This window comes from Pipistrellus hanaki (assembly GCF_964339955.1).
Source record: "Pipistrellus hanaki genome assembly, chromosome: 10".
Taxonomy (NCBI): Eukaryota; Metazoa; Chordata; class Mammalia; order Chiroptera; family Vespertilionidae; genus Pipistrellus; species Pipistrellus hanaki.
Genome location: NC_140512.1, coordinates 28,265,546 through 28,842,261, shown reverse-complemented (window position 1 = coordinate 28,842,261; position 576,716 = coordinate 28,265,546). Strand labels below are relative to the sequence as shown.

Genomic DNA, 576,716 nt, shown 5'->3' with positions numbered 1-576,716 from the left:
ATTCCATCTGGTCTAGTGCATCATTTAGGATTGATGTTTCTTTGCTGATTTTTTGTTTAAATGATTTTTCCAAAGGTGATAGTGGGGTATTAAAATCTCCTACTATGATTGTATTGCTGTTAATCTCTCCCTTAATGTCCTCCAGCAGTTTTTTGTTTGTTTGTTTGTTTTGTTTTTTATGTATTTGGGTGCTCCTGTATTGGGTGCATATATGTTTACCAGGGTTATTTCTTTTCTTTTTTTAAAAAAATATATTTTTATTGATTTTACACAGAGTGGAATTGAAAGGGACAGAGAGTTAGAGACGTCGATGAGAGAGAAACATCGACCAGCTGCCTCTTGCACATCCCCCACTACGGATGTGCCCGCAACCAAGGTACATGCCCTTGACCAGAATTGAACCTGGGACCCTTCAGTCCACAGGCCGACGCTCTATCCACTGAGCCAAACTGGTCCTGGCTACCAGGGTTATTTCTTCTCAATGGATTGCTCCCTTTAGTATTATGAAGTGGCCTTCATTAGCTCTTGTTATGTCCTTCACTTTGAGATCTAATTTGTCAAATATAAGTATTGCTACCCCAGCTTTTTATTCATTTCCATTCACCTGGAAAACCTTTTTCCATCTCTTAACCTTCAGTCTGTGTGTGTCTTTTTTTCTGAAGTGGGTTTCTTGTGGACAACAGATAAATGGGTCTGTTTTCTTATCCAATCCGTTACCCTATGTCTTTTGACTGGAGCATTTAATCCATTTACATTTAAAGTTATTATTGATAGGTACTTACTTGACGCCATTTTTATTCTATACCCCTGTGCTCCTTCTTCGCTTCCTATTTCTTTTTTACTTTTACAGTAGACCCTTTAGCATTTCTTGCATTGCTGGTTTGGTGGTGATACATTCCTTTAGTCTTTGTCTGTGAAGTTCCTGATTTCACCTTCAATTTTGATTGATAGCCTTGCTGGGTACAGTATTCTTGGATTCAGACCCTTCCTTTGCATGACTTTGTATATTTCATCCTATTCCCTTGTGGCCTGATGAGTTTCTGTTGAGAAATTAGTTGCTTGTCTGATGGGGATTCTTTATATGTAACTTTCTGTCTCTCTGGCTGCTTTTAAGATTCTTATTTTGTTGTTGGTGCTTGCCAATTTAATTATAATCTGCCTTGGCATCAGTCTTTTGGAATTCATTTTGCTTGGGACTCTGCGAGCTTCTTATATTTGTGTGTGGTTTTTCTTCTCTATCTCAGGAAAGTTTTCTGTCACTATTTCTTGAAACAGGTTTTCTATGCCTTCCTCAGTTTCCTTTCCTTCTGGAAACCTTATTATTCTAATATTGTTTGTTTTGTATTGTCCCGAAGTTCCCATAAGCTCTCCTCCTGCTTTTTTTTTTTTTTTTTTTTTTTTTTCTAGAAGCTGCTCTAATTGGGTATTTTTTTCCCATCTTGTCTTCTAGCTCACTGATTCAGTCCTCTGCTTCTTCTAGTCTACTTTTGATGCTTTCTATTGAGTTCTTTACAGTAGTGATGTCATTTTTCATTTCTTCTTGGTTCATCTTCATTTCCTCTTGGTTCTTACTCATATTGCCAAATTTGTCTTCCATTCTTTTTATCCATCTTATAATCATTACTCTGAATTCTTGCTCTGGTAGGTTGCTTGCTTATAACTTGTTTACTTCCTTTTCTGGTGATGCCTGCTTTTCTTTCATATACGGGCTGTCTGGTTATGTAGTTTTCTCTCTCCTTTTCATCGTGCAGTGGCGCGCTCCTTTGAGTCCAAGTGTTCACACCACCTGGGACCGGCTTTCTGGGGCTCACAGCTGCTTGGTGGTCGCTGTGGCTGTGGATATTCAGGCCCCTGACAAGATCCACTTTTCCATTAAAGATGGCAAGATTTCCCCGTCCAAGCCTGTAGGTAGATCCAGGAGGGGACCCAGCCCTGCCATGGGTGCTTCCCTGTCAGGGGCACCCTGATCAGCAGCCCCCCACCTTCTCCTGGAATTCGCCTGTCTCTTATCTTGCTAACAAACACTCCCAGCATGACCCTCAGCTGCTCTCTTTCTGCTTCGGCACAAGGCTCAGAACCCGTCCACCTAATCTTCTGCCATTTTGTCTCCCCCTAAATTGTGTTATATTGACAAAACAGAATACATCTATAATAATAAAAGCGTACTATGCTAATTAGACAGAATGCCCTTCTGGCAGTGGGAGGCCGAGGCTGCGGTGGCAGGGGACTAGCCCCTGGCACAAATTTCATGCATGAGGCCTCTAGTTTGACAATAAGAAAAGAACAAACTACTGATACATGCAGCACTAGAGCCAATCTTAATTACCTTATGTTGAATAAAAGAAGCCAGTCACAGTTGAGTACATAGTATATGATTCTATGTGTATGAACACCTGGAGCATGTACAACTAACCTCTGGTTGAAAATAAATCAGAAGAATGGCTTCCTCTGGAGGACATTAGGAGTAACCAAGGAGGGACATGCCATACAGAAATATCTTATATCTAGATTGTGGTATGGGATATTCCAGTTTGTCAAACTACTTGTGCCTTAGTTATATTAGTTAGGGTTCTCCAGAGAAACAGAACCAAGAGAATATAAATAAACATGGACATATGTGTGTTTACATATATATGTATCTATATATGCTTATATACATATCCTATATAATAAAAGGCTAATATGCAAATAGACCAAACAACCAAATAATCAGTAGCTATGATGTGCACTGACCACTAAGGGGCATGTGTAGAACATGGTGGGCATTGGCCATGGAGGGATGGTGAAGCAGATGAGTGGGGGCGCCAGATCAAGGCAGGGTGCCAGTTGCTGTCATCAAGGCGAGCCTCTGGTGGTTACTGAAAATTCTTTGTTCCCGCACATCACGGTCCTGCCTGGGGTACACACCTGCTGCCAGTGCTGGCCCCACTTGCACCCGCAGCCAGTGCCAGAGCCACCATTTGCACTCGGCACCATTAGTGGATGCAAGTGGCAGCTGCTGGCCCTGATCACCCCTGAAGGCTTCTCCCCCACACCCTGCTCCTGAGGGGTGGTCAGGACAGCAGCCACCGCTTGCACTTGCAGATGGCGCTGGCCCCAATTGCTTTGTACCTTCAATGGGTGCATGCGGAGCCATCAGCATATGGAGCAGCAAGAGCGGGAGCTGGGCTGCTGGCAGACAAGGGACCAGGGATGCAGTGGGAGGGGCCAGGCAGGGTGTTGGAAGATGGGCCAAGACCCACCCCTGTGCTTACCAAAGCCTCGAAACCCACAGTTCCTTTCAAGGTTCACTAATTTGTGCACTGGGCCCCTAGTCCTATCTAATGAAAGAGTAATATGCAAATTAACTATCACTCTGCTACACCCATGCCCTCCAGCCAATCAGGAGTGAGTATGTGAATTAACCCAACCAAGATGGCTGTGGCCACAGAGAACAGGAGGCTTGGGTTTCCCAGGCAATAGAGGAAGCCAAGCTTTTCACACACTGTGCAGGGCCCAGGCCTTCACTCAAGGCTACAAAGTTTTAATTATAGAAAGTAAATAAATTACAACAGAAATGGCGGCAGCCACTAAACTGAAGGGAGCAGGAGGCTTGGGTTTCCCCTGGCGACGGAGGAAGCCAAGCTCTCACAACCCTGGCCTACTTTAACCTCCACTACAAAGTTTCAATTATAGAAGATAAATAAATCTCAACAAAAACAGCTGCAGCCATGGAGCAAGCAAGGGCTTGGCTCCGCTTAAGGCTACAAAGTTTCAATTGTAGAAGATAAATCAATCCCAGATCCCAGGGCCTCCACTTGGATCGCCAGGGGGTGTGGCAAGCCTGTAAACCACCACAGGCCCCTTGCCCAGGCTGCCCCATACCCCAAGGGAACCCCACCCTGATCCAGGACACCCTTCAGGGCAAACCAGCTGGTCCCCACACCCACCTGTGCCACCCCCACCTGTGCACCAGGCCTCTATCCTATCTAATAAAAGAGTAATATGCAAATTGACCATCACCCCAACACACAAGATAGCTGCCCTCATGTGGTCAAAGATGGCTGCCTGCATGTGGACACAAGATGGCTGCCACAAGATGGCCAGCAGAGGAGGGCAGTTGGGAGGAACCAGGTCTGCAAGGGAGGGCAGTTGGGGGTGACCAGGCCAGCAGAGAAGGGAAGTTGGGGGTGACCGGGCCTGCAGAGATAGGCAGTTGGGGAGGGGTGGAGAGATTCAGGCCTACAGGGGAGAGCAGTTGGGGGGGAACCAGGCCTGCAGGGAAGGGCAGTTAGGGGCAAACAGGTTGGCAGGGGATCAGTTAGGCATCAATCAGGCTGGCAGGGGTGTGGTTAGGAGTGATCAGGCTGGCAGCCAGAAGTGGTTAGTGGCAATCAGGAAAGCAGGCAGGCAGGCAAGCAGTTGGGAGCCAGCAGTCTTGGATTGTAAGAGGGATGTCTAACTGCCCATTTAGGTCCAATCCTACTGATGTGTGCCATGTCCTGTGGGCCCTACAGAGATCAGGCCTAAATGGGCAGTCGGACATCCCTCAAGGGTTCCCAGATTGAAGAGGGTGCAGGCTGGGCTGTGGGACACCCCCCCTCTTCCCATGCACAAATTTCATGCACCAGGCCTCTAGTATAAATATAATCTCTGTGCCTCACTTCCTTCAGCTGTAAAATGAAAATAAAAATAGCATCTACCTCAGAGGATTTTTACAAAGAGTAAGTTAACACTGCCTGGTACATAGCAAGTGCCCAATAAATGTTTAAAACTCATATAAAAACCTGTGTGAATCATCAGTGGGATGTGGAAACCAAAAGCTAATTGAGTATACACAATAAGCATTAGCACCTGCTGTTAATTTTTTAAATGTTCATTGTTTTTTATGGCTCTTAGGCAGTTCTTTACCCTAAGACTGACCTTAAAAAGTTAAATCCCTGCAAAGTGGCCATGGGAGTGGGGGAGACTAACCCTGGTCTGCCTGCAGAACTAATTCAGATACCCTTAGCATTACAGAGGGCTCAACAGTCTCTGAAAGCCATTCCTTTATACTTTAGGAAAACATCTGGATGGTTAGCCCACTTTGGAAGGCCAGGGAAAGACCAAGCTAAGCTGTTTCCTGCCAGGAGCTCCACAAGTCTCCCAACAACAATGAAAACCAGTATTCCCAGAGGATCCACTCAGACTGTCCCAGAGTTTGTCTGTAGCCAAGACAATAGGACTCTTGGCAGTCCTCAAACTCTCAAGCAAAGAACAGATTTGAAATTTTGGGGTTTTAATCAAACAGACCAGAAGTGGCAGAGTAATGGAAAAAAAGAAAAAAAAAAGAAAAAAAAAAGAGGCAATTATCAGAGAAAAATAAACTTAGCTCTAGGAAACCGAAACTGAAAAGCAGCAGATGACGGGTTTCCTTTCTCGTATCTGCCAGTTTCCACACACCCATTTCTGAGACACACCCTGTTGTTTCTGAGCCAGTTAGAGCTCAGACTGAAGTAAAAGCAGGGTATAAATAAATGTTGATGAAAACTCTAAGGAAGTTTTCTGACATCGTAGGAGGAAGAAAACACAGACATTACATATTTTCTGCACTAAAATCCATGGTTTTCATCCTATTTATGTAGAAGAAATTTGCAAGACAATCTGGGTAAGTACAATATCTATTATCAATATCATTATTGCTATCTATAGTAGCATTTTATTAGACAGGAAGGAATCTACTTTTCAATTAGAATATTGAAATTTACCCCAAAATAAAAAATAATATTTAAATCTAGACATTCTAGACTTCATTTTTGTGACAGGAGTTGGTTTTGTATTAGTTGAAAAATGAGTCATAACATTCCATAAAAGATGCAATTGTTAACTAAAGGCTCTTTTATTGATGAAATTCTCTAAGGAATTAGCATCTTCAGAAAGAACATTTAATGAAAATTTAAAGATGTGCTTTACATTAATCAAAGATACTTTCTACCATTTACTCTAAGTAGGCAGCTGCCAGAAAATAAAACTCCCAGATAGATTCTCAAATATTTAGTGTCCGTTGACAGATATAGAGAGACAGAACAGAGACTGCTACAAAAAGTCCTTGAAATTATGGCAGCTATACGTTCCTGTTAAATGTCCTAGGTTCTTTTGTCTGATTTTCTCCCAAGCAAGGAACAAGGGGCTTGGGGGTAACCACTAACCCAAACCAAGATATAAAATTATCAATCTTTAAAAATAAACAACAAAGGTTATCGAGCAGCAAATTAGTTTATTTGGGAATAGCAGAGGAATTGTAATTTTGGACATGCTAATTATGGTGGACCATAGCCAAGTACAAAATGACAAAAGGGAGTTCAGTTGGCGGGGGTGGGGGGGCATTTTTTGGATAATATTGGGGAGGGTTGTTTTAACAGGAGCCCATTTGTGGGGGGTGAGGGCAGTGTACAAGGTTGTGGCAGTTTTTTATTGGCAATGAGTGAAAAGCAGTTGCTATTACTGAGACAAACAGGGAAGAGGAGAGCTCTCCCTCCATGGCTTCCCAGCTCCATGTTGAATTAAGGTTTCCCTTATTCATTTTCACAAAGTATTTTTTGTGCCACTCCCCAGAAAATATTGCCCTGCCAGAAGGTTCCCACTGAAGTCTACTATAATAGATTAATTTGCCTGTTCTTGAACTTCATAGAAATGGTACCTTACATTATGTTTTCTATCATTACTGGCACATTTAACTTTATTAAAACTGCCAAATAGTTTCCCAGAGTGGCTAAAACAATTTATATTTCCACCAGAAATGTATGAGCATTCCACTGACTCTACCTCACCACCACCATTTGGTAATGTTTTGAGCCATTATGCTGGGTATACAGTATTATCTAATTGTACTTTTACTTTGCATTTCCCAGGTGATTGAAGATTCTGGGGCAGTTTTAGATTCCAATTCATCACATCCATCCATGTGACCATGAAAAGCCCTACTGGTTTCTCTTCTCCCAAAAGGCCAGGTCTAGTCCTCAACCTCAGCCTAGAATGAGCAAATGCCCCAAAGCTTACCTAGGAAGGGATCTTCTCTCTCTGGAGTTTTTATTTAACCAGTCCTTGTCATGAAGTCCATCTACAACTCTGTGAATACTTCAAAAATATGTTTTGTAATGTATCTGACTTCTTTTTTCCTAGTTGTTATAGTGGGAGTGCTGGTTTCCCGCTGGAATCGACTACATCACGTTGGGAAGTGGGACTCCTTCCATTTCTTCTTCAGTCAGTTTTGATAAATGTATTTTCAAGGAATTTGTTCAGTTCACTTCAGTCTTCAAATTTACAGCATCTGATATTTGTGCCATCTCTTTTTTTCTTGATCACTCTTTCCACAGGTGTGTCAATTTTATTGCTTTATCAAGTACAACTTTCGGGCTTCTTTGATTCTCTCTGTTGTAACTCTCTTTCCATTTTATTAGGTTTCTGCTCTTATCTTTATTTTTCCTTCCTTTCATTTATTTCTGCTTTATTCTGTTGTTCTCCTTTGAACTTATTAAATTGACATTTAGCTTATGCTTTCTTCTAGTTTTATAAAAGCATTTAGACTATAAATATCCTCTCCAAGTATTATTGACACTGTATCTTAAAATTTTTAATGCAGCACTTTAAAATAAAAATTGTATATATTTAAGATATAAAACAATGATTTTATGTACACGCTAGAATTGCGGTGCAAGAAATTCATGCAAGAGCAGGCCTACCTTCTACCAGCTGCCTGCACTGGCTTCCCTCTGACACCGGGACCCGGGCTTCCCTTGTAACTCCAGCTTCATCTAGAAGGTTGTCTGGAAAGACATCCAGGAGGATGCCCAGTCTAATTAGCATATATGCTTTTATTATTATAGATGTATAGTGACATGACTACTATTGTCAAGCTAATTAACCTATCATCTCCTCACACAAAAATCATTAATTTTTGTGATGAGTGTACCTGAAATCTACTCTCCGCATATTTACAGCATTCAAAATAGTATTATTAAGTATAATTATCATGCTCTCTAGACATCTCTACATAACTGCAAATTTGTATAGTTTTGTCAACATCTGCCCATCCCTTTCCTCACCAACCTCTTATTATCCCTTTTTCTATGAATTTGACTTTTTTATTACATTTCACATATAAAGGAGAAATACAGTAACTTTCTCTTTCTAGCTTATTTCATTTAATATCAGACATGCATTCAGGTTGTCTTCATATCTTGGCTGTTGTGAAAATGCTACAATAAACATGTGAGGGCAGATAATCTCTTTTAGATAATGATTTCATTTCCTTCTGATATATACCCAGAAGTGGAATAGTTGAATCATATATAGTTCAATTTTTAATTTTAGGAAAAATCTCCATATTCATCTCCATAATGGCTATACCTATTTACATTCCCACCAGCAGTGCACAAGGGTTCCCTTTTCTTCTTATCTTTGCCAACAGCCTGGTCCTGGGGCCAGACGATGTGCCTAGGTCCATAAAGCCAGCTTGGAGGCTGGGAGCCTCACTCTATGGGAGCTAATCTGGAGTCTGGGTTCATGGGGCCCAGCCCAGCACTGGGGCAAATACAGAGCCTAGGTCTGTAGGAACCGGCCTGGCCCTTAGGTGGGCAGAACTTAGGTCCATGGGAGCCCACCTGAAGGCTAGGTGTGCAAGGGCTTTGCTATCAGGGTAATACTAGCTTCATAAAATGAACTGGTGAGTTTTACCACGTTTACAGTTTTGTTTTTTTTTAGAAGAGATTGTGTAGACTCAGTGTTAATTCTTTAAATGTCTGGTAGTATTTTCCAGTGAATCTGTCTGGGCCTGGAGATTTGAGGGGAGATTTTTTTTTCTTTCTTAAAAAATCCAGTTCTCTGCCTAGCTGGTATGGCTCACTTGATTGAGCATCATCCTGTGCATGAGATAGTTGCTGGTTTAATTTCTGGTCAGGGCACATGCCTGGGTTGTAGGTTCGATCTCTGGTGAGGACATGCAGGACATAGTCAGAAGCAGTCTCTCTCTCTCTCTCCTCTCTTCTCTTCTTCTTCTTCTTCTTCTTCTTCTTCTTCTTCTTCTTCTTCTTCTTCTTCTTCTTCTTCTTCCTCTTCTTCTTCTTCTTCCTCTTCTTCCTCTTCTTCCTCTTCTTCCTCTTCTTCCTCTTCCTCTCCTCCTCCTCCTCCTCCTCCTCCTCCTCCTCCTCCTCCTCCTCCTCCTCCTCCTCCTCCTCTTCCTCCTCCTCCTCCTCCTCCTCCTTCTTCTTCTTCTTCTCCTTCTTCTTCTTCTCTCTCTCTCTAAAATCAATAAAAACATTTTGGGGGGGTTAATCCTCATTGAGGATATTTTTCTATTGATTTTAGAGAGAGTAGAGGGAGAGGGAGAAACAAGAGAGAAATATCGATGTGAGAGAGACACATCAATTGGTTGCCTCCTGCACACACCCCAACCAGGGCCAGGGAACCTGCAACCAAGGTATGTTCCCTTTACCAGAGTCAAACCTGGGACCCTTCAATCCGAGGGCCCATCCTCTATCCACCGAACCAAACCGGCTAGGGCAATAAAAACATATTTTAAAAATCCAGTTTTCTTTGAAGTTCTGGGACTATACAAATGATCTATTTAATATTGAGTGAGTTGTAGAAGTTTGTGTTTTTTGAGGAGTTAGTCCATTTCATTTGAGTTGTCAAATTGTTCATAGTACTCATTATTGTCCTTTTGTTACCTGAAAGTTTTTAAATGATATCCACTGTTTTGTTTCTGATACTGGTAAATGTGTCTTTTTTTCTATTCTTTTTCAGTCTTACTGGAGATTTGTTAATTTTATGATCTTTTCAAGTAAGCAGATCTTTACATCACTGACTTTCTCCATTATATTTCTGCCATTCTCTGCCAGATGCAGATGCCACCCTCTCTTCCTTCAGCTCTGATCCCCTCAGCTTGACTAAACTTTGTACAGGCTTCTTCCTAGCCATAGCTACCTGTCGCAGTGCCTCCCAAATGCCTCCCATTTTTTAGAAAATCTTTAATTGCAAATTCTTTCTCTGCCTCTTTAAAATGTATGTGAATATTCTCCCAGTGTGTTGCCAGTTTTACAACCCAGGATTGTCTTTCTCAAGCACCAGGGAACATGTCTTTAAAATGTAGACATAAAAGAAAAAAAAATAGCACCCCTGCCTCCCAGTCTCTGTGGGAAAGTGGAAACCTAACTTAGATGGGTGCCAACCGGAAAAGCCAGAGGACCTATACACAGAGAAAAACATTTGCCAACTCAGGAGTTACTCAATGTGCTCCACATATCCCCTGTAGTTCACTATTTTTCCATTAGCTCACCCCATAGCTTATAAACCTTCGTACCTTTTGCTTTCTTCAATTTTCAGTCTCTCTCCCTTGCTGTTATCATTGTCTTTAGTAAAGTCTGTCTGGCCTCTTTAACTTTGTCCAGTACAATTTTTGTATTGACGATCCTCATTTCAGACTACCCTCCCAGAGGGACACCTTCTGATTCTGCCTGGGCTCTGATCTCCCACACCAGGCCAGCTTGCTACGTGGACACCTTGCACATGGTGCTTGAGCTCTGACACCCCAGCTCAGGTTTCCCCCTCCTCACCCTCCTCAGGCTCTGATTCCCCACACTGGTCACCCATGCAAGTGGATACTATTTTCATACTGTCCAGCTTCTGACTCCCCACCTGAGACCACTCCTCTGAAGAGCCACCATCTTGGGCCCTGTTCTGAGCCACTTAGACTCCCCCTTCCTCCCACCAGATACCCATCTTTCTCTGCCCATAGAGTGGTTTTTAGGACTGCGTTGTTTTAAAAATGGGAGGAAAGGATAAAGAAGATAAGAAAGGGGAAGAGGAAGAGAGTTCATTTATTTTATTCCAAATGTTCTTGCTCTGGTTATACATTAGTATAGAGGGCATCTGGGAAGGCACATGGGCATTCTTTAATTATTGTCAGCTGAACCCAGTGGTGTTGGCAAAGCCACACCCTGGGAATATACTTTGCCAAAAAGGCAGATGTGTTCTCAGCATTGACTCTTCTTATCTTTGCCCAGGTGTAGGGGAGTGGGTTTTAATTGAAGTATGGCAGCAATCATCTCAGTAGAAACTGCAGTTTTAACTTTAACTTTAATCCTGCTGTTTTGGGTTCTGTATTTATTTGCTTGCTAAAACAATAGAAAAGTTATTCTGACTTTCTGAACTGATGTATGCTATCCCAATCGACTGAGTACTCCATGGATGATGGTTTGAATATCCCATTGATTGTGATCTTACTGGTTATCGAAGCACATTCTTCTGTACTTTGAAACCAGTACATCACAATGACCCTAAATTGTCTCAGTAGCTAAAGATTATGTGTTTTGGTTGACTCAGTAGTCCCATGATCAGGACAGCACAATTATTCTAAATGGCCTCAGTGGCTCCAGATAATGTGTTTCTGTTTATTCAGTGATCTGTAGACCCAAAACTATACTTAATCTTTATAGATAACTAACTTGCTCAATTTCACTTCTGTAACTGCTTTGTGCAAACCAGGTTCCTCATTCCAAACCCAAAGATGTAACTGATACCTTTGTGATATTCTGCATATATAAGCCAGATGTGGCGAACCTTTTAGGGCTGCGAGATTTTATTGCCTCTCATAGCCACCAGCCTTTGAATAAATGACTCCATAATTAGACTTTTTGGGGAGTCCTTTGTGAGATTCAGAGTAAACAACAAGATATGTAAACCCAGTCAAGCACCAGGAATGAATAGGACTTGAACCTCAGTTCTGGGTGAGACCTGAGGGACCCAGGCTCATATGGGGATAAACTAGACTGCAAGGTGGAAACTCAGGGGAGCAGCAAAAGGCAGAGCCCCAGAGGTGCGCACGTAAATGTGCGCAGAGGACGGACTATTGAATATGCTGCTAGATTGCCTTAGCGGGAAGGAGACAAAAGCTCCGGTCTGTGCTGAGCCCCAGTTCTTGGTCAGAGCCTGGGGACCCAGGCTCATTTGGAGAGAATCTGTGCTGTAAGACAGAAACTCAGGGGAGCGGTGAAAGGCAGAGCCTCGGATGCACGCATATGAATGCACACAGAGGATGGACTATTGACTGTGCCTCTGGAATGTGTTGGGAGCCAGCAGAGTTGAGACAAGCAACTCAGTCTTAAGAAAATAGAATTAAGTTCCTTCTAGCAGAAGTTATGCGGTGCCCTGAGGGTTTGGCCAGAAGATAAGATTAACCTGCCGCTTAGCATCTTCCTGCCGCTTAGCAACTTCCCCTTCCTGATCCTCCCCCCTAGATAGCCCAGCCTTGGAATGTTCCACCTTGGAATGTTACGCCGCCCTGGCAGTTAGCCAATCCTGTGTTGCCAGATGCCAAAGACCCCTCTGCATAGGCAACCCTGCCCCCCTTTGTTTCTGCTGTATAAATACAGCCATTTCAAAGAATAAAGTTGAGGCTTGATCAGAACCTTGTCTTGCCTCCATTCTTTCGCGTTCCTTGTTTGCTTCATTCTCTTAGGTGGTTCCTGCGTGCCCCCGTTGTTGCCCCGCGGGTCGGGGCAGGATTGCCCTAACAGGATGGAGACAAAGGCTCCAGACCTCGCTGAACCCCACTTCCGACTGCACTGAACCCCAGTTCTGGGCTCATTGGGGGAGAGACCAGACATGGTAGTGGGCGAAACTCGAGGTCGTCTTTCTCTCAAAAGTACTTGCAGTGATAGCGTGGGGCTGACAAGAAGCCAAGGCTGTAGGCTCCACCCTGAAACTCCACCCCATCCAAGCTGAGCACACAGGCTTTTGCAATTTTGCAAGTCTAGTCAAATAAGGCTGTCTCCCGATGTAGACACAGCTGATCCTCACAGCCAATTGGCCTGGAGGTCAGTTCCTCCCAGTGATACCAATAACAATCAAGACTTAACTACAACAAGGCTGTACACACAGTCCACAAAGGGGTGCACCAAGAGTGTAACTGGGAGGCTGACCCACTGAACCATATAGGACACCTTAGCACACAAAGCCACCCTACCAACTCAGGAAAGCAGCGAAAATGCTGAGACAAAGGAAACAGATCACAAATGAAAGAAATGGAGGAGAAGAAGCAACTGGGTATAGAGTTCAAAACCATAGTTATAAGGTTTTTCAAGAATTTCTTAGAAAAGGCCAATAAATTTAGTGAGACTTTCAAGGATATGAGAGAGACCCTCGAGGATAAGGAAAAGGACCAACTAGAAATTAAACATACACTGACTGAAATAAAAAATATTATACAGCCGAAACCGGTTTGGCTCAGTGGTAGAGCATCGGTCTGCGGACTGAAAGGTCCTAGGTTCGATTCCGGCCAAGGGCATGTACATTGGTTGCGGGCACATTCCCGGTGGGGGGTATGCAGGAGGCGGCTGGTCAATGTTTCTCTCTCATCGACGTTTCTGGCTCTCTATCTCTCTCCCTTCCTCTCTGTAAAAAATCAATAAAATATATTTAAAAGAAAATATATATATATATATATATATATATATATATATATATATATATATATATATATATATATATATTATACAGACACCCAATAGCCAACTAGAAGAACATAAGAATCAAGTCAAAGATTTGAAATGCAAAGAAGCAAAAATCACTCAACTGGAAAAGCTAAAAGAAAAAAGAATCCAAAAATTTGAAAATAGTGTAAGAAGCCTCTGAGACAACTTCATGTGTACCAAAATCAGAATTATGGGGGTGCCAGAAGAAGAGAGAGAGCAAGATACTGAAAATTTATTTGAAGAAATAATGACTGAAAATTTCCCCCACCTGGGGAAAGAAATAGACTTACAAGTCCAGGAAGCACACAGAACCCCAAACAAAAGGAATCCAAAGAGGACCACACCAAGACACATCATAATTAAAATGCCAAGAGCAAAAGACAAAAAGAGAATATTAAAAGCAGCAAGAGAAAAACAGTTAATTACCTACAAGGGAGCACCCATACGATTGTCAGCTGATTTCTCAATAGAAACTATGCAGGCCAGACGAGAGTGGCAAGAGATATTCAAAGTGATGAATAGTGAGAACCTACAACCAAGAGTACTCCACCCAGCCAAGCTGACATTCAGAATTGAAGGTGAGATAAAGAGCTTCACAGATAAGAAAAAGCTAAAGGAGTTCAACATCACCAAAACAGTATTTTTTAAAGAAATATATTTTATTGATTTTTTTACAGAGAGGAAGGGAGAGAGAGAGAGAGAGCTAGAAACATCGATGAGAGAGAAACATCGACCATCTGCCTCTTGCACACCCCCTACCGGGAATGTGCCCGCAACCAATGTACATGCCCCTGACCGGAATCAAACCTGGGACCTTTCAGTCCACAGACCGATGCTCTACCACTGAGCCAAACCAGTTTCAGCTAAACCAGTATTATATCAATATAAAATGCTGAAAGGTATTCTCTAAGAAGAGGAAGAAGAAGGAAAAGGTAAAGATAAAAATTATGAACAACTAATACATATCTATCAACAAGTGAATCTAAAAATCAAGTGAATTAAAAACCTAATGTACAGAATAAAATGGTGAATATAATAGAATCAGGGGCATAGAAAGGGGGTGGACTAACAACTCTCTGGGGAAAAAGGGTGTGGGGGGTGCGGGAAGAGACTGGACAAAAATTATACACCTATGGATGAGGACAATGGGGTGGGTAAGGGCAGAGGGTGGGGTGGGAACCAGGTGAAGGGGAGCTATGGGGGGAAAAGAGGAACAACTCTAATAATCTGAACAATAAAGATTTACTAAATTTAAAAAAAAAAAAAGAATGCAAATAATCTCCTTTGTCTTTACTTTTGGTGAAACTTCCTGGTATTTGAGGGTATAAAATAAACACTGCATCGGCTCCGGGTCACTGTCTCTCCATCAGAAGATGGCAGTGGCCCCACCCCGTCCCAGCTTTTTCCTTCTATCTCTGTGTCTTGTCTCTTTCTTTTATTTTTCAATCCCCAGCCCCTCTACTCGAAGAAACAGATGATCTCTCTTTTCATGCTGGATGCAGAAAAGAGAGACCCAGCCATACGTTAGTACTGCTTAGAGATATTTTAAAAATTAATGATCCTTGCCCTAGCTGGTATAGCTCAGTGGTTAGAGTGCCAGCCCCAGGACTGAAGGGTCAGGGGTTAGATTCCTGGTGAAGGGCATGTTCTTGTGTTGCAGGTTCCATCCTTGACCCTGTCAAAGCATGTGGAGGAGGTAACCAATCGATGTGCCTCTCTTACATGGATGTTTCTCTGTTTCTCTCTATATACCCCCCCCCCATACCTGCTTCCCTCTCTCTCCTCCACTCTCTCTAAAAATCAATGGAAATAATGTTCTCTGGTGAGTATTAAAACATAAATAAGCCACTGATGTTTGGTCTTTTTCCTAGAGATATATGTCTATCTACTAGAGGTCCTATGCATGTACTTCTTTGAAAATTTCCTAGATGATGTTAAGTGGAGTCTGGGCTGAGAGCCACTTCCCTTCTTTCCTTCCTTCCTTCCTTCTTTCCTTCCTTCCTTCCTTTCTTTCTTTCTTTTTTTTTTTTAAAAAAAATCTCACCTTAAGATATATGTTTTTTTTCTCATTGTTTTCAGAGAGTGGAAGAGAGGGAAGGCAGGAGGAAGAGAGAGAAACATGGATGTAAGAGAGACACATCAACTCATTGCCTCCTGCAGGCACCCAACCAAAGGCAGGGAATGAACCTACAACCAGGTACCTGCCCTTTGATGACTGGCTGATGGTCTAACCACTGAGAAATACCAGCCAGGGCAAGAGTCACTTCTTATTAGGGAAAAATTAGGAGTGGGATGTAGGGATGCAGATGAGTTTGAAGAGCTGGAGAATGGAACATGTGAGAAAGCCCATTTGAGGGCTTCAATTTTGTCCTTTAGGTAGAAAGAAATGTCATCAGTTGAGAGTGATGGTGGTCAAAATATTAGGATGTGGGAAGCAGAGAATTATGAATTTACTTTTTCAGAGAGGGAGACAAAACTTAATAAAGAACTGTAGATTACTCAGCAGTGTACATTGCCTATTTGAAGTTATAAGCTTCAGGATCTGGTTAAGTTTCTAAATATTAAATTATTATACTTTTAAAGACATGTATAGAAAAAATGAAAAAAAAACTAAACAATGGAAAATGGAGATTGTGTTTGAATACTCTGGTTTTCTTTCCCCTTCTTTATATATTCTGTATATCTTAAGTTTGAATGAATTCTTATATTATAATGGAAAAAAATATTTTACTTTTCAAAAGATAATGAAATAAATGGTGATTCAGCACACACAGAAGACTTTAGGGACACTATGTTAGTTTGCTAGGGCTTACAAGGCACAGACTGGGCAGCTTAAAAATTAGAAATATATTTCCTCACAATTCTAGAGGCCAGAAGTCTGAGATGAAGGTGTGGCAGGGTTGTTTCTTTCTTTCTTTCTTTCTTTCTTTCTTTCTTTCTTTCTTTCTTTCTTTCTTTCTTTCTTCCTTTCCTCCTTCCTTCCTTCCTTCCTTCCTTCCTTCCTTCCTTCCTTCCTTCCTTCCTTCCTTCCTTTCTTTCTTTTTTTCTTTCTTTCTTTCTTCCTTTCTTTTTCTTTTATATAATATATTTTATTGATTTTACACAGAGAGGAATTGAGAGGGATAGAGAGTTAGAAACGTCAATGAGAGAGAGACATCGACCAGCTGCCTCTTGCACACCCCCCACTGGAGATGTGCCCGCAACCAAGGTACATACCCTTGACCGGAATCGAACCCAGGACCTGTCAGTCCGCAGGCCGACACTCTATCCACTGAGCCAAACCGGTTTCGGTAGGGTTATTTCTTTGGAAGCCTCTCTTTTTTGCTTATGATGAGGTATCACCCCCGTGTCCTCACCTGGTCTGAAAGTGTGTCCTAATCTCTTATAAGGACACCAATCATATTGGATTAAGGTCCATCCTAATGAGCTCCTTTACTTTAAATTAAAGACCCTATCTCCAAATACAGTCATATGCCGAGGTACAAACGATTAGGACTTGGGTTTGGAGGAACACAATTCAGCCCATAACAGATACTCAGATTATACTGAGATCTGAATTTCCTCTTGGTGTTTCTGTTTTCCTTTTTCTGCAGCTTCCTCCATCCCTGACCCCCACAGAGCCGGTTTCTTATTCTTAAGACTTAAAATTCTGACTGGTGAATAGTTTCTAAGCAATTGTTCTAATTTATTGAGAATTTTTGCCATGTCATTTAAAAATATTTAATATTCTTCAAAACTCAAATGCGTTCTCAAGCAAAACTGAAACTGCCTGCAGTTCTGCTTCCTCCTTTGCTCCCTTCCGCGTTTGCCCGCCCCCCTGTCACGCCCTCAGGAAGAGGCATGGCACCTGGAAACCAGAAAACAAGTTAACTCCTGGACTGAATTTCTTTTTTAAAAAAGATCCTCACAAGTATATGTCTCCTAGCCTTCAGAAGAGGAATAAGAAAACAAAGGTTAAAAGCAACTGCTTCTTATATAAAAGAGGAAGTTTTCAAGAAAATCCTGGTAAGTTATTGATTCAAACTTTATTTTATACTTTTAAGGGTACAGCTATTTAAAAAAGAAGAAGAAAAAAAAAAAAAACACCTCCAGCTCTACCTTTTATATAAGCACATGTTTTTATATTTGTAAAAATACTGAAATTGGTTGTAAATATGAATGGACAAAATACACATGGATATATTTAACTGTTAATTCTCACAGGAAGATATTTTTCCATGACTTTTAGAGAAAGTGTGAGGGAGGGAGGGAAAGTGGGAGGAAGGGAAAAAGAGGGGGGAAAAAGAAATAGAGAGGGAGGGAGAAAGAGAGACGGACAGAGAGACACGTGGATTCGTTTCCTCCTGAATAAGCCCAGGCAGGGATGGGGATTGAACCTGCAACCCAGGTATGTGTCCTTGATCCAGAATTGAACCCACGACTCTTCTGTGTTCGGACTGATGTTCTAATCACCTAGTAGGTCCTAGTCACACCAGCGAGGGCTGAGGCTAACTTTTTAAATGTACTTCAGGTGATGAGTATGTTCCTGGTTGTGTAGGGAGTGGGAAAGAACTGGAGAAACAATGTAAAGAAGTTCAGGAATTAGAGCATAAAAGAATGTAAAGGAACCAGGGGTCATGTGAAATTATGCAAAATTCTGTCCTCAGTAACTTAAATGTTTCTGTGGAAGTGTTTCCTCCAAATCCATCTCATGCAGGAATCTGGTTAAAAACTGAAGTGAAAACAACTTCAGGAAACGAAACTTAACTTGTTTGTGGCCATTTCTCTGCAGTCCTGGGAGAGAGCCAGGCCTCCCAAGTGTCCTTCCCGTACCAGCTCAGAGTCCTGTAGAGCAGAACTCTTGAGCGCATAGCTATCTGGGGGCCACTGAGGACCCCCCTGAGGTGAGGGTGGGTGGGGGCCAGCACTCGTCCCTAAGAGCTCTGCTAACTTGGTACTTCTCCTGCAATACTAAACAGGCAACTGATCACTCCAGAATGGCATCCTGCTGCTTTGCCTGTAATTAATGTTACTACTACTACTAAGATTTATGTTCATGATTATTTCAAAACAGGAGGCTGAGGGCTCCTGGAAAACCAAGAGTTATGTCAAGTCATTCTCAAATTTTTCCACACCAGTCATAGTGATTTTTATCTTTACTTAGGCCCAACACTATATATGCAGATTCTCTTCAAATTGACAAGTTATTGGAAAAGCATTATTAAATATAATAGCTTTAAATTATTATATGTTCACAACTTGCCGAAACTGGTTTGGCTCAGTGGATACAGCGTCACAACTGTTATTATGTGGGGTGAAGGAAGTTGAGAAACTTTTGACATTATTATCTTCAGTCCAAGGCCGTTGTTAAAGAGTTGAGTATATTACATTGAGATTTTTTTCCTTATAACAGAAAGAAAGCTCCAGATTTGGAGGCATAAATGTCAGTGACCTTATTAGGAAGAGGATTTCTGTCTCCCTGGTATCTATTAGCAGAATCTGATTAACAGGAAGTGAAATGACACAGTTACCTATTAGATGGCACCAAGTTCCCCTTGTGAAATCCCCTAAACTAGATGTAGCACAAAACGAGCCACTAGCTGTGTACAGGCCAAAGAGCTATAAGAAAAAGGGACTACAGTGGGAATTTCCTGATGTGCTGCTTCGTTTCTAGAATGTTGAGCCCCAGTTGAATATTGTAATAATCACTGGCTAATCCACAGAGAAAATCTGGACTCTGCCCTCTCAGTCTTTATGTTATTCCGAGAGGGAGGATGGTTAAATCGCTGAAAGAGGACTCTAAGGGAAGGTAGAGCATCATCAGACTTGAGGAGTGAGCCTGTGGAAAGGGGAAAGCCCTCCCCAGGATCAGGTCCTGGAGCAGGGGCAGCAGATGAAAACAGCGGAGGTGCTGAGGCTGTGACTCAGGGCACCTGCAGCAGGAAGGGGCCTCCTCCGGGGAAAACAGGTATGAATCATGGCCTCATGTAGGGACATAGCAGAAAGCTAATACGGGACACTGCGAAGGACTGCAGGAGAAAATGTTTATTAATTAATGTTCCTTTCCTTTTGAGAAAACTTCCTTTTCATTCTTTGTTACCAGATGATTGAAGTTAGAATTAGTTCTGGCCTACAGGGTAGCACAAAAGAGGTTTCTTCAGATTTCTGTCTGGAATTTAAGCCAAATGAAATAAGTGCCCTCGTCCTTTGACTTACAAACATGGCAAACTCAAAGGTTTCCAAATATTTATTATTTTTAACTATTCTAAGAAACTATGCTATTCACTCAACAAATTTTTGTTAAGAAGCTTACTATGCTAGGCACTGGAAAATAGTGAACAAAATGCAGAAAAGCTCTTGTTTTCATTAAGCTCACAGAATAACGGGCGAGACAGAATACAAACAGGTAAAAATATGTGAAATATTTGCTTGTGATTAGTCTTCAGTAGATTTTTTAAAAGCCGCAAGAGGAGTTGCACCCTCACTCCTCTTGAGGAGTTGGGAGATGATTTACAGTTTGGGAAATGTTGGGAGATGATTTACAGTTTTCTGTAGACAGGCAAAGCATTGCCTCAGTGAGAAGATGCCATTTGAAGAAAGACATAAGGGATATGTGGAGGCCGTGAGCTGTGCAGGTGTCTAAGGACATTCCAGGGAGAGGAAACAAGTGAGGTGCCCCAAGCAGGAGCAGGCACTGCCTGTGTTAAGCAACAATGAAATCAGGGGGCTGGGCCAGATACATAGAGAGAAATAAAAGAAGGGGTAACAGGCTGCCAGGATATGTAAGGCACCTATTAGTTCTTAATGAGCTTGCCTCCACTCTGAGTCAAATGCAAAGCCTCTGGAAGGGATTGAACAGAATGTTGGTCTGTTATTTACATTTGAACAGACTCACTCAGGCTGCTATTTTGAGCTGTCCCCAAAGGGATCAGAACAGCAAGAGGAAAACTAGTGAGGGTGCAACTCCTATAATGCAGGAAGAGAAGATGTGGCTTGGACTGGGTGGCAGCAGTGAGGTAGTGGTCGGCAGTCAGGTGCTGGGCATGTTTTGAAGATAAAGCCTATAAGATTTGCTCCACATTGAACGTGGAATGTAGAAGAGAAAGAAAGAAAGAATGCCTGCAACACTTTTCTGATTGCTTATTGATTTTATTAAAAATATTTAAATATGGTTTGGCTCAGTGGATAGAGAGTCAGTCTATGGACTGAAAGGTCCCAGGTTCGATTCCAGTCAAGGGCATGTACATTGGTTGCGGGCACATCCCCGGTGGGGGGGGGGTACAGGAGGCAGCTGGTCGATGTATCTCTCTCATCAATGTTTCTAGCTCTCTATCCCTTTCCCTTCCTCTCTTGAAAAATCAATAAAATATATATATATTTAAATATATTTAAATATAGAAGACATGTGCTAGATGAAGGATGTTTCTTTATTCTTTTCAATCTTCTGTATGTTTAAAATTTTTAAAGTAGAAAGTTTAAAGGAAAAGATGTCCCATAAACAATTCCTAAGCAACAGTCCAATCATTTGCATTTTAATTTGCTGGGTCATACTTTTTTTTTATGTAACAGATTCTCAACAAATATGTCTCAGGACTAGGTCTGTTCTGCCTACATCTCTACTTTCTTGTAGTTGCTTTCTGAAACATGACTCTTGCAAACTCAAGAAAAGGTGACTAATCTAACAAACCAAAGAACCTCATGAAGACTTATTTCAATAAGCTGATAGAAAAAGTGGAAGTTTTCAGTAAAGCTCTGGTAAGGGCTTTAAAGATATATTTCATCAACTTTCTTTAAAGGCTATATTTTAAAACTAATTCTAAAAACTAATCAGAACCATGAAAACGAATATACTTTCAAGTGTACATGAGCTATTTCTAACAAAGCAATTCTGAAAGGATGAGAAATCTCACTACTTTCATATACATGTTGCTAGGTGTAACTTACACTGACTGCGGAATTCTTTTAAAAAGAAACCTTCCCACAAAGAGAGTGCAGAGTATTTCTGGAGGTGGAAGGCTTTGGTGATGAGGCTGGAAGAGCTAAGTAAAATATAGATCAGAAGATCAGGAATTGAAACATACCAAACTGTGTAGAAAATTGTAGCTAAGAGCATGCCAAACTCTGTCCTATATCACTCAAGATGATATCAAAAAGTTTACATCTAGCTAAAGATTAAACACTCCAAAGTTTAATTATTTTAAGGATTTCCTTCATAACTAGCTTGTACAGAGACTTTGCAAAGAAATACAGAATTTTAGAGTGCACTTTGTAAAATGAAACTAACTTGCTTTGCAGTTTCATTTCTGAACATCAGAGCAGGGTGTGGACCTGCTGGAGATCAACCAAGACTGCAAGAATTCCTTCCTGAAGGTAAGTACATGCATGGGCCCAGCCTCTTAGAACTAGGACTGGGCACCAGTGCTTGCCCTGCTGGTTTGTGCCAGAACCCGCCGGCGATGTACCACACCTGAATGAGGGGGTAAGGATAAGAAAAGACAGACAAGAACAAGCTGGGAACAGGAGGACGGAGTCTGGGTTGACTGCCATCCCGAGTTTATTTCTTAGCTCGTTTTTATACAGCAAAAGCAGGGAGGTACAAGATACAGGTCAGCAGATGGGCTAAGTATTTACCCATCACCACATCTTTGTTTCTGCACATAAGCAGAGAATTGTTTCCTAACCTAACACGCAAGCAGCAGGTTAAACAGTATGTTATTCTTTACAAAGGTCAGCAGTATTTTTACATTAGCAAACTGCAAAACAAGCTGAACTCCCAAGGCAGCTATGACTTTTGTCCTACCAGAGCGGTGTCCACCAAGAGACCCCTGCTTTCAGGGCAGCTCCGAGGAAAACGTCCCCTGTTTTCAGGGCAGCTCCCAACAGGTTTGATCCTTCCTGATCACCTGCCCCACCCCACTCCTCGCCCAAGAAAAAATATAAGTCCTATGGAAATAGATCCTGAAATTAGGTACGCATAAGGAGAACTCTGGGGTTCAAAATATTCCCAAAACAAAATAAAGGAGATAAGGTGGAGGTCTTCTCCCCAGCTCCAACCAGAACAACACCTTCGCCCATTTGAAAAAGCAGAACAAAAACTTTCTGGTTCCAAGACAGCTTTCTGGTTCTGGGCCAATTCCCCTCACCATGAATGGGACAATAGGTTGGCTGAAAGGAGACACAATTCAATCATGAATTTATTTTCCTGATCACAACTGCCCATCCCCCGTCCCCATTTACTTTATTTTTTTTATTTTTTATTGATTTCAGAGAGGAAAGGAGAGAAAGGGAGAGGAATAAATAGAAACTACAATGATGAGAAAGAATCATCAATTGGCTGCTTCCTGCAGGCCTCACACTGGGGATCAAGCCTGTAACCCAGGCATGTGCCCTGTCTGGGAATGGAACCATGACCTCCTGGTTCATAGGTCAATGCTCAATCACTAAGCCATGCTGGTCAGGCTGCTCCTCCTTTATTTACACTAGGTAGCTTCTTGACAAGTATAAAGGCCCTTCGTGTTTAAAAAGCATCCCAACACTTTAAGATATCAATCAAATCAAATAATGTTCACAAAAGGACTTTGTAAGCCTCAGGGCAGTGAAGTTTACTAGTTTTATATAAATATTAGTGGTCGGGTGCACGAATTGGTGCATGTTGAAAGGAAATTAATTAGAAGAAAGATTTGTGTGGTAATTACGTTACTGCAAAAAATTACCTATCAAAATAGTATATATAATATAGTATTAAAAATTAAAACACATGTGCAGTTGGTGCCAGCAAGATATTTATATGTATTTTTCATGTGCGAGTCAATGTTTATTTTAAATTGCCAGTGGGTGTTATATATATGGCTGGTCAGTAAGTTAGTTGGATGGATAGATGGTCAGGCACTTAGCCTTTTATATATATAGATTAACAAGTCATCACCCTAAACTAGGTTGAAGACACTGATTATGCCAAGGAATTATGTCAAAGCATTATTAAAACCTTATTGCCCAAATCATTGTCACCTTGAATTAAATACATGGATCCAGCCAAATATAGATGTTAGACCATATAAAATGATCAAAATTAACAGAGTGACAAATTCATGTGAAAGCATTACCACATACATAACAGCTTCAAACCATTATGTATCTTCTCAGCTCCTGTCAAGGGGTGGGCAGCTGAGAAATTTGTTTATGTTATAAAGGATCTTCATCTTTGAACAATGGGGAAATCTGTAAGATAACATAAAAGACAGGTTTGGTAGGACAGATATCATTAGCTCTATTTATGACAGGTGCTTCCATCTCCCTAGCATCTCTCTCTCACACATACACACACACACACACACACACACACACACACACACACACAAATACAGTATCTCTGGGCATGTAGTGGCTGATAAGCAGGAACTCCTTCATGTGCTGCTTCTTATAGAATGCTGGAGTACTCTGGATAAGGGACTGCCTCAGATGTGAACACAGTAAGTCTGTGGAGAGTGATAAGACCATTTCCAGAGGACAGTCCATTTGCCCAGAGTAACAAGAACAGTTAACACTGCAAGGCCCGTAGAAGCCTGGCTCATGAGGACCAAGGATAGAAACCTGTTTGAGAAACTTGCCCCTTCAGGAACTAAATAAGACAGCAAAAACTAGTAAGAGGTGCGGCTCAGGTTGCTGTAATGAGCCTGTGGATGAAGAACATATGTCTACCAACTTCTCTTTTTACAAAATGAAACCCCTTTCTCATTCATTATGACCATCTGATTTGGAAGCTGGATTTGGTTCTGATCTAATGACAAAATGGAGAAATTTAAAAACCATAATGAGATATCATCTGTTAGATTGGCTTTTATAAAAAAGACAAGAAATAACAAGAGTTGGTGAAAATATAGAGAAAAGGGAGCCGATAGGCACTGTTGGTGGGAATGTAAATTGGTACAGCCACCAATAAAAAAAAAACATTAAGGAGGTTTCTCAAAAATAGAAAGAACTACCATATGATCCAGTGGTTCCATGTCTGGGTATTTATCCAAAGAAAAGAAAAACTATGTCCCAAAACGATATCTGCACTCCTATGTTCACTGCAGCATTATTTATGGAAACAACCTAAATGTCCACTGAAGAATGAATGGATTAAAAAAAAAAATGTGGTTGATACATACAATTTAACCATGAGAAAGAAAAAAACCCTGCCATTGGTGACAACATGGATAGACCTTGAAATCCTTCATAGTGAAATAAGTAAGACACAGGAGGACAAATACTGTATGATCTCATTTATATATTGAATTGAAAAAAAAAAAAAAAAGAAAAATTCGTAGATACAGAGAATAGATTGTTGATTGCAAAGGCAGGGGATGGGGATGGGTGAAATGAGTAAAGGTAAGAAAAAAGAAATTTCCAAAGTTCTTTATTCCATAGACAATGCTAACTCATGGGTTTCCAAATATACAGTTCAAGCATTCCACTACTCTAAAAATATTAACTTCTTCATTCAATACATATTTACTGAGTACTTACTTTATGTCAGGCATTAGGGGGTTCACCACTGAACAAATGGCAAAAATGTCTTCTCTCCTGGGAGTTAAATTCAGAAAATGAGAAGATAAGTAAAACATAGTATGTAAATTCTTTTTTAAAAATAAAGCAAGGAAGAGTGATGGAAAGCACTTTGCAGTGGTTCTCAACCTTTCTAATGCGGTGATCCTTTAATGCATTTCCTCATGGCGACCCACAGGTTGAGATCCGCAAGCAGGGTTTGCCTAAGACGATCGGAAAACACAGATATTTACATTATGATTCATTAAAAGTAGCAAAATTACAGTTATGAAGTAGTAACGAAAATAATTTTATGGTTGAGGGTCACCACAACATGAGGAACTGTATTAAAGGGTCACAGCATTAGGAAGGTTGACTTACAGTTTTGGAGGCTGAATGTCTTCAAGATCAATAAATTTGTTGGTTCCTTCAGAAAGATGTGGGGAAGAATGTGCTCCATGCATCTCCCTTAGCTTCTGACGGTTTGTTGTCAATCTCTGGTATTCCTTGGCTTATGGAGGCATCACCCTGACTTCTGCCTTCATCTTCACATGATGCTGTCCCTAAACATGTGCCTCTGTGTTGAGATTTCTCTTTCTGATAAAGATACCAGTCATGTTGAATTGGGCCCACTCTAATGACCTCCAGTTAACTAGTTACATCTGCAATCACCCCACCAACAAACAAGCTCACATTCTGTGGTACTGAAGCTAGTAATTCAACACATGAATTTTTTTTTTGGAGGGGGTGTCACAATTAAAGTCATAACAATTATGATAAGGCCAATAGTGTGACCAGGAGAGTGGAGGTGGATGGAGGTCAAGATCATTAGACAAGAGGCAGTCAAGAGGGTACAAGGCCAATGTATTGAAATGATCTTCTATGTATCTATTGAGTCACCAAAAATTATGACAGGAATAGTGTCTGAGGGCATGAGTGTCTCTTCCCTTCAGCTGTCTACAGAATGGAGGTCAATACATTAAAATGTATAAAAAGCAAATACTCAGCAAACTCTCAAAGTCTGAAATATTTTAAAACTGAAGTTTAAAATAACATGGAAGTCATATTTTTTATTCTGCCTTCTATCTAAGGGACTTCAAAAATCTTCCATTATCTCTATTATATCATGTTGAAAAAGTGAACCTTAAGACTGTTTCACCTTTCTCAATCCTCTCCACCTAGATTTGACATTCTTGGTAGTGTAAGTGCTGGGAGGCAGTCTTACACAAAAATTAGTGAGGCATCAGCTAAGAGGGAACACCCATTTATCAGCCACAATCTGCCTTGGTTCTATGCTGACATCCTTTGAGAAATAACTCATTTCACTGTTCCTCAGTAGTGTTCACCCCCATGCCATCAATTCAAATAATTCCTTCCTCAGTGTTCCACTCATTCTTTGTTTCAAATGGCTATAAATCTTTTTCTCCCACCAGAGGAGTCCCTGAAGACATGCCTAATATTATTTTTTTTTTCTCATCCAATTTTCAACTCTGCCATTGTTATACGGTCATCTCCTAGCATTATAGGGAGGTGTGGCAAGCTGTCCAGGGTTATTCATTCTGTTACTGACAACCTTGACACTGTCTCAGTTTCTGATTTTCATGCCACAGGGACCTAATGACACTGGTGAGGCTGACAATTCCACATTCCCAGATGAATGGGCAAGGCACAGGTCAGCTCCTCTCTGGAATACATCACATCTATTAGCACCCCTGCCTGATCTTACCTCTGGTTTAACTGATGGCAGTTTGAATAAACAAATAAAAATTTAAGTCTCTGTTTCTTCTCTAAGGTTCTTCCTTCTCTCTAGCTCCTGAGATCTGAGTCTGTTAGAGTGAGGACTGTTGTGGAAGGCAGACTAAAATAGTTCTGTCTGATAAATATCCTTTCTAATCTTTCTATGTTATGCTTTGGTTAAAGCTTTTTGTCTTTATGATGGCCAGCTTCCTAGCTATGGATGTAATTTCCCATTCTCCAACCCACATCTAATTATCCAGTTTTGAATTTTAAAGTTTATTTGCAATATTCAACTATGTGAACTAATTTTTGTATTACTTAAGATTCTGGTTTTGAGTTATGAAAAAAGCAACTTTCACCAAGTTAAGCTTAAAAGGGAAAAATATTATAAGGATAAAGGTGTATGCCACCCTAATTAGCAGCTACTTCTTATGTCATAATCACAATCATCTCTATATATACATATAGAAGCCTAAGCAACCGTTCAACCATTCGACGATTTGACCACTTGACTGTTCGAATTGTAGCTATGACACACACTGACCACCAGGGGGAAGATGCTCAACACACAGGCATGGAAAGGTGGAACAAACTGATGAATCTAACAGGGAGGCAGAGACGGGGGAGGACGGGAAAACATTAGCCAAAGATCTTATATACATACTAGAGACCTGGTGCACGGATTCCTGCACTGGTGGGGTCCCTCGGCTTGGCTTGTGGGGATCGGGCTGAAACTGACAGTTTGACATTCCCTGAGGGGTCCTGTATTGCGAGAGGGTGCAGGCCAGGCCTAGGGACTCCACCAGTGCTCAAATCCATGCACCAGGCCTCTAGTAATTATATAGGGAACAAGGGCGCTAATTGGAACTATAAAACAGTTAAAATAAGTACCAACCAGTTTTAAGACTCAACCTTGAACAGTATTTTATATATGTTGTTTATATGAAATTATATACATAATTGACTCTGACTTCGATGATAAAGAATCATACTAAAATACTTGTTGTATTACTTTTTCCAAGGAAGAAAGTTGTAGCTGTAATATGAGTGAACAAGTAAATCTACCTGAAATGACCAAAGACTGGAACAAAGAGCATGTGAAACAATGGGTAACAGAAGATCTTAAGATAGATGAGAAATACGGGCAAATTCTATTCAATGAAGAAGTGACAGGATTAGTCCTGCAGGAATTAACTGAAAAGGACCTTAGAGACATGGGGCTACCACGGGGTCCAGCACTTTTGATAAAACGCATGTATGACAGATTGAATAATATTTTCCCTGAAAATCACAATCAGGATTCCGGACAATTAGAGCATACAAAAACCTCCAAAAAACACCAAAAAAAGCCACAACAGACACAAAAAGAACAATCAATGCCATCCAATATTGATCATAATCTTAGAGAGACCAAAGATACCAAAGAACAAGAATCTGTTCTTACAAAAGAAAATGCATTAAATGAAGTAGTGACCACTAAAGACAAACAAAAGAAAAAGCTAAAAGCTGAGCAGTTGACTTGTATGCCATATCCTTTTGATCAGTTCCACAGCAGCCATCGTTACATAGAACATTATATTCTTATACAACCTGAAACAGGACCACTCAATCTCATAGACCCAATACATGAGTTCAAATCCCTCACAAATACAGAAACAGCCACAGAAAAGGACATTAAGATGAAATTTAGCAATGAAGTCTTCCGATTTGCATCAGCTTGTATGAATTCACGCACCAATGGCACCATCCATTTTGGCGTCTTGGACAAACCCCATGGTGCCCATGGAGAAATTGTTGGTATGGAAATCACCAGTAAAGATGCCTTCATTGACCACTTCAATATAATGATCAAACATTATTTTGAAGAAAGTGACATCAATGAAGCCAAGAAGTGCATTCGGGAGCCAAGGTTTGTGGAAGTCCTTCTGCAGAACAACACACCATCTGATAGATTTGTCATTGAAGTAGATGTTATTCCAAAACATTCTGTATGTAAAGAAAAGTATTTCTACATTACAATGCAAAACTGTAAAGATGAAATATGGAAACAAAACCAAGAGGCTTCACTGTTTGTGAGAGATGGAGCTAGCTCTAAGGATATCCTGGCCAATGTCAAGCAACGGGATAAGGTTTTCAAAGCATTTACAAATGAAGTAAAGTCACTAGCAGTATCGAGAAAAGAGGCTGAAGAAGAATATGAAAGGATGTCAAATAAGATGGAAGGTGAAGGACAAAAGCTGGTTAAACTTCTCATAGGAAACCGAGAGTCACTGGATGATTCATACTACAATTGGTACATTCTTGTAACAAATAAATGCCATCCAAACCAAACAAAGAACTTAGATTTTCTAAACGAAATTAAATTGTTTGCTGTTTTGGAGTTTGATCCTGAATCTGAGAGCAAAGGGGTGGCCAAAGCTTACAAAAGAAGCCGGTTAGCAAACCTTCACTTCCCAAATCAATATGAGGAAAAGACTACTACAGGAGAGACAATTTCTAGCCTGAATCTTTATGATCAGCCCAGCTGGATCTTCTGCAATGGCAGATCAGACTTCAAAGATGAGAGGTATAAGCCTTTAGAACCACATTTATGGCAGAGAGAAAGAGCTTCTGAAGTCAGGAAACTGATTTTATTTCTCACAGATGAAAATCTAATGACAAGAGGGAAATTTTTGGTAGTGTTTCTATTATTCTCTCGGGTGGAAAGCCCAGGAGATCCACTCATTGAAACCTTCTGTGCTTTCTACCAAGCTCTCAAAGGAATGGAAAATATACTGTGTATCTGTATAGACTCACAGATTTATCAACGATGGGAAGATCTACTACGAGCAAGACTGACAATAACAGATGAATTAACAAGCCATAGTATTTCCACTTTAAATTTAGAGTTGATAAACAGTACTATCCTTACACTAAAACCAGTCACTTGTTCATCAAGAAGGTTTTTGCCCTCCCGTGGATCATCTTCGGTTACCCTAGAGAAAAAGGAAGAGGATGTGTTAACTGCACTGGAAATACTTTGTGAAAATGAATGCAAAGACACAGATATTGAGAAAAATAAATCTAAATTCCAAGAATTTCAGAAAACAAAAGAAGAGCACTTTTATCGAGGTGGCAAAGTATCCTGGTGGAACTTCTATTTTTCTTCTGAAAACTATTCTTTACCCTTTGTCAAAAGAGAGAATTACAAAAAACTTAACGATCTGATACAGGATTTTGCAAAGTCTCCTAAACCACCATTTGTAAAACTTATCAATCTTTATCATCATCCAGGCTGTGGGGGTACTACATTGGCTATGAATGTTCTGTGGGACCTAAAGAAAAAGTTCAGGTGTGCTGTGTTAAAAAACAAAGCAACTGACTTTAAAGAAATTGGAGAACAAGTAATCAAGTTGATTACCTATAAAGCATCTAGCCAGCAGGATTATATTCCTGTACTTCTCCTAGTAGATGATTTTGAAGAACAGGAAAATGTCTACATTCTGCAGAATACCGTCAATTCCATTTTAGCAGATAAGGGTTTGAGATATGAAAAAACACTGGTAATTATCTTAAACTGTATGAGATCCCAGAATCCTGATAAAAGTGCAAATTTAGCAGATAGTATTGCACTAAAATACCATCTTTCTGACAAGGAACGAAGAGCTTTTGAAGCCAAACTGGAGGAAATTGAAAAGCAACACAATGACTGCGAAAATTTTTATTCCTTCATGATCATGAAAGAAAATTTTGATGAAGCATATATAGAAAAAGTAGTCAGAAATACCCTAAAAGGACTGAATATTGACAGTAAGGAAGCACAACTCATTTCATACCTGGCTCTACTCAACTATTATGTTACAGACTTTACAATTTCAGTCTCACAGTGTGAAATATTTTTGGGAATCACAGGCACTAGTACACCCTGGAAACCTGAAAGCCTAGAAGACAAGATGGGAACCTATTCCACACTTCTAATAAAAACAGAAATGGCAGAATATGGGGCATGTGCAGGCGTGCGCATCATTCACCCTCTGATTGCCAGTTGGTGTCTAAAAGAACTGGAAAGAAGCTATCACTTGGATAAATGTCAAATTGCTTTGAAGGTATTAAAAGAGAATTTATTCTATAATTCTGGAATAGGAAGAGACAAATTTCAACATGACATACAAACTCTTCTGCTTACAAGACAACGCAAAGAGTATGGAGATGAAATAGACACTTTGTTTTCTCCGTTAATTGAAGCTTTACAGAATGATGAAGTTGAAAGGGTCTTGACTGAAGGAACTCTTCGATTCCAACAAAATGCTTTTATTTGCCAGGCCTTAGCAAGACATTTCTACATTAAAGAGAAAAACTTTGACATTGCTCTGAATTGGGCAAGTATGGCCAAAAAGAGAGCACCTAAAAATTCCTATATCTCAGATACACTTGGTCAGGTCTACAAAAATAAAATCAAATGGTGGTTGGATGCAAACAAAAACTGTAGGTATATTACTGTAAATGATCTAACACATTTTCTAGAAGCTGCAGAAAATGCATCAAGAGCTTTCAAAAAATCCCAAGAGCAAACTGATGGGAAAGACTATGAAACTGAGACTTGGTCACCACAGAAGTCCAAAAGAAAATATGAAATGTATAATACAGCTGGTTTCTTGGGTGAAATAGAAGTTGGTCTTTACACTATTCAGATTCTTCAGCTCACTCCCTGTTTCCACAAAGAAAATGCATCGTCTAAAAAAATTATGGCAGAATTTTTATCAGGAAAGTGGGATATTCCTACAAAAACAAAAACTGAATATTATTTGGCTCTATCTAAGTTCACTTCCTACTTACAAAATTTACAACCAGATATGAAAAAGTGCTTTGACTTTTTTACTGATTATATGGTTCTTTTGAAAACAAGGACTATCCAAAAAGAAAAAGCAGAGATCTCATTAAGCAATAAAATCAGTAGTTGTTTCAGTAAATATAGGGAACATTTCTGCCATGTGGATATGGGTCCATTACAAAGCAAAGAGAGTCAGTTACTCCAAGAGGAGAATTACAGGAGAGAGATAGAAGCTTTGAAAGCAGATAGTTTTTCTGGACTTCTAGAGTATCTTAATCCAAATAGCAAAGATGCTGCAATCAAAATGGAAAGCATAGTGAACAAATATACTTCCCTCTTTCAGAAAAATCCAAACAAACGGCTGGCAAAGGAGAAACAAAATTTCATTTTGGCCAACATTATTCTCAATTGTCTAAAACCCAATTCCAAGTATATTCAGCCACTTACCACACTTAAAAAACATCTCAGAGAAGTGTTACAATTTGTAGAACTAAATCACCAATACCCAGACCCTTATTTCTTGGCCTGCCTCCTGTTCTGGCCAGAAAATAAAGAGCTAGATGAAGATTCCACGCTAATGGAAAAGTATGTTTCATCCTTAAATAGAGCCTTCAGTAGACAGTACAGGAGCATGTGCAGGTCCAAGCAGCCAAGCACACTTTTCTACCTAGGGAAGAAGAGGGGTCTCAACAGTCTTGTTCACAAGGCTGAGATAGAGAAGTACTTCAGAAAAGAACGAAATAGAAATTCCTTTTGGCAGAGTGGAGAAGTGTGGAAAAAAGAGGGAGTCAAAAACCTCCTGCGCCGTCTCACTGGTCTGGCTGAAGGCAAGACAATCTCTATTGAATATGGAACAGAGAAAAGAATAAAAATACCAATGACGTCTGTTTATTCAGGTCCACTCAGAAGTGGTGGCAACATAGAAAGAGTGTCCTTCTATCTAGGGTTTTCCATTGAAGGCCCTCTGGCATATGACATAAAAGTTATTTAAGAAGATATATTGGCTCAAATATGTTCATATTTCTCTCTGATCTTATTCCCTCTATCCCCATGGCATTTTAATGGCATTATTAGCTTACCTCTGATCATAGATTTTGCTTTTGTTTCTCCCAGTAAATTAAAAGTCTTTGTAGGGCATTAAACATGTCTACACACAGAACTTGGCACACTATGGAGTCTATTGTTCAATGATTTAAATATGCACTTTCAGACTAACATTTAATTAAGAAGTTTCAATTGATATCCACTGGTGACATCATTATTGGTTGTATGTCAATAAAATGTTTAAATTCTATCATGCTTATGAATTTTCTGAATTATGAATTATTCCTTCACTGTGAAAGCAGATATTTAAATTAGATGAGTATGGAAGAGAAAGCCCTTTCTTAATTTATTGAACTAAAAAACAGAGATCCACACCAGAGTGCCACTTCCTCATCTTGGTATCAATAAAAATGTATGTGGAAGGTAAATATTTTGTTCCCACCCCACATCTACCCGCCATACACACACACACACACACACACACACACACACACACAATTCCTTATACTCCTTGCCCTTCTCTCAATTCCTTGCTATGGGAGGGGGATGAGAGAAGACAACCAAATAACCACCAACTTGAATTCCATCTATCTTCTTGCTTCCATTTGGTACAGATGAAACTGTTTCCCCATTCTTGCATCCTGTCAACACAGTCTTAGTTCCACCTGTTCTTTAGATCCCAACTCCCTGGCTTCTTTTTTCATTTACCACCCTCTTTACTTCTCAGCCTGTGCTATATGAATGCTGTTTTCTCTGTCAAATAATTCCTTGTTTTCACCCAACGTTTTCAGAATGTGGCTATTGTAATTTCTCCATCACACTCCGTTAAAGTAACCAACCACCAAGAAGTCTTCCCTGACCACTGTAATCCCTGCCTGATTAGGTAACTTCCTCCTGGTAATATTTGCTTTCCTGCTGGGAATGCCATCTCCAGAAGCTTGTTCCTAGACTTAACACCAGCCAGAAAAGCCACAAACAGCTTAGAGGCTCATATTTTGAAAGATATCTATTGCCTAGGAAGTGAAATGCATGATAATGTAGATGAAACGGAATACTTAACAAATATTGTATATATTTATTTATCCATTACTTTATATCCCCTATAACATAACTTAGAAATCATAGGCTTTAGACCCAATTCCTCTTGTCATCAAGATGTCTATTTCCTTTCGGGGTTCTTTTCACTACTTTCTATGAATCTTTGGGGAATACTCAGATTCTCCATGAATAGGTCCCTGTTGTTAGAAGCCACATCTACAGATGAACCTGCTCCAAATTACTGCTTCCCTCTTCTGCAGCCCACCTGCCCATTTGGTAGCAGGCTCTCCCAAGTGGCTACCCGCCCCAAAGTGCTCACTGGCCAGTCCCTTCATCCTTCATAACTCAGCTAAGACTGGGTCACAGTATTCATTACACTTAGCTAAAGGCTTTACATAAGAGGAAAAAGTTATAATAAAAGGAAGAAACCTGTTACATATTCCTGTCATCCTTGACTACCCCCAGAGTTTATAGGCCCAGCTCCTGTACAAGGTTTTTCAAGGGGCTTCCCTCTCCTCAGTACCTCTTTCAATAACCATGTTGTAGCGTAGCCCTTGCTCAACTCTCCCAGGTGAGACAACCCCTAAATGCCAACTGTTGACTCGGATATTAGGCTATAGACCCTCTAAGGTCCCCTGAAAGTATTATGTTTTGTTTTGTTTTGTTTTGTTTTCTGAAAAGAAATATAAAATGCAGAGATGTCACCCCACCCACAATCAGGACAAGGTATTACATTATTGTGCAGAGAAGTTCAACTCCCCTTTTCAGAAGAGATTCTTTACTCTTGTAGAATCAAAGAGCCCTTTGAAATGCTTTCCCCAAAACAAATGCTCCGTCTGTCTTCAAAGGTGAATTTGTATTCTATCTACAGGAAATTTTAGTCTTAAATTCCATTGCTGTCATCTATATTTCAAAAATAATGGTGTGCAATTTCTGCTCAGGAAAGTCCATTAAAAATAAAAACAGCCAAAACCCCTTTGGCTCAGTGGATAGAGCGTCAGCCTGCAGACTGAAAGGTCCCGGGTTCAATTCTGGTCAAGGGCATGTACCTTGGTTGTGGGAACATACCCAGTAGGGGGTGTACAGGAGGCAGCTGGTTGATGTTTCTTTGTCATCAATGTTCCTAGCTCTCTATCCTTCTCCTTTCCTCTCTGTAAAAAATCAATAAAATATATTGTTAAAAAAATAAATTTTAAAAAATTTTAGTTGATTTTTTTTCTTTAAAAAAATATTTTTATTGATTTCAGAGAGAAAGGGAGAGGGAAATAGAGATAGAAACATCATTGATGAGAAAAAATCACTAATCCACTGCCTCTGGCACACCCCTAAATAGGGATCAAGCTCACAACTGCAACCTGGGCATATCCCCAAAAGGGGGAATCAAACCGGTGATCTCCTGGTTCAATTGCTGAGCCACACCTGGCTATGCACTGATTCTTTTCTTCAAACACCATCACCTTTCTCTCCTCTCCATAGATAGATATAGATATAGATATAGATATAGATATAGATATAGATATAGATATAGATATAGATATAGATTAGATATAGATCCTCTTTCCCTCTCTCTTTTGTGAATTGCCTTTGAGGAAAACAAAGTATAAAAAGAAATTGTTGGGCTAAATATTTGTGATACTGCGTGCTAATTCCGCCACTTTTTTTCCTAAACTCACTACTCATGAAGACTTAGTATCCTCAGGTTATTTGCAGCTTGCTCAGGACTCCATCTATTCCATAAATCATCAGCTCTACTCACAAAGGTAAATTAACTCACAACTGATAACAGCACAACAAATGGTTGCCCCAGTAGGTCTTATAATTTGGAAACAGGGTAAACCAAGACAGCCAATGGGAAACATTCATACTTAGAAAATAGACAGGCTTACAGTGCACGCCAAACTGTGAGAGTCATTCATCTGACCATATTCATAGGTAAGTTAGAACTCTAGTTTTCTCATTTGCAAGATAAAGAAAATAAACTTGATTTGCAGGCATTTGATGAGGATTAAACTGGATAGCATACCTCACATGTCTGCCACTCAGAAGGCTCTTATTAGGAAGCAAATTTAAACATCTTTATTGAGATAACTCACATACCATAGAATTCTCCCATTTAAAGTACCTAATTCAGCCCTGGCTGGTTTGCCTCAGAGGGTCATGGATTTGTACCTCAGTTGAGGGTTCAACCCCCGCCCCCAGTCAGGGTACATGTAGGAGGCAACCAATCAATGTTCCTCTGTTATGTTGTCATCGATGTGCTGTTGTTTTTTTCTCTCTCCCCCATTTCTCCCTCCCTTCCATTCTATCTGAAAATCAATGGAAAAAATATCCTCACGTGAGAATTAAAAAAAAATTAAGTACACAATTCAATATGTGTTAGTATATCATTAACATCATCAACACAATCAATTATAGAACACTCTCATCAACCCAAAAGAAACCATGCACCCACAGCACTCAATAACCATTCACCCCTTCCCTTAACCCCTGGCCTGGCAAGAACTCTCTGTCTCTATGGATTTGCCTATTCTGGACATTTCATACAATATGTGGTCTTTCGTGAATGGCTTTGCATAATGCTTTCAAGTTCCATTCATGTCATATCATGTATCAATTCTTCATTCCTTTTTATTGTCACATAAATTTTCATTGTATAAATAGACCACATTTTGTTTAGAATTAAAGGCAATTTACTTTTATAAAATTCTAAATAAATAGTTTTATTGATCTAAGAAGGGTATATTTTACCAACTTTGCTTGAATTTAAACACTGGGTTGCTCCATTTCAGTCTTTGGTTAAAGGGACTTAGTCACTGATACTCTAATTCACACATGTCAAACACAAGGCCCACGGGCCAAATCCGGCCCGCCAGGCCTTGCAATGTGGCCCGCACCGCGCTGTCATCACTGCACTCCGCTGCGTTCCATCACAATGACGCGCGGTGACATAGGAGGCTTGTGATCTCGCCTGCCACCTCGCATGCGCATAGATAACAAGTCAAGGGAGATTCAGGAGGCGTGACCTATAGTCCGGCATCCGATGTGGTTGTGCGGGTGGCAGAGCAGAGGAGAGAGTGAGTGTGCGGGCATAAAAAATACACAGCAGAAGCTGCCAGTTCCTGGCATAAAGTGCAGGCATAAAAATCGCAACAGAATCTGCTATCTGTACCCAGCCAGGCATTTATTGACTGACTTTTTTTTTCTCCACTCCATCTGCCAAATCAAGCTATCCCTGTGCAGTTTTCAACTTTTTCCTTCTAACGCAGATTTCCAATAAACTACATCTTTTACTGCCAATATTGATCCCAAAATGTCCAGGAAAAGAAAAGTTGATGGTGAAGGCAGACAATTTAATGACAAATGGGAAAATGAATACATGTTTGTGCTTAGAGAGGGCAAACCAGTGTGTATATTGTGTTATGAGACAGTGTCGGTGATGAAAGAGTACAATATACGTCGTCATTTTGACACCAAACATAATGTTAAGTATGGCAAATATACTTTGGAAGAAAAGCATAAAATTGTTAAAGAACTAAAAGGCAAACTACAATCACAGCAGCAAATGTTTACAAAGGCTACAGCGAAAAATGATGCTGCAGTGAAAGCAAGCTTTATAGTGGCTGAAGAAATTGCCCGTACTTCAAGGTGTTTTTCAGAGGGTGCCTTTTTGAAGCAATGCATGCTAAAAGTGTGTGAGCAAGTATGCCCAGACCAGATACAGAGTTTTCAAAATGTCAGTTTTTCAAGAAACACCATTGCAGATAGAGTTCAAGAACTCTCAGGAAATCTATCATCACAGCTGGCCGAACAGGCATGCAGTTATCTCGCTTTTTCACTTGCTATCGATGAAAGCACAGACAACACTGATACAGCGCAGCTGTCCATCTTTATACGTGCTATGAAGACCGACCTCTCTGTCACTGAGGAACTTTTGGATGTAGCTGCCATGCATGGGACGACGACTGGTAGAGATATATTTGAGGCTGTGGAGAAATCTATAAATAATTTTAAATTACCCTGGGAAAAGTTGGTGGGGCTAACTACCGATGGCGCACCTTCAATGTGCGGAGAAAAGAAAGGCTTGGTTGGACTACTGAAGGAAAGAATGCAAAAAAGTCACTGCCACACACTCTTGATTACTTATCATTGCATTATCCACCAAGAGGCTATGTGTGGAAAAGTTCTGGACATGAATGACATAATGACCACAGTCATTAAAACTATTAACTTTATACGGGCACGTGGCCTGAATCATCGCCAGTTCCAGCAGTTTTTATAGGAGGTGGGTGCAGAGCATGGAGACGTGCCATATCACTCAGAAGTAAGATGGCTGAGCAAGAGCGCAGTCCTCAAAAGATTTTTTGAGCTCAGAGAACAAATTGCTCTTTTCATGGAAAGTAAAGGAAAGCCCTTGCCTGAACTGTCGGATCCCGCCTGGCAATGTGATTTTGCTATGATGTGTGACATATGCGAGCATCTCGCCCAACTGAATCTGAAGCTGCAGGGACGCAAACAAGTCATCACGAAGATGTCTGACATGATCACAGCTTTCCAGCGTAAACTTCAACTATGGAAGTCCCAACTGGAACAGGACAATCTTGCCCACTTTCCCGTTTGTTTGAGTATCTCAACCACTATTTCTGGTACTTTTCCTTGCAGTCAGCTGGCTACCAAAGTTAGCCGTTTACTAAGTGAATTTGAGCGGCGCTTCTCTGACTTTAGAACACAGCACTCAGGCTTTGACATCTTTGCCAATCCTTTTACAGTTGATGTCAACAATGTGCCCCATCACCTTCAGATGGAGATAATCGAGCTTCAGTCTGACAGTGGCCTGAAATCAAGGTTTCAGGATGTTGAAATTGAGGACTTCTACCCTCTACTGCCCCCTGACTCAATGCCAGAGCTCCGACTTCATGCTGCCCGTATTCTATCCATGTTTGGGAGCACCTACCTTTGTGAACAGATGTTTTCAATAATGAATCTGAACAAAAACAAGCACAGATCATGCATTACCGATGACAACCTCCATGCTGTTTTGCGGGTTGCTACAGCCCAAGAAATAAAACCGAACATTGACTCATTGATCCGGGGAAAACGGTGTCAGACATCTAGCCAGAAAACAAAACAATGAGCATTTTAGGTACATTCCAATATTACTGTTTTGCTTGATACCAATATTACTGTTTTGCTTGATAGCATGTGAGTTGGTTAACAGCACTGTTAAGGAAAAGATTGTTCCACTCATTTTAAATTCACATTTCTGGTTAACATTGTCAGTTTATGACTGTTCAGTAAACCATTCGGCCCGCGATTTAGGCTGGATTTTAGATTTTGGCCCCTTCTCTGATTGAGTTCGACACCCCTACCCTAATTCAAGCCCCTTCCCCTAACTACACAGCCTTCATTTTCTCACACTATATTGTGTACCCATTTTCAAACACTCATCCTCATATATAGGTATATTGCATTACATCAATTTATATGCTTTTAATTAAAAACAGTATTTCTTCAATAGTTAAAAAACTAATTATCGCTAGTAAATATCTGGTAATAGGGAACAGAACAATTAGATAAAAACATAACAAAACATACCGGTAGTTCTTTTAATAAAGTAGGAGGTATCTCAATTTCAAACTGTATTACAAAGCCACTGTATTCTTCTTTCTCAGAATTGCTGTGACTATTCAAGGTCTTTTTTTGTTCCAGATGAATTTCTGGAGAGTTCTTTCTAGGTCTGTGAAATATGCCGTTGGTATTTTAATGGGGAGTGCATTGAACCTATAAATTGCTTTGGGGAGTATGGATATTTTGATGATGTTGATTCTACCAATCCATGAACATGGTATGTTCTTCCATCTGTTTACATCTTCCTCTATCTCTTTTTTCAATGTTGTGTAGTTTTCCACATATAGGTCTTTTACCTCCTTAGTTAAGTTTATTCCTACTTATCTTAATTTTTTTGGTGTGATGGTAAATGAGATTGCTTTTTAAGACTCTGTTTCTATAAGTTCACTATTGGTGTATAGAAATGCCATAGATTTCTTGGCGTTAATTTTGTATCCTGCTACATTGCCAAATTCATTTATTAAGTCAATTAGTTTTTTGATGGAGTCTTTTGGTTTTTTTATGTACAATATCATGTCTTCTGCAAATAAGGACAATTTTACTTATTCTTTTCCAATTTGGATGCCTTTTATTTCTTCTTCCTGTCTAATTGCAATGGCTAGTACTTCCAGTACTATGTCAAACAGGAGTGGTAAGAGTGGGTATCCCTGTCTTGTTCCTGTTCTTAGAGGGAATGGTTTTAGTTTTTGCTCATTGAGTATGATGTTTGCTGTGCGTTTATCATATATAGCTTTTATTATGTTGAGGTAAGAGCCTTCTATTCCCACCTTGTTGAGAGTTTTTATCAGGAAAGGGTGTTGGATTTCATCAAATGCTTTTTCTGCATCAATTGAAATGACTATATGATTTTTATCTCTCAATTTGTTTATGTGATGTATCATGTTTACTGATTTGCAGATATTTTACCATCCTTGCATTCTAGGAATAAATCCTACTTGGTCATTGTGTATGATCTTTCTGATGTATTGCTGGAGCTGATTTGCTAGAATTTTGTTGAGGATTTTGGCATCTATGTTCATGAGGGATATTGGCTTGTAATTCTTTTTCATTCTGTTGCCTTTATCTGGTTTTGGTTTTAGGGTGATGCTGATTTCATAGAAGGAGTTTGGAAGTGTTCCTTCCTCTTGAATATTTTGGAATAGTCTGAGGAGGATAGGTTTTAGTTCTTCCTTGAATGTTTGGTAAAACTCTCCTGTGAAGCCATCTGGCCCCGGGCTTTTGTTTGCTGGAAGCTTTTTGATGACTGTTTCAATTTCTCCAATGTCACTGGTCTATTGAGATTTTTAGATTCTTCCTGATTGAGTTTTGGTAGGTTATATTTTTCTAGGAATATGTCTATTTCCTCCAGGTTGTCCAGTTTGTTGGAATAGAGTTGTTCGTAGTACTTTGTAATAATCCTTTGTATTTCAGCGGGGTCTGTTGTTATTTCACCTCTTTCGTTTCTGATTTTGTTTATTTGGGTCCTCTCTATTTCTTGGTTAGTCTGCTAGAGGTTCATCAATCTTGTTTATCCTTTCAAAGAACCAGCTCTTGGTTTTGTTGATCTTTTGTATTGTTTTATTGGTCTCTATGTCATTTATCTCTGTTCTGATTTTTATTATTTCCTTCCTTCTGCTTACACTGGGCTTTTCTTGTTGCTCTTTTTCTAACTCTTTGAGTTGTAGAGTTAGATAATTTGTTACCATTTTTTCTTGTTTTTTGCAATAGGCTTGTAGAGATATGAACTTCCCTCTCAAAACTGCTTTTGCTGTGTTCCATAGATTTTGGATTGTTGTGTTTTCATTGTCATTTGTTGCTAGGATGTTTTTAATTTCTTCCTTGATTTCTCTAGTAACCCAGTCTTTGTTTAATAGCATGCTATTTAGTCTCCTTGTGTTTTATGTCTTTGGATTATTTTTATTGTGGTTGATTTCCAATTTTATGCCACTATGATCAGAGAAAACGCTTGATATGATTTCTATCTTCTTAAATTTGAAGAGACTTTGCCTATGTTCCAACATGTGGTCTATCTTTGAAGATGACCCATGTGCACTTAAGAAGAATGTATATTCTGTGGCTTTGGGGTGAAATGTTTTGAAGATGTCGATTAATTCTTGAATTTGAAGAGACTTTGCCTATGTCCCAACATGTGGTCTATCTTTGAAGATGATCCATGTGCACTTAAGAAGAATGTATATTCTGTGGCTTTGGGGTGAAATGTTCTGAAGATGTTGATTAATTCCATCTGGTCTAGTGCATCATTTAGGATTGATGTTTCTTTGCTGATTTTTTGTTTAGATGATTTGTCCAAAGGTGATAGTGGGGTATTAATATCTCCTACTATGATTGTATTGCTGTTAATCTCTCCCTTAATGTCCTCCAGCAGTTTTTTGTTTGTTTGTTTGTTTGTTTTGTTTTGTTTTTTATGTATTTGGGTGCTCCTGTATTGGGTGCATATATGTTTACCAGGGTTATTTCTTTTTTTTTAATATATATTTTTATTGATTTTACACAGAGAGGAATTGAGAGGGACAGAGAGTTAGAGACGTCAATGAAAGAGAAACATCGACCAGCTGCCTCTTGCACATCCCCCACTAGGGATGTGCCCGCAACCAAGGTACATGCCCTTGACCAGAATCGAACCTGGGACCCTTCAGTCCACAGGCCGACGCTCTATCCACTGAGCGAAACTGGTCCTGGCTACCAGGGTTATTTCTTCTCGTTGGATTGCTCCCTTTAGTATTATGAAGTGGCCTTCATTAGCTCTTGTTATGTCCTTCACTTTGAGATCTAATTTGTCAAATATAAGTATTGCTACCCCAGCTTTTTTTTCATTTCCATTCACCTGGAAAACCTTTTTCCATTCCTTAACCTTCAGTCTGTGTGTGTCTTTTTTTCTGAAGTGGGTTTCTTGTGGACAACAGATAAATGGGTCTTGTTTTCTTATCCAATCCGTTACCCTATGTCTTTTGACTGGAGCATTTAATCCATTTACATTTAAAGTTATTATTGATAAGTACTTATTTGACGCCATTTTTATTCTATACCCCTGTGCTCCTTCTTCGCTTCCTATTTCTTTTTTATTTTTACAGTAGACCCTTTAGCATTTCTTGCATTGCTGGTTTGGTGGTGATACATTCCTTTAGTCTTTGTCTGTAAAGTTCCTGATTTCACCTTCAATTTTGATTGATAGCCTCACTGAATACAGTATTCTTGGATTCAGACCCTTCCTTTGCATGACTTTGTATATTTCATCCCATTCCCTTGTGGCCTGATGAGTTTCTGTTGAGAAATTAGTTGCTTGTCTGATGGGGGTTCTTTATATGTAACTTTCTGTCTCTCTGGCTGCTTTTAAGATTCTTACTTTGTCGTTGTTGTTTGCCAATTTAATTATAATGTGCCTTGGCATCGGTCTTTTGGAATTCATTTTGCTTGGGACTCTGCGAGCTTCTTGTATTTGTGTGTTTTTCTTTTCTATCTCAGGGAAGTTTTCTGTCATTATTTCTTGAAACAGGTTTTCTATGCCTTCCTCAGTTTCCTTTCCTTCTGGAAACCTTATTATTCTAATATTGTTTGTTTTGTATTGTCCCAAAGTTCCCATAGGCTCTCCTCCTGCTTTTTTCTTTCTTTTTTTTTTTTTTTCTAGAAGCTGCTCTAATTGGGTATTTTTTCCCCATCTTGTCTTCTAGCTCACTGATTCGGTCCTCTACTTCTTCTAGTCTACTTTTGATGCTTTCTATTGAGTTCTTTACAGTAGTGATGTCATTTTTCATTTCTTCTTGGTTCATCTTCATTTCCTCTTGGTTCTTACTCATATTGCCAAATTTGTCTTCCATTCTTTTAGCCATCTTATGATCATTACTCTGAATTCTTGCTCTGGTAGGTTGCTTGCTTATAACTTGTTTACTTCCTTTTCTGGTGATGCCTGTTTTTCTCTCATATACAGGCTGTTTCTTTGTCTCCCCATGATCTCTCTTTTCAGGATGTCTGGTTATGTAGTTTTCTCTCTCCTTTTCATCGTGCAGTGGTGTGCTCCTTTGAGTCCAAGTGTTCACACCACCTGGGACCGGCTTTCTGGGGCTCACAGCTGCTTGGTGGTCGCTGTGGCTGCGGATATTCAGGCCCCTGACAAGATCCACTTTTCCATTAAAGATGGCAAGATTTCCTCGTCCAAGCCTGTAGGTAGCTCCAGGAGGGGACCCAGCCCTGCCATGGGTGCTTCCCTGTCAGGGGCACCCTGATCAGCAGCCCCCCCCCCCTTCTCCTGGAATTCGCCTGTCTCTTATCTTGCTAACAAACACTCCCAGCATGACCCTCAGCTGCTCTCTTTCTGCTTCGGCACAAGGCTCAGAACCCGTCCACCTAGTCTTCTGCCATTTTGTCTCCCCCTAAATTGTGTTATATTGACAAAACAGAATACATCTATAATAATAAAAGCGTACTATGCTAATTAGACAGGATGCCCTTCTGTCGGTGGGAGGCTGAGGCTGAGGTGGCAGGGGACTAGCCCCTGGCACAAATTTCATGCATCGGGCCTCTAGTTTGACAATAAGAAAAGAACAAACTACTGATACATGCAACACTAGAGCCAATCTTAATTACCTTATGTTGAATAAAAGAAGCCAGTCACAGAGGAGTACATAGTATATGATTCTATGTGTATGAACACCTGGAGCATGTACAACTAACCTCTGGTTGAAAATAAATCAGAAGAATGGCTTCCTCTGGAGGACATTAGGAGTAACCAAGGAGGGACATGCCATACAGATTGTGGTATGGGATATTCCAGTTTGTCAAACTACTTGTGCCTTAGTTATATTAGTTAGGGTTCTCCAGAGAAACAGAACCAAGAGAATATAAATAAACATGGACATATGTGTGTTTACATATATATGTATCTATATATGCTTATATACATATCCTATATAATAAAAGGCTAATATGCAAATAGACCAAACAACCAAATAATCAGTAGCTATGATGTGCACTGACCACTAAGGGGCATGTGTAGAACATGATGGGCATTGGCCATGGAGGGATGGTGAAGCAGATGAGCGGGGGCGCCAGATCAAGGCAGGGTGCCAGTTGCTGTCATCAAGGCGAGCCTCTGGTGGTTACTGAAAATTCTTTGCTCCCGCACATGACGGTCCTGCCTGGCGCACACACCTGCTGCCAGTGCTGGCCCCACTCGCACCCGCAGCCGGTGCCAGAGCCACCATTTGCACTCGGCACCATCAGTGGATGCAAGTGGCAGCTGCTAGCCATGATCACCCCTGAAGGCTTCTCCCCCACACCCTGCTCCTGAGGGGTGGTCAGGACAGCAGCCACCGCTTGCACTTGCTGATGGCACTGGCCCCAATTGCTTTGTACCTTCAATGGGTGCATGCGGAGCCATCAGCATATGGAGCAGCAAGAGCAGGAGCTGGGCTGCTGGCAGACAAGGGACCAGGGATGCAGTGGGAGGGGCCAGGCAGGGTGTTGGAAGATGGGCCAAGACCCACCCCTGTGCTTACCAAAGCCTCGAAACCCACAGTTCCTTTCAAGGTTCACTAATTTGTGCACTGGGCCCCTAGTCCTATCTAATAAAAGAGTAATATGCAAATTAACTATCACTCTGCTACACCCATGCCCTCCAGCCAATCAGGAGTGAGTATGTGAATTAACCCAACCAAGATGGCTGTGGCCACAGAGAGCAGGAGGCTTGGGTTTCCCAGGCAATAGAGGAAGCCAAGCTTTTCACACACTGTGGAGGGCCCAGGCCTCCACTCAAGGCTACAAAGTTTTAATTATAGAAAGTAAATAAATTACAACAGAAATGGCGGCAGCCACTAAACTGAAGGGAGCAGGAGGCTTGGGTTTCCCCTGGCGATGGAGGAAGCCAAGCTCTCACAACCCTGGCCTACTTTAACCTCCACTACAAAGTTTCAATTATAGAAGATAAATAAATCTCAACAAAAACGGCTACAGCCATGGAGCAAGCAAGGGCTTGGCTCCGCTTAAGACTACAAAGTTTCAATTGTAGAAGATAAATCAATCCCAGATCCAAGGGCCTCAGCTTGGATCGCCAGGGGGTGTGGCCAGCCTGTAAACCACCACAGGCCCCTTGCCCAGGCTGCCCCACACCCCAAGGGAACCCCACCCTGATCCAGGACACCCTTCAGGGCAAACCAGCTGGTCCCCCCCCCCCCCCCCCCCCCCGTGCACCAGACCTCTATCCTATCTTTTTTTTTTTTAAATTAATTTCTTTATTGATTAAGGTATCCCATATTTGTCTTCAACCCCCCATTCCAATTCCCCACCCACCTATTGTCTTTGACCACTGGTTAGGCTCACACATATGCGCATAAGTCCTTTGGTTGATCTCTCCCTTTTATCCCCATCCTCCCTTTGAGGTCCAACAGTCTGACCCATGGCTCCTTATCTCTGGTCTGTTCTTGTTCATCAGTCTATGTTGTTCACCATTTCCCCTAGATGAGTGAGATCATGTCCTACTGGAAATATACTTATAAGAATCAAAAATGAGACAAGCAATAATCATTACGCTGAAAGGCATGTGAATCAGTCTGTAGTGAGCTTCTTTCTGGGCCACCAGTTCTTTAGAGACCCAATTTCAGTGTCAAACAGTTCCTTATGTGTACATGTCAGCAAAGATATTTCAGTTCTGGATGGTGGGCAAATTGTGGTAATGCAGGTCCAACCCTCTCTGGTTTGGTCCTGGGAAGAAAAACTCTTTACATGTTCTAGAGCCTCTTGAAATTTCTTTCTATGAGCCATCTTCACATTTTTCCTCCAATTTTGTTTACTATGGTAAAATATACCTAATACAAACTTTTTCTTTTTTCAGTAATGGAAATTTTTTATTTTATTTTTTTAATAAATCTTTATTGTTCATATTATTACAAAAGTTCCTCATTTTTCCCCCTCCACCAGGTTCCCACCCCATCCTCTGCCCTTTCCCCACCCCCCATTGTCCTCATCCATAGGTGCACAGTTTATGTTCAGTCTCTTCCAATACCACCCCCCTTCCCCTTTCCCCAAGAATCGTCAGTCCACTCCCCTTCTATACCTCTGATTCTATTATATTCACCAGTTAATATTGTTCATAAGATTTTTTTTTAATTCCCTTGGTTTTTAGATTCACGTGTTGATAGTTACATATTTGTTGTTCATAATTTTTATCTTTATTTACTTTCTCTTCTGAAAGAACCCCCTTCAGCAATTCATATAATTCTGGTTTGGCTGTGATGAACTCCTTTAGCTTTTTTTTTATTAGTGAAGCTCTTTATCTGGCCTTCGATTCTGAGTGATAGCTTTGCTGGGTAGATTATTTTTGGCTGTAGGTTCTTGCTATTCATTAACTTGAATATTTCTTGCCATTCTCCTCTGGCTTGCATGGTTTCTGTTGAGAAATCAGCTGACAATCGTATAGGTGCTCCTTTATAGGTAACTACCTGCTTTGCTCTTGCTGCTTTTAATATTCTCTCTTTGTCTTTTACTCTTGGAATTTTAATTATGATGTGTCTTGGTGTGGTCTTCTTTGGATTCCTTTTGTTTGGAGTTCTGTGCACTTCCTGGACTTTGAAAGTCTAATTCTTTCACCAGGTGGGGGAAGTTTTCTGTCACTATTTCTTTCAGTATGTTTTCGATATCTTGCTCTCTCTCATCTTCTGGGACCCCCATAATTCTGATGTTGGTTCGCTTGAAGTTGTCCCAGAGGTTTCTTAAATCATCTTCAACTTTCTGGATTCTCTTGACTTCTTGCTTCTATGGAGGAGTATCTTCTGGCTCTTTATGTTCCAAATCTTTGACTTGATTCTTGCGATCTTCCATTTTGTTTTTAGGACTCTGTATAATATTTTTTATTTCAGACAATGTATTCTTTATTTCTTGTTGATCCCTTATTAGTTCTTGTTGATCCCTTATTAGTTCTTGTTGATCCCTTTTCATCTCCTCATAAGTCTTATCGACCTTTTTAGGAAATTCTTCAAAAACCTTATAAGCATGGTTTTGAACTCTATATCCAGTCTCTTCTTTTCCTCCATTTCTTTTTTTTGTGATCTAATTCCTTGTCTTGGCATTTTCACAGCTTCCCTGAGTTGGTAGGGTGGCTTTGTGTGCTAAGGTGTCCTATATGGTTCAGTGAGTCAGCCTCCCAGTTACCTGAGGTGGACAGTCTTGGTGTAGCCCTTTGTGGGATGGGTGGGCAGTCTTGTTGTTAAGCCTTGCTTGTTGTTGGTATCACTGGGAAGCGTTGATCTCCAAGCCAATTGGCTATGAGGATCAGAAGTCTCTATCCTATCTAATAAAAGAGCAATATGCAAATTGACCATCACCCCAACACACAAGATAGCTGCCCTCGTGTGGTCAAAGATGGCTCCCTGCATGTGGACACAAGATGGCTGCCACAAGATGGCCAGCAGAGGAGGGCAGTTGGGAGGAACCAGGTCTGCAAGGGAGGGCAGTTGGGGGTGACCAGGCCAGCAGAGAAAGGCAGTGGGGGGGGGGGGGAGATTCAGGCCCACAGGGGAGAGCAATTGGGGGGAAACCAGGCCTGCAGGGAAGGGCAGTTAGGGGCAAACAGGTTGGCAGGGGATTAGTTAGGCATCAATCAGGCTGGCAGGGGTGTGGTTAGGGGTGATCAGGCTGGCAGGCAGAAGTGGTTAGTGGCAATCGGGAAAGCAGGCAGACAGGCAAGCAGTTGGGAGCCAGAAGTCTTGGATTGTGAGAGGGATGTCTAACTGCCCATTTAGGTCCAATCCTACTGATGTGTGCCATGTCCTGTGGGCCCTACAGAGATCAGGCCTAAATGGGCAGTCGGACATCCCTCAAGGGTTCCCAGATTGAAGAGGGTGCAGGCTGGGCTGTGGGACACCCCCCCTCTTCCCATGCACAAATTTCATGCACCAGGCCTCTAGTATAAATATAATCTCTGTACCTCACTTCATTCAGCTGTAAAATGAAAATAAAAATAGCATCTATCTCAGAGGATTTTTACAAAGAGTAAGTTAACACTGCCTGGTACATAGCAAGTGCCCAATAAATGTTTAAAACTCATATAAAAACCTGTGTGAATCATCAGTGGGATGTGGAAACCAAAAGCTAATTGAGTATACACAATAAGCATTAGCACCTGCTGTTAATTTTTTAAATGTTCATTGTTTTTTGTGGCTCTTAGGCAGTTCTTTACCCTAAGACTGACCTTAAAAAGTTAAATCCCTGCAAAGTGGCCATGGGAGTGGGGGAGACTAACCCTGGTCTGCCTGCAGAACTAATTCAGATACCCTTAGCATTACAGAGGGTTCAAAAGTCTCTGAAAGCCATTCCTTTACACTTTAGGAAAACATCTGGATGGTTAGCCCACTTTGGAAGGCCAGGGAAAGACCAAGCTAAGCTGTTTCCTGCCAGGAGCTCCACAAGTCTCCCAACAACAATGAAAACCAGTATTCCCAGAGGATCCACTCAGACTGTCCCAGAGTTTGTCTGTAGCCAAGACAATAGGACTCTTGGCAGTCCTCAAACTCTCAAGCAAAGAACAGATTTGAAATTTTGGGGTTTTAATCAAACAGACCAGAAGGTGGCAGAGTAATGGGAAAAAAAAAAAAAAAAAAAAAAAAAGAAAAAAAAAAGGCAACTTTCAGAGAAAAATAAACTTAGCTCTAGGAAACCGAAACTGAAAAGCAGCAGATGATGGGTTTCCTTTCTCGTATCTGCCAGTTTCCACACACCCATTTCTGAGACACACCCTGTTGTTTCTGAGCCAGTTAGAGCTCAGACTGAGGTAAAAGCAGGGTATAAATAAATGTTGATGAAAACTCTAAGGAAGTTTTCTGACATCGTAGGAGGAAGAAAACACAGACATTACATGTTTTCTGCACTAAATTCCATGGTTTTCATCCCATTTATGTAGAAGAAATTTGCAAGACAATCTGGGTAAGTACAATATCTATTATCAATATCATTATTGCTATCTATAGTAGCATTTTATTGGACAGGAAGGAATCTACTTTTCAATTAGAATATTGAAATTTACCTCAAAATAAAAAAATAATATTTAAATCTAGACATTCTAGACTTCATTTCTGTGACAGGAGTTGGCTTTGTATTAGTTAAAAAATGAGTCATAACATTCCATAAAAGATGCAATTGTTAACTAAAGGCACTTTTATTGATGAAATTCTCTAAGGAATTAGCATCTTCAGAAAGAACATTTAATGAAAATTTAAAGATGTGCTTTACATTAATCAAAGATACTTTCTACCATCTCCTCTAAGAAGTAGGCAGCTGCCAGAAAATAAAACTCCCAGATAGATTCTCAAATATTTAGTGTCAGTTGACAGATATAGAGAGACAGAACAGAGACTGCTACAGAAAGTCCTTGAAATTATGGCAGCTATACGTTCCTGTTAAATGTCCTAGGTTCTTTTGTCTGATTTCCTCCCAAGCAAGGAACAAGGGGCTAAGGGGTAACCACTAACCAAACCAAGATATAAAATTATCAATCTTTAAAAATAAACAACAAAGGTTATCGAGCAGCAAATTAGTTTATTTGGGAATAGCAGAGGAATTGTAATTTTGGACATGCAAACTATGGTGGACCATAGCCAAGTACAAAATGACAAAAGGGAGGTCAGTTTGGGAGGGGATTTTTTTTTTAATAATATTGGGGAGGGTTGTTTTAACAGGAGCACGTTTGTGGGGGGTGAGGGCAGTGTACAAGGTTGTGGCAGTTTTTTATTGGCAATGAGTGAAAAGCAGTTGCTATTACTGAGACAAACAGGGAAGAGTAGAGCTCTCCCTCCATGGCTGCCCAGCTCCATGTTGAATTAAGGTTTCCCTTATTCATTTTCACAAAGTATTTTTTGTGCCACTCCACAGAAAATATTGCCCTGCCAGAAGGTTCCCACTGAAGTCTACTATAATAGATTAATTTGCCTGTTCTTGAACTTCATAGAAATGGTACCTTACATTATGTTTTCTATCATTACTGGCACATTTAACTTTATTAAAACTGCCAAATAGTTTCCCAGAGTGGCTAAAACAATTTATATTTCCACCAGAAATGTATGAGCATTCCACTGACTCTACCTCACCACCACCATTTGGTAATGTTTTGAGCCATTATGCTGGGTATACAGTATTATCTAATTGTACTTTTACTTTGCATTTCCAAAGTGATTAAAGATTCTGGGGCAGTTTTAGATTCCAATTCATCACATCCATCCATGTGACCATGAAAAGTCCCACTGGTTTCTCTTCTCCCAAAAGGCCAGGTCTAGTCCTCAACCTCAGCCTAGAATGAGCAAATGCCCCAAAGCTTACCTAGGAAGGGATCTTCTCTCTCTGGAGTTTTTATTTAATCAGTCCTTGTCATGAAGTCCATTTACAACTCTGAGAATACTTCAAAAATATGTTTTGTGCCGGGACCAGTTTGGCTCAGTGGATAGAGTGTCGGCCTGCATACTGAAAGGTCCCGGGTTCGATTCTGGTCAAGGGCATGTACCTTGGTTGCGGGCGCATCCCCAGTAGGGGGTGTGCAAGAGGCAGCTGATTGATGATTCTCTCTCATCGATGTTTCTAACTCTCTATCCCTCTCTCTTCCTCTCTGTGAAAAATCAATAAAATATATTAAAAAAAATAATATATATATATATATATATATATATATATATATATATATATATATATATGTTTTGTAATGTACCTGATTTCTTTTTTCCTGGTTGTTATAGTGGGAGTGCTGGTGTCCCGCTGGAATCGACTACCGACTACATCACGTTGGGAAGTGGGACTCCTTCCATTTCTTCTTCAGTCAGTTTTGGTAAATATGTTTTCAAGGAATTTGTTCAGTTCACTTCAATCTTCAAATTTATAGCATCTGATATTTGTGCCATCTCTTTTTTTCTTGATCACTCTTTCCACAGGTGTGTCAATTTTATTGCTTTATCAAGAACAACTTTTGGGCTTCTTTGATTCTCTCTGCTGTAACTCTGTTTCCATTTTATAGGTTTCTGCTCTTATCTTTATTTTTCCTTCCTTTCATTTAGTTCTGCTTTATTCTATTGTTCTTCTTTGAACTTATTAACCTGTTAACCACGGAGTTCCCTTTTTAATTACACAACCTACAACGGGCGCATACTCTCTCACTAGGACGTGTCAGTACATCACGCCCAGTGGACATAATTTTATATTATTATTTTTTTATTTATACTTAATTAAAATAAATGAAATATATTTTTTTTGTTTATTTATATATAAAGCACAAAGGAAAATACAAAATTACAAACAAATAGAAAAGAACACCAACAAAAAAATGGAAACATCGAATTAAAAAATTATAAATTTTACAAATAATTATAAAGATTACAAAAAATATATTTTTTATTTCTATACACAATAAAAAATAAAAAGTTAACAATTAACAATAAACAAAAGCACACAAATAAAATAGAAATATTGAGTTTAAAAAATTGAAATATAGATGTAAAAATTCAAAACTCAACTTCCGTGTGATATATTTTAAAACAATTGTTGATACATAGTGCTACCTTACAATCCGGACACCAGTATGTAGATTCTTTCCTAACACCTTTTTTGTAGCAAACTCGGCATTTCCTGGATGTAGTTTTTCCTATATTGCTTTTCATTTGTTCTGGAAAATGCCTTTCAACTAAGCATGATGGTTTGTAGAGCTGCTTGTTGATGTCTTTGGATGGGTTTTCACTATGTTGTTATCTACCAATTTCTCTACACACTCTATCAAAAAGTGTGATCAATCCAAATGACCTTTATCTTTTTTGTATATAATTTATAAATTGAAGCAGCACATATAAATTAATCATAGAAAAAAAATTTTATAAAATTTTTTACCCTATTACAGGCAGCAGTGTAGGCCACCATAACTCCATCTCCCAAATCTACACCGCCCATATTCTTGTTATAATCCAGGACAACATTCAGATTTTCTGGCCTTCTTCCTCTCTTTTCAATCATTGTCTTTTCATCATTATAAATAGAACTGAGCATCAATATGTCTTTTTTATCCTTCTATTTTAAAACCATAAGTTTGTCTTTGATTCTTACTATATGTTCATTTTTCTGTAATTTTTTTTTCTTTTTATTTCACTGGAGATTCTGACTCTGTTTATCCTCATTGTTCCAACAATGTCTGTATTGTTTTGACACAAGAGTTCAGCCAAATGAATTGACGTATAGAAATTATCTAAGTAAATCCTATACCCTTTATTCAGTAAGTCATATGTTAACTCCAAAACAATTCTTGTTGATTGTTTTTCTTGTGGGTAGTTCTAACCATAATTTGTGTCCTTGCCTGTGTATAAAATTATATTTTGTACGTATTCAGATTGGCTTTCAATCAAAATAAACAACTTCATTCCAAATCTAGCTCTTTTTGTAGATATATATTGTTTCCAAGATAAATTCCCTTTCCATAATAAAAGAGATTCATTTACGCATATTTCTCATTCACATACATAAAAACTTTTAAACTTTTCTGACAAATTATTGATGCTTAGATCAATTTTATATGTTTTTTTATTATATAAAGGTTGGAGATATAAAAAATACAAGTAAATGATATATAATATGAAAATAGGTAGGTAAATGTAAGTATGTACCCGTCACTGCTCACCCAGAACACGTCCACCACTCTCAATAGCGAAATTATACTGATTCCCTCCATGTCTTAAATTCATGTTGAGACATGTATGGATGACTAATACCTTTGTTGTTCGGAAATATAGTCCCGCCCGTTTCAGGGCGCAACATATATTTCAAGGAAGTATTCATATGTCCTACCCGTACCCAATATTGTTTACATTTGACGTATTTATACGTCCTGCTCGGTTAACAGGTTAAATTGACATTTAGCTTATGCTTTCTTCTAGTTTTATAAAAACATTTAGACTATAAATATCCTCTCCAAGTATTATTAACACTGTATCTTAAAATTTTTAATGCAGCACTTTAAAATAAAAATTGTATATATTTAAGATATAAAACATAATGATTTTATGTACACGCTAGAATTGTGGTGCAAGAGTAGGCCTTCCTTCCCCCAGCTGCCTGCAGTAGCTTCCTTCTGGCACCGGGGCCCAGGCTTCCCTTGTAGCTCCGGCTTCATCTAGAAGTTTGTCTGGAAGGACGTCCAGAAGGACGCCTGGTCTAATTAGCATATGTGCTTTTATTATTAAAGATGTATAGTGACAGGACTACTATTGTCAAGCTATACATCATTAATTTTTGTGATGAGTGTACCTGAAATCTACTCTCTTAGCATATTTCCAGCATTCAAAATAGTACTATTAAGTATAGTCATGCTTATACATTAGCTCTCTAGACATCTCTACATAACTGCACATTTGTATAGTTTTGCCAACATCTGCCCATCCATTTCCTCTCCAACCCCTTGTTATCCCTTTTTCTATGAATTTGACTTTTTCTTTAAATTAGATTTCACATATAAATGAGAAATATAGTAACTTTCTCTTTCTGGCTTATTTCACTTAATATATCATCAGACATGCATTCAGGTTGTCTTTATATCTTGGCTGTTGTGAAAATGCTACAATAAACATGTGAGTGCAGATTATCTCTTTTAGATAATGATTTCATTTCCTTCTGATATATACCCAGAAGTGGAATAGTTGAATCACATATAGTTCAATTCTTAATTTGGGGGGAAATCTCCATAATGGCTATACCTATTTACATTCCCACCAACAGTGCACAAGGGTTCCTTTTCTTCTTATCTTTGCCAACAGCCTGGTCCTGGGGCCAGACGATGTGCCTAGGTCCATAAAGCCAGCTTGGAGGCTGGGAGCCTCACTCTATGGGAGCTAATCTGGAGTCTGGGTCCATGGGCCCAGCCCAGCACTGGGGCAAATACAGAGCCTAGGTCTGTAGGAACCGGCCTGGCCCTTAGGTGGGCAGAACTTAGGTCCATGGGAGCCCACCTGAAGGCTAGGTGTGCAAGGGCTTTGCTATCAGGGTAATACTAGCTTCATTTTCTGAACTGGCGAGTTTTATCACGTTTACAGTTTGGTTTTTTTTTGAAGAGATTGTGTAGACTCAGTGTTAATTCTTTAAATGTCTGGTAGTATTCTCCAATGAATCTGTCTGGGCCTAGAAATTTGAGGGGAGATTTTTTTAAGTTAAAAAAATCCAGTTCTCTGCTTAGTTGGTATGGCTCACTTGATTGAGCATCATCCTGTGCATGAGATAGTTGCTGGTTTAATTCTTGGTCAGGGCACATGCCTGGGTTGTAGGTTCGATCTCTGGTGAGGACATGCAGGACACAACCAGAAGCAGTCTCTCTTCTTTCTCTCCCCTCTCTCTCTCTCTCTCTCTCTCTCTCTCTCTCTCTCTCTCTCTCTCTCTCTCTCCCTCTCTCTCTCTCTCTCTCTCTCTCTCTCTCTCTCTCTCTCTCTCTCTCCCCCTCTCTTCTCTCTCTAAAATCAATAAAAACAACTTTGGCCGAAACCGGTTTGGCTCAGTGGATAGAGCGTCGGCTTGGGGACTGAAAGGTCCCGGGTTCGATTCTGGTCAAGGGCATGTACCTTGGTTGCGGGCATATCCCCAGTAGGGGGTGTGCAAGAGGCAGCTGATTGATGATTCTCTCTCATCAATGTTTCTGACTCTCTATCTCTCTTCCTTCCTCTCTGTACAAAATCAATAAAATATATTTAATAAAATAAAAACAATTTTGTAGGGTTAATCCTCACTTGAGGATATTTTTCTATTGACTTCAGAGAGAATAGAGGGAGAGGGAGAAACAAGAGAGAAATATCGATGTGAGAGAGACACATCAATTGGTTACCTCCTGCACACACCCCAACCAAGGCCAGGGAACCTGCAAGCAAGGTATGTTCCCCTGACCAGAGTCAAACCTGGGACCCTTCAATCCCATGGCCCATGTCTATTCACTGAACCAAACCAGCTTGGGCAATAAAAACATATTTTAAAAATCCAGTTTTCTTTGAAGTTCTGGGACTATACAAATGATCTATTTAATATTGAGTGGGTTGTAGAAGTTTGTGTTTTTTGAGGAATTAGTCCATTTCATTTGAGTTGTTAAATTTTCATAGTACTCATTATTGTCCTTTTGATATCTGAAAGTTTTTAAATGATATCCACTGTTTTGTTTCTGATACTGGTAAATGTGTCTTCTTTTCTATTCTTTTTCAGTCTTAGTGGAGATTTGTCAATTTTATGATCTTTTCAAGTAAGCAGATCTTTACATCACTGACTTTCTCCGTTATATTTCTGTTTTTAATTTATTTCTATTCTTTATTATTTCCTTTCTTCTATTTGCCTATATTTTATTTTGCTCTTCTTTTTCAAAGTTGTCTAGGTTTCTGGGTTAAGAGCTTAGATCAAGCATGTCAAACTCAAAGACTAACATGGGCTAAATAAACAAGGTTTAAGTTTATGTGGGCCACACGGAGCGGGGGGAGGGGGGGGTCCCTCAGCCCAGCCTGCCCCCTCAGGGGCCGAAGGTGACCCAGTGATCAGGGGAAGGCAATGCACGACACCCTCATCACACCTCTGCTTCTGCCACTGCTGGCAGCACAAGTCTTAGCTGGCCCTGACTACCCATACCTCATGTGGTCCTGGGCAGCTGGGGGACTGAGGAAACAGGGGGACTCCTGAGGCAGGAGGGGACTGGGGGGACTGGGCACTGCCATCTTGTGGCTTTGGATACTGCCATCTTTGAGGGCATGCCAGTCAATTAGCATATTCCCTCCTTATTAGCTGTGGACATCATCATCTTTGCAATGGCATGAGGGTCAATTAGCATATTCCCTCTTTATTAGATAGGATAATTTATGACAGTGTAGTGATACTATTTTATTAGTTTGAGTAAAGGGAAGAAATATTAGTACCTATATATCCCTTTACCCTATCCACTTTTAATTATCTTAACTATTTCCACTATATACATTCAGACAGGGCTTCAACAAACAATTTAGAAAACCAACTAGGAGAAACTATCATTCTTATCAATATTTTTGCTTACAATGTTCTTATTTTCCTTCATAGTATTCCAAGGTTCCTTTTCTAATCATTTTCTTGCTGTTTAGATAACTTGCTTTAACCATTCTTTTAGGGTAGGCCATGTTGGTTGCAATATATATTCCCCACAATGGTACACAAGAGTTTCTTCCAATTTCTCCACATCCTCACCATACTTGTTATTTTCAGAGTCCTTTTTTTTTTTTTTTTTAGCAATTATCATATGGTTGTGAAATGATATATTATTGTGGTTTTGGTTTGCTTTTCTCTAATGATTAGTGATGGTGAACATCTTTTCATATGCAAGTACACTTCATTTTTTAATTGGATTATTTGTTTTGTTGTTGTTGAGTTATAGTTTTTACTATATTTTGGATATTAACTAGTCAGTTACATTATTTACAAATATTTTCTCCCATTCCATAGCTTGCCTTTTCATTCTGTTAATTGTGTCCTTTGATGCACAGTCTTATGTTTGATGTAGCCCCACAAAAAGGGGCTTACTTTGAAGATTAGTATACCAAAAGTAATTTCCCTCTCCACTCATTTTTCTTTTCCCAGGTAACTTGAAATTTGAACTTCTTAATCTCTATAGGCTAGATTACTGATGGAAACTTCATCTAATTCACATTTTTTTTAAGAAGGCATTACATCTTCTAGGTTTCTCATTGTCATAGTGTTGTAAGGGAGTAAAATTCCCACCAAATTGCCTATTTTGATTATTTTGTATTAATGTAGCTGTGAAATATGTGAGATTTTTACTTTTACTGTTTTTTGTTTTGTTTTTTTTTTTGAGAGAGAGAGAGTGGACGGGGAAGAGAGAGAGAGAGAGAGAGAGAGAGAGAGAGAGAGAGAGAGAGAGAGAGAGAGAGAGAACATTAATGTATGAGAGAGTCATTGACTGATTGCCTCTGGTACGCACCCTGAGCAGGGACCAACGCCACAAGCTGGGCATGTGCCCTGACAGGAATTGAACCAGTGACACGGGATGACACTAAACCAACTGAGCCACACTGGCCAGGGCATAAGATATTATTCACTTTCTATGCATACAGAAATTACAAGCCAAAAATAATAGCTTTAACCTTAGATCATCACTCCAGGATCTTTATGCCTCAAATGGATGATAAGTCCTAACCTTGAATTTATATCTACATTTGGAGGCAATATTCCTGTGCATGATTTCATAAAAGTGGGCTATATACCTACTTGCCATAATTCCCCAAGGTTATCTCCTCTATTAATTTGATTTCCCCCATGATGGCTTTGTCACAATGACTCACATTTTGGAGCCATTTATGGATTGTACTTAAAGCTATTTGGATTTTATGTTTCCTAACCAGTGCTATATTTCTGTAACACATACTGCCATGAATATTCCAGATACTCATCTTCCAACTTGTAGACCAAATAGTAATGCCATTTGTTAATGCCCAGGAATAAGCTATTATCAATTATTATGTGAAAAATTAATATAATTTTCCCTACCCAACAAGCTATCACAGAGGTCATGGAACAGAAAGGCTCCCACACCAAATTAAGATGCTTAAGGCCCCTGACTTATTAAATCAATTTAAATACACAACAAAAACTCAGGGAGAAGATATGGAATAATACACTTTTTAAGTTACAAGAAGGTAGAAGGATCTTATTATCTGAGTTATGCAAGATCATATATCCTCTCTCCTTCTCTGCTGCATCAGCATTCTCCACCAACTGTATAATTTTGAGAACCAGAGTTGAGGTCTGTTCCAAGGGGGATCAACATATAGAAAATACAATGAGTCAATGACATGCACTTGCTCTAATCAAGTACAGAGAGATGCAGAGGGACATATATGCCTGACTACAGCTATAGCTCATTAATCAGCCTCATAAGCAATTCTGGATTTTATTTCTGTTTCTTGAGTAGAGGACCCAAAAGATAAAGAAGGTGTTACCCAGTTAAGACCCATTTAAGACCTTAACAATACCAAGTGCTTCAATTGTGTCTTAATAATACTTATATCTATTTGGCTCCTCTATTCTTTCCTTTGTTTAATACTCATATGTTCTATATACTTTACACCTATCATAACATGTTTCACAACTATTTGCTTCTATAATTAATTTCATAACTCCTCATTTCACAAATACTTCTCTATTTAGCTTCATATATCCTCCTCTGTTTCTCTTATTTTCTATAGCAGAATTGAGTATTTTATAATAATACCACTAACTTACATTATAGTAAATATGCATTAATGAGGATGAAATGTCTCTGTATATACTGCCTGGAAGTGCCCCAACATACTTTTAGTGAATAAAGCAAGGTGACAAGAATTATGTATACTATGCTGTCTTTCATTGGCGGGGGGTTGGGGAAAGGAGAGGGAAGGCCGGGAGAAAAGCTGTATTTGGTAGCATTTTTCTGGTAGGATACAGAAGAAACTGGTAACACTAATTTTCTCTCAGGAGGATAACTAAATAGCATGCATAATCTTTGAACTTTTAAAACTGCATAAGAAATACATATTACCTATTGAAAAATTGGTTGATTATTTTAAAATTTATTTATAAAATTTAATTATGGTTTTTTCTATATACAGATATCAGAATGGCAGCACAACTAAACCTGCCCGAAAATACAGATGACTGGACAAAAGATGATGTAAATCGGTGGTTAGAGAGTCATAAAATTGACGAAAAACACAGGCAAATCTTGACCACACAAGATGTGAATGGAGCAGTCTTGAAGTTTCTAACTAAAAGTCATCTCATTGATATGGGCATAACACATGGACCAGCTATCCAAATAGAAGAACTTTTCAAAAAATTGCAGAGAGCATCCTCTGATGATCCTATCCAGACATGTCAGAAGAAAAAAGGCAATAAAAAGGTGCCTAAAACACAAACTTTGATGCAAGAGGAAAATGAGGAAACTTCAAAGCAAAAACAAAAGGGTAAAGAGAAATCAGATATGGCTAATGCCTCTGCAATGAATATAGTTTCTAAGTCACTAAAAAGTGAGTTCATAGAAGATGAAATAGGTGACACAAAGGAAAAACAGCCATCCACAGAACTGACATGTGTATCATACCCTTTTGATGAATTCAGTGACCCATATCGTTACAAATTAGATTTTTGTCTACAGCCTGAAACAGGACCACTCAATCTCATTGATCCAATACATGAATTCAAAGAGTTCACAAATACAACAAAAGCCACAGAGGAGAATGTTAAAATGAAATTTAGCAATGAAGTTTTCAGATTTGCTTCAGCGTGTATGAATTCACGGACTAATGGTACCATTCATTTTGGAGTAAAAGACAAGCCCCATGGAAAAATTGTTGGTGTGAATGTCACCAATGTCACCAAAGAAGCCCTCATTGATCACTTCAATCAGATGATCCACCAATATTTTGAAAACCATCAAGTCCAAAAAGCAAAGAAGTGCATTCGAGAGCCAAGGTTTGTAGAAGTTTTACTGCCAAATAGTACTCCATCTGACAGATTTGTTATTGAAGTGGATGTCATTCCAAAATACTCTGAATGTGAACATGATTATTTCCAGATTAAAATGCAAAACTGCAATAATCAAGTATGGGAACAAAGAAAAAATTTCTCAGTGTTTGTGTGAGATGGGGCCAGCTCTAAAGACATCATGAAAAACAAGGTAGATTTTGAAATGTTTAAATTAAGTTTAAAAGCATTGGCAGAACATAGAAAAGAAGCAGAAGAAAAATGCAGAATAAAAACAAATAATAAAAATAGCGAGGGCCTAAAGCTTATTGAATTGTTGACAGGAAATAAGGATTTGTTAGATAATTCATACTATGAATGGTATATTCTTGTAACAAACAAATGCCATCCTAATCAAATAAAACACTTAGATTTTCTAAAGGAAATAAAATGGTTTGCTATATTGGATTTTGATGCTGAATCTGTGAACAAGGGTGTAGTCAATGCTTACAAAGAAAGCCGAATAGTAAACCTTCACTTGCCAAGTCTATATGTAGAGGGGAAAACGACAACAAACGAGAAGATTTCTAGTCTGAATCTTTATCAGCAACCCAGCTGGATTTTCTGCAATGGTAGGTTAGACCTTGACAGTGAAAAATACAAACCCCTAGATCCAAGCTCCTGGCAAAGAGAAAAAGCATCTGAAGTCAGGAAATTAATATCATTTCTTACACATGAAGACGTAATGCCAAGAGGGAAGTTTTTGGTGGTATTTCTTTTACTCTCCTCGGTGGATGACCCAAGAGACCCCCTCACTGAGACCTTCTGTGCTTTCTACCAAGATCTCAAAGGAATAGAAAATATATTGTGTATTTGTGTAAACTCACACATATGTCAGAGATGGAAAGATCTACTTGAAGCAAGATTAACAAAACAAGATGAATTATCAAGCCAATGTATTTCTTCTTTAAGTCTTGAAGAGATCAATGGGACTATTCTTAAACTAAAATCTGTGACTAAATCTTCACAGAGATTTTTGCCATCTATTGGTTCATCAACTGTCCTTCTAGAAATGGAAGAAGGTATCATGACTGCTCTGGAAATTCTCTGTGAAAATGAATGTGAAGGTACACCCTTAGAAAATGATGAAAATAAATTCCTTGAATTCAAGGCTTTAAAAGAGGAAGACTTCTATAGAGGTGGTAAAGTATCATGGTGGAACTTCTATTTTTCTTCTGAAAACTATTCTTCACCTTTTGTCAAAAGGGATAAATATGAAAAACTTGAAAAAATGATTCATAAGTGTGCAGATTTTTCAAAGTCAACATGTTCCAAAATTATTCATCTCTATCATCATCCAGGCTGTGGTGGGACTACCTTGGCTATGCATATTCTCTGGGAACTAAGGAAGAAATTCAGATGTGCGGTGCTGAAGAACATGACAGTGGATTTTTCTGAAATTGGAAAACAAGTAACTAATTTAATCACCTATGGGACAGTAAACCATCAGGAATACTTACCTGTACTGCTTCTTGTTGATGATTTTGAAGAACAAGGTGATATCTATCTCCTGCAGGCCTCTATTCAAACAGCTATAGCTAATAAGTACATCCGATACGAGAAACCTCTAGTGATCATCCTAAATTGCGTAAGATCACAGAACCCTGAAAAATGTGCAAAGATATCAGACAGCATCGCCCTAATACATGAACTATCTCCCAAAGAACAGAGAGCTTTTGAGCTTAAATTGAAAGAAATTGAAGAGCAACATAAAAACTTCAAAGATTTTTATTCCTTCATGATCATGAAAACCAATTTTAATAAAGAGTACATAGAAAATGTTGTCAGAAATATCCTGAAAGGACAAAATATTTCCACCAAGGAAGCAAAGCTCTTTTCTTTTCTGGCTCTTCTTAATTCATATGTGCTTGATACCACCATATCACTTTCACAGTGTGAAAAGTTTTTAGGAATCACATCTAAGAAGGCTTACTGGGGGACAGAAAAATTTGAAGATAAGATGGGCACCTACTCTACAATTCTGATAAAAACAGAGGTCATAGAATGTGGAAAATACTGTGGAGTGCGCATTATACACCCTTTGATTGCTATCCGCTCACTGGAAGAATTGAAGATGAGCTACAATTTGGATAAAAGTCAAATCATGTGGGATATGCTAACAGAAAATGTGTTCTATGATACTGGTATAGGAAGAAGCAAATTTTTCCAGGATATGCAAACACTGCTGCTCACAAGACAGCGAATTGAACATGAAGGTGAAACAGGGACTTGGTTTTCCCCATTCATTGAAGCATTACATAAAGATGAAGGGAACAAAGCAGTTGAAAAAGTATTACTGGAAGGTATTCTTCGGTTTAACCCAAATGCATTCATTTGCCAAGCCTTGGCAAGACATTTCTACATTAAAGAGAGGAACTTTACCAGTGCCCTTCATTGGGCAAATAAAGCAAAAAACATAGAACCTAACAATTCTTATATCTCAGATACACTGGGTCAAGTCTACAAAAGTAAAATAAGATGGTGGATAGAGAATAATGAGAGAAACAGGAACATTTCAATTGCTGATCTAACTGAACTTTTGGATTTAGCAGTTCATGCCTCAGAAGCATTTAAGGAATCTCAACAGCAAAGTGAATATAAAGAGGATGAGGCAACCGAAAGGTTTAATCAGAAGTCAAAAAGGCGGTATGATATTTACAATATTGCTGGCTATCAAGGGGAGATAGAAGTTGGGCTCTATGCAATCCAGATTCTCCAGTCCATTCCTTTTTTTGACAATAAAAATGAACTATCTAAAAGAGACATGATCAACTTTATATCAGGAAATAGTGATATTCCTGGGGATTCAAACAATGAATTTAAATTAGCCCTCAAGAGTTTTATTCCCTATCTAACTAAATTGCGATCTTCTTTGAAAAAGTCCTTTGATTTTTTTGATGATTATTTTGTCCTTCTAAGACCAAGGAACAACATTAAGCAAAATGAACAGTCCAAAACTCGGAAAAAGGTGGCTGGATACTTTATGAAATATGCAGATATATTTGGTCCCTCCGAAGAATTACAAAATAAAGATCTCAGATCACAGCTTAGTTTGCCACTTCGAGTAGAGCTGTATCGGAGAAGCCTAGAAATTTTAAAAGCAGACAAGTTTTCTGGGCTCTTGGAATACCTTACCAAAAATCAAGAAACCATGGAAGATATAGTGAAAAAATACACTTTTCTCGTTGAGCAGTCCACTGTCAGAATCCAGCAAAGGGAAAAACAGAATTTCATCTTGGCCAATATCATTCTCTATTGCATTAAACCTACCTCCAAAATTGTGATACCAACTAAAAAATTGAAAGATCAGCTTCGAGAAATCTTGCAACAAATAGGGCCATCTTATCAATTGTCAGAACCTTATTTCTTAGCTTCCCTCTTATTCTGGCCAGAAAACCAAAAACTAGATCAAGATTCTAAACAAATGGAAAAACATGCTCGGTCACTACAAAATTCTTTCAGGGGGCAGTATAAACATATGTATCGAACAAAGCAACCAATTGCATATTTCTTTCTTGGGAAAGGTAACAATATGAACAGACTTGTCCACAAAGGGAAAATTGATCAATGCTATAGAAAACCACCTGATATTAGTATCTGGTGGCAGAGTGGAGAAGTATGGAAGGAGAAAAAAGTCCAAGAACTTTTGCTTCGTTTAAAGGGACGAGCTGAAAATAACTATTTATACATAGAATATGGAATCAATGAACGAATCACAATACCCATCACACCTGCTTTCTGGGGTCAACTAAGAAGTGGTAGAAGTATAGAAAAAGTGTCCTTTTACCTGGGATTTTCCATAGGAGGCCCACTTGCTTATGATATCGAGATTATTTAAGAGCCTGATCTTCTCCCTGCAGGAATGTGATCTCAGTACAATGTGTTTTTTTAATCTAAGACTTTAAATTTCTCTTGAAAAAGAAAAAAAAAGTGAGAAATGTGGAAAGTATCAAATATCTTCCTTGGTTTGTATAACACTATCAAAGACAAGATAAGAACAAGATAAGAAGGAGCTAGGGATGGAATTAGGAGAAGTGAACTCCACCACTTCCCCCAATTCCCAACCAAGGAAGAGGAGAGAGAGAGACAGTGCTTCCCTCTCAAATGAAAATTTTTTTCAGAATGGGAAAAAATAGTTATGATTCCAATACATTATAACATTGGGAAGCATTTCATTAAAAAGGTGAAATCCTCTCAAGCTGAAGAGCAACAGTTGTTCTTACCAAGCACAACAGCACTCAAGGATCTTTCCAAGCAAAGAAACAACCAATTCTCTGAAGGTCAGCAGAAGTCAGCAGATTTTACCAAAGCAGGCTGGAGAATTAGACTGCTTTTTCATGGAGTTGGAGGCAGTTGAGCAAAAGTGTGTGTGTATGGGTGGGGGTGGGGGTGGGGCTGGAGGAGAACTCTATACACACACACACACACACACACACACAAAAAAAAAAAAAACAAACAAAAAAAAAAACACACAAACAAAAAACACCGAAACTCCAAAGCTAATGAATAAAAAGGTCTCTTGTGAAAAAAGACTAATTTGTCTCCCATCCAGGGAATCCTAACATACTTGGGAAGATATGCATGTAATCTTTGCACTGAATAAGCACAACCAGTGAGAGCTAATCAAAATGCAATTTTCATCCAATAAAATTATGGACATGGACAATCACCAATGGTTGCAAAAACTGATAAAAAGCTGATAAACAACTTTATAGCAGATGAATCAGACTTTCCTAAATCCTGATCAATATTAACAGAGAGAGAGCCAGACATATGAGATTATAGGAGTGCACACATCACCAAATAATTGAACCTGAATCTGGATCAATTCAGGGTCTTCCTTCCAATTGAAAGGAAATACAGATATTGGATATGCTTCAAAGTAATTCCATGTGTAAAGTATGGAGATGGTGAAAGGAAAGTAGATAAACAGTATAACTGCAACAAGATGGGACATGAGTTAACAATTGCTGCATAATGCATATATGGGGATTCTGTATACTCTATTCTGTTCTTTGGACGATGCTCTTGAAATTTTATGTTATAAACAATTTCTAAAACAAAAAATGCAATTTGTTTTTTCCTTCACAATTCCATTCCGATTTTTAATAGTGGGTTATGTGTGTGTTGGGGGGCGGGGAGGGAGGGCGGCAATGCACACAGTCTCTTTCTCCTGAATGAAATTTCAACTCCCTAACTTCTCAGCACATTCGTGGTTTAAAAAAAAAAAATTATCTGGTTAAACACAGTCTCAATTTTAAAAATGAGAATGTCCAATCACATTTTTCTCTGGGGCCATTTCCCACTTTGCCCTACGTTAAATCCAAACTGTCTTTTAAATAACGTTTTATTGGCACACAGCTACACTCATTTGTTTAAGTATTGGCTATGGCTGCTTTTGCACTGCAACAACAAGGTTGAATAGTTGCAACAGAAATCATGTATCCCACAAACCTATCTGGTTCTTTAGAGAAAGAATTTGCCAACTCCTGCTCTATGCTATCAACTCACATCTTTTTTTGTAGGTCAGCTGTCTAATTGGTTTTTAGACATTTATTTTGCAAATATGCATCTTAGTTTATCACCTAATTTGATATCTGATTTCTATCATTTTAGGACCAAAGATAAAACTTAGCAATACTTTAACACAATAATTTTTTTCACATTATATTAACCCAGATCTAACACTGCCAAGAACAGCAGAGTAATAAATGTATGTGGGTTTTCCTTTTGCAAATAGAAATCAAACTGAATGATGCTGGATAAATTGGGGAAGCTAATTGATCTATCATAATTCTTTTTACCCATTGACCTTTATATTTTCTTTAGGTCCATGGAATTCACTCTTAAAAAATATAGATTTAGAAGGTAAGATTTAAATATTAATAATCTACTCTTCCTTAGGCCGGCAATCCTCAATTGAGCAAAACCCCTGTAGAGGTCTTTCCAAGTTGCATATTTCATCTCCCAATTCAGATAGAGCCTAGTGTAAGAAGGTATGGAAATTAGGATTAGAAAGTAATACCAATGGGAAGATCAGTTATTAAACAGATTTTTCTTTAAAAAAGTATTCCCTCACTTAATTTTTTATATTATTTTATATCCCCTGCTGCACAATTTAGAACATACTAGGGAAAAGTTCATATGCTCTTAAATATTTATAGATTTTTTTTTTGCACTTTATCGGCAAAAAATGTGGAGCCAGTTAAAATATATATGCTATTATTCTGGGTGGTTTCTTTTCAATATGTCTTTATTGATTTTTTTAGAGAGAAGAAGAGAGAGGAATAGAGAGTTAGAAACATTGATGAGAGAGAATCATCGATCAGTTGCCTCTTGCACATCCCCCACTGGGGATTTGCCCACAACCAAGGTACATGCTCTTGACCAGAATTGAACCTGGGACCTTTCAGTCCACAGGCCGACGCTCTATCCACTGAGCCAAACCGGTTTCGGCAGAACCAGTGACCTCTTGATGCATGGGATGATGCTCAACTACTGAGTCACACTGGTTGGGCCTTTCCTGTATTTTTAAAACTTATATATGTATACATACCAACATTAAAATATTGTAGCCAACTTTCCAATTCTAAGGCAGTCTTCATAGTATGATGGTCCTACATCTCCACTGAAAACCTTGCACATAAGTAAAAAAGTGCATTTTCCTTCATTAGTGGAAGAAGAGAAGCGTTCAGTTTTAAATCCAGAATCTACCCTTTAATATTTCATCATCATCTCTTCCTAGTTGGAGGAAATAAGAGTTTAAGCCTATATTTTAGTGTTTCGTGTAAGATTATGATTACACATGTAAGTCCTGGCCAGAAGCAAATGGCACATTCCAAAGGAGTTATTTGATGACAGTTTAGTAAGAGAACTATTTTTAAAAAGTGTAGGTAGGGTTTACACCAGGGATATAAGAAGGAAAAATTAATCAACTACCAAAAAATTAATTAACTACCATATTAACAGGCTAAAGTAGAAAAATCACATGATTGTATCAACTGATAAAAAAAATCATGTGACAATACTCAACATCCATTTGAGATAAAGTATAATAGAACATTAGAAATAAAGGAAGACTTCCTCAACTTAAGGAGCATCTTCAAAAACAAAAACAAAAAAACAACAACAATTCTATAGTTAGCAACATACTTAATGGTAAAATACTGGGTGCTTTTCTCCTGAGACTGATAACAAGGTAAAGATACCTGATCTTTATATTCTTATTCAACATTGTACTGCAAGTTCAAGCTAATGCAATAAAGCAAGAAAAGGAAATAACAAACAGAAAAGATGAAATAAAACTTTTCATATAAAAATAACATAAATTTTTAACTACAAAATCCAATGGAATCTACCAAAAAAAAAAAAAAAAAATCCACCTAGAACTAACAAGTGAGTTTGGCAAGATTATAGAATATAAAATGAACATTCAGCCCTAAACGGTTTGGCTTAGTGCATAGAGCATTGGGCTGCCGACGGAAGGATTCCAGGTTCGATTCCACTCAAGGGCATGTACCTTGGTTGCGGGCACATTCCATTAGGGCAGTGTTTTTCAACCTTTTTTGGGCAAAGGCACACTTGTTTCATGAAAAAAATCACGAGGCACACCACCATTAGAAAATGTTAAAAAATTTAACTCTGTGCCTATATTGACTATATATAAAGTAATTCTCTTGAATAGGAATCAAATAAACACAAAGAAAGTATTTTATAATTACTTTATTATGAAATATTAAGTAAACAAAATAGTGAAAAATTATAAAATTCTTGTCTTGTCTGCACCTACGGCACACCAGGCAACATCTCGTGTGCCGCGGAACAGCGGTTGAAAAACGCTGCATTAGGGGGTGTGCAGAAGACAGCTCATCGATGTGTCTCTCTCATAGATGTTTCTAATTTTCTATCCTTCTCCCTTCTTCTCTGTAAAAAAAAATCAATAAAATATATTTAAAAAAATAAAATAAACATACAAAAGTTAATTTTCTTTCTACATATGAGCAATGAACACATCAACACTATGTATAATTACTCAAATATTGAATTGTGAGTCTAACAAAAACGTGTTTATAACTCTTATGCTGATAATTATAAAGTGCTAAGAAAAAAAATCTAAATAAATGGCGAGATATGTTCATGAATTAGAAGATACAATACTGTATCAATCTGCCCAACTTAATATATAGTTTAATGTGCAATTTCTATCAAGAATTCTACAAGATTCTTTGCAGATGCAGACAAGAGTATTATAAAATTTATATGGAAAGGCAAAGGAAGTGGAATAGCTAAAACAATTTTTCAAAAGAAGAATGAGATTTCTTTAACTGTAATGGAATTTTTCTAATTTACTTTTTTAGTCTATTTGTAAGTTTTCTCTAACTTAGAGTAAAGAATAAATGTATATTGTGTAAATGTATAATATATAATATAAATATTATATATATACAAAATATATGTATAAATAATACATATGACTTAAAATAACTTGACTGTTAATAGCCCCTGGCATGCTGTAGCACTGCAGTTAATAAGATTTTCATCTGTGGTAAATCTGGATGGAGTATAGTAGAAGGAGATGCACTGACCTATGTAATAGGTCATTTGAGACTTATAAGAAAAAATAATAACTACTAATCCAGTGGAATTATTGCTAGGCCCTACTGATACAATGAAGAGAGAGAGAATAAAATGCTCAAGTCGTAGTAGGGTTGTAGAAGCTGGAATCCATTGTCCAATACCCAAAGGCTCATCAGTTGTCTAATCTGAATTATTGCTGAAGGCTTTAGAAATATTAAGTATCATTTTCTCTATTACTCTGTATCTAGCACATTGTTATGCATTAGCCAGCACTGGAATCAGTTGGTTGGTAGATTTTATCCTCCAAGGTTTTCATTGTTCTGGTAGTTGCCATATATCCCTTAATTCTACTCTCTTCCCTTCTCCACCCTCCTTACTGCCCAAGTTGCTCATCTATATGGATGGACTACATCGATAGGACTCCTCTTGCCTTCTGGCTTCCAGTTGGGGTTGGCCATTAGGAGACTCAGAAACGGGAAGGAAGGAGAACAGTAAGGATATTTATTACCCTGTCTTTCTCTTTGCAAAGCCACCTTTCTGGTTGAGTTCCTGAGTGAAGGTAATTGCTTCCTTCTAAGGATCTTGCTTCACAAGACTTGCCTTTGGGTTTCCAAAACCTCTTTGTCTTCATTTCTTCAGGCCTCATAGGAAATAGCTCTGCTGCCACTAACTCCAGGATAGTGCATATGGTTTCCCTCCACTGATGCCTTTCTATATGTTTCCTTCAATAATCTTCCTCCAATTATCTGAATTTGCAAGTCAACTATTTCCTTCTGGGATCTGATTGATGCACATATATTCCGTTCTTTGCCCTAAAGCAGTGGTTCTCAACCTTCCTAATGCCACGACCCTTTAATACAGTTCCTCATGCTGTGGTGACCCCCAACCATAAAATTATTTTCGTTGCTACGTCATAACTGTAATTTTACTACTGTTAAGGATCGTAATGTAAATATCTATGTTTTCCAATGGTCTTAGGCGACCCCTGTAAAAGGGTTGTTTGACCCCCAAAGGGGTTGCGACCCACAGTTGAGAACTGCTGCCCTAAAGCATCTCCTAGTCAATGGATGTGATTAGCAAGAAAGGAGTTCAGCCAATTCCAGAAGGGATGAAATTTTTGTAGAAAAAGTCTCACACTTTTTCCACACTAAGAAGCCTGGAGCTCACCAAAATGAAGGCGGGGAGGGGACAAAAACAAAATACCAGGAAAATGTTTACATGGTCCTTTTTCTCCTCCACTCTCCTCAGGTCAGACACCCCTATACCCCTGCCTTAACTGATTGCTGATGGTAATTTTGTGGATTGTTTTCTAAACTTTGCCCTGCAAAACCCAAAATCTTGGTGGAGAGTCTTTGGGAGGTTCTATGGGAGGAAAAATTATAGCAAAAATGGAGACAGTCTAAGCAGTAGGACTTTCTAGCACTCATTTCATTCAGAACATATTTTTTTTTAATTTCTGTGCTATTATTCCATATAAAATCTTATTTGAAGGAAATTCATCCTACCAATTAAAAAGTTTCTAACAACTGGTTTAATTCACTTTGCTAAATAATCACTGGCAAATTAAACTCTAAGATTCAAAAAGGAAACCTCTAATGGTAGAATTTAAGGTAATGGAAGAAACAGAACTGGAAACAGTGTAGAGATTTAGAGTCAAGCTATTCCAGTCCAATGCACTTCAAATTATGCCCCATAACGAGCTGCTTATATTATATGAACAACCACTCAAAAAAACTCCGATGATCTGTTTCTTTGTCAACATGGATGCCTCTGGCAATTTTCAAATCCCAATCTTTATCTAATTCTTTTTAATTTTGTGGTGATAAAACTTTAGATTTGCTCTCTTAAGTTTCAAGTTGCTGTACTGTTACCTGTAGTCACTATGCTATACATTAGATCCCCAGACTTTATTCATCCTAGAACTAGAAGTTTGTACCCTATAAACCAACATATCTCCACTTCCTCCACCCCTGGCCTCTGGCAACCACTATTCTGCTATTTCTATAAGTTTGGCTTTTTATTTTTTATTTTTATTGATTTCAGAGAGGGAGAGAGAAATAGAAACATCAATGATGAGAGAGAATCATTGATCACTTGCCTTCTGCATGCCCCACACGGGGGACTGAACCTGCAGCCCAGGCATGTGCCCTTATCTGGAATTGAACTGAGACCCTCCTGGTTCATAGATTGACACTCAACCACTGAGCCACACCAGCTGGCCAACCTTGGCTTTTTTAGACTCCACATGTAACTGAGAACATGTATTATTTCTCTTTCCTCTGTCTCACTTTTTCATTTAGCAGAATGTATTCAAGGTCTGTCCAAATAGCAAAGGGCAGAATTTCCTTCTTTTTCATGGCTGAATAATACTCCTATATGATAGATAGATAGATAGATAGATAGATAGATAGATAGATAGATAGATAGACAGATAGTTATCATGGATATAGTCACTTATGATCCTTTGTATTTTTGTGGTAGCAGTTGTAATGTCTCCTATTTCTGATTTTATTTATTTGCATTTTCCTCTTCTTTCTTAGTCTAGCTAAAGGTTTTTCAATTTTATCTATCTTTCAAATAAGCAGAAGCTTAGTTTCATTATTCTTTCCTAATGTTCTTCCAATTTCTGGCTTATTTCTACTCCAACCTGTTATTTCCTTCTTTCCACTAACTTTGAGCTTAGTTTTTTCTAGTTCCCTGAGGTATAAAGTTAGACTATTTGATACCTTTCTTTTTTCTTGACATAGACATTCATCACTATAAACTTCCCACTTAGAACTGCTTTAGCTGCATATAATGAGTTTTAGTATGTTATTTCCATTTTGTCTCAAGAAATATTTCTATTTCTTCTTTGACCTTCTTTTAGTGTGTTATTTAATTTCCACATATTTGTGAATTTTCCCACTTTCCTTCTATTACTGATTTCTAGTTTCATACCACTGTGGTTGGAACAATACTTGGCATGAGTATCAGTTTTCTTAAATTTGCTAAGATTCATTTTGTGGCCTAACATATGAACTATCCTCAAGAATGTTCCATGTAAACATAAGAAGGAATGTATTCTGCTACTGTTGGATAGAATGTTCTGTATATGTCTGTTAGGTCCATTCAGCCTAAAGTATATAGTTCAAGACCAATATTTCCTTGCCAATTATATATGATATAAAATATACTTATAATATTATTTCTTTAGCAATATTCTATGAAGTTGAAGATGTACATTTTCTAACCCAGCAATTCCACTTTTGATTATATTCCTTTAAATTGTTGATCTTCACATCAGAATATTTGTTTTTTTGAGGGTATATAAAAGCATTTCAATGGATACCAGGGTATAGAAAATAAAATCAGTTTTAGACTTTTCATTTTCATATCTATTCTTTCCTAAAAGTGATCTACCTAAGAACAAACAAAACAAAAAAACACCTGCTCCATGCACTCTAAGGCTCATATACTTTGTGCTTTTCCTCACCCCATTTACAAATACACTGCTGACTTTGCAATCCTCAAATCATTGAATTACCAAAATAAACCATTTCAAAACTCTTACTTTTGCTACAATAACTGGCCACACCTCAGGTGGAGGTAGCTATATCAGTCTGGGTCCTACAGTGGAACAAGATACAGTAGAGCTCAGCTAATCCAAGATGGAATGTAAAATGAAACAATCAAACCCTGGTTTTTTTAAAGCCACTGAAGTGTGATTGCTTGTTACTAGAACATAAATTACCTATACCAATTGATATAAAAATAAGCCCTGGCCACTTTAATCTATATTATGGTTACTTATTTTTTTAATGAAGAGGGAATTTTTTTTCCTCATTGGTTTTTAAAATATACCTTAAAATTTGTATTAACACATATCTGAATTTTTAAAAATGAAGTCACACTTTCTTAAAGAGTTTAATTCGGCTAATAGTTTTGCAAAATAAATTTCAGGTTGTCATTTTCAGTGAATTGAATTAAGATAAATCTTAGTTCTGTGATATTGATGAAAACATCTTTAAAACGTGAGAGTACTGCATTTTATAAAAATTATTACATTACCAAAGCTATATTAAAATTAACAATATATTCATTTCCCCAAAAAACTTTCTGATTATATCAGGTTAAACACGATGCCTCTAAGTAAAAGAGCAACCAATATAACTAATCATTTTTCCATTAAAGCCCTGTTGGTATATTTCCCAGAAAGTAAGAAAGTAATGACTATAATATTTGTAAAATAAAATATTTTCCAAGTCAAGTTTTTTCCAAATCATTTTTCAATAAAATTGAACACAGACCTAATTGAGTTGTCAGATGATAGATCATCAATGGTTCTGATAGGTAATTGCCTTATTTTCTCAATATAACGTAAGCTCAAATAATTGATATAGTTTTAGCAAAATATTCCATCCCATCCACTTTTCTATTTTAATTTCCTCCAGTCGATTTTAATAAGTGACAGTACTGCATCACCAGCTACACAGTTCACGGTGAGAATTTTCTAATAAACCTTTCTGATACTAAACTGCTTCCTTTCATGTCACCCCAAGATCTACCCTGAGCAGAGGGAAAAGAAGCCTGAATGGGCTCTGAGTTTCTTGGGGGAAATCAAATCCATGTGTTGCCTCTTTGCAAGAAGGTGGGGCAGAGAGAGTGACTTCTGGACCACAAAGGAAGGACTAACAAGCAAAAAACATATTGCTTCATCCTTCCTGTGAGGCCTTCCCCCAGCCTTTATAAAGGAACTATGTTCTTCACCGCAGGTATTTTTCAATTTAACAGTGGCTCACATTGTTTCTTGCAGCAGAGAGTCCTGGGCTCCTCCTGGAGCCTCTGCCCTCCTCCACTACCAGCAGTAGTGGGCCAGGGCAAGGTTGGCCTCAGCCTCCTGATGCCCGTCATGTTTCCTTTGACCTCCGGGCCCTGGTTGTGGAATGCCTCCAGCAGCTAGCGACAGCTTCTCTGGCATCAGCATCTGCCGAGCTCCTCCCTGCACTCAGTAATGATCCACTCTATGACCAGGAAGCGATGCCTCTGGTTAGCTAGCAGCACTGGGACCTGGTAGAAATGGCTACCCTTGCCCAGCCATAGTGGTTGACCATCAACTTAAGAATCTGGAGGATACAGTTCGATTCTGGTCAGGGCACTTGCCCAGGTTGCAGGCTCGATCCCCAGTAGGGGGCATGCAGGAGGCAGCTAACTGCCTTATTTTCTCAATATAACCATTTCAAAACTCTTACTTTTGTGTAGCAAAAGTGGTTGACATTTCTCTCTCTCTCTCTCTCTCTCTCCCTTTCCTTTCCTATCTGAAATCAATAAAAATATTTTTTTTAAAAAATAAAGAAAGAAATGGCCACCTTTGATGATGGGTACCAGCCCGACCTCAGGCTCACAGATCTTCGGTACTTGGTGGGAGATGGTGTAGGTGTTGTGTTCAGTGTTTGCCTGTTCCTCTGCAGAGGCAGCATGGTACTTCTCAAACTGCTTCCTTGTCATAGCTTTCAGAGCCTGTGCCATGAAGGAGCTGGCCAGTACTTTGCTTCCTCCTTTCATCATCACGTTGGAGAAGTTACTGATAAAAGGGTCTTCAAACACAGAGCTTGTTTTCATGGCTCCTGCTCAGACTTCTCCTCCTCAGTCAGCTCTGCCCTTGCAGTAATATTCCTTGTCAATTTGAGGATCCTGGGATTCAGGGCCACAGGGCTCTACCTCACCTGGGTTAGCCCTGGAAGCCATAGGCAGCACTGCTTAGACCAGTGCTAGGTCTGACCATCTTTCACCCCTACCCCCGCCCACTTTTTTTTTATATATATATTTTATTGATTTTTTACAGAGAGGAAGGGAGAGAGATAGAGAGCTAGAAACATCGATGAGAGAGATACATCGAACAGCTGCCTCTTGCACACCCCCTACTGGGGATGTGCCTGCAACCAACGTACATACCCTTGACCGGAATCGAATCTGGGACCTTTCAATCCGCAGGCTGAAGCTCTACCGCTGAGCCAAACCGGTTTCGGCCCCCGCCCACTTTTTTATGTGCATAAGATTCTCAGCAGCTTCAGCTATAATAGTAGAAAGCAGAAATAGAGTTGATGCTTAACTCATGCCTTTCTATTCATAACTATTTCCCCCCATGTATATGTAAACTATAAAAAACACTCAAATACTTTTTATCAAATGTTTCTAATAAAACTTTTAAGTTTATGTTAAATAACTATTCACCAAAGTAATTATGTTGCCTTGGCTAATTGTGTACTACCGGTACTACTAATAGTGATAATAACTCAGTTCAGAATAAAATGTTTTAAAATTCAGAGTCTTTGGTCATGGAAAAAAATCTTTTAAAATTTTTGATTTAGCTCAGCCGGCATGGCTCACTGGTTGAGTGGCTGGTAAGGAGGCCATGGTTTGATTCCCAGTCAGGGCACCTGCTTGGGTTGTGAGCTCAATCCCTAGTGTGAGGCGTGCAGGAGGCAGCTGATCAATGATTCTCTGTCATCGTTGATGTTTCTATCTCTCTCTCTCCCTCACTCTCCTCTCTGAAATAAATAAAAATGTATTTTAATATAAATAAATCAATTTTTATTTATATTTAGTTATAGAAAATTATGATAGGGCAATTGAGAAAATATTTCTGAACATCAAAAACTGCATTAGGGGTCAGGGTGTGGGGCGGGCATCCACAGAGGGTCAACTCTTGGAGCCCATGGAGGCGAATGGAAAACCAGTATTATGGCGGAACAGGATGTGGAAAAAGAGCTTCCGGGCTATGAGGAAGATGAAGAGACCCAGGCACCTGCAGAGAGCACCCCAGAGCCCCCCGAAGAAAGATGTCAAGGGGTCCTACGTTTCCATCCACAGCTCTGGCTTCCGAGACTTTCTGCTGAAGTCTGAACTCCTGGGGGCCATAGTGGACTGTGGCTTTGAGCATCCATCTGAGGTTCAGCATGAGTGTATTCTCCAAGCCATCCTGGGCATGGGTGTCCTGTGCCAGGCCACGTCTGGAATGGGCAAGACTGTAGTTTTCATCCAGGCCACCCTACGGCAGATTGAGCCGTCAATAGACAGGTGACAGCCCTGGTCATGTGCCACACTCAGGTGCTGGTCTTTCAGATAAGCAGAGTATGAGTGCTTTTCCAAGTACATGCCCAGTGTCAAGATGTCCGTGCTCTTCAGAGGTCTTTCTATCAAGAAGGACGAAGAGGTGTTGAAGAAGAACTGTCCCCATGTCATGGTGGGGACTCCAGGGTGCATCTTGGCATTCCTGCGGAACAGAAGCCTCAACCTGAGAAACGTAGATGAGTGTGACGAGATGCTGGAGCAGCTGGACATGCGGAGGGATGTACAGAAGATCTTTCACCTGACACCACGCAAGAAGCAGTGCATGATGTTCAGCGCCACCTGAGCAAGGAGATCCAGCCTGTCTGCAGGAAGTTCATGCAAGATCCCATGGAGGTGTTTGTGGACAACGATGAGACCAAGCTCACACTGCATGGACTGCAGCAGTACTATGACAAGCTCAAAGACAGCGAAAAAGAAAATCATAAACTCTTCTACCTCCTGGATGTGCTAGAGTTTTCTCAGGTGGTGATCTTTGTGAAGTCAGTGCAGCGCTGCATGGCCCTGGCACAGCTACTAGTGGAGCAGAACTTCCTGGCCATAGGTAATGGCCCAAGAGGAGCGCCTATCACGCTATCAGCAGTTCAAGGACTTCCAGGGGTGGATCCTGGTGGCCGCCAATCTGTTTGGCCAAGGGATGGACCTTGAGTGAGTCAACATCGTCCTCAATTACGACATAATTATGACATGCCTGAGGACTAGGACACCTACCTCCACCAGGTGGCATGTGCGAGTCGCTTTGGCATCAAAGGCCTGGCTATCACTTTTGTGTCTGATGAGAATGATGCCAAAATCCTCAGTGATGTTCAGGACAGGTTCGAAGTAAATGTGGCAGGGCTTCCTGAAGAAATTGATATCTCCACATACATTGAGCAGAGCCTGTAACCACACACCTGACATTCTGGAGCCACCCTGCTCCCCAAGTGCTGCTGTAAGTCCACTTTCTAGGCGACAGTGCAGCTTTCTTTTTACTGTTCAAAAACCGTAGATTTGTGTAAGAATAAATTTTTATTATGAAAAAAAACTGCATTAGGATAAAAATGTTGTTTAGAATGGAAATGTGAATTCAAGAAGGAAATAAAAACAATGAAATTTCAGACTATTATATGATAGATGATAGAGCTTATGTTTCTTTACATGGATGATGATGGTGCTACCAACCTATTTTGATATCTAAACAATTGTATTTTAAAATATCAATATTTACAAAAAGTTAAAAAATCGCATTTTCCACAATCAAATTTGAAATAAAAAAAAATGAAGTATTATCTTGAAACTGTGCAAGAAATCACTCAGTGTAAGATTATTTTGGGGGGTACATAAGAGTTGCTTTAAAGAAATTTTCATGCATGTGCACTTGGAGAAATGTAAAAGAACATCATTCTAATGTTGCTTGAAATAAGAAAAACTTAGAGGAAAAAATATTCATCAACAGAAGAATGAAGGAAAAATGTATATATATGTATGTTATACTACTATATGGGAACTATTTAGAATGATGAACCAGATGTACATACTAGTAAATAAACATGAGTGAATTTAAAAAATATGATGTTGACAAGAAAGCTAAATTATTTATGTTTTAACTAGCAAAACATTTAAAACTATTGAAACATATTGTTTTAACTAGAAAATATAGAACAAAAATTTAAAACATTCATAGAATTAATAAACATCAAATTCATGACAAAGGTTAATTCTCAAGAGGAAAAAAAGGAAAAATTAGATTAATGAGGTTTCAACTGAACCTGTAATTTTTTTTCTTAATTTATAGAACTAAGGCAGTTTTAGCCAAATGTTAAAATTATCAAAACTTTGTAAAGCTGAGAGGTGGACACATTAGTTGTTATACCTATATGTACAGTTGAATAATTTCTTAATAAAAATAGCTAAAAGTAAAAGACAATATATAAAATAAAAACAATAATATAATGTATCCTAAAATGGCACAGGGAAGAATGTTTTTAATTACCAATCCAACAGATCATAGGAATAAAGAAAAAATAAAATACAAAGAAAAAAGTGATTTAAAAACATGGTGGAAATTTAAATAAGTCAATAAGTACAATATACTCTTGAGTGGCCAGATTTATTATGATTTCTGAGCGAATAATCTGGCCACTCAGTGTATATCCTATATAATAAAAGGCTAACATGCAAATTGTCTCCTTGACCTGGAGTTCCACCAGCAGACATGCCAGCCAACCGCCCATGTCCCCTCCCCCTGGCCAGGCTGGCTGGACCCACCTATGCACTAATTCATGCACCAGGCCTCCTCCTTTATATATATTGTTAAATACATATATATATATATACATACACACACACACACACACAAAATGAGTGACCAGATTATTATGCATTCAGAGATCATAATAATCTAGCCACTCAGTGTATGTGAGGAGAATAAAGCCACTATTAAAAAAATAGAGACCCTGTGATTTTTTAAAAGCCAGCCATGTAATGCTTACAAGAGATACAACTTAAAACAAAATGGCACTCAACAATTAAAGATAAGAGATTTAAGAAATAACAGGCAGATTCTTTCCTAAGAAAAGCTATTATAGATATATTAATGTTAGATAAAACTGAACTTTAGGCAAAAGGTAATATTGGGGTTAAGGAGATAATCTACATAATAAAAATGAGGTCAAAAGTCTTAAATCAATATGTACGTATTTAACAATATATATAAAAAGCAAAAAACTGACCAAAGTATAAGATATTGACAAACCATAGTCATGAAGAAAGATTTTTATCCCATTTATATCACAATATGATAAACTGAGTAACTTTCCCACCTCCCAAATCTATAAAATATAGAAAATCTGGACAACCAAATTAGTATTTAGACTTCATAGGTATATCTAAATAGAACCCTGAGAAGAAAAAAAAAGAAAGAAAACAAAGAAAACAAAATGAAAATACTATAGTCCCCCCTTATTCAAAAGGGATACATTCCAAGACACCTCTGCCCCCAGTGGACACCTGAAATTGTAGATAATATCAAACCCTATATATACTGGGTTTTTTTTTCTTATACATGCATACCAATAATAAACTTTAATTTAAAAATTAGACACAGTAAGATGCCAACAAAAATTGCTAATAACAAAATAGAACAATTATAACAATATATGTAATACAAATTATGTAAATACGGTCTTTCCTCTATCTCTATCTCTTCCCAAATATAGTATTGAACTCTACTAACCTTTTCACTTAAAGAGGCACTTTCCAACTTCTCTTTGGCATAACTTTTGTGCTTTGGGGCCATTATTAAGTAAAATAAGGGTTATTTGAACACAATCAGTGTGATACTACAACAGTCGATTTGATAATCCAGGTGGTATTAAGTGACTGATAGGCAGAGAATGTGTACAGCATGGAGTCACTGGATAAATGGGTAATCCACCTCCAAGGCTGCAAGGAGTAGATAGGCATAAGATCATACTATGCTACTCAGAGCAATGCACAATTTAAAATTTATGAATTGTTTACCTCTGGAATTTTCCATTTAATATTTTTGGACCACAGTTGACCACAGGTAACCGAAATGGTGGAATGTGAAACCCCGAATAAGAAGGACTATTGCGTATTGTCCTTTCAAGTGTCCATAGAAAATGATGAAAATGACACAAGTTAGCTTTTAAAAGAAGTCTCAACAAATTCCAAGTCATAACACAGTTCAAACTCCATTAACACAATAAAAATAAGTTAGAAAACAATAAAATGATCATTTTAAGTATTGACATATGTCTGAAAACTTTTGTTTTAATGGATTCTTAAACTAAGAAGGGACTCTCAGGTCCTGTCCAGTCCAATTTATAAAATATGTACCAGAATGAGATCAAGAGTTTAAATGCCATTCAGACAGTGGCAGTAACTCACAGAATCCACTAGATGTCAGTGTGACTTTATGTTTATTCTCATTTGCCCAAATGGTACAGTTCACAGATCATCCAGTTCAACTAATTAGATTTCAGACCCAATCTTAAACCCTTTTAGGGTTTATTCAAATATCTAATAATGATAAAGTATTAATATATATATAATGAATAATTTTAATGTGCTATACAAATTTAAATTTTTGTCCACAATAGTTCCCTAAATCTTTTTCTGAATATTTTTGTGAATTACTTATTACCTTGTTAAAGCAGTTTGTATGATTTTAAAGGCCTTTTAAGAGGTAAAGGCAATACAAATGTCTGTCTTGGCTCATGCTTCAGACTTTCCTAAAATCTTAAACAAGCAGCATCTGGCCTCAATGTGCCCTATACCTCTCAATAAGGTGGCCCCACGCATGGCACTAGTAGCAGCCAGCTTTAGTGCATAACTTGGCCTTTCCTGGGCACCTCCAAGCCAAGCACAAGTAGCAGCCATCTACAGATCACTTTGTAGCTCATGTTAGGTAGCCTTAGACAGAACATAGGTGGCAGCTCACCTTGACCTGCATCTCTCAAGAGGCCCAAGAGCCAACACACTTGGTAGACAGCTTCAGACCATGTCAAAGCACCACACAACCACATCCACAAGCGACACATTCAAGAGGTGGTCTCAGCAGACACTAGAGCCCCAGTAAAGCAAATCCTGCTCCAAAGGGTGAGGCTCTGCAGAGCAGCTTCTCTGCTCTAGTGACAGCCAGTCATTGCAGCCTATTGAACAGGGTGGTAATCATTCCCATTGATGTGCCAAGAGCAATAAAGGCTCAACTACAGCAGGAGGGCATACACAGCCCACATGGGGGTGTACCTGGAGTGCCCAGGTCAGGTAAACAGGGAGGCTGTGCCATTGGACCCTGTAGGACACCACTATATAAGACCACTTATTCAAGCCTGGAAGATGTAGCAGTCCTACTGAATACATAAGAAACAAACGCAAGGAGGAGAAGACAAAAAATATGTCACAAATGTAAGAACAGAACAAAACTCAAGAAAAAGAACTACACAAAATAAAGGTAAGCAAGCTACCAATGTAGAGTTCAGAACACTGGTTATAAGGATAATTCAGTGAAATTAGGGCAAGATCAAAGGAACTTAGTAAGAACTTCAATAGAAAACATAAAAATGGAGAGAGAAAACAAAAAAAGAACTAGTCAGAAATGAAGATTACAATAACTGAAATGAAGGATACATCACAGAAAATCAATAGTAAAATAGATGAAGCAGAGGATCAAGTCAGATTTGGAAGATAAGAAAGCAGAAAACACCAAGTCAAAATAGAAAAAAATTCGGAAAAAAAAAATGAAAATAGCAGTAAGGAGCCTCTGGTACAACCTTAAGTATACCAATATTTGCATCATGGGAATGCCAAAAGAGCAGGAATTGAAAACCTATGTGAAAAAATAATGGCAGAAAACTTCCCTAACCTGGTGAGGGAGATAGACATACAAGTGCAGGAAGCACAGAGAGTCCTAAATAAGATGAACCCAAAGAGGCCCACACCAAAACACATCATGCCAAAGTTTAAAGTAAAAGGGAGAATCTTAAAAGTAGCAAGAGAAATGCAGTTAATTATCTTTAAGGGAACTCCATTCGACTGTCAGCTTGTTTCTCAACAGAAACTTAGCAGGCTGGAAGGGACTAGCAAAAAATATTCCAAGTGGTGAAAAACAAGGACCTACCAAGACTACTCTACCCAACAAAGCTATCATTTATAGTTTACATATAAAGAGCTTCCTATACAAGAAAAAGCAGAATGAGCTCATCTTTAAGAATACAAAGAAGAAAAAAGATTTAAAGTATGAATAATTGAACAATAATGCATATCTGTCAAGAATTGCATTTGAAAATCAAAATAAACAAATAAGAACAGAAGCAAATTCATACATACAGAGAACATTTTGACAGTTGCCTGCTGATAGGAAAGTTGCGGGGGATGAGTAAAAAAGGTGAAGGGATTAAGAAGTACAACTAGGCAATTATAGAATAGTCATGGCGAAATAAAGTACAGCATAAGGAATATAGTCAACAATGTTGTAATAATTGCTCTGGCCAGGTGGCTCAGTTGGTTGGGGCATCATCCTATACATCAAAGGTTGAGGGTTCATTTCACAGTCAGGGCACATACCTAGGTTGCAGGTTTGATTCCCTGCTATCAGGATATGTTCAGGAGGCAACCAAACAATCTTTCTCTCTCACACTGATGTTTCTTTCTCTCTCATCCCCCCTTACTCTCTCTTTAAAAATCAATAAACATATCCTCAGATAAGAAATAAAAACATATATATTGTAATAACTATGTCAGATGGGTATAAGATTTATCGGATGATCACTTAGTAAGTTATACAATGTCTAATCACTGGGTTGTAAACCTGAAACTAATATAATATATGCCAACTATAATTGAAAAATAAAAAAAATTATTTAAAGTAAAAAAGGAAAATTTACATAACATTTTTTAAAGAGACAAAGGCAAAATTAATTTATTTCCCTATTGTTTTGGAGGTACAAATTCTTCTAAGTTGTCAAGTCATATATGTACATAAATTGAGTTCCTCTTAGAAATTCAGCCCTGTGACAAAGTAATACCAATAGTATAAGAGATCTTGAGAAACCCTCTACTTATTCTAACTGCCTGCACCTTAACAACTGACATTGGGAACGCTTCTATTTTTAAAGACTGCAGGGAAGGAAATCATTAGTCAGGAAGTTCTTCCTGTCTAATCTAAAACCCTCCTGGTGAAGTTTAATGCCATTTCTTCTACAGGAACCTTTTCAGTGAGGATAAAAGAATAAACTGCCCACCATCCTCATGCAGAGACTAACCCTTTACATCTTGGAATATGTGTAGATAATAAGGCTCTCCTGAGCTACAAAGTGAATCTCAGCAAGGGAGGCAGCATGAGGAACTGTCAGGTGAAGTAATAATAGTCCAAAAGTTAATGGTCTCGTCTCAAAGGTTCAAAGAGAATCTCTAACAAAATAGATTAAAGTAAGGAGATATGGGTCCTTATCTCTACCAGCAATCTGGATTACTTTAGGGGGCTGGATTAAATATAATCACGATGGAGCATCTGTTATGAGCAAGGTGCTTTAACTAATTCTTATGTTCCTTACAACTGGCCTGGAAGATAGAAGGGGTTATTATCATCAGTATTGCCATTGTGATTTTAACCACTTTAAAATAAGAAAACTGAAGCTCAGGAAGGTTAATTATTTTGACCAAGGTCACACAGCTGGTAGGAGAGCTAGGCTCTCAGTTCTGTCAGGACTTCAGGGCGGACTCCAAGGCTGGGCTAGTTCAGAACATCTCTGCCTTCAAGTTCTTCCAGCTATACAGAGATGGCCTCTTAAAAAGAAAACATAAAAATAGGAGGCAGGGTGGGTTTCCTCATCCAGGTCACTGCTCCTCCTTTAACTTTAACATAGGTCACTGAAAGTTAACACTGTGTGAGTTAAAACAGGATGCTCAATTGTTCTGTTTGTACACTAGGGACAGAGGTACTCAAATGTAAGTAGTGCTTCATAGTAAATGAAAATGGTTACCATGGGAAGTTGTGGAATCTAAAGATCTGTCTTTAAATATACATAAAGAAAAATATCCACAGTCATCTGGGGTGGTTAAATTTAGCCCTACCTAAAGTCGGGGTATGGACTAGAAAGAATCATTCATCTAAGTCTGACCGATCCTTAACATAGGATTAGGTTGTCCTTTGCCTCTGCAGTACAAATACCTGTTGTGTCCTTTCCTTTTCCTTTCCTTTTCTTTCTTTTTCTCCTCTTCCTTTCTTTCTGAAACCACCAGAGGGGGGTGGTGATGGGGAAATGGGAGAAAGGTACAGACTTCCAGTTATAAAAGAAGTTAAGTTCTAGGGATGTAATGTACAGCATGGTGACTCTAGTTAATAATACTGTACTGCCTAGCTCAGTGGTCGGCAAACTGCGGCTCATGAGCAACCAGGCCAGCAGAGGGGGGCAGTTGGGGGGACTAAGCTGATAGGGGGGCAGTTGGGGCAACCAGACTGGCAGGGGGATAGTTAGGGGTGATGAGGCTGGCAGGGGGACAGTAAGAGGTGACCAGGCCAGTGGGGGGGACAGTTAGGGGCAACCAGGATTGCAGGGGTGTGCAGTTGGGGGCAATCAGGCTGGCAGGGGGACAGTTGGGGGTGATTAGGCTGGTGGGGGGGGCAGTGAGGGGCAACTAGGGTAGTAGGGGGGGCAGTTGGAGGTGACTAGGCTGGCGGGGGGGGGGGGGGATTGGAGGCAACTAGGCCAGCAAGGGGGGGGGGCAGTTAGGTGCAACCAGGCCAGCAGAGGGGGGCAGTTAGGGGCGACCTGGATGGCAGTGGGGGGCAGTTAGGGGCAACTAGGCTGACAGAGGGTGGGGGCAGTTACGGGCGACCAGGCAGGCAGGCAGGTGAGAGATTAGGAGCCAGCAGTCCAGGATTGTGAGAGGGATGTCCGACTGCCGGTTCAGGCCTAATCTGACAGTCGGACATCCCCTAAGGGGTTCCGGATTTGAGAGGGTGAAGGCTGAGCGGAGGGGACCCCCCCCCCCCCCGCAGTATGTAAATAAAGGAAACCTTTGTTTGCATTAGTTTAACTGGGTATACTGGACAAACTAAGGGAAGGAAAACCAGGTAAAATAATTTAGTGAGCTGGGAAATGTGGGCTGTCTGCTTTGATAGGATGTGGTTTAGAGATTCCTGGTTGGAATGGCCTATACCCTAAGAGTTCCGGGTGGGTGCCATGCCACACAGGAAACAATTGTAGCCCGCCCCTGGGAGTAAGCCAGAGAGCTAACAAATTCAGTGTGCATTGAAATGCTTCAACAACGTGCCTTCTGAAGGGCCTGCCCTCTCTGCTGGGTCACTGACCTTTATAAGTGCACAGTCACGGCCACCGCCTGACAGGCATGAAAAGCAGACAGACAATGGATGAGAAGGAGACATGCACAGAGGGGGGAAAATGCACTCATTCAGGGGATTTACTGGTCAGGGATGTCATGTCCAATGTCCAACTCCAGAATGCACGTGATGGTGTTTAAACCATGTATAATATATCAGGCTGAATAAATAGAAGGAATAATTGTTATCAACATAAAATATCCCTGAAAATAATGATGTTTTGTGGCAGCACAAAACAATATCAAAAGTTGTTTTGCTGTAAAAATTTTTCACCAAATCCTAAAAGCTTTAGATCATTAAAATTGATTAGAGTGTCACACAGCCTGATTTCAAAGGCATTCCAGAATCCCGGAATGGCATCATATGGTAACTTACAAGAGGGGGAAAGAAACATTGAATTTGGGTCCTGAGTTTGTCACAAAGTAGCTGTACAACCTTTGACTACTTGCTGCATACCAAATAGGTAATCTCAAAGTATAATGATCCCATTTACCTGATATTTTAGGATATCTGTGATTGTTACTGTCCGTTTGCATTCTGAGATCATCTGTACAGCTTCGTGTTTAAGAAGTGTAAAAATCATATTAACACAGTCACATCAATAAGATGCCCTAGTTTTTTGGGGTTTTTTTTCCCCATGTTGGATTTTATTAGATCGATTTTTAAGAGAAGTCCATTATTATAGGGAAAAAGCATTTGAAAACCCATTCTCAAGCATGATTTTCTACCTCCAAAGATAAAAAAAATATTGTTATTGATTGTTTTAGAGTGAGAGAAAAAGAGAGAGAAAAATCAATTTGTTTTCTGCATATTTATGCATTCATTGTTTCTTGTATGTGCTCTAACCAGGGATTGAACCTGCAATCTTGTTATATTGAGATGACACTTCAACCAGCCAAGCTACCCAGCCAGGGCCAGGTCTATAATTTTTGTAATGAAAAAGGAATGCATACATGATACCTTTTATTGATAAACATTTTCAGAGACTCCTCTTAGTGATATTAAATTACATACTTCCCCTAGTGATTCTTTTTAAAAAAATATATTTTATTGATTTTTTTTACAGAGAGGAAGGGATAGGGATATAGAGTTAGAAACATCGATGAGAGAGAAACATAGATCAGCTGCCTCCTGCACACCCCCTACTGGGTATGTGCCCACAACCGAGGTACATGCCCTTGACCACAATCGAACCTGGGATCTTTCAGTCCGCAAGCCGACGCTCTATCCACTGAGCCAAACCGGTTTCGGCGTCCCTAGTGATTTTTGACCAAAATACTATTCTGACAGAAAAATAATGTACTACGGATGTGATGCATGTGAAAAGAAACAAATGTTCTGCAAAGCCTCATCTGGAAGGGAGCACTGTCCTAGACAGCATATACACCATTCCTCATGAAGGTGAAAGTGTGCAGAGGGTATTGTCAGCTCATTCTGTTCGTAGCTCGTGGTCTCTAAGTCCTATCACCCTCATCTGGTTACATCACCCTAAGGGCATACCCCAAATGGCATCTTGCCTGGCATTCCATCCCGAAGGGCCTAACTACCCATCTTGTTTCAGGGAGAGTAACCAATTTCTTTTAATCCTCACCCAGGGATATTTTTCCCATTGTTTTTTAGAGAGAGTGGAAGGGAAGGAGGGGCGGAAGGAGAGCAAGGGAAAGAGAGAGAGAGAGAGAGAGAGAGAGAGAGAGAGAGAGAGAGAGAGAGAGAGAGAGAGAGAGAGAGAGAGAGATATGTTGGTGTGAGAAAGACACATTAATTGGTTGCCTCCTGCACGTGCCCTGACCGGGATCAGGGTTCAAACCTGGAACCCAACTACATAGCCTTGACTGGGACTCCATCCCTCTAACCTTCAGTGCACTGGCTGACACTCTAACCACTGAGCACCTTGCCCAGGTCAAAAGTAATAATTTTAACAACTGAACCCAGACATAATTATCTGCATTGACCTACAGAAATAATCATAGGATGCATTTCAAAGTCAAATACAAGTAATTTCTATTATTGATCACTGAGAAGTAACCTTTGTCACTACTCCCTTCTATAAATACAAAGTAACTAAAGAAGCAAAATGTGTGAACAATCTGCAAGTGGGTTCCTAAAATCACAGCACATATCTGATGGTTACAGTAGATTTCACTCAAGAACCTATTTCCATATGTGTTAATTATTGATATTGTTTGCAAAAGTACAGAAATTTAATCCTGGAGAGGATGACATCACAATCCACTTTATGATGTAGGCCAGTGATCAGCAAACTCATTAGTCAACAGAGCCAAATATCAACAGTACGACGATTGAAATTTCTTTTGAGAGCCAATTTTTTTAAACTTAAACTTCTTCTAACGCCACTTCTTCAAAATAGACTCTCCCAGGCCATGGTATTTTGTGAAAGAGCCACACTCAAGAGGCCAAAGAGCCGCATGTGGCTCATGAGCCACAGTTTTCTGACCACAGATGTAGGCAATTGCCCTTCTCTGCTACCAGTAAAGAGATTGAGCTCTCTGTGAGAAAATGGAAGTGTCTGAGCTTGTCCATTTTCTTCAAGAGAATGATACTTCCTTGTTAGGCCCTAAGCCTGTGTGACTGGAATAACTGTTCTAATGGCTTCAAGAGAAACACTGGAAGAGCAATCACTGTGTTTAATATACTGACTTCCCAAATACAAACATGCTGGATTACCTTCTAGGAGCTTTTTTAAATTCAAGTATTATTCATATAGCCTAAAATATCACATAATCATATGCTGATCACTTTGCACAGGTTTGTTTTGTGTGTTTTTTAAGTTTTTTTTATTTTTTTATTTCTCTGTTTCTTTTTAAAGTTTTTTCTTGCCAGGGAAGTGGGGAAGTCACATCTAAATGTAATGGAGATGACTGCTGGAATTCTAAGGGACGTGAGTGTACTCGCCCCACCCACTTCATCAGGAGCTTCCTGCGTGAGGTGGCATTTGAGTCCGATTAATTTGTCCCAGACCACACCAAAATTAAGCTGTCCAAGTCTGAAACATTCCATGAATTCAGTTGCGAGGAGGAATTTGTTCAGCCATGTTAGGGATTCATATTTCTTTCCTCCCCCAAGAAGGCCCGAGTGTCCTTATAAGGGAGAACGCCTCTGTTTCCCACAGTGTAGAGAGCTAAATAAATATTCTCTCACACTCAATGCAGAGGTAACTTTTTTTTAATGGATTAAAAAAAAAAAAAAAAAAAAGCAGTTCTAAGAGTCCATCACTGTTTCAGCATCCCCATTCAGAGAGGGGGGCTTTTGTCTCTCTCTCAGTGGGAGCTGCCATTTTAATGGGGCCTCCAGCGGGGCCTAGTTTGATGATGTGAAGAAGGCCTGGAAGAATTGAATTTTTTTTTTTTTTTAAATTTAGGTTTTGGTTAATTTGACCATACTGGCATTCAAGTGAATTAAATTTAAAAAGGGAAATCCAAGGCAAATGTCCCTCAGAAACTGCTACCAGATCATTTTAGCAATTTCTCATTTCTGAAGCTCTTTTATGTGAAAACCATCCCTTGATGTTTTAATGGGCATTACCAACACCACCCTCCATCTGCACCCCAATCTATTTGCAAAAATGAGATTCTTGAGAACTTACTCTTAAACATATGCCTAGGTATACACACCTATTTGTATACAAACATGCTAAGTGTTAGATGGAGCAACCTCCAAAAATCGCTTTTAGCTGATTGATGATCCCAAGTCAGGATTGGCATGGTTTTGTGGTAATTCTGGGGTGTCCTTTTGGCCTGAGACAGGAGCACGAAGATACATGGTGTACTCCCCACACTCCATAGCCTCAGGAGTACCCAAACTACTCCCCACATCCCTGCCCCACAGGGGAGTACTGTCTCTCAAGCACACTTTCTAGACATAACTGCTGTTGTTCTTAGTACCCATACCCTTTAGGGTCCAACTAGCCTGTGGGCTGCTCTCTGCGGGGCCTGGTGCTGGGCCTGCCCCAGCCCACCCAGAGCCACCCACAGTCCTAGGGACAGATGCCAACTGCTGGAATGCATTTCATGTTCCTTCGTCTCTGCCTGGCCAGCCTAGGCCTGGGGAAGGCACTTTCCTAGCCTAGCCGGCTGTGGCACTGGGTGGCAACAGGGGATCTGGTATGAGCAGTTTACCAAGGCGCTGTTCACCCTTCCAGGAACTGTTTGCCTGCACTAATTCTCTACGGATGCACACACTGAGCTCTTTGTAGAGCTACTGGAACACAGTTCTCTTTGGCTTAGATTTGTTTAGTACTAGTAAATAACTGATTGCATGTGCCTGCTATACCATCTGAGTACCCAGACACTCGAGTGTGTGTGTGTGTGTGTGTGTGTGTGTGTGTGTGCAAGTTTGCCTAGGGGGCCTGGGTGGGTGTTCAGGCATAAAGGTGCTAACTCTTTGCACAACTGAATGAATGAATGACTTTTTAAAAGAGGGTAGAAGAACTGGTGCATTTCTGAAAAAGGCAAATATCTGGAAAAGTACATGTTGCTATAACATATCTATTCAATGATTCCATTCTTAGGGATTTACATGAAGATACTTTAGAGTCGAGCAATCTACAAGCAAGAAAGCACTCCTTAATTAAGTTGGAAGTGGGGCAGGGGGAAAATTGTCCCTGTAAAATAATTGAAACATAGCTTTGCGTTTTCCCAGTAACTGTGTTGTCTGGGGGATGAAAGTGAGAGTGCAAATAGCCAAGTCATGCTTAGAGCTGCACTCTCAGAAGTGACTGTGAAGTCTCGCAGGCAGTCTGTGGTTTGAGTTTGTTTCAGACATGAAGTTTAATTCATCATATGTAATATTGTATCACTTCTTTGGTGACTAATAAAAATATGAATTCTCACTTGTCCATTTGTTGGGTTGTTTGTAGAAAGTTATTCTTGTTTTTTGTTTCAATGTCAGGCTGGTCAAAGGGTTTCCTGCCTAGCAATATAGCCCCTGGAATACAAAAGTATGAGACCTCCCACCACCAAGAGCTTGGATGATGATTTAAAAAATAATTCTACCTCTCTTTGTCTTTTCTATGCTTCAAAAAGAAAATGAAAACATATATTTGAGCCACGGATGAAAAATCAGGTCCTACAGAAACAGTTTTACACACAATTCATTTTGGGAGAAGACATGAAAAAGTGGACATCAGCTTATAAAGCAAAATCTTGAAAGCAGATATGCTCTAGCTTTTTCAAAAATAAAAATAAAAATAAACTTATAAATGTACTAAAGGCCTGGTGCACGAAATTTGTGCATGGAGGTGTGTCCCTCAGCCCAGCCTGCATCCTCTCCAATCTGGAATTCCTTGAGGGATGTCCGACTGCCTATTTATGCCTAATCACAATCTAGGACTGCTGGCTCCCAACTGCTCGCCTGCCTGCTGTCCTGATTGCCTCTAACCACTTCTGCTTGCCAGCCTGATCACCCCCAACCACTCCCCTGCCAGCCTGATTGATGCCTAACTGCTCCCCTGCCAGCCTGATTGCCTGTAACTGCCCTCCCCTGCTGGCCTGGTCACCCCTAACTGCCCTCCCCTGCAGGCATGGTCCCCCCCAAACTGTTCTCCCCTGCAGGCCTAGGTCCCTCCCAACTCCCCTTCCCTGCATCCCTGGTTGCCCCTAACTTCCCTCCTCTGCCAGCCTGGTCACCCCTAACTTCCCTCCCCTCCAGGCTTAATCATCTCCAACTGCCCTCTCTTGCAGGCCTGGTCCGTCCCAATTGCCCTCCCCTGCTGGCCATCTTGTGGCAGCCATCTTGTATCCACATGGGGGCAGCCATCTTGTGTGTTGGAGTGATGGTTAATTTGCATATTACTTTTTTATTAGATAGGATAGAAGCCTGGTGCACAGGTGGGGAGTGGCTGAAGGGTGTCCCAGATCAGGGTGGGGGTTCTCTTAGGGTGTGAGGGGGCCTGGGCAAGGGGCCTGTGATAATTTGCAGGCCAGTCACTCCCTCTGGCAACCCAAGCAGAGGCCCTGGTATCTGGGATTTATTTATCTTCTATAATTGAAACTTTGTAGCCTTGAGCGGAGGCCAGGGCAGGTCAGGAAGCTTGGCTTCCTCCATTGCCTGGGGCAACCCAAGTCTTCTGCTCTCTCCAGCTCCATGGCTGCTGCCATTTTTATTGGGATTTATTTATTTTCTATAATTAAAACTTTGTAGCCTTGAGCAGAAGCCAGGGCCAGCCAGGGAGGGCAGGAAGCTTGGCTTCCTCCATTGCCTAGGCAACCCAAGCCTCCTGTTTACTCCAGCTCTGTGGCCGACCGCCACCTTGGTTGGGTATATTTGCATACTCGCTTCTGATTGGCTGGTGGGCGTGGCTTGGTATTGAGAAGTGATGGTTAATTTGCATGTTACTTTTTTATTAGTGTAGATAGCCAAACTATGGAAACAGCCCAATAGGCAAATGAATAAAGAAGCTGTGGTAATATATACAATGGAATGTTACTTAGTCATAAAAAAAGAACAAAATCTTACCATTTTCAACTAGAATGGATGGAACTAGAGGATATTATGTCAACTAAAATCAGAGAAAGACAAATATTATATGATTTCACTTATATGTGAAATCTAAAGAGGGAATGTGCTAATTGACCATCACACCCTCAAAGACGGCAGTGCTCACAGCCACAAGATGGAAGTACCCAGTCCCTTCAGCCCCACCAGGGTGGCAGATACATGGCACAGCATGGCCTACGCCCATGCAGGTCTGGCTGCTCCACATGCCTGCCTCCAGAGTCCCCCAGCCACCCAGGGCCAGCCCAAGGTGCAGACAAGCCTTGAATGGCGGCTGTCCAGGCTTGAGCTGCTGCCAGTGGCATTAGCAGAGGTGTGATGGGGCGTTGCCTTCCCCTGATCTCCAAGTTGCCCCCTGCCTCTGAGGGCTCCCAAACTGTGAGAGGGGGCAGGCTGGGCTGAGGCCCCTCCCCCCTCCAGCGCATGAATTTTCATGCACCAGGCCTGTAGTAAATGAATAAAATAGAAATAAATTCATAGATACAGAGAACAGACTGGTGGTTGCCAAGAGGGAAGGTGATTGGCAGGCTGTATGAATAAGATGAAGGGACTGAGAAGGTAGAGTGATAGATACAAAATAGTCATGGGATATATAGTACAACATAGGAAATATAGTCAATAATATTGTAATTCTATATATGGTGCCAGGAGAGTACTGAAAATATCTGGAAGAACACTTTGTAAAGGATATGATTATCTAACCATGATGCTGTACACCTGAAACTAATAAAAGATAAGATTGAATGTAAACTGCAACTTAAAAAATTTTAATTAAAATTTAAAAAAATTAAAATATATAAATATTTTTCTGTAAGTTCCTTCTTTTTATTAAAAAATATATGTCATGGATAAGATATATTACTTTTTAATGTTTTTTTAATGGTTCTACAGTGTCTCAGAGTACCAATATATACTGATTTTAGATCTTCATCTACTTATGGTCATTTAAGTTAGCCCCAAATTTTTAGTGACACAAATAATACTGCCATAAACATCTTTGCATATACATCATAGATTTTAAGCATACTGTATTTAGAGACAGTGGTCTCTGTGGAAACTGAAACTATCATTTGAGCAGACAGAGGCAAAAGAAGTGAAGTGCAGGTGTTGCATATAGTATAAAGCTGCAAGTTGCAAAGCAGTGAGTTGCAACTGGCTTATAGAAAGAGAAACTGGACTCATTAAAAATTGCATTTGGGTGTGTAATGTATTCTTTTTCACAGTCATAAGACTCTTTGTTTTCACAAAGAGTATGTTCTTTCAGATAACATACCTACCCATATGCAAAGCTCTGTCTCCAACTAAACTATGGGTGGAATTGGATCCAACATGTAACTGAAATACTGATGAGAAGGGCAGGAACAGTCATAGAGTTCTCTGCAACTGAAAAGATACAGTGGTTCCTACAACCTGAAGCCATATTTGCCTCTATTCTCAAAACCTAAAATTGAAAATGAAAATTTATTTTTCCTTTAGTTTGATCTCCTCGCTATTTTACCTTCTTTTATTGTATATTCTTGTTTGAGATCTCCCACATTCTTATTAATTGGATCTAGATTCATTCCTTTTTCCCTTCAATTATTGATATATAATAATCTGTGTGTGACAAGGAAGAAGTGAGGGGAAGGGTGTGCATGTGGCAATAGGGAAAAGGAAGAATAATATCCTTCAATTATTGGGATATAATAGAATTGAATTATCTTCAGCAAACTAGGAAAAAGTCTTCACATTTAACATCTGTACCAATGAAGCCTTTTTAATCGTTTATTTTATGTACATTTTAGGTCATTTTACAATAATTTCTAGAAATAAAGGGATAGTAATAAAACAACTGTATTTCATATTTTCCTGCTTTCAAAGAAATAAATGCCCTAAATGGGGCATATATTTGAAATTCAAGTAAATGTCCACCACCTGTCATGCAGAAGCCTAGGTCATAACTATACTGTAAATATTGATTCTGAATTTCAAATACCTCTTTACTTGATTTTAGCTTAAGTTATTTTTGGTTCTTATTATGTTTGGCAATATCAAAATACAATAACAGGCCTGGACCATTTTTTCTAAGATAAAATTGGTCAATCACATTGGTGCCTGAACTGGATAGAAATGGAAAAGGCCAAATTATTGTCTGCACATACTTGAAACCAAATGCATATTTTCACAAATCATCGAAAATCTTATAGCATTTAGCTGGTTTAATTTTTATATGAGTATGAAAACAAAGTATTACATTTCAGTGAGCCTCCTGCTGTAAAAGATATCTGATCTCTCATGGCCACTTTCTTCCCAGAATAAACAGCTCTGATACTATCCTATTAGCATTTCCCCATATAAAAGCCTGTAAGAGTCTACAATAGGCAGGTAACCAGGTCCTGAGGACTGAGCATGGTTCTCTCCCTCAACCATTTGGAAAGTTCTCATGGAAATCAGTCTCTTACTTGCTGCTACACCAAAAGCCTATTATTCTTCCTTTTCCCTATTGCCCCATGCCCACCCTTCCCCTCACTTCTTCCTTGTAACACAGCAGAGAGATTATTAAGAGATTTTGTGGTTTTGTCAAAGGTGATTCAAAGTCCCTTCAAGACCACACTAATTGCTTCAATGAAATAACTCAATCCACATCATTTGCAGATTAAAAATCCAAGAATAAACCATACTATATAATAAAAGCCTAAGTGTCTGGTAGCCATTCAACCAATCAAATTGTAATATGCTAATGATATGCTAAGGCCACTCAATTGCTCAATATGACATACACTGACCACCAGGGGGCAGATGCTTCGACCAGTAGGTTAGCTTGCTGCTGGGATCAGGCCAATCAGGACTGATAGAGATGGGCCAGACACTCTCTGGAGCCTCCCACGGTTCCTCCTTGGCCGGCCAACTGCCTGCATCCCTCCTCAGCCCTGATTATGCACAGGTAGGGGTTCCTTGGCCTTTCCTGCACCCTCTTGCAATAAGGAACCCCTCGGGGGATGTCCGAGAGCTGGTTCAGCCCTATAGCAGAACGACGGTCGCTATAATGTGTACTGACCACCAGGGGGCAGGCACTCACCACAGGAGTTGCCTCCTGGTGGTCAGTGCGCTCCCATAGGTGGAATGCTGCTCAGCCAGAAACCGGGCTCATAGCTGGCAAAGGCAGCAGTGGTGGCAGGAGTCCAGCATCCCCCAAGGGCTCCTTGACTGCAAGAGAGCACAGGCCAGGTTGAGGAACCCCCCGCCCCTCTGAGTGCATGAATTTCGTGCACCAGGCCTCTCATTTTCAGATAAAAGACAAAATCTAAGTTGCCACAACTGTCATCCACTTGGTCTAGTGCAAAAAAACTCTAGACTGAAGGTTTAAACACTATTGGTATGTCCAGTGACCAAGAAGATGGCCTTGGACCACTCACTTTTCTAGCATTAAAATGAGCATAAGATGAACCTCACGGGGTGATGATAATGATTAAATGATATTAAAAGAGGAAATCTCTATAAATGTACCTACCACAGTGCCTGATCCACTGTAGGAGGAGCAGATCATGTTTATGAGTTCTAAATCCTTTAAAAACCAATTGCATTTGGAGATTAATAAAACTACACATTGCACAAAATTTATTAGCCCTTCCAATGTTCCAAGATTTTGTTTAATTGATAATACAAATTTTTGTTCTTGTACAATCCCATCTTAGGTAAAATGTGGTTGTTTTATGAAGGTAACTGGTAAATGTTTAAATAACTTTGTATTTATGTAATTTTACTAGGTTTTTATATATCCTAATTAATATAAAAGGAAAGTAACTGCATTTGACTGCTAGAAGGAGAGAGAATTTTTTTTCAATAAAATTCTTGAGAAAAGTGCCAATTTCCTTTTTTTCCTAGAATACCCATTTTTATGAAATAACTATAGACCTAAGTCAGGCCATAAAAGCATGTTTTACTAAATTTGAGCCCCAACTATTTTGGGGAGCTAGTCTGCAATCTTGAATCTCAATCAAGGATAATCTCCTACTTAAAATTTAAACTCTCTATTTAATTCTATCTCTTTTAATCCATTACTCACTCTCATTCCTCCTAATATCCCATTCCTCCTAAAACTCTCTTCCATCATCCCCACCAGACCCTACCAAAAATAAAATTTACTGGTTTGTGAATAAGAGAATGCCCAAAGTTTACTTCCCTCAGTAGTAGCCAGTATTTTAAGCCCCACTATTATCATTTTTTTGCTTTGTTACATTCAAAGTTCCACAAGTACAAAGATATTATCGACTTCTAATGCTACAGTATGTATAGCAAGTACTTAGCCCAGTGCTTGATACACGGTAGGTGCTCAACAGCAGTTTATTAAATGAAAGAAACACCTTTAGGATTCGCACCATAATCTAATAATGCAGATACCTTCAGTAATAATACAGATTCATCACTAGATCCTTAATTGACTCAGTCAAAGTATTTAAATGTCCATGATATGCCACTACCGTGCCAGTCCCCTTCTCACAGTGCATCTAGAGCAATGGGGTCCACTTCCCCACAAAGGCATTGGTTGACTTGGTTTATAACCTCAGGATATGGGTAGACAGCATCAGACACGTTGGACGCACTGCCCTCCGTACATGCCCTTTAAAGACCGGCCGTTTGAAAGGCACCGAAGGACCTATATCCCTGGTGAAGGCATCAGTACCCACATGTGAGCGGTAGTCATAAGATGGTGTTACCATTCAATGCCTTCAAAGGTGGCTAAAACCAACAATGAAGCTGTAGCAACATCACCCGAGAACATAGGTGTGAGTTTTCTTTAGATACCTCCAACATCCTCTGTGAATAAGTAGGTGAAATTCCAAAATTGCTAGAAATTCTGTGTTTAGAGTTAATTGAAATAGTTTGATTACTTTAAAAAAAAAATGTGACCTAAAATGATTACTTAAAAAAAAAAAAAGTGACCTGCAAAGACTTGTATTGCAGGAAATGAAACTTTATGCTACTAAAAATGAGTTTTGAGACTCCCAGACCCACTGATGGAAAAATGGCCTCGCTTCTTTCCCACTTTTCTTAGCAGCTCCTTCCCTTCCTATCATCCTGGCTTTTCTTCTTCTTGTTTTTGGCTATCCACATGCCCTTTTCCCCTGATGATGAATGCATTGTGCTTCTCCACCTTTGGCCTTTCTTTCTTGGACATTGTTTACTGTCGATTATACCCCCCATTCAGTGTAATCCTCTCAGGAGGAAGCCCATTCCTCTTCCCGGTTTGGCCTATTTCTCACAAGCAGAGTCAAACATATAGAGAAAAATTCTTTGCACACCAAGGTTTAGTGAAAACAGACAAAATAGTAATTGAGATCTTCCACATAAATGCAAAAAAAAAAATAGATGTCTATAGTTTACATGATACATGCTTCTAGGTTAAAGGACAGTATATTACAAACATAAATGACACTTTAGGAGAAGCATGTTGTATATATTATAATTCCTAACATTGTAAAACAAGAATGTCAGCAGTCCCCTAAAGAAAGAAGAGACCATCTGTCGGTTTATGACATGAAGCAGATGGAACAACATCGGAGCAGTGCTTAAAAGTTTCTCTTCCTGATAGTGTCACCAATTCAATCATCACTTGAATTGTTTTCAAATCCTAGATGACACTGTTTAGAAGGCACCATAGACATGATGGGGTACATCAGAACTCACCCCAATGATTGAGCATCAAGTATGTTCCCAACATAAACATAATTTCAAATGTTATAAAATGTAACCCTATATCCTAACCAGGGCAAAGCAGATATGAGAACCAACCTTTTTCCTTCCTAGTTTCTCCTTGTTTTCACTATTCCCATTACTGTTTAGCAGAAGAGTGTTGGGGAAATTTTTACATGACATTCCAAAGTCTTCAAATGAAAAGGATCAAATAAAGGAAGTTAATAATCTCAACTTTCAATCAAAAGAGAATTTGTCTCTATAATGCAAACTGTGGCTACCAACTGTACCATGGGCCCACTGAATGTAAGCCCTGAGGGGCCTTGGAACCTGCATGTTAGTGTGCTACACAGGTATTCTTTTGCATACTGAAATTTCAGAACAATTGGCCCAGAATATTTCAGTCTGCTGTATAAATACAAGAAAATGCTCCACAAACATTGCCATTATGCTCCTCATGTAATCTTAGAGGTTGAAATTAACAGAATCAGGATGTTTGTTGTTTTGTTTGGGAGGTTTTGTGGTTTTTTTTAAAGGGGTGAAAGACATGCAAATAGTTCAAGAGGACAGCATGCAGGATAAAGATGCAAAGAAATGAGCTATACATGCCCTCCCAAGGGAGGTTAATATGGTAGGACCTACACATTTTCACAAGTTGGATTAAGCCTGTTCTACGGCATCATAAAATTATAATTTTGTGAGAAATGATTACTTTGCTGGGAAATCAAAGCAAAACAGCTTCCAAAATATCACATATCTTTTCCCACAGACATAATGCACAAAAAAATGATTTAGGCAAATTCACCCAATGGACACTGTTTATTACAGCATACTTTCAGTAAAGCCTCTCTGGATGAGATCAGCTTGTGGCAGCTTGAAATGGAATGCCCAAACACTGGAACAGCTGCTCTATAAGTAAGTATCTTGTTACATTTTCATTAACTAACCAACTATTCAGGATGTCTTGTAAGTGTGTTGCACAAACATACAAAGTCCTGTAAAACTAAGCAAAAGCTACTAAAACTTAATGAACAGAAATGAATGCTTTTCCAAAGATGGTTCATATTTGGCCACAAAATCCTTCCCCGCATTCTTTGTTCAGGTTTGCAGAATGAATCATCTATCTATCTATCTATCTATCTATCTATCTATCTATAAATCAACCATCCATACAACCATACATACATACATACATCTATTTTACATTGGGTTATAGCAAGCCTCAGAGCCTCTCAAAGCTCCCTTTGATGGCTTGTCCTATCCCTGGGTCCTGGGGGCCTACCAGGCCTCAGTGGCATCTGATTTCTTCCACATCAAATGGTCTCACTAGCCAACTTCACATCCAACATGATTGCTCTCCAAGATGGCCCTAGAAAGATAGATGTATGACCATCCAGGTAACCCAATCTAATCCTGAGTTTCACTGAGAAAAAGATTCTGAAGGCAGAGACCACTCACCACTCCATATCTAGCCCCTTCTTTTCTGAATTTTTATGTAATTATAATCTAATGCAGAAATCCTTTACAAGGGCTCTGTGGAAAAGCTTCACTGATTCCATAAAATTGTGGAGACGGTGAAGATTTTCTGTGGCAATATGTATATGCACTTCCCTAAGGAGATTGTCGGTAGCTTCCTACAGTTTCTCCAAAGGGTCTGTGATATGAAGGTTACTACATTCACATATAAAGGTTCAATGTAATCGAGCTGGTTTAGAATCTACTCTTGTTTATTGACTGACTTTATCGTGTCAGCATCCCCTTTGGTGTGTCATGTGTCATACTGACATACTGAGAGAGAGAGAAATGAGAAAAAAGTAAGCTTGTGTATCAGTCAGGAACTGGCTTTGCCTCCCGGTAACACAGACCCTGCCACAGTGGCTTAAACAAATTAGAGATTTTTTTTTCCTTGTAAAAGAAGGCTCCTGAAGGAAATCCAGGGTCTTTACCCAGCCAACAAGATGCCATTAGTGACACAGGCAACTTCTATCCTTCTGCTCCGACATCCTCAGCACCTACCTGCACTTGACAATGACAAGACAGCTGCCTCCATCCCTTTTATTTGTGTGTGTGTGTGTGTGTGTGTGTGTGTGTGTGTTTAAATGAACTTTCCAAATAAGTCTACTTTACACCTAGAACTTAGCAGCAAGGGAGATTGAGAAATAAAAGCTTTTGAGATAAGGGCAACTTATCTCTCCCACCCCAAACCCCCCAAATCAAGTTTTTGCTATTAAGGAGCAAAGGGAAAACAAATACAGTAGGCAACCAGCAACCAGCAGTCTTCTCTGTCTTTTTATATAAACGGGTGTTGATGGAGTTCTTACCTGCTCACGGTTCTGCGCGGAGTTCTTTATGTCACCCAGTCACTTCAGAAAGTCTCCGTGAAATACACCATCCTGTGTAGAGGCGGATCTTTCTCTCCTGACCTCCCTGCCCCTGGGTCTCGCTCAACCACGTGCATGCAGGTGCACTCACATACATGTAGGTGCACGCACACGCACACACAGGTGCGCGCACGCACACAGGTGCACGCACGTACGCGCAGGCGCATGTACAGGTACACGCATGCGCACGCACGCGCACACGCACGCGCACGCACTCGCACAGCACGTGCAACCCTGCTAAGTCCCCTGAACCTACGGAGCGGTGGGTCGATCGCAGCGTGGCGTCCGTGCCCACCTGTCCCTAGCCCACCTCCCTTAGCGCCGCGTGTCTACCTCACGCCCCACGCCCCACCCACTGTCGCTTCTCCATCCTTCAAAACAAGGAGCTAAGGGCCTGTCTCTGTCGTCGTAATTCCTCTGCTCGCTCTTCTCCCCAGGCCATGGCTGCACGGAGCCCTTCCTCGGCTCTCTCCCTGCGCCTTCCTGGTGAGTTGCTTCGTTTTATTCTTCAAGCACCAGGTCAGCCTGTGTGTAGGAAGGGGCAGGCGCCCTTTCCGTATTCCGCCTCACTTGCTATGATTTACATGGGGTTCCAGATGGACTGCCTTTCCTGTCTTCTGCGAGAAAACACCCAGAACTCCATTTGTCTTCCTTCCCCTTGAAAGATGCGGATTTATTGCCCAAAATGAGTTCTCAAGATGACATCAGCCCGTCCACAACAAGGGCGAACGAGGTGCACGTGTGCCCCAGGGTCGGATGGGACCAGGAGTGTTCTCACCCCAAGTACTTGTGTCCTGGGCCAGACTGCTTGCTGCCCACCAAGCCCCGTTTCCCCGAAAGTGAAATGGCAGTGATCGATCCTAGCTGCTTCAGACACGGAGGGATGAGGTGCTTTGGCCCGAAGGGTAATGTTTTCCAGGAGATTTCATCCTCTGATTCCTTCAGCGGGAAGAGTGGACACACCCCCCCCCCCCCCCCACACACACACACACACACACACACTTGAGTGCAGGCCCACTCCTGTGGTCTGTGCTGTGCAGAGTTCACCTGGAGCCCCTGGAAGTTAGAGGGGCTTCGGGTCCTGCAGGAGGAACTGGGGAGAGGCCAGGCCCCCCATCTACTGGGTAAAGTACAGACACGGCGTTCTGACCTCCGTGGTCTCCCAGTCCTCTCAGCCAAGAAGCTGAGGGCTGCGGGATGATGAGCCCAGAGCTGCATGAGAGGTGCAGTTAGGGGAGGAAATGGGACTCCCGGAAACTGATGTGATCATCCTCAGGACAAAGGAGGGACTGGCTTTCCTCCAGGATGCGTTCTCAGTGTGTTTTCTCTGCCTCCAGAACTATATGTATAAGGGTCACAAACGCTTCGCGGAATGGGGGCTCTTTAAAAACAAACTGCAAGTCCCTGGGTACTGCCGCCTGATCGGTCTCCCCCGCTCCGCCTGCCAGAGAACACAAGCCCTGCCTGACTTCCTGGGAAAGCTAGTCAGGGCAGAACATCTTTTCTCCGGATCCTCTTCTTTGCAGCAGCCATCGCAGTAAATCTTCAGAGAGGCCTCATTAGGCAAGTTCCTTTTTGAACTCCCTCCACCCTCCAGACCTCTTGAAACCACCACCGCCATGCTGGCATGTTATTATTTTTGCCTCCCGAGCTTGCGTTTTCCTCAGCCCTGGCACCTAGGCCTCCCTGCACTGTTCTTGCTTTCCTTAACGGACTCTTCTCTACTGGAGCCCCTCCAAAGGGTGTGTTCGTGCACTCAAAAACTTCCCTTTTTTTCGTTTTATCACATCACTGAACATACCAGATAAGGCCTAGTGAAGGGAAGGAGGAAAAGAGGGAGGGGTCTGGGCTGGCTTGGCTGGTGGGGAGTAGGGGGGCGCGTGAAGGGGGCACAGGAAGAAGGCAGAAGAGATCTCTACATCAGCTCTTAGGACCACATAGGGACAGCAGACAGACACATGGGTATCTGATGTGGCCTTTCTCTATCTCAGGAAGCTGCACACTCACACTCAGACATGTAGCAACAACTGTCCGTGGCTTAAAAAGAGCATATAGAACAAACCAGGCACACAAGATGCAGTGAGACATGGACACCAGGCCATTCAATAGTTAATTTTTAGCAAACCCAAATTGCATTTCCATCATGTGCAAGCAGTCAGCTGCTATTGTAGGTCACCAAGATACAACGCATTATTTCTACAGTTTGTGGAAAACATTAGGCAGCTGTAATAAAGTCAATGGTATTTCCTTCCTTACTGAAACATGACTTCAGTAAATCCCCGTTTAAATTTTTTTTCCCCCTTTCTAAACATTTCTCCTCATCTGCACGATAAGTCAATAAAAGAAATTAAAAGTTAAAATGCCTAATGAAACTTTATCAGGCATGAAATGGCATTTAAACCAGAGTTGCCACCCGGGCTCAGATGCATGAAAACTGACCCGAACTTGAGAAGTTATAAAAAGCGGGGGGAGGGTAACAGCAAGTTTCAGTGGCCTTTATGTATTACAGCCACCGAAAGAAAGAAAAAAAAAATCATTCCAAAGAGGCATTCCATGAAACAGACTCTCTGAGCAGTTAAGATTTTTACAGGAGGTACATCAATTCTGGAAACCTCCACATTCTTTTAGGCCGCCATTCCTTTTCCTTTATCCACTTCTTTGCACTGACATGCTTATTTTGAAATCAGTCTTCATCTGTGTGCCTCTGTCATGATCCCAGGCAAAATGCAGGAAGAAAGCCTGAGTACATTTTTAAGAAGCAGCAGCACATGGGAAGAGTTGGGAACTTAATTCTTGGTCTTTCTTTAGAGAAGAGCATTGGGGTATTCCAAGTAGGTTCAGAAAGAGTTTTAAATAAGCAGATATAAAGGGGGAAAAATCATTCTTCCTTGTATAGAATTATTTACTTTAATATATACATTCTGGCTAATAATAGGTATTTCATTTTCATAGGAGCCTGAAAAGTAAAGGAGCTATTCAGTGGATGTGTATGGCTAGTTTCCAGCTTTAACAAATTGAGATAGTAAATCCTTTCAAAGCAAATCCCAGAGCCCTCCCTCATGCAGGACATCACTGAAGTCCAGGGGGCATTGTGTCTAAGCAGGGACAGCAGAGTCAGACTCTCTAATTGGAGAGCATATTTAGAACTTTCCAGAAACGTCCTATAGTTTGTAACCAGAGAGCTGTTAGTAAAAGGTTGACCTTACTGATAGCCTTGGTGAGAAGAAAGCTGTTGTCCAGCCTGCTAAGCAGGGAGAGGTACTCTGCTCGTTTCTAATGGCTCTGAAAATTAGCATGGGATGGTGGTTTTCCCACAGTGTGTTCCATTCAGCTGCACTTGAAAAGCCAGCAGTGGGAGTGCTGGGCCCAAGCAGTGTGGAAGCGAGTCCTTTCCTCCATCCAGAAACTTGCCATCGGGCAGGTAGAAAAGTGCTTATACACTGCCAGCAGCATCACAAACAGCTCTTCCCAGCACCCACACCCCCAACCTGGCAGAAATAAAATTCCCTTAATTCAGAAAAGGTGATACACGTTCAGATATTTGCACAGTTATCAGTGTCCCCCGTGCCCCACCCCCAGCTTTCTTAAATCATCAAAGAAAGCTGTGTTTGCAAGTCCAGGAAAGGACATGTTCAGTGTTATTTTTTAAAATAATTCCTACCTCTAGTTGTTTTGTAATAACAAAATAATCTGCCCTAACTTTTCAAACTTTTGTCTTCCCAGTTTAACCCCAGAAATCTTGTAGCATTAGAGATTCTATGAAACTCAAACAGACCAATGTTTCCAACATTGCACTTGATAATGTCTGTAGAGACATTTGACCAGAGGAAAAAATACTTGCAAATCTGTGCACCAGGTACACATAACTCCAAGGATGAGAATCACTTGAGATTTGCAGTATGCATGGTTAACAGGCCATCAACTGGACCCCAAACAAGGCTGACTATTGCATACCTGTCCCAGACCAGATGCGTACAGAATGCCTGAGCAGTTGTAGGCTGCTGCACTATTAAAGGAGGGATTCATGGCTTTCCCTGCAATGTTAGAGAAGGACACACCAGACTGATATTGGACTGGGAAAGTGCTTTTTGGACAAGCACATCATGAAAACTATGAAGCAACATATAGAATTAAAAACAATATGCTCTTAGGCTGAAAGTGCCCCCAGATGAGTTTTAAGCTGGGTAAGTGCATATGGAAAACTTAAAACCCTCCTCCACAAAGCTGGTTGCCTGGAAGGTTAGCCCCCAAAGCTGTTGTGGCCAGCAGTCATAATAATGCTATCAGAATAACCATCTCTTCCAAAAGAAACTGAGGTATCATTCCAGGGTGGACATAACATATTCCCACATTGAACAAGAATTAGAAAATTGTTGAAGTTGTTATTACTATCCCCCATCAATAAATGCAAAGTTTATATATTTTTTTCATCTATTCAACGTACATTTTATTGAGGGCTTAGTTGATGCCAAACACAGGTATGCAGAGAAGTTCAGCATCAATCTCTTTGTTAATCCTCACCTGAGGATATTTTCTTTGTTAATTTTTAGAGAAAGTGGAAGGGAGAAAGCAGTGGGAGAGAGATAGAGAGAGAAACATTGATGTGAGAGAGACAAATCGATTGATTGCCTCTCACACGTGCCCCAACCAGGGCCAGGGAAGGAACCTGTGCTCTTGACTGGGAATCTAACCTGAGACCCGTTAGGGTGCCGGCAAATGCTCTACTACTGAGCTACACCAACCAGGGCTTCCCTTGATTTGTGACATGATAGTTTGCATGACTAATTTAAAGAAATTTATTTTTATTGTTAGCAGTATGACAAATGCCCCCCCCCTTTTGAATTTTTTTCTTTCTTTTTATTTTCTCCCATCTCCCCCAATCCTCATTCCCATAGGCTAAATTGGTGAAAGTGATTCTACTTTCTCTGGAATTCCCAAGACTTAAAAGTGAGCTCTTTGCCATGTTAAATACAACTTGCACAACCTGTTTTCAAAGCCTCTGAAGTGAGGAGCTAGGTTCCCAAACATCAGGAATTCATGGGAGAACAAGATACCTTGACAGTCTGGAAAGTAGAGCTGTTCAATAATGCTGCCTTCACCTCCCATGGTGCTGGAGACCCGGTATTAGTGACCTGCATGACAAGTCCCATTCATCATGGACACCAAGGGATCATTTAAGGGGTTCATTCGCAAGAGAACTTAAAAGTGGTAACTAACTTATAACAAATGCTTGGAATACTTAAAGCTTAGTAGCAACTAATGTGAATTATTACAGGAAGCAAAGAGATGCTTCCAGGATATGTGCAAGTACTCAAAGTATTCATGTGAGAAAAATATCTCTTCCTAGTATTTCCAAATTTTACCACTCTACAAAGAGGGTAGTGAAAGTTGGAGGTCATCTACCATCTGATTTCAAAACTTAGCATAAAGCTAAGGTAATTAAGGTTATGCAGTATTTACATAATTATAAACATAGGAGAGTTTCAGAAATAGATCCACACATATAGAGCTGATTAATTTTTTATAAACATGCCAAGGTTAATCAAAGGGGGAAATAGTTATTTTCAATAAGTGATACTGGATAAATGAATATCCATATGCAAACTTTATGAACCTTGGGTATGCCACCACATACAAAAAGTAACCTACAAAATTAAGCATGAGTGCTAAAACGAAAATTTCTAGAAAAAAAATAATAGGATGAAATCTGTGCTACCTTGAGTTAGGCAAAGAATTCTTAGGACATAGAAATTGTGAACCATAAAAGGAAAATTTGGTAAATTGGACTTTATTAAATTAAAAATACCTGCTCCTTGAAAGATGATGTGAAGAAAATTAAGAAGCAAGACACAGACCAGGGAAAATAGTTTAAGATTACATACCTAATAAAGGACTTGTATCCAGGATATATAAAAGAGCTCTTGTCGAGCTCATGTGGCTCAGTGGTTGAGCATTGACCTATGAACCAAGGGGTTTGATTCCTGGACAGGGCACATACCTGGGTTGTGGGATCAATTCCCAGTATGGGGCATGCAAGAGGCAGCTGATCAATGATTCTCTCTCATCACTGAAGTTTCTTTCTTTTTTTTTTTTTTTAAATATATTTTATTGATTTTTCACAGAGAGGAGGAAAGAGGGATAGAGAGCTAGAAACATCGATGAGAGAGAATCATCGATTAGCTGCCTCTTGCACACCCCCTACCGGGGATGTGCCCGCAACCACGGTACATGCCCTTGACCGGAATCGAACCCGGGACCCTTCAGTCCGCAGGCGGACGCTCTACCGCTGAGCCAAACCGGTCCCGGCCCATCACTGAAGTTTCTATCACTCTCTCTCCACTCCTCTCTGAAATTAATAAAAATATACTGAAAATAAAATAAAAGAGCTCTCAAAATCATAAGAAAGCAAATCACCTAATAGATCAAAGATTTGACTAGACAATTCATTAAAAATGTACATATCGCAAATAAGCACATGAAAAGATGCTCAATAGCATTAGTTATTAGGGAAATACAGATTGAAACCAAGATATGATACTGTTACACACCCATCAGAGTGGCTAAAATTTTAAAATAGCAAGTGTTGAGGATGTGGAGTACCTGAAATTCTCATACATTGCTGGTGAGATTGTGAAATGTCACAACCACATTTGAAAGAGTTTAGCACTTCAACATTAAATTTAAGCATATGTTTAGCATACAATGTACCAGTTTCACTTCTAGGAATTTACCCAAAAGAAATCAAAAGCATACCTTCACACAAAAACCTATATGCAAATATTTATAACAGCTTTATTCTTAGTTACCAAAATCTGGGAAACAACCCAAATGTTCAACAGCTGGTGAACAGGTAAACTAGACTGTGGTACATCCATGCACTAGAATACTACTTAGTAACAAAGTACTGGTATGCACAATGGTGACTCTCAAGAGCATTGTGCTGAACAAAAGAGGCCAGATTCAGGATTCCTACTGTATGATTTTTTTTTTCATTTTTCTTTTATTTTCTACTACATGATTTCATTTCCTGAACTTAGCCTCCAACACAATTAGGATCACAGCACAACATGGAGATGTATTACAGAATACAAGATTATTGTGTGTATTTTCTATTTGGTTAAATTCACAGGTTCCCCTCCTCCTCTTTAACTGAATTTCCCCCTTATCAATGGAAGTTAAAGAGCTTCTCTTTAGTTAAAGTCAGTCAGAAGTTAAATGCAGCCAGAAACTTTCTACCATCAGATGTTCTGTGCTGTAAAGATAATTGTTGGTGACACTTGACCAATTCAAACCGCCGATCCACATTTAGAAATTGCCCTGAATTCTATCTTATTTATGGGTCTAACTCCATTGAAAAAAGTGGACTGTGGGCAATATGATTGGTAAGGGTTTGAAAGAAAGGAACTTGAGAATTGAGAGGGAAGATGGTAGTTGCCACCAGACTGGATCTGGTGTGATAGTGGTACTTCTCACTCCACCAAAATGAGTAAGCTATTCATTTTTCATTAAAGCATCTAAGTACTTAGGCTTTTTTTTTTTTTAAGTGGGAGTAGGGAGAAATGAGGGTTACTACTGAGAAGAAGCCATATCCTGATTACAAGGATAATACATTTTGCTTCTCTAAATTATTTTGAGATTTAAATAAGGTATGATTTAAAGTATCTTACACAATACTGAGCACCCAATATATATTCACCAATTTATGATTTCCTTTCACTTCCTTTATGAGGAGAATATTTTTACAACTGAAAATACTTCAGAAATTACCTTGTACAGTGTTTTAATTTTGAAAACGAGAAAACTAGGTCCACTGAGGTTAAATGTATTGCTCAAGCTCACATAGTGAGAGTTAAAAGTCCAACTTTCATTTCACACAGATGTTTTCTGCTTCAACTGTGATGCCCCAAGTATAAGATCCTGAGGGAGATCCAAGGGAGAGTTTTGCTCTGTATAGTTAGAGATCATGGACTCTTGCTTCTGACTCTTTTGCTTTAGCTATTTTCATTTATTTTTTATTTCAAGTGTGGGAAGTAATAGGACGCCTTTGTCTTCAGAGACTACCAGGTATGATTGCCAGATTTAGCGAATGAACACAGGGCACACTTAGATTTGAATTTCATATCAATAATGCATAAAATTTTAGTTCCATTTGGAAATATTTGGAACATACTTATCCTGGCAGCTTACCTGTCAACCCTTTCAGGGACCAAATAATATGTGATTCCCAACTATGAAGATTTTTCTTGCCCTAAAACAGTGTCCAGCAAACACATCCAAGGATTGCCTGCACCTCAGGCCAGCCCAGGGCAGCTGGGGGGCTGAGGGGCCTGGGGGACACAGGAGGCAGGCATGCGAAGAAACTGCCATCCTGGTGAGGCTTAGGGGAGTGGGCACTGCCATCTTGTGGCTGTGGGTGCCGCCATCTTTGAGGGCATGATGGTCAATTAGCATATTCCCTCTTTATTAAATTGGAAGGTTACCTTAAGTTTTCATGAAGATCAAATATGATAATAGGAAGAAAGCACTGATCACTATGCCTAGAATATAAGAGCTACTCATAAATAATCATTTCTTAAACTGTACATGCATGTTTATGTACTTTTCTATGTATTTGATATAGCTCACACTAAAATTGTTTAAGCAAAGTAGTTAAATTTGAGGCATAATAATACAGGTCTTAAATGCCAGAATTTAGAGTTTGGATGCCAAATTTTAATTATAGGGGAACCATTGCTATCTGTACAATGTTTGGGGTCCAGAGTCAGGCGACCTCTTTATAAGTTATCCTAAAAACACCTTGGGACATTTTGTAGCACATCATTTCCTGGGGGGTGAAGCACACATTAAGCTCCCTTAAGCATTTTCTTATAACTGAAAATATAACTGAAAATTTTCTTCAGCTCCCTTAAGCATTTTCTTCAGCTCCCTCAGCTCTAACCTTGACAGAGAAGAAAATGAGAAGCAATAACCCTTCCCATCAATCTACTATGTGGTATATGAGAAATGGAGAGGCATCAGACACAACCAGGAATATATCCCGCTCCATCACTTTTTGGTGAAATGGCCTCATTCAAATCCATCCATTTAGACTCTAGCATAAAGTGCCCGATTATAAGAGATGCTCAGAATCTGTATTTTTATTTTCATTTTGTTAGAACACCACACTTAAGTTTTATGAGTCAGAGGTCCTGGAGTGTTCTTTCTCACACCTATCAGGAAAGTTTGAGACTCAGTTTCAGAAGACTGTCCAAAACCAAGTGAGAACTAGTCGTTCAGAACAACTTTGTTTAGAAAATTGCTTTACCAAAATATCTTAGAGAGTTGACACTGAGTGAATCCAATTCTTACTCAGCCTTCTACTTGATACTGCGTAGGCTGCGGTCCTAAGGTTCTCTAGTTACCTCGCTCGCCCTTTCAGGACCTGCAGATGTGTGTTATCTGCTCCTTCTGTTTGGTCAACTTCAAGTGCTTCTAATCTTTTTATAACCAGTTCTGTTGGCTGTTATCTGGATTTCTTGCAGAGCCTTTTCTGTTGTGCAGTTTTAACAGATATCCACCCTCTTGCTAGCAATTAGAAGGGCAATATAAATGTTTAACAATGTGCTACAGTCTTCTATTGGGTAAGCTCCTTAATTGGAGTGTTTCATCTTTTGCCACTTGTGTGTGTGTGTGTGTGTGTGTGTGTGTGTGTGTGTGTGTAAAATATCACCTGAAGGTTTTCCTTAAAGTTGGATTCTTACATAATTTCCTGAGCTAAATGCCAAATAAAGGCCCAAAGCACCCTTCTGCCAAGAAGGTTCTTCCCAACCCTGATGATTAGTGATGTTGTTTCCTACAACCTGAAAAGATTAATCAAACCTATTATTTTAGTTTTGCAGCTCTACTTTTGTTATTTTCTCATATTATCTTACCTGTGTCCTTACCTTTATTGTTTCTTATCTGTGTGACTCCATAGTCATGGAAATCTCCAACTTCATAGTTAGTCAGCAGGTAGAATTAGATTCTGGAAAAACCGATGGACTTTGAGTCAAGAAAGTTAAGTTTTCATCTAGGCTCTAGTGCTGACTAGCCATGTGACGTAGCCAAGACAGTTAACTGCTTTGGGTTTCGATTCCTTATCTATAAAATAGTGAGAGAACACCTACTTCCCTTGGGAGTCTGTGCACAATAAACCTTCACTTCTGAAGTGCCCATCCTTATATCTTTGAGCTTTCCCATCCATTCCCTATCACCCAGCAGACAACTGCTTTTACTTTATTTCAGTATTTAATGTTTAGTTTTTACTTTATTTCAGTATTTGATGTTTAGTTTTTGCCATGTGACTGCTCATATGCTCTCTTACTAGCTCCAAAAGGCTCAGCTTAAACCCAGCATCTCAATTATTTCTAAATATTTGATAACAGACTCATGAACCTAACTCTAATTATATCTACTAATCATTCTCTTTTATATATATATATATATATATATATATATATATATATATATATATATATATATATATATTGATTTCAGAGAGGAAGGGACAGGGAGAAAAGGATAGAAACATCAATTATGAGACAATCATTGATCGGCTGCCTTCTGCACACCTCCCACTGGGGATCGAGCCCACAACCGGGCATGTGCCCTTGACTGGAATCGAACCCGAGAACCTTTAGTCCGCAGACTGATGCTCTATCCACTGAGCCAAACCAGTTAGGGCATCATTCTCTGTAATTTAAAAAATATTAGTCACAAATTTTTTTCTTAAAAAATAATTTAAACGTGGAATTGTACATTCATGATCTACTTGTGAAATTGTGTACAATATTTTTCTCAAAATAATGTAATGATGGAGGAGCATTAGCTATAACCTATGTTTGTTACCCTAATTCCATGCAAAATTAATTAAGAGGACAGTAACCAGTTGTATTTTGTTCATGGAAAGGCACAAAGGAAATTCCAAATGAGGATTTGAAGACCCTCTCAGTCTTTTTAGAGATCTATAGGGATCTTTTCTTCTCAGAGCCCATCTCTCCCTGGTTACCGTTTTGAGTAGAGCTTATTAGAATATAACAATAGAGCTTAGGATTCCAGGAAACTCCCCTACGGTCTGGGCAAGAGCCTTAAGATAGGAGGTACCTACAACTTAGGTCCAAATCTTTACATTATCAGATACCTCCAGCCAGGGTGCGGACCAGCTAACCACAGTGACACACAGAAAGAAACCCACACATTTTACTGAACACAAGCTACGCCCAGCTCTGGAATAACAGCCTCCTGCCTCCCATCTCACAGTGCCACCAACGAAAATGAAAAGGAAGAAGCATTTTAATTTTGAAGGTGAACCTATGTTAAAATTGTAAAGAACCTAAATGTCTATCCTTGGTGGTATTTTCCTTTGAAAGTAAGCATATATCACTAGTTACACCTATAAACTCTGAGAGAGGTGCTACATTACCTGCTTGTTGCTCTTTAGCTCTCCTCCCTAGCCTGTCTTCCTTGGGTAGGTTCAAGCTTCCTAATCTTACTGGACCACCTATAGTATTTGAGTAGTCAGTCTGTCCTCAGCCTCACCTCTGCCTGCAGAGTCAAAGTATTCTTCATAAAACTCTAATCTGTCCGGAATTTCCCCCATAGAAAATCTTTCATTCAGTAGCTCAGTGGTTGAGCATCAACCTGTGAACCAGGAGGTCATGGTTCGATTCCTGGTCAGGACACATGCCAGGAATGCAGGGTTACAGGCTTGATCCCTAGTAGGGGGCATGGTGAAGACCTTTGACTATATTCAGAAGATGATCAGGAATGAGTGAAAGACTTTAAATATATATATATTTATATATCCCTTCCTACTTGCCTTGCTTCACTCTATATTCTTCTCCTCCCTCTTGCATTGTAAATTTTAGTAGTGCAGAACTTTTCACATATCTCTGAACACAAAGTACTACTTCAGACCTCTAGAGTGTACTCCTCGCAGATCCTCACCCTCTTATTCACTTGGTTAATTCATATTCAATTGATCTGATGGATAGATGGATAGATAAATATCTACGCAACCTTCAAAACCCAATTCATAAAATGTTAACAGGAAAACAGTATTTTGTTGTCATTTGTAGTTGCGAAAATTTTTTATTACTAATAATATTCAAGTTTTTTATGTTTATCAGCTACATATATTTATTTTAATAATTTAATTCTTTTATCTTTCTATTTTTGTAATATTTTAATCACAATGTAAAAGGACATTTCTTTGCAACAAAGACCCATTTGTTTGTCATATATGGGAGCAAAACTTTTTCTTCCAATTTACTGCCTTTTAATAACCTATTTTAGTGAATAATTTTACTTCACTTGGCTGCTCTGAATTCTTGATTGTAACAGTTATTAAAAATTATTTTCTAATTTTTAATAAATTCATGTACTGCATTTAACAGGAACAAGAACAAAGTGCAATTCATAAGCCACTGCCCCCAAAACAGAGTAGGTGTTCAGTAAAGCATTGTGGAATGGAATAGTGCACTGAAAGCCAGAATCCAAGTGGTACAATTACAACCTTTCTATTTCCGTAAAGTTCTATCTTTCTTCTGACTTTAATGGATTAAGTGGTATCAGATACAGAACACCAAAGAGGCATCTAAGCAGGTACCATTTTACCTACAATTCCTAGTCTCTCTCAGAAGAAGCCATTCCAACCTGAAGTGATCTGAGAAAACCAACCAAACCCTAAGTCTTCTCCACTTCAGAAGAACACAGGAAAGAACTACTCGAAACCTTACCTGGGCTGATCAGTCAGATTACATGGGCACTTTACTTGCTCTCTTGATTGCATTTTAGGAGTCCAGAACTCCTAATCATTACCTACTGACATGTATCCCCAGACTGCTGTAATAGTAATGTCCTCTTGAGTATTACCGTGGTTAATCTTGGGCTAACTTGGCCAGAATGTTTAGACCTATTTTCATCCCAGTCACTATCAGTACCTCAGTACTGCATTAGGTCATGATCAGTGTCCAGACCAGGGTAGAAAGGAGGTTCTTTACTGGCCTCTAGCCTGAAGCTTCCTCACTGATTGATTGATTGATTGAGGCCCTGAATTGTATTTTACCAATACCTTTCGTATAATGTGAAAAATTAGCTTCCTTAGTGGAAATTTAAGACTTGAGATATTCACAAATCATATCAAATAATACAGAGGACAGTTTAGATTACATGTGAAAGATAACACAAAGACATATTTGTCATACAATCCCCAATTATGTATTGAGTGCTTCTCTGGGTTAAAAATCAGGGACAGAGTTGATCTGGGGACACATACAGCATAGATACTTAAACTAGAGGCCCGGTGCACAAATTCATGCACCAGTGGGGTCCCTTGGCCTGTCCTGTGGGATCAGGCTGAAACCAGCTCTCCAACATCCCCCAAGGAGTCCCAGATTGTAAGAGGGCACAGGCCAGGCTGAGGGACCCTACTGGTGCATGGTTGGGGTCAGGGAAGGACACAGGAGGTTGGCCAGGCAGGGAGGGACCATGGGACAGCTCCAGGGAGTGTCCGGCCCTTTTTGCTCAGTCCTGATCAGCCAGACCCCAGTAACAAGCTAACCTACCCATCAGATTGCCTGCTCCCTGATAGTCAGTGCACATCATAGCGAGCATTTGAGCAGTCTTAGCATATCATTAGCATATTATGCTTTGATTGGTTGAACGGATAACAGGATAACCAGACACTTAGCATATTAGGTTTTTATTATATAGGATAATAGTAAATATGTAAATGCTTTGTGAAGAACCAATAAGATCTTGATACTTTTACTATTTACTAGAATATAAAGTTAGTGTTTCAAGTAAGACTATATAGCATAGAGCTGCATGTCAGAACAAGAATTACATGTCAACTGCAAGTAGTACTGCTGGCATAGGAGGATACATAAAGTTGTAGCTTGTATTATGCAATAATGTTGAGTTCACTCTCATGTACATCCTGCCAAAGCAAACCTTACCATGAAGGTTGTTGAAATGATACAATAATCTTAAAAAATTAAAAAGAAGCCCACTGTCAAAAATATTTACATTTGCAGCTCATTGTAAATCCTATACCATAACAATTCTATCTGTAAGACAACTTTATATGTTCTTTTATTTAAGAGAAGGGAAGGAAAGAATGAAACTATTAAAAAAACAAACAAACAAAAAAAAACTTCTTTCCTTTTATTCCTTAACTCCCAAGAAAATTAAAGGCACATCCATTGCCCAAATGAAGTAAGTGACTCATCCCAGATTCCTGGTAACATCCTTTCTCTTTAAATTCTATCAGATAGCCTAGGTTCTGTTTTCAATGCTATTTGTACTGTTTTTGCACTACTGTAAATGTTATACACTACCATAGATCTTTTTGGAAAATATATCTTTAAAACATTTTTAAATTTCATCATACATCCTATTTTTTAAAAGTCCTTTAACAAAAGATATTGCTGAATTTCTGAACAAATTCGAGGTTTCCACTTTTCCATTCATGGTCTTAGGATCTAAACTTTGCCTTCAGGTTTAAAATCCTGTTGTTGTTTTTTTTATTTATTTACTTTTTTTGAGATGTAATTTATGTATAATATTGTTGTACTACCTGTTGATTTGATGCTTTATATATTACAATATGATTACCAATGTAGCTTTAGCTAACAAGATCACATAATTATCATTTCTTTTTTTGTGGTGAGAGCACTTACAATCTAGTCTCTTAGCAATTTGAAATATATAATACAAGTATTGTTGTCTATAACCACTATGCTGTGCATGAGAGCTCCAGAATGTCTTCACCTTCTAGTTGCAAGTTTGAACTTTTTAACAGCATCTCCCTAATTCCCCCTCTACCACCACCCCCAGGCTCCTGCAAACCATCATACTACTCTCTGTTTGGCTTTTTTAGATTCCACATATGAGTGATACCATACAATATTTGTCTTTCTCTGGCTGGCTTATCTCACTAAGCATAACCCCTCAAGGTACACAGTTAATGGCAGGATTTCCTTCTTTCTCGTGGCTAAATCATATTTTCCTTGTATACACTGAGTGGCCAGATTATTATGATCTCTGAACGCATAATAATCTGGCCACTCAGTGTATATATAATAGGCCCGGTGCATGAATTTGTGCGTAGGTGGGGTCCAGCCAGCCTGGCCAGGGGGAAGGGTCATGGGCAGTTCGCTGACCTGCCTGATGGTCAAACTCCTGGTCGAGGGGACAATTTGCATATTAGCCTTTTATTATATAGGATATACACTGAGTGGCCAGATTATTATGCGTTCAGAGATCATAATAATTGGTCACTCAGTGTATATACCACATCTCCTTTATCCATTCATCCACTAATAGATATATCTTGGCTATTTGGATAATGCTGCAATAAACTTGGGAGTGCAGATGTCTTTTCAATCTTCTGATTTTGATACCTTGGGAGTGCAGATGTCTTTTCAATCTTCTGATTTTGATACCCTGTTTTTATTTCCTTTGAATATATACTCAGAAGTGGGATTGCTGGATTATGTGGTAGTTCTATTTTTATGTTTTGTGGAGGTACTTTCAAACTGTTTTACACAGTGGCTGCACCAATTTGCACTCTCACCAACACTGTACAAGGGTTTTCTTTTTTCTGCATCATCTCTATCTGACACTTGTTATCTTTTGTCTGATTGATGACATTCATTCTAACAGGTGTGAGGTGATATTTCATTGTGATTTTGATTTTCATTTCTCTGATGATCAGTGATGTTGAGCACCTTTTTATGTACTTGTTGGCCATTTAGATAGCTTCTATGTAAAACTATTCAGGTCCTCTGCCCATTTTTTAAATTGAATTATTTCATGTTCTTAGCTATAGAGTTGTATGAGTTCTTTATGTATTTTGGATACTAACCCCTTGTCCAGGATGTAGTTTGAAAATATTTTCTCATTCCATAGGTTGCCTTTTTGTTTTGTTGATTGTTTCTTTAGCTGTGCAGAAGCTTTTCAGTGTTTCTTTAGCTGTGTTAGCTGCAGAAGCTTTTCAGTGTTATGTAGTCCCCCTATTGATTTTTGCTTTTGTTTCTTGTGTTTTTGATATCATATCAAAAAAATATTTGCCAAGACCAATTTCAAAGAGCTTTTTTCCTCTGTTTTCTCATAGAAGCTTTTTTATATCAGGTCATATGTTTAAGTCCTTTATCTGTTCTGAGCTAATTTTCATTACTGGTATAAGGATATAAGATAGGAGTCCATGTTTTTCTTTTCTATCTTCCCTGTTTGCTTGCTTCCTTCCTTCTTCCATCCTTTTCTCCCTCTCTCTATTCCTCTTTCCCATTCTAGTTCTTGTTTTTATTTATAGATTTTTCTTTTTGTTTTAAATAAAAACTGCATGTGCATGTCTGTGTGTGTGTGTGTGTGTGTGTGTGTGTGTGTGTGTGTGAGAGAGAGAGAGAGAGAGAGAGAGAGAGAGAGAGAGAGAGAGAGAGAGAGATGGTCTTTAAAGGGGTTTTCCAGTATTTACCAAAAAAGTTTTAAGTTTTTCTTAACTTTTAATGAAAGCCAAATGTTAGAAATAGTAATTACAATGTTTACATTGAAAACTGAAGTAGATTGCTAGATCTGCAGTGTAGCCAAGCCTGGCAGCTCTTGATAAATTAGAGTGAGCCACACAAGCTGGCCTTTTTTTTTTACTAAAACGTCATAATGTCTAGAAAGCAAATCCACTCCACACACCACCCTTGTTCCAGATTGGATAAACTGAGCAACCCAAATGCCTCCAACATACGTAGCAAAATTCCCTCTATATCCAAAGACCTGCTGTTGTTACCAATGCTGTTGTTACCAATGAAGGTCAGGGTTTTGATGTAAAATTTGATCTATGGGCCTCTGCAAATCTGCCCTTCATTAGAGGGAACATCACTCTGGGGTACCCATGTGACTGTCATTATTCCTTGATCATTTAGGCACCACCACCACATTTCAAAAAAATAAAAATGAAGGGGAGGACAGGAAGCTGTCCTAGCTCATTTTCCCTAAATGACCTTATGTAAAAAGCTCTTCCAGACCACCAAAAGCACTGTTTCACACTGTTCATAGTGAATAAAAACTTCTGCAGTCTGCTAGTACATCATTTTGAAAAGTTTCCATGCACTTTTGTACCACAGATGTCTGGCAAAATGTTTTTACACAATCTCTCCCTCCCCACCCCGCCACACACACACCCATGAAGCACTGATTCTAAATGAAATAAAGGAATTGCCAATGAGCAAAACTTGCTAATTGCCTTCCCTATTTAAATCAGACCTTCTGATCAAGGACTGAATCACTCCACATTTCCCCAGAATTTGCAATGTATTTGGAAATTATCCGTAGAGCAGTGGTTCTCAACACTGGCTGCACATAAAGATTATCTGGGGAGCTTTTAAAAATGCGGATTAATGTTTTCAATCCATACCTAGTAGGGACCTGGGAAGGGACTTGGCATGAGTATTTATTGAAAGCATTCACACATACTCCTTCCCGATAATCCTAATGGACAGCGGGTTAAGAACCAGCGGGTTAAAAGGCAGGGATGGCTGCTTTTTTAGAACTCTGTGTTTTAATGGTTATGGGACTTTCTTTATTGTACTCCACTAACTTCAACATCTCACTTGGCCAAATAACTTTTAGTTTTATAGTAGGTTCAGAATCCTGAAACTCTTGTTTTTTAATTATCTTTAGGTATACCTATCATCACTGTGCCTGTGGAGTATTTTGGGTTTCTCTAATAGTAGCTAGGTTCCTCAAAAGAAAGATATTTAACTTGATTGCTTCAGAAATATTCAGTAAGTCCAGGTGTTATCACACAAATTGTTTTCAAGGTCATGTTTAGCACCTTAATAGTCTAGCATTAGATACATTTAAAAAAATATTCAAAGAGTCATTCCCAGATATTAGGGGACTTTTTTTCTCTTGAAGAAATTTAATAAAATAAGCACAGATTTTTGTTTGGCTTATGTGTAAGGTAGGGTAGGGGGGTGAGTTGGATTCTATCAGCAATATCCATACTTTTATAAACATAAAAAATATATAGGCTTATGAAAGTAAGATTCAGACAAATGTAATGTGTTAATGCTTCTTCTGTGGCAAATTAATTAAGTAAACTTTGCCAATACATTAATGCTTAAGCAAATTAGAAAAGGATTCACACACACCCCCTCAGGAAAAAAAAAATCACAGTCCTTTATAAATTCCATCTTGAAAGCCATAAGTGATAAAACTGTGGAGAAACAGAAGGAATGATTGATGCTTATGTATATAAAGAGAAAAGGTGTTGAGATTAGAATGGAGGTGCTTCAGGATAACAAAGTTCATCTATTTCCTGATCGGGTGCTCATCTCATGATAATTCATTAAGCTATGAATTTATGTGATGTCAGTAGCCTTTGATGCCTGATGCCTACATACATTAATTGATGAGGGATTGCAGAACAGTGATATTCTATCATTTATTTTACATTTACTGTCTGGAATGCTTATATGAAGAAATATTTCTTTCACATGTTTCTGATTATTCAGTAATGTTTCACACAGAAAAGACAGGAAAATTACTTGGTGCTTTTTATTTACCAGTGTTCAAAGTAATGAATTGATTCTTTATTGTCATCTAAAGGTTGCTGGTTAGGGTTTTACTTGTAATGTTATGAACCCATGAATTTAAACATTTAATGTTGTGGCTGCTTTTTTCAGATTGCTTTGGTTGATACCTGATGCCAGATAAGAATTTATTTCTTAGGTCTTTATTTTTTTAGTGCCATCAGAAAATTGGAGTTTGGTAGGTATGCTAGTCCATGATAACTCCACCTTGATAAAACCTTTGTTTTATGAGCCTGGCCTTTACATTTGTGCTAAATAAAATGGCAACTCTTTAAATACTGGAAGACATACAATTTCACAGATTTACCCTAAGTTGGTCACTCTTAAAAAAAAAAATACACATCATTTCTAACTTTACTGAAAACAAATAAGTTAATAATTAATTAATTAATTAATGTTAGAGAACTGGGAGTCATGGAAAAAGAAATATGAGCCATCCAACAGCAGAGGGAGTACAAGTTAACTGACAAATCTAAGCTCCCAAACTCTGCTTTCCTATTGGTGAAGTCACTGATAATGTTTTGGAGAGAAGGAAGACTCCAGGAACAAGACAGGACATATCTGTGCTACTCTGTTGTCTGTTGGGTGCAAATGAAATACATTGATTCTTAACAAAGGGAAACCAACAGCGAGTGGGGGGAAAAAAAAGTATTCTCCTGAATTTTATCAGAAACTTCTTTGCTCAGAATTCAACACATCATTGTCTACAGCCTGATTGGTAACTGTCTTGGAGGAATAGGAAAGAGAAAATATGATTAACTCGTTTGTGGTTTTTTTTGTAAATTTAAAAATAGAGATATCCAGAAGTGGTAAGAATTCCTTAAAGTCACATCAATTCAGAGATAGAGGCAAAACTTAATATAATCATCCAAGTTTCATACTGGCTTTTCACATGGAACCTCAGTCACTGAGAACTTTTTTGAAGCTTACAAAAATATTTTGCAGGTTTTCCATTTGTCTTTGCTCCAATGCAAGAAGGGCTTGAGAATACAGAGCACCCGAGCACTCCCTGATTTCTTTGCAGATTTTCCTCTGGGGTTGGTGCTTTAATTTCCAATCAGTCTGAGTCAATAACGTATGGTTGTCAGTACCATTGTTGACTCTCACAATTTTTTGTCTCAATCCCATCGTTCCTAGAGCTTGGGGCTTGGGGTCACTGGCAGGGGTTTTGGTTTGGGGCTTTCTGTGTTTACACAATAGGGCAAGTCAATATCTCTCCCGTATCAGTGAATTCTAGACTAAACTGATCTATCAAGCATTGTAGACAAATGAAGACCTTAAAGAAGGCTCTGTGGAAGCCTCCACTGCTTTTACATTTCATTGAATCCACAGATTCTCATTTGCTCCCCACAGAGATCTGAGTACGGCTGACTAAGAAAGAAAGAAAAGTCACATGAGAAGAGTGGAATGCTCTTAACAATATTTTTAGTCTGCAATGTATACTGAATTCCATTCACACAGTCCTGCAGGAGGTTTGGCCCATCTTCACAGAGCATGCCACAACTCCTGCTTATTGCAACAGATATGTACATTTCTCAAGGACTGACAATAATTAGAGAAAAAACAAACTGGGAGGCTCGCATAGGATTGTTGAGGCAGGCTTTCCCTTTTTCTGTTGTTGATACCTGTCTTATAAAAAGTGTTGGAAAGTTCAAATCCTTCTCCAGTTTGATAGATTCAACTCGTGCACCTAATCCAAACCAGTTTTAGAAATCTACAGGACTACTTCTAACTTTTCAAGAGGCTAATAAAAAAGACCAAGAAATGTTTTTGAAGAGTCTGCTATCATTTTTAAAGAAATACAATTAATATAGAAGTGAATTTTGAAAAAAAGAAAAAATTTCCCTAGTGTCACAGGTTGAATAAATGAGAACTTCTTGATGGTGGCCATATAAGGATGAGTTTGGTTCTTGCTTTTGTTGAACTTAAAGGGTGCAGGTTTCTACTTGCATGTTCATTTGCCTTTATTCTGTGGATCTAATCTGTCTGTCCCACACCAACAGAAAGCATGGCCTCTTAAAGGCTGTTTGTTCCCAGCCCAGGAGCCTTCAACGCAAAGGCAAGGCTTTAATCACTTCCAAGTGTTCTGTAACACCCAAGTCTGTGCTAAGCTCGTTTAGCTGAGTGGAGTTAATGAAGTAAGGTCATTGATTCAGTCATACTTAAGATGCTGCTACTAATCTTGTCCTCCTCTGTGTCAATAAAAACATTGCCACAGAACACATCCTCATTGGCAGTGTACACCCATTAGTCACTAAGAGGCAAGGGTAGGTGTATATGGAAGGAGACAGACTGCACTAAAACTTGCCTCAGCCATTTCATCGCTGTGTGAACTTAGCTAGATTTCCTGGCGCTCACGGTCAAATAGGGACAATAATAACGGCTACCTCATAGGGTTGTTGTAAGGACTTAATAATGAGATAATCTATGTGATGTGTTTAACCTAATGGTAGGTATATAGAAAATGCTCAATAACTGTTATTTTAAATTTCAGCTTATTGGTATTGGTGGTGTTATTGTTATTACAATTAAACAACATTTCAATGCATATGAGTGCCATAGTGCTAATTTTAAAAATTATATGTTATAGCTTAAATTCCTTTAACATTGATAAATATTGGCTTTAAAACCCAAACCCACAATGTATATAGAATCCAGAGAAGCCAACACACCTTCATGGAAGTGTAAGGGAGGCAGGACACCTCCATTCTTAGAGTCACTTCCTACATCACGCGCTAAAATCAGCCAACACACCTGGCATAAGACCAGCAGGTAATGCACCGGTGCTCACTGTGACTTTTCCTTCTGCTGAGTATGGCTTCTTTTCAAGTAGTGAAGCCTAAACAGATGCGTAGTAATGAGGAGTTTGGGCATTATTCAAGACATGAAAAAGGTGGTCTCCTCTTTTAACAAATCCAGACTGCAGCCATTTTTCCATTTTTCTGTTTGGGGAGAGAGAAAAAAGAGTTGAATTAGAAGAGGTTTCTATTTTATTTTCATTTTTGCTTTATTTTTAAAATAAAACATGTTATTGGTTTTACACTGCAGAAGTCAAAAGGGTGAAGAATTTCCTGATGGTTTAGAGAAGTATCATAGATTTCAGATCATGCCCATACTGATTTCAACTGCATACCTACTTAAATGCAATCAAATAATTGTTCACATCTCTTTAACGGGAATGTATAACCTAGCTGAGAAGTATATATTAAGATGAATGGGAAAAAATGAATATTCCAAGTACTTCTTTACATTTTAGCAGAAGCAATGGCTAAGGTGGAGTAGTCATTCTATAAAAAACAACAGCAAAAAACAACCACCAATTACACCCCAGTCAGGTGGTTCAGTTCGTTGGAACAACATCCTCTACACCAAAAAGTTTGCAGGTTGGATCTCCAGTCAGGGCACATATGGGAGGCAATCTATTGATGTTCCTCTCTTATATCAGTGTTTCTTTATCTGTCACTCTTTCCCTTCCTCTCTCTAAAATAAATAAACCATAATCTTGAGTGAGGATTAAATAATAACTAGAGGTCCAGTGCATGAAATTCATGCACTGTGGGGGGGGGGGGAAGAGTCCCTCAGCCCAACCTGCACCCTCTTGCAGTCTGGGAGCCTTCGGAGGATATCCGACTGATGGCTTAGGGAGCAGGCCTAAGCTGTCAGTCAGACATCTTTAGTGGTGCCAGGGAAGCGGGAGAGGCTCCTGCCACTACCACTGTGCTCTCTAGCCATCAGCCCAGCTTCTGACTGAGCCGTGCTCCCACTATGGGAGCACACACTGATCACTAGGGGGTAGCTCCTGCCTTGAGCATCTCCCCCATGGTGGTCAATGTGAGTTATAGCAATCAGTCGTTCTGCTGTTCAGTCGATTATATAGGGTGATAAAATAAAAATTAAAAAACACCAATTCCTAGACATCTCTAAGAGATTACGATTCAGTAAGAACGGCCAAGGCCCAGGAATCTGTTTTTAACACTTGTTCTGGTGATTCTTATCATCTGACACATCAGAGACATTGGCCATTGTTGTTTTTGCTTTCCCAGCATCTCTTTTTTCTTCTGATAACAGCACCTCCATCTTCCTTTGAGAAAGCACTCCTCCCCTACTCTCATTGACTGTGGGTAAGATTCTGGACATGTTGAGTGCTCATCTGAGGTTTGTGGCTGTGGAACTTAGGTCAGAACAGTAGTGTGTGTTTTTTCCAGCCATTTCAGCTGCCATTTCATACAGGGGAAAACAGATAGATGGGTTTAACCCAAATCATGAGTTTGGAGGCAAATCTAGCCAAGAGAAGTAGATAGAGAATTAATGGAATTCCCAAGACAGTGTTTAAATGAAAAAAAAAATATTTAAGAATCAATGTTAAAGATAAATTGATCTTTTTCCTCTCTGATATAAAGATAATTTTTTAAAGAAAGAGTAGGCTAGATATTCTTTACCCTTATTTGCAGTAGTGTATAAAATTATCAATATCAAATAATAGCACTACAACTGGTAGTGCATTACTTTTATATAATCATCAATGCAATTTATGTGTATTTTACAAATATTCAAATAAACCAGAGGTCCAGGTATGCAAGAATCAGGTGCATATATACTTGTTAAAAAAAAAAAAAAAACCTTTCAGAATATAGCTTATATTATAGTAACTCTATCTCTCTTCACCTATTAGGTTTTTAATTTTTAACACATTTTTAATTTCTATTCCACTTTAGCCATTGCTTCTTCTTAATATGTTTGATCTCAGACTGGTATCAATATGCCTAAGAGGAAGTGAGATTTTTACAAATGAAAATTTGGCTTGGAAATAAACCATGTTTAGACAGTCTTTCTTTCCGTCTAAATTTTGAGCTGAAATCCTGAAAATGAAAGTAATTTCTAGACTCTATGAATGCCCCATTCCTAAGTCCTTCCTGAATTGTGAAATGGAAAATTAAATAGTTTTTGTTGGAAAACTCCCTGTTCAATGGGTCCAGATCAGCACTCAGATGATGTCAGCAAATGTTACATTTTTTTCCAATTATGAAATGAATTATGGGGCGCTAGCTAACCACAGTCAGTCATTAAATAAAGCTATTTTGGCTGACACATTGTTGTCCTGCCAGAAAACACAGGTGTTTTGTTTTTAAAGAATTTTTAAAACATTGCTTTAAGAAAATATTGCATTAACAATCCTTGAGCACAAGCAATATAGGAGCATAAATAAGAAGGTGCTATTTGTGGAGAATTTGTGTGGCAAGGTAAAGATTGTATTTTCACATATGAAATAAAGAGTTGCTTTATGTACAAGAAAGTGAAACATTTGGGCTATGATGTATGATGACAGTGATATATGACCATGCATATTTAAACATCTATACAGAGTCTTAAGAGTTGAATAAAAAGCACCTTATAAACATGAATTATTATTATCAATAACAAACTTTCTTGGACTGGGGTTTTCAAAGAATGTTAGTTCATTCTTTCTATGATGAGTCCCAAGGGTTTCAAATACATAGTCTCAAAATGATGGCATGTCCATCTGTCAATATTAAGCATGTACTTGTTAATAATAGAACTTGAGCTATACTTGCATTTGGAGGTAGTTCCTTGAAAGACCAATGAGCATAAAATTTATTCATTGGCCCAGATCATAATGACAATTTTTAGCCATTTTGCATTTTTAATAATATCTTTACACATTTCTTTTTTCTCAACCTGCTGTCTTCAATTTACAGGTTTCTAAGTTATTACTAAATGAAGCATCTGCTTTCACTTGATTCATCTAAGGAATTTGATTATCTCATCCAAACTATGACATCTTGAATCATGCATTAATGGCATGTTTATGGAATGAAACAGTTTTCTGTTTCAAAATGACTTCTCCCCTCTGTGTGTATGTGCAAGAGTATAAATGTCACATATCTATAATCCTCAGAACTCAAATACTAATTGTTATTAACTTTTCTTCTGGGTTAAAATTATGTTTAAAAAGAACAATGATCTATTGACAAGCTTGCCTTAATAAACTCTTGCTGGAAATAAGTCTTAGGTTTTAAATGTTGAAAAATTGTAAAGTTGATGCCCCAAACCTAAATTTCTCAGGTTTTATTTCAGAGTTTCTAAATCATTTTGTTGCAGACTTTAGAAAGAGCCCCTTCTCAAATTAAGTATGGATGCCTCATTTTTGAATGCTGATTTATACCAAAATCATTCTTCAAATCCTCAAGAGTGTCTTACAAACATACCTTAATCAACAATGCATTCAGAATTTACTAATTATTTAGTCACAAATGTGTGAAATTCACCTGAGATACAAAGACATTTTTTTTAATACTGAAAGGACTTAACTTACCTATGAAAAAATTACTGCCCATACCAAAATAAATTATTCTGTAATAGTCTGGTAGAGGGAACTCTGAGTAAGCTATTGTTAACTGAATGTTAGGAACAATTGTAAAAGAGAATTCTGATCAATATACTAACATGTTTATGAATATGTAATTCTTCTAAATTACATTCTTTTAAGTTTAAATGTGACAAATTCTGTTATCAAGCATAATTAGGGAATATGTTCTGCTTAATCAAAAGTTCAGGTTAAATAATTAGTTCAATAAAAATTTGTATAGAAATATAACATATAAATAGATATATAACATTATATATACACATCAATACCAACTTTCCAAGAACTTCACAACACAGGTGAGCCACTAAGACTTATTTAACTACAAATGCTTTAAACACTGTCATCATAATATTCTAGAACTTAATCCCCATCAGCAATTTTCAACTGGTGTGCTGCGCAGGCACTCTGGTGTGCTGGAAGAATTTTTAAAATATGCAATACCTGACTATTTAGTCAGGGAAACTGAGCTCTTTTTTCTTAGATTGTCAAAGAAAAAAAATGACAACAGCCAACAAAGTAGCTGTCCAATGTGAATACCCTTTCTTGAACCATAGAGGGAGTCCCCCCAAAATGTATACACAATATAAAAGCTGATAGCTCAATTTTGAAAAGAAAGTGTATTTTAGTAAATATTGTCTTTATAATTATTCAAAGTGTGTGTATACCTTTTTTGGGGACACCCTATATATCTAGGTTATGTAATAGAGTTGCATCTTATTGGTCACAGAATAATAAGGTTGCATCTGAATGGTTATTTCTTGGTAACAGCCATCCTTAATATACAAATGTAGGCACCTGACTTTTAAAGTCATTTTGGAGCAAAAAGAGTATGTAATTACTATTATTATCTTTTTTAAAAAATCAATCAAAATTATACCTATTTTTATCAGATCAGCAAAAAATATTTTCTTTTTGGTGTGTCACAGGATTTTAGTAATTAGTTTGTGTGTGCCATGACATGAAAAAAGTTGAAAATCACTGGTTCACATATATGATAATTTTTCTAAGTAAGAAAGCATATATAATTGGTTCCTAGGTAGAAGACTCTCCTTACACCTTGTTCCACTTACCACCCCTGATCCTAGCCAGGCAGTAGGGACTGGTAGTTCCCACAGTTTTTAACCAAAGGTGGAAGACTCTAATGATCCAGTTGAGGGTAGAGGCTAAAAGTAAATCCAAAAGGTTAAAGAGTTATGTTGGAGTGACCAAGAGGTTCAACTCAAAATTCTAGGGAAAACTGAAGGAAGTGAGGGGTGGGGAACAGAATACTTAAAGATAACTATTTGAAGATAAATTTACAAAAGGATGGGATTGCTCACAGAGCAATGCATCCCAAGGACAACTTGAAGAAACATATTTTCAAGCATTTGCTTATAACTCTTTAAAAGAATTAACAAAGGAAGAAATTAAAAGCTAAAATGTTTTAAGCTACTAATAGTTTTCAAAAGTGGAAGCTTACATATCCATTTTATTTTTAATATAAAAATATTTATTGACCACTGTTCAGCAGGACTTATAATAAAGTAAACAATATATAATATTCTTAGTATTACAAAGCTATTATTTTTCAAGGCTTCCACTAAGCCAGTAACCCAAATATCAAAAAGATTGAGCCTATATGTAAGGAATGAGTTGGGGGTAAAGAAAAATCATGCAAAACCAATAGTTTAGATGACAAAAGTTGTTCACCAATTTATTCCAACAAGGTCTTCTTATATTGTCAACATCTCTAACCATCTGATTAGGTTTCCATGAGCAGAGTCGTAGAAATAGATCTTTTAATCAATATATCACAGGGGATTTTTAACTTGTAAAGGAGAGTTTCACTAGAAAGAACCTTTAAGTGGTCATTTAACTAAGTCTGGCTTAACTAATTAAAACACACAGGATTTGTTTACATTTTATTTAAATTGTCTAATTAATTACAGAATTCTCTAATTGGAAAGATCAATCACTGAGAAAAATTTTCAGTTTCACATGAAATGACTCATTTCTTAGGTTGTTCTGAATAATGGTATCCCAAAAACATGAGTCTACCTATGGTTGTGAAATGGTGGGAAGGGAAGGAAGGAAGAAGAAGAAAGGAAACCCATTTACATATGTATTTATGTATATACACACAAAAAACAACAAATAAACAAAAAACTCAAAATGGTCCTTAGGCATAATGAGTTAAACACAAATTCTGATTAAAGAAAGACCATGAAAATATTCCCCTATATTTAGAAAAGGTTTTCTCGAATACAGACTATATAATATACCATGATATCAAATTTTCTTCTGATAAAGAAAGCAACTAAGAAAGCCTCATTTATTTTTCCAATGTAACCAGTGCCATAGACTTAAAAATTCAACTCCCTCAATACTACTTTAAAACTAATATATCAAACTTTATTTTCATTATAATGTAGTTATTCACACCAATAAATCAAAAGATCAAGACCTAGATTTTATATCTGTATCAGTCATCTATTTATTACCCTATCTAATAAAAGAGTAATATGCAAATTGACCATACCTCTACTATACCCACGAGCCATGCCCACCAGCCAATCAAGAGCAAGTATGAAATTAATCCAACCAAGATGGCTGTGGCCATGGAACAAGCAGGAGGACACAAGATGGCTACCACAAAATGGCCAGCGGGGGAGGACAGTTGGGAGGGACCAGGTCTGCAAGGGAGGGCAGTTGGGAGCGATCAAGCCTGCAGGGAAGGGCAGTTGGGTTAACCCAAGCCTGTAGGGAAGGCAGTTAGAGGAAACAGGCTGGCAGGGGAGCAGTTAGGCATCAATCAGGCTGGCAGGAGAGTGTTAGGAGGTGATTAGGCTGGCAGGCAGAAGTGGTTAGGGGCTACCAGACAGGCAGGCGAGCAGTTGGGAGCCAGCAATCCTGGATTGTGAGAGGGATGTCCCAGATTGGAGAGGGTGCAGGCTGAGGGACACACCCCCTCTGTGCACAAATTTCATGCACTGGGCCTCTATCTATAGAAATAAAAAAATTAATGACTTCATTTTCTGGGGTGAAAATGACAAATTAGTCTCTCTTCACACACACACAAAAAAGCCATTACAATTTGAGAACACTTTATATTTGCTCCTTTGCCAGCACCAACTCTACCTCATTTGAATCTTCCCATTTCATTAGAAACAGATTCTCCACAGCAGTCTAAGGCCCCAATTACTGGTTCAGGATCAAAACCTCTGGCAAAACCTCTGTTTGTCAGCAGCTTCTCTTTGCTTCATTGATGTGCTATCACCAGGCTCACTGTCAGAGAAAGATTGTCTTTTTGTACCATCTTTTCCTTTATCAGCTCCTTTGAGAAATAAGAAATGTTTTCATAAACTCTGGACAATCTAAACTTTCTTCAGCTTCCCAATACTAACAACATCTGTATTACTTTCCATTTTAGGTGATACTCCACCTTCCCATTCACATTCTTCCTTGCTTTTTCCACCACAAATTCTCCAGGTTCTGCCCCTTCAACTTTTTTACTCTTTTCATTCTGCTCCTTTCCCACTTTTTGCAATGTAGTGTTATCAGAGACCACTTTTTATGGCAAATTTAAAGAGCTATTACAGTAGTCTCTTCTTTTCCATGGGTTATACATCCCAAGACCCCCAATAGGTACCCGGATCCATGGATAAAACCAAACCATTTATGTACAGAGGTTGGCAAAAGTAGGTTTACAATTGTTTGCATGGAAATAATACAGTAATTAATAAATAATAATAATAATACAAGAATAAACACTGTGTTTTGTGTACTCACAAATGTAAACCTACTTTGCTCACGCTATACTATGTTTTGTTTTCCTATCCATACATACCTATGATAAAGTTTAATCTATAAATTTGACACAACAAGAGATTAGTATAATAACTAATAATAAAATGGAACCATTATAATAATATACTGTGATAAAAATTTTATGTGAGTAGTCTTTATCTCTCTCTCTCTTCATGTCAAACTATCCTATTATACCTTTTCACTTAAAGAGGCACTTTCTGCTTTTCTTTGGTGTACCCAAATTATCAACATCACTACTCTTTCACTTTGGGGCCATTATTAAGTAAAATAAGGGTTATTTGAACACAATCACTGTGTTACCACCACAGTCAGTCTGATAACTCAGTTGGCTATGAAGTGCCTAACGGGCTGGGGGCATCTATAACATGGATACAGTGGATGACAGGATGAATCATGTCCCATGTGGGACTGAGCTGGATGGCAGAATTCCTCAGGATTCTCAAAATGACACACAATTTGAAACTTATGAATTGTTTATTTCTGGAACTTTCCATTTAATATGTTCAGACTGAGGTTGACCTTAGGTAACTGAAACCATGGAAAAGAAACCAGGAGTAAAGGGACTACTCTCTTTTCTGCCTCCAAGCTGACTCCAAGTCAGCCATATTTCCGGCACTTCTCATCTCGAGCTCAATGTCCATTTTATTTTTATTTTTCATCTTATTGGATAGGAATAAGTCAGGTTATAAGATACAATTCCAACATCTGGCAAAGCAGGGTATGAGCTCTACGTTGGGTCTCACCAGCATTCATCCACATACTCCCTGCCCAATCACATCTCATTACAGACAGCTTCTAATCATTGTCTTTCTCCACACAGAATGCAAGTCTCACAAGACAAGTGCCGTCATAGTTTGGGTGAACAGCAATAAAGGCAGGTCTTTGTGCATTAGAGCCCTCCCAACTCCTTTGCACCTCAACCCTCACTTTTACAAGTCTTCCTCCTTTGCCCTCACTCCACAGGCTTAAATCTATCCTAAGTTTCCTTTTTGACTCGGAGGAAAGAAGTCAAAGGTGCATAATGGTCACTATCAATTGGACAAAAGAATGAGGAATCATCTACTTTCACAGGAACACTCATGTACAACTGTTCTTTTCTCATTAGGACATCTTTGATGAACAATCCCTGACAGAGCTGTGTTGTGAGCGGCCCACAGAATGTGTTCTCCTTGTCTTTGACCTAGTTTGATCAAGGGACTGCAGGTTGCGAAGTTACAAAGGTAAGCAAATTCCTGAGGCAACATAAAACTCGTTTATAAGTAGGCATTTCTAGAAGCTGCAGGCTGGAGCTGGTTTAACAGCCTTTCTTCCCAGCACGTCCACCATTCCACACTAACATCCCTAGCACGTGCTAGCATGTTACTGTGCAGGGAAAGATGCCTGTGCCTCAATTAGATTGGTGCATTTTCTAAAAATATTTCCACCATTGAGTTTCCTGTAGAGGAGAAAAATCTTTTAAAGCATTTTTTTTTGGATTTTGTCTGCTGTGACAGTAATGAAAGCTCAACTTTAGAAGAATCTCAAAAGTATTAAAATGAAAATAAAGATCATACATGGTTCCACCTCACACAGAGAACAATGGTGACATATTGGGGTATTTTCTTTCAATTATGAGAGACCAAAGAGATCATATTAAATGGATCATATTAAATGATAAATGCATTTTTTTGTTTCTTACTCTTTTCATTTAATGTTTGAAAAATATTAAGGAACTATTATAAAACAGAACTGTATTTGTCTCTGAATATTATAAGCATTTTCCAATGATATTAAATGCTCTTCAAAGACATGATTTTTAAAGACAATGTTCAAAAAGTTTACTGTTAAATAACATACTAAATCACTCTTCAATTTTTTGAACATATACTTTGTTTCCTTTGGTAACAGCTTTATTAGATTATAATAAACTGCACATATTTAAAGTATACAGTTTGCTGAATTGTGACCTATGAATGTACCTGTAAAACCACCATCACAATGAAGATAATGAACGTATGTGTCACCTGAAAGAGTTTTCTTGTGCTCTTCTGTAATCCTTCCCTCTGTTCTTCCTCATCGCCACCCCCATCTTCAGACAACTCTAATCTGGTTTTTGTCGCTATAGATTAGTTTGTATTTTCTAGTATATTTTATAGATGGGATAATATATTATGTACTCTCTTTAGTCTGACTTCTTTCATTCATAATTATTTTGAGATTAATTTATACTGCTATGCAATTAGTAGTTCTCTTTTTTAAAAAAAATATTTTTTATTGATTTTTCACAGAGAGGAAGGAAAAGGGATAGAGAGTTAGAAACATCGATCAGCTGCCTCCTGCAGACCCCCTACTGGGGATGCGCCCACAACCAATGCACATGCCCTTGACCAGAATCAAACCTGGGACCTTTCAGTCCCCAGACCGAAGTTCTATCCACTGAGCCAAACCGGCCTTTTCAGTAGTTATTTTATCTTGAGAGCTTGTTTGGAGGTTCTAGCAGGGGAGCGCAGCTACTCGTATACCCTTGACCGAAGACCGGTCCTCTCCTCTTGGGGGAAAGTCGTCCTCTTCAACCGAGCGCGCAGCTTCAGGAGGGACGCACATGGATCGGTGAGGGAGGAGGGGGACACCCGCCTAGCCAGCCAGATCAGCCGAATCAACCCTGGCGATCAATAATTATTTTATCTTATTGCTGAGTAATATTCCATTGTATGGATATACCATAGTTTATTAATCTATTCACTTGTTGATGAACATTTTTGTTGTTTCTGGTTTTTGTTTTTTTAAAAATTATTATTACAAGTAAAACTGCTATGAAGATTGTGTGTACCTTTTTATAGCCATGTTGTTTTGTCTTTGATCATCTATTCAAAGACTTGCACACAATTGTTTATAGCATCTGCCGAATAAAGTATTATTTTCAATATTTTTAAATGACTTTATTTTTAACATTTACAACACTGATTGTGTGTAAGATCCATTTTTTTAATTTGTTAATTTTGGAGCAACTGGGAAAGGAGAATTTTACACAATGCAAGCAAAAGCAAAAGAATATATATTCAAAATTTGGAAACCAGATCAATCTTTTTCACATAATCACTCATTTTATCCTAGGCTAGGAGGGATCAGGCCAGGGAAAATTAGCACATGATATAGCACAATTCAGTTTCAACGTTTTCTTATATTTTGACAGAGTTTGAATGGACAAACTTTCACATTACATCCTAAATTCGAAGCTGTCCTTCATATGTACTAAAACGTTAAGTCTATGGGCTTCTCTCATTTCAAGTATATTTTGAGCTTCCCATGGGGGTTCCCAAGTATGTATTATTTCTCAAATGAGTTAACATAGCCATCAGTATGTGAAGCCTCTTGGTTACCCAAATGGAGAGTAAATCTGTTTCAAACAGATCTTGTTTATTACCGTTATCTCTACTTTCTTTTGGAGCTTTCTATTGTAATTACCCAGATACCAAGACATGATCCGTAGTAATTTGTGAACCTCCACAAATTAAGAAACTGGTAAAGTACCAGGGACAGTAACTTGACACAGCCCCAGATGCTCATGTGCAATTTTATATATACAGTCCCTTTGAGGTCAAATGGAATTGCCATCCTAACGCTGATTGGTAGACACCATCAGACTCCAAGTCAGATAGCAGTTTTTATAGATCTAACTACTGTTGCTCAACTGGGTGTCCATGGAAACTGAAAAGTTGGTTTGTTGCCTAGAGAAGTGGAAAGAAAACGAAGTCGTTTGGTTTCTATGTGGTTTTTATGAAACTAAGAAAAAAAAATTTTTTTGGCAAATGATAAAAACAAGGATGGCTAAAGCTATGATCCTCTTGGTCAATTCTTGATCTTATCAAGAAATATACTCTATGTATATTACTTAGGAATATAAAAATATTTTCAATGAAGGAGTACCAGAGTCTAGGGTTATTTGATTCTTAGTTAAATTTAAAAGAGTGACCAACATATGCAACAAAATCTCATAGGTTAAAAAATCCTTGGATTCATTACATATGGAAAATGTTTTTCATCCACAAATTCAACAGAGTTCCAAGTATGAAAGAAAAGGCTAGTATTTAATAAGGGCGGAGGAGACTGAAACACCTATTCATTAATCCTATGGAAATATTTGTCACTCATATGTGGTTTAGAGAATTGGGTAAAAATAGCATTTTTCTAAGAATTTGTTCATCTGGGTATGAATCTTTATCTCTCTGAGCAACGAAATATAACAGTAGCCAGGGGATTTAAAAAATGAACTCCTTGAAAGACAGGGATGCAAAAGTGACAACTTGGCACGTGTTGGCATGATTTCACTGCATCTGCTGGCCTGCCATCAGCTAGAAAACAACTCCTGGCAGATCCCCTCTCTAATAATTGCACAAAATTAACCAGGCCAAGAAAGGTGGCATACATGAGTTACAACCAAGAGTTGGCCTGACCTCAGCTGTTCAGCATTTTGGATAATTAATGTTGCTTTTTAGCTTGCCTTAGAATACTTAGAAGAAATACCTATAAAAATGGAACTTCAACAGGAAAAATCAAATTTGGTTTTATTCATGAGTCACAGTTAAAAAGCCACAGAGGCCAAGTAAGGAATGAAAATCAATGTATGGAACTGAGCAGGAGCAAAACAATAGCACTAGTGTCAGAATAAACACCACTGACACACAGGCTCAGGGTTTGGGACTAACAGGAGAGTAATGAAAACTGTAGCAAAGTATAGAACACATTTCTTCTTTAGCCATTTGATGCCAAGTCTTCAGATATTTCCAAGGCTAGGTTTAGTTTGCCCATATCTTGCTGAAGTTCCCAAAATGACTTATTTATTTTAAAAAATAATAATAAAATGGATGTGGACACAACTATCACACATTCATAAATCATTAAAAATTTTGTGCACATCACAAATCTGTATAAAAATATAATGCAAACACACACACACACACACTGGGGGTACAATGCCAAGAGATTAAAGAAAGCTGACTTAGTTGATATATTAAAAAAAACTGAAAAACATGAGCTGAGTCCAGTGGGAAAGGGGACATTTTCCTGCTTCACTTTCTTCCTTCATGCTCCTATACCATCTCCGATGTGTGTTTTGGCTTTGTGTTGGGGTTTAAGTCATCAAGAGGTTACAGTGAAGAAGATGGGTTTATTGTTCATTTCTCCTCTGCCTATAGAAGAATTATTTCATTGTAAGCCATCCCTTGTCGGTCCTGTTATTTTCTAATCCAAAAGCTTTCTTGGTTTACCTGCAAACCCAAATCCCAGCTCTAGCTCTTTAAAAAATAAATATGTGTGTGTGTGTGTGTGTGTGTGTGTGTGTGTGTGTGTGTGTGTGTGTTTTCAGAGAGGAAGGAAGTAGGAAAGAGAGATAGAAACATCAACAATGAGAGAGAATCATTGATCAGTTGCCTCCTGCATGCCCCACACTGGGGAGAGAGCCCACAACCCGGGCCCTGACTAGGAATTAAACCGTGACCTTTTGGTTCATAGGTCAACGCTCAACCACTAAGCCATCTGGCTGGGCCAAGTCCAAACTCTTCAGTTCAGGCCCAGCAAGCTTCCCAAATGTGCTCTGCTGCCACACATACACTCAGCTTTCACCTGATGCTCCTCCACACAATCCCTTGTAGCCCACTGCCGTATTGCTCTATCTCTAAATGATGCTTTTTTCTGTATTTCCCTCTCTCAAACACCTACTTATCCATTAAGATCCACCTTCTGTAGGAATCCCTCTAAAACCAAACCAGTCCAGGGTGATTTCATATTCCTCTAAATTTCACATGAAATCATAACAACAGTGATGACATCCATAACCAACACATCTCATTTACTTCTAGCCAATGATTCTCTATGAAACAAATACTATTATTAACCTCTGTTTTACAGGTGAGGATTTTGGTAATCTGGGAAAAGAAAAAAATCTCTTTCCTGATAGGAAAATAACAAGGAGGAAAATCATTGGACAAGTTTGATTATTTGCTCATCCCTGAACCAGTTACTGTGGTCAGGCCTTGTATTACATACTGATGCTATGGGGGTCAGATGAGCCAAACCTCAAATCATATTGACAGATATCAGAGGGGAGGCCAGGTTCCAAAATATAAGAAAGAATGCTGTGGAGACAAACACAAAATATTCACTCTTGTTCTCACATGGAGACTGTTAACTCTCTAGCTCCTGCTGCAAGATCACTGCAACCCCCAACTTTCCTTACTTAAGTAAAGCAAGATTTCTAGCTAAAATGATGCAGGGAGCCCACACTTAATATACCCTCTCTGCTCCAGCCACATAAAAAGGAAAGATAAATATAAGATTTTTTAAATGGGTATAAAAGTAAAATAAACATATTTGTAGACTAAGAACAACCAAAGAAACAAAGTTCCGAGCAGAGCTATAGTTGGTAGACATAGGGCAGTTTCAATATTTAACGTTAAAAGCAAGTTGGACTCTCCTTATTTCTAACTCAGTTCCCAATTTTCTATATTATTAACGCTTCTGACCATGTGACATGATGTGAAAGAAGACTGGGGGGAAAAACTATTACCAACAACTAGGACTAGGACTTTATTAAGATAAAAGTCTACAAATCTAATACAGCTTTTAAAACACACACACACACACACACACACACACACACACACACACACACATATATATATATATATATATATATATATATATATATAATTGAATTTTTACAGAGAGAAAGGGAAAGGGATAGAGAACTAGAAACATTGATGAGAGAAACATCGACCAGCTGCCTCCTGCACACCCACTACTGGGGATGTGCCCACAACCAAGGTACATGCCCTTGACTGGAATTGAACCTGGGACCTTTCAGTCCACATGCCTGGGTTGTGGGCTCAATCCCCAGTGTCAATTCCGGGTGTGCAGGAGGCAGCTGATCAATGATTCTCTTTCATCATTGATCTCTCTCTCTCCCTTCTTCTCTAAAATTAATAAAAAAAAATTTTTTTAAGGAGCAGGAAATTGTGGGTGGGAAAGGACAAGCAAAATTAGTACTGTACACAATTTTAAAAGTTATAACCACAATGATATTTCCCTTCACACTCATTAGGATGACTAAAATGAAAAAGTTAATTAATAACAAGTGTTGGCAAGGACATGAAGAAATTAAAACCCTCCCACAATGTTCGTGGTAATGTAAAATGGTGCAACACTTAGGGAAATAGTATGACATGTCCCAAAACAAACATAGAGTGACCAAATTACCCAGTAATTCTACTCCTAGGTATATATCTAAGAAAAAATGAAGAAAAAAAAATATATATACATACACACATAGAAACTTGTACATGAATTTTTATATCAGTATTAGTCATGATCACCAAAAGATGGAAGCAACCCAAATATTGATCAATTGATGAACAGATAAAGAAATTGGGGAATATCCATATGATAAAATATGACTTAGCCATAAAAGGAAATGAAGTACTAATATATACTACATCATGAATGAACCTTGAAAACTTTATACTAAGTTTAAAAAAAAAAAGCTTATCACAAAAGAACCATATGTTATATGATTTTGTTCATATTAGAGTCTATAATAGAGAGATCTAAAGAGATAGAAAGTAATTGGTGTTTGATTAGGGTAGGTATGGGAGGCAAAAGGAAAAAGGAAGAATGGGGTGGTAAAAGCTAAAGGGTACCAGGTACCAGATTTCTTTTTTGAGGTGATGAAATGTCCTAAAATTGGTTGTGGTGATCGTTGCACATATCTGTGTTAAGCCCTGTAAAATTGTCTAAAAATTTTTTAATTTTTAATTTTTTAATTTTTGGATTTTCCCATTCAATAAAAATGTTTGAAGGATAATATAGATATTTGTTGAGACTAGATGAATTGCCTATAACTACTACCAGATAATGTTAGTGCCCATGCCTATTCTTGTTTATAATCTCATTCTCACCACATGAAAAGCATAAGGCAAGTAACACAGCTTAGAGGTTCAGAGACATTTAGATTCAGATTCCATCATTCAGAGTCTTTAAAAAAAAATGATGGAGAAGCCCAGCTATCACAAAGATATGGTCGGAAAGGGAAATGAGACTCAAAGAACCCCCCACCCACAGCAGTCAGGAGCACGTTCACCCTGGGAGTAGATATACTGTGAGTCCTGTATATCCATCTTGCATGGTATTAGCAGTGAGAGTAATTGCAAATCCATAGTGAAGGATTAGTTATGACAATGTTTTAAAATGTTTTAGTATCCTTTTTAGGGTGCAATATTCAAGTGATTAGATCATCTGTTAAAAACAAGATCACTGATTAAGAGGAAAACTAATGATATTGATTATGATAATGATTCAAACCATGGTCCATCATGCTCAAAATCAAAAGAATCATGTTAATGTAAATATTCTTTCCTATATTGAACCCAGAGTTCAAAACAGACCATCAATCACATCAAGCATATAATTGTTCACCTGAATTACATTGTTTTATAATTTTCTTTATATTCGATTCCTAAATTTGTCTTTGTTTTGTTATTTTAATGTGTGTTAGGTATTATTAATTTAAATCTAGTTTTATGACTGTATATATAAGTATGATATTAAAAATAATTGACCTTAGAAGTATTAGAAGTCCATATAAATTATTTTCCTCTAACAAGGTTCTGTGCATTTCTTTGTTGAGAGGATTCAGTGAAACTTCTAAAGTGCCTAGGCAAGAAATGAAAATTTTAGACTTGAGTAAATAACTAAGTGATCAAAATGTTCATGGTCTGAAATTGCAATGAAGCTAGCTAGACATCAGAGAACAGAGAACATAGGTGACCTCAATGAACTAGAATGGGTTGAGGCTGATAAGTTTTGAAATTTATTTTAAAGTTTCAAAGCCTTCTTGAAAATATGTTTAAATCATATTGCTATGCTTTCCTCATTAAATAAGATAATTTAATCTTTATTTTATGACCTAGAAACTGTCAGTGCCTCAGTTTCAGCTTTCAAAAATAGTTTTTAGTATAAATCAATCATTGCAAGAAGTATGCAAAAGAGAAATTATTCTTTAAAAACTATATAGGATGTAAGGTTTTTTCATGCAATTTTTCTCCTTTTTCAACTAGAGAATATATAACATGAGGCTTCTCTTATTAATTGACCTTTGATTTTGTATATATTTGATATAGGATTGATAGGCCTAAATGTTGAGTGGAGAGGAGGTGAATCATTTGTCCCTATGTGCAAAGCAGCCAGGTATTTGTATTAATTTTAGAAACTTTAATTGAATAGCTGCTATCGAAAAGAAACTGGGGGAGGGATGAGGAGAGATATAAAGAGATGAGTGAAATACTATCACCAACTTCCTAGAAGTTTATAGCCAAAGGGGAGATCAAAACTCTGTAATCATATTTCTACAGTGGACTTAATCCTAGGTGCAGTGATCAAATATAAGGCTGAGAGGACATTTAAATACTCAGAATTCTAACATCATCCACAGTGGTGCTGACAGCTCTCTGTATACTAATAAGTCATCCTGTTAAGTCCATATAATTAATGGGTTGATGTCATGATAGGGCCAGTTCCTGTGGAGAAAGTGCCTCAGGCTCTGGGCAGAGCCATGTCCTGCTAATACTTTTTTGAAAAATGAGGATAAAAAGATAGTTCAAAAATTTATCAGATTAGCAATTAGAAACAAACCAGAAAAGACAGCAAACACAGGATGAGAAAGACTCAAGATCCCAAAAGCTGAAATATTTGGCAAAATGTTTAACAAGTTGATTACAAAGGGGGAAATCTAAGTTCCTGCACTCTGGTCCTTTAAAAAACACTGTCTAGGCCGAAACCGGTTTGGCTCAGAGGATAGAGCATCGGCCTGCGGACTGAAAGGTCCCGGGTTTGATTCTGGTCAAGGGCATGTACATTGGTTGCGGGCACATCCCCAGTCGGAGGTGGGCAAGAGGCAGCTGGCCGATGATTCTCTCTCATTGCGTTTCTAACTCTCTATCCCTCTCAATTCCTCTCTGTGTAAAATCAATAAAAAATATATTTTAAAAAAAACACTGCCTACAAATACAGGATGGGAGAGGCATGGAACAGTGTGTGTGTGTTTTTCAAAGTATCAGACTTGAACTGGCTTGAACTGTCAATCATACAAAGAAGAAATGTAAATTATTGATAAAACTGTTTATTCTTTTTTAAAAATATATTTTATTGATTTTTTTTAAGAGAGGAAGAAAGAAGGATAGAGAGTTAAAAACATGGATGGGAGAGAAACATCAGTCAGCTGCCTCCTGCACACCTCCTAACTGGGGATGTGCCTGTAACCAAGGTACATGCCCTTGACCGGAATCTAACTTGGGACCCTTCAGTCCACAGGCCAATGCTCTATCCACTGAGCCAACCGGTTAGGGCAAAACTGTTTATTCTTATTTTAATCAAATTAAAACAGTAACCTCTCAATCTACCAAATTGATAATAATAGGAAAAATGGTGATTCTCATGCTGGATAAGAAGGATATGAAAGAATAGGCCTTCTCATGATCTTCATTGTAAAATGTGAATTGACAAATTCTGCAACAGTTTGGTTATATATATTGGAAATCATAAATCCATTTTATTCAAATAATTACACATCTGGGAATTTTCTTAATTAAATAATTAAAGATGCACATGAGTAGTTAGCCACTGGAGGGTTAATCACAGCACTTATTTTTTCTAGCTGTACTGAAATATTATTGACATATAACATGGAAGTTTAAGGTATGCAATGTGATGTTATATGTACATCTATAGACATATATATGTGTGTGTATATATAGACATGTATATATATGTGTATACATATATATACACACATATATATGTGTGTGTATATATACACATATATGTGTGTGTGTGTGTATATATATATAGAGAGAGAGAAAGAGAGAGAGAGAGAGAGAGAGAGAGATAGTTACCACAACAAGGTTAGTTAATTCACCTTGCATAATTACCTTTTTTTTCTTTTTGTGGCAATAAAATTTAAAATCTACTCTGTCTATTCCCTTAAGATCTTTCAATTATATAATACAGTATTGTTAACTATAATCACTATGCTGTACATTAGATTCTCCAGAACTCATTCATCATACAACTGGAACTTTGTACTATTGACCAGCATCTTCCCACTGTCCTAAGCCTCCAGCCCCCAGCAACCACCATTCTGCAGTCATCCCTTGGTATCTGCTAGGGATTGGTTCTAGAACTCCACCCCCTCATCCCCTCTTTTAGATATAAAAATTCAATGGATCCTCAAGTCCTTTATATCAAATAGTGTAGTGTTTGCATATAACCTATTTGTATATAGTCTATAACAGGGTATGTCTACCCTTCACTTCACAGGGATTCAACAGAGTGCTTGACACATGGCAAATTCAAGTTCTGCTTTGAATTTAGGGTTGTTTTTTCCCCCAAAATAGTTTCAATGATGGTTGGTTGTGTCTACAGTTTCAAAACCTGAGGATAGAGGGCCAAGTGTACTCTCTGTTTGTATATTTTTGTGAATAATGTGGCAGTGAACATAAGGGCTGCTGATATCGCTTCAAGATTCTGATTTCATTTTCTTTAGATACATACCCAGAAATAGGAATTGCTAGATCATCTGGTAGTTCTATTTTTAATATTTAGAGGAATCACCATACTGTTTTTAAATTTATATTGCCATCACCAGGGTACAAAAACTCTCTTTTCTGCACATTCTTGCCAATACTTAGTCGTGTCATTCTGATAATAGACACCCTAACAAATCTGAAATATCTCATCGTGGTTTTAATTTACATTCCTTTAATGATTAGTGAATGTTGAGCATCTTTTCATGTACCTGTTGGCTATTTATTTACCTTCTTTGGAGTAATGTTTGCTCACATCCTTTGCCCATCTTTCAGTGAAGTAGCTTTGTGGTTGTTGTTGAATTGTGGGATTCTCTATATATTTTGGATATTAGCCCCTTATCAGATAGACAGTTAGCCAATACTTTCTCCCATTCTCTAGGTTGTCTTTTTTTATTGTTTCTTTTGTTGTGTAGAAACTTTTTAGTTTGATGTTGTCATACTTGTTTATTTTTGCTTTAGTGGCTTGCATTTTTGGCACTATTGTTCTCTTTGTGTATATTGAAATTGTCTAATTTGTGTGATTAAAATAATATTTATATTTAAATGCCTTAGTGTTTTAGTTGAAAGCAAGGTCAATATGAGTCTACAGGATGAAATGACTGTCAAAATACCTCAGTTTGGCTACACTGACAGAGAATAATATATATTTTTTAAAGAGGCAGAGATCAGCCGAAACCGGTGGATAGAGCATCGGTCTGCGGACTGAGGGGTCCTGGGTTCGATTCCGGTCAAGGGCATGTACATTGGTTGCGGGCACATCCCCAGAGGGGGGTGTGCAGGAGGCAGCTGGTTGATGATTCTCTCTCATCGACGTTTCTAGCTCTCTATCCCTCTTCCTTCCTCTCTGTGGAAAATCAATAAAATATATTAAAAAAAAAAAAAAAGAGGCAGAGATTAGATGTGATCTGGAATATATGAGTAGAGCTCCTTCCATTTGGGGAACTTTGCTAGGGACACTTTGCTAGGGACCCTGACATAGAGACCTTTTAAGGGTATTTAGAGAAAATCAGAATGGTGAGAAAACTCAAAATCATTTCATAATAGGGATGGTGGAGAGAAGTGGGGACACCTAGCTTAGAAAGAAACAGGCTTAGAGGGAGCATACTAACTCTTACATTTTTAAAGGGTTATAACTTGATATAATAATCGTAAGCATTTATTTATTGAGTGTTCATTAATCCTCATCACAACTTTATAGGAAGATACTAATATTATTCTTCCTTTACAAATGAGGGAACTGAAGCTCAGAAAGGTCAGGTAACTTGCCCAAAGTCGTACATGCATTAATGATAGAGCCAGCATTCAAACCAGAATCTGTCTACCTCACCTCCCAACAAAGGAAAAGGGACTGGGCTTGTTTGTGTGCCTCCTGATGAATATAATTAGGACCACAGACAATGTCTCTGTACTTAGAGTTATCTCAGAAAAATCAAAACTGTCCAGCTATGGAATGGGTTGCTGTGGAAGATAATGAATGTCCCTCTATATATTTATTTCTTGTTTTGTTTAATCAAATAATTTTAATCAAGTTAACAGTAAGCAGTAAAAGTGCAGTTGAGTAGCCCCATGTTTTACATTTTTAAGTTGTTTTTTCATTGTTTTTACTTGTAAGCTGTTGATGGTGGGACCCACTCTTGAATCCTCTCTCTCATGGTGGAATCAGGTGCATATGATTCTGGAAGGCAACTCACGTTGAATTTATGGCTTGTCCAGATGGATTTATGAGCAGTAGGTGGTTTGTTGTTGGAGGATCATTAGTCACACAGTAAGACCAGCCATGCCATTCAGGGAGCACCATGCTTCCTTCTGCAGCAGAGAATGTGTTTTTGCCATATATACTTCAGTAGTATATGTAACCCATCAGTGACAGCCAAAAAACTGCTTCATATTATGTGTTCCCACATCTGTCTTCCCCCAATAATGCACTAACCCTCACATCATTTGCCCTGGAGAGAACTCATAGATAGCCTTATATGCCACCGTGGCCACCAACCTGCTGCAGCCCACACTTCAAGACCACCTATGCTTCCAGGTGCACCATTTCTGTCTCTTTATAAATTTGACGTGAGGTTAGTAACATTCAAAGTGATGCCAGAGGGATCTCAGACTTCAGTAGCATGAGCATCACCTGGGAGAGATTTACAAAACAAGATTCCTAAGAACCATCCCCATAATTCATGATTCACATGTCCTGGGATGGTAAGATTCAGGAATTTTTTATTCTGTGAGGCTCCCAGTTTATACCAGTGATTCTGGTCCAGGATTATACACTGATATTCTTTTGAAGCTCTAAAATTTAATTACCTTTTTAAATTCAAACTCTGTGAATTAGACAAATTTTGTATCAAACCTCTTTCATGGAGTTGCAGCCATCATGCCCCTACACCACACAAGTCTTGTTTGTTTGCCTTCTTTTTCTTATTGAGGTCAACAGGGTGTTTTACATGCTTTTAATGTAGCCTTTGTATAGCTGTGTGGATTTTTTTTAATTCCCAGAATTTGTTCATATATTATAAACTGCCCCCCCCTTTTTTGTTAGAACCCCATCTATATTTCTAATAAAGACTGAATAAAAGCAAACCTCATTAAATGATAAGACCAGGGACTGATAAATCTTAGCATCTTCTAATTATCCTAAAGGAAATGTACTTTTCTAGTCTGATTCCCTCTTCAGCTGTCTAGGTCAATTTGAAATGGGAAATGAAAATGCTATTGTTTGCCAAGAAATAAGGACGATGACCATATGCTCTAAACTGTGTTTTATTATTTTCAACAGTGGCAAACTGAGCATTTAAACAGTGTTAATTTTTCAGAACTTCCAAACTCTACTCCTATTTACTTTAAGGGCTGCTTTCCTTGTTCTTACCTACTTTTTTGATGAGGTAAAAAAAAAATTGCTCAGTGTCTTTAAAATAGGCAAAAGCAATCCAAAATCAAATAAAGGAGAAAATAAAAGCTCCCCATAACTGCACCACTGGCCTCTGCTTCCTGGAGAGCAGCTGATGCAGCGTCCACAGCTGCTCTTTACACACAGGCCTATGCCCCGCCAACTGAACAGCCAGCATCCCCATATAAGAACCGCAAGTGGCTTTTAAGTTGATAAGATAGAGTGTAGCTGCTGTATTTTATGACATAATTGAGCCGGCGTTCCTTTACAGAGTGCCACTGGCTGGCCAACTTTTAAGTCATAAACATTTGATTGTGGAGTCATTTAATTTAATGATTTGTTTAATCTTCAAATCACAAGAGGCTGTTTTCAAAACACTTTGTTGCCATGTTGATCCTCTTTCAAGCTACAGGATTAATAACATGTTGAAATGCGGTAGAAAAAAAATTGATAACCAAGTTCTTTCTAAAAGAAAGGGCACCTGAACAAGAATATCAGTTGGATGCAGTGACTCCCCAGATAACAGATACCTTTCAAGCACCAACCCTTTAAAATCACAAGCATTGTGGATTGAAATCTTTCTAAAAATGTCTCACAGGTTTTCTTATTATCTTAAAAAGAGCAGTGGAACACACTTTAAACATCCTTTAATGAGTCAAAAGAATCCTTATAAAGTAAGTATGATTCTATTATAGAAACGATTTGGTATAATCAGAGTTGAGGTTTGATTGAAGAACCTTGCACTATTAGTCCTTTCATTGAATTTTTATAAGTATTACACTTTTCCTTTTCACTTACATGTGCCGACCACTGTTAATTTTTCCTTCCCTTTTAATTTGCTGTTAAATTTATTGTGTGCTAGAAATCCGGGTTACTAAACTTACTGGAAGTGTGTGCAAATGAATAAGAGGAGTTGTCCTGAGATTTCTGTGACTCCTTAGTGTGTGAGTTTGTGCCATAAGTTTTAGCCTCTTGAAGAGTTTGTTTTTTGAACTATTCCTGCTTCTTCTTTATTGTCCTGTAATTGGGTTGCCAGATACATGCCCTCTAGTTAAGAAAAGTGGGACTGTGGTCAAGCAATGATGGTGGCTGAGGTTTGTTTTATTATCATGCTGCTCTAGCCAGGTGAACTCTGTATTCACATCTACGTCTTAAAGTGTAGCACCCACAATAGCAGACTGATTCTAGATAACTTTTTTTCTTCAAAACCTAGCATCCCTCCATCTCTAAAGAGAAATTTAGACCTCACAAATGAAACCACAATAAGAGAAGAACATAGGAGTTTTAGAACTCAGCCATCAAGACCTTGTGAATGGAACACAGTCACTCAATTGGAGTTTTTCACTTCCCCTGCCTTTAAGGAAGGAACAGAAAGAGGAAAACAGGGAAAATATACCATAGTACCCTCCTGAGAGTCGTGATCCTTTGAAATTCTTTTCAAGTTATAGGCACGGTTCCTTTTGCTGCTGTGAGAATGGCTTTCATTTGGTAAAAGTTTTCATTCTGGCCCACAATAGTCTCTAGGATATGGTTCAACCGCCCTCCCCCCACCCCCTTCCTAATCTCACTCTCTACTGCTCTCTCTATGCCAGACCCAATCCTCCCTGGCTCCCACATCTTCCATGTCTCTGCCTTTCTAGCACTTATTAGTGCTAATACGTACTCCTCAGGGGGGAATAGAAAACCAAGGTGGAGATTCCATGGTCAAATAAATCTGGGAAATGCTGCATTAATCCACATAAAACAGATTCTTTTTAACTATAGTATTCAAAATCCGTTAAAATCCTAATGTTCAGTAGATCTCCAAAAGGGGAATGTAGTTTAGAGTGAGGGTAAGCACTCTTCCCGATTACCTGGGACAGCCCAAATTGTCCCACCAAAATTAATAGTGTCGTTTTTAGCTTTTAAAATGCCTCATGTTGAATATGGTTTTCATATAGATAGCACTTTCTAAATTAATTTAACTATGATGCCCGTTTCTCATAGGATATCTAAGTATCCTGTGAACACAGCTTGGGAAGCATGACCTTTGCCCCACTTTGCTAGCTGTCTGCATAGATCTCACATAGTTGCACTCTGGTGAAGTCTTCCCTTATTATTACTGGTCCTCCTGCACACTGGAAGTACTTTCTCTCTCTGAAAGGCGTAATGCCTTCTCTGTATCTTTCTCTTGAAACATTTTGCATTTTCTGCCCCATTTTTAGTTTGGGGTTCCAGCTTTCTTCCCAATACTGAAACATTCACAGTCAAATTCAGGTAGTGTTTCACTTTTTATTCCCCCCAAATGCCAAACTAAAAAAACACCTTTGGATGATTAATCTTAGTTGCACCATTCTCTCTATATAAAGGTAGATCCCCAATGCAGGTCAGCCCATTTCCCACCACTTCCCTCTCCTGCCTTCTTGCAGGCCTCTGCTCATTATCCAATCCCGCTCCCTTTCCTATCTCCCACTTAGCATTTTAGCATGCTCAAAATTCTCCTGACTTATTTCCTAGTCACTTGTCAATCCACTCCCTTCTGGCTTCTGTCTTAAACCCTCCACCCAAACTGCTCACATCAGAGTCACCAATCCCTTTTTTCCCCTAAATCCAATTGATACTACTCACTTGGGTTTGGAAAGCTCAGATTCTGAAAAATGTTACCTGCGTGGTTTATACTCTCTCTGAAAGTGCTCAAATGTCCTCCAAAACTTAAACATAGAATTATCATATAATTCAGCAATTCCACCTCTAAGTATATACCCAAAGGAATTGAAAGCAAAAAACTCACACAGATACTTGTATACTGATGTTCATGGCAGCATTAATCAATAGTCGAAAGGTACAAAGAACCCAAAACTCCATCATGGAGAAGAATGGATAATCAAAATGTGGTATATACATTTAATGGAATGTTATTTTGGGTTGTTGTTGTCATTGTTAACACTCACCTGACAATATTTTTTTCCATTGATTTTCAGAGAGAATGAAAAGGAATGAGGAGGGGAGAGAGAGAGAAACATCACTGTGAGAGAGACACATCGATTGGTTGCCTCTGGCATGTGCCCCAACCAGGTCCAGGGACAAACCTGCAACTATTCAGTGCCCTGGCCAATGCTCTAACCACTTAGAAACACAGGCAAAGGTGGAATATTATTTATTATTAAAAAGGAATGAATTCTGCTACAGGCTACAACCTGGGTGAGCCTGGAGTACATTATGCTAAATGAAATAAGCCAGACACAAAAAGACAAATATATGATTCCACTTACGAAATATATTTTGTATATATATATATAAAAGGCTAATATGCAAAGTGTCCCCTCAGGAGTTTGGGAGACTGGGAGTTCACTCACTGTGATGTGCACTGACCACCAGGGGGCGGCATGGAATGAAGGAAGGCCCTGGCCAGCAGCCGGAAGGCCCTGATTGGCCCTGATTGCCAGCCAAGCCTAGAGACCCTACCCATGTATGAATTTCATGCACCAGGTCTCTGGTCTACAATAAGCAGATTCATAGAGACAGAAAGTAGAGTAGAGGTTACCAGGGGCTGGGAAAAGGGGAAATGAGCAGTTATTGTTTAATGGATTCTGAGTTTCTGTCTGGGATGATGAAAAAGTTTTGGAAAAAGATAGTGTAATGATTGCACAACATTGTGAATAGACTGAATGCCACTGATTTATACACTTAACACATGCTTAAATGATACATTTTATAATGTTATGTATATTGCAATACAATTTTTAAAAAGAAATTGCCCAAAGTTTTGAAGTCCTTGAAATTAAAGCATTCATAGGAAAGAGAGAAAAATCTGCCCTCCTGGTTTGGCTCAGTGGATAGAGTGTTGACCTGTGGACTGAAAGATCCCGGGTTCTATTCCGGTCAGGGACACATGCCCTGGTTGTAGGCTCAACCTCCAGTGGGGGCATTCAGGAGGCAGCCAATCAATGATTCTCTCTCATCATTAATGTTTCTCGCTTTCTCTCACCCCCCTCTCCTCCTCGCCGAAATCAATAAAAATATTTTTTTTAAAAAATAGAGAAAAATCTATTTTATAATTCCCTTCTGTTCAACAAGAATCTCCTTCTGGGGGAAACCTGAACTGGGGAATTCCCAGCCAATGTAGGCGTCCTAAGCAGGCGTCTAGAAAAGAGCTTTCCACTTAAACTTATCTCTCACCTTTCTGGTTACAGAGCCACACTTTGTTTCCCAGTACCAATGTTTCTGTAAAGTTAGAAGCTAAATCGTATTTTCCCGCTAACTTAGATTATAAAGGAAGAGGGGTTTTTCTCATTTTAAATTGCTCTCTGGGTGGCATTACTCCAGAAGTTTTCCCTTCAGCTTTCTTCAGTCCTTTCCTACCTTTACCCAATATCTCCCTCTCTCAGAGGACAGTGATTTGTGTTTTTTTGTTTGTTTGTTTGTTTGTTTGTTTGGTGGTGGTGGTGGTGGTGGTGGTGGTGGTGGTGGTGTGTGTGTGTGTATTTTAATTAAGCAAGGAGAGAACCAGCCACTAGTATGTGTGGTGTGAATTGTCATGGGTAGTTGGGGAAGGGCATCAAAATTCACTCCTGCAATCCCCAATTAAATCTTTTATTGAGCATTAAGCTATCAATGCTTCGGTTTCCTGCCCATGGGGTTTTTCATTCTTGTGTATTATTCTCTGTAAGTAATGAGTAGCCTGTTCCCCATGCCCAGATTTTCTGTAACAGTGGGGAGCCAAATAAGTCAAAGTGATTTCTCGGACTTTTCAAAGGTAATAACAACATGTACTTGTTAGTATCATTGACAATGTACCCATTTCCTGATAGGAAAGTCCTTATCCCAATGACTCCTAATTCCCGAACCCCAACTGAAGCTCTGTTTCCTCAGAGATTGCTCTAAGTCTCTCTCAGGGGATGGCCCTCGTGTGTCAAGCATGAGCTTTTATTTGGTTTGGTAGCACTTGAGTTTCCTGTAAAATTCTCACTCAAAAGGCAAGATGTCCAAAATCCTGCCTGGGGTAATTTTTATCATTGTAAATTCAGTAGATTTGAGGGGGGACAGAGAAAAGCATTGAGGTTTTTTAGTACACCAAGTTATTAAGGTCTGAACATGGACTGTGGTAGTGGAAAAGGAATGATTCCAAAAATATTAAAAACATGAGAAAGGAGGGCACATGGTATCTGAAAAATTCGTTTCTCTGAGTGTCTTTTCCTTTTAGCTACCCAATCACAGGGGAGAAAGTTCCCTCTTAGAATAAAGTTATAGGAAGCCTCTTTCTTAATGTCTTCCCCTTTTAAAAAATTGCCACAGGGACTCTTTACTCCCATGGGATTTCGAGGAGATCCCATGAAACTGTGCGAGAATTGTGCCTCCTCCAAGGATACTCCCTCATGCACACGACGCTGGCCGGATTTTGTAACTGCATTTATGACTGATTTACGGAACTTTTACTTGGCAGGCCCTGCTGTTACTGTTAGCTGGTTACTATGGATCTTTCAACATGCCACTCTGGCATGTTGCATTAAAAATAACCTCCCAAGACTGTACAGAATACATAGAACAATGCAAGTACAGTCATAACTGCAGACTCCGGGCTCTGCTTTGGTGCCCATGTAGCCACACGGGCTCCTATATGAAGTACGGCTGCAGGGGGGTGGGAAATCAAACACTTTTTAAAATGTCTGGTTGTAATTTTTCTAAGCTTCTCCGAGGCAGAAGTTCTCAGAGATCAACATCATCCCAAACAATTGTAGACCAAAATAATTTTTAAAACACAAGTTACAATTATTGGTTAAAGACATAGACCCATGGACAGACTGCCTGGGTTTGAATCCCACCCCCAGTATTTAACCAGCCGTAGGAGCCAGAGATACCTCATCCTCCAAACAGAGCGATAACAATATCAATCTCAAGGGGTCCTTCTTAAGATTTAGCGGGATATTCAGGTCATAGTTCTTGGTTCAGTACTTGCACATAGAAGATACTTAATAATAAGATTACTATCCTTTGAATGCTGCTGCTTTATAGCATGTAGACTCGTAGCATTTATCAACATGCAACTTATGTTATCATGCCTGGCATTGAGCATGTGCTTAATAAGTGTTTGTTCACTGAAAGAGTGATGTCCAGTTACTTATTCACATGAAATAAGTCTGAAAGTTTTGCCTAGATTATATACTTCTCAAGATCAGAGCCATAGTTCCTGCATGCCTCTTTGTATTCTCCACAAGCTTTATGGTGGGTACTGAAGAAGTATTTGTACAGTTAATTGGAAAGAGAAAGGCTATTACAATATAAGAGACAACAATTAGTGTGTAAACTTGTAGGGGAAAAAAAATCACAGCTTCAAGTGCAAATAGAATCCAGTGCCAGGAAAACATTGAAGTTCCCTGAAACTAAATGAGTATATCAAGCTACAGATGAATACAATATTTGTAATGCTGGGTCTGGTTCAGTGAGTCTGGTTCTAGCTGGGTACTGCAGAGGGGAGGAAAGCTTTTATCTCTCTCCCACCCCTGGCCTCAGCCCATGAGCTAGGCTTGCCCATGACTCAATAGAAGAATTGCTCTCCCAGAGCCAGACACCACAGTCACCACAAGCAAAGTAGTTTCCTTATACCACTTCAAGAGTCATTGGATTCGATGGCAGCCGCACAAGCTGAAGACTTGTGCTGAGGGACATGGGGCCAGGATAGCACAGACTCTGCCCCAGTTTTCATCACTAGCGATTGAAATGAACCAGCATGAACAGAATTGTGCCCATGCAGAGGGGAGAAAAGGCTGTCTCCTCCAAGAGAAAAGCCAATGCACCATTCTGGATCGTTAGCAGGGAAATAATAACAGGGTTTTGTGACTGTGGACTCAGGTCCTAGGGCCAGAGTGAAAATAATGAATCTGGGGTGTGTGTGTGTGTGTGTGTGTGTGTGTGTGTGTGTGTGTGTGTGTGTCTGTACACCATTTCTTTCTTTTCTGACTGTGTGGCAACACTCTTCAACCATAGGTCACCAAGAACATACATGGAATTGACTGTTTGGTTTATTACTTGTCTCAGTAAGGAATTGCACATACTATGGGGAAACCAAGAGATTGTTAAAAAAGAACATATGGATTTGGGCTTTAAATCTCATTTTTAAGAAGGACAGATTAGAATGAGGATAAAGCTGTAATTACCAAAGATATAGTAGTCATTTACATTAGCAAGAAGAGGGGGATTTGGGGTAATTTGTGGTTTGTGCAATATTCATGGATTGTCTGTGTTCAGGAATCATTACAGAGTCATTGTCTTGATCCTTCCTAGTCAGAAAGCCTTGTATGATGCTGATGCTCAGTGAAATTGTTCATGTTCAATAAATGAACCCCAAGACCTAGCTATGAGTGCCAAGCCACTTGTCAATACCCAGGCCTAGCTGACTGTGCTTGGCATTGTGTCCCCCCAAAATGTATGCTCACTTTAACAGCTGATACCTTGCTATGGTATCAGTTACTAACATAGTACAAGAAAGAAACAGTAAGCCCATTGGATATTTATTTCCACAGGTCTTCTGATAAAGTCTCTTAGAGTTTAGTACAACTATATTAATTGCTTGATGACAGTACCCAGTAAGATTGATTAGCAGGTTGAGGTCAACCTGCACTATCTACTGGTATGCCACAGAGCACTGCCCTTGGTTCTGTCTTGTCAGTTTGCTTATCGTTGAAGGCATGTGCTCAAAAGCTGAGCAGATAGTAAATACAGAGTATCCCAAAAATATGTATACATACTTGTAACAGCTGATAGCTCAATTGATGTTTCTTTCTTTTCAACCAGAGTAAGCTTTAAACAAAGGAAATTCATCATGAAATGCTACTGGAGGTTTAAAAACACTGCCTTTTTGGATACCCTGTGTCCCCAAAAATGTATATACACTTTAACAGCTAATAACACACTTAATTTTCACTCCTTTTCGGGTTTAACTGATTTGTAATAATTGGTGAAGCCAGACTAAGCTTTGAACAAAGAAAATTTATCTAGTAGACTTTTTTATGGGGCTACATAAAAGATAAAGTTTATGGTACAAAACCAGCAACAGTTGACAAATTGAGGGCGCACAAATACCGAACGAAATGATTCCCAGATGCAGAGTTCAAAACATTGGTTATAAGGATTCTCAGTAAACTTAGGGGAAGAGTAGATGAACTTAGTGAGAACTTCAACAAAGAAACAGGAAACATAAAAATGAAGAGGGAAACATAAAAAAGAAACAGTCAGAAATGAAGACTACCATAACTGAAGTAAAAATACATTACAGGGAATCAACAGTAGAGTAGATAAAGCAAAGGATCAAATCAGAGATTTGAAAAGTTAGGAAGCAGAAAACACCCAATTAGAATAGCAAAAAGAATCCAAGAAAAATTAGGATAGTTTAAGGAGCCTCTGGGACAACTTCAGGCAACATTCACATCATGGGGGTGCCAGAAGGAGAAGAGAAAGAGAGCAAAGAATTGAAAACCTATTTGAAAAAAATAACGATGGTAAACTTTTCTAACCTGGTGAAGAAAATAGAAATATAATTCCAGGAAGCGCAGAATTCCAAACAAGATGAACCCAAAGAGGCCCACACAAGACACGTAATAATCAAAATGCCAACGGTTAAAGACAAAGGGAGAATCTTAAAAGCAGCAAGAGAAAAGCAATTAGTTATCTACAAGAGTGCTTCCATAAAACTGTCAACTGATTTCTCAACAGAAACTTTACAGACCAGAAGGGGTTGGCATAAAGTATTCAAAGTGATGAAAAGCCAGGACCTACAACCAAAATTATTCTACCCAGCAAAGGTATCATTTAGAATTGAAGGACAGATAATGAGCTTCCCAGATAAGAAAAAGCTAAAGTTGTTCATCACTACCACATGAGAATTATGAGAAATGTTAAAGGCTCATCTTTATGAATTTTATATATATATATATATATATATATATATATATATATATATATATATATATAATGAATAATAACCTTAGTTAGTATGGCTCAGTTGAGTATTGTCCTGTGTACTGAAAGGTCTCTAGTTCCATTCCTGATCACAGCACATACCCAGGTTGCAGGTTTGATCCCTGGTCAGGATGCATGCAGAAGGCAACCAATCAGTGTTTTTCACACTAATGTTTCTCTCTTTCTCCCTCTCCCTTCCACCCTTTCTAAAAACCAATAAAAACATTTAAAACATATATATGAATAATCAAATGGCAATATATACATAACTATCAACAATTACTTTAAGTGTAAATGGATTCAAGGCTCCATTCAAGCACATGCAGTGACTGAATATATAATAAAACCAGACCATTATATATGCTTGTCTATGAGAAACTCAATTCAGATCAAAAGACACTCATAGACTGAAAATAAAGGGATAGAAAAAGCTATTTTATGAAAATGGAAACAAGCAAACAAACAGAAAAGTTGGAGTAGCAGTACTTATACCAGACAACATAGACTTTAAATCATAGGCTATAGACTTTAAAACAAAGGTTATAATAAGAGAAAAGAAGGATCCAGCAATTCCACTTCTGGATATTTATTTGAAGAAACCTAAAACACTAAAGGACATACATATCTATATGTTCATTTAAAGTTATTTATGACTAGAGGCCAGGTGCACAAAATTTGTGCAGGGGGCGGGGAGTTCCCTCCGCCCAGCCTGCACCCTCTGGCAGTCTGGGAGCCCCTGGGGGAGGTCCAACTGATAGCTTAGATGTCCTAAGCCGTCATTCAGACATCCTTAGCGCTGCCGCAGAGGTGGGAGAGGCTCAGCTGTGAGCTCAGCTTCTGGCTGAGCAGCACTCTTCCTGTGGGAGTGCACAGACCATCAGGGGGCAGCTCCTGCATTGAGCACCTGCCCCCTGGTGGTCAGTGTGCATCATAGTGACCCATAGTTCTGAAACCAGCCCTCCGACATCCCCTGAGGGTTCTCGGATTGCAGAGGGTACAGGCCAGGCTGAGGGACCTCACCAGTGCACAATCAGGGCCAGGGAAGGACACAGGAGGTTGGCCAGCTGGAGAGGGACCGCGGGAAGGCTCCAGGGCATGTCCAGACCATCTTGCTCAGTGCCAATTGTCCAGACCCCAGCAGCAAGCTAACCTACTGGTCGGAGCATCTGCCCCTGGTGGTCAGTCCACATCATAATGACTGTTTGACTGTCTGCCCCCTGGTGATCAGTGCATGTCATAGCAAATGGTTGAACTTCCTTAGCATATTATTAGCATATTACACTTTGATTGGTTGAATGGTCCACCGGACACTTAGCATTGTAGGCTTTTATTATATAGAATAGCCAAAATATGGAGCAAACCAAGTGTCTATCAATAGATAAGTGAATAAAAAAGTTGTGCATATATGCTATGGAATATGACTTAACCATAAAAAAGAATGTTGCCATTGCAACACAGGTGGACCTAGAGGGTGGTACGTTGAGTGAAATAAATCAGAGAAAGACAAATACCACATTTCACCTATATGTGGAATCTAAAACACAAAATAAATAATCAGAATAGAAACTTACTCATAGATACAGAGGACTGATGGTTGACAAATGGGAGAGTTTGCGGGGAGGAATGGGTGAAAAGGTGAAGGGGTTAAGAAGTACAAAGTGATAGTTACAGAATAGTCATGGTAAAGTACAGTGTGGGGAATATAATAATCTTTATTATAAAAACCCAGTGGCCCTAATATCCATCACCAGGAGGCTGCGTGCATAGTGAAGCACGCGTGGGTGGGCAGCGGGACTTCACTCTGGGTCTCGCGGCGCAGCAGGACTCGGGGGAGTCCCACGGTGGGGTTTGGGGTCCCAGCTCTGAAGCTATTTCGCACGTCTTGTGCGATCTAGGTATTGTGCGATCTAGGTATTGTGCGATTTTGGACGCTGGGTCACTTGTATTGTAATAACTATGTATGGTGTCAGATGGGTACTAGACTTATTGATGACCACTTTCTAAGTTATTTAATTGTCTAATCACTGTGTTGTACATTTGAAACTAAGTTTTATATCCACTATAATTGAAAAATAAAAATTATTTTTAAAAATTTTTATTTATATACACATAAAAATGATAAAATGGCTTGCCATTTTAACTTTGGTATCTTGCGATAACTTGAGGTAGGTATTGTAAGAAATGAATGGATTTTAGATGTCCACTGAGAATCAAAGACATGTTTAATGTGTAGGGAAATATCCCACATATTTGATGGCCAGAAGTGTGGATGTGTTAATAGAGAATCATGCAACAGAGAAAGAAAGTGAGATTTTTTTTTTCCTTTACAATGTTTTATTTGTGAATATAATCCCAAGCCAGCAAGATTTAGGGGAAAAGAAAGTGAAACTGGAAAAGAAGATAAGCCATACAAGGTAAAAGCCATACCTACTGGAAGATCTGTGCTGGGCAATGCTTGACAATGGGCAAGACGCAGCAGGTCTCCTGACTGACCTTGTGGAGAAACCGTGCCTCCAGGGAAAGCGGCAGAAGATGGAATGTTCTGTCTGTTTACCTCCTGACTCCTGTTTTCCATTAGTCAAAGTTGGACCAACAGGCAAGTAGCTTCCCAGCCCTTCCAGGTTGCCACATTTAGTCCCTTTGGCACCTTCTTGGAAAGCTAGATTCCACATCCTGCTCTGCAGCATTTCATCTAGTCAGAAAGAGATAGGAGAGGCCACACAGCCCAGCCCTCCAGTACTGGTCAGCACCAGGCACTAATACCCACTCGGACTCTGATGCTGAGGCGGAGGCAGAGCCAGTGGCTGAGGGTCCAGGAGACAGCACAGAGGAACTCAAGCTGTTTGGGATACACCATCTCTGACTCTCTAAGCTTCTATCACTTTCCACTTTAGTGAACTTTTAGCATTTAGTCTGTATTCTTTATGGCACAGACTCCTAATGTCTACCATATGTGAGTCTCCTCTCCCTCCTAGACACACAGGAAGATGACATTTCATGCCTTCTTGCAGTCAAGTGGGGTCATATGACTTGTTCTTGGTCATGAGAGGACGTGCCTTATGTGCTTCTGGGCCAAAGCATGTAGGAGCAAGTGTAAGTTCTCACATTCTCTTTCTGCTGCAGCAAACATGGAAGCCATGCTGAAATAGTGGAGCTGCAAGAAGGAGATAGACTGAATCCCTGAGACAGCACGGGTAGGAAGGAGCTGTATTTAGATGTCATTAGTCAGACTTTACTGAGAAGCAACAGAAATCTTCTCTAACCCAAACAAAATACAAAGGGAGGCTGGAGAGGCAGATTCAGGCAAGAACCAGAGACTTAGCAGAATGAATCGCAGTCAGGTTCAGGCCACAGGACTACCCAGCTAAGACGCTCCTGCCGGCCACCCCATCCCTGCCTTGACAGATACCAGGCATGGTGTGGCCGGAGGCAGGAGCATCTTAGCTAGATCATTTTTGTGGCCTGAACTTTTTCTACCCCATAAATAATTTCTGAATGACCCCTGTGTCTTTGTATCACTGCTTTCAGGATAAAAGCACCAAAGGAAGAAATTATCTCAGCCTTTATTGATGCCCATATCCTAGCTACAAGAGGGACAGGGAAAAGGGACACCTGCCCCATTCTCTTTCCATCCCTTCAATAACACACACTGGGGCATTCCCACAAATAAAAAGGAGCTTGAACACTGAGCAGCCAAAAAAATCCCAAATATTCTACAAATGTTCACTGTAGTCATATGCTACTTTATTTGTGCCATAATGCCGGACTTGGTGCTTTCTTACAGTAGTCAATATTTGTGATAGATGAAGAGCTGAGTAGTTTAACCAAATAGGAAATAAATGGGAAATTATCACATTCAATACCTCCACTGACACCATCTGAGTCAGTATCAGATAAGCATACACCAGGATTTATAAAGGGAATGAAACTTGGGAACAAAGAGTTCTAAGTTAATGGTGCCACTTATGGTTATTACTGTCTTTCATCCTAAGCAGAGCCTTGCCATGTTTTTTTCTGTGTGGGCCTAGACATCACCAGATCAGAGCATTTTTCTCTCCACTTCTTTGTGGAAATAAACACATGATCCCAATTATCACTGCAGTTCAGGCACCTCTAGCTTACATGCCTTAGGTAACTGTTTCCCATTCTCTGCAGAAATCTCAAGATTAAACTAGCAAAGGACCCATATCCTTCTTGGGGTCTCTCTCTACCATCTAGTATGTCATTATCTATACCAAGAAACATATCCTGATGAAACAAAGACATTCTAGATAAATAGGCAATAGGTTATTAGGAAGTTTTTAAAAATGACTAAAGTATTTTCGTAATTTTTTGAGACATCCTGTTAAATTTTTCTTGCTTTAGAAACAAAATACTGACATGGATAGACTCATCATCTGACAGGTGGGATAATTTTTGAAAGGGATAATTAAACACTGAACTCCGAGTTTGAGGGAGATTGTCCTTCCTGGTCATTCGTATACCAAGAAGGTGACTGGAGGCAAATGATAAAAAACAGGATGTAGACCATGGAGATGAAAAAGGACAGCATACATCTAAAAAAATTCTAGTGTCTGCTCAAGCAGGATTTGTATGCTACATGCCAAGGGAAAATAGTAGCACTGGAAGCAAGAGGGTTTCAGATAGTCAAAAAAATTCCAGCTCTCCTGTTGCAACATATAACATCCTGAGGGTGAGTGCTAAGATAGTGATTGTTTTGGCAACAATCAGCAGGACAACAGTCAAAGGCAACATGCCCCAAGGGAACAACCTAAAAGGTGTTAACTCCTAAAATATATGGAATAATTTCAAATGTCCTAGTTAAGGGCAACCAGGGATGGTTGAATTTTTATCCTTAATAACAACCATCATTGACTGAGTGGCTACTATATGAGGGCTGCTATATTATATACTTAAGTATACTGTCTCAAATACTGTTCATATAGTTTTTAGAGCCAAGGCACTGAAACTCAGAAGTTCTAGAGTTTTTCCATAATCTCATAGCAAATAAGTAGCAGAACTGGGAACTGAACCTAAGGATACCTGATTCCAAGTACATTCTCTATTTACTGAACCATACTGTCTCCAAACAAATACTGGAATGGGCAAAAGTAGGTATGCGGGTGTTCATATGGAAAATCATATAATAATTATAATAATAAATAATAACAGAGAACAAACTTTCGTGTACTCACAACTGTAAACCTACTTTTGCCTACCTGTATAATGCGAGAGGGCAATTGTCATATGATTAAAATTTAATGCCCTTGTGAATTACATTGATGATTGATTGGAATGGTATTTCACCAACAATAAAGCAAAATACATTTTCCAACCTTTTTATTCCAGCTCAGAATCACAGGTGGCCAGAGCCTCCCTTGGCAGCTCAGGGAGCCAAGAGGGACAAATCCCCTGAAGATAAGAGGGGAGTGATGTAATTAGGTATAAATTTCAGGCTTCCCTGAGAATGTTTGCATTTCATTTTTGTAATGATAATGTGGTTTTCTATGCTTCACTTTTTGCCCTGCTTCCAGGGCCAAATCTGATGCTCAACAGAAAAAATATGTATATTTATATATTTAGAATTTTTGCTTTTCTTTTTTTCCTCAATCCTAGTTTTTATTTTATCATTCACTTATTCAATAATTATTTAGCCGAAACTGGTTTGGCTCAGTGGATAGAGCGCCGGCCTGCGGACTGAAAGGTCCTGGGTTTGATTCCTGTCAAGGACATGTACCTTGGTTGCGGGCACATCCCCAGTGGGGGGTGTGCAAGAGGCAGCTGGTCGATGATTCTCTCTCATTGATGTTTCTAACTCTCTATCCCTCTCTCTTCCTCTCTGTAAAAAATCAATAAAATATATATTTTTAAAAATAAAAATAATAATAATTATTATTATTATTATATGTACCTAATACATGTCAGACACTTTGCCAAGTACAGTGGATACAAAGATGAACACAACTTGTTTCCCACTTCAAGAACCTCATAGCCTAATGAGAAAACTTACATGAAACAACTAATTGTAAGACAATATGATAAATGATGTAGTAAAATTATGCACACAAAATAGAAGTGGGACAAAACAGAAGAATCAGACTGATGAGGAGTTTTGAGTTGGATCTCAAAGTATGAGATTGAGTTTGATGGACGGTGGTTGACTAGGGGTGAGGGGCTGGGAAAGAGTGTTGCAAGTAAATTTGTAATTATTTCACTTTTATTAACCTTATTGGGTAGATATATTTTGTTAAAATTGCTTTAAGTTCTTTTAGAAAAAGAGAAGGAAGATGATAGTATAGATGTAGAGACAGACATATTTTCAGGACAATGGAGTCTTACATAATTGGAGAAAGAAAGAGGGAAGCAGCCAGGACAAAGCCTGATCTAAAACTCAAGAATGAAAGGCATAATTACTTGCAAATCCAGAGTTCTTAAATGTCCATTTCTTGAAGAGGCTTAAAGCATATTCTGCTCATCTTTCCTCGATCTTTTTCTGCATGGTCATACCATATATTTCTACTTTCAGAACATTAGCGTAAGTCACACAGATTGTTCTTCCTTCACTTACTAGTGGTAAATGCAATTCAGGTCAGTCACTTGATTTTCCAGCAGTGACTCTACCTTTCTTGCATAAGGAAATTTGATCCCTTACATGCTGAGGTGGTTGCATTGATTTGTGGCCAAAGATTATTGTTGTTGAAGGTGTAGGTATTGTATATTAACGTGACTATGTTCAAGCCCTCCTGTCTGTTGTTCATCATTCTTTGATGTTCTCTTTGCATTAGGGATAAGAAAATAAAAAACATGGACTTTGAATTCTGATCTGACTTTGAATTCATGCTCATCCACTTATTGGTTGTGTCACCTTGAGCAATTTATCTAACCTCTCTAAACCTCGGTTTCCACATATGTAAAGCAATGACACTAAAACCAGCCATCCAGAATTGGTGAAATAATATATGCAGGGAATCTAGCATGTTGTCTGGCATATGGTAGCTTCAATACATGTAGCTGCTGCTAAAGTGCTAAATGGTTCTTCGCTACTCATCTTATTACACTCATGCATGCATAGTATGTAAGTCAAAGATAGACTACATATATGACCGTGGTCCATGAGATTATAATGGAGCTGAATTTCCTGTAAGAAATGGATGTGGCCAAAACCGGTTTGGCTCAATGGATAGAGCGTCGGCTTGGGGACTGAAGGGTCCAGGGTTCGATTCCGGTCAAGGGCATGTACCTTGGTTGCGGGCATATCCCCAGTAGGGGGTGTGCAAGAGGCAGCTGATCGATGACTCTCTCTCATCGATGTTTCTAACTCTCTATCTCTCTCCCTTCCTCTCTGTACAAAATCAATAAAATATATTTTTTTTTTAAAAAAGAAAAAAGAAATGGATGTGTTGTTCAGAAGGAATTTATTTTTTTCAAATGGGAGCAATATCTGTGGGTCGTGGCAATAGATTCTCTCTTACTCAGCATCTCAATTTTGAGTGCGCAGATTATATTCCAGTCAGCCAGCCACTGACCTGTTTCAGCATAGAGGATCCTGCCCACAGAGCACTACATATTCAGAGGGCTCTACAGCCCTCCCGGATCTAGCTTGATGGGCACCAGGGTCCATTGTTATAAATTCTTTGTTGATCCTGTAGAAGGACATAGGTCCCCAGAAGCTACCTTAACAAGAATTAAGTGCCACTGCCACTGTAGGAAAAGCTTTCTGTGTTCAGTGAAGCCAGCCTATCCCTGTACTTTGGAAATATTTTCAAGTTGTAACAATGGTAAAGCATTGATAAGTTTTATTTCTTCCATCCATTTCATGCCAGAGACAGCTGTTTGTCCCAGATGGGGTCAGTGGAACAAAAAACAAAACTCCAAAATCAAAGTATTGAGTCCTCAGTTCTACCCCCTCTCCATGTTAAACACCCTCTTTATGTGTATTATCATAAAGAGGGTATTTTTATGAAGGTATTTTTATAGAGCAGCCTCTCCCTACCTGACAAGTCTTCCCAAAGTCAAGATCTTACCTCTTCTATTCTGCTTGCCCACATTATTTATGAATAACACAAAGTTCCTTAATCTGACCATTGCTCCAACACACAATAGCCAAAACACATGGCCATGACAATCCCTTATGATCTTTCATGTCTCCGTATTGATTTCTTATTCCTACAGATTCTCAGGCCACATTTCACTAACCCTGACAGTCACCATTATGGTGATTTACCTAATATACCCAGCTTCTTCTCAATATTTCCAGTCATTCCAGCCCACATCCTTGTTCATGGAGCAGCATTAACAACCTACAATGTCCTATTTCTGACCCTATCAGAAAGAGGATTGTGGACAGTGTTTATAAAGTCTACAGGAGTGGACAGTAATGTCCTAGGCCCATGGTCGGCAAATTGCAGCTCGCGAGCCACATGCAGCTCTTTGGCCCCTTGAGTGTGGCTCTTCCACAGAATACCATGGCCTGGGCAAGTCTGTTTTGAAGAAGTGGCATTAGAAGTTTAAGTTTAAAAAATTTGGCTCTCAAAAGAATTTTCAATCATTGTACTGTTGATATTTGTCTCTGTTGATTAATGAGTTTGCCGACCACTATCCTAGGCCTTCACACACACACTCACTGACACCTAAGGATGCATTTCTCAGAATGTATCCTAGTCGCTAAGTAAGTAATTGTGGACTGTATTGTCACAATCAGATTCATTTTGCTTAACCTTTACCCCTGCTCTCAAAAAAGTTTTTTCAAGGGCATTATACTGACTAAACATCGTACTTACTTTTAACAGATTTCTTTGAAAGTCCTTCATTCTCTCCACATTCCCACCCCCACTTTTCCAGAGGTGTCAGTTTCCCTTCTCTCCTACTGGGCAGCCTCTCCCTACCTGACAGGTCTTCCCAAAGTCAAGATCTTACCCCTTCTATTCTGCTTGCCCACACTGGAACTCCCAGGAGGGAAACTTGTCTTTCTACATATTTGTTAAGCATCATGTACATTTAAAAAGTTAAATAACAAGTATATAGCCAACATGAATATGTTCAATAAATATCTGAGGTATTATTTCTTATTACACTCATGCATGCACAGGCTCTAATTACACTGAATCTATGGACATGAGGTATTAAAACAGAGAACTGGCTACAAAATAATAAAATTGCGTTTGGCTGCCCTATGTTGGTAACAAGCCGTCCACTTGATTGGACAGCCATGGTGTCTCCTATCCTCAAACCTTGAAAGCATCGCCTCAGCTATCTATCCCTCACACCAGGGATCTATTGAGAGGGCTAGAAATAGCTGAAAGACTAGCCCATCTATGAGACATACTTATCGATGCAAACAACAGGTTGCTGAGTCCAAAGGTAAGGGGCTGGAAGAAAGGGGAAATGAGTAGAGGAGATCAATTGTACTGGTATGGCGATCAGTGGAAACTAAACCTGGTGATGAGCAGGCTGTAATATATGTAGATATTGAATTATAATGTACACCTGAAACTTATATAATGTTATAAACCCATATTAATTCAATTAAAATTATTTTTAATTAAAAAAAAAAGACTAGCCCAGTACAATTTCCTTCCCCTGCAACATCAACCACAGCCTAGCTGTTGAAACCTCTCAGGTGAAATTCCTCAGCAGGGGTTCACTGTGCAATTCCTTGCCTGCATATGTGTTGTTCCTAATTATAGGTCTGGCTTTGCCTCCTTAACTAATCTCTAGGCTCTTAAAAAGTGTATTTTCCTTTTTTATTCCCTCATAATACTGAACATTTAATCTGTGCTCAAGAATCTCTTGTGTGTGTTTTTTTTTTTTAATTAAATGTATTGGGGTGATATTGGTTAGTAAGATTATGTAGGTTTCAATTGTACCATACTATGATATATCATCGGTATTTGCATTGTGTGCAAAGTCAAGTAGTCTTTCGTCACCATATAATTGACCCCTTTATCCTTTACTACCCTGCTACCCTCTTCCCTCATAATCACCATCCTATTGTCTCTGTTTATGAGTTTTTGTTTGTTTGTCTCATTGTTGCCTATAGAGTTTCTATTTTTTTAATTATCACCCAAGGATATGTTTACTGATTTGAGAGAGAGATAAGGAAGGGGGGAGAAACATGTATGTAAGAGAAGAAAATCAATCGGTTGCCTCCTGTACGTACCCCAACCAGGGATCGAACCTGCAATCTACTATGTATGTGCCCTGACAATGAGTCAAGCCCCAACCTTTTGATATAAGGGACAACACTCCAGCTGACCACCAGGTCAGGGCTGCCTTCAAATTTATATCCCTCATATGAATTATATCATATTATGACTCTTTTTTAAAAAAATACATTTTATTGATTTTTTTTTTTTTACAGAGAGGAAGGGAGAGGGATAGAGAACCAGAAACATCGATGAGAGAGAAACATCGATCAGCTGCCTCCTGCACACTCCCCCATGGGGATGTGCTCGAAACCAAGGTACATGCCCTTGACCAGAATTGAGCCTGGGACCCTTCAATCCTCAGGCCGACTCACTATCCATTGAGCCAAACCGGTTTAGGCTACATCATATGGTTCTTAACTTTTTCTGTCTGACTTATTTCGCTTAGCATGATATTCTTTTTTTAAAATATATATTTTATTGATTTTTTACAGAGAGGAAGAAAGAGGGATAGTTAGAAACATTGATGAGAGAGAAACATCGATCAGCTGCCTCCTGTACACTCCCTACTGGGGATCTGCTCAAAACCAAGGTACATGCCCTTGACCAGAATTGAACCCAGGACCCTTCAGTCTGCAAGCCAATGCTCTATCCATTGAGCCAAACCAATTTTGGCTAGCATGATATTCTTAAGATCCATTCTACTACTCAGTCATAAGAAAAGGTGAGACACAAATGGCAGTGCCAATGTATATATGTACCACCCTTCTACCATTTTGCCTAATCTCATTTCTTTTTTTAAATGCTTTTGCATTGTGTATATAAAGTATTTCAAAGATGTAGAGAAGAGCTAAAAACTATTATGATAGTTATATATCCAGTACCTGGATTAAACAAATGTTAATATTTTGCCATATTTTCATTAACCCTCTGTTTTGTGTTTCAGTGTTAGAAACACAGAGAAAAACATCCCATTGCTTTAGATTATTCAGGGGTCCTCAAACTTTTTAGAGTGAGGGCCAGATCACGGTCCCTCAGAGAGCTGGAGGGCCGGACTATATGAACTACTAATTCCTACTGTAACACCTCGGCTGCGCTCACTGCCCAAAAAACCTGGCAGGCAGGATCAGACTCCTCTGCGGGCTGCATGTGGCCCGCGGGCCGTAGTTTGAAGACCCCTGATCTAGTTCATTCACATCTCAGGTTTTTAACTACTACATATGTAATTATGTATTGTTATTTTGTTTATTTTAAAATTTTACTTCCCTAGTGGTATTGTATATGCTATATCTTGCTGCACCTTGCTTTTTTCATGAAAGTTTACTTTTGAGATCCATCCATGTTGATATTTGTAAATCCAGTTCACTCATTTTTGCTCCTAAACAGTAGTCCATTCCCCTTTGGAGGGGCAGTGCAGGAGGCAACTGATCAATGATTCTCTCTCATCATTGATGTTTCTCTCTCTCCTTCTTTCTTCTTTGAAATCAATAAAAAATATACATATTTTTTAAAAATGTGAGGGTTCATAGAGTAGCCAAGGAGAGGAGATGGAGTTTTAGGGGAACAAGTAATTGGAAGTATTATTTTATCTGGAGACCAGTGGACCAGAGTAAACTGCATAGATGATACGATGTCAGCATCTGAAACATTCTGTGATTTGTTTACTCCACTCAATTTCCGCAGTCCCTGCTGCCCTCACATTCTGGTTCCATTACACCTGTGTGGCTGCAGGGGTGGTCAGTAGGGTGCTGAACCAGACTGGCAAGGCAAGTATCTACATTCCTATTTTATAAATGTAAGAACTAAGGCTCAGGCAGATTCGCTAACTAACTCAAGATTGCACATCTTGAAAATAGTGAAACCGAGACCAAAGCCTAGGTGTTCTGATTCCTAGTCTAAAGCTCTTTGCATCAAAAAGAATTGTAATTACCTTAAATCTTTCATTCCCAACTTAAAACCTTAAGGAGGTCCTATTTCCCCCCAAGACAATCATAACTCCTCTGTTTGACTTTTAAGGACTTCGATCGTTGGCTCTGCTCTCTATTTCAGTCCTATTTCCCAACACTTAGCCACACTCTCACCCCTCCACCCAAAGCATGTCTTGGCTGATTTGTGAATTCATTCCCATCTCTGTGCCTTTGTTTATGCCATTCCCCTCTGTGAGAGAGACTTCCCTTCTTTCTCTATCATCCCTCTGGATCCTGTTTAAGTCTTCTACATCCTCTGATCACTTGGGTGCACACTTTCTGAACTGCCATACTGGCTGTTCATTGTGAAATGTGACTCTTGAACATTCTCTTAAATTGTCCTCAACTTGTTGCCCTTTGCAGCATAATGCAAAGCAAATCCTGCATGCAGCTCACTTGCTTTGGTTGTATTGTTTTGTTTTGTTTTGTATTGTGTTGTTTCTTATATAGGGGTTTTTTAATTATCTTTGACTTAACACTGAACATACATCAAGCCATTCATAAATACTTCATAACTAATGAAATATGGAAGAATTAGAACTAATAGGAAATGCAAAGTATGAAGACTTGGAAATTATGATGCAATCAGTAGTTGAGATGAAAGTCTGTTAGGCATGATAGAAAACTTAAGTGACAAAGTTTTAAGGCAAACTGGTTAAAAAAGATGCAGAGACAGAAATCAGTACCAGGCTGAACCCCATAGCTTTTTCCTGTTATTTCTGTGATGGCTCTGGCTTTTTGGCACTCTGCAAAACAAGGGAAGCAATTTCTCCTCACCACTTACCAAATCGACGTTCCCATGCTCAGAAATAATTATCTGCAATTATCTGCAAATGATGATCACATGTGTGCTCATGCGGCCAAAATTTTATTTAGCATTTATGAAATGATGCAAAAGATTGTGTGCATATTCAATTTTCCAAAGTGAATAAGGATCCTGTTGGTGGATATCAAGATATCAAGACAGTCCTGCCCCCTGCCATGCATGTAGTTAGGTACTCATATCTGTGCACAAGTAATTAGGTCCTTTGCAGAACAACATGTGAACAAACACAAGTTCATATACACTCTATGTAATTCCATGTTGAGGTGATACTGATAAAAAGAAACAAAAAAAAATTAGGTGGGAAATTTCCAAAGCAAAGTTGGTAAAAACAATTTCATGGAGAAGAAGGGGGAAAGCAGTCTAGTGTGTTCAAGGTCATGGAAGTGAGTTCAACACCTTATCACAGTGCATGTGGTAGAGTATGTTGTTGTTGTTGTTGTTATTGGTATTAACATTCTCATTTGATAATACAAGATAGTTGACACAGATAAAATACAGGATATTTTGAGAACAGTTTATGTTATGAAACACTGAAACTACATATATTTTTAATACATGTGAGTAATCCTAGGTACTTCCTGGACAACAATGAGTAGAAACTAAAGTATATTCTTAAAATGCTCACTTCACAAATATTGCAAATGACAGGACAAGGAGCCTCCTTATTCCCCTAGAGCACAAAACCAGAAGAGTGGTGGATTTTTTTTCTTTTCATCATTAACAATATTTCCTGAGGGAGAACATAAACTTCCAGCCTGTGCCAGAATTCCACGTTACTACCCAAATTCAAAGATTAAGGGTGTGTTTTGCCCACACCCTACATTTTTGGGAACACAAGCCCTGCCATTATGTAAGGTCTACTGAGAAGGATAACATGACTCTTCTCTTCATGGGAGAGTCCGAATTCTAATCCATAATATATTCCCAATGCACTTTGTCCATTAGCCAAAATGACATTAGGTTACACACATCTCGCTCTGTACCTGCTTCTGTAAATGGTAGCACACAAGACAGAAAAAAAAAAAAAAAATCTCTTGGAATGACCAGTATATTTGTTTCAAGCATCTACAGAACCATAAAATGGGAAGGGTCCAGGAGAAAGGAGTAGCTGGTTTTTAAATATGATATAATTTTCCTCCTAGAGCACTTCTGGGAGCCCAGTACTCTGCTTTATAGTACGGGCCTTTGTTGAGGCTTATATTTCCCACCTGTATTTCTTTCTTTTTTTTTTTTTTTTTTTTTTTTTTCCTAGCAACAGTCTGTCTTTGTGCCAACTCCTAAATAACCATAAATTTTGTTCTTATAAACCTTAATGAATGCTTGGCCAAGATGCTGTAACTATTGGCTTCCACATTGGAGCATAAATGGAAAGGGGGCAAGGGGGGAGTGTGCACTGTGAAAAACTGGATAAAATGGAAAAAAGATCACAGCAAACCCAAAGTCGCAATTTGCCTTTAATGTGAAGGAGGCCTTGTTTTCACGGTGTGGCAGCTTTCAGGGGTTTTAATCTCAAAGTGGCTGATCAATTTAAGGTAAGTGGCAGGCATTTGGCCTGGTTCCCAGGCTTTGCTTTGCTGCTCTGAGAAAAGAAAGGATTCAGTCAGACACACAGACAACAGGCATCATCAGCGGCTCCCACATTCCAAGCATTTTAACACAGATTAGGTTGGCATGATTCTACTGTTTACTGAAATCTCCTAGGTGTTGCATTTTTCCTTCTTCTTGGTTATCCGAGATGGTTTTCTCAGGTCAGGACCTTCATATGCCAAATAGCTGGCAGGGCTGGGGGGGAAAGAAGAGCATGGGTCAAGACTTCGGAGTAAAATGCTATTTTCCTTGCTCCCTGCAAAATATGAGACTTCAGACAGCAGGTAATTGAGCACTGAACTTTTTGCCTTAGGCGTACATTGAGACAGGAACTGTTTTACATGCATTCCTGGGGATGGGGGGGGGGGGGGGCAAGCAAGATAATTTCTTTAACAAGGACAAACTTAATTCAGCTAGAAATGCTCTATGGATTAACAGGGTGATTTGTAGTTATTTTCTCTTCAGTTTTTGTAAGCATGAGCCGTGCAGATCTGTTGAGCAATATTGTAACCAATATAGTCCATTTTTAACTAACATTTTCACATTGAATATTCTTTATTTTTAAAAAAAAAAAACAGTTACAATCAAACAGTTTCTTGACCACTTTGTCATTTTCTTAGCAAAAGTGAATTTTTTTAATCCATTGACCTATAAACTAAGTTAAATAAAATCTGCATTCAGTTGTTCAGACCAGAAAAAAAAATGTATAAGTTGTCTCTCATTGTTTTGGTTCTATCATGCTGTACAGAAATTTTATTTTTAAATATATTTTTATGGTTTTTAGAAGATACTTTATCTTATTTTAATATAGTCAAATTGATCTTTTAATTATCCTTATGACAAATTTACTCATTTTTTTCTAGAAATTTCTAGAAATTTTATCAAAATTAATAACTATGGATTTTTAAAAATTTTCAGCTATTAAAATTTTCAAAAATATTGTCAAATTTTATACTTACTCTACCAGAAATGCTTTCTTAACATTTCATAAATTTACATTAACATATTTCTTCCAAAGCTAACCATTTTGCAATTGAGTAATTTATATTTAAATTATGTCTTATCTGTAAGGGTTAGCTTAGAAGCGAAGGCAATTATATGTACTTATTTTAACTTCAATTGCTGTATATGCAAATGTAGGCTTTTAAAAAAATATAATATATGACTCTTCATTGATTAAAGAAAAAAAGGAAATTGCCCAGTTGGTGTGGCTCAGTGGTTGAGTGTTAACCTATGAACCAAGAGGTCACAGTTTGGTTCCAGGTCAGGGCACATGCACAGGTTGGAGGCTCAGTTCCCAGGGTGGTGTGCGCAGGAGGCAGTCAATCAATGATTCTCTCTCATCATTGATGTTTCTATCGCCCCTCTCCCCACCCCCCGCCCCTTCCTCTCTGAAATCAATAAAAACATATTAAAGAAAAAAGGAAATGAATGAGAAGCTGTTAGCAGCCATCCTTCTGCTGCTGCTTGATGTGTCTTGAAGACATGTGATGCATGGGGTGCCTGGAAGTGCAGTAGCCTTTGGCACCCATGACAGAGCTAGCCTAAGAGAACAAGCTAGCATGCTGGGGCTGGGAGACTGGCAGGATGAAGAGAACATGGCTCTGATTGAGCCACAGAACCAGTCATCCTGGAACTACCCTACTCATGACTTCTTCTTATATGAGACTAGAGGCCTGGCACATGAAATTCATACACTTAGGTGGGGGGAGAGGTGGTCCTCAGCCTGGCCTGCACCCTCTCACTTCCAGGACACTTTGGGGGATGTCCACCTGCTGACTTAGGCCGAATTCCTGGGGTCAGACATCCTTCTCACAGTCTAGGACCACTGGCTCCTTACTGCCCACCTACAGCACTCCTGCCTCCGCTGCTGAGCTCACCAGCTGTAAGTCTGGCTCAGGGCTTCTGGCTAAGTAGTGCTCCCCCTGTGGGAGTGCACTGACCACTAGGGGGCAGCTCCTACATTAATCATATGCCCCCTGGTGGTCAATGCACATCATAGCAACTGGTCATTCTGCCATTCAATTGATTTGCATATTACTCGTTTATTATATAGTACTAGGGGCCCAGTGCACAAAATTCATGCACTGGAGAGGGATCCCTCAGCCCAGCCTGCCCTCTCATATACTGGGAGCCCTCAGGGGATGTCCTACTGATGGCTTAGGCCCACTCCCCATTGGGAGCAGAACTAAGACACAGACTGGCCTTCCTTTGCAGGAGGTGAACGGGCTGATCAGGGGAAGGTGCCAGCCCCATCAACCCACTGTTGCAGTCACTGCCAGTCACTGCAGCCACCAAGATATTTTCATCAATATGGACTCCAGTCCCTTCACCATGAAAAAAGGACAACTTTCTTTAGGCATTTTCAAGATGTGTCTTTCATAGGATATGACATTTCTTTCTTTCTTTTTCTTTTTATCCTCACCTGAGAATATGTTTCCATTTATTTCTTCCCCCTTCCCTCCAATCCCAGGCCCTGCCCCTGCCCAAGCCTAAAGCCCCTGCCTGATCGCCCCACCCCCTCTGATTGCCAGCTCAGGCCACCCAGGCTTTAGGCTTGGGTAGGGGGCCCCTCTGATCGCAGGCTCAGCCCCTTCCCTCCCCCTCGCTCCTCCGATGGCCAGCTGGGAGTGACCTGGGTGCCTAGGAGGTTCCCAGGACTCTGGGATGTATGCAAATTAACTACCATCTTTGTTGGGTTAATTTGCATACTCTGATTGGCTGTGGGCGTAGTGGAAGTATGGTCAATTTAAATGTTTTTTCTATTATTAGGTAAGGTAATAAATTCCCTTTTCTTCACTCAACAATATTTATTGAGCAGTTATCCTGTAGGATGCTCTTGGTGCCCTGATTTAGGTTCCTATAATATTTCAGTGAACAAAATATACAAGATCCCTGCCCTTGTGGAACTAACATTCTAACCAAGAGAGATAATAACCCAAAAACATAAATAAGGAAGTTCTATAGTGTGTAAGGAAGTAGTAAGTGGGAAAATGTAAAAGTAGAGTATGACAGAAAGGGTCAGGAGTGAGGGAAGAAGTTTTGGTGTTGACTAGAGTAAGGGTTGGTCGACCTCACTGAGAAAGTGAGATTTACACAAATGTTTGAAGGAAATGAAGGAATTATTCTTTTAGCTAATAGGAAGGGTGGGGGATATTTTTATTGTTGTTTGAAGTCCTCTAAATGAGAGAGGGGGGGGTGGAGGGAGATAGGGGTAGGGGGAGAGAGGACTAGCTATGGAATATATGTGATGCCAATTCCACTTTGGTTCTTCCTAATTCCCAAAATAGCTAAAATTAAAAGGTTGACAATACCAAATGTTGTCAACAGGATATAGAGCTGCAAGAAACTCATGCAATGCTGTGGGACTTGGTGTAACTACTTTGGAAATGTTGTTGCCAGTGAAGTTAAGCATATGGTCAATCTGTGACTCAGCAAGTCAACTCAGGTATAAATTCAAAAGAAATGCATACATATGTGGACTCAAAAATGGTTACAAGAATGTTCTTAGTACATTATTCTTACTAACACTAAACTAGAAGCAAACCAAATGCCCATTAATAATAGAATGGATAAATAAAGTGTGATATACATACATAATTGAATACCGTACCACAATGAAGAAAACTATTTCTATGAGTAACAACATGGATGAATTTCAAAAAGATTCACTACTACTACAGACAGTCCTGACAAACTGTTAGTATTTTAGCTAATACGTTAGGAACTCTTACTATATGCCAGCACCATACTGAGTGCTTGCATTCATTAGCATATTTAAGTCTCCCACCAACGCCAAAAGATAGATATTACTACCTACTTTACATACGAGAAAATAAGTTGAGAAAATAAATTTTCCCAACGTCATTGCATCAATCAGCATACTTCCTTGCATTTAAAGAAACCAAAAGTTTGGTGTAAGCAAGAAAGAATGTATTAAAAGGTTGTTGTATAACTCCCAGAATTGCCGGAATGGCCGGGTGAGGACTCAGCAGTCATGAACGATACCCCAAAGCAAGTCATAGAAAGCTGGTGCACAGTGTGACAGTGGGACTCACTCTGCCAGTTCGGGAAGACAGACATGGCCACCAGCAGAACCGCCGCTGCTCTGCTGGAGCTTGCTGCACCCTGTCACTGTTGGACCTGCAAGGATGACTCTCAGTTCCACTGCACCAACCATTCAGAGCATATGATCCACGGCATGGGGCAAAAAACAATGACGTAGGTAGGCACATTTTCTAAAAGCACAAGTCTGGAGGTGACACGCAGGGATTCAAAACCACCTAGTTGGCTTGGTTTCAACACCCTGGGGGCTCAACTTCTATGCTAGACTGAATCCAAAAGCACGGTATTACTTTACCATTTTAAAGACCAGGTGAGCCAAGCAAGTATTAAAATGCGCAACAACAGCTTCAAGCCACCATATCATATAAACCAGCAAGCTTCAACGATTTGTTGCTTGACTAATTTAGAAAACAGAATTAAAAAAAAAAAAAAAAATCTGGGCTTCTGAAATCCCCAAGTGCTTTCATGGAAGCAAGAGGGAGGACCTGGTTTGACAGCTCATCCAGAGCCATCGCCACACCATGTGACTCAGATGGGTGGTGGAAAAGGGGGGCCAAGTCTGAATCACCAAGACCACATCCTGCCCCTCCCTCATTTTCCCCCCTGGAAGCGACCCATCAACCTTCTTGTTGACATCTCCACCCAGAGCATGGAGCTCAGGTATTTGCAGCAAATGTCTGTGAGCCTAGGAAGTCCCACTTTCCAGCAGCATTTGGCCCTGGTTCTTTCCATGGCATCTGTGTGTGAAGTTGACTGTGACTAAGTGCAAAACTGATAGTTTGTGCATGAAGAATCAGCTCAGTTTGGGTTGTTTGTTTATTTTTCACTATATTTTGTGGACACAAACTAACATCACATATACCTACTTACCTTTAACAACTTTTTGAGCTTATTTAAACTGAAAGAAAATTCTTAAACAATGTCAGCTAGATAATAACTTGGGAGAAATGTGTTCTTTCTGAGAACTGTCCCATAGACACATATTCATTATAGCCAAAGACTAAGCAGGCATTTTATCCTGCTCTGATTCATCTGAGAAAAACATGTGGTAGACAGTTCAAAATCCTCCCCCATTTACTTTCAAATAAAGAATATGAAGAAAGGTGTTTTTTTGTTTTGTTTTGTTTTTGTTTTTGTAAATGCAATTCAGTTAAATTAGTATCTGTTGGGCTTTTGTTTTGTTTTATCTTATTTGGGGTTTTTATGGTCCCCACTGAGGACAGTGTATGGGAGTTAGGATTAAAAAGCCTGAGATAGTCAGTGCATAGAGGAATGTGAAAGTTCAGACTGAGGAGTCTGAACATTCTTATGTAGGCAGGAAGTAATTCATAAATGTTTTTAAAATCTAATTTACTTTTTAAAATGATCTTTAAGTCAAATATAATAAACAGAAAAGTACAGAAGTCATATGGAAATTTAATTTGCAAAATTTGTGCAAGCACCACATGTGATGGGATGGAGGTAGTAGCTAATACTATGGAGGTAATCATTTTGCAGTTTATAAATGTGTGAACATTAATAGACAGACACCTCATTTAAAATGGAGTCTGTAGGCTAGAAGAGAAAACTTTCATGCACATATGACTCAATGCACAAAACTTACCCCAACAGGAAGAGATGCTACATTACACTCTCAGCAAGAGGAAGATTTCTCCTTGCCCAGTAACAGCTCAGCCAACGTGAACTGCCATAACTCTACCAATGAAAAGGCACTACAAATTTCTGGTTTCCTCAAATGACCACTTTGTTTACAACCGCTCCTCCCAAGTCCATAAAAGAGTGTTCCTCTCCTTTGTTTCTCTGGACTTGCATGTATCAATAGTTAGTCATTTATACATAAAAGGAAAACAGCTGGACAAAAGGCAGCACTAAAAGACTGAATTTTAACATGTGCCATTAGACCACATGTCCTAAATTTCCATTCTTTATTGTTCTCAAATAAACCCATTTTGCTGGAGAAATATCTATTTGTGAAAGGCCAACAAATATATAAAATCAACATATTATACACTTTAAGCTTATTCATGTTATATGTCTATTATATCTCAACAAAGCTCAGAGACAAAGAGAAATAGAAGACTTACAGAACTTCAGAAAGTTTCCTAGTGGCACTTTTTAAAGTTTGAGAATAGAGACAAGGCATAAAACACGTGTTTAGCTTAACAAGTCATTACCATCAGTGTCAAAAAGTCTAAGATTGCCCGGTCGGCATGGCTCAGTGGTTGAGTGTCAACCTATGAACCAGGAGGACACAGTTTGATTCCCTGTCAGGGCACAATCCCCAGTTGTGGGCTTGATCCCTAGTAGGGGGCATGCAAGAGACAATCAATGATTCTCTTTCAAAATTGATGTTTCTATCTCTCCCTTCCTCTCTGAAATCAATTTTAAAAAATGTTATTTTAAAAGGTCTAAGATCAACAGCATCCCAGGAGTTTCCTGAATTCATCTTCCCAATCACAATGCCCTTCATTTTCCACCTAGGATAATCATTTATTCCCTTGCACTTTTTTTTATGGTTTTATTACCTAGGTATGCATCCCTCAGTCAGATAGTTTAGTTTACCTTTTTTGAATTTTGTTTAGAAGGAATCATACTTTATTTATTATTTCTTTGGATTTTGTTTCTTTTGCCCAACAATACTTTTGTCCATCCACGTTGACGTTTGAAATTTATAGTCCATTTTAAGTGAAGGACAGCAGTGTGGCCAGGATTTCAGCATTGGCTTAACATTTGCCAAGATATAAGTCTGAGTAGAATAGGCACAAGAACAGAAACCAGCATAGGGATGAAATGTTGGTTTAACAGCTAAAAATAATGTAATATATCATATCAGTAGAATAAAAGACAAAAACTCACATGATCATCTCAATAAATGCAGAAAAATCATTTTACAAAATCTAACACCCTTTCATGATCGTTTTAAAGTATGCTAAAAAAAAAAAAAAAAGAATTAAAGGGAACCTCTTCAACATGATAAAAGCACATTATGAAAAAAACACAAGATGGGTGTGCAAACTGAGGCCCAATCTCTGCAGGTCACCCCGAGGGACCCTACCTGTGCACGAATTCATGCACTGGGAGGCCTCTAGTGTAAAACAATGAGTTTGGACCTTTGTCACACAGCATATAAAAATTTTAACTCAAAATGGATCAAAGACCAAAATGTAAGAGCTAAAACTATAAAACTCTTTTTAAAAGCCTATGTTTTTATGACCTTAGATAAGGCAGTGGTTTCTTAGATATGACATCAAAAGCATAGGCAGTAGCCCAGCCAGCATATGCCCGGGTTGCAGGCTCAATCCCCAGTGTGGGGCAATCCCCAGTGTGGGATGTGTAGGAGTAGCTGATCAATGATTCTCTCTCATTATTGATGTTTCTATCTCTCTCCCTCTCCCTCCCTCTCTGAAATCAATAAAAATATTTTTATAAAGCATATGCAACAAAAGATAAAATAGATTACATCAAATGGAAAAAATAAATTTGTGCTGTAAACATTACTATAAAAAAAGTGAAAAGAAACCCACAAAATAGGAGGAAACACCTAAGAAGAGATCTAAAATATATAAGAACACTTACAACTCAATAATTAACAGATCATCTAATCTTTAAATGGGCAACAGGTCTGAATAGACATTTCTCCAAAGGAAGTATACAAATGGCCAATAAGCACATAAAAATGTTCAGTATCATTAATGATGATAAATAAAAATCAAAACCACAATGAGCTACCACTTTATACCCACTAGGTTGGCTATAATAAGCAAGACAGTAATTGGTAAGGATATGAAAAAATTGGATATCTTATACCCTGCTGGTGGCATTGCAAAACAGTGTGGCTATTTTGGAAAACAGAATGGCAGTTGCTTAAAAAGTTAAACATAAAAGTTACCATGCAATCCAAAGTGCCACTCCTAGGTATAAACGAAGAAGAAATGAAAACACATGTCCAGGAATGTACATAACATTAGTATTCACAATATCCAACAAGTGGAAACAATGCAAATGTCCATCAGTTAATGAATGGATAAATAAAATATGGTATATCCATACAATGGAATATTATTCAGCAATAAAAGGGAACAAGGTATTGATTCATGTACAACATGAATGACCTTTGAAAACATTCTAAATGAAAGAAGTCTGTCACAGAAGACCATAATAGTGTATGATTACATTTATATAAAATGTCCAAAATAGGCAACTTTATATTATAAAAGCAGAAAGTAAATTTGGGATTGCCTAGGGCTGGGTGGGGGTAGGAGTAGGGAGAAATAGGGAATAACTAGAAATGGGTACAAAGTTTTGGGGGAGTGATGAAAATATTCTGGAATTAGTAGTGTTGGTTGCACACCTCTATGAAGTGTGTGAGTTATATCTCAATAAAAGTGTTATTAAAAAAACGATAAAGTTAAGTTAAATACTAGATAGCAGAAAGACTGTCCAGCCTTAGCCCTACAGTGAGTGGAATGGGATAACTATAAAGGTACACTATTGAGGAATATATAAAAACTGGTTAACTCTTACTAGTACATCAAGCCTTTATATAAAACACAAAGACTTCTGAATTTTTTTCCTACAGCATCCTAGCCTCTAATTTAATTCGATATAATACAACTCAGTATACCCAGAGCTTTGGATCATTCTCTGGGAGTTTTGGCAGGCTACAAGACTAAACAAGATGTTGTATTAAAGTCAGAGATAGGCTGACCTTTTGGATGGAAGTAGTAGAAAAGCTAAGGGGTGGGGGGGGGAGGAGGGAAGAGAGAGAGAAAGAAGTCTCAAACAGTTTCAGCCTCGGAATTGTAGCTATGTCTACAAGCCAAGCATAGTTTCTGTATTCACTACTCACTGAAAAGATTGTTGTCAGTAGTAATGATTGTGTGCCTACTGCATGCCACATGCTGTGATAGGGGCTGAAGACATAGCAATGAGAAAGGCTCCTGAGAGGATCCCAGCTTGAAGGGGAGCAAATAATCACAGTAAAGAAATAGATATGCCATAACTGGACTAAGTGCTCTAGGAGCAGAGAGGAGGGAGCAACTGACTTTGTATGAGTAAAGTTGAGACAACTTCCTGTGAAGGTGACCTTCCAGCTGAGTTTTGGAGAATGAACAGAAGAATGCCTGCATTGCCCTCTAGGCATTTTTGCCATGCATATAAAATTCTTATTATGCTAGTAAGCCAGTATTTATATTCTACCCTTATCTAAAAACCAAACAGAATTAAATAAACACCCAAAAGACACTGAATATGCTATAAAGCTATTCAGAGGATAATAGACATGAGTATGTGGCTTGTGACATTTATAGGCAGGCATTCTTTATCCTGCATTTTTTATAAAAACACAAATAGTTAAAATGATATATTGTCGACCCTAAATTATCTACTAGCAGTTTCGTTTTATTTTGTTCTATCAAACAACAGACGCATCGATATATATAAAAGGCTAACATGCTAAGTGTTCCTCCCACCATCCGACCAATCGCTATGACATACACTGACCATCAAGGGGCAGACGCTCAATGCAGGAGCTGCTGTGACGAGCACTTGCCATTTACAGAGAAATGGCAACATGGACCTGGCGCCATCAAGGTAACACTAAGCTTCCCCCAAAGGGACACAGGCCCCACCACCACCCCAGAGTGACACCCCACCAAATCGCAGCCGACACTACTGAGACTCCAGCGTGCAAAATGCGGCCCACAGTCCAGCCCAGCCTGGAAATGGTTGCTGAGGGCGCCAGGTAATGATATCACACAGTAGCACCTGGCTTCCTCTCCCTAGCGACTAGCCTCCATGGACTTGCTTTCTAGCTAAGTGCAAACATTTACTCTTTAACCAAATGTCTATGAAGCATTTTCCCATGCCTCATCTCATTTGATCCTCACAGAAGTCCTGGAGTAGATATATAGGAGACTTGGCGGAATCCTATTTTCTTATCATTAGCCGGAAAATGAACATTTAGAAAGCTTAGAAACTTGACCCAACTGAAAAGAAGTAAGAAATGGTGAACCTTGAAAATGACTTCAGGTTTTCTCACTGCGCAGAATATAGTTAAACACTGCTGCAGTTAAATATTTTACCCTATGTTCTCCCTGAGTGATCTACAATAATAATCTACTTTGGGTTGATATTACTGCTATGTTGCTGACAATTACCTGAAAGAGAAGTTGGGGTGCTTCACTGGGCTGGAAAAGGTTTAGTTAAATCAGAAAGTAGTTCTAATTAAGCAAGTTTATTCTAAATCTATAAAAGGCTAAGTTGACTTGCGCATGAGCAATATATAGTAAACTCTCCCTGGTGCTGATCACACATGTGTGTTTCGATCTGCCATTGTTGATCGTTAATTTGGTTGACACTTCTATTATAGAGAAAGGGTGAATAGCTATATTAAAATATTTCTTTTAATTAATTTCCTTTCAAAATGTATGAATTCATGCACTGAGCCACTAGTATCTATATGAAAGACTGGGCTGAAGTACAAAATGATTTAATTATAAGGCTAGAAGCAACTCTAGTATGTGCTCTGTGCATTTCGACTTTAGGCCTGGGTGAATTTAATTACTCCTGGTTTAATTTTTTTTTCTTTCTTGAAATAGTTTAGAAGGATTTTCCACAGCTTCCCTTGGTAATCTGACTTTTGTCATCCATGGTCTTAGATTAAACAAAGTGTAGTTTTAATGTGCAATTACTCAGAAAAACAAACTGGCAGCCCTAAGGAATACTAGGATGGGATTTCTCAAACAGTTGGATTCCTCTGAAACAGAAGCTTATCAGCAAATGGCCTGTAAACCAATTTTGGCTACCGAATATTTTACTCTGTCTCTGAATGAGCAAAGTGCTTTTATCTCAGTATGATTTGTCAAGCAATTACAATGACACCCTACCATTTGACTTACAGACTGACCATTTCCTTTGTGACAAAATTGAAATTTCTCTTGTCAGTTTAGTGGAAAAGGGACAAAACGATGATAAAAGGAAGAAAACTTTTATTTTAGAAAAAAAAATTACTCCATCACAGAAGACGGTTTTCTTCCCTTCTACTCTTGGACTTTATTGCTAATGTACTAAGAAATACAAGCACTCTTTCCTATCTCTTATGCCTGCTTGCACTTCAAATTAGCAAAAATAGATCTCCTAATTCTTTTAAATTAAATATTTCAATGATCTTACCCCACTTTACTGTCCAAGAGAATTTGGCTTTAGTAAGCTAAAAATAAAGAAACAAAAAAATCCTACCTATTGTTGAAATGCAGGAGGAACTTTGAAGGTATCCAGAATTGAAAGTTTTTCCCCCCAATATAATTTTCCAACAAAATGAGAGTATAACAGCCTTGAACTTAAATTAGTACTGAAAGTTTACAGGCCTTTTACAAGAGACATATAGTAATTTCTTCATTGGAGGCCAACTGAGTCATTGGTTTTATGTGAACAATTTCCTAGCAGGCATAAAAGCAGAATGTTATTTCTTCTCAAATGAAAGGTCAATTGTATGTGACAGCTTAGTAATTGAACAGAGAACTGGGGTGGAGGCCCAATTAGAGATTAGCAAGCCTCTGTCCATGCCCCCTCCTCCTAATTCTGCCCCCACCAGCCTCAGACACTAGCCAGCAGTAGACTAACCATTTCCCAGAGGGTCAGGAGCCTTTGAAACCTGAACCTCTCCCAGAGTAAATACAGATCAAGAAGTTTGTCCCTCCTGGCCAAATCCTTCCAGAGAGAGGAGAGATAGTCTCTTCCTCTGAGCCCATGGCTCCTTGGTGACTGTTTTCAAGTAGGGTTTATCCCAGCTGCTACTAATTCCAAAGTCTGTGGAAACTTCATAAAGTCTTATAGTGAAACCATCTCTGAGAAACAGTCATTCCAGATCAGGTGTACCCTTCCTGAATAGTTTCAGGGTCCGTCAATCCATCACTCACTTTTCAGTAAGCTTACAGGCTGCCAGTCGCACTGTGCAGTGAGAAACTGCTGGCTGTAAAGAGCCCATCAGAGCTGCTCAGCAGAGTGACCAATGGCTAGAGGTCTAGACCCAATGGTATGATCTGGGGTAAGCCACATAACCTCTCTGCTTCAATGCCTTCATCTATAAAATGAGTTAATAGTACTTACCTCATAGCTGATTCTGAGGTAAGCACAGTATAGCTCCATTGGCTGAGTGTGGTCTCATGCACCAATAGATTGCTAGTTTGATTCTCAGCCCAGGTTGGCAGCTTGATCCCCCGTAGAAGGCATACAGGAGGCAGCTGATCAATGTACTCTCACATTGATGTTTCTCTCTTCTCCCTCTCTTTCTTAAAAAAAAAAAAAAGCAATGAAAACTACTCTTTTTTTAAAAAAGAAATTGCACTTAACTAGGCTTCACCTTTTATTGGATTACCTTAGATATCTGGCTATACTATTATAGTATTGGAGCACATATTTGCTTACTGTTCAAGAGCAACTATTCAAACACTTCTCAAACTGGTCTTAACAGAGGATTATTCTAGGAGATGTTAATTAAGTGTACTAGAATTTTTTTTTTTGCAGCAAACAAATTTATTTATCCATTAAACAAAATTTGATTGATTTCTTGATTCTAGGACTTCTCGGTCTTTCATGGGATATGTGCATGATATGTGCCTTTGGTATGCAAGGTTTACCAGGTGTAATTAAATGCAGAACCCTTTGTATTTAGAGTTCTGGTATATTCACTACCTTCCTGAAACTGTGTTCGGAAGGGGATGCTAGTGCATGTTAACTTGGAAACTCACAGAAAGATCATTACATCAATGAATATTTAAGTCCTGCCTTCTGAATTCCTTATTAGCATGAACAAATTATATCACACTGGAAAAAAATATTCATAAAAGTGGAGAATTCAAAGACCAGTAAAATCAATAGGTTGCCACCATTTTATCTTGCCAAGGAAGATCATTAAAATAAATCATCATTTATTATTACCATTGTTTCATAAAAGAGAAACATTTAACAACCAAAAAGTGAAGAAATAATATAATTTAAAAGTAAAAGTCAATTATTGAAATTGAATATATTCCAGTGTGTAAATGTTTTCTACATTATTTGTATTTTTGTCATTTTGCCTTGTGTGAGATAAGAAGAAATAAAAGGTATCCAAATTGAAAAAGAAAAAGTACAGATGCAATGATACTGTACATAGAAGACCCTAAAGACTCCATCAACAAATTATTAAACTTAATAAATGAATTCAGCAATGTAGTAGGATACAAAATTAATACCCATAAATCTATGGCTTTTTTGTACCAATAGTAAACTTACAGAAAGAGAAATTTAAAAACAATCCCATTTACCATTGTACCAAAAAAATTAAGATACCTAGGAATAAACTTAACTAAGGAGATAAAACACCTGTACTCAGGAAACTACAGGATACTGGAAAAAAAAGATAGAGGAAGACATAACAGATGGAAGAATATACCGTGTTCATGGATTGGAAGAATTAACATAATTAAGATGTCCATACTACCCAAAGCAATCTATAGATTTAATGTACTCCCTATTAAAATACCAATTGCATATTTCACAGACTTAGAATAAACTCTCCAAAAATTCATCTGGAATTAAAAAAAGACCCCTAATAGCTGCAGCAATCCTGAGAAAGAAGAACTAAGTAGGAGGGATCTCAATAACAGATATCAAGTTATATTACAAAGCCACTGTTCTCAAATCTGCCTGATATGACACAAGAACAGACATATAGACCAATGGAATAGAATAGAGAACCCAGATATCGACCCAAACCACTATGCTCAATTAATATTTGACAAAGGAGGCAAGAGCAAACAATGGAGTTCAGACAGTCTCTTCAATAAATGGTATTGGGGAAATTGGTTAGCTACAATGCAAAAAAATGAAACTAGACCACTAACTTACACCATACACAAAAATAAACTCAAAATGGATAAAGGACTTAAATGTAAGTCAGGAAACCATAAAAATATTAGAGGAATCCACAGGCAGCAAAATCTCAGACATATGCTGAAGCAATATTTTCACCAATACAGCTCTTAGGGCAATAGAAACTAAAGAGAAATAAACAAATGAGAGAAAAACTTCTTAGTCATTTGGGAAATACTGATGTATACAACAGCACACAGAGCTCATCAAATTTACCCTGAATATTTCAGATATGTTTTATTTTGCAAAAAATTGCTTCTTTCTTTTTCATTGGTCCCATTGGTTACTGTTATAGGCTTCGATTACCTGGATGATTAACATACAGGAGGGGGCAAAAGTGGGTTTACAGTTGTTCATATGGAAAAAGACATACAGGTTATGATTATTAACAATAGCTTTACTAACTCAAAAGAATGTCCACTGGCACAGTGCACTTAGGTACAATCTCATAAGTGCTCCATTGCCAACCTTCCTAGAAATAATAGTATAAGAATGAATGGTTTTGTGTACTCACAACTGTCAACTTACTTTTGCCCAGCCCTGTGTCTATGTCTGGATATTATTACCATGCAGAGAGATGGTGCTTTTATCTTGTTGGTATGTTAGGAATACTGTGGCGGGTGGAAGGAGGGTGGGACAGGGCCACTCCAGGCATACCACTGCCCTGTAAATACATATCCATGCCTCTCTGGGCATTTTCTTCAAACTTACAACTATAGCCTCTGGAAATTAATAAAGGAACGCCCTCTCTTTCCCAGACTCTCTTCTCTGAATATATCTCACTTTGCCTTAAATTATGACATGGTTCCCCTTGAGGAGCCTACCACTCTTACGTAGTTGTTCATTCCCCCCACACACACACACACTCCATTGGGGTTAGGAGGAGGGGCCAATGTCTTCTTCAGTCCCTGGTACAATTTTCAGATATTTGCTGCTTAGATACTCTCTTTCATACTCTAGGCACCCCTCCCCTGGCTCTTCTCCTAATTCTGCTTTTCAGGCTTCTTCACTATCACTTCCAATGTGGCATTCCTTGGTCTGGTCTCAGTCTCTGCTCCTTCTCACTGGATATTCCCCCTCAAATATCTCACCCAGGTCCAGCGTATCAGTGACCATCTATTTACTAATGAATCTCAGATTTTAATGTTTTGTTTGAAGCCCTTTCCTGGGCTTCAGATCTATATATCCTGCTCCTTGTTCTGCCCCGCATATCCCACAGCTTCCTCAAACTCAGCTCTTTTTTTTTTTTTTTTTTCCCTTCTTCCCAACTCTATGTTTGCTACCATGTTTCCCCGAAAATAAGACATCCTCCAAAAATAAGACCTACTTACAGGTTTCCTTCTGAGTGAAATATAAGGCATCCCCCTGAAAATAAGGCGCCCCCCCCCCCCCAGGCTAAACATGAGAGATTTAGTCCACTGATTCTGAAAGAAATGGAGTCACAAGAAATTCACCAGGAAATTCAGGAATTGGATTGTTATGATGATGTTCCAGAAGATGATGACATGATTGTCATTCAATAAATGAGTAAATTCCCAGTTTGTCTGGTTTGTGTTGACAACTACTGTACTACCGCACCGTATACAGGTAATAAATTTCCTTTATTTTCATTTAACAATAAATGTGTACCTTATTCTTCTTCGTGGAAAAATAAAACATCCCCTGAAAATAAGACCTAGCGCATCTTTGGGAGCAAAAATTAATATAAGACATTGTCTTATTTTCGGGGAAACAGGGTATCTCAGACACTGCACCATTTTCCATCCAGCCAAAGCTAAAATCCCATTTTTCCTAAAATCAGTCCAATTTACTTTCCAAACATCTCTAGAAATCTACCGGTTTCTCTTTTTTGGACTTGCCCCAGTTTCGTGTAAGCCACCATCATCTCTTGCCTGTATACCTGGAACCTATCCTTCAGTGTTTTTTCCATTCTGCAGAGTGATCTAAAACTCATATCTGATTACAACACCCCCAGGCCTGAAAACCTTCAATGCCTTCCCCTACCCAAATACTAACACGATGGCAAAGTCCTCCTGATCTGTCCCCTGCTTGCTTCTGCAGCCTTGCTATCTCCTTTCTATACCCGACAATTCTCAGGGTCTTAAAGAAGCCACACCCTCTTCAGGCTCTAGGCCTTGTATGTGTTGCTCCCTTTTCCGAAACACTTCTTCCCATCACACACATACACCATCTACCCCACATCTCTCTTGGTCTGGCGTATTTTTCTTTTCCTCTTACGTTAGGTCTTAGCTTGGATAACTCTTCCTTCAGGAAGTTTTCCCAAATGTTTCAACCCAGAATTGAGTATTGAGGATGTACCAGGCTTGTGTGGTGACTCGTGAGGAATAAAGAGCCAAGGTGCTCCGAAGGAATGAGGCCTGACCCACATCCCCTTGCCTGTGGCTACCCACATGGTGAAGCTGCAGTCTGGTGAACGAGGGCCAGTCCTGAAGTCAGAGAAAAGTGGCAGGTGGACACCTCAGGTACTGCGAGGGAAACCCACCTGCCAGTTTTTCCCAAGTGCAAATGGGTAAACTGTCTCCGGGGTGGTATTTACTTTTCATGGTTAAAAGCTCAGACTCTGAAGCTAAACTTCTAAGGTTCAAATCCCTGCTTCACCATTTGTGAGCTTTTAGACAGGTTAATTAACCTATAGAAAGAAAATCAGAATGGAGATTAAATGAATTAATAAATATTTCAAAGCAGTTCCTGGCACATAGTAAGTGCCCAATGAAAGCTAATTATTATTATTACCACTCAAAGCAAACTGATGTTCTCAATTTTCTAAATACAGTAAACTTGAAGAATTTTCTATGAATTTAGAGCAGGGGTCAGCATACAAAGCCAAATCTATTCTGCCACCTGTTTTTGTAAATAAAGTTTTATTGGAACACAGCCATGCCCATTCTTTGACATATTGTATATGGCTACATTCACTCTGCAAAGTTGAACAGTGGTCACAGAGATGGTAACAAGTCACAAAAACTAAAATGTATACTCTGGACTTTTATAGAGAAAGAGTGCCGACCCCTAATTTAGAAAATAAAAGTGATAGCTTGAAAGAGATTAAATGAAACTATATTTATAAGAATAGGTATCCTATTATAAGGTATAAAATGTGATTATTTCAAAGGAAATCTTATCACTCATTATTCTTTATTGAGAAACAAGTATAAAATATGTTCTCCTTTATCCATATCCCAACTTTTTTATTTTTGCCAGGACTATAAAGAGAAGACAACATAGTATTTCAAGTATAAATTTTAAAGTTGAAGAGTCAGAAAATTCCCTTTCACTTGGTTCTGTATGCACAACTTTGATCACAGTCTGTCTTGATCAAGTTAGACCAGTAGGTTAGAGAAGGGTGCTACAGAAGCCAGAGTAAAGACTTTGACCCTTAACTGATTGCTGGCATTTCGTTCTGTACAATGACCTTGACTTCAGACAAATAGCTAATTGCAGTCAGTTCTCTCACCAAGGCATGCAGGTGATCACAAAGTTATGCCCACGGGCAGGCACTTCAGCCCTGGGTTCAGAAACATCCTGTTTACCTCCATAGATGACTTGTTTTCATGGAACGTACTATTATGTCTCTTCAGAGAAACACATGGGTTGCCAGAATTGGGGCTTATCTGATAGGTGAGTCAGATGGGAGATAGAAGAATTATAATACTTCTGACTAGCAGCACTCTGCCTATCCTTGTTGCAATGTTTCCCCTACCTTTTCTGACTTTCCTAAACATGTTCCTTCACTTGGCAAACCTGGCTTTGTTTTCTAAGTCCCGATTTAAACATGGCCACCTGTTTCTGCTCTCCATCTCTCCTAGATTCTCCCCTTCATATTTCTATTCAAACCTGGTCGTTGAATCCCGAATCTCTGTTACTTTCTCTGTTACTTGATTCAGGAGAGAGGGATGAGCCCCTCCACATACATCAGAGTCTCCCAATGAAAAGAGCCCAGGAGTGCCAAAAGGATCAAATGTGGAGGTCAAGTACTGAGGATTGTATTTCCGCACTTTGTACTGTAGTAGCATCACATTCGTGATCAATCTGCAATAAAATCTTCACATGGATTACATGTTTGGAAAGTCGGCATTGGGGGAAATGCTTTCTTTCCAAAAAACAATGTCCTGTCTCTTAGCCAAGCACACTTATTTTAAAGAGTTGGTATGCAATTAATGTATTTGAAACACATGACTGATTAAAAATAGCAGCACTGTTAAGTTCTAGCTTTGTTCTTTTGCCAGTTTTGAAGTTCCATGAGAGCAAAGGATTTAACGATCATAGTAACAAGATAAAACTAAAGCTTATGTATGTTTGCCTGCTTTGTTTCATTGAACATGTCCAAATCTGCATACGTAATCCAAATTGGGGACTGCTACAGGCATGCATTCTCAGTTCCTTAGGTCATTTATGACATTTACATCACTCAAAGTTTTCTAATATATTTTACATGTTAACTCTATTTATTAGATGCACTTGTTTTCAATGGAACTGGACTTGATAATAACATAAAGCATAATTCAGAGGGTGGCTAAATAAAATAAACCTTTCTTTTTCAAGCTTGCTATACCCTAAACTTTATGTTTCTGAAAATTCGTTTTGACTCTTATTCTCTAGAACAAGTTTCTTTTCAGAAAAAGAGGGGGGAAATACTTAATCTGTTAAATTTTATTGGTTTGGGTTTTTATTGTTTTGTTTTGTTCAGTTCTCAAAAGCCATTTCTGCCTTGCTGATTCATGAAACCAAATGTATCAAAATATTTATTTCCTGTGCTTCTATACCCCTAGAAAAATTAAATAAAATAACTGTATTAATGGGTTCAATTAAAAATTTGTTGAGGACTTCACACTTACCCAAATGTGATTCTGTTGTCTTTCAGACTCTTAGACTGACGAATGATGGGAAAAAATATTTCACCCTGTCTCAAATCCAGTCTAGACTCCATCCTGTCATTCTCTTTTCTCTCTTCAAATTCTCCCTCTTTGTTCTCTCCTTTCAGGCTATAAACAGGCTTACCTTTCTCTGATTCTAAAACTTTTAAAATAAACACAACAAAATGAAACAAAAGTAAACTTTATTTCTTCTATGCTCGCTCTCAATTTATAATCCTCTCATTTTTTAACATGCTTACTCCTTAAAATGGTAATCTCTACAGCTGATCAGTACTGCCTTGCATCCAGTGAATTCCTCCAGTTTGATGTCTTCCTCACCATTCTGCAGAATGATTTTGGTCCTCTTCCTTGTTAATCTGTCTGGTATTTGACCTGGTTGAACACTCCCTAGTGTTGGGAGGATGCCTCCATCCTTTGGGCTTCATGTTTTTATGTGAAGCAAAGGCCACTAGGGTAACACTCTCTTTACCCTGCACAGGGAAGGAGTGGATGTTCTGTTTTATGAGTTTGGGAGAAGGAGCAGACTTCACTTCCTCAATAACAGGGAATGGTTTAAATAAATGGTGATTGATGCACATGGCGGAATAGTGCTTCCTCAGCCTCTTGCTTGCACGAGAACACACATTCTTCCTTGCTGTCCTTGCCTGCCCTAACGTAGTTTGGAAGCTGTCACTGACTGACCCTGTGAGACCTTACAGTTCCACTGGCAAACTGCTTAGCTAACAGGCATCCTCTCACTTTTATTAATAATAAAAATGGTTGTTTTGATCTCCATTTGTCTCTCTCGGTTGGTCCCAACGTCCATAGGATAGATGGGTGTTTTCTACTGGGCCCTCTTCCAACACTTCAAAAACCGGCTCCTTCACCCTCCTCTTGTGGCTTTCACATCTTTCTTCTCCCTTTGCACACACGTGTAGGACAGGTGCTATATTATAGCACAAATTACATTGCATTTTATAATATTTTTCTAGTTATAAAAGTAATTCTTTCTAGACAAAAGGTTTTAAGTTAAAAAAAAAAGTACAAAGATAAATGTAAAAATTCATCCATTTAGAACCTAGAGAGACTCCTTTAACATCTGCTTTTCTAAGGGTATAATAAAAAATTATATATTTTTTCAGCATTAGAATAAAACATTATATACTCTTGTGTCCTGTTTTATTTTTAAAAATTATAGTGTACATTTTTTTCATATCATTAAACAATCTTCTAAAATGTGGCTTTTACTGACTACATAATATTCCATTTTATGGATTTATCATAAATCACTTAAACAATTTCTGATTATTGAACAGTGTTCCTCCTTTTCACTGTTAAATATACTAGCTATTATTTATTAATGATTATTACATGCCAAGAACTATCATATCTTTTTACAAGTGTTGCCTAATTATTTATCACAACAATCCAATGAGGAAGTAATGTTATCACCATTTTACAGGGAAGAGAACTGAGGCTTAGAGACTTGCTCAATGCATACAGTTAACTGGTGGCAGGGTTTAATCCCTGGCCCATCTGCCTCCAGTGCATGTGCTCTGAATCACCTCTCTATTCGCCCTCTCCTAGCACATTAATGATTGTAATGTCAACCATTTAGAACACTTTTTGATCACGCAAATCTATCCTTTTCCAATATAAAAATCAGAATATCAGATAAGCACACATTTTTTTTTAAAGATCCAATCCTTACATTCTCAAAAATAAAATAAAGATGAATTAGAGCTAAATATTTTAAACATATATACAATCTGGAAGATAATACAAGAAAATATATTTGTAAATTTAAAGTAAAGGAGGTGTAAACTGCAGAAACAATAAAGGAGAGGATAGACACATTTAACTACAGAACAAATTCAAACTCTAACAAAACACATCAATCAGTGGACACTGGGTGGCTTAGACTGCCCAGAATCTAATTACCCACCTTTAAGCAACAGCTGATTCCTATTTGGCCATCCACCCATCCCCCACACTCAATGTGATTCTGGGGAAGTTGATTCCACCTCTCGTTCCAGGAAGGTCTGATGATCCGTGCTCAGGTAACAAAAGCAACTCACTACCTGACAGTAATTGTTTCAGAAAGGGGCAGAAAATTCAAGTCAGAAATAATCAAAGTCAAATTCAATTGCTGGCTGTGCTTGACTTGTTGAAGTACATTTTCCTTCTTCCCCTTGTTCACTCACTGATAAATTTGTATTTCCTATGACATTGCCTGGCATATGATAAGCACTTAAATATTTGTTGAATGAATGAACCGAGAGAAAAAGAAGCTAAGTCTTAGATGATATAATTTAAACCCTGAATCCAGTTGTACTTACCACTGGTCCATCCCTGGGCTTTTTAGTTAAACATAAACCAATACATTTCCATTTTTATTTAAACCAGTTTGAATAGACTTTTCTGTCATTTGCAACTGCTATGTTGTGTATGTTTGTGTTTCCCTAAAATGCATATGTTAAAATCCTGACACCCAAAGGTGCTGGTTAACTGTGATTTTTGGGAGGTGATTATGTGAGGAAGGTAGAACCCTTGAGAATGGGATCAGGGATCCCATTGACCATTGCTGTTTTATATAGCAATATTAATTTTGATTTCCCCTTGTATTTACTCTTCCTATTGTTCTTTTTTTGTTTTTCCTGCATCTCCTCCTCCATTTATTTATTTTTTTTCTTTTTAATGTAGGGCAGCTAGTGGCAAGTTCTCTCAATTTTTATTTGTCTGAAAATGATTCATTTCACTTTTATTTTTAAAGCATATTTTCACTAGCATAGAATTCTAGATTAGTATTTTCTCCCCAACACTTGGAAGATATTCCGCATTTCTTCTGTGGTGCACTCTTTCTGTTGAGAATTTTAATTTTTGTTCCTTTAAGGTAATACACACTTTCCCCACCTCAGACAGCTAAAAATGTAATAGTTCATTTTTATTTTCAGCCATTTTACTAAGGTGTACGTAGTTATCATTTTCCAAGCATTTATCCTCCTTTCATTTTGAGAGCTTCTTGAATAACTTTCATTGGTTTTTAACACTTTCAGCCATTTTATCTTATTTATTGCTTCACCCCATTCTTTTTCCAGTCTCCTTCCAGAAGTTAAGACATTTTCACTCTGCCTCCTACTTTTCTTATTCCATTGTTTTTATATTCCATTTTTTTACTCTATGTTACATTTTGGATTTTCCCCCCCTACTTACCTTCCTGTTCTTTATTATTTACTTCAACTGTGTGTAATCTGAGGTTATTAATAAAAAAAATTAATTAATTACTTTAAAGATCTAATTAATTAAAAGACATTCCTCAGAACTCCTAGCCCCTTCAACTCACATGGTATATCCTCACATAGGATAAGAAGTCTGCTACCCAGAAAAGAGTCCTCACATGGCTGTGCTGGCACCCTGATCTCAGACATCAGCCTCCAGAACTGTGAGAAATGGAATGCTGTTGTTCATAAGCTCTTCAGTCTATGGTATTTTGTTATAGCAGCCCCAATAGACTAAGCCTGAATGAAAATTGGTGCCAAAAGTGGAGTTGCTACTGTAACAAATACCTAAAAATGTGGAAGCATCTTTGGCACTGGATCATGGATAGAGGTTGTATGGGTTTTAAGGTGCATGCTAGGAAAAGCCTACCTTACCGTGATGGGACCAGAAAGGGCAGTCCTGGGGAGGGAGCTGAGGAGAGCTGTAGTGAAAGCTCCAGTTGGCTTCGAGAATACCCAAGTATTTGTTAATAGAATGTTGATAGAAATATGGATGATCAAGTTCATTCTGTTGAGTTCTCAGACAGAAATGAGAAACATCTTTCTTGCAGGAAAGACCATTCTTGTTATAAAGTGGGAAAGAGCTTAGCTGAATTGTGTTCCTGTCCTGGTGTGCAAAACATAAGTCATGAAAAGTGGGTATTTGGCTTTGAAGAAATTTCTAAGCAAAGTATTGAAGGAGAAGTCTGGTTTCTCCTAAATGCTTATCATAAAATTCAAACGGAGAGGAATGGTCTAAATGTAGAATTGTTAAACAGAAAGAAAGCAGAATTTAAAGAAAATTCCCAGCCTGTCCATTCTGGAGGAAATAAGAAAGCTTGTTTAGGAGAAAGCAGAGTGTGGCCAATTTGTTACACGGAGACTGATGTGGACTGACCATCTCTGAGAAAGACAGAAACTATTCTCAAGGTAATGGATAAGTTGGTTGGCCATCTATACAAAGAAGCCAGAATCTATTGTTCAAAAACAATGGCAAAATAACCTCTAAGGCATTTCCAACTGGCCCTACCATCACAGGGTCGGAGTATAAGAATCTGAGGAGCAAATTGATCTCAAAAGAGGGGCTTTTGGCTGCTTCACATGTAGGCTTTACTCCCAAATGCCCCTGCTGCACTCCTCAGGTGCTGAGGGAGGGGGTCAAGATGGGCAGTAAACCTTGGTGGAATCCCTGCAGAATTGAGTGGCTAAGCCCTGAGGGCATGCAAATTGCCACTTACATTTGGAAAGATGGAGCCACTGCCAGAGTTCCCACTAAGGCAATGACCAGAGGAGCTGTGAGGGCAGGGCCACCTGAGACCACAGACCCAGAGAGGGGCAGGCACAGGCACGGGACTCCATCCTGTGAGAGCTTGCTGCCTGGGCTACACCCTCTAAAGCTGTGAGGGTGGGGTCACCCAGAGTCTTGGGGACCTAACTCACACCCTAGTATGTCCAGTGGGTGGTACCTCTGTCACCAGGGCCCTTCAGGTTTTGGACTTGATTGGAAAATATGAATGCCTCACCTATATCTGATTTAGAGGAGACTTTGGACTTAGACTTTTGAGTTGGTGCTGAAACAAAATTGAGACTTTTGGGATTGTTGGGATGGAACAAGTTTATTCTGCATTGTGAGGACAAGAATTTTTTGGGTGGTGGGCAGAGATGGAGAGTTGGAATTCTGTGGTCTGAATGTTTGCTCCCCCCAATTCATAAGTGGAAAACCTAACGCCAAAAATGATGGTATTAGGAGTTTGGGCCTTTGAGAACTGATTAGGTCATGAAGTCAGAGCCCTCGTGAGTGTGGTTAATGCCTTCACAAAAGGGACTCCAGAGAGATCCTTTGCCCCTTCACATGAAGCACATAGCAGCACCAAGATGCCAGGTCTGAACCAGGAAGAGGGCCCTGACGGGACCATGCTGGCACCTTGATCTTGTACTTTCCGCCTTTCAGAACTGTAAGAAATCAATTTCTGTGGCTTTTAAGCTACCCAGTCTGTATTAGTTGAACAAGCTAAGACACAACCACAAGTGTTAATAGACACAACCAGGTTCAAAGTTAAATGCCAGAGAGAAAATATTTGCTACATCTGTAACAGACAAAAGAACTTAAAGGACTTTTTCAAATTAATTAAAACAACTACCTAATAGAAAAACAGGCAAATGAAATAAACAGGAAGTCTATAGAAGAAATATGCCTATGAAAGAGTCCAACATCATTAGTAACCTAGGAAACGTAAAATAAAACAACAATGTGCTATAATTTTAAAATATAATCAGCAAAACTTTTTAAATATATATATTTTATTGATTTTTTTACAGGAAGGAAGGGAGAGAGATAGAGAGCTAGAAATGTCGATGAGAGAGAAACATCGACCAGTTGCCTCTTGCACACCCCCCACCAGGGATGTGCCCGCAACCAATGTACATGCCCTTGACCGGAGTCGAACCAGGGACCTTTCAGTCTGCAGACCGACGCTCTACCACTGAGCCAAACTAGTTTTGGCTCAGCAAAACTTTTAAGGTTTTTTTTTAAGATCCAATATTCGTAAGAATGTAAGCAATCTCTTTTCTATAATTTTGGCAAGACAGCAAACTAATAAAGCCTTGTTTAGAAGACAATAGGATTATCCATCAACATTTTAGATGTTCATACCTTTCAGTCCAGGACTTGTACAACTAGTTAGTCCTTGAGTAGCACCCACATAGATGCCCAGAGACAAACACAAACGTATTACCATAGCATTTTCTGCAGTAGCCCCAAATCAGGAATTGAAGCAGACCTTCATATATTCACTTGGAAAGATCTCCAAAATATGTATTTAAAATAAAACAAGATAATTACAAAATAGCATGTATATATAGAATTATCCTGTTTATGCAATAAAAAAAATCATTTATGTAGGTAAATGTGAAAAAATCAGAGAAGATACACATCAACTCTCAACAGAGTTGATTAACATTTATTAACATCAAGAGATGGGCAAAGTGAGTCATTAACTCCTGCCCTGAACTCCTTCACTAATATATTTCTATTCTTCAAGCCCTTTCTAAGCATATATTACCCAAATATCACCAAGCTTCATAGTACTATGGCTTTTGCTAGCTTGTAAACACCAGGTGAGAAACATGTGACAATGTGAGAGAGATGCCCTTGTGCTACCCATTGCCCCAGGGCAACCTGGGGCCCCTCATCTTCACAACGTTTTACTCAAACCTCAGCAGCCCAGAACACAGTCCTGCCTTCACATTGGAACCCTTGCCCAGGCTTCCCTCGGGCCACTCTCTCTACTCCAGTATTTCCTCTTCAGCAATTTACAACCCACACTCATCCTTCCTCTGAAAGTGAGAACAATATGGTCTTTCTTCCTGGGTTGGGCTTTCTAAGATAGTTCTCATAACTGGGGCTTGGGTGCTAAGGTGTTATAGCTCTTTTTAGCTCTCTACATTATACATCCTTTCTCCTACCATTCCCGTAGAGAAGGTAGCTAGGTGTTCACTTTCAAGTAACAAAAGCCACTAACGACTCAGAATTACTGATGGAGAAATTTATCATGCAGCTGTTCAGGCACAGGAGAGAAATTACTTTTAAGCAAAGTTTGTTTGTTTTTTCATTGTAGCATTATTTGTTAATAGACCAAAATTAGAAACAGCCCAAATGTCCATAAAAGAAACTGCTTAAATAAATGATGGTATGTCTATACCATAAAACATTAGACAGCTGTGAAAAAGAACAAGGAAGCTTTCTTATACAGATAGAGAAAGAAGCCCAAAATAAAATTTAAAAAACACCTGCCACACAAAAAAAAACAAGGTGTAGAATGGTATGTAAAATACGCTACCTTTGTAAACAAATGAAGGTAAATAAGAGTCTATATTTGTTAAATAAGAACCTGAATTTGTTTTTGCTTGAATATGAAGAAACTATGGAAATTAACAAAAGAAATAAAGGACAGTGGCTCCCTGGGTGAGAACTGGTCAGATGGAGGACAAGGATGGTAGGGAGACTTTTTATTGAATAACACTTTATATTAATTGGTTTTTAGACCATATTTATATTATATCTATTCAGATCTTCAGATTTTCTTCTCTTGAGGTCAGGTTCCTTCCATGTGACTATGCAAGTGAAATCCTTGCAAGTTAGCTTCCTGGCCCCATGGAGTTTTCCCCATGCCTGGGAGTTTTCTTTGGAGATTTGTAAATTCAGTCAATGTAAATGGGTATAAGACAGACAGGGCACATGCCTTTTCTGCCTAATCTCCCTTGCCCAGGATAATCTGCTGTGCATACCTATAAAGACACATGCAAACATAATAACATGTATCATGCTTACATAGGGGCTACAAATACAGTGGTGCCTCGCATAAAGAACGCCTCGCACAGCGAACGCTGCACACAACGAACTTCGTTTCATGATTCACACAACGAACTTCGTTTCACACAACGAAGTCGCCCGAGCTTCCACGACCGCTTTGCCCGAGCTTCCACGACTGCTTCGCCCGAGCTTCCACGATCGCTGCCGATGTATTGCATCCTTCCGCGCAGGCACTGCAGGCAGTCGTTAGTCACTGCGCTTAACTTAAGCACGTATCGCGGCAATCGTTCTTCATTACGAATTAAATCACGCACGTATCACGGCAGTCGTCCTTTTAAGTTAAACTCAATATTTTTTTTATATTATGTTTTTAGATGTATCTAAATAAAAATAATAACAAAAAATTTATCTTTTTTATGTCATCTTAACATATTTTATGCTACAGAACGAATTATTTTTTTTTAACATGTATTGTTATGGAAAAACGCGTTTCACATAACGAACTTTTCGCATAACAAACTTGCTCCTGGAACGAATTAAGTTCGTTGTGTAAGGCACCACTGTACCTGAAATTCAACTCAAATTATAGTAATCATATTGAGATTGCCCATGAACATCAAGGGCAGTAGAACACTTAATAACTTCTAGGGTTGTTAGAAAGATGAAATAAATTAATGCACATAAGAATATTTAGTCAGGCACCTACTTCAAAGTAAATAAAAAATAAGCATTAGTTGTGGAGCGGCAGTCAACGATGGCCTGCTCCTTAGTCCCAAAGCCTTTTTTTTCAAGTTGTACCAATTACATTTACTTATTTTTTTAAAATAAATCTTTATTGTTCATATTATTACAAATGTTCCCCGCCCTCCATTGCTCTCCTCCACCAGATTCCCACCCCACCCTCTGCCCTTTCCCCACCCCCCATTGTCCTCATCCATAGGTGCGCAGTTTATGTTCAGTCTCTTCCCACGCCCCCCTCTCCCTTTTCCCCAACAATCGTCAGTTCACTCCCCTTCCATACCTCTGATTCTATTATATTCAACAGTTAATATTGTTCATCAGGTTTTTTTTAATTTCCTTGGTTTTTAGATTCACTTGTTGATAGTTACATATTTGTTGTTCATAATTTTTATCTTTATTTACTTTCTCTTCTGAAAGAACCCCCTTCAGCAATTCATATAATTCTGGTTTGGTGGTGATGAACTCCTTTAGCTTTTTTTTATTGTGAAGCTCTTTATCTGGCCTTCGATTCTGAGTGATAGCTTTGCTGGATAGATTATTTTTGGCTGTAGGTTCTTACTATTCATCACCTTGAATATTTCTTGCCATTCCCGTCTGGCCTGCATGGTTTCTGTTGAGAAATCAGCTGACAATCGTATAGGTGCTCCTTTATAGGTAACTTACCTGCTTTGCTCTTGCTGCTTTTAATATTCTCTCTTTGTCTTTTTCTCTTGGAATTTTAATTATGATTTGTCTTGGTGTGGTCTTCTTTGGATTCCTTTTGTTTGGAGTTCTGTGCGCTTCCTGGACTTGTAAGTCCAATTCTTTCCCCAGGTGGGGGAAGTTTTCTGTCACTATTTCTTCCAGTATGTTTTCGATATCTTACTCTCTCTCATCTTCTGGGACCCCCATAATTCTGATGTTGGTTCGCTTGAAGTTGTCCCAGAGGTTTCTTACATTATCTTCAATTTTCTGGATTCTCTTGCCTTCTTGCTTCTGTGGAGGAGTGTCTTCTGGCTCTTTATGTTCCAAATCTTTGACTTGATTCTTGCGGTCTTCCATTCTGTTTTTAGGACTCTGTATAATATTTTTTATTTCAGACAATGTATTCTTTGTTTCTTGTTGATCCCTTATTATTTCTAGCTGATCCCTTTTCATATCCTCATAGGTCTCGTTTATTTTATCGGCCTTTTCTAGGAGATTCTTGAACAACCTTATAAATGTGGTTTTGAACTGTATATCCAGTCGCTTTTTGTCCTCCATTTCTTTCGTTTGTGATCTATTTCGTTGTCTCGGCATTTTCACAGCTTCCCTGATGGGGCGGAGTTTCAGGGTGGAGCCTACAGGCTTGGCTTCTGTCAGCCACGCCCTATGCAGCTCCTGAGTCTCAGTATTCCTTAGGGACCTTCAGTACTTGCTGCAAGCACCTCTGAGAGAAAGGTGCCCTTGATTTTCGCCTGCTGCCAAACAGTCTAGGCTCTCCCCCAATGAGCCCGGAACTGGGGTTCAGTTCAGTTGGAAGTGGGATTGGAGGTGGTGTTCAGAGCAGTCTGGAGCCCCTGTCTCCTTCCTGCACAGCCAACAATCCCTTCTCTGTGCAGTGTGCGTGCCTCCGAGATCTCCTTTCGCCGCTCCCCCAGGGTTCCGCCTTACAGCCCAGCTCCCTCTGAATGAGCCTGGGTCCCCGGGGTCTGGCCTAGAACTGGGGTTCAGAGCAGTCGGAACTGGGGCCCAGCATAGTCCGGAGCCTGTGTCTCCTTCCTGCTAGGGCAATCTGGCAGCAGAGTCAACATCCGTCCTCTGCGCACAATGTGCGCGCCTCCGGGACTACCTCTCCGCGCACACCGCGTGTCTCTGTACCTTAGGCTTTTACAGCTCCTCCGCTCTTCCTTCTGGTTTTTTCCTTGCTTCTCGTTGTAGAATTTCCAGTCAGTCAACTTTCCTGTAGTTCTGGGTAATGTCCATTTTATATTTTAGTTGTATTTTATTGAAATTGTTGTGTGCAACTGCGGCTAGGTGTTTACCTGTGCAGCCATCTTGGATTCTCCCCAAAGCCTTTCATAGCCCTTTGCAGGACCTCAGCCTCTTGCAAGGTGTCAAAGCATCTGAGACGGTGCCTTGCTTTCCAGGTGGGCTGAGGGCACAGCAAGGCACAGTGATGGTCCCATACGCTTAGTGTCCTGGGAAGCTTAGAACCAGCTGTTGCTGCGGTTGCTGCTGCCTAGAAGGCAGCATTGTTGGCTGCCCAGGGTATGTCATTGGCTGACACCCAGGGTAGGCCTTCCTGCTGTCCAGGAAGTGGCATAGGCTGGCCGGTACAGGGGCCCCTGGTTATGGCAGGTATGAAGGTTCCCAGATGGTGGGTTTCCTCCAGGGGGCTGGCACATTCCATATGGAAGAACTGGCTGCTGGGTGGAAGGAGGCTGGCAAATTCCCAGGGGGTAGGAGGGTAACCATCCCTGGGGCCCCAGGGTTCAGGATTGGCACGTTAGGTATCATGCTGGACTTGTTGGCTGCCTTTCCTGAGAGGCAGTCCTGGTTGAACTGCCCTGTGTATGTAGTTGGCCAGTTATCCAGCCCAATATAGGGGGCATGTTGGGCCAGAGGGTATCCAGCATCTCTCCAGGCTCCAAGACCTAGTACAACAGGGGGGGGGGTGCACATTGGGAGTAGGGTGCACATTGGGAGTAGCGTGAGTAGCACATGGTCAAATCTGGCCACTGGTCTTTGGTGTGAGGAGCTGAAGGGGCGAATGGGACACACCACCTTGGGTCAGTTGGAGCTCTGTCCCACAGTAAGCCTTAGGTTTTTAAGGTCTTTTATTTGCTCACAAAAATCTCTACAGGACAAGACAAAAAAAAAAAAAAAAGTCCACAATGAATTTTGAACTCTAACTTTTAAAATGGTTAGAGAAACTTGAACCTCCAAGCATAATTGAGACCAAGAGCCTATGAAAATGCCAAACAAGAGAAAATAGGGGATTCTAAATGGTGCTTGGTAAACACTCATTCAATATCGCAAATACTCACATGATTTGATTGGGCAGCAGTTATTGTTAAGGGAAAATAAAGTGGAAGAAGCTGAAATATTTAGGTACCTATCAAGAAGTGATGAAAGCCAGCTGTGGGAAAAGATTCTGTAAGGGAGTGTTTCAGTGTTACAAAGGAAATAGCTGTACATTGTCAAGGAGGGAATCGGTGAGATTGAAAGCAAGGAAACCTACCACAATAAGATGCCGTATTCAGAAAAGCTCTATTCACATATAAACTCAGCATTTTCTTCTTCCTGTGCTGTGGCAGGAAATTTTTCTTCGTCACTCTTATAACTGAACATGAAACTCTTGTGGCTGTTTTAATATTTGCATTTTAAAATACCTCTTGGGATTCCAGGAACATATTATATTGTGTCTATCATTCCACGGCTGCATTTATTAGCTGGGGTGGGGGTTGGGGCTGTCTATGGCAATTTTCAGAAGATGGTACTTCAGTTCTAAAGGCTGAACATCTAGACTCTGACACATTTATGACAACAAGTAAGTGATTCTGAATTCTTCTTATCCTACAGGGGTGGACAAAAGTAGGTTTATAGTGGTGAGTACGTACTAGTAAAACAGTTTATTCTTGTATTATTATTGATTAATTATTGGATTATTTATTTGTGTTACAACTATAAGCCTCCTTTTGCCCACTCCTGTATTTAAATACTGAACATTATTTATATTCTGTCAGATAGATCTGTTGGCATCATCGTTCTAATAATAAATATAATAATGGTAATAGTTGATAATAGCCATTGTCTATTATTACACAAATTTTCTGTGTTGTTTTTTTTATTGAATTTATTGGGGTGACATTGGTCTCAAAACCATATAGGTTTCAAGTGTACAATTCAATATGATATCATCTGCACGCTGTATCATACATTCATCACCTCAAACAGAGTCTTTTTCCATCCATATTTCCCCCATCCCATTTTCCCATCTCCACTAACCTTCCCCCCACCTTCCCCTCTGACCATCACCATACTGTTGTCTGTGTCTATGTGTTATACACATATATTTTTTTGGTTAATCCCTCCACCTTCTTTCATCCAGTCTCCCAATCCCCCTCCTGTTAGTCAGTTTATTTTGTTCATTAAATTCCACATATAAGTGAGATTATATGGTATTTGTCTTTCTCTGGCTGGCTTATTTCACTTGGCATAATAATTGTCAAGTCCATCTATACTATCCCAAAGATAAAATTTCCCTTTTTGTTTTTTTATGGTGAGTAGTATTCCATTGTGTAATGTACCACAGCCTTTTTATCCATTCACCTACTGATGGACATTTGGGCTGTTTCCAGATCTTGGATGTTTAGTTGTAAGTAGTCCATTAAAATATTTTACTGTAGCCGAAACCCGTTTGGCTCAGTGGTAGAGCGTCGGTCTGCGGACTGAAGGGTCCCGGGTTCGATTCTAGTCAAGGGCATGTACATTGGTTGCGGGCACATCCCCGGTAGGGGGTGTGCAGGAGGCAGCTGGTCGATGTTTCTCTCTCATCGACGTTTCTAGCTCTCTATCTCTCTCCCTTCCTCTCTGTAAAAAATCAATAAAATATATTTAAAAAAATATATTTTACTGTAAAATGTGTGACAACTAGAAAAAAGGAGTGACTATACACACCTACATTAAAGTTTGTATATTACATGTTTTGAAGCAGCATTATAGACTAGAAAGCTAATGATAAGCAAACTTTTTTATTGAATTTATTGGGGTGACATTGGTTCTCAAAACCATATAGGTTTCAGATATTCATTAACAACATTGTGACAGATAATGCCATATGTCAACTTGATGGGACCATGGGATACCCAGATATTAGGTTAAACATTATTTCTGAATATGTCTGTGAAGGTGTTTCTGGATGAGATTAACATTTGAAGGAGTAGACTGAGTAAAACAGATTGTCCTCAGTGTGGGTGGACCTGGTCCAATCCATTGAAGTTCTGAATAGAATAAAAGTATGAATAAGAAGGAATTATCTCTCTCTCTCTCTCTGACTGACTGTGTTTTCACTGCCTTTGGATTCAGACTTGGAATGAAAGCACAGCATTGGCTTTCCTGTTTTTCAGACTCAGAATGGAGCTATACCATAGGCTCTCCTGGGTCTAGACTCTCCAGCCTCCATAACTGGATGAGCCAGTTCCTTATAATAAATCTCCTTGGAGATAGATAGATGAGAAAGGAGAGGGAGGGGAAGGTAGAAAGGAGAGAGAGAGCAAGAGAGCGAGAGAGCGAGAGAAAAAGAGAGAGAGAGAGAGAGAGAGAGAGAGAGAGAGAGTCCAATTGGTTCTGTTTCTCTGGAGAACCCTGAGTACAAATATAAAGTACACTGGGGTCTTGAAATCAGACTAGACATCATGAAGGAACAGACAGTCTTGCAAGATTTCCAGGACTTCCTGTGTTCAGTTAAGGCAGCAATGCCACGAGATGAGCCTTTCTTGTTTATTTTTGTACTTCCACTTCCTGTCAAGTGCAAATTCAGAGGTGCATGAACATTTAAATAAACTCAAAGTGTGCATAATTATGTGTTTAATACCCCTCCCCCAACACATTCAATATCTTTAGACATTTTTGTGATGTAGTCGATCAGCCGGCCAAAGTTTTTCTTTAATTCACAGGTGATCACCATTGCCTTGCTCATTTCTCTAAGGATATATGTAAAAGGTGGTGTTCTTTCTTGGAGAATAACTACAACATAAAAAAAAAAATATGTCGGTGCTTTATGGATTATACCAAATTCTGGCCCCCAGACCAGCAGCATCAGCTTCCCATGTGAATTTATTGGAAATATAATGTAAAAATCTTGAACTCCATTCCAGAATTTCTGAATCAAAAACTCTCTAAAGTTTGAGAACCACCAGCTTACATAATCATTTCATAAGCATTATCTCATTAAACCCTCGAAACATGAGTGTGGTACTATTGTCCCCATTTTACATAAGAAGAAAATAAGGCTCAGAAAGGCTTAAATGGCTTCCAGTGATCACACCAGTTAATGGCAGAGTTGAAGTCTGAACCACGTTCTGTGACCCAAACCCAATGCTCTTTCCACAACATTGTAGTTCTCTACTCGAGCAACCAAAGTACATTCCTAACATGCACCCTCACTGCCATCTAGGGCTTGGGGATGCTTTACATAATGACCCCACATAATGGAAATGCCTAACCTAACAGGGGGATAACAGAAAGTGGCCCTCAGGGAACTCCTGTGTTTCCCCCCATTTATGAATGACAGTGAGGCACACACAGAACTGGAACCTCCAAATGTGCGGCTTGAATGACATTAACAGTACATTCTGTCCATCTCAATTCTTTTCTAATGCAGACAAATTGCTTCCCATCCTGGTTCCTCCCTTCTCAGATACCAACCTACCTAACACCCTTTAAAATGGATAATTAATGTTAAATAGAAGTGCCCTCGCAACCATATGCCTTCTCTCAATGAGAGAACTACCCCCAACTTCCCCACCTTTTACAAAAAAGTAGAGAAGATGAGCAAGGAGGGGGGGGGAGGGGGGGCGGGGACAAAAATATTGATAATTACTCAAAAGCCAACTTTAATTATGCAAATGAGGATGAGCAATGGTGAGTTCATTTAGGAGGAATGCTAAAAATATTGCAAATAAGGGAGGAAAAGTAAGTGTAATTTCTGGAATAGGTAAAATTTTGAATGATTCATAAGTAAAGATTAGAGGAGTACAGGAAACAGGATATGGGCTAAGTGAAAATGTATGTACATGGGTTGGAAATACCCATTGCACAGCGCAACATGACTCAAGGGGGAAAAAGAAAAAGTAAAGGGAGGAATACAGTGATGTCTGCAGCATTGGGTTTGCACAAAAAGCCCTATTTTGAGGGGATTCACCATGTAAAAAAAAAATGTGGAGTTATTTAACATAATTACTTATTCATATTACTACTGATTTAAATCACCTAAAGTTAATAAGTAATGGAGAGTTCACAAAATAACTCACAGTTTGTTAGCACACAGAAGAAGACGGGGACTCTGAAACTAGGCTCACTCAGATCAATCTTCCAATTGATAGCTCAGGGGGCTTCTCCATGTTGACTGGTTTTTATACAGTGAGTGTGCATTATCTGTGTACCCCGATCCGGGTAGAGAAATTTGGGGAGGAGAAAAGAGCTGGTTCTCCTGATCTTTGCTTCCCCTTAACTTTTTCCCCAGTTCACCCTGAAGCCCACCTCAGCGGATCAAAATGTGATTATGTTTTCTTCTGGCCCATAACTTGGTTGTTATGAGGAAAATACCAGTAGGAAGACATAAAACACTATGTTTCTTGGAACCAACAGGATTTTTTTGTGCAGTTTTACCTTGGTTTTTAACACACATTTGTTAAGTAGCTTCCGTTACCCTAGTTTTGATTCTCGCTTTTCTAATAGATGGGATTAATAGTTATTTTTTAAAAAAAAGAACAACTCCAGGGTGTGGGATGTTACACATGTATTGGCATTCCGGTGCCATGTATCACTTTCCTTTTAATTCAGTACTCTCTCAAGACTCCATTTTCATAAACCAAGATTGTTTTCTAACAGTTTAATATGATCCCTCTCTGGCAATTGAGATTTTCCAATTATCTATGCAGGTGGTGGTCACGTATATAAAATGTTCATAGTAAATTAAAAAGCACTTAATAAACTGTATCCTATCTCACTGTTCAAAACAAAAGCATCAGTACCTTAATTAAAAATAAAAAAATAAAAGAAGCACCATATGACAGAAAAAAAACACACCATCAAATGCAAATAATAAAGGCCTAGGGCTGACAGTTTATTTAACACGTTCATTTGCTGCCTGCTGTGTTTTGGGCACTGTGCTAACCATTTGGATAGCAACGGAGAATAAGATGAGGTCCGAGCCGTGTGTCTCTAGTAGGCTGCAGATCAACTCTCCAGCCCTGCTCCTTCTCCACCACAGCAATTGTGAAAGTATGTGTTGAGGGGTATCTCTGTTAGGATAGTAAGTCCTGAGCAATTGCAATGAACAAGAGCCCTTGGCAGTTCACACTGTGTTATGAATGAAAAATAAATTTTTGTGGTTTTAAGTACAAAAAAAAAAAAAAAAAAAAAATGAGGTCCCTGCTCTTGAGATACTCTCAGTCTAGTGAGAAGAGATGGAAAAGTAAACATGCAACTTCAATATAATAATTGCTTTAGTAGAGAACGTGAATAGAAAATTGTAGAAGGATAGGAGTCTATTAATGCTGTCTGAGGCGGTCAGCTAAGGCTCTCCATTTCATCTTAAAGCCACAGTCAGGGCTTGGGAAGATCTTCGGCATAGGGGGAAAGGGGAGCATGGCTTTAGAGGAGCTGGTAGTCTGCTGGGAGAGACAGATGAGCTGACAAATAGTTATAAGACAATGAGACAAGGACTTCAAATGGAAGTACGCACACACACACACACACACACACAAAAATAAAATAAAATAAAAAATACCCAAGGCAGGACACAATTTTGTGGGAGTTTTGGGAATGAGGTGAGGGCTGTAGTGAGGGAGGACTCATGCAGTAGAAAGGAGATGATATTGGAGTTCTATATAAAAAGAGAAATCAGCCGAAACCGGTTTGGCTCAATGGATAGAGCGTCGGCTTGGGGACTGAAGGGTCCCGGATTCGATACTGGTCAAGGGCATGTACCTTGGTTGCGGGCATATCCCCAGTAGGGGGTGTGCAAGAGGCAGCTGATCGATGACTATCTCTCATCGATGTTTCTAACTCTCTATCTCTCTCCCTTCCTCTCTGTACAAAATCAATAAAATATATTTTTTTAAAAAAAGAGAGAGAGAAATCAAGGTGTGCTAGGTAGAGAAGAGGAGAGAAGAAAAGTTAACATACCAGGAGAAAGGAGCACCTTGCGCCTACTCTGAAGGCATAGATGGGGAAGCCTGGTGAGTGTAAAGGCATAGGAGGGTGGGAGACCAGAAATTAACTAGAAAACTAGACTTAAAGATATTCTGAAGGGAATCATATGCCACCCTTAGGAGTGTGGCCTCAGTTCTACATCCTGAAGGCCTGGAAATTGAAGAAAGTCCTTACTCCTGGTAGTGACATGTAGAAATATGACTAAGGAAAAGCCTGGATGCAACCTTCCAGGTGTGAGGTGACGAGCTGTGATCTAGACGGAAGCAGTGAAATGAAGAATGAAGGCTTCTCAGGATGTAGAACTGAGAGGAAGTAAAGAGGTAAGATAGAGAGAGGGTCGTGATTCACTCTTGGACACCTGCAGGGTAATGGGGTCGGTCCCACTGAGACAGGAAGAATGGGAACAGAAATGTGTGTGAGCAGTCCACAGGGAGCATACCATGTCAATCCTGTACTGTGTGCTGAATGTCGAGATGCCTCAAGGAGAATTCCTATGAGTAATTGGACATACTGATATAAGGCTGGAGGAGAAGTCAGGCCAAATCTCACTGAGATTGCCTAGGAGTAGGGAAAAAATAAGGGGGAGGAGGAGAGAAGGATGAAAAAGAAACCCTAGGGAATGCCAACTTCAAAGGGATAGACAGAGGGACAGAAAGTAAGGGAAGAGGCAGATCACTAGAAGGATATCTGAAGGGGACCAAGAGAAGCAAGTGAGACTGAACTCAGAAGGGAATATACTTTCCCCTGGAAAGGCCAATGGTTAATAGTAGATGGAAAAGACACGAAAGTAGGAGAACTGAATAGTGTCTATTGATTGGTAACTGAAAGTTCTTACCCACCTTGGTGAGAGCAGTGGGACGGGGACAGAAATCAGGTGGTAGTGGGTTAACAAGAGAATAGTGCTAATGAACAAAATAAGTCCCATAGCCTTCTTTCTTAAGAATTTAATGATGGCATTATGCTAAGTGAAATAAGCCAGAGAAAGATAAATATCGCATGATCTCACTCATTTGTGGAATATAATGAACAACAGAAGCTAATGAACAAAAATAGAGCCAGAGTCATAGAAGCATCGAACCTAAGAGGGAAAACTGGAGAGGTGGGGAGCGGGGGGGAGGAGAAGAGATCAACCAAAGGATTGATATGCATGCATATGAGTATAACCAGTGGACATAGACAGTAGGGGGCTAAGGGCATGTGCTAGGGGGAGGGAGTGGCTGGGGAGAGGTCAATGGGAGGAAAAGGAGACTTATGTAATACTTTAAACAATAAAGAATTTAAATTTAAAAAAATTGAATGATGAAGAAAAAGTAAAATGTAAGGCATTAGCTCGGAAAAAGGGGAAGTTGAGCTAGAGAAAGAGAGGTTGTTTTTGTCACCGTGTTGTATTTCTTTAACGTCCGGTGGAGTCTTGAGCACATGTGTACAAAGAAGAGAAAGGAAGAGTGAAAAATAGGAGTATCAGGGGAGATACAGAGAAAGCCAGATCCTTGGGGCACAGGTGGAAGCCTGAGTCTTAGAAAGGGATAATGGGGAAGAAGGAAAGACTAAGTTGAAGCCTAGAAAAGTCTGAAGATGATGAGGAAGGCAAACTCAGTGAATTTATGCCTGACAGCCTCTTTTTTTCTTGAAGCAGCTGGCTAAAAACTCTTTCAAAGTTAAGTGAGATTGAATATGCTAAAGGAAGAATGTTGCTAGTAAATGCCAGTGCCTTGTTTACTCTTTAAAAAACATTGCTTAATTTTCTCTAGTGAGATAGTGAAAGTCAAGAGACATGATCAAATATGATTCTGGAAAATTCAGACTATAAACTTCTAAATTCAGAAGAATCTACATTATAGCAGAGCTTACATAGCTTTGCTTGGGGCTCAACAAACCCTTTATTTTTAAATTCATTCTTAGAGAAAAAGGAAGGAAGAGGGAGAGAAACATTGATATGAAATCAGCACATTGATCTGCTGTCTCTTGCATGCCTCCTCCCCACCCCCCCCACCCCCCACTAGGGATGGAGTCTGCAACCCAGGCATATACCCTGACCAGGAATCGAACTAGCAACCATTCAGTGCACGGGATGATGCCCAACCAACAGAGTAACATCGTCCAGGGCTCAAGAAATATTTTTGATAATGCTTCCTTTAAGGAACTTTGGGGTAAATTCTAGATACAGGATTTAGAGTTTATTTGGAGTAAAATATTCTGGTACTTCATATTCTACAAAAAAACAAACAAACAAAAACAACAACAACAACAACAAAAAAAGCTGGACCTTTCATTAGTATGGGAAACATTTTAACCGAGGAGAGAATCCATGTGTCTCTACAGACTTTTTAGAAACTCAAACCACTGATTATCAGGTCTGGCATGAGCTGCATGGTTGCCCTGAACAAATAAGCCAGAGACACAGTCATAAGAGAAAGACATCAGACTAGACAAACTATTATTTAGAATGAATTAAGACAGCCATACTGTATGCTAACCACCAGCTCAAGGACCCCTGCTCTGGTGTCACTAGTCTCCTGAAGCTACTTAATGTCATTGAGACAAGACAGCCAGCCTAATTGATATGAAAGCCCTTTGATCTCATATCAAGCAGAGTCAGACTTAGAGAAGGATCCAACAGACAAGATGACCATCTTCCTAAGGCAAATTAACACTGTAGGAGGGAAAGTAGGAAAGTGGTAATATCTTACTTTGGAATTCTATGCACTTGGCATCCTTAAAAAAGGATTGAAGAGTAATAAAGTCATCCCAATGAATGAATAGAGTTTATTTGCTCTTAGTGATAAAGTACAAGCAATATTGTTGCTATGAAATCTCTCAAATTATCAGGAAAGTAATATAGTAGAGATAATAAATGTAAGCATAATAAATGTAAGAATAGCTGCCTTTTATCGTGTAACTGTAAAAGGCAGGTGTTTTCATTGTCAACCTTTACTGCTACAATATACTGCCCCTACTAAAGAATTTTCTTGGAATAGATTTATTGTATTATAATTTACACTAGAGGCCAGGGCATGAAATTCATGCATGGAGGTGGCGGGGAGTCCCCTCAGCCCAGCCTGCACCCTCTCCAATCTCTCTCTCACAATCCGGGACCGCTAGCTCATAACTGCTCACCTGCCTGCCTGCCTGATTGTCCCTAACTGCCTCCCCTCCTGCCAGCCTGATCACCCCTGCCTCTGCCTGCCAGCCTGATAGCCCCTAACTGCCCCCAGTTAGCCAGACTATAAACTTCTAGATACAGAAGAGTCTACATTATAGCAGAGCTTACATAGCTTTGCTTGGGGCTCAACAAACCCTTTATTTTAAAATTTGTTTTTAAAGAGAAAGGAAGGGAGAGGGAGAGAATCAATGATATGAGATCAGAAATTGTCTGCTGTCATGATTGGATCAAAAAACTATGGTACATCTACACAATGGAATACTATGCTGCCATAAAAAAGAAGGAATTCTCATCATTTGCAGCAACCTGGATGGAATTGGAGAACATCATGCTGAGTGAAATAAGCCAATCAATGAAAGAGAAATACCACATGACCTCACTCATTTGTGGATGATAAAGAACATTGTAAACTGATGAACCAAGAGACAGATATAGAGACAGTAAAGCAACAGGCAGACTGTCAAATTACAGTGGGGAGGGGAGGAAGATCTGGGGGAGATAATAGATCAACCGAAGGACTTGTATGCATGCATATAAGTACAACCAATGGACATAAAACTCTGGGGAGGGAGGGTATGTATGAAAGGGAGGGAGGGGGGGGAATCAATAAAATATATTAAAAAAAAAAAAAGAAGAAAGAAATTGTCTGCTGTCTCTTGCATGCCCCTCTACCAGGGATGGAGTCTGCAACCCAGGCAGGTGCACTGACCAAGAATCGAACTAGCAACCTGGTCGCCCATTACTGCCCCTGATCCCCGGCAACCTACAAGTTCAGACTTTAAACTTGTGGAGTATGCAACTGTCCATTTCTTTTTGCTCATTTAAATTTGACAGCAGTTTTCTGTTCCACTATCTTAAAGACAGCACAGGTGTTGTTTACTAAACTCCTATGAGACCCACTTCCACCTTTCTAAATAAAACACCTGACTTACAATTTCCTTCCACATCCTCATTTCCCATCATCACTTCTGACAATTTCAAAATTCATGCTGAGGACCCATCAATTATCTCAACTGCAGGGTCCCATGATCTTGTTAACTGCAGTCCTCCAACTTCAGGTACCAGCAAGATCACTCTCCAAATTTAATCATTACAGGCATTTCAAATGTTGTTTTTTTTTAATACACAACCCCAATATCTACCAGATACTGTACCCCTCCCCTTCCCATGCCCATCTGTGTTTTCTGTTCACCAAGCTCAATAAACACTAAATCCTGCATAGTTTCATCTATTCATGAACTCTTCTCAGCCATTATTGCCCTCTCAAACACTGAGGCTCCCATCACCTTCTTGCGATCCACCACGTCAGTGGGCAAACTCACAATATACACACTGTCCCATTTTTCTGTTTACACCCAAGAGCGTTGCAGGAGAAAACCCTAGGGTGCTCTGGCTCACTCTAATATACTCATGTTCATTCCCACTGTGCTGGGACTGACAGCCACACTCATGGCTAAGAACATTCTTCCCAACAGCTGCACATTGGTAATTCTCACCAGTGTACCTGAAATCTCTCCTGCAGCTTTCACGGCCAAGACTGCCTGAAGCAATAGAATATAACTTGGTCTCATATCCCCATTCACATCTCAACGTAACACCTGTCTCTCCACTTAACTCCCTCAATTTCCATCTGCTTCAATGGTACTTTTACCACCATTTATGACTTTCAATTCTACATTTTAAACTTTGAGATCTCTCCAGAAATCGCAGTACCACATTACCCACTTCTTATAAAATGCCCCCATGCTTAGTACCAAGCTGGTAGGCACTCAATAGATATTTATTGCATGAATGAGTAAGCGAATGAACCTGCACCTAGGTGTCCTGCTTCCCATTCCACTCTAGATCAATAATGTTACTGGAGAAGGAAGAAAGGGATCCTTAAAGAGGGGGACTGCTTTCTGCTCCCTCCACTCCAGCTGTTGATATTATCTTCAACTCTAGAGTTTGGGTGTTCCATTGATGTTTTGGCAAAGGCTTTAACTATTTATTTATTTTTGGTGGTGATTAGAACAGGCAATCAGGCTCACATATGATTATTCCAAATGAAAGAAAACAATTTGACTGTATATATATAATATTTTAAAGGACAACCGTTAAATGTATAAAAACACACAGTATACATAAAGTAACATACTTGTAAAATCAAAGGCACATAACATCACCCCAAAACCATCCTGAACATGAGCATTCTTTTAGCTACACTCAAGCTATTACAGCTTACTGACTAATGTGCTTTTTTGTGTTCTTCAGATGCACAGGATCTTTATGATAGTGTAAAAAAAATAGTCATCCACCATGCCATTCTCTATGCTTTCCCACATGCTGTTTCTATTATGTATACTATTTTAAATTTCTTACGATCTTGTTTAAAATGTGTTTATAAATTGTAAATTCTGTTTTCTTCATCTATGATTTTTTTCCATCTAGTGGGAATGGATTCCAGAAAACCCAGAAACAATATCTAACCAGATCTGAGCAGAGTAAAGAGAGGAATGGCAAATAAACATTTTCCAGTGTCGGGTTGGGAAGATATTCGATCTTCAATGTGTTCAACAAATGGGTTTAATAATGCACATTTTGGTTTAAAACAGTTCACAACAAATATTTGCTACTCGGCCCATTTATTCTGGGAATTACACAACATGGACAATTTTCAATAACTCTTTTCATTATGATGATTTCCTCCTGCTCAAGCAACAGAGATGTACAAACCATATTGATCTAAAAATGTAATATTTCAAGATGCAAATTTATTAAAGAAAATTTTAAATGCAATAATTTAAATCACTTTGGTTCAGTGTTATATTGTCTTTTTGAGGGACTTTACCCTTCTTAAATCTTTCAAACCAAAATATAAAATTTCATTTTATTCATAATCTATACAACTAGACAACTTGAAAAAGCATATTTCTTTTAAAGGCATAGTAAAGAACTAGTAGACAAAAACAAAAGATGAAGTTATATATATTTTTAGGAGGCCAGTTCGTTTCTCCTAATTTGGTAACTTAAATATCTTGAAGTGCCTTTTGTTTTTCCATAAAATATGCAATTTTTACTTGTCAATTATACCTCAGTAAAGCTACTCCACCATCCTGACCATCTTGATTGGAACTCATAAAAATAACATTAGGTTTAATTTAATTTTGATTTATTTAATTTTATATTATAATGTCATCCCATGTAGATCACATAAATAGTAACTTTTACTTACTAAGACCATTCAATTATATAAAATCTTTTCAAACATTCTGAGTGAATGGAAGTATGTCAACCATTTAATAATCATTAATTTAGTCAGCACACTGATATTGGACATATATGATGTGTATGGAACAATAGTTGCAAAACTCCTACTTCTCCAAGGAGTTTTGCAAGTAATAAAGAGAATTGAGATATATTTCCATATCACTATATTTCATAGTAATAATTGCCACAGAGGACTGTAGAGATTTGTGTGTTTTTTTTTGTTTTGTTTTGTTTGTTTGTTTTTTACCAGTGTGACAGTTCAGTGCTTAGAATTTTATGTTTTACAAAGCTACCTAAATGACAATCACATAAAGCACTGCTCTTATTCATGATTTTATTTATTTAGTCTTTGTATACTCAAAAAACTTTAGTTTGTTTGGGTTTTGTTTTTTTTGTTTGTTTGTTTGTTTTGTTTTGTTTTTTTCTACATTTATCTAATTCTTGGAAAGCAAAAATTCAGGGGATGTTTATTTACTGATCAGGTATCATGAGTAAGGCACTAAGCTGGACACTGGTCCTTACACTAAAAATTAATCCAGCAGGAATGGTCCCTTCACTCAAGAAGTTCCTAATCTAATGGAAGAAAGGGGAAAAAAAGGTTTCCGCTGAATGTATCTTCATTCCTTCCTTCATTCTCATCATTACTGGAACTGAATTTTATTAGGCAGCCAAGCAACCACATTGTTTCATTGGTACCCCCTGAGAGCAACGAGCAATACAATAGGTTCTGGTGGATTGTTTTTTGTTAGCCCACAATTGTTGATAAGACAAGTCAATGTTTTCTAACGCACTGGATGCTGCTGGTATAAGCCAGAGGGGCTAAAAGTGCTGAGATGGCATTTCTGATCAATTTGAGCAGCAAACAGTTGCCTTTGATGAAGGGCCTCTGATCTCTAAGCAGAGGCTGCTTGAAAGAGCAAAATTCTACCCAGGAAGTGAGAGCTCTGAAAGGTGTACTTCAGGGGACTGTTCCTAGAGACATGGCAGGTCTTCTTCCTCCAGAAATCTTACTCTGTGAGTGAGAGTAGGAAGAAACAGCAGAAGAATGGAAGAGAGGACAGAGAACTACACAGAACAGACGGTGTAGTGTGTGAGAGAGGAAATGTAGAAGTAAGGAAAGGTGGAACTTATGAAAAGGAGAAAAGGAAGGATGAGGGGGAGAGAGAAAAGAAGACTGAGCATATAACACTAGTAACAAGGACTCCAAGGGTGTGGTGGTTATACTGATTGGATGCAGACTACTGAACAAGGACAGTAAAACTCTAAGAGGTAACAGCTGTTTTATCAGGAGGAATTTTAGTAATAATCACAGCTAACAGGTACTCTCTATGTGCCAATCCTGTGCTTTCGTGGATTAACTTGTTAAATCTTCAGGAAAGCCCCAGAGACCAAGAATTTCTTCCCACATAGAGAAATTGAGGCTCACTGAAGTTAAGTAACTTACCCATGAACACAAGCTAACATGTGGCAGGGCCTGGATTTGAACCAACATAGCCTGGCTCCATAACCCCTACTCTTAGCCTCTATCCTACCCCTCACTGGCTATCATCAGGCACCCAAGAACCTTGAGTAATAAAATGGTAGGAAAGAAGTATAATGGATTACAACATGAATCTGGTTTCTAAACTACTTTTCACTCTTTATAGGAGGAGAGACAAATATTTTAAAATTCACATTTGTTACAGACACATTCAAGTGTAAGAGACCATTTCAATTAATTGAACATACTGACTTATAGTCTTAGTCATGTTAGATATAACTTTATCTATAGTGTGTAAATCTAGTTATCCTTAAGTAATACCATTCTGAACAATCCCAGCTGAAACCTCTAGCATAGTGGTTCTCAACCTTTCAATCATAATGTAAATATCGGTGTTTTCCGATGATCTTAGGCTCTACAGCAGCGGTTCTCAACCTGTGTTTGCGACCCACAGGTTGAGGACCGTTAGCAGGGTCGCCTAAGACCATCGGAAAACACAGATATTTACAATTCATAACACTAGCAAAATTACAGCTATGAAGTAGCAACGAAAATAATTTTATGGTTGGGGGTCACCACAACATGAGGAACTGTATTAAGGGGTCCAGCATTAGAAAGGTTGAGAATCACTGCTAGCAGAATATTGGTTGGATGTAAAATAGAAGGATTAAAAGGAATGCACAGAGATGCATGTTATAGATAGTTATTCATTAATAAACTATCACCCAGCCAAAGACTTGCTAGTGGTAAGCCTGACAGGTAATAGGAGAGCTCATTCATTCAAAAAATATTTCTTCAGTCTCCATGATGTACCAAGTGATTATTTTAGTGATATAAGAAAATATAAACCAAAGGTTTTGTAAATTATATTCAGGAGATGGGGTAGAAACTTATACTAAACAAATAAACATATAATGTGTCAGATGGTGATGAGTGCTAAGAAAAAAAAAAAGAAGTAATATGGATAGAGATTGAAGTGGATACACCATGTGGGGTGGTTAGAGAACAGCCCTCTAAGGACTTTTGAGTGAGACCTGAAAGAAGTGAGGAAGGCAGCCTTGCAGATGAATGAGAGAAAAGCATTTTAGCTAGAGGAAGAAGCAAGTGGGAAGGCTCAGAGGTGTGAAACGTGCTTGGTTGGTTTGAGGAACAGCAAGGAGAGTGACAAGAAGAATCGGAGTAATGGTCAAGTAGGGCAAGATTATGTAAGGCCTTATACACCGTTTTGATTTGTTTTGATTTTATTCTGTGAGAAATGGGATGATGTTGGAGGGTTTTGACTCTGGAGAATCGAAATATGATCTAACTTCAATTGTAAAAGGATCACTTTGATTGCTGTGTGGAGAAGGCAGGAGAGCAAAGGATAAAAGCATGGAGATAAGGTAAGAGGCTATTGCAATAGACCAGGTAACAGATGAAGATAGCTACACTAGTGGTCAAGGTATGACTAGAAGGCTGGCAGGGTTTGTTGATGGAGTGCATATAGGGTGTGAAAAAGAGATAGGATTCAAATTTGGTTGCTAGATTTTGGACTAAGCAATCAGATGAAAGTGGGGGGTTTTGGCTTATTTGTTTCCAGTATGATGGAGAAAAGTGTAGGAAAAGCAGTTTGGGGAAGAAAACAAAAACTTCAGTTTTATATGTGTTAAAATTGAGATGTCTATTGGACATCTATGGAGAAATATCATATAAGCAGATTATATATATATATATATATATATATATATATATATATTACAGGCCCAGTACATGAAACTTGTGCACAGGAGGGGGGAGAGGGTCCCTCAACCTGGCCTGCACCTTCTCTCACAATCTGGGACCGCTGGCTCCTAACCACTTGCCTGCCTGCCTGACAGCCCCTAACCACTCACCTGCCTACCTGATTGCCCCTAACGACTGCCTGTCTGCCTCATCACCCCTAACTGCTCACCTGCCTGCCTCATCACCGCTAACTGCCTCTGCCTTGGCCCCCACTATGGCAGCTTTGGGGAAGGACATCTGGAATGACGTCCAGAAGGTCGTTTGGCTGTTTGGTTTAATTAGCATATTTTGCTTCTATTATTATAGAAATACTAGAGACCCGGTGCACAAAATTCATGCACTGGGGATGGGTCCCTCAGCTCAGCCTGTGCCCTCTCGTACATACCACCCGCCTGATCCCTGATCCTTACTGCTTGGCTTGCTACTCCTTAGCACTGCCACGGAGGTGGGAGAGGTTCCCACCACAGCTGCACTCACCTGCTGTGAGCCCAGCCTCTGGCTGAGCAGTGCTCCCCTGTGAAAGCACACTGACCACCAGGGGGCAGCTCCTGCATTGAGCATCTGGCCCTGGTGTTCAGTGCGCATCATAACAGCCAGTTGTTCTGGTCATTCTGCCACAATGGTCGCTTAGGCTTTTATTACATACTAGTATCCCTGTGCATGAGTCTGTGCACCAGTAGCTCGCCAATAGCTTGTTACCACCCTCCAGTAGCTCTCCACCCGCTGCTCCGCCCTCTTGTAGCTCCCCCTCCCCCTGCACCTCATAGCTTGCTGCCCTACCCCCTCCTGTAGCTCTCCACCTCCCACTTGTAGCTTGCTGCCCCACCTTCCTGCTGATCTGTGATCTGGTTGTTATGCAGTCAGTCATTACGCTTCATGACATATTGATCATTTGCATATTACATCTTTATTATATAGGATATTTATTTTATATATTTAAAGTATATGCATATAATTTAAAAAGGATATCCAAATGGATATGCAAATGATATTTAAAATCTTGGTGCTAGATGAGGTTACTGAGAAAGTGAGAGTGAAGAAAGAGGACATCAGGTAGAAGGACTATTCCTCAGAACAGTTATGGACTCCATGTTTGTGTTGAAGCCCCAGTTCCCAATGTGATGGTATTTGGAGATGGGATCTTGGGTAGGTAATTAGATCATGAAGGTTGAGGCTTCATGAAGAGATTAGTGACCTTGAAAGAAGAGACACAAGAAAGCCCAGAACTTTAAAGAAGCATGTCAATAAATATGGGCATAGACTTAAGGGGCTAAATGCAGTCATACCAAGGCAGTGGAGAAAGGAAGAACAGAGCTACTTGGAGAAGAAAGTGAGGAAGACAGTGAAGAACAGACTAAGGAGGTTGAACAGGTCTGGGATAAGATCTGGACAGGAAAGAGAGGGCTCGGGTGAGATGGCCCACTCGCCAGTCCATTCTTCCCATACCCAGAGACAGTTGTGACTTTGTCAATGCCCAAGATCATTGTATGTGTGGTCTGTTTAGGTGTTAGTACTCCTGTAATGGGTGGATATATTGTATCCAGTAAAAAAGGATGTGTCAGTCAAAGGGTTAGTCGTCCCTAAAAAGAGAAAGAATAGGAAATGTGATTTCATAAAAGGGATATTGATTGTGTACTAACATTTATTAAGTGTCTGCTAAGTGCAAAATGCACAGTGTTTATTTAATTCTCACACCAAACTATTGTGGTGAATAATAGTATCCCTACTTCAAAGGTGCGGAAAACTAGGGATCTGAAATTTTAAGAACCTGGTTCAAAGTTGCATGGTAGGTTTATCCAGGTTTACCATCCAGGACTATCTGGTTCCACATCTAAATGTCCTTTACACATCTAGGAAGGATCTTAAAATTATGCACTTGGACCAATGTGGTGATAAATGGGAATACAGAGGCAACAACCTGTTCCTCTACATACATTTTAATAATGGCTTTGGCTCAGCAGCTCTTGTGGGTTCAAATATTGCTGGAGGCCCTCGGATTCACAGCCTACTGTCTTTAACCCTCCATTTCTCCCTGACTCGTGGAGGGCTGGCAACCATTGATGCTTTCAATGGCCTCAAGTCCTGTCACATCTCCCAAAGTTTCTGTGAATCTCAAGTATCCTGACTCCATGTGTACTATTGTAATTTATTTATCACATTTTATTAATGAGGGTTGGTTAACTCAATTCATCATAGTTTCAGCCAAAAAAATTAAAATCTGGCTCCTCTCTCCCAGTTTCTAATAAAAGCATGAGTGAATTTGCCCAATATTTTTCTAGAATTCCTCATTTACTACTATGTTCCGTCTTGAAAACCCAGAGGGTTAAGTTAGAGAGACCCCAATGGTAATTACACTTGAAATCCAAACCCCTGTCTGCGATGCTGACATCAGAGTTTGCATCTTCTGGCACTCCTCTCATTCAGGGTGTTTATAAAGACAGCTGTCTGATGACGGCGCCAGGCATAGACGGCTGGACGGACAGTAGTACTTTTGAGCTGCAGCAGTTATACAAATCATCCAGGTGAATCATCCCTTTTCTTGAAAAGGACTGCAAGGCCCAGAAGCTTACGTGTGTCACTCAAGGTCTCACAGATGGTTTGTGGCCAAATTCAGGGTTAAATTTCAGGTCCTCTGACCAGCAACTTCCATTACACCCGCCAATCTTTCGAAAGTATTGTAAAACTCTTTATTGCCTCTCCCTACACTATTTTTCATAACATCTTTCTGAATGATTAGCAAACCCATTTAAGAGACATAGACACTGAAGGTCAGAAAGGTTAAATGACTTGTCCCCGAGTGACCCATGAGCTGATGCTTGAGAGAGGAAGAACTAGGAACAAAACACCTCCAGACTTCGGAATCAAGGATTCGGTCCTTTAGGATATATTCACATAGTTATTGAGGATATTGACAAATTAAAGTATCCGTCTTTCCAGGGACTGGGCGATATAGTATCTAATGTACTTCCCAGTTTAGTATTTGCTCTTTTTAAAGAAAAATCGTTTAATTGACATTTCAGTGGTTGGGAATGGAGAAAATTACCTAAACACGTTTTCTTTCAGGTAAGATTTGAGAATATGTCTTTCCAACAAATTCAGAAATTCATCTAAACACATTTTCTTTTAAATAGCTAATATATGAAACACAAGAGAAAACCTAAATCCACATAAATAGCAGGTGAAATGTGTAAGCAGAGCGGAACATCATCCTTAGCTTTTTCAACGTTATTCTAGTTGTGTCACACTATTCTGGTCTGTTCTGTGCCTGCTTGGCTCAGTCACACTTTATCACATACCATGGCCAGAAGGCACAGCCCAGGGTGGGGGGAGGGCTGGAGCACTGCCCCAGGGAGTAAGGCATGGTGATACTCTTGGGGGAGCTCACAGTAGTACACAGCAGAGCATCAAGCTTTTGCGAAGGTAGAAAGCAGATATCCTCAGGAGTTAGAGCAAAGAGGATGCTGTGCAGCTGAGGGAATCATCTAGGTTTTAAGAAGGAACAGGGCCTTGGAAGGATGACAGAATTTAGAGAAGAGGGCTGAAAGAAAAGGAACTGCAGGAAGAGATGAGACATTTCTGAGGTCTGAAATCAGAACACTGGTCCATAACTCTTTGCTGGGATTGCATTTGAAAAATTATTCTAACATGCCTTCCTTCCTTAAGGAGATGGAAAGAAATAGTCCCAAAGACAGACTAAAAGACATGAAACAATTTTCTCATTGACAAACATTTATTGGACATAAAATACTTGCCAATACTGTGCTAGATACTTGGGTATAAGAAGCTATGGGAAACTTCGGACAAATTTATAGTACAGTTTTAAAAATGGACCCTCTCTTTAACTTAGGGTAAAATGTTTGATCCACAGAGCTATATTATATACTTTGTTTTAGGCATTCAAAGAATTCTGGGAAGAATTCCATTGTACATTATTTTCGGGGAAAATCCATAATGATACATAGTTAGTCACATGTACATGGAGACATACATTATGCATTCTCATTCATTAAGACAGATTATTATTGCACAATAGCATAGACACAGAATGCTATTCATTCTGGAAGAATCCGGTTGTCTGGATATGCCATATCTAGATCACTGAGGACCTCTCAGCCTCAGGACTCAACATGTGCTTTTTTTACCTGTACCTGCTGCCAGGCCATTCATAGAAGTCTTTCCCACCAGCTAGTGTGGCTCAGTGGTTGAGCATCGACCCAGGAACTAAAAGGTCATGGTCTGATTCCCCAGTCAGGGCACATGCTGGGGTTTTGGGCTCTATCCCTAGAGGGTGGTATGCAGAAGGTGGCCAATCGGTGATGTTTCCCTCCCATTGATGTTTCTATATCTCTATCCCTCTCCCTTCCTCTCTCTCTAAAAATTAATAAAAACATACGTAAAAAAAATAAGCTTTTCCCAGGTGCCTTTCTTTGACCATCCTTCTACCTCCCAGATCCCACTTTATCATCATTCACCCCTATTGTACTTTTACTGCTTCATCTTCAAAAAAAGTGTGTACACACCTTTTAGCTCAACCAAAGGCAGCTATGGCGACATTGTTAGGCCATCTGTGCAGTTAAGATGGACAAGTATTTATTCTTTAAAAAAAGAAATGTTAGAAGCCAGTGAAAGTTACAGGATACTACAAATGGAGAAGAAATGTAGGTATTTCCATGTGACTATCACCAACTTTTATAAGTGTATTTCCAGTTATTTTTCTGATTACTCGGAATTCTAATATAGTTGGTGAAAGAATGTTTAGAACATGTTTCGAACATGTCACAACAATGTGCCAAGAACATACAGATACACATACACATACACAAAGGAAGAAAGAAGATATGAGTGTCTATCAAAAGGGGAAAATATAGGAAAGATGATGACAATTTATACAAATATGAACATAGTACTGACATGTTGCCCAAGGATAATTATAGAGCAGTCAAATCCATGAAAACAGAATGTTCCAATACATAATAATGTCTGTTTTTTCTCATTAAATTTATAAGCTGCTACCCCATATATTTTTTCCTCTCACCTCAAATACCAAAATCTTTTCAAGTTTCATTGCTCAAATGCAATGCACTGATCACATGCAAAAAGAAAAAGAAAAACCAAGGACATCTCCAAATTGGTGGGAAATAATTTATTGAGAAGATTGAACTTTAAAAAATCATTTAAAGTTCATACTTTTACAACAAAAAATGTTGGTAGTACAAATGATATTTCCTAGGATATTTAGAAGATTTTCAATATTATATTTTAAGGGAAGAAGACCCAAGAAAACACCTTGGAAAAACCTAGAAATAGGGGAATAATGCATTAAAAGGCACTGAATTTTATTATGCTATTTCTGTTAAATTTTTCATGGTAATTACTCAACAAAGTTAACATTTACATACACATATAAACCCAGTTTAAAATAAGTGTAACTGATTTCACAGTTATCAAATCAATACACAGAAAAAATGGTTTATCGACAAAAAATATACATTTACAAGGACCTCCAATTAAAATTATTGTGAAGGAGATTATAGCAGAAGATCATTTCTGAGTTTCTAAAAAATGTATTTTATAAATTCAAATAGATAATATAATTCAGAGATCATTTAGAATTAGATATATAGTACATAATTACTAATTTTAAATTAATTATTCATTTCTTAAACAAGGTTATAAATTATAGACCAGAATTTAAATTTTTATTCTGGTGAAACAAAAATTTACAAATATTTGATATAAAACAAATGGAATACACCTCTTCTGTGACACTAAGAAAAATTTCAGTGTAAGCTACATCATTATTTTGGAGACGGATTCATGAGTTCTGATTTTTAAAAACTTATAAAATGATTTGTAACTTTAGACTAATCTGATATGCAGAGTGAAAATATTGGTGCAAATAATTATTTATTCTTGAGTGGTAATGTTTTCATTCATCGAAGATTCCTAAACAAAAGAGTCGGAATTTGGTTCACAGTTTATAAACTTTGCACAAATTTTGTTATGATAACCTGTTACCCAGAGAGGAAGTTATCCATAAACAAAAACAATCTGGCATTTGCTAATTTTACAAAATCCATTGTAAAACTTCCTGGTCTGAACCTTTAAGCAACCAGATGTTAATGTGAACCAGGGAGAGTGAACAATGACTGGTAAGCTACCAATGTCAGAGAAATTAGGTGACATGAAGAAAGTTAACACTCAGAATTAACATATGTCATTAAATAAAATTTCATTTTTTTACAGTGACCAAGTAATCTAGTAACCTAAATTATGGCATTTCTAGTCCACCTAAGGTTGTTGTCAAATTCAGTAATTAAAAATGCAATGCATTGTAGAAAACACATTTTTCTGTTAATTTTAAAGATATTTACAGCTTAATATTTTTAAAACAAATTATTTACTCAAATAAATTCTTACAATTATTTGCCGGTTCCTATGACTGTCTATTAACAGTTATTTCTGAATTGCATAAATGTGTTGATGACTAGGCAAGTAAATCTTGTTTTAAAATATAAAATACATTGATAAGTTGGAACAATGATCAAAATGGAGGCTTCACATTCATGTCTCTGCTTTAAAGTCTAGTTATTTGTAGTGATCCAATATTTTATATAAATATTTTGTATAAATAAAAAAATACAATAATTTGTTTTCTTAAGTCTAAAAGTTATATGAGATTATAAATATCTTTACAAATATATGTTTTGTTCAGAAATTGTATTTCATTTTAGGAGAAATACTCCTAAACACAAAAAATGTATTTTATGAATTATCTTAAGCATAAAAAAACAATTATTCCCTTTTATTTTTAAGAAAAAATCATTATAATGCATTGAAAATATTCACTAATGGAAATGCAACAATTTTTACTTACCTAACCTGTTACTTCACACTATTGTTAGAATCAATTTTATAAAGGTAAAATTTTAATCTAGCAATATGGTTTAATTCAAAAAAGTCAGAAGGTTTATAGAGGTAATATTGCTACTTCAAACAGAATTTTGCTGGGTTTTAATTTTCCATAGAGCACTGAAATAAATAAATTTTTAAGCTTTGTTTTAAAGGTTTCAAGTCTTCTACAATACAAATTTTAGACACCACCGAATTCTTTAAACACACACACACACACACACACACACACACACACACTTATTTTAAGTTTTGTTTTACTCCATGGTAGAAAGTATTGAAAACTGGTCTTTTTTTTTTTTTTCTTTTTCTGCCAAAATCGCATTTTCACCTGAAATAATTGTATTCAGGTTTTCCCAGCAGGTAAAGATACATTTTTACAAGGTTTCAAATTTCAGAATTCCAATAATGCATTCAAACTGAGCACCCACCCGACTCACGTTCGTGTGTGTGTGTGTGTGTGTGTGTGTGTGTGTGTGATCTTGAGGTTCTATTATGTACACTGAATTTTAGTTGTTTTTTTTTGTGTTTTTTTAATCTCCTCAGAAATACCTTAGTAAACCCTGAGCATTTGCTAACCACTTAATAATCGTGAACCGGCCAGTCCCTTCAAGGGATCCTTAACCACAAAAGTGCCTGACAATTTCCAAATCATACCCCCTTGTCCAGAAGGAAAAGATAGGGCTTTGTGAGGCCGAAAGGAAGCGAAGGAAAACAAAACAAATGTAGCTCATGCTGAAAGTGAAAAGTGCTTGGACAGATTAGTATTTTCTTTTCTGCAAGGCGCCCTGCCAAACTTTTTTTTCTTTTTCTTTTCTTTTTTTTTTTAATAGAGAAGAATTATTTTTTTCGGTCTGATTTCCCAGTTTCTTGGAAAGCGTGGGTCTTTACCATCCCCACGGGCCCCTCCTAATCACGGTTGATGGTTTTGTGTTTTTCCCACCCGTCTACCTCTCCGATCGCAGGGACCCCCTCCTCCCTCTGTCCAAACCCCAACTCCGGGGGCGACCCTGGGCGTGGAAATCCCGCCGACTCCCGACGACACGTCCCCCTCGCGCTTCTCATTTTCAGTCGCAAGATTCTCCCACTGCCTTTGCAGCGCAAGCCGGAAATTTTCAGTTAACCCCCACCCCCCCCCACCCCCAACCCCCGCTCCCTCGCCTCGCTCCCCACTTGGAGCCCCGGGCTGGGGAGCCGGGAGGCTGGGAGCACCGCCGGGCGCTCCGGAAGGCTTTCATTTGCACACTTGCCGGCCGCCGCGCCGCGAGCCCCCAGCCCCGCGCCCGCCCGGTGGGTCCGGGCAGCGCCGGCCCCCGCCCCCGCCCCCGCCCCGCCGCCGCCTCCCCAGCCCGGGCCCCGCGCGCCGGCCGGAGCCCCGCGGCTCCCGTCCACCCCCTGCGAGCCTCGCGGGCGGGCGGGCGGCGCCCTCCGCCGTCCCTCCGCCCGCCTCCGCCGCAGTGCCCACCCCCTCGCCGCCCGCGAGCTGGTGACTCCTTCCTCCGGCCGGTTACCTGCTCCGCGCGCCGCCGCCGCCGACACGTGCGGAGGGCGCCTGACACCGCGGCCCCTCGGCAGGCCGGACGCGGCCGGGCCGCCCAGGTGAGGGTCTGGGCGCCCGGGCGGGCGGGTGGGTGGGCTGCGGGGTGGGAGGGGGAGGGGGCCCCCGGGGGAGGTCTGGGCCCGCGGCTTAGGGGTCGGAAGTGAGGGTGTGGGGGTGACTGTTGGGGTGGGGAGGGTATGTCCTCGGGATCCTCTTCGATTAACCCTTTGCGCACCGGGGCGGGGTAGTTACGGGGTCCCGTTTGGGGGAGCTAGAGGAGTCTCTCTTCCAATCGGACTGGAAAGGAGGACATCGCACACTTAGGGACACCCAAGTGTCCCACTTAGGGACTCCGAAACCCGGTGCCCGCTCCCACACAGCCGTGCGCACAAGCACCGACACCCCTGGTGCAGGGTTTGCAAACGGAATTTAAAACTCCACAAGGACGGCCCTACAAGAACCCACATGTACAGGGTGTGAAATGCCCCGCCTCCGGGGGACTCTGTGCGGGAGAATGTGTGTCCGTGCCCCGCAGTGGGTTTCCCACGAAAGCTTCCCTCTCCGGCTCGCCCACCGCGAGGTGAATTGCGAGCGCAGGCCCCCCGCCGGCAGCCCCCGCGGGGGAGGTGCGCGCCCCGGGGGGAGCGCATGCAGGCTGCCCGGCGCCCAGGCTTTGGAGCCCCGCGTGGACTCGGGGCAGGCTTGCTTTAGTTTCTCCCAGTTTACTTTTTTCAGAATTTCACATATCTATCGGAATATTGCAAACGCACACCCCGCGGGGAGCAGCCCGCCCGCCGGCCCGCGCGCACGTGGGCGCCTCCGCGCCGTGCGCTCCCGCGGGAGCCGGGGCCCCGGGGCGGCCTCCCGGCGCTGCGCCGCGGCGACCCTCGGGGGAGCGGCTCGGCGGGCTCGGGGAGAGGGAGGCACATGGAGGATTTCATTGAGTGCGAAGACAGAGCGCAGAGACAGAAAGCAGAAGGAGGCGGCTGCAGCCTTTGTAGTCGCGGAGGAATGCGGAAATGTGGAAGCACGATGTCAAACTTTTTGAAATGGGGTCAAGTCACATTCAGCCAGCGTGGGAAAGCAACAACAACAACAGAAAAAGAAAAAGAAAAAAAAGTGGAGGAGGGGGAGGCGGGGGGGCGAAGGCGCCGGTGCTCCCGGTTTCTCCCCGCTCGGAGCCGATGGTCTGGGGAGCGAGGAGGGGCCGCGGGGCCGGGCGGTGCGGGGCCGGGCGGGGGCGGCGGGCGCAGTGGGCGCAGTTCCCTGCGGGGGTGGGACGTCCGCGCCGCTTCCTTCGCCGCGGAGCCCGGGCCGGAGGGGCGGGGAGGGGGCCGGGGGGCGGGGATGGGGGGGTGGGGACACGGGAGGGCGGGGATGGGGCTGGGGGGCGGGGATGGGGCTGCGGGGGTGGGGACACCGGAGGGCGGGCGGGCTGCGCTGCGCTGCCGGCGGCGGCTCCTCCGCTACCTGTGTGGCCCTCGGCCTGGCTCGGGTCCTCGGCGGGCGGCGGGGGCTGGCTCCTCGGCTCCCCCCGGACTCGCCCGCCCCCCTCTAAGAGGAGTCGGAGCGGCGTAAGCGGGAGAGGCTCCCCCCCACCCCCCCCGCGGCCGTCCCCTCTGCCCGCACGCAGCGGGGGTCGCGCCGTTTGTGGGGCTCATTCCTGGAGGAAGGCGGCGGCCGCGGTGCGGGGCAGGTAACTCCCAGGTGGCCGGGGAGGCGGGCGCGCGGCCGGCGCGGCGAGCCTCCCGCCGGGGCTGCGGTGGCCGCGGGGGGCAGGTTTCCTGGGAACTGAATTGCAAAATGAATGGGGAGGGGAGGTGACCTCCCCACCACCCCCGGCACACACACACACACACACACACACACACACCACCCTACACTTTGTTGCGGGGGGGGGGGGGTGGGGAGAATGGGGGCAGGGGCGACTGGCTGCAGAAGGCACCAGGCCTTCAGCCGAAAGGGGAATGGAAACCTCGGCTGCGGACATCGGACACGATCCCGGGAGCCGGGAAGAGCCCCGGCGCCGCGAGAGTGGAGCCTCTTCTCTCTCTCATCCCCCACCCCCCGGGGCTCAGCCTTTTCTCCCCGCACCCCACCCCCACCCTTCTTCCTGGGGAAATTGAGTTTTCCTCCGGTGTTGGAACCGGTTGGACATCTCAGGGCGGGTTACAGTGTGTTACCTTTCTCCTTCCAGTTATTCTTTAAAGAGATGAGCTAAAATGTGGCGAACTAACACCCTTTCTCCCACATTGGGAGTCCCGTGGGCGACTCCCTCGACCCAGGACCCCCACCGTCCACCCCCCACTCCCCACCCCTTCCCTGCGAATAGCGGGAACCCCCACCTCTGCCGGCCGGATGGGTTTCCAACCAGGGAGGTCCTCCCGCGTTGGCGAAGGAAGAGTGCCATTCCCAACCCCGGACTCCTTTTACCCCCACCCCCACCCCCCAAAAGACCATTTGTGTTGCAAGTCGTTTTTTAAAAAATGTTTCCTGGTAAGAAAAACTGAAAGTAGAAAGAAAGGAAGCAATTTTCGAGCAGATGTCTGACCACCCCTTCTCGCAACACTCCCCCAAGCATCGAGTTACAGGGTCCTGGGAGCCCTCCACCCACCCTCCGCGGCCCCACACGGGCGGGCGGACCCACAGCCCCTCCGCAGCAGCGTGTGCGCGACCCCTGAACCTGCCCCGGCACCCCGGGGCCCCTCACCCCGCGCGTCCCGGGGCGGGGAGCCACACACAACACCAGGATCCGGGGATACATAGAAGCCGTGACATTGACGCCCGGCGCCTCCCCGCCCCCGGCTCCCGGCTCCCGGCTCCCTCCGGGCCCGGCACGCCCCCGCCCGCTCCTGCGCCCCGCGCCGCGCTCATCCCCGAGGGGCCCCTGCCTCCCCGCGCCGCGCCGCGCCGGCCCGGCCCTCCGGGGAAAGAAAAGTAACTTGGCTTTTCTCTCGGGAGAACCCGCCAGGCAGATTCATGGGTCCGGGGGAGAAGGCAGGAGCGCGCGGAGGGTAGCGACGGGGGCTTGGTGCAGGAGGAGGGGAGCCTGCAGGATCCCGGAGGACGGCGCTCGGGATGTCTGACTGCGCTTTCCTCTTGTCCCCCCATCTCTCCTTTTAGGTGGAGCGATCGCGGACGGAGACGCGCCCCGGCGGAGACTATGTGCACGGCCCGGCGTCTGTAACGGCGGCGGAGCGCGCTTCGGGGAGGAGGGAGAGGAGGGATCGGCCGGCTCCTCTGCGCCCCGGCGGCAGGCGGAGTTTCGCGGCGGCGGCACCAAGTGTCGCGCCCGCCCGCCCGCGGGGAGGTCGCTCCATCCAGCCCCGCCGGCCGCCAGAGCCGGAGCGCTCCGGGTGAGGGGGAGCCAGAGCCGGCCCCGGGGCGCCGGGCAGCCGGCCGGGGGTCCCGGAGAGGGCGAGCGGCGGTCGCGAACCGGCGGAGCGCGCTGCAGCGGCGCGGTGCGCGGGCGGCATGGAGAAGGACGGGCTGAGCCGCGCGGACCAGCAGTACGAGTGCGTGGCGGAGATCGGGGAGGGCGCCTACGGGAAGGTGTTCAAGGCCCGGGACCTCAAGAACGGAGGCCGTTTCGTGGCGCTGAAGCGCGTGCGGGTGCAGACGGGCGAGGAGGGCATGCCGCTCTCCACCATCCGCGAGGTGGCGGTGCTGAGGCACCTGGAGACCTTCGAGCACCCCAACGTGGTCAGGTGAGCCGGGGAACCCTGCCCGCGCCGCCGGGGGTGGCCCGCACCCGCAAAGTGCTGGGCCGGGAGGGATCCCAAAGGGCCAGGGAGGAGGGGACCCGTTGGCCTTACAGAGAGAATAAGTCTTGTTGACAGAGCCACGAGCCGGAGGGAGCCTGTGACCTTGCCAGACAAGCGAGCAGAAAGACACATCAGAACATGGGACCTCTAGGCAGGCTTCCCTCCCTGCGGGCCCCGAAGGGGGTCTGGGGAGTTGGGTGCCCTTTAGGTACAGAACAAGCCAACCTGGGACACGCCCTGCCAGCCCGCCCCCCTGACCCCCGCCCCCAGTAGTTCCCAGGCCACTGGGGAAATTTTGAGAGACTGAGTGTAAGTGAGAGAGGTAGCAGGATGCATGGTAATTGGAAGGAAGAGAAATTGACTGATATATATACATAAGGTTAAAAAAATGCAGAAACAATACTTTCGCCAATCACAGCCAGGGTTTCTCTTTATGGATGAGATAATGATGGTCTAAGCACTAACGTGCTGATGCCCATTTTCCAGCAGTGTTCTTTTAAGTATTCTAAAAATATTGCCTGGTGTCTCTGGGCCAACATAGTCTTTGGATTACTTCTCCAGCGGGGTAGATATGAGTCCAAGGTATGGAACCTTCGATTCTAAATTCTGAATTCTGCCTTTGCCTTTTTCTGGAGGGTTATGCAGTGTGTGGGGAGACAAAAGTTCTTGAAGTCACTCCTGTGTGGTAGAGTGTGTGTGTGTGTGTGTGTGTGTGTGTGTGTATACACGCGCCTTAGGATAATGGTGTTTTCTTAGTGATCCTGGAATTTCCTCATTGTGTGGTTGACACTGTGTGATGTGTTTTCTTTTTATTTTCTAAACAGATGAATAGTTTGAAGTCAGAAAGGAATGCATGCCCAGAACCATCTACGAATTAGGGCGTGCTTTTACCTTCCCTCATCTCTTGAGATAATGTGTTGGAAAGAGGCCTTGGGGTCTTCTTCCTGACTTCTCATCCATCTAGGGATTCTGTTCAACAAATATGTGCCTACTGTGTGCGCTGTGGATGGAAATATGTAAATAAGGACAGCTAAATATTTTTGTAACGAGTCAAACAATTTAACATTAGTCATCAAAGTGGAGAGACCCAAGACTGACCTTTGAAATACCAAGCTTTCTACAGACTCAGGGAACCCAAGTGTGTACAGATGCATCCTGGGAGGTTTTAACTTGTCTCCTCTTATTCCAGGCTGGTGATTTGTGTGGCACTTTGTTCCTGACCCAGTTAGACTCGGGCCAGAAGGCAGCGAAGAATCATAAATACATAAATAAGGCAGTAAATGGCTATAAAGATAAGGACCCCATTATTCCTCCACTTTCACAGTAAAGCAGAGAGGGACAAAAGATAATGAGATTGGGAGAACTGTGTTTTAGGAAGATGGGATCACATATAAAAGCAGTAGGTTGCCGTGTGTGTGTGTGTGTGTGTGTGTGTGTGTGTGTGTGTGTTTTCTTTCTTGAAAAACCCACAAAAACCCTTTTGGGGGGAGTCTTTGCGATCATGGAGGGGAAAACGAGGGTGCGTTTTGTCCCCTGTAACTTAGTTATCTTCCTAGAGGAATCACCTAGGTGTTTCCCAAAGGATGAATCCCACTACTAGAATTGTAGGACTAAAATTCGTGTTTTATTTTGTTTGTTACCTCTGGAGAGTGCCCAATCAAGGGTGATCATCGTGTGTAAATCGGATGCTGCCCTTCCGATGTAGAAGTGTTATCGAGGCACCCCTATGCCACCCTATTTTGTACAAAGCACAGGCTATTCTTGTGACAGAGGAAGGTTGTTTTGGCCATTGTGCTAGTTCTCAGTGGCCGGCAAACTGCGGCTCGAGAGCCACATTTCGGCTCCTTAGCCCCTTGAGTGTGGCTCTCCCACAGAATACCACGTGCGGGCGAGCACGTACAGTGCGATGGAAACCTCGTGGCCCACCCGCAGAAGTCAGTTTTCGGCTCTCAAAAGAAATTTCAATCATTGTGCTGTTGATCTTTGGCTCTGTTGACTAATGAGTTTGCCGACCACTGTGCTAGTTGATGTGGGCAGATCTGTGTTCTCTGGATGTAGCCTACTGAGCTTGGTGTGTCCTCGGAGATCTGGAACCATTCCATGACTTAGATTCTGTACAGAGCATTTACAGGAAGCTATACTGATGCATTGGAGACGGGGGTCGTTTTCTGAAATTATCTTTACATGTCAAGTTTCTTCCTATAAGCAGTAAGGAGAAGCTGAGGCAGCGTCTGTGAGAGCACTTTGTCCATTTAGAAGTGTTTCAGAGGTCCAAGTATTATTTGTCTTCAGGCAGATTCGTGGGCTCTGGTCGTACGGAAGGCATCAGTTCGCCTGACTCGTACTCTAGGACAAATCATACTTAAGCCCAGTCATTGTCAGCTCTGGACCCAAGAAGCTGCTTGAATATAATGAGCCTGTAGTTTGTCAGAAACGCCCATCAGTCATATGCCATGAAGTTCCGGTGGCACTTGAGAAAATTATTGATGATGTCATCCTCACAAGCTGCAGACCTACATTCCAGTTTGCTTCCTTCCCGTTTCTTCGCTTCCGCCCCTGCCTTGGGGCAGTCTTTGGCCCCCGTGACTCCTGTGGCTAGGCCAGCGTTCTGGACTTCAGGGGTTGCTGATATTTGCAGGGTCAGGAAATCGAGGACAGGTGACTATAATTCTTTTCCTTCCCAGGTAGAGTTGTCAAAATTGAGCTCCCAAACCAGTGATTTATTGTCTGCCCCACAGGATTGTTGCTGGTTCTTTAAAGGTTTCTTAAAAGGGCAGATGCCTTTATAAGTGCCTTCAAGTCACAAGTAATTTATCGTAATTATAGGCCCTTCCCACAGATAGTTAAGCCTCTAAGCTTGAAGGAGCCTAATAAACATATTAGCTTTTTTCCCCAAAAAAGTTCAACGTTTAATTTTGATGGGTTTGCCAGAAAAGTTGACTTATTGTTGGCACTGGCACTGCCTACATGTGTGGGGATAATGACTTGAAATTCTTGCTTACCTGCAGTGTTGTAGCCAAGGCTTGATCAGTCTGGGATGTAAAGTTACCCTCACTTTATGGTTGGTAATCCCAAATCCTAGAGCCTTTGCCATAATCAGACTTCCGTATAAACCTATACTGGAGCTTTGCACCCTACAAATGAATTCTGTTGACATTCTGAACTAAATATGTACAAGCAGGTAGGATAATATGGCTTATCAGCAATCTGTTCATTCAAGTATTTATTGAGGGCCTACTATGAACAGGACGCTGCTACCGTGTTTCCCCGAAAATAAGACATCCTCTGAAAATAAGACCTAGAGCATGGAAAGATAAGAAATCCCCTGAAAATAAGACCTAGCGCAACTTTGGGAGAAAAAATTAATATAAGACACTGTCTTATTTTCGGGGAAACGGGGTAGAAGCTGGGGATCCAGCAGCAAACAAGTTAGGAAAAGTCTTCCCTTCTAGAACTTACCTTGTAACGGGATGAGAAGTTCTTTTTCTTTTTAAAAATCCATTATCTTTATTTCCATTGGCTTGGTTTACTATATTTAACCTAACCAATAGAGCAACTAATTTTTTTTTGTGTGTGATAATTTGGTTACCAGGAGTTTGCTGATTGAATAGGTAAGATAACCAAAACACTAATCAGAATTAAATGCTTCTTGAAGATTAAATTTCATCTTAGAGACATACAAACCGATCAATGTACGAAGACATTGACACATGAACAATATAGATGATGAACATTTGAGCTCTCTTTATTCAACGAAGATTTAGGAAGAGCCTACTGTTTAAAAACCATGGGCTCAGTGCTGGGAAATATACTTGAATAAATCGCACCTGGCACCTCTCCTGCAGTAATTCCCCGTGGTTGAAGGAATAAGATGATCACATAACCCTGATACGTGATAGTATTGGGTCCATACAGAGACCCGTGCTACCAGTGTTGTCCTTAGGGATCCAAGTTATTAGTGTAGCAATAAAAGCAATTCAAATCGAAGTCCTGGTTCTAGAAACCAAAACTCATGGCATTTCAGGGAATAAACTTGTGGCATCTAAATAAGTTCAGTTATTTTTGTCAGCATATTTAATCAGCCAACAGAGGAACTTCTCTTGCACGTGGGTCTCTGACTCTGTCATGTGTGTGGGGTTCCCATACATTATGTGTGTATTAATTTTGGTTATTTTCTCTTGTTAGAAATAAATAAGTAATAAAGCCAACAGAAAAATCCATGCAGCTCAATAATTATTATTCAAGGAGGGTTTTCCAACTTTCTCTCTTTCAAAATTCTTTATTGTTTAAAATATTGCATGAGTCTTCTTTCCCCCCATGGACCTCTCCCCTGCACCCCCTCCCCCAAGCACAAGCCCTCACTCCCCCTACTGTGTGAGTCCATTGGTTTTGCTCAGGTGCAAACAAGTCCTTTGGTTGATCTCTTACCCCTCCCCCACACCCCCGCCTTTCCTCATAGGTTGTACAGTCTGTTCGATGCTTCTATGTCTCTGGTTCTATTTATATATATATATATTTTTTTTTTTAATTGATTTTTTACAGAGAGGAAGGGAGAGAGATAGAGAGCTAGAAATGTCGATGAGAGAGAGACACCGACCAGCTGCCTCTTGCACACCCCTTACCGGGGATGTGCCTGCAACCAACGTACATGCCCCTGACCGGAATCGAACCTGGGACCTTTCAGTCGGCAGACTGATGCTATACCTCTGAGCCAAACCGGTTTCAGCTCTGGTTCTATTTTTGTTCATCAATTTATGTTGTTCATTATATTCCACAAATGAATGAGATCATGGATATTTATCTTTCTCTGACTGGCTTATTTCGCTTAGCATAATGCTCTCTAGTTCATCCATGCTGTTGCAAATGGTAAGAATTCCTTCTTTTTTACAGCAGTTCACACCAACTTTCTCTTTTTAAAAGATCTCAATAATATGTATCATTAAAAAAAGAATTTAAAAAATGTGATATTCTCAAGGAAAACCTAGTCATTAAAAGGGTCGAAGACATATGGCATATTACATGAGGCAGCATAAAGCTGAGTCACCTGGGAATTCTGAATAAAAGTATTATTTTGTGGGTGAATAGTACATTTATTAGAGCTTGTTTCAGTGAAAGGAAAAGCAGGCGTTTAAGTCTCTTTTTAAGTTTCAGTATGTTAAAAGTATGTTTGGTCTCCCATTCTCTAGGAGTTCCTTGAAAAGTATCCAATTTATCAAGGTTCTTTAGTAAATAAACATTTTCACAATGATACTCTGCCCATTCTTCTTTCCTGCAGAAAAACTTGGTAATGCTGAATTGTTGACATTGCACTTGTATGATTTTTACGTAACTATTATCACCATGGCATTATTAGAATTTCTCTATCAAGAAGAAAATGGTATACAAGATGGAAACTTGTATAAACTTGAATGTGTATAGTGGTGTATTTTCCTATTTTTAAGACATGGTAAAGTGAATATATATGAAAACAGACTCCTTGTTAAAAGTAAATTATCCTTAAAAAAAACCAACAATATGCCTCCTTCAGGTGACCTGGAAGTTATACTTGCAACCCTACTTTCCTTCTCCCACGATACCTTTGTCCAACTTTGGCCAGGCATAATGGCTTCTGCAAAAAAGGGTGGTGAGAAGGAGGAGGACCATTCTGCCATCATCGAGGTAGTGACCAGAGAATACACCATCAGTATTCACAAGCACATCCATGGAGTGGGTTTCAAGATACGTGCCCCTCTGGCACTCATGGAGATCCAGAGATTTGCCCTGAAGGAGATGGGAACTCCAGATGTAGACCTTGGCACCAGGCTGAACAAAGCTGTCTAGGTCAAAGGAGTAAGGAATGTCCCATACCATATCTGGGTGTGGTTGTCCAGAAAACATAATGAGGATGAAGATTCACCAGACAAGCTCTGTAGGTTGGTCACCTTTGTACCTGTCCCCACTTCCAGAAATCTACAGACAGTTCATGCGAATCAGAACTAATTGCTGATTGCGGAATACAGTTATAAAACGGCAAAAACACAAAATGAATCAACAGCGTGGCTCGCTATTAATGATCCCCTAGGAATGTTTTTTTAAGAATGAGACATTCAGTACTTATACTGTGTCATTGTAAACGCAGGGATATTAAGGTTGGAAGACATTCTGGAAGTCTTTCAGCCCTTTTATGTCATCAAGAAACTAAGGCCCAGAGGTCAAGCACCTTCTCTATCATGCCGTGATGAAGTAGTTGACTTGTACTAAAAGCTAAATAGCACTTTTTAAAAAATCTTTTTAATTGTGTGTGATGGGAGAAGTTAAGTGAGTACATTTCTGGAAAAAATGAACTGTTTGAAGACAAAGGTGATGGTTTGCCAGGAATAAATGACATAGCAATGCAGGAAATTCCTGAATTCTGCAGTATGCCCTATTGAAGTAGATCTGGAAAAAGTATGATGATTATCCATTAAATTCTGCTTTTAAAGAAGTTGGGTAGATCAGGTAACTCAATGATTAGAGTGTCATCCCAGTATGCCAAGGTTGCAGGTTTGATACCTGGTCAGGGCACAGAGAAGAATCAATGAATTGTATAAATAAGCAGAACAACAAATCAATGTTTCTCTCCCAAATGAATAAATATTTTTTAAAATAATTTGGTAATAACTATGATGATTTAAATAGCTATAGTTAAATGCTAATACAAGTAAATAATGTAGTTAAATAATTAAGTAATATTGAGTTCATTTTAGACAAAGAACAATAGGAAAAAATCTAAGTGAAGTAAAATCATAGTGTAATAATAGCTGTTTTATTCTGACTAACTCTAAGTGAAGTAAAATTTTTTGTGAGTAAACTATGCATATTGTGGCTCTGGCATCTACTACTTATTTAATGAAATAAACACCATAATACTTGAAAATTAGGAAGCAAAGCAACCTCCAGACACATAAACAAATATGTTACCCCTGCTTCTGGAACTGATTGCACCGTTATTACTATTCCCATGACATTCAGATGAGCGTCTCCTGAAGGGAGTTAATCGAGAGCTTTCTGGTGTGGTCGATCATAGCAGATGAAGTCTGGGTGCAGGAGGCTTGGTGGTAGGAGAAAGGAGTGTGTGTCGTGTTGAGCTTTGTCGAAGGGCCAGGAGGCAGCACTGACCATGGGCACCGGTGGTTGGTGAGAAGCATGCCTACATAAAGGTCCCCATTTGAGTAATGATCCATAGGTGGTAAGTCTGCTGGGGCAGGCCGGTCAGCAGTCAGAGGGAGGCGTTTTATAAGACTCCCTGGGCAGTTGTTGTGAATGGCACCAGTTGGCTGTCACAGCCGATTTTGTTTTACCAGCTGCATATGTAGCTGCTCTCCGCTACGAGGTGATGGGAAGCCACCTTAGGGCATGTGACAGGAATCTGGGTGAGTGTATAGGAGTAACTGGAAGTGCAGTTTGGATAGGATATTTGGGATAGGATGATTACTAAACATTTAGAAGTTTACCGAAATTTGGGCAACTATTGGCTTTGTCATTTATGTAGCCATTTTAATTATTGATTCTTATTATCTGGCCTTCCTAAAGGATTTTATTTTATTTATTTATTTTTTAATATATTTTATTGATATTTCACAGAGAGGAGGAAGGGAGAGAGAGAGCTAGAAACGTCGATGAGAGAGAAACATCGACCAGCTGCCTCTTGCACAACCCCTACCGGGGATGTGCCCGCAACCAATGTACATGCCCTTGACTGGAATCGAACCTGGGACCTTTCAGTCCGCAGACCGACGCTCTACCACTGAGCCAAACCGGCTTCGGCCCTAAAGGATTTTAGATCAATAGAATTAGAATCACAGTCTAAGAATTTTGGAATTGGAAGGGGTCTTAGATTTACCTTAGCCCAATCCCCTTTGGTCTATGTAGGAATTGTTTTGTAAATGCCTAAAAGAATTGTCTTTTTAGTCAGCTGTTTTATTCCACATTGATATACATTATAGCTACAAATTGAGGAGAGCTAAGATTCAAATGACAGGTTTATATCCAGTGTCAACAGGATAGGATGACTCATGTTCATTACATATCTGAAAACCCTCCTTTGGGATATAAAATATTTTCAGTTTAATGATTTTATGTTTCCCCTGATGTGAAGACAAGAACTGTATCTGTTGTATTCATGAATAGTACAGTGACCATAACTATTAGCTGCCCACTATATGTGTCCTGAATGAACGAAGTAAAATAAGTTAAGTTATAAACCTTCCAGTGAGAACTTTTCATCTTTTTGGAGTTGCCTACAACATTAGCAAGTATCTCAGGCTAAACACTGGGAGGGAGATCAGTGGGTATTAACTGCAATGCATCTGCACACCAAGACTATTTAGAAAAAGCCTTCAAATGCTAATTGATGTTTAAACTTTTCCTGTGACTCCATTTTTAAAAAATTTTTTTTTTGTCTTTAATACTGACTTCTGCTATAATAGGATTTTCTTGTTTTCATTGTGTGGTTTCTACATGTATCTTACAGGCAGTCTACTCTATTTCCCCTGAGTGTGCACCTTGCCATCTACATCTGACTTTTTTTCTTTAATTCTTTATCGTCTAAAGCAGTGGTCGGCAAACCGCGGCTCAGGAGCCACATGCGGCCCTTTGGCCCCTCGAGTGTGGCTCTTCCACAAAATACCAAGTGCGGGTGCGCACATACAGCGCGATTGAAATTTCCTGGCCCATAAGTAGAAGTCGGTTTTCAGCCTGGATGAGTGTATTTTGAAGAAGTGGACTTAGAACACTCAAGAGGCCAAAGAGCCGCATGTGGCTCACAAGCCGCGATTTGCCGACCACAAGTCTGAAAAATTACTTATGTCTCTGTTTTCCCCCATTGACTTCTCCCCAGCACATGCCCTCACTGTCTGTGTCCATTGGTTATGCTTATATGCATGCATACAAGTCTTTTTTTATCTCTTACCCCACTCCCACCCCCTTTCCCCTGCCTTCCCTTTAAAGTTTGATGGTCTGTTCCATGCTGCTATGTCTCTGGATCTATTTTTGTTCATCAGTTTATGTTGTTCATTATATTCCAAGAATGAGTGAGATCATGTGATATTTATCTTTCTCTGACTGGCTTATTTCACTTAGCATAGTGCTCTCCAGGTCCATCCATGCTGTTGCGAATGGTAAGAATTCCTTCCTTTTTACAGCAGCGTAGTATTCCATTGTGTAGATGTGCCACTGGTTTTTAATCCACTCACATGCTGATGGGCACTCAGACTGTTTCCAAATCTTAGCTATTGTAAATTGTGCTGCTATGAACATACGGGTGCATATATCCTTTCTGATTGGTATTTCTGGTTTCTTGGGATATATTCCTAGAAGTGGGATTACTGGGTCAAATGGGAGTTCCATTTTTAACTTCTTGAGGAAACTCCACACTGTTCTCCACAGTGGCTGCACCAGTCTGCATTCCCACCAGCAGTGCATGAGGGTTCCCTTTTCGCCAGCACTTGTCGTTTGTAGATTTGTTGGTGATAGCCATTTTGACAGGTGTGAGAGGGTACCTCATTGTCATTTTGATTTGCATCTCTCGGATGATTAGTGACTTTGAGCATGTTTTCGTGTGTCTCTTGGCCTTCTGTATGTCCACTTTTGAGAAGTGTCTATTTAGGGTCTTTGCTCATGTTTTTATTGTGCTGCTATGAACATAGGGGTTTTTGTTATGTTGTATGAGTTCCCTATAAATTTTGGAGATTAAACCCTTATCAGATATAACATTGGCAAATATGTCAGGCTCCTTACACAATCTTTATATTTTCGGATTCTTTTTTTCTTTTTGCTCTTCTGGTTGAGTGTTTTGCTTGCTAACATATCAAATCTTTGATTTGATTCTCAGAATCCTTTATTGTTGAGTCCCTGTATATTATTCTTTATTCCTGTCAGTGTATGCTTAATTTCTGACTGGTCCTTTTCTATTTTTTTTGGGGGGGGGGGGGCGGGAGGGTTCTAGAAGATTCTTGAGTAACCTTATAACCATGGTTTTGAACTCTGTATTCAGTAGTTTGCTTTCTTCCATATCTTTCATTTGTGACATGTTTCTTTGTCTCTGAATTTTAGCTACTCCCCTGTGTTTGTTTCTATGTATTGGGTAGAGCTGCTCTGTCTCCTTGAGTTGGTAGAGTGGCCTTGTGTAGTAGGTGTCCTACAGGGCCCAGTGGCTCAGCCTCCCCAGTCACCTGAGCTGGGAGCCCTCGGTGCACCCCTTTGTGGGCTGTGAGCTCAGTCTTGTTGTAGTTGAGACTTGATTGCTGTTTGTGTCACTGGGAGGAATTGTCCTCCAGGCCAGTTGGCTGTGAGGACCAGCTGTGTCTACAATGGAAGAGCTGCTGTGCAGGAGACAACCCTAATGAGCAGGACTTGCTTCAGTGAGGCTTTGGCGCTCATTGAGTCTGCCCCTTGAGTGTGTGTGTCTCATGGATGTGAAGAGTTATAATCCAGTAAGGTCTGACACTAACCACTCGGCACACTGGCTCTTGGGTCTCCAGGGAGATGCAAAGTTAGCCACTGCCTAGGGCCACCCAGCAGGAGCTAGAGAGAGATCTGTGGATTCCTCATCTTTGTATCGGGCTTGGAAGTGCCCAGATGAGGCCCAGCTATGAAGCAAGGCAGGCTGGTGCTGGAACCGGGTCTTGGACCTTTTATTGATAGGTTTGGGACTCTGACCCAGCTTCAGTTTGTTGGAGAGATTGTGGCCTCACCAAGGACAGACCATTCATATGTAAAAGCAGCTGCAGGTAGCTTGAGTGGGGTTGTAAATTGGATGAAGCAGTGTCTTAGGGAATCACCAGGGCGAAGCAAACAGAAATGGCTGCCAGTCAGCCCTGCGACCCAGCATAGGAACAATGATTCCTCGGGCTCCTCCAGTGTGTGAGAAAGCCACGTTCCTGCCCCGATGACAGACAATCCAGTTCCTCCTCATATGTGTCTGTATATCCCAAAGGCTCGCCCTGGTGCTGGAGCTCAGAGGAAGCCGGACCTTGTAAGTTCAGTTCAGTTCGTGGTGCCGGCCTTTTAAGAGGAGCAGCTGGGCCTCTAGCAGCCTGTGTGCCACTGAGCCCCAATCCACACTGGTTTTTACAACTCTGGGACCCGGGGCTGGTGGGCTGATGTGGGGCTGGGACCCCTGGCTCCTCCAGGCAGCCTCCAAAGAGATCTCTCTCCCAGTTAAAAAAGCTGCGCAAGCGGGTGCCAGACCAGTGTGGTCCACACTTATGCACCTCCCACCAGTCTCAGTGTGCTTTCTTATGTACTTCTCTGGTTGTAGGGATTCCATTCAGCCAGCTTTCCAGGGGTTCTGGATGATGGTGGTTCTGTATTTTAGTTGTAATTTTGATGTGATTGTGGGAGGTGGCGAGTACCTCTGCTGCCATCTTCAAATACACCTCTGTGACTTTATTTATTTTATTTTATTTTTTTAAATATATTTTATTGATTTTTTTACAGAGAGGAGGAGAGAGGGATAGAGAGCCAGAAACGTTTATGAGAGAGAAACATTGACCAGCTGCCTCCTGCACACCCCCTACCGGGGATGTGCCCGCAACCAAGTTACATGCCCTTGACCGGAATCGAACCTAGGACCTTTCAGTCCGCAGACCGACGCTCTACCCCTGAGCCAAACCGGTTTTGGCCACCTCTGTGACTTTAATTGGGCCTAATCTCCGGCAGTGCCCCTCCCTGCACCACTGTTTCCACCTGTTGAAATGCTGCTCGCCCTTCCTAGCCAAGCTCTGAAGCCACGTTCGTTTTCATTGGTGGTGTGCTCCTTAATACCTCCATTTGATAAAACTTCTGCTTTGTGGCACTTAGTATATCTCTGCCCCCATATGTCTGTTATAAAAGATAAAATGTTAACCTTCCTTCTAACCACCCTCTTCTGATCCTCTACCCATCCATACCCCCATTGTAAGCCCTCAAGACAGGATGTATTATATCTAGTGGTCATGGCCATTTACATTCTACATCCAGTGGAAATAAAATGAAAATAAGAATGTGTAAATAATGGAAGGAGGTTCATTTATGAAGGTGGGAACTATATGGAGTGTCCCATCACATGAATATTAATGCTAAGGAGTGTCAAATAAGGGGAGGGGGGGTTTGGAAATGCATCGGTATATTGGATTACCCTTATTTGATTCCTGGGAAAAATAAAGAGTACTGAAAAGAGACCATTTCATTTTGTTTTACTCCAATATAGCTTATATTAAAGGAAGTTTTAAATTTAAGTCATTCCCATAGTTAATGAACTGTACAGTCTTGCACTTAATTTACATGACATTAACATTAGGAAACATGCACACATTCAGTAAAAGTTGAAAATTATTTGAACATTTTTAAATATAAGAATGTAAGGGATACATTTTAATCAATTGCTTGAATCTTTTATTTTTCTCCACTAATTTTAATATCGTTGGCTTTCTATACTGGAAAAACTCTTAGGAGGAGCAGAATTAAGTAAAACTTTCCTAATAATTTCTAAAAGAATGTCAAGATACTAAATTATATTAAACTTTGTTTTCTACATCTTTTCATAATTTGTGTATGGAGAATTTGAATTCCATCTTGACAAACTGATAGATTTAGTTTAGAAGTATTCTTCCAGCCTGAACTAATTCTAGTCTCAAGACATATGCAGTAGGTGTGTGTGTACATGTATGTATGTGCACATAGTGCACACTTAGAACAGTTGAATGCAGGGTCCCTAAAAGAAAAGACTCTTTCCTTGTGCTTAAAATTTTTTTTTAATTTTTCAATTATAGTTGACATACAATATTATAGTTAGTTTCAGGTGAACATAGTGATTAGACATTTATATAGCTTACGAATGATCACTCTGATAAGAAGTACCCATTTGACACCATACATAGTTATTACAACCCATCTGACACCATATGTAGTAATTATAATATTATTGACTATATTCCCTATGCTATACTTTACATCTCCCTGACTGTTTTCATAACTGGCAATTTGCACATCCTAATCCCTTCCTTTGTTTCACACCCCCCCTTCCCTGCCCCTCCCCCCCCTTCCCTACCCACCCCAGCCAATCTCAATCTCCCTCTTGTTTGGCAACCATCAAAGTGTTCTTTGGGTCTATGATTTTTGTTTCTGTTTTGTTTATTTTATTTTTTTTAGATTCCACACATAAGTGAAATTATGTGGTATTTGTCTTTCTCTGTCTGACACTTCTCTTAGCATAATGCCCTGCAGATCCATTGATATTGTTGCAGATGGCAAGATTTCATTCTTTTTTATAACACCATACATATTCCCTTGTACCTATGTACCACTTCTTTATCCATTCATTTATTGATGGACACTTAGGTTGCTGCCATATCTTGGCTATTGTAAATAATGTTGCAATGAACGTAAGGATACATATGTCTTTTTGAATTTATGTTTTGGGTTTCTTCAGATAAATACCCAGAAGTGGAATGGACGGGTTCTTCCTTTTCTCTTGTTACAGTATTTGTTTTAAAGTCTGTTTTGTCTGATAAAACCATTGCTACCCTAGCTTTTCCCCCATTTGCATGAAATATCTTTTTCCATCCCTTTACTTTCAGTCTGTGTGTGTCTTTTGGCCTGAAGTGGGTCTCTTGTAGACATATATGTGGATCTTGTTTTCTTATTCATTTGGCCACCCTGGATCTTTTGATTGGAGCCTTTAATTGATATACATTTAAAGAAATTATTGATAGGTACGTAGTTATTGCCATTTTATTATTTTTTTTTTTCAAGAAGTGCCTTTAACATATCCTATAATACTGATTTGGTAGTGAATTCCTTCAGCTTATGCTTGTATGGGAGTTTTCTTGTTTCTTGTCCCAAAGCACTTAGCATGGTGGCTGGTATCTTGTAGCTCACAATAAATACTTGAGAATGAGTGAATGGATGAATGAGTATGTGCCATCTAGGAATGCAGAATTGATTTTTTTTTTTTTTTTTAGAATTGAGTAACAATGTTTGAAAGCACATTTAAGATCTATAATATTCAAAAAGTATTTATTGATTATCTGCTATACTCAACATTTTTTAAAAGGTAACTGACAGTGATCACAGAAAGTACCTACATCTTGAAATGTTTACCAAGAAAATGGTATCAGGTCTAGAGTTTATTTCAAATGCGGTATAGATAACAGCTGATCATTGCTGAAGCTATGGAAGTTCCTTGTGTATGTTTGTAAAGGAGTCAGAATACTTTGATTCTATCCTCATTCTTCCATCTATTAACTGAGTGATCTAGATAAATTCCTTTATGTATCCTAACTGTGTTAAAAATTCCCCTTAATAGGGATTACTACTACAGTGATCAAATAAAATTATGTCTATAAAGATCAACTAGTAGGCAGATATAAGGTATTATTAACAATAGGAATTCCTCTCCTCAGGTAGATTATAATTTTGTGGAGGAAACTGATGTGCATACAGATATCTGGATTCCTGATTGGAAGTACTCCTCCCCTACACAGTGTTAAAGTATGAATGGAGCGAGGTGTTTCTGAAAAGATGTGTATTGGACTTATATTAATAATAGTAAAGCACAGTCTTTAATCTTGGTAGTCGGTGTCCCCTTTACCCAATCTGTATGCTATCCATTAAACAGATTTATTGTAGGAGGGTCTGAGGACACAGGGCCCCTGAGAACATTGTCAGGATGGGTGGGAGCTTGAGGATTTCTTTTGTGTTTCACTGCTGAGATTAACTCAAAGAGGAGTTGAACTCCTTGCTTGTTCTTTCTCCCCTTTTTTAAATTTCAAAATCTCAGAATTACTCCTTTTCAGGCCACACATTGGAATTTCTGCTTATTAATTTTCAGAGGCTCTTCTTATGGCATAACTGCCATGTGGTTTGAAATTTTATTCCATGTACTCTGTATTTTAGTCACCAAGAACTTCTGTCCACAAGAAGGAAACCGTTTTCTTTCAGGAACACTACTATGTAATGAAATACAGTAGCGCCCCTCCCCTCCTTTCTCTTCCTCCCCTCCCTCCCCCCCCTTATCCACAGTTTTGTCTTTAGTGGTTTCAGTGACCAGCGGTCAACTTGACCACCATCTGAAAATACAGAATGGAGAATTCCAAGATTAAACAACCCGTAGCTTTTAAGTCCCGCGCAGTTCTGAGTAGCGTGATGAAATCGCACACCCTCCAACCAGGGATGTGAACCATCCCTTGGCCCAGGGTCTCCACTCTGTGTGTGCTCCCCAGCCTTGAGTCACCTAGCAGCTGCCTTGGTTATCAGGTAGACTGTCCTGGTATGGCAGTGCTTATGTTCAGGCCATCCTTATTCTACTTACTAAGGACCCAAAAGCACAAGGGTAGTGATGCTGAGAGTTCACATATGCCAAAGAAGAGCCATAAAATGTTTCCTTTAAGTGAAAAAGTGAATGTTCTCAAATTAATAAGGGGGGAAAAATTGTATGCTGAGGCTGCTACATCATTCACTTCATCTCATCATGTAGGCATTTTATCATCTTACATCATCACAAGAGGAAGAGGGGTGAATATAGTACAATAAGATACTTTGAGATAGAAAGAGAGAGGCCACATTCACATAGTTTTTATTTAGTGTATTACAGTAATTGTCCTGTTTAGTATTGTTGTTAATCTCTTGCTGTGCCTAATTTTTAAGCTTTAGCATAGGGATGAATATATAACAGAAATACAGTATATATAGGGTTCGATACTATCCACGGTGTCAGACATCCACTGGGGGTCTTGGAATATATCCCCTATGGATAAGGGTGGAGGACTGCTGCATCTTTTTTCTTTACTGCTTTTTATTGCTGAGCAATGTCACAATTTCTTTTATGTATTCCTAATGGTTAGTAGGGAACATTAACGTGGCCTAAAATGCTTTCTTTTTAGAAGACATAAAGCATAAAGTTGGGTTAACAGTTAATACTTATTCTGCAACAGAACAGGATAAACAACCAACATCTTTGCATTTCAATGAATGGTAAGTTGGGAAATTTAGTTGATGTTTTCTACATTCCAACCCTGTAGAATCACTTAAAGAAGTTATTAAATAGCCTTGAGTTAAAATGGTATGTTTTCTTGTTGTGCCATGAGAAACCAAGAGACAGATTTAGAGATTGGGCTAGAACAGCCTCCCAGAACTAATTGAGAAAGGAAGTGTATTAAAACATGGAATTCTTCATAAAGAACAGGTAAAGAATCCCTTCTTTCAAGTAACACATTTTTTACACATTAAGACACAAAAGAAAAGTTTTGATATCCTGCTAGTCATTACAAATTATTTTAAGTTCATGAGTGGTTAATCAGTGGTAATTTGGCTAACTATTAATCATTAGTCTAGAACTTGGGGTTTGTAATACCAGTTGGGTTCTCAACTATACACCAGTTAGTTTTTGCAAAAGAGAAAAAAGGCTGTGCTCTGGTGGGTTTGGCTCAGTGGATACAGCATCGGCCTGGGGACTGAAGGGTCCCAGATTCAGTCCAGTCAGAGATGCATGCCTGGATAGGGGCCTGCGGGAGGCAGCCAATCGATTCTTCTCTCTCATTATTGATGTTTCTATCTCTCTCTCCCTTTTCCTCCCTCTCTAAAATCAATAATAATACATTTTTTTAAAAAAGAAAAAGGCTATTTCAGAGGCATTACTCTCTACTCCTTAAAAGTTGGCTGTTGTAGAGAGATGGCATTGATCTCAAAGAGAACTATGTAAGAGCATGGTTGTCTCACTGGTACCAAATCCTAATCCTAGAGAAACAGGACTTTTGAGATGAGTTAAGAGTGGCATCTTTGTTCATGAAAAAGTAGTTTTCCCCCCAATTTAATTGATGAAATAAAAAAAAAAATCAAGAAATAATCCCATCATTAGGCACATAGAGAATGGTCTAGAGCTGTATTTTGTGACATGAAGGGACCACATACTCATTAAAAGGAGAGAAGACGGTGGCAGAAGATGAGCTAAGTTGAGGTAGAGGTGAGAAATACAACTTGGTGAAGATGAAATACGGCTTCAGAGTCTGGGATCACTATGCACTGGGTGGGGCAAAAGTAGGTTTCCAGTTAACATGGGAAAAAAATACATTAATAAATAATACAAGAATAAACCGTTTTGTTTATTATATTGTAATAGCTCACAACTGTGAGTTACAACTGTAAATTTCTGTATGTCTGGAATTTCTTACACTTCAAAATCTAAGAGCTGGTGACATGAAAATGCTGGCATATTTATAAAGTCCTCAGTGCCATTCTTTTAGTTCTGTAGTAATAAAATGGTAAGTTTGTCTGATTTCTTATTCTTGAGAACTTTACAGTAGCACATCTTTCCATTGTGCCTACCACACCAGTATTTGTTGAAGTAATGCATGAATTAATATAGCATGTGGGCTACCCATTAGAATGTAGGCTCGAGAAGGGAAGGAATTTTTGTTTTGTTCAATGCTTTATCCTTAAAATCTAGAACAACGCCTGACCACAATGCTATGAGGTCATAGGAAGCCCTTTCTTAAATACAGACATCTCGATTCTGTTTTGTTATTCTGCATTGCTTTTTTAAAATTTATAATCTTATTTTCCATGGTCTTATTCAGACCATGGCTTTTTTGTAGTTTTCAATAAATATCTGTTGAGTGACTGAGAATAGTTAAACTAAAACTAAAGACTACTCTATTACAGTAATTTTCTTGACACTAAAAATTTTATTTTTTATTCACTCCTTGCTATTATTGCATTTAAAACTCTTTAGAAAACTATGTAGCTCTCTACTATAATAGTAAATTGGATTCTGAAATTGGATTTAGGAGCTATTTAATAATTTAATGATTAGTGAGTAGATTGGACACTATTATAGCCTTTCTAAGCCAATTCATCCACTGATGTTTCATTAAATTCTGAATATAATTTTAAACAAACAATATTAAGTGATATTTTAGGTAGTCATATCATTTGTGGCAGAATTGATTTAGATATTTCGGTAGGAATTTTAAAATGGCTTCAAATTCTCTGCGTGGTGAAATTCTGTAAGGAAGATTGACTAACATACATTTCTAAAGCAGCAATTTTCAACCTTTTTTTGTTTTTATCATGGCATACATAAACTAATTACTAAAATTCAGTGGCACATAAAAAATGTATTATATTTTTTGCTAATCTGACAAAAAAAAGATATAATTTCAATTCATACACACCAGACAGCTGTTGTGTTGGCTATTGCCATTTTTTATTTGACAACCTAAGGGTAAAGAGGTCAGTGCCTCTGATTAAATAGTCAAGTATTGCATGTTTAAAAAATTATTGCGGCATACCGGTTGAAAATGCCTGTCCTCAAGAGTTTGACACAACATATAAACAGCTACATTTGTCCTTATAAGTCCTGAGGCCCAAGTGGCCAGTCCCATCATGAACCTCATCCCAGTACTACTATTTGGTGCTACCATTCCAACCACCTTCATTTTCTGCTTAGATTGGTTGATTGTAATCTTTTTAGGGGTCTGATACTACTTAGTCATGACCAGTTACAAAGAACAGTATTATTAAAGAAGGAAGGAAAGAAAGTAAAGGGAAAGAAGGGAGGAATGGAAATAGAACAAAACAGAAATGAAAATGTATGGTGTTTCCAGCCAATTAAATGTGAGGTATAACCACAAGGCGTTTAGTAGAGGACCAAAGGAATTGTTTGCATTTTTAAAAAATTTCAAGTAATCATATTTTTTCTGTTAAACTACTTCTTCTTAGTTAGTGTGGCTGTGTAGTAAAATTATTCCAAAGTTTAGGGGCTTAGGACAACCGTTTTCTTACGCTCAAGGTTTCCCTGGGTGGGGACTTCAGACAAAGCACAGTGAGAATGGTGTGTCTCTGCCCCATGATGTCTATGGCTCCAACGGGAAATGACCCAGCAGCTGAGAGGTTGATTCATCTTGAGATGTCTTCACTTTCAAGACTGGGTTTCAGGCGCCCAGCTTGATGAAGGCTTGGACCTGGGCGGGGGCTGTGGACCAGAGCACCTGTACCTTGCCTCTCCACGTGGCCGAGGCTTCCTCTCGGCATCAAGGCTTCAAAGTAGTTGGACTTAGACACGGTACCTCCTGGCTCAAAAGCCAGGCAGTATCCCCAAGAACAGGTTATGTGTGATATTTCTGCCACATTCTGTTGGTTAGAAGTGAGTTCAAAGATTCAGGGGAGGGGACATACAGTATCTCTTATTGGAAAGAGTGTTAAAAGAATTTGTTCCATCCTCCATTCCTCCACCTTTTTTTTTTTTTTTTTTTTTTTTTTTTTTTTTTTATCATGACATTGGTATTAACGATTAGTATCAAGGGCTTTATGGTTTTTAAAAAAAGCAAGGCTCCTGAATAAACACTTGGGGCGGGGGGGTAGGGGAAGGGGGAAGCAAGGTTCTTACCCAACTATTCCTATCCCCAGTACTCTGATACAATATGTTTTACCTGTTTTGGTGCTTCTGGTCGTTCTCTCCATAAGTCTAGATAATGTGCTATGCTCTGTTTCTTGATATTTAAACTTCAGATAATATCTATCGACTTCCTACTCCGAAAGATGGGTACTTGGCTGAAATACTACTCCCTATTCGTCTGCTTCATTCAACTTTTGTTAGATAGGGATATTTTTGTTTCATGTAATAATTTTTATTTATTTTTTAAAATATATTTTATTGACTTTTTACAGAGAGGAAGAGAGAGGGATAGAGAGTTAGAAACATTGATGAGAGAGAATCATCGATCAGCTGCCTCTTGCACACACCCCCACTGGGGATGTGCCCACAACCAAGGTACATGCCCTTGACCGGAATCGAACCTGGGACCTTTCAGTCCTCAGGCTGACGTTCTATCCACTGAGCCAAACTGGTTTCGGCACATGTAATCATTTTCAATGCAATAATATAAGTAACAATTTTATACTTAAACCTTATATTTTTTTGTTCTTTCACTTTTGGCAGATCTCTTGATTTTCCATTTAGTAAGAGAAGAATATTGTACCCATAACCTTTCTTCCAGCTCTGGTACTTCCTTTAACATCCTAACTTCTATCAGCTACTTTGCTAAAGTTGGTAAAACATTTGCCTCTGATCTACAACCACCATTGCAGGTCCAGTGGTACAATGCTATGAGCTCATAGGAAGCCATCTAGATTCTGTTTTGTTATTCCGCATCGCTTTAAAAAAAAAAAAAAAATTATAACCTATTTTACATGGTCTTATTCAGACCATGGCTTTTCCTGGAGTCTATAGTTGCCTTTGTTTTTTTGTTTTGTTTTTTTCTTGCACAATTTGCCTTTATCACAGTCCAAACATTTTTCCCCAAACTCTTCCTTGGACCATCTATTTCTATTGACTGGTCTGGGTGCCTGAAGTTTCTGTGTTGTTTGCTGTGCTCTGGGCTGTTTATTTACTGGGCTGATGACCCGTTGTCTTCCTGGGACTTTCTGGTCTGCTTCTCGGGGTTGGAGCCACTCATTCCTGCATCTTGGCTTGTCCTTTTCAGTGGTTCACACCCTTGTTTTGCTCGTGTACATTCCTGAGTAATTTTCTAAGAAATTGTGTATAAAGTGAGAAACTTTTTGAACCCTCACTTACTTGGAAACATCTTTACGGTCCTTCCCATTTGATTATGGTTTGACTGTTTTTAGAAGACCAGGACGAAAACATTTACCACAAAACCTAACAATTTTTTTAGGTTCCCTCTTGTTCTCTCTGAATTGAGTGTGTCATTGAGTAATCATCTGCCATTGTGATTTTCTAATTAATTTTTATGACTTTTTTTTGTCTGGGACCCGCTGTGTTCTTCAGAAATGAGTGTTAGGTCTAATACTTGTTAAAATTCCATTTGCTGTGCATTTCCTGGGCTCGCTCTCTCTGTGCAGATTTATTTATTTTATTTTTAAAAATTGCTTCTTCCTCTCTTTGTTCTTTCTTTCTGAGGTTTTCCTGTTAGATATTCCATCTCTCATTTGGGGCCTCTAAGTGTCAAACTTCAGTCTCACAGATTGGACCTCTGTGTGTCTTACCTTCTTTTCCTCTATTTTCTAACTTCGGTTTTATTTTACTCTATAAGCTAAAGAAATCTTTTATATTACTTTCCAAACGTCTATTAAATTTACCCTTTGACAGTTGTTTTAACCTCAAAACACCCTTCTTTTTTTTTGTTCTCTTGTTTTTTGTTGTTTTTAAAGCATCCTATCCTATTTTCACGGGTGTAACATATCCTTGAATTGCTCTAAATTTTTATGTTCTCCATATTGTCTCTGGTTTAGTCAGCGTTTAGTTTTTAACTATTGCATTTTTCTAGTTGCTAGATTCCTGAAATGCCTGATAATGTTTTTCTAAAAAATTACTTTATTGAGATATAATTTCTATACAGTAAATACATCCATTTTAAGACTGCTTTTTTATGAGGTCTGACAAATTTATATGCCCATATAACCACCTTCATGATCAAGATCCAAAACACTCCTCTTACCCCAAGAGTTCCCTCAGGCCCCTTTGCAGTCAATATCCGCATCTTCACCTGAACCCCTGACAATTACTAATGTTCTTTCTGTCTTGATAGATATTTGTCCTTTCTAGAGTTTCATGTACATGGGGTTGAAGAGTACATAACATAATATTGTGTTCTTTTGTACCTGGCTTTCACAGATAATATTTCTGAGGTTCATTCATGTTCTTGACTGTTGCAGTAATTCCTTCTTTCCCATTATATAGAATTGCCACAATATGCTTATCTGTTCACCTGTTGGTGTTATTTGTGATGCTTCCAGTTTGGGGTTATTATGAGTAAAATGGCAATGAGCATTCATTCATGTACAGGTCTTTGTGTTGGTATGATATGCTTTCGTTTCATCTGGGTAAATACTTAGGAGTGTTTTGTTGGCTAATATGGCAGATGTATCTTTAGTTTTTAAAGAAACTTCCAGTCTTTCCCAAACTGGTTTACCATTTTATATCTCCACCAGCAAAATATGGAGGTTTTATTCGATTTGCACCCTATGCAATGCTTAGGGTATTGTCAGCCTTTTATAACCATTGTATTTCAGGTGTGAACTGATATCACATTGTGGTTTTAATTTGCATTTACCTAATGACTAATGTTGACCATCTTTTCATTTTCTTATTGTTTATTCTCTTGCCTTCTTTGGGGAAGTTAAGTGTTTAAAAACAGGGTGCACCAAGAGGTCATGGATTCCATTCCTGGTCAGGGCACATGCCCGGGTAGGGGCATGCAGGAGACCGCTGATCGATGTTTCTCTCTTATCTGTTTCTCTCTCTCTCTCCCCCTCTCCTTTCTTCTCTCTAAAATAAATAAAAACATATTAAAAATTGGGTTATTCTGTTGCATTTATATATTCTGGAATTTCTTTTGTCGGGTAATATATAAATTGCAGGTATTGCCTTTTTATTTTCTTAAGTGTCAAAGAAAAGATTTTAATTTTTCTAAAATCTAATTTAGCATTATTTCTTTGGTTTGTGCCTTTTTTTTAGTATCCTATCTAAGAAATCTTTACTTTTCCCAAAGGCACATCGATTCTTTTATGTGTTATATTCTAGAATTTTATAGTTTTTGCTTTTAAGTCCAGTCAATAATACATTAAAGTTAAATCTTTGCATGTGGCTTGAGGTAAGAGTCAAAGTTCAATTTTTTTCCTGGATGGGTATCCAGCTGTTCTAGCCCCATTTGTTGAAAAGACTATGCTTCTCATTTTCTTGGCATCTTTGCCAAAAACCAATTGACCTTATGCTAGCAAATGTGGGTCTATTTCTGGACTCTATTCTGTTCCATTGGTTTATATATCTGTCTTTTTGCCAATGCCACGATATTTTGATTATTATAGATTTATAGTATGGCTTGAAATCAGGTAGTGTAAGTTTTCCTACTTTGTTCTTTTTCAAAATTGTTTTTGAAATTTTGCCTGCTAAAGATTTTTTTCATTTATGTTTATGAAGAATATTGTTACATAATTTTCTTTCTTCATAATGCCTGAGGTGTTGGTTTTGGGGTAATGTTAACCTTATAAAGTGAGTTGATATAAGTTTCTAGCTCCTGAAGGATTTTCTGAAAGATTTTGTGTAGCATTACTATTATTTTCTTCTTGCACTTGTTAGAATTTACCAATGTAGTCATCTGGGCTTAGCATTTTCTTTATGGGGCAGTTTTAAATTACCAATTGTATTTCCTTAAAGGACATGAAACCATATAGGTTGAATCCCCCTTTTTCTTTTTTCTTTTCTTTTTGATTTTGTGTTTTTCAAGGAATTTGTATGTTTCATCTAGGTTTTTTATTATTATAAAGTGTTTGTCTTTATTCTCTTATGTTTTTTAATGACTATGGAATCTGTAGTAATGTCTTCTTTTGTTTCTGATATTGGTAATTTGTATGTTCTGCCTTTGTTTTTCTTGACAATACAGGTAACAGTCATCCATTTTATTAATGATAAGCCAGTTTTGTTTTCATTAATTTCCTCTGTCATTTGTCTATTCCATTGTTATTTACTATTGTTTTTATTTCCTTTTTCTACTTTAAGTTTTTAGTTTTTTAAGATAGAAGCTTAGCTCATTTCTGCAATTTTCTTCTTTTCTAATATAAAGCAGTTATATTGCTTTACTTGCTTCTTACAGATTTTGATATATTGTAGTTCCATTTTCATTGCATTCAGAACATTGACCTGTGAATTATTTAGATTTGTGTTTTTCAATTTCCAAACATGTACAGGATTTTTCAAATACTTTTCTGTCTAATTAAATTCTGTTATGATCCAAGAACAATTCTATTCTATTTTAATCCTTTTAAAATTTCATAAGTCTTGTTTTGGTCCACATAATCTACCTTGATCCATGTTTCATTTGATTCATTTTTAATATTTCTTAATTTCCCCCTCATTATGTTCATGTTTTTCTTTAAGTCTTTGAGCATATTCATAACATTTATAGGAGTTGCTTTAATGTCTTTAACTGTTATTCCATAATCTTTGCTATTTCTGGGTCTATTTCTATTGACTGATTTTTCTCCTGGTTATGGGCTATATTTTTTTCTGTATGTCTGCGTGTCTAGTGCTTTTTTATTGGATGCCGAACATTGTGAAAGTTATATTGTTCACTGCTGCCTTTTCACATATTTCTTTAAAGATGTTGGACTTTGTTCTGATGGGCAGTGAAGTTACTTGTGGTTCAGTTCCAAGAATTATTTTTATTATTTATTTATGTGTGTATGTATGTATGTATGTATGGGGAGGGGTCCAGTAATAGGCTTTGCTGTAGGGCTAGTTTAGATCCACTGCTAAGGTGTTAATCTTCTATGTTTCTCTTCTTCGGCTGCTGGGAACTAGGGAGGTCTCTTGCCCCATGTGAGCTCCAGGAATCACTCAGTTTATAACGTTCCTCAGAAGCAGTCTCTTGCCCGGCCTTGTGCCAATTCCCGTGTGATTTCTGATGCAGTTTTTCTGGGTGGCTCTTTCTCCAGGGCTGTCTCACAGATCTCCTGGTTTTCTCCGCTGCACCTGCTCAGCTCCCCGAAACTGCAGGCCTCACGGGCAGTTCCTTCCCCTTGTGCCTGTGGTCTGGAAATTGCCTCCCAGCAGAAAGCTGGGGCAGCTATTTCCCCATCTGTTTCCCTTTTCTCGGGGACCATAGCCCTGGACTACCTACCGTCCAGTGTCTGAAAACGGTTCTTTCATATGTTTGTCCAGTTCCGCGTTGTTTATAGCAGTAGGCAAGTCTGAGCCCTCTTGCTCTCCTGCTGCCTTGTGTGTCCATTAGTTTTTGTAAAAACGCAGTGGGTATGGCTGTTGAATAGGACTTCACAGCTTCTCCTAGGGCAGTGGCTTCCATTCTGTTACAAATATTGGAGCATGCCATTGATATTCACTAACATAAAGGTGATAATACATATATAGATATATATATATTAAAATGCACAAAACTGACGATTTTTTAAAAGTTCTTTATTGATTAAGATATTACATATTTGTCCTCATTCCCCCATTACCTTCCCAATCATCCCCCCCCCCCATTCATGCCTCCACCCCCATGTTGTCCGTGACCATGGGTTAGGCTTATATGCATGCACACAAGTCCTTTGGTTGATCTCTCTCCCTTATCCCCACCCTCCCCTACCTTCCCTCTGAGGTTTGACAGTCTGACCGATGCTTCCCTGTCTCCAGATGTTTTTGTTTGTCAGTTTATGTTGTTCATTAAAAGCTAATGATTTTTAAATGAGATTAAAAATGCCTATAATAAAAAGTATTTTTTTAATGTATCTCCTGGATTATGTTCTGCATTTTGGAAACCATTGTAACTTTGGTGACTTTCCCCATCAATTTCTTCCACCAACTGACTTCTACTTATTTTTGATCATGCAGAAAAATCACTAAGCTCTCATTTTTGGGGGGTTGGGTAGGGGTGGGGGTAAAGGTACCTGTATGTACTTAAGGATTTACTTCCTTTACTTCGGCAGTATCTGAGAAAGACTTACAGGCATACGTTTGCGATGAGTCTGCCATTATGAACTAGAAGTCCATCTGATAGCGTTCTTAAAATAAATTTTTGAATAATTAAAATGTCATCATTTCTTGCAGTTCAGTTTGCTTTACTGAGTGAAGTAGAGGGTGAAGCAGCCTCAGAATGGCTTATAACCTGCAGGAGGTCTTGGTTTTTGTTGTTTTTAATGCAACAGTCTTTAAATGTGGATACGTCACAGGGCCTGTGACCCAAAGTAGTAAGTAGTCTGCATATTTCGCTAGGAAATGAAAAAATTAAGAACCAACTGCTTTGGAAAAAAATATGGGAATCATGTGAGATAGACTTCTCCCCTATTGATGCTACATTCCTTAATTTGGGGGAGCTACAAATAAAGAAAGAGCACTATCTCCTTCTTCAGTTGCTTGTTGTGCCTATCTAATTTCATTGTTATTTTGGGTTTTTATACTGTTAGTATACCATCCCTAAAGCCAACAGCTGGCATAAACCTATAACATGCAGTAACTAATATGATATATTGGAAATATTAACCAATTGATTTTTCTTAGGAGAGACAGAGTGGGGAAAAAAATAAATAAGCCCACTATGAATTCTTTGCAGGAATTTCCCATGTCTGGTGGATTTAAAAGAATAAGTTCTGCATGTAAATGAATCATTGCAAGCTTAATTGAAGCTTGTTGGGTATTCAAGATTACTCCGTGTGGTGTGTTTTTGATGGAGGCAGGAAGTAAAAAAGCAAGGTCTATAAGACTTGTGTGTGAAGTCTCAGCCAGTCGTTTAATGCTTCTCATCGAGGCTCATCAAGGTACCTATTGCTTCTTAGCTGTTTCTAAGGGGAAAATTCACCCCCATGTTCCTCCCTCCCCTCCCCAAAATAGCCAATTATGTGCTGGAAGTTTCAGCACATTGTTCTCAGTTTGTGAAGTCAGCATATTTCTGGAAGCGCACTGAGTGCAGTTCTTAGCTGCACTGATGCCTTTGTTTCTCCATCTCTGCAGCCAGCGCTGTACTGTAAGGACACAGTTCTATTGCTATTTTCCCCTCACATTTGATGTGGTAGTTTGCATACAGCTGCAGAGTAGACAGTTACCTTTGAAAGGAACATTTGGCTGCTCTAATTTGATTAAAGAAAACCACCTCAATCATTTCTAAACTGAGAACGTTTTCATTTTAACTTGGCAGTGGGAGTTGGGAATGTACTCACTGCACTTAGATATGTGGGGGAGCAGGCCAGGGGCAAAACCAACAGCTTGAAGGAAGAAAGCTTTGGTGCAGTTTTTTTTTTTTCTTTTTTTCTTTTTGAGGCAAGCAGTGTTATGTGGGATTGATTCTCTTTCTCTTTCCCTTGCAAATTCTCTGGAGCCATGATTGTTCACCTCCATCTTCTTTCCACGGTTATTTCCTCAGTGATTCCAATAAACCTATTCTGGCAGGGGTCGATTGACAGCCTAGTAAGATTGGAAGGATTCTGAGATTCTTAAAAAGTATCCCATGTTTATATAGAAACGGAGCCCCGAATCATAAATGACTAGGTAGGCATTGCCTGCGCTTTCTTGGCTGCTGTTGGGAATGGACTGAAAGGCCATGGGTACGTAGACCGAGGTTGGAAATGTAGTTGTAAGAAGCTTGTGTAGAAGAAAATTGCTCCCCATCAGACGCCTGTAGCCCTAGTGCTGGGCATTTATCTCACATAACGTGTACTTGCTTCTGAGATAGAAGTTCTAATCGCTTAGTTGTGTGCGACCGTTGAAAATTTATTCTGCTGATTGTGGAGTGGCATCAACTTCATACATATGTTATTGCAAATGCTCGAACACAGGCTTAATATCTGTAGGGTAAACCATGAACAAATTCACGAACCATAATTTTGTAATTTAATGTACGATGTCTTGGGAAAAGCACTCTCCTGACATCTCCGAGTTTAAAATTTGAGCATGACATTTTAAGAAGTTTGAGGGTACCCATGGGGTCTTGGAAACAAAACCACATTATTATTTATTGACCCTTAGATAGTATTGATAACCTAAGAGTGGAGTTCAAATGTGGGTTCACATTTTCATCCTTCGATGTGACTCTATGACTTGGCCATATTATGCTTCTTACTGCTAAGCTACAGTGTCTTATTTTGTAAAATTAGGGCACGTGTTAAACGATGTGTCTGAATTTAGGTTCCTGTTATGTGCTTGACACTTGGCATATATTTAGTTACCTCGCTGCCTCATTCTCTCCTCCTTGATATAACCACTGAGCTACTTGGAATGTTTTGAAGAAGAGTGATTTTTCTTCTGAACTCAATAAAGTCCTCTTCAGATTCTAATATCACGTACATCTTTTATTCTCTTGAAATGAAATCATTAAGTCCAGCAGGAATCTGTCAGGTCTACCTAGAGTTCCTATAGGTAACGAGCCACAGTTGCAAGACCTGGGCACTGTGAACATGGGAACTTTCAATAAATGTTTGTTGGGTAGACTTGTACTGACATCTTGAATTCTTTTCCATCTTCTGCCATCCTCAGATGCTAGAATCATTTCCACGTTTCATCGTAAGCCTTAATGCCCTTGATGTCACCGGAGTCTGCCCCTTTGAGAGCCAAGAGCAGTCTTTCTGTTTGTTTTTATATACAGTAGAAAAACATTCATCTTTTCAGTCACATTAATGTCACAGTAAGTGTACAAACTGGTAAAGGAACTGCAAAGATGTTTGCTCAAAGGCCTCTGGATCTGGGAACTCAAGGTTTTTCTAGTAGATAAAACTTGGTAAATGGTATTGAATCCCTGGCTAGCTCACAATGCTTATTTGTCCCATAATGTAACCGAATAATTTACTGCAGTGCAATAAAATATTGTGAACAGTAATACTTGCTGTTTTTGTTTTATTCCTTTACCACAGTTATAACATTAATTAGGATTTAGAAAATTGATGGCTGGTGTTTGAAGAAAAGTTGATTTTATCTAAATAAGGTGTTTGGAGACCTGTGGGGATTCTGCAGAAAAATGCTAAATGCTGATTTTTTGTGTGTGTGTGTCACTTTCAACTTCCTTTTTTGTCGATAAAGTATCATTGTGATATTTCTCATTTATAATTGCTTTTTATAAAAGTTTAATTTTAGATACCCAGTTGAATACTGTTATTGTTCCCAAGTTTATTGTCTTGTGTGGACTCTAACCTGGGTGACAATGTACGCATTCAAATTGAGTGAAATTATTGAACGTTTCTAATGAAATAATAGAAGCTAGACTAAGACTGAGGGTTTGTTTTATTTTATTTTATTTATAAACTAGAGCCACGGTGCACGAAATTCTTGCAGGGGGAGGGGTATCCCTCAGCCTGGCCTGCACCCTCTTGCATTCCTGGACCCCTCAGGGGATGTCTGACTGCCACTTTAGGCCAGATCCTGCAGGGATCCCTACGGGATCTGGTCTAAAACAACAGCCAGACATCCCTCTCTCAATCCAGGACCACTGGCTCCTAACCGCTCACCTGCCTGCCTGATCATCCCTAACCCCTCTGCCTACCTACCTGCCTGATCACCCCTACCACTTCTGCCTGCCTGCCTGATCACCCCTAACCACCTCTGCCTGCCTGCCTGACCGCCTCTAACTGCTCGACTGACTGCCTGATTACCCCTGACTATTCACCTGCCTGCCTGATCACTGCTTCTGCTCAGCCCCCATCACCTCAGCTTTGTCCAGAAGGATATCTGGAATGACATCTGGAAGGTGGTTTGGCTGTTCAGTCTAATTAGCATATTACGCTTTTATTATTACAGATAATGAAAGTGTCATACCTTTTGCATGACGGAAGCACACTTACTTAGTAACATAGTTACTGTCACAGCAGGAGTAACGGAGGTGGGGGAGATTGTTTTTCCGATTTTGTAGATAAAGCAATAGACACAGAATTTAAATGGCCTGTTAAAGATCACCTGACTCCTGATGTTATTTTTCTTCTTTTAAAGTTTTTTATCTAGTATTACAAGTGTTTTAGTTATGCAAAGATCATTTGAACATAACTGTTTCATTAAGTCCTGTTCGGTAATTAAATACACATAAACTGAATGCTGAAAAAGGCATGCCAGTTATTTGAGGAGGAAACTCCCCTGTTACCGGAAACAAGAGGTCTGATCACTTAATTCTGACAGATATTAAATCCCCTATGTGTGTGTTAACTTTATTTTCTTGTAAATTTCATTTTTTTTAAATGGTTTGTTGTAATAGCCATAAATAGAGTCAGATGCACATGGAATGAGAACTGTTAACATGGTGTTATTTGTTATTCATGTTGCTCCTCAACTTGGTTGCATTCAGCTCTCTGTTACCTACCCTAGCCCAGTGAGAAAAGGAAGGAAGAGTGACAGGTCAAAGGAAGTACGCTCTCCTCTGCATCTGGCACCTGAAGTGCTGACGGCAGTGTCACTTGGGCTCACGATGACTCAGCACTTCCTGGTTTCTCTTTGCAGCCCTGCTCAGGCTAATAATATTGAATGACCTTGGTCCACATTGAAGTTTCAGGGGACCTTGGGTTTCCTCATCAAAAGTTTGAAATCAGAAATCATTCCTTCCTTTGGGTTTTTAATTAATTAATGGTATTAAGTATAAACCATTAAACTCTACACTGGATTAGGTGGTGTTAGTTTTTTTTGTTTGTTTGTTGGTTTTTTTTGTGTTTTTTTTTTTTTTTTTTTTGTGTGTGTGTGTGTTTTGAAGTCTTTTATCTTTTATATTTTATTGAATTTATTGGGGGACATTGATTAATAAAATTATATAAGTTTCAGATGTACAATTCTATAATACATCATCTGTATATTGTATTGTGTATTCACTGACCCAAGTCAAGTTTCTTTTACCCTCCACTCCCTCCCTCCAGCCCCTTTCCCTCTGTTAATCACCATATTGTTGTCTGTGTCTATGAGTTTATTTTTTTCTTAATTCCTTCACCTTTTTCACCCAGTCCCCCAAATTCCTCCCCTCTGCCAGCTGTCAGTCTGTTCTCTATATCTGTGAATCTGTTTCGGTTTTGCGTGTTAGTTTATTTTGTTCATCAGATTCCATATATGACTGAAATCATAAGGTACTTGTTTCTCTCTGACTGGCTGATTTCTGTAGGTAAAATAAGGACCTGCTCTCCAGGTCCATTTTTGCTGACCCAAAGGGAAAGATTTTTCTTTCATTTTTATGGCCAAGTAGTATTCTATTGTATAAATGAAATGTAGCACAGATTTTTTTTTTTTTTTCCTCACTCATCTTCTGATGGGCATGTGGGCTGCTTCCAAATCTTGGCTATTGAAAATAATGCTGCATTGAACATAGGGGTGCACATATTCTTTAGGATAAGTGTTTCAGGTTTCTTCAGATGTGGTCCCAGAAATGGAATCCCTGGGTCATAGGACAGTTCCATAATGCTTTCCATAGAGGCTGCACCATCTGCATTCCCACCAGCAGTGCAGGAGGGTTCCCTTTTCGCCACATCCTTGCCAGCACTTGCTGTTTGTTGATTTATTGATGATAGCCATTCTGACAGGTGTGAAGTAATATCTCATTGTGGTTTTAATTTGCATCTCATAATTAGTGACCTTGAGCATATTTTTGTTCTTAAGACGAGCACAATCTAAGGAAGTAGCTTTGGCCTTGAACTATAAATAAATGTATCCTTACCTCAATTTAAAGCAGTCCTATTATAATTCATTTGGTCTTTGTATTGTTTCTGTGCAGTCATCTGGGGCAGAAATGGGAGGAAGTGAAGTTCAAACTACAGTTGCAGTGTACTTGCTATTTAATTTTAGGACAGGCTTAGTGACCAAACAGGGAAATCATGGATCTGGTCAGTGGACCCTCATCCCTTTCTGAATAGTCCAGAATACAGCCTCTTTGTGAGTAAAAGCAGGATGTTTTCATTAGTTAGTTTTACATTTAGAACTAACCCAAATGGTTAGACTCTACAGTATTAATATTGAGCCATCTGGAGATTAAATATTTCAGAAAATTTTAGAAAATGTGGAAACCTCTTTACCTCTTTTCCTGGACTATTTATCATTAATTTCAGGGCATGGTTGAGAGTTTATCCATGTTGACAATCAATTTGTTTTAAAACTTATTAAATAGTTTAAAAACCATTTTATAGATTACCCAGACATGAAGTTTCTTTAGAAATATATTTTTACTATTGAAGTCAATTTTAAAGCAGTAGTTTACAGTGAAGAAATGCATACCTACATTATAGCAAGAATACTGCTGTATTTAAAACAGATATTTATTATTAAATGTTTCTTGATGTGTTTTTCATCTTTACAGAGGTCTCTAACTAGGAAGAATTTCTGGGCCTTTAACTGTTACCAAATAAGCTAAAGTGAAAATTCCTACAGAAAACACAGCCCTGACCCTTTGCACACGTAATCCAAATAAAAAGCTAGCTTTGAAGTGGCGTCTTGTTACATAATCATACTGAGAAATGCAATGATATGGATTCCTTTGAGTATCTTTCATTCGGAATCATTTTGCTTATTTGACTATCCTACCAGCTGAAAATAAGTTATGTTCTGGATATTCATATAATCTCCCGGCCTCAAAATATAATACTTGAGAAATTACACAAGGAACTTCATTCCAAAACCTAAGATTTTTCAGAAAGGGTCAGGCTATTGGAAAAAATTGAATGTGGAATTTCACACCATTAATTATTAAAATAAAAAGCACATAATAGGAGATAAACAGAATTTACAAGCCCACTTTTTGTCAGGCAGAACATCTGTCCAATCAATAGTAAATTACTTGAAACAGTCTTTACTTTCTAGAAGGTGGTTAATGTGTGAATCATGATTTTCAGACACGCCTGTCAGCATTTCCACCAAACGATTGGCCAACTCGACATTCAGAGCAAAGAATAATGATCAATACAGGAGATAGCACACAAAACCTCTTCTTGCCGTGTGTGTGCTCTGAGATGCTGCTGTGGAAATCTGAGAATGTGTAGCTTGCATTCAAGATGCCATGTTTCTGGTGCTGCCCACAATATAACAACAGACATTTTGGCTCCTTGTTTTTTTGCTTTTTCTCATCTGCTGACTTAGTGAGCACTCTGCATCTTGAGCTGTAGTAAGGAATTCTTCTTAATTATCACTTTAAAAAAAATATATCAAATGAGATTTCTAATTTAAACATTTTTGACATTTAAAGGGAAATCTTTTTGTTAACTTTCATGGCTGAGGGGGAATTGAGCAGTTCAGTGAAAGAAGCCTAGGTAGTAGAAAGTTGGCATCTCTTCTGTGCATTAAGTCCTTTTTTCAAAGAATTAGCATATGACATAATACATTTAACACTAAAACTCATAACTTAATACTTTGTTGTTTGAGAGAATATTTCAAGGTTCATTATTTATTGTAATCCTTATGGCCACTTATGATGAACACTGACCATGCCTGCTATTAGAGGATTCTAGTTAATTGTTTACTTTCTTATAGGGTTTGCCTATTTGTGATAGGTGAGGGAAGGCATTTTGTCATGTCTGTTGAAACAAAATCCATTTTTTTACATTTTGGTTAGATACAGAATTTCACTCTTTTAAACTTTCAGATTATGGAGGGAAAGGTTGAGAGGTTCAGATAGTAATAGTGAAGGGCAAGCAGAAGTTTGGATGAGGAACAAAATAATGGGAAAGAAAAAATGTACAAGAAGAAGAAGATTCTGAATGGATAAAGAGAATAAAAAATATTAGAAGAAATCTAATTTCTTAGTTTTGAAATGTAATTAAAAGATCAAAATTAGTAGGGCAAAAAAACTTCTGTTTCTGCAAGACTATAGAATAAACAGAAAGAAGAAATGAAGTTAAAGGGGGAAAGGGAAGGAAAAGAAAACATGCCTCAAAGTACAAAGGAGTAATACAAATTAAAATTGATTTGGCTTTAAAATTGGTAGAAGCTACAACTTCATGATGCTTTATCTTAAATTGTTGACATGTTGCCCCAAACCTAAACAAACATACATTTGCTTTGTTCTCTTCGTAGTCTGTCTCTTGTGGGAAATGTAAGGTGAATCCATCCTGCATTCATTCGGCTTTTGGTTTTATAGTAGAAAGGTACAGATAAAAGAGTTGTTATACTTGACAAGCAAACAAGATATTTTTTATCTATTCCACAGGTTGTACATTTCCTTGTTGGTTTTTATTGTTGGCTTTATTATACGTGGTATATCCTGTGCCCATTTTCTGGTTATAGAGAAACTCTTTTTTAAATTTATTTTTCAATTATAGTACATACAATATTATATTAGTTTCAGTTGTATAAGGTTATAGAGAAAATCGGGTCTTGTTACGTTACAATTTAAACTATTCCCGGCTCCGGCATGGCTCAGTGGTTGAGCATTGACCTATGAACCAGGACATCATGGTTTGATTCCCAGTCAGGGCACATGCCCAGGTTGCAGGCTCGATCCCCAAGTGTGGGGTGTGCTGGAGGCAGCTGATCAATGACTATCTCTGATCATTGACATTTCTATTTCTCTCTCCCTCTCCCTTCCTCTCTTAAATCAATAACATACATTTAAAAATATAAAGAATATATGGAGGGTGAACTCTCCTCCCTCAATAGCAGTACTCGGATGAGGGCGAATTTGTCCTGCGGGGGCACTTGGCAATGTCAGCAGATATTTTTTTGGTTGACAATCTATATATGCTGGTTTCTAGTGGCTAGGGGCTAGTGATGCTGCTGAACACCCAAAAGGCACAGGGCAGCCTCCATAACAGTTATCTGGCCTTGATTGTGAACAGTTGCAAGGTTGAGAAAACCCTAAGCTATAGCATTGTGTGGACACCACCATCAGCATTCTTCACCACCTAAAGGAATGAGAACATGAAAAAGTAGTGTTGTTGTTTTTTTAATGTGGAGGGATGGATCACACATCATAAACTCCTGCGCGGTAGGAGCTGTGGCTATGTACGCGAGCCAGAATAGTCTGACTGTTGAAAAGATATGTGATAATGCTTGTGTAATAAACGGGCACTTTCTGTCTTTGTGCCTTTGGGAGGAGAGGACAGTTAAGTAGAGTGACTGTGCATATCCCACGACTTTAGGAAATGAGAGGCATTTGCTAACCCAGAAAGCTGTATCCGAATATTAAGTCACATTGTTAATAAGCTGAAATTCCTCCAGAAGGATGAATAGTTATACTAGAACATTGAAGCAAACATTCTTCTTTTTCCAAATATTTTAAAAGCTTCCCTGAAGAACACTTGACCATGTTAAGGTATAAGAATGCTTTGCTTTCCCTCCTGAAATTAATGTGAGAGGTACTTTTGTTGTGTCCAGTTGCAGAATGGCATGGTGGGAAGGGTTGTTCCCAGCGAGAACCTGGGCAGGTCATCTTAACCATCCCCTCCCTCTGTTTTCTCATTTTCAAAAGGCAGGACTAAGGCTTGATGACCTCTAGCTTTAAAACTCTATGTTGCTATAATTTTAGTTTCAAATAATAAAAAAGAGATTGTTTACACAAAGTCTTTTATGAGGGAAACTTTGAAGGCATTAATTATTCCACTTTGATTCTTCGAAACTTCAGAAGTACCCCTTCCTACAAAGGCTTACGACCATGTTTAAGGAAAGAAAGGAATTCCTGTGATAAATAGAAAGTTGTCCCCCACCTCCAAGCAAAATAAAGTCAAATGAAATTCCTAACTGATTCTAAAATATAATTGTTAGCTAATTTTGAAGTTTTCCCACTTATTGTTTGTACTTAAGTAATTTAATAGTACCAGCATTACAGCATTTTTCACCCAATTTATGTTAAGGTAGCTGTTTCAGCTCTTAAGAAATTTCCTGTTTGTAAAAGTGAAACAAATTTGGAAGCTTTATTAAGGTTTTCAGTTTACCATTTAGTAAGTTATTGGACTCTGAATGAAATGATGAAGATTTCCTGTTAACTGGATGGAAAATTAAATGGAACTTTGATAATGTTCTTTTTTTTTTTTTTTTTTTTATTCCTAAAGTTTGCAATTCATATACAATGCAACATTATATATCACAGGAAATGAAACTTGCTTCTGTGGTGTCTCTGTTCTGATGAGACTGGGGGATTAGTTCTAGTATATTCTAATTTCCCTGAACCCTATTCTAGGACTGGCTGATGGGATTTCCTGGATTGAAGATGCTTTTAGGATGGACCCAAAGATACTAAGAGCATCTAGCTACAGTTTGGATCTCACTCCTAAAGTATATTTTGCTTACAGGGAATAGTAGTATATGACATAGGATACACTCATAAAATAGTGCCTTTGGTGACTTTCCATTCATCAGAGGTTCACTGAGCACCCCTGAGTGCAAGGCACCTACTACAGGCAATATGCACACAAAGAATCAAAATGTGTATGACTCAGTGCCTGCCTTATCTAAGAGGTATAATTATACGTGAGCTTATAACTTAGAGGGCCAATGCAAACTACTATAATGCAAAGAATCTTAATAATTAAAGGGTAACATGCTAATTAGACTGGATGTCCTTCCTGATGAAGCTGGGGCCAAAGGGAACCCAGCCCAGGTCCCAGGTGCTGGAGGAAAGCCAGTGCTGGCAGCGGGGATGGGGAGGAAGGCCTACTCTTGCATGAATTTTTGTGCATTGGGCCTCTAGTCTATATATATATAAAAGCCTAAGCAACCAGCCAACTGACCAGTAGCTATGACATGCACTGACCACCAGAGGGAAGACATTCAATACAGATTGCAAACCACAGGCATGGAAACATGGAACAGACTGCTGAATCTCAGAGGGAAGGGGTAGGAGGTAGGGTGAGAAGAGATTAACCAAAGATCTTATATGCATACTGGAGTCCAGGTGCACAGATTCTTGCACCAGTGGGGTCCCTCGTCCTGGCCTGCAGAGATTGGGATGCCAGCTCTCCAACATCCCTTGAGTGGTCCTGGATTGCAAGAGGGCGCAGGCCAGGCCGAGGGACCCCACTGGTGCATAAATCTGTGCACCGGACCTCTAGTAAAGTATAAGGACCATTCAAAGGTGCAGACACAATTTTTAAAAAGAAATTGTTTAACTTGTGGAGCAGGAACATTAGGCGCCAAGGAAGAGGTTAATGCTGTGAGCAGAATCACAGACATGGAGATGAATGTCATGATGCTTGATGGAGGAGCCTGAGGTGCCAAGTTGACCAGAGTGTGAAGAGAAGGGGGATAGAGAGATATGCTCAAGTGGTGTGGTCAGCAGATGGTGAACCTGGTTGAAATAGACTCTAGGGACAAGCAAACTATTTAGGAGACGGGCCATTTCCTAGGGAGAAGGGTAAATGATGGCCTAAATTGGGGGCAGTTCCCTGAGAATGAGGGCAGAAGTTAAATATGAGAGAGAGTGCAGGTAACGGGCTGGGAATGTGGCTGAACAGGTTATAGAGTTAACAAAATGAATTGCAGTGTAAATCTTGAGCGAGGGGGTGGTGGTGCCACTTTAGAAGTAGGATTCGCAGGAGAAAGAACTGGTATGAGAGGACACTGATGAGTTAGTTCCATTTTGAACATGTTGAGTTATATGTGCTTTCAGGAAATAACCAAGGCAGAGTTACAGTTAAAGTACAAGAAATCAAGAGCTCCAAAGAGGAGTCCAGAAAACTTGTACCATTCTTCAAAGAGACATAGATCTTTTTGAGTTCCACACTTGGAATGCCACAATTGGGCATCGTATGTCCCACAGGAGAACCCACATATGCCCCATGTGAAAACTGAGCCCATGACTAAGCTTGTGTCACCAGCTAAGTGACGTGTTCCCGCTCACCAGCCTTCACAGATAGTGCCTCAGACACAGTTGCCATCTTCACGGTCACTGGCAAATAGGTTCCTCATGTTCCATCAGTGACTGGGCTAGGATGCCCACATTATAAGCCTGAAAATGGAAACTTGGAGATTACCAGCATTTAAAATTGAAGGAGGGGAAAAAAGGGCAGAGAGGAAGGCAGAAACCAGAGACGTGAAGGGCTAAGTAGAAGAAAACTCGGAGAAGCCATGGGAGCGGGGGAGTGTTTTAAGGAAAAGGAGGCATTTCATTCAGGTATCTCAGGTGCGTCCAAGAGACTGAAGACTGCATGTAGCGGTGGGAAGTTCATCAGTGCCCGTACGAAGACAGGTTTTGCTGAAAGAGAGAGAACCGAAGCCAGTTAACAGTTAACAAAGGAGTGAGAACATGTAGCACAAAGTGTAGACTACCATTAAACCACCGGGGGCAATGGAATGTTGTTGGTTGAATGAACCAGCTTGAAGTAAGAGTAGTACAATCTTTTTGTTCTTGTTGTTATACAAAGGAAATATGAGTGTGTTTATAGAGGTATAAGAAGGAGCTGGTGGAGGATACATTAAGGAGGAATGATAGGGAGTAAACATTGATGAAAGGAGGGCTTATCCCAGAGTGGAGAGCCAACAGGTAAGAAGACACCTCTCCTCGGAGAGGAGGCACTTTCCTGTGAAACATAAGGGACAGAGGATCCATAGGTGAGGAAACAGCTTTGATTTTCTTCTATTACTAGAGAAGTGAGGCACTGGGAGCCTGACATGAGGGCTGAAGGACGTGTCAAGAATTAGGCAGAGAGGGTGGAAGAGTGAAGAGCCACAGGTTGAAGGCCAGGAAGTGAGCTGGCTGTCCTACGAGGGACGTGAGTGAGTAGAAGAATCTGAAGTGGTCAACACCCTTAGAGTCCCTTCGCCACAGAGAGACTGTCTTTCGTTGATAAATGAGGGCTTTGTAACGTGCTTAAGGCATGCATCAAGAGAAGCCTCAGACTTTAAAAAGTAGCTTTCCTAAATTAAATAAAAACTAAAATACTTAAGAATAAGTTGTCATTGTCATCATCGTCTCACAACCAATCTTTAATTGGAACACTCAACATGTCCCAAGCTCCAGTATGCCTGTAATAAATGGTTTTATCTTCACAGCAACCCTGCTGTATAGATGAGTTTACCTTAAAGTTATTTCTTTGTTTTTCATTATTTGCTCATTGTTTAAAAGCTCTAGATATATACACAGACAATTTTTGGGATATGCAAAGATTGGATTAATTAACTTATGTGTAAACACTTAAAAATCATTAGAGTGACATTTTATAAAAAGTTAAGAACTCTTTTATTTAGCCAGTCTGGCAAAAGTATTGTGCTTAACTGAGCTTAGTAATAAAACTTGGGAGAGCCTCCCGTAAAACACAGTTGCTATTTGTTGAATTCATTTTTTCATGAAAATGTTAACTTAGAGTTGAAATGCAAAAAGAAGAGATTTGATACAGCATTTTGACATTTGACATTTTAAAGTAATTTTATTAGATCATCAAGCTATGAATTATTGAAGATTTCCTACTATAAACAGGGTTTTTTTCATTATCTTTCTTTGAATTTGAAACAAGTTGCATGCATTCGCCTGGAAGAGGATAAATTTGTTGTGCACTAGAATATACAAAGACTTTGGCACTATGTTTTCTCTGCTTTTTATTAATGAATGCTTTTGTTTAGTCTTACATCAGATGAATAGGACAAATTTGTGTTTTGAATAGCTAAAGCCAGGAACAAAATTCTCTTGTAACGTGTTGACAGAACTCACTTGAAAAGTCTAATCTTACTCAGGATGAGTAATTTTCCGTGTATTTCTACCCCAGCACACAACCGAGATAGGAAGTAGGCTCTGATCAGCTACAGCAGGTCCCCATGACAGCGACTCCAATAACTTCCTGAAGGGACAATCTAGCTAACTGGCCACATCTCTAGCATTAGTACATCAAAGATGGGTGAGAACCCACTGTTGATTAAGTGGCTGATTTTCAGGGGAGGGTAAAGAAGAGATGTTTGACAAGGCCCTAGAGGGATTTTATATTATCAGGTCCTCACCCTCCAGTGTCTCCCACTCCAGGAGGCAATTCTTAAATGAAAACAATTCAGTATTGTATAAGTTAAGTGTAAGAATTAGCCTTTTGAAAAGCATTCATCTGTGCTGCCCAAAGAGATGGTTTCTTTAGGAGTTCGTCTAGCAAACCTGGGTAAATACGTCCTCAGATTGTGCTTTTATTTAAAAGTTTTCATGAATTAAAACTCAGAATGCAGAAGCATCCTGTTGCCCTGTGAAGTAAAGGTATGTCTCAAGGTCAATTACTGTTGCCTCTTCAGCAGGCCGTCAGAATGATGGCTGGCTGCCCACACACTGGGAGCCAGGTCTGTGCCTTGGTTGCCATGTTCCAGGATCTGCCTGGTATTAAAGCTGGAAGCCCGGTTTTATGAGTATACCTGGAGGGATTGAGAGTCCAGAGATGGTGGACACATGCCAACCTCTACAAGGAACTGAAGTCTGAACCAAAATGTTCATTAGCTCTTTTCCAATAAAAGCTGTACGTTTCAAGTGTACTGGGATTTTCCAACTAAGGCATTGTCTTCCCTGCGTGCTTATCTATGGGAAAGCCAGATTGTAGTGAGACAGTTGACTGCTGAGTGTTGAATCCATGAAGGGAGTTGGCTGATGATCTCACTGTCTGATGGTCTCAAGCCCTGTGCCCAAAATATCCATCTTGACCGGAGAGGAGGAAGTTCTTTTTGTCACACAAACTCCCTCACCTATGGCAGGGTCCAGGCCACCCAGCAAATTATGTCTTTCCAGACAGCTTTTATATAGATAAAATTTAGGCTTTGTGCAAAAATAAATTCAATTGATCATATTGCTCTCTGTTAGTAGCCATCACAGCCTTGTCTCTTAGGTTTGGGATGGTCATAGTCTCTTGGGCCTTTTCTGCTGGTAGCTCAGCACCGATAGTTTCATTTCCCCTACTTCAGTCATTGAGTTTTTCCCTTTAGTTTGGTTCAGGGACTACCACGTGTTCTGTCTCATGTCCTACTTATGGTTACTTCTGTGTATGTTCACTGAAATAACTTACCTAACATTAACCTTCCTAGGCATAATTTTTTTTTATATAAAAATTATGCTACTATTTTTAAAAGGTTTCACTGGTAGAGTGTTTTAGAGTTTCCTTTTATTTTACTTACCTGTGTCATTAATAAGCATTACATTATATACCTTGAGGTTTTACATTTTTTATAAAAGATTTTTTTGAATTCTAAACAAGTAATAGTATATATTTAAGAGGGGGGTGAATATCCTACTCTTACCAATTCATTTTTTCCCTTTAAGAAACTGCTATCCTAGTTATAAATACACTGTATACCTAGAAACAAAGAAAAGAGAAGTAAATATCCAAGGAGGAGGTAAAAAACAATCTAATACGTTTATAATAAATAAACAGTATTTATACAGTAAGTAACTTGTGAAATACAATTTTCCCTCAAATTATTCTATTCGAATGATTAAAAGAACTAAAAAGAGACTACCTTATTGGATTTAACATTATTTTACAAGTCAGTAGAAACTGTTAACTCATACAACTACTTGCTGTCTGCTCATTTCTCTGTTAAAGGGTAATATATAGTGATTTGTTTTTTGGTTTTACTTCTAACAAAGAAATATAAGCCAAGAGAGCAGTGATTAAATATCCACAGGTCTGTAACTACAAAAGTTGTATAAATATGTTCATTCCTAGGGTAATATTTTTCTGAAGTATTGTTCATTACCTAACAACATTGAAATGCTTTTTTTCTTTTTTTAGGACTGGATTTCTTTTTCCAGTTAATTTCAATTGCTGGTGATGTGGCCTTTATTCTGTATTTGATACCATTGTTTTGTGTTTACTATTTCCCATCTTAGCTCCAGGGGTTATACTGTAGATAGTGGTCTTACACTCAAGTAACTAATGCCAGATAATAAGGGAGTGACTTTAAGTAGCGTGAAATCCTATTAAATACAGCTAAGAAACTCTAGTAACTGATGTTAGCAGAGATATGCTTATTAGCATATGCTTAGCTCTAACAGCCTCTAATTCAAAATGCATAATGTAAAGATCCATCAATTTCTAACTTAAAGACGGGTTAAATTGAAGTAGATGGATAGTTTTACTTAGAGAAATGGACCCAATCTTTGAGGAACAGGTCACCACGGTGGGCTTATTGATGTGTCAAGATTTAGACTGGGGGGGGGGGAATAGTGCGATCGGATGTGTGCCATGACACAGATTAGTTCTCTTCTATTTGATAATGCCCTGCACCCAAATTGGGGCAGGGCTCACCTGGGGTGTGATTTAGCCTATGGGGTTGTTTCTTTCAGGGAGCTTGCTTTTTGTAGTTCCTTGGGAATTTCTCAAAATGGCGGGAGAGTGGGACATGTTGTCATGTTAAAATATTTTGTGACCTAGATTGGGGCTAAGATGAACTTGAATGTATCCTGAATGTAAATTGCTTTGAAAGCTGTGCATCACAAGTTAATAGATTCTAGACTTTGTTTTTTTCCTTCCATGAGCAAAGCATTCCTTGGATTTAGGCTAAGTTTTAAATTAAAGAGCAGCAAATTGCTTCCCTCTTGGAAATACAGCAAAATCACTCTCTGATAATAAAGTATTTTTTTTTAGCAGGTCAAGACACTTACTGAGGGGAAAGACACCATGAGTGGGAGGAATGGGGGTTACTTCCTTAGCGGCTGGCTCTTTAGGACACGGAGTATGTTTAATAAAAGTGCAATTGCCTTATTATACCGCGTGACTTGGAAATAATGAGACAAAGAACAGAATGAACACCGCCATAGGAGAGCTTATATGAACAAATAAATCTTGTCCCACGGGAGGCAGTCCAGTTTTTCTAGCTCTGCTCTCATTGAGCAAAACACATTCAGACTCTTGGAATTTTCTTCAGAACTGTTTTATGAGCCAAACCCCAAAATCAACATCTTTACTTTATTATCACACCTCTTTCTTGGACCCAAAAGAATATTACTCAGCCCAATCCCCCACTTAATTTATCAGACTTAGCTCCGGCTATTTCTAAAAATACAGTGTCCTCTCTTATAGGACAATTGAATATTTTGATTGATTTTTTTATTGACTCAACGACTATGGCTGGGTGCCTCTGGTGAGTCAGGTGTGTTGTGATAAAAATAGGAGTCTTGGCTCTGGAAGAGAGAGGGCAGAAGGGGTTAAATGAGGACAATGGATGGTGTTCACCCCCAGAGCAGACGTGGTGGATGAGTAGAGGCGTTCACCAGCTAGAGAACGGGAGAGCTTTCTGGGCAGAGGCGGTGGCAGCTTGTGTTGAACTAGGCTCGCTTCAGGAACTGCAAATATTTCAGGATGGGCAGAATCGAGTTAAAAAGACTAGAGTGGAATTGATGGTCGGATCAGGGGTGTCCTAGTGAGCTGTGGAATGGAGAAGTCTACAGCAGTTGATAGTGAGGGTCCTCGTGCCTGATGACCTGAGCTCAAAGCCTGGCTCCTTCATGTACAAGTTTTCGGATGGTGGGTATTCTCCTTGCCTTCAGTGCCTTCCTTCTTTTCATCTGTGAGGGAGATAATGAGACCTACCTTGTAGGTTAAGAGATTGAAAGGCATAAGCACAGATAAAGTTCTTAGCACCTCCCTGAAATACAGGAAGCACTCAATAAATGTTAGCTTTTTTGTACTGCTACTTCGTCCTGTACTTTGTTGTTTTTGGTACTCTTGTAAGTGGAATTGTTTTCTTAATTCCCTTGTATTTTTTTGATGTTTTCTTCAGCTGTTTTCTCTGACTCATTCAGGGGTGCTATTCTTTTCGTTGCATGTCACAGCCTCCAAGATTCTGTCTTATTTGTATTCTGATAGCTTCCCAAATGGTTACTTGATCTTGTCCAAAGCTCCAAGTATGTGTGTCTACATTTGTCCACTGGGCATTATTACCACTTGAATGTCACAAACCTCTCAAGTTCATCTCTTCTGGAGTGAACTCATTAATGACTCCTCAACTGTTCTTTTCCTCTTTTGTTTTACTGTTGGAGCACTGTTATCTACCTCCTTGTTTAAATCAGAGCTTGAAAACCATTCTAACATCCCTTCCCTTCTACTCTTATATCCTGGTTGGTCACCACATCATATAGGGTCCACCTTCTTGAATTCACTATGGGAGTATAAATTAATCATCATCTTTAAGGCTATTTGGATCGAAAACTTCTAATATATATATATATATATATATATATATATATATATATACACACACACACACACACACACACACACACACACACACACAGAGGTGGACAAAAGTAGGTTTACGGTTGTTCGTATGGAAAATTATACAATACTCCGCGTTTTGCATACTCCCAACCATAAACCTGCTTTTGCCCACCCCTATGTTTTTATCCAGAAAAAGTGTATACCTTTTGATTTCTGCAATGCTACTTATAGGGATGTAATTATAAAGTAATGAGCCACTGTTATAAGAATAGGGAACTGTTGTAATAAATTACATATATAGCATAATTTCATGCAATTTAAAAAGGTTATATATACACACACATATACATATAGAGAGAAAAGGACCTTTGAAAGCACTTGAAGCATTGCTAAATTTTCTAAATTGCAAAACATGATGTAAAGTATGATTATCTTCTTGTTTAACAAAAATAGAAAAGAAGCTCTAAGAGAGCAAGGACCTTGGCTCATTGGCCTTGATGACCCCCAAAGAATGGAAGAGCTCAGTAAATGCTTGTTGGTTGCATTGGTCTTTCTCTGCTGCTTCTATTTCTCTGATGTATTTGTATTTCTTACCTGGGCTCTTATAGGCATTTCTTATCCATTTCCCTCACCTCCAGTTTTATTCCCCTACAGTCCAACTTCTAGTCTTGCAGTCAGAGTGGTATTTCCAAGTGTTAAAACTAGCCATCGTATTGCTCATTGGAAAGTCCTTTGATTATTCCCCAATGCCCATAAGATAATTTCCAGGCTTCTTAGCCTGGATTACCAATCCCTTCTCAATTTCGCTTCTGTGTACTTTTCCAGCTCTTCTCTTGCCATTTTCCAAGATAATCACCAAGTCATGCCAAACTATCCGCAGTTCCCTAAATATGAATTTCCTGCATACCTACATACCTTTGGACATGGTGTTCCTTCTGCCCGGACCATACTAAACTTCCTTTACGCATCTGGCAAATTCCAGGTCGTCTTTTGCAGTACATCTCCCTGGACACTTTCACTCTAGGCACATTTGAGTGCCTCTTCTTCAGGGTTTCCATAACCTCTTGAACTCTTTTACAACCCTGAATGTATATAGGATAACTCTCTTGGGTTAGAGAGTTGGTGAGGGCTGGGACTGCATATTCAGTCTTCAATTCATCATCTTACAGCTATACAGACTTCTTCTCCTCTGTCTCCACCTCAGAACTTCCCAGTGTTGGTGTGAAGCCTGGTAACCAATTTTCCATCATCTAGGAAGAAATTAGAAAAATAAGGGCCTGTGGTGATTTTTGCAGAAAGCTAAATCTGTTTACATTTTGGGTGTTAAATGTGCTATCTTTATGAAATGATAGTAGGTGGTAGGGTGTATTTATGTCTTTCAGTTGGCAGTGTTCTGTCAGAAACCTATGTGTGTTGGAAATTTTACAGGTCTCTGCAAGGTCTGGGAACACTGCTCTATCTCATGGGGTGGCACCAAGTCCCCAAAGTCAAAAGCCTATGAGTCATCCTTGGCTTTTCCTCCATCCTCATCCCGCCACCCCCGCCACATTCAGACACTTAGCAAGTCCTGCCAATTCAACCTCCTAAATATTTCTGGAATCTGCACTCTCCTCTCCGTCCTTGCTGCCAATTCCTTAGGACAGAACCTCTTTATTTTCCTGCAGTTACAGTCTCCTTACTGGTCTTCTTGCCACTATTCCCCTCTTATCCATGCCCATTAGAGTGAACTATTTAAAAATCAAGAGTGTGCGTTCATTGCCCACAAAATAAAAGTTTCTTATGGCATACAAGGTTTAGCTCAAGTAGGTTATTTGTTGTCCCTTGTTCACACTTTCTCTTGGTTTTGAGAGGCTTTCTTTGCCACTTGCTTGGGTAACTCCTAATGGTCCAAGGCAGTTCAGTTGTCACTCCCTCTACAAACCTTGGTCATAGTTTTGGGTTAGGAGCCCCTCTCAGTTTCTCTTAAAATACCCTGTATATATCTCTACCTCAGCAAGTCCAGATTAGTTAATATTATTCTTTTTATGTCTGCCTTTCCCAGTAGACTGAACAACTTAAGACATTGTATTCTATCCTTTAATCTTTCTATTCCTGGTACTTAATACAATACGAGGGAATAACAAATATTTAATAAGTAATTTGTTGACTAAATGCATTTGTTGAGTGTTATAAGTAGACGTACACTGTAGAATGTTCACTGACCAGAGAGAGAGGTGAGGACAGGAAGTCTCCCATGAGGTAGGAGAATAGGATAAAGGCCCTCTGTAGCAGTCTAGGAAGTGTGGTGAATACCAGAACACAGGAAAAGGAAGTGACTGGAGAAACACTTTTGTGATGGATTGGTGATGATTGGTTGGAGGAATGGGGAAATGGAAGAATCTAAAATCACTTAAAGGTTTCTGCACTTAGAAAATTGGTTGGATGGTGATGTGATTCACCAACGAGATGAGTTCTGGTGTAGACGTTTGAAATTGGGGTGTTTAGAATATTGGTTGGGGTTGTCCAAAAGGTAACTGGTGTGGGGAGAGAACTGTTTTTGAGAGACAGGTTGAGGATTCACCACATTTAGGTATATTTGAAGCCATGGCCGTGAAGGAGATGATTATCATTTGTTGTTTGTCATGAGGTGGTGGTGAGAAGAGAATAGGTGCATTGGGTGATAAGAGAATAGGACCGTGAATGTAGAAGGTTCAGATGGCGGAGATGGAGAAACCTGTGAAGGCTTCTAATTGAAATCCTGGTTCTGCATCTTATGAGCTCCATCACTCTGGACAAATTACCGTGCGAATCTCATCTTCTTCATCTGTAAAATGAGAACAATAGTACCTACTAAATAAAGATATTGAAAGAATTTAATGAGTTTGCATATGTAAAGTTCCTAGTACAGTTCCAGGTTCATTCTAATGCTCATAAGTGATAGATTAGAGAGGAGATTCAAGAAAATATTTCTGAGGACATGAAGATAGTTTCAAAACAAATAATTTCTTAATGATTACATTAGAGCTGACAACTAATATTTTAAACTTAGTTGTTTTTAAAATATTTTAAAATCTAGTTTGAAAGAGTAGTTTTTATAGTATATAAAAACTTTTTTCTACCTTAGTCAGATGTCTCAGTTGGTTGGAGTGTCATCCTATATGCCAAAATTTTGGGTTCAATCCCGGGTTTGGGCAAATGCAGGAGTCAACTGATAAATGCATGAATGGATGGAGCAGCAGATCAATGTTTCTCTCTCTCTCTCTCTCTCTCTCTCTCAACAATAAATTAATAATAAAAAATAATTTTTGTATACAATCTGTCCCTCCTCTGTAGTCTGTTATTGTCACAAATAACATCTTTATTCATTGTATGACCATTAACATAGATTTATTACTATTATATGCATTTGTCTTTTTTTAATATTTTTATTTCTTTCAGAAAGGAAGAGAGAGAGAAACATCAATGATGAGAAAGAATCATTGACTGGCTGCCTCCCACTGTGGATCGAGCCCAGCATTTGCCCTGACTGGAAATCGAGTCATGACCTCCTAGGTTCATAGGTCAGTGCTCAACCACTGAGCCACACTGGCAGGTTGCATTTGTCTCTTTTATCATATCAGAAATAAAAATACAGTAATATCAGCTTTTATTACCTTTGCCAGTGTTTTGTTGTTGTTTTTTTTAGGTTCTTTGCTTTTTGAGAGTTTGATTTATAATCTGTCTCAGTGTGGGTCTCCTTGCCTCATATTCATGTGTTTAGAAAGTGGTCAAATAAAGAATCACAATAACCGTAATGAATTAAACTATTATAATTTAATGATAATAATAATGATCATGAATTATTCACCAGTAGAACATAATCAGTATATTGTGCTTAAAAAGTCAAGAAAATGTTAAGTGCATGCTACAAAGAATTCCATTAGTAACTTATTTTTTAATTAAATGTATTGGAGTAACATTGATTAATAACACTATATAATTTTCAGGTATACAAGATTCTAATTTGATATCTGTGTACACTTCCCAAAAGTCTAGTTCCCTTGTTTTACCTTGTATTTGACTCGCTTTACCTACTCCACCCTCCCTCTGGTAATGACCAATCTATTGTCTATGTCTATGAGTTTGTTTTTGTCTGAAAACTTTAATTTTTAAGAAGTTTGAGGACTTAAGATGGGTAAGAATAAGGTATCTAAAATACTCACTCTTGTAAAATACGTATTTGCCTAACAGATTCCCAGTATGAGTTCTTCCTATGTGGTAGTGGTGGTGGTGTTGTTGTTGTTTGTGTGTGTGTGTGTGTGTGTGTGTGTGTGTGTGTGTTTCAAAAGAAAAATTCTGCCTTGGAGGAGTTACAGTTACAGCTACATTTACAAATTCTTATCTGCTTTAGGTTTTAATCGCTTTTAAAACCATGAAATATTTACCTGTCTGAAATATTTTTCAACAAAAGATAAAATTCTAAAATAAAATTATGTGGACATATTAAAAATCATAACTTAGTATTTAAACATTTTTGCATCTGAACAAAACACCTAATTTGGGATCCTTCAGTTTAGTAGTTGATAGAGCTACCACTTCTTTTCTCTTTTCCCACTGTGTTTTGTTTTCTTATCTTTTAATAATTTCCTGAGGGTGGTCTTAACACAATAGATCCTGGAAATTTTGCTAGAATAAATCTCATTTTTAAATGTAAGATGTTAGAAGTTAATTTTTATAGCTTTTACCTTATATTCGAAAGGGCACAGAGTTTTTAGTCATGAGACATAGGTGTCTTGCTCCTTTATTTAGCTAGCTTTGCCGTTGTACGCTCTCTTGGCCTGTGTTTCCTCACTATTAAAACAGCTGTACAGCACCAGGTGATCCCTAAAGCTGTCTCCATACTTATAAAATTCCATAATTATACCATGCAGGATTTTTCTTTGGCTTATATGGTGACCATTAGGGTAATTTGAAGACATGGTGAGCTGTCATCATTTCTCTTGTGTTCCACAGTAATTCTGTCGCTTTCAACATGACAATTAGGCAGATATCAGAAAAATAATTCTATTTTTCCCACATTTTTTTTTTTTTTTATGGAGTTATCCCTTATTGGGGGAGGATCAAAATTCACATACCTTGCCCAGCTGGTGTGGATCTGTGAACCGGGAGGTCACTATTCTATTCCCAGTTGGGGCCCTTGCCCCCGTTGTGGGCTCAGGCCCCACTGGGTTGGGAAGGGGGTGCAGGAGGCAGCCAGTCAATGAATATCTTCCATCATTGATGTTTCTCTTTCTCCCTCTCCTTCCCTTTCTGAAATTAATAAAAACATATTTTTTAAACATCACATACCTTTTAGCAAGGCAGTAAGTGCATGCATACATTTTCCCCTCTAAAACAAAGCTAAACTTAAGTTGTTAATATATTTAATCTTAAAAACCACCTTTTCCCGATTGTTGTTCAGAGTTTTCTCAGTAACTAGGAGGAGCAGATTGAAGAAAAGTATATGAGTGATGAAAGGAAGAAAAGCCGAATGAGAAAATAAGCTTTTAGGATGCGTAATTTTTCCTGTGAATTTTCTGAAGACCTGTTTTTCTCTGCCCAGCATGCAGAGCATACATGGGATATCCTAGCTTACAAAGGACATTTGGGAATTGGCATTCCTGCAAGGAGTGTCAGCAGGGTGTCTCGTTTGTCACAGAGCGGTCTCTGCCCCCAAATGCTGTGCTGCACACAGAAGGGTTAGGAAATTGGGCTATGGCTCTAGATAGCCTGACTTCACATCTCCACCACCTACTGTCCTTGTGCCTCAGGCAAAGTACTAAACCTCTCTCTCTGGCTATTCCTTTCCTCTTTTTGTTTTTGAAGGGCTTTATTGAGATACTAGAGGCCCAGAGCATGACATTTGTGCACTCGGAGAGGGATGTCCCTCAGCCCTCAGCCTGGCCTTCACCCTTAAGCAGTCGGGGAGCCCTTGGGGGGGTATCTGACTGTCAGTAGTCCACCATCCTTAGCGCTGCCTTGGAGATGGAAGAGATTCCCACCACCACCACCACCACCACCACCACCACTACCACCGCTGCTGCGCTCGCCAGCTGTGAGCTCAGCTTCTGGCTGAGTGGCACTCCCCCCCCCCCCCCCCCCCGTGGGAGTGCACTGACCACCAGGGGGCAACTCCTGCATTGAGTGTCTGCCCCCTTTCCCCAACACACACACACCCCTTCACACCCGCACCCCTAGCATAGCGACTGGTCATTCTGCCACTTCGTCGATTTGCATGTTACCCTTTTATTATATAGGAGACTTTACATAAAACATCAGATTCACCTGTGTAAATATACAGTTCAGTGGTTTTAGTATATTCAGAGTTGTGGCCTAATTTTAGAACATTTTATCACCCTACAGAGAAACCCAGAACCCATGAGCAGTCATTCTTCGTTCCTCACCTCTCCTTCCCTACTCTCCCCAGCCGTAGGGCATCACTGCCTCTGAGGATCTGCCTGTTCTGGACATTTCCTATAAAAGAAATCATGCAATAAATGTGTGGCCTTTTGTGACTGGTTCCTTTGACTTAGCATAATTTCTCAAGATTTATCTGCACCATAGCATGTACCTGTACTTCATTCCTTTTCATTACCAAAACTATTCCATTGTATGAATATGCCACATTCTGTTTATCTGTTCATCAGCCGATGGACACTCAGATTGTTTCTTCTTTGGGGCTGTCATGAATGATGCTGTAGTGAGCATTTGTTTACATACATCTGATTCTTCTTCTATAAAATGAGGAACAGCCCATAGAGTTGTTGTGAGGACTCAAAATGCCAAATATGGAGAAGGAGCTAGTAGACAGGGAGCAAACTAACAAGTTTTCATTAATAAATGCAACGTTTTAGTGTGGGATTCCTCGTTTAACATCGGTTTTAAGATTTGACTTAAGGGTACCACGCTTTCCTAATGACCCAAAGGCTCTCTCTTTTACTTTGCTCCTGACTTTTCCCAGAGTTACAATTTTGAAAAATGTGATTCATTCAATAACCATTTAGCACCTAGTGTGAGTTAAAAACTGTGTTGGGGAGAACTTAAAGAATATGATAAGCAAAGTTAAAGTTTTATTTATTTGTTTGTTTGTTTGTTTGTTTGTTTATTTATTTTGCTGCAAAAAGCTTTATTGTTTCTGTTTGGTCCAGGGCATGGGAGAGGGCTCCAGGGTGGTTAACAGAATGGTGAGTGGTTTCAGGGACAGAGAGGCGCAGGCAGAAGCCAGACCCCAGGCGAAGGCAGAGGGCCTCTCACAGGGTGTGCTTGAGAGTGAGCCTTTCAGAGATCCTTGCCCAGCCCAGCCTGGGGGTCCTCGGCCTTTGGAGGTGCGTCAGGTGGTCACCCGTCCACTTGATGAGTTTCACCTGATCATCCAGGAAGGGGTCCTCCAGGAAGCCCCAGAGAGGAGAGTCTGTGCAGGTAGGAGACATCCCAGATAGCTCATCTGGGGCCCAGCAACTCGTACACCAGTTTTGTGCTGACCAGTTCCAGTGTGTTTCTACATACACAAGTTTTAGTGTTTGCTCGGTTTTAAATATTTACTGTAGTGCAAGTCACATCTTGTAAACTTGTCCAGTTTTGGGGATTCCCATTTAAGTTGTAAGACATCTTTTGGCTGATGGATACAAAGATAGGAACTCATAGATCCGCACTGCCAGGTGCATATGGAGAGAAGCTAAAACTAGATTAAGAGAACCTTTAAAGGTGGACTGGGAGAAAATGAATCATGAAACTTTCTTATAACACTCTCCTTAAGGCTGTAAGGAATAAAATGATTCAGTAAGGAAAAGATGGTGGTTATGAGCAGCCTTATTAAGGTGACCAGACGTCCCACTTTTGGCGGGACAGTCCCGATTTTTAAAAATTTGTCCTGCAGAGTTTAAAAAAAAAAAAAAAGTCCTGGTTTTTTGGAAAGATTCTTTTAAATCTTTTGGACTTTTTAAAAACGCTATGGACGCGGGACAAATTGTTAAAAATCGGGACTGTCACGCCAAAAGCAGGACGTTTGGTCACCTTACCTTAAGTGGAACAGTACGGAACAAAAGGGTTTCTCTCCTTTAGTTACTATTGATACTGCTTTCGTTCCTATCTGTTGCCCCTTCTGAGCAACAGCGAAGTTGGAGAGGGGTTGTTTAGTTGAGGGTTTCAGGAAAACAAGTGTCCTAGTATTGCACCCAGCCTTTAAATTAATTAAATTCTATAACTTTGGATTATTTTAAAGTCTTTCTTTTCTGTGCTAGGTGCCATATTTCTGTTTGTGAGACAGAGCTTGTCTGTCTTCTTCCTTTCTCTACTTTTTTGCCATAAAATGTTCCGTAAGCCAGGGTCCTCAACTAGAATTCTGGGAGGAAGCCTCCTGGCTCCCTGGGAAAGATGAATTAGTCTGATCTGCAGCTGTCAGTTACTTTCGCCGGGTGGACATGCTCATGGAGAAGCCATTTCAGGCAAATAGTCTTCCAGCAAGTCAGAGAACGGGTTATAGTTACCACGGCTTACGTGCTTGAGCTTAATTCCTTTTGTCTAATACATGGGACGTGTTTGAAGTCGGGCAGTAATGTTTCAAAGTCACTGGACCATTTCAAAATGTTGGTACGTGCCTTAGAACTATTTTTGGTTGTAATAGAAACCCAACTCAAACTGGGGAAGCATGAAAGGGACATCACCGGCTCCCACAGCTAACAAACCCAGAGGGAGGTCGGCACAGGCAGGTCCAGGTGCTGAACCAGTATCGCCCGGAATCTCTTGCCCGTCCCCTCTCTGCTCTGCTTCTGTTTGGTGTTGGCTGGGCGTTCACCGGGGAAGGCTCAGGGAAGCGGTGGCGGAGATGGCCGTCAGCAGCTGCAGGCTTATCTGTTGCGAGTTTAGTAATCCCAGAATAAAGAGAGCTCTAGTGTCCCAGAAGTTTTAGTAAAATTCCCGGGACTGATTCTCATGGTCCTGTCCATTCCTGAATTAATCATTGTCACTCTTTTTATTCAGGGTGGGTTACATGCCATCCCAGCGCCCATGCCCCCGATACCGTAATACCTGAGTATGGAATAGAGGAGTAGCTCCTTAGCAGAAAATGAGAATATGGTTTCCAGAAGAAGTGATGGATGTGGGAAGGCAGACGCCACGGATGTGTACTATCATAGATACAGAGTGAATTTACTCCGATATGATATGCAAAGTTTCATACACTGTTTATAGCATTTATTTGGAATCGCTACGTACCCACGCATCCTTACTGTTGGTTTTATGTATCAGCCTTCCCTCCCACATCTAGATAGTCAAGCTGTCCAGGGCAATACCCTCCTTTAGACCTGTTGGAATCCCAACCCAAACACAGTGGCTGCACGCAGTAGGTACTGATATTTTATCAGTGCCCCTGAAATGGCAATTCCTTTCTGGCAGGATGCTCGCTCATCATTGTTGGTGGCAAATACTTCTGGAGTTACACCATCCAGTGTCAGTTGAGAAAAAAAAATGCACATCCAGTCCACATTTATTGGGCAAAATGTGATCACCCTGGCCAGTATTCAGTAGTGTGGGCCTAGTGGAATGTGTGAACATAAATTTGTTGCATGCAAGCTGTAGCCACAGAATGTGCTTTTGGGCTCTAAAGGAAGAGATTAGAGGTTTTTGAAAAGTCTTCTCTATTCCAAAGACAGGCTGTAGTTCAAGTAAAACTTTGTTTAGCGCCCTTAGTCAGTTGTGCCCGACGTCTTTCATTTGATGTCCAAAGATTCAAGCAAGATTATGGGGGGGAAAGTAACAGGAAAAAAAAATCCTCCTAGGCCTTCCTCTGACCGGCCAAAGTTTAATCACAGCAAATAATGCGGATTTCCCTTCTATTATAAGCACAATAGAAAGGCAGGGCTTGTGTTTCCAAAGCATGTTGTTTGGGAGACCTTTGTAAATTATAATCTTTGGAAATCCCAAGTTTATTTGATGTAATCCCATCCATTAGATGAAGACAACTTGCCTAGGCAATAGATCCAGAATAGCAAGTTAGGGAACGTGGACAGGAAGCAATCATTAAGAATTACAATGGGTAGGATGCAGACTTAATTCACGGAGATGTTTTGTTATGAGATAATTACATCATCGGGACAGCTGGGAAGCCGAGTGCTGTGCTGGACCACAGTGCTTGCTCCAGCCCTGCAGCTGGGGGTCAAGACAATAGACAGCGAGAGAATCACTTTATGAGATAGTGAGGGGCCTGGCTGGCTTGCTTGTGCCTCTTCTGGGTTGTGTTTTCACAGCTAAACTGGATTCATGGACTTAGTAAGTCCTGAGAACGCCTTTTCACTTATACTTTTTAAAAAATAATTTTTTTGCCGAAACCGGTTTGGCTCAATGGATAGAGTGTCAGCTTGGGGACTGAAGGGACCCGGGTTCGATTCCGGTCAAGGGCGTGTACCTTGGTTGCGGGCACATCCCCAGTAGGGGGTGTGCAAGAGGCAGCTGATCGATGACTCTCTGTCATCGATGTTTCTAGCTCTCTATCTCTCTCCCTTCCTCTCTGTACAAAATCAATAAAATATATTAAAAATAAAAAAAGAAATAATTTTTTAAAGATTTTTTTAAAAAATTGATTTCAGAGCAAAAAGGAGAGGGAGATAGAAACATCAGTGATAAAAGGGAGTCAGTCATGTATTGGCTGCTTCTGCATGCCCCCTGCTGGGGTTGGAGCCCTCAACCCGGGCAGTGCCCTGACCTGACCTTCCTGATTTATGGATCAATGCTCAATCATTGGACCACACTGGCCAGGCCACTTTTACTTTTTGAACATTCGCTTGGGTCATTTTAAGCAAAGCTCTAATGGATAAATATGAGTTGGTAGTTTTTATTTCCCCTCAAAGTAATCTGAGATATTGCTCATATTCAACACAGTGTGGTTATATTTCTCTTATGGAACTGCAGTCATTGAAATGGTATTTTTGTCCGTTTACTGAGTAGGAAAAAGAAAAGTTTAAAAAGTCTTGAGATGTTAGTCAACATGAGGAATCATACAGTTGAAGTTATTTTCCAGTGTTTGTTCAAACATTCAGACCTGTCTGGCTCTTTTGGTTTACAAGTGGAGAGGTTCTAGGCAGGCTGGCCACATCCTCATTGGTTTGTATAAATATACTAGAGTCCCAGTGCACGAAATTCGTGCACAGGGGGCAGGGAGGAGAGTCACTCAACCCAGCCTGTACTCTCTCCAATCCAGACCCCTCAGGGGAGGTCTGACAGTCGGACATCCCTCTCTCAATCCAGGACCATTGGTTCCTAACCACTCACCTGCCTGCTGGCCTGATCGCCCCCAACTGTCCCTGCTGCTGGCCTGGTTGCGCCACACAACCTGCTTCAGTCGTTTGGTCGTCCCTCACTAACCCCCCTGCCGACCTGGTCACCCCACGCAGCCTGTTCGTCACACCCGTTCAGTTGTTTTGGTTGTGACGGTCGCTTAAGCTTTTATATAGATAGATTACAAATTATTACCCTCTTGCCAAATATCAGGGATTTAATTTCTTGTTTAGCTCGGTTACTTATCTGAGATTTGCATCTATTTTCTCTTTATTTCCCACCAAAGTGCCTATTATTTGATTTGTGATAATTCCAGAGGGAGTCTTTGTAGATAAAAAAGCATCATATATATTATGTCCTAAATGCTTAAGATTAATATTTATAACTGTTGAGTCAAAAGACACGTTTCTACTAATGTAACTTAATTATTACTCTGATGATGTTTACTGAACAATTAAGTCAAACTAAATTTCTTATTTAAGTGAAGAGCAATATCTCCCAGTACTTCTGCAGAGTACTGGGCTATAGGATGTTGATACCCAACATTAGAACCAAAAAGGGGATATCCTGCAGGTCTTCCTGGGACTTTCACTTCCCTCGAGGTCGCTTGTGAATTTTGGAAGAGAATGTAATATGCTCCGTTTCCCAAATGAAATTAATAATGCCACCTTTAAAAAGGATTATCTCCTTGAACAGCATGGGAGCTGCTCCTACCTCACGCCATTCTTTTTGTAGCCTGGAATATGTATATATATATTAAGATTGATATAAGGAGATTCTACTCTGTATATTGTGACATAGCTCTTTAAAAATTCCACTTCTTAAAAATTACCAGTTAAAATTAAGGCCTTTCAAATTGGCAGTTAAAAAATAGTCATGGGGCCGAAGCCGGTTTGGCTCAGTGGTAGAGTGTCGGTCTGCGGACTGAAAGGTCCCAGGTTCGATTCCGGCCAGGGGCATTTACGTTGGTTGCGGGCACATCCCCAGTGGGGGGTGTGCAGGAGGTGGCTGGTCGATGTTTCTCTCTCATCGACGTTTCTGGCTCTCTATCTCTCTCCCTTCCTCTCTGTAAAAAAATCAATAAAATATATTTTTTTTAAAATAGTCATGGGGGTATAAATTTCAGCATAGAGAACAGAAGCAATGACATTGTAATAAGTATATATAGTGACAGGTGGATACTAGAAATATTGGGGGGGGGGGATTTTATAAAGTATATGATTGTCTGACCACTATGCTGTATGCCTGAAACTAATACAGAATAATAATGAATGTAAATTGTAGCTGAAAAATAAAAATTGAAAAATAAATAAAACAAAATTAGGACCTTTTCTCAAAATGGTGAGTCTTAATATTTTGAGTAAAGTGATATAACTGGGAGAAAAAGTACTTGGGTGGATTGGATGTTATTCTTGTATTGTGTCATACCAAGAGTGCTTGCAAACGGTTTCATGAGCTGAAGCAACATTATACTGCCACGGCTGTTTGGTAACTTAACGGTTTGAGAGCAGGCGACTTCAGCTCCGCCGTGTGTTGTGATCACTTCATTCTCCAGTTATGTCCCAGTCAGACGTTTCTTTTCCTTTTGTAAAGCACTTAAATGTCTCAAATATTAAAAACTCTAAGGCTGGGGAGGGTTGGGGGGCAGGGGGAGGTAGGAGATCAACCAAAGGACTTTCATGCATGCATATAAGCATGACCAATGGATGCAAGACACTGGGATGGGGGTGAGGGCATGTGCCAGGGGGTAGGGGAGGCTGGGGGAAGGTCAATTGGGGGGGGGAGGGGAAGACATATGTACTACTATTTGTAATACTTTAAACAATTTAAAAAATATATAAAAAGAACTAGAGTTACTAAAACCATTGCCATCAGAAGAAGTGGTAAACCCTGTGTCCTCAGTGAGGAAGTGTAATGGGAAGCAGGTTTAAAGGAACATTGAAGAAGCACAGTGGCAATGGGGCAGCCCCGTGTTTGAGCTTGAGTTTACGATGTTCCATCTTTGGTTCATGGCTGTTTTACTTTATTACAAAAGTGGACGCGACAGATAGGGAGAAGCTTGGTTATTGGGAACTTCTTTTTCTTCCAAAGGAAATAAAGAGTGAAGCCATCAAAGTCTGTGGGTTTAACGGGAAGAAGATGGTTCTCAGGAGCCTATGAATACATGACTGTTACCCGGAATTACCCAGTTCATGGAGTTGTTTTGATAAATGTCTCGGGTGTCAGATCCATGCATAATAGCAGTCGTGTTTTTCACAGTGTGGCACTCAGATGCCTCATGTTACTTTCTATAATACACTTACTCACTAGAAGTTTTTACTTTATCAGAAGACTATTCCAGAACAAATCACATTGGTGACATTGGAAGAGTTTAGAATTTAGGTGGGGGGAAAAATAACTTTGGCAGTAAATGATTAAAACTTTAACATAATCATAATATTTGGAAGTAGATAAATGTGAGGAAGAAATTCAGTTGATCTTAGTGGATTTGAACGGAGTTGTAGAACCCATAATTAAAAAGTAGTTTGAATCTGGCTGTGAAGTATGTGTGGTTGGTGGTGGTATTGTGCAGTCCACTAAATTTAACTTACAGTGTTCTTTAGTTTAACATTGAGTCTAGATTCACAGAGAACGTGTGGGTCCCACATAGCCTAGACATATAGTTGGATGGTATGGTAACCAGGTAGGCATTAAAAATTTAACCGAGGTAATATACAAAGTGGATAATTGAGAGTCAACCCTGCACTTTAGTAATTGGGTTATGTGCACATATATAGTTAGTCCCTTTCAAAAGTGTTAAGTTTTTAAAATGAAAGAAAATAATATAACATTTTATTAGCCTTTTCTGAGTGTTTCTATTACATCCTTGTCAAGAAATTTACTGACAGATTGTTTATGAGTGGCTTGTTTAACTCTTCAAACATTTGCTGAACATCTCATGTACTAGAGAGTGTACTTTTATGATTGAAGTCAACGGAAAATGTGTCATTGACTTAAATATTATTTTGCTACGGAAAACTTTCTTTTTGAAACTTAAATTTTGAATTGGTGTAGGATTTTATGGGGGAAAAATTGAATTCACCCAGCCATACTTGATCATGAAGTCTGTCTATATCACTTAAGGTGACATCGTTTACCAACACAGTTTCTTCCCTGAAAAGGAAAGTTTGAATTTTACAGTTTTAATTAGCATGATATTTGGAATTTTAAAAGCTAGGAATGTATGCCCTTTCTAGGGAAATCATTTGACTCATCAGGATGAGAAGGCTTAAACCAAAATTTCTCCATATCCCTTCCTACTTATTTTCACAGACATGATTGTTCATACCTTAAATTCCAGGGAAAACTTCATTGCAGGGTCCAGCATCTCCAAAGAATGTTCAGTTGGGCTTTTTAATGATTCTCGAATTGTGAGCTAAGAAGAACCATATTTTTCCTAGGCTGCAGGTTTTAAAACTAGCAGTCGCAGCAAGTTCCACCTAAGGTCTTAAATAAGGAAACACCCCACACAGATATTCTCAAGCTCCACTCGTGTTCCTTTCTCTTTGCTACGTGTGTCAAGTCCTATTGAGCATTCTTTATAATAAAAGGCTAATATGCAAATCGACCGAATGGCAGAACAACCGGTTGCTATGATGCGCACTGACTACCAGGGGGCAGATGCTCAATGCAGGAGCTGCTCCCTGGTGGTCAGTGCACTCCCACAGGGGAAGCACCACTCAGCCAGAAGCCGGGCTCACGGCTGGCGAGTGCAGCGGTGGTGGTGGGAGCCTCTTCTGCCTCCCAGGCAGCGCTAAGGAGTAGCCTGCCAAGTGGTAAGGTGCAGCGAGCAGGCGGGCAGTGAGGAGCGAGGGCTCCCAGACTGAGAGAGGGATGTCCTCCAAGGGGTTTGGGGCTATGAAAGGGCGCAGGCTGTCTGAGGCACACACTCCCTCACCCCAGAATGGGACTCTAGTTCTTACACATTATCCCAAGGAATGGTCAGCACTGGCCTTGTTTTTATTCCTGTTGGATCAAAATGAGGGACATATATTATAAGACATACAGGTTACATCTTTGCTTATTGCCACCCTACTTACTATCTCTTTCTTTTTCCTTTTAGGTTATTCGATGTGTGCACGGTGTCGCGAACAGACAGAGAAACTAAACTAACATTAGTGTTTGAACATGTAGATCAAGACTTGACCACTTATTTGAATAAAGTTCCCGAGCCCGGAGTGCCCACTGAAACCATAAAGGTACCAAGAATCATCTTTTTACCTGGTCAGACAGTCAACCTGTTACAGTCTTTCAATCAATGGCATTCTCTCCTTTATGCAAATTGCCAGAATTGGAACTTTTGGAACTCACTGTATAGATAAATATATTTAATATAGCTAAGTGGGACATATTGTAGTTTGTTAATGTTAGAGCTCAGTGGAAAATCCTTTAGGTCTTAATACACTTATTGAAAAATACCTAGTATTTGTTAATTATGTGGCTCTAACTTTGGAAAGTATAGTGCAATAAGTATAACTCAGTGTTTTTCTGATGAGTCATGGCCTCTGAGAGGTATAATCTGAAACATCATATGTGAGCACATTAGATATTTTACTTGTACATTGACTCCAGGATATACCATACTATGCAAATCAGAAATACTGGTCTCAGCCACTGCTTTCTCCAATTTTTCTCACTAATAAAAACATTTATAGGAAGCCAGTGCTAAGAACTATCCCAAACCCTTGAGCTTTAAAGATGGCTTTAGGTTGTTTAGAAGTCGGCAAGCTAAATGCAGTGTACTGACTAGAGATTCTTTCTTCCTTTAAGTCTAACGGGAAAAGCTTACAAAGTTTAGTTGGTGTCTTCCTTCTGCTTAAATGAACTTCCCAGTAGGTCTTTTATTTTTTTTCCCCCCAGTAGGTCTTTTAGATCTATGACATTATGTGCAGGTTTTCATGAAGAACCTTTGTTTTTGTGAATTGGGTGACTTAATTAATCAGATTCCTTATCTTATTCATTGTTTATAAATGTCTATGATCAGAGCATGTCATGTTACAAAATAATTATAAAAGTGTAAAATATTTTGACATGTAATAGACTAAAACAATATCTAGAAAAGGCCTCATATCAGATCCTTCAGGCTAAGGGAATTTTCTTCAACCACCTGTCTCCTGCTATATTTTCTGTGGCACTGTTTACCTATTAGCCCCCTTAAATTCGGGATATTCTGCACATGTGTCAAACACAAGGCCCGCGGGCCAAATCCAGCCCGCCAGGCCTTGCAATGTGGCCCGCACCGCGCTGTCATCACTGCACTCCGCTGTCAGTTTATGACATTGTCAGTTTATGACTGTTCAGTAAACCATTCGGCCCGCAATTTAGGCTGGATTTTAGATTTTGGCCCCTTCTCTGATTGAGTTCGACACCCCTATTCTAGAGTATGTTCAGAACCTAAGTTGAATCAGGAGGGCACTAGTTGGGTAAAACTGGGGTGCTCCATGTCTCTGACTAGATATTCAGGGATAAAATCTTTGTGCTTAATACCTGTTTGGTAGAAGAGAGCACATGATAGGCTTATCTTCCCCATTTACATATATCACATAACAATGTTTCAAGTTCTTTTAAATACTTTTTGGGTCTTTTTTAAGGAATAAAAACACCTTAGGTATTTGTGATGGTTGATAGTTGGGTGAACTCATTGGGGGAGTCTTGTAATTATTGTGTAAAGCTCATGTCAGACTTTGGTAAAGTAATTCAAGGATATAATCCTGAACTGCTCACTGTAATTGAGAGGATCGTGAGAATAAAATAAAACCATAGGTGTATTTTAAATTGCACCTTATTCTAAAAAAACCTAATAAACACATACAGAAAGCTCATTCATACTTCATCTTGAGGTTTTCATCACATTCTTTAGTCTCTTTTCTTGATGTCCCAAGATATAGCTGTTCATGTTGATGGTGACCTTTGCTTAAAGAAGCCTGCTGTACTATGAAGTCAACAAATATCAAATTTGGTCTCATAGGCTTATCATTGTCATATCTTGCTTTCCTCTTTCTAATTCAGAAGTCTTTTTTTTTTTTATCTACTTAATTATGGAGGACTTCATTGCTGTCTTTGTTTAATTTTTATTTGATCATTTGAGATTTGAGATTGTTCTTAGACTTTCATGTTTAAACGTATAGGCAGAAATTAATACTTTATACACTTTTGGGGTTCATGATAAATTTTCAGTGTCTTTGCTTCTATAGCACTTTCTATTTATGGGGATTTCATGAGAGAGAGAAAAGGGCTTTCAGATTGCTGGGTTTTTTTCTCTTTCGAGCCTTTATATGCCACCCTATGAGAAAGGATCAGAAAGAACTGTAGACAAATTTCTTCACCTTGTTCCTTAGTCATTTGTAACTGCTACCCAGAAAAAGGATCACTATATGACAGGATATATATGGGGAGAGATTCCTATGTAAAATCATAATGCTTTCAAAAAAGTAATGCCCTCTTTTTCTTTTCTTTTCTTTTTTTTTTTTTAATATATTTTATTGATTTTTTACAAAGAAGAAGGGAGAGGGATAGAGAATTAGAAACATCGATGAGAGAGAAACATCTATCATCTGCCTCCTGCACACCCTCCACTGGGGATGTGCCTACAACCAAGGTACATGCCCTTGACTGGAATCAAACCTGGGATCCTTCCATCTGCAGGCCGACGCTCTATCCACTGAGCCAAACCAGTTAGGGCTGCCCTCTTTTCCTGAACTGTCATTTTGTACTTAGGCCTCCCTTTATTAGTATATTATCTTTCCTCACATAGGGCCTGGCTTATCGACTGTCTAATCAAGTCTTTGAGAGCCTAATATTCTTTGGACATTCTGTGAATGTAACATGTTCGATGAAGTTGGCAGTAACATTTCACAAGTGGAAATTGGAAGACCCTGAAAGGGGCACACAGAAGATCAGCCACCTCTCCCAAATAGGACAGGGCTCTTCTAGGGCAAGATCATGTGGCCTCTTTGGATGACTCAGCCCTGGAATAGAAATTATATTTTATTTACGCATATCTGACAAATGAATTCTATAGGGCTTGAGAAAGCGGAAAAGGTTTGTGTGTCTGCATGGGTCATTTTCTCTGTGAATTACATTTCATTTTATCTTCAGCTGAATGTTTCTTGGAGATTTCTGTTGGTTGTAACAGTTTCAGTCGGAGATTACATGTACTATTAGGTTTGTTTTACAAAGCCCAGACTTCAGAGGCTGACACACACTCCTAATAGCACCTGTTTTCTGCCACTGGAAAAGATCTGTTTTCATGAATAATATCTGCCTGCAGTCAACAGTGGCTCTGGTGTCAATATGGGCTGCCCGGGGCCGACTCATCTTTTTAGAGCTGACATAATGTGAAGTGACTGACCGGTCGGTCCCCTGTACTGCGGAGGAGGAGAGTCTCCTAGAACTTCTCTCCTCTCGCCCCAGAGGGATTGAGCCACGGCCCCTCTCTGCTCCTGGTGGTCTCCACTTTGCCTGAATTATGAGCAGGTGATTTGTCTCATCTTCGCAGGACACAGAGCGCATTAACATGAAAATATCGCTTCTCAGAAAACAAGGCGGGCTTGAATGCCCTGTCGCCGCTGGTCATTAGCCATCTGCCACCAGCACTCATACTCTGTTTATCACATTTGAAATTCAGAGCAGATGTTGCATAATAAGGTGATCTTAAAAAAAACAAGGCAGGAGGCTCAAAGAGCAAATGCTTCACAATAGCGATAAGGATCCCGGAAGGAAATTTTTTCCAATCTCAAGTCATGACTGGAGTACTCAAAGAGACCATGTTTTTTAAAACCCACACGCACACACATCCCTCCTGATATTTAATGCGAACTGCTTTTTGTAGTGACGTGGAATAAATTGAAAAGTACACATGTGAAAGATGCCTGAGGAGACTGTTTAATAAATTTCATTTTAATAAGCAGCGTGGGATGTTGTAATAGTGGCTCTGGTGCAAAAGACCTCAGAGGTCAGCCTTTTACCCTAAGATGGGGCTCAGCTTAGAGCAGTTTGACCTCTGATAGTTCACTCCTATAGCACATTTGGATCTCCCAGGACTCATAGCTGGCCAGCATAGTTTCCCTGAAAGTATATTTTTTTATTGATCCTCAAGATCCTATATTCCCCATACCTTCTCTCTTTCTCCCTCTCTCTCTCCCTCTCCCCCCACCTCTCTCTCTCTTACACACACACACACACACACACACACACACACACACACACACACACCGTGCTTTCCTGGCCTCTCTGAAGCTGGACCACAGCTTCCTCTTCAGTTTCGACAACCTGAGTCCTAATAGTCTTTCATTTAATTGCACACCCCTTCCACATCAGTGGTAGCATTTTAAAAGATTGATTATTATAATATTTTACCCCATCAAGTTATGCACATTCTAAACCCTTATTATGCCTTATATAAAGCACATTATTCATAGTGTATTACCTTTTGTGTTTATAGGAATTCTGTTTTTTTTAAAAAAAATAGGTATCTGAACTGTTATCAGGAATGTAATGTATATTATAATTTTTCTTTGAGGAAAGTTAGCTTCAAATATAGTCTTTTGACTCAAAGGAAACATTTTCTCCACGCAAACCAGACCCTCATGCACACCCTTACCTGTGTATGTCCTCCCCAACCCCCTCACACAGAATTTGGGGGGAATTTTTTTTAAAAAGGGGAATATCAGATATATTGCTAAGCAAAAGTTAAGCAGCCAGTCTGAGAGGGTTAAATCAAAGTCACACCAGCAATTGGCCATTGACTCCAGTAGGAGAAATGATCAGAAATGAGTCAATACTGAGTTTACCCCAGATTTAGGGGGAAATGTAGGACGAATGAGCTACAACTATGGTACCTTTCAATAATTCAGGAAGCTTCTTCAGGGAAGAATATTTTTAGAGCATCTGACTTTGAGGTCTCTTCCAGAAATAAATCTTGAAGCAGTTTCCCAGGCCCTTATAGTTGCTGAATTCATATCTGGAGAAAGAGAGGACAGAATTATGCAAATATAATTACCTAAAATATATAATAAAAAGTTATAAGTTACTTAGTGGTTTGGGTTTTTGTTTTTTGTTTTTTCTAAAAGGAAATATGGGTTGAAAAGCAAAAGCCAGTGTCATTCTAAAGGTACTGCTAGACTGACTCACTAAAATAAATAATGACTAACTAAAACAAGCAAATGACACTTTGATCAAGCTAAGTTGGAATCTCTATAGAAAATACTCTCTCACCTTAGGCATTGGATCCGTTTGCAGGGGTCCTCAAACTTTTTAAAGTGGGGGCCAGATCACGGTCCCTCAGAGAGCTGGAGGGCCGGACTATATGAACTACTAATTCCTACTGTAACACCTCGGCTGCGCTCACTGCCCAAAAAACCTGGCGGGCCGGATCAGACTCCTCTGCGGGCCGCATGTGGCCCGCGGGCCATAGTTTGAAGACCCCTGGTTTATAGAGTCCATTAAAAAGTTGCCAGCAGTATATACCCAGACTGTATCACCATAGCGACAGCAGAGTGATGCTCTGCATAGAAGGGCTAATGCTCACCCAAGTTTAGTGTGTGCCTCACCTTCCTGGCTACAGACTCCTTTCTGGGCTCTTTTCCTCTAAAGGTTTCACCCTTCCCCTCTTTTCTCCCCTGCCTACACTTCCTGGCAAGTGATGTCATTTAACCCCACATTTCCATAGATCATTTATTCTCCAGCTTCACCTCTCCCCCCCACTCTAAATGCATTTTACTCAGCCAGGTGTTTAGTATCTTTTCATCAAAACATTGTCCAAGAATTATCTCCCTAACTCAAGCTTTCCCCATCTGCCCAGTTGTTTGAGCCTCAAACCTAGGCATCGTTTTTGGTTTCTTGTTTTCCTTAACTATCTTTTTCCAACCCATTGGCAACTACTTTTGGTTTGATCCTCCAAAGATATCCCCAATTTCACGACTTCTTAATGTCCTCATTGCTGAAGCTGTAGCCCGACTTGTCAAACCAGCTTCCTAACTCACCATGCTGCTTCCACTTCTGCCCCTTTCTAGATTACCCTCTGTATAAAAGCCTTGTTAAAGCATGAATAAAAGGGTTACTTCCCTACTGAAAACTTTCCTCCGGGGTCGCCGATGACCTATAGAATGAAATCAGAAGCCCTGCATGATCTGCAGGTCTTTCTTCCTACACCCTCCAAACTCCTGCCTGCCTCCATCTTCTCCTGGTTCACTGCTCCTCTGCCCACACCTGCCTTCTTCCTCTGCGTCCAACATCCTTCCAGCTCAGTGTGTACTTCCTGTTCATTCTGTGTGGAATCCTCCACATTTCTACTTCCCAAGCCCCACCGTAGGATGTCTGTGTCTTCTCATTCTAGTCCCAACTTACATTTTCACGATTCCTTCTCTTACCACCTCAGCGACAGCCCCACATCTAGTGATGATTTACCACATTACACCACCTTGTCCTGTGGTCTTCCTCATAAGGCTGGGCTGACATTATCTCATTAATTTTATGTGCTGTTTATCTTTTCCAACTGGAAGGTCAGAGTTTTAAAGTCTGAACTCTAGTTTATTATAGTATCCCCAGTATGAGCTCATATAAGAGACCCTATAAACATTTGTTGGTAATCAGCCTACATCTTATCCTTAACCCTCTGAAATGTAAGCATCAATATTCCCATTATACAGTGAATAAACTGCTATTTCAAGGATAGATTTTATGTACACATACACACACACACACACACACTCTCTCTCACACATACACACACACACACACACACACACACACACACACACACACGAAAAGTAAACTGAGGACATGTCATATCTCAGCACATCCACTTTGTTCTTTGACTTTCGTTTTTATGCTGGGCAGGGACTCTGTGGGATTATCCATATTGTAATTAAGGGTTTGCTTGGGTGGTTTGGTTTAGATATTGTCTAAAACCAGCAACTGATCTTCACTGAACAAAAAACATTTTCTCTTGTAATACAGCACTGACTTAACAAAATTCCAGAAAATGTTCTCTTTCACTGTTGGACTCTGTTAAATATGTTTTATACTAAAGATGGGAAACCAAGAATTTGATTGATGCTCTTAATCATGGACCCCCATCTCATCTCACAGGGGTATATATCTAAAAGATAATTTGGTTAATTACACATTTTTTAAAATTTAAACGAGATTCCCGTAATTCACCTTTGCGTGCAAAGTTCTTCCCAGTCCCCACTATCAGAAATGGCAGCTTCAAAGAGTTAAATTACTTCTTTAAATCTAAAATTGAAAATACTTTCCTTATACCTATACATTTGGGTTTTTATTACTCTTTTCTGGAAATTTCAGATACTCATATGTATTGTGAGGTTTGGAAGAAAGCACCATTCTGCTCTGGCCATTGTGGCTCAGTTGGTTGAGCAGGTTCGGTTCCTAGTCAGGACACATGCCTAGGTTGCTGGTTCGTTGGGGGGGGGGGAGGTGGGCATATAAGAGGCAAACTATCGATGTTTCTCTTCCTCTTTTACTTTTTCTAAAATCAATAAACATATCCTCAGGTGATTATTATTATTATTATTTTTTAAAGCACCATTCTATCTACTAGACCAATTGCTAACAATTTGCAATCACTAAATTTTAATTAGTTAAAGGCCTGTAGGGAAGGTATCCATCAGTTATCTAAGATAGTATCTTATTCTTTATTCCTAAGAAAAATGGAAGAATTAATTGGCCCTTTTATTGCAGTTAAGAAAATAGGGATTTGTTTCTAGTAAATATTTGTTGAATGAGCAAGTGCTTTCACAAACATTTGGTAACCCCATAATGGCAGTCATGAGAATAAAATATCACCAGCACGTGAAATATTGTTGAGATTACTATCATTCTGCTCTTCCTCTTCCTTACCATCACTCTCAAAGAGCAAAATTCTCCTAAAAGATGGACTACAGTGGAAAATCAAATGAGGAGTGTTTGACCTGAATGTGGACTCCTGTTTCACAGCCTTGTGACACTTGAAGTCTTAGGAAGTAAAAGAGGATTCCTTGAATATTAGAAATAATCAAGCATAAATCTAACCTCTAAAAACTCTGGCTACTCCCATACAATGGTAAGCTTAATTTGTATGTCTGGAAAATAGACTAACCGCAACAAATTTTGAAAAAATGAGCTACCACCTGCTAAAAGGTTAATGAAGTTAGTTAGGTAAGCATGCTGCTCTGTTTTTCCCATATGGTCAGTGAATCACCTACAAAACCACAGCCCGGGGTACTCATTTTACATAGGCCTGCCCTAAGCCATGCATCAGTCCCAAACGTAAACTCAGGAGGGAGTTTCTAAGAAGTTCATACGACATGACTGGGAAATGGAAAGTACCTCCCTTACGTTCTTTGATGACTCTAACCTGTGGAATATTTGCTTGGCTGTGCATCAGTAACTTCAGCCATTCAGAGGTTCTAACCTAGGACCAGGTGAAGTCAGGTGTGGCATCTTAACTAACATCGCCCGCAATATGACACTTGTTTAAAGTTTTAATTCTTAAGATTTTTTATTGGAAAAATGTTAACTCATTCATATGAATGAAGAGAAGACTCTTAGGAATATGAGAATCCTAACTAGAAATTCTTAGGCCACCCAGAAATCTATTATTTAAAAAAAAAAAAAAAAAAAAAAAAGTGATCATGATTTAAACTTTGAAAGATTCTTTTTGTTTCATTTTACTTATGTTTTCATAGTTCTCTGTGATCTTAAATTAGTAAGCCATTACCAGACTTGCAAGTGTTAACTAGACAGAATCACTAAGCCTGTTTTGTAGATGAGGAACCCAAGCCATATGAATCCTAAGTGGATGACAGGCATAGTTTTTTCATTGCCACCAGTGTGGCCAAACACAGTATTCAGGTACCCACCCTGGGGCTTGTGTATTAGAAGCTTTGATTGCTCAGAATTCTTTCAGTTGTGGTTCTAAGCCTTTAACAAATACAAATAGGAGCTTTGTTGATTTTTGTATCTACCATTGCTTTCTGTTGTCCCTGACCATACTTGTTCATTTTTCCTTTCTTGGGCAAAACCAAAGAAATATTTATCATTCTATCGTAGTATAGTCACACCACTTTTAGATTGGACAGCTAAAATAGAACATAGCAGGGAACTGGGGACTATGGGCCATAGGAGATTTCACCATGAGTTAAGTTGAGGAACTTTAACATTAAAGGTTGATTAAATCTACATTCAGCAATCTGATTGATCTGGAAACAATGATCCTCAGTTGAAGATGTTCGGATGATGGGGTTAGCATGGAATGAACACTTGATTGCTCCCTCTTGACATTTCAATTTCACTAATGTGTCACATTTTAATGTTCACATCTGGAATTGAGAAATTCATCATCACCCATAGCTGAAGACCTGAAGTGTCCATGGATACTAGAAGGTTTAAAAGCTGTAGGTGAGGGTACTGCTTTCCTCTGCTCTCTCCTTTTATGAAAATAGATTCCGGGTCAGAGGGATGGGATATAAAAAGAAAGAAGAAATAGGTTTGTGGTAAGAAGAGAATTGATTGAATGGGTCCCAGGAAAAAATAAAAGAGTTTTGTGAATCTGCAATAAACCCTCAAAAGTACAGTAGCTTTTTTGAAAACACACAATAATATATTGAGTGTAGGTATCAGAAACATTATATTACTAACTCTTATTCCCTCATTGTGATTACTATTCTATTCATAGCAATTTAGTATAATCAAGTTCTTTAATATTTAAACCAGATATTAAAGATGGGCTGATTTATATTTATATCTCCAGTGCAAAGCTATATGAATGCAAATAAATGACATACAAGGTTAAAAATATTTGGTCAAGTTGCTACTATACTTATAGCCCTTGATATGCATCTTATCACTGCTGTAAGATCTTGATAAGAACACTTAGGAACGGGGGAGAAAGTAAAATATAAATTGCATTAGAATGAATTAAGAGCTGCATTTTGGTATCCTCCCAAGCAGAGAGATTTATGAAAGCATCACACACCAAGAGAAAGGACTTCTCTCCTTTTCTGTTTCAACTTCACCATCACTTTCACCACCAGAGTTTCACAGGACTTCTTACTTTATTTATCACCAAGTTCCATAATTAACATATGGTTCATGTTATTGATTTCTCAGGTTTCAAAGTAAAATAAATTGAGCTTTCTTCCACATTTAGAATATACACTTTTTTTAAGGAGCTCTAAACAAAGACACGCATTATTTGTAAGTTAGAGAGCAGCTGCCAGAAAACAGAAAATCAGGAATGGAGTCATGGGTGAAATAATGGAGATACTGTTCAGAGGTAACCCTTTGTACAGCAGGAAATTTTCCTTAGAAAAGAGACAGCTGAGTTTGCTTGTAAATTTTGCTAGAAACAGGCCTGATTTGGTAACATTTCGTGCTGGTTAGGAGGCTGAAGATGGCACTTTTCAGCTTTGGATACCAAGCAAGTGCTCTCTTGTATGCTCTAAACACTTTACCGTCTCAGAAAGTATGTGTGTATGAGCAGGGCTGCTGTCAGCTTTTTAACGACTAGAATAATATATAAACAAATACTAGATTTGGGATTAGACATGGATTTTCTAAGTAAAAGAAACAAAAACGAAAAACCTGTGATAAAAGAAATAATTCATAGATTATACTATAAAATTTTAAACTTAAAATATTTAAATACAGCTAAAAGTCAAATAAAATACTTGCAAAAATTATGCCAGAAGTTTGATAGCTTTAACATATAAAAAGCTCTTACAAACTAATAAGAAAAGAAAATTACCCAGTTTTAGTTATGGGTAAGGAATATAAACAGACAAATTCACAAAGAAATACATGTATACCCAACAGCTGATAGACAGATGAGGGAAATGTTCAAACTCACAAATAGAGAATTGTACATTAAAAATCAGAGTGTAGCATGATAGAAGAGGATAAATAAATTATAAAAATTCATTTGACAGAATGATTTTTTATTTTTTTTAAATCTCATCGCCAAAAGAATGAGATCCAACCCATAGAGGGACTGTGATCCCAATTTTGAAATACATTTCATATACAAGCATAGAAAGCTAAAAGGAAATACACTAAAATACTAACAGCATCTATCTCTGTTTATATTTATGGTTTAAAATGAGCATGTACTATGACTATATTAAGCCATATGAACTGCCAGTAATCAACTGCGTTTGCCCTACAAAAATGGCATTTTCAAAAGATTTACTCTAATATTTTTATAATCTGACAGGGTGTTTTAACATTTGTTTTTATGGAGAATGCATTCTATGACATGGGAGTTCAAGTTCTTAACATCTTACATAACTATTTTCTGCATAGCCAAACATAAGTTTTAGCAACATGATACCATTTTCTTTGCTGCTAGGCAACAATTGGAATATATTTTATTGTTCATTTTCCATAATGTATATACACTTTTAAAAAGCCATAATGTATATACACTTAAAATACATAGTACATTTTCATTGATGCTGATATTGATAAAAGAGCAAACATTGAAAATCTAGGGAAAAAATAATGTAGTTAAGGCTGACTGATACCATTGTTTTTATCTGCAATAAAGATTATCTGTAATCTTACTGGCATTTGACCATTTAGTATAACTAGACTGTGGAGAAATTTCATTAGATTATAAATAGAAGCAATTCGGGTGAGCAGTGAACTTTTAAAATAATGTCTGCATATGGAAAAACGTTACGAGCCTATTTTCACTACAGGGGCAGCCACTTGGTGTGGGTTTCTTTAATAATCTTTCGCTTTTCAATATTTTTTACTTGAAACCAACTTTCAGTTCTCCTGTTAAGAATGAGCTCATAACAATCACATAATATAGGTAAGCAAAGACTTTTTAGAACATAGGCATTATTCTGGGTCTGAAAAGGAACCTTTCTTTTCAAACCTGTATTGGCCTGCGTAGGCAGATTGCCCACAAATAGATAAGATATTGTGAATGCCGAATTAGTTTAATGGGGTGTCAAATGTCTCACCAGTGTTTCCTGAAGTAATAAAATATTTGAGACTCGAAATGCTGTGATCTTCCCAACATGCACGCGCCCTTACAATAACACAAACAACTCCACCCAAAGACAGCCTCCATTTCTTCTAAATTAAAGGACAGAAAGGACAGGAGGGGGTATTGGGCGGGGGAGGGGGGGACGGACACACAGGTTTGATGCCAAACAAAGGGAATTTGTATGTTTATTATTTTTCAAGTTTTTTCTCCTGGCTTCCTTTAAAGTCTTCCTTGTCCCTGGCTTCCTTGTCCCTTCCCATTGAGGCCCTTTGAACTTATGGAGGTGAAAACAGTGTGGATGAAGGTATATGAAATCTGTTGCAGATACGCTGTTTACAAAAAGTTCAGTGCCCTCAGCTTTGGTAGTCCCCGAGTTGGGTTTAGAAAATAGGGGTCGCCGCGCACATTCAGAGTAGCTTTTTCCCCCCCAGACTGAGCCATCTGCGCATGAGGTAGAATCGCTGAGTCCCCGCTTGGCCCTGCGAGCCCTAAGCTGTCAACCATGGAGGCAGTCCTGGGTGGGAGAGAGGCCCGTCTCACTCAGAAAGAAACCACTGAGCTTTCTTCCCTCCAGTCAGAAGAACAAAGTCCCAGCCTCCGGTGATTGATGAGCCTGTTGCCGGGGGGAAATGGACTGGAAAATCATCGACTTGTCTCTTGCTTGCCACAGGAAAGCCATAACAGAGATCTCTATTCTTCTTGTTCTGATCAGAGGCCTGCAGGAGCATCAGGGAGGGCTGGGCGGCCTGTAAATGTGTTAAATCCAGCTGCTTGCTGGGTTGCCTTTTAACATACGAGACTCACAGTCCCCGCACTCTCCCGTCGCACATGTGTGCCGGTGGATTGCCTTTGACAAGCCACGCAGCTTTTGACCGTGACCATGTGGCATGTAAGCGGAGGAAGGCTATTTTAATAGGGACAGGTATCCCCTGTGTAACCCGAAAACATGCATTTCTGAAATGTATCTAGGAAATGAAATTCCACGTGCAGAATTCATGTACTCCTACTGGCATTGTGAAATCGGATATTTATAGTCTGGAAAAACTTGGGACCTCAGAAGTGTGAGCTGGAACTAAATTCATAAATGCAAAATTCTGACTAATGAGCTATGATGTAAGAAGCACCCTCAACAGCACACCTCTTACTGGGGCAGCTGTAGGCATCCCTCTTCCAGCTCGGGATGGTGTGTGCACATGTCTGTGGTAATATGTGCAGAATCAGTTTTGAGAGATTCCAGTTCACACCATCTAGTTGTCACGTAAGTGGGGATATCTGTGGAGTTGAATGGGATTCCTGATAATAGCTAAGTTATTAATGTTTCTACATCGGTCTTGGCAAAAAGGACCTATTACTCACATAGTATGTTCTTAGCACCCTATATAGATTTGGAGTATTTAAGTGTTCATTAAAATATTACTTGGTGATCTGAAAGCAGGAATCCTTAAAGACTCTGTTGGCACTGAACGTTCTGAAAAGGCTCAGATCACATTACATGCTAGTATAATTGGGGAATGTGTTTAAGAAATTAGCCTTTCCACTTCTGTGATTTCTTGTTTTGTGTCTTTTCCAGGCCTCCATTCCAGTTCTGAGTTAGGAACACTTTTGAACCTTTCCTAAAGTCAGTAGGTCTCTCACGGATTGTATTTACAGAAATGACCGCCCGTCCAGATTCTTTATCTGGACCATATGTCCAGAGCCTTTATCTGGTGGAAGTGGTCATGCAAACCATTTTATTCTCTCTCTGGTCCTGTGCTTCCTGCCAGAGCGAATTGGAGGATTTTGTTAATTCCATTTGTTGGAGGAAAGATAGACTGCCTGTCCCTGTAACTAACTCTTTGTGGCCAAAGAATGGCCATTCGGAGGCCACCACTCTCGTGTTGGCTTTGAAAGCCCTCTTGGAAGCAGAAACACAAGTCCTTTTTCTCCCTGGGGTCAACCTGGTGACGCTGTAGGTTATTGTATTATGTCCCTCTGTTATTTCCCCCCCAAAAAACGAGAGGACTTTCTACCCTAGACCAAAACTTTCACATGGTTCCTTAGCTGAATTCCCTTGTTGCTGTATTTCTTGTTTTCTTAGAAACAAGGTACATTTTCACATCGACTAGTATACTTTAAAACGTCGGAGGGAAGAAAAAGTGAATTGAATAGATTCTTGGTTTTATGAGACTATCCACTACCTCAGAGCCACCAGAGTTTTGCTCCATGCCATGAACAGACCAAATGTAGGAGCCTCTTGGTTGTGTCTTTTTCAAAGGCCCTTAGAGCGCCACAGATTTTTTTATAAAATGCTCAACGGTGTGATTTTTTCCATCACAGCTTTCCATTTATTTCTCCTTAAATTTGACTTTTGAGTGTTTCACAAGATTATGGTTCGGTGATCCTCTGCTGTGCCTTTTTTTTTTTTTTTTTTAATTGTCTTCATCATTTGTGCGTTGGAGCTGAAATCAGCAAGGCCTAATCCATTGCAGAGCCACCATGTTTACCGACCACTGGCAGAGTGTGGTCCCTGACTACGTCAAGAGGATAAAGTGGCATAGATTCCCCCACCTTGCAAAACGTCACAGGCAGTTAATGGGCTTGAGCTCGAGATTCATTTGTGTGTGTGTGTGTGTGTGTGTGTGTGTGTGTGTGTGTGTGGCGTGTTTGTGGGAGAAAGAGTGAAAGAGGTTGCCCACACATAGAATTTGTAAACTGGACACCACTGGGGTAGTTCACCAGAGGCAAGAGACGGCGTGTTGGCTCCTAGGCCTTCCTGAAGGCTGCCTCCCCGCTAGGAAACACTTCCTGGAGGTGAATGTCACGCGGTGTCCTTCTGCCTGGGGGATGTGGCTCTCCGGGACCCACCTCAGAAGGCCTTGGAAGAGGAACGCTCCTTCTAGCTGAAGTGCCTTGGAGATCGGAGTCCTGCAGTTCGCCACTCGGGAAAATAAACCAGCATATTAACTCCCGGCAAATGCCACCTCCTTGGTTTGAGGCGGTTTGTAAAGCCTTTTCTTCCTGGTTTGTGCGCCCCGCATTGTCTGGGATCCTCTCATCACTGACCAGCTGGCTTGTGGGTGAATAGAGCCGTGGGCCCCTCGCCATGTTTCATGTGAGGTCTTGGCTGGTGGCAGGCAGGCAGCCTGTAGCCAGTGTCAGCAATTCAGGAGGAATTGGCACAGCGTGTCCCCATTAATTTCTGCTTGTCACATACTGTCATGCAAGTTACACCAGAGAGGAAATGACCGTTATAAAAAAAAAAAAAAAGGTGCCCTTGTGGCAGTGGGTCCCCTCCAGACGTTCCCCGAGGTTAAACAAGTGGATGCAATTAGCTCTGCACAGGGACAGCTGCGGGGAAGGGAAAGCCTAGACGTGGGCCCCACAGCAACGTGTCTTTCCTGTTTGCAAGGAGTGTCAGCTATCAACATCTGCCATATTTTAACCCTTCTAAGGGCCCGGCAAATTAAGGGGAGCGATTATCCCACGCTCTGCTGATCACTATCAATCATAATGCCTTGGGAAATGACCACAGCGCTGCTGCTTTGGTGGTGGGTTTCTGTCCTTCAGCGACTGGTTTTGTGTGTGTGTGTGTGTGTGTGTGTGTGTGTATGTGTGTGTGTGTGTTTTTCTGTCTTTGCTGGGAGCAGAGGAGAGTGTGGGGGCAGCGAGGGTGAAGGAAAAATGGGATCTTTAATCGTGGGTAATTTACTGCCACAAGCAGGGGGACCAGCGAGGCAATAAACTCCTCTTCAGTTCAAGCTGAAGTCATTAAAGTGGTGGGCTCCAGGCGGCTCCCATTTCCCGAGAGATCGGTCTTGTCGAGCCGGCTTCTCCTAGAGCCGGGGTGGTTTGTGGAGCACAAACAAGAGCTTCGGAAATGAGAACCAGTTCTGGAGGAGGAGGGCCATCCAAGATGAGCACATAAACTCAAAATAAGTTGGAGGCTCCCAAACACTGTTTTCTTCTTTAAAGATTGAAATGCTTAAGCTGTTGTTATCCAAATAGCATCTTCACTAAATCTTTGTAAGCACACACTTTGTTTTGGGGTAGATTTGTCTACTGAAACTCTGATTGCCAGCATGGAGGGGACAGGCGAAGGAGACAGTCCCAAGTGAATGTACACTTATTTGTCTCAACTAACCCTGAAAACTGTGTAGAGAAAAACAGAATGGTACATTACAGTGTTTTAACCCCAGTGGCTATTGGGTTCACATTTGTCAACTTGAAACTCTCTTTTCTGAAAAGATGCCTCTATCTGACAGGTGTTCTGAAAAAATGATCCATCATGATGACTGTATGAGACAGGGGCTAATGTTCATCTGTACGATTGCACCAAGAACAAAACATCGGAAGGGATTTACTTAGATTTCACCGTGTTCTTACTTGACGTTACTAAGGAACATTCTGCCACCATGTAAAATAAAGGGAGGGCTAGGACCAACCCTTAGGATAATTGAGTAGAAGTAACACTAGGTCCTGTTATATAGACTGCATCTCTTCCTCTGTGGAAGGAGAGGTGGCATGATCACCAAGGAGAGCGTGGAGAGCTCGTCAGGGATGGACGTGAGAGCTGTTGTAATCCTCTGGTGGCTTTACCGAGTCTGAGACCATCATTTTATAGATTAGGAATCAGAAGCTCAGGGGAGCAGGGTTCCACCTAACATGTCACAGAGAAACGGGTAGAACTCAAGTCTTTCCCAGGTGAGCTGTTTATATCCTTCCATGGGCTGACTTAGGACAGCACCAGCAAAGGCACCCCCTGCCCTGTAAACAGAAGAGAACAGAAAGGAACGCAAATCTGGGGTAGAGGTGACTTTCTTCAGTAAGGGGCGTAGTCAACTTCCCCCTGATGGCAGGGTATACACTGTAGGCACCAGATTTAGTTTGAATTTAGCAAGAAATGCCAATTTTAAAAGATCGGCTTCTTGTCCAATGTTAAGTATATCTAGTAATACATGAAAGTATTTCTTAATTTTAATGTCCAAAGAATATATATAGTTTAGAGAAATTTACCTCTTTAGGTTTTTATAATCTTTTAAATTCAGGGTGCCCCCCCAAAAATGTATACACACTTTGAATAATTAATTCCAGTGGGTTAAATCTGAAAAGAAAGAAGCATCCATTGAGCTATTGGAAAGTGTGTATACATTTGAGGGGAAGGGGGATACTCTATATTGGGTCACAAAGAAGCAGCAGTAAAATATACATAAATGGGAGTTTGCAAAAATGTATACTCAATCTCTAACTGTGGCTTGACTCTCATATGAGTTTTTCTATTACTCATGTTACAGAGCTCTGATTTTTGGGGATAGTTGGTCATTGACTTCTGTTTGAGCTTGGGCACATATGGAAGCATATAATTTAATAAGTTAAATGTCAGTTTGCTGTTCAGAAGTGGATTCATTCATCATAAAATAGATTCCTATTTCAATAAAAGTGAAAACATATAGAAACTAAATTATACTTCTTTGTGTTTAAATTATACTCCTCCATTGTTTTCTCAGAACTGTTTCTTAGGCCTGATTTTCAGAATCTGTCATACAGCATCAGGCTTCTATTGAAGCACATACCTGAACATTGTGTGGGCTCCAGAGGAATACCAGATGATGGGAAACAGGATAGCAGAGAAAAATACCAATTTAGTGAACAATGATGAGCCAATTAGTCGAAAAAACATTGGCTTGAACTTCATGGGACGGCACCGAATCATTACTAACTCCTGTGGTATTCAGAATCATAACATCAATCGTGATGAACTGCCTTGGGAGTCATGTGTCCATAATATGTAATTCCATAAAAATTCTCTTGGTTTTGGCACCAATAGTAACTATATTTTATAAAATGGCATATTTCATTGGAAACACTTGCGTTTAAACATGTCAACTGAGAGCTTGAAAATAGGTCCTAGCATTCATTAAAATTATAATTGCTGAGTTCTCGTGGGGGAAAAAAAAAAAAAAAAGTAGTTTCTCATTTTAAGTCCTTGAAGGTTCAATAGGATTTGGTATAGCATTTCATTTCACTTCTAGTCCTAATGACTCACTGCATTCTTTTCCCCAGAACTTATCCCCTGTTTACCCTCAGAGTCCTCTCTCATGTAGACACAAGCCTGGTGAATCAATAGGCATGACTATTTTCATGAACAGTTGAACAGTTCAGCTTCTGTAACATCACTGGAAAACCCTGTCTTTACCCCGAATGTTTAAGAAAAATGAGCATTTCCTATACATTTGTCATCTTGATTAGATTTGGCTTTAATCTTTTTTTTTTTTTTTTTTTTTAAGATTAAGTTCTGGGCGAAACTTTTCAAAGTTGACCTGGGTCATTCTCGTGCAGTTGGAAGTAGCGCCGTCCTCGTTTTGCAGATGGAGGCAGCGAGCATAACCAGCTTACTTAATGACTTGCCCAAGTTCACACAAGTAGAAAGCCAGGAGCTGGATTTGTGACTCTTGCACAATTCATTAGACTGTTTTCATCTCAGTCACCGTAGTAGGATTAAATACAATTTATTTACCTCTGTCAGGACTACTTAATGGTACATAAATGCTTTCCTATTTCCTTGCCCTCTGGGTCATTAAGGCAATTTATTTTTATAATTTTAATTATTATAAGCCTCTAAGTGTAAAATAAAGTCAGAAACAAAATGAAGACAGATCTGTTTAATTTTATGAGGATTAAACCCCGTAGTGTCCGTGGTAGGATTCAGAAAGAAAAGCTTTTCACTAGATATTGGCTATTTGTTGCATACGTTGTGTTTTGTTTAAACACCTCTGAAGTCATATTCAGAGTTTAGGAGGATATCCACTTATTTCTGCAGGTTTACTATTAAGCCATTAAGGAATGCATTATGTGTTTTCAAAAATATAGCTTCTTTCTTCAGCATAGCAGTCCTATAAAAAGTTGACAGAATAGCCTGTGTGATCACTGGTTTTTTATTTCCTCATAGATCTGTGAGTTGTCACCTGTTTATGCCTGCTGTTGCCGTCCTGTTGTCATTGAGAAAAGAGCCCACGCTAGGATAATCTTCAGTTAAATTCTCTTCTTTCTGATGAGAAGAACCTGCCCTTTTAATTTTTGTTTTTTAATTTTGGGAGAATGACACTGGAACTTCAATGCAATTGTGAATTAAAGTCTAACTTAGTTCAAGACCAACATCTCTTTCTCCTTAAAATATCAGTACTTATCTGGCAGCCAAAATAAGAGATTTATCATCACCTTAAACCTTCTTAGCAGTTTTTCTTGTGTGACTTAGTATTTTATGCTTGTATTTGAGAACAACTGAAGATTGTGAGGGAGCACTGAAAATAGAATTTTAGCACTTTGAAGGAATTAATGTATTACATTTCTCTCTAAACAGTTTAGAAACCACTTCTGGGATTTATTTCTTTATTTAGTGCTTTATAGATATTAGGATCTGTATCTACTTCCTTTGTAAAAAAAAATAAATAAATAAAATAAAGAAAGCAAGAAAATAGGGAGGCTTCCCAGGCTGTAATTGTCAAATATGACATCCCTGTAGAAAATATACCTTATAGTTGTTTAGCTGGTAATCTACACTCTGCCTTCAAACATAGGGATAGTTTTAATAAGACATTATAAACTCTATCATTAAATATCATTAAATCCTTTTTTTTTTTAAAACCTCAGTTATGCCAGGTACATTTTTATATTGTGAGAGCTGCGTTAAAGCAAAGCAAGCAGGGCTTGTAAGAACATATTGCAATACACTTGAAATCACATTGCAAATGTGACAGATTTCCAAAGCTCCCGTTTTTCCACGCGGTGCCCAAAGGTGACTGGGAGGTTGAAGAAGGCTCACCTTCCAGTGTGACAGAAATCCACTTCTTTGTCTTAGTTTTCTTTAGAAATGGCTTGTTGCAGAAAGATTTTATTACTGAGACTCAGATTTTATTATTCCTCCTCTCATGTACATATATCCCATTTTCTTTTTACTCTTTTGTCATTTCCTAAGCATGTTTGTATGGTGCCAACTCGACTTGAAATCTTGAGACGTTGACAAGGTTTCTATAGTAATATCTACAAATTAAAAGTGTAAGCAAAGGATCATTTTTAACCTATGCAATAGGGCATTTTTAAAGGCTTAAAGGCATTACTTATATATAAACCAGTGAAGTTATAAAATCTTAAAAATTGGGAAATATCTTGGAATCCATATAGTCCAACCTTTACCGCGTTACATTTAAGAAAGTAAATCACAAAGAAGTAGGGTGAGTTGCCCAAAATCATGAAGTTAGGACTAGTGCTAGAACTATAACCTAGGTCCTAGTATTCCAGTCCAATAGACTTTCCAAAAGTCATAAATGTGGTTTTGTTCTCATTTATATAGAATGATTTCCTATACTATAGACTTATACTTAAAACATTTTGTTATTGGTTTGGATGAGTTACTTGCACATTCCTCTAAAAAAAAAAAAAAATGTTAGTTTGAACTTTACCCTCATTTTACTGTCCTAATCCAGAATCCATATTGCTTTCTTTGCTATAACTTTCATTCTTAACATTTCATTCCCTTCAATTAGATCCTGATTCCAAGTGTGTTTCTTTTTCTCCATGAAGAGTTGAGTTACAATGATTTCTATCTTCCTATTCATTCCTTAATGCATATGCACTATCCAAGTTCTTATTCCCATCCCATTTCCCCAGTAGCTCCTGGTGCCGTTACTTGCATATTCGTCAATTAGGAATATATGCAGAATAAATACAGGGCTTTTGTTCATCTCACTAAACATTACTTTGTAGCTTTAAAATTGAAGCACCGTGCTATCGCAGGACTGGGGATCGCTAAAATACATAAACTTTATTTTTCAGTTTTGAATGCCTTCAGACACTTAGAGGACGCATAGGACAAGTGCTGCAAGGCTGTCAGACAGTCCCTGTGAGGTATGGGAAGGGGGCACAGTAGAGGCTTGGGATGAAAAAAAAATGCACAAGCGATTAAAGAAATGAAAATTTTAGTACGTCCACCCTGAAGAATTTGGGGTTTGGTTTTGGACCCTGGCTTATATTTTATGTTCTCGGTTGACATTAAGTTACGAAATCACCTTGCACCCTTTGCATTAACATTCGTGGATTCCACAGGGGAGGATGGGGGTGGGGGAGGGGAATATGAGAAGTTACACATTTGCCTTCTATGGAGCCTCGGGAAGCTATTCTTGGACTAGATTTGGGGAAACACCAGTACTACTTGAGGGTCCTCAGGTCTACTTATTTCACTTTACTTATTTGATGTGAAGAAAGAACGTTCATGGCAGCTAGACGCCTGGTTGCTAGCCACATGACCTGAGCAAGTCACTGAATTTACCTGAGCCTCAGTTTCCTGAACTGCAAAACAAGGATTAAAATGTGCAAATCTAAGGAGTCAACGTGTATCGAGTATTTTTATAAACAGTCAGCATCCTGATGATACAAAGGGTAATGATTGTTCTCCTGTGTACTTTCTAGTTACTCTCATGCACTTTTCAACTAGGCAGACCCAAACTGGTCACAGCAGTATGCCAGGGTCTGACCGGTGCTGACAGTGGCTCATCCAGATTGTCTACAGTGAGGCCAAGTAGGTAATGTATGGCGGCCTTTATGGCCCACCAGAGTCACTTGATCTAGTTGATATCCTCAAAAGCCTTTCTTCCTTCTGGTTTGGCCTTTGTTGACGATAAAATGCCTATTTGCATTTCCTTTCGTCCCTTTTTTTGTGATGATTTAGTAGTTACCTCCTGAATTGCTGTAAAAAGTCTCCTCTAACCTTTTATCTTTGAAATTTTTATGTATAGAACACGCAGTATGCCATCATAAGTGTAGGTCATTGACTTGAAGAATTTTCCATTGTGTACTGGAGCACCTAAAAAGTGAAAGCCCTGGGGATAAATATATTTAACATCTGTGCATTTTCCCTTGATTTTTTTTTTTAAGTCATATTTTCCTGGTGGCAGCTGATCAAATTGAAATGCTAAGTTTTAAAATATCCCGATATTAGATGTACTTCAAATGCATCCACTTGCATTGGCATGCTTGAAATGGAAACAAAGAAAGCCTACCTCGCAAAGAAATACATTCTACTTTTGTATCTAATTTATCCTGCAATTCCTTGTGCAGCAGAATGATCGAGCCAACTGTGCTAAATAACTTAAACATACTATGTAAATGTAGTTTCTATATATTTTGAGATCTGGATAGAGCAACTAAAATTCAGAGAAATAGCCACCACATCAGGCAGGACATGACAAATGCCGTGGGAGTGGTTGGAGAAACTGGCAGTTGTGTAGTGCCTTGAAGATGTTATTCTGAGACATGAGGGACACAAACCAGATTTGGAAGTGTTGCTCAAGAGTTGTCAGTTTCTACTTCGGGGGAAGACAGCCTACCTAGCAAAGTAACACATTCTACTTTTGTATCTAATTTATCCTGTTAGTCCTTGTGTGGCAGGATGTTCAAGCCACTGAGCTAAATAACTTGGGCCGCATTAGAGGGACGAGGACAAGAAGTTAGCTAAACATGTAAGTACTGGGAAATAACGGTAGTTTGGGGATGGGTGGCTGACATGAACATTGTAGTGTTTTAAGACGTTAATCTAAGCCCTAACCAGTTTGGCTCAGTGGATAGAGCGTCGGCTTGCGGATTGGAAGGTCCCAGGTTCGATTCCGGTCAAGGGCATGTACCTTGGTTGGGGCACATCCTCAGTGGGGAGAGTGCAGGGGTCAGCTGATCAATGATTCTCTCTCATTGATGTTTCTAACTATTCCTCTCCCTTCCTCTCTGTAAAAATCAATTTTATATTTATATATATATATATTATATATAATATATTATATATATTATATATATTATATATATTATATATTATATATATATTTATATATTTTTTAAAAAAATAAATATATATATATATATATTGTGTGTGTGTGTGTATATATATATATATATATATATATATTTTTTTTTTTTTTTTTTTTTTTAAGACATTAATCTGCTAGAAGAGTTTACAAAAGATCAGGCAGAGGTTGCTCCAGTGGCTTGGGAATGAGCTAATTGGGTTGCTCAGCTAGAAGGGCAGCAGTGGTGTTAACCAGAAAGAAATGGGAGATTGTGAAGCAAGGCTTGATGGGACTTGGTTGCTCGTCATCCCGAGTAAGAAAGAGAGTGGCAGTTGTATAGTGCCTTAAAGATGTTACTCTGAGACATCTTAGACAAGCAGAGCTGGGTCAGTAGAGAGTGATTGTTAGTTTGGCAAAGAAGGTGATTATTTATTTGAGCCCTGTTGAATCTGTCCGGGAATGGGAGATGATAACTGAGTGCATTGTGAGAACTTGTGGCTGCAACAGCTGAGCCCCAGGTAACCTTTGGGGATTTGTGGCATCTATTGTAAAAGGGCCAAAATACTGGACATGGAAACTGGTTCCTTTTTTTTTTTTTTTAAGATAGGAAAAAAGATGGACTCCACGAAATACATTCCATCAGTATTGATACTGGATGAGTTGTGAGTATGTAGAAAAATAACTGGTTAATAATAAATACAAAAGCTACCCAAACTTCAGTGTAATCAGAGAAATAAAAAAATAATAATAGTGAATTATTTCTCCCATCAAATTGGGGCAGGCAAAAATAAGGTTTGATAATGTCAGGTATTCGTGAGACTGTTAAGAAATTGATAGTCTCATGTACTGCTGATGAGAATATAAATTGGAACAGCATTTTGAGACAATCTGATAGTATCTATTAAAACTAAAACTGCACATATTCAGGAGCCAAGCATTTTTACCTAAGAGGGACCCTGGTACTAGTGCAAAAAGGGGTATGAATGAGTTTGCTGTAACGTTAATTATAACGGGCGTGCTGGGAGTAACCTAAGAGCGCATCAGTGAGGTAGAGCTGAATGGACTGTGATTTGGAATTCTGTGTGACAGTTCATTAAAAAGAACGATGCAGATAAGCAGCGTGTTGAGTGAGGAAGAGAAGAAAAGGGGCGATTTCAGAACTGTGAGGGCAGCGTGATTCCATCTATCTGAAGTACAAGGACATACAATTCACAGAACCAAGCCTGGAAGTTTTATACAACCAAGTAATCTAAGTGGCTACTTCTTTGGAAGACACCCTAAAGTTAGATTAGGTGGCGGGTTTTCCAGATTTAGCAAATTAAAATATAGGATATTTAGTTAAATTTCCATTTCAAATAAACAACAAGATTAGTACCCGTCTGTTTCATACAGTATTTGGGGCATGCTAAAGCTATAATATAGCTATAAATATCACCGATTGTTTATCTGGAATTCAAATGTAACCGAACATCCTCTATTTTATCTGGCAGTACTAGTAGGTGGTCAAGTAGAACTTCAACTCTGTCTTGCATCTTTTCATAACGCAAACATATTAATAGTCTTTGTGTGAAAAATGAGATTTAAATGTATATAAAGAAAAAATAATCACTAGGAATCAGCCTAGTTTCATAAGAAATCATCCTGCATCTAGTCTCATTTATGTCAGACAGGATTGCTAAACATTTCGTACCTCATGGACCTTTCGGTCCACACCAGTGATCTGTGGACCACCAGTTGATGACCACTGGGTTAAAGAATATTATAGCAATGCAAGATTTATATTGAGAAAGACTCTAATTTAGTGCCCACTTTATTCTTTTGCTATGTGCTACCCAGGGAATGTTTATTGGATAGCTGAATGGATAAATAAATTGTAGTATGAAGCATTTTCAACCCAAAGTGAAAAAGCAACACGGGTTCCTAGAAATAATGAAGCCACATTTTAAACTTTCTCATGGAAAATGATTTTCAGCCAAAACTGATCTGGCTCAGTGGATAGAGCGTCGGCCTGCGGACTCAAGGGTCCCAGGTTCGATTCCAGTCAAGGGCATGTCCCTTGGTTGCGGACACATCCCCAGTAGGGGGTGTGCCTGAGGCAGCTGATCAATGTTTCTAACTCTCTATCCCTCTCCCTTCCTCTCTGTAAAAAATCAATAAATATATTTTTTATTTGAAAATCATTTTCTTCTTAAAAGAAAATGATTTTCAAATAATAATATGCTGCCTTGGAACATTATCTAATTTAATCTTTTATAACATTCCTGTAAGGATAAATATTGTTTTATTAAAGAGGAAGCTAGTGGTGGTGGGGGGGGGGGGATATTTGTAATACTATCAGCGATAAAAAATTATTTTTTTTAAAAAGAGGAAACTGGGTTCAAAGAGAGTAGGTACTATATTTCTTCTGTTCTAAGATACCCAATTTTGTAATGCATTTTACAGTCCCTGTCAGGCTCCAGGCACGACTGAGCTGTTGTTGGCTGCACATGTGCTGGAGAACGTGCAGGATTAGCCAGTGGTGCGATGAAAATCCTAGAGATGACAGTGGAGCTCTGTTGCTCAACTGTCTGTGCTCTCGCTCGTCAGACAACATTGTGTTGGAAAACACAGACGTGGAGGATGCTGAGTAGAAAAGTGATGTGAAAGAGAACTGGGTGTGAGGGAATTATTTAAGTTAAATCTTAATTTAGATGTATGTTCGAGTATGATATATGATAAAAATCCAAATCTGAAAAAGTCTAAAGAACCTTCTTAATATGCGTAACTTAGAGCTTCTGTAAGATAAGAAAAAGTTGTTATACATTAATTGGCAGTTGATTTTGTTTCTAAATGGTACATTAAAGTGACAGTAAATCTTAACATAGATGGTGTTTTGGAAGTGATGAGATATACAAGCTACCCAAAGTCACCCAGCAGGAAAGATACCCTGAGTCCCTGCAGTGAACTGGAGAGTGAAAGGGAGTGGATTGGACAATTTTAATCTTACGCGTAATTAGCTTTTCATGTTTTATGCTTCAAGAAACTTTGATTCTTTCAAAGGCTGGCTAAATGATGATAATATGTACATCCGTATAACACAATATTTTCAAAGCACTTGCATGCATATTACCTACTATACTAGGACATGACACGTGTCATCCTCCTATGTGCCAATTTAGAAACTAATAGAGGTGGGAATTGCACAGAGTGAAGTAAAAAGAAGCAGATCCCAAAGGGAAACTGAGATTTCTCTCTTGATCCATAAAGCCCTTAATGACAAGCCTGTTAGGGCAGACCTGGAAAGCATGCCTGAACTGGAATACCTTCCCAGGTTTGGATGAATATTGAAAAGACAGATTTTTTTTTCCCAACCGAGGCATAAGAGACATAATAAACAAAGTGCACTAATCTGAAGATGTTTTTGCTAATGTAACCACCACCCAGATCAAGAAGCCTTTCCCAATCTGATTACCCCCGCCTAGACGTAATCACTGTACTAGCTTATTTCATACTAGAGGCCCAGTGCACAAAATTCATGCACGGGTATGGTCCCTAGCAGCTGCCAGCCTGCCTGCTGGGGCCTCCCTTTTCTGCTGGCCAGGGCCTTCCTTCATTCCTCACCACCCCCCTGGTGGTCAGCACACTTCATAGCAAGCAATCGAACTCCTGGTCAGAATTCCTGAAGGGACACTTTGCATATTAGGCTTTTATGTAGATAGATAAAAGTATGTACTGTTGTGTGTGTAATTTCTATTACTCCATCAGTGCTATGGGAGGGTCAGTTGCACCATGTATTTGTCAACACTTGATGTTGTCAATTTGAATCATTGTAGTGATGTCTTGTTATACTTTTAATTTTTAAATTTGTCTTGACTAATAACAGTATGCACCTTTATAAGTTCCTGAGCATTTAGATTTCCTGTTTTGTGAAGTGTCTGTTTATACCTTTCACCATTTTTAAATGTTAGGTGGGTGTCTTTTTCTAATTGATTTATGGATTGTGGGCCTATCATTTGTCAGATATGTAGTGTGCAAATCTTGTCCCAGTGCGTGGGAATGTGAATGGGGTCCTCCCCATCTCTTCACTCAGAGGGAGCATCAAACATGACTTTATCATCACTTGGACCTCTCTTATATAAAAATACATAGAAATACCCAGTAGCAAAATGTTCCCCTCATTCCTTTTTAGCCTATTTTGACAACTAAAAATAGGGAATTCTAACATTTTATACCGGTACTTTTAAAATCTTCAATAAAGGCTGAAACTGGTTTGGCTCAGTGGATAGTGTCGGCCTGTGGACTGAGGGGTCCCTGGTTCGATTCTGATCAAGGGCATGTACCTTGTTTGCAGGCACATCCCCAAATAGGGGATGTGCAAGAGGCAGCTGATTGAGGTTTCTAACTTTCTCTCTCTTCCTCTCCGTAAAAAATCAATAAAAATATCGATATTTTAAAAAATAAAATAAAATCTTCAGTAAAATATTTTAAACTACAAATGAAATATATGTGACAGAGTGAAATCGCATAGCTAAGCTTTTACATGTTGAAAACTTTCCATTTCTGTTGTGCATTTTGTCTTTTTTTTTTTTTTTTTTAAAGCATTAAACACAATGCCAGAAGAGAAAAGAAATTTTATAAACTAGAAGGAAGGAAAACTTTTAGCTATCTTTTAGCTTCATAAATACATAGAGTCTTACGTGTAGATGGGGGTTGGTATAAATAACCACATTCCTCTTAGCTGTACCTATACAAGTACATTTTTTAAAAAGCAAACTACACGCAAGTATAAGCTGTTAAGGAAACACCAGCAGTGGCAAGCTGGTATCTCTTGGCAAACCAACAAGTATCATGTCTGACAAAGTGAGAGGACCCTAAAATCTGTGCCGGGAAGCTGCCTGCTCACAGCCAGATGAAACGTTTCAGAAACCCTTTGAAAAGCTGTGCATGCTGAGTCCAACAAACAGGAGGGAAGAAGCAGGGAATGGAAACTGTGAGACAAGATAGCGTCTTGTTTTGATGGGTTCGGTCGGGTTTTTACATTGGTTAGTTCGCCTGCAACCTTATGCTGTTGACTCTCAGCCTAAAGGAAGTTTGGGATTATCCTGAGAGGTCATTGTTGACTTAGCTTTCATTCTAAAATATTTCGACAGTTCAGCTAAGCATGAGTCTAAAAACAACCCAAAGTTATTTATGTCATTGCCCCTTCCCTAAAATGGATTGTTTCATTGTCTTTGAGAACCAACTCTCTTGCTTTTACTTTAAATATTAAAAGTATAAAATGTATTGAGTCACGTATTCTTCTACAGGATCTGAGTCAGAATGTGGAGGTTAAAAACAAAACCTGAATAAGTTGTACTTACAATTTTTAAGCAGCAATAATTTACTGAAGACATATAATAATATAACTTAGAAAAAAACGGTGTATCATTCCTTAGAAAATTCTGATGCTTTGTTCTTTCTGTTCTGTGGAATATTTTTTTAAATGATCCTTGTAGGATTTTTCTCATTTCACAAACTTTATCAAAGACTTACCAAATTTTGTATTTTCCAAAGATTTCTGGCTACTGACTTAAAACTATTGTTGGTAAAAGGTGTGTGTGTGTGTGTGTGTGTGTGTGTGTGTGTGTAATTTTAACTGACTATCCAGGGGAACACAAAAAAAGTAAAAATCATCCACATGCTAACAAAATACTCAATATTACAAAAGCAGAAATACCTTCTTTTCATACCCTCCTTCCTACCCCCACATCCAGAGGCAACAACCTGTAACTATAGCTAATCACCTTCCAAACATTTTCCTGTGTATTTAGATAGGTTTGCCAGATTTAGCAGATAAAATATTCTGTTAAATGTGAATTTCAGGTAAACAACAGATCCTTCTTTTAGTTTAAATATGTCCCATGTAGTATGTGGGACACATTTACATGTAAAAATTATTTGTTGTTTATCTGAAATTCACATTTCATGGAATGTCCTATATTTTACCTGGCCATCCTGATGCAGACATATCCACCCGTAGTATATAAACGCATACACATTGATCAAGCTGTATGTATCCCTCTAAAGCTTACCCTTTCCCTATTGACTATCTCAGTTACATGTTAGAATTACTCGGTTCTTCCTAATGGTTACCTGATACAACGTTGTAGACTCATCATAATTTAACTATTCCCCAGTTGGTAAGACATTTTAGGTGTTCTATTTTTGTTACTTTTTGTTTGTTTGTTTGTTTGTTTTTTCAGACAAAATAGTATGGATCCTCTTTGTCTTGGCTTGTAAACTTGTGCTGTTGGTTCTGTAGGATGCACTCCTGGAAGTGGAATTGCCAGGCTATCGCATATTTTTAAAACATTGTGCATTTCCTTTATACCTATTCACCGGGCCCGACGCAGGAGCAGCCGAAGCGTCCGGCCAGGGGAAGCTGGCAGGCACCTTGCTTGACCTCGCAGAGTCTCCCCCTCGCTGTCAGCTCTGGGGGACCAGGCATGCTTGTTTTCCAGCCTAGCACAGCGCCTGCCACAGAGTTGGCCCGCGGCACAAATTCAGAATGAATGCATATGAATTTACTCAGGGGGGCTGTGAGAAAGGAAATAATGTATGTATGCGAAGCGCCTGGGGGAAAACAATGTCTGTAAAAGGCCTGGGATGCTCCTTTAGTTTTCTCACCCCATCCCCACTTCCAGTTCCTTCTTCAGGGAGAAGGGCCTCGAAGCTGGTAAGGGGGAACACAGTTACAGGGAAGTAGCATAAGCTCTGTAACAGCACTGCTGCTAAAGAGTGCTGGGGGATAGAGGAGGGGGCACCGCCCGGCTGAAGTGGCTCCGTGGTTCAGTGTAGACCCACGAACCAGGAGGTCATGGTTGGATTCCGTCAGGGCACATGCCTGGGCTGCAGGCTCGATCCCCAGTGTGAGCCGTGCAGGGGTCAGGCGATCAGTGATTCTCTCTCATTATTGATATTTCTCTCTCCCCCTCTGCCTTCCTCTCTGAAATCAATATACATGTTGTGGTTGTTTTTAAAGAAGGGGAGAGCCAAACCGGTTTGGCTCAGTGGTAGAGCGTCGGTCTGTGGACTGAAAGGTCCCAGGTTTGATTCCAGTCAAGGGCATGTACGTTGGTTCGGGCACATCCCTGGTGGGGGGTGTGCAGGAGGCAGCTGGTCGATGTTTCTCTCTCATCGACGTTTCTAGCTCTCTATCTCTCTCCCTTCCTCTCTGTAAAAAATCAATAAAACTATATTTAAAAAAAGAAGAAGAAGAAGAAGAAGAAGAGAGCGCTTCACTTAGCCTGTGGGTGTGAGAATTCCTGGGACTTGGCCATGGTCTACTCACCTAAATCTAGGAAGACAAATTGGAAAGAGCCTGATAGACATGGGTGTACGTTGGGGGTAGAGCAATGGAGGGAACATTCTAGGCATGGGAATAGAATTGCAAAGGAACAAAGCTGTGATACTGCATGTCACATTAAGAACATGGACACAGCCAGAAATGAAATCAGACCTACCTCTGTCATAGAGTGAACTGGAGGGGACTTCTGTGTGTGATTCAGGTTGACATTTTAGATTAGAATATCGTTTAGCCATCACTGAAGGAAAAGCTTAAAGATGTGCATCTAAAGACAGGAGCTACCTGTACGGGAGCACTATTGCAGTCATCCAGGAAGAGATACTGGTGACTTGACAAGGACTGTGGAGATGAGAGAGAAGGGCTGGTTTGAAAGGTAATTTAGAAACTGATTATGTGGTTGAGAAGAGAGAAGGGATCCAGAATGTCTGAAAGACTTCTGGAGCAGTCATTTGTGTGCACGTTGGTACCGTTATACAAGGTAAGAAATTCAGGTTGAGGAACAGATTGGATGGAGGTGAAGAAACTGTGTTGTTATCTGGGAGCATATTGAAATTGTAGTTGTTATGGAATATTCTAGAAAGCATGAGCAGGAAGCGTTTAAGTTTGCATGTTTGAAACTCCAGAGAGCCGTCCCAGCTGCCATTGTGACTTGGAATGCCTCAGCTTATGACTAAATCTTAGCCGGAGCCACGAGTGAATGAGTTGAGGAGGTGAAGACAATTTAGAATTTGAGATATTTATGCAACACATGATTGGGAACACAAACAAATGGTGAATGTTTGCGGCAACCATTGTGGACTACAGGAAAGGGAGCTGAGCAGGGGCCCACAGAAAGTAATACTGAAAGCCCAGATGGAATCAGCAACTGTGATCTGTCACCACTCTTTCGTGTGATGGTTTTCCCTTGGCAGTTTCAATGATGGGAGTAGGGATGGGCAGGTAGCTACTAAGATGAGGCCTTAGAAGATCCATGTAAGGCGAAATGGAGGATGATTTCGCCTGGAAAGAGAATAAAAACTGTGCACCTATGGATGAGGACAATGGGGGGTGGGGAAAGGGCAGAGGGTGAGGTGGGAACCTGGTGGAGGGGAGCAATGGAGGCGGGGGGGTGGAGGAACATTTGTAATAATCTGAACAATAAAGATTTATTTAAAAAAAAAAAAAAAAAAAAAAAGCTGGCTGGGAGTTTTAGATGAGCCAGGAGAAGGTTTGAAGGCAAGAGGGACATGTGTGAGACAACAGCCAGTCCAAGGGGGGCCTGGATACTCTGAAGACTGAGTATGTTCCCCTGGCCCGTTCATAGTGGAATGCCTGTTTTAGGTTACCTTGCTGAATTGTTCCTTGTAAGAGAGTCATTAGCGTCTTCGCCTTGCTCTCATGTTTGCCACGGGGAGTAGCTCTTGAGTTCCACTTGGCCTGAAGATCCCCTCTTCTCTTGGCCTCCATGCTTTTCCCTGACGTAGCTGTGACCACCCAGAGAAGTTACTCGTGAGGAGCATATGGGCCTCCTCCCCCTGGAGATACATTTGCTGCCTCCCTCCTAACAGGCTGCAGCTTTAAAATCTCAGTCCTTGCAACAACACAAAAGCAAAAATGTTGAAGTGCCGCCTCTTCGAAGGCCCCCCGAAACAGCTGTGCACGCAGCTGTACCCAGAGCAGATAATGCGCACAGATGTGTTCATGGGAAGGAGGCACCGATACGCGCTGTGTTGTTTTCAGCTTCTCACCACCGCGAGGACTCCTTTTCTCCCCCAAGGAAGAGGTCCGTTGTGGTGAGCAGTGTTTTATGACCTGTAATAAAAGCCCTTGTAAAGACCATTTTTTGACCAAATGAAGCTAAGTGTTCTTTTCAGAGTCCTTGCCTGTGCCTCTCCCCATCTCTGTGTTGGAATGCACACAGTTCAGCATTAATGGATCACATGAGGAAATAATATCACAAATTCTAGTTCCTATTTGTTAAGCTGGGAAAGCAACCAAACTTATGTAAGAAAGTTCATTAGGAATGTTTTTTTTCCTACTCAGCAGCAGCTTCTGAATATGTATGTTTACTAAGTAAAAATGTATATTGCATTTTTATAGTGCATGGTTATTATCCCGTGAAAGCACCCATCGGACCGTGTGAGGGAACCTCAACAGTCGGAGGCCCCACAGAGAAATCGGTTCAAGAACGGGTAAAAAGTAACCTAAAGCCACCCTAGAAAGTTTAGTTATTTACAGAAAGAGACAATACATTCAGCGAATAATAACAGATTATTTCTTTTTTTTTTTTTTTTTTTAATACGTTTGTATTTCAGAGAGGAAGGGAGGGGGAGCGAGAGATAGAAACATCAATGATGAGGGAGAATCATCCATCATCTAACTCCTTCATGCCCCACCCTGGGGATTGAGCCCACAACCCAGGCATATGCCTGAATCGGGAATCAAACTGTGACTTCCTGGTTCATATGCCCATGCTCTACTGAACCACATCAGCCATGCCAGAAGATTTCTGAGAACCTTCTTCTATACCATGCTTCTAAGGACTTTATATAGTGTAAAGTACATGCACTTCAAGTCAGTATTTGCCACTAATGACTCAGGCAAAGTGATTTGATCCCCAGAATGCTTCTCTTAGGGATGAGAGAGGCTGCGTGATTTGCTTAGAGTCAGAACCCCCACTGTGGAACGTGCTGAAACCCATGTCTTTGGATGGGCAAGTTGCTAAAGGAATTCTGACTAGGGGTGGGAAAGTAGAAAGGAAACCTTCACCATTTTTATTCCATACTCCCGTGTTCATTTTAGGCCTAGAATGGTATACTTCTAAAATAATGAACCAACAGTTTCAATACGCATCTGAAGATGTTTTCATGGCTAATAGGTAGGACTACTGACTTACATGCCATACCTCTTGGGTCCTTATTCCCTAATCCAAATCTACTTTTTCTGTTGTTTTATCACCTGCTGAGGTTTTCCTCCCTGGAAGGAGTCAGTGATTTTTTTTTTTTTTTTAAGCTCACAGGTTTTATAGATTTCATGGTCATTTTCCAATTAGTTTGGTACTACTTGCTGCATTATGAAAAGCCATTGGACATTTATTGACACCTGTTGACATGGTGTGCTAAGATCCTAGTGCATCTGGAATAAGAGGGATGGGAGCAGACCCTACTCTCAGAAGATGGGGCCAGGCCATAGAGCAGTGAGTAAAGATGGCACAAGTCCACAGGAGTTCCTGGAAGCGAGGCCAGAAGTTAGGTGGGCTTCATCTGAGAATGGTCAGGCATGCATGAGAATGATCAGTAGGATCAAGTTTGTATGTTAAAAAGGTCATACTAGCTAGAGTGTTAAGGATGGACTTGAGGGACGAGATCAGTGGGAAACGGGAATACATGTAAGGAAAGGTGAGGGCCAGACCCACTATTGTGAGGGTTTCACAAGTATAGAAAGTGTATGAAAACAAAAACAAAAAAAATGACAAAACTTTACTGCGGGAGGCAGAAGGCTTGAATAGAAAACAGCAGCCTGTGTAGAAAGACTTAGTGTTGTAAAAATATATAATTTTAATTACATTAGATTTGTTAAAATAAATTTCAACTGCAAGTTACAGAACACTCCGTGAACAACAAAATGGCTGTAAGGAAGAGCATTTTTTAAAAATATATTTTATTGATTTTTTACAGAGATGGAAGAGAGAGGGATAGAGAGTTAGAAACATGGATGAGAGAGAAACATAATCAGCTGCCTCCTGCACACCCCTTACTGGGGATGTGCCCGCAACCAAGGTACATGCCCTTGACCGGAATCGAACCTGGGACCTTTCAGTCCACAGGCCGACGCTCTATCCACTGAGCCAAATCTGTTTCGGCAGGAAGGGCATTATTGTTGATGTAACGTCCAGGCCAGAGGTGGGCAGCCCCAGAGTTGATTAGCTGTTCAGTGATGTCATCAGAGATCCAGACTCTTTTTCTCATTACTCTCTGGCATTTTATATGTGCCGAACTGTCTTCCTTTCTGTTCCAAGATGGTTCTACTGCAAGTTAATGCCCTCAAGCATAGCAGTTAGTATAAGATTTGCTGAGGAGAGGAGGAAGTTCACCAGAGAGTTTTATACCATGATCCTCCTGTAAAAGAAAGAATTACTTACCAGAACTCTATATCAGACGTACATCCTGCCCATACATCTCATTGGCCAGGACAGGGTCTCATGTCCATCTCTCCATCAATTCCTAGCAAATGGGAGTGTGATTGCCTTGGATCAGTCCTTTATTGCTGACAACCAATGATGTCTACTCAAGTAGGAAAATGATAATATGTTCCATGCTATAGAAAACCAACTTCTCTAATACATTACCTCATTTGGAGAGAAGGGAAGTATGTAGTGAGAAGAACATTCTCAAAAGAGGGAATTTAGAGGGAGAACAGGGGAAGATGAGAAGATATTTCTACCAAATAGAGCCATTACAAAGCATAATATGTTGTTGTTTTGTTTTGTTTGTTTTCGTTCGTTGTATTTTACTGTTGACAGTACTACAAATGTCCCCCAATTTCCTCCTCTTACCCACCTCCTAGGCCCTTCTGCACCCGAGGACTTAGCACTATTGTCTGTGTCCATTGGTTATGCATGTATGTATGTTAGGTCTTTGGTTATTCTCTGCCTGTCTCCCCCGCCCACTCTGAGATTTGTCAGTCTTTCCAGGCCTCTGGACCTATTTTGTTTGTCAGTTTATTATATTCATTAGATTCCACTTATAAGTGGGATCATGTGATATTTGTCTTTCTCCGACTGGCTTATTTCATTCGGTATAATACTTGCCAGGTTCATCCATGCTGTTCCAATGTTTTTAAAATTTTATATTATAAAGAATATGTGTTGAAATGGAGAAATATCCATGGTTATATTGTTAAATGATTTTTAAAGGATTGTAAAACAGTGTTTATAGAACAAAAACTATTTGAGTCACTAGCCAACAACCTAGGCCCCTTATACTTTGTATATTCTTATGTTATATCCTTCTCCCAAGAATTTATAATTAACATTGCATATGTGTAGTTTCAGTTCCTGATGACTTTCCACTGTGAGTTAGTAATAGCCATCATGATGAGGTAATGCTTTCTTCTTCCAGACTGTCCATGTAGTCATTACATTGTTCCTCAAACACAGCATCTCCAGGATTAGTAAAAATCAGTTGTTCTTATTTCTAGTTGTTTGAGACAGGTTCTTTACTTACTCAGCACTGTCATTACTTTCAGGAGTGAATTATTTTCATTCTCTCTTCAGAATACATATTTTTATTAATAAAATCTATATATAAATCCCCTTTTATTGTGCTTTTATCTAGTTGCCAGGAGCAGTAAAAATAGAAAGCCAGCACTGGCCATTAGAGGCCTTGCATTTGTTTCTGCTGAAGAATCCGAAAGCGAAGTGTCACCTTGCTCAGTTATCTGCTTCCCCTGCCTCTGCCACTCCTCCCAGTGCCATCCCTCCAATCCCCACGCCCTCCCCCTCCCCCCCCCCCCCCCACACACACACACACACTGTGCTGAAGTAACTGGTTATAGGGCACAGCTCGACTGCTCTTCTTTGGAAAAAGCTCACAAGTGTCTCTTGTAGCTTGTCTCCGGGTTCTTCCATTTATTGCTTGCTTTGAATTCACCAAAAATTACAACTTTCCAAGTGATATGAAGTTTTAAGGAACTTGCTTTATCCATCCTTTGGCTGTGTCAGGGTTTGTTTTGCCCTTCGTGATTTTGGAGAAGGCATTCTGTGGGTGCCCCTGAGGACTGAGATGAGAAAGAAGGAGGGAAACGGCTTCTGCGGCCGTTTCTGCTACCCGTTGTCACCATTGGTGAGCTGACCGGTGTAAGCTTAAGGATCCCTGCCCAGTTCTGACCTGGAGTAAAAGGTGCATGTGCAGTCACCTTGCTGCTGCGACTTAGCATCTCCCTGAGTGCACGCGTGGCTGGAGTGAGCGTCAGAGCCTGCCTCCCTGGCTGCCCAGGACCTAACCATGGCTTTGTTGTTCTCTACTTCATTGCCCGTGTAGTGTTACTGTACCATATTTTATGGGACAACTAGGATTCTTAAAAGATTCTGGGATTAGGTCCACCAGTTCCACTTGTGGGCACATATATCCAAAAGGATTGAAAGCAGGGTCGCAAAGACATACTTGTATGCCCATGTTCATAGCAGCGTTATTCAGAATAGCCAAAAGGCAGACGCAACCCAAGTATCCATCAACAGCTGAATGGATAAGCAAAATGAGGTACATTCACACAATCGGGGATTACTCAGCCTTAAAAAGGAAGGACATTCTGGTGTATGCTGCACAGGGATGAGCCTTGAAGAGGTGATGCTAAGTGTAATAAGCCAGTCACAAAAACACAGGATGATTGCACTTCTATGAGGTCTCTAGATCAGTCAAATCCATAGGACTGAAAGCAGAAGGATGGTTGCCAGCGTCTGGGCAGGGAGAGAGATATGGGGAGATATTTAATGGGCATAGGATTTCAGTTCTGATAGATGGAAAAGTTCTAAAGACCGGTTGCACAACAGTATGAATATACTTAGTACTAAGCTGTGCACTTAAAGTGGTTAAGATGGTAAATTTTATGTGTATTTGATTTTGCAACTAAAAATTATATTATTAGTTATCAGCAAAATTTAAAAAAATGAAAAGATCCTTGGACTAGCCCTCATTATTGCCAGTAGTCCTCTCTGACTTTATCATCACCTGTTATGTATAGGCTTCTGTGATCTTTCACTTCTCTTCCTATAATCATAACCCTTACCAGAAGTCAACATGTTCAGTATAAAAACCTTTGTTCTGTGTGATATGTTTTAAATTCGAGACTCCTCTGATACCCTTCATAGGAAACAGTAAATCATTGTACAGAGAATTCTGTCGAAACATGGAGACAAATTCGAAAAGACTGTGGTTTACACAGTATGAGGAGGGGGGGAAATGATTACCTTTGTCTAAAAGTTGTATGTGTCTTGTTTTAAATTATGTAATAGATCAACTAAACTGTAAGGATGTGAATATGGCACTTCCATTAACTAGATGTATCCAAAAATATGGAATTATCTATTGAGAGCTGTCATTTCTATGACTTACTGTGTGGAATAAATTGAGTGGTTTTTTTATTATATTTTGGACCTATTTATACTATTTTGTAGTTGGGAAAAGACCCAGCGATAACACTTGTTTCTTTTAGAAAAGTTTTCGGTTTGTTTTGATTTTAAAGAAATAAGAGGGTTAGCGTTCTAGAACACCTGAAAAATAAATAAATAAGAGGCTTTAAAAAACTTCAGACTGAAGTCCAGAGTCTTTTAGGGGAGTTGCCAAGGACAAAAACACCACCTAAAGTCGCTGGAAGTCAGACTTCATTCCATGATGCGGTCCTGTTGAAACATGCTTTCCTGTCATGCGTCTCAGAAAGATACGGAGTGAGGCCCGGAGTGGCTGTTTATCATGAGGAAGACCAGGTATTCATACCCTTTCTCCCAGGACTGTGGGCTGTAACATAAAAGGTAACTTAAAGAGCCTTCATTGGCAGTATCTCCACATCGTGTCCCTGAGATTATTGTGAAATATCTGAGCCTTGTGTAAAACAGATTGATTTAGACTAAAATCTCGAGGAGCTAATTTAAAAGTGTGTCTCATGATACTGTACGCCGAGATAGAACCGATAATAAATGTAAGCAGAGAATCCTTTGAAATGTCTTTGGTCGGAGCACTGCTTGCAATTCTGAAGGAAAGGTGGTTTTTTGCATACCTTATGTCCTGATGACTTATCCGTTCGTATCATCCTCAAAAATTGGGACCATGTCTTGTGACCAGAGTTCCTGACACAGTTGAGTGCATGTTTCTTTTGAGATTGGAGATTCCGATGAGTGATGGTTAAGGTTGAGGGGAAGAGGGTCCCCCAATCATACTTAGTCCAGGTCCATTATGTTCACCAACTCAACTTACCTCACAATTAAATTACTGAAGGTAATGAGATTTTTGGCAAGATATTTTAAAAAATCGTTAATTCAAAGCTCACTAGTTCAAAACTCTTCTTGTGGCTAGATATTAAACTGGTAGGTTTAAAAGAAAACCGTGTTTGCTAACAAAAATAATCTGAAGAATGGTAATTCTTGTGTAGAACTAACTTTTCCTATATTTTTAGGCATCACTTACATGGAATCAATTTCTAGTGCAATCATGTGGACTCACACTGCTTAGCCTGTGCTTAGATGGGATGTTAAGTCATTTTCATCTAAGTTCCCCTTTAAACAAAGGAAAACTAGACTCTTAGAACAGGTTCCAAAATAACACAACTAAAAACAAATAATGATGATGGTATAATATATCGCAGGGTGGAAAACCATGCAGCCGTTCAAAGTCATATTGTATTAAAAGAACTTTTTTGTAGAAGTTTTGTGGTAGTGGCAAAATATTTACAATGAATTATTACATTTTTTAAAAGAACCACAAAATAATATATATAGAAAAATAACCATTTTTATTTATAAACATATTTAATATACTATGACACAAATGTATAATACTTATATAAATTCTATTATGATTATAGTACTTACATAAATTACAATAATATAACCATATATTCCTTTTATACCTACATGTGATTTTTAAAACACAGACAAGAAATACACAAAAATTATTTAAGAATGAAGATTTCTCTGTTCTCTAAAGGGTAGGATTTTGAGTGATTTTTGTATTCCTATGGAATTTTTTTAAATTTTATAATTTACTGCATTAAGCATACACCAATTTTATAATTTAAAAGAAAACATATAGTATGTGCTATATAAATAAAGGCACAAATAAAAGCAGTGCACGTTTATTTACTCTGTAGTTCAGGCTTTCTATAAAGTTAGATGGGCCTTATGATTAATCAATTAGTTCAGATTTTTAAATTTTTGTTTTGCGAATTTGTTGCTTATGGTTCGGACAGTGAAATCTGAGCCGAGCAGATTTATTCTTGGTGCCATTTTAAATGGTTGGTACTTGGTATATAAGAAGCTAAAAATGATGAGCCAGCATAACATTACTTTTGGTTAGTCATGCTATTTAAAATTTAGTGCTTACAAGTGTGTGCATATGTTTCCAATAAAGACTTATTTGCCACAGCGGAAGAGTGCTTTCCTTAACATTTTGTGCTTCATTTTCACACTCATGTTTATTCATCATTGTTTGGCCTGTAGTGGTTCTTCAGTCTCTAAGGACTGACTCTAGGTGGACAGTACCGTCTTCTCCAGAGTCTTCACCTTTGGAGGTTCAGAAGATAGTAGGTCCCCCCTTATCCACAGCAGATGCCTGAAACCACAATAGTACCAAACCCTATGTAGACTATGTTTCTTCCTATACTTACATACCTGTGATAAAGTTTAACCTATAAATTAGGCACTGTAAAAGATTAACAATAACTAGTAAAGTAGAACAGTTATAACATTATACTGTAGTAAATGTTAGGAGAATGTGCTCACTCCCTCTTCCCCTTCTCCTTCCCCTACTACTCCCAACCCGTATCTATCTATCTCTCTCCCTCTCTCTCTCTTCCTCTCCTTCTCCCTCTCCCTTTCTCCCTCTCTCCTTCTTTCCCTCTCTCCCTCTCTCCTTCTCTCCTTCTCTCTTTCTCTGTCAAAATATCTGTTAACCAGTCTAATGACTGAGAGGGCTGTCAAGTGACTAACAACCGGGTAGAGTATTCATTGTGGGCCCACTGGGCAAAGGGATGACCCCTGTTCCAGGTGGGACAGAGTGGGACAGCACAGATTGCATCACACGACTCAGAAGAGCATTTAGAACGTACGAATTGTTTATTTATAGACTTTCCCGTTTAATTTTTTTGGGGGGTCTGGAACCTTTATTTTTAATTTTTTTATCGTTTAAAGTATTACAAATAGAAGTACATTTGTCTCCTTTTTTCCCCATTGATAATTGTTTTAGGGCCTCGTTAACTATGGGTCATTGAAACAGTGGAGAGTGAAACTGCGGGTAAGCGCATGGAGGTGCGTCTCAGGGAGATCCCCGTTCACCGGTGTCCTTGCACGCCCACCCTTAACCCTCTGTGCTGTGCACTGAGCTCGTAACACTGACCGCGTTTTCCTGTGGTTGTTCGTGACTCCGTCACCCCCAGGACACAAGACATTTCAGTGATTATTATAGGTAAATGGTATACCATCTGCCAGAAACTTCATAGCCCCTTTGCATACATTACTTCATTTAAACCTCAAAATAGTGTGAAAAGGAAGCACTGTTTTCTCCATGATGTAAATGGAAAAGCTAAGGCTTCCATTTTAAACACGCTGGGATGTTCAAACAGAACCCCCGTCTCTAAAGGAAGAGCTCAGTACCTTAAACCAGTAACCACATACGCTGTTCTCCGCAAGGGGCTCAGTGACGCAGCCACTGACGAAGCATGTGTCCTCACACCGGCCACCCCACGGCCGTAAAGCCGGTGATGCTGCCTAATCCTTTTCCTAACCTTATGAACAAGGTAAAGTCTGTCCTCCCTTGGATGCACCATTCTCATGGTAGTTTGAGAGGCAGATCAATCTTATTAAACCCAGATTTCAGAGTATCATATCACGGCCAAATTTTTTAATTCCTACTCCCTGACACTGTTCCTGAGTTTAAGTGTTGTGTCTAATTTCATCAGTTCTAAAATTAGAAAGAGATGTGATTTTATTGGTTTATTTTCTGAATGCACCCCCTGCTTTATGCTGGTGAATAAGCATGGCAGTAATAGCTATCATCTATTGAATGCTTGCTACGATGCTTAGTGCTTTACAAACAATGATCCTACAAAATAGGTTTTGGTACTTTGCCATTTTACAGATAGGGAAACTGAGGCTCAGCGAGGTTAAATGGCTTGCTGGTTTTACCTACTCCTTCCATCGTAGATCTGATAAAGGAGTGCATTAGGAATTTGTATTCCCTTTCTCTGGACTTTTTGAATCAAAACTCTGTCTTGCTAGTGGTGTGACTTTGGGCTAATTACATACATCTACTGTGTATCACTTTCTTGACTTGTGAAATGGGGTGATGATATTATTTACCTTCATGTGATGGTATGGATTGACTGAGCTGCTAAATAGAAGGTACTTAGAACAGTGCTTGACACAGTGTCGGCTTAATAAGTGGTGCTATAAAAATAACAATTACTATTATGATTATTATTCACTGGATTTTGACTATGGAGATCCAATACTAAACCATATAGAAGTACACGAAGTAAAAAATATCCCCCTCTCTCCACCACCTCCCAGTTCCTCTCCTGGCATTAACCACTGACACCAGTATGGTATGTGTTCTTCCAGAATATTTCCTATGCCATCTGAAAGTTGTTGTTTTTTTTAATATATCTTATTGATTTTTCACAGAGAGGAAAGTAGAGGGACAGGGAGTTAGAAACATCGATGAGAGAGAAACATCAATCAGCTGCCTCCTGCACACCCCCTACTGGGGATGTGCCTGCAACCAAGGTACATGCCCTTGACCGGAATTGAACCTGGGACCCTTCAGTCCGTAGGCCGATGCTCTGTCCTCTGAGCCAAACCGGTTTCGGCCTGAAACTGTTTTTAAAATTGTCCTCTCATTAGTAAAGTACAGCTCCGGAGTAAACCTGTTTGAGAGTGGGAGATAGAGAGGTAGGAAGGGAGACGGGTTCATTGGTTCAGCAAATGTCTCTCAGATGCTCTCTGGGTGCCGAGGCCTCCCCTGGGCGCCGGGGGCCTGCCGTGTTGCGCTTCTGTTCTGACTGTGTACGGATTTTCTCTCTCGGTCTTACGTAGGACATGATGTATCAGCTTCTCCGAGGCCTGGACTTCCTTCATTCCCACCGCGTGGTGCATCGCGATCTAAAGCCACAGAACATCCTGGTGACCAGCAGTGGACAGATAAAACTGGCTGACTTCGGTCTGGCCCGCATCTACAGCTTTCAGATGGCCCTGACCTCCGTGGTGAGTGAGAAAGTGCTGTTCTCTCACGAAGCTCGTTTTTCCTCTTCCGAGTGGTAAACGTCCCCTGCCCCTGATGTTGTGATTGCCGGTGGTCAGCGGGTGGCAGAGCCTCTGCACTTCGCTCTGTGGCGGTGGAGGGGGAGGAGAGCGTTCTGCTCCCCGCTACGGACACATCCGGGCCGGGCTTGTTGTGGACGGACCCGATGCAGAAATAGCTTGTTGCATCTTAGTCACTGGAGAGGAATCCGTTACAGATTCCCAAATGCTGCCTGCCGTAACCCTCTTTTCAGAGCTGCGTGTGTAGATAACATCAGGGGAAGCACAGCCCAAGGTCTCGGGGTGGGGGGGGGGGGGGCGCGGGGCGGAGACCACCAGGCACCTCGCCCTGAGTGCAGCATCCTGGTGGAGGAGCAGCCAGGGGTCTGCACAGGTGTGTGAGAGCACTCCTGTGAAGCTCTGCTGTCAACTGGGCAAAAAATAAATAAAAATTAAATGTGCGTTGAACTTGGATGGCCCATCAACAAGTAGCACCACCCTGCCGGGCAGCGGCTCGCCCAGGCCCAAAGAGAAAGGCTCTGTTTTGGCAAAGAGTCACAGTTATGATATCCTGTTCTATGTCCCATTCAGGCCCCAAAAAAACAAAATAGCTATTGACTTTGGTGTAGCTTCTATTTCTCCTTTTAGTTCATTGTTTCTGAGATGAATTTTTAGGAACTTCTGCATCCCAAAGATAAAAATGAGGAGCCTAGACGTAGGCACTGATAACCCTTCTCTTTGAAAAGCCTGCTTTACCGACAGTGAATTCATGCACAGGTTTAAAAAAAAAAAAAAGGCAAGACATTCCCCTTTGCTGTGCTACCGATCTGAGGCAGAGGGTGGATGTGGAGAATTCCTTTGATCCTATGATGACGATAGAAACGGCCCTCAAAGCATTAGATTAAGCCTTAAGACAGAGAATCCTCTTGGGTAAATATGTCATTTTTCACCTATAATCTGGCTTTCTCGTGTTTTATTTTCACTGATTTCTGCCTTTCCATGACTCAAGTACAGTTGACAAAGAGTGCAGCGTAGTGATGAGGCATTTCTATAACTTACTGTGAAGTTACCCCTCCCCCCATATGTCTAGTACCCACTCAACACCAAACACATGGGAGGGAGGGAGAGGGGGGGGGGTGGAAAAGGGGGAGGGATTAATACATACAAGTTGCTGGTTGTGAAGGCGTCTCAGGATGTCACGGACAGCACAGGGAACATACGGTGGCCTTTGTGTTCAGCATCTCCAGCCCCGGAGTGGGTCTCCATCGGGGGCGGCACCGTCCTGGGAGTGGCGCGTCACTGAGGAACCTATGACCGTGTCTCGAGACCACAGTGACTTGGGGGATGGACGCGGCTACGAGGAGGCTGATCCTCTGCACAACAAAAAATTGTTTCCCCACATCCTATTAATGCCTCCGCTGCGAAGTAGAACATTGGGAGGGGAGTCAGAAATTCTCTGAGAGGGATAACTTGCCTTCGGAAGACGTTCCGTTTACAAAAGCGTTCTGCTTTTCCCCACCCTGAAATCAGGGTAACCACCACCTGCACCGGTGAGGTGACATACTTTTCCCAACATGCCATCCTTTAGCAAACATGTCAAACTCACGTTTAAATGTGGCCCACCAGCTGAGAGTTGGACATGCTTTACCTACAGCACCCAGAGTTTGAGGGGGGTTCCTTGGAAATGTGTCCCCATTATTACTGAAAGGCACACGGTACTTGCTTCCTCTCTGCCCAGCATGCACCATCGTTTCTGAGGAGACAAGGCCACAGGATGGTGTTTGAAGGATACGCCTCAGTTTTGGGCTGGGTCAGGCAAGCCCTGTATTCTTATATAATCACACCAGAAAGGGCCGGGGCTGTGTGTTTCCCAGTGGGAAGGGTGAGGTAGGCTGCAGGCTTCCCCAGGAAGTACTTGCGCATGTTGTAGCAGGGCCCTGGGGAGAAGCTTGAATAGGCTTGACAGTCATCCCAGGAGCAGATGGGGGGAGCTGGTCCCCTGGAGGACATTAATTGAGGGAAGAATGAGCCATCACTGAGGCACTTTGATTCCCCGAAGTGGGTACTAAAACCCACAAATAAAAACAGGAAACTCAATTGGTTTTGTGTTTGTTTGTTTTTTTCTTATTAAATTTAAGGAATGGTAGCCTGGCTTGTGCATAACATCAATTAACATTCCATGCTTGCCTGAAAGTTGATAGGTCCAAGCAGGAAAAGGCAGACAAATTATTTCATGGAGAAAAGTGGCAAGGCAATCATAAATAAGCTGATTTTTCTGGTTTGTGCTGCTTACTCTGTATAAAGTTTAAAAAAAAAAAATAGACACTGGCAAAGACACTGGAACGAACACAGATTTTCCTTGAAAGTGATGCTTGGAATTTAATGGAAATAATAAAAGGTATGATTCCTGAAGGGTGCTGCATTTCAAATTTTCCCCATTGGTTTTTTGGGGTTGTTTTTTTTTTTTTTTTTTTTTTTTTTTTAAAGGGAAAAAAAATCCATTTAGCATAGTGATATATTGGTTCACATACACATGGTGACATATAAAGACTTGGAATCGCAATTTTCCAGACCAAACTGGTATTTATTTTTCCACTTCCTGAAAATACACATTTTTTTGTGGGTTATGTCATACAGGAACTGGGAATGGACTTAATCTGTGGAATGTTAAAGGCATTGCAAGTTAACTGATTCGAAACTGACGTTGTCTTGCATGAGGAATGCTGATGTATTACCTTCCGAAGCCTGACTGAATGTTCCCCTCTGGTGCCTCCTGCAGAGCTTAATCCCTCCTTTCTCCCTCGGTGATTCCAGAGGGACGTCTTATTAATGTCTTTCTTGATACTGCTTTCTGTCTTGTTTGAAATTATTTGGGGTGGGCAGGTTAGTTATCAGGCTTTACTCTCTTGAAGGAGTTAGCCTCTGGGTAGCTACTCATTTAGGGCAATCACTAAGTCTGCACTGTAGTTGTTGCTGTGAGTATAACAACATACGTCCACATAATTTAACCTGCCTCCACCTGGTAAAGGAGGGTAAGTGCCTGTGGACACCTAACTGTCCTGGGCTGCCTCCAGCATGGCCCTCAGGGGTGGGTAGGAAGTCTTGGGTCATTACTGCTCATATATAATCAGGCATGCACCATGGATACCCCTACACAGTGCTGTGTATACCTGTTGCTTAAAAGGTTGTAGAATTAAGATGTGGGTCGCCACCACGTATACCTTAGACATGACAGGAGGGCCCCCGGGCCTGGGTCTCCTGCTTCAGAGGAGCCTGCCCTGGCCCTGCTTCAGCCATGCCTCCTTTAATGGGGCAGGAAATCCAGGATACCAAAAAGATATACCGCCTGGAGCCCGAGACACACCCTGCCACACTCAGGGCATTGGAATTCCCTGGCTGAACGGGAATTGCTTGAGCAATCCTCGGGTTCTTCCTCCTAACAGCACACTGTCCCCGTGTGCTCACCTCAGCCGTTCGCAGGCGAAGGGGCAGAGTGTGCGCGTGACCTGAGTGTCTGTGAGCATCGGAGGCCCCTGGTGAGACAAGGAGCTGGGGTTGTGAAGAGACGTGGGGACCATCTCACGTAGCACGGGTTCCTTCTTTCAGAAATGCTGCTCTGAAACCATGAAAATCAAATGTTTTGGCCTGATTGAAAGAATACCCTTTTTTGGAAAACCAAGGACAGGTCACGGGGAGGGCCTTCCCACTGCGCAGGAGCGATAGGTGAAAGTCACCACTGGTGCAGTTCTATAATCTCTGTGGCAGAAGTGGTTCATGAATATATGCTTACCCAATAGAAGGACTATGAGACTACCTGAAGTGACATGTAGAGACATTCTCACGCGAACATTTCTAAGTACTTCCCATGTCACATGCGGTGTATGGTGTGACTTACTTTTATCTATGTAGACAAAAGGGAAATAGAGACCGACTACTCAGCCAGAAGTGTTAGCCATACCTGGCGGGAGGGTCTCAGAACACAGCCTGGACGTCGACAGCCACCCACGATGACTGCTAGTGATGCAAGGCCTTTATCGCTTTTTCCCCAAACGGCATCATAGCGGGCAGCGCCATACTGGTGCCACTGGGTTTGGTGTTTTGGGAAACTCCTTAGGAACCACCTCACTGTGCAAGTGGGGAAACAGGAGACCTCCTCAGGCATTCCGTGACCAGGTTAAGTCTGAAGTCACCGCATTGTAAATGGAGAACCCGCCACCCCCACTTCTTCCCTCTTCTCGCCTCCGTAGGTTCCAATTCTTTGCAGCCTATCCAGCTATGTTCCGTGGAACTCTCTGGTTCTACAGAGGGCGTCTGGCAGTTCCACAAATGCCCAACAGTCCATCTTTTAAAATAAATTGTAAGTCTTGCTGAAATTATAAGTTAAAAAACACAACAACAACTAGTCCATGCAGCATTTTGACACAGTGGTGAACCACCGAGGCATGAATGTGTGCCTCTTGTTGGCCGATGGTCTATGTAGACTTCGGAGTGAGACTTCTTCTGCCATCCTTGCACACAGTTGAATGTCTAATCGATGTATCCTTGCTTAGGAGAAATCGAGCATTCCATATTTTTTCCATTGATTTTTTTATTTTATTTTATTTAGAGTGGAAGGGAAGGGGAGTGAGAGACACATTGATTGGTTGCCTTCTGTACCTACCCCAACCGGGGCTGGGGATCGAGCCTGCAATCCTTCCTGTGCTTTTACATAGATAAAAGTAAGTCACACCATACACCATACACAGGCCAGGGCTCAGAAAGCCTTTTGTTGAACCTAAGGGAGGAAATGAATGAAATGGAGCTGTGAGTCGTTCAGTCCACAAATAATTATTGATCGCTTTCCATGCCGTCAAGTATCCCGAGAGACAATAGTGAGACAAACGAATAAGGTCTTTGCTGTTATAGAACTTACCATCAAAAGGGAGACAGGTCTTCATCAGATAGTCTCACAAGGAAATGTGCAGTTAGAAACAGAGATAACTATAAAGGACACAGTTCTGCGGGGCCATGTGACCCAGGAACCCTCATTGGCTGGGGGGTCAAGGAAGCCCTCCCTGCTCGGCCCGGGCCAGCCCGCGGGGTGCTCAGAGAGGGCCCCAGCACCCTCCTCTCCGAGCCCACCTGGACACAGGCCCCGTGGCCGTGGGCATCGTACAATCCCTGCTTATGTTCCTGGTCTGTGTTTGGAACCGCTCATTGTACGGCAACCCCGTTGGCACCGCCGAGTTGACAGGGTGAAACAGGACCCAGAGATGGGAGAACAATGTCATCTTTTACAGGAGAAAATAAATTGTTTATGCTTGTTTCCTCTCCGTGCGTGTTGTGTTTACTATGGAGACCTGGCAGGGCTTGTGCCTCAGCCTGGGCAGCCGAGTCGCTCCCACAGAAGCCTGCAGGCGCTGCCAGCGCATGCTGAGTAAACCAGACCCAGAGCATTACGCGCGAGGATAATGGAAAAACCCCAGAGCCCCGTCGCCTCCGCACCTCAGGGGAAGGGCAGGACACACCTCTGCAGCCGGAAAGGCTCCTGTGCCTCCCTCCCCGCTCCCCAGCGCCTTGCCGTGACACAACCAGGTCTGTTTTGTGAAAACCTCCAGTTGCCAGCACATATTTCATAGCTAACAATGGGCTGTTTGTGCCGGTTTCGTTTTCGCTTTCTCCAGTGAGGGAAGTGGAACACAATGGGGCGGTGCAGGGTGCTGGGAACAGGACACGTTTCCTTCAGGATTCCCAAGGCTGGGGACGTGGAAAACGCCGGGGCCAAAACAAACATGGAAACCCATCCAGATCCTCCGTTACGCATTCTCGGTGGCAGTAAAACACATTTCCAGTCACCATCTGATAGGCTGGCCCTGCCTCCGCAGTGAAAGCAGACATTGACGGCCACCGGGAGAACGAACGTCTCCGGTGTGGAAGGAGAATGTGTGCCATACTGTACCGAAGGCCGCTGCGGGGGGAAGGGGCGTGCGGGTGGGTACGTAACTGCACCAGGTTTACTTGTGAAGTTGATCAGATGGCTGCTCTCCTTGTTGGTAGAAGATAGTTAACTCGTTTGACTCACCCAGTTCTAGCTCCTCCGGCCGGGGTCAGTGTGGCAAATTAGTTCTGGACGAAGAGAGTTTCCCTGTCACGCTACCGCCTGGAGGATATTTTACTCGGAGAAAGGACAGGGTGTTCTTTGCTTCCTCCACGTGTAGGTTCGGCCAGCCTGTCCCATCAGGGCGTGATATAGACGGGGTCGCTCGTCGCCTGGTTTTTATATTCCGTCCTAGACACACCTTGTAGGATGCCATTCAGATCTCAGAAGCTTGAGGCCAAGTTTGAGCGTAGATGGGCGGGGGTTGTTTCCTTTTACATTTAGTCAGGGGCTAGTCTAACAAACTGCATTTAATGAGGTAATTCTACCCTGTTTCCCCGAAAATAAGACAGTGTCTTATATTAATTTTTGCTCCCAAAGATGCGCTAGGTCTTATTTTCAGGGGATGTCTTATTTTTTTCATGAAGAAGAATACAGTACACATTTATTGTTAAATGAAAATAAAGGAAATTTATTACCTGTATACGGTACGGTAGTACGGTAGTTGTCAACACAAACCAGACAAACTGTGAATCGTACAGTATCAAGAATTTACTCATTTATTGAATAACAATCATGTTATCATCTTCTGGAACATCATCATAACAATCCAATCCCTGAATTTCCTGGTGAATTTCTTGTGACTCCATTACTTTCAGAATCAGTGGACCAAATCTCTCATGTTTAGCCTGGGGGGGGGGGCCTTATTTTGGGGGGGATGCCTTATATTTCACTCAGAAGGAAACCTGTAAGTAGGTCTTATTTTCGGAGGATGTCTTATTTTCGGGGAAACACGGTAGATCCTCTACATTTTCTTAAGTGTTGTGTTATGTTCAGTCAAAGGAGTACGAGGTCCTTGGAGTTGTATGTAACAACACTGTTTCTGTGACTTGGGTCTTAATGTCCTCTTTAGTTCTGTGGATATCTGAGCTGCTCAGCGGTGGCAATGCCTTCGTTTTGCTTGGGGTTGATAGTCTCATAGTGTAAGTTGCTAGGTCAAGATATGTTATTGAAATTCTGTTGCATTGGACATACCCATTTTTAATCACTCAAGCCAAATCTTATTGTTTCTCACAGTGCCTTCCTGGCACATGGTATGCACTTGATAAATACCTGGTTGAATGAATGAAGTGAATCCTCATGATTCTCCGATGCCTCAAGAATGCGTTGCTAGCTCCATGGCGAGGCGTGCAGAATCATCTTTGCAGTGTAGCCCCCAACCTACCACTCTGTGCTCCCATTCCTATTCCCACCCAGTGACCACCCCCACACATACACGCACATTCCTTATCATGTAACACCATCGCATTTCCCGCTGCTCTTTGAACTTAGTTAAGTGCTTTCCCAACAACCTGCTTTCATAAATGAATCAATGAATACATTTCCAACTCTGCATTTTTCCATGTTGCTGCCGGGGCCATTGCGTCATCAGTTATAAGCATCTAAAGGTGTGTGTGTGTGTGTGTGTGTGTGTGTGTGTTATTATTTGTTTTAGACGCAACTTTTAACTCAGTCTTCCCAGTGACCTACGTCACTCCCTGATAGTAACTTTGAGGGAGTAACATCTACACTTGGACTGTCTGCCTGGACAGCCACTCCTAACCTTCAGCTCGCTGCTGCGCTTCATCCCTCCTTATCCAAGGTCACAACCCTTCCTACTCCCCCCCAGCTTGTGCACTTAACATTTTCTGTATGCTGTGTTTTTTTTGTTCTTTTTTTTTTTTTAATGAAGATACTCTGGAGGAACCATGGCCTCACAGGAAAAAGTTGAAAATGTCTGTGTTATGATTTCTTTTATTCATTTTATTTAGTCCATGTGGGTCCTTGAGAGGATTAGGTTACATGCCTTTGTTAATCTAAGCTAAAACTTTTTATGATTGCCTGGTAATACCGAGTTTTCCTTCCTGTTTTATTGCTAATGTGCCAAGCTTGTCTCTAAATGGTACTCTCTGGGCCACTGAGCTATTCCTCTCGTTGTTCCTGTGTCCTGTTTTCCTTTTCTCTAGGGATCAAAACCCAGGGTGAGTGGCATCGGTAAAGATATTGATAATTTGTAAATCCTCATCAGTGTCAATGTTAAACGTTGCAGTTGGCTCTGGAGCAATCATCTACCTTCAAGTCTCAGGGCAACATCCGGAAGAACGATGGAAAAGGTGTAGGTAGGATTTACTTCAGCGCCGCTCCTATATTTATTTGGAGGGCTGGCAGAATCTAAAAGTGAGGCTGTAAATTTAACAGCTCCACCATAAGAAACCCAAAGTAAGGGAGAAAGATGGCTACTACTTTTAGATTTGGGTACTAATATAAAGTTACAAGATTTCTATTCTTCCACTGTCTTAAATTCTTTTTTTTCCTAGCCGAAACCAGTTTGGCTCAGTGGTAGAGCGTCGGTCTGCGGACTGAAGGGTCCCAGGTTCGATTTCCGTCAAGGGCATGTACATTGGTTGCGGGCACATCCTCGGTAGGGGGTGTGCAAGAGGCAGCTGGTCGATGTTTCTCTCTCATCGACGTTTCTAGCTCTCTATCTCTCTCCCTTCCTCTCCGTAAAAAATCAATAAAATATATATATTTTTTTAATTCTTTTTTTCCTAAAGCTATCCTTGCCTTTCTTTCACCCTACTTTTATTTTGGTTAACTGGTTTTTAAACGTTATGGTGTTTTGAACTGTATGGGAGTTTTCTGAATGCTTGCTAGCACACTTCAGCTCGTATATTTCACGGCGCTGTTGAATGCTATCTGCACCTTATGTAACTTCAGCTGATTTCAGCGAGGTGGGGACTGCACATGGTATCAGTTCTTGTGGGAAAATATGCTTCAGTGGCTTACTGGCACTGCTCTTGGAATGTGGCATTTAAAAGTACCTTTTTACAGTGGGAAAGAATTCTGTCAAGAATAAACAGTCTGACCTTGCTAAATGGGCCAAAGTCTGTCTGTAACCTCCTTCCAGAAAACTAGCTTCTACTCGTTAAAAAAAAAAGAAGAAGAAGATTTGAGAAATTATAACTTCCACTTTATAATTAATGGGGGAAGTTGCTATCAAGAATATGAAATGAACTCCAAAAAGGATGGTCTTCACCTACAGTACATACAGGAACATTTCTTTGCTTGACTATAAACTCTCCCTCCTCCAGCCTGGATGGAAGATCAGGAGGACAGTTAGTCAGAAAAGCAGATTTTTATTTTTCCTGGAAAGGAAGACTGGCTTATAGAAAGGAGCGGAGGGAGGAGCCACAGGACACGGACCAACCGTGGGAAACCTGCGGGCTTCGGGAGACGTGGGAGTGAAAACTGCCCATTGCCCACAGGTCTGTGTATTCTGGGCTTTGGAGTGCAACAGTCTGTTCTTAAGCTTTCTCCTCCCTCCTTCTTTCCACCCACCCTAGACCCATCTCCACACTCCTGTGATCTTGCCCCTTCAGACCTGCTTCCTCCTGTGTGAAGCAGCATGCCATTAGAGGCTGTGGCCCCTGGGCCATTGGATAGAGTGGTCCCTCCGCTTAGATTGCCTTTCCCCTTCTCAGCCCAACAAACTCCGACTCATTATCCAAGATTCTGTGCACATGCCACCTCCTCCCTGAAGTGGACCTGACTCTCTAGCTCAGTGGTTGGCAAACTCATTAGTCAACAGAGCCAAGTATCAACAGTACAAGGATTGAAATTGCTTTTGAGAGCCCAAAACGTACTTCTGTGCATGGGCCACAAAGTTTCGATCGCACTGTATGTGCCCTCCCGCACATGGTATTTTGTGGACGAGCCGCACTCAAGGGGCCAAAGATCCGCATGTGGCTCTCGAGCCGCGGTTTGCTGACCACTGCTCTAGCTTAAAGCTTGGCACCTTCTCTTCCGTGTGCTTTTGATTTGCCTCCAATGTAGTAGCTATTATATAATATATAATGAGAGACTGAATGACGGCAGAAAAGGGAGGGAAGAGAAACTGGAGATAGTTAAATGTAGATCCAGAGGAAAGTAGGAAAACCACATCTGATATGAACTTGACCTTATGAAAAGAAAAGATAATTTTCCTTTAATCAAATAAGTGTCTTTGGTTATAAATCCCTTTGTATTATACTGTTGTTGTTAATAATGTAAATCCATAATCAGGACATAGTAGTCACGATTGGTGTCATTATTGCTATTTTTATTGCCAGTTGTATAAATATTGTATATAGTAGCTTCTTTTAATACAATGAGCAAGTCCATTAAAAATGGAGCAACTCCTATAAGGTAGAATCTGCGTAAGACATCTTACTAGTAATTGTGTGAATCAGAAATTTTCTAATGGTTTAATGTTTACCCTATTGTAATTAAAATGCACCTGTCGTAAAAATGGCTTGTTCATTTATAGACAGTCTTTTTCTAAAAGCAATGTCTTTTTATCAGGACTCACATGACAGATCTTTAGCGTATTGGGCCTAAAAACCCAGCAACACGGCTGTGTTCTATCTAATTAGCCACCTGTCTTTCTGTTTCTCCTTTTTCATCCCCATAATCCAGCTTTTGCTAAAGTTGGCAAATTATATGCCGCACATGTGGTCATTATATGACTAAACCCTAATGAGGGTTATGTAATGTCAACAGCCACAAAATACCATAATTTACTCTCTTCACTAGGCAACAAGCACCTTCAGGGAAGAAATTGGGCATCACATAGAGTAAGCTCACTAAGAAATAGTAATTGGTCATGAGATGCACTTTCAGATGTGTATGTCCATTATAAAACTACTATATACTCATTACAGGCAAATTTGTGTGGTCTCGGTTTCTCTCTCTTCTCCATTCTCTGGGTTCACCTTATCTTCTCTCTCTCTCTCTCTCTCTCTCTCTCTCTATCTATCTATATATATATAGCATCATGGATTTGTTTTCCCATTTCCAAAGCCGGAAAGGCAAAGTGGGGCTTCACAGGAAGATGTCAATAAGTAAAGGTGTGGGGTGTGTTTTCTTTGTTAGCTTGTTCTCTCCCGGGGCCGCTCGCCTTCACCGCTCTCCCCTCACACTCCTGAGGAATGGCAGGCATTGAAACTAGGTATTGGACGCAATTGCACTGAGTCTCAAGTTGATGGATTTTTATTTTTTTTTTAACTAATTGAAAATTTCACCAGCACCACCAAGGGCTCTCCCAACCCCAAGTATCATACACGAGATAATGGCCATTTCTCTTAAAAGAACACTTACTTTCTTGAGGCCAGATGTGGTTACATTGAAAGCGTTTGGGAAAATAGGCTTTAAAACAGTATGTGACTGGCGTTCTTTATAATATTGAGTTTGTTTATCGTGAGTGTGTGTGAGAGTGTGTGTGTGTGTGTGTGTGTGTGTGTGTGTGTGTGTTGTCTATATCTCATCAGGTATTGGTGAATAAATAGTTCACACCCTCCCAAGAGAATACGTCCTTTATTTTCTTTAAACAGTGACTCCATTGATTCTGTTTTAAAATTCTTCCCTTGCTTCTCTCTTCCTTCTTGGCAACATTGTTTTTGAGGTCTTAAATTGACTCAGGTGTTCCTGGAATATTCCTTTTTCTCTTCTATCATTTCCAACTAAAGGCAAAGAGATTTCCCCCCAATAATCTTTTTTTCAAGAGGTACTATAGCACAGCACTTTGGTTAGGGGGACACATGCTGGACCCAGAGCTTTTTAAAAATATATATATTATATTGATTTTTTACAGAGAGGAAGGGAGAGAGGTAGAGAGTTAGGAACATCGATGAGAGAAAAACATCAATCAGCTACCTCTTGCACACTCCCTACTGGGGATGTGCCCACTACCAAGGTACATGCCCTTGACCGGAATCGAACCTGGGACCCTTCAATCCTCAGGCTGACGCTCTATCCACTGAACCAAACCAGTTAGGGCTGGACCAAGATACTTTGTTTGGAGTTTGTCTAGCTATTTAACAAGCTGTGTGACATTAAATAAATTCTTTAGCATGTGTTCTGAGTTTCTTGTTAAAATGGAGAAAACAATCATACTTCCCTAATAGAATTGTTGTGGGAATTGACTTAATAAATAAAAAGAGTAAGCACTCATTAAAGTCCCATAACTGAATTGCAGAGTCGTAATATTCATCTTCGCACCTGAGCATGAAGACAGGTACAGAGATGAGTACACCCACTTAAACCATGTCCCTACCACTAACCAGTTACCGAAGGACCACTCAGAGTGGAGTACAGGTTAGTGACTTCTCAGGGAGACCATTCTCTCCTTTTTCGTCGTTATTTAAGTGTTTCTCAAAAGGGAGAATGTGTCGAATAGTCCTGAAACGAGTACTGGAGGAAATCTTAACCACTAGCACTATTTTTTTTTTTCCAACAGTACCAAAGTTTGGAATATTCTTTCCAAGGTTAGACATACACCTGATCATTGACTCCAGGAAGTTGAATATGCAAATCCAAACATTGCAGAATTTTCACTTAAGCACCTGAGAGTGGGTGAGCCTGTTTCTGTGAATGAACGGCACACACCGTACACACCGCCTCACTCTCAGGCACCATCGCTCAGGGTGAGGTCTCCGAGTCCCAGAGCTCCGGGGCCGGGGTTCCCTCAGCCCTTGCTCTCTGCCTACTTTCACATGCCAGGCAAGCAGTGAAGGGCGGGCGGGAGAGGGGACACGGAGTTTTTGACACCACAACACAGGACTTCGTGATTGTACTTTGTGTCTTTATCACCTACAAGACAAACTCTAGGGGGGGGAAAGGAACTCTTTTCAGGATGGCCATGTTCTGCTTTTAATTTCTGTAGAGAGGAGGGTAGATGACTTAAAAGTAACAATCCCTAATTGATGAAAGTAAGTTCTTTCTCTCACTGTAGTCAAAATGGGGTCTTTTCATCTTATTTCTAGACTAAACCGCTTTGTATTGCAGTTATCACTTTCTCTTGGGGGAGGGGGGGGCGGTCAATGCTCCGTAGTTAATATTCAGAAAGTTTCATTTCCCAAATAGATTAGATTCTTCCCTGGTCAATAAGTGACTCATTGTACCATGGATTAGGAATTAATGTCGCAAATAGCATACATTTCTTTCCCATAGCCTACTTGAGATGTGTCACATAACTCTTCCAGCTATTAACCTTTCAAAGAAATTAGTTGAAAGAAATTCCTGAGGCTTTCAGCCCAGCCCTTGTATAACCTGCACTGTCTTGTTTTGTTTTGTTTTACAAAGCCATGCCGGAATGTCCCCCATTCACAAAAAGGGGTTGGTACCCACACTAATAACTCAATGGCATGTTCAGCCTGCCATTCAGGGAATGTGTGTGTGGCTTTTTTTTTTTTTTTTTTTTTTTTGCATTTTGCTTACTCTCTCATTTCATTTTTAAGAACAACTGTCTTCGTATTATTTCTCTTATGGACCTCGTGCCTGACTCGGGATTCAGATGAAGCCATGATACTGTCTCTGAAGAAAGCATACCCTGGCTTCTCTGAGATTCGGGGGAAAGGTGTGGTTTGGCCACATGCGCTGCATTGTGTGGAAACGCAAGTCGGGCGCTTCTGCAACATGACCTGACTAGGATCCAGCTCTCCTTAGACACTTCCTGCTCTGAACTCCCACAGACTCCTTAAGCCTCTCGAGTCTGCCTTGACATGAAGCCTTTCGTTCTCTACTTCAGTTTAATGTGACTTCATATTTTTTTCCACGCCGCTCGTCGCTCCCTGAGATTAGAAGCGATGGCCTGTGTTTGGGGAGCATGCCTGCCATCCTCCATGTGGACCAGCAGCCTCGGAGATGGGTGATGCTTGGTGAATGCCTAGCTGTTAGGCTTTTCTTACCTTGGTGCCTGTAGGACACTGTAGTGAAAATACCTCTACTCTACTAGGGCAGATATTTTATTTACTGTTAATGTGCACGTACAGGGTTCTAAGTATAGAACGTGTAGAATTCTAAGTACGTAATTCACAAGACAGAGACATTTTCAAATAAACTGTAAACTGCCACCAGCTTCTCACTAAAGAAACTTCTAAGAGAAGGAAAATAAACCTAAAAGGAATGTCTGTGATGCAAGAAAGAATGGAGAGTATATAAATTGATGAATATGTCCAAATAAGTCATAAACCACAGATAAATGAGATATGAAAATATCAGTTACTATATATATATATATATATATATATATATATATATATATACATATACATATACATATACATATATATATCAGTTACTTGCATATGCACACACAACAACATATTCTTTTCATGGCACATTCATGTCACAAAAATATGCCATTTCTATCCAGAGTATTGCAAATACTTAACTCGGTGCTTTAGTCGCTGAATATAAGTGATAGTGTAATGACCAATGAGGTCATGTGAAATTCGGTTTTGCCCATCCCGAGATTTGCAATTATGATGCAGTATAAAAAGAGAAATTTTTTTTTAATCTGTCATTGCTCACTATAAAATTAAGTTCAGCTGGGATCGTTTATGAGCAAAAGTGGGTTTCCTGCGCCTAATGGATGTGAAGTGTCAGAGCCCCTCACTGGCAACCCACACACACCCCACAGCCATAGAAAGGGCCTCAGCAATGTGTCATGTGATTTTTTTTTTAATTGCAGAACTAAGCTGCTTTCAAGACCATTAGAGCTCCACGCCTTCACCCCATCACACTTTCCCTCGTGTCAGGTGGCACTGGAGGGACCTCTACTCTGGGTGCTGTTCACCCTTTGGTTTCGTGCAAACAGCCTTCTGCTCCCACCATGCTACTCTCGTAGCTTTTCTCACGCCCTCTTCTTGCTTAGCATCCTCTGGCACAAGCGTACTCCTCCCTCCTTTGTTTCTTAGAGAAATGGCTCCTGTGATGCCATAGTTTTCTACTCTTCGTCCTTCCTGTCTCCTCCTCTTTGCTGACGGCCCTCCTCTGTCTTCCCCCAGATCTGCCCTGGGTGTGCTTTCTCCCTCAGCAGTCTCCTCCACTTCCTGGAGATGGCCCTGAAGGAGAGCTCATCTTCTGTCCAGCTCGGTCCACTGTTTTTAAGCCCCAGATCCACGTACCCAACTGGACCTCACCCCAGCAGCAAGCCTTCCTGTCATTCCCCTGTGGGTCCCCCTTGAAGTCAGTGGATCTGTCATCCACCCTGTCACCCAGGCTTGAGACTTGTCCTAGATTTTTCTCTCTCCTTCTGCCTCATTTAAAATTATTCCTCCTACATCCCCTCTCCTATAAGACTGTAGGTCCTCCTGCAGGGGCACCTGGATTGTGCTCCCAGCCTCCAAGATCATTTCCAGTTTCACCCTCCACAGTTACCAGCAGAATATTCGTTCTGAAATGCAACCCCCCTCACCCCCGCCCCTGAATAAACTCTTCAGTGCCTCCCCTTCCCCTCAGGATGAAGACTAGGCTCTAGCACCTGGCCCTCAAGGTCCTTTGTCATGTGGTCCATGTAATGTCACACTCCCCAGCCTTCTTACTCAAGCTCCTCCCTCTACCAGTGGTGCCTTCATATCTCCCCTGTGAAGCCTCCAACACTGCATTCCCCTGTTCCTCACCCTGTCCTACCCTTGCGGAGTTGATGCGTATGTAGTAATTGCTGAGAGCAAAAATCTATAACGCCAGGAACCTGCAGAGTACTATATGGACCTTACATCAGGTAATTCTCAATTGTCCCCATTTTGCAGATGAGGACACAAAGGCATGGAGACGCTAACCTATTCCGCCAAGGTGCTATAGCTCATAAGCCAGGAGTCGGGTTTTGAACCCAGACTCTTCAATTATGTCTCTGCCTGGCACGAAAGCTTATTCATGCAATTGGTCATCTGCCTCTCCTGCTCGAATGTGAGCTTTTGAGTGCAGATACCATGTCTTCAGTCAGCTTCATGTCATCTGAGTAGCTGGTACCCAGCGCTTGTCCCATAGCAGGCACATCCGTAGAGGTATGGGTGAGTGAATCAGTGAAGGGATGTTGTCAGCGTCTCCTGAACCGCATGAGAAGTGACACAGGGAGTAGGCGGGAGTCGTACAGACAGAGCTGTACTTCACTCGCTATGTATTATGCCCATGAAGACCTACCACAAATAAAACATTGTTACTTAAGCCTTTGAGGAGAATTACGTGTGAATGAAAAACTTAAATAATTTGAAGAACTTAAATACTGAGTTCCAATGTTATTATTATTCCCAGTGGGCATTACTGATATTTACTTCCAAGGGTCCCTGACGTGCTAATAGCTAACAGCGGTAGCTGTTTAATTATTGACATCGTCCAGATCTAGAGCCATCTTCCTGGCACTTTGAAAACGGCTGGCCACTGGTCGCGTCAGCCTTGCTTTGCAGGGCTGGGATCTTAAACAAGGGTAACTTTCCACCTCCCGGCGGCGGCATCGTAGTTCATCAGTTAAAGTGGAAGGGAGGCTTCCCAGCCCAGTAGAGTTGGCAAGATTGCTCATCTGGCCTTTATCAAATATATGTCCAACAAAGATTTCAGTTACTCTTTTCCACGTAAAAAAGAATATGCAAATAGAACAACAAATGGTATAGGTGTGAGTAGCCTGTGGTTTCTGGAACTGTCCTTACGGAGGATCGTGGGAAACGTGGTCTTTGTAATAGTTACACGCTTACTTCCTAAACCAGGCCCGCGTGGGGGGAGGGGAGCCTTCTTCCCCCCACCCCTCCACACACAGCTTCCCTTTTCTTCATTTATAACTGAATTGAGGGGGGGATAAAAATTAATTAATGACATGAATATTAAGAGGTTACTTATCTATTGTAACGCGGGGCCACAAGTTGACTAATTAAGAGGAATGTGGGTTGGAGCGAGGCCATGGATCTGCTCCTTTCACTTAAGAGGGCCGCCGGCCGGCCGGCCGGGGCCGTGATTGTGCGTGACAGGCCCGGGGAACAATGGTGCGGCCCGCGGCCCGGCCAGATGAAGCCGCCCGTCTGAATCACACCGGCCGCGGGGTGGCCTACCGGCAAACAAAATGGTTAAACAATACATAATCAAGTTTTTATTTGGTATTTCCTGCCAGGCCGTGCCCGTTGCCAGGGGAGTGTACTGTATTTCTCCTTCAGCTGTATTAATTGTTGGCCATAGCTGGCGGAGCCCCAAAACGGGGACAGATAAGGGGGGAAATGGCATCTGGACATTAAAGCCCCAAGTGTACTGCGGGGTGGGGGTTGGCGGGGGGGGGGGGGGGGACGCACAAAAAAATTACAGCATATATCAGGAATTTTCCAACTAACGATGTGCGGATGTGGTAGCGCGAGGGGAAAAGAGCCAAACTGAGCTTGCTTTGTTCGCTAAGAGGGGCCCCCCTGTAACATTCCTTTTAGCTGTGCATATTTTGGCTTCATTTGTACAGTTTTAACTTCAGACTGTGTGTGGGGAAGCTCCGTGGCAACTGGTTGTTGCTAATAATTGTATCGCAGCCATTAAAAAAATTCCTGGATAGCTGTTGTGGTCTTAGTTATGTAGAAGCTGTTACAAACACCAGGTCTAAGCTGAAAACTTCCTTTAAGGGACATGTCATTGCTGTGTTAAAAGATGGCAACCGTTATTTTCACGGATTTCACCACAGTTTTTTTTTTTTTAAAGACAATCTTCATTTATGGAGACAAACAAGAAACAAGGTCTTAAAAACCTGGGGTAGGTTGTCCCAAACCGGGAGTGACTAGATCTTGGAGTCTTGCAAGTAGAATATTCCCCAACTGGTTCGTGAAACATGAAAATTTGTGATAGGGATAATCCCCTCTGCTACTTTTAGATTCCCTTTAAAATGCAAAGAGTAACATATAAATATTAGTAAATCTATTGCAGGAACAAAGTACTGCAGTCTCATGACCTCAGTTTAGAAGTCATATGTTACTGCTTTAATTCGGCAATAAAATGAAAAATCTCCCAATGGAACGCAGCTCCCTTCTTGAAAGATTGATAAGCCTTGGAGTCCCCCGTAATAATAATTATAATGCGTACCAAACCGTGAGAGCTGTGAAATACGTTTGCCAGGGGCTCCTTGTGCAGTGCTAGGGCTCCGTCTGCATGATGGCTCTCCGGCCGCGTGGCCACACCTGCAGGCCAGGTCACGCTGGGTCTGAACGCCAGCTCTCGCCCATGGCTGGCTGCGGACTTTGCTGTAGTTGTGAACATGTTCCAAACTCCAGTCTCTTGCTTAGAAGATAGATAGAAAAGGCGCCTACTTCACAAGCTATCACAGGATTTGAATGACATAGAATTCGTGAAGTCCTTAGGAAAGTGCCAGGCCTATGGAAAACCCACAATAAACATTGGCTGTTGTTGCTCCATCTTCTCTGTTGTGAAGCTCTGGGGTGTCTTTTAGCTTCTCAAAATATTATTTCTGGTTGGTGTCTACACCAGAGTTGAAGGTATTTGCTTAATCGCCATTGTCTTCTGCAATAGATAGCGAGGAACAGGTTGTTTGGTCTGCGTGAGAGCTGGGGCCATGGTTCTGATTACCCTTAAACATTCTTTGGGAAGCTGAAATTCTCATAGCTGTTTTTTTTTTCAGAAGCATTTCTTAAAACCCCATTATGAATTGAGAACAACTGCAAAACAGTATTCGCAGATAGCGTCATTCTCCTAGAAATGAACTTCCAGCGACAGGATATGCATACTTGATGATGTTACAGACAACTGCCTGGGAACACAAAGGCCATTACTGTCTCCTGTTTGATTGGATGATATTCATAAGACATGTTCATGAGTTTTGTACATATTAATTACATTTTTCTGGTGTTTGTTGGTCTTCATTTCCGTCTCCAGAAGTCTGAACCCTTAGCATTACACATGTGTACAGGGTTCATACATACCGAATATTAGGATTCCACAATTCATTTCAACATCCCAGCAATTCCACATGATCTTCATACGATAAAGGGCAAACAGTATTGACGATGACCCACGTGTAGATCCCAAGCATGTTTAAAGCCACACAATTTCTCAGAGGCCAAAGCATTTCCTAAAACACACGCAAGTCCTGATCAGACCAGTTTTGTTCTCAAAGTAAATCTCCCGCCCTTGTAAACATGTTGAGGTCTTAAATAATGTTACTGTTGAATAACACCCTTTGAATCATCGAGTAAAGACTAATAAAAAGTACACATGTGGGGAGTGTTTTTACAGGATCTTTACTTCTTTGCATTAGGGATAAAAGATGATTAATTCTCCCCACCGCCACCCACCCCCGCCGAAGCACAAACCAACGATAATAATAAGCCGAATGTGGTCAGCTTTAACTTAAAACTGGAGAACTCCCTTTTCATTTCTACAATTGGCATTTTTCTCTTCAGCTGCTTTTCAAGCTGGGCTGTTAGCAATTTAGCCTGCCTTTAATTGTAAGCACCATTCTTCCAGCCCGGAGAGCCCTATAGGAAGCCCCACTGTCGGAGCCCGGCCTCTCATTGGCTCGCTGGGAAAAGAGCATTTCTGCATAAATTGGATGCTTCCTTCTCCCCTGGAGACCAAATATGCTCATGTTTCACAATCCCCTGGTTTGTACGCTTGAGTCCATTGCCTGAAGCTGGAAACTTTCACTTTGTAGAACACACACACACACACACACACACACACACGGAAATCCAGATTCAATGCCCCTGACGTGCCCGTGGGTCCGACAGCCGTTGGAATCCACGCTTCCTTAATCTCAGTGTTTTCTGAGCTGCTGCGACTGAAATCAGAAACCGATGTGCATGGGAGAGGTGTCCTCCAAAGAAAGGTATTTCCTTTGTGCAGCACCAGGGCGCGCAGACTCCAAGGGGTTAACCTGAGAGCTGCTTTGAAAACAGAGGCGAAGGTCAACAGCAAAGACTTTGAAAGCCTGCCCTCCTGAGCCTTTCACCCTGCCTTTCCCACCCAGGGGATTGTAAACATTGGCTCCCAGCCACCACGTCCCACTGCACAGAACTGCTCTGTGCTCTCAGCACATATACATTTATGCTTGCCTTTTTTTTTTTTTTTTTTTTTTTATGGAAGCTGAAGCAAAGGCGCATTATTGCTGTGAGCACAGAGAACATGTTTCTGTTCAATGAAAGGGGAGGAACCCTACCCTGCCCTGCTGGAATGTGAGAGCATGCAGACACGCTTAGTTAGCGGGGCTTCACATGTAACTTAACTGCCACTCTTGTCTGACTTTCTCAAGTCGAAGGAATGTGTAGAATGCTGTCACTTAATCAGAACCCAGAAGAGTTCTTTTTTTATCTGCCATTTGTTAGGAACCAGCACTATTGCCCTTATCTCTCTGTCCTTTAGCTCCATCCAGTGCCCTCCGATAGGAGAATGGAAACATGAAAGCACTTATTACCTTGAGCCTTGCTTCTTGCTTTTCTTTTTTTTAAACTCGCATTTCTTTTATCACCAACCAAGAAGTTGTGGGGTTTTTCTTTCGCTTAAATAAAGTTGTTCTACTCCCAGGATCGTAGTTGTTTCATAGTGTTTAAAAGAAATCAAGACGATGCATATGTTTATGTTGGCTTTTATACCTGATTCTTCAAAAGTGTATGATTTCTCCATATCACTTACCATAATAACCTTCATTGAATCCGTTGCAGGAAAACAGAATGGAATTCCCAGAGATATTCCATAGAGCCTCAATTTCTTCCTCCTGAACTATTCAGTATGTTGGACAGGGGTTAATATTTCATCTATCAGTAATTTCATGTCATTTCAGCCATGTGATATTTAATAATTTTTCTCTTCGGTTGTGTCTAAAGATGTGAACGCAGAATTCATCTTGATGGCTCCATATGTTACATTAGGTAGGGGCAAAAAGATTATAACCTGTGTTCTTCCTCTTGGCGATGGTCCTTTCTTAGAAGGAACTATATTTCTTGGGCAGGCATATAAAATCTTACCCCTTTCTCCTGAAATGGCTATTATGAGCATATTTTGCAATAAATTTGGATTCTTGCCTACAGAAAGTACAACCAGTCACTGTACATTTCTGTTTGAATAATGATACTTTTTACGATTATGAAAAGAATACAAGCCCGATGACAGTCCCTATCCTGTCACTTGCAGGCAGGGCTGCTCTCTAGCCTGTAACCGCCTTGATAAGAGATATGTGGCTTTGCCTTTTGTCTCTCCGTCGAAACCACTGTCTAAGGTTCCTCACAGTCTCTTCTGGAATTCCAGTTTTGCTTTCTAGAATCGCAAATTCTATGGGTACTAATTAGCATCCTTTTAAATTTTCCTTCTGATCAAAGTTCCATTTCTTTACATGTGAGGTTTCTGTGGACGATGTCCCAGACCTGGCTGTAGATCCACATGTAGAATGTATTCATTCTTGATTATAGGATTCTAGGGTTGAAAGGACTAAAGAAATTATATAATGTGACCTCTTGATTTTATAATTGGGTGAAAGAAAAGTACCTTCTTTTTGGGCAAGGTTATTTAGTGACGACTTATCCGAGACTAAAAATCCACATGTCCAAATCTCAATCCAGGATTCTTTTCCTGACTCCATCCAGGCTTGTCCCCCCTTGTACTGAAGGATGAGTTGACTGGTGACTGAAGATGAGATTAACAGGTGGCTGGTATTTGCGTCGTGGGTGTGGGTACCCCTTCATGGAGAGGTCCACACAAGTGACTAGGAGCCGATGTTTTGTGCACTGAGCGGGAGGGAACGTGAAGGCTTGGTCTTCATTTGTCCCCAACGGCACCTGGGGACTGCCATTCACCTCATCAATGTGTCAGGCCTCCACTTCCGTCTGATGAGTTTCCCACAGCTCCTAGGGAAACCTCTTTTATCTCTCGTCTCATCCAGTTAGAATAATTTCACACGACAACAGTGAAGGCTCCATAAAGTCAGACAGTATAACCAAAGCTATGTACAGAGGCCAACGGAGAGCACTAAATGCTTTTTATGACCAGATAGGAAAGATGGAATATAAAGATAAAAGCCTTCAATCCAGGAACTGTCAAAGAAAACGAATCCTTTTTCAGCCAGCGCCTATTGAATGTATTGTTTTTTTAAAGACAAATATTACATATACTCGTTATGGAAAATAGAAACACAGTATATAATGATTAACTTAATCAGGAAATGCCTGTGTAAGCCTGGGGACGGGAGTAAGCGTGTGGATGTACCAGAAATAACAACGGAGATAACATGCCGGGTTGCGTTAATAAAATATTTCTCACAATAGTTCCCATGAGGAAAATCCTAAGGAGACTTAGCCCCCGGGGAGCTTTGTTAGGAAGTGAATTCATTGTAACAGTCACCACAAAGGACGTGGGGGTCCCAGGGAAGAAGCTTCCATTCTCTTCATAGGCAACAGCTTCTTGGTCTTGGAAGTGGAGGCAGACACGCGCTGGGACGGGTGTCTGCGGACTGACCTCGGGAGTGGAACTGGCCCTCGGCAGACAGGAGCTGTTGCTAGTCAGCACGTGCGCTGTGGAAGTCCCTTCCTGTGAATGCCAGTTCGTTAGATTTTGCTGCGGGAGGTGTTTTACAGACATTTCTGTTGCATGGCTTTCGGACGGGAGAGTTCCTGCTTTCTGTCTGGCTCCTGGGGCAGGAAGAAGAAGTCACTCAGGGTACGCAGTGATTGCTTGTTACTCACTTGTCTTACACGGTATTTCAGGAATTTAAAATGCATAGCCCCGTTACTTCCCTGTATTTGAAATGTGTGTCTCTGCGTCCATGTTTTCTACTATATCAGTGCTTTTCTTTACATCTGAAGTCCGACATTTCTCCATAGACACTGAGGCTTTTTTTTAAAGAGGTTTACTCCCTCTGCTGGCTCTGTGAAATGAAAGCATGCAGTAAGTGTACATGTGTAAGTCCTCTCAGTGAACGTCATCGATAGGTATTTTAAAGTTGTGACCCTAAGTGAAACTGTGTACGGACAAAACCGATTTTGCCATCGGCTGATTGGCACGAACAACAGTGAAGTCCCTATGGCTTACTGCGGTCTCAAAAATGTCACCCAACTTCTAAATCAAGACCCAAAACACTTCTAATATTAAATATCGAAATAAATGTGAGCTGCTATCCATACATTTAGGAAAGGTGAATTAGAACAAATAAGATATTATTTTCCAACCTACCTATTCCAGTTCAAGGTCATGGGTGGCTAGAGCATGTCCCAGCAGCTCAGGGAGCCAGGCAGGCTCCTCCCGTGGCGGGGCCACTCACCCACACTCACTCAGACTGCAGCCGTGTAGACACGCCAGCTCACCTCACATGCACATGTGTTGGAGGGTACCGGAACACCCAGAGAAAACACACACACAATACGGGGAGAACAGCAAACTCTGTGCAGGGGCCCCAGGCGGGAATCCTTTCTTTTTCTTTCTTTTTTTCTTTTTTTAATCCTCATCAACATTGTAAGGAAATGATGTTATTTGAGGACCCGCTGTATTTCTGGTTGCAAATCCTGGGGATTGCTTGCACATGATCTTCCCTTTAGACTTTTTTCCAAAGTGCAAAGTTAACTTTGAGTTTGGCTCCCTCTGATTCGGGATATAAAAAAATCACCGAGGGATCTGAGATATTTTACATTCCTTTTGAGAACAATGTGAAGTTCTATGAGACTAGTAGTAATTTGACATTTAAGAAAGTCTGGCAGTGCAGATTTATAGTATAAAATAGGTGCTCAATAAATATTAATTTCTTGTTTGCAGTCATATTTTTATTGCTTAAAGAGTGTGTGTGTACTTTATTGTGGGAGCAATAAATTCCCTGTTCTCTTTAATGAAATCATCTGTGTTTCCATAGCACTTTCTCCATTCCTTATTCTAATTCCAACCACACTGTATTGCCGTTACTTCTTTTTACAGTTGCCTCACTAGACTACAAACTCCTCCAGAACTGTCACCATCTGGTATCTGTCTGTCCAGTCTCGATCCTTATCATGTTAGGTTGTCCAGTCAGTGTTGGGGAAATTCAGCCTTACACCACAGTAAACTTCTTCCCACACAGTGTACAAACAGCCAGAAAGTTTAAGTAATCTGAATTTTTTTCAGCATCCTACTTTTACCATAAAGAGGTCCTTGAAAAGAAAGTATGTATGAGCATATCTGTGCTCACAGAGCCAGGGTAGTGAATAAAGACATATCAAGGCTTCCTCACCAACTAACTCTGTATAATGGCCCTCGGTCCTATCATGGTTGTGCCAGAGCCCTGAAGGGTACTTTTGCAACTTTAGTTTCCATTTTGTACTTTCGTTTTCAATGCAAAACCCCATTTTGGTATTTGTTGCTTAAAGCAACTTATATCAGCTCTCTCTTTTTTTTTTTTTTTCCAGGATGACACTCTTAAGGTATTAAGCTGCATACATTTCAGATCTTATCTTGGCTTACTTGTGCTCCTAACCTTATGCATTGCTTCTCAAGTCATTTTCCGAGGAACCCAAATTTCATAGGATAACAGTAGGTGGTATATGAGGCTGAGCGGGGGTGTCATTCCATGGACAATACTTCGTACATGTTGAATTGAACAGGTTTCTTTTCAAACTGTAGAGCTTCTCCGAGACAACATTTGACAGGATAGCCACCTGAGTGCCTTCCACATCTTCCCCAAGACACTTCTGCAGTCGGTCAGACCGTAAGCCCCGTAAGGGTAGGAACTGTGCTTCGTTCACCGGCACTGAGCACCAGCCGCCAAGCAGCGCGCTGCAAATGCTTGTCCACTAATGGAAGAAATCACGTCTACGGGTTTTCAGAGTGTCGAAACCAGGAGAAATGCTGCCACATGTACACGGGGGATTGTCCCTAACCCACCCCCAAAATGTTGCCGTGGTTCCCATGCTTAAATTTCATGCCTGGGAACCTGACAACAGGATTTCCTGACGGAAAGGTGGCAGCTTTGGGTTTGCCCCTTAACGAAGCTCACGGCCTACGCTGACAGGTATGTTCCTGTACGTTAGTTTATAATGATGTCTCAATTATTTTCATAGAAGAAAGCTAGTAAAAAAAAAATCATCATCCAAGAACTTCTAAGACTTTTACATTATTAATATTTTAACAGAATCTTGGTAATATTTAACAGAATCTTGAAAATACATTACAACGTATTTTCCAGCTTCGTTTCCCTATCTAATGCCCAAGTTGCTTAAGAACTCCATGTCAATATAAAGTTCATACACCTCCACAGAAGGACGGTTGCTTAAACGAGTGGGGAGTTAGATGAGCAGGGGCAGAAGTAAGAAGAGAAGCCTAACGTTTAAAAACTTGTCTTAAGCTACTGAGTCACACGTCTACGCACAAATGTTAAATACCATTATTTATTATATCTTTGCAGAGAGTTAAGTTAGTCCTTTAATAAATCCAAACTATATTATCATGTTTAGAATCATATATTCTTATAAGTTAGGTAATCAAAAGAATAGTCAGTACCATGATACACTAACTTGAATGGCTGAGAATATCAAGTGGTAGTGAAGATAGGGAGAAACTGGGAACTCTCATACATTCCTAGTGGGAATATAAAATTCTTCAGCTGCTTGGGAAAACTATTTTGCAGTATCCACTAAGCATATGTCTTGTCTTCTTTCTCTCTCTCTCTCCTCCCACCCCCTCTGTTTCTTTGTCACTGTCTCTCCATACTTCCTTCTCTATTGAAGATAAAAACTAATAGCATTAATCCAGAGAGTGATAAAAGTCACAATGGCGGAGCAACAATAATATTGACTAGGAAAGGCGCAAGTGGGCCATATGTGGTGATGTAAATATTCTATATCTTAGTCTGAGGGGTGGCTATGTAAGTAGGTACTTAGTAAAAATGCATTACATTTTAAGATTTTTGTATACTTTAATATAAATACATAAATGAACTGTCTACCTACCTGTCTATCAGTAGATGCCAATAGGCAGCAAAAACTTAATTGCTCTCTACAGGAAATTTCCTCCAAGGTATAAATTTGATTCTGTTGCCATATTTATGAATCTGGAACACCTCTGTACATTCTGAGTAAAGCAGAGGCAGGTGGGTCCTTCCCTCCCTGGTTTGGTTTGGTTTCTATAGCTTGGGAGCACATTTGCGAGAACCTCTTGGTCGTACATTTAACAGACAATTTTTGAATGCCTGGTGTGTGTCAGACAGTGAGCCAGGCTTTGGAGAACCATAGATCATTAAGACCCAGTCCCTGCTCCTCAGTCTTGTTGGGGGGATAGAGATGGCAGCAGATGCTTGAAGTTATACCACACACATCCGCAGGGGGCTGTAAGAGACATGGGCTGTGCCCTAACTGGTTTGGCTCAGTGGGTAGAGCATCGATCTGCGGACTGAAGGGTCCCAGGTTCGATTCTGGTCAAGGGCATGTACCTTGGTTGCGGGCACATTCCAGTAGGAGGTGTGCAAGAGGCAGCTGGTCGATGTTTCTCTCTCATCGATGTTTCTAACTCTCTATCCCTCTCCCTTCCTCTCTGGGGGAAAAAAAAATCAATAAAATATATATTTTAAAAAAAAGAGAGAGAGAGAGAGAGAGACATGGACTGTGAAGTCCAAGGAGCCATTCCCCCTCTCAGAATGTTCTGGAAGGCTTTCACGGACGGCATCACTAGGTCCTGCTCCTGTTTTTGCCACCTATCAGGGTCCTCTTTATGCTAAACAACCTCTACAGTGGTTATTTAAGACTACCCCCTCAGCACCTAAAGAATATCTTAAATCCTTGGTGTGATCTAAGTGTTTTCTTTGGTATCATTGTAATCACGTCTTCGACCATTTCGCAAAGCCCTCGCAATTTCAAGGATGAAAGAAGCTACCTGCCACAGATCTCTAGAAAGCAGCAGCATTCTTTGAAGTGTTTATAAATGGAAAAGTAATGTTTCTTTGAATTAGTTCTGAGGTAAAAGCCAAGTTTTACCCAAACTGGAGGGTTAGTTTTCCTTTCAAGTTGTGTTTGCATGCAACAACCACACTGGCCCGAGCACATGTGCCGCGTGAGCGCCCGAGCTTAGGTGAGAAGCCTTCCGCGAGTTTGATGTTCACACATGGGTCCCTCCTGGTAGCGGATGTACCTAGAATTACTCTGCAGAGTCCTCGGTAGTAGTGTGGTTCTTCTTAGAAACGGAGCTAATTTTAAGAGAAGCATTGCAGCTCATCAAGAGCAAATGAATGTATATGCTTTATAATTATAGTTCTATTTAATTAATAGAACTATAGTCCCTTAGTGAGCCTTTCCTCCCCTTTCACTCAGAGAAGATGTAAAGATACTAAAAATTCTGTAAATGTAGAAATGTATTTTAGAAAGGAAAGATGGGGGGGAATTAAAAGAGGAAGAAAGGGCTCAAAATGGGTAAAGGACTTAAATGTAAGTTGTGAAACCATGAAAGTCCTCAAAGAAACTGTAGGCAGCAAAATGTCAGACATCTCACATAGCAAAATTTTCACTGACACAATACTTAGGGCAGGAGAATCAAAGGAAAAAATAAACAAATGGGTCTAGCTCAAAGCAAAAAAACTTCCAAACAGCAAAGGAAACTAGCATCAAAATGAAAAAGGAACCCACTGTATGCCAGTGATGCATCTGATAAGAGGTTAATTTCCAAACTATATAAAGTACTATCTAAGTCAACAAAAGGAAGATAAACAATCTTAGTTTAAAAATGGGCAGAAGACATAAGTAGACAGTTCTTCAAAGAGAACATACAAATAGCCAACGGACATATGAAAAAATACTCAACATCACTAATTATCAGAGATGCAAATTAAAATGACAGTGAGGTAGCCCTGGCTGGTTTGGCTCAGTGGATAGAATTCAACCTGAAGACTCAAGGATCCCAGGTTTGACTCCAGTCAAGGGCACACGCCTGGGTTGTGGGACCAATCCCCAGTGGGGGGCGTGCAGGAGGCAGCCAATCAATGATTTTCTTTCATCATTGATGTTTCTATCTCTCTCTCCTTCTCCCCCTCCTCTCTGAAATCAATAAAAATAATAATAATAATAATAATAATAATAATAATAAAATGACAATGAGTACCATCTCACACCTACCAGAATGGCTGAAATCAATAAATCAACAAATAGCAAGTCCTGGTAAGGATGTGGAAAAAAAGGAACCCTAGTACACTGCTGGTGGGACTGCAGACTGCTATAGCCACTATGGGAAATAGTACAGAGCAAGCATGTCAAACTCGCAGCCAGCGGGCCACATGCCTCATTTAAATGCCGCAAGTTTGACACGTTTGCGAGTTTCCTCAAAAAATTAAATATGGAACTTCCATTTGATCCAGTGATCTCACTTCTAGGAACATATTCTAAGAAGCCTGAAACCCCAATCAGAAAGATCTCAGTTATATGTGGACTCTGATGAACAAAATAAACTGACAGACCAAATAACCCTACTCCCTAATGCTGCCATCTAAGTTCTTTTCTCGGTCCTGTCCTTTTTTGTTTGCAGTTTTAATCTTGTTAAACGAACAGCAGGAAACATCCTGATCTTCAGAAGCAATTTTTTTCTCAGTGCTGCCTTTATTTTTATTTTTTTTTAAACCGTTTTCTTCTTTCTTTTTTTTTTTTAATATATTTTATTGATTTTTACAGAGAGGAAGGGAGAGAGATAGAGAGTTAGAAACATCGATGAGAGAGAGTCATCGATCAGCTGCCTCTTGCACACCTTCTTTAGGGATGTGCCCGCAACCAAGGTACATGCCCTTGACCGGAATCGAACCCGGGTCCCTTCAGTCCCCAAGCCGACGCCCTATCCATTGAGCCAAACCGGTTTCGGCTCAGTGCTGCCTTTAAAGCTGAAGGCACAGTCGAAGGTGGGAGCTCCAGGACCCTCTGGAGACTGTACATTCATCTCTGGGAGCCCAGATTTGTTTGACATCGCCCCGTTTGGCTTTCCTTTCTTGCGTGGATCTCTATGGACCTTTCTAGATGGAGATGTATAGCAGAAACTATAGGGGGGAGAGTAGGCATTGTAGAATGAACTATACCTTGGGAGTTCCTTCCAGCTGAGGATCTCCAAATCCTTCCCATTTAAGGAAGGCAGGATTTTAAGTGGCGAGTGTTTGAGCCTGAACTTAGGCTTTAAAGCCTTGCTTCCATTACACTCATCACTTGCACTAACCATACATCTTGCAAGGACTCATTTAGTAGGTTTACATGCAGCCTGTGTGAAAATGAACCTAGTCAGCAAGGAGAAAGAAGCCATGGATGTTAGAGACATTTGACTATTCTCATAATTTTAAAAAAGTTGATTTTTAAATTCTCTTGCAAATCTGAGTGACTATGTGGCCTCCCACAGCATATAGATTTTCTTAAAAGTTACAGCTTTGAAAAGGAAATGAGCTCTGCAGCCTGCCATGTCCTGTACTCAGAATAATTTTCATTTCTACTTATCTGTGAAGGTTGAAGGAATGTCTACAAATATTTGCTTGGTTTCTATGGTGAAGGCAGAGAGAGATCAAGTGTGTGATTGTTTAGTGTCAAAATCAGAACTATACTGTACTTCTAAAAAGAGAACGAGTTTGTTACTTGAAGCATACTAGCAAGTGGTAACTATTTTAGGTTTCACGAGTTCAACATGAAATTTAAACAATACAGCCTGAAGAGAAACATGGGCCTTCCAGGCATTTTAAAACTTCATGTTACAAAAATAAAATGGTCATCACACTTTATTAAAAAGTCATCTGTTCACTGAAGACAATGTAGGTGGACTCTCGGAATGCGTGGTGTGGGGATGAAGACTTGACTGTGGCCTGTAAATTTATACTATGATAGAAACCCCTGCGACATGCCCAGAGTTACCCGTTCTAATCCTCCATCCTGCTGTCTTCTGGCTACCCAAACATTTGCTACGACGTTCATTTATGTTATGCCTGCTGTATGCAGTGCTCTGTGAGGTGCTGGGGATGGAGAGTCCATTTAGGAATGGTCTCCATCCTCAAAGGTCCGGCTTTGGGTCTAGCAGGCAGTCAGTTCACGATGAATGGGATGCAGTGTGGTAAGTGCTGTGATACATGTAATTGGGCAAGGTTCACAAGAATTAAGAATGGTGTTGTGAGAGAACATTCCAGAGAAAGATCTCAGCATGTGGGAAGGCCGTGAGACATGACACAGCACGCATATTTGAACAACCATAAAGCCTCTGAGCGCTTTCCTGTGAAGGAGGAGCAGGTGATAAAACCAGAGAGAGAAAGGAGGGCGTTGTGAGTAAATTGGACTTGAACTTGGCCTAAAAAGCTTTGGAGAGTGGGTGAAGGATTTTAAGCAGGCGTGTGGTGAGCGCAGCTTCAGATTCTGTAGAGAGGACAGAGAGGAAGGAGGCAGGCTGTAGGAACACACCCCAGAGGAAGCTGTTGTGCCAGTCAGGGGAGGACGGGGTTGGGCAGGAGCTGGGAACCTCGTTGATGGTGGAAATGAGTGGGGAGCCTGGGTAGGTGGTGGTTTTGCTTGCAGAGAGAGACTCTAAGAAAAGCAAATGTCAGAGGAAGGACCGTTTCCCATTTTGAAATTCAAGTACCTAAGGGAGTAGGAAGTGCTGGTGTGAGGAGACAGAAATGTGGGTCAGACACTCTGCAGAGTATGGACTTCAGATGCTCCCCAGGGATTGTGCATCACCTAAGAAAAGTAACTGCCTGAGGATCCAGCCTTAGGGAAAATAATGATTGAAGGGACCAGTAGACGCAGAGACTTCCAGGGAGTTACTGGAAAAGTAGCAGGAACACTAACTAGCACAGGATCCTAGCGTTCTGCCCTTAAGTCACACACAGACCTTCCCCGCTGCTCCCGCCTGCTCCCAAGTAGTCCTTCAAGCAGACTTGAAGGGAATCAGAGTGGGCTGCCCAGGATGGACAGTGACTTTGCTAGACTGCCTTGCTGGGAGGAAATCAAAGCGTTCAAGGCACTGCCTCACCCTTCTCCCTCTCCCTCCTCTCTCTCAACTCTGCCTATCTTCCCATTGGCCAAACCCAACAAGCTAGATACAGGCCCACCTCCCAGGGTAGAGACCATTCTGAGAGGCAAAAGGATGTCACCATATAATAAGGATGATTCAGATACTATCTACAAAGTTCGCTCAGGTTCTTGGTTGAAAGGGTACATGGATTTAAAAAACAAAACAAAACTATTAAATTGAGTATTAAGTAGGAGTGGTTTCCTCTGGCATGTATTTTGAGTCAGAGTTGGCCTTGGCCCTACTTTATCTTATAGTGTTATTGATTTGGTTCAAAAAAATTGTGAATAGAGATCAAAGCACTTTAAACAGATACATCCACTTGTGTAAATATCCTTGAATGTGTGCGCCGCCCCCCCCCCCTACCCCCCCCCCTTCCGCTCCCCCTGGGATTGCCAAATCCATTCACCGCCTCTAGAGGCTGTTAATACATGTAATGACTGTAGTAAACATCGAATTTGCTTTGGTTCCAGCTGGCTCCGACCCCCAAACTCTGTCCATAGTTCCTATTGTTATCTTTGCTTATTAGATAACTGCATTGTTATCATCAGAAGCCACCTTTGTCATAGATTTCTAAATGTTGATCTTTATACATTGCAATCATTGTTTCCCTCAACATGTTTTTAAAATGTACCCTTATATTTTTTGTTTTTAAGGATATTTAGAATTATAAAACAGAGAGAACTTTTAGGTGGAAGTTAACTTACATTGTCGAGAACTTATTTCATGCATTAAAATCTCCCAAGTATTTCTGCCCATTTTGTCCGTTCTTTATAAAGCTTGAAGACAAAAATGAATACATTTGCATATGTGTGACTTCAACTACTTTTATGGTAAGCAGTCTTCCGTTTTGGAGGCACAGAAGTATAATGATTCCTAAGCAAACAGGATTTATTTTGCACCGCCATAGCCGGCTTGGCTCAGTGGATAGAGCGTCGGCCTGTAGACTGAAAGGTCCCAGATTCAATTCCGGTCAAGGGCATATGCCTGGGTTGCGGGCTCGATCCCCAGTGGGGAGCGTGCAGGAGGCAGCCAATCAATGATTCTCTCTCATCATTGATGTTTCTATCTCTCTCCCTAACCCTCTCCCTTCCTCTCTGAAATCAATAAAAACATTTTTTTTTTTTTAATTTTTAAAGAATTTATTTTGTACCGTCAGGGAAAATGTTACAATTTGTCCTCAAAAACTTGGAACTTAAGCATCTTAAATTCCAAGAAATTACAAAAATTGTCATCATTTGAGATATTTTAAATTACAGTGGCTTCAAGTGAGGCTTTAAAGGACACAGGGTTAGAGAATGTAGAGCAGCCACATAAATTAGGAAATTAAAACTGGGAAAGCTCCCTTGATTTATGAGATAATGTTACATAAACCAGGGAACAACTAATGGATTTTTATCTATTGCAAAAGGTAGTAATTCCTTATTTTTAAATGCAGGCCTTCAGTGTCGTTGGAGTTATCTTCTTAGCGAATTAACCAAAAATGTAAGTCTTTTACAGGTCATACTTTGTTTTAGAATTTAAGCATGTCAAATTCCACAAAGATTAAACCAAAACGACGTCTCATTAGACAAATACTGATAGTTCAGGTAGATTGTAAACATAAACCTAATGAATAAATCTAGTGTCTCTCATTTTGTTACAAAAATTTACATACCCAGAGACCAAACAAAAATCTTGGGAATACCCAAGAGGTTTTTCAGTCTTAGTTTTCATTAAAATTATTAAATGGGAATTTGATGAATAAATGTCATGCCATACAGAGCACTGTTGTAAATCAGAGCTGAATAACAGAAACATTTTTCTTAAATCTTTTTTTTTTAAATGCAAATCTTGTTAACCCCAAAGTATAGCTGAAGTTTTTGAGATTTGCAAACTCTTGTTAAAAAGTTCCCATTGAGTATTTCAAGGTAAATTTAAAATATTTTCCTGTTAGTTATGTGATTACAACCTAACCTGTATACTGGCCTATCGATCTGTGGGTGTTCGGCATGCTGGCTTCAAGGTGCAGTGCGGGATGTTGAGGAAGGAGCACAAGGCTGAAGTCAGACAGCCCTTTCCTATCTCAGCTCCGTGGCTCTGGTCCTGTTACTCAACCTCTCTGGCATTCCATTTACTCAGCTAAAAAAAATGCACCTGGCTGGCCTTGCGCCTCTGCCCTCCAGCTTTCTACCACCATGATCCTGTGTCCGCTGGGCTTTTACTGATGCCTGTATTGTACACATTGCTGTTTGCCTGGACGATTACTACACTTACACCGACATGAGCTGTTCATAAAAATTAGGGTGTATTTCGCACAGTTATTTATTCGCCCAACAGTGTTTCTCATCACATATTTGTATGCGAGCGGGAATGAGCAGGGTGAAAAACTAGCTCCTTTTTTATGGCTGAGTAATATTCCTATTGGAAATGACTGTGGCGTAAGCATCCTTGGTAAGTACCTCTTTGTAGACTGGGTTGGCTATTTCTGGAGGATAAATTTCCACGAGTAGAACTTTGGGTCAGGGACATGGACGCTGTTACGTATAATGTCAGATTGTCCTCTAAGAAGCTTGTGCCAGTGCAGGGTTTGAAAGTTCTCCCATCCCATGGCCAATCCTGAGTGGTGTCATTCTCTCTCCATTTCTGCCAGTCAGGCCTTTTATTGTGATGGCTTTCCTCCTCCTTTCCTTCCGTCCTTCCTTTCTTCCTTCTAATGAGATTGGGTCGCTCTGATAGTTTTTTCTTCTTGTAAATTATCTTCCATGTTTGTCATCTATTTTTCTGTTGTATTATTTTATTGACTGTAATTAGTTTTAGATGTTTGGCCCCGGTTTGTCATTGGTCCTTTGCCTTTCTTTAGAGTGTTTGCTGAGGAGGCTTTTCGTTTAAATAGCTGGCTCCGTAAGTCTTTTCACCTCAGGCTTGTAGATTTCCCATCATGCTAACATAGACGTCCACACCCCAAGGTCCTCTGCTGTTTTCTCCCAATACATGTTTCCAGCTCTGCTTCTTGGCTCTTTCGCTCTGGATCCAGTTTCTTCTTCATAGATTCTTGTGGATGGTGTAAAGTAGGGATCAGACTTACTTTCTTCCACATGGATGACCAGGCGTCTTACTTTCCCCTATTGGAGTATATTTTCTCTCGCAGAGGAAATACCGTAAGCACCCAAAAGAACTTTAAATCCCACTAACATGTCAGTCTCTTTCTGGAACTTACTCTTTTTTTTAATCTGTTAGCACCACCATTTTATTTGTGGTGCCTTAGGGTATATTTGGGTAACAGAGAGTAAATGCCCTTCATCCTCATTTCTCAAACTATGAAGCATTAGTCAGTCAGAGGTGCCTTCTTTTCAAAATCAGATTTCTAAACAAAACCATTGGATTGTCTTACATGTTTTTTTTATGTGTTAATATATGAGTGACTATTATCTTTATAATATAGCTTTCCCCCATCTTGGTTATGGACTGTCTTCCCATTTTGTTTTGGTGTTTTTTTTTATGTTCTTTAACAATAATATGTTATTTTACTTATATAAATAGCACTTTTCTTAATTCCTCGGTGTTTTACACTTTTGTTACTATTATGGATGGAGTTTTTTTCTCATATTTTGTAACTGACTTAATAGGATTTGTGTACTTATTTTATATTTTATGTCTACCATCATCTAAATTCTTATCATAATAGTATTTTTCTTGTCGTAAATTTTATTTACCAAAAATATAGGCCAATATGTATAAGGCAGAAATGCTTAGAAACACCAGGAAATTCTGGGGAAAGGAAAACAAAAACTCAAACTCTCTTTAGAGTTTGACAAATAAAATATAGAAAAATATAAGGATCTTGTTAATAAAGAACTTTATACTTGAAAGTTTCCCTTATATTTTATGGAACAAAAACTAAATATGTGGATAGTTATAAAGAAAACAATAATAAATTCTACCAAGTGGAAATTGAAAAGGTTACATTCTTTGACCATGATGCAATAAAATTAGAAATCCAGCAATTAAAGGATAACCATAAATAATGATTACTTTTATGGAAATTTTATGACCATATGGAAATTTTAAGACACTTTTCTAAATAATTTATTCTTCAAATTAGTTTACTTTTTTAGGAAAAATTTGTAGATTATTTAAAGATTTTAGGTCTTTAAGTTACATATTATTCAAAGATTAACAAAATAGAAATAAAACTCCATGTCAGTTTTTTCAATAAATTATATGGCTAAATTGACAAACCTGACTGATATAAAGCAAAAACAAAAATATACAACAGTAAGAAAGAGAAAAATCATATTTTTCTATAAAAACTGATGATATTAAGAAACACCATGTACAAAATTTAAGCCAATACATTTTATTGTAAAATCTAAATTAAATATTTTTATAGGGAAATTTGTTATCATTAGTAAAATTGACTCAAAAGAATTTGAAACTAATTACCAAGAAGACATTAGCAAGATGGTTAAAGACATGCTGCTAAGAAAGATCCAGACCCAGATGGTTTTACAAGTAAATCCCTTGAAGGAACTGATTATACCTTGTTTGTAACATTTCAGAATATATAAAAAGATGGAAAGCTTGCATATCCCTAATATCAAAACATGAAAATTCAACACAAAAAAAACAAAACTATGGATCAGTCTCACTTAAAAATATGTTAATATGCTAAATAAATGGTAGCAAATAGAATTCAAGAGACTATCAAAAGGATAATAAACCATGATTAGGAATGATTTATGGGACACATTAGGAAATTTATTAATGTAATCAATATATGATAACAGAATAAAACGGAATGGTCATTATTAATAAACATTTTTAAGATATTGGATTCATAATCGATTTTGAATAGTACGTAAATTTTAACAGGAATGGAAGCACCATGTGGCTCAGTTGTTGGAGCATCATCCCATGCACCAAAGGATCGCTGATTCGATTCCCAATCAGTTCACATACCCAGGTTGTGTGGATTTGATCCATGGGTGGGGACATGTATGAGAGACAACTGACTGATGTTTCTCTCCCCTCCTCCTCTAAGAAAAAATAAAAAGGAATGGAAGGGAATTTCATAGACATATCAATATTGATCTTATTTTAAGCTGTTTAAACATTTATTTGAGAATTGTAACTGGTATCACTGAAATGATTTGGGATAGGTAAATCAATCAGAAAAATCACAGCCTCTTTAGAATAGTCTAAAACAATGCAATATTCAGATTGAACTTTTCATCTTATATGATGTTTGACTTTATTTCATATTGAGGTGAAAAGATAAGTTGTGTGACCTCACAGTGTTTGTGTATGTCTCAAAGCCACTCAAGTGGAACTTTATGGACAGTTTGCACCTGCATTTTCTGTTGACAGTGCATCAGAGAAGTAGGGAAGGAAGTGGTCCTCCAGCTAAAAATATTAGTAAAGCAGAAATTAATTATAACTAAAAACTAGCGCTCAGAATTGGACACTCTACTCACCAAAAGTAGTAAGAACTTTCTTTTTCGGGAATGACTGGTCATTGAATTTTGCCCAGTTATCTTCTAGGAATGATTGCCTTGAAGTTGTTAATTTTATATTTGTTGAACCCCAGTTGCAACGTGCACAGTATTGTGGTAGACATGACAATGGATAAAATTGGATCCACACCCTCTGGAATGAACCCTAGTGTTTATGAACTATGTTACAAGGTATGAGTTTCAGGTGGCAGTGGTGACAGGGAGGTAATGGCATCAAAGCTGGGTTTTGTGGACTAAGTAGAATTGGGTTTCCTGAAGAATTTTTATTTTAAGGAAAGAAAAGAAAAACTCCAAGGTCCCCACCCATGCAGACCTTAACTCAAGAGAATGTGAGATAAGGCCCAGACACCTATTTTTTCCTAAAAGCCCCATGAGTGACTTTGATATGCATTTAAGGTTGAGAGCCAGTGGTGTGGTCTCATATGTGACTCAACTGTAGGGATTATGGACGTACTGTGGGAGATGATGCTGGGAAGATATGTTGGAGCCAAATGATAACCGAGTAACATTGTTTTGGTACTGTGGATCCGTTTGTTTTCTTTTTTAATTTCTATTACATCAACACCATCTCTCCCTTAGATAGCAACCAGCCATTCCTTACACCCTGGATGGAGAACCTTTTTTTCTGCCAAGGGCCATTTGGTTATTTATAACATCATTTGCGGGCCATATAGAATTGTCAACTTAAAAATTAGCCTGCTCTATTTAGTCAAACATGTAATTAACTCACCCCTAAGGCCTTGGCAGGGCCAGACCAAATGATTCCGTGGGCCTTATACATTCCCCATCCCACCCTCAAACAAAACTTGACTCCTTGCATGAATTCAAAGCAAAACATGCTAAATGAGGTGAAGAAGAGGAACCAGTCAAGAATCTCCTTAGCTATTGCTGTATTCTTACCCCAAAACTTAAAACAACCACCATTCTATTATCACTCACAATTCTGTAGGCTTGACTGGACTCAGCTGGGTAGTTCTCCTCCTCCAAGTGATATGGCAGGGGACACAGTCATCTAGACTCTAGATTCTAGAGGATCAAGTGGGCGTGAACATCAAGATGGTCCACTCCCATGGCTGTTAGTTGAGATCTCAGTTGAAGCTGTGGACCGGAACACCTTGTGGGCTTCTCACCGCAAGGCAGCTGAGTTCCCCGAGGAAGCATCTCAAGAGCAAGCATTCAGCCAGGTCCAGGCCACCGGAGCCCCTGTGACCTGGCTTTGGGAGTCTCAGGTGCCATTTCCACCACCTGAGGCCAGCTCAGATTCAGTGGGACGTGGAGCAGACTCCATCCCCTGATGAAAGAAGCAGGGTGTGCATACAAGGAGAGAAGGAACTTGATGACAGCCAGTTGTGGAGACTTGTGACTGTCATCTTAATGTGCCACATCCTTTACCATCAAAATACTCAAAGCAGGATATCAGGAAATTTAGATAGACGTCAACAAAAATACAATTAGACAAAACAATAAGTAAGGATAAAAGGAATGTGAATAATACAGAAAGTTTATGTGGTAGATAGATAGGTGTGTGACATTTCTTATCGGACAGTAAAGAATGGTACACCTTCATTTCAGGCATCTGTAAAATGTCTGCTTCCCCCCAAAAAAGAAGCCTCAAACCCTTATGTGCTCTTATAAATTAAAGCTTTCCTTATCTCGCAACCTGATAGAAATAATTACAGTTGTGTCTCATCTATTATTATACAGTGCTCTGTATCAAGTGGGGTTCTTCCCATTTGGGAATCCCTTCCTCTGGGTGAATTTTTTTGCACATGGTCTAAGCAACTGGGTTACACATGTCTCTTAGGTTCTTACTTTTTTTTTTTTTTTAATTTGTTTTCTGGAAAGATCAGCATTGAAGGAGGCTTTCTTTTAATTCCCCAGGGTCTCATGATAAGAGTTTTGACTTATCCAGGGTGCTCTCTAGACTTCAGAGTCACATCCAGCAGCCACTGGAATCATCTTCTAACTTCCCGGTAATGCTGACCTGGGAACTGAGCTGCAGTGATTGCCATTACATGTTTCCCATGTATTGTTTTTGTAAGCCCCTTAAGAAAAAGGTAATCACTTAAAGGCTTTTTTTTTTTTTTTTTTTTTTTAAGTCTTGACTTTGCTTTCTGCAATGTACATATTGTACCCTCCTAGAAAGACATGCAGCGTCTGAGATAGGAACCCAGGTTGTGGTGGTGATGTCATTTCCTGGCCTGTCAGCGATGAGTGCTCGTTACCTATGGCTTCTATCGCGTTGTCCCCGCCTGATCTTTCGGAATCAAATCCTGGCGTTAAGGCACCCGGGATGAGGAATCAGAGCAAACAGCCGTCTCCCTCCGTAACTCTCGGCCCGTTTGCCGTTGCAGGTCGTCACGCTGTGGTACCGGGCCCCCGAAGTCCTGCTGCAGTCCAGCTACGCCACCCCCGTGGACCTCTGGAGCGTCGGCTGCATATTCGCAGAAATGTTCCGCAGAAAGTAAGAAATACCTTGGTTTCCCCCTCTCTTCCTCAGAAAGAAACGTGCTGGGTCTTGGGTCCTTGAAGTGGCAGCACAGCCTCTGTTTCACCTAGGGTCCCAGTTCCCAGATCCACCTGCTTCAGGCTGCCACGACCAGGCCAGCCCTGAACCCCCTTCTGGTCCTCATGGCATCCTGTGGTCTGACTGTACCTGCCAGCTCTTAGGAACTCATCTGGAAAAACACGCTACACTACAGTTTGTTTTGTTTTCGTTGGTGATAATGGGACAGAGTGAACAGGAAGCCTGTTATGGTATTTTTTTTTTTTCGTGAGGAAATAGCTTCAAGGTGGACTGTGTCCCCAGGAGGAGGGCCTGGGCTAAGTATGTGGAAATTCTGATGGTGAGAGGAAAACACACAATGTTGAGGCTGAATAGGAACAGGCAAGGAAGATGTCGACGGCATTTCAGAATGTTTTAAATGCTGTCATCTGGAGGAGAGATCCTGCATATTCGGGCAGGAGAGTGAGCATAACGAGGACCAAAGATGTTAAAATTACAGAAATAAATATTTTTGCCCAGAAGGGGGTGTGGGGGAGATCTAATGAAGAAGAGGTTGGGGTTCGTGAAAATGGTGCATTCTCATTAGGTGTCTCTTAAAGAGGCAGGACCTCCACTCGGAGGTGTTTGCAGTGGAATTCACAGAGTGGGTGGGTGGGATGACCTCAGGGTTCCTCCTCTGACTCTGAGAGTCTGCGATTTGTTTGGTTTTCAGCTTCTACGAAATAACCAAACAATATAATGAAGATATTGCCAGGAAAATAATTCTTACCTAGGTATTCGATTCAGCCTGGTCAAAATTAAACAGAGAGCCTAATTGCAATCTAATCTCTTCTTGTTTTCTATTTTTACTTCCGTGGGAAGAGGTGAGTTGAGAAGCTGAGTATATATATGCCCATTGGACATGTAATGTTCAAAATGAAGCTACATGATCGCTTTTAAAGAAGTGGTCACCCATTGCTTGCTTGCTTGTTTGTTTGTTTGTTTGTTTGAGCCAAATGAAGTTTTGTACATATAATACATTTTGAGACCTATTTCTTAGAACTCAGCAGATTTTTCTGTAGCTCACAAGAGGGCATCATGGCCAGGAGATCAAAGTACACAGATGTTTAGTGCAGGCCTACTGGGTGCCAAGTTTAGGACTAAACCTCTTCCATTAAGTTATCTTTTGATTCTGCACAATAAGAGACAAGTGAGGTATTGTGGTAAATTTGTCTAAAGTCAAGCAGCTTTAAAAAAAATAAAAGTAGCAGGGGTTCGATTCCAAAGGAACTCCGTGAGCTCTGGTCCAGTGTTGCTTTTCTACCAAAGAGGAAAGATAAAGCATAATATTGAATTCAGCTGCAGTGTTTGGCCAGACAGGCTGCATACAGGCATGCCTCCTTTTATAGAGCTCACAGATGTTGTTGTCTTTTTCATCTTTATTGTTGAAAGTATCCCATATGTCCCCTTTTTTTCTCCCATTGACCCCTTATAGCCCTCCCTCCCCCCCTGCCCCAGGCCTCTCCCACCCTATTGTCTGTGTCCACGGGTTATGCATACAAGTCAGATGTTGCTTTTTGTTTACAAATTGAAGGCGAGACCTTCCCACCAGCGAAAAGATTTTTACTGGCAGCACTCGGTTTATCATCGTAGTGGTCTGGGACCGAACCGCAATCTCTCTGAGGTTTGTCTGAAGTTGTTTTGGAAGCGTGGTCCTTGGACCAGCAGCCTCAGCATCACTGGGGACCTGATGGGAAACACAGACTCTGAGGCCCCGCCCCAGAACCATTGAATGAAAAGCTCTGGGGCGAGGGCCCAGCAGCCTGTGTGTTCACAAGCCCTCCAGATGATCCTCACTTGCCCTCCATGGTGAGAACCACCATGTCAGATGACGGGATCACCAGGGATGGGCATTCTTTAAATCCGGGGTGGGGAACCTTTTTTTCTGCCAAGGGCCATTTGGCTATTTATAACATCATTCACAGGCCATACAAAATTATCAACTTGCCGAAACTGGTTTGGCTCAGTGGATAGAGCGTTGGTCTGCAGACTGAAAGGTCCCAGGTTCGATTCCAGTCAAGGGCATGTACCTTGATTGTTGGGCACATCCCCGGTAGCGGGTGTGCAGGAGGCAGCTGGTCGATGTTTCTCTCTCATCGACGTTTCTAGCTCTCTATCCCTCTCCCTTCCTCTCTGTGGAAAATTTATAAAAAATATTTCTTTTAAATTATCGACTTAAAAATTAGCCTGCTATATTTGGTCACATAAGAAATTAACTCAACCCCGAATGCCTCTTTGGCAGGGCCAGACCCAATGATTTTGAGGGTCTTATGTGGCCCGTGGGCCAGAGGTTCCCCACCCCTGCTTTAAATGTCCACTCAGATTCTCCTTTGAAAGTCTGATTCTTTACTGGGCTGAGGCCAGGCATTCTTGTTTTTTAAAGTGCCTCGTGTAATTCTTTTCATCAGACACGTGTGGAAAACATTGGGTTAAAGGCTTATGGTCAAAAGAAGGAATAATTTTCTGTCAACATGGCAGGGTGTGAGTTGGGACTGTCATTCCAGTTAATCCCAGGAACAACTTGGTGTAGCTGGGAGTTGATTAGAGAAATGTTTTTTGGGGGTTGCATTTATGTGTCAAGAATTGTCCTCAAATGTAAAGACTGAGTCATTTTGTTATGGCAGGAAAGTGATTGGTTATTCTTCAATAGTACAAGACTTGAACACCATTCATAATTGATGACAAAACCAATTTTCTTCTGAAAAATGTGAAAAGTATGAAATCTTAGCTATAGCGTAGTGTTAAACATTCACTAGTAAGGAATTTGCTGTATTTGTAAATATAGGTAGTCACCCCCTATGGAAATTTGCAGCCCAAACTTTCATTTCATAGCGTTAATACATTTCCCCAGTGAGTTGGTAGCATACTAGTAGATTGGTAATCTGATTCCCAGTCTAGCTTGCCGAATTCTGTATAACCTGCAACGTCTATGAAACATTATTTGCACTACTTCATCAAAACCTATTTCCTATTTATTCCATTTTTTTCATAGGGGACAGTTCCCTGTATGTTCCAATCCAAAATGACAGGATTGTGTTCTCATCCTAACTTTGGGCCTGGGAAGAGGGACTCAGAGAAAGGCTCCTTTGATAATAGCAGCAACCTCCTGCTTCAGTTTGCCAGGAAATTGAGATATTGGTTAAGAGATCCATTGGCCCTTCCGATGTGCACAAAAGAAAGCCTTACACAGAAATAGTAAACTGAGAAATAATTGCCTCTGGGGGAAAGCAATATCAGATTCCAGGTCCGTGTGCCTTTAAAGCTGAGGGGGCCTGCCACATACCCTTCCTGGGAGGACACCTAGTCTCCTGGAGAGTTCCTGTCCGTTTGGCTGTGACCTTGCAGATAGCCGCGGGATTTGACCCTGGTTCCTGCTCAGTTCACGTTTGGCATTTCCTGTGATAACACTCAGATACCAGAATGTGCATACTTCTTCCTTATGCCAGATGTGTTCTGGAGTCCATCTTTCAGCTTGACCTGGTTCTGACTTGACTTTTGATTTAGTGTTGACCCCCACGTGGATTGTCCAGCTGGAAAATCATAAGCCATAGATTCCAAAAGCAGACTTCCGTAATTTTGTCATCTCTTCATGGTTTTTGCCATATTCTTATGACAACTATACATAAATTTTTTACCCTAAATCATTACTTTTATATTTAGCCTCATCTAAGTAAAAGTACATAAAATCACAGATCTGATGAGCCAGTTATTTATTCATCTAATATTCACTAAAATATGTGTGTATATATATATATATATATATATATATATATATATATATATATATATAGTATAACCATTAAAATTATTAAGAAATCTAGTCCAAGTCCAACCCCTGAAATCATTTCATACCATCAGTGGTACATGTCACATGTTGGAAACCCTGTAACAGGTTTGTCATGTAGTCTACAAATAATTTATTGAGTGGTTACTATATATGCAAGACCCTTCTCTTGAGGATTAACTTAAATCCTGGTGGGGAAGAGAGACATTGCATACCAGACTAGTTAATTAACCAGAGCTGGGGTAAAAGATCTGAAGACGTGTAGAGTTCTAAAAATGGGGATAATGAGAAGACTAGACGGGGTGGGGGGGGGGTGGGGGGGACACATTTCTCAGTGGAAGGCCAGAAGTCATGATGAACCTTCCTTCAAGGTCATACAAGGCTCTCCATAACCTAGGGAGAAAAAAGGAGCTAAGAGAATAACATGGGTCTGTCATGTGGCAGAGCCAAGGCTGGGCCCTTCCCTTGCATTATCTCATTAAACCCACATTCATTCTGAGGACTGTCATCCAGTTTCCAGGTGGAAACTAGAGCCTTGCCCCAGGAGGATAAAGAACATGCCCATGGCACATAGCTCTCAAGTGGCTGAACCGTATTTGAACCCGGTATGCCAGACTCTAACCTTCGATTTTTCCACTCTGCCATGTTTCTACCTTTGCTGCTGTTTTACTTATTAGGGCTTTTTTTTTTTTTTTTTTCTGGAATGTTCTGCGTGCTATTACAATGTAGTAGCAATGATATTTTAGAGAGGTCAAGAAGCAAACCACACATTTAATATTATAGCTTTGATTTCTAGTCTCTTCTGTATTGCAAAGGTTGACCCCTTCTCTCTGATATTAAGGGATGTGTGCCTTCTATTCTACAATGAAATACCTAGAAAAAGTGAACTCAGTAAAAAAAAAAAAAAAAAAAAGTCTTAGGACAGATGGTTGACAAAGAGCCAAAGAGTTTAAATACCATCTGTCGCTATTATTTGGGTTTAATAATTGCCCACATTGACCAACAGTAGCATTCTACAAAATAGAGAAGAGCTGGATTTTTTTTTATCTTCCTCCTTTAGTTGTTCATTCATGGATAATCCAACTTTACTCCACATTGAGTTATGTTTTAATGCAAAAAAAAAAAAAAAAAACATTGTTACGACTATGGCCAGAAGACAACTTGCCAGCTTGAAGGATGGGATTGGATGGATAGAAGGACAGATGGGATGGATGGGTGAGGTAGATTGATTTTTTTTTTTTTAACTTCATGGCAAATTAATTTCACAGTTGTTAACTCTACAGATATCTATCGGTTACCTTGTGATCCTGGTCAGATCTGTTGTCTGTGGTTTGAAAGCTGTGAGGTTTTCCAGGTTACAACAGAGTCTTAAAACGAAAATACACATTTAAAAAATAAAACATGCTACTAATTCGTTGAATGTGGAGATTGCGGTAAACAGATAGCAATTCTTAGAAGTTCTGCGTTGCCAACACTACTGATCCCTAGCTAAGAAATGCCAAATGCCAGCAGGAAGACTATAATAAATACAGTCACTGTTAGAAAGAAAGAAACAAGGCTTCATGGTTCTACAATATCACCACCATGTATGGTGGCCTGTCTCGGCTTGTCGTCATTGGTTTCTATGAATTTAAACACCCAGTGGTTGAGAAACTAATAGTAAAACTGTCCTTTGTGGCTGAGTGGTCTGAGAGCAAATGTCTTTAAAATGTCACTGAGTGGCTTGCCAATTTTCCCATTGGTTACGGTGCCGCTGTTTCCCCATATTTGAGTGGTCTCCTTAAAGACCTAAACTAAATGAGGGCCTTCCTGGCTGACCTGGACGCCAAGGCACCAAAAAGCAAGCCCTCGTCTGGGAGAGGAAACACATCACCTCAGGTTAGGTTAGCACCTGGGTGTGGAAGCCAGGGCACTCAGCTGGACCTCGAGATTTCTTACCTCTTCTTGGATATTTCCTGAACCTCTCTCTCTCTCTCTCTCTCTCTCTCTCTCTCTCTCTCTCTCTCTCTCTCTCTCTCTCTCCCTCCCTCCCTCCCTCCCTCCCTCCCTCCCTCCCTCCCTCCCTCCCTCCCTCCCCCCCTCCCCCCCAGCTTCCCTTCCTCCAACCAAAGGGAGAAAACTCAAAGAAGCATTTTCTTTAAAATATATATATATTTTATTGATTTTTTACAGAGAGGAAGAGAGAGGGATAGAGAGTTAGAAACATTGATGAGAGAGAAACATTGATCAGCTGCCTCCTGCACACTCCCTACTGGGGATGTGCCTGCAACCAAGGTACATGCCCTTGACAGGAATTGAACCTGGGACCCTTCAGTCCGCAGACCGATGCTCTATCCACTGAGCCAAACCGGTTCCGGCAAGAAGCGTTTTCTTGAGTAAGGATATGTCCAAGATGAAGGCACCCGGGAAAAGAACTGATCTTGAGTGGATAATGCATGCAGGGGAAAGAATACATTAGTGCTTCTTAATGTAATCAACATTGACTTCTCTTCTTAATGTGTGTCTTACTTTAACATGGGTTTGAGAAATACACTGAGAAGCCACCGCTAGGCCTGGCGTCTCCCTCCTGGGGCCCGTGTGCTGCCCTTCAGCTCCCCACCCCATGCCTCTCCAGCCTGACACCGGGGGCTGCCTGTTTTGTGGTCTTCTCCTTAAACTAGATCTTCTCTTTTTAGGCCTCTTCCTGCCATTCCTCCATCATGTCCTTCCCTCCAGTTTCCCAGGTCCTTGCTTCCCTTTTACTGACAACTTCTGTCCATGCCTACTCCCCAGGGTCCTGTTTCTGGGCTGAGCAACCCTCTTCTCCCTCCTCGGGCTCTCTGCTTGAATCCCTTCCCCTCTGCCTCTTGGAGTCCCTGTCCTGGGGCACAGGTTGCCCCCCTTCCCTGAACGTCTCCTCACAGTTGCCTTCTTCAAGGTAACTACAATACATCCAGGCGTTCTCTCTCAGAAGGGAACTGGGATATTGGAAGCCATCGAAGCCATCTGCTGCTTGCGGACACTATACTGCCAGAGCCTCTCAACTTTTTGCCATCCTCTCCTACTCCCTCTCCCCAGTCTTGATTTCATCACCTGTCACTTGCAGAACCCGGGATTTTTTTTATTTTTAAGTGTAGAACTACTTATCGTCCTCCTGACGGTACAGAGGAGCCCGCAGTGTGAGGGTCCTGAGTGACTCAGCCTGTACACTCCCTGTCCCCCACCTTGTACATAAGCATTCAGTGACCTTCTGAAGAACTCATGTCCACTGCTCCCTTCTCAGAGGTCATTGTCATCCAAATGCTCCACGTGTAAAAGAAAGCTCTGCTGTCAGAAAGGGCAACTGGAGCACACATGCTGGTTCGGCATTGCCACCGGGGCCTTTGGTGGGCACGTCTCCTCTCCCCCGGCTCCCCTCCCTTCGTCTCAGACCCGGCCCCGTGCTACAATTCCCTCCCTGTCCGTCCCCCACAGTCCTTAAGCCCCAGTCTATTCCCACACCCCCCGGCCAGCATTTAGCCTCATTTCTACTGTAGTTAATTGAAATAAATGAGTGAGGCTCTCCCAAGTGAGTTCCTCAATGTTCCTTCTTTCAACTCAAAAATCTCTCTTCGTCTTCATCCTGTCCTGTTTCTGAGAACTGCCCTCCAAAAAGCTTCAGGTAAACTGTTTTTAGCGTAAGGTGGGCGATGGAATTGAGATTCTCAAAGATCAAGGAAAGTTGTCGCCCTGCCGGCGTGGCTCAGTGCCTCAGCATCAGCCTGTGAATCAGGAGATCACAGTTCGGTCAGGGCATATACCCAGGTTGTGGGCTCGATCCCCAGTGGGGTCGTACAGGGGGCAGCCTATCAATGATTCTCGCTCATTATTGATGTTTCTATCTCTCTCTTCCTCTTCCTTCCTCTCTGAAATCAATAAAATATTTAAAAAAAAAAAAAAAAAAAAAAAAAGGAAAGGTGGTCAAGAGTAAAGCAAGAGAATTCTTATGTAAGCCTTAGCTACCCTTCTACCCCTATTTAAAAATAATATCAAGTTGAAAGATGCTTTAAGTCAAGCTTAACAACAGTTTTTTATGAAATTGCCATATTCATTTACATTTTCCTCTTGATATTATTTTTTAAAACCTGTTTGGCTCAGTGGATAGAGCGTTGACCTGCGGACTGAAAGGTCCCAGGTTCGATTCCAGTCAAGGGCATGTACATTGGTTGTGGGCACATCCCCAGTAGCGGGTGTGCAGGAGGCAGCTGGTCGATGTTTCTCTCTCATCAATGTTTCTAGCTCTCTATTCCTCTCCCTTCCTATCTGTAAAAAAAATCAATAAAATATTTTTTTTAATAATATCAAGAGGAAAATGTAAATGAATATGGCAATTTTATTTTTTTTTAAAAAACTGTTGTTAAGCTTGACTTAAAGCATCTTTCAACTGAAAAATTCACTGTGGGTTTCCTTTTAATCAGTTGTGTAGCAATAAGGACCGAGTCAACCTCATTTTATCAGTTAAGAAAATTGTCTTAAGATAAAGTTCCAAGCAGTTTTTCAAACTAGTTTTTCCAGTGCACGGACATCAGGAAGACTCTTACTTCTGCAGAATTCCAGAGTGCCTCGGCTTAGAGGACAATGTACACTGAGTTCTGTCTGATCTTCTTTCTAGGCAGGGCATGGAGCCTGGGCCTCTCTTCCTGCTAAGTCTTTTTATTTATTTTTTTAATTGATTTATTTTTATTTTGAGAGAGAGAGAGAGAGAGAGAGAGAGAGAGAGAGAGAGAGAGAAAGACGACATAGATTTGTTGTTTCATTTATTTATGCATTCATTGGTTGATTCTTGCATGTATCCTGACCAGGGCTTGAACCTGCAAACCTTGGTATATTGGGATGACCCTCTCACCAACTCACCTACCTGGCCAAGACCCTTCTAAGTCTTCTTCATCACCAAACCTCATGCATCTTTACTTCAGATTTTTCCTTCTGGGTCTACTCATTGGACTTACCCTGGAAGCCCTTACATTAGTCCCTTCCTCTAAATAGGAAAAGAATCAGACAAACAGTCTCAGTTCTTCCTGGGTCATCAAGTCGCCCATCTTTATGGTCCCATTTGTCAACCATTAATCTGGATTTTTTTAGAAGTTTAGTTTGAGGCAAGAAGCCACCATTTCTTATTAGGAAGCACTGGCAGAGAAAGCGCTATTTTGTACACTGTAAGCCATCTCTTACCAGTCTAATCCTTAGTGAGTGGCAAACTTCTCACCATGGTCTCCTGGCTCTTGTGTGCTATAAGTGCTTCCCAGCCCTACAAATTAAGAAGTACCAGCCCCAATAAAATAATTTTAGCTGGAGCTGGATGTCTGACCTGAAGAGAGTCTGGCCTGGGTAACTTCTTCAAAGCACGCTGTTACATTACTCTTGTTGTTTTATAACATTCATGCAACTTTACTTGGCAAGACAATAAATAGAGTGAACGGTGCAAGGTATTTCAAATAAATGTAAATGTGTGAGATTTTGTTGTATACCTAAGTAATTTTCCACAGCACCTTCCTAAGGCGCTAAATTATAACAAATGGTAAGATGTGACAAAAGATTATGCTTGATCTTGTCCTCAAATGGTAGACTGTAGTGACAAGCTGTTGGTAACTCCATGTGACCCACTGCTGAGGGTGGTCTGTGTCTGTCTGATACCCATGCTCCATTGTTTTGTACCTAATTTCTGCCTCCCATCTGGCCTCTCATGGTGGCTAGAGGAGCCGGTGTCTGATAAGACCCAGTACTTGGCTTAACTGAGAATAATTGGGCATTTTTCTTATAGAAATAAAATATACTACCCAGTTTTCTTTCTTTCCCTCTCTTTACCTCTGTTTCTCCTCTCCACTTCCTCCAAACCTCTCTTATTCTCTTTTGTCCCTCTTGCCCTTTCTGTCCTTTCTGACTCTGTCATTCTATCCCTTCACTTCCTGCCAGTTTAACCATGGGAAATACTGAACATTCCACATGGCCTTCTGCATATAGTATTGGGTTTCTGATTTATTGTTCCAGTTTGTTGGCTATGTTCAATGTACAGGTATTAGAATTTACTCAGAGATAGGCTTAAGAGCTGTTGGCTGCTTAAGGGTGTGTGTGTGTGTGTGTGTGTGTGTGTGTGTGTGTGTGTGTGTGTTTGGGTGTGTGCACGCACACAAGCACTTTTATAAAACCAGGAATATGGTAAGTGTATTTCTTCTCTTATAAACATTTTGTAAAGTCTTAATATGAGAAAGAAAGGTCTGATAGACAACTACAGACATGTGGGCTGTATTTACTTGCAAATGAAATGTTCAAAATGGCAGTTTTCCATTGGAAATAGGATTTTTCCTATGAGCTGGGTTGGATACTACCAGCTCTTCTCTTATCACTGGCACAGAGTTTGCTGGACATTCTCAGTCCAAAACTTTGGAAGTCATGCATCTGGAGCCTGCCAAGTGTGTTTGTACTATGTTGCCCAATCATTTCATTGGTAATAATTTGACATTTTAATACATATTCAGAAGTAATTTGGAAAGCCAATCCCTTTGTTGGTTTTGCTTGTCAGAGTCATATTGAGTTCTCCAGGTATCAGCATGCAATAAAGTTAATTTCAAAGGCACGCAGTTAAGTAGTACATAGTCCCAATAAAAAAATGGCAAAATTATTTGGAAGAATTCCCATTTTGCCAGAACAAGATTAAAAACCCATTTGATGACTCAGGTTTTTTAGGTGTACATGGCAATAGTTAAATTGGCCTTTCCCCTCCCTCATTCCTTTGTTTCAGAAACACAAGGTTGATTTCAATTTAAAAAATGGGCAGCTGTTTCCAACACTTTTCTTATCAATTCCTTCACAGTGTTGTTGACTCCTCTCTGCCATCAGAATTATATCTCTTTCTCTCTTGGATAGGAGTACAAATATCAGGAAAACGTACAAAATGGCATCAGGAGTTCAGGAGATGAGAAGAATGGGATAGCCAATAGCTAGAGACAGAGACAACCGAGCAATATTAAATGAGACATGTTAGATATTAAAATCTACCTAAGAGCTACTCAGGGAGCACTAAGTGGTTTCAAAATAATTTCAGAGCAATGCCTGCATTGCGTTGTCTAGGTAGATTGCCCCTCTTAGAAGTAAGAATACAAGCTTAAAAAAAAAAAAAATGAAAACCTTGTGCCTTTGAAAAAAATGACTGCATAAGGCAAGTAACATTATCCAGAAGCCTAAAAAATAGATACAAAACTCTGAAAATGATTAACTATCAAAGTCAGAAGGAAGAAATTTTTAAACCAGTAGACTAACACAAAAGAATGCTACAAGACATACTCTCTAAAACAGAAACAGAAGGCCATAAGAATTGAACATTCTGTAATGTAAAAACAGCAAGTGAGATGGGAAGGGAGGCAGATGAATGCGCTGTGGCATTGTGAGAAAATCCAGTGCAGTGGCACAATTAAGATCTGAAGAGGGAGTAGAAATTGGAATTGATACTGTAGGATGTAGAATCAAAACTTTGAGGAAAAGAATAAAACTGAGAAAATGACAGACATGAAGACTAGAGAACAGAAATCTGGACTAAGCAATTGATGGTCTTAAAATGCAGTAATCAAAAACATAATGAAAGCAACATGTTCTAAACTGAGATAAAACTCAAGTATGTGAATTAAAAGTTCTCATAATGTTTGAGGGGGAAATCATTGAAAAAAAGTATTTGGGATACTCAGGGCTGTGAGTACAGCAAACTCCGTTTGGAATGGCTAAAGAATAAAGTACTGGTTGGCTCACATGAACAGTGATTCCAGAGATAGGAGAGCTTCGGGTTTGCCTTAATCCAGAAGCTGCAGCTCCGTTTCTTTAAGATACCATTTTCTATGTCTTGACATCTTCAAAGACTATCTTTCCTCATAGCCCAGTGATGATAGTAGTTTCAGTTTCTCAGACAAGGGCTCTGAAGACACACACCAGGACACTCGGACTAAGAATGCATTCCTCTGCACCTGGGCCCAAACAGGAGTGCTGAACAACTCCTGAGGATTGGTTATGAAGATGCCCTCCCTTGAAGCAGGGACCGAGACCAGAGAAATGGAATCTGAAACACTAGGTTCTGCTACGAGGTGAAAGGGGAAAATGGATAACGGGGAGGCAACCCATAAAATCCACTGCAGAGACTGAAATAAAGCATGAGCTGGCGCATGCTTTTGAATTGCATGGAGAAAGAAAGAAAAAAGAAAAAAAACTAAAAGGACCAAATAAATGTATTTGAAATCTATTCAAAAAGGAAGGAAAATCAGCCGAAACCGGTTTGACTCAGTGCATGGAGTGTCAGTCTGCGGATTGAAGGGTCCCAGGTTCGATTCCGGTCAAGGGCATGTACATAGTTTGCGAGCATGTTGCGGGGGGGGGGGGGGGGGGGGGGTAGTATCTCTCTCATCGATGTTTCTAGCTCTCTGTCACTCTCCCTTCCTCTCTGTGAAAAATCAATAAAATATATATTTACAAAAGGGAAGGAAAACCAGGCTGGCCTCAGACTGCTCTTTTATTGAACTAAAGTCAGAGGGAAATAGAGAAATATCTGTAGCTTTGTGACCCCTGAGATCCAAGAACTTGGTTCTCAATCAAGTTGTCCTAAAGGAGCAAAGACCACAGAAAGGTTCGGATAGGCAAGGATTCAGTTATTGTTTTGTTCATTTGTTTGTTAAATACTGATTTGAATGCACTTGAGCTGACTAAGAGGGGTATCAAAATTAGCACATCAAGAATGGTAGGCCACAGGATGGAAGGACTGGTAGGATTCTCTGAGGGATTGTCTTCAGATCCAACACCCAACTCTTCACAAATTCCGGAGAGACCTGTGACCTGAGCATACCTCACTTGTTTGTACTGGCCGTGCTAATGACCCTATAGGAATGTGGTTGGGTTGGTATATTTTTTACCACAGCATCTGGATGAAGCTTCAAGCAAACAATTTCATTATGAATTAATAGTCCTTATTATGAGAATAGCCCTATAATTGGACTTCAGAAATACCCTTGAAAAAGCTTCAGGCAGAATGTACCATCAGATTTGAAAGTCTAATTACATATGACTAAAATCATGTTTTTAGCCCACCTAATGGCTAAAAAGAAACGGTCTCTAAAGACCTTTAAAAAATAGAGAAGAGTAGGTCAAAGGGGGTGGGGGGGAGAAACGAAAGATGAAATGGAAAAAGAGATGAATGGGATAAGAAACAATTATAAAGACATAAAGTGGAGCAGCCAAATTACAGTCCTTCCAAGGCACAAAGAGCAGGACCGACATGGAGGAGAACTGAGGGAGTGATGCAAATGCAAATTGGGCTAAAGGTTCAGGTGGGTGAGTGTTCCTTCAGATAGTATAATTCCTGGCATTTTCCCATTTTTGCTTCAACACTGTATTTCTCTATTTAAAGGTTACATTAATACCAAAATGAAACTAAAATATTCAACATTAGTGGCATTGCTTAATAACAATGAGTCGATGAGGAGAACTGAAATATGAACATGTGTGTGCTGTATAGAACTCCTCACCTAGAAGAGAGTGCTAATTATCATGTTACTCAGGCTATTGGATATCTTACTGTGCCCCTTACTGTTAAGATATTGACATACTTTCATCCCACTGGTAAAATATCACTTCTCCCAAAATCCCCCGCCTCTCTCCCAAGTTCTCCAGGTTCTCCTTGGGATCCAACTAAAGGGTTATGAGCTGGTATACCAAGAATTCTGCTCCTCATTCTGCTAAGCAAAATAAGCCAGTCAGAGAAAGATAAATATCACATGGTCTCACTCATTTGTGGAATATAATGAACAGCATAAACCGATGAACAAAAATAGAACCAGAGTCATAGAAGCATTGAATCTGTGAGGGAAGACCCGAAGGGGGGGGGGGGCGGTGAGGGAGTAAGAGATCAACCAAAGGACTTGTATGCATGCATTTGAGCATAACCAATGGACACAGACAGGGGGAGTGAGGAGGTGAGAGCACGTGCTGGGGGGGGGGGGGGAGAGGGGGGAGGGACAGCAGCCCGGGAGAGGTCAATGGGGGGAAAATGAGACCTATGTAATACTTTAAATAATAATGAATTTTTTTTCTTAATTCTGCTCCCTTGCTCTTCCATGTTCAGGGGGAAAATTTTTTTAAATTTATTTAATTAAATTTTTAAAAATTAATATAATTTTTTTTAATTTATTTAATTTATTTTTAATTTAATTAGGCTATGGAGATGCATTCCTAGAAATATATATTTGTAGTAATTCCTTTAGTCCTCTGAAGTTATTCTATGCTTCTGACTGTCAGTTTCTTCCAGCCACCATTGCTGATCCAGGGCAATCCTTTATGCTTTTTATATCAAAGACCTTCTACAATGTTTCCTGAACCTAAATGTCTCTGAAAACAGGGTAGAACTTGGCATTTAACTTCAAGCTATGAAATTCTTTTTTTGTTTGTTTGTTTTTGTGTTGTTTTGAGGCAGGGTTAGCATTATTGTTCACCACTGTTAGCCATCACCAAAAGTTGTGCCTAGAATGGACCCTAGATATATCTATACCCAAATCTCTATGAATTGGTTTCATTATAATGGCAAAAGAGAATTTGCACATGTAATTAAGGTTTTTGAACCTTAAAATAAAGGGATTGTTCAGAATTATCTGGGTGGATCTAATAATAAGTTTTCCTTAAACCAGCGGTCGACAACCTGTCGGACCTCACGGACCACCAGTGGTTGTTATGTTTTCCCGAGTAAATAGAAATATTCCTGAAATCAGGCCATTCTGAATTCTTGGACCCAGGAAACAACGGATCACCAGTTGGCGACAGCTGGATTAATCACAGACGCCTTTCTCAGGCTAGAGGCAGGAAGATGGGGCAGGAGAAGTCAAATTCCAAATGTGAAAATTCGGCCTTGTGTTGCTGCCTCTGAAATGCAGGGGCCACCTTAAGAACTGAAGAGAGTCCTCCAAGAGCTAAGGGCCACCCCCGGCTCATAGCCAGCAAGCAAACAAGGACCTCGGCATAACAACCACATAGAACTGAATTTGGCCAACTGACTGAGGTGGGAATGCATTCATCCCCAGAACCTCCAGAATGAATCGCAGCCCCCACCAACACCTTGATTTCAGCTTTGTAAGACTCTTAAGCAGAGAACCAGCCAAGCCAAGCCATACCTGGACTTTTGACCCGCAGATCTGTGCAATGAATCATGGGTGTTGCTCTAAACCCCTACGTTGGTTAGAGCGGCAATATAAAATTAACACACCAACATATCAAATAATGGCAGCATGACAAAAACAACAACAAGAGGACATGGTGGAATAAACAGTAAACATTGCAGAACACACAACCCAGAATGGCTGTGAAGAGCTCTTGCTGAGATTGCGGGTACCCTGAGTGGCACCAGCTCCAAAGGCCAGAAGCACCCGGTGGGATCCTGCCCTCAGCGCTCAACCAAGAGTTTACAAAATATTGGGTGTTTGGGGGGCGGAGGGGGGAATGGACACAAATATGTACAGACATGTATATCAATTTTTCGTAAGAAAAATATTTTGAAGATGAACCATTCCAACTAAGTGGCTTGTTTGTTTACTTCAAGGGTAATGCTGTGAACAGTAACCAAAAGTTGGTGAGAAGAAGGAATTATGCGAAGGGGAGATTGTTCTGACCGTGGGTACATGCTGTCCCATTTCTATTTTATTTCTTTCGGTACAACTGTAAAACTTGGACAGTTTTTCAAGATGGGTTGGTGCGAGTTCTGGGTGTTATTTTATGTCCTAAGTTCTGAACACTACGTTCAAAAGGCGTTGACCCAGCTTAAAGCTACAGGGAGTTGCTTTGTGGTGGGAACAGCTCTGCTCACGTGGAAGGAAGGTTGCTAACATATGCTGTGGTTCCAGCAGGGGCAGCGCGTACGGATGGACACAGCAGCCACACTGCCTGGGTTTACATCCCAGCTTTTCCACTTGCCAGCTCTGTAGCCTTGGACCCGTTACATAACCTCCTTGTGCCTCAGTTTCCTTCTCTGTGAAAAGCTATAAGGAGTGCCTCTTTCAGTTTTATTGTGAGGATTTAATGTAGAGCATTCAATATGGCACCTAGTACGTCAATTGGCAGCTATGGTTGTTATGTTTCCCCGAGTAAGTAGAAATATTCCTGAAATCAGGCATTCTGAATTCTTGGACCCAGGAAACAATGGATACCAAGGACTCCCCAAGTGGAAATGACCTTCGTATTGTTACCAGCGAGGCAAATCAGGAAATCCTTTCTGCCCCTTTCTGCTGTTGTTTTTCACTTCACATATGTGCGTCTATAAGATAAAGTTGGCGTACTGTGAAATGGTAGGAAAACAGTAAATTATTTTGGGAAATGCTGTCAACAAAGGTCTCCTCATTCAGGAGCTGTAAGAGCCCTTATTATTGGTATAACTTTTGAAATTCCAAGGATATATAGGGCATTGTTCCCCAAATATATTTAACTACCGAACACTTTTTCCAGGATATGCCTATTAAAATGTCCTGGAAGTGTTCTGCACATCCAGTTTGGGAAACAACTGCCCTAAAATATGAGCGTATTTTACCAAGATTATTTCACACTTATGAATTAAAATTTTTCTGAATTATAGCTTGTTCTAAAGGAAATTTTAATAATGATAGATCTCAAATATATGTTGCTATGTATGTGCATCCAAATCAGATTTAGAAAAAGCAGTGAGGAGTCTAATTCTTACTCTATAATATTAAAAGGAGTCCTGACACCCTGGCCAGTGGTTAGAGCATCAGCCCACAGACTTGAAGGGTCAAAGGTTCGATTCCCCATCAAGGGCATGTACCTCGGTTGTGGTTTGATCCCCAGCCCTGGTTGGGGTGCATGCAGGAGGTAACCAATCAATGTTTCTTTCCCTCTCTGTATAGAAATCAATGGAAAAAATATCCTCCGGTGAGGATTTAAAAAAATGGTCCTGACCTGGTCAGATTAGTGACCTTTCCCAATAGTGTAATAAGGATTGTGTTGAGAGGACATAATTCTCCACTTGGAAAAGACTGAGCCATTAAATGCATTGAATTGGGCATTCTAGGTCTGTCATCCATAAATTTAGTGAGACCTTTTAAAAAATAATTTGTATTTACAGTCAGCAACCATTTATTGAGAGGGATAAGGTTAGTGTCCTCCTTGTGAAGAAATTCCTCTCTTTAGTCCTAAACTTACCTCTCCCCAGTGTGACGGATTGGCCCCTTGATTAGATATTCAGGATTAGTGAACACAGCCAAGTTTCCTCTTATTGATTTTATAGACTTCAGCCTTATCCCCTTCTTGAGTTTTTTCTAAACCAAAAAAAAAAAAAAAAAAGTCCATTCTTCCGTGTCAGTTGACTAATACCAAGAACTGTGAAGGATCTGAGATTTGGCCCTACTTGCAAGCTAACAAATTAGCCTGCCACAGTTTCATGGATATAGGCAGGGGACACAAGACTCCTGGGTTAGAGACACAAGATCATATGACCCACGACATTAGTAATAGCTAGAGTGTCGGTATTTTTCCAGTTCCCAGATCCCCAGTGGCCATAGGGAAGTGAGAAGAGGGCCAAGTGACACCTATACCCACAACAGGAGTCTTACAGAAGACAAATTCCAAGCTTAGGGAGCCTGGCTTCTATAATGAGCAGTACGTCCACCTGACCTTTGCCCTAGCAGGAGTCATTGTTATGCTGAAGACTAAACAAACATGCTGGTACTCTAGAGGGAGATACTCTCTCGATTATCCATCACTCTTCACTTGAGAGTCTAGTCCAGGACAAAAGCAGTCAGTGCCTCTACTCACAACATGTGCAAAAACACAAGGCACTCATGCAGCATTGTAACAGCTGTCCCCTGTGTCCTTTACATCACTATTACTTCCTCTAGGTTCATCCTCTACTTTGAATAATTATAAAGTCAGTGTTTATTAAAACACATTTTTAATATATTTTTATTGATTTCAGAGAGGAAGGGACCGAAAGAAACATCAGTGATAAGAGAGAATCATTGGCTGAAACCGGTTTGGCTCAGTGGTAGAGCGTCGGTCTGCAGACTGAAAGGTCCCAGGTTCGATTCCGGTCAAGGACATGTACTTTGGTTGTGGGCACATCCCCGGTGGGGGGTGTGCAAGAGGCAGCTGGTCAATGTTTCTCTCTCATCGATGTTTCTAGCTCTCTCTCTCTCTCCCTTCCTCTCTGTAAAAAATCAATAAAAATATAAAAGAGAGAGAAAGAGAGAGAGAGAATCATTGATTGGCTGCCTCCTGCAGGAGCCAGCAACCCAGACATGTTGTGCTGGGACCAGGAATCAAACCATGACTTCTTGGTCATAGGTCAGCGCTCAGCCACTGATCCACAACGACCAGGCTTAAATACATTTTATTTTCAAATGCAATAGAAACAGCTGTTAAAGTGTGTATACATTTGGGGGGACACACCAAGGTCTGTGGCCAGACCTGCAATATTTGGGTGAATGTAATTTAAGGCCTTTATGTTTGCCACAGAACATAAACTCTACAGAAGCAGAGACATTTGCTTTGTTTATTTGGTTATCCCAAGGGCCTAGACCGTATTTGGCACATAGTCTGCATCCAGCAAATATTTGTTGAATAAGCAAATGAATTTCTTATGCCCTTTTTATTGGGATTCATAAGTGTATTGGCTTTGCCATACAGACACGGCAGTGAGATCAGTGCCTTCAAGAGACTGCCCACAGTGGTTCCTGGAGTCCTCTGCCTAAAACATTCCCTACCCGCCCCCCAATTCACTTCCTGGCTAATCTTCATATCCTTCAAATATCATCTTCAATGAGTTTCCTCAAAGAGGCCTTCTCTACCTAAAAAAAATCAGAACCCTCATACTCACTGCAGTTGCACTTTTTTTTTTTTTTTTTTTTCATGGCACATACCTATTTATTTGGTAGTGTTTTCTTCATGGCCATTACCTATTTATTTCTGTAGTGTGTTCTGTTTTTAAACCTGTTGGTCCTGTTACTCATGAAGCCAGGGACTGTCTCTATTTTTGCTGGTGCTATTGTTGTTAATCCTCACCAGAGGATACTTTTTCCATTGATTTTTAGAGAGAGTGGAAGCGGGGGAGGGGAGAAAGAGAGAAACATCATTATGAGCGAAACACCTGGTTTGGGTGTGTCCCGCACATGCCCCAACAGGGGCCAGGGATCGAACCTGCAACCCAGGTGTGTGCCCTTGACCAGGAATCGAGCCCATGACCCTTCGGTGTGTAGGTCTACGCTCTAACTACTGCGCACACTGACCAGGGCAAGGACCATCTCTATTTCGCTCACCGCTGTCTAGCTAATACCTAACAGAGCCCGGCATAAGTGGGTACTGAGTAAATAAGTAATGAATGGATGAATGTGGTGCAACCAGTAGCTCAGAGCCTGTCATTCTGAGTAGCTTTGGCATAAAATGGGCCAGATGTATAATTTGGCCCTTGCCTTCCTCAAAACAGGATTGCCATATTTCTCCCTGTTGGCACAATCTCAGAAGTTTGTTTTTTATATGACATTCCCAGAAAGCACTTACTTTTAAATTTAGAGATGTTACATCCTTTTACTAACGGACATGACATAAACAATATTAAATAGATACTGATCCTGGCATTACTCCTTTAGATTACTCTGATGTTTACACTTACATATTTAACACACATCATAGGAAATAAAACTTACTGAAACCAGCAACTCCTTTGGTTTTTCAAATATTCTTTGAAAACCCTGCTAGTTGGTTTAGATTATTCTGGGAACTGGGAAAGAGAGCGAAGAAATGGAAGACCAGCTTTCACTTTTCAGCAAGGTCTGTGACCAGACCTCAGGAGGTTATAACCTACATGAACAAATAAGAAAACTGGACATGCTCCAACTGGTTTGGCTCAGTGGATAGAGTGTCGGCCTGCGGACTAAAAGGTCCCAGGTTCGATTCCAGTCAAGGGTACGAGCCTTGGTTGCAGCCACATCCCCAGTAGGAGATGTGAAGGAGGCAGCTGATCAATGTTTCTAGCTCTCTATGCCTCTCTCTTCCTCTCTGTAAAAAATCAATAAAATACTTTTTTTTAAAAAATAAAAGTGGGCATGATGTGTTAACAGGAAATATATAGCAAATGGTATTAGATTCTTTGCATATGGAAGTGCTGAGCTTCGTGATACAGAAATATTACAAGGACTTAACAAAAATTAAATATTACTCCGAAATGGACTAGAATAACAGAAAAATCATGAAGTTAGTCCTGAGCTGGGTTTTGGAGATAGCTAATTGAATCTTTAACAAGAACTTCCTTAGACAAGCCATAGAAATAGCATTATATTCTTGGAAAAGCAATACCTGGCTGGAGTGGGAGGTATAAATTGGGAAGTAGCCCTTTATGTGCAGTCACTGTTGGATAATACGAACTGGACACAAGTCCTTAGGACTTTTTAACAGTGTAGAATGATGGTGCCACACCTTTGGGCAAATGAGGGAGACCAAGAGATGCAGCCCTTCTAAGGAGTACGTACGAAGTAAATAAACTCTGAAGCCGAGGCTTGGAAGTTCATCCAGTGTCCCCATAAGCTCCAGCTATTACCAGAGATGAAAGGGAAGTGAGAGAACGAACAATAGGAAGGAGTGTTCCCCAGGCGCCTCCAGCTGCCTGTTTACAGTAGGGGAGGAGCGGCGGCGCTGCCCAGATGGCAGAGCGAAAGTTAGAACGGAGCTTCCTCGCCCCAGACCTCTTTAGGAAATCCTGTTTGTGACGGCGGCTTCACTGCACAGTCCTCGGGAGCCCTCCCTGTGTGGCAGAGGCACGCTTCTGATTGAGCCACCGTGTCTCGTGCTGTCTTAGGCACTCCGCAGGATACAAACTGCGGGTCAGGTGAGCCCTGGGTCAGGCCTTGTTTTGCAAACACAGACTTTATCTTTCTCGTGCCACAGAAATGCCGGTAACACAATAGCTTTCAAACAAGATAAGCCTCTTTTTTTTTTTCTTCCCCCCCCTCCCCCCCCCCCCCCGTACCAGTCTGTTAGGGATGATGGTTTTGATGACCTTTAAAAAGCAGGAAAGGGCAAAGCCCTGTGATGCCATGGCTTTGGCATCGCATTACTTGATTGGGAGACTTGTCTTACGAGCCTGAGAAACGCAGCTTACGGCTGAGGGAAGCTGGGTGAGGACATCCTGTAACGCAAACCAAATTCACCAGAAGGCTCATCCCCGAAGAAATCCACCTTCACGTCCACACGAGGGGTCTGCGCTTCTCTCCCCTTTTCCCCTTGCCGCGCGGGTGCTTTTGGCCCCGGGCTTGGATAGGGTTTGCTTGCCACGCCAGGCCTCCTGAAATGGGATTTGCCTCCCCTCGCAGACAGGTGGCCAGGCTGTTGCAGGGAGGGCTCTGCCTGGCCGCGGGCCCCTTGGATACGCAGCGCGGTGATGGCCCGGCGCCAGGCCACATCTCTGACCCTGTGGCCTCGCAATCTGGAGGCCCACATTGGCAGCCCCGGGTGGTGACAGCTCTGGCCGGCTGGTGTGGAGCTGCGCTGGCAGACAAAGCGGGGCAGGGGAGCGTGCTGTTGCCTGTCGCCGCTGCGTGCAAAGCAGAAACCTCTGGGCCCGGGCGGTTGTGAAACAATAAAATGGCCGCTCCGGTCATTAGCGCACTGGCTTCCTCCCTATTTTCAGGGGGGACCAGGCCTTGGGAAAGGAAATTTGGCCTTCTCAAGGACTGCACGCATTACTTAACGCGTCCTTCTGCACGCATTGTATGCATCAGGAGCAGATTTCACAAGCCTTTTTCCTGTGAGAGTAGGTTAGCCATTAGGGTTAATTATTCAGTAGTTAGAGGAAACAGCACGATGGAGAAAAATTAGACTCCTGGAAGCTAGGGAGGAGCGGGTCTCAGAACGTGAAATTACTCCGTGAAGCGAGTAGTCACAACCATTTCACTAGAGTCTTTGGACACAAGGAAACAATCACGATTTGAATTCTCTGCACATCAAAAACATGCTCTGCGTAAGCTATAAACGCCTCCGATCCCAGCCCCACAAGCTCTTAGGGAGCTTGCCTCCTCCTAGAGAACATGCACGGTGAATCCAGTAAAGAAGGCCTCTCAGTCTTCTGTGCTGTTGCCTTCAGCAGGCTCCACAATCTCTGGTGGTGAGGTAATGAAGGTACTGTTTTCGGAAACCTAGAGAAGGTAGGTCAGGGCTCACCGGTGCCGGTTCAGAAAGCCTTTCGGTGTGCGAGTGCCGCAGCTGACCGATGCACAGACGGCACTCATAGAAAAAAATAATTGGACCTCGGTCATAGCTTTTGCCTTTCTCTCTCCCACTGAGGGCCCATGCGAATAGCGAGTTTGGCCTTGTTTTCGTAGGATCCTCTGGGCCCATTTCTTTTCTTCTTTCATCATCTCGACTGACGCTGATATGACAGTTCTGCGGGGAAGAAACCAATAGTACACTTGGATGACCTCTGCAAAACATAAGGAGCTTGTTCCTCTTCTCCCTGATTCTGAAGTGATTTTTCTGTATTTTTTTTTTTTTAATTAGAAATCTCGTTCATACCGTATTTGTGATGTTGCCCTGGGTGGGTGAAGCCCCTGGATGATGAAGGGGTGGTTGACCTGCTTCACAGAGCCCAGGTTGTCCAGCATCCTCGAAATATGCTCAGGTTCCAGCTCTTACCACACATGAAAAGGGCTTGACTAGACCGCATGAGCTCTGCCTCTCCTGTGTCATCCTCTAGGTTGAAAGTCACCTCCGCAGAGAGGCCTTTCCTGGCCGCTCCATTGTTATTCTCCAGCAGAGCATCTTATTTCCTGCGTGGCATTCTTCTCCAACGATTTTTCTTCTAACTCCTCACCTAGCCTGTGAGCCCTACAAGGTCAGGGACCACGTCAGTCCTATCGCTTCTGTACTCCCGGCACTCTGCACAGCGAAGGGTGTGTCACAGACGCCAACGGTGCAGAAGGGATGGGTGAGCTACGGAGGTGCTGTGTGGCCGACTTGTTCTGTTTCTGGTAGCCTCCTAGCTCCTTGGAATCACCTTTCTTCTTCTAGATTCAGCTAAAGAACATGATTTGGTCTCAACATCAGTTACCAGGGTGGTTTCTATTCATTCATTTTTCTTTTAAAAAAAAAAACACACACACACAATGGAGTTTTTGTTCAGTCAGCATCTCAACAATGGATTAACAGTTCATAGTCATATCTGAAAGATGTAATATAGTGAAGTGGTTGCAAGAACTGGCTTTGGGGCATCTCGTTCTGACTCTCTCGCTTCTTAGGTGGGTAATGGTGACTCATTATTAACCCTCTCTCAACTGCAGGTTGCTGAGCTGTAAAATGAGGGCCCTAATATAGACCTCCCACCTTGCGCTCATCTGAGGTTAAGTAAAACAGCTTGTGCTCTCTGGATTGCATTGCACATGCTTAGCAACACTTAGCCATGTTCTTGGTCAGGTTGTTAAAGAACCTCGGAGTGTCATTTTTCTAGAACAGGATAAGGGTTGGCTTCTAGTCAGAGGCAGTACTGGGTGGGCATTAGGAGAATTCAGAATCAAAAAGCCGATGATTTGGAAGACTGGGATTCTAGGCAGACTCCTATGCCTACAGCACAAATTACGAACTTAGGTCATAGCCGGCTGGTATGGCCAAATGACTCAATCCTTAAGCAATGACTAATCGTCGCAGGACTCCTGTCTCTTCCCCTCCACCCCACCACAGTCGCCACAAAGGCTAGAACTGATCCTAGAGTCTAGTCAGAGACTGAGCACACAGTCAGTTTTCAGTCAAGTCATCGAATAAGATTAGAGAAACCAGGCAGTCTCGACCGGGGTGAGAGGTCCACTCTCGCCTTGTCAGGGGCGACTTACAGGCTCCTGTCTTGCTTTCCTCAAGACCTTACAGAACCGGGCATGCAGTCCCCAGTGTTGACTCTCACAGTCTTGTTCTGAGCCACAGGAAGAAGTGTCTCATACCAGCTCATAGGGAAACTCCAAACAGTCAGCAGGAAGAAACTCAATCACAGATGAAAATGATTTTGTCTCACCATTCGTCTATGCAGTTTTCGGGGGGGGGGGGGGGGGGGGGGCAGGAGACATTTGGCTGTGAGACATTAATTGAACAGAATGTACTTTAACTGTTCCCTTTCATATCTGGAGCTGTGTAGCTGGCTCACTGGTTTCAATCAAGGAGAGAGCAATGACTTACGCATTTAATGACCTTACTGGACATAACTGCCTTTCCTACGGGTTTGTCAGGCAGATGCTCCCCTCTCCCCTCGCGGTTGGAACTCAGAGGGGAGCTCCATTTGTTTTATTATTTCTGAGCCATGCAGGGTGGGCATGGCTGGAAGTTTTTTAAATAAATCTTACACTTTATGTAAGATGTACTTAAAAGCAGTAGGTATTAATGTTCTTTCACTTAAAAGTAATTCATGGTTACTGTAGAACATTTTTAAATATATAGGGGTAAAGATTAGAAGACATGCCTAGAGCAAGTAAGAAAATGTCTAAAAATAAATATATGATGGAACAATCAAAAGGGCACAGAATTTAGCGTGAAGGGGCCACTGGACAAAGCTGAGACAATTTGAGCATCAAAATACATGATTATAGTAATGGACTATAGCCTGTTGGGTAAAATAAAAACCCATGAGTCCATGCTGATAGAAGCAGATAAATAGGAGAGAAGAGAAATCTCTTTCTTACAGTAGAATGCCAACTAATAAATATAGAAGGAAGGAGAGTGTTAGAGAATCATCAATGATGCAAAAACTTTGAGTGAACATTTGATTCTAATCAGGAGATTTATATAACCTCAAAATAGATCTCTATAAGATATTTTTTTTAAAAGAGTAAGAAAAACAAAAAAAAGAAAGGAGAGTAAGCCATAAGCCAGTGACCAAGAGGTGACTATTATTAATGATTTAAGTGGTGGCTTTCAGCTATATTGTCTATGCATTGTAAAGTTTTTATTTTCTTACAAAAATCAGTTCAGGCTTTTTTTTTTTTTAACCTGCTTTTCTCTTATAAAAATATATTATACCATGATCTTGTATATTTGTATTTAAATATTCCCTAGCACATAGTAGTCATGGTAAATATTTATTGAATGAATGAAATTTAAAGCAAGATTGTGATGCATGTTCTTGTAACTAAAGCTCTGCTTTCCCACAACTAATTCCTGGAAGTAGGAAAATGGGCCTTTGATAGATGGAGCTAAGTCGCCCTCTAGAAAGACTTTTTTACTTTCTTTGCTCACATTTGCCTTTCAATACAGTTTTAAGGAGGATGATTGAGATTCATGTCTGTGAAGCACCCAGTTTAGGACCTCACAGTCAGCAGTCAGAAAAATAACAGCCATTCAAGTCCTCTTCTCTCTGTGAGTAGGTGAGCTTCTGTCAGGACTGAGAGATGGAGATCACTGACAGTTTTCCAAAGCCTTCCGTCTCATGTCGGGGAGTATTTGCCAATGCAGAAAGCTCCCAAGTTGGAATAGAATCTGATTTTAGTTGAGCCAGTCACATATCATATCATATACCGTGCATGCTCTTTTAGTATCTGTTGGAAAGCCCTGTCGTCTGTCCTAGGCCTGGAGTTTGCTATGTCAAGGGAATGATGGGGAGGAAAGCCAGGTTCCCAGTGGAGATAGGCTGGCCTGGGGCAGCGCTGTGATCCACACGACCTCCAAGAGGGCCTCCTCACCTGGACTTTGGTGCTGGGTCCTTACCATCCTTCCACACCAGCATCCAATGCCGCTTCCAAAGGGGTGCAGATACAGACACGCCCATGGGCAGCTGAGCCGTTTGCCCTCTCACACTGGCTGGTGGCCCAGGGCACCCCTCCCCAGCTGATGTCAGCCTCCAGCTAGCTGAAGCAGGGGGGTATTGTCTCCTGCTCCGTACCTTACACAGATGATTCAGGAAAACCAAGGAGAGGCTATTCACAGAGATAACCTTTTGGATTCCAAAGATGAGACATCAGGAAATTGTACCATGATTTGGATGTGCTTACATTTTCCCCTTTGGCTTTCACTGGCTCGTATGTTCTCGAGTGCTGACAGTTGGGCTGATTGAGGGCCGTTAGTCAGATCCAGTAATAGTATTAATCTGTGGTTGGAAGTGACTGTTAGAGTAAGTGCCAGGCTATTGGGTTGTGGTTTCTCTTCCAGCTTCCAGGCGTGCCAGGCGTCCAGCGGGAGGGATAGAGGCTGTGGTAAAGGAAACGGTTGATAAACGAAAGAAACCAGAAACTGTCACTACCCATAACAACCAGACGACAACAACAACAAAAATTTTTTTTTTAAAGAAAAGAAGGGGGGGGACAAAGGAAACTGTACATGGCGGTTTCAGCCTGCAGTCTGATGCCACCCCGAGGGCTGAGGCTAGCGTGGTGGTGCCTCGGGCATTGACTCCAATTTTCCAGTGAGAACAGGAAGGCTTTAAGTACCAAACCCCAGCTCTCCAGTAATACTGCTGAGCAAGAAAGCTGCTCTTGAGGGAAGAGAAGGACTCGAGTGGAGCTGAAGCTGTGTATTGTCAGCTCCTCAGATCAAGAACCACACACAAAGGAGGCTGGGGGTCTGGTCACCAGACTATGTCAAAAGAGTGTACCCCAAACCCTCTTTACAGAACAAATGTTCACTAGTGTTGCCACCAAGAAATACCAGTTGTAACTGAGAAGTGCTAAGCTATCGAGGCCTCCAATTTGCTGTTTTTATTTCAAGAACTTGAGACTGGCCCCGCTCTCCCCGTGTGTTCAGCAAAGCCCTGAGTGTGTGTTTGATACTTTCGAAAGAAGAAAGAAAAAAAAATCTTTAAGTGAATCTGTATTCAGTGAACTGGAAATTTAGATGCATCTATACGGGAACAAAAGGCATAAGCTCCAGAGTAATAACATCCAGGAGAGTCCAAGCACAGAGTCGAAAGAGCCTGTGCTTAACCAGCTCGCCTGCCGTAGTTCAGTGCTTCTAAGACGTACCTTACTTCATCGTTGGTTAGTGCTAGAATCAGCATGTAAATTGCAATCGATTGTGGTAGCATCCTGGATGGGACGAAATACCGTAGTCTGCCTAAAAAGCAAGGGTTACTCATTTTCTGTCTGCCTTTGGTTTCCAATAGCTGGTTAAGGCTAGGGGTCCTAAGACATTTTCAAGCACTGGCAGGGAAGCCCTATTTAATTTGTGGGCATTTTTAGTAATACGTTCGTACGTAAGGGATGCTCCTTGGGGCACGCAGGGAAAAGACGAAAGAAACGGAGGCTCAACGTGAGCAAAGCCCTTCCCGGGTCACAGCTGATTGATGGCAGAGCGGGCCTGGGGTCCGTGCCCAGACAGGAGGGTCCACAAGGGTGTGTTGTCCTGCCGCCCGGGAGATCCCAGGCCTCACAAAGCAGGACTCAGTGAGGCAGACCCCACGGTTGCTCTGAAGCGTCCTTCTATCTGGGCTTTGGCAGAATTCCCAAACAAGTGGGGAAAGGTACCAGGAAAGTTCAGCCTCAAATGAGTGGATCGGTCAGACAGGAGACAGTGCGACGTTGTTCCGTGACGGGCCGTGGGGTTGTGGTGGCCGAGTTCCTCGGCTGCTCTAGGCTCGGCCGGCAGGCTCTTCCCTGGTTTTGGGGCCTTCCTCCTCTCAGGCGCCAGGTTAAAGGGATCTGTGCTCCTTTGTCAAGAAAATGTGTCCCCTGGGCACAGGGCCAAACCTGCCAGGGATGATCATGAGGTATAGGGGGTCAGGGAGTAATTAACTTTTATATTAGAAAGTAAACGTGTATTTGCTTAATATCTAAACCATGACCAGACTATTTTCTGTATCCAGACGCAGTTTTTGAGTAAAAACATTCAGTTGCCATTTAAATCTTATTTAGTTAATTGTGTGAAACCTCATGTAACCTGACAGCCCCCTGCGGCCACATAGTCGTAAGTATAGAAGAAATACCCCCCAAAACTTTTTTTTGTAATATATTTTATTGATGTTTTACAGAGAAGAAGGGAGAGAGATACATAGAAACATCAATGAGAGAGTCATGGATCAGCTGCCTCTTGCACCCCCCCCTGCTGGGGATGTGCCCGCATCAAAGGTACATGCCCTTGACCGGAATCGAACCTGAGACCCTTCAGTCCGCAGGCTAACACTCTGACCCACTGAGCCAAACTTGTTTAGGCTCAAAAACTTCTTTAATGTCCCTGTATTCATCATTATTCTAAGGTCATAAGATGGCAGCATATAATTAGATTTTTATTTTCATTTAACAAGTTTTATTGCAGAGAGAGAGAGAGACATCGATTTGTTGTTCTACTTATTTATGCATTCATTGATTGCTGCTTACATGTGCCCTGAGCAGAGATCAAACCTGCAGCCTTGGCATATCAGGTTACCAGCCGAGCTACCCAGCCAGGGCCTGACTACATACATCACTTTGTAAGGTTTTTGAGCCAGCAGTCTTCTAAAATAGCACAGCAGACTATCAAGGATAAATTAAATTCAGAGATTCGGTACAGTGATGGGGCCAAAACAACAGCGCTGATTTTTTTTTTTTCATATTTAGCTATAAGGAACCAAGGAAAGGAAATCAAGGGAGGTGAGGACGGATAGGAGGTAATACAGTATTAATGAAATGGATAATTTTAGAGTGAGTGAGATTTCATTATATTTGCTCTTGGTTGATGGCATTACCTCTAGTGAGCAGCTCATTTTACTTCTCAGTAGCTCTGCTTCGTCCCTGTCATTTATTGTTTTGCAGCATGTCTGTGGGACAGCAGTATCTGATCTTTAGCAGATGAGCAGAGGTTACGTGATGTGTGTGTGTGGTACAGAGTGGGCCAGGAGCTGTGATATCTGTTCTCCAGCAGATGAGCAGAGGCTCCGTGGCCTGCCTCCTCACCCAGTAATTTGTTAATCAGTTACAGAGCCCCCATTAGGAGCTGGGTCTTCTGTCTCCTGGTTTATCCCTCTTTCCATTCCACGTGGCTAAGTGTGTCTGCCTTGTTTTAAAGGAGTCTTTTTCAGGGAACACAACCCTCCCCAGTTCTAGAAATACTGTTGTTACCTGACAGGCTGGTCTGCCCTGATGACCATTTTCATGTTTTTTAGGAAGCTGGAGTTTAATCATTTTTTTTTCCCAAGAGGAAGTAGCAATAAATCGTGTACCAAAAATAACGCCTGAACAGCTACATTCTGCTTAGTAGGTAGTTTCCCAAGGATGACCCAATGCAATGAGTCATCGCTCTAAGTGCTTATTAGCACATTATTTCTCTTTTTCACTAACCCCCGGTGCTTTTGGGTACATGTTTTTTATTTAACCTTTAAAGCTTTTCTAGGAGGTTCACAGTGTTCACACTATGAATATAAACCGTCCCCCACGTGCCCCAGTTTTTTCTCCTGCTTCTACTTTTCAAATCTATCATAACCCATGATTTAAGAGAACAGTCTGGATTATGACCTCAGACAGGAGGGACAGTTTCTGCAGTTGGTAGCAGCTCCATCTCATTCCCAGTAAAAACCAAATGCAGAGGAATATAAGCAAATGTGTGGGATCTACACTCTCAGGAAAACTAAAACACTTGATTGAGAGATATAAAAGACTTCCATAGATGTAGAGAATATTTGAATACTAGAAAGAGATTAGAGGAAATTGAATATTGAGACAAGGTCTTTGCAAATTAATGTATAAGTCATGCAACTCCAATCAGAATCCCAGGAGGATTTTCTAAAATGCATTTGGGAAGAGTTAAATTGGTGAAAATAGCCAAGAATTTTTTGTGTGTGTGTTTTTTTTTTTAAATAAAAAGTTATAAAGGGAAACTCCCACCACCAAGCACTAAAATGCATTATGCAGCTACAATAATAAAAACAAATTGGTTCCAGCAGAAGAAATGACAGACATTAATGAACAGAATTGAGAGCCAGGAAAAGTCCCCAGTTTAGGAAGTGATGTAATTTATCATAAATCACAAATCCTGGAGGACAGAATAGTTTGTTCCACAAATGAGATGGGGTAACTGGTCAACTTATTGCGGGGCGGGGGGGGGGGATCTGGTTAGAGTCTCTCTTGTTTCTTACCACAGGGCAAATAAATATTAAAAATGAAACCATAAAAGGATAAAGAAACTAAAAAATATTGATGACCCAAAATAGACTCTTAAAGCATGAAAAAGTCCCAAAGAAAAATATTAACATAGTTGGCTCTATAAAAATTGAAAACGTTCGTTCATCAAAAAATAAAAATGCTACAAAGTTTAAAAGCATGAGATACTCCTGGGAAAAAAATGTTTGCAGTGACCTTGAAAAAAATGTAATTTCCTTAATGAATAAAGAGCTTTTAAAATTAATTGGGAAGACCCTGGCCCTACGCAGAGTAGCTTTCCCACTTCCTGTCATAGTATGTCCATGTTCCCTGTGCTGCAGGGGTTTTGTGAAGAGAGCACAGTTCGGATGACACGAGAGTAAAATAAAGTCAGATCTCATTTTCCGTTCACATTCTTTGTTCAAAGGCGGTTTGAGGAAAGTACACATTATGCTATAAATACCTCAAGACAGTTTGTCCACATTGACACTTCCATTTCCTAAAATGAAACCCTCATTGGCCCACAGAGAGGGGGGAAAAAAGGCTGGCTTTGTTAACCAGCTTTATTTCAACAAACATCCATATGGTAAGAACTTCCTCTGATGAGTCACCCACAGTTGTCAAACACCAACTTTCCTTTGTTTGACCCGTGCAGAAATAAGGTCTGTGGAAGCCAACTGCGGGAGTCTGAATCATTTAATTGTGTGTGTGTGTTCATATCTAAATTTGCATCTGTCACAAACCCAATGTGTCCGCCATGAAAAACTGCCTTCTTCAAATATCACAGAAAAGAAAAAAAAATAATCCCATTCAAATGGGTCTATTCTGTCTAGATAGTCTGTGAAGTTTCTAAGGAATGTTGTGAGCTTTGCTTCCTGTGCTAAATTGTTGAGTTATCACACATTACTGGGTTTCACCCAAAATGTGCTGGGTAGGAATATTATATTCATCCAGGATACCAGGTGCCTTTACCATTTAGAAAGGAGGAGGAAAGGAAAAGCTTACTACTGCTCTTTGTCATCATAAGATAAAAACTCTAAGAGGGTAGGTGGAAATGTGTGGGTGCAGATAATGCTTTAAAATATAGTGTGGGACAAAAGTAAGTTTACAGTTGTTTACATAGAAAATAATACAATAATTATTAATAATACAAGAATAAACTCTGTTTCACATTACTCACAGCTAACTGTAAGCCTACTTTTGCCCCACCCTGTATGTCCTTGGTTCTCTTCTTTATAGAGGCTTAACTCACATTCCATCTCAGCTCTGTTATGACTGCTCACCCCTTTCTTGTTTCTTTGCTCTTGCTCAACCAAGGACTGACTGTACAGTCAGAACAGTCAGAATTCAGATCCTGCTCTGTGGTATGGTGCCATCCTTAGTTTGTTTGAAATAGATCTTTAGAGATACTTAGTCCCATCCTTTTTTTTTTTTCTTTTTTCTTTTTTTTTTTTTTTTTTTTTTTTTTTTTTTTTTTTTTTTTTGTAAAAGAGAGAAAATAATTGATGTTGGGTGATTGCTTTTATGCTATTTACTTTTATCTATTTTGCAAGTTTTCTACATGCATATGAATTTTATAATTAGCAAAATAATTTATTTTTAAAGTACTCACCAGTCATTAAAAATATCAATGCAATCAATAAGCCTCTTAAAAAAAATTAAACTGCCTCTTGGGTCAGTAAAATTTTATCCTGAGAAAATAAATCCTAGCTTTGGTTGATGGGTAACTGCACAAATCTCTCAGTACTGGAGTCATGTAGATAGCATCACTGACATTCAAGGGTCAGCACCCATATTTGTATGCAAACAGATTATTTTTGTCTGAAAGAATAGTTTATTGATTTTTAGAGAGAGAAGGAAGGAAACATCGACATGAGAGCGAAAAATGGTCAGTTGCCTCCTGTACGTTCCCACGAGGAGTTGAGCACACAACCTGGGCATATGCCCTGACTGGGAATCGAACTCACAACTTTTAAGTCCACAGGACCATGCCCAACCACTGAACCACACCACCCAGGGGAAGACAGATTGTTTTTTAAAGGAAAATATGAGATAACTAGTCTTCCACTGCTTGGCAGTATTTTTAACCAATGATTGAATCCAGTTTGAGGATATTTTCGGATCATTTGTAATACTCTATGAGTGAAACTTTGGTTCCCTTTAGAGCAGAACTGCTTTTTAAAAAATAAATAAGTCACTCCAACCAACAGACATTTCTATTTCAGAAAATTTCTAGTGATTATTTCCCCAAAAAAATCAACATTAAGATCTTCAGCTTTTGGATTATGCCATTTCCTTGGCAGATGGCTCTTGTTAATAACGGAGTGCTTGCAAGAGAAAGCGTGTTCATTTGAGCAGAGAGGTGGCCATAACTGGATACTCAAAGGCACCCACAGAACCCAGAGGCGCCCTTTGGCAAAAATGTTGAGTCAAAGACAAGACTAGTGAATTTCTAGATTAAAAGTAAGAAGTGGCTTTGAATGCCACATTTTTGTTATAATGTATATAATATCAGCTCTTAGGAGTATGTCGCCATTAAGTGGGTTTTGCATTTTCTAACTTCTATTCTTTATCTATTGCTTTGATGTCAGCCTGTCAAAGAGCGAAAACTTGAGTCAATTCACCTTGATTCGCATTGCTGGGTTGTGGACTGTGGCATATGTTGCTGATTAATCTCAGCACTTTCCTGCCATACCTAGAGAGCGCTTCTGAATCCTTCTCATCCCAGCTCACAGCTTATCACCTGCTACCAGTCCGTCAGACTGGACAAAAAGAATTCTCCTTGTCATTCCAGATACGTAGGTAGCTTTGCCCAATCTCTGTTGATGCCACTTTTTTTGATCATGTACTTCCTTCAGACCGTTACTTTAACCATGTTGACCGTCATAGGTAGTGCTCTTTCTCTGTGCAATATGTATACAGTGTTACCCCAGCCTTTTGCTGAAAAAGAGTAATAACATCTTGAATGAGGAGGGAGCTACCAGTGATTGAACAGTAATTATTACAGAGGGGAATTATTAGGAAAAAAGAGAATGAAGCCTGTCTGTTGGACCACTTTTTGTTCTGACTGTTTTGAGAGATGCTAGTCTGATATTTTTCAAAACAGCCATTTGAAATAACAAGGATACTTTGAAAATATTATTCTTTTTTATTTTATTTTTTATATTCTCTCATCCTGGGTATTGTGGATAGGTTGAGTAGCCATCCTCGTTTGCCTGGGATAGAGAGGCTTCCCAGGATACAGCATTTTCAGGGATAAAACTGGAACCATCTGGACTAGTTGGTGACCTTATTCCTGGGTGCCGTACCCCCACATGGCCAGATCTTGAGGAAAATGAGTTCTGAGATCCTCACTTATGGACCACTCCTTGTTACAGCTTTTCTTTCTATACCTGGAAGGCACACTATGAAGAAAGGCTAGGAGTTGTGAGACAGTTATGGGGCATGGCGAGATTCCAGTTAAGTTGAGCGATGTCTTTAGTTCACATTTCTTCTGTAGAGCGAAGGTGACTACTTAAAGCCTGACTAGTTAATCTACAGCAGTGATTTTTGCCAGGTGTCCCTGGTAATCTCTGATAATCTATTCTGTCTTCACACACCATCACTCTTGTCCCAGATGATCTTCCAGCATGTTGTCATTAAAGTTTTTCAATACTAAGCCCAACTTAAAATGCAGTGAGTTTTGCAACTGGAATTTCCATAAGGGAGAAGGACTGTCATCCAAACTCGGTAGTTATATGACAGAAGACACCATTCTCCGGGGCATTGAGCCTGAATGTCTATTAAGGAGGCTTATTGCCCGTAGTGAGATGGGTGATTCCATGGGGGTCACAGACCCTAAATTTGCCTCTAGTTTCCTAGTAATTAGTAATACTAATTACTAATATACTAGTAAATGCTTCACCCTTACAAGGTTACTTCTTGGGTTTGACTCGGATTTATTTTCCTGGTTTTAGAACTTCCTTTCAAATGGAGAGTTAGTACTTAGTGCTTGGTAGTGGTCTGACTTTGGGGTTAGAATGAGAATGAAAATGCAATAATATATTTAGGAACCCAGTCTTTAGAAAAGTGCTTAATACATAATTTATTTCCTGCCTTAAGAACTCCCCTGAGCAGTGTGATTGGAGAGCAAGAGATAAGGGAGGCACTAGGGAGTAATGAACATGTCGTTTGGCAAGAAAACTCACCAGAAAGCATATACAACACATGCTTGGATCCCAGAGGCAGAATGAGACAAATCATGTTTATTGCTCCTATTGGGCAAGAATGTACCAACCTTTCTAATTTTAAAGGTTATGAAAGGTGCTGTTTCAGTAACATGGGAAAGGAAGTGTTGTGGACCAAATGTTTGCGAGCCTCCCAAAATCTCAGACGTTGAAGCCCTTACCCCAATTTGATAGGATTTGGAGATGGTTCATGATTAGGGTTAAATAAAGTCAAGAGGATGGTCCCACAAGATGGGATTAAGGCTTTCTCTTTTGGCCATGTGAGTACACAGCAAGCAGGTGGTCGTGTGCAAGCCAGAAAGAGAGTCCTCACCAGACACCTTCCTGTAGGACTTCCAGCCTCTAGAACCGTGGGACATAGATCTCTGTTGTTTTAGCCACTTAATCTATGGTATTTTGTTAGGGAAGCTCAAGCTCACAAAGACAGGAAGAGATGGCACTGGAAGAAAAGGCAATTCTTTAAATATTTAAGAGAAATGATTATTTCTGGCAAACTATAGATACTCAGTAATTGTGGGAGTGATAAAAATGTTTTTTTAATCTTAATCCAATGATCAATTAGGCTTCTTTAGTCATAGACAGAATTGACTAAGTCAGTTAATATATTAATTTGTAAAGTTCGTAATGTTTCAGCAACGTCCAGTGGTTTGATGAGTTCTGGTTTAATTTTAATTCTCAGCCTCGAATTGAAAAATAGTGACGTGTGTCTGTCTGTCTCTTTCTCTCTGTCTCTTGGAAGCTACTCAGAATCCAGTAAATATGAGTCCTCTGTGGAGAAATAAATTATTTACATCTGGTAACAAGGCCAGGTTAATTTAGCTACTTGTTTTGAAGGAAATTACCAGGCTCGGCAGCCCCTGCTCTGGACAGACGGGCAGCACACTCTCTGACATGTTCGCCTGGTCTCCGCTGTGAGCGGCACCACCCTCCCCACGTGGAGGTGTTCTATTCCCTTTGGGCTCTGTCTCAGTTGGTCTCGTCTCAGGTTCTTCTCCTGCCCCAGACCTTCCCTTGTGTTTGTTTGGCCTTTTACATTTTCCCTCCCGTGCTCTTTCCCCACAGCCCTCTTCCTCTCTGGACGGGTTTCCTGCAAGTGCCTCTTTCCCCTCCACACCCTCTTTAATCCCTCACTCTGTTTTGCCTTGGCTATACTTTTTCTCAACATTTGTCTTTCTTTGTCTTCCAAGGAGCCCGTCCCTGTCTTACGTGGGCGAAGTCGGCACCTCAGGGCAAAGCTCCCATCCTGTGTACCTCTTGTTGCTTCTCTGATGGTTTTGGCAAGAGTTTAGATACGGGGGACTCATTGTCAGCCGGCCCCTGTTTTAAATGCCCATTATTTGCAGGCAAATCTTGTCAAGCGTCACAGACCAGTTAAAGCATACATGGATGCAACATTATAAATCAAATCCAGTTTGGCTCTCAGTATGTGTCTATCTATTCATATATACATACCTGTGCTTGCTCTTGAATTACAATGAAATTAAGCAAACAGGCGAATTTTGAGATGGGAAGGATAAAGGTGATGGAAAGGAGGGAGAGAAAGACATCTTGATAGGAGGACAACCAGTAGTCATTCTTACATATTAAATGAGTGCCAGTTATGTGCAGAGTGGGCAGTAAATCATGTGCTCTGGTCCTTACTGGTTTGGCTCAGTGAATAGAGCTTCGGCCTGTTGACTAAAGGGTCCCAGATTTGATTCCGGTCAAGGGCATGTACCTTGGTTGTGGGCACATCCCTGGTGGGGCGAGTGCAGGAGGTGGCTGATCAATGTTTCTAACTCTCTATCCCTGTCCCTTCCTCTCTGTAAATAATCAATAATTTTTTTTTTAATCATGTGCTCTGGCTACAGAAGCAAATAGAGGTTGGCCTTGTCCTCGGAGAGCTCACAGTTTGTCTGTAGAGACCAACAAGTAAATGAGTAATCCAAGTGGGTTAGCATAGGAGTAGGGAAGAGGGGAGGTGAACAGATTGCATGCATACAATATATGGCAAGAATCCGTGTTCAGATTTTTTTCTTCTGATTTTCAAAGTACTCAGTACTCATAATATGCTAAGTACAAAATAATAGAAAAATGTAAAAAATAAATAAATAAAATAAATTCTACATAATCTCACCACCCACAGGAAAGTATAAAATAGTAATTGTATAAGAATGCCCTTTTTGGACAAATGTTTTTGTTGTTTACTATTTCATCCTCATCTGATAAATCCGGTGTTTGGGAAATTCAGATCATATTAGTCAGTTATTCAGAACTTTCAGAGCACGTGTCTTCAAATAGGTACTTCATTGAATGTATGGTAAAATAAATATACTATACTTTAAACCATGTACTTAAGCCTTTTTAAATATATTTTATTGATTTTTTACAGAGAGGAAGGAAGAGGAGAGAGATAGAGAGCTAGAAACATCGATGAGAGACATCGACCTGCTGCCTCCTGCACACACCCCCACTGGGGATGTGCCCGCAACCAATGTACATGCCCTTGACCGGAATCGAACCTGGGACCTTTCAGTCCGCAGACCGACGCTCTATCCACTGAGCCAAACCGGTTTTGGCTTAATTAAGCCTTTTATATATTATAGTTAGGGCTAAAGCCATTCTCTTAGTTTTTTTTTTACTGACCTTTGGATTCTAATGTATCCTTGGAAACATAGCTTATTAACTATGTTTTTTTTTTAAACAGCTTTATTAACATATAATTCACATACCACACAATTCACCAATGAAAATGGTACAAGCCAATGGTTTTTAGTTTAGTATATCCACAGAGTTGTGCAACCATCACCACAATCCATTTTAGAACATTTTCGTCAACCCAGAAAGAAACCCCAAGCCCATTAGCAGTCCCTCCTCATTTCCCCCCAGGGTGCCCCATCCTAGACAACCACTAGTTGATTTTCTGACCCCATAGATTTACCTCTTCTATGCACATTAACAGAATCACACCATAAATGCATGCTCTCTTGTGACTGGCTTCCTTTATGTAGCATCATGTCCTTGAGGGTCATCCGTTTGTAGCCTGTATAGTGCATCATTCCTTCCTTATGCCTGAGCGAAAGGCACCACCTTTGTAGCTCTACATTCTGTGCAGCCCTTCAACCAACGGTGGACATTTGGTTGTTTCCACTTCTTGGCTGTTATGAATTATGCTGCTGTGTGCGTTCATGTACCAGTTTTTGTGTGGGTAATACTCGAATATGATTACCTTTTTTGCATGGTTTTCATTCTCAGATTTTGTAAGCATTGTTTTATACATTATAATAAAGGAACAAGTTTAAAACGAAGTTAATTATTTTCCAGTCTTTTACACGCCCCTGACTCCTCTTCCCACCTTTCAGCCTTGACTTTTTACTAATAATACAAACTTAAAACCATGCTTCTTTTTGCAACTCATGAACAGTCTTTCACCAAGTTCTGCTCCTCTTTCCTTAAATGTCTTCGCTTCCTTCCCCATTTTTCTGTCCACCTACTTTGGGGGTCTTGTCATCTCATCCTCTGACCTTTCCCGTTGGCCTTCCTGACTCCATCCCCAGCCCTTCCAATTGACTCAGTAAAACCCCTGACATATGAATCTTCTTAAGCACTGCCATCTGCCACTCATTGGAGTTAGACCAGCTTAGCCACTCACTGAGCTGTTTCCTTGGATAAGGTACTTCTCACCTATTTTTTAAAAATGTTAATCAGTCCACTCGGTGTGGCTCAGTGGTTAGGCATCAGCCTATGAACCGGGAGGTCACGGTTCGATTCCCGATCAGAGCACATGCCCAGGTTGCAGGCTCAATCCCCAGGGGGGTGCATGCAGGAGGCAACCGATCAATGATTCTCTCCCATAATTTATGTTCCTATCTCTCTCTCCCTCTCCCTTGCTCTTTGAAATCAATAAAAATATATATTTTTTAAAAAGTTCATCAGACTGCCTCCCATCATGCTAGTAAAAATTAAATTATTTCCCTGGACTTCCATCTCCCACTAGCAAAATGAGATGAACTCTCTTTCCTGTTGCTGTGTTTATATATTTTGTCTCCCACGGGGACAAGGATTATTATGGTAGTATGTACTCTGTAAATGTATACTTATTTATAGATATTTATATTTTAATATATTTGTATTAAAATGTATAATATAATTTAAATATATGCATAGTATATATTAAGGCCCCATGTTATTGAATACATATTTTTGGAGAGTGGCATTCTCCCAGCATCTAATGCAGCCCTATGTGCTCAATGAGTGATCACTGAGTTAGTGTTTACAAAACAAGTCAGCTAATTGCTTTTTTTGCTTAATGTGGCTATTTAAATAAATGATAACGTAAGGTAATAAAACTTTTAACAGATACCAGCTCTAGACTAGAACATGGGAGCAAGTGTAAAAGAGTGGACATTTCCTGGGCCGTAGTTTTCAGGTCATTTTGTGAATATGGAAAATCTCTCTTCTAATCAAGAAAGGTGAAACCGGTTTGGCTCAGTGGATAGAGCGTCGGCCTGCGGACTGAAAGGTCCCAGGTTCGATTCCAGTCAAGGGCATGTACCTTGGTTGCGAGCACATCCCCAATAAGGGATGTGCAAGAGGCAGCTGATCGATGACTCTCTCTCTCATCGACATTTCTAACTCTCTATTCCTCTCTCTTCATCTCTGTAAAAAATCAATAAAAATATATTAATAAAAAAAAAAAAAAAAGCCGAAACTGGTTTGGCTCAATGGATAGAGCGTCGGCCTGCGGACTGAAAGGTCCTGGGTTCGATTCCAGTCAAGGGCATGTACCTTAGTTGCGGGCACATCCCCAGTAGGGGGTGTGCAAGAGGCGGCTGATTAATGATTCTCTCTCATCGATGTTTCTAACTCTCTATCCCTCTCTCTTCCTCTCTGTAAAAAAATCAATAAAATATATTATTAAAAAAAAAAAAAAGCAGAAAGGTAACAGCTAAAGCATAGCTGCAGGTCAAGTGCAGGCCACAGAGGTGTCCTATAGGGTGATCCTTGACTTCCTCTTCTTCTCAGTACAATGAAAGTATTATAACTACACGGAATCTGTCATCTTCCATTCTGCATGAATCATTTCCTTTCTATAACAGACACATCAGCATACACTTCCCATCTGCCAGAAAACATACCCTGCTTCTGAACGTTGTTTTCCACTGTTCATTGAGATTGTGAGGGATAGTTATATGTCCTTTTAGCTGTTTGTTTAGAAAGCCATGGCATCTGAAGCTTAGTTCCTTTGTAATTTGACCCAGGAAAATTCTCTTCACTGGGTACAAGAGTTTTTAGCTAAACAGCATGCTGAAGAAGTTAGATTGTCAACTCAAAATGAATTAACCCTTCTTGGAAATGATGACTTGTATTCGTTCTTTTCTTGGTGATGAAGGTGTAAGACCTGAAACAGGTGCAAGAGAATATACAGTGAGCTCAGAGGAAGTCTTAAATATGATGTGGACACCCACCGCATGGTGACTAAATGCCCCTTCCTTTCTTGTTTTCCACATGAATACTGTATGTTATCATCTGTGTGTAATGGTGGCCAGGAACAAAGGAGACAGCTACCATATCTGAGTGTGAAAAGGTGTGTGGGCATTTGGTTGCCACTTGCTGTTGGTCTGCTGTAAACTGGACATTTTACCGAGGAAGCAGCTAGGTTCAAAGCGGCTACGAGACTTTCCTGACATCATTCAGGGAGAATTGGCTGGGAGGGGTTCACACACAGGACGTCCATCACCCGAGTTTATGCCCTTCCCCAAGTCAACAAATATCCTAAAAAATCAGCCCCCCTATTCGAGGCGTGGAAAATATGAAGGCTTTTAAACTCTCACAAATTCAAAAAAAGCCATGGGGGAACTCCTTGCTAAAAATCCCCAGGCACCGTACTTTTTTTGGCATGACTGTGCCTAAGGAGATCTGAGAAGAGAATTGACTGCAATAGTTTGAAATGAATGCAGTCTTGCTATTATATTTTGCAGTAATCCCCTTTTAGTTAGGAAAAAATGCTTTTTATGTATAGACAAAAAGTGTATTTGTATTTCTTTCATAAATTTTATCTTATCAACATAAACCAGTATGAAGTATAATGGTGAAGGAAAATACTTGAAGAAAATGCTTGGAGCCGAACCCCGTTTGGCTCAGTGGATAGACCATCAGCCTGCAGACTGAAGGGTCCCAGGTTCAATTCCCGTCAAGGGCATGTACCTTGGTTGCAGGCACATCCCCGGTTGGGGGTGTGTGCAAGAGGCAGCTGATCGATGACTCTCTCTCATCGATGTTTCTAACTCTCTATCTCTCTCCCTTCCTCTCTGTAAAAAAATCAATAAAATATATTTTTTTTAAAAAAAAGAAAGAAAGAAAATGCTTGGAAATAACCTAAAATTCTCTTTCATAAAAACTTATAGCAATGTTCAATTTCAGGTATTTCCCCCCAAATATTGTTTATCTCGTCAAATGAATTGCTTTCAAAGGGTAGCATGGCAAAGACCTTCCGGTAGGCTCCTCTGTAGTTTATGTGGGAATTCCAAATAGAAAGAGGCTCAGGGCCATGAAAGCAAGGGGGCTGAACCTGGTTTGGCTCAGTGGACGGAGCGTCAGCCTGCGGACTGAGGAGTCCCGGGTTCGATTCCAATCAGGGGCATGTACCTTGGTTGCTGGCACATCCCTGGTGGGGGGTGTGCAGAAGGCAGCTAGTCGATGTTTCTCTCTCATTGATATTTCTAACTCTCTATCCCTCTCCCTTCCTCTCTGTAAAAAAATCAATAAAATATATTTTAAAAATAAAAAGACAGAAGGGGGCGGTTAATGCAATAGAATGGATCAGTCTCAAAGAGTGAGTGTAGAGAACATCTTCCATAGAAAAAGGTGGATCACAGTGAGGCGAAGAGAAAAGAAATGGAGGTATAAAATTAGAAGTGGGATTCATGACATTTTGATTCAGCGAAGGTCTTCAGCAGATAATGTTTGTGTACCATTACCCGAGCAGTTGGTTAAACTACTGGAAAGTCATCTATAGTAAGTAATTGTAGTTTTTGATATAGCAAAATGCACAAAAGTGTCTAACTTTTAAGTCTTGTCCTGTATAATAAGAGGATTTTTTAAATGTGTTTCTCCAGTCAGAGCAATTGCCGTCTTTATTTGGGAATGTTTTTTGGTAGGTGTAATCTTTCCGTTCCACTATTTAATCCCCCACCTCCTAAAAGAAAGTGTGTATATAAGGAAGAAATATTTTTTGAAACTGTAAAAATAGGCTTCAAATTTACTACTCTGGGTAGACTCTCTCTATTGCTAGTTTTATCTTTATATAATTATTTTAAAAGAATTAGTGAGTATGTCACCTGTGAGGAGGTTTATGTCTAAAACCAGACAAGATGGGCTAGCTTAGTGGATTTTTTCCCTGCGATGATTTGGAAAAAATGCATGGCTTTTTATCTTTTATGAGCCTCTGTCTCGTGGTATGTAATTGAACATTCCTCTCTGGTCTTCAGTCTTCATGCTGGGCCTCTAGAAAGATTTCCAGCAGGGGCACATTTTTAGACAGGGGGAAGAAACAGTTCAGAGTTATTTTGGATCTCCTCAGCTTGTCTCTCTATCTGGGCCATCTCTCTCTCAGTCTCAGTCTCTCCCCAGACTTTTATTCCCCGGCCCCCACCCCCCGCCCCCTCCACTTGGCTCCTTCAGCCCTCTACTTCCTTCCAGCTCAGCTCTGTCATGGTAATAGCCAGCCAAGGCCAACTCACGCATGTGTGTGCTTTAGCTGAATCATTCTCACAATTATAAAATTATTCGAGGCAGTAGAATTAAACTGTCCCTCACCACTACCCTGGCCAGTTTGGCTCAGTGTATAGAGCATCAGCCCACGGACTAAAGGTTCCCTGGTTCGATTCTGGTCAAGGGCACATGCCCAGGTTGCAGGCTCAATCCCCAGTAGGGGATGTGGAGGAGGCAGCCAATCAATGATTCTCTCTCCTCATTGATGTTTCTATCTCTCCCTCTCCCTTTCTCTCTGAAATCAATAAAAATATATTTAAAAGAGCCAAAACCGGGTTGGCTCAGTGGATAGAGCATCAGCCTGCGGACTGAAAGGTCCCAGGTTCGATTCCAGTCAAGGGCATGTACTTTGGTTGCGGGCACATCCCCAGTGGAGGGTGTGCAGGAGGCAGCTGATCGGTGATTCTCTCTCATCGATGTTTCTAATTCTCTATCACTCTCTTTCTCTCTGAAAAAATCAATAAAATATGTTTAAAAAATAAAAAATAATATAATCAAAGATTATGTTCATATTTGTCCACCTGAAGTATACCATAAATTATATGAATTAAAGAATATTTATCTCAGCTAACCTGAGGAAGGAGGAAATATTCAAAATATCAATGAAAGTACGGCGCTTGTTTCTTTATTACATGGTGCGCACAGCTCAGAGACCTGGTGCAGCCAGGCTTTTTCCCTCAGAGCCCTGTCTCAAAACAGACTGTGTCACACGCAGTCCCTGGAGCAGTCTTCCTCTCACATCTTCATTCTCCACCGTAGCACACCCAAGAGTTCATCCTGTTGGAAGGTTTCGTCCTTCCTCTGAATCCATTATACCTTTCCATGTTCCTGGCCCTCTCTCATAAAACTGGCTCATACAAAATAATCAGCATTCTCAGCCAGGAAGTCAGTAGGTGGTTCTTGGAGTTTGATCACTTTTGTGTCCAACTACTACTGGGTCAGCTGAGAATCCTGGTTCCAGTTTGGCCTCTGCCCCACTTCCATTGTCTTGTGACTGCATTTACATGCAAAGATCCATTCTTGAGGGGTTAATTTTAGCCAGCGTGTAGTGGTGGTGTATTGTATAATTCAAGCCAACCCACATGTGCTACAGAGCCAAGTTATCAGACCTCAGAGCCACATGCCAGGTCTTCCTAAGGTGGCGAAGGTCGTTCTGATCTGTACACGGAATTGCTGCCTCCAAGTTTCCTGTATTCCCATGCTGGCTTTGCTAAGTATTCACAGAAGAGTGGTTATGAGTCTTAAATGAGGCTAAGCTGGTGGGCCAGCTGTCACACCTAAATGGCAAGTACCTCCAGCCCTGGCAGAATGGAGGGCTACATTACTTGAAACTCCTCTGCTAAGCCTTAACCGGTTTGGCTCAGTGGATAGAGCATCCGCCTGCGGACTGAAGGGTCCCAGGTTCGATTCTGGTCATGTACCTTGGTTTGCAGGCACATTCCCAGTGGGGAGTTTGCAGGAGGTACCTGATCGATGTTTCTAAATCACAATCCCTCTCCCTTCCTCTCTGTAAAAAATTAATAAAAAAAAATTTTTTTTCAAGTCCTCTGCTAAAACATCTAGGCAGATGTAAAAAACAAATGTAGGAAACATTTTCTTAAATGCATAATGGAACCAGCAAAAATATTAGAAATATTGCCAAGGGGCAAAAACAAAAGGGAGCTGAAAACTAAACAAGGGGGAGGGTGTGAGCCAAGGCTGCTGCTGAGTGTCAGGCATGGGATTCATTGTCCACCCAGGAAAGAGAGGGTCTGATGCCTTTGCCCAGGAATGGCATCCATTCAAGTTGGTCTGCCCGGTGTGCTTCCCAGTAGCCATGGCTAATATATGTACTTATATCCATGATGCTCAAAGGTACTTTTCCCCATGCCTCTGTGTATACGTCTTCATTGGAGGGAGGGGGTGAAGGGAAGGGAGCTGCCCTGGTGACATAGCTACTCTTCCAGTTCGCCAGATTAAACTGGTGCTCTCTGTTCTCTCTGGGCTTGCTGACCAGGCACAGCCAGTGAAATGCCCTGTGTAGGCAATGGGGACTGTGTGCCCACAAACACCTCTGAAGCCCAGAGTTGGGGTTTTGACCTTGTAATGCTTATCTGCCATAATATCGGGAGAAAGGCAAGTGGTACAGTCAGAAACCCAGAGGCAGCTCACCACAGCATTTGAGACAAGTGGAAGGAGAGAGACTCGCGAGGAAGTATTATGATCGCCTGCCTCGTGGTGAGGAAAGGGTGCTCTGAGGAGGAACTGACAAATGTCAGTTGGAAAGAACACCACACACCCCTGGTTTGAGGCTAGGACAGTGACACGCTCCACCTGTCACAGAGTTAAGTGGAACTTTGTCGCCGAGGCCTGTGTGTGATGGTGGCATTGCTGTTACAGTGACCGTGAGTAGGACTGTCAGGAGTATGAAACATGGTCTTCGAGTACCACCCCGTTCGTGAGAGGTTCTTGCCATAAGTGACTTCCTTTTTTTAATTTTTTATGAAATTTATTGGTTAATAGGATCATACAGGTTTCAAGTTTACATTTCTTTTTATATTATTATTAAGGTATTATATGTGTACATATCCTACCATTGCCTCTCCACCCCACTCCCATACACGCCCTCACTCCCCAGTGTTTTGCGTTCATTGGTTATGCTTGTATGCATGCATACAAGTCCTTCGGTTGATCTATCATCTCCCCCACCTCTCCCTAACCTTCCCGCTGTAATTTGACAGTCTGTTTGATGCTTTACTGCCTCTGTATCTATCTTTTTGTTCCTCGATTTATAATTGCCATAAGTGACTTTCAAGAAATGTCTCGATTCCTTACTTCCCCACTCTTGAAGAATATTTTGCTTCCTGTCAAACAATGACAATGACAAACATGATTGAAATGGACCTGAGGAAACGCGTGTGTTTCATATGTATCTTTATTCTTGTAGGCCTCTCTTTCGTGGAAGTTCGGATGTGGATCAGCTCGGAAAAATCTTGGAGTAAGTAATAACTGAAATTTTTACCTCCGTGCCCCGGGCATGAGAACATTCACGGAGACTTAACCTCTGACGTTCTCATAATGCATTTATCTCTTGTCTCTCCTGCCCCAAGCTGCTGCTGCAGACCCTGTTACTGTTTGTGTGGTGAGTGGGGACGCGGCAGGCGGGCTGTCTCCCGCAGAGCCCGTCATGGCGGGCGGCCTGACCGCTCTGCTCCGGAGGCTTGTGTGTGGCTCGTGTGGGTTGTTGCGCTGCTCCTCCTCCTTTGCTTGGCTTTGGTTCAGGTGTGTTGCCTGCCTGGGGTCATTTCAGATGCACCCACCATCAGAAGTGGGGTGCCCGGTGGCCTGGTAACCCATCCTTGCCCCCCCCCCGGGCTTCCTGTCCCCACCGAGTATCCTTTAGCCATCCAGGTTGCTTCGGCATTTTTTTTCCTGGACAAAGAATAGCATGCGACACAATCCATTTTCCTTTGGAGCACTGAAATAGGAAATGAGAATCCTGGGCTCTAATCCTGGGTCTTTGGCTAAATAACTGTAATCCCGAGTAAGTCATGTCACATACCCTAAAAAAAGAGCTTCCACCGTGCCTGCCGCATAGTCAGTGCTTTAAAGATGTTAGCTGTTTTTTATAATTCATTAGTCATTGTGTAACCATTTTTTGTTCCTCAGCTTCTTTACCTGAGAAATGGAACTTTGGGCTTACATTTTCTTTACGTTCCCTTTTTGTGCTTCAGTTCCATGATTCCAGTTGTCCTTGCTGATTTGTAGAGTTCCATCCATGTCTGCATGTGTGCATGTGAGGGTCTGGATGCTTTCATGTTTCTAGAATGTAAAAAGGGGGGGGGGCCTTTCTTCTCACAAAGCATGCAGTATGGCATCCTCTGGGGATTTGTGCATTTGCCAAGTCCCATCAAAACTGGGGTGGAGTAGGAAGAACGTGGGAGTTGCAGAACACATTAAAAAAAAAAAAAAAAAAAAAAAAAAAAAGCCCTGATCCTTGGTCTGTGACATTTTCTAGGAATCCCAGTGATTGATATTTGTGGTCTGTAGAACTGGGGAGAAGTCCCCCTGGAGAAAAGGATTCTATTTTAACCCCATCTCTCCAAGCATGACCGCTTTAAGACAGTTGAAACACAACCGGAACCCGACTTTGTTCTCTGGGTAACGGGAAACAGCTCCCGTAGACATCTGCGAGCGCCAGTGCCACTGCTGAGTCAGAGCCCGGTGGCTTTGAGGTCTGAGAAGCATTTGCTCGTTTTATTGTCTGGGGGCCGCCTGGGCCCAGGGCCACTGCCACAGCTGCTGCTCCTCCCGCTGCTACTGAACGCGCCGTACGATGGGTGGCTCAGGACAGAGCCGGCTGCGGAATGTCCAGTTCTCTGTCCCTGAGTGAGGAACTCCATCCACTCTCCCCGGCCCCGTGGGATCTAGTTGGTGTGCATGTGATCGTGCAGAGGGACGTGGGAAAGTCAGACCCTCTGTGGGAAGGAAAGCAGCTTGCCAGGCAGTGAGGCCCTCCACCTGCTTTTTCCCTGCTGACACCACCTGGGCATCTGGTCCACCCCCAGCCCTGGCGGCCGCGATCTCGTTAGCATTGCCGGTGCCCCTGAGTGTAACATAGCCAGTGAGAGGGACCAGGAGCAACCTCTGCTCAGCCTGTTTGACTTGCTCCAAAGGGAAAGCCGGTTCCACCTGAGATCCTAGGTCGCAAGCAGGAAGAAGCCGTGAAGTCCTACGTGTTCTGTGCCTTTGGACTTGACTTCTTGGTTGTTTCCTCTGAATGCAGTTACTACTTTGGTGTAGAGAAAAGGGACAATACTGCACCCTAGTGTCGCTTCTAAAGTACGAGAAACATGATTTCTGTCCCCCAGTGATAGGTTTTGTGCTCTGTCATTCTTTCCAGTACAAATGTCAGCTTTTAAGGCTTATATATTCAGCTGTCCAAATACTGAAATTTGATGCAGGCACTTTTTAACGGGCCTATCGGCATTTCACCACGCTCACATATGGACCATAAAAAGCTCATACTGTATGAAACTGAATTATGTTTAAAGAAAGTTATATTCACATTCTCTTTAAGGGGGGGAAAAAGAAATGTTCGTGTTTAGGAAGATTTATACTTTCAAAGAACAGCAAGGACTTTGAAAGTGAAACGGAATGCTTTTCAGCCTGTGGCATTTTGGAGCATTTTTAAGACCAGAGTCATCGTTAAACAGAACCAAAATATTGGGTTTGGAATAAGGAGAGCTGGGTTCACTCCAGGCTCTGTGGCTAAGCTCGCTATGTGTGGCTTTAGCAGTCCATTTCTTTCCTTAACTCAGTTTCCCCATCTATAAAACAGGAATAGTAATACCTGAATAGCAGTAGTAATAGATGTCATGAGAGGTTGTTGGAGGGATCAGAGGAGGTGATAGACTTACAAACACCTTTAAAAGTTATTTGTGGAAACATGTATAGAATTATGCACCACACATACATACAGAGTCCCTATTTTTCGGAGGGCTTTTGGCATTCAGCTGCCCGTATCGCCAGATTTAATTCAATATAAATATATTAAAAGCTACAAATAAAAAGATTTTAAATTATTACTAGTAGTTGTTGTAACCAGCTTCTAGGTAACTAACTGGTGATGGTATGCCAATATATTAATATTTTTTAAAAATGGCTAAAAGATAAAAATGAATGAAAGAAAAATGTTGAAGTTCTTTAATAAGCATTCTTCTTTTCTTCCTCTCCCATTCTCATTCTGTCCAAACACACACATATTCATTTCCTTTCATAATTCGTAGTGAGGTTTTTCTCTTCTTTGTACTCTTACTCTGGATCTTGCTATTAAGCACATTTTGTACAGTTGCCATTTCCATTCATTTGTTCCCGTAAATATGTCCCTGGCTCTGTCTTTATCTGCCTCGATAACATGGCCCCCCCCCAGAGCATATCCTACAGAGGTCGGATTGTCGGCCCAGACGCCCGCTGATGAGTACAGTTACGACACACTGTCTGCTCTCCCCAGAGGAGTTCTAGGACCCGGGCTCTGTGTAGGTAAGAGAAGGGGAACAAAGCCCTATAGAGATCCTGTGACATTTAGCACCACATCTTCCTGAAACTTGGAAATCCATTCAGGAGAACTCAGCCCTCTGGACCTTCGTCCCAGCAAGAGCAGGCCAAGAAGACCCTGATGCAGGCAGGCCAGCAGCATTTCTAACTGGGGTTTAAATCGTTCATCAGTATTTGAATAGTCATAGATTCTGTTCACTAAATTATAATTTTTTTTTTAGTTTAGAATTAATCAGTCTATGTGAGACATAAGTTTTTGCATCTCAATTTCCTTTGTTTAAACCTACTTACTACCTATACACACGTTATAAATAATATCTACATAATGTATATTACTTTGTTTAAAGCCACTGACCTACAATATTTCTGAAGAACCTTAAGTTATACATTGCTAGAACTCAAGGAGTTCATACGTTAAGGTGGTAGTGCCAACACATTTTAGATGAATAACATCACTTCCCTCTTATCCTATATAATAAATAGGCAATATGCAAATTAACCCTTGCGCCCTCACAAGATGGCTGCCTACAACCAGGCCGGCAGGGGGGTTAGCGAGGGACAACCAAACGACTGAACAAGCAAGCTCGTGGGGCAACCAGGGAGGCAATTGGGGGCGATCAGGCCAGCAGAGGAGGGAAGCTAGGGGTAACCAGGCCAGTGGGGGGGGGGGGGGGGGGCGCGAGCAGTTAGGGCTAACCAGGCAGGCAGACAGGTGAGCAATTAGGAGCCAGTGGTCCAGGATTGTGAGAGGGATGTCCCAGATCGGAGAGGGTGCAAACTGGGCTGAGGGCCCTACCCCCCCCCCATGCACGAATTTCATTCACTGGGCCTCTAGTGGATAATAATGGGTAATGTATTGATGTTTACAAATACTCACTGTATAAAAAAGACACTGAAATTCATAGAAGTTAAGCAATTTCTCCTTACCTACCCATAAGTGTCAGGTGCAGAATTTGAACCTAGATCTGCCTATTTCCAAAGCCTGTGTTGTTTTTATATTATTTGATTCTCTGTCCACATTTCTGGACTCAGAATCATTTTCAGGGAAAACATTAATGATACTGTTTTTATTTATTTGCTCACTTTGGAATACCTAGAAATAGTTATGCAGTAAAAACATATAAATTAATTTTGATACTAAAGTATAAAATAGTGTTTGCATAACACAGGACTAGCATACCTGTCAGCCTCTTCTTTTTGTCTGATTCTAATGCATGTAGTTGGGGAATTAATCTTTAACCAAGAGTGCAACCAAATTTATGTGTTAAGAAATAATGTGACATGAGCATCATAAAAGCAGGTCACTACCAAAGTGCTTGATCAGAACACAAAAAGCAATCTTAGGCATAGAGGAAAATGTTCTGTGCCCATGTGGGTCTACTTTTAATCCATAGGTCCTGCCCTCTCAGTACGTCAGGGCTTATTGGTAATTGAATACTTTCCATTTCTTTATTCTTCTGCTTACTGTCTGCTTCCAGAGAAATCTCTTCTCTCTTCCCAGCGAATTTTACAGTCCTCCTGTAAGATTACCCCAGGATCACCATAACGCAGCTGAACAGAGAGAAACGAGCATCCTGCCTGCCGTACAAGTGAGGGGCTCCGGGGCTCTGTGTCCCCGGTGCCTGCCCCGTAGACTTGACCTCCATCCGGTGTTTTGGTGGGAAAATAGTGTCTGCGTAGCGGCTGACGGTTCACGTGTGGTTTTCTTTTGTAGCGTCATTGGGCTCCCAGGAGAAGAGGACTGGCCTAGAGATGTTGCGCTTCCCCGGCAGGCTTTTCACGCAAAATCTCCTCAGCCCATTGAGAATTTTGTAAGCGACATTGACGAACAAGGCAAAGACCTTCTTCTGGTAAGTTCAGGCAATCGGCACTGTGCTGGTGGGGGACTTACCCCGTCCTCTCCGGGTGGTGGGGACAGCACCAGTTCAGCATCACTGCCACCGCCTCACGAGGCACGGGCCGCAACCTCTGCAGCTCTCCTTCCCACACCTAGGCCGGAAGCAGCCAGTGCTCCCACTCGGTAGTGTATTCTGCATTTCAAATGTAGGCGTGAGAGTCTATAGGCTTCCGCTCCGTGTGGGCACAGCCAGTGGCTGGCATGTCTGCAGAGCTGTTGATTTTCCCAGGAGAAACTCACTCCATCTTCCCCTGATGGTGGCTCGTTTTCTGGTGCGTAGGCAATGGTTCCCTCCACTGCCAAGTGATGAATAAGGACAGCTAAACTGTTTGTTTCTAAGGCCTGTATCCTTTGAAATAAATTAATTAGAAGTCGGAATATGGGCCCAGACCAGTGGTCGGCAAACTCGTTAGTCAACAGAGCCCAATATCAACAGTACAAAGACTGAAATTTCTTTGGAGAGCCAATTTTTTAAAATACATTTTATTGATTTTTTTTTTTTACAGAAAGGAAGGGAGAGGGATTGAGTTAGAAACATCGATAAGAGAGAAACATCTGATCAGCTGCCTCCTGCACACTCCTGTCTGGGTATATGCCTTGCAACCAAGATACATATCCTTGATTGGAATCGAACCAGGGACCCTTGAGTCCGCAGGCTGACACTCTATCCAGTGAGCTAAACCAGTTAGGGCTGAGAGCCAAATTAAACTTAAACTTCTTCTAACACCACTTCTTCAAAATAGACTCACCCAGGCCATGATATTTTGTGGAAGAGCCACATCAAGGGGCCAAAGAGCCGCATGTGGCTCGTGAGCCACAGTTTGACTATCAGAACTTCACATGACTCATGGATTCTTCCAGCTCTAACCCCCGCTGCTCACCTTTGCCCTGTCAGTATTTCCTACGTCAGATTCCAAAAAGGAAGAATCTGACTGACATACCTTACCTTGTAACCAGGCTGCTGGTCCAATCAGCTGTGCTGGGAAGGGGTATAAAATAGGGCCACCACAGGCTTTCCTTTTCGGCAGGAACTTTGAATGGCAGGCAGTGTCACCTACTCATCTAGGGTGCCCCCTTAGCCGTGGTGGCTTTCAAAGTCAGACAACACACTAATGCTAGACTGGGAAAGTAGCAGGAGACCAAGAAGAAAAATGAACAAAGAAACGAACCAAAGAGAGAAGGAAGAAGCATGTAGAGCAGTGATTCCCAAAGTGGTCTATATCGACCCCCAGGGGTCTATGACAACCTGCAAGGGGTCTACGTCAGCGAAAAAAAAATTTGGGGGTCCATGAAATGAAAATGGGGGTCCACGATAGTGGATCTCAACATACACTGATAGTACCTATTTACTTACATCATATTATCTTATAATATAAAAACATATAAATTATTTATAAAAGTACCTATGAAGTAAAAAATTTATTATATATGTTTATAAAATTGTGTAAGTTGTAGGATAAAAACCTGCACATAATGATATACCAGTATCATCTTGTTACAAGCATACGCACAATAAACATTCTTGCCAATTTTTGTCTCAAAGCTTCGCGAACTTGCACCGACTTGTTCAATTTGTCACTCTATAAATATGAATGTGAGAAAAATACGTTCATTCGTTTCCTGAATCTTGAATAGGAAAGTGCTGAGAAAATATTTTAAAAAATATAAACTGGTAGTTTATCATACAAATTATAGTGAATCAGTGTTATTTTGTTTGAGAATGCCCGAGAAAAGTAGGTACATTATTTTTTATTAAATTTTAACACTAAACTTCACTACAGTTAGAAATTTACAAAAAAATCAATATCAGGTAAGTAGGGGGTCTACCCAAAACCGAAAAACATGGCAAGGGGTCTATGGCACAAACAAGTTTGGGAACCTCTGACGTAGAGGAATGAGAAGCAGAGCCGGTGGCATCGGGACTAGGGGAAACGTAAGCATATAGTGTAACACCCACAGGTATTCAGAGAAAGGACGGCTCGGAACTGCCCGACGCTGCTCTTGGGAGCCAGGCTAGAACCAGAAAGCAGAAGACAGGCCACCAACAGCACCCGTGGCCTCTCCTGGAAATCATTTACTGAGGAAGGAAAGGGAAGACTGTGTTAGAAGGTTTCTGTTATTGAAGAAACGATTAGCATTTGGAAGTTTATCACATTAAGTTATTCTTCATTTTCATCTGGAAAAAAAGGTTGACTAATATCATGCCTCAGTCATTCATATATGTATGGACATATATACATGAACATTTATAAACGCTCTTATATACGTACAAGGGTGGGCAAAAACAGGTTTGAGTTGTGAGTTGACATTCTTTTGAGTTAGTAAAGCTATTGTCATCTTAACCTGCATGTCTTTTTCCATACGAGCAACTGTAGACCTACTTTTGCCCACCCCTGTATAGAAGACAATTCAGGGGGGAAATTATTTTTTAACAACTGAAATTGACACGTCTTTTCGAGTTTTGTCCCCTTGGTTATGGTTAACCGGGGAGGCTAAATACTTATTTCAAATACGATGTTTTTGCTGGGAGAAAAAAAAAATGTTAGAGCTCCTGATATCTGTTTTCAGAGCCTGAGGGCACTTTTTTTTGTTGTTGTCATATTTAGTCTGCTTTTGCTGCATAACAAATAACAAAACAAAAAAATAATACTAGCATATAACAGGGAGCATATCTTTCTTGCTCATGGGTCTGCAGATTGGCAGAGGCAGCTCTCCTCCTGCCTTCAGGGCAAGTACAGGTCTGTCCATGAGCCTTATTCTGGGCCCAGGCCAGAGGCTGCAGCTCCTTGGAGCATGTTTTTCTCGTGGGAGAAGGCCGATGCTCCCAAAAGGGCAAGCGGAAGCCTGAGAGGGCCGTGAGGATCTAGGCTCCGAAAGCCACCCTGATGCTTCTGTCCTCAGCCCACTGGCCAGAGCACGTTCCCTGGCCAAGGCCAGCCCTGGGAGAGGAAGGGACGCTCTCCCCGTGGAGGGAGGGGAGGGAAGAAAGGGAATATAGGCTGGAAACGTTCAGATCCTCTTAGGTTGTAATTTCAAACGCTCATCTTATAAGTCAGTGTTTTGAGGAAGTAAATTAAATGTTCTTGCGGAAATAATATTATTACATAAGATGTTTTTTAATACTCAGGCCAGCCAGTTGCGCCTTTGGAGTAGAGCAATAACAGATCTTAGCCACTTTCCCCAGCAGTTTTCCTATAGGACATAATGTATTAAGACTTCCAACTTGAGATTCTCACACACACCCCCACATTAGGCTAAGGAATTCTCCTCCTCTCTCCCCTCTTTCCAGCCCGAAGCCATCAGTATAACTGTGGGAACAGGGCTTCCTCCCAGAGAAGCCTCTGGGGACGTCTCTGTATCTTGAACACATTCCCACAACTTTTTTTTAAAATATATTTTTATTGATTTCAGAGAGGAAGGAAGAGGGAGGGAGAGATAGAACCATCATTGATTGGCTGCCTCCTGCACAACCCACCCTGGAGATCCAGGCCACACCCAGGCATGTGCCCTGACCGAGACTCGCTCTGTGACCTCTTGATTCATAGGTCGATGCTTAACCACTGAACCGTACCAGCTGGGCTCCACCATTTTTTTTTATTTCTTCTTTTTCTGTGTTCTGTGGATGAAACTGGCTGCTTCTTTTTCTTAATGCCATTACCTAACTTTCTTCTACTTAGACTCTGGGAAGAGAGAGCCCTGTCTCAAGAATGTTGCCCCTACTCTCCTGTCCTCTGGGAATTTGTCCCTTCCTTGTAAAGCTTTTCTCAGAATGCGTATTGCTGTCAGAGATAGCAGGACCATTCAGTAAACGAGCTCCTTCCTCTGCTTGTCTTTTTGCTCTTTGGTTTTCAGAAGACACTGTGAGGAGGCTAGCGCCCATGGACTGGTAGGGGAGCTCAGGATGAATAAGATTTCTGGGGACCCAAAAATTCACCAGAAATTATATGTAGAATTTTCTATTTGTACATGTTTCCTAGGTCAATCACGTTTAACAGCTCCTGAAGAGCAGAAGCCCAGATTAACTGGAAGCGGTCTGCCTAGCCATAATATTGTTGTCTTTTTTTTTTTTTTTTACAGAGAGGAAGAGAAAGGGATAGAGAGTTAGAAACATCGATGAGAGAGAATCATCGATCAGCTGCCTCTTGCACATCCCCAGTAGGTACATGGCCCTTGTCCAGAATCGAACCTAGGACCTTTCAGTCCACAGGCCGATGCTCTATCCACTGAGCCAAATCTGTTTCGGCTATTGTTAAGTCTTTAGATTACATAGAAGACTCTAATACAGAGAACCAGCTCACTTCAGTGCCTCTTGCCTCACAAAGATGGAAAAGCTGTTACAGCTTCCCTGCTACTTGTGAACTCCCAGGGCGATGCTTGCCACCTGCCGGGAACTCCGGAGGTGTTTGTGGAGGAAGTGTGGACTTGAAGAACAGGGTTGCTTGGGGTTGGATTGGAAGTGGACTGAGATTAAGGAAATTTTCTGGCTCATGGATTAGGAATCAACAGTTTGGGAATGGAGATCGCTGCTCCACAGGTTCACCTTTTCCTCCTTTCCCCTCCTACCTGCCTTTGAGTTGACAGCCTGGAATAGAGTTCCGTGACTTGAATTGAAGCTAATGGATTCCTTCTAGGGACGCTGCTAGCCCATATGGCACCTTGATGTGAGTTAGAAGGAAGGCATCTCTCTGTTGGCGTAGGTCTGGGGCAGGGAGCGGGGCTCGCTAGTAGATTAGGATGATTACGATCTAGATTTTAGCCTGACTGCCTCCTCCTTAATTCTCTATTAAGAATGCCTTTATTTCCTGGCTTGACAGGTGTTTGTTTTTTATTGTTATTTTGTTTTGTTTTTTATTTTAGGAATTTCAGAAACTGTTTTGGTTTGAAGAGCAGTTCAGTAATTACTCTTTACACGTGAACAACCTTGCCATTCTCTGCTCATTGACAAACCTGTAGGAAGACTTTAGAGATAGGGTAAAGTCTCTGAAGATGGCACAAAGTTTGTTAGCATTCAAAAAATCACTACCTAGCCGAAGCTGGTTTGGCTCAGTGATAGAGCGTCGGCCTGCAGACTGAAAGGTCCCAGGTTCGATTCCGGGCAAGGGCATGTACATTGGTTGCGGGCACATCCCCGGTAGGGGGTGTGCAAGAGGCAGCTGGTCGATGTTTCTCTCTCATCGACGTTTCTAGCTCTCTATCTCTCTCCCTTCCTCTCTGTAAAAAATCAATAAAATAAATTTTAAAAAAGAAAAGAAAAATCACTACCTAAAGAAAATGACATGCCCACTACAATAATAATAATATATTTTAAAGGACCTGGGGTGAGTTGCAGAGAAATTCTGGATAGGAATAGTCCACAGGCAACCCAAAAGGTGATGCCTTTTTCTGAGAGGCATTTTATAGATTGAGGACATATATAAAATGAGATCTGTATACAGCAAGCATGTCAAACTCACAGCCAATATATGCGGCCCAGCCAATATAACCGTATGTAAGAAACGTTTTAATAAAAATTTAATAACTTAATTTTTACAGTATCCTGTTACACATAATTATTAATAACGAACTACAACGTTCACTAATGACTGATTACTATAACTGTGTTGCATTCATTTCCCTTACATTCATTTCTCTCCACTAATATTAGCAGCGAATATTTTAGCAGCCAATTGATATGTCATTAGTCTTGTACTGACTTGTTCAGTGTGCAAACAGGAGATATTTCACTTTCGGAAAAAAGAAACATAGGTTTATTTGTGTTGTGCTTATTAATTTGTGCAGTTATTCTGTGTCTGGTAAGTTAACGTTGAAGAAAAAATATTACTTTTTATTAAAATGTTCTATTATTTTATGTTAACGATGACTCATTTCTTTTTTTTTTTTTTTTTAATAAATTTTTATTGTTCATATTATTACAAGTGTTCCTTTCCCCCCCCTTCCCACCCCACCCTCTGCCCTTTCCCCACTCCCCATTGTCCTCATCCATAGGTGCACAGTTTATGTTCAGTCTCTTCCCACATTCCCCTCTCCCCTTTTCCCCAAGAATCATCAGTTCACTCCCCTTCCATACCTCTGATTCTATTATATTCAACAGTTAATATTGTTCATCAGATTTTTTTTTTAATTTCCTTGGTTTTTAGATTCACTTGTTGATAGTTACGTATTTGTTGTTCATAATTTTTATCTTTATTTACTTTCTCTTCTGAAAGAACCCCCTTCAGCAATTCATATAATTCTGGTTTGGTGGTGATGAACTCCTTTAGCTTTTTTTTATTAGTGAAGCTCTTTATCTGACCTTCGATTCTGAGTGATAGCTTTGCTGGGTAGAGTATTTTTGGCTGTAGGTTCTTGCTATTCATCACCTTGAATATTTCTTGCCATTCCCGTCTGGCCTGCATGGTTTCTGTTGAGAAATCAGCTGACAATCGTATAGGTGCTCCTTTATAGGTAACCACCTGCTTAGCTCTTGCTGCTTTTAATATTCTCTCTTTGTCCTTTGCTCTTGGAATCTTAATTATGATTTGTCTTGGTGTGGTCCTCTTTGGATTCCTCTTATTTGGAGTTCTGTGTGCTTCCTGGACTTGTAAGTCCAATTCTTTCCCCAGGTGGGGGAAGTTTTCTGTCACTATTTCTTTCAGTATGTTTTCGATATCTTGCTCTCTCTCATCTTCTGGGACCCCCATGATTCTGATGTTGGATCGTTTGAAGTTGTCCCAGAGGTTTCTTACATTATCTTCAATTTTCTGGATTCTCTTGCCTTCTAGCTTCTGCAGAGGAGTGTCTTCTGGCTCTTTATGTTCCAAATCTTTGACTTGATTCTTGCGATCTTCTATTCTGTTTTTAGGACTCTGTAGAATATTTTTTATTTCAGACAATGTATTCTTTATTTCTTGTTGATCCCTTAGCATTTCTTGTTGATCCCTTTTCATATCCTCATAGGTCTCATTTATTTTATCGGCCTTTTCTAGGAGTCTCTTGAAAAACCCCATAAGTGTGGTTTTGAACTCTATATCCAGTCGCTTTTTGTCCTCCATTTCTTTCGTTTGTGATCTATTTGGTTTAGGCATTTTCGCAGGCAGCTTTTCTGATGGGGCGGAGTTTCAGGGTGGAGCCTACAGCCTTGGCTTCCGTCAGCCCCGCCCTATGCGACTCTCATTTCTTTCAATCCTTTTTATTCAGCATGTCTCTATCAAAGTAAACCTACGTTTCTATGAAAATTGAAGCTTTTGTTTTTTTGCAGCCCACATAAACTTAAACCTTGTTTATTTGGCCCGTGTTAGCCTTTGAGTTTGACATGCTTGGTCTACAGTGTACTTGGTGTGCCTTGAAATAGATACTCACTCTCCTTAGAGACACACATAATTCATGGTAGTGAAGATTTAACTACCCAAGCACATTTTTTGATTTTTTTATATATATATTTTATTGATTTTTTTACAGAGAAGAAGAGAGAGGGATAGAGAGAAACATCAATGAGAGAGATACATCAACCACTTGCCTCCTGCACACCTCCTACTGGGGAAGTGCCCACAACCAAAGTACATGTGCCCACAACCAAAGTACTGAAAGGTCCCGGGTTTGATCGGAATCAAACCCGGGACCTTTCAGTCCGCAGGCTGACACTATTTTCACTGAGCCAAACCAGTTAGGGCCAACCACATTTTTTTAAAGGGACATGTTTTATGTCAATAAGTTATTTCTTTTTTCTTTATCACAGAAGTGCTTGACCTTTAATCCAGCCAAGAGAATCTCTGCCTACGGCGCCCTGTCTCACCCATACTTCCACGACCTGGAGAGGCGCAAGGAGAACCTGGATTCCCACCTGCCGCCCAGCCACAACGGCTCGGAGATGAATATCGCCTGAGCTCCCGGCCGCTGCCTCGAGCGGATCCCCGGAGAGGAGAGCACCCTGGAGCCTGAGGGGTCCCCCTGCGAGAGCCCCGGCAGAGCCGGGGAAGATCGCCCGCCGGCCAGGGCCCTGCCAGCCGCTGTCTTCTGATGGGCTTTGCTTCTCCGAGGAAACCGCTCAGTTTACTGTTCGAAACCAATGCAAAAGTGATTGCAGCTTTATGTTCATTCGTTATGTGTTTGTCTGTCTGTCTGTCTGTTCGTTTGAAAAACCTGGAAAAATTCCAGAAGAGAAGCTGCTGACCAATCGTGCTGCCATTTCATTTTTCTAACCTTGAATGCTGCCAGTGTGAAGTGAGCAATCCAGGCACAGTGGCTTGTGATGGATCTCCCTGCAGCTGCCGGGCCTGATTTGGTACTTTTGAATGAACGCAATGAGTGAGTGTGTGTGTGTGTGTGTGATTTTTTTATCTCTTAAAGGCTTACTCTCTGTAAACGACGAGAATAATTGAATTCTGGGGATTCAAAGTGGTGATGCATAAGTAAGAGGCCCCTCCAATTTGAGAGCTGAGCCTATGTCCTCAGAACTTCTCTTCTGACCACAAGTAGTAAATTTGTTCATAGTGAAATGTTAACTATCTAGATGAAGTTTTAGACACACATCAAAGAGTGGTGGGGGGGAGAAATCTAGTATCTTTAAGAGACCTGTTTTTTAAAGCACACATTTCACTTACTCTTCCAAAAGCTGAATTTACTCATTCTAAGTACATTTTAACCTGTATAATATGCTTTATTGTTTCTTTTTCAAAAATACCCTATCAGCGCCTTTCTTTCTTGCTATATAGTTTTAGGGAATGTACCTCAAATAGGTCCAAAACATAGAGAAAGCCTTGTATTTTCTGGTTTGAAATGTATTTCCTTTTTGGTTCTTTTGTTGTTGTTCTTGATGATTTTAGGAATTTGTCAGAAACTGTTTCCTAGTTTGGTGTAGAGCGTCGTTCTCTGACTAGACACAGGAATGCCATTAAGGTTTCCCCACCTGTGACACTGTACTTTTCCCACAATGCACTGCCTTGTTTGCCAAGTATCCACCTTCTCTATCCCCTGCGCCTCTGATAAATATTACTATCCTTACATTACGGAGAACAGATCGCTTTTGCTGTTTGCATGCACTTTCTTCTTTCTTTCAAGGAACCTTTTCATAAACAGATTCAGACTATGGTTTATGGCTCTTAATTCCACGATCCTAACAGGGTCCCTAGGCTCTCGTTCTAATGCAATCTTCCTACCCGTTCATTCCCCGTTGTCGCCTAGGCAATGAGTGGGAAACTGGTTCTTCTCTTATCACCAGCACCTAGATGGCTTTAAACTGTTACTTAGTGTTCTATGTTTTTATGGCGTGTATTGTCAGTGTAGTATCTGAGGGAATACCTTTAACTATTTTTTTTTTTTTTTTTTTTTTTTAGAAAGAAATATTTACTCTGATCTTTCCTCCTTCCTCCAGGCTGTGCTCCTTTCCAGTGCCTCGTGCACACTCCTGCCCTCTGCGGAGCCAGCTGACTTGGGCATTGTGAACAGCTTTACTTTTCCTCTCGCCGTTTTTCTCTGTAGATACTTTATATTTCATGCCATCTCTGCCTTATTTTTTTTGGTGAGTGCTCATTTGGCTCTAATAGCCAGAAGGCACAGATTAAGTATGTTTGAGGAATTTTAGCTGCTTTGCCTTCTGACTTATGTTTTGAGCTCATGCAACCATTAGACCATGTTCTAGGGTTAGCGTTTTCCATGAATGGACATTGCTTCGCTGAGTAGAAAATATCCCAGGTGATGTTTGTGCATAGTCAAGCCTTACCGAATTCCTCACAGCTTAATAATGTATAGGACCATCTTGAACAAGGGGAAAATTGGGAGTTTTCTCCTTGACAGTTTTTTGGATCAGGAACCATTCTTTTTCATACATTTTTTTTTTAAATAGTGTTCCGATTCAGTAACTTGAAGAGCAGGAAAATTATTCTAAAGCAAGATATGGTGCTGCCCTATGAACCAGGATATCACAGTTTCAGTTCCTGGTCAGGGCACATACCTAGGTTGCAGGCTTGATCCCCAGTAGGGGGCGTGCAGGAGGCAGCCTATCAATGATTGTCATCACTGATGTTTCTATCTCTCTCTCTCCCTGTCCCTTCCTCTCTGAAATCAATAAGAATATATTTTTTAGAAATAAGTAAAATAAAGATACGGATGGGAAGATGGGCCATAAGAATGTTTTACACTTTCTCCACATGTTTTGTCACCACTGCAAATGCTTGAGATATAATGAATCCAGAGCATTTAGGAGTAGGTAGGCTAGCAGTCTCCCATGGAAATGTGAGTTCTGCCTTTTCTTTTGGTTGGGAGCAATGTACAAAGATGTTTTTGCTGGGGCCTAGAAATTAGATTTTCAAACTCACTGCACTGATAGATTATGAGCTTTTCTGTTAGTATTCATGGCTAGAGTGAACATAACTTGAGTTTTTGCTTTTGCAAAAGTTTTCACAAGTTTGCTCTAGAAAAATGCAGCTGTTCTAAACTGGAATTTTTTCAGCATTCTTTAGAATTTTAAACCAATAAGAGCTCAACTTTTATTTCTAGCATATTCTTCGGGGTCATTTCTCAGTAGTGTTGATAAAGAGAACTTAAAGCACACACTTTAAGGTATTAGATCTTTGGCAGGTTATCCTCTGCGAGACAGAATGAGAGGGCATCTCAGCCTCTGAACTTAGTCTGTCTCAGCTTCTCCACGATTGTGGCTGTGGCACTTGAGTGATTATTCTCTTGTTTTCTGTTACTTCCACCAGGCTCACCAGGTCTGAAATCCAGATCCCATACAAGCGCTCTTGCCATTAGGTTCTTTGAAGCATATAGCAGAGAGCAAACTTACTAAATGCAGCATATTCTGTGACATAGGTTTTCAAACATTTTTGCTAGGAGCTAAGCAGTGGTCAGCTGCAAAGATCAGACATGGAAGCAGCTTATAGCAGTAGAAAAACGGTGAACGATTTGAAATCGCATTTGAATTTCTCTCCAGGATTGGTCCAAGAATGTACATGACAGTTTCTATATCATATTCCGTCCTGGCAGCCCAGGCATTGTGGGAACTGTTGTGCAGGGTAGACTTGTAAAAACCTACATTTAAAAAGAGTATAGGAGAAACCTGCCCCTTTAGTCATGTTAGCTAGCTGATGCAGGGCAAAGGTTAATCAAGAACTGACCCTATCACCTTAAAAACACAATTTCTAAGAGCTTCTGAGAATCAGGTGCATTGGAGCCTCCCACCTCGTCTCCTTTGAAGTAGGTGGGAACTCGAGGAGCAAAGAACCAGTTCTGGAAGAAAGCTCTGGGCCACTTCAGATTCTTTCATTCTCATGGTTTTCTCTCAGGAAGCAGGCACTGTGCATGGCAGGCTTTTCATTTAGCCCCAGATGACTTACTAAAAATAGTTCAAAATATTAACCTAAGGATAGAATTTCAAAATGTACAGGATGTTAATATTTTAAAGAAAACATGCACTTTTTAATAGAGAAATTTATAGTTTGACTCCAGGACGTGGTCCTATCCATAATGATGAGGAAAAATACTTAAATTGTACCAAACATTTTGAATCTTAAATTATGTATTTAAAATAAGCTTTTAACCAACGATAGCTCCTTCTCTTAAAAGTAAGTGCCAGTAAGAGTCAGTAATGGCAATTTCTACCCGTTAACGAAAATTTAATCATGTAAGCTTCCTAATATAAACATATTAAATTTCTTCTCTCCAAAGAATTGCATCTTTTAAGTGACAACTTGACTATTTTTATAATAAGCTCATGAGAGTTATCACACATTTTCCAGAAGCAGGCTTGTGTTGCATACTTGGCTCTAAGAAAGAATAATGTTAAAAGTTTAATCCCTGAGAATTACTTGTGTTCATATAGAGACTAGAAAATATTTACTTTGGAAAGAGAATATTGAAATGTTACCAATTCTTAGGTATTGTTAGAATTCATAAGAATGCATGTTTTACATTGTGATATAAAAATAAAGATCTTAAATGATTGCTAATCCTTTAAAAATAAAAATAAAAAAGAGCAAGCAGTCGATAGAGGAAATTCTAGAGAAAAATGAAGGTATTCAAAGAAGGATATTTGAAAGTGAAATATATTTTGAGGGATATATATTTTAACAAACATATTGTGAGAATTGATGCTCACAAAGTCATCTGACAACTATGAACTTGGAAAAGCCATTTTAAACAATTACCATTTTAAAAATTAAGCCGAGCAAACTAAACCATCTTGTTCCTTTCTCATTTCATGGAAAACAGCAGCCATATGAAGCTACACTTGTTATGCAAGTCTTAGATTGTTCTTTTTTAAAAAAAACAAAATAAATTTTTTAAAGGCATGTACTTCCTATGCCACCAGGACTTTTGAATCATTGTGAAACCCAAACCATTTATCATGTGCATGTGCATTTAATGCATGCAGATATATGAGTAGGAGAATAGTTCCATGTTTCTTCTCTGCAAGTGGAAAAACTTGAGGCGACCAAAAAGCTGTCAAAGCAACATGAGTCCTCAGAAGGTTAATAATGGTGTTTTCCTCAAAAGCATAAGAAAAATAGCACTTTTATTTCTTATCAATGCAATTTTCAGCCTAGTTCTGTTCCATACCTATATCTCAAGCATTTCTAACATCTGCTTTTTCAGAAAATAAACCAAAAATATTCTTTTGGCCTTTTCTATTATCTGACCTTTGGAAAACAACAAAGAGAGGAGGGTTCTGATTTTTCTCAATTAGTTGTGTGTGTGGGGGGGGGGGGGTGTGTGTGTGTGTGTTTTTAATGAAGTATGAATGGGCTTTTCAAAATAACTTCTATTTCTCAGCAATCCAGGGAGTTAATTTAGATAAATGAACAGACTTCCATCAACATACTTGTCTCCTTGATACTGGTGCTCTGGCCTTCAAGAAGAAAACAAGAGCCACCTGAAAATAAATAATGGCTTTTTTCAGGCAGCCATTTAAGTTCTGTTACGGCAATTGGGAGCTAATATCTTAGGGAAAAAGGTCTTTTAAAATCCATACTCTCCTTTGAGCTTCTTGTTTTATTCCAGTATATTCCACAAGGTGGCACTTTTCTTGGAGGCTGGGAAGGGGGGTTGGAGGGAGCAGGAATCTGAGCTAGGCTAATGAGGTATTTCTGAAGACTTCTTTCTAATGGTATTTTTGTGCACATACTTAGCTCTTGTGTAGCACTTGTTTTTTAGGAGGCAAGTGGTCTTCACACTATTCTGTAACTTAGATATTGTAGGTGTTGGCTAAGTTCTGAAGGATTGTAATTAAATTTTTCTGGAGGATGGATTAATCCTCTCATTGCGATCACTTAAGTGGGTAAGGGAAGCTTAGGCATTCATTTATTTAAGAAGCATTTTTGAGGTACCTAATTACCTCGCTTTTCTAGGTGCAAAGGTTTCCAAGGTGGGCAGGCTTGTTACTAAGAAGGCAGCACTAGGTCTTGTTAGGAGCATAACACTCCACCAGTGCCCCTGCCACCCACCAAGCCCCTGTTTGCTGCTTTCACATCCCGACATCCCCTGCCACCATGGCCTTTGGACATTCATTCAATTCTGAGTCCTAATTTAAAAATCAGGTGAACAAAATAAGTAGCACATCATTCACTAAATAGCAAAACTATGTTTTCTGAAGAACTGGCTGTGCCGACACAGCCCTGAAATACTAAAAGACCTGCTCACTTCTACATTTGTATAATCCCAAGCACAACTTCACAAGAAATTAGAATTTAAACATGTTTTGTCTAAACATGTGAGTATGATCAATTAGGAGCATAGCTACACAAGTCTTTGACTTCGTTTGTGAAGGTCTTGGCAACTTTATCATAGCTATAAATATGGATATCCATATACTCATGTTTGAATTCATAGGTCTGCCCAAAAACCCATTACCCCTGACCCCCTCCCACCCACCACCCACCCCCGGTTTTAGTTCATTTTAGAAGTCCCTTTCCCCAGTGAGTGTCACTGAAATTTAGGAGGAAGGAAATGACAGTATTTTTCCAGAGTTTCCTTCACCCTGCATAGCAGAAGGCAGTTTATTCCTGAGGAGGGAGAGAGATCCCACGGTGCCTGCCTCGCTTTCCTGAAGGGTGGCCAGCAGGCACGGGGTCAGCAATGCACACTGAATCCAAATAGCACACACACTAGGCAGGGGTCCTCAAACTTTTTAAAGTGGGGGCCAGATCACGGTCCCTCAGAGAGCTGGAGGGCCGGACTATATGAACTACTAATTCCTACTGTAACACCTCGGCTGCGCTCACTGCCCAAAAAACCTGGCGGGCCGGATCAGACTCCTCTGCGGGCCGCATGTGGCCCGCGGGCCGTAGTTTGAAGACCCCTGCACTAGAGGCTGGTGAAAAACTCTCCTTCCTCTGCTTAAAACCCCCCCTGAAGCAGGTTACCGTGTAAGGCCAAATTCACACCACGAGTTTGGTTATCCCTTGGGCCAGTCTTAATTCTGCCCCCAAGACTTGGGGGCGCTGCCCCGCCCGCCCCTCTGGCCATGGGGGCAGCGGGCAGGGTGGCCGGACCGCCTGCCGCGCACCTGTTGGCGCTGCCCCGCCCTGCGGACCGGACCGGCCTGCAGGCTGGCCTGGCCCCGCACCTGCTGCTGTCCCAGAGGCACCTGCCCTGCCGTCTCCGGATGTCAGATGTCCCGGGAGGTAGACGGGTATCTTCTGTGCAAAAATAAGTACAACACGATGCTCCGGGAGTTCAGGTAGTAAAGAGATGCTGCTCTGTAGGAAGCTGTCTGTCAGCCAGGCATCTCGCAAGCTCTAAGCTCAGTTGCTTTTTTTTTTTTTTTTTTTTTAAGAGGATATGTATCATTACAGGAGAGATTTTTTTTTTAATTTTTCTATTATTCTAGATATATGATGCAAAAGATACGCCTGCAAGGGTTGTTTTGTGTGTGTGTGTGTGTGTGTGTGTGTGTGTGTGTGTGTGTAACTGGTTTATTTTTCTGCTTCATCCTCAGTTGGCAAAAGCTCCTAACTCTTTTGTTCCTTTTTTTTTTTTTTTTTTTTTTGTCAAGTAATTAAAGGTATGTAAGCAAAGTATCTCCTGTAGTAGGGGATTTTTTTTCCCTGGTTAGAGGAACTTTTTGTGTGAATTGTGTTTTTTTTAAGCAAATAATCCTTTACTTTAGGAGTTTGGATTGTCAAATGTAGGTTTTTCTTCAAGGTGGGCACATGCCTGTACATAGTACTGCCAAGAACCATGGCTGTAGCACTCGTCCGCAAGCATACGGGTGGAGCCACACGGTGAAGTCCCAGCTCTCTGTGGTCTCTAGCCAGATTCCCTTGATGTGCTTAGGTTATAGTCCTGCAGAAACCCTTTAGACCCTCGCTTGAAAGTTCCTGATTTTAAGTTTTATGACATGCTATACCGTGTATTAGCCAGCAATATGTTCTATGCTCACCAGCCACTCTTGAATTTGACCTTGAAGTCTCTGATTAATGAAAATAGATTTCAGCAATAATACATTTATTGAACACACCCCCCCCCCCAAGTGCATTATATATCTTCTCATTTTGGTCCTGTGTTTGCAATGATGTATACGTGACTGTTATTGTTCCTCACTTATTCACATTCACTTATTTTGTTATGACAAATAATAAACCCATTAGTCCATGGAGTGAATAGCACCAGTGACCCCTAGGATCAGCACTTAACGTGGTGAGGAATACCTATTTCGAGTTTTTCTACTTTTGCATAAATTATTTCTATTATCATTCATTTATATTATTTATTGCAGTATCACACTAGTCCTGTGAAAGCACAACTGAAGGTGGACCGCATTAGGGTATGCATTTAACCTTCATGGTCCATGGTCTTGACAGAGCCAAGAGAGTAAAAAAAAAAATTAGACTAAGCCTCCTTCCCCCTCCCCCCCCCAATAAGCTGCATGCATTTTAACATGATAGTAGGATATAAGTCTATAGATAAGAGTGTGTTTGTGTCTAGATGTTTTAATTATCATTATGTAAAGGAATTGATGCATACGACTTGGTAGTTGTTCTTTTGTCAAATATGCACATGATAATACAGTGTGAAAAGATAGCAACAATGAAAACTACAGGCAGAAGAGCACCAGACGCTGCCTTGCTTTAGGAGCTCTGCCCATGGCCATCGGCGCTGATGCCTAGAGGAGAGCCACGTGGAGCTAGAGCCCTCTCAGGCATGGCGTGCAGGAGCGGGAGCAGGCAGTCCTGCTGCAGGGAGAGCAGTGTGAGAGTTTTCTGTAGAGGCAGAACCGTCAGCTGGTGCTTGAAGCTTCCAAAATGTGCTAGATGGGGGAGTCCAAGTTTCTGTGCTTCACACTTCTGTGGTTTTGTGCAGAAGCAATCCAGCTCGGCAGTGAGAACAAGGGCTGCGTGTACAACAGTCAGCGGTGGGGCCTCAATAACCACCGATCCCCAGCAGCCTCACAAGCTGGTTGCATTTCTGGTGTTTTAGGTTTTGGTCTGAAGGTTAAATGGCAAGTGTTTGGTCCAGCAGAGCAGGGTGCGTTAAGAGAAGCACAGTACCAGGGCCCGCAGAGGGCAGGTTCGAACGAGAGGGTCTTGCAGGATTTCGTTTCTGAGCTGTGTGGAATAATGGAGTCGTGGTTCTGCTTTCCCACGGGGCCTAGTGAACACGTTCTTCTAGGTTTCAGCAAGGATGTCACACCCAGTGAGCTTTTTTTTTTTTTTTTTTTTTTTTGCTTTTCTTTTACTTACTAGTGTAATGTTCTAAGAGTAGGAAAAAAATCTTGATTTGAACATTTGCTTTGTTGGTTTCTGTGTTTGAAGTTACCGTTCTGGAGGTGTAGAGAGTGTGCGTGTGCGTGTCATATACTAATCTAGGCCGTATGAACCAGCCCAGGAGAGCCAATAGCCACCCATCCCCTGCATCTCTTCCTCCCTCCCTCGGAGGTGCTCCCTACCCTCATCCTGGCCGGTCCATGTGGTGCTCTCCCTCCTCCTCTGCTGCTCTTTGGGCATCAGGGACATGATGAGCGAGACTTTCGGCATCACCGGTGTGCTCAGGCATGGTCACCCCGTCATTCCCAGGCCTCCAGCTGGCCACCGTCATCAAGAGAAGGTTCCTGGTGCTGGGCACAGAGCGTGCTCACAACACCAATCCCACATGCCCTCTAGCGTCTTTGTACATATACCTTGATTTTTAAGCCACATCACTCTACAGAGCATTCAGTTTGGGCTGAGATACAAAGAGGGGAAAAAAAAACTAACCAAGAATACAAACCACAGTTCAGGATGCTGCTTTCTGTCCATTTACAGGCTATCCTCTTACTGTACTTCTTCATACTTGAAACTCATTCCGCTGTTTTTAATATCAGGGTACAGACCTGTAAGGGTGCATGTTTCTTAAAGGTGCAAAAATCACTCCCATTCCGTTGGCTCGTTGTGGCTACAGAATGCTCTGGTTTGGTGCTTTGGGTTCAGCAGGTCAGAGAAGCAGTGTGGAAATTTACCGCCTGGAACACAGTCTTACAAGAATGTTGGCAGATGGCTTGATGCTAGATAAGGCTCTGCTCTTTCGTCTGTACACAAGGTGGCTGAGAGTTACCGTACTGGCCTGGCAGGTTCAGCTGGGTACCCTTCCTCACAGGGCACAGAAGCCCTGTGCTCTCCAAAGGGGGGGAGGGAAGATGTGCAACCCTCTGGAAGCAGGAAATTTCCCTACATATCAGGATCATTTACCTTTAAAGAAAAACGGCCTCTGGTATAGACAGGATCAGAACGGGGAGGACTCTAGTGACCATCCCTCCTTTCCATACTGAAAACCCTCCTGAGGCAAAAAAAAAAGAAAAGAAAGCTTATCTGTAAAGTTATCCTCTTCACAGTACCCTGAGCTGAATAATCTTGAATAAATGAAAATGCAGGTCAGCGGATCTGGGCCTGAAAAAGGAAATAGAAAAGGAGGTGTTTGTGTAGATGAAATATGCAAGCTAATGGCCACCAGAACGTCCATTAAATTCCCCACCACTACCCACTTTCAAAGCTCAAGGAAGGAATGTTTCATGACCCCGGGTTTCTGAGGTCAGTGGTAGCCATTCTAGCACGCCCCTTCCTCTAAGAATTCCTTGGAGAGAGAGCTGCCCATGGTGAACGCTGCAATGGCCAAGGTAACCTGTCAGAACGTTCAGAGGGTTGCAGATCAATAGTCCTTTGGAAACTGGATGTCTTACTGGGTGCTAGAATGCAAAATTAAGGTATTTATTTTCAGATCATGGAAAATTTGTTGTTGTTTTTTTAAGAATTGGTGTTGACATGTCATTGTCCAGTTCATTGTTTTCTCTTATGCACAAGCTCAACGGGAAAAAAAAAAATGCTTTGTATATTTGTCATGCTTTCTGTATTTCTTACAAGAAGAATATTAGTAGCAAATAAAAATAATAAAAGCAGCGATTTGAACAGCTTTCTTTGAGATGCGTTACTATCCTAGCTACTTTTTATTATAATGTAAAATGAATGTAATCGCAGTCGGTAAAGTAATATTTAATAAAATAAGTTTTAGCAGAATGTGTTTTAAACTTTGAAGAGCCCCCTTTTCAGGCTTCAGCTGTTTTCAAAAAGTAAATAGCAGCTCCTCCCACTTAGAGCTTCGGTAACAGATGTTGAATAAGCTCTTATGAGTTGACCGTGCTAAGCACTGAGGAGCTGAAAATGAGGAAGGCATGGGCAGTCCCTTCTGACGCTTACAGATGGAATCTGTGGAAAGGTTTGGGAGACCAATTGCTGATAACCTGGAGATGATCCAAAAGTTTCATCAGAAGTGCTGTTTGAATGAGCTCAAAACAAGTCAGTGTTTACCAGCCCCACAAGGAAAAATACTTCCCGTGTGCAGAGGCATGCCGTTCTGAAAGAGCGGGCAGCAAGCTTGCAGAGGCCACACCTGGGGCAGTCGCTTTCAGACCCCTGGATCATAACCTACAGCAAAAACAGAATCTAACTGCCTCATCTGGGTACATACACTGAGTGGCCAGATTATTATGACCTCTGAACACCCAATAATCTGGCCACTCGGTGTATATCCTATATAATAAAAGATTAATATGCAAATTGTCCCCTTGACCAGCCACCCATGGCCAGGCTGGCCAGACCCCACCCATGCACGAATTTATGCACCAGACCTCTATTTTATACACACACACACACTCACACACACACATATATATATATATATATATATATATATATATATATATATATATACACACACTGAGTGGCCAGATTATGAGTTCAGATATCATAATCTGGCCACGCAGTGTATACACATAGGGACATATATCGGAAACTTGTATTTTACAAAATGATTCTATGTGTCCCATACATGTCCTCTTCTATTTTATTATCCTCCCCTCTGAAATCACTGGTGGCAACCCGCCAAACTGATTTCAGAACCCCACTAATAGGCCCTGACTTAATATTTGAAAACAATTAGTAAAGGGGTTTGGGGGAGGTGTACGAAGGAGCCAGGAAGCGATGTCATGAAGGGCTCACTATGCCATAGAAAGGAGTCTGGAATCACCGAAGGATTGAAGAGGGGGATAATATCTGTTCATGTTGGCCCATTTTTGTTCAACCACTTATATACTACAATAGATGCAGAGTGACAGACCAAGCAGTTCCTAGATGCACACAACAAACCAAAAGTGGGGTCATAGCTTCTGTCTGATGCATGTTCCCCTCTGTGTACAATACCAGGTGTTTTTAAAAATATATTTTATTGATTTTTTTACAGAGAGGAAGAGAGAGGGATAGAGAGTTAGAAACATTGATGAAAGAGAATCATCGACCAGCTGCCTCTTACACACCCCCTACTGGGGATGTGCCCACAACCAAAGTACATGCCCTTGACCGGAATCAAACCTGGGACCTTTCAGTCCTCAAGCCGACACTCTATCCACTGAGCCAAACCGGTCTCAGCAATACCAGGTGTTTTTAAATTAGTCCTCCCGAGTTCCCTAGGAATTCTCTCATTAGGACTTGCCTCAATTATTTTTAACAGGCCCTAAATTGTGTCTAATTTTTTTTAAAAACTACATGAAATGTTCAGGAGGGATAATAAAAGGAGTCAATTTGATCTTTATTAAAAAACTTAAGTTTGCAATTTACTAAGAGGTCAGTCATAGTTATACATGTTTACAAACCGTAGGCATCTACAATGAGATTAGACTGGACCATTGTTTTCAAAGCCTCGTACAAGAAGATCCTCCCATCAGTTATCTCTGGTTACCTCTGCTCTACGGACAGCCTTTGCCACTGGTTCTGCCCTCCGTGGTGTCTGTCCAACCTATACTTCCTTGTTCTCTAGCAAAGAACTGGTGGATGGGTCCCAGGAGGCCATGCTTGTTCTGCAAACACTACTCCTGGACTATGTCAGACTCTTACACATCTGGAAGGCCAAGGCAGGGAGGCCACATTTCTCATGCGCAGAGGATCGTGGGGCACCAGTCTGATGGGAGAAGGAAATGTGCAGAGACTGAATCCAGCCAACCTTCCGGTGCCTGTTCCCCGGGCTCGGAAACGCCCCATATCCTTAGAATAAAGTCTGCCTCCAGTTTTTGTTTTCGTTCAATGTCTGCAGCTCAAGTACTTTTTTTTTTTTTAATATGTTTTATTGATTTTTTACAGAGAGGGATAGAAAGTCAGAAACATCGATCAGAGAGAGACACCGATCAGCTGCCTCTTGCACACCCCCTACTGGGGATGTGCCCACAACCAAGGTACATGCCCCTGACCGGAATCGAACCTGGGACCTTTCAGTCCGCAGGCCGACACTCTATTCACTGAGCCAAACCAGTCTCGGCTCAAGGAAATTTCTATTGATTGTGGCAAACATCCTAATACAGTTTCCTCCTCCGCTCTATCCGCACGGCAGCTCGGGGTCCCTGCTCTGCGTTGTAACTTAAAGCCAATGAAAAGCTAAGTTGAAAAGTTGTGTCCTTATTTCAGTGTAGATAAGAACAACAACAAAATATTAGAGCCTGCACTTTTCAAATTGGGGTTCCCAGAAACCTGGGGTATACAAGGATGGGTACAAAACTAGATAAACAAGGTCGACCTTCCTCAATACTCAATTTTACTTAAGAGAAAAATGTTTCTTATCAAAGATGCTCTTTTTAAAATGCATTTTTAAAAATGTAGGATGGAATACGAAATTCAGATTTTTAAAATAACATAGCCAACTTCAAAGACATTCTATAATTTTAATAACTGCACAGGACTATGTCACCAGATCCCCTTGACACAACTCACTCTCCTGTGGAAAATTTCGAGAAGTACTGTATCGGCCAAGAGGGGGCAGCACTTGGAATGGGGCCCGTTGTTCTGCATGCTTTGCCTCCTGTGGTCTCTAGGATTCCTCATTGGGAAATGACATCTGTTTGGACAGTATATTCAGAAACCTGATAAGATAAGTGGGTGCAGCAAAAAATGGCACTCTCTAGAGGAGAAGGAGGTTCAGTAAACCCAAGGGCCAGGCATTCTGGAATATTCCATAAAAACTATATCTTATTTCATCAAGTCATTCTTATGGTGTAGTCAGTTCTGGAATAAGATTGCATATCATATGTGCAGAAATACAGCCAAAACCAGTTTGGCTCAGTGGATAGAGCGCTGGTCTGCCAACTGAAGGGTCCCAGGTTCAATTCCGGTCAAGAGCATGTACTTTGGTTGCAGGCACATCCCCGGTTGGGGGTGTGCAGGAGGCAGCTGGTCGAAGTTTCTCATCAATGTTTCTAGCTGTCTATCCCTCTCCTTTTCTCTCTGTAAAAATTTAATAAAATATATATATTTTTTAAAAAGAAATGCAATTGCCTACTTGAGGCTCTGGAGGTGCCTGGAACAGAGTAGAAGTTCAATTTGTGTTGAATGAATAAGTGAATGAGTTTCCAGTGATCAGACAATTTATAAGTAACTGTCAATATAAAATGATTACATGCTCACCACAAAGTACTTAAAGAACACAAAAACTACAAAGAAAAAAGAGTATTTCTTAAAATGCCACCTTGTAAATAAAAATAATTTCTAACATTTTGATAAGTTTTAGATACCAAGCTTTACATATATATACATGCAAGTTATGGAACTGTAAATTTACTCTTGGAGATGAGCATAAAATATATAATAAGAAGAAAACTTAAAAGGAAATCTTGTGACTGGGTTAAGCGAACATTTCTTAGAGAAGACAATATGCAAATTGACCCTCACACCTTCACAAGATGGCTGCCTATGACCAGGCTGGCAGGGGGGTTAATGAGGGATGACCAAACAACTGAACAAGCAGGCTACATGGGGCAACCAGACCAACTGGGGGTGGGCAGTTGGAGGTGACCAGGCTGGCAGCTGGAGGCAATTCGGGGCAACCAGGCAGGCAGGCAGGTGAGTAATTAGGAACCAGCAGTCCACGATTGTGAGAGGGATGTCTGACTGCCAGTTTAAGCCTGGACATCCCCCAAGGGGTCCTGGATTGGAGAGGGTGCAGGCTGGGCTGAGAGGACCCTCCACCCACACCCCCATGCATGAATTTCATACACTGGGCCTCTCGTAGGAAATATTGATAAATGGTACTTCATCAAATTTAAAACTTTGGCTTTTTGAAAGATGCTAAAATAAATAAATAAATAAAAAGGCAAACCACCAATTGGGAGAAAAATATTACAAAACATTTTAGCAAAAGATTGGTATTCAGACAAATAATCTACTTTTTTATTTATTTATTTTTATAATAATCTACTTTTTTAAATGGGAAAAAGATTTTAAATGACACTTTACCAAAGAAGATTATAAAAATAAAAATAAAAAACCTGAAAGATGAATAACTGCATTAGTCACTAGGGAAATATAAATTAAAATCACAATGAGGTATCACTACACACCTACTAGAATTGCTAAAATTTTTAGACTTGGGAACACCAAGTAAATATGTGAAACAACTAAAAATCTCACCATTGATCTCCGGCGTTAAAGGTAAACATACTTATTCAATTCAAGGAGCTACAGTTTAATGTATTTACATTTCAATGTAAATATATCCTAGGCATTTAACTTGAAAGAAATGCTAACATACACAGGAACACCCATATATGAATGTTCATAGCAGCTTTATTCTAATAGGCAAAAACAATCCAAATGCCCATCAAAAAGTCAATGAATATGCAAAATGCCATTTATAAATACAATGGCTACTACTTAGCAATAAAAGGGAACAGCTGTTGATATAAACAACACGGGTGAATCTCAAAAGTATTATAAATGAAAAGAGGTCAGACACGAAAGTCTACCTCCTATTTGATTCCTTTTATATGAAACTCTAGAAAAAAAACAAAAAACAAATCAGTAGTTTTCAGGGGCTAGAAGACAGGGAATGGGATTAATTAAAAAGAAATACAAGGTACCGTAATTTTTTAGAAAAAATAAAAATGTCCTATATGTTGATTGTACTGGTGATTACATGACTGCATACATTTAACAAAACTCATCAAACTGTACATTTTAAACTGGTAAATTTTATTATATGTAAACTACACTTCAGTAGAGCGGTGTGCTTGTTTGTTTTTAATTAAAGGCATTCTCTTGCCATGCTAACAAAAGCCAACCCGAAATAAGAGGCCAAAAACTTTTATAGTTAGTGAATCACTTCAGTAGGGATGGGACAAGGGGAGAGAGAATATCAGGAATTTTCCCTTCTGAGTCATTTTACTTGGTAACTTCCACTGCCTTTGTCCATTATTAGTACTGAACTAGGGGTTTATTAAAGTGGATCATTACTTGCATTTCATTATTCAAAATCCTGGTTTTTAAAAAATCATCTTTATGCCTTTTATACCGAGAAACATACCTGTCAAGAGCACAAGGTAATCATTTTTACTGGTCATTGTTTTTTCTCTATGTAGGTAAAATTACATCTAGAAGTTACATGGTGAGTGTGGATTCAGAGAAAGGGAAGTTGACTAGCTGAGCAATCTTTCATACAATAAAATAAATCAGAAAAGAAGGGGATAAGGTGAAAAATAAAAATCTCTATGCCCCATCCCGCTCAAACCACTAGTACTACTATGAAGTAATCAACACTAAGGTTTTATTGGGTAAACTTTATATATATGTATGTGTAAGATATATATATATATATATATATATATATATATATATATATATATATATATATATAATTGCTTTTTTTACAGAGAGGAAGAGAGAGGGATAGAGAGCTAGAAACATCAATGAGAGAGAAACATCAATCAGCTGCCTCCTGAACACCCTGCCTCCTGCACACCCTCCTGCACACCCTACCTGGCCATGTTCCTTTCTGTGTGGGTCTCCACTACACAGGCTGAGGGTTAAACACTTATCTTATACAGAAGTAGAAGAAACTGAGGCTCGGAGAAAAAAAAAAAAAGCAACTTGTATCACGTCCCCCAATTCCCCGAGGGGATCAACACCGATATCCCACACAGTCAGCACTCCGAGCCGACTCCAAAGCCAGCCATTGCAGTGCCCGCAACCAAGGTACGTGCCCTTGACCAGAATCGAACCTGGGACCTTTCAGTCCGCAGGCCGATGCTCTATCCACTGAGCCAAACCGGCTTCGGCATGGACTAACTTTTGAATCCCCTAGAATGAGTACTTCAGGCCATCAGAAATGGAAGAGAGCAAAAACAATCCAATGCCAAAAGGAGGTAGGCGAGCTGTCCTGGTGAAGGCTGCGGTACAGGGAGCCTGTCTCTGATGGGCGGTCAGGAACTGGACCGGGGGCCGCCGGCGCCGGCCTCTCCTCCGCGCCGGTAGGTGGCGCTGTGGCCAGCCGCGGCCGCCCGGTGCGCGCGGCGGCGCCGCTCTCGGGGCGGGGTGGGGCCGTCGCCAGAAGGTCTGGTGAGCGCCCGCTTCGGCCGCTCCGTTGCCGTCTCCCTCGGCGCCCGCCCGCCCGCCCGCTCAGCCCTGCACCATGGGGAAGCGGGACAACCGGGTGGTGAGTATCCGGCGGGAGGAACCGGGGGCCGACGCGGGGCCCGCGGCGGAGGAGCGGGGGCCCGCAGCCTTCCCGGCCGGGCCTGAGGGTCGGTTGCGGCGCTGGGACCCGGAGCCCCAGGCCCCTCCGTCCCAGCCCCCACGCGCGCGGGTCGGGACGCGCGTGCGCCGAGCTCGCAGCTGGCGTCTTGGGGTCCCCCTCACTCTTCGCTCCCTCTTCCCTCCTCTTGGCTCTCCTACCCTTTGCCAGGGCTCCCTGGCTCCCTACCTGCCGAACCGGGGCCAGCATCCCCCCTCCACCCCCACCCCCTTTGTTTTTAGAGCTGCAAGAGCTCAGGGGCGTCTGTTCTCGCCAATAAATCTGAGGTTCACGGAGGCGCGGGGGCTCGCGCCCCGCTGCACCCCGCTTCTGCGCGCCCCTCGCGCGCGCACCCGGGTGGGATGGAGGCGCGCCGGCCTCCCCCGCGGTCCTGCACCCCGCACCCCGCACCCCGGCCCCGGCCCCGGGCCCGGCGCAGGCGCGCTCCCTCCTGTTTGAAACCCAGCGCGGAGGCGGCGTTTGGCTGGGGGTCCAGCACTGCCCGGCGCCTAGGGGGCCCCGGGGAGGAGGGAACGGCGTGGAAATGGCTGGCTTTGGAGTCGGCTCGGAGTGCTGACTGTGTGGGATATCGGTGTTGATCCCCTCGGGGAGTTGGGGGACGTGATACAAGTTGCTTTTTTTTTTTTTTTCTCCGAGCCTCAGTTTCTTCTACTTCTGTACAAGATAAGTGTTTAACCCTCAGCCTGTGTAGTGGAGACCCACGCAGAAAGGAACATGGCCAGGCAAGTGCTTGGCATGGGAGTTGTTATTCTAGTAGAGGAGATTTAAAAAAAGAGCGAGAAGCGGTTATCTGATGGAGGTGTGAGGCTCCGAGGGCATTGAGCGGAGAAGGTGCTTTTGGCAGGAGGGATTGGGAAGAAGGCATTCTGGAGGGCTCCGAGGAAAGCCCAGGTGAGGCAGCAGACTGGATGGGCCGCCCACATAAAAGATGAGCAGTAACCGTAGGCGGCGGCCTTACGGGTTCCTAGGCTTGCCTATGTCGGAGGAAAGTGAACGTACTAAATTGAATGAACTCGCTTTTCTCGATTATTTCCTTTACTCAGTTGTTTGTGGGTTTTTGGGGGTTTTGTGTGTGTGTGTGTGTGTGTGTGTTGTTTATTTTTGTTGTTTTTTTTTGGGGGGGGGTTGCTAAATGATCTTTGCTTTTATGAAATGACTAGTGGCTCAGTGCACAAAATTCTTGCCAGTGAGGGGGTCCCCTCAGCCCGCCCGGCCTGCACACTCTCCAATCTGGGACATCCCTCTTGCAATCCGGGACTACTGGCTTCTAACTGCTCGCCTGCCTGCTTGATTAACCCTAACCACTCTGCCTGCTGGCCCGCTCGCCCCCAACTGCCCACCCCAGCCTGCTTGCCCCCAACTTTCGCCCTCCCTACCCCCCTGCTCGCCTGCTCGCCCCCAACTGCCTCCCCTGTTGGCCTGCTCGCTCCTAACTGCCTCTGCATCGGCCCTGCCGCCGCCACCACGGCTTTGTCTGGAAGGACATCCGGAAGGTCTCCCAGTCTAATTAGTGTGTTACCCTTTTATCAGTACAGATGGCATTTTCCATCTTCAAAACGTTTGTTTTGATTTTATGTAGTCTTCATGAGTCAAAGATGCCTTAGAAACAACTGTAGGGAACGTTGATTACAGGATTGAAGAGTGTTCTTCTCCCGCGCCCCTGGCTGTGGGTCAGAGCTTGTGTCCTGCTTCTCCTAGAGTGGACATGATGGTGGGCTGGAGCATCCTTCAGGCTTGAAGTGCTGAGTGTTTTGGCTCTGTGGTGTGTGTGGGCCTTGAATGTTTAGAATGTAATCAGGCCTCGGGTACAGGTTCATACAGAGGCCTGGAATGTTTTGTTTTACTTGGGAAATGTGTTGGTTTAAAGAATCCCTTTAAAGTATTTGAAAAATGTTCACCAGTGAGCTTTGCTAACCTCAGGGCATTTTGATAACTCTGGGCTCTGCTTATTCTCTGCATGGTGTCTTGGCGCAGAGTGTTCTGATGACATTTTGTTTGCACTTCAAAAGTTGTTGGTATGAAAACATGAAAAGACACAGATTGTCAAAGTCAGTGTTCCACTGTAATGGAGGAGGCGATGGAACTGTCTAAATTGGGACCAAAGCTTGGATCATCTGATGCTTAGCCCAGTAGTACATCATAATTCTTGATTTCAAATAAAATGAAGATATTGGTATATTTCTTCTTACATTGATAAAATTATAGCTTTAAAGATGACACAATTGCTTTTTTAAAAAACCATTAAATTCCAGAGGGGAAAAAATTTAAAATAGATTATATTTTAGAGCAGTGTTAGATTCACAGCAAGATTGAGCAGAGCCGAGACGGGTTTGGCTTAGTGGATAGAGTGTCCTAGGTTCGATTCCTGTCAAGGGCATGTACCTTGGTTGCGGGCACATCCCCAGTAGGGGGTGTGCAAGAGGCAGCTGATTGATGATTCCCTCTCATCGATGTTGAGATCTCTCATAGATGTTTCTAATTCTATCTCTCTCCCTTCCTCTCTGTAAAAAATCAATAAAATATATTAAAAAAAAAAAAAAAAAAAAAAGATTGAGCAGAATCTTGTAGAGTAGAAGCAAGTGGAGCTGCATGTATTCCCCTTGCCAGCATGTACACAGCCTCCCCCATTGTCAACATCCTGCTCCAGGTACATTTGTTACAATGGGAGAACCGACATGACACACCTTTTACCCCAAGTCCATAGCTGCATTAGGATTCACTTTGATATTAAGCGTGTATATATATATATATATATATATATATATATATATATATGATTTTTAAAATATATTTTATTGAATTTTTACAGAGAGGAAGGGAGGGAGATAGAGAACTAAAAACATCGATAAGAGAGAAACATGGATCAAGCTGCCTCCTGCACACCTCCTACTGGCGATGTGCCCGCAACCAAGGTACATGCCAGTTAGGATGATATTGAGCATTCTTGAACAGAGTGTGTGTGTGTGTGTGTGTGTGTGTGTGTGTGTGTGTGTTTTAATTAAACATTTTATTGTCGAGATTTATAAAGGGACCTTAAATCATGATGGTCAGTCACTCTTTATACCCATTGTTTTCCAGAAGTTTCCTTCGTGGGTTTTTGTTTTTTTTTCCCCTGTTACTTTGTACTCTCGAAGTAGATGTCTCCTCTAGATAAAAATAGGTAACTAAAGTAACAAATGAAGTTCTGCACATTTTGTCCTTAGTTTTACTGTATGCTCTTTCCAACCTGCCCACTTAAATTCCTGTGAGCCCAGTTTGCCATCCTGAGTTTCAAAAACAGATTGTTTTCTTTTACCCAAACTTATGCAGCAGTTTGGAGCCACAGGCTCCAAATATAAAAGCGTAATATGCTAATTAGACCGGACAGTTGAATGACCTTCCCCATGAAGCCACCGAGCTGCGAGGGCGGAGCTCCTTGCACAAATTTTGTGCGTTAGGCCTCTAGTTGTTACATATTAATACAAACATCTAAAGCGATTGAGTGATAGTGAAATGTTTCAAGAAATCACTCAACTTTTTTATTTTAACTAATTCATAACCAACCACCCTCTTAATGTTAGTATTTTCCACACTGAAGCATAACAGTAAAAAAGCCTTACCTTTGTAAAACAGTTACCTTTTTTGTTTTAAAAGTTTCTCGTGCATAGTAAAAGTATTGTTGCTCATTGATTATGAGCACAAACTGAAGAAGACAAATATCAAATGATCTCACTTATTTTTTGAATCTAATGAACAAATGAATTGACCAACAAAATAAGACCTGAAGCATGGAGGCATGGAACAGACTGATACACCCCGATGTGGAGCTGGGGGAATGAGAAGAGATAAACCAAAGAACTTATATACTGACAAATACCATTTGCTTTGATACCATTAATCCTTGCCTTAAACAAGAAACAGAATATTAGCCCTGCTGGTGTGGCTCAGTTGGTTGAGTGTCGTCCCATGCACTGAAAGGTTGCTTGATGGATTCCCCAGAAGGGGGCATGTAGGAGGCAGCCAATTGATGTTTCTCTCTCATGTAGTTGTTTCTCTCTCTCTCTCCCCCTCTCCCTCATTCTCTAAAATAAATAACATTTTTTTAAATGGCTTAATAAGTATTTTTAATGGTCATTTTAATGAAGTAAATTTTTGTTCTTTCCTAAAGGCCTATATGAACCCAATAGCAATGGCCAGATCAAGGGGTCCAGTCCAGTCTTCAGGGCCAACAATCCAAGATTATCTGAATCGACCAAGGCCTACCTGGTATTTGTGAAATAATTTACCTATTTATGAAGTTTTCATACATGTTTAAATGGTTCCTGCTATAACTTTTATTGATTGCCAAGCAACTGCCAGATACGTAATTTTGAAGTAATATTTGATATGGTATTTTTAAATGTATGAAACTCATGCATGAATGTAAAGCAAACATTTGAGAACCCACCACCCAAAATAGCTAACACATTACCAGGTAATCTTTTCACACCAGTTTCTTCTCTATTCCCAAAAAAAGAACTTAACCTTGCATTTTTCTTTTTAAAACTTGTTTCTAGTTTTTCTCATTGTAAGATTTTTGCTTTAAATTGATGTTTTTTGCCCTGGTTGAGTGGCACTGATCTTTTGTAAATAACTTTGATAGCACTGGCCTTACTATTTTTGGTGTCTTCCTTATTATTAAATATCATACTCTTGAGGTGACACATGACAAGCTTGTGAGTTGTGGTGTAGACTCCTAAGTGCCTCTGGAAGATGGGCAAGTGTAGTTGAAAGTTGTGCTTACATATAAGGGAATCCTTCCTTTGACTTAAATGGGAAGTAAGCATGTCCATCTCTTACAGAATTCATGAGTGTTATTGTTGACTGTTGCAGGATACCAGAAATATAAATTATTCCAAAACAATGTATATTTTGTTTTTAAAATTGAGGGGAATGAATGAATTTAAAGAGGATTGTGCTCAATCAAGTATAACATGTGTGTCAGAGGTCCCCAAGAAAAATCCAAGGTTGAGTAATTCCCCAGGACTCACAGATAGTTGTAATTGTGGGTAAGATTTATTTCAGTGAAAGGATACCAGTCATAGTCAGCAAAGGGAAAAGGCACAGGGGTGAAGTCTGGGGAAGACTGGGTGCAGGCTTCCAAAGCTTCCTCTCGTGCCGTTGCACAGGATGTGTTTTAATCCCCGTGGCAAGAGCTGTGATAACACATGTGAGATGTTGCCAAACAAGGCAGTTCACTGCCTATCAGAGGCCAAAACTCCAGACTCCCAGAAGGAATGCAGGTGTTCATCATAAACTGTAGAGTTTGTACAAACAGGCATAGTAAACCACTCTTATAAGGAATGGTAAGGACCCACCTAAAATCCGAGATCCTAGACACCAGCCAGAGCCCACTGTGTAAGCAGGCCTTTCTAAAATAAGCAGTCGGTGTGCTGTGCTCTCTTTTCTGCACATGTGTGAGGTACATTATAAGATGGGTGATTTACTAATAGAAGGTAGTGTTTCAGTCAAATAGACCTTAGCTCACTCTAGTGCTGAAACTACTAAAGCTTTGTGACATTAGGCATATTTCTAAACTGCCCCAGACTGCAGCTACAGTAATTTAATTCATCTTGGGGTAAAAGAACACTTTTTCTCATAGGATTGTTGTGAGAACTGAAGGAAAATGTATTTAAAACAGTGCCTGTAACATGTAGTACTCAAATGTCTCCTGTATTAAACTTTTATAATCCATGTTTAGAAAAGGAGTGATTAGTGTTATCTGATAGACTTTATTGTGTTAATTGATTCACAGGGATGTGAACACAAATTCGAAATGCATCAACACTGGAATGGAGATTTATAAGTTAGGATACTAAGAAAAATTTGTTTATGAAATTTTGTTTTATTTATAAATATCCATCTCTAATTTGAATTTTTAAAAACAAATTTTTACATTCTATTTTTTAAGGGAAGAAGTGAAAGAACAACTAGAAAAGAAAAAGAAAGGCTCCAAGGCATTGGCTGAATTTGAAGAAAAAATGAATGAGGTTTGTACCTTTTTTAAAAAATAGGCTAATGTTGTAAGAAGAATGAAATAATTTTTAAAAAATATATTTTATTGATTTTTACAGAGAGGAAGGGAGAGGGATAGAGAGCTAAAAACATCGATGAGAAACATCAATCAGCTGTCTCCTGCACACCCCCCACCCCCCCCTCCTGGGATGTGCCCACAACCAATGTACATGCCCTTGACAGGAATTGAATCTGGGACCTTTCACTCCACAGACTGACGCTCTATCCACTGAGCCAAACCGGTTTCGGTTGAAATAATTTTTTAATAAATGAAGCGTTTTGGCCTACCTCTTTAGTTTAAGGGGGCCCTGTATTTCATAGGTATTTTTGTTTTATTGAGTACAGGTTTGTATGTATATGTATGACTGTTTTAAGAAAGAGAGGAAAATCATGTTTTCCCTTCTCTCCCCCATCCAAATCTTTTATTTATTTATTTTTTAATATATATTTTTATTGATTTTTTACAGAGAGGAGGAGAGAGGGATAGAGAGCTAGAAACGTCAATGAGAGAAACATCGACCAGCTGCCTCTTGCACACCCCCTACCGGGGATGTGCCCGCAACCAAGGTACATGCCCTTGACTGGAATCGAACCTGGGACCTTTCAGTCCGCAGACCGACGCTCTACCACTGAGCCAAACCGGTTTCGGCTCCCCATCCGAATCTTATTCTGAGATTTCCATGGTGATATTTGCTTGCTTTGATTACAAACACATGTCAGCATTTCAGCCACAGTATACCGTATTTTTCGGACCATAAGATGCACCAGTTTTTAAAGAAGGGAAATGAAGAAAAAAAGATTCTGAAACAAATAGTGTCCTAAAATATTTTATGTGCATTAAAACCCAACATCACAGTCATAAACACATGTAATCAACGCTGTAAAGTAAACAGCAGCATTTAGAACCATTTTAGAGCCAGGCAAGCACACAGAGACCACACAGAGCCGGGCAAGTAAAAAAACTTTTTTTTTACAGTATATGTGTAGGCTATATTTGGACCATAAGACTCAGGGACTTTTTCCCCCCACTTCTGGGGGGAAAAAAGTGCGTCTTATGGTCCGAAAAATACGGTAGATTAATTTAATTTTCACGGTTTGGAAAAGGAATCTAACCATGTTTGTTAGAAAAATAAAAAATTCCTAGCCTCAGTAATACCAAGTCTCAATATGCAGTGGAGAATTCCTATCTCTTAATGTCCTCTTTAAAAACAACTGCAAAGGCTTGTTTGGTGATAGAGTCGAGGATTCTGACACCTGGAGTATCTTGTAATTAGAGGCCGGATGGGTGAGAGAATTGAGAAAGTTAACATAGAAGTATTGGAAGGGGATAGATGCCCTCTGATGGTGTTTATAACCTTTTTGCAGAACTGGAAGAAAGAACTAGAAAAACACAGGGAGAAATTACTAAGTGGAAATGAGAGCTCGTCCAAAAAAAGACAGGTAAGACCATGTTTACTTTACTGCTATCCTTAATTTCACAGTTGGGTTTCCATAATACTGCTGTGTGCTATTATCAATAGACTAGAGGTCCAATGTGCAAATTCGCGCACATTGAAAGGAAATTAATTAGAAAAAATATTTGAGAGACCAGGGAGGGACTGCAGGAGGTCCCCAGCAGTAAGCTAACCTACCAGTTTGAGCATCTGCCCCCTGGTGGTCAGTGCATGTCATAGCGAGTGGTCCACCAAACGGTTGACTGATCAGTTAGAGTAGACACTTAGCATATTAGGCTTTTTTATATATATAGATACATTTGAAAATTTAGCTTATTTAGGTTTGTATTTTTGTTTGCTTACAGAGAAAGAAAAAAGAAAAGAAGAAATCTGGTAGGGTGAGCAAAACTTTTCCATTTTTCTAAATATTATAGTTAAAAGCCTACAAAAAAAGTAAGAATAATTTATATAGTCTGTATACTAATAACTCTTTGGAGGTCCTTTCATTATTATGGGTGGTTTTGTTCTAGTTCTGATATAAAAGACAGGTGTCAACCTCCTTATAACCTAGTAACTCTTGTATTGCTATTAAAGAGGGGAAATTGGCCACCATTGCTATATCTGTTACTTGTTGAGCCTTTTCTGTGAGAAAATGTGGCATTTGACATTTTAATACTTACGTCTTATGAAGATGGTATCTGTTTCTCAGACACTAGGTTGATTTTGTTAAGTATTTGAGAGACTTAGTAAAAGAAAAAATTCCTGCATCTCACAAGCTTTAATTGTTTTGTGCTTGGTCAAGTATTCATCTTCTTCTTCATCAAGCTCTGATTCTTCCAGCAGTTCTTCAGATTCTGAAGATGAGGTAAGGTTTGTCTATGATGACCCATGAAATATCTCTAATTTCTTTAATGACAAAGGAAACACATTATGAAATATTAGTTAAAAATGTTTATTTGCAGGTTGGTTTTAAAAAATATATATTTTATTAATTTTTTACAGAGAGGAAGGGACAGGGATAGAGAGTTAGAAACATCGATGGGAGAGAAACATCAATCAGCTGCCTCCTGCACACCCCCTACTGGGGATGTGCTGGTAACCAAGGGTACATGCCCTTGACCGGAATAGAACCTGGGACCCTTGAGTCTGCAGGCTGACGCTCTATTCACTAAGCCAAACTGGGTAGGGCAAGGTTTTTATTACCTCTGAGAGCACTGATGTAAATAGATATTTAGATATTTAAATATTGATGTATATATTTTTTAGATTTTGAATTTGTCTTCATTTAAAAATATGAGTAGAAGAAATGGATTTGAAAAATGTAAAATGCTATTTGACAAGATGCTAGGAATTATGTGTGACTCAAATCACTTGACTTTTTATAAAACAGGGAAATGATACGTTACATTTTAAATATTAAGTAAAGCTGATCCTTTCATTAACTTTTGTATATTGATAAAGATTTGATAATACCAAAATGTTTCTATTATATTTTTGAAACAGAAAGCAAATATTTCTAAAAATGTTTTATATAGGATAAGAAACAAGGAAAGAGGAAAAAGAAAAAGAAGAACCGTTCACATAAATCTTCTGAAAGCTCCATGTCAGAGACTGAATCAGACAGTAAGGTAAAATTACTTAAGTACCGTATTGGATAGTGAAGACATGTAATTAGGTTTCTCTTTTAGTTCTTCCTATCTTAAATTGCTCTCAGTTTCAAATTGAGATGTTCTGTACCACTTACTACCTTACATATGGCATTTAATTGTTCTCTAAGTTTTTTCACACATATGTTTCTTTCTCAACACATCCATGATAGTTTTATGATAAGCCTGGTTGGCATTATTTTTCCCTTCTATAATAATAAAAGGGCAATATGCTAATTAGACTGGATAAAGCTGGGGGTGTAAGGCAGCCTGGGTCCAGGGAGCCAGAGGGAAGCTGGTGCCAGCAGCCAGGGGAAGGAAGGCCTACTCTTGCATGAATTTTGTGCATCGGGCCTCTAGTTTTCATGAAACGTCAAAGTTGAGCCCAGCTGGTGTGGCTCCATTGGTTGAGCACCGTCCCATGTATCAAGAGGTTGCTGGGTCGACTCCTGATCAGAGCACATGCCTGGGTTTCAGGCTTGATCCCCAGTGGTGGGGGCATGTGGGAAGCAGCCGGTCTGTCATCGATGTTTTATCTCTTCCTCTCCCTCTCCCTCTCCCTCTCTCAAAAAAAAAAAAAAAAAAAAAAAAATCGATGAAAAAGCTTTTTTAAAAAAAAAGTTCAGAAAAAAATGTCTTGCTTAAATTTATACAGCTAGTATTAGAATTAGAACTTGAATATGTGTTCTATCTGGTCTAGTGTCTTTTCTACTGTACCTAAGTCTGTTCTGTACTAACCAGAATTGTTTGACAAATATGCTCTTAAACATTAGTGGTCATAAGAAAACGTGCATGTTGCAACAAAAATGTAGTTTCCTGGGCCTCATTTTCAGAGTCTGATTAGTCTCAAAAGTCTACATTTTTAACAGATGTCCTCTGATTCTGATACCGGGTGTCCATGGACCACATTGGACAGACTGTCCCAGGCTCCCAGGAGAGCAAAGCAGCTGTTTTGTTTTGTGGCAGATAGTTACTTCCCGAGTGAGATTTCTTCTGACAGAATGCTTGGAGTCTAAGGAGTATTCAGCAAAATTGTTTTTTTTTTCTCTTTTAAAGCAAAGGAGCCAATCTAATGATATTGATAGCTAATATGTATTGAATGCCTGCTACATGTTATTCACAGTTCTAAGCAGTTGGCATGTTAACTCAATTCCCTCAAAACCCTATGAAGTAGGTATTTGTTATCCCACTTTATGGGTAAGAAAAGCTCAGGGAGGTTATTAATAACTGGAACTGAGGGATTCAAAAGCAAAAATTCTTACCTCCTCTCCTTATAAGGAGAGTAGGGAAATCAGATTGGTAGATGTCTGAGCACACAGTGAATTAGAACTCCCATGCATAAGACCACCACAGGCAAAATTAGGCAATGACAAAGTCTTATAGTAAAATACACCATGTGGTTTTCACAGTATGTCATTTTTAGTGTACATAGATTTGATTCATGGACAGATACATGAAAAAGCCTATTTCTTTATAATCACATGTATACACAACACATTTCTTCTATATACTTTTGTAAAATATATTTTATTGATTTTTACAGAGGAAGGGAGAGGGATAGAGAGTTAGGAATATTGATGAGAGAGAAGCATTGATCAGCTGCCTCCTGCACACCCCCTACTGGGGATGTGCCAGCAACCAAGGTACATGCTCCTGACCGGAATCAAATCTGAGACCCTTCAGTCTATAGGCTGACGCTCTATCCACTGAGCCAAACCAGTTAGGGCTCTTCTATATTTTTAAAATAAAATTCTGATACTGAAGTAAACTTTTTTCAGTTATAGAACCAGTCACCTTTTTGGTATTTTTATCTTTATGCTTTTATGCTGTATCTTTTACATTTAAAATTGATTAAATATTTGTTTGTTTAGGATAGTTTAAAAAAGAAAAAGAAGTCAAAGGATGCAAGTGAGAAAGAAAAGGTAATTATAATTTTACATTGCCTTAAAGTAGTCTGTCATACAATACTTCATTTAAAGGAATAGACAATATGTTTCCCTTTTTAACTTGAGTTTTTTTGCTTTTATGGCATTTCATATTGACTTAAGGAAATTATTTGTTGGTTTCATTATTGATTAGAAGATAGAAGAATATTCCTGCAGTAATTTAATGGATTATCTCAGATTACAAATTTTAAGTAATGGAGATTAAATATTTCCTTTGTTCAAGTCATTTTAAAAGAGGCCCTTTTAATTAAAGAACATGGACTTCTGTTTCAAATTGAGTAGATCATAGATAAGTTTTGAAAAACTTATTTTATCTTTATTTGTGATTTAACTATAATTAATTCTGAATTTATCCCTACCCATTTTCTGATTTACATTTTAAAATCTTGATCTGATTATTAAAAACTAGAGGCCTGGTGCACAAAACTTGTGCACTCGGGGGGTGGGGGGTCCCCTCAGCCCAGCCTGTGCCTTCTCGCAGTCTGGGAGTCTTTGAGGGTTATCCGACTGACAGTTTAGGCCCACTTTCCTTTAGACATCCTTAGCACTGCTGCAGAGGCGGGAGAGGCTCCCGCCACCACCGCTGCGCTCGCCAGCTGTGCGCCCAACCTCTGGTTGAGCGGTGCTCCTGTGAGATCAGGCCAAAACTGGCTCTCCAACATCCTCCAAGGAGCCCAAGATTGTGAGAGGGCTCAGGCCAAGCTGAGGAACCCCACTGGTACATGATCAGGATGCTGGCCAGTTGGGGAGGGACCTCAGGAAGGCTCCAGGGCATGTCTGGCCCATCTGCTCAGTCTTGATTGGCTGGGCCCCAGCAGCAAGCTAACCTACCAGTTGGAGCGCCTGCCCCTGGTGGTCAGTGCACATCATAGCTACTGGTTGACTGTCTGCCCAAGTCAGTGCATGTCATAGTGAGTGGTTGAGCTGCCTTAGCATATCATTAGTATATTACACTTTGTTCGGTTGAATGGCCGACTGGTTGACCAGACACTTAGTATATTAGGCTTTTATTATATAGGATAAAGCCTAAGGAAAGCAATTACTAAATGAAAGAAAACTGAACAAGTGTCACTGTATTTTACTGTCTTTTAATATAATTTTTAAGAGTGGAGGTGAAATTCACATAATCTATTATCTTAAAATTACAATTTGATGGTGTTTAGTGTATGTGCAATGCTGTGCAACAAACACCTCACTCTAGTTTTAAAACTTTTTCATCGCCCCTTTGAAAACAACCTATAAAGTAGAATATTCTAAACAAAAGCAACATAACCACATAACCTCTGATGACCAGTGTTTCCCAACCTTCTCTCATGATGAGAATCACCTGGTGGAGTTGTTAAAACACAGATTCCTGAATCCCAACTAAGAAGTGCTAAACTAGAATTTTTGGGAACATATAGGTAAAATTGTATACTTAACTAGTGCTCTAAGACAAATTTTATATACAGAGCACTAAGTTAGGTATGCAATTTTACCTATATGTTCCCAAAAATTCTAGTTTAGCACTTCTTAGTTGGGATTCAGGAATCTGTGTTTTAACAACTCCACCAGGTGATTCTCATCATGAGAGAAGGTTGGGAAACACTGCGAATCTGCTTTCTTATGTCTATGGATTTGTGTATTCTGGATATACCATAAAAGCAGTCATACAATATGTAACCTTTCCTGACTGACTTCTTTCCTTTAGTGTAATGTTTTTGAGGCTCATCCAAGTGATGGCATGTATATCAGTACTTAGTTCCTCTTTATGGATGAATAACATTCCATTGTATGTATATACCACAATATATTGATCCATTCATCTATTAGTAAATATTTGAATTGTATCTACCTTTTGGCTAAGATGAATAATATTGCTGTGAACATAAGTATACAAGTTTCTGTATAAACATAATGTTTTCATTGATCTTGGGATATACCTAGGAGTGCTTTTCATATCAATTTGCAAATAAAAATTCACTAAGACACTAAAAAAAGAAACTTGTGGCCAAGTTGGGTTAACTATATGAATTCAAAGATAAGTGTATTTATATAATTTGTGATGTAAACTGGCCAAAAGAAACCATATGGTTATTTTAATAGTGATTCAACATTAATTTCTCATTTTAAAAACCATTATAGAATAAGTGATTACTTACATGTTTTTAAAAAAATGTATATGTTACTGAAACTGGTTTGGTTCAGTGAACAGAGAGTCGGCCTGTGGACCGAAAGGTCCCAGGTTCGATTCCGGTCAAGGGCATGTACCTTGGTTGCAGGCACATCCCCAGTAGGGGGTGTGCAGGAGGCAGCTGATGGATGTTTCTACCGTGTTTCCCCGAAAATAAGACATCCTCCGAAAATAAGACCTAGCGCATGGAAAGATAAGACATCCCCTGAAAATAAGACCTAGCGCAACTTTGGGAGAAAATTTTAATATAAGACACTGTCTTATTTTCGGGGAAACAGGGTAGCTCTCTCTCTCTCTCTCTCTCCCATCCTCTCTGTAAAAAATCAATAAAATATTTTTTTTTAAATGTATATGTCATGGGGTTATAAAACCAAAAGCAGCAAACAAACAAACCAAACAAACTCATAGATACAGACAACAGAATAATAGTTACCAAAGGGGGCAGAAGTACCAGACACTTTCTCCTTCTTTAGAGGCAGCTATTTCTGAATTAGTGTGCATCCTTCCTTCCACATTTATACATATATTCATAAATAGTGTAGGGTTTTTTATTTTCAAAATGGTATCACGTTTGCTTCTGAAACTTGCTTTTTTCAGTCAACATTGCTGTTGGCATTTATCCCTGTTGATACTCTCAAGGTTGTTGCTTGTAGTATTCCATTATATTAATTTGCCAGTTATAGCTCCATTCTGATTGTGGACATTTGGATTGTTTTCATTTTTCAGTAATGCAAACAGTGCCTCAGTGGCTGTTTTTGTATCCATTTTTCTTTTCTACAAGTTATTGTTAATATTCTGACATATATTTGGAACTAGGACTTCTCGGTGCTAGGATGTACACACATTTAACTTGTCTACCTTTTGCTCACCAAAGTGCTTATTATTAATTTGCATTTCTGCTAGTAGCATATGATAGTATTTTTGTTACATACATACTTGTCAACACTGGGAGGCTTTAGCACTTTTAACTAGTGTGCTGCAGAAATTTTTAAAACATGGCGATACCTGACTAGTCAAGGGCACTGACTTCTTTTTTCTCAGAGTGTCAAATGAAAAAATGACAATCAACACAACAATAGTTGTTCAATGTGAATGAATAAAAATTGTACCTATCTTTTTGTCAGATTGGCAAAAAATATCTTTTTTGGTGTGCCACAGAATTCTATTAATTAGTTTGTGTATACCATGAGATGAAAAAGGTTGAACATCACTGGTATGGATGGTTGAGCCTTTCCATTTTCTTCTTAGCCATTCAGATTTCATTTTCTGTGAGCTGTGAATTGCCTGTTTCGTCTTTGCCCATTTTTTTGTTGGGTTGTTTGTGATCTTTCTGATTGATAAGAGTTAAATATTTTTGGATACTATTACTCTTTTATACACATAACTATCATCTTTTATGCCTCTTAATCTTGCTTAGGTTTTCTGTTTTAAGGGATAGGTTGTAATTTTAAATCATATATATCAATCATTGTTTTAAGTCATATATATCAATCACCATTTTTAGTTTAAATTGTTGTGAAAGTACAATGTGATGTCCAGTTAAAAAATATAATGGAAGAATTGAACAGGACTTATTTGGAGGAAACTGTAAAGCTATTCAGAGATGCATGTGAAGATTTAATAAATGTTCCTGGGTATGACATTCCCTACTAGATGTTAAAACATTTTAAATGCTTTCATTAAAAGAATGTAGTATGGTACAAAACAAAAAACAATGGAACAATATAGAGTTCAGGTTAAAATTTTTAAGTGGTTGTGGAATTTAGTATATGATAAAAATGGCTTTTCTTGGGACAAAATGACCAGCCATTTGTGAAATATAAAGCTGGGCACTCATTAAAGCCAAATAAATTCTAGATAAGTCAGTTTTAAATTATGGAAATGTAACTAGAAATAGACATGTTGAATATAATATTGGGGTAGTGAAAGACAGTGCCTCAAAAAAGTTGTGACCATATAATTCTAACTCTGAATGGCAAAAAAGATCACAAAAAATAAACTATAAATGAAGTTTAAATATAATGAACAGACTTAAGAAAAAGTAGTAATACATCATTCAGAAACGTAGTGATCTTCAATATTAAAGAACATTTCACAAACAGAAAAATTGTTAAAATATGTGTTTAGTAATTCTAAAAGTAAATATAAACTGTGATCCAATAATCTGACATTAATATGATAAAAGTGTGACTCAAAAAATGAAATAAAAAACAATTGTGGGAGATTGAGAAAATCATTTGAGTGAAGGCTATTTTGGTCTTTGCCTTAGTCATTATTATTAGATCAAGGTTTTACACTTAAGTACCCTTCACTGTATTTCAACTTTGTTTTTAATAGCAAAGAACACACATGGCTGCCTTCCAGAAAGAGATTGGTTAAGTAAATTGTGGCATATACTTTCAATGAATGTCAAAGGCTGCCATAAGTGACGATGTAGTTGGCATGGAAAGATACTATTGAGTGAGAAGAGCAGGTTCCAAACAGCAAGTATTGGGGTAAACTTGTAAATATACACATAGGAGGATGTTTACAAAAATCTTAATGGTTTAGGTAGTGGGATTTAGGTGAATTTTCTTACAGTGAGCATTTATAATTTCTACCAAAATAATAAACCTGTTAATCACCTGCAATTCAATACATAAGATCATCACTGTTAGTTTATTTTCTACATGAATTTTTTGTTTATATCTTCAAAATTGGGTTCGTGCTGCATAAAGTTTTATATTATTTTTATATTTTGATTGGGGTGAGCATTTGTCATTGTGTGGTTCTGTTTTTGTTGTTAGAAACTACTTGAGACATACAGAAAAAGTATATGGGAAAATAGTAAAATGATAACGAGCATGTCCACTTTGAAGCTTTAGTAAATCCTAACACTTTAGTTCTTAAAAATATATATTTAAGTTCTAAGTTCTCCTCCATTCTCACTCTGAGACTCACTCCTTCCCCAGGTGTGCACTTTTTCATCATTAAAAATACTTAGAGACAGCTGAAACCGGTTTGGCTCAGTGGTAAAGCGTCGGTCTGTGGACCGAAGGGTCCCAGGTTCGATTCCGGTCAGGGGCATGTACATTGGTTGCGGGCACATCCCCGGTAGGGGGTGTGCAAGAGGCAGCTGGTCGGTGTTTCTCTCTCATCGACGTTTCTAGCTATCTATCTCTCTCCTTTCCTCTCTGTAAAAAATCAATAAAAATATATAATAAAAATACTTAGAGACAGATTTTTTTAAATGTGAATATTATACTTAATGCACTAAAGGAATTATTGTGCACAGTTCCTTTTAGATCATTGCAAATAATTATCCATTGATTTTCTTTTCTACAGCACTGTCTAGATCAGGCCTGTCTGATCCAACTTTGGCTAGAAACAAAGGAATTAGAATACAAGGAACCCAAATCTTGTACCGTCTATATAATTCCTTATGACTTTGTAAAATTCTATCGTGTATAGTTAAATAAGAAGGATATTACATCAAAGTGGATATGTAGTTATTTCTTTTTAATAAAAGCATTACTTCATTGGAATTAAAGACTGAATACTGGTAAATGTCACTTATTTTTTTATTATTATTTTTTTAAATATATTTTATTGATTTTGTACAGAGAGAAAGGGAGAGAGAGAGTTAGAAACATTGATGAGAGAGTCAGCTGCCTCTTGCACACCCTCTACTGGGGATATGCCCGCAACCAAGGTACATGCCCTTGACCGGAATCGAACCCGGGACCCTTCAGTCTCCAAGCCGACTCTCTACCCATTGAGCCAAACTGGTCTCGGCTTTTTTTTTTTTTTTTTTTTTAATATATTTTGTTGATTTTACACAGAGAGGAATTGAGAGGGACAGAGAGTTAGAAACGTCGATGAGAGAGAAACACCAACCAGCTGCCTCTTGCACACCCCCCACTGGGGATGTGCCCGCAACCAAGGTACATGCCCTTGACCGGAATCGAACCCGGGACCTTTCAGTCCGCAGGCCGACACTCTATCCACTGAGCCAAACTGGTCCAGGCGGTAAATGTCACTTTTAGACATCTCTAAAATGCAAATGGATTATCATTTCATGATAATTGGAAGAAATGTTACTAGAACTTAGAAATAAAATTTGCATGGCATAGTAATATGTCAAGGTACATGTATTTTTTTGTTGTTGTTTAATAGGACATTAAGGGGCTCAGCAAAAAGAGAAAGATGTATCCTGAAGATAAACCTTCATCATCTGAGTCTTTGTCAGAGTCAGATTATATTGAGGAGGTAAGTATATGATTAAGTCTATTTTCTTCACTATAAAATGTCTAGTTATTTGATTTAATAAATATTAATTGAAAAGCAAAATACTTCATAAGTATTTGATTTATTTTTCTAGTTTGATGTACCAAGAAAAAGAAGTTTCATTTCAGAATAATTTTTGCATTTTTCCATAAGATAATTATATTACTATTATTTTACAATTAATCATATTCTCAGATATCTTTCCAATCTGAGATATGTATGTTATTTTTATTTTTCTAATATTTTATTGTATTTTTAATTACATGAAAAATGCTGTATGGTATAAAGTAGATTAAAACCCGGCATTCACAACCAATGGACACAAAACCCTGGGGAGGGAGGGTATGTATGGAAGGGGGAATGGTAAGATATGTACACAGATGATAATTTAATAAAAATATATATAATAAATAAATAAAAAATAAAACCCGGCATTCCTTTGTTTTTGTTTGGATCTGCTATTTAGGGAGTACAAAGGTGATGAGGTGGAGCAGAAATATTTACGTGATCTCAGTTTTTCTATCTGTAAAATAAAGGAACAGGATGAGGTCATCTATACAGTCCTTTTCAGCTGATATCCCTGTCTTAAATTTTGTACTCTTAGAATTATAGTCCATTTTTAGCTTTAGATCTGTGAAATAGGGCCTATTACTCTCATTTTTTAGCAATATTTTGGAATGCCCCCTGAAATGAAATTTGTAGCTTTGATATATATATATATATATCTCCTATACATTTTTTATATGTTACTGTCCCCTAACAGAAATAGAAGAAATACAAGAAAATAATAATTCATAGTTTTTATTAAATTACATTTCAATATGTAGATGGTTGAGTATATCTTAAAACCCTGTACAAAGTACTTTCTGTTCACAGTACAGTAAATTTAACTTCTCTATTATAAATAGGCTCATTATATGAATGTCTAGCAGGCTATTTGCCAGTCCTGTCGGGGCTGTCCTGGACATTGTGTGACGATATCATCTGTGTTGGCCTGGTTAAATGTAGAACTGCCACCATGCCCATCATTGTTATGATAAGATAACAAAAAATAATTTCCTGAGTGCTATCTAGAGCATTTATCCTAATACATAAATTACATTACATTGGACGTAACATTATTACATGCAAGCTTTAGCAACTTTGAATTTTATCTGTATCCAGTGTACCATACTTTAAAAGATTAAAATAAAATATTAATGGAGTAATAATTGTTACTTAAAAGAATTTTAATTAATTAATATACTGCATACATTATGTGTATAACTGTTATTCATTGAATATCATATAGAGTTAGAGAAATCCCCACTAGATTACAGGCACTTCCCTGATGGTGGATATAATTTCCATTTTACAGATGATTAAACTGAGGGTAATACATGGCAGAGGTAGGACTCAGAACTTGGTCTATTTTATTTATTTCAGTGCTCATGTTTTTGTTGTGGTTTTTTTTTTTTTTAAACATTTTATTGATTTTTCACAGAGAAGAAGGGAGAGGGATAGAGAGCTAGAAACATCGATGAGAGAGAAACATTGAACAGCTGCTTCCCGCACACCCCTCCACTGGGCATGTGCCCGCAACCAACGTACATGCCCCTGACCGGAATCAAACCTGGGACTCTTTAGTCCACAGACCGACGCTCTATCCACTGAGCCAAACTGGTTTTGGCAGTGCTCATGTTTTTTATCCGTTGCACCTCATTGCTTTTTTAGGTGCTGAAAGGGAATATAAGAGAAGCCCTTTAGAGATTTGAGATCTTAATTTCCCTCTCTTTAAAAAACATTTTTTTAGCCGAAATCTGTTTGACTCAGTGGATAGAGCCTCGGCCTGTGGACTGAAGAGTCCCAGGTTCAATTTCGATCAAGGGCATGTACCTTGGTTGCGGGCACATCCCCAGTAGGAGGTGTGCAGGAGGCAGCCGATCGATGTTTCTAATTATCTGCCCCTCTCCCTTCCTCTCTGGAAAAATCAATAAAAATATTTTTTTTTAATTATTTTTAATTTAATCCTCATCGTGATCTAACGGGTTTGAGGTTATACAAGGCACTTAAGATGTCATTTGATTGTCAAAATGTTTTTGACATATACATTTTAAAGATGCAAGGTATATTAGGGAATGAAAAAGAAATGCCATGAGTGCAAGTTACATATTTGTCTTTTCTCCACAAAAACTTAAACTTTTTAGGTACGGGCAAAAAAGAAGAAAAGCAGTGAAGACAGAGAAAAAGCAACAGCAAGTATCACTTATGTTTTTACATGGCAACAGTATAGCTGGTTTTATTTAATATAAATGGAGTCATGGTAAAGCATGATTGCATTTACTAGGACCAAATAAATATTTATTGTGGTGTTCAGCTTCCCTTAATGGGTTGGAGAAAATTAAGTTGGTTCAGGGAAAAGTAAGAATGTCCTTGTGCCAAGCATGTTCTGTTTCCGTTTCGGTATTTTACGGTTAGAAATGTAAGCTCAAACTTTCAATTGACTTTCTGAAGGTGTAGAATGAAATATGATATTAAGGTATGGTGATTCCCTTTATCTTCAATAGTAGTTACTTCCAGATCAACCAAACCTGGTAATAACAGTAAAAGCCTCTCTAAGCTCACTCTGCAGTGAGTAATAACCTGGAATATGACAACATAAATGGTTCACTAATGAAGATTATTCTTTTGATCATTTCTAAAGCCAGCCCTGCTGTTATGCAGATTGAGAAGTAGGAAAGGAGGAGGAGGAGGAGAATAAGGGAAACAGAAGCAGTATTCAAAGTAGACCCACCTAGAGAAAGTGAATAAAGATAGCTTAGAGTAATGCAGACTCCTGTCAGCAAAGTAACCTGGGGCACTTAGTATACAAAGTACGGACCATGGCCTTTAAAGGCATTTTTTTAGGGGGAGGTGAAATAAAAATGAGAACATCATTTGTAGATTTGTAACTCCCATCATTTCCCTAGCTCTTAAGATGGGGGTCCTTCTCTGATAAGAAGGTTCATTTTGGTAATGTGTGATTCAGAATTAACATTCTGGTGTATAGGCTGATGTTCCAGCCAACTGAACCACTGGGCATGGCCAAAACTTATTTTTAAAAGCCCAAACAAGATTTTGGACTCTTTGTCCCTGTGTACTTGACTTGTAATGAAAAGAATGATGAAAGTTAGCTGAGGTCCACAAAGTGTTAGAGACCTGTGAGAGAGAAGGGAGGATTATGGAAAGTTAAATAGATAAGGAAATGAGTGGGAAGCTTTACTTTAATACCCTTTTATGTCTCTCTTCTTGCTTTTTATTTTCTTCTCCTAAAACAGTCTATCGTTTGATATCATCTTTCCAGTATCTGTTTCTAAAAGTTCCACTTTCTCTTCTGCATCTGACGCAGTCACAAAAATCCGAGTTCAGCAAAATTCTAATTCCATCTATCCAATGACAATTAGACTGCTTTTACAAGGCTTCAATGGCATTTTCCACAGTCAAGCATCTGTTTTACTAAGCTAAATAAGACTTTTGAACTCATATGCTAGGGAGTAGGAGTGTCGGGGAGAGGTCAATGGGGGAAAGAAGAGATATATGTAATACTTTAATCAATAAAGAATTAAAAAGACTTTTCAACTATCCGTCAGTATTTTGTGCCAGGTAGTTGTTAACCTAATTCAAGTGCTCTCAGTCTAAGCAGTACATAATAACTGTTTCTATTTACTTAAAAATGGCAGATTTAATAGATATGTTCTTTGAAAACTGATTTTTGCATAAACTATTGTTTTGCTGTGGTGTGGGGATTACTTTGCAATAACTACAGTTTATCTTTAGAAAGTAAATAAATGAAATTAGCAGCTGATATCATGTTATTTTCTATGGGAAATTTTGATTAAAGCTACATTAATGTGCTAATAATTTAAAAGTCTTTCCTTACCCTTTTGGAAATCGAAAGCACTCTTCATGATTGATATTGGTTATTGAGACTTGTCAAGAAATGTTTTGAGTAGCTTACTTGATTGTGTGGATTGTTGAAATAACTGTATATTAGCTCAGAAGTACTATGGTAAAGTTGTTTTTAATTTGCATATTTTCATGTAGAAATGTCTAATATGGAACTATCTCTACAGGAAAAGACAAAAAAGAAAAAGAAGCATAAGAAACACAGTAAGAAAAAGAAAAAGAAGGCTGCTAGTTCAAGTCCTGACTCACCGTGAAAGGCAAAATCAGGATTCCCTTATAAAGAAAGTGCAATGTCTGAGGAGATCTCAACTGTGAAAATAATGACATATTTACTAAAATGCATGACCTTTGTTGTTTCTAGAATTATTCCTGGATTGTTCAGTAGCCACTCAGATGCCGCTGTGTGAAAGGGCTATAAGAGTTGCCTGCTCCTTGAACATCTGTCTTCGTTCTCTTCCATTGCTTAATAACTCTGGGAGATAATATGCTGCAGTCGTACTGGTGGTTGACATTTGGGAATAAAGTTAATATTTTTGACTAGAAGTATCGAATGATAAATCAACAGAAATTGAGTCTGGCTACATCATTAAGGTGTAAACAGAAATGATCAGATGACTCTAGGTAATGTTTTTGAAGTAGGGATTACATTGATATTTTAAAATCCTTACTCTGTAGATAAGTGTATTTTAATTTTTCCCTCCTGTATACTTTTATTTACTTGGGGAAGGAGCTTTTAAGGGTGGAGGTGGTTTGCTATTTCTTTAGCTAGCAGAATAGCGTGCCTTTTATCCTCACACATCCTATTTTTGCGGACACAGTAGCCATGCTTCATGAGGAGATCAGAGCTGGGTATGACAATCTTGTGCTTTATTGAGCTTAGTTACATCCTTGGTCTGTCATATGCTGCTTTGAGTGAATCAGAGAAGCAGCCTTTTTCAGCACGAGAAAGCCTGAGAAGCTCTGGAATTTACCTCCATTTCAATAATACTGAATGATTTTTTTTAGCATTAGAATGTGTTGTAACATTTGGATTAATTTTGACTACACTTTGGCTTTGGGAAGGAGTCATTTCCAATAGACACTGGTACTTTTTGAACTTGATAGCTAAAGATTCTAAAATGCATGTTTTATACTGTTAAGTTTTAACCAGTCAGGAATATTTTATGTAACCAGTGATAGCTATTTTTTGTATGAATTTTGTTTAGGCTGTAATGTTTAGCTTTTATTAACTTTTTATTCTTGCTATCTTAAATTCCTTACTGCATTTAATGGCGTTCTTGCCAAAATATTTAGCATGTGAAAAGCAGAGTTTAGATTTGGTTTGGTTGGTTTTGTTTGTAACAGCTTCATATTGAAGCTGAGACTTACCATATACAAGTTGAGTGGCAAGCCTGGTATGCTGTGTCTTGTTACATAAAGCTCTTGCCAGAATCTTAGTAAATATAATGTTTTAAAAGTTTGTCTTTGTATATTCATAAAAAATATGACAAGTTAAACTTAAGTGAGAATTACATTATTGCTCTTTCTGTGTCATTTTACTAAGATTTTGTGCCTCGTATCTCCTGCTGTGAATTGTTTACTAGTTATGTTAAAAGGAACTGATAAGTCATTTTCACTTTACATTTTTATATAACCGGGTAATATGAAATATAATTTGATGTATAACTTTGCCTGTGTGCTAATTACAGTGGTATATGCACAAACCATTTTGGCATGGCAAGAGGCTGAATAAATAGCTATTTTACTTAAAAATAGCCCTGTTCTATCAGCTTCCTTTGAGTCACAAGTAAAGTTATAATGGTTAAGAAACACTACGAGGTGTTAAGTGATAGGAGGATAAGACATTATCTCCCAAGTTTTTAGCTGAAAAAACAACTTGTTCCTTGGTTAGTTTCTTTAAATTTTAGGCATAAAGCTTCGTACTGTTACCTAATAAAAGATATCTATATGCCATTGAGAATAGAGCAAGTTTGAGGGCTATTTTGTACCCAAAAGGAAGTTTCTCAGAATTGTTTATGAAAATGCTAAAAGATAAGTTATTTGATGATCAGGGTTTTACTATGATCTTAAAAGGTGTACCTTTGCAGACTGGTCCAATATATGATGATTTTGTTCCACTAGAGGCAACGGTCTGTTTTATTAGACTGGGGAAGAAAGTGATGTGGCAAAAAAATGTACTCTTTCCAGGCTGTTGACTGTCTGGGAGATAACCTTTTTCATTGTTTCTCTTGTGGTAGCCTTAACAGTCTCCTCTTAAGGTATGGGGAGAAAAATTGACTAGTAGTGTTATGGTGCAAGTCGACATCTCTTACTTTCTCCCTCCACCAATACCATATTACTCAGATAATTATGCCAAGGTAACAGACAAAATTGATGAGTGTCTGAACAGAAAAATTGAAATATACCAGTGCTACCTCTTTTTGATTGTTTGGGGTCGTTTGGTTGCCCTTAATATATTTAGGTGTTTTAAATACCACAAGAGTGTCCTGCGTTTATTTTATCTAGAATATGGGTTCATAGTCTATCAGTCAAGAAGCGCTATAAAGCCTTATGCCCAATTTTCTTTCCTTTTATGGCGAACAATAGACTAACCTCAGAGAACTGAGAGGAGAGCAGTATTCAGACTTAAGTGACAGGTTTCAAACTTTTAAAATTGCCCGTTTTGAACTTAAAATCTATTAGATTAGAAGAGTTTTAAGAAAGCTTTCCCCCACCAGTTGTATTTGCCTTATTTTAAATTTTGTTTCTATATTTTATTAAAATTTATTTTAGTACTTTTTTTTTTCTTCCTTACCACAGTGAAGACCAGCAGAGACAAACTAGAAGATGCTTGGTCTCTAAGATTTGACAATAGACAAGAGTTTAGACAGTTGTTTGTCCACCTTTGGCATCACGTTTTCCTACCAGTTAGTCAGATGTAAGTTGGAGGGATAAAAGTGGTGTTTTTTAACGTTTCTTTAGAAGCTCCTAGAGTAAAGCCTCTGTTTGGATATCATGAGAAGGTACTGGGTTTGAGTTTGCAAATGACGTTATAATCTTTGAAGGAGCTTTTTATAGCCTGGGAATTTATTTCAACTTAAAGTTTAAGGTCTTTGTAATCGTATTTAGTTTAATTGTTCAAATAGGAGAGAAACATTTTCAACTGTAGAATTTGTGCTGGAAATAAAATGGCAGTAATATCAAGTACTACTGTCAGTGGTGTTTAGACCCAAAGAAAAGATAGATGTTAGAATTGTTAAGATATTTCAGATCACAATAACATTAATGAAAGCATGGCATGAGTACTAAGAGGTAACAACCATTGTTGCATATTTTTCCAATTACTTGAGAACCATTGTTGCCATCATCACATTCTGTGTTGGGTATGACATGGTCATCTGGAACCAATAGCAGCCCAGAATGCCCAAGCGTGGAGCTACGCTATCTGAGAAGTCTGCTGTGTGTTGAAGCCACATTCAATATGGACCCGAAGGCTTTAGGGAAACTGGTGGAATCCATCAGTAAAACCGTCAAGAGCTGTGAGTACTGACCAGACATCCAGCACTGCCTGAGCATCTTGGTTCAAAAAGAAACATTGGTAGACATACTAGCTGGATATTAACAAGTGCTGTGTAAGCTCCAAATTAGAGTTCCTCTGTTTCCTATATAATGTTTTGATCACTTGAAAAAAATAGACAGCAAGTGAACAATTATCCATGCACTTACACTGTAATAGCCAGCTATCCTAAAATACATTTGTGTATGTGGAAGGAAGAGCTTAAGGATACATGAGATCGTAAGTGCTAAAGGATTATCTGCCAACCAAGGACTCATAAATAATCTAAAATTTACTAAGGGTTTTCAGAGTATAAAGGTTGACTTGGACCAGTTCCCCAAGTTCCCTGGCACAAAATCCATTGAAGCAGACAATGGCTGTGCTTTAGGCAGCTGGTAGAGATGTGTAACATAGGATACTGTAGATGTTGCAATAGCATGGTGCCTTGAACATAGTGTTTATGAAAACTAGTCCTAACAGATTGTTGTTGGTTTTTTTTTTTTGGGGGGGGGGGTGGGGGGTCCCTGCCCTGAAAGACATTAAAAAGTAACCTTCATGAAAGTTTTTTTCTCTCTGGTAAAGACCACCAGCCATTCTGATAACACTGAAAATCTGTTCTTAGAATTTGAGGAAGTTACTTTTATTTCAGCCACTTGGACAGCCTCATTATTAAGCTCTTCCACTTTTTCTCATTAGGATAGGCACCACTTTTCTAAAATTCTCCTTGTAGATTTAATTCTGTTTTCTCTTATTCCAGATACATTTTAAATGATCTAAACTCCTCAAGTACTTGTAGGGCCTGTTTCCAACCCTGCTGTCAATGCGTCCCTTAAGTCGTATCTGGCAGATTGAGCCAGTGTTTAATGTAATGTCTTCTGTCACTTGCTGCTTTCCTAACAATTGATTATTCCTTTCTTTGGGCTACCCCCAACCACCATCAATCATAGTGTTTGTATTACCTTACTGCACTTTATCTCCATCAAAGTGTAACAACCTTGAGGCAGGAAGTATTCATTGCCTGGTTCATGGAAGACCCTTAATAAATGCTTATTAGATGGATCAAGAAGACCTTTAAGTCCTATGTGATACTAGCTACAGTGTGAAGCCTGAGGATCTAATTCAGTTAGTAAAATACTATTGGGTATCTTTGTAATTGCTTATTCTTTAGATTTGTCAATCATCCTAAGAACCAAGTCATTCTGACCACAGTGGAAGCCCTATTATGGTAAACTGCATATTTGCTATGTGTTATAATTAACTTCAGTTTGGTAACCTGAAGTCATTTCAAAGACAGCATCCAAACTAACAGGTTTTTTCTCCCCACCTTCCCCAGACACAAGAAAGGAGGGAGGGAGGACAAGGAAGAGAACAAGAAAAATAGTAACCAGCTTTCCCTCCTCTTTCAGTTCTCTCAACCTTTGATTCATAGAATCAGACTTTTAGAAATTTAAGGACTCAGAGATCATTTAGGGTAGACAATACCCAATTTCCATAGTTGAGGGCTTTGAGGTGTAAAGATGCTACATAACTTGTCTATCTCTCAACTATTTAGTCTCTTAGAAATGGAAGTAGAACCTATACTTAAGTCTACTACCCCCAACCCATAAATCTAATCCCCTAGTTCTCAGTCCTGATGGTGCATTAGAATCACCTGTGCAATTCTTAAATCTACCCCTTAGGTCACTAAGTCTGGAGTGAGATCCAGGTACATTAAAAAGTTTCAGTTTGAAGCCAGTCACCAAGTCCTACTAGTTTTTTGTGTGTGTGTTTTTGTTTGTTTAGCAGTATCTCAGGCTCCTTCCCCACTCTCTGACCTGCTTCTATCTCCCTGGCCCCCTCACTTCAAACCTGGCTTCTGTGCTTCCAGTTTTCTTTTCAATACAGATTGCCACTTCTCTTTTCCTGAACCACTTCTCACCCTTTAAGGCATAGAAGAGTCAACTGAACTCTTGTCTTAAATCTAATTCCTGGGCCTGCTGTTAGCAATTCTGAGGTAGGTCTGGGGCGAGGCCTGGCAATTTGCATATTTAACAAGCAATGGAGAAGGGATTGATTTTCATACAAATGGACCAAAGATGACACCATGAGAGACACTGTTCCAGTAAAATAAATGTTAATCATCTGACCATGCATTCAAGGCTCTCCCCCACCACCCCATTCTCTTCCATCTTATTTTTCACTTCCCACTTGCTGGCTCCCAGGAAGACATGTTCAACCTCAACCTCCATTCTACCTCTTTATATTGTTCCCTCTCCCTGGAATTCTCCACTTCTTTACTACCCCCAACTCATTCCTTCCTATAAAAATACTATGTATCCTTCAAGGCCCAATTCCAAGCCCATCCCCATGAAAGGGGCCCAACTCCTCTTTCCAAGTGAGAACCATTTTAATTGTGTAAGCTCTTGAGTAACAAGTCCATGTCATACTTTTTATGGCATCTCGCATCAAGGGGAAAAAATAGTTTTTAGTAAAATACTGGAAATTAGGTTGAAGAACTCAATAAGTCATATTCATATTTTTATTTTACAGTCAAGAAAAGTGAAGTCGAGAGCCTCATAATACTTTTTCACGGCTTGGTGGAAAAACCTGATGAGAGGCTTGATAACGCTAGACTAGATCGGAGCACATTTCGAATGGTCCTGCACGGCTTGTTTGGAATGACTGATGATAAGCTAATGAATAGGGGTAAGAAGTCATAAGGGTCTGAAATGAGCCAAGCTGAGCTGGCAGACTTGTATATTTATTATACTTATATATGGCGTATATAAATAGATTAATAAGTGGCAAATATTTTATATTCAATTTTCATCAAAGACTGAATTTTTTATTGACAAACTAGAAAGACAATTCTGCTAGTGCTGCCAATACAAATTAGTAGTTGATTTTATTGTCAGGATGTTTTTAATATAAATTTTGCTCAGGATGTCTTATAACTGTACCACTTTGAGAGAGAACTAGTAATGGGCTAAATAAACCAGCAGTATTGTTTTTTCAAAGATAAAGCATGTGACTTAATCATGATGTCTATAAATCCATATGCTGTAGACATGGACATTTTTCAATGATTTCTTTTTCCTCATAAAATGAAAAATGATATTCATTATACTGAAAAAAATAAAAGGTCATTTGTTTAAAATAAGTTATTTAATATGAGCCATTCATTTTAACTAACTGATTTTTTTGTGTTCAATTTGGTAAGTTTGGATCTATATATGTACACCCTTGAACCCATAACCATAGTCAAAATAATTAACATTCATCACCCCCAAAAGAGTCAATAATATTTTACTTTCTATAGGATTATATTAAGATTTCATTGGTAATTTAAAAATAGAATTATTTTAGTAATTTACGTTTAGGCATTGCACAAGCTCTTTAGAACAGAATTTTGCCACTTTTTTAGAATAAAAATTACTACATTGATTGGCTCCATCATCGTACATACCGTAGTAACTGTACCAAACAAGATCATCATTGGTCATGGAGGAGAATGACTTTTCTTCCTATAGAAATCTAGGGAAAACATTTTTAGTAATTTTGACTTTTTTGAGAATGATTGTACCAGAACCTTTTTTTCCCCCTCAATTTGGGAGGAGATTTTTAAAAATCTATACATACATATTCTTGAATTATAAAATAGCTGTAAATTATAGTACACTTATATGTGCTTTTTTTCAGTATTTTTTGCATTTGACAAAGACAGTGATAACTGCATAAGTGTAAATGAGTGGGTTAAAGGATTATCGGTGTTTCTTCGAGGGACTTTGGAAGAAAAGCTGAAGTGTAAGAATTCTATATGGGATTACTGGCTTAGTAATATATATGGTTAATTTTGTATTTAGTGAATGTTTAAATATTTTAAAAAATATATAATTAGTGTTCTCTATAGCAACCTTGCAAAAATAGTTCATGACAGTTTTAAAAATACAAGCCAGATGAGAAGGGTAGGCTGTTTCATAAGCGAGTCCCTAGTCCCAAGATCCCTAAACACTTCATTCACTGGTTCTGTAATGTTTATCTGTCACCAGGATGGGCCTTTGGCTTAAGGCCCAGTCTAATAACAGAAACTAAGTGTTAGGACTTATGCCAACTCTTATCAGCTAATAAGGTGGACATTTCTGAGACTGCCTCTGAGCTCAGCAGGAAATAGGCCTTGATATTGGCAGTGCACAAGTCCTCTGTGTGTGTGTGTGTGTGTGTGTGTGTGTGTGTGTGTGTGTATAAATATATACAGACACACAAACATAAAACAAGGTAAAACACACTATCAGACATCAATACTGTAGTGTTAGTGTAAATGAGTGAAAAGGGGGGGAAAGCCAAGGACAATGAAAGCCCAAAGGGAGGAGAGTTATAAAGAAAGCTTCTTACAGAAAAGGAATGTTAGGAATTCCAAAGACATCCCAGTTCTCAATTTTGCCTAAAATTAGCTGAGGCCTCCCCTCACCTGTACCATTGGTGTGGTGTGTATTTCCTATGTTTTACACCTCTGATTCCAGGATTTGGGGCGGAGAGCCCTGGAAAGATAATAGGAACAATTTTAAATAGTTTTCAAAGAAACAGATTGCTTAAGAGAAGACAGCAGAGTGCTGAGGAAGTAAGTTTTGTTTTTTTTTAATATATTTTATTGATTTTTTACAGAGAGGGAATGGGATAGAGAGCCAGAAGCATCAATGAGAGAAACATTGATCAGCTGTCTCCCGCACACCCCCCATTGGGGATGTGCTCGCAACCATGTACATGACCTTGACCAGAATCGACCCTGGGACCCTTCAGTCGCAGGCCGATGCTCTCTATCCATTGAGCCAAACCTGTTTCAGCCGCTTTTTTTTTTTTTTTTTTAATCCCTTCTTTCACTTGAATTTGGAATGTTCAAAAAAGAATCCCTAAATTAAACACATTTTAAAGTGATAGCACATTTTTAAAGAAAATCACCAACTTTCTGACATACTTTTTTCCCCCTAGTTTTGTGTGTTTTCTTCTTCAGTCTAATTTTTTACAGGATAACATTTAAATATAGTTGCCATTAAGCTTATTGCAACATTCCTATACAAAAGACTCACGGAAAAGTGAAAAGCTAAGTTTCTTGGATGTAAATTCTTGTGGTAATACTAATACCCAGTGAAAATGGTTGTGATGTTGAAAGTAGCTGTAGAGTAACTGAATAGCATCACACTATCAAAAAATGTTTCATCCTCTAACCCCACTTCCTAAAAATGTTTTATATACATTTCAAAATACGTTAATTTGGGGGAATATACTACTTCTAGTAAGGTTGTGTTGCAAACTCGTGTATGCAACAGATTGGAGAAACTCGACAAAAAGGCACAGCTAATCTAATACTCTGGAGCTTTATACATGGTTCTGTTGCTTTTGTAAAACACTTACCTGGGTCACAAACACAAGCGCTCTTTCACTGCTGTATTCCCAGGACCTGAGTAAGTCACCTGTGGATGAATGAGTAAATTGTAGTAGTGCTTACTCTGAGGTGGAAGTCACTCCAGGGAGAAATCAGTTTTTCTGTGTTATGCAGACAGGCAGGCCCCAAAGAAATGACAGACTCACTAGCCAAATACCCTGAAAAATGTTGTCAGTGACATAGCAAAGTGTGTACTTAGTTTTTGTTCTCTATGTAACAAGAGAATCATAAAGCTGAGATTTTTACACACATTTGTATAAATGTTTTATATGATCAGAGATTTAAAAATATGTATCCCCTTTATTTCAGCTTCAACTCTCAGTTTCAAAATCCAGAAGTTACAAGTCTTTCTTTTCACATTCCAAGGTGTATTTTATCTTGTGGAAAGAAATATAATAAAAGGTTAAAATCTCTTTACCATATAGACCAATAATTGTAGGTTATATAAATTGTTTTTATTATTGTAATAGAGGCCCAGTGCACAAAATTCGTGCACTCGGGTGGGGGAGTCCCTCATGCCAGATTGCGAGAGGGTGCAGGCCAGGCTGAGGGACCCCACTGATGCCTCAATCGAGCTGGGAGGGACGCAGGAGGTTGGCCAGCCAGGGAGGGACCGTGGGAAGGCTCCAGGGGATGTCTGGTCCGTCTCACTCAGTCCCAGTCAGCCAGAGCCCAGCAGCAAGTCAACCTACTGGTTGGAGAGTCTGCCCCCTGGTGGTCAGTGCACATCATAGCGAGTGGTTCAGTGTCCTTAGCATATCATTAGCATATTATGCTTTGGTTGAATGGCCAACCAGATACTTAGCATATTAGGCTTTTATTATTATTATTATTTTAACTGCCCTTATCCAAGTTGTTAAATATATTATGCTTTGAAAAGTCTGTTTTGAAGTTTATTATTATGGTGATGATGGTTACATTTCTCGAGAGGAAATATTTGACATGTTGAAGAACAGTCTACACCAGGAGTTATCTGAGGAAGAGACTGATGAAGGAATAAGAGAATTGGTAGAGATAACACTGAAGAAAATGGTAAGAATGAAATTCTGTAATCCTAATATATATTAAAACCCAGGGTGTGTAATGACAGAAGGCTCGACTGAACACTGGAAATCAATCCTGCAGTCCATGCTGGGTTGCCATGACTGTAGATCAGGCCTGGAAAGAGTCCTGGAAAGAGAGGCAGGGTCTGATCCGTAGCCTCTGTGGCAGCTGTTGATCAGCCTTTGCCCGTCTTTTTCTCTCTAGGCTTTGCCAGCAGCCATGCCTCTCTTTTTCTCTGGGCCTCTGCAGGGGCTGCTGATCAGTCCTGCCTCTCTGATCAGACCTGGAGATACGCTCAGAGACGATAACTGGCATAGAAACCAACCAATCAGAACCTAATCTGGGTGAACTTCGAAGGCAGAACCTAAGGTGGGGGCTGAGGAGAAGTTTTAAGGGCAACAGCTGTTTGGTATAAGGTATAAGAAAGCGGTTCAATTTTTTAATGATTGGTTTGGCAATATAGTGCATATGGCTGGCTATCAGTCCAGATATAGAGATTATGTATTTTTGTCTGTCAAGAGCCTCTCCTCCTGCTGAAAAAGGCTTTCCCCCCTCCCCCCCCACCCCATTTAAGCAATCTTATCCTGTATAATTCATCTATACTACGGTAATAAAATGGTAATATGCTAATTAGGGTCGACTGGCCATCTTTTGGACGTCTGACTTCCTTCAGGACAAAGCCATGATAGTGAAGGCTGAGGCAGAGGCAGTTAGGGGTGATCAGGCCGGCAGGGGAGGGCAGTTACGGGGGATCAGACAGACAGAAGCAGTTAGGGATAGGCAGGCAGGCAGGAAGGTGAGCGGTTAGGAGCCAGCAGTCCCAGATTGTGAGAGGGGTTTCCAATTGGAAAGGGTGCAGGCTGGGCTGAGGGAACCCTGGGCCACTAGTTCATTATAACCAAGCAAGTGGATGTTGGATAAAGCTCAGATAAAGAAAATATTTCCCTCCATAATAAATGCAGCCTTTATGAGGGCAGGAGTTGTTTTCTGCTCTGTCCATTGCTTGGAACAGTGTCTGGCTGATAGTGGGTGCTCAGAAAATATTTGTGGAATTGCCAGGTGATTAAATGAATCACTATTCCAAGTGAATGTTAATTTTCTCATTTTGAAATATTTTAATATTTAGTAAAACCTCACTAATTTTGGGAAAGGCAGCAGATTTAAGGTGTATTAAATTGGATGCTATTCTTGTCTGTCTTCATGACCTTAGCCTTCCAATTCTTCTACATACTCAATATAATAGAATAACATAATGATAAAAGGTTGTTTTTATAGAGTGCTTGCTATATGCCAGGCCCTTCATATTTAATATGTGAATTCATTTTATCCTCAAAACAACCCTGTGAAGTAGACATCTCTATTTGGCAGATGAGAAAACTGATGGGTTTTCTCAAGATCACACTAGAAAATTGGGTGCAGAATTCAGTGAAACCAATAATATCCTTTTCTAATGGACATACTAGTAATTTCTCTCCTTTTCTTACTGTAACCCTAACCTGGATACCAGTGAAGATTTGTGACCCTATGATTTGTGGGCCTGGCTAACCCATGACTCTGGAGTTCAAGAAAGAAACATGATGTGGACTGCCGAGTCTCAGACTCAGCTGACACAGACCCAGAGTATCCTCTTCCACTGGAAGTACTCACTAGACCCTGCCAGGGCACAGGCTAGACTTGTTGAGAGATAGTATGTTCCCTCATACCAAACCCCTCATCTTCTTTTTGAAAGGAAATGTTATGGAGTGAACTTTTTTTCTGACAATTACTCAAACCTTTCTCTAGATTAGACTTTCAGCAGCCCTGCTTTAGTTATACCCTGAAGTGAGAAAAAACAGTAACAAACAAAGACCCATCCAATCAAATCCAAATTCACTGAAGCAGCTAAAGGCCTATGTAACCCCCACACATTCTATCCCCATGATTTACATAATCACCCATAGCCCCTGTCACAAATGCTCCACTTGAGGCAGGTCTCTTTTCTCCTGACTTACGCTCCTGCTTATTGTCATAATTCAGGTTGGCCATTGTGCACTTCCTCCACACACTTCCCTACCTATCAGATCCCAACCATCCCTAAAGACTAGAGTCTGCATGACTCTAGTCCATATTGGGCTGTGAGTGCTCTAACTCCCAGTGCCCTGGTCCTTATCTGAGCAACTCCACTCTTAACCCTTTTTGCATGGTGAGTCCCCAAGTAAGAGATCCTTTCAGGAACAAGTTTTAGTACTAAAAATTAAGCTTGAGAATTTTTGCCCTGTGGTACTTACTTTATCACAAAAATAGTTGTTCAATATAGGCTTCCTCTTTAGGATTATGACAACGATGGCAAGATATCTTTCGCCGACTTTGAAAAAGCAGTGAAAGAAGATAGACTTTTGTTGGAGGTGTTTGGACAATGTTTACCAGAAGAAAAGGTACAGTGCCATCAGCCCCAAAAGGATGAGGGAACATTTTAAAGGATCTGAAAATAATACTTGTTAGACACTCACCTCTGTAGGGCTTCAGCTCACTGCTAAGTTTAGGCAAGCATGAAGAGCTCAGCCCGTCCTAGTGCTTTGGGAGCCAAGACAGTAGTGACTGTTAAGTAATTCCATTCAACAGGCTTTTCTTTTGAGCTTGTAACTTCAACTGTACACAAGTCCTCATTTCCTGTATGTTAATATTTCTCAAAAAAAAACCAGGGTATATTGGGCTTACTTAAGGGATAGAGCAGTGAATAAAGAGTGGATTCAGCAAGAACTGCTAGAAAAAACTTGATGTCTTTCAACCCAAATGTTGTCAATGAGAATAAATTAATTTTTTTAAAAAAATTGGACACATATATAGTATTTTGTGGTCATAAGGTTTATTTTCATGTTTGGATTTGACAAGTTTTATGAGCTAGAAGAGCCAGCCTAATAATTTATTTAACTCATTAACATTTTCTTTAATTCTGCCTCTGATCAACTCTGCTTTGCAAACCTAAAAAGACACTTTTCTTTTTTGAAGAAACTTCTTATTCTGTGGTAATTTAGATGATTTTGTGAATGAACTTGCATAAGCTATCCTTATCTATTTTAGCTCATCTCTCTTAATTTGTTCCAATATAGTTTATTATTTTATTTATTTATTTATTTTTTAATCCTCACCTACGGATATGTTTATTGATTGTAGAGGGAGGGACAGAGGGACCGAGGAAGAGAGCGAAGAGAAAGAGAGATTGATATCTAGGGATTGAACCCAAAACCTAGGTATGTGCCCTGTCCAGGAATTGAACCTACAACCTTTAGGTCTACAGGACAATACTCCAACTGAGCCACCTGGCCAGGGCTATTCCCACATTTTGTCTGGAAATATGTGGTAAAACCCAATATATGAAAGACAGACTTCTCATTTTAAGAGACTGGTGGGTGAAACAGTGCAGAATAATGGACTGGGTTGGAGTAAATACTTATGTCTGACAGTTCTTGAGTTTTTCCCAGACTCCTTCTGTCGCCCAGTTATCTAGAGTCTTGCTACTCAGTGTAGTCTGTGCACCAGCACAATGGTATCACCTAGGAACTTATGAGAAATGCAGAATCTCAGACCCCACCCCAAACCAACTGAATCAGAATCTTTTTTGGTGCTGACATGAGAAAGGTTTCTTTCTCTCATCATGATCAAATAGTGTATTGTGTATGTTGGCAGGGATGGGGAGGAGTGCTGGCCTCCACTCACAGATCAGGGATCCATTCAAGAACGAAGCAGCTCACTTAGCAGCTCCTCCCTTTAGGACTGTCAGACTTTGTGTGTGTGTGGTAAAAGACACCTAACATAAACTTTACCATCCAAATCAATTTTAAGCATTCAAGTTCAGTAAAGTACATTCACACTGTTGGACAGCAATCTCCAGAACTCGTCATCTTGCAAAACTGAAACTTTGTGCCCATTAACTCCCCACTCCTGCCCCGCCAGCTCCTGGCTACCAGCATCAGAATTACAATAAGACCCTGAAGTGGAGGTTCATAACACTTTTATGTCTGAGAAGGCTGACCTAGACAGCAATGTGTTCTTCCTAATTCTATGGCCAGGTCTCTAATAAATATTTTAGCTAAATTCAGCAAAAATATATCTAATTGCCCTATGAGAAACTAGGGCCAACCCCCTTGCCTGCTGCTTTTATTAAGACCAGCTAGCCCTAGCCGGTTTGGCTCAGTAGATAAAAACATCAGCTTTTAGACTCAAGGGTCCCAGGTTTGATTCTGATCAAGGGCACATGCTGCTTTTTTGGGCTCAATCCCCAGTAGGGGGTGTGTAGGAGGCAGCCAATCAATGATTCTCATCATTGATGTTTCTCCCTTCCTCTCTGAAATTAAAAAAAACAAAAACAAAAACAAAAAAAACCATCTACCACTTAGTGTCCTCCTAACAAGTTTGGATCAGTAAATTATAACTGAAGATGAACTTTCTTAACTGATATGTTCAAATTCAATCCATTAGGCCAGAGGCCCTTAAGGATAGGGAGAAACGAAAAACAGATACCATTTGGTATGGGCCTTCTCCAGTTATTTTTATCAGTAAAAATATGTAAACAGGCTGGACACAATTGGATTTCATTATGTGGTCTACTAACGGGGGTGGGGGGGGGGAGTGAGTGTGCTAACTGTAGTGGTAGAAGTTTAGTAATTACGAATTCTAATTTGTTTCTGCCATAGATCAAATAAATTCTTCTTACAAGTTAACTAAAGCATGTAAGCTTCTAATTTCAGCTTAGTTCTAATCGTTTATTAACTTTCTTACTTTACAGACTTGTCTTGATTTTGAAACCCTGGCATTCAAACACATCCTGAATTCTATCTAGTTTTTTAAAGTGAATCACTCAATACTTGCATTAAAATAAAAAACAGATTTTGGATGCCTATCTTTATTTCTTTCAATTAATTCACATATAGTTATTGCACTGTGAGAGGTAATATTATAAGAATCATTTCTGTAATAGTAAGTATGGATCAAAATAGCACTTATAATAGGTAATGATAAGCTAATTTATTTAAGTTAGTCAACAACCTTGGATCTTGTAGCATCAAGTCAGGCATTCTCAACCCTCTTTTCTCTTGCTTCCTCAAACATAGAAGTTGGAAACCTAAAACATTCACTATTCCAGACTCCTCAGAAACAGTCATGGGTCCAGTTCTAGCCAATAAGATGTAATTAAAGTCAGTAGATGGTGTTTCTAGAAAAGTTTTTATTAAAGGAAACAGTTTATTTTGTCCACAATAAACTAATTTTAAAAGATGAGACTAAATTAAACAAGAAGCTTGAACGAAATTACAAAGAGGAGTGCATTAAAAAAATAGCAGCAAAAAATCTCTTCAAGAATGAAAATGACAGGCTAAAAATAAATATTCATAGAAAATATTGATTTGCTACTAGTAATCTTATATTCTTCTTCTTTGTTTTAATGGATGACTTGTATGCACATCTTTTAGCTTGTCCTCTGGTTGCTTTGGCACAGTTGAAATCACCTAGTTTAAAAAAAAAGAGAACCAGAAAAACTTAATTTTATAGTAAAAGAATAAGCAAACTATCAGAAAATATCATATATCCAGTAGTTCAATCCTTGCTATAATGTTTGAAGCAGAGCTAACCCAAGTTCAAGGTACATCCTACAATCTAGGCACAGAGCAAAGTTTTCCATCCAAACACTGATGGGAGTAAAAAAAAAATTTAATTTAAATTCTTTATTGTATTACATGAGTCTTCTTTTTCCCCCATTGACCTCTCCACAGCCACTCCCATCCCCTACTGTCTGTGTCCATTGGTTATGCTCATATGCATTCATACAAGTCTTTTGGTTGATCTTACCCCCTCACCCCACCTTTATTTTTATTTTTTAAATATATTTTGATTTTTTTTTTGATTTTTTTTTTTTTTTAGAGAGGGAGAGGGATAGAGAATTAGAAACATGAATGAAAGAGAAACATCAATCAGCTGCCTCCTGCACACCCTCTACTGGGGATGTGCCCGCAACCAAGGTACATGCCCTTGACCAGAATTAAACCTGTGACCTTTAAGTCTGCAGGCCGATGCTTTATCCACTGAGCCAAACCAGTTAGGGCCCCACCTTCATTTTTAAAGCCATTTAATAAGAAAATAATTTTGAGGGGAAGTAAACATGCCCTACTTAACATTCCTTTGTAGATCTGAAGTCCCTTGTTGTTTTATGGGTACAGATAGATATCCTGCTTGCATACAACTTAAACACTGATAATGTTTGGTATATTCAGTGATGTGGAGGTTTGGTATATTCAGTGATGTGGGGGATAATGGTAGTGAAAAATTTAAAGACATATCAGAAAATATTATAACCCTCAATTTCTTAGGGAAAAGGAAATCAAATGCATCATGGAAAAAGAGTAGACAATAAGTTAAAGCAGAATAAGACAGTCTTCACTTAAACTGTGAAATTATTTGAAACCATAAATTACACTTGGTACTAGAGGCCCGGTGCACGGATTCATGCATAGGCAGGGCTGGCGGGGGGGGGGGAGGGGGGGGGGGACGACACTGAGAGGGAGGGCTGTGAGTGGTTGGCTGGTTGGCTCCGCTCCCTGGTTGAACTGGTCAAATTTCCAATATAACTTCTGGTCCAGGGGACAATTTGCATATTAACCTTTTATTATATAGGATTTCTCCTCCTCATTCTATTCCTAGGATTTGGAACTAATATATTTTTTCTTGAAAATACAGTCAGCTCTGGCTTAGACAGCTCTGTGTCTGTATCCATGCCTTAGTTCGGCTGTATGTGAAGAAAGGAAGGGTTGCCAGCACAAACTAAAAAACTTAAAAGAGGCTTAAGCATAAAAACTGTGTCTATAGATTTTTATTACTATAAAACAACCACTTACCCTTAATCAGATAATTTTCAGGTAAAACATATACATAAGATAAGCTACCTTGCCCCTCCTTAGTCACATTATAAAACATAATATTCTGTCTCTTTTGTTAAAGATGTTTTTTATTGATTTTTAGAGACAGGAGAGGGAGATACCTCCAGAGGATTTTTAGAGGAGGGATGGGGAGAGAGAAAAACACTTGAGTTTCGGTCAGCTACCTCCTGCATGCCCTGTGATGGAGATCAAGCCCCCAACCCAGGCATGTACCCTGACCAAGAATTGAACCAACAACCTTTCAGTACACAGGATGACACCCAACTAACTGAGCCACACCAGCAGGGCTAGTATTATATTTCTTGTTTAAGACAAGGATTAATGGTATCAAAGCAAATGGTATTTGTTAGTAAAATTCAGTAAACATGTCAAAAACTAAAAATGAAAAATAGTGAATGACAATACTAAAGTTCTCATAAATAATTCTCTATTTAGGGTTAATCCTATAATCAAATCATCTCTTAGAAGTCTTTTTTAAATGATCTTACCTCTTTAAGTTTATTCCGAATTAAATTCGCTGTTGTATTCAAGGAGTCATCATGCATATCCACTTTGGGTATGTCTGGTAACTGAGGCCCAATTAGCACCTCATTACTGCTAGTGCTTGTTTCAAGAAAAGATCCAAGTTTACGATCATCTTCTCTTCTTCTCTTCCGCTCCTGCAGTTGTGTTGTCCTAGGCATAAATCTATCCACTGCCTCTGAAGGAGTAAGAGCCTTCTGTGCACCAGGGCAGGCCACTGAAGTTTTTAAAGTTTTCATCTGCATTTTCTGCAAAGAGTCATTGTGGTGACAATGCCCCACTGTTTCATCACAGTTTCTCCCAAACTGAGAGGAGCTTGATGCTCCGTTCTCATACTCTCCTGATGAACACATACATGTTGAGGAGAAATAACTTAAAGGCAATTCACAAGAATAAGGAAGACAAGGATCCGAGTTCCCAGAAGAAGTGTTCAGCATAGCTTCACAAAATCCAGATTTCTTTGAGTGGAAGTTCTGTCTAAAATCTTTTGTATCTTTATTCTTCTTTGTCATAAAATAATCTTTATATTACAATTTAAAAGGTGGGAGGAAAGGAAATAGAAATAGTTCATTTGTTTTCATCATTCAGAAAAGTGTAATTCTAAAAACAAACATTGCTTTAAAATGTTAACCATTGTTACCCTTACAATTTTATTTCTTGGGCAGGCAATACATTCATGTGGTTTAAAAGCTAAAAAGGATAAAGGTATAGTAGTGTTACACTACACTTTCTTTGCTCCCCTTATGCCTGGTTTCCACCCCCATAAATAATCATTATTTTTACTTTCCTACTCATCTGTCCAGTATGTCTTCCTTCTACCTACCCCTCTTTCTCTCCTGAAACATCCATTTCTTTGCACCTTTGTGTTTTCCAGTTAACTGTAGATCTTGGAGAATTTCTCCGTTATTACATACAGTATGAATGTATATGCTGCTTAGTTTTTATAGGAAGCAATATGCTGGGCCCATATTTAATTCCACACATGCACGTACAAGTTTGTATGGAGCTAGTTATTTACATATTCCATAGGTTAAAGTTCAGTCTCTACAAATTACCAGGGACTCTCAACAGCTCTCTTGCCAATTTTTTAGGTAAGTTTTTAAAGAATCTCTCCACTTATTTCTCTCTTCAACATTGCCACATGCCCATTCCCCAATCAGCCACAACTCCTCATATTCAATAGCTTTATGGACACTGACTTTGACTTTGACTCAAAGGGTGGACATTTGGTAATTTAGCTTCTGGTAGCATTCAGTTTTCAGACCACACATGCTATCTTAATCTAATTCTGACTGCTCTAGTTCTACAACCCACATAACCGATCCCAGGACTCCATCCCAGGCATCTGGAATTTGTGTCAAGGGAAACTCAGTTGGGCATATGAGGCCCCTGGCCAGCTATTGGTCAAAAGTAAAACTTTCCCACTTTTAGCAGTTTTAGATTAGCCAAAGGGGACTGGTTTATAAATCCTAATTATTTCTCACTTCAGGTAAAAGTTTTAATTCCTTAGCGTGGGACACAAGGCCCTTTATGATTCACTTTCTGGCCACTTTCCTAATGTTACCTCTAACCGAAGCCCATGTGTGGTTATCCTGTTCTACTCACAGCTCCTTAAGATGCACGATGCTCCTTTATTCCTCTGGGCCTTTAAACATGCTATCTGGCCCACCTTTCCATTCTTCCTCTCCCCTTCTGAACCATGTCCACTGAATCTGTCAAAACTCAGCCCCCTCTCACATCCTGTAGGAAGTCTCCCACAAACCAACACCTCTCTTCCCAGCCCAGATTACGTTGAGTGCTACAAAGAATCGTGGTACAGTTGTTGAATATTGAGATCATTTGTTTGCCCCTTTTCCCACTAGACTGAGCGCTTCATGAAGCTATACTTAGCAGAATGCCTGACACATAGATGTTTAGTAACAGGCTTCCCATACCTTTATTTTTAGTAACTCTTGCTATATAAGCCTTCCTCTCTTGTAATTTTTTTCTAGTTTCTTCAACTGTCTCAAATTCTGGAGCATAGCACACATGAAGCAATCCACCGAAGAAACTCTGTTCATCCATTTTCCTCTTGGCTATCCTAAACAGAAGGACATGATAGCATGGTTTATTAATCTAGATTTACTTAGGATGAAAAACTTGACCAGTATACAATGCATAGATCTAAAGAGCAAAGATCAGCTTTTCCTGTGTGTGTGTACATCATATGGTTTGGGAATTAAGTAATTTGCTTATGGATGGAATTGACCTTCTTGATCGAGTAGTGCATACTCCTAAGAGCCTTTCCTCCCTTCTCCCAACAGTGTCAATGGGGTTTGAGCTAAGTCATCCACAAATATCTAGACTTCCTTTAACCAACTTAGAATCCAGCTGGTTAGACTAAGGTACACAATCCATAGCCATAAAATAGAGATTTTCTCTGTGTTGAGTTAAGTGGCCTTTGAGTGTTAGCTCATACCCAGTTTAGCCTTCTCAGCACAATGTGTTCCTATATAAAAAATTAATAAAAATATTATAACTGTAAAACCTCCAATAATCGAAATACTGAATATATAACAACTAATCAATGAGAGGATGGTATCATTCAATAAATACTACTACTAAACATCTATAACTGGTCTGGCATTATAATAAATACTGAAGTACTTATTGAGTTGATTTTTGTTTTGTTTTTTAAATATATTTTATTGATTTTTTACAGAGAGGAAAGGAGAGGGATAGAGAGTTAGAAACGTCGATGAGAGAGAGTCATTGACCAGCTGCCTCCTGCACACCCCCCACTGGGGATGTGCCCACAATCCAGGTATTATACATGCCCTTGACCGGAATCGAACTCAGTACCCTTCAGTCCACAAGCTGACTCTCTATCCACTGAGCCAAACCGGTCTCGGCACTTATTGAGTTTTTTACCACATGCCAGGCAGTGCCCTGAGTGCTTCACTTGAATTAACACTTCACAAGAACCCTATGATGAATGTATGGCCTGAGGAGATTTTGAACTTGGCCATGTTTACCTTGGAGAGTGAAGCTGGGATTCAAATCTAGATGTCGAACTCCAAGGCCAATTGTACTAGGTAGGTGCTGTAGGAAATGCAAAGCCTCTAGAAAATAGCTTCCCTAAGGATGAGAAGCTGGCAAGTTGGTTAGGAAAGAGAGACTGCATTTAAGAGCAACCTGAGCCGAAACCGGTTTGGCTCAGTGGATAGAGCGTCGGCCTGCAGACTGAAAGGTCCTGGGTTCGATTCTGGTCAAGGGCATGTACATGGGTTGCGGGCACATCCCCAGTAGGGGGTGTGCAGGAGGCAGCTGATCGATGGTTCTCTCTCATCGATGTTTCTAACTCTCTATCCCTCTCCTTTCCTCTCTAAAAAATCAATAAAATATATTTAAAAAAAAAAAAAGATTCTCTGTCTTTAAAAAAAAAAAAAAAAAAGAGCAACCTGAAAATAACACCTGACCCCATAAAGTAAGTGCTATTTGTTGCACAGAAAAGAAAACATGAATTGTAATAACCAGGGAAGGATACGTCTTGGAATAAATTAGTAGGAGGGAGGGTTTACATAAAAACCGGTATGGCATTTTACATTTCAGCACTTTTGGGACAGAGTTTATGTTATATAGAAAGCTGGAAGAGATGGCACTAATTCATATAGGTGTACAACAGTAAGAACCTCAATAACTAATGTTTACTGCATTCTGCTAAGCCCTTTACATGGTTTACCTCATTTCAGCCTCACACAACCTCAATAAGCAGGTCCTTTGATCATATGGATTTTATAGAATAAGCAAAATAGGCTTACTAGGGTTTAATAACTTGTCCAAGATCATGACGTTAATAAGCAAGGGAATTGGAAAACTTACTCTAAACCCAATTTAAAAAAATTATTGATTTTTCTTTTTTACAGAGAGGAAGGGAGAGAGAGAGAGAGAGAGAGTTAAAAACATCGATGAGAGAATCATCGATGAGCTGTCCCTTGCACACCTCACACTGGGGATGTGCCCACAACCAAGGTACATGCCCTTGACCTGAATCGAACCTGGGACCCTTGAGTCCGCAGGCTGACGGTCTATCCAACTAGCCAAACTGGTCAGGGCTTACTTTAATCTACTGCCCCACATGACAAAGTGTCACACACGAGAATGATGCGATAGAAAGTGTTTCAGGAAGGCAAACATTTAAAAAGACTGGAGAACAATAAAGGGCCATGTTACTGAGTAATTGAGGTATGAATGTGGGAAACCTGGGACCTCAATGGCCATGGGAATGGGGGCAGTAGGACAGTGCTTAACTTGCACATTACCTTGCACTTTGTAAGTTCATGTATTTAATAAGATAAACTTCTGTAAATTCTTCTGCTGGGTATTCATCTAGAGCATTATACTGTTCAATTGCACCATACAGAGCAAATCGTTCAACTAATTCCTTCATGGCTCCCACTGCAGGAACTCCTTGTATTATTAAGTACCGAGATTCCAAATTAATTGTATATACCTAAAGGAAATGCAAACAAGTCAAATGTATTTCGCAAATAAGCCCAAGACAAATCTGCTTTAAAAACAAGAAATATTTTTCAATCAGTTTTCAGAAAGCAAAATTTTAAAAAATGTGCCCTTCTCTCTGATAAATAGCTCCCTCCACGTGAATTCACCTAACTAAAGCACAAAATAGACTACCTTCAATGGATACTTTCCAGAAATGGGCTGGGTACAGTTACTGGAAAGAGTCAGATATTCCCTGAGTGCCTACTCTGTGCCCAGGAGAGCCGTACCCAGAAAAGATACAATGGTTAAAGCCAAGCCCTGTTTTCGCAGCGCTGGCGGCCTCGCCGTTGCCCAGAGGGGCCGTGAGGACCTCGGTAGCTGGTGAGGACTCCTCACAACCATCTGCGACGAGAGAGGGGTCCGCCCGCAGCCGCCCGGGCCTTTACTTACATGGGCTGGGCGTGCGGGGCTAGAACTCACATACCACTATTGAGGGTGACAAAGGAAATTTAAAAATCACCTTACCCTCACGGACCGAGGCCGTCGCCCCTCCCGGTACTTGGCCCGCGAGTCGCAAACAGCCCTTTGGACGTGGTGGTCGAACAAGCCGCCGAGCTCGCCGCCGCCCGACGCCATCTTGCGGGCTTCGGCTCTCTCAGAAACGACAACATCCGCCGGCTGCACTCCCCTCGATCCAATGGGAGAGAGGGACGGGTCCCGGCGTGCGGGGATTGGCTGGAGCATCGACAGCGTCGGCCGTCGTTTCCTCCAAAAGAGGGTTTGTGAACGGCGAGCTGCCCCCCAGCGGCGCGGCGGAGGGGCCGGGAAGGAGGCAGAAGGCTTGCTGGCCCCGCCCCTATGCGCGGTGAGAAGCGCCACGGGAAAGGGGCGGGCCTCGAGCAGGGGGTGAGGGGCGGGGCCGCTTGGGAAGGGGCGGGGCCGATCGATGTTCTCCAGCTCCTACGCCCGGGCCTGCGGGCTCGGCGAGAGTCGGCGGGGGCGGGCGGCCGGGGTGTCGGGGCTGGCGGACGATGTGGGGCAGCGAGCGCCTGGCGGGGGCGGGCGGGGCGGCCGTGACTGTGGCCTTCACCAACGCCCGCGACTGCTTCCTCCATCTGCCGCGGCGCCTCGTGTCCCAGCTGCACCTGCTGCAGGTAACGCGCCGGCCTCGCCCCTGGAGGCCGGACACCTGGGCGGGAGTCGGGGGTCGGGCGGGCCGAGCGCTCCAGGGACGCGGTGGCCTCGGGCCTCTCCCAGCGGCGGCGGGCACGGGGCTGCTTTCCCGGCGCCGCTGACGGCGAGGAGGCCGGACCGAGGGCCCGTGGAGGCCGGGCCGGGCCGGGCCGGGGAGGTGTCGGGGGGGGAGGGGGGGACCGTCTCGCAGCCCCACGGCGTCGGGGGCAGGCGGCCCGGGGGTAAGTCCACCGGCCTGATTCCAGCGCCTTCGGACCGGCGCAACCGGGCTTCTAACTACTTTACGCTCTGTGTTTGCGTCCAGATATTTACTCCAGTTGGAAAGCTCTTGGGAAGTCGTTTCTTTTGTTGCTTGTGTGTGTTTGTTAAAAACCTTTTCCCGCCAGAGATTGCCAGGTGCCTGCGCGGCTGTGGCCGGCCTCCGGCGGAGGGAGACTTGGTTTGCGGGGTCCGGGGTCCGGGGTGACCGGGCCGAGCGCCGCTCCCCCGGCGGGCTGGGCTCACCGGCGCGGGTCCGGCTCGGGGCCCCCGGGGGTGTGTGGGGGGATTTGCACCCCGGACGTGTGCAGTTAGCATCGTGTGACCCGGGCTGTCAGTTGCCCTTCTAGAGGTTGAGATTGGGATTCGTGGCTCTCACCGTTGGCAGAGATACAGCGCCCCCACTTCCATACCTAAAAGCAGGCACCTGGCCTGCGAGTTGGAGTGTGTTTTTATGGGGCAGAGGGCTGGAATAGAGGCGTGCATAACTCGTTCCAGGCCACCGCAGTGAACCGAGTGTGGCCGTGAAGCCAGGGGTCATCTTTTGCTGGTGAAGGAGGGTCTTGCTTTTAATTTGTAAAAACTGTCAATGTCTGTGGAGCGCAATTAAGCGGAGCCCAGCAGAAGGAGATGCACCTGTACTTGACGTCCTTGGAAACCCTCATGTGTGGCAGCCAGCACTAGCTAATTCACGCGGGAATTATGTAAGATTTTGCAATAATTTGAAAAATAATTTCCACCTGAGCTGCTTCTCGGTACCTATTTTTCTAGAACAGCAATTTTCAACCCATGCACCGCAGGAATTTTTAAAACATGCAATACCTGACCATGAAGGCAAGGGGCACTGACCTCTTTTTCCTTAAGGTTGTCAAATTAAAAGATGGAAAAAATATATATATAACAGCCAAGACCACAATAGCCATCCGGTGTGAATGAATCAAAATTATATCTTCTTTTTTTTTGGTCACATCAACAAAAATTATATTTTTTGGTGTGCTGCAGAATTTTGGTAATTAGTTTATGTGTACGAAGAGATGAAAAAGATTGAAAAATCTCAGTTCTATATTATCCTCCCTCCCCCTTCCCCACCATCTTTCAAAGCATACCAAATCCAGCGGATGTTCCGTTATTTCTTTTACCCTAAGGTAGGCAACCTTTTGGCCCTGACAGGCTTCATTCCTGGAGCCTGGTCACTATCACCACATCCTGGTAGACTGCCCTGTGCTCGGTCATCTGGGACGATTTTCAGCCTGCTCTCAGTCCCCACCTGAGTTTAAAACAATAGACTCCCCACCTAAGGAGATTATAGGAATGCTCTCTTAATAGTAACTAATAATTTGATCCCAGTGTGAATGCTAAGTCATATTCATCATTATTTAAGAATTTAGTGGTTTTGATCTTCGTTTTAACCCTTTGCACTCCGCTGTCCCCTCTCAGGGGACATCGGAATTCTAGCATATCGCTCGGATGTCCCCTCTCAGGGGACATTGCAGTTTATTAGTGATTACGGGGAATTGAGTTAATTCAACGCACGTTTCGCAAAGTAGCGTCGAGTAGCTGGTAGCCAATGTCCAGAATGGTTCGGAGTGCAAAGGGTTAAATTTTGAGCCCTCAGTAAGTATTCATAAGAAGCCATGAATACCTTTTTGCAAATTAAATCTCTTTAACCTTAGAACGAATTGTTTCCGTCTGGCCCATATCAGCAGAACAGGCCAACTTTAAATTTTAAAGTAACATAATTTATAGAAAATTTGGAAAGCAGAGAAAATTATAAACAAGAAAATAAAAGTTGCCCATAATCCCCAAACCTAGAGGTAGCTAATTTTAACAGTTTGAATCACATCATCTAGGTTTTTTTCTAATCTTTAATTATTTTTAACACAAATGAAGTCCTGCACTATAAATAGTTTTCCTACAGTGTTATTGAGTGTTTTACTTGTTAAAAGGTAATCATCATTTTTCACTGTTAATTTGTATTCTATCATAAATTTGTCATAATTTAATAATTCACTGTGATTGAACACTTATATTTAACTTTTAGAGATTAAAGGTGATGCTATAATTAATTAAAAGTTTAAAATAGGACATCTTTGTCTATAAAACATTGTTTTTTTATTTGTTTATTTAAGAAAGTTTCCCAGAATTATTGGGTTTAGAGCAGTGATTTTCAACTTTTTCATCTCTTGGCACACATAAACAAAAAGTATATGTTTTGCCCATCTGACAAAAAAAATAGGTATAATTTTGATTCATTCATACTGGATGGCTCTCATTGTGTTGGCTGTTGACATTTTTTTTATTTGACAACCTAAGGAAAAGAGGTCAGTACCCCTGTCTAAATAGTGAGGTATTGCACTGGGTGAGAGGGCGTAGGTAATTATTAAAGCAGAAAGTCCCGAGTTGGGAGTTAATAGTTTGAGTTGTTTTATTTGGGCTGAAGCATTGAGTACATAACACAGATAATGCTGTAACGGGAAGAGGTCACAACTGTGTTCTCTGGGGTCCATGTAGATTTACCTTGAAGCTTTTAAAAATACAGATGTTCTGGTTCTTCCTCAGGCCTATGGAATCAGAACTTGGGGCGATAGGCTTCTATAGTTTTAAATTTTTTCTTCAGAAATGAGTTGAAACCCACTGTTATAGAATCATAAACTGTTAACGGTGAAAGGGACCTTAGTTACTCCATAGCCATACCTCAGAAATATTGCGGTTCAGTTTCAGGCAACCACAATAAAGCAGGTATGGCAATAAAATGAGTCAATGTTTTTTGCTGGTTGGAGGGTCTTGCCTTCAATGTTAAAAAATGCAACATCTATGCCGAAACCGGTTTGGCTCAGTGGACAGAGCATCGGCCTGTGGACTGAGGGGTCCTGGGTTTGATTCCGATCAAGGGCGTGTACCTTGGTTTGCCGGCATGTCCCCGGTGGGGGGTGTGCAGGAGTTGGCTGGTGGATGTTTCTCATCAAAGTTTCTAGCTCTGTCCCTCTCCCTTCCTCTCTGTGAAAAAGCAATAAAATATATATATTTTTAAATGTAACATCTAAAAAAAAAAAAAAAAAAAAAAGGGATGGGCACCTGTAAAGCTCAATAAAGCGAAGTGCAATGAAACAAGGTGTGCCTGTAGGCCTTTCCGTACTTTTACAGAAGGAAAGTGGCATTCCTAGGCCAGTATCATTTCCATGCAGGGAATGTGCCTTGTCTATAATTCACTCTGCACCATCCAACAAGCCTTCTCAGGTTTCTTCTGTAACCAGCTCCTCCCCACTTCGGTATATTTTCCCTCATTCAAATTCTCTGTCGCCTACATTTGTGTCCTTTTCAGAATTTCATAGCTGTGCTTATGTGACACATTTACTTGTTACACTCTTCTCTACGTTTCAGTATTCTCTTTTGTTTATAGAAGTCCTATTTTCAGGACTAGTTGTGCAGTAATTGTTTTAACTCAGGATTTCTTAACCGTGGCACTATTGCCATTTGACGCTGGATAATTTCTTGTTGTGGGGTGCTGTCCCTGGCATTGGAAGATACTCAGCAGCATCGCTGGCCTTTCTCCATTGGGTGCGGGGGTACCCCTCCTCCCAGAGCTGACAAACAAATGTCTCCATGTCTCCTCGGGGACAAAATCACCCCCAGCTGAGAACAACTGCTTTAACTGGTTTGTCTGTGTTCTGGGCTCAATACTTGCTGTGATTGATGAAATAGGGGAGAGGATTCATATCCACACAGAATACAAACAGATGACCTAAATCACCTTCCAGAAGTGGCCAGGTACAGATTTGTCATTTCCTTTGTATTAACCAGAAATAACTTGGCCAGTCCTAAGGCATTGCAACCAATGGTTTCACCTGGAGGTTTGGCCAAAAGCAGACAGTCGATGGTATGTTGATCAGATTAAACTGGAAAGGGGGCTCCTTTCTCTCCAGCCTATCCTCCCTCTCTCTCTCTCTCTCTCTCTCTCTCTCTCTCTCTCTCTCTCTCTCTCTCTCTCTCTCTCTCTCTCTCTCTCTTGCCCAGGGGCTCTGTAGTCCAAGTGAAAAACTTTTGACATAAAAATGAACTCAGAACATTATTAGTCTGCAAAGTTTACCAAATCCAACCGAACATAAAAGATGACTTTATGGAGCTGGTTACTACATTTTGACCAAATGAATAATTGAAGTATTTTTCCTGTTTAATAACGTTGAGTTCCCCCTTTTCCAGTGAGTTGATGGAATTCTCCTTTTTGATATTTCAGGGCATATTTTATTTTTAAAAATGTTTAAATATATATTTTTATTGATTTCAGAGAGGAAGGGAGAGGAAGAGAGAGAGAGAAATATCGGTGATGAGAGAATAATTGATTGGCTGCCTCTTGCATGGCCCCTACTGGGGATCGAGCCCGAAACCCTGGGCATATGCCCTTGGGGAATTGAACCTAGGACCTTTGAGTTTGCAGGCTGAGACTCTATCCACCGAGCCAAATTGACTAGGGCTTAGGGCATATTTTGTATTTCCTCATTTAGCGCCTTTGGTTATTTAAGTCCTCACCTGAGGATATTTTTTTCTATTGATTTTCGGGGTGGAAGTGGGAGAGACACACATACAATTGGTTGCTTCCTGCACCCCATGCAGAGGTAGAATCCGAAACTGAGATACATGCCCTTGACTGGGAATCAAACCCAGGACCCTTTAGTCCGTGGGCTGGTGCTCTAACCACTGAGTTAAACCAGCCAGGGCAGCATCTCTGGCTTTAAAAGTTACTTCATATGAAATACAGGAACTGATCTGCACTATTATCTCACTGACTGATGAAATCCCATAGAAAGCATCTGGGATTGGTCAGCTTCACTCTTGTAACCTCAGCTCCTACCCTTACAGCTGACATAGTTTTTGACTCCAAATCTAGGGCTCTTTCCACTTGATCAAACCTTACTCAGTAGAAAGATTTTTGTCAGCCAGAACACTGGGACTGTCCTGTGAAGAATTGTGAGGAAAATTACATAACTGAATGATCCACAATGATTTTTTAATACAAAGTTTGAATAACATGGTCGATTCAAGGTACATTAGATTGCCTCAGAAGTAGCTTAAAATCACCCCCATTTGAGAACAGCTGCTTTAACTCACTCACTTAGTTCTTTGAAATTTGTTCTGTTTAAAGTAGGGGTGTTGAACTCAATCAGAGAAGGGGCCAAAATCTAAAATCCAGCCTAAATCGCGGGCCGAATGGTTTACTGAACAGTCATAAACTGACAATGTCATAAACTGACAGCGGAGTGCAGTGATGACAGCGCGGTGTGGGCCACATTGCAAGGCCTGGCGGGCTGGATTTGGCCCGCGGGCCTTGTGTTTGACACATGTGGTTTAAAGAAACACAATAAGCAGCCTCTTACCAGTTTTGAAATAGTAAAAAATATATATCAATGGATTTATTATTTAATAACTTAAATTTAGTGGATTTATTTTGATATAAGTAAATGAATTTAATAATACTAAAATTTCCTGATATGTTAAGTGTCAGTAGCTATGCATGAAATTCTTTTGTTTTATTAAATGATCTATGTGTAAAAATGCTGTGACAAAATGTTAAAGGGGGAAGGATACTAAATCATGCAATAATATACAACTGTGTAAAAAATTAACTTGTTACTGAGGGGAAGGAAGGTCAGAAAGGATGAAGAGCCTATAGGGAGTCAACTGTGTGATGACGAAAGGAGACCAGACTGGGTGGTGAGCACACAATGGAGTATTACAGATGCCGTGTTATAAAGTCGTATGCCTGACATTTATATAATGTTAACCCATGTGACCCCAATACATGCGCTCAGAAAGGAGGATTAGCCAGAAATAGGTAGAATTGTTTGCGTGGTTGTCTTTTTGTGAAGGAACTATCAATAATTACTGTTTCTCCTTCCATGTTTATATATTTTTTTAAGGTTTCTATGATGGGTTTGTAATTCTTTAATCATAGAAAACATTGTTTTAATCTTTACATATTTTATGTAAATACTCTTAATGAGAATAAATGTTATTTTGCTATTTTTTAACTTATAAATGTTTCCATAGTTCTAGAACTTTAAAATTTTATTTAAGAAGCTGCATAATATATAATTTCTAGAAGAGTGTACATAAGCTATTGTATTAACAGTAATTACCTCTGGGAACAGGGATCTGTTCTCTTGTGTCATGCTTTTGTACTTTTACCATGTGCGTTTCTTCTTCTAATAAATAAATAGTTATATTTTTAATAATCATATGTTACTGACTCATATTTTACTAAAATAGTAATGTGTAGCTTATTTAGTGATTTCCATATTGATAGACACTTATGCCAATCCTAAGTGTTTATTATTACAGAAAATTCAGCAGAGATATGTTCTGTAGGTTTTTCCTTCTTTGAATCATTAATTCAGAATATATATCTCAAGGCTATATAAGTTCATTGGCTACCTATTGCCATTTTAAATTTATAATGCCATCATAGAAATGTAAGTGTATGCTTTCATCCATAGCATCACCAGTGTTGAAAGTTGAAAATGATTATAGTATTTTGGATACTATGATAGAGGTGGGTAACAGAGCAATTAACTATCTGTAGAACTTTTTTTGTTTGTAGTTTTACCATTTATGTGAATCCAGTAAAGCATGTTAAAACTTTCAAAACCCTTCTCCCCCATTTTTAATTTCTTGAATAAATAGAATCAAGCTGTCGAAGTAGCGTGGGGTCACCAGCCTGCATTCTTGAGCTGGGTGGAAGGCAGGCATTTTAGTGATCAAGGTGAAAATGTGGCTGAAATTAACAGACAAGTTGGTCAGAAACTTGGACTCTCAAATGGGGAACAGGTAAGCATAAAATGTGATGACAATGACTTTCTTCTAATATCACATAATATAGCGATGGAGATAAAATGTAAAGTTCAGATTTTTTTTAAGGAGAGATGACACCTAACTGTGTGCTACTGTAATTAGTCCAGGATATTCAACTTGACGGCATATCCCATTGCTAAGTCATTCTCTACAGTGCATTCATTTAAGTCACTATCTTGTAGTCTACTGTGCCCTCTAGTTGATTTTGTCTTCTATTTTACTCACTTTCCAGTTTCTCTAATTTTGTTTTTGTGCAGTTATTTTTGCTTTATAAATTCTTTCATTTTACTTTCTATTATTGAACTTAATTTTATTTGCTTCTGATGAATTTTCTAACCTTCCAGGTAATACTTGAATTTTAAAAGATCTGTCTTACAAAAGGTTATTTTTCATTTTTGTCTTGCCTATGAATTAAATGTACTTAGATTATAAACTCCAAAACTTAAGAACTCATGTTGTATTTTATAATTTTATTATATTCATTAATTAATTTATTTTAAAATATTTTAAACCCTGGCCGGTTTGGCTCAGTGGATGGAGCATCAGCCTGTGGACTGAAGGGTTCCAGGTTCAATTCCAGTCAAGGGCATGTGCCTTGGTTGCGGACACAACCCTAGTGGTAGGTGTGCAGGAGGCAGCTGATATGTTTCTAAATCTCTATCCCTCTCCCTTTCTGTGAGAAATCTATAAAATATATATATTTTTTTAATTTTAAACTGCAGAAATAATACATTATTTATTACAAGTACTTGACACTTAAAGTAAAAAAAAACCTTTCCCCTTTCTCTAATCCCAGCCTCAGAACGAATGGGTACTGTTTGTTGGGATCTCATGTCAGAATTACCTTTCCACGTGTTACAAACAGTATGCATCGAACATTTCTGTATACATGGAATGAAATATTACACAAAATGTCATATTTTTTAACTTATTTTGAACACATGCATGTTTTTCATCATGAGAATAGACCACAGGTGAGAAATCTATAGGCCTAGCGCTAGTCCTTTGCTTACCCTACGTTTTTGCTAGAATCTTGAAACTACCATCAGAGTGATGTTAGAAATCACTAATTTCAGTGTCTGACTTTGCAAGACCAGGATTTCACAGCAAGTTCAGTTCTGCTCTCCTTGAGTCTGTGCCACTCTCCTGTAGGGAATACCCACTTCTCTTCCTGACCTGATGTCTCATCAGCACTCTGAGCAGTCCTGCTTGTTTTTAGCTCCTGTTTGCTTCAAAGTGAACTTTTACCTGATTTCTTTTTTTTTTTTTTTTTTTTTTTTTAGATTCTCTTTATTGTAGCAATGCCATTAGGTGCTGTTTCCCAAAGGAAGAGAAATAGGAAATGGACTGACTTGCTTAGGATTCTGCATTCTAGTGGGCAGGAGCTGCTTTGTGATTCCTCAGAATCACCCCTTTCAAATAGGGCATATGGAGGTTGCTGAAGGGACATTAACTGAGGAATCATGTGAGGCACGTGGGGACATTTTGCTCCAATCGGCAGAGGCAGATAAGGAGGAGATGTTTACCTGGAGCATTTAATACTTGGTGGTTTGGGATTTTAATCCTCCAATCTCTAAATGCTTACAGAAGAGGGAAGGAAGGAAGGAAGGAAGGAAGGAAGGGAGGAAAAGGGAGGAAAAGGGAAGGGAAGGGAAGGGAAGGGAAGGGAAGGGAAGGGAAGGGAAGGAAGAAGGAAGGAGATTCCAGCTTCTTATGACACACTATCATTTCAACTATATCTATAGTTTGGGATGAGGGGTTATTTGTTTTACTTTACTTTTGGCTGTGAATGATAATACCTCTAAATCTAAATAATTGGCTGTGTTCTCTATTTTTTCTCTACAATAGAGGCAGCATGTCTTGCAGTTACAAACGAATAGATGCAAATGGTATTTATATACTGGATCAGGTCATGACTTGATGACATTGTTTCTTCTTGCATTTTTTGACTTAAATTAATTTTTTTAAAGTGCTTTTTATTTGTTTTTTAAAAATGTGTTGAGCTAGGATGTATTTCTTTTTGCTATAATTCATTATGAAATAACTAGAGGCCTGGTGCACGAAATTCATGCACAGGGTGGTGTGGGTGGTACCTCAGCCAAGCCTGCACCCCCTCCAGTCTGGGACCCCTTGACTGGATCACCTGATGGGATCAGGCCTAACTGGCAGTCGGACATCCCTCTCACAATCCAGGACTGCTGGCTCCCAACTGCTCACCTGCCTCTGCCTGACTGCCCCTAACCGCTTTTGCCTGCCAACCTGATCACCCGCTAACCACCCCCCTACCAGCCTGATTGATGCCTAACTACTCCTCAGACAGCCTGATTGCCCCCAACTTCCCTCCCCTGTAGGCCTGCCCCCCCAACTGCCCTCCCTTGTTGGCCTGTTCCCCCCCACACCGAACTGCCCTCCCCTGCAGGCCTGGTCCCCCCCCCCACAACTGCTCTCCCCTGCAGGCCTGATACCCCTCGCCCAGTTGCCCTCCCATGCTGGCCTGGTCCCCCCACCAACTGCCCTCTCCTGCAGGCCTGGGTCCCCCCCCAACTGTCCTCCACTGCAGGCCTGGTCCCCCCCTCCCCCCAACTACCTTTCCCTGCAGGACTGGTCCCCCCCAACTGCCCTCCCCTACAGGTCTGGTCCTCCCCAACTGTTCTCCCCTTCAGGCCTGGTCCCCCCCAACTGCCCTTCCCTGTAGGCCTGGTCCCCCCCAACTGCTCTCCCCTGCAGGCCTGGTCCTCCCTGGTCTGCCAGCCTGGTCACCCTCAACTGCCCTCCTCTGTTGGCCTGGTCACCCATAACTGCCCTCCCATACAGACCATCTTGTGGTAGTCATCTTTTTTCTTTTTCTTTTTTTTATATTTTATTGATTTTTTTACAGAGAGGAAGAGAGAGCGATAGAAAATTAGAAACATCGATGAGAGAGAATCATCGATCAGCTGCCTCTTGCACACCCCCAACTGGGGATGTGCCCGCAACCAAGGTACATGCCCTTGACCAGAATCGAACCTGGGACCTTTCAGTCCGCAGGCTGACTCTCTATCCATTGAGCCAAACAAGTTTTGGCGTGGTGGCCATCTTGTGTCCACGTGGGGGTAGCCATCTTTGACCACGTGGGGATGGCCATCTTGTGACAGTCAATTTGCATATTACTCTTTTATTAAATAGGATTTTTCCTAAAATGCTGAATTGGTCAAGTGAAGGACTACACACACACACACACACACACACACACTCACTCACTCTTCCTCTCTCTCTCTCTCTCTCTCTCTCTCTCTCTTAATCATACACCTAAAGGGAAAACTTATTTTTCAGGAATACAAAAATGTCTCTTAAAAGTAGTTTTATATTTTTAATCTTTTCCAGGTATTTCTCAAGCCATGTTCCCATGTGGTGTCTTGTCAACAAGTTGAGGTGGAACCTCTCTCAGCAGACGATTGGGAGATACTGGTAAAGAAAATAAAATGAGAACTATTCTAGTTGAATATTAAACTACTTCAAAATATCGGTGTCTTTAGATTTCTTTGAACTCCATCCTATATTCTGAGTTGGTTTGAGTTATAAGAATGACTTGATATTTTCCTACTAGATATGAAGTAAACAAAATGTGAAGTGAGTTGATCTTTTTGTTGTTGGTTCTAGGAACTGCATGCTGCTTCCCTGGAACAGCATCTTCTAAATCAAATTCGAATAGTTTTTCCAAAAGCCATTTTTCCTGTTTGGGTTGATCAACAAACTTACATATTTATCCAAATTGGTAGGTGCCATTGTAATATTTGCCATCATACTGTACAATGCAGCATTGAGTCCAAAGCAGAGGGGAATGTGCACTAATGAGCTTTATTTCCTATACAGTTGCACTCATACCAGCTGCCACTTACGGAAGGTTGGAGACTGACACCAGACTCCTCATTCAACCAAAGACCCGCCAACCCAAAGAGAGTACATTTTCAAAAGCAGATAATGCCCGTGAACCATTTCACAATTATGGAAGAGATCATAAAGAATTGACAAAAGAACTCCAAACCAAGCAACTTCAGTCAAATACTGCAGATCCAGAGTATACAGTGGACTCATCATCGGTCCCAAGCTTATGGTCTATGATAGGAAGCATCTTTTCTTTTGGGTCTGAAAAGAAACAAGAGACCTACTGGGGTGTAACTGAAATCAATGCATTCAAAAATATGCAGTCACATGTTCCTCTAGGAAATATTTTCAGAGTGTGCAAATCTCAGCCTCCCAGTATATGCAACGCATCAGCAACGTCTATGTTTCACAAACACTCTGCCATTCATGTATTTCCATGGGACCAAGAATATTTTGATACAGAGCCCAGCTTTACTGTAACCTATGGAAACCTAGTTCACCTGCTTTCTCCAAAGCAACAGCAAAGTAAAACAAAGCAAAATGCCCTGTCACCTGAAACAGAGAAGCAGGTGTCAGAACCGTTAAATCAAAGACAAGTTAGCCCAGACCATAGTGAAGAAGCGGGTAAGACCTGTGTGCTAAAGGTAGTCTGGAATGGACTTGAGGAATTAAATAATGCCATAAAATACACCAAAAATGTAGAAGCTCTTCATCTTGGGAAAGTCTGGGTTAGTATAAATTTTATAATTAGGGAAGAAATGATTGTATGTTGTTTGAACTTCCCCAAATTATGAATTAGAATAATGTTTTATATGTAAATTGAAAACCAGTATAATAAGAAGTATCTAAAATCCCTGCAGGGACACATTTTTGATTGTAGGGTGAAGTCCTTGTTTGGGTAATGACTGTATTTTCTGCCGAAGTAAACTTTGACAGTAAAATCTTAAGTACAGGCCCAGAGAGGTCAAAATTACTTGCCAGGGATTAAATAGCTAGTAAGTAGAACTAGGAGTCAAACCCAAGCAGGGTGTCTCTAGAGTTCATGCTTAGTTTGGGGTGCCCTATAAAGCCTCACACCTGTAATACCTGCAGAATGTTTGTTTCCAAGTTCTTGAAAGCAAAGAAAGGGTTTGTTATGTATTGGGGGTGAATGCCCAGTGTAAGGAGAGCCCTGTGGCTGCCTCTGACAGCACCTGGATCGCCGTGTACCCAGAAGCTGCTTACCTTGTTGGTATGGACTCTTTCACATGTGTGTGATCAGGAGAGAAAGTAGACAAGAATAGCTAGTGTTCTACCCTCTCTTCTTGGCCTCAAATATGAATGCTACACTTATGTGAAATGAGTCACCAGCCCCATTTATTTGAACCTAATTTGCAACCATTATTGTAAAGTGAAACTTTATGGTGGAAAAGGGAAGAAATTATTAAGATAGTGAAGAAAAATAGGAAGGAGTAGAGGTTTCTTCTGTAGATTTATTTTATTCTCACAGTGGAACCTGTGATCTTTATGCAGGCAACTTACAAAATTTTAATCTCTGATGAACATAATTTTCTAAGCACCGGACTATTGCTTCATTATTTTCTGTTAGCTCTAAACTCAGTTTAGGAGACCCCACTGCATTGTCCAAGAATAACTTGTTTTGACTTACTACCTTTATGAATGGTTCTGCCATGAGGTGTCAAATTTCCTTGAAATTGTGTGGTGAGGACAGGGTGAAGGAGTGATGATGGTAAAGTCTGGGGGACCACATAAGAGATCAGTGAGGAGTCTGCACTTCCCATCCTATTTAACAGGTTGGGAGCCATGGCTAATCAGTAGCCATCAAGTACTCAAACAGGCTTGACTTGATAGGTTGACATTGAGCACATTCTGAAGAGTATGTTGAAAGAAAGAAATGTAGGAGAAAATTGAAATGTTTGAGATAACGATACCTAAATTATCTGTTTATACAATGAATCATGACACCATAATGTCACCTGAATTCAAAAAAGTTAATATGAATATCTATGCTATGGAATATTTTTTAATAAAGCATTGGACATAATTATGTTTTTGTTTATTTCAAAATTTCAGATTCCAGATGACCTGAGAAAGAGACTAAATATAGAAATGCATGCAGTAGTCAGGATAACTCCAGTGGAAATGTTCCCTAAAATCCCAAGATCTCTAAAATTACAACCTAGAGAAAACTTAGTAAGTTAAAATTTATATGTTATATCAATTGTTTTACATGGGTTGTAAAATTTCTAGTTGCTTTAGCTAAAGAATAATAATGCAGTACTCCTTTTTTGTTAGACGGGCAAATACACACACACCCCCATTATAGTAAAATAGGTGTAACATAAAAATGCTGTTTTAACCATTTTTAGGTGTACAATTCAGTGGCATTAATTCCATTCATAACGTTGTGAAGCCATCATCACTATTTCCAAAACTTTCCATCACCCCAACAGAAGCTCTATGTTCATTTAGCAATAATTCTCCACCTTCACATCCCCAGTTCCTAGTACCTCTAATCTATAGACTCTGTGAATTTGCTTATTTTAAATGTCATCTCCCAGGTGTACCGGTTAATAATGCAGATTTTGCAGTCAAAGAAAACATAATTTCAAGAGAAACATCAAAAATGCTTTATTCCAAGTAATGTCCATCGCTAGCTACACATTTCCCCCCATCTGTCAGGTAATTTGTGTATACCGTTCCAATTAGAACTTTCCTTGTTTTGAGGCAGACCATTCAAAGACCCAATTTTCTATATCTTCATACGTTTTGAAGTGCTGCCAGAAAGTGTGTGTGCTATCGATCGGAACTAGTGGTAATCTGAAGGAGCAAGGTCTGGTGAATAAGACGGGTGGGTTGCCGAGACCGGTTTGGCTCAATGGATAGAGCGTCGGCTTGGGGACTGAAGGGTCCCGGGTTCGATTCCGGTAAAGGGCATGTACCTTGGTTGTGGGCATATCCCCAGTAGGGGGTGTGCAAGAGGCAGCTGATCGATGACTCTCTCTCATCGATGTTTCTAACTCTCTGTCTCTCTCCCTTCCTCTCTGTACAAAATCAATAAAATATATTAAAAAAAAAAAAAGGGGGGGTGGGTTAATACTTCCCAGGCAAGATCTTTAACGTGTCTTTAACTGGTTTTAAAGTGTGTGATTGTGAGTTATGAAGCAAACTTACTTTGCCATGTCTTCTGGCCCATTCTGGTCGTTTTATGATCAAAGTGTGGTTCAAATATATTATTTGCTGTTGGTAGTGATCAGTATTAACGATTTTACCTGGTTTTAGAAGCTCATTACACCACACCTTCCTGATCCCACCAAACGCAGAGCATTGTCTTCTTTCCGAAGTGATTTGGCCTTGCAGTTGATGTTGATGGTTGACCTGGATCAACCCATGATTTTGTGCATTTGGGATTCTCAAAATAAATCCACTTTTCATCACCAGCCACTATTTGATGCGAAAAAAAAGACCTTTTTTTCGCCCTTGCTGATTTGGCTCAGTGGCTAGAGTGTCAGCCTGCAGACAGGAGGGTCACATGTTCGATTCCAGTCAAGGACCCATGCCTGAGTTATGGGCTTGGTCCAACATGAAGAAGGCAGCCAATCAATGATTCCCTCTCATCATTGATGTTTCTATCTCTCTTCCTCCCTTCCTCTCTGAAATCAATTAAAAAAAAAAACTTGTGCCGTTGAGCAACATTTTACTGATGACTTTTTGGTTTTCCATTTGTCTTTCTTTCGTTCAGTTGATGTGGCACTCATTTTCCTTCCTTTAAAATCTTTCCTATTGCTTGTAAACTATTGGAAATTGTTTGCTTAGCAATGTTTAATCTTTCTGAAAGTTGTTTTTGAGTTTGACACGCATCTTCATCCAATAACGTAATTGGTCTTCAAACTTCTTCGGTTGGCCTGGAGGTTCTTTTTCTTTCACAACAGAATCATCACTTTTAAAGCATCTAAGCCAACGTTCACAAGTATCTTGAGATGGAGCATGTTCACCATAAACTTTCCAAAGTATTCAGCAGCACTTTTCTTCAAAATAATGAGCTGAAACCGGTTCATTACTTTATTAAGGATATTAACCTTAATATCCTTAGTGGTAGAGCGTCGGTCTGCAGACTGAAGGGCCCTGGGTTCGATTCCAGTCAAGGGCATGTACCTTGGTTGCGGGCACATCCCCAGTAGGGGGCGTGCAAGAGGCAGCCGATCGATGATTCTCATCTATGTTTCTAACTCTCTATCCCTCTCTCTTCCTCTCTGTAAAAAATCAATAAAATAGCCGAGACCGATTTGGCTCAATGGATAGAGCGTCGGCTTGGGGACTGAAGGGACCCGGGTTCGATTCCGGTCAAGGGCATGTACCTTGGTTGCGGGGGCATATCCCCAGTAGGGGGTGTGCAAGAGGCAGCTGATCGATGACTCTCTCTCATCGATGTTTCTAGCTCTCTATCTCTCTCCCTTCCTCTCTGTACAAAATCAATAAAATATATTTTTAAAAAATCAATAAAAAATATATATATTTTTAAAATAAAGTAATGAATTAAAACTTGCCCGAAAATGCTCTTTTTTTTTAACACAAAATTTGACATTTTTAAGCGTAAAAATATCTATGTTGTTAACATCTTCAGAAAATTTGACATAAGAAATTTTGAAGCTTGCTGACAATTCAACAAAATTGCATACATGTCAAATCGCATAAAATATCAACATATGTATAACTCCATCTGTTGAAAAAAATCTACATTAGTAACTGGTACACCTGGTAAATGGAATCAAACAATATTTGTCCTTTGTGTCAGGCTTATTTTACTTACATGTTTTCAAGGTTCATCCATGTTGTGGCATGGGTCAGAACGTCATTCCTTTTTATGGCTAAAATGTGTGTGTGTGTGTGTGTGTGTGTGTGTGTGTGTGTGTGTGTATGTGTATCCATGGATCTGTTGGTGGATACTAAGGTTGTTTCCACCTTTTTGGCTATTGTGAATAATGCTATAAATGTTGATGTACAACTATCTGTTTGAGTCCCTGCTTTCAATTGTTTTGGAATATACCATATCTGGGAATTAAATTGCTAGATCATGTGTAATTCTGTGTGTAACTTTCTGAGAAACCAAGAGGACTTTAGTATACAGTATACTTATTATATATGTTGTGCCAATACAAATATGATCAGTTTTGGCTTTTTAAAAGTTGATATTTTTGCCACATTTATTTATGTAATTTAAAACATTTTCTCCCATGTTGTTTTTAGTATTAATCTTTCAGCCTCAAAGAGTGCTAGACTGTTTCACTTTTCTACTCTGTTAATTCTTTAGAAACTGGTGTGTGCCTGTAGAATGTGAACATCTTCCTGGTTTAGTTTGGTAAGATGTTCATTTTATTAGCAAGATAAGTTGATAAAAAGGATATTAAGGTTAAGGTCAGCTATTCTGACAATTTATTACTGTTCTTTTTTTTTCTTTTCAGCCTAAAGACATAAGTGAAGAAGACATAAAAACTGTGTTCTCTTCATGGCTACAGCAGTCGACTACAACCACACTTCCTTTGGTAATATCTGAGGAAGAATATATTAAGCTGGAAATGAAAGACGGTGTGTAAATTTGTTACTTTGATTGTTTTCCCATTGTAGAAGTCATAAAATTTTTTCATTGTCTTTACAACTTGTGACACATGTGAACAAGAAACAACAGTGGTAATTAAACAGATTTTACATACCAAATAATGCCTCTAGTTAAATTTAGATAAATTTAATACTTTAAAATCTTATAGTATTTCATCTAGGCTTCAGTACTAAACATTTATACTTTCTTTTCAATAGGGTTGAAGGAGTTTTCTCTAAATACAGTTCATTCTTGGGAAAAAGAAAGAAAAAATAATATTTTTCTGTTGAGTACCAATCTGCTGCAGAAGATCACAATACAAGTAATTACATCCTATTGAATATTCAGTGAAATGATATTAATTTACTTGTAATTCCTTGCATGCTTAAGTGTATTAGAAGCGCAAATGATAAGAATAAGGAATAACTTGATTTAAAATATTTTATTCTATAATCTCTTTAACTTACCTAAATAAATTGTTGATTTGCTGTAAATTTAAAATCAATTCCTCAGCACAGTTTAATTTCAGGAGTAGAGTTGATAGTGTTAATGGTAAGTGGGTCATGATTTAAAATTCTTCCTGTATTTGAAACAAAGGAAAACAGCTTTAGTGGCTTGAGTTTTAAAATTCAGATTTTTACTTGCAGTTTTGCTGCACAATTCGTGTTATTATGGCAATTTGTAAATTCTCAACTCTTTACAAATATTATCACTTTTATTCCAGGAGTATTTTTAAAGTGGTTATTTTAGACTATTATGTTTTAGTTAGGATACTTGTTGTTATTATAAAATTGAAGTTGCTGTTGTCATTTAAAATTTCAGTGGTTTGGAAATAGACACCGTTTCTCTGCTTTTAAAATTTTTTTTTAAAATTTATTTTATTGATTTTGTACAGAGAGGAAGGGAGAGAGATAGAGAGTTAGAAACATAGATGAAAAAGAGTCATCGATCAGCTGCCTCTTGCACACCCCCCACCAGAGATATGCCCGCAACCAAGGTACATGCCCTTGACCGGAATCCAACCCGGGGCCCCTCAGTCCCAAAGCCGACGCTCTATCCATTGAGCCAAACCGGTCCTGGCTGCTTTTAAAATTTAATTGAAGGAATATGATTTAGAGAAAATACAAATGTAAGAACTGTGAAAAGAATATGTGACACAAAAATCAAATTTCCAAATAAAGATAGGCATTAAGGAGTAATAATTTAGGCATTAAGGAGTAATGCTATAAAATGCATTAAGGAGTAACATTCTTTAATTCTTGTTGACCATAAATATTTGTGTTCCTTGGATGAGTAAATTATTGTTGTCAAGGCTATTTTAAGTAATGATCTTGCATGCACACTGTATCTTTTCTCTCTGGTGTAACAATCAGCAATTCCGTTTTCTGGGACCCAAGAAAAACAGGCGGAAGATACAGCTTTGAAATGTAAAACTGATTTTTCCTTGCTACTATAGGTCCTTCTAGATCCTATGCTAAAAGAAGAAAACAGTGAGGAAATTGACTTTATTCTTCCTTTTTTAAAGCTGAACTGCCTGGGGTAAGAAGTTATGGCCAAACTAGTATGTTTAGAGACGTGTTCAACATTATCTCCAGCAGGGTTTTTATGTGTCAGTATTAAAGTAGATATTAATGTCATTGAATAATCTTACTAATGCATTAGTAGATATTTTTTCAAGGATTGTTTCTGTTTTCACACCAAGCTTAGTAATTTGCCTTGTCTTCTTAGATAACAAAGCTTATTAGAAATTTTACTTTGAGATTTGATTGTGAGAAGAAAGCAACTAGATATTACCTGGATTATATATGCTTGAATAAAACAATAATTCTTAGGGCTAATAAATTTATTTTGAAAGTTAAATTTGAAAACATTAGTTGAATGTTTAAAATATTTCAAATTAAGTTATTCCTTTAGTATTTTATTAATGTATTAATTGGGATTATTTGTGTTTTTTCAACTTTTAGACAAACAAATCTGAAAGAACCTATTAATTTTTTAAATCACTTAAACAGTATGAAATCATATCTAAACATTACCTCTTAGCATTCTTACAGAGGCTTTTAGTAGAGGTAATAGTAATGATATGATTTCCTTTAATAGTATGCAAATGTTTTATTAAAATAAACCAAAAAGTAATAATGTTTAACTATAGCATAATATTCATGTATAAAGTAAAATCTCTTTAGTTAAGTCTATAATTTAGGAATTTCTGATATTATCAGAAGTAAATTAGCAGTCAGAGACAGGAAGTACTAGGTTGAAGTTCATGTTTTATAATCTACAGATCAAATTGGATTTCAAAGGCAATTTATAAGAGGAAATAAGTCTTCAAGTATCCTACCATTTCAGAAGCACCCATTTATGATTATATTGATTACCAAACTGAAAACCATTTTGAGGGGTTGTTTGTATATGTTAAGACAGATTCGTTAACTTAGTTTTGCACATGTTTGAAAGTAAAAAAATAGTTTTAAAGCTGTAACTCAGATTGGCATTAATTTAATATACTTTCAAGTAAGGAAGAGTAAGATGTTCCTCTTTTAAAAATCATTCACTAGCCTGGGAAGGAGAGGTTCCTAATTTTTTATAGCTAGATTTTTTATTCTGCTTCAGTGTTTTATCATGCAACAATTTACATATTTTGCAGAGGAGTGAATTCTTTAGGCATATCCTCCATGGAGCACATCACTCATAGTCTCCTGGGACGCCCTTTGTCTCGGCAGCTAATGTCTCTTGTGGCTGGACTTAGAAATGGAGCTGTTTTACTCACAGGAGGAAAGGTATGAGGTTAAAAGATGCTCATTTTCATTAGTAACTTTTAATTCCTCTCTGAGTTCTGACCATCTGTTATATAGGGTTACTAGAGGACCCATGCACACAGATTTGTGCACTGGTGGGGTCCCTCGTCCTGGCCTGCAGGGAGTGGGCTGAAACCGGCTCTCTGACATCCCCCAAGGGGTCCTGGATTGTGAGACGGCACAGGTCAGGCTGAGGGACCCCACTGTTGCATAATCTGGGCTGGGGAGGCACCTCAGGAGGGCTCCAGGGTATGTCCGACCTGTTTCACCCAGTCCCAATTGGCCAGACCCCAGCAACAAGCTAACCTACCAGTCGAAGAATCTGCCCCCTGGTGGATAGTGCGCATTATAGTGACTGGTCAAAGGGTCGGACACTTAGCATATTAGGCTTTTATTATATAGGATTATTATGAGATATGGAAAGCATTCATTCATTCAATATTTCTGAGGGCCTGCTAGTAGATATTGGAAAGTGGTGATGAATAAGGTATCTAAGTTTATGAGAGATATTAGCCTATAATTTTCTGTTTTCATACTTTCTTTGTCTGGTTTTGCTGTCAGGGTAATAAAGAGTTGAGAGGTGTTTTCCTACTGTTCTATTTTCTGGAAAAGATTACATGAAATTTGTATTCATTGTTCTTTAAATGGTAAAAACTCCAATAAAACCATCTGAACCTGGAGATTTAAAAAACATTTTTTAATTGATTTTTTTACACAGAGGAAGGGAGAGGGTTAGCAAGTTAGAAACATCGACCAGCTGCCTCCTGCACACCCCCTACTGGGGGTGTGCCCGCAACCAAGGTACATGCCCTTGACCTGTATTGAACCTAGGACCCTTGAGTCTGCAGGCCAACGCTCTACTCACTGAGCTGAACCAGTTAAGGGCTGGACCTGGAGATTTTTTTTATTGTTAACTATTTAATTGTAAATTCAATTTCCTTATTTGTCTATTTTTATCTTGGCAGACATTTGGTAATTTGTCATTTTTGATGACTTGTTCTATTCTAAATTGTCAAACTTATGAGCATAGAACTGTTCATAGTGTTGTCTTGTTCTCTTATGACTGCGGAATCTGCTGTGAAGGCCTGTTTCCTGATACTGGTGCTCTGTGTCTTCTCTCCTTTTAAGCTTTGTCAGTCTTGTTAGAGGTCCCCTGGCCTTTTATAAGTACCGCGCGCTAACCGATTGCGCCACTGGAGCCCTTCCCCTGGCCTTTTAAAGGGCTTATAGTTTTATTTTCTACTAAAAGTATTGTCACCAGGGGTATAGTTTGATCTTTGTGAATCTTTATGCTTTTTTGCAGTTCAAAATTTTAAGGCTTTTGAAATTTCTCTTCACTTTTAACTCTAGTATAGTAACCTTTTTTCCTGTTACTAGCCCAGTTGCCTTCTTCTGATTTTTGTTTAAAATACAGCAACTACTCCAATAATCTACATTTCCACCTCAGGAAACTAGAAAAAGAAGAATAAATGAAATTTAATGTAAGCAGAAGAAAAGTAATAATAATTAGATCAGAAATCAATGAATTGAAAACAGGAAATAGAGAAAATATATGAAACAAAAATACCTGGTTCTCTGAAAAGACCAATGAAATTGATAAGCCTCTAGTCAAGAAAAAATAAAAAGAGAGATGATCTAATGTACAGCATGGTGATAATAGTTAACAGTACTGTATTATATACCTAAAACTTGCTAAGAGAGTAGATCTTAAATGTTATCACCACAAAAAAGATATGGTAATTACATGAGGTGATGGAGGCATTAATTAATCCTACTGGGGTAATCAGTTCCCGGTATATAAATGTACTAAATCATCATGTTGTATAACTTAAAGTTATATGGCAATTATAGCTCAATAAAGCTGGAAAAAGAGAAGGAAAAATATATTTTGAATTATATAAGAACAAGAAAAGACCATGATAAAATTTGCATTATTTAAGTTGAAGTGAAGTACAAAAACAATGTGCAAAAATTGTAAACCAAATGGATTATTACAAAGTAAACCTCCTGTGTAACAGCCTAATAAAAATTTAGAACAAACACACACACACACACACACACACACACACACACACACACACGGCGGAGGGGGCGGGCGGGGGGGAATTACCAATATTTGAAATGAAAGGGGGGTATCACTAAATTTTCTATGGACATTAAAAGGATAAAGTGCCCTGGCCAGGTGGCTAGGTAGGATGGAGCTTTCTGAGTTAGGGCACATACAGGAGGCAACTGATCAATGTTTCTCTCATCAATATTTCTCTCCCTCTCTCCCACCCTCCCTCCTTCCTTTCTTCCATCCCCTTCCCTCCCCCTGTCTAAAAATCAATTTAAGAAAAGTATCCTTGGGTGAAAATAGAAAAAAGATAATAAAATAGTAATAGTAATGAAAACTCTATGCCCACAAATATGATGACATAGATGAATAGACCAATTCCTTTGGAAGACACAAGCTGCCAAAACTCACACAAGAAGAAACAGACAATATAAAAAGGCCTGTATCTATTAAAGAAATTGAGTCAATAATTAATAATCTTCCAGAACAGAAAGCACCAGGCCCCAGATGGGTTCTTGGGTTAATTCTGCCAAACAAGAAATTAAACGACTTCACTAACAGTCTCTTTCAGAGGATACAAGCAAAGATAATACTTCCTAACTCATTCTATTGGGCCAGCATTTCCCTGGTACCAAAACCAGACAAAGACATTACAGGAAAAGAAAACTACAAACCAGAGTACCTCTCAAACATAGATTTAAAAAGAAATTATCAACAAAATAATAGCAAATTAGATCAATGTGTGAAAAGAATTCTATGCCACAATCAAGTTGGCTTTATCCCAGGTGTGCAAGGATAGTAAAATATAGCAGATACTCTGTGGTTTCTAGATTATCTATGTCAAATTTCAAAATGCATTATGGTAGAATTTTTTTTTTTTAAAGGGATTTCCTACTGACTCAGCTACCAAAGTCTCGTGTAGGATAGCATGGCTAAATAGGAAGAACAACCAGAGACTGGATTTGAGTCCCATTTCTCGCATGTACTTACTGGCCCTGACTTCAGGCATTTTTTTAGTGTCTTATTTGACTTCTTAGAATCACCTCATTTAAGGAAATAATATATATATATGAAAAAGCTCTGTAAACTAAAAAGTGCTATACAAATGTGAATTATTTTCAATAAGGAGAAAAATCCCTCTGACTAGGCAAAATGGTTATGACTGTAGATCTATCCTACAACACCCCTAATTTCTTTTTGAAACCCATTGGCTTCAGATATAAATATAATTCTGTAAACTCTAATAATGGTAGTATTTGTTGAGTGCCTGTTGAGTTTCAACTTTTCATCAAAACCTTGGCTGTTTTCTTAGTCTGCAATAATGAAAAGTAACATATTATAACTAATGTAGAGTTGCTAAAGCTAGACAAAACAACAGTGGTAAAAAATAATAGTTTGAGGGAGGAAATCAATATTTATTAAAAGAACTATAAAAATCTGCCAGTGTTTAGCTTTTTAAGGGGGCACTCTAGCAATGCTTAGCAAATTTTTAAGTATGTAAAAACAAACAAAAATGGTTTTTATGTAGAATTCTGCTTCTAGAAATTTATCCTAAAGGTATAATCTGACAAGTAAACTTATATGTATGTCTGTGTATATTTATTTTAGCTTATAATAATTAAAAATTGGGAACAGCATAAACATACACTTAGGAAAAGGCTTTTTGAACATTGTGGTCCAATACATCCCACAGTGGTGATATACCTAGGAGCAGATGCCGCTCTGTATTTATTGATAAAGAGGACGATGATTTTACTGCAAACTTGCATGAATACTGTAATCCCATCTTTATAAATTTGCATAAAATGTTAATAGAGTGCCTGTAAGGATGACACATCAGAACAATTGGCAAAGGGTAATTCTGTGTGTTAGGATGATTACCAGAGATTTTTTTAGCTTTCTCTGCTAAGTATTTATAATTATTATGTATGTGTTACCAATTATTTTTTAATCAGGAAAAAATTAAATTTTTAAAATTAGGAAAAAAAGTACACATTGGATCAAAACCCTATATAATCTGGAGTTATTTCATGTAAAAAGTAAACTATTCTACCCTTAATAGTCTCTGTGGGCTTCATTGTACCCTAATTGTCAAGTTATGCTGTACCAAGAAACTGAATTAAAGTTATAGTTTATTTAAGATAATAAGAGAAGTGGGCAATATTTTTTTATTAAAAATAATTTAAGTTAAATAGGAATAAGTTTTATTTATCAAAAATAATTATTGAATGTTCATATTTCCTTCTATTAATAAATAATGAAGCATTACCTGTTTTTAAAGAGATTTACTTATTAGTGATTGTTTTAACTAACAAATTGTAAAAACCAAGTTAGTTTATTTGCCATGTAGGCACTATGATGACATAGGATGCATACATACAGCTCCTATAAGCTTAAAAAAAAATCCCTACTTTAGTAACTGCTGCATATCACACACAGCAGCTAAATTGGTATATACTCTTTTTTTCCCCTAACTTTTTTTCAAAGTAATTTAATATTTTTAGTGTTAGTACAAATTGAGGTTGGAGTTGGGGTGGGGAAGTGCCCCTTTTATGGGTTTATATTCCTGAGATTGTGTTGCCATCTGTTAACCTTTAGTATGGTTATAGAATACTTGAACCCTGCTATTAAGGCTAGGAAGCTGGTTTCTTTGTAAAATAAAATGTGTTTTCTTTGCTAGACTTGAGTATTTAGAAATTAGTTTTTCCCACTTAGCCTGCATTATGATAAGTGGGAATTCAGGTGCTCACTCCTTCCTGTTATTTTATGTTACATTTCACTCACTGTAAAGAGATCCTAGAGTTCCAGGGATGTGCGCCCCCCCCCCCCCAGCTTTATTGAGCTATATTGTCTATAATAGTGTGTCCTTGATTGATGAGGCCTAATTTTTGTGATTGCCATGGTGACGGGCTATTTCTGTGATTGACTATATTGCGAGTTCTTATGAGTTAAATTATTTTGTAGGGGAGTGGAAAATCAACTCTAGCCAAAGCGATCTGTAAGGAAGCATTTGACACATTGGATGCTCATGTGGAGATGGTTGACTGTAAGGTTTTACGAGGTATGACTGTCTAGGTAGAAAAACAAAGATTATTTAAATGCTATTAGGCTAATATAAATTCAAATATCTAATCTTAAATTTCTTAAAAAATTAAATCTTTGATTGGCTTTCTAATATATTTAATAAAAAAATTTAAACCCTCCATATGAATGGAGGCCATTTTTTTTTCCTAGCCAAAACTCTTTGTAGACTGTATTCCTGGAAATGCCACTCTGAGGAAATTAGTATTTAGAATATACTCTAAAGCAGGGGTGGGGAACCTTTTTTCTGCAAAGAGCCATTTGAAGCATTAGATAAATACATACATTCAGAAATTATAGTAGCATATTCCTTTTTTTTCCAGTTGTATAAAATTTATGATTCAAGGACCATAACAAAATTATCAACTTAAAAATTAGCATGTTGTATTTGGTCAAACATTTAACTAGCTCGCTCTTAATGCATTGTCAGGGCCAGGCCAAATGATTCTGTTCCCCACCCCTGTTCCAAAGGGTATAAATTATTCCTGAATTGTTAAGAGAAATTGGCAGATGGTTGCCTCGGGAGGGAAGATGAGTAGAAGTGGACAGCAGAATGAATTACAATTTACCAAATGCACTTCTGTACTTCTATTAATCCTCACCCAAGGCTGTTTTTCCATTGATTTTTAGAGAGAGTGGAAGGAAGAGAGGAATACAGAGAGAAACATCGATGTGAGAGATGTTTGCCTCCTGCACAAGTCCTTACCAGGGCCTGGGCCGGGGAGGAGCCTGCAACTGAGGCGCATGCCCTTGACGAAATGGAACCCAGGACCCTTGGGTCCGAAGGACGATGCTTTATCCACAGAGCCAAACCAGCTAGGGCTGCACTTTATGCTTTTAAAAGTCTTTAACATTTGACATTATTATCTACTCAAATTTTTTAAATGATTGGAAAGATTCTAGTTATTTCCCTGCGTGCCGCCCCTGCGCCCTCAACCCCCCCCGCACCGCTCGCTACCTCTACCATATAGTTCCAACTCCTTGTTTAATTTCACGTTTGTTTTTTATCTAGTATATAAGAAACTAGAAATAGCTTTCGAACCCATTATCCCATATGCCCTAAAGGTGGTTTTGGCGAGATTGCCCATCTCCCAGTCCTGTTTGGAGCCTCATGTGAAAATTTGGTTTTACAGCTAAATAACTCTTTACATTGGCTTATAATTTGTTATGTTTTCTATTCTTTGAAAATTAAGACTTTATAATTCACCAGGAACTTTGAAGCCAAATTTATTCTTCAAATACAGCAACTCTAGGATCATTTGTGTTTGATTTTATCTGAATCCTGATCCCCTGTTCTCATTTACATTTTCCCACTCTCTGCCTTTATTTTACTGTTTTGTTGTAAGCCACCTGAAATTCCTATGGAATGAGGCGAGGCATAGATAAATACATACATTCAGAAACTATAGTAGCATGTTCCTTTTTTTTCAGTTTTATAAAATCGCTTCATTCTTTGGTGCTATATTAACTAAACCATACCAATGATTAACAAATTTAAAATTTGGTATATTAACAAAATATGGATCAAATTTTAATACTTAATATTGAGCTTGTCTATTGCTTTCAAAATGGTAGCCTGAACTTTCCCAGCCCTGAAATAACATTAAACCACTTATCTTCTTTCTTAAGGAAAAAGGCTTGAAAGCATTCAAAAGACTCTAGAGGTGGCTTTCTCAGAGGCGGCCTGGAGGCAGCCTTCCGTTGTTCTGCTGGATGACCTGGATCTCATTGTCGGCCTGCCTGCCGCACCGGAGCAGGAGCGAGGTCCGGAGATGGTGCAGAGCCAGCGGCTGGCGCATGGTAATGGCAGCACATCCATCACTGGCTTCAGGCCCTTTTCTTTCGTCAGGCAGCGTTTTTAGTCTTAATGGTAAATCTGCTCTCTTCAGAGAATAGAATACATGCTGTTATGTTTTGAGCTTCTGATAGCATTCTACACTTGGTCTGTGTTAGCAAAATCTGTAGAATAAGAGCAGAGTGGAAATTCTGCACCTTCACGATCGAGCTTTGGGGCCTTTTCATTCTCCTGTACTAACAGGAAATTGCTTAATGTACAGATTTACTCTTGCTTTGTTCATTTGACAAATATTTGTCTAATGCTTGTGCAGTCTTTATTTTCAAAGTCTGGGAGAAGAGAGAAAAGTAAAAAGACAATTTTAATTTAGAATATTGATGGTAATAATGGTAGCTCCCATGTGCTGCATGCCCTTTCTGGGCTATAGATTGCTTTGTACTCTATATGCAGATATCCTCCTGGTTTTACAGGTGGGTAAAGAGATATTCAAAGAACAGGTAATCTGACCAGGGTGACCCGATTAGGAGGAGGGCGATACGCTCTGCCTGGAGTATTGCAGGGCACTATGGGAGCACATACCCCAAATTGGGGGTAGTATGAGGGTGAGGACTTGACAGGGAAGGCTTCTTGGAGGAGTTAATAACTGAGTTGAGGTTTTGGGTTTTTTTATAATATATTTTATTAATTTTTTACAGAAAGGAAGGGAGAGTTAGAAACATCGATGAGAGAGAAACATCAACCAGCTGCCTCCTGCACACCCCCTACTGGGGATGTGCCCACAACCAATGTACATGCTTTTGACCAGAATTGAACCTGGGACCTTTCAGTCCCCAGACTGACGCTCTATCCACTGAGCCAAACCTGAGATGAATTTTGATGGAGTAGAAATTAGCACGAAGTAAGTGTGGTCCACAGGCAAAAGCACAGAGGTACAAGAATCATGGTATGTTATGGAATAGCCCATGGATGAAGCTTAGAATTCAAGGAGGGGGCAAGAAGGGGGCAAGGGCACTGGAGCCTCAAGGTTCTCGAGAGCGAAAATAGATACAAAGTACAACACAAAGGCTTGGGTTATTAAACCATGTTAGTTTCACATTTTGAATTCTATAGCATTTGCAAGGCTTGTAACCATGGCATTTAAGGGAATGCTGCGAATTTCTAGGTCAGGACTCAGATACACATTACTAATGACCTATAACTACCCAAACCTGCAAGTCCTGAGGTGGAAAGCGATTGTTCAGGAACTCATGGAGCTATATTTTGCTTTATTACAGAACACAATGTGGAAATTTATTACCCTTCCATAATATTTATTTCAGAGACTCCTTTTCATTTACTTTATAAGATCCAGAAGTAAGGAACTCCACTAGGCATTTTTCTGAGCATTCAGTGCCTCCTATGTCTGCTCCATTAGATTGGTTAGGGCCAGGTCAAATATTTTAGGTCCTTAATAGATGAGTGCATTGAATGAATAGAAGATTTAATTATTAAAGTATGAAGGAGCCTAACCATTCATATTCTGCCTTAAAGCATGATTTTAGCTTATTATTTTTAATTTAAAATTTCTATGTCTAAATTTACTAAGCTTTTACACTATGTTGCTTGATTCTAGCTTTGAACAATATTTTGAAAGAGTTTATTTCCATGGGAAGTTTGGTTGCACTGATTGCCACAAGCCAGTCTCAACATTCCCTGCATCCTTCACTTGTTTCTCCTCAAGGAATTCACATATTTCAGTGTGTCCAGCATATTCAACCTCCTGACCAGGTAACACACTGCTTGTGAAAAATGTTTCAGTTTTATTGATTTATGACTCTAAACGTATGCTTGCTTATGTTAGTGATCTTAAAAATATTTTAGACCCTGACCAGGTAGCTCAGTTGGTTAGGGCATCGTCCCAATACACCAAGGTTTAATCCTCAGGGCACATGGAAGAAGCAACCAGTGAATTCCTAAATAAGTGGAACAAAAAATCAGTGTCTTCCTTCCCCACCCTTTTCTTTCTCCCCCCTCCCCACCTCATCAAATAGAAAAAAATATTTATTTTAAGAATATTTTAAAAGGTGACATTTGGTGCATATTGTGATTAGAAACAATTTTCATGTATAACTGCCTGAAATATTACTATGTACTTTCTGAGGAAATGGCTTTTTGAAAACAGCATTTCTTCTTTTTTAAACTTAAGCTTTCTTTCTTTTTTAAAAAATTCTATTTAAAAGAAACAACCTAAGAATTCCAAACTGCTTCAGGTTTTTTTTGGTGAAATGTGTAAATACATCATGGAAATTAGAATTTTTTCAGCTTTATTGACATATAATTGACAAAATTTGCATATACTTAAAGTGTACATGATTTGATACACATTGTGAAATATTTACCATCATCATCTTAACACATCCATCACCTCACATAATTGCTTTTACAAGCATTTTTTCTTAATGAATAAGAACAATGAGAATGCAAATAGATGTCTTTTAAAAATTTGATTTAAAAATATGCTTTGATTTTTTTTAGAGAAAAAGTAAGGAGGAGGTAGAGATAGAAACATCAATGAGAGAACATCGATTGATTGCCTTTTGCATACCAAGTCCGCAACCTGGACATGTACCCTGACCAGAAATCCAACCTGTGACCTCTTGGTGGATGAGTTGACACTCAATCACTGAGCCATACTGGCCAGACTGTTTTTTTGTGTTTTTTTTAATAGCACTGATATTTTGTATTCAGTGATTTCAGCATCCAGTTCCAATGTGTGCATCTTTTCCTCACACCACTAAGCAAATTCTTGGACACCAGCTGGGAGTTCTACAATTCAACTCAATTCTGACACTATCTACCTGGAGATATAGTCAGATACCACAGGTTAAGGACTCAGTCTCACAAGACAGCCCTCCACTTCAGATGCTGATTTTAAGTCCAGGTCCAATTTCAAGTCGTAGCATCTACCTTAAATACTCAGACCCTGCACTTTTTAAAAAAATATATATATTATTGATTTTTTTACAGAGAGAAAGGGAGAGAGATAGTTAGAAACATTGATGAGAGAGAAACATCAATCAGCTGCCTCCTGCACACATCCCACTGGGGATGTGCCCGCATCCAAGGCACATGCCCATGACCGGATCAAACCTGGGACACCTCAGTATGCAGGTCGACGCTCCGTCCACTGATCCAAACCAGTTAGGGCCAGACCCTGCACTTCTGCCTGGATAAATCTGAGATTCCTACAGCCCCCTTCTTGGGTTTGATTAATTTGCTAGATCAGCTCACACAATTTAGGTTACTAGTTTACTCACTAGACTACTGTTTTATTACAGAGGATGTTGAAGGATATGAATCAATGCCTAGTGAAAAGATACATAGGATCTTCCGTCCTGTCCTCACAAAAGAGTTTCTGTCCATGGAGGTTGGGGCCCAGCACTTTGGCACACAGAAGTGTCTGGTTCACCAAGTTAGAAGCTCTCTGAACCCCCTCCTTTGGGTTTTTATGGAGGCTTCATTATATTGGCATGATTGATTAAATCATTAACTTGGGCAGTTGATTCAGCCTCCAGCCCCACTCCTCTCCTGGGAAGTTGGGAGATTTCAACTCTCTAATTGTGGTTGGTTCCCCTGGCAACCAGCCCCCGTCCTTAGGTGCTTTCCAAAAGTCATCTCATTAACATGAACTCAGATGTGATTGAAAGGGGTTTATTGTGAATATCAGAACACCTTTATCACTCTCATCACTTAGGAAATTCTAAGGGTTTTAGGAAATTGGTGCCAGAAATGGGGGCAAAGACCAAATATATATTGTATACATGAAGATATTCATGCAATAGGCTTTCCCTTGGATTCCAGCACCAGTTTTCTGCTGGCACCTGGGACCCAGGCCTTCGCTCCAACCAGGGTCTGCCTCCTTCAACTTTACTGCAGACTCTGGCTGGAGTCTGCCATCTTCATCTTTGTTGCTTTGCTGCAGACTGCCAGTGTTCATCTTGGCTGCAGCATTCTGTTCCTGTAGATCCCTTCATCCCACTCATAGCAGGCATCCTGCCCTGCCCCTGGAGCAGCTGGGCAGCTGCCATCTTTGCATATTTTCTCCTGATTGGCTGGTGGGCGTAGTGGAGTGATGGTCAATTTGCATGTTTCTCTTTCATTAGTATAGATTATAAATCACCATTTCACAAGCACATAAGGCACATGAACCCTTTGGGCACTCAAGTTCATGATGGTTTACGTTGTGATAGCTCATCTGGGACTAGCAAGGACATTTAACTTCTTATTTGAAATTCTTACCTATCATCTACTCTAAATGCTTAACACCCCTGTACTAACTAACTGTTATTAAAGAATAAAATAGTGACCTGGCTCAATTGATTGGAAGATTGCCCCATGCACCAAAATATTGCCAGTTTAATTCCAGTCAGGGCACCTGCCCAGGTTTTGGATTCCATCCCTGGTCGAGGTATGGATTGGGGTGGATATGGGAGGCAGTTGATCATTGTTTCTCTCTATTGATGTTTTTCTCTTTCTCTTCCTTCTCCCTCCTCTAAAATCAATAAATACATATCTTTAAAAAACAGAATAAAAGTATTATACCTGTTATTAAGTATAACAAAATGATGGTGGTTTTGGCCATTGAACATGTTTTTTAAAAATAAGTTTTATAGGAACAAAAAAAAAACACTCTGAAAGGAACCAGATTTTACTTAAAAAGGCTTTTCTTAGTGAAGCAAGAAATAGCAATTATTTATCAATTTTTTTTTTTATAACTTACTGAGATATAATTGAAGAAGACAAACTCATTATGTAAAATGTACAGTTTGCTTACTTTCTTTGGTTGTCGTTAATCCTCACCTGAGGATATTTTCCCATTGATTTTTAGAGAGAATGGGAGAGAGGGAGAGAGAAACATGGATGTGAGTAAGACACATCTATTGGTTGCCCCTGCATGCACCCTGGCCGGGGTCAGAGATTGAACTTGCAATCCAGATACGTGCCCTTGACTGGGAATCAAACCCAAGACCCTTCGGCACATGGGGCAGTGCTCTAACCACTTAGAAACATGGGCCAGCGCAAATTGGGTTGCTTTTAATATGTGTATATACCATGGCACCATCACCACAATTAGGGCAGCAGACATTTCCATCACTCCCAGAAGTTTCCTGGTGCCCCTTTGCAGTCCATCCCTCCCCCACTCCATCTGCAGACAGTCACTAATCTGCTTTCTGTCACGGTAGATTATGCCAACCTGATAGTTCTCAAAGTATATGTACTAAAATTTACAGCTGAGCAAAAATTAGAAATTTGAGTTTTGTGTTTTTTCTTTAGGAACAAAGATGTGAAATTCTGCATAATGTAATAAAAAATAAACTAGACTGTGATATAAACAAGTTCACTGACCTTGACCTGCAACGTATAGCTAAAGAAACTGAAGGGTTTGTGGCCAGAGATTTTACAGTGCTTGTGGATCGAGCCATACATTCTCATCTCTCTCATCAGAGTGTATCCACCAGGGAAGGTATGTTTTACCACTAAAACCAAAATTTAGAATCTTCGTTCCGTGGTGGTGAAGTGTAATTGTAGTAAAGCACGAATTAAATATATTCCATTTTAGTATTCAAATATGTAGTTATGGAGTAGAAGATTGGCATTGTCAGCTAAGTAGATAGCATATTTTGATTGTACAGTGATATGACTACCAAAAGAAGTTTTGTTTATTTTTAAACAGAATTGCTTTTAACAACACTGGACTTCCAAAAGGCTCTCCGAGGATTTATTCCTGCATCTCTGCGAAACGTCAACCTGCATAAACCTCAGGACGTGGGCTGGGATAAGATTGGTGGATTACATGAAGTTCGGCAAATCCTTATGGATACTATTCAGTTACCAGCAAAGGTACTTTAAAAAAAATCAAGTACTTGCCGAAACCGGTTTGGCTCAATGGATAGAGCGTCGGCTTGGGGACTGAAGGGTCCCGGGTTCGATTCCTGTCAAGGGCATGTACCTTGGTTGCGGGCATATCCCCAGTAGGGGGTATGCAAGAGGCAGCTGATCGATGACACTCTCTCATCTATGTTTCTAACTCTCTATCTCTCTCCCTTACTCTCTGTATAAAAATCAATAAAAAATATATTTAAAAAAAATAAAAAAAATAAAATATATATATATATATATATATATATATATATATATATATATATATATATTTTTTTTTTTTTTGATTTCAAAGAGGAAGGGAGATGGAGATAGAAACATCAATGATGAGAGAAAACCATTGATTGGCTGCCTCCTGCACATACACACACACACACACACACACGCACACCGCCGGGAATCAAGTCCGCAACCTGGGCATGTGCCCTATCCACCAGGCTGACGCTCTATCCACCGAGCCAAACCAGGTAGGGCACATTAAATACATTTTTATGTGAATTTCATAATTCTTATGTTTTGTTTGATTCATTCAGGTTGTACTAAAGCAAAATGAACTGTCAGCTGGGATTTGAACAGAAATAGGAATAACTGGGAGGTGGAGAGTCATTTAGGCCACAGAACTGATGGATGAAGCCACATTTCCAGACTCTGGGTGTCAGTCCTGGAAAGGCAGAGTGATCAGGCAGCATAGACCAAGCAGATGGCACAATATATGGGCAAATGTAGATTGTTCTTCAGGTCATCAGGTAGAGACTAGGGGGCCGTTTGTTTGAATGGGAAACCTGAGAGAGAAGCATCATTGCATGAGACCAGAGACCTAATGCAAAGAGGAGAGAAATGGGTAAGGACCTCAGTTAATGTAATCAAATGGGAAACTTTACTGTATTATTACCCAAGCCTTTCCATGATTTCTCTCTTTGAATTTGCATAGCTGTCAGAACTTGCCCATGAACCATGTAAGTGGAAGGCAGTATACTTATTAAAAGACTGGTTTTTATTTTCTTAATGTAGTATTTTTTCTTTTAATCCTCACTTAAGGATATTTTTCAATTGATTTGTGAGAGAGACATATTGATCGGTTGCCTCCCGCTCGTGCCCCTGCCAGGGCCAGGGATTGAGCCCACAACTTGCGTATGTGCCCTTGACTGGAATGGAATTGGGGACCCTTTGGTCCCAGGGCCAACACTCCATCCACTGAGCAAAACTGACTAGAGCTGTAGTACTTTTATAGTATTAAATAAAAACACAGAAAAAAAAATGAAAAGAAATTCTATGCAGCTACATGCACTTTGTGTAGAATGTGTTCCATGATCTAATTGGGGGGGAAATTTAAGGAGTTTATTATTTTGAGTAGTAATTTTATTTTCTATCATTGTTCTGTTGATAAAGGTGGCAATTATCCCCATCTGAATACTTACTGTATACATTGATCTTTGGCTGCTGCTTAGTCATTGGTTAGATCTGAGCTGTCATGTTTTTGTATTTTCAGTACCCAGAATTATTTGCAAACTTGCCCATACGACAGAGAACAGGAGTACTGTTGTATGGCCCTCCAGGGACGGGAAAAACCTTACTAGCTGGGGTAATTGCACGAGAGAGTGGAATGAATTTTATTAGTGTCAAGGTATGTTGTTTTGCATTTGTATTTCCTTTTTATTGAGGTAAAACTTACATAATATGTAATTAACTATTTTAAAGTGTATAATTTAGTGGCATGTAATGCAGTCACAATGCTCTCCACTTTCACAACTTTTTCATCCCGTTCCCTATTCCCTCCTTTTCTTGGCAACCAGTTATCTGCTTTCTGTCTATGGATTTGCCTGTTCTGGACATGTCCCACCTGTTGCGTCTGGCTTCTTTTATTTAGCATAATGTTTTCAATGGTCATCCAAGATGTAGCATGTACTTTAGTCCTTTTTATGCCTGAATAATATTTCATTGTATGGATATGCCACAGTTTATCTATTCATCACTGAACAGTTGGGTTGTTTCCATTTTTTGGCTATTATGAATCATACTGCTATAAATTATGTTCAAATTTCTCCGTGGACATGTTTTTATTTCTCTTGAATCTATATACCTTGGAGTGTAATTGCTGGGTGATATTTTAATTCTATGTGTAACTTTTTGAGGAACTGCCAAACTGTATTTCACAGTGATTCCACCATTGTACATTCTCACCAGTATGTATGAGGGTGCTTCTTTCTCTACATTCTTGCCACCACCATTTATGTTTCTCTTTTTTAACTGATTTTTAGAGAATGGAAGGGGAAGGTAGCAAGAGGGAGAGGGAGAGAAATACCATTGTGAGAGAGAAACATCTATTGGTTGCATGTGCCCCAACTGGGGACCAAACCCACAATCTGGGTGTGTGCCCTGACAGAGAACTGAACCCGCCATCTTTGTGTACAAGACAACGGGTTAGTCTGATATTTGGAAAGCTAGTAGGAGCAGTGATCCATTTATTAAAGCTGTGAGCAAATTGAATAATGAGCCACCTCTCTTTTGTAGGGCTTATGCTCTTGGTTAAGGCAAATCTTCGTGCTTTATAAATGGAATTATACATAAATAAATCAAAGAGCTCACTATATTTGAAGGGAGAAGAAAGCCTAAAAGACTAGGACTGGAGACCACACTGAGGCAGGAAGTTGGGTTTGTGGTTCTCTTACTGATGGCTATTTCATCTTCACTTATGTCACACTAGTTCTGAGTTTTTCCGATACAAGGTGAGTGTGGTAATGAAGGGACATGCCAGCATGTCTCATAGTCCACTAGTCTGGGTTCTGATATCTTAGTTGTACAGTTTTAGCAGCCAGCAGTATTAGTTTATCAAGAGTGATTAAGTTTCAGGCAAAGGAATCATAAATTTTAACCTTATTCAAAATTGATTTATAAACTGAAAGCTAGTTTAGTAACTTGCAATTGACTTATGCTTACCTTTCTTTTATCATATGATTTTTTTGTGAGCTGGTTACATGGGTACTCTGGTAATAATGGAGAAACACTGTAACGTTTAAATTTTCTTATCTTTTTTTCTGGGTTCTGGAATAACTGTGACCTTGTTTATTTTTTCCTTGTCACTAGAATGTAGTTTCACTAGTTTTAAAAAACATAATTTTCAAGAGTAAAGCTTGTGAATATTGTTGAATTTTAGAATTTAGGGAGGACATCTTACGCCGTTAGTAGATCTTCAAAACACTATCTGGGGTGAGTTCTCCATGGAAAGGTTTCAGTGGAGAGCTAATTCTCTGGATGGACCAGAGTCAATCCTACCAGGCACAAAGGCAGAGGCCTTTCACTGATGGGAATTTGTTGCCTTGTCCCTACTATTTACCTTATTTTTTCTTGTTCTGTCCTCTATAGTTCTCTGATTACATTAAGGAAATCTAATTAAATACTAGTACATTAATAGGAATCTAGATAGCTTCGTATTAGATGTTCTTTTTTAATTTTATAAGTTTTTATTGATTTCAAAGAGAGGAAGAGGAGGAGAGAGAGAAAGAGAGAGAGAGGGGGAGAGAAAGAGATGCATCAATGATGAGAGAGAATCATTGATCTGCCTCCTGCACGCCCCCTACTGGGGATCTAGCCCACAACCTGAGCATGTGCCCTGACCAGGAATTGAGCCATGACCTCTCAGTTTAGGGTTGACACTTCATCACTGAGCCACACCGGTCGAGCTAGATGTTCCTTATTTTGGTTACATATCCTGATCAGTGTTTGGTCTTTTCGAGGTAATGATCTTTCACTGAAGTTCACTTTAGGGCCTATTCAGATGTGTGTGTGTTTTTCTTAAAGATCCCAATTTAAAAGACTATCCTCGTTGTTTGGTTGTTGTTGTTAAAGACGTCTTAGAGTACTGGTTCTCAACCTTTCTAATGCCAGGACCCTTTAATACAGTTCTTCATGTTGTGGTGACCTCCAACCATAAAATTGTTTTCATTGCTACTTCGTAACTGTATTTTTGCTACTGTTGTGAATCATAATGTAAATATCTGTGTTTTCTGATAGCCTTAAATGACCCTAAGACCATTGGAAAACACAGGTATTTACATTACGCTTCATTAACCGTAGCAAAATGACAGTTATGAAGTAGCAATGAAAATAATTTTATGGTTGGGGGTCACCACAACATGAAGAACTGTATTAAAGGGTTGCGGCATTAGAAAGGTTGAGAACCACTGTTTAGAGAGAGGAAGGGAAGGAGAGAAACATCAATCCGTTGCCTCCTGTTGGACGGACCCATAACCTGGGCATGCCTAGAAATTGAACCAGAGACCCCTCAGTGCACAGGATGATGTTCAACCAACTGAGCCACACCAGCCAGGGCCTCATTATTGATTTTGTTATATGTAGTAAAGTTTGTTTTGGATGATATAGTGTCCAACTTGCGTACAAATAAACTGGTCTCAGTAATTCAAGATGCCAATTAAAATAATTTATCTAAGTACATATTTTTTGGAGTCTCCAAAAATTTGAAATAGAACATTTCCCCTTGTAAACCATTCATTACTTTACTAAATAAATAACTGTTTGGTACTATGTGACAGGCATTGTTTTGGCACTGGGGATTCAGTGCCAAATAAAATTGCTTTTTTGGAGTTTATATTCTGTTGATGGTGAAAGATAATAAACAGACACATTCAATATATAATATACTGCCAGGTGGTGGTAATGCTATTTGAAAAGACAAGCAGGATAAAGAAGTACAGTCACCAGAGTGGGTCAAAGAAGGGGATGTTGGGTAAGGCTTTTCTGGGGATGTGGCACTTTGTCATAGATCTAAATGATTGAAGCAATGAATGGGCCTGAGACTATCTGGGGACAAGTGCCTAGGCAGAGGAAACACCAAGTGTACAACTTGTGTTATTTATTCAAGACACATAATTTTTAAATGGGTTTAAGAGACAATCATATTAAAATTTTTCCATGACTGCATTTAGATGTAGTCATAAACAAAAATTATATGTTGTTTTTAAACAATTTTATCTTAATTCTAATTTAATTTTACTTTATCTAATAGGGTCCAGAGTTACTCAGCAAATATATTGGAGCAAGTGAGCAAGCTGTTCGGGATATATTTACTAGGTTGGTTCTCTATGAGTGTTTTTTAAGTAACTCTATTATTAGTCAATGCTTTCTGGTCTTCAGTTATTTGTGTGTGTGTGTGTGTGTGTGTGTGTGTGTGTGTGTGTGTGTGTGTTAAGAACTGATATTTGAAAGCTGTGATTTATGTGGATTATTAATAATATAGAAAACAAAGATTCTGTTTTTGCCAAATACCACTTAAATTTAAAACATTTTCAATGCTAATTTTGGGAAATTATTTGGTTTTATGTTGATAAAAGAAATATTCCTAAAATGCTGAAAGTGGAATCATACATCTGTATGATGTATGTTTTAAATTTAAGTGGTATTTGGCAAAGGAATCTGAGATCAGTCTATTCCATATTTCCATGCCTGTGTGCTGAGCATCTGTCCCCTGGTGGTCAGTGCACCTCATAGCTACCAGTCGAAGGGTCACTTAGGCTTTTATATTTATAGATACATATGAATAAAAAGCTAATGTTTAAGAATCAAAATAATTATTTAAATGTGATTAGGTTCTAGGGAGTTTTCAAATTAAAAAGCTACTTTGTTTCATTTTTCTAAAATTTAATATAAAGTAAGCAATTAGGATAATATATGTAATGTACATATGCATTTTGAAGAATAGCAGCTATGAATTCTTGTATATCCACCACCCAATTTTAGAAATGGAACATTACCATGAAAGCATTGTTATAAAGACAGTCACCATATTGACAAAAAGGTCAATTTACCAGGAAGACAGTACATTTCTATTGTTTGTATCTAATATTATAGCTTCAAAATATTTAATACAAAAATTGACAGAATTGCAAGGAGAAATTGACAAATCCACCTTCATAGGAAAATATTTTAACATAGGTCTCCGTAATTAGTTAGATTGAGAATTAAAACAGAAAAAAATTAGATTTAAACAACATATTGCTCTAAGCATATTTAGAACATGTACCCAACAACTGGAGAATATGTATTCTCTTCAAGCACACCTAGAACATATTCGAAAATTGGTCATGTGTCAGGCCATATATAGCCATTACAGTAAGTTTCAAAGAAACAGTAACTCACAGACTATTTTCTGAAAACACAAATTAAAATAAATGACAAAAGGATAATTTCCTTCCATACATTTAGATATATATGAAAAAGAACTCTTCTAAACAACTGATTGGTTAAAAAGGAGATCATAATGGAAAATAGTTGGCACTATTAAATAATGAAAATTCTATTAAAATTAGCAGATGCTGTACAACTTATTTCAAGGATAATGTATAGCCTTAAATTCTTAAGGGGGAAAGGTTAAAGTTGATCAGTAGATATCCATCTCATGAACTTAGGAAAGTATAGGCATATACTAAGAATAAAAGGAAGTAATAAACTTAAGATAAAAAATTAATGAAATAAAAAACAATTTAGTAGAGAAGTTCAAAATATTTTTTGAAAGCCTTGTACAGTTGATTGATCGCTAACAAAATGATCAAGAAGAAAGCAAGTATGAATAAAAAATATTAGGGGTAAAAAAGGGACAAGACCAATGATATACCAAAATGTAAAAGGGAAAATTATGAAATAATATTACAAACTTTATGCGAACACTTTTGAAACTTGGGTGACATGGACAAAAATATAATGGATCAAAATCAAGGAAAGAAGAAACAAAATTCAAATAGGCCTGTAACTGTAAGGGAAAATTAGTCACTTGTTCAAAATCTTTACTCAAATCAAATATCAGTCCCAGTTGGTTTTCTAGGAAAGTTTTGGCAATCATTCCATGAGCAGATCATTCTAGTCTGTTGTTGGCCTCAGGTTTATTTTACTGATGTTCGTGTCAGTTCTCAGGAGCCACCTGGCAGCTGCTTTTACATCATTTTTTCCTTGTGGAGGTCTAGGGAGGGGAAGCGGCTGCAGAACCCGAGGTCAACTTGCAGGAGGCCAGTGGCGCTGTTGGGATCATGCTGGTGGCACTGGCCAGGATGAGTGGGAGCGGCAGATAGAGTGGCAGGCATTGTTGTACTGTGGGTTTCAGCTCCATCCCCACAGGCCACCCTGAGAGACCCACCCATGCATGAATTCATGCACCAGGCCTCTAGTCTTATAAAAGGCTAATACGCAAATTGACCAATGACTGGTTGCTATGATGAGCATTGACCACCCAGGGGCAGACTCTTGAAGCAGGAGCTGCCCCCTGGTGTTCAGTGGTAAGGATGCCCCACTTCTAGCAGTTGGACATTCCCCAAGGGCTCCCGGACTGCGAGAGGTCACAGGCCAGGCTGAGGCCTTCTCCCCCTAGTGCACGAATTTCATGCACCGGGCCGCTAGTAGGCATATAAAAATGTTTACTTATATTAAGAATCAAAGAAGCATTTCACTTATTGACTAAGACTCTGGTTTTAGTTCTTAGCAAGAAGGCCTGTGTCGTAGGCAAACACTTTGACCTCACTAAGACCCAGCTTACTGAGAACTAGCAAATTACTTAGGCCTTGCCTTTTTCAAGGATTTGTTGTGGGCTTTAAATAAATACATAACATGTGTGTGTATGTATTAAAATTACCTTGCAAATTCTGAAGCCCTATTCAAAACTATTAAATACTGTTTGTTTCTCCCAGAGCTCAGGCTGCAAAACCCTGCATTCTTTTCTTCGATGAATTTGAATCCATTGCTCCTCGGCGAGGCCATGATAATACAGGAGTCACAGACCGTGTGGTTAATCAGTTGCTAACTCAGCTGGATGGAGTAGAAGGCTTACAGGGTAATAATAGTAAATACCAAAATAGTTTATTATAACAAAGATCTCACCAGGACTTAGTAAAAAATTTTTATTCTTCCCTCCAGGTGTTTATGTGTTGGCTGCTACTAGTCGCCCTGACTTGATTGACCCTGCCCTGCTTAGGCCTGGCCGACTAGATAAATGTGTCTACTGTCCTCCTCCTGACCAGGTGACAATTTCATATTTAGAGTTCAAACCCAACAATGCTACACTCGTTTCTTGTGAACTTTACTTATGCCGGATAATGGCAGTTGTCCTCAGAAGACCAGCTTTAGGCAGAGGTCGTAGTCACTGTTTGCTCAAAGCACGAAAGATTCTGATTAGATATAAAGCTTTTCTTTGGCCCAGCCATCCCCATGCAAGCCTGAAAACTGTGTGAGCAGCAGTGTTGGCCAGGTGGGGTAAAAGGAAGGAAACCTCAAGTACTGCATGTCCACATTCGCTGTGTTTAAAGTTCACACGTTTCATTATCCCAGCAAAAGACTCTGATACAGAATCAAGCATATGACAGGGCGCACAAAGATAAGATTTTTAACTGTTCTTAATCCTGTGTTGTTTCAACTCTTGTTCCCAAATTTATAAACTAAAAAATAAATTAATCAAAACACCTAACTCTGTCACATATAACTACTTAAATTATTTTAACTTTCCTTTTGAAACACTGTCTCAGCACATTTGCCCAACTCTAGAAAATAAGCACTGTCTGAATAAGAATGATTTACACTGAATAGCTAAGAATATTTTTGTTCATTTTCCTCCCTTTGTTCCTTCTGTTAGGGACAAGATCTAACGAGGATAGATAGTAGACTGGTGGTGCAATTATTAGATATGTGAAGTTAATTAAAAATGGTGAGATACAGAGTTCAGTATTTAATTTTGTCTCTTTGGTTAAATCAGTTTTTCTCCTTCAGGTGTCACGTCTCGAAATTTTACACGTCCTCAGCGGCGCCCTGCCTCTGGCGGATGACGTGGACCTGCAGCACGTGGCCTCCGTGACCGACTCCTTTACGGGAGCCGACCTGAAGGCGTTACTGTACAACGCCCAGCTGGAGGCCTTGCACGGGAGGCTGCCGTCCTGGGGGCTTCCGGTAAGTGACTGAGGAGATCGTTACAAGGTGTTTTATGAGTGATGAGACACTCAATATCAAAACCTCAGTCTTAAAAAATTCCTATTTTTTAGCAACTTTGGTAAGCTAGATAGAAAATTACCTTTAGTCGGATGTCCCCTCATTGGAATATTGGCTTTGCAGAGAGTTTCTAATTTATGAAGAGTTTAGTGTCTTTTTCTTTTACCTTCCTGTTGGCAAAATGTGTTGGTGTGTGGAAGGGTATTATTTAAAATAGGATATCATGAATTAGGTAATATAGACAGAAAAATATTGGAGTTTTTAGTGTTTTGTTTTTGTTTTTTTAAGTATATTTATTTTGAAACCCAAATTATCCAAGATCTGGCCAATCGGAGCTGCTTTTGGATAGCTTTTGTGTCCCTTTGATATGTGCTTTCATTCTTTGGTCACTTAACTTACTTCCCAATACAACAGAGTGTTCTCCATTCATTTTGTACTTTCTGTCCCCCATCCCCTGAAATCAGCCTGTTCTCTAAGGATAGTGATTTTTATGGCAGGTAATTTGAACTCTGCTACATTATGGGCTTTATCATACATTTTCTAGGAAGGGTTTTCTTGTGTACTCCTCTTCCCTACGTTTTATTGGAGACTCTTGCAGAGCCTGATGTTCCTAAATCAGATACTAAGTTTTGTTATTAATTTCGGCAAGCCACTGAAGTTCTCTATTTTGCCCCTTTTATTATCAGAAAAGGTATGTATCTGTAAAGATTCTATAACAACATGGTTGAGTCATCATTTTAGAGTAGAAAAATTTGAATTGAAAGAAACAAAAATAAAATCAGAGGTTTAACTCTCCCAGGTTTGTTACAGAGTTGAGGGGGGCGGGGGGAGGGTTGACACTTACTATCTACAATTCCATCTTACTGTTTTTTATTTTAATACTTTAATAAATACCTCAAGTTTCCTTGTACTGCCTGTTAGAAAATGAAAATGTTTATTTCTGAATTGTACTAGTATTGTTTATTTCTTTACAACTGGTTGCCTTTTTGTGTTTTAGGATGGAAGTTCCAGTTCCGACAGTGACCTAAGTCTGTCTTCAATGGTTTTTCTTAACCACAGCAGTGGCTCTGACGATTCAGCTGGGGATGGAGAGTGTGGCTTAGAGCAGTCTCTTGTTTCTCTAGAGATGTCTGAGATGCTTCCAGATGAGTCAAAACTCAATATGTACCGGCTCTACTTTGGGAGCTCTTACGAATCGGAGCTTGGGAATGGAACCTCTTCTGATTTGGTATGCAGTGCAGTCATCGATCGTGTTGGGATGTAAAGGTGGACAGTGATTTGTCTCCTAACCAGCCCACGTGTTCTTTCTGACGGACTGGTTCTTCAGTGAAACGTTCCTGTCTTCCTTACACTGATTAGTCATTTTTCATTCCTTGATAAGAACTAAGAATTGGCAACAAGCGTGCATCAGAGTAGCCAGTTGGTTTCCTTCAGGTTTGTCTCCCTTCATCACTAGTTCTCAGACATCTTCAGTAGCAGATCCATTTTATATTAAACCTAAATTCTATTATTATAGAGCATTTGAAGATAGTGAGAAAGTTGGTATAATGCAAAATTTTTTTACCACAAAGTGGTATCTATTTGTAATACTGCACAGTAAAAATGTTATGCGTAGTAGTAATGTTTCCACAAGAAAAATGTTAAGATTAAATATGGGCAGTATCATTGTTTTACTAAATTAAAATAGCATTAACACATTCCCCCCAAAAATGAACAGTGGCTTGCAGTTACTTTATTGGCACATGTAACATTTTTACAGATATTTATCTTTTTCTTGATTTTTGTAGATTTTTGTAAATTTGCGTTAATTCACGTTTTTAAAACTATAAAAACAACACATTTTTATTCCTAAGAATAGTAAGCTATTGTTTTAATTCATCATTGTTTTTCTATTTCTTCACTTCTATATAGAAATGTCTCAGAACCTTATATATTTGTTGAAAACTAAAACACACTTGTAATCTATCTCTAGGGCATTAGTGTGGTAGATATAATAACGAAGTGTTAAAAGAACCTTGTGTTGTGGCAGTTTTCACTCCAGTGGGTCACCAGCATAGCTATAAAAGGCCTTTATGGAATACTAGAGGCCCGATGCACGAAATTTGTGCAGAGTAGGCCTCCCTCCCCCCCCGCACTGGTTTCCCTGCAGACTCAGCTCCATCTGGAAGGATGTCCGGTCTAATTAGCATATTATGCTTTTATTATAAATGAACAGTTTGCTTAACTTCAGTTAAATTATAAGCGTATCCATCTTAAGGTTTTAGTGCTTAACATTTTTTACTTTATCTTTGATAAATACATCCTTTTTTCTCTCTCTTCCTCACTACTGCGCCTGACCCTGCAGAGCTCACTGTGCCTGTCTGCACCAAGCTCCATGACTCAGGATGCTCCTGGGAAGGACCAGTTGTTTTCACGGCCTCCGATGTTCAGGACAGCTTCACAAGACGGCTACCAAGAACTTACCCAGGAACAGAGAGACCAGCTGAGAGCAGACATCAGTGTGATCAAGAGCAGATACCGGAGCCAAAGTGGAGTAAGGGTTTTTCTCTCCCCACCCATTATCACTGTAAAAACTTAAAAATTGTGTTTCCTTTTTTGATGTACATTGATTTGATTTGTAGGTGAGCTATATTTATAAACAAGAGACAAACTCATTGGTCAGTCAAGATTACTAAAACTTGTTAGGAAGCACACAGAAATTTATCAGAAAGGGACACAAAGTGTCCTGAAAAACTGACAAAAAGAGGTAACACTTGGACTGCTTTTTAATCATGTCCCTGAGGTAACTTTTTGTCATTTTCATTTAAGGAGGATGACTCCCTTCACCAACCAGGACCAATCAAAACCAGCCTGGCCATCAGTCAGTCGCACTTACTGACTGCACTCAGCCACACGAGGCCATCCCTCACTGAAGATGACTGGAAGAGCTTTACTGAGCTGTGAGTAACAGGTTCTGATTAACTGTCACTTCTAATAAGGTGAAAGTTCTTTCTTAAAATCACAAATAATATTTTGATTATTTAAAAACCAATTCAGGAATTGTTTAGTAGCTATGTATTTAAACACCAGGAGTATAGAAGTAAAAAATGCATTTTCATTAACCAATTCTTTGATTGAATCATTCATTAATTCAAATATAATTTTAAGAGCTTTGAATAAAAGGAAAATTAAAAGCTCAATATGGTTTCAACATATAGTTTGAAAAAATTGTCTTCACTTTCAAAAATAATGTGTATTTTATTAATCTCACTTGTACACATTTGGAGTTACAGGCTTCTTACAATTGCCTCTGTAGTGACTTTGAGACCCATAAACTAGGTAAATGATTCAATTTACATAAGAGAGTCTAACAAAAAAACACTTAATTGCACGTTATGGGAGCCCCATAAAAATAAAGAGACTCAAAGACAGACAATTGAGGCTTTTATATACTATCCTAAGCTCAGGACCTGGGAAGGAGGTGAGAAAAGCAGATGTGTGGCAATCACTGTTTGCCCTGCCTTGCAGATAAGACTTTCAGATAAAAAAGTTACCTCTGGTCATATCTCTCTTTCTCCCACCGGCCTCCTGTATAAATTCTTCTAGACAGATAAGGGAGGTAAAAACTCTTAGTCTGCTGGGTCTTGATTCCCTTCAGCTCAAAATGACACACCTGCCAAAGTGGCACATTCTGTTCCTTTCAGTCCCCACCTTTGAAACTTCCCCAAGAAGTTTCACGTCCAAAAGCTGAGTTGGTAGATTGTTCCCGCTCACCGGAGCTGCCTGTTGGTCCTGAGAAGAGGTCTGTCTAAACAGTGTCTGTCTGCAGGAGGTGGTGATGCAGGTTCACTCCTAAAGTTAGGCCTCTACTGTGTGGGCAATCAGGTACATTTCTATAGAAACAAAAGAAAAACAAAGGTTAATGATTAGAGCAGACCATAAATCAATTCTGAGCGTTGCCAGTTGAGATTTCTAGGTGTCAAATAAATAAAAGCATCTTTTGCAGGTTGGCTGCTCAGGTAAACTTTGAGTGGCTCACACAGCAACAGGCCGTAAGATTGCCCATGCATATCCTGTTGTGATTTCTGCAAAGTTTATACCAAGTTGGTTGCATTCATTTTTCAGGAAAAGGGTAGTTTTTATTGACAGGGAAGGAAAGCAGATGTGTGGTAATCAAACACTGGACAAAACATCAAAGACAAAATTAACAGCACTAGAATCCGATACCCGCAAAGGTAACCACAGTGAGACTAATCTGCACGTTAAGTGTAGTTTCAATAAATTTGGCCTGATTACTATTCCTGCTGCACGTATATAAATAATCGACGATTTATGTTCTTGTATGTCTGCTTTACTAGAACTTTTCAAAGCCTCTTGAGGTCCCTGCATCTGCCAGGAAGCGATGTTCTTTACTCACCTGATAAAGCTGGGAACCCTGTAAGCAGGTACCAGGCTGGTTTTCCAAGGTGCTTCATTAGCTCCATAAAGTGTTCCTTCTATGTGCATTCTCAAACAGATATTCCAGTTCAAGCCTTCAAACTGTGTCTGTTACAAGGAGAAAAGAATCTTATTGAACTATCTTGTAAGAATGTTCCCTACCAAAACCGGTTTGGCTCAGTAGATAGAGTGTCGGCCTGCGGACTGAAAGGTCCCAGGTTCGATTCCAGTCAAGGGCATGTACCTTGGTGGCGGGCAAGAGGCAGCTGGAAGAATGTTCCCTAAGAGTTGCTGAATTCTGGAAGGATCAGGTAGGGAGTACTACATTTTTAAGAAGACTAACAAGTACAGGTTTCTGACAACCTTCAGATCATACCATTGAACTGGGTAAGAATCTGCAAAAAAATCTGGCTAGTCAATAATTAAATTTACATTAGATAGATTAGCAGAAAAACAAATTTAGTTGCATGTGTTAATCTTTGTTTACAAAGATTTTTTTTTTTTTTTTTTTACCAATTTACTGATAGCTTATAAGAAGGTTCCCTTAAATCTGGGGGTGGGGCGGGGAGGGAGGGGAACAAAAGAACCAACACTGTAACTGTTATAATCATCCTCATTAACTCACTGAGTCCCCTGTAATTAATTCTTGTTGATCTTGCTTTTTGGTTAGCAGTTTTAGGAAGCCATCGGTTTCTCCACCAGAGGTCAGTTCTTACCCAGTTCAGTGGTATGATCTGAAGGTTATGAGAAACCTGAACTTGAACAAGTTTTCTTAAAAATGTAGCACTTTTGCAAAAGCATCGAAGTAAAACAGTAATTGTCTGTAAATGACAAAGATCTGATGTGAGTTCATTATAATTATTTCTGTCTGTGACACACAACAAGATGATACTTAGAAGTATGACTGATATCATTATATGTCAGATTTTTAGAAATTGTATACAGTTTCCGAAATAACACATATTCATACAGATATAACCAAAAGAAGGTTTAGTATTACTTCTAGATTTGGGTGGGTAAATACACTCCATGATGTTCCACAAAACTGTCTATTGACATGTTTCTCAACATATCACATCAAGCAGTGCATGACTGTGTAACAAGCCTAATTAGTTTGACAAATCTTTTGAGATGTTCCAGGGGTTTCTTAAAAACTCTGAAGTGAGTTTGAGTTCAAAATACTTCATTTAGGGAACATTTTAAAACAGTCAAATAGGATTCTGTATAACCCAAGTGACAAAAGTTACATAGTTGTAAAAACAACAACCCTATAGCTCTTTTAATAAGAGAAGAATTCGTTTTCTTAAATAATCAAACATGAGACATAGGAAATTATGTGATATGTTTTAACAAAAGGTAAAGAGTCTTATCATTAGCAAACCAATAGACCAAGAAAAAATTTTCCTTCCATTTTAGCCAGCTTGACTCCACAAAGTAAAATTCCCTCTTCAACTTCCTATTTCCCTTAACAAATACCTACCTCCATATTTTTTATTTTCCTCTAAAATTTTTTAAAAACGTTAGAGAGAGAAACATCAATCGGTTGCCTCCCATGCGCACCCTGATGGGATTGAACCCACAGATGATGACCCAACCAACGGAGCCAACCGGCCAGAGCCCTCAGACCTTTTTACCAAAAACAAACTTACTTTCCTTTACCAATTTTAATTACAGATATTCTTTCCTTTACTAGTTTTAATTACAGATATTAATTAGAATCCCTAACCCTTGAAAACCTTAATTTCTAGTAATTGTGAAATGTTACACCAGCATTCTGTAGATTGGCAAATCTATGAATGCATTTAATAATTTCTAGAGTCATAACCCTCTTTCTACTAGTATAATTTTTCACTGTAGCATAGAACATGTGTACTAATACATCCAAATATTATAGTAAGAAACCAAAAATATATAAACCTATGTTCAGTAGTAGTTCAGTATTTTATTTAAAAATTATCTAGTCAGTGAGCACCCATCATTTAAATTAGCAAAACTCTTAAGAATGTAAGTTACCAAAAAGTTTTGGAAAATTATTCAAGTAGACCTCATAAAACAATTATTGTGAAAATTTCATGAGACATTAGATGACCATTAATGATAAAATTTTGTAACATGAGCTATATTAAATGCTAATAACTGAAAACATGCCCATTGTAATTAAACCAACAAACTTTTTTAAACTAAAGATTATCCCAGATCAAGTAAATTTGAAAAGCATTTGAGTTAGTTTCTATTGTATTTTTGAGAGTTTAGAATTATTTAACTTAATAAGTGCTTATTTACCTCTTTCCTTTTTTTTAATTAGGGGACCCGCATCAAAGTCCCCTGAAACAGCAGGGCTGGCTCAAACCATGGGCTTACAGGACTTACCTACTTTCTACCCTAGGATTTTCCTTATGACAAATGACACAAAAGACAGACAAAAGTGGAAAGGGACCAATAGGAAATGAGTACTCACAACAGATCTTTGTCAGAGTCGTTTTTACCCAAGGAACTAGTGATCTAAACTTAGAGGAAGGAAAAGGACTCTCCAGTAATAGTTCTTACCTTCGCCAACTCTGGTCAGAGGTCCCAGGATCTCCTGGCTGCAGCAGCAAGCCCCGCGGGGCCCATGCTCGGCACCAGCCCAACTCCGAAGAGGTAGAAAAGATTTCTCTTCTAGGGTTCTTTGGCTGATCCAATTAAACTGGCCTAAGACAGATTGACAGGAGAAAAACATTTAATTTTGTACCTGTGGGAGCCACATAAACATGTGAGACTCAGGCATTTGCAGCTTGTGTGCTGTTCTGAGCTAAGGAAAGGGACGGGGAGGAAGGCAGTTCACAGCCAGAGAGAAGCAGGTGTGTGCTAACCTGTTTGCCCTGCGGCAGGTAAGGCTTCAGACAGAGTCCTCTGGTATAGCTCCCTTTCTGCCTCAGGCTCCCTATCTCAATTCCAGGCAGTTGTGGGAGCGCACAAAGCTGCTTCCTCCCGAGTCTGCTGGGCGTGATTCCCTGCAGCTCGAAGTGACGCACCTGCCCGAGTGGCACATGTGGCGTGGCGTGACCAGTTTTGCTCACCGTACTTAAGTGGTACGTGCTTACTGTAGAAAATCAGAACACAACTTCCTTAGCCTCCCAAGCGTATTTGTTTGTATGCTCTGATGTTGTTTTCCTAAGAAAAGACGTTGCTGTATAGCAGCCCCTTTCGTCCATCCGTGTATCTTGAACATTCTTTCACATTTCAAATGTTAACCCTTTGCACTCCGAACCATTCTGGACATTGGCTACCAGCTACTCGACGCTACTTTGCGGCGGACAGGTGCGTTGAATTAACTCAATTCCCCGTAATCACTAATAAACTGCAATGTCCCCCCTGAGAGGGGACATCCGAGTGATATGCTGGAATTCCGATGTCCCCTAAGAGGGGACAGCAGAGTGCAAAGGGTTAATATTTTGTTTTCATCACATAAAATAGCTATGTCAATCCAATTTTGAGACTTTTTTTTCAGCTTTTCACTTACAAGCATTGTGATAACTTTCTTAGAGCTGATATCCTTAATTATTTCACTGGGATAGAGGCAGAATTGTGCATCATGAGGCACTCACATTTTGTAAGGCCTTTCAAAAATAGCCGTGTGTATTCCAACAGCGATGAGTGCCCCTTTCACAACATCACTAGCAACGAGTATCACATGTTTCTCTAATCTTGGCCGATTGGAGAAAAGGGCCATCTTGTTTATTACTCATTGCTTTTTGTATTTTATCTTTCTAAATTGTTTATCCCCTTTGCTCCTTTTCTAGAGAGGTGTTCAACTTTTAAAATACATATGTAGGAACTTTAATTTCTGTTATGAGCACTTTTTTCCAGTTTCCCTTATGTTTCTTAAAACAATTCTATTTGCAAATAATCCATTGTCTTTTGTAATTTTAGCATTTACAAGTATTAAATATTATCTCACTTCTTTTTTAAGGTATGAAAACTTTCAACATCCAAAGAAGAGGAAAAATCAAAGTGGAATAATGTTTCGACCTGGGCAGAAAGTAACCCTGGCATAAAATAAACTTTTTTTGTGTATGACTTGTCTATGTTGTAAAAGTAAATATGGTGTCTGTAAATTTCTTTATTTAATAATCTATAAAATCACAGATTTGTAAAACTGTGGTTATATAATGATCAGGATTACTTGAGATTAATATATAATAAATTGGAATATTTATAATTATTTTGGAATATTTATAATTCTTTATCTTATTTCCTATAAATCTATATTAAACCCTTATGAAATAACATTGGCTAAATAATAGAGAATGTAATTAAATACATTTTAGACCTATAAATCTATATTAAACCCTTATGAAATAACATTGGCTAAATAATAGAGAATGTAATTAAATACATTTTAGACCTAACAATTCCATATTCAATATCTTTCTTGCATTTGAAAAGTTTTATGTTTAGCAACTTCTTAACTGTGTTGGAAACAAAATATCAGCAAATGTGCCATTTTTACAAAACTCAAGTTAATTATTCCCTTGACCAGAAATTAATCACATCCCTCTATATACTCTATCCAATTCCAAGGCCAGGATCTTGAATGATGTCTATTCCTCCCCCCGCTTCATCTTCACTTTATTTCAATATTGAATTCATGAACTAAATTGTAGAGTCAGCCTCCATCAACACAAACTATGTGTAGAACCATCTATTTTGGTCTTAAGAACCTTAAGACCAGGTACTGCCTAATTGTGGGCTTTGCTGCTGAATGTGGAAGCCACATGCACATGGCAGCTCACTGACTTCTCCAGAATGCACCCGTCCCCACTGAAATCACATCTCCCACTTGCATCCCCACCAACTGGGGATTCATAGACTGATTCATTCAACATCCATTCCAAGACCTCCCTTTCCTTCCTGTGCTCCCTGGAAAGCGAATTACTGAGTCACATGATCTTCATTACAGCCCTGCGTGTCTGTGACATAGTTCCAGACCGAAATGTGGGTTGGTAGAAGTCCCTGGGCTTCCTGGAACAAGGACAGTGTCGGGAGATGCAACAACCATCCCGTAAACATGAGGCGAAAACCACCAGCAACTGATGGCAGAGCAAAGAAACTCTGATGGCAGCCCTGAGCTGACACCAGCCCGGGATGTCCTACTAGTCCGTGTGTGTGTGTGTGTGTGTGTGTGTGTGTGATTGGTTTCAGAAAGGAAGGGAGAGAAACATCAAAGATGAGAAACACTGATCAGCTGCCTCCCACACGCGCTCTACTGGGGATTGAGCCTGCAACCTGGGCATGTGCTCTGACCAGGAACTGAACTCTGACCTCAACCACAAGCCACACCTGCCAGAGACAAACCCCTTGTTTACTTCTCTAAGTAGGGTTCCTCTTATAGCCCAAACTAATCCTAACAAGTACGCCAGTGTATTTCTTAAGGCCTTGCCTTTTCGGACATCCTCACTATCTTGGGGGACAGAGCTGGGGTGGTGGTAAATGGGTGAGCTGTACACGATTCATTCATTCACTCAACATGCCTATCTCACAAATTCTCCTGATTATATTATTCTGAGATACTTCAGGCATCTCAACCTTATTCAGTGGGAGCCACCGAGCCCCAGTTACCCAACCATGAGATCAATGAGAACATGCCTGGGTGCTAATGCAGCACACTGAGTCAGAAATTAAATTTTAATTTAAAAAAAGCTAAATGCATTAATACAGCAAGTTTGACCAATAATTTTGTTTTTCCCAATGTAAAAAAAATGACAAACAGCCATTTAAAAATTGAATCAGAGCTGCCATCCCAGAGGAACTGCTTTGTATGTATTATCCCTCAAACCTCTGGAATGTTAAAACTGGGCAAAATAACCCGTGAAGTGGCCCTAAAGCGGCATTGTAAACTGAACAACTATTTGCAAAGATAAGAAAGGAGACATAACTACTGGACTGGAAATTAAAGACGTTCTTTAGAATCAGCATCACTATGTTAGCTTGTCTGCACCCACAGAAATTCCTTCCTTCTCTTCATGTAATTGTTCCGCTATACTTCCGCATCAGCACCTCAGGCCTCCACCTCCTAATCAGAACACAGTTTCTGCCTGAGTCAGTGCTCACAGAGTAACTTCTTTTGGCTCTCAAGACTTTGTTGCCTCTCACTTTGGCTTTTTTTTTTTTTTTTTTTTTTTTTTTTTTTTTTTTTTGAGGTTAACACCTACTTAGTCTAATACCTACACACACATGCTATCTCTACACATATTCTTCAGATCTGAAAAAGCAAAATGTAGTTCCTTTATTGTCTAAGCTTTCTCCTGGTTTGACTTTTATTCACTCCCTGGGACAGGTTGGGATCTGACAGCGGATGGGTTGGGATGCATGAATCAACTTCCTTTGCAGGACAGATCCCCCATAGATGTGGGCATTGCAGGGCACTCGAGCAAGGGACACAGGGGCTGTTCACTGTCAAGACAAATTCAAAAGGGGTGAGGATTTGACTGGTGCAACCACTGTGGAGAACAGTGTGGAGTTTCCTCAAAAAACTGAAAATGGAACTCCCATTTGACCCAGTAATCCCACTCCTAGGAACATATCCCAAGAAACTAGAAACACCAATCAGAAAGGATATATGCACCCCTATGTTCATAGCAGCACAATCTACAATAGCCAGAATTTGGAAACAGCCTAGGTGCCCATCAGCAGATGATTGGATCAAAAAACTATGGTACATCTACACAATGGAATACTATAAAAAAGAAGGAATCCTCATCATTTTCAGCAACCTGGATGGAATTGGAGAACATCATGTTGAATGAAATAAGCCAATCAATGAAAGAGAAACACCACATGACCTCACTCATTTATGGATAATAAAGAACATTATAAACTGATGAACCAAAAGACAGATATAGAGACAGTAAAGCAACAAGCAGACTGTCAAATTACAGTGGGGAAGGGAGGGAGATCTGGGGGAGATAATAGATCAACCGAAGGACTTGTATACATGCATATAAGTACAACCAATGGACATAAAACTCTGAGGAGGGAGGGTATGTATGGGAGGGAGGGGGGCAAAAAAATCAATAAAATATATTTAAAAAAAATAAATAAATAATAAATAAATAAATAGAAAATTAGAAAAAAAGAAAAAAAAAGGGGGTGGGGATTCAAGGGAATCCAGTTCCTTCTGTGACCCCATCTCAACTTCAGGGGCTCACTTTTCCAACCAATGCCTTAATGTTCTGATAAGAGATCTGATGGCTACAAATCCAATGGACAATGCAATCCAGCCAACTGTGGGATCAAACTCTGCATTGATTTTCAGCTCTCAGCCTCAAGACTCCAAAAGACAAGGGATACTTAAGGCAGTCATTCAAATTCCTAATTTTCAATTTGTATCTTGAACTGGAATAATCTGAGCTTCTCTCTCTTTTTTTTTAATCCACACCTGAGGATATGTTTTCCATTGATTTTTCTGAGAGAGTGGAAGGAGTTCACGGGGAGAGAGGCAGAGATTGAGAAATATTGATGTGAGAGAGACACATCAATTGGTTGCCTCTAGCAGGCACCCTGACCTGGGCCTGGGATGGAACCTGTAACCCAGGTAGGTATGTGCCCTTGACTGGAAATCTAACTTGTGACCATTGGGTACTTGAGTCGATGCTCAGTCTAACCACTTAGAAACACAGGCCAGGGCACCTTTCTCTCTCTCTTTTTTTTTTTTAAGCTCTCTCATGCTGTGGTCAGCTCACCTACTTTTTCAAGGTGTTTCATAATGTTCTATAGCAGCAATCCCTTAGCTGGGCACTAACTAATTTGTGATATTTCAGTTAGCTGTATTGGCACCGTCTGCTATGGTCTGCCAGATTCCTACCCCTTAATACCAATTAGATTTCCCTTGCCTTCAGCCTTCAGGAGTCCCAAATTCTTCCTTATTGCCTTGAAAGTGTGTTGCCTGCAATCACTTTTGGTACTGATTTATGCATCCATCAGATGTAAGCAGTTACATTAGTTGTAAACAGGAGAAACCAGTCCCACTCTTTCCGAGCAGGAAAGGAATTTGTGAAAACGTTATTGAGGCTAGGAAGCAAAGAGATGCTCAAAGACTAGCTGGGTCATATTATCAATCTACATGACACGGAATGTTAAAACTGGGCAAAAACCGGCTTAAAGGGGCCCCGCTCCAAAAAAACAGGCCTCCAAGAGCCAATCCCTCAATGCTGGTCGATGTTTCTCTCTCATCTGATGTTTCTAGCTCTCTATCTCTCTCCCTTCATCTCTGTAAAAAATCAATAAAATATATTTTTTTAAAAATTAAATATAAGACCTGAAACCATAATCTCCTAGCATTAATTGAACTCTTCTACATCTCTCCCAAAACATTGTTGGATGTGTTTCCTTGGGCAAGGGAAACAAGAAAAAATTAACAAATGAAATTATGTCAAACTTAAAAGGTTTTGCACAGCAAAGGAAACAACCAATAAAATAAAAATATTATACATCCGATAAGGGTTAATATCCAAATATGTAAGGAATTCACCATACAACTTAACAACAAAAACCGAACAATTCAATTAAAAATGGACAGAGGGCGGAAACCGGTTTGGCTCAATAGATAGAGCGTCGGCTTGGGGACTGAAGGGACCCGGGTTCGATTCCGATCAAGGGCATGTACCTTGGTTGCGGGCATATCCCCAGTAGGGGGTGTGCAAGAGGCAGCTGATCGATGACTCTCTCTCATCGATGTTTCTAGCTCTCTATCTCTCTCCCTTCCTCTCTGTACAAAATCAATAAAATATATATATTTTTAAATAAATAATAAATAAATAAATAAATAAAATAAAAATGGACAGAGGACCTGAACAGACATTTTTCCAGAGAGGACATACAGATGGCCAACAGAAATGAAAAGATGTTCAACATCACTAATCACCAGAGAAATGCAAATTAAAACGACAATAAGATGTCACCTCATAATTGTCAGAATGGTTATCATTAATAAATCAACAATGTTGGTGAGGATGTGGAGAAAAGAGAACCCTCATGTATTATTGGTGGGAATGTAGATTGGTGCAGCCACTATGGAAAACAGTATGGAGGTTCTTCAAAAATTTAGATAATGGCCCTGGCTAGTTTGGCTCAGTGGCTAAAGCATTGGCCTGCAGACTGAAGGGACCCAGGTTTGATTCTGGCCAAGGGCACATGCCCGGGTTGTGGGCTCCAACTCCAGCAGGGGGCGTGCGGGAGGCAACTGATCAATGGATCTCTCTCATTAATATTTCTATCTCTCTACCCCTCTCCCTTCCTCTCTGAAATCAATAAAGAAATATATTTAAAACAATTAAATAATGGAACTGCCTTATGACCCAGAAATTCCACTTCTGAAAATATATTAGAAGAAATGTAAAACACTAATTCAAAAAGATCTATGGCCCCATGTTCATTCCAGCATTATTTACAATAGCCAACATATGGAAGCAACCAAAGTGTCCATAGATAGACAAATGCATAAAGAAGAAATGGTGCATATATACAATAGAATATCACTCAGCAATAAAAAAAAAAAAATGAATGAAATATTGCCATTTGCAACAACATGGATAGACCTAGAGAGTATTATGCTAAGAAAATTAAGTCAGAGAAAGACAAATACCATATAATTTCACTTATAAGTAGAATTTTAAAAACAAATTAACAAACTCATAGATACAGAGAATCTATATATATAAGTATAATATGCAAATCAATTGGATGGCAGAACGACAGATCGCTATGACACGCACTGACCACTAGGGGGCTTTACCAGTCCTCAGGCCCCCATCACCAGATGGGGAATTGGCCCTGATGGCAGGCCAGGCCAAGGGACCCTACCCATGCACGAATTTCATGCTCTGGGTCTCTAGTAAACTGATGAAAAAAAACCTCATAGATATAGATAGGAAGGAGCTTGGCAGGATAGGTGAAAAAGGGAAAGGGGTTAAGGAGTACAAATCAGCAGTTATGAAAGAGTCATGGCTTTAAAGTGCAACATACGGAATATAGTCAATAATATTGTAATAACTATGTGGTGCCAGGTGGGTACTAGATTTATTGGAGGGGTCAGTTTGTAATTATATAAATGTATAATCTAGGCTGTACACCTGATACCAATATAATACTACTAGAGGGCCAGAGCACAAGTTCAAGGGTAGGGTCCCTACACCTGGCCAACAATCAGGGCTAATGGGGCCTTCCTTTGTTCCCGAGCGGTGAGGAGTGGAACTCCCAAGGGGATAATTTGCATATTAGCCTTTTATTATATAGCCTCGAGGATATGTTGATGGTAATTGGGGGGGGGGGGGAAAGTCAGGCTTTTAATAGTCTGGCTTGTGCCTATTTTGATTTTTTTAAAACTTACTGATTTGATAGCGAACTATCAATTTGTTGTCCCACTGACTTACGCCTCATCGGCTGATTCCTGTGTGCTCCCTGACCAGGGAGGACCCACAGCGGGCTGAGGGCCAGGCCGGGCCTGCTTCACTGTGGATGTGTCACTGAGAAAAGCAGTCTGACTTCCTTTCCCCCAGGCCCCGCAGTCCACGCTGAGCTAGCAGAGGGCTCAGTGCGTCCCCTAAGGGCTGCTATTCTTGCTTAGCTGGAGGGGCGCCCACCGTTTTCCTCGCTGACCCCCTGGATGAGGGCGGCTACACCCCCAAACGTGAGGCCCCCCAGGCTCCCCATGACACTCTGGGCTCTCACCGCAACCCCCCGGTTTAGGACAAACAAGGTTTTAGGACAAACAACACCAAGAGCTCAGAACGCACCCAAGCGGAGCTCAGCCCGAGGGAAACTCACCGAGAGGCGCGCGGCAGGCAGGGCTCCGTGGGTCCTCCATCTGGTCGGGGCGCCCGAACCCCGCACCGTCTTCCCGCCAGAGCTTTCCATGGACAGAACTAAGACAGTTCAGTAACCGGTGCGATGCCCGTTACTCCGGAGGAAGCAGCCCGGGGCTGGGGAGCCCGAGCCCGCAGGCCGGGGCCCGGTCCTGGGTTCCGGCGGGAGGAGTGCGGGGCGGGGCGGGCGGAGGCCGCGTCCCGGACCCCGGGGAACCGCCTGCAGCTGAGCTGGCCGCACAGGTGCGCCTGCAGGTCCCGCCTCGCTGGGTACGGGCTCAGATCCACGGCCCGGTATCTGAGTTACCTTCTTGGAGGTTAATTGGTGTAAACAGGCCTTTACCTTCCTGAATTGCCCAAAGCAGGGTTCTGGCAGCTCTCCTTCTCCCTTTGTAGAAATCCAAGCTTGTGTCAGCTGAGCTTGATAATAGATACCAGAGAACGAGCCTCAGCAGGCCTCCCATTACTGGGGGCATATTAGAAACACCTCGAAACTGTAAACGTTTCAAAACCTGTTCAGGTTTTACTGCATTCTGTGGCACCAGCGCGGCCCGGCTCCCTCTCAGAAGCTCCCATGTAACTGGCCGCCCCGAGCCTGGAGCAGCAGCTGTAGTTCGTTTGCTTTTTAAAGCTCCAGGTGATTCTGGTGTTTGTGATTCCTGGCCATCAAGGTGGGGAGGGCGGCGGGATCGAAGCACAGGGTCAAAACCCGCAAGATTACGCGTTGAAATAGAAGGCGTATTATGAGGTCTGTTTGTGACCCTGCCAGGCACAGAGGAGACTGACAGACCATGAGCCTTCCTCCGGCACAGGCAGTTTTGGGCCTTTGTCAGTAAATTCAGGACCTCTTGGACCTGTTAGCAGAGCCAGTGCTGAGGGTCACCAGCTGTGGCCTCCCAAAGGCTTCTGGGGGAGCCGAGAATGGAATCCGCCCGCCCCCCCCCCCCCCCCCCCCACACACACACACCACCCCGTCTCTAACCAAACCCTGAAGTGACCTCCACCTTAACACGATGGCAAAGACACCAGAGTGCCAGTGGGGGCCCTGCTGTGAGGGGGGATGTCAGAAGCTGCCCACCGCCTCTGCCCAGTTTACAGGGTGCTCCCTTAGCAAACAGGACCTTCAAGTAAGGCTTCCTTCCCTGTGCAAAATAAGGGAGAGATTTACTCCCCCTCCCTCTTTGTCAGAACACCTACCTTAGAAAACGTATAAATACAGCTATTTTCTCAGGCTCGTTGAAATGTATCTTTTTAGAAACTAGATAAGCCCTGTCAGCTTTATGTAAAATTAGGAATGTCTTCCTCCAAGACCTGGGAGCCACCTCTTTACAACACGGGCATGGGGGGCGGCCCCGCTCTGTGTCTGGGGACACAGGAGGCTGGCTCCAGGCTGTGGCAGGACTTCCCGTCCTGAGGACAGCTTGTCCCCCGCCCTCTAGCTGAAGTTCATGGGTGGTCTCCCCAGTTAACAGGTTACGTTAGGAAGAGCTGTGTGTAACTAATGGTGCCGTCGGGTTCTCTTCGTTAGCAACTAGTTATTGTTTATCTTGAGAACTTAGATGCGATGGGCCGCATCTGTTTGGCTCTAGAAAGGGCTGAGAGTTCTTTCTGTTTTTGCAATCAACCCCTTGGCCACGTGCCTGCGAGGCATCATGCTCTGACTTAATGCTCAGTGCATAGAAGTGTTTTCTTCTGCCGTTACCTTTGTGGAGAGGATTTCTATGCTGAAAGATATGTGTGTGTGTGTGTGTGTGTTAAATTATATTTTTACAGCAGCACCTTCATCCTTCATTCTGAAGTGACTGTTTCTTTTCTACTCACACCTTCCAGATCCATGCAGAGAAGTACTTTAGGTATCCAGGTGGGGTGGTTTGCTTTGTTACATATTTTTAATCTCCTCGCTGGAAGGTGTTTTGATTTTAGAAGAAGTGAAAGAGAAATATTGATGTGAGAAACATCCGTTGGTTGCCTTTCCTATCGGCTCCGACCGGGTTTTGAACCCACAGCCCAGATATGTGCCCTGACCAGGAAGCAAACCCACAACCTTGGGTCCACAGTCCAGCTAATGGAGCCACCCGGCCAAGGCATATAGATGTTTTTGTTATAAACCTCCTCCCTTCTACCCAGCATCTACCATAAAAGTTAAAGTAATTGGAAATAGTGATGTTACAAGAAGTTGAGGCTATGATTATAATTTTTAGACTTGTAGTTGAGTAATTACATGCCAGTCTGTCGTGTTGAATAAGAAATATGAGTTAATGATTCCACTTCTTTAACAGAAAAAAGAAAAAGGAAGAGAGAGTTGTTTGGGTTTTAATTTTGTATACACATTTTGTGACAGAAATTAATTTTTATAATCCAATCTGTACCTCTTTCTCTAAGTGGTTGCCTTCATTACTTTTCATTGTAAGAAAATGTATCAAAATAATACATATACACAGTTGTTGGGTGTTTTTTTTTTTTAAGCCAAATAATTCTATGTAGCTTATAATGAAAAACAGCAGGGACTTATCCATCAGGGTTTCAGCATCAGGACTTGATCAGAGAAACAACACTGGCAATGCTATAGAATAAAGGAGCTGTCAGAGAGATGTTACCTGACAATTGTGGGAACTGTGGAAGAGTCTGTGCAAGGCTGTGCTTCTGCTTCTGGGCCCCAGGTCTAAAGTCAGCAGGACAGGCAGTCTGGAAGGGAAGATACACTTGAGCTGGAGGAGAAAAAGGACTAACTTGAACCTGCACCAGTTTCTCCCTCTTGCCAAGCCTCCAACTTGGATGAGGCGGGAGCTCTTCCTCAGAGCTAAACCTGTGCCTGGCCCAGGAGCTGAGGAAGCCGAAAAATGTCACATGAGTCATTTCCTAGAATTATTAAATGAATATATCAAAGATAAAAATTATGATCAACAAATACATATCTATCAACAAGTGAATCTAAACAAGTGGATAAAAAGTCTAATGAACAGAATAAACTGGTGAATATAATATAATCAGGGGCATACAATTCTTGGGGAGAAAGGGGTGTGGGAATGTGGGAAAAGACTGGACAAAAATGGTACACCTGTGGATGAGGACAGTGAGGGGGGGAACCAGGTGGAGGTATGGGGAACAACTAATAATCTAAACAATAAAGATTTATTTAAAAAATACATTTTAATTAATTGTGGAAAATACATAGTGAAATATACATTGTATTAAAATGTGTTTTTTAAAATACATTTTAATACATTTAAAATACATTGAACATTAGCATTTAGACAGTTATTTACAATGGTATTTACAATCAATTTTACCATAATTTTTGTGAACAGAAAGATAACAGAGAGCTAACTATGGACATAAAACTATCTCCAGCTGCTTCTTTCTCACACACAAATGGTAACTGGGTATAAGGGGATAACAGTTAAAAATACTACAGTTCAAAATCACTGATTAAATCAGGTCCTGACAAATTCTCCTGCGTTAAAAAATGCTAAGTCAGAAGAGGAGGCAAGTGTGTACAATCTCTTCTTCTTACCATCTTCATACGGTCGCACCCTGACTTAACTGAGTTGTACTTGAAGTAAACCGACACCTGAATTCTGGGGAATTTCATAAACAACAGGCCTTCTAAATCCACGGTACTGCTTTAAGCCCATTATTATGAGTTTACAGCAGGTGGTTTAACTTTGACTTTTTCAGATATCAATGCTGATGGTCTATTAAACCTTTATTTTTTAATTAAAATTTTTTTTTACAATTTCCAATTATAGTTGACCTATTAATCATTTTTACGACCAACAGTTGTTCTAATGGTAGTCAAGAAATGACCAACTGTCAATGTTTCCCGTGTGCTTTTAGTGAAGTTAACTGTCTGCATTATAAAATTTTATGGTTTGACTGAAAGGCTTGTTTTGACTGATAAGTGATAGTAAGATCAACAAAATGATTCTGAATCCCTCTTTGCTACAGAAGAATTAGATGCAAATTTGAATGGCCTGGGCTAATAAAATTATCCAATCACTTTCTTTCAGGTTAAAACAGCCAGCAATCTGCCATGGCACTTCCTATATAAAAGTCTGTGTAACTTTGTGACAAATAAACTGGTCATAGCTACATTTTATTGAGTTAAGTCCTTCATCAGAAATCCAAACCTTAATTCATATTTGTCCTTATAGAAAAATAAAATCCATTTTATGAGTTTCTAGAAATAAATTATGGATAAAAAAATAGACACTATGTTTCTAATAGTCCTTGGGAACATACCCATACAAGATTGTAACATTTAACTTCAAAATATGTTTAATTCTTTCCTATCCTTTTTTGTTTTCCAGTGACTAGTAATAAATAGACTAATTATTGTGTGGTAAGAAAAAACTTTTTAGTCATTTTTCCATCTAAGAATTTCATTAAATGAACATGTGACATATCTTGTAGTAGTATGAACAGACGACAACTGGAAATCCAGTTTTACTTTTTAAACTACAAATGGTTGGCAACTGTTTCCTTAATAGTTATTGCAGGAGTAGGTCCAACATGAGTCCATATATAGCCCTTCTCTGGTCTGGTGGGAATTGTGGGAAAGGGTGATGAAAGTGACTTGAAATATTCAGAGGGTGCATGACAAACAAACTCCAAGTATTCCATCTTCCTGGGAAGATCCTCCTCTGGTCCTAAAGGCACCAATGGAAAGGTTAAACACATTTTGAACATAGGTATCGTTATCATAAAATGTTAAAATGCCTAGACACTAGGAGAAACTAGTCTGGTGGTACTTGACATTAGCCCTTGGAACATATATTACTATGAAGTTACTCATCCTTTTATTTTATTTTAACTGCTTAAGGAATATAGCATTCTCCCCGAAACAGTGACTTAATATAGAAAGGAACCTTAAAAAAATAATATTTAGCCTTACATAGTGATTATTATATGTCTGTGCTGTTCTTAGTACTGACATACACTCTGGCTGGCGTGTGTGCGTGTGTGTGTGTGTGTGTGTGTGTGTGTGTGTGTGTATGAGGCCCAGTGCATGTATTTGTGCATGGGTGGGGTCCAGCCAGCCTGGCCAGGGCGAGAGGACATGGGCAGTTGGCCAGCCTACCTACTAGTCGAACTCCTGGTCAAGGGGACAATTTGCATGTTAGCCTTTTATTATGTAGGATATACACTGAGTGGCCAGATTATTATGTATTCAGATCATAATAATCTGGCCACTCAGTGTATATCAATACATTGAATCCTCACAAAGCCCTCTGTGGTGGGCACTATCATTATTATTTCCATTTTACATATGGGGAAAATGAGACAAGAAGGATTAAGGAACTTGCCCAATATCACACAGCTAGTAAGTGTAGAGGCTACAAACCCAGACAGTCTGGCCCCCGAGTTTGTGCTCTGGCTTCTGAGGAAGAGGAAGAGGAGGTGGGAGAGAAGCTGGAGGAAATTCTGTCATATCACTGCCTCTGCTGACAGTCCTATCCAATTGATCAGGTAATGAAAGTCTACCCTTTTATATACTTACGAGAGGCTTGAAATTCATGCGCTGGGGGTTGGGTCCCTCAGCATAGCCTGCATCCTCTCGCCCGGGAGCCCTAGAGGAATGTCTGACTGACAGCTTGGGCCTGCTCACCGCGGAGGCAGCAGAGGCTTCCGCCACCATGGCTGCGCTTGCCAGCCGTGAGCCTGGCTTCTGGCTGAGCGGTGTTCCCCATGGGAGTGCACTGACCATCAGGGGGCAGCTCCTGCATTGAGCATTTGCCCCCTGGTAGTCAGTGTACACCATAGCAACTAGTCATTCCACCATCGGGCCAAACCTGGCTGACATTCCCCCAAGAGGTCCCAGATTGCGAGAAGGCACAGGTCAGGCCAAGAGACCCCCACCAGCACACCATCAAGGTCGGGGAGGGACACGGAAGGTTGGCCAGCTGAGGAGGGACCATGGTAGGGCTCCAGGATATGTCCAGCCCATCTTGCTCAGTCCCAATCAGCAGGACATGAGCAGCAAGCTAACCTACCAGTTGGAGCGTCTGCCCCCTGGTGGTCAGTACACATCATAGTGGCTGGTTGACCAGCTGACTGGCCCCTAGTGGTCAGTGCCTATCATAGCAAGTGGTTGAGCAGCCTTAGCATATCATTAGCAATATTAGAGGCCCGGGGCATGAAATTTGTCCAAGTGTAGGTCCTCCTTCCCCTGGGTGCTGGCACCAGCTTCCCTCTGCCATCTGGGACCAGCCTTCCTTCCAGCCACCAGCAGGCATCCAGGACCTGGGCTTCTCTCGCAGCCCCGGCTTCATCCGGAAGGACAGCTGGTCTAATTAGCATATTATACTTTTATTATTATAGATTACGCTTTGTTTGGATGATTGGCTGACTGGACACTTAGCGTATTAGGCTTTTATTAAATAAGACTAGAGGCCTGGTGCACAAAATTCATGCACGGGGGAGAGGGGTCCCTCTGCCCAGCCTGCACCCTCTCCAATCTGGGACATCCCTCTCACAATCCAGGTCTGCTGGCTCCCAACTGCTCGCCTGCCTCTGTCTGATTGCCCCTAACTGCTTCTGCAGGCCAGCCTGATCACCCCCTAACCACTCCCCTACCAGCCTGATTGATGCCTAACTGCTCCCCGGATGGCCTGATTGTCCCTTAACTGCCCTCCCCTACCAGTCTGGTCATCCCTAACTGCCCTCCTCTGCCAGTCTGGTTGTCCCTAACTTCCTTCCCCTGCAGGCCTGGTCCCTCACAACTGCCCCTCCCTGCAGGCCTGGCTACCCCCCCAACTGCCCTCCCCTGCAGGCCTGGTACCCCCAATTGTCCTCCCATGCTGGTCTGATCTCCTCCAACTGCCCTTCTCTGCTGGCCTGGTCACACCTAACTGCCCTCCATGCTGGCCTGGTCCCTCCCAACTGCCCTCCCCTGCAGGCCTGGTCCTCCTACAGCTGCCCTCCCCTACAGGCCTGTATCCCTCCCAACTGCCCTTGCTGGCCTGGTCTCCCCCAATTGCGCTCCTCTGCTGGCCTGATCACCCCTCACTGCCCACAACTGCCCTCCCCTGCAGGCCATCTTGTGGTGGCTATCTTGTGTCTTGAAGTGATGGTCAATTTGCATATTATGCTTTTATTAGATAGGATAAGCAGAAAACTGGTCATATATCAAACTTGACATGCAAGAGACATTAACAGTGGAATGTTGTCTCTTAGTTCTCCCTAAAAATGTTACTGTTTTTCCTCAGTGCAAAAGTAACCTATGCCAATTGCAGAAAGGTTACAAAGTTCAGAGTTACAGAACTCTGAATACTTTCAACCTTGAATTACTCAGTAACTTTTTGTGAGTCTACAGAAAGCACTGCTTATACCATTTCTTTTGGCAGTACTGAAATTAGTACAGTTGGCTGCCATTTCAATGATCAACAATGATGTTATAAAAGGTCTAGAACAAGCATGTCAAACTCGTGGCCCAGGCAATATAACAGTATGTAAGAAACGTTTTAATAAAATCTCGTGACTTCATTTTTACAATATCCTGTTATACATAATTATTTATTTTATATATATATATATTTTATTGATTTTTTACAGACAGGAAGGGAGAGGGATAGAGAGCTAGAAACATCGATGAAAGAGAAACATCTATCAGCTGACTCCTGCACACCCTCTACCGGGGATGTGCCCGCAACCAGTGTACATGCCCTTGACCAGAATTGAACCTGGGACCTTTTAGTCCACAGACCAACGCTCTATCCACTAAGCCAAACTGGTTTCGGCTTGTTATACATAATTATTAATAAAGAACTACAACATTTGCTAATGACTAATTACTATAATTGTGTTGCATTCATTACCCTTACGAGACTTATGCACAGGTGTACCATTTCTCTCCACTAATACTATCAGCGAATATTTTAGCAGCCGACCACCACATCATTAGTCTTGTACTGACTTATTTGGTGTGCACAACAGGAAATATTTCGCTTTTGGAGAACAAGAAAAATGGATTTATTTGTGTTATACTTATTAATTTGTGCAGTTATTCAGTGTCTGGTTAAGTTAATGTTCAAGAAAAAATATTTTTTATTAAAATGTTCTATTATTTTAATGATGACTCATTTATTTCAGCCCTATGTATTCAGCATGACTCTATTGAAATAAATCTATGTTTCTATGAAAATTGAAGCTTTTGGTTTTTTTGCAGCCCACATAAACTTAAACCTTGTATTATTAATTTTCTACAGAGAGGAAAGGAGAGGGATAGTCAGAAACATCAATGAGAGAGAAACATAGATCAGCTACCTCCTGCACACCCCCTACTGGGGATATGCCTGCAACCAAGGCACATGCCCTTGACCAGAATCAAACCTGGGACCCTTGAGTCTGCAGGCTGATGCTCTATCCAGTGAGCCAAATTAGTTACTTTATTTATTTGGTCCATGTTAGACTTTGAGTTTGACATGCTTGGTCTAGAATGATTATGTGTAACATGAAGAAGAATGCATATTGAAAATATGTAAGATTCTAGAAATAACTGTGATAGTTCCTTCAGAAATTATTTTTAGTAGGTTTTTATAAGTAACCTAAATAACCTAGATCCTGAGCAATACATTCTTTTAATAGTTTAATCTTGGGTCACTTAAAAAAATCTTATCCACATTACTTTTTAGTAGGTGCTTGCAGGCCTAACTCTAAACAACTGACAGCAATCAAAGTTCAGGTGTATAAAACGTTCTTCTGGCCGAGACCGGTTTGGCTCAATGGATAGAGCGTCGGCTTGGGGACTGAAAGGTCCCGGGTTCGATTCTGGTCAAGGGCATGTACCTCGGTTGCGGGCATATCCCCAGTAGGGGGTGTGCAAGAGGCAGCTGATCGATGACTCTCTCTCATTGATGTTTCTAACTCCCTATCTCTTTCCCTTCCTCTCTGTACAAAATCAATAAAATATATTTTAAAAAAAAAACGTTCTTCTGTTTTCTATAAGGCGATGAGTACTTAATGATACTTATGCTTCTTTGTATGGACTGAATTGTATCCCTCCCTAATTCATATGTTGAAGCCCTAGCCCTCAAATGGTGGCGTTTGGAGACAGGGATTAGGGAGGTAATCAAGGTTAATTGAGGTCATAAGTGTGGAACCCTAACACGCCAGGATTGATGTTCTTATAAGAAGAGACTGAAGGAGGACTGTGTACAACAAGACTGAGAGAGTCCACAAGCCAGGAAAAGAGCTCCACCAGCAACTAGCCCTGAGAGCACCTTGACCTGGTTCTTCCAGCTGCCAGAACAATGAGAATAGACATTTCTGTTGTTTAAGCCATTCAGTCTGTGGTATTTTGTTCTGGCAGCCTGGGCAGACTAATCCATTCTTATACCTAATAACAGAGACTTAACTGGGTCCAAGGACCTGTACCCTTTGTCAGACTCACCTATGATGTAGGATGCAGGATCGAATCGGTCCGCGGGGCTAGAAAGAGTGGGAATGAGCCAGGTCAGGGCTGCGCTCTTCTCACAGTACTGGTCCTGGATAAAACCCCTGATCTGAGCATAGTAGGATTTTCCATCTTGCTCATCAATCACAGAAACAACATCTCCAATTTGGTAATATACCCCCTGTGGAAATAGGAGATAAACCCACATTTAAAATAGAACAGCAACAGAACTATGAATGGAAACTTCTTTAATGTAAAAGCAAGAGTTTTCAAAGTGGTCAATAAAAGGTCTCTAACAGCTACCTCTGGGAGAAACAGCTTAAAGAACAAAAAACACACACAGACCTTCAGACCGACCCAATGTTTTAGTAGCCTATTATACAGTAGGCCCAAATCTTCCCCAGTAACCACAGGTGTTTACCTTGTAGAAGATTGATTCTGCAGTGATTATGGTGGAAACTGACTCAGGCGCTTTGATTGGCTATGAAAAAAAAAAAAAAGGAAAATTATTAGCACATTCACACTGTGTGTATATAGGCATTTTTTCCAACCATATATGAGAGTTCTGTAATTTGAGAAATACTAAATTTGTTATTTGGTGACAAAAACTGCAAAAAGACAAATGATTTTCTGAATGTTGCAGCCAAGTGTAATATGAATATTTCCACTGCTATTTCTGCTATCATTTGCTTAAAAATTGCTGGGAACTAGAGGACAAGCTTCTGATTATGCTGCTGAGAGCTAACACAAGCCCTTTCAGAGCTTTATTACACATTAACATTTTAGTTATAAAAATATATTGCCTCTAGTGGCCAGAGCATAACATTAATGAAATTTAAAAAAAAAAAAAATGGTGAGCACTAAGTGAAAAAGTGCTTCCTTGATGACATTTTCCATCTCAACCTGACTATGAAGCCAGCTGTAACACTTGAGATATTATCAGAACCCATTTTCTAGCAAGCCTGAACTAAGGCTAAAAGAAACTTCCTTGGGAGTTCTTATTAATCTGCCACCATCCACCCATCACTGAAATCTGTTCTTAAGCTGAAATATACAATTTTATGCCACCACAGAGAAAGCAGCCCTCCCAAAATATGTCTTGGTATCATCCATGAAGTGTTTGATAGAAAAACTGATACTGAAATAATTGCAGAGAATATAGTCTATCATACGTAAGAATAAAACATGTTTAAGTGATACAACTATAAATAATCAAAGGAATATTTACTTAACATGTTTTGGCTAGCCAATAAATGCCTCATTTTTAGAAAATTAAATTATAAAAATCTTAAATTAGAGGCAACTAATCTTAGTAAGAAAAGAATCCACAATCTATACAATATACTGGAGGCCCCTTTGTGTTTTATGAAAGAATATGCCTTTACTGGTCAGTCATTCCTGTTCCAAAAAGGAAGTATCACACTGAGGTTTTAAAAAGTTGCCTATAATGCATTATCCTTTGTGTCTGGCCAGGTCCCCTTGTGTGTACAAAGGTAATGAGAATTGATTGCACTGAAAGTGTGCTTGCTACCACGCCCACAAAAAAAATCTTTCAACAATCTGTTTTCTTACACAGAATAGAGAAAGGTTTAGCAAAATTTCAATTCATATTCATCAAACTGATCGTAAGTCAGTAAAATACATTTTTCTGGGGCTAAAATAACAAATATGGAAACAAGTTTCAGTGTTATTTACTCAGATCTTTCAAGAAGGAAAAAAGGGTTTCCTAGTGCACTTGGCCCTATCATAATTCTTTGCATAAAGAAGCAAAAAAACCCACACACCCACACCCAAAGTGTAGGTTTCCTCTACAGCCTACTGCAGACCTCCCGGAGGAAAAGGAAAACCTGAGCTTCCCCAAACAGAGAGGAAGCCCCTGGGCCAAGGTGGGCCGCTCCCCAGGACACCTCGGAGCAGCTCCCAGGAGGAAGGAGGAAGTCCCCGGAGGAAGATGAAGGTAGTGGCAGGACACAAGGCTGTTACAGTGAAAAAAAAAAAAAACCAACAAAAACACTATCCACAACCATCTTACATTTTTTAATTTAAAAATATGTCTTCTCCCTTTTCCTTTGGTGGAAACTTTCTTCTCAGCAGCTGGAGCAGATTTGTACTTGGTGTTTCTGAGCCGAGCAGACCTCCTGTGAATTTCCTGCTTACTCTGCTACAGCAAGAAAAAAAAAAGAGAGAGAGAGAGAAAGGAATTAAAAAGTGTGGAAAGGGTGCTGTCCCGATACAACACCCCTGTAGGGGTCCCCGAGTGAGTGTGCACTTTATCCGGGCCTCCAAAAATCCAAGTCAGGGCGCACCTTTTTTCCTGCAGGGTAACCCCGTTGTCTGGGGTCAGGAAAACAAGGAGGGGCCTCGGCCAGCCACTCCGGAGCCTCCAAAAAGGCGTGAGCTGCCTGCCATAGGGCCAAGGCCTGGGCGAGGTGCAAGTCCATTCACCGGCGTTGGTAATGGAGAAGCACCCCAACAACTCAACTCTCCGGCACCGGAGATCCGGTTAGGCATGCCACCGCCTTCCTACCATGGAGTGCTCATGCTGCCGTTTACACGGCACGATGGTATTAACGGGACACGACGACACATGCCCTCGATGATCAAGGACAAACCCTGTGGCAGGACCCCATGCACCTGCCTGCGCACACGCATAGCTAACGCTAAGGTGACGTCTGGTTGCTACCCAAAATATCCCAATGGAGGGATTTCCCAAGGATTTTTACTTTTCAAGCTTCTTTATTTTTTAAAAAATATATATTTTATTGATTTTTCACAGAGAGGAAGAAAGGGATAGAGAGTTAGAAACATCGATGAGAGAGAATCATCGATCAGCTGCCTTTTGCACACCCCCTACTGGGGATGTGCCCGCAACCAAGGTACATGTCCTTGACCGGAATCGAACCCGGGACCTTTCAGTCCGCAGGCTGACGCTCTATCCACTGAGCTAAACCGGTCCCGGCTCAAGCTTCTTTAGACTATCCATTTCTCCAAAGGAAAGGTGCTTAGATCGGGCCGAACCAGCTAAGATCTCATCAGGGGTGGGGGTGGCGGCCGGCCAGGCCGGACACGGCGGACACTGGGGTCCCGGGCCGCGCTCCGCCCCCTGCGCATGCGCCCTCGGGGGGGGCTCACCTGCTTGCCGCCCCCGCCCCCGTTGCTCTGCGAAGGGGCGGCCGAGGTGCTGGGGAAGGTGGCCGCCCCGAGGCCCGCGCCGCCGCCGCCGCCGCCGCCGCCGCCGCCGCCCCCGGTCCCGCCGGCGGCCCCGGAGCCCGCGCCCCCGCCGCCCCGGCCCGAGCAGTGGAGGCAGAGGATGTCCCCCTGCGGGCTCTTCTTCCACATGGACGACGACGTGGTCTTGCAGACGCTGCAGGTGGGCTTCAGGCCCAGGGGCATGGTGGCCGGCTCGGGCGGCCCCCGCGGGCGCAGCGACACGGGAATGGCGACCGCCGGCCCCGGCCGCCCGCTGGCCGGCCCGCCACGTCCAGCGACGGGGAGAGCGACTGGGCGCGGGCGGTACCCAGCCCCCGGAGGCCGGAAGCCAGCCCAGCGGAGGCGGAGCAGCGGACCTGAGGCAGCTTCCGGCGGTGGGCGGGGCCTGCGCCCCGCTGACCGGAAGTGCCCCCGGATAGGGGGTGCACTGCCATTCAGGTGGTTGCTGTTTGCATTTTTTTGGCCTTAAGTGCAGACCGTGCAATTAAATTTAAATTTCAGATGAGCAAAGGATATTTTATATATATATATTTAAATATTCGTATTTATCTGAAATTCAAACTTAACTGGGCGTCCTGTGTTTTCATTTGCAAAATCTGGCTCTCCTACTCAGGACCCCTTTATACGCTTAAGAAGATAGAACCAGAGGCATGGATACATGGAGCAGACTGACAGCTGTCCCAGGGCAGGGGAGAGGGGGGACTGGATTTTATTTATACATATATATCCATCCTACAGATGTGGACAACAGTGTGGTGATAGTCAGAGGGAAGGGGGGGGGCTAGGTGGAGGTGCATAAAGGCGGGAGAAATGGGGACTTCTGCAACAGTAATTTTGTAATTATAACTTAGGCCACCCCAAGTATTTTTGTTGTTATAGATTATATCCATGGACATTTATGTGTTAGGAGTTGAAGTAGACATTTCAGCTTAAGATGCAAAGCGCACATTTATTTTTCTAAAAATATTTTTTTTTATTGATTTCAGAGAGAAAAGGAGAGGGAGGGAGAGACAAAAACATCAATAATGAGAAAGAATCATTGATCAGCTGCCTCCTACACACACCCCTACTCAGGAAACTGAGCCTGCAACCCGCGCCTGTGCCCCCAACTGGAGTGGAACCTGGGACCCTTCAGTGCGCAGGCCAACGCTCCATCCACTGAGCCAAATGAGCCAGGGCAAAGCTCACATTAACCGTTGAGTGATGTCATCGTAGTTGGGTGATGTCATCGTATGGCCTGTAGCCCTCTGAACAGTATGCCAGCGAAATGAGAAGGGAAAGGCAAATGAGTGGCTTGGTATTGTTGCGAGACCATTTTGACCCCAAAGACTCCCTGCAAGGGTCTTGGGACCTTCCTGGACTACAATCTAGAACGGGTGGCTTAGGACAAACTCATTATGAAAAAGCCATTCCCTCTGTTAATGTCTAGTCAAGCTTAGGCCTCACCAGGAAAAGGACTGTCGCCTCAGCTTCACTTGGTAAAGTTGTGGTTGCATGTCTGTGTCCATGATCCTGGGGCTTGGGGACTGGACATTTCTGGAGAGGTATTGACGAATGTGTTGGTGGTGTGGGCTGAGTGGGAGAGGGGAAAGGCAAATGTGTTGAATGCCTATGACGTCATAAAATATCAGTGCTTATGACTCCCGTGGAACAAGATATTAATGTTCCTATTTTACTGTTAGCTGATCAACAGAGGAGCCATGATGTGGACTGGCTGCCAACACGGTGGCTGCTCTTGGTGTCATATCTGGACAGGCCTTTAGAGCAGCCCTGGGGCCGGGCTGTGGCTTGGTCATCCTCTCTCTGAGTCTAGGTTTCCCCAACAGTAAAACAGAATATTAACTGCCCTCCAGGGCTGCTATGGGGATTACAATCAACCGTGAAAGTGGTTGAGGAGAATAGGTATTTTAGAATGATGCACTCTGCAAGGGGCATCTGGGTGTGCACCTTCATGCTCCCTAATTTTGTTTTCCTGGTAATGTGTCCCCTCTGCATCTGATTGCCCAGTTACTCCCTCTCTTCACTGAAAACGTAGGCCTCTGGTTCAACTACTTCCTCTCCACCAAAGGACTCTGTCCTGGGTGGAGTATTATAAATAGCCACCTGCATTGCCACGCAGCATCCCCTTTTCTCAGTTCCCCCTCAACCCCCTGATCTCCAGCTTCTGTTCTTGACAGCTCCCTGGTCATGCCCTCTACCTTTCTGAGATAATCGGAAGAACTACATTTTTTTTTCCTTGTAAAAATTTGTTACAACCTTTTAAAATGAAGTCTAATACACATACTGTAAAGTATCCAACTCATTCCTGCACAACTTATCACAAAGTCACCACACTTGAGCAATCAGATTAAGAAATAGAACGTGACTGCCATAAGAGTCCCCTGGCGCTTGCCCTTTACACAGAGTTCCACTGGCATGACTTCCAACACCATAGATTTTGTAGATTCCTTTTGTCAGGTTAAGGAAGTTCCCTGCGATTTTCTATTTTCATCACAAATGTAGATATTTTTTAATTTTATTGATTTTTCACAGAGAGGAAGGGAGAGGGATAGATCCCACACTGGGGATCGAGCCCACAACCTGAGCATGTGCTTCTGATGGGCATCGAACCTGGGACCCTTCAGTCTGCAGGCCAACACTCTATCCACTGAGCCAAATTGGCTAGGGTGGCAATGACTTAAAAAAAACCACACACAACTGTTACTAAAAGCAAAATGGGTAGGTTACCAAACAGGAGAAAATGTTTTGCAAGTCATTTATTTGGTAAGGGATTAATATCCAAAACATATGAAGAATTCATGCAGCTCAGTAGCAAAATAACAAACAATCTGATTTTTAAAAAATGAGCATAGGAGCTGAATAAGATGTCTTTTTAAAAAAGACATACAGCTGGTCAACAGGCACATGAAAAGATGATCTACATCACTAGTCATCAGGGAAATGCAAATCAAAAACCACAAGGAGGTATCTCCTCATATCTTTTAGGATGGCTATTATTAAAAAAAAAAAAAAAAAGATAAATGTGTTGGTGAGGATGTTAAGAAAAGGAAACCTGTGCACTGTTGGTGGGGATGTAAATTAGTGCAGACACTATGGAAAACTGTATGGAAAACATCTTGCCATTTAGGACAACATGGATGGACCTGGAGGACATTATGCTGCTAAATAAGTCAGTCTGAGAAAGACAAATACCATATAATCTCACTTATATGTGGAATCTAAACACACACACACACACACACACACACACACACACTAAAAAACCTAAAACAACCAAACTCATAGATACAGAGAACAGATTAATGGTTGCCAGAGGTGGGGGATGGGTAAAATGGGTGAAGGGGGTCAAGAGTTATAAACTTCCGCCCCTCCCCTCCCCGCGGGGAGGAGCTGAGAACCGGGACTGCAGGAGTAGGGTCCCCCGGGCCGCCCGCGGATATGCCATCCAGAAGCCAGTCCTGCCCAGCCAAGAAGATGACCTGCCCCCTTCCACGCTCCTCAAAGATCACCAGGACGTCCCTGGAATTGACAAGGTTGATGATGTCGTGAAAAGACTCTTGTCTTTGGAAATGGGGAATCAGAAGGAGAAGCTAAAAGTCAAGAAAGAATAATTGATGAACAAGGTTGTGGCAAACCCCGAGGACACCAGCTCCCTGGAGGCTCGAATTGTTGCCTTGACTGTCAAGATCCGCAATTATGAAGAACACATGCAGAAACATCGAAAGGACAAAGCTCACAAGCGCTATCTGATGACGAGCATTGACCAGAGGCAAAAGATGCTCAAAAACCTCAGTAAGACCAACTACAAAGTCTTTGAGAAGACGTGCACGGACCTGGGGACTGAGTGCATCTTCCCCCCTATGTACTACTGAAGAGCCCACCGCCGCTGGGTGGCCAAGAAGGCTCTGTGCATTCGGGTTTACCAGGAGGCACAAAAGCTAAAGAAGCGAAGAAGGGCCTTAAAAGCAGCAGCAGCTGCCCAGAAACAACGCCAGATGAACCCAATAAGCATTTCCCAAGCTGAACCAGAGGCAATCAAGGAAAACAAATAATTTTGTTCAAGTTTTATTAAAAAAAAAAAAAAAGTTATAAACTTCCAGTTATAAAATAAGTCAAGGGGATGTTAAGGGCATGGGTGACTATAATTACAATACTGTATTGCATATTTAAAAGTTGCTAAAAGAGTAGATCTTGTAAGTTCCCATCACAAGAAAATTTTGTAATGAATGGTAATGAATGTTAACTGCACTTATGTGTGATCACTTCACAATCTATACAAATAAGGAACCATGCCCTAGCCGGTTTGGCTCAGTGGATAGAGCGTTGGGCCTTCAGACTGAAGGGTCCCAGATTCAAATCCTCCTGGGTTTTGGGCTTGGTCCAACCTGCAGGAGGCAGCTAATCAATGATTCCCTCTATCCTTGATGCTTCCATCTCTCTCTTCCTCTCCCTTCTTCTCTGAAATTATATATACACACACACACACACACACACACACACACAAATAGCAAAGCATTATGTTGTACACCTGAAAGTAATTAATGTTATATGTCAATAATACTTTACTATAGCTTTTTAAAAGTGGAAAAAGCAATCTACAGAATAGTAGAGAGAGAGAAAGCGAGACTATGAAACAGCAAGGGGATAAGAGCCAAGGCAGGTGTCCTTGCTGACCTTTTCCCTTTCCTCCCTGGGGGCCGGCAAGACGCCCACTGCACTCAGACCCTATGTTATCCGCTGACAGACGCCTTGTTTTGTGGGTGTGCCCACGGTGCCCCCTCCTCCTCCAGGGTGCCCTCTTTGCCCGGAAAATGCCTCCTCCCAACACTTCACACCCAGCCCTGTCCACCTGCCAGAAGTGGCTCACTGCCTTCAGGGGCTTCTGCCAGGGGCCCCAGCCCCTTTGTCCACCTCCCTAGCTCCACCAGCTGTTCCTGGCAGGGACCCTTCCTTCTGCCCCAGCCCACACCCTGCCTCTGCCCCAGCCCACACCCTCCCTCTGCCCCAACCACACCCTCCCTCTGCCCCAGCCACACCCTCCCTCTGTCCCAGCCCACACCCTCCCTCTGCCCCAACCACACCCTCCTCCTGCCCCATCCCACACCCTCCCTCTGCCCCATCCCACACCCTCCCTCTGCCCCAGCCCACACCCTCCCTCTGCCCCAGCCCACACCCTCCCTCTGCCCCAGCCACTCCCTCCCTCTGCCCCAGCCCACACCCTCCCTCTGCCCCAGCCCACACCCTCCCTCTGCCCCAGCCACTCCCTCCCTCTGCCCCAGCCCACACCCTCCCTCTGCCCCAACCACACCCTCCCTCTGCCCCATCCCACACCCTCCCTCTGCCCCATCCCACACCCTCCCTCTGCCCCATCCCACACCCTCCCTCTGCCCCATCCCACACCCTGCCTCTGCCCCAGCCCACACCCTGCCTGTGTCCCAGCCCACACCCTCCTCCTGCCCGGCCCACACCCTCCCTCTGCCCCATCCCACACCCTCCCTCTGTCCCAGCCCACACCCTCCTCCTGCCCGGCCCACACCCTCCCTCTGCCCCAGCCCACACCCTCCTCCTGCCCCAGCCCACACCCTGCCTGTGTCCCAGCCCACACCCTCCCTCTGTCCCAGCCCACACCCTCCCTCTGCCCCAGCCCACACCCTCCTCCTGCCCCAGCCCACACCCTGCCTGTGTCCCAGCCCACACCCTCCCTCTGACCCGGCCCACACCCTCCCTCTGACCCGGCCCACACCCTCCTCCTGCCCGGCCCACACCCTCCTCCTGCCCCGGCCCACACCCTCCCTCTGCCCCAGCCCACACCCTCCCTCTGCCCCAGCCCACACCCTCCCTCTGCCCCAGCCACACCCTCCCTCTGTCCCAGCCCACACCCTCCCTCTGCCCCAACCACACCCTCCCTCTGCCCCATCCCACACCCTCCCTCTGCCCCATCCCACACCCTCCCTCTGCCCCATCCCACACCCTGCCTCTGCCCCAGCCCACACCCTGCCTGTGTCCCAGCCCACACCCTCCCTCTGCCCCAGCCCACACCCTCCTCCTGCCCGGCCCACACCCTCCCTCTGCCCCAGCCCACACCCTCCTCCTGCCCCAGCCCACACCCTGCCTGTGTCCCAGCCCACACCCTCCCTCTGTCCCAGCCCACACCCTCCCTCTGCCCCAGCCCACACCCTCCTCCTGCCCCAGCCCACACCCTGCCTGTGTCCCAGCCCACACCCTCCCTCTGACCCGGCCCACACCCTCCCTCTGACCCGGCCCACACCCTCCTCCTGCCCGGCCCACACCCTCCTCCTGCCCGGCCCACACCCTCCTCCTGCCCCGGCCCACACCCTCCCTCTGCCCCAGCCCACACCCTCCCTCTGACCCGGCCCACACCCTCCTCCTGCCCCGGCCCACACCCTCCTCCTGCCCCGGCCCACACCCTCCTATGGCTCCTCCACTGCGCAGGGAGCAGGCTCAGGGAGGCAAGGGCCTCTGCCTTTTCCTCCTGTGTCTTCCCCATGCCTCGCCCCCAGCAGGTGCGTCCTCCTTAGCAGTTCAACACGTGGGTTCCTACACCACTGAGCCTTTCCCCAGCAAAAGTCTCCCTGCAGGACCAGTGTCTGCTCCCAGCGCGCACACACACACACACACACACACACACACACACACACACACACCGCCCCCCCCCCCCCCCCCCCCGACCTCTCTCACCGAACAGCCCGCGTCCTCCTGGGCCTGCAGCCCGGGCTGGGCTTCTCCTCGGGTGGCGGGCGGCACCGCGGTCATCGAGCCGCAGCAGCACCCCCCCCCACCCCAGGCCCGCTTCCTCACCAGCACCCCGGGCCGCTTCCTCACCAGCAGGTCCCCCTGCCCCGCCGGGTGGCCGTGCGGGAGCCGCTGCCCGGGCCGCAGGGCGCCCGGCCGGGAGGCGCGGGGGCGGGTGTGGCCGCCGGGCACTGGGCACCGCGTCCAGCGGCCGCCACTCTGACCGGGACGGGGCCGGGCGGGCGGACGCGGCTCAGGGCCCCCCTCCTGGGTAGCGGGGTTCGCAGGGCACCCCAGCCCAACGGCCACTCCCCCAACTGCCGTCGGAACTCTGCCCCGGGGTGGCCGCTGGGGAGCATCCGGAGACCAGGTGAAAGCTGCTCTGGGGCTGGGCGCCAGCCCGGGCGTGGAGAGGGGAGCGCAGCGGGCTCCGTTTGCTCGGGGTCGGCGCCTGGACCTTGGCTGTCTCTGCCCTCCGGTTTGCAGGATCTGGGGGAGGACCCGCTGGGCTGTGTGAGCATCCCTGGGTGCTTCAGGCCGGGCGTGAGGACGCTCCCTCCCTCCGAGGGGCTCCGGACTTGGGGGAGGGAGGGAGGGAGGGAGGGAGGGAGGGAGGGAGGGAGAGAGAGAGAGAGAGAGAGAGAGAGAGAGAGAGAGAGAGAGAGAGAGAGAGAGAGAGAGAGAGATGGTTCTTTTTCTCTTCAAAATGTAAATACTTTTTATATAAATAGTAAATGCTCATTATAAAAATGAGTACAATGCAGAGGCACCCCCCCCCCCCCCCCCCCCTGCTGCTGTGTGACCAGAGACAACCACATTCATAGTCGGTGGCCTAGCTTTTCAGTCTCTGGAGGTGTGTGCATCTGTGTGAAACATTGATGCGACGTAACTAAGTGTTATCCCATAACCCTGCCTTTTACATTCAAAAGTATGTAAAAGTGAACTTTCCAGCCCATGTAGGCCTGCAGTTTCCTGGCTGAAATTAACTTCACCATTTCCTGTAATATTGGGTATTTAGCGTGTTTTACATTTCTTTCAGTTACAAACAGTGAAGGATGTAATGAACTTCCTTATACATGTACGGCTGCCTGTGTGTGTGGGTATTGTTTATGGGATACATTCCTACAAATGGAACCACGGGGTCTAAAGGAAGGCACATTTTGAGTTTTGGTAGGTGCTTCGTTTTTATTATTTTAGATGATAGAGTCTTTAATTCATCTGAAATGCATTTCTGTAAAAGATGTGAAATAGTTATTAATCTTTGTTTTCCAGCATCTTGGGACAATAACTTAAAATATCATTTTTATCAAATATTAAATTATCATATATACATGACTCTATTTCTTGAATCTCTTCCATTTCATAGGTCCGTTCATCTATTGTTTATGCAAACTCCACACTTTTTTTAAAAATCTTCACCTGAGAATATTTTTCCATTGATTTTTAGGGAGCGTGGAAGAGAGGGGGAAAGACAGAAATATCAATGTGAGAGTAACATCGATTAGTTGCCTCCTGTACACGCCCTGCCCAGGGCCCAGGCTGGGGAGGAGCCTGCAACCCAGGTCCATGCCCTGGACAGGAATCGAATCCCGGACCCTTCGGTTCGCAGGCCGATGCTCTATGCACTGAGCCAAACCAACGAGGGCCACACTTTCAATTCCATAGCTTTAGGATATTTTGATTTCTGATATGGCAAATCACTTCTCTTTCAATTTTTCTCTTGATTATTCTCATACGTTTACTCTTTTTTTGATGAACTTCACGTTTTCAAGTACTGAAAAAAATCCCAGTGAGTTTTATAAAACTTTACAGATTGGTTTGAGAAGGGGCATCTGCCTCTCCCAGAGCATGGCTGCTCAGACCTCTTTACAAGCACCTCCTGTTTTGTCTAAGCCCGGCCAGCTCAGTGTCTCCTGCTCAGACTCCTCCTCGGCTCTCTCTGGGGCCAGGCGGCCAGCAAGCAGGGGCTTGGCTAAGCCTTCTCGTCCCCAGGAGGCTAAAGGGGACCTTCCCTTTTGCCAATTTTGCCCTTTTTAGTACTAATTCTTTAAGAACTGTGTTCCGCTGCAAAGCACCGTGGCAAAAGCCCACCATGATCTCCTCTGGTCTCTCTCTTTTTAAAAAATACATTTTTATTGATTCCAGAGAGAAAGGGAGAGGGAGAGAGAGAGAAACATCAATGATGAGAGAGAATCATTGATTAGCAGTCTCCTGCACCCTCTCCCCCTCCCCCACTCCTCCCCCTTACTAGGGATCAAGCCCGCAACCCAGGCAGGTGCCCTTGACCGGAATCAAACCTGGGTGGGACCCTTTAGTCCGCAGGCCAACGCTCTATCCACTGAGCCAAACCAGTGGTTTCTGGTCTCTTTGCTTCCACTTGTGCTTCCTCTGGTTCATTCTCCACGCTGGGCCCAGAGTAATCTTCCTAGTCAGGTCCCTGTGGTCCTCTCCTGGAAACCCCTCAGTGATTCCCCGTTCTGGTAGTTCCTTATTGCTGCTGTAACAAATTGCTACCAACATCATGCCTTAAAACAACAGGTATTTATTGTCTGGAAATTATAAGTCCCAAGTCAGTCTCGCTGGTCTAGAATCCAGGTGCTGCCTTCCTTCTCCGGAGCTCTTGGGGGGAGAAGGCGGAGACACGTTTCCCACCGTTTCCATCTGCTAGATCTGCCTGCTTCTCTTGGCTCATCGCCCCTTCCTTCATCTTCAAAGACAGCCACTGCATCGCTCTGACCGACCCCTGTGTCTGTCGTCACATTTCCTTCTCTGGCTCTGGGCCGCTCTGTCTCACCCCGGTAAGTGTGATCATAAGGACCCTTGGATTCTATTGGGCTCACTCAGATAATCCAGGATCCAATCCTGCCTCAAAGTCCTTAACTTAACCGCATCTGCAACTTTCCTTTTGCCACATGAGGGACCATATCCTTAGGTTCCAGGGGTTAGGACGTGGGCATCCCTGAGGGACATTACTCTGCCTTCCACAGCCATGGCCTCGGGGATTAACTTGGCTCGCCAGCCCATCAGTGACCTGCCCCGCGGGTCCTCTGCTTACACTCTTTCTCCTCTCCCCTTTGAACTCCCTGCTCCAGCTGCATGCACTTTCCAGTTCCGAAACCTGCCCCTTCTGCTCCTCCAGTCCTGGTCCAGGCTGGTCCTTCTGCCTGGGAAAGCCTTTCCCCACCGCCTCACCTGACCAACTCCTCCTCATTTTGCAGCCTTGGCTTAAAGCTCACTTTTCCTGGAAGCTTTCGACCACCTCTTCTACGCCTTGCATGTTCTTCCAGACTTCATCAGAGGCTGCCGTGCCAACCTCCCTTGTTCCTGGCCTCAGAATGCCCCTGTCTGTTTGGTCCTCTTCTCTTCCACCATGGAAGCTCTCTGAGGGCAGCTCCCTGCACTTGGCCCAGAAGAGGGGACTTAAACTCCTCGCTGCATGGATGTAATTTCATAATAGAATTCGAATAGCCTTACTCCATAGGTGTCCTCTTAAAAGCATCCACCGTGCCCTGGCCGGTTTGGCTCAGTGGATAGAGCATCGGCCTGCGGACTGAAGGGTCCCAGGTTCAATTCTGGCCAAGGGCACATGCCTGGTCTGTGGGCTTGATCCCCAAGTAGGGGGCGTGCAGGAGGCAGCTGATCAATGTTTCTCTCTCATCATTGATGTTTCTATTTCTCTCTCCCTTCCTCTCTAAAATCAATTTAAAAAAATATATATATATTTTTTAAAAAGCGTTCATCGTTCAGTCAATGAGCACTGACTTTGTAGGTACTGAGCCACGGGGGTTAAAATCAGGGAAAAACATCTGCGCGTTATGGTTGCAATGGTAGGACCATAAGGACCCGGATCACCATCCTCCCCTTCAGGGAAATGGACACGAGGTCAGGGGGCCGGCGAGCATCGGCGCCTGGTGCGGAGAGCAGCGGACAGCAGCACCCAGCCCAGCCCTCAGCACAGCCCGCCCGTCAGCAGGCCAAGGCCGGGTCGCAGCCAGCTGAGGCCAAGCAGACGCATGGGAAACCGACGGCTGAGAAGCGCAAGGAGGCCTACGTGGTGCAGATTTCGGAGGAGATCAGCTCCCAAGAGATCACTGCTGTGCCCAACAACCCCTTCTCAGATGAAGCCATCCGCAGAGGTGAGAAGAAAGAAGTGTCCTTTTGGGGGGAGAAAAAGCAAATGCCGTCTTACCGTGTTTCCCCCGAAATTGCTTTCAGTTGCTTTCAGTTTTCCCCAGCCAGGCTTCCCCATGAGACAGAACATTCAGAAAGTCCTAGGGAACATGTCGCAGTGAAAACGCGTGTGGTTTTCTTAGGAACTGTGAAGCCGTCACTGATGGTAGAATGTCCTTACCTATGTACAATGTGAATTCCATAGTATTGGCTTCAGCTTTAAAGGATATGAATGCAATGCCTTTAGACAATAATTCTGCACAGGAAATACATGCATTATCCCAATATGGTTTACTCTATTGTTTACGACGCCCTTGGCGGAGGGACCCTTCAGTCCGCAGGCTGATGCTCTATCCACTGAGCCACACTGGTTAGGGCGGAGATGTGACCGTTTCGATGTGGGCAGCGCACATTGGGGTAGCTATGTTCTGGTAGCTCGCTCAGGCCCAGTTTGCCACCGTCACACCTCCTGTGCCCACAAACCACCCAGCGAAAGGACACAGCTGTGGCCCTCTCAGCCAGTGGTCGGCACACTCATCCGCCCACAGGGCCAAACATCAACAGCACAACCATCAAAATTTATTTTTGAGAGCCAGATTTTTAAAGCTTGAACTTTTTCTTGCGCCACTTCTTCAAAATAGACTCGCCCAGGCCGTGGTATTTTGTGGAAGAGCCGCACTCAAGGGGCCAAAGAGCCGCATGTGGCTCCCGAGCCCCAGTTTGCCGACCACTGCATCTAAGTCAACTTTAAGCAGCATTTCTTCTTCTTTTTTTCCCCCCCCTTTTATTTATTTTATTTATTTATTTTTTATTGATTTTTTTACAGAGAGGAAAGGAGAGGGATAGAGAGTTAGAAACATCGATGAGAGAGAATCATCGATCAGCTGCCTCTTGCACACCTCCTACTGGGGATGTGCCCGCAACCCAGGTACATGCCCTTGACCGGAATCGAACCCCGGACCCTTCAGTCTGCAGGCCAACGCTCTCTCCACTGAGCCAAACCGGTTTTGGCCTTTTTAAAAAACAAAACAAAACAAAAAAAACTGGCATAAACCCACCAAAAGATAACTCGTTGTTGCCAGCACCACTTGAGAGACCCCGGGATCAGCTGTGCAGTAGGAAGCAGGCAGCAGAGAGGCCTCGGCTCTGCCTTGGGATGCCACTCCCGTGGGGCTCCTTGGTCTGGCTCACTGTCCATCCAGTGGCCTCGTTTCTGCTCAGGCAGAAGGGAAGGGAGTGGCCAAAGGCAGGTGGTGGGAGAGAAACGTGGTGGAAACTCCCCGCAGCCCACGGCCACGGCCAGGCCCACGCGGGGGGCACACCCGCTCAGCCAGCCTTCCTTCAGCCTTCTCTGGTCTCTGTTTTGCCCAAGGGTGTGTCTGGCTGCCCCGGGGCCTGTGACATTCTGTGACTCTCCCATCATCACTTTGGGGCCTGAGGGGACAGCGTGTGCGTCCGAGGGAACTAAATGCCTGACTCTGCCTTTATTTTTTATTTTTTATAATATATTTTATTGATTTTTCACAGAGAGGAAGGGAGAGGGACAGAGAGTTAGAAACATCGATGAGAGAGAATCATCGATCGGCTGCCTCTTGCACACCCCCTACTGGGGATGTGCCCACAACCAAGGTACATGCCCTTGACCGGAATCGAACCTGGGACCTTTCAGTCCGCAGGCTGATGCTCTATCCACTGAGCCAAACCGGTTTCGGCCTGACTCTGCCTTTCGCACGCGGGGGCCTCCGTGGACACACCCGCAGACCTCCAGCGACACACTCAGACGGTCCAGACGGCCACGAGTCCTGCAGAGCCGCCCTCCCTCCTTCGGCTCACTCAAAACGCACACTCCTTTCCCGCCCTCCCTCAGAAAGCCGGAGGAAACGTTTCTTTTTGCTACTGTATCAAAAACAGGCAATTGCCTTTACGTTACTACTTCTGAAGATTACAGCACAAAAACAACGTTTCTGTCTCCCCAGCTTTCATTGTAAAAGTGTTCCTCATCCTGTCTGCTCAGCTGGCGATCACGGCGACAATCATATGTGTATTTATTTTCTGGTAAGTCTTGGCTACTGATGCTAAGGAAACACTGAACTGCTCACATCTGTCCCTGTCCGTCATTTAAAACCGTCCCCCCTTCTCAGGAGATGGTTTTACCTCTACGTAAGTATTACATTAGTTAGCAAAATTAAGTACTTACTGAGTAAAACTATTGATTTTTTTTTTTTTTTAAACCAGGACAGGGTTAAAAGACTGGGTGCTCACGACTCCCTGGTTCACCTATGCACTCTTGTAAGTATTATTGCATTTAATAAAAAGTGGTTTTTGTTTTTTTTTCCTCCTACTAGCTATTGACCAAGGTTCTTCATTTAAAAATTAAGATGTTCTGTTTTTATAGCTATTTATCTTTCTCTGTCACCCTTTATCCCACCCCATGCCCTCCTCCATCTCTACCCACACCCTCACCCCGTAAAGATACAACATTCTCGAAAAGACAACATTATAGAGATGGAAAACAAGGAGTTAGGGGTATGTGTGTGTGTTACCATAAAGGGACTGCACAGGTAGATCTTTGCTGATGTCTTAATGATTGGGTAGTTTCACATCTTGATTGTGGTGCTGGTTACATGTATCTATACACAGACTTATGCCATAGTCCTATGCATAGCGCAATATATGCACCCTGTACTACTGTCATATCACTGGCTATGTTATTAGCATCATATACTACTAGAAGCTGGGTGCACAAAGATTCGTGCAAGGACGGGCCTTCCTTCCCCTGGCTGCCGGCAGCACCTTCGCTCTGGCCGGAGCCGCCTTTCTGCCTTCCCACGCTGCCCAGAGGCCGGAGCGGCTGGGGTGGTGCAGAACACCTGTGCTGCCTCACGACTATGCAAATGTCTCACCCGCCTCCAGCAGCTTGGGCACCTGTGTATGCAAATTAACCCAGCATCTTTGTTGGCTTGATTTGCATACTCACTCCTGATTGGCTGGTAGGCGTGAAGGTACAGGCAATTAGCATGTTTACCTCCTTTATTAAGTGGAGATAAATAATGTGAAATGGGCCCCGTTAAGGGAAAACTAAGCAAAGGGTACCTCTATGAATTCACAATTATTTCAAAATAAAAATTTTTAAAAGAGCCCACAAAACTACCTGTGGATAGACAGCAATGAGAAAAGTTAGTTTTAAAAGTTAAAAAGAAAAGCCGAAACCAGCTTGGCTCAGTGGTAGAGCGTCGGGCCTGCGGACTGAAAAAGTCCCAGGTTCGATTCCGGTCAAGGGCATGTACCTTGGTTGCGGGCCCATCCCCAGTAGGGGGTGTGCAAGAGGCAGCTGGTCGATGTTTCTCTCTCATCGACGTTTCTAGCTCTCTATCTCTCTCCCTTCCTCTCTGTAAAAAAATCAATAAAATATATTTTTTTTAAAAAAGCTAAAAAGAAAGAAGAGGTAACGACGATGATATCACACTTTGGTTCACTCTATAAAACCTATTACCAGGTGTTAATAATACATGATGATATCTGTATCTCCACCCACCTGTGTCACCTGATGTGGTCCCTGGAAGCCAGTGACACGTGGCTTTGAATTCCCCTCAGCGCAGCATTTTTCTCCGTGCTCATTGTGCTCATCTTCTGTGAGAACCTGCGCCGCCAGGTGCCTGCCAACTACATCCTCCTGATACTGTTTGTAAGTAAACCTCGCGGCCGCTCCCCTTTGGTGTGAGATGTCTTCCGGTGGCAGAATGCAGGCGGGGGTCATGTGTGACACCTTCTGGCAGGGTCTGGTCCCAAAGCTTGCTTATGAGATCGGACCCACACCCTCTTAGTCAACTGGGAGGTTTGGGGGGCGGGGGGGGGGGCCCAGGGCCGCTCCCCTGGAGGTCCCACCAGGGAACCCGCACCCACACACACGTACTTACTATGGAGAGTGGGCTCCACATTTAGTTCCCAAACTCACGTGCACAGAACATAATTGTCTTCATTTTTGTAAAACTAATTTCAAGCCTCCCTGGGAGCCGGAACCAGCTCCGCTCGGGCTCCTCCTATTCCCTGGATTTCAGACAGGAGGCCCTGCCCAGGTCCCAGGGGCTGGGCGGCGAGGGCTGTTTGCCCTCGGGACCTCGCCAGTTCCTTTCCGTGCTGGCCGCGGGGACTCCAGAGTCTGGGCAACTCTCAGCAGGTGCCTGGAGCTCCTCGCCTTCTAGAAGCTAAATGAGATCTCCGTTTCTATCCTGTCCCCCACCCCACCCCAGGGCAGCTTCCTCAGAGACTTGGGACCATTCCCCAGGTTCTTCCTGCTTCCCAGTCAGGCCAAGCCTCTCGCCTCCTCCCCTCGGGCGGTGGTCTCTCAGACATTCACTGACTGTGAGCGTTTTTTCTCTCCAAAAAAAATCCAGAACCGTCTCAGTGTGTTTTCAGTGGTTGTTTTAAGTTTGTTATTACAAGAAGAGATCAGAGCTATTGGTCTTAAAGGAAGCTCTCCTTTCTGAAGTCTTGCTGTTTATTCCAAAGCAGGGGAAAGCTCAAAGAGAAGGAATATTATAGAGGGGTAAGAGTTAGTTCTATTTCCCAGACTTCATGCCTTGCCCATGTGTTAGGAAATGCCCAGAGAAAACCATTTCAGAAAAGGACTTCAGGGGAGAAAGGAAAATGCGCTCATCCTGAAGACTGCTCTTGCCCCTGGATCTGTGGCCTCCGAGCCCGCGTTCCGAGCTCTCGAAGCCGCGGGGCAGGTTTGGCGTCTAAGGCCCCTTGTTTCTCACTGTCCTGCCCTTGGGAAAACTGAAGGGGAGTTTCCAGCTTGAAATCGTTCCTCTCCTTCCTCCCATCCCCTTCTCCCCCTTCTCTCTCTCTCCCTCGCTCTCTCTTTCATGTGCTCCTGGGATGGAGAAATGTGAAACAATTGAGCAAGTAGAAGAAAACTAATCTTGAAAAGGAAGGTCAGAAACAAGCACCTTATTTAGGCTTTTCCTTTTGGCCTGTAATGAAAATGAAGACAGCTTGCTTACTTGTACGTTGAGCACCGTAGGCCCTTCCTCACCAGGCCTGGGATGTGGAGAGGCCGTTGCCGGCTCTTCTGCAGTCTTCCGTCCTGTATGGCGTCGCCCACAGCGGCGGCTGCGGCTGCGGCTGAGACTCCCAACTCCTGGCAGTGCTTCGCATAAGAGCTCAGGCCTCAGCCCCAGGAACCCCAGTCCAGACAGCAAGTGGGATCCCGGTACTCACCCCAGAGGGATTCCCCTTCTTCTCATCCCACCAGAGTGGCCGGAATGTAAAACTGGACAACCCATGGGCCTGAATCAAGGTTACTCCTTGGCTCCGTTAAGCATAGCCTGGGTGGAGTCCTGTATGAGTGTTTGGGCAGAAGGACGAAGAGATGTGGGAAAGTAGAATGACAGGCACTGGGAGTCGGCGGCTGCCACAGGCCTGCCGGCTGTCCTGGAGCCTGCCTGTGGCCTGGCACCCTCCCCGGTGGCTGTCTGCTGGCTCTCAGCACCGGCTGGTGGGAGCCCTGCAGCCGGATGCAGCCCCAGAGCAGCTCTGCTCCGAGCCGGGCACGGGCACCTGCAGGTGCAGCTCGTGAGCTGCAGGCAGATAGCGCCTCCCACCACCCCTCCCGCCGAGGCGGCCTCGTGCCTCCGCCTACCCCGAGGCTGGAAGAGGTGTTTTATTCTCACCCAGGCTCCACGGGGAAGGTCGGTACTGGGACTGGGACAGGTGGTGACGCTGTGGTGGAAATAGCATATCCTGCTCTGACAAAATGTTAGGATTCTGTGTGGATGGCCCCAGTTGATTAATGATAATATGGTCTGCAGATAAACCCTGTAAGTTGGTTTCCTTACTTCACTAAATATGTTGAAAGTTGCTATGGTGTCCTAATTTTTTTTTTTTTCTTCTGGTAAGAGAATTTTCTCTTGTTCATCTTAGGGAGAATGTTTGGTCATACTGTTGTATTTTTTTTGTTGTTGTTGTTTTTAATATATTTTATTGATTTTTTTATAGAGAGGAAGGGAGAGAGATAGAGAGCCAGAAACGTCAATGAGAGAGAAACATCAACCAGCCGCCTCCTGCACACCCCCTACCGGGGATGTGCCCGCAACCAACGTACATGCCCCTGGCCGGAATCGAACCCGGGGACCTTTCAGTCCGCAGACGGATGCTCTACCACTGAGCCAAACCGGTTTCGGCCACACAGTTTGTTTTTAAAAAACCATTTGCCCTGCAGCTGGGCCTCGGGAACCAGCCCTCTGATTGTGCATTTTGTTTGCAGACAGTTTTGGAAGGTCTGATGCTCGGAGCCGTGTCAGTGTAAGTCTGGGATGCACATTTTCTTTTTTGCACGCACTTTTCCTCGATGGTATGCGAACAATAACTGCGGCCTCTGGTTTTAGTTTCTATGATCACGAGGAGGTGTTATGGGCCATCGGGGCGACTGCTCTGGTGACGTTGTCGCTCACTGTATTTGCTCTCCAAACAAAAGTATGTATCCCCGAGACAGACTCCGCCCTAAGGGAGTGCGGGCCCTGCTCCTCCCTCCTGCCCCTGCCTCCCCCTCCGCTCCCCTCCCCGCCGTCCTGTGGCCTCGCCACCTCGGCCTCCTCCCTTGGGGCTTTGGGCCTTCCCAGGAACAACATTGAAAAAGTAAAAAGGAATAAGGCGAAATTAATCTGAATAATATCTTTCACTTAACCCAATGTACGTGAGGCATGATCATTTCCACAAGTAATCAGCATGACAAAAATATGAATGAGCTGGTTTACATCCTCTTTTTTTTTAAAAAAAAATATATTTTATTGATTTTTTACAGAGAGGAGGAGAGAGGGATAGAGAGCTAGAAAGTTCGATGAGAGAGAAACATCGACCAGCTGCCTCCTGCACACCCACTACCGGGGATGTGCCCGCAACCAAGGTACATGCCCTTGACCGGAATCGAACCTGGGACCTTTCAGTCCGCAGGCCGACGCTCTATCCACTGAGCCAAACCGGTTTTGGCTCCAGTGTGTGTTTTGTACCGATAGCACATCTCAGCTTGGAGTAGCCACGTTTCCCGAGCTCAGAGGCTGCAGGTGTGGGAAGCACACGCGTGGACAAGCTCTCAGCAGCACGTCCCCGGGAAACCTGCTAAACCGCAGCTTGCTGGCTCCACCCCCCGGACACGCAGAGCCAGAAGGTCAACCTGCATCCCAGGTGGTGCCCAGGCTGCTGGGCTAAGGACCACACTAGGTGACGCAGGACTTGAGTATATTTCCTTGGCGTGTTAGGGGTAGGGAGTGAGAGCAGAACTAGGGGACTAGGAAAAAAGCTCTTGCAAGAAAATATCTTGGGTTAGAGGATCTTCTTTTTGCTGTACCATCCCAAATTTCTCAGGCCAGAAGATTAATATTCCCCTTTCTTTAGAAGAAAGTTTAATCTCCCTTCCCCGGCTGATTTGGTCACTGATTTATGAAGGCAAAACCAAAAAAGCATGTTGATAAATTTCAAAATTTACAAAAGAATCATTCATAGTAATTTTTGAAAAGTTTAGTATATATATATATATATATATTTTTTTTTTTCTTTTCTTATTCAAAGGCATGCATACCTTTGAATAAGATGTGAAAAATGTGGAAAAGGGACCAGTTAATTAACCTCTTGGTCTATTTTATTCCATTAGTGTAGTCTATGCCCACACTTTGAAGATATGAGTAATTATGAGCATAACTATGATCAAGCTGTAGTGTACACACAAATTTAATCCTCCTCACCCAATGTGCCTTTTCCTTAGGGGGACATTTTATAGAAACACAAAAACAGAGCAGCAAAACCAACTCCCACGTGCCCATTGCCCAGCTTCAAAAACCACCCCCTCGCGGCCCCACTGTTCCCCACAGCCCTCCTCCCTCCACCAGCAGCCAGTCCCAGGCAGCAGGCCCTCAGGCCGTCTCCAGTGGGGGGCTGATGGCTCTCCCCTGTCCTTGGACCTGGCCCGGGGGTATTGTTAGCACCGGCCAGCGTCTGTCTGTCTGTCTGTTTGTGGGGTGTGAGGTGTGAGGTGCGTCTCTGACCACCCCGGGACCGTGGAGGCGGTGACTGAGCTGTGCCTGCCGTTGGGTTTCCTCAGCTGGACTTCACCCTGCTCCACGGAGTGCTGTTCGTCGCGCTGGTGGTGCTTTTCATCTTTGGAATCCTCTTTATCTTCATACGGTCCTACGTGAGTGGGCCCCGTTCGGAGGGCCATGAGGAATGCGGGGGGAAGGGCTGGTGGGGTCAGGATGGAGCCCCCGAGAGGCAGAGCTGAGATGGGAGCCTGGGGGACCCTCCTGGGGGAAATGTCTGTGAGAGAGGAGGGGTGGGGAGCCAGGAAGGCAGGGAGAGCTGTCAGACCTCGAGGGCCAATGCGGCCCCAGGTGAGGGGCCGGAAGGGGCTCCGAGGGAGCAGTCTGGAAGTCCTGGAGCCCACGCTGACCGTCCCAGCGCAGGGGGGAGTGGAGTGTGGCCCAGGAGCGGGCTGCAGCGGCCCTGGGCAGTGGGTCTGTGAGGCCCGGCCCAGGGGCTGGCCAGGAGGCTGGGGTCCCATGGGCAGGAGGTCTGACCCTGGACCTCCGCTGTCCTTCCCTGAGGAGGTGGGGAGGACACCCTCAGGGTAGACCAGACTGTCTTGTGCTGCCTGTGTGAGGCGATGGGCGTAAAGGAATGGGCATCCTAGGACTTTCCCAACCGCGGCCTAGAGGAGCCCCTATTTTTTCCTTTATTCCCTTTTTTGCTTTAAATCTATTCATCAGACAGACAGACAGACAGAGGGATCAAAGCCAGATGTGACTTTCCTAAAGCTGGGTCCCTATCTAACAGCAGGGACCCAAGGGCGCCCTTTTGTTACTTCAAATCTTGTTCTTAACATTCAATCGTCTCCCTTCTTCTTTCAGTGGCTGCATCTGCTGTATGCTGGGCTCGGAACTGTGCTCTTCTCCTTTGTAAGTCCATCTCTCCTTCTCTGGGGCAGAGTCGGGTACATGCATGGAAGGTGCCCGCCTTAGCCTTGGTGCTAAGCTTGGAGTCAAGTGGAGCCAGTAATTCACTGGAAAGCACTCCTGGGGACTTGTTGCTGCTGCTCCTCCTCCTCCTCCTCCTCCTTCTCCTCCTGCTCCTCCTCCTCTTCCTCCTCCTCCTCCTCCTCCTTCTCCTCCTGCTCCTTCTCCTCCTCTTCCTCCTCCTCCTCCTCCTCTTCCTCTTCCTCCTCCTTCTCCTCCTCCTCCTCCTCCTTTTTTAAGGATGATTTTTTAGAGCACTTTTAATTTCAGAGCAAAATCAAGAGGAAAACAGAGATTTCCCATATACCCCTGCCCACACATGCATAGCCTCCCCTATTATTAACTACACTCACCTACAGCGAACCTACATCGAGGTGTCACTATCACCCAAACTCCACAGTTTACATTAGGTTCACTGTGGGTGCACATTCTATGCATTTGGAAAAGTGGATAATAAATGACATGTTCCATCGTTATGGTAGCAATCAGAGCATTGTCACTGCCCTAAATATCCTGTGCTCTGCCTAAAACTTCCTCCCCAGGCTCCAACCTTTGGCAACCACTGACCTCTTTACTGTTTCCAAGTTTTGCCTTTTCCAGGAGTCATAGTTGCAATCTGACTGGCTTCTCTTAACTCGTAATGTGCACTTAAGGTTCCTCTGTGTCTTTTCATGGCTTGGGAGCTCATTTCGGTCTGGATGTATCACAGTTTACGTAATCAGCCACCTACTGAAGGACATCTTGGTTGCTCCCAAGTTTTGGCAATTTCGCATGAAGCTGCTCTAAACATCCACGTGCAGGTTTTTGTGTGAACATAAATTTTCAACTCCTTTGGGTAGATACCAAGGAGTGTGGCTGCTGTATCACATGGTAAAAGTAAAAATCTTCTCCCAGGGTGGCTGGAATCACATAGGGAGCAGGGAGCGTGGGGGAAGGGCCTCAGTGGTCCAGGCCCGTGTCCACTTTAGCATCCCCCAGCCTCGTGTTTGACTCCCTTCTCTGCCACTCTGACCACTCACGTGACTTTCCCTCATACTATTTTGGAAATACTAACATCACCACAAAGCTCCAGGAATTCAGAATCATCACTGCGTGTGAATCTAAATGCTGGGGAGCCATTTCATTTTCATTCTTCGTTCAGTGAGAACACGGGGCATTTTGTGGTATCAGTGTGTCCAATATGCCCACCTGGCCCATATCGCTAACTAAAGGCACAAGACTACTGGACTTGGAAGGACAAAGCATTTGCCTTAATGGAGAACAGACCTGTGAACGTTGTAAATGGCTGAGGCTGTAATAACAACATACATAGCCACAAGCCAACTTTCCACAATCATGTGTATTGATGCTGACTTTCCCAGATGGTTTAGGACAGTTATTGGGTAGAAATGAACAGGTTAAATAGCTCATTCTTCTTTCTTTTCTTTAAGTATTTGGTGATGGATGTGCAGCTGATGGTTGGGGGGAAACATCATATGAGCCTGGACCCTGAAGAGTATGTGTTTGCTGCTCTGAACATCTACTTGGATATAATCAACATTTTCCTTTTTGTTTTGCAACTGATTGGACGGTAGGCCCCTGGCCAAAGCTGGCTAGTGCTGACCAGAGGGAAGGAGGGCCACCTGCGAAGTGCCGCCAGCTCAGATGTTATTCAAAAAAATTATTTTAGAGTACTTATTTTTTTTTCAAATGAAAGCAAACATTCAGTTAATGGTAGCTGTAACTTTAGTTATATATTTTAAGTTCCATTGTCACGTTGCAAAACTTTCTGTGGGACATTTCTGATTTTTATAATTTCAAAAGACAAGTATCAAAATACCATACTTAAACATTTCTTAGATGCCTGTTATTTTGTTGACGTTTTCCAGGCACTAGTTAAAGCTGTAAACATCTCAATGAATAAAATTGATTACTGAAGTCTGTATTTACTCTATTCTCTTCTCTCGATTCGGACATTCTATATATTTCTGCACAGCCTGACTTTAAGAGTAAGATAAGCCAAAGTACTCGGCCTTTCCTGGATTCCAGAGTCAGACGGAAGAGAACAGTATATTCCCGGTAGGGAGTGGAGAGGATTAATGAAGTTAATGTACATGAAAGGCTGGAGAACACAGTGTTACCTGCCGATGTCACTGTCCCACCTACACTTCTGGGCTCAACTCAGAGACCACCTCCCCTGGTTGTCTGGGACAACTGGCCTCCTTTGAAGTCCCATAATATATCAAAATTTCAATTTTAATTGTGATAAAATACACATAACAAAATTTATCATCTTAACCATTTTCAAGTGTATACTTCAAAAGCAGTAAGTACATTCGCATTATTGTGCAACCAATCTCCAGAATTTTTCCACCTTGCAAAACTGAAACTCCATCCCATTAAACAACAAGAAGTCATGCATTTTGCACTGACTTATTTAGTCGCACACCTCTTATTTGATTAACCCAAGAGACACAGACCAGACAGATCTTCACATCATGGGTGAACTGTGCAGCGGGGAGGATGGGGAAATTAGATGGACTCTTCTGGTCTCTAGAATTATTCACAAGCGCTCAACTTCTAGATTGAACTAAACTTACAGGTCTCAAGGAGGACATTTGAAGTATAAGCACTGTAGTCACACACACCTATTTGATTACCTGGAATCTCAGATTAGCCCTATCCTCCACAACTTTGGTAGAGCTGCTCATTGTTTTTAATCTCATTACTACCAGCAAAGTCCTGAAGATGGGCGTAACGTCTGAAAAGTGAGCATGTAGAAGAGAAAGGGACATGAAAGTCATCCAGAAAAAAATCCGGGTGGTCCCTTCCTAGTCTGGATAGTTTGACAAGTTTACTGTGTCCATACCTGTTAAAGGCTTTGCTACCAGTCATGGTGAGTTAAGTCCACACAAGAAAGCAAATACAGCTGGAAAGCCTCAGGTTTTGCATATCCTCCTGGCATCAAGAAAACCTTCCAGCATATAATAAGGAATGCTGGCAGATTTCTTTCTCCACCGAAGTTTCTGATGACCCAGCAACCTCAGCAGGCATTTCTGTTGCCTCAACAATGTCCCCAGCCACATAGTCATTGTGTGCATCTCCTGTGTGTGCCATTCCACAGTGGTGATGACTCAATTTAAAGAAGTTCTAATGCTTCTATGACAATCTTTTCATTTCTGCATTTAGTAAAGACTGAGCAGGACACACCTCTTAAGGTGAATCAAATAAGTAGACTAATTTGTTCTCAGTATTAGAAATTAATCTTTTGCAGGTTTGGCTCAGCAGATAAGAGTATCAGCTTGCAGACTGAAGGGCTCCGGATTTGATTCCAGTCAAGGGCATGTATCTCAGTTGCAGGCTTGACCCCTGACCCTGGTAGGAGCACATGCAAGAGACAACCAATTGACGTCTCTCTCTCATAATTGATCTTGCTCTCTCTCCCCCCTTCTCCCTTCCTCTCTGAAATCAACTATATATAAAATTTGTGAAAAGGCCTTCCCTCCTTGGGTGCCCGCAGGCACCTGAGACCCAGGCTGGCTTCCCTCTGGCTCCCCCTTCGTCAGGAAGGACATCTGGAATGTCTGGTCTAATTAGCATATATAGTAATGTGCTATATATGCTAATGTAGAAGAGAGTCCACAATCTGAACATCTGGCAAGAATGATCCTAAACCCATCTACAAATCAACTTAAGGTGTCCCATAATGGGACAATGGAAGCTTATAGGAAAATCCATAGGATTCAGGCTACACTTTCTATAATGCCCACAAATTTGGGACCTGTAACTTACTTTTAACTTTTTAAAAAATATATATTTTATTGATTTTACACAGAGAGGAATTGAGAGGGATAGTTAGAAACATTGACCAGCTGCCTCTTGCACACCCCCTACTGGGGATGTGCCCGCAACCAAGGTACATGCTCTTGACAGGAATCGAACACTGGGACCTTTCAGTCCACAGGCCGACGCTCTATCCACTGAGCCAAACCGGTCTCGGCTTACTTTTAACTTTTGTTCTTTATATTATCCCAAATGGGCACCCCCTCTTCTAGCCCCAGACATGGTTTGATAAGCACATCTATCTATACAGAAGTGACCTTGTGAAACCACGCATGTGAAGGGCTAGTGCAGTCGGCCTGTCCTAGCATGCCATGCGCCACTCACAGGCTCAAAGAGTGTCAGCGCCAAAGTGCTGTGGCATATATTTGACATTACTGCCAAGAACGGATGTTGGCAGTTTATCATTTGCTTAATCAAAGTCCTCGAAACAAATGAAACTGCTGAAGATCTCAACGGTCCCCAGCTTGTAGCACTGCCGACAGCTCACAATGTACTAAGATATTTGCCTGATTGTTGTTCTAGAGCAGGGGTAGCAAACTATAGTCCGCATGCCAAATCTGGCTTATCTTAAAAAAAAAACCAAAACACACCAACTTTTTATTTTGAAATATAGATTTACAGGAAGTTGCAACGGTAACTGAGGCTCTGTGTACTCTTTACCTGGCCACCAATCTCTTACAAAATGCACTTTCAGGTAGGCTCCAGGAACTGCTGACTCCTGGTCAGGAACACATTCCTTCATTTGCTCGCCTGCCTGCAGGAGCGAGCAGCCACCAAAGCACCCCTGACAGTTTGTTTCAATCCTACCTCTTATCCCTAGGCTGTCAACATCAGTTCAACTACTGTTCAGTAACAGGAAGGACAGTAGGAACCCTTCATCTGCCCCACCCCTAATCTCTCACTTGGGTGAGTGTTCACTACCACAGATTCCAGGGAGTCTTATATTCCCAAACAAGGCCCAGTTCCTCTTGCAGAAAATCATGTCTGTCAGCATCCCATCCTTATTGTCAAACTGTGGGGTCCGTGACTTCCTTTTACCTGCTCACAGGCCAGGAAGTCAGCCTGTCACAGTTCCACGGCTGCTGACAGGACGAGGAGATCGGAGGTCAGAGGTAAAGCACTCACAGCACAGCATGCAGAATGAACATCAGCACATTTGTGTCAGCTTCCTTGACCAGTTCCATAGGAGCAACATCGCAGGCCCGTAGCCACAGGCACATTTATTTAAGCACGCAGTGGGTGTG

At 40.7% G+C, this 576,716-nt stretch overlaps 6 protein-coding genes, 1 long non-coding RNA gene and 3 pseudogenes across 23 annotated transcripts; 7 read left to right on the top strand and 3 right to left on the bottom strand.

The window, feature by feature from the left end:
- Positions 1 to 16,685: 16,685 nt before the first annotated feature.
- On the top strand, positions 16,686 to 64,324 carry LOC311629346 (uncharacterized protein). The gene is given in 8 exon segments (XM_084897311.1): positions 16,686 to 17,495; positions 21,765 to 21,839; positions 27,759 to 32,530; positions 43,254 to 43,406; positions 48,404 to 48,579; positions 50,958 to 51,046; positions 58,848 to 59,875; positions 59,879 to 64,324. Coding segments are annotated over 8 exon segments (10,104 nt in total). The 5' UTR covers positions 16,686 to 17,404; the 3' UTR covers positions 63,599 to 64,324.
- A 10,606-nt stretch (positions 64,325 to 74,930) lies between these two features.
- LOC311629253 (ATP-dependent RNA helicase DDX39A-like) lies at positions 74,931 to 76,604 on the top strand (annotated as a pseudogene). Its single transcript has one exon. The product of its transcript is annotated as an ATP-dependent RNA helicase DDX39A-like (transcript).
- Positions 76,605 to 219,629: 143,025 nt separating this feature from the next.
- CDK6 (cyclin dependent kinase 6) lies at positions 219,630 to 430,883 on the top strand. 4 transcript variants are annotated; one of them, XM_084897450.1, is made up of 8 exons: positions 219,630 to 219,852; positions 222,917 to 223,500; positions 282,431 to 282,566; positions 324,279 to 324,446; positions 363,194 to 363,303; positions 408,124 to 408,174; positions 412,948 to 413,083; positions 420,845 to 421,197. In XM_084897450.1, the coding sequence occupies exons 2-8, from the start codon at positions 223,268 to 223,270 to the stop codon at positions 420,989 to 420,991; spliced, it is 981 nt and encodes a 326-aa protein (XP_084753576.1). In that variant the 5' UTR covers positions 219,630 to 219,852; positions 222,917 to 223,267; the 3' UTR covers positions 420,992 to 421,197. The 4 variants fall into 4 exon arrangements, with proteins under 4 accessions (XP_084753576.1, XP_084753577.1, XP_084753579.1 ...); XM_084897451.1 differs by lacking the exon at positions 219,630 to 219,852 and adding an exon at positions 221,227 to 221,489 and having other exon boundaries at positions 420,845 to 430,883; XM_084897453.1 differs by lacking the exon at positions 219,630 to 219,852 and adding an exon at positions 222,711 to 222,730.
- On the top strand, positions 229,021 to 229,799 carry LOC311629256 (large ribosomal subunit protein eL31-like; annotated as a pseudogene). Its single transcript has one exon. The product of its transcript is annotated as a large ribosomal subunit protein eL31-like (transcript).
- Positions 430,884 to 437,893: 7,010 nt separating the features above from the next.
- On the top strand, positions 437,894 to 461,314 carry FAM133B (family with sequence similarity 133 member B). 3 transcript variants are annotated; one of them, XM_084897456.1, is made up of 11 exons: positions 437,894 to 438,042; positions 442,289 to 442,386; positions 444,071 to 444,149; positions 445,540 to 445,614; positions 445,973 to 446,005; positions 446,410 to 446,472; positions 447,143 to 447,235; positions 449,125 to 449,175; positions 455,528 to 455,620; positions 457,825 to 457,872; positions 459,730 to 461,314. In XM_084897456.1, the coding sequence occupies exons 1-11, from the start codon at positions 438,019 to 438,021 to the stop codon at positions 459,814 to 459,816; spliced, it is 744 nt and encodes a 247-aa protein (XP_084753582.1). In that variant the 5' UTR covers positions 437,894 to 438,018; the 3' UTR covers positions 459,817 to 461,314. The 3 variants fall into 3 exon arrangements, with proteins under 3 accessions (XP_084753582.1, XP_084753584.1, XP_084753583.1); XM_084897457.1 differs by lacking the exon at positions 437,894 to 438,042 and adding an exon at positions 438,781 to 438,863; XM_084897458.1 differs by lacking the exon at positions 449,125 to 449,175 and having other exon boundaries at positions 437,904 to 438,042.
- Positions 461,315 to 462,911: 1,597 nt separating this feature from the next.
- Positions 462,912 to 532,478, top strand: PEX1 (peroxisomal biogenesis factor 1). 4 transcript variants are annotated; one of them, XM_084897358.1, is made up of 28 exons: positions 462,912 to 463,080; positions 465,627 to 465,782; positions 466,776 to 466,880; positions 469,397 to 469,548; positions 471,870 to 471,974; positions 489,603 to 489,746; positions 493,134 to 493,217; positions 493,410 to 493,524; positions 493,623 to 494,362; positions 495,708 to 495,827; positions 499,097 to 499,220; positions 499,449 to 499,552; positions 500,687 to 500,769; positions 501,878 to 502,010; positions 507,049 to 507,145; positions 508,795 to 508,965; positions 510,573 to 510,727; positions 514,274 to 514,463; positions 514,674 to 514,840; positions 516,369 to 516,503; positions 519,903 to 519,967; positions 522,571 to 522,713; positions 522,797 to 522,900; positions 523,643 to 523,819; positions 524,856 to 525,086; positions 526,203 to 526,391; positions 526,667 to 526,797; positions 532,227 to 532,478. In XM_084897358.1, exons 1-28 carry the CDS (start codon positions 462,927 to 462,929, stop codon positions 532,309 to 532,311), a joined length of 4,359 nt encoding a protein of 1,452 aa, XP_084753484.1. In that variant the 5' UTR covers positions 462,912 to 462,926; the 3' UTR covers positions 532,312 to 532,478. The 4 variants fall into 4 exon arrangements, with proteins under 4 accessions (XP_084753484.1, XP_084753482.1, XP_084753481.1 ...); XM_084897356.1 differs by lacking the exons at positions 462,912 to 463,080; positions 465,627 to 465,782; positions 466,776 to 466,880; positions 469,397 to 469,548; positions 471,870 to 471,974 and adding an exon at positions 482,414 to 482,626 and having other exon boundaries at positions 526,670 to 526,797; XM_084897355.1 differs by lacking the exons at positions 462,912 to 463,080; positions 465,627 to 465,782; positions 466,776 to 466,880; positions 469,397 to 469,548; positions 471,870 to 471,974 and adding an exon at positions 482,414 to 482,626.
- Positions 474,749 to 482,324, bottom strand: RBM48 (RNA binding motif protein 48). 3 transcript variants are annotated; one of them, XM_084897429.1, is made up of 5 exons: positions 481,998 to 482,324; positions 481,292 to 481,482; positions 478,925 to 479,070; positions 476,957 to 477,510; positions 474,749 to 475,043 (listed from the first exon to the last, which is right to left on the bottom strand). In XM_084897429.1, exons 1-5 carry the CDS (start codon positions 482,214 to 482,216, stop codon positions 474,957 to 474,959), a joined length of 1,197 nt encoding a protein of 398 aa, XP_084753555.1. In that variant the 5' UTR covers positions 482,217 to 482,324; the 3' UTR covers positions 474,749 to 474,956. The 3 variants fall into 3 exon arrangements, with proteins under 3 accessions (XP_084753555.1, XP_084753556.1, XP_084753557.1); XM_084897430.1 differs by lacking the exon at positions 481,292 to 481,482 and having other exon boundaries at positions 481,998 to 482,165; XM_084897431.1 differs by lacking the exons at positions 478,925 to 479,070; positions 481,292 to 481,482 and having other exon boundaries at positions 481,998 to 482,166.
- On the bottom strand, positions 526,793 to 539,280 carry LOC311629417. Of its 3 annotated transcripts, none has more exons than XR_014796188.1 (4): positions 539,081 to 539,280; positions 530,822 to 530,965; positions 528,255 to 528,382; positions 526,793 to 527,730 (listed from the first exon to the last, which is right to left on the bottom strand). It is a non-coding gene; the product is annotated as an uncharacterized lncRNA (long non-coding RNA). The 3 variants fall into 3 exon arrangements; XR_014796189.1 differs by lacking the exon at positions 539,081 to 539,280 and adding an exon at positions 531,127 to 532,206; XR_014796190.1 differs by lacking the exon at positions 539,081 to 539,280 and having other exon boundaries at positions 530,822 to 532,191.
- A 2,529-nt stretch (positions 539,281 to 541,809) lies between these two features.
- Positions 541,810 to 552,065, bottom strand: GATAD1 (GATA zinc finger domain containing 1). 2 transcript variants are annotated; one of them, XM_084897455.1, is made up of 5 exons: positions 551,645 to 552,065; positions 550,545 to 550,670; positions 548,934 to 548,993; positions 548,510 to 548,693; positions 541,810 to 543,767 (listed from the first exon to the last, which is right to left on the bottom strand). In XM_084897455.1, the coding sequence occupies exons 1-5, from the start codon at positions 551,903 to 551,905 to the stop codon at positions 543,577 to 543,579; spliced, it is 822 nt and encodes a 273-aa protein (XP_084753581.1). In that variant the 5' UTR covers positions 551,906 to 552,065; the 3' UTR covers positions 541,810 to 543,576. The 2 variants fall into 2 exon arrangements, with proteins under 2 accessions (XP_084753581.1, XP_084753580.1); XM_084897454.1 differs by having other exon boundaries at positions 550,545 to 550,673; positions 551,645 to 552,064.
- On the top strand, positions 551,949 to 555,774 carry LOC311629287 (small ribosomal subunit protein uS15m-like; annotated as a pseudogene). Its single transcript has 2 exons — positions 551,949 to 552,096; positions 555,110 to 555,774. The product of its transcript is annotated as a small ribosomal subunit protein uS15m-like (transcript).
- Positions 555,775 to 576,716: the final 20,942 nt, after the last annotated feature.

Excerpts from the sequence above, each read along its gene's own strand:
- CDK6 (XM_084897451.1), top strand. The coding sequence starts at position 223,268 with ATGGAGAAGGACGGGCTGAGCCGCGCGGACCAGCAGTACGAGTGCGTG. Across the intron at positions 282,567-324,278 it reads TGCCCACTGAAACCATAAAG|GACATGATGTATCAGCTTCT; the intron begins GTACCAAGAATC and ends GGTCTTACGTAG. Across the intron at positions 413,084-420,844 it reads AAGGCAAAGACCTTCTTCTG|AAGTGCTTGACCTTTAATCC; the intron begins GTAAGTTCAGGC and ends TCTTTATCACAG.
- RBM48 (XM_084897429.1), bottom strand. The coding sequence starts at position 482,216 with ATGCTCCAGCCAATCCCCGCACGCCGGGACCCGTCCCTCTCTCCCATT. Across the intron at positions 481,483-481,997 it reads GACGGCCTCGGTCCGTGAGG|GTATATACAATTAATTTGGA; the intron begins GTAAGGTGATTT and ends CATTTCCTTTAG. Across the intron at positions 475,044-476,956 it reads TTCGGAATAAACTTAAAGAG|GTGATTTCAACTGTGCCAAA; the intron begins GTAAGATCATTT and ends TTTTTAAACTAG.
- FAM133B (XM_084897456.1), top strand. The coding sequence starts at position 438,019 with ATGGGGAAGCGGGACAACCGGGTG. Across the intron at positions 445,615-445,972 it reads GCTCGTCCAAAAAAAGACAG|AGAAAGAAAAAAGAAAAGAA; the intron begins GTAAGACCATGT and ends GTTTGCTTACAG. Across the intron at positions 446,006-446,409 it reads AAAAGAAGAAATCTGGTAGG|TATTCATCTTCTTCTTCATC; the intron begins GTGAGCAAAACT and ends TGCTTGGTCAAG.
- GATAD1 (XM_084897454.1), bottom strand. The coding sequence starts at position 551,905 with ATGCCCCTGGGCCTGAAGCCCACCTGCAGCGTCTGCAAGACCACGTCG. Across the intron at positions 550,674-551,644 it reads GGGGCGGGGGCGGCAAGCAG|CAGAGTAAGCAGGAAATTCA; the intron begins GTGAGCCCCCCC and ends TTCTTGCTGTAG. Across the intron at positions 548,694-548,933 it reads CAGAATCAATCTTCTACAAG|GGGGTATATTACCAAATTGG; the intron begins GTAAACACCTGT and ends CTATTTCCACAG.
- PEX1 (XM_084897358.1), top strand. The coding sequence starts at position 462,927 with ATGACATGGTCATCTGGAACCAATAGCAGCCCAGAATGCCCAAGCGTG. Across the intron at positions 500,770-501,877 it reads TTAAAGCTGAACTGCCTGGG|AGGAGTGAATTCTTTAGGCA; the intron begins GTAAGAAGTTAT and ends CATATTTTGCAG. Across the intron at positions 525,087-526,202 it reads ATGGAACCTCTTCTGATTTG|AGCTCACTGTGCCTGTCTGC; the intron begins GTATGCAGTGCA and ends CTGACCCTGCAG.